The following is a 576,716-nucleotide window of genomic DNA, read 5'->3' on the forward strand; positions in this document are numbered from 1 at the left end:
GAAGCCTGACTGGGGGTCTCGTAGTTCGAGGTATCAGGAGGTGGCAAAACAACGGACGGAAACGGAGAAGAAAGCGGTTGCGGGCAGGCAACTTTGCGCAGTGCCCATCTGTTCTGTCGCACAACAGAACCATCAGCCATACGTACAACATATGAGCGGGCCGCAGCCTGTCGAACAACGACAGCTGGAGCAGACCAGCCACCATCCGGTATCTTGATCCTGACAGTGTCTGCCAGGGATAACACGGGCAAATCGGTGGCATGAGCATCATAGCCCTGCTTTTGCATGTTCTGCAGCACCGGGAGGTGATCCAGGTTGGGCGCGTGTATGGCTGGAAGTGTCGTCCGCAGGTCCCTGTTCATCAGGAGTTGAGCCATGCCAGTGGACAGTGGGGTCGCCCTGTACGCAAGCAGCGCGAGGTAGATGTCAGAAGCAGAATCCGGGGCCTTGCAGATGAGCTGTTTCACAATGTGCACCCCTTTTTCAACCTTCCCATTGGACTGCGGATAGTGTGGGTTGGAAGTGACATGTTTGAAATGCTATGACTTGGCAGACATAGACCACTCGTGGGTGTTGAAGCACGGGCCATTGTCACTCATGACAGTGAGTGGGATACCATGCCTGGTGAACGTCTCCTTACATGCCTTGATGACGGACCGAGATGTGAGGTCTGAGAGCTTCACAACTTCAGGGTAATTGGAGAAATAATCAATAATCAACACGTAGTCACGACCATTCGCACGAAAGAGGTCGATGCCAACTTTGGACCATGGGGAGGACTCGATTTCATGCTGATAGAGCGTCTCCTTGCTCTGCGCTGGCTGGAAGCATTGACAGGTCATACAGTTGAGGACCATGTTCGAGATGACCTGGCTAATACCGGCCAGTAGGCAACCTGCCTGGCTCTGCGTCTGCACTTCTCGATGCCCAGGTGTCCCTCATGGATTTGGCGGAGCACCGAGCTCTGGAGACTGAGTGGAGACTGAGTCATGCCGGTCAGGCTTGAGGAGGATGCCATCAATCACCGTCAGGTTGTCCTTTACATTGTAAAATTGAGGGCACTGCCCTTTCTGCCGGCCATTGGCGAAGTGGTGCATGACACACTGCAAGAGGGGATCTTTGGCTGTCTCCTCATGGATACGAACCACCTTCTCATCATACGCTGGGAGGGTGCTAGCACACAGCTGCCGGATGATTTCCAGCGGTTCACTAGCAATGTGATGGAGCGGGCCAATGCATCAGCGATGATGAGCTCCTTGCCAGGTGTGTACACAAAGTCAAAGTTGTACCTTCTGAGTTTGAGGAGGATGCGCTGCAACCGGGGCGTCATGTCGGTCAGGTCCTTGTGGGTAATGTGGACCAGAGGCCTATGATCTGTCTTGACAGTGAATGTCAGCAGGCCATTGACATAGTCGTGAAACTTGAGAATGCCAGTGAGAAGACCCAGGCATTCCTTCTCTATTTGCGCATACCTTGTTTCGGTGGGCGTCATGGCCCTCGATGCGTAGGCTACCGGTGCCCAGGATGAAGTGGCATTGCGTTGAAGCAGCACCACACCGATGCCATCCTGGCTCACATCTGTCGAGATCTTCGTCTCCCTGTCTGGGTCAAAAAATGCCAAGGCAGGTGCAGTGGTGAGCTTGGCTTTCAGCTCCAACCACTCTGCCTGATGTGCTGCCTTCCACTCAAAGGCAGTGGACTTTTTCACCAGGTTTCGTAGGGCCGTGGTGTGTGAGGCCAGGTTTGGGATGAACTTGTCCAGAAAATTGACAATGCCCAGGAAGCGCAACACCGCCTTCTTGTCTTCAGGGACCTTCATAGCTTCGATGGCCTTGACCTTGTCTGTGTCCGGGTGCACGCTCTGCTGAGAGATCTGGTCACCTAGGAACTTGAGTGTCGACATGGCAAAGCAACATTTGGCCCTGTTCAGCTTCAGGCCATTGGCATGGACATGGCGGAGTACCTGCTGGAGACGGGAAACATGCTCTTCAGGGATCGTGGACCATATGATGATGTAGTCCACATACACACGAACCCCTTCAATCCCCTCCATCATCTGCTCCATGATGCGATGGAAGATCTCCGATGCCGAGACAATGCCTAACGGAATGCGATTATAGCAGTATCTGCCAAACAGTGTGTTAAAGGTGCAGAGCCTTCTGCTGGATTCATTCAGCTGGATTTGCCAAAATCCATGTGACGCATCTATCTTGGTGAAAAAACGTGCGTGTGCCGTCTCACTGGCGAGTTCCTCCCGCTTCGGGATGGGGTAGTGTTCACGCATTATATTCTTATTGAGATTCTTGGGATCAATGCAGATGCGCAGGTCTCCCGAAGGCTTTCTAACACATACCATCGAGCTGACCCAGTCAGTCGGTTCGGTTACCTTGGAAATGATGCCTTGTTGCTGAAGATCCTTGAGCTGTGCCTTCAGGCGCTCCCTCAGCAGAGCCGGGACCCGGCGTGGTGCGTAGACCACTGGCTTGGCATCAGGTCGGAGCAGAATCTTGTATCGATATGGTAGCGTGCCCATCCCATCAAACACATCCGGATACTGAGCGAGGATGTCGTCAATGCCGGCCTGAAGATCCACATTGGAGGACGTTGTTGTGTAAACCCGCTGCATGAGGTTCAGCTGCTTTCAGGCATGCGTGCCAAGTAGGAATACTCTCTCTGGCTTGACAATTTCAAAACGGAACCGTGCATGGGTGACGAGTAGATGGCAGGATCCCAGTGCCGTGATGGCATTTCTGTTGTAGTCCAGGAGCCTGCAGGCTGCTGGAAGGACCTTGGAGGGCTCCTTGATGCATTTGAAATCTGCCTGTGAGAGGAGGTTGGCAGAAGCACCTGTGTCCAGCTTAAACTGGATGGAACAGTGGTTGCCCTGCATCACCGCACGCCATTCGTCCGCAGAATCCACAGCGAGGATGGATTGAATTTGTGATGAGTTGGATGTGGCATATTCATATTTGGTAATGATGCCCAGACAGTAGGAGGAGTCCAGGGATTCTTCCTCTGGATCCGCTGTGCTGCCAGGATCAGAATCGCGTAATCGTTCTTGCACACTCTGAACACGCCGTCGTCGGAATTAGGAGCGCTGGCCCCTGACTGGTGGAGCAGACCTGCACAAGGCTGCATAGTGTCCACGCTTCCCGCAGTTTAAACATTGCCTGCCTCTTGCAGGGCAGTATTTCTTTAAGTGGGCGTTGCTGCAGTTCGAGCACGTCATGACGTTGGCGTCCTGACACTCCGCGCATCGTTGCACATGCGCAATATGGGTGTCGGCCATTTTGTTATCCCGTTCGCATCACGAATGCGTGGGACCCCGGGAAAAGTGCGCAAAATGGCCGCTTTCATCAATGCTGAGGTGCTGCATCCGGGAGATGGCCTGCACACTCTCTGCCTCATGGGAGGCAAGTTTCTAATTTTCAGCCGATTTGTACTGGGCATAGCGATTTTTGGCGTGCTCATGCACTGTGCATGTTTCAATCGCGACTGGCAGGGTCATATGCTTGATTTTCAGTAGCTGCTCTCTCAGAGGATCAGAGTGAACTCCAAAAACGATTTGGTTTCCGATCATGGAGTCACCAATATCACCAGAGTTACAGGATAGCACTAGCAGGCGGAGGTTAGTTAAGAAGGAGTTGAAAGATTCATCTTTACCTTGTAGACGCTGTTTGAATATGTAGCGCTTAGAGATTTCATTGGTGTCCACTTCACAGTGACTGTCAAACTTGTCCAAATTGGTCTGAAACTTTGGCTTGTCCTGGCCTTCGGTAAAGTGAAAAGAGTTGAAGAGTTCGATGGCTGGATCACCTGCTGTTTAGAGGAGAAGCGCAATCTTCCTTGCAGCAGACACACCCACGAGGTCTGAAGCTTCAATGTACAGCAGAAACTTTTGCTTGAATGTCTACCAGTTGCCACGGAGATTGCCGGAGGTCCTGAGCTATTGAGGAGCCTGAATCTTCTCCATGGTGCCAGGATACATTCGCTGGTCGTCACGGAACGGACTGAGGTAAACCACCTTGATTAAGCAGTCTCCTGGTAGCAAGATGTGTTATGTACTCTGGGATAACACAGGCTGCAACTGGATGCAGCTTTAACCAAAAGATACTCCAGACCTTGAAGTTAGTTCCATCTGATTTATTGAACCAGTAGCACAGTTCTCTTATGAGTTCAACTCTCTGCTAACCTAAGTGTGGTTACTCTGTCTGGCTGAACCAGACTAGCTCTTAGCCACGTGCTGGAGGTGTGATAGGGTAAGTACACCCTGACTCTCTCTGTAGATGTTCATCAGTGGAAAGAGGCGGAGTGTGAGTGCCTCGTGCTTTTTATAGTGAGATACCACCCCTGAGTGTCCTGCCTGCTCATTGGTCATGTCCTGTTCTCTGTGTTCATTAGCTGCCTGTCATTATTTGCATTTCTGCATATCATGATAGCTGCCAAACGGACCAGTAGGTTTTTGAGAAAGAACCAGAGACATCCATGCCGGTTTAACTATTCTTCCTGGGAATGGTGAATATACTCCCTCAGCCCACAGAAACTCCCAATTACGTTAGAATGTTGAGGTTGGGGTGGGTGAGTGGTTATATATATATATGTTTGTGTGCATTTAAGTAAATTTGTGTAAAAGTAAGAATTTCCGATGTGCCGTTTAGAGTCTTGCTTCCCATAGTATTTTTATAACTGGTGTTTGTGTGTTATAGTCTGACTTGTGGAGGACCTAATTCTCTTGAAAAAATTATTTACTTTAAATCTACTATTGTTGTAGCCTCACCTTTCTTTCACTGTCCGCTCTGGTTGAGCCACAATAATTGCCAGAACATAATTCCGTAGTTGAGGACCCAAAAGGAATCCGAGCACTTCGAACACGCTCACTCAAGAGAGGTTACTGGTTAGGGGCAAACAGTGGTCCCTCTTTCTCTCTCTCTTGTGCAGTTGCACCAGTGGGGCACTTCCGGGTGACATTTCACCATCAACAGGAGAGAGACTCAGACAGGTGTAGGTAGCAGTCAAGGTAACTGGTGTGGCATAAGGACAATCCCACTGGTTAGGTATAAACAGTGACACTTGTTCCCTCTCTCTTGCGAAGTTGACCCAGTGCGACACTTCTGGGTTGTAGTTTCAACACCTGCAGGAGAGAGACACCCAGTTATCTGTGACACCCAATACCAGCCTGTTGTGGAGTAAAAGAAACCCTTTTACATACCACATTATGCAATTGTGTGATAGGTGGAATGTCTTTTTGATTTGATGGTAGCATCCTGTTGGTGGCAAATACTGGCAGGCTAATTGGCAATACAAGTGGTATTTACATGTACTGAAAGCTACATCTATTAATACACTGGGCCCTGCTCTTTGCAGACAACAAGAGCATATACATGGGCCGGGATTCTCCGACCCGGCGCTGGTCGGGATCGCCGTCACGCCAGTCGGGTGCCGTTGACAGCGCCCCCCCTCCCCCTGCGATTCCCCATGCCCTAATGGGTCGAGGGGCCGACGAGTTTGGCTGAGTCCCACCAGCGTGGATTAATCACCTCCCATGCAGCGGGACTTGGAAGGTGAGTGTGCGGGGCTGTCCTGGAGGAGGGGGGGGGGGGGGCGGGAGGATCCAACCCCCACAGTGGCCTGGCCCACGATCGGGGCCCACCGATCAGTGGGCAGGCTGGTTCCATGGGGGCCTGTTTTACTCCGCGCCGGGTCCCTGCTGGGCTCCGCCATATTGCCCGGGGGCCGGCGAGGAGAAGGGAACCCCCGTGCATGCGCAGAAATAAGCCAGCTGTTCCGAGCATGCGCGGAAATACGCCGACCGTTCCACGCATGCGCGGACTCGGGCGGGCTGTTCCACACCGGCTGTATCTGCGGGGACCACTCCGGCGGCAACCTAGCCCCCAAGAAAGGGGAGAACTCCTCACTTCCTGGGGCTGTTGACGCCGGAGTGGTTGGTGCTGGTTTTAACGCCGACGTGGGGACATCGCCCCATTATTAGAGAATCCCGCCCATGATGTTTTTGTTGACTCACGCTGATCCTGAACTAGGCACACTTAGTTCATCCAATGTAATGGAGGCTTGTTATAGAAAGCAAGTCAAGAAAGTCACAAGAACATCCACCAGGGGTGAGAGCGGACTGCTGGGATGAAGCTGCTACTTGATGCAGATTTGATCAAATCAGATTTGCACATTAGTGGATTTTGCTGGATCACCAATTGCATTACCGTCTGTTGTGTAGCAATTGCCAAGCTTATTATCACATAAATACAGATTTTGTTCCTGCTTGCAGTGGCTGCTATAGAACTGCGGCTGCCTTGGTATCACCGACTATAGTTTTATCTGCAGGAAAGATGTAATGTGATTAATGATGATTGTGGTCCTGATTTTTGTCCTTCGTCCTCCAGCAGAAAATTTCTGCATTCTGTAGGGGTCAGGTTCCAGCTATCTGATTTGCATGCAATCAGTAGTTGCTGTAAATTGTCTATACAGCAGGTCCATTGTACAATGTGTATCTTTGCCATCCAATCCGCAAGGTAATATTCAGAAAATCAGGTGAACAGAAAGTGACCTCATTTTCCTTGCATTTGCTTTTCTTTTAAGAAGTAATGCTTCCTTCATTACAATGACTCTCAGAGCATCCTTTTAAAATTGCTGAACCTCATAAACTGTTACATTAAGGCTTTAAATTTTGAAACAGACACATGGAATTTGTGTGCTTTAATGAGATATTCTTTGCCCGCAGTCAGAAACCGACCCACATCATTGGTTTCCCAGCATGACACCTCGGAATTCTTGTCTCGCGGAGATTTTATTATGCCCATAATAATGTTAGCCATCATCAAACTAATGACTAAAAGGCTCAGTCCTTATGCTTGCTTTAAGTCTTTTGTTGACACTTACAGCATACTAACAAGCCTCTAAATAAAGACAAAGAAAGAAAATTCATTTGTTATGATGGAAAAGCTGTTTGGAAACTTCATTTTGGTGAGACAGTTTCTTCAACATCTGGCATGAAAAATTAATTTATCAATTGAAATTCTATATTTTAGTTCATTGATTTAAGGTGCAAGAAGGTTTTTGCTTTCAGGTTAGAATGTTGAGAAATTCAGATTTCTATAGACAAGCTGTCCTTTTCTGAAGAGTCCAAACAATACATCTCCTCAGAGGCTGATTGATCTGTTGTGTGTTAATAGGAGTTTTTTTTTGTCCTTTTCAATGTTATCCTGTTTTAAACAGATTACATTTCAAAAAATGATTTTATGTCTTTGACAAATGAATGAGTGTAATTAATTTGTCCAAATTACAAAAAGGTCCAAAAAGTACTGTCAAAATGGCAGTGAGGATAGTGACACTCATCATTTTTATGGACAAATGCCACAGTAACTTCAGGTGAGATGGGCGACTGAACCTGGAAATCGAGAAGTTGGTGTTGGAGATGCACCCTTCCATTGTTAGCTTTGCAAAAGCAGGAACTCACTTTTTGGCTGCCCATTCAAAGTCATTGAACAGTGCTAAGTTCCTGCAGCTCCACTGTAGATATGAACTAAAGTTGCCACAGAAACGTTAGGTTGGTCCTTTACACTGTAGTGTTCTTTCTAACAGCATGGCAAGTTTTCATTACTGCCAGTCAAGCTCACTGGCAATGAAAATTAGGCTATTTCAAGAATGTTCCAATCATTCAGATTATAATTGTTACTGTAATTAGTTCTCTAATTTATTTTTTAAAACTTTGTTCTGTTTCTTTTTTTCCTTTTCATTTCAATCTTTCTTTCCCTCACTATTTCTCTTTTTGCACCAGATACGATATTGAATTTATTAACTTTAAATTACTCATATTTCCTTCTTAGTCTCTGCATAGTTAATTTCAAAACCATTCTATCTTATTGGTTGAGGAGTTACACAGACAAGGATTTTATCTGAACTGGTAGGAAGGGGGAAGACGAGACTGGAAGTGAGTGACGCTGGCTCTCATGCTTTGATCTCTATCCTCGACACGTTCTCACGCCGGCTGACCATTTCATGGCTGTCAGGTGTGTTGGCCAATTGTTCATCGGCCGGAGGTGAGAACTGAAGTGATAGCAATGTCATCGGCTGACATGGTCGAAGGTTTGGCTCCAACTTTAAAGGGCTACCACCGCTGGAACAATGGCCCAGGCCATCTTTGAAGTAGCCTTTAAACCACCCTGCTCAGCAGTTTTGGAAGACCTGCAGCCAGCATTGCAGACACTACATTAGAAGAGGTCCAAGAGGCCACAGGTATACTGAAGGTTGAGGAACAATGAACGTACCAGCATAGTAGAAGGAAGATCCTGGCTGGCCCTATGGATTGGTAATGACTTCTTGTAGGTTCTCCTTCAGGCAGCTCGGGAAAGGCAGATGGTCTTCTTCCCCAGCAACAGAAGTAGGAAACCTCCCCAGTTAACCAAGCAATCCTGATCAGAGGTCAAAGGGGGTGTCAGCAGCTATGGGGTCATCTGAAGAATCTGGCTGCAATGTCACAAGCGCATCAACGACCTCCTTCGCTCTCCAAGTGTTAGTACCACACATCTCGGTTCCCTTAGGGGTTAACAACTGGTTATATGTGAGAGTGCGGATGGTGGGAATGGAGAGCACACCATGTCAGTGGCAATGGAGTGAGGCTGCAGCAACTGCTTTGAAAGGAATGGTTGAAGCTCTGTCACGGAGCATGAGTTTGACACTACCAACCCTTGCAAGGTAGCCCGATGCTATATGCATATTGGGTGTAGAGATATCAGTGAGGGTGCCCGCTGATTAAAGTTGTGTCTTTTCCTGTGGGGCAACCTAACATTTCTCTACCGTGCTCCCTCATGGAAAAACCCCAGACTGGAGACCTGGCTCCCAATTCTGGCCATTCTAATGTGCCTAGAGGAGAAGGTACTTGAACTGACAGGGCAGCATGGCAGCTGCTCCATCATGATGGTAAGGCACCATCATGCCTTAAGGCACCAACAGTGAGGTTGCAAAAATGTGAGTAGCCTTATAGACTGGACACAATGGAGCCTTGAGCAAGCGCAAGGGATAGTTTTCCTATCTTCTCCACTTTATGTGCATCAAACTGAACAGCAGCCGATCCTACAGGTGGAGTAGTGTTCTCTCACGCAGATCAGCCACAAGAACAGAGAGCTGACACCGCTGGGGAATATTTGTCCTCCTCTGAGGAAGAGAAGTGGTCCTCAGAGGATTCAGCATCATATCTTTCCCTTCCAGGCACCACCCACATTAACATTTCCTGATCAGTGGGTAGACGTTGACGAGTACATTTAAAGGCACAACATGGTCATGAGCACCACATGCATCTGGGCAGCTGTCAGAGGCTGTGACAAGTGAGACCACTTACACTCAGAGGGCTGTGGGAGGCTAGACCCATGTTGAGCCACAGGTTGATAACATGGCGCTGGAGTTGTTCAGTGTGGGGTGTGTGAAGATCTGGCAGAGCTTCCAAAAGATATGCACTCTGGCTCAGGTAGCGGAGAAGGAGAAGTACATCCAGCACATAAATGCTGCCATTTTCCTCTCATCTACAGGCAAAATCTCCTCCAAAGAAAGATTAGTGACTCTCCTGGAGACTGACATCCAGCAGAGCAGTTAGTTGATGCCCGACATGCAGATTTGCCTGCCAACATCTTGAGCTGTGACAAGGTGAGAGACAGACAAGAAACCTAGAGTTTCCACTAGCTCCTTATCAATATCAGGTTGGCTGCGAGATACAAATGTACTTCTTGGGGATGAAGGAGTGGATGCCCACCGCTTCTAGGAACTCCTCTCAGGGCACTCCTGAAGTGGACAGTGGCTCTGCAGCCCCTCCGCCAGCGATACCAAGTTACTGTGACGACATTGGAAGGTCCTGTATTCATGGAGGACCCCGTAGCATGATGGATCCCTCTAGACCTCAGGCAGCCAGAGCATGTCTGCCAAAGTCATCCCAGGCCATGCGACAGCAAGGTCAGCAACCTGCTTCCATCTCAACTCAAAGTGTATTTGTGCTACTTCATCGGATCACACGGAAAGAATAAATAGGAAACACAGTAGATGCACATGGGCTTCATGATTGACTAGAAAGTTAAGAGTCGACTGCTTGTGTCTGATTATGTTTACAAAAAGGCATTATTTGTTTTCAGCTAATTCCTATCTACTGTTGAAAATCCTCGGGAAGCGCGGGAGTCACCCCAGGGCTTGTTGGGAGTGGTCGTGGCGCATGGTCATTCTTTGGACTGTCCAAGTGCACCAGATGGCAGCGGATGGGGGTCTGGACTGATAGCTGAGTTGAATGGCAATGTAGGCGAGTACTGCCACAGTTGTCCAGGGCATTGGTGAGGAGAAATCTGGAGTAGGATGTACAGGTTTTGTTTTTTCAATTAAAAAAGGACATCATTGCATTAGAAGCAGTTGTTCAGCAGATGGTTCGGTCAATTCATTCCTGGGTGAATGGGTTATCTTATGAGGAAAGGTTAAACAAGTTGGGCCTGTATCTATTGGAGTTAGAAGAATAAGAAATGATCTCATACTGGGCGAGATTCTCCCTTTTGGGGACTAAGTTCCCACGCTCGTTGGAAAACGGCGGAGAATCACTCCGGACTTTTTCCTAGAAAGTCCGGGGTGATTCTGCCTTCTCCATGGGGCTAGCACAGCCCCTGCGTGCATCCCACAGCTCAGGCTGCTGGAGGGGCCTGCTGCACATGCGTGCGGCTTCCGCAAGCAGGTCTGCGAATGCGCGCGGCTTCCCTCTTCGGCGCGGGCAATGCTGACATGGCAGATGCAGACGGTGGGCCGCGCAAAAGAAGGTAGGTGCTCCTCCGATCGCGATGGCCCGCCGATTGGTGGCTCAGAATCGCAGGCTTGACCATCGCTGAGGCCCTCCCCAAAGTCCGATTTCACCTCGCTCCCCCCCCCTCCTCCCCCCCAGGACCGCCGCCATGGCCGCGAGTCCGAGCTCCCGCCAGGTGGTATCAGTTTAGAACCACGCCAGCGGGACTCATCGGTGTTTGGCCCATTGAGCGTCGGAGAATTGCCACTATGGGCTTTTTCAGCGGCCCCCGACAGACTCCGCGTGGACTGCACCTCACAGCTGGCGGGCGATTCTCCGTCCGCGGAGAATCGCTGCCCGGTGATTCCGAGGCCCAGTGCGGGCTCGGAGAATCCCGGCCATAAGGTCCTGAGGGGGCTTGATGGGCTAGGTGCTGGGAGGCTGTTTCCCCTTATGGGAGAGACTAGAATTAGAGGACATGGTTTAAAAAGAGATCTCCCATTTAAAAATTGGGAAACAGATTTTGGAAAGGTGCAGAAGTCACAGGGTAGTAGTCACGGGTGACTTCAACTTCCCAAATATTGAGTGGAAACTCTTTAGATCAAATAGTTTGGATTGGGTGGTGTTTGTGTAGTGTGTCCAGGAAGCTTTTCTAACACAGTATGGAGATTGTCCGACCAGAGGGGAGGACATATTGGATTTGGTACTTGGTAATGACCCAGGGCAAGTGATAGATTTGTTAGTGGGGGAGCATTTTGGAGATAGTGACCACAATTCTGTGACATTCACTTTAGTAATGGAGTGGGATAGGTGCGTGCAACAAGGCAAGGTTTACAATTGGGGAAGGGTAAATACGATGCTGTCAACCAAGAACTGAAGTACATAAGTTGGGAACATAGGCTGTCAGGGAAGGACACAATTGAAATGTGGAACTTGTTCAAGCAACAGATACTATGTGTCCTTGATATATATGTCCCTGTCAGGCAGGGAAGAGATGGTCGAGTGAGGGAACCATGGTTGACAACAGAGATTGAATGTCTTGTGAAGAGGAAGAAGGATACTTCTGTAAGGCTGAGGAAACAAGGTTCAGACAGGGCGCTGGAGGGATACAAGATAGCCAGGAGGAAACTGAAGAAAGGGATTAGGAGAGCTGAGAGGGCATAAAAAATCTTTGGCAGGTAGAATCAAGGAAAACCCCAAGGCCTTTTACACATATGTGAGAAATATGAGAATGACTAGAGCGAGGGTAGTTCCGATCAAGGACAGTAGCGGGAGATTGTGTATTGAGACTGAAGAGATAGGAGAGGTCCTGAACAAGTACTTTTCTTCAGTATTTACGAATGAGAGGATTCATATTGTTGGAGAGGACAGTGTGAAACAGACTGGTAAGCTCGAGGAGATACTTGTTAGGAAAGAAGATGTGTTGGGTATTTTGGAAAACTTGAGGATAGACAAGGCCCCCGGGCCAGACGGGATATATCCAAGGATTCTATGGGAAGCAAGAGATGAAATTTCAGAGCCGTTGGCAATGATCTTTTCGTCCTCACTGTCAACAGGGGTGGTATCAGGGGAAAGGAGAGTGGGGAATGTCGTGCCCCTGTTCAAAAAAGGGAATAGGGATAACCCTGGGAATTGCAGGCCAGTTAGTCTTACTTCGGTGGTAGGCAAAATACTGGAAAGGGTACTGAGGGATAGGATTTCTGAGCATCTGGAAAGACACTGCTTGATTAGGGATAGTCAGCACGGATTTGTGAGGGGTAGGTCTTGCCTCACAAGTTTCATTGAATTCTTTGAGGTTTTGACCAAGCACGAGGATGAAGGTAAAGCAGTGGATGTGATGTACATGGATTTTAGTAAGGCATTTGATAAGGTTCCCCATGGTAGGCTTATGCAGAAAATAAGGAGGCATGGGATAGTTGGAAATTTGGCCAGTTGGAGAACGAACTGGCTAACCGATAGAAGTCAGAGAGTGGTGGTGGATGGCAAATATTCAGCCTGGAGCCCAGTTACCAGTGGCGTACCACAAGCATCAGTTCTGGGTCCTCTGCTGTTTGTGATTTTCATTAATGACTTGGATGAGGGAGTTGAAGGGTGGGTCAGTAAATTTGCAGACGATTCGAAGATTGGTGGAGTTGTGGATAGTGAGGAGGGCTGTTATCGGCTGCGAAGAGACATAGGATACAGAGCTGGGCTGAGAAGTGGCAGATGGAGTTTAACCCTGAAAAGTGTGAGGTTGTCCATTTTGGAAGGACAAATATGAATGCGGAATACAGGGTTAACGATAGGGTTTTTTGCAATGTGGAGGAGCAGAGAGATCTTGGGGTCTATGTTCATAGATCTTTGAAAGTTGCCACTCAAGTGGATAGAGCTGTGAAGAAGGCCTACGGTGTGTAGTGTTCATTAGCAGAGGGATTGAATTTAAGAGCCGTGAGGTGATGATGCAGCTGTACAAAACTTTGTTAAGGCCACATTTGGAGTACTGTGTGCAGTTCTGGTCGCCTCATTTTAGGAAGGATGTGGAAGCTTTGGAAAAGGTGCAAAGGAGATTTACCAGGAGGTTGCCTGGAATGGAGAGTAGGTCTTACGAGGAAAGGTTGCGGGTGCTCGGCCTTTTCTCATTAGAACGGAGAAGGATGAGGTGGCAACTTGATCGAGGTTTATAAGATGATCAGGGGAATAAAGTAGACAGTCAGACACTTTTTCCCCGGGTGGACAAACCATTACAAGGGGACATAAATTTAAGGTGAATGATGGAAGATATAGAGGGGATGTCAGAGGTAGGTTCTTTACCCAGAGAGTAGTGGGGGCATGGAATGCACTGTCTGTGGAAGTAGTTAAGTCAGAAACATTAGGGACCTTCAAGCAGCTATTGGATAGGTACATAGATTACGGTTGAATGACGGGGTGTAAATTAATTTGTTCTTAATCTCGGATAAAAGTTCGGCACAACATCGTGGGCCGAAGGGCCTGTTCTGTGCTATATTTTTCTATGTTCTATGTTAAAATGGAGATGAGGGCTGGGATTCTCCGCTATCCAGCGGGGCGGGCCGCAACGGCGCCGAGGAGTGGCATGAACCACTCCGGCGTCGGGCCGCCCAGAATACTCCGCACCTTCAGGGGCTAGGCCGGCGCCAGCGGGGTTGGCACTGCGCCAACCGGCGACGAAGGGCCACCGCCAGCCGGCGCAAGTTGGCGCATGCACGGGAGCGCCAGCATGTTCTGGTGTGATTCCAGTGCATGCGCAGGGGCCGTTCTTCTCTGCTCCGGCCATGGCAGACCGTGCCAACCATGGCAGAAAGAATGCTCCCCACAGCACAGGCCCACCTGCAGATCGGTGGGCCCCGATCGCAGGCCAGGCCACCTTGCCCCCCCTTCCCCCCCCCCCCCCCCCGGGGGCAGATCCCCTCGTGTCCCCACGAGGACTCCGCAGGCCGCCCTCAAAGCCAGGTCCCACCAGTAAGGACCTTGTTTGATTTACGCCGGCGGGACTAGCCGAAAACAGGTGGCCACTCAGCCCATCGCGGAGCGAAGAATCGCCGGGGGGGGCCACTGCCAACGACCCCCAACCGGCGCGACGCGATTCCCGCCACCACCGTAAAACCGGCGCTGGAGAATCCGGCAGTCAGATTCCGAAGGGGTTCCGTTCAGCGATTCTCTGGGGCCTCGGCGATTCTGCGAATTCCTGACGACATGACCCTAGGTCACGCCGGCGCCTTTCTAGCCTGCTTTTAAAAACCATGAGCCATTTGTGCTGGATCACGATCCGGAAGCAGGAGGTAAGTGGGTCGGCGTGGGGGGACCTCCGGGTGGGGGGACAGGTACGGCCGTGGCTGGGGGGCGGGGGAGGGGGGGGGGTGCGGGGGAAATGATGGGGGGGAACGTCTCCAGGTTCAGGTGGGGGCGTGGGCAGGACAGCACCGCCTGCCAGGAACGGGCTACCATGGCAGGGCGCTGCCGAAGCCACGTCCGGCATTACGGCGGCCAGGCTGATGGGCACCGACCCCTTGCGCTGGCTGAGGGCAACCCCCGTCTGTGCGTATGGGTGCTGGACCCCCCTCGGCACTCACCGGTGGGTAGGTCCAGGGTCGCACCCCACAGCATCCCCCAGTGAGGGCACTGCCATCCATCAGTGGCGTCATCATGAGGGATGGGCAACAGGAGTCAGAGCACAAAGTGTGCAGCCCAGGGTGGGTGTGTATACGTGTGTGTGGTGCACGCATGGCGCAACCGGCCATGCAGCCCATGGCATATGGTTGTGGAGGGAGGCCATGCGCCATAGTTAAAGCTGTTGTCGACCCCCGAACCCCTGCAGATCGTAATGTTTGGGCACCAGCCAGCGATGTTAGCCGCTGTGGCGGGGGCGCTGCCCTGCATGCAGCCCTGTGGCAGCGTCAGCACAGGAGGCTCAGAGAGGCGACCCTTTTATTATGCTCCTGTATTATCTTTTATTACACTTCTCTGTGTGTCTTTATATACTACGGAGTTTAATATGCGTTACTCAAACCTTGGTTACTGATGAGGTCTTCTGAATCTCGATAAAGAAGACTCTAACTCATTCAGTAGCAACAAAAGGTTTATTGAGTAACTATAACAATAATTGCATGAGTTCTTTACTTTAACATTGATACTAGTGATAAGGTTGACAAGATCTACCTGCAGTAACTACACTAACCATCTGAGCTAATCGGATGCTCCTGCCCTGCCACAGTCCATCCAAAAGAGAGGGAGAGAGACCCAATGTGGTTGCCTTTTATATCCCTGTTGGTCCGGCCCTCTAGTGATCATGTGGTGCTACTGATTACACATTAACCCCTTAATGTACATGCACATACAGAGATCACTACAGCGGCAGCGGCTGCAGCAGAGTGACGGGCTGCAGGGGGCTAGGTGGCATCCGCTCAGGCTGCAAGGCCGCCCGACCGACAGGTGCAGCAGGAGGAGGAGGACAACGACAGGGGTGAGGCACAGGATGAGGATACTGATGTGGATGGGGGGAAGGAGGAGGAGGAGGAAGCGGAAGAGGAGGAAGAGGTGCCAAGGCACCTGAGGCAGCTGATGACATCTCGTGCCTTCCGGCACTGCATGTCCTTCGAGGACCTGCCGGACAGGGAATGCAGGAGGAGACTCCGGATGAGCCAGAAGACCATCACCTGATGGTACAACTGACACCGAGTGGAACAGGGGGAGAACATGCTATCACGGTGGCCGTCAAGGTTATGGTGGCCCTGAACCTCTACACGACGGGGTCGCTGAGTGGGGACCTGTCCGGCATCTCCCTAGCATCGGTGCACCAGTGCATCTGTGCAATGACTGATGCCCTGTACGACATCACGGCCGCTACATCCAGTTCCCCATGGACCGGGCCCACCAGAATGCCCGGTCAGCGGGATTCGCAGCCGTGGCCAGGATACCCATGGTCCAGGGGTTGATCAATGGGGTGCACGTAGCCATGCTGCCACCAGCGGAGAACAGGGATGTGTTCATGAACAGAAAGGGGACCTACTCCATCAACATTCAGGTGGACTACGACCACCAGATGAAGATCCTGTGCATCTGCACCCAGTACCCGGGCAGTGTACATGATAAGCTTATCCTGGCACAATCGTTCATCCCCGCCATGTTCGAGGAACGCCCCCTCCGGCTGAGAGTCTGGTTGCTGTTTTGTTACGCTCTTGACGTAGCATAAGCTGCTTCCTTGATGTGCACTCTTGACAAAGGAAGGTTCAGACTTGGAGATAGCTTTAACACCTTTATTAAACTGTTAACAATTCTCCTACTTGGATTTGACTCTCCCGTTAATCCTGCTATAGCTACTCAGACTGACAAACCACAGACTGCTACAATCCAGGTGGTGGGTATGATGTGTTTCAAATCAACCCTGTGTACTCACTGAGAGTCTCCACTGGAAAGATCATGTGTACTGTGTCCTTATATATGGGTTGGTGTAATGCCCCCTTGTGGAAGTGTCACCTCTGTGTGTATCGTGAATGCCCATTGGTCGTGTCCTATCTAAACTGACCTATTGGTTGAGTGTCTGTGTCATGTCTCTGGTGCTCCCTCTAGTGTCTAGCTAATCTATGTGCACTGACATTAACCCCTTGTGCATCTACAGTGATGCATAAAACCACAGTTGCTGGGTGACAAGGGTTACCCGTTGCGGTCATGGCTGATGACTGATGACGCCTATATGGAGGCATAGAGCATAGAAAATACAGTGCAGAAGGAGGCCATTCGGCCCATTGAGTCTGCACTGACCCACTTACGCCATCACTTCCACCCTATCCCCGTAACCCAATAACACCTCTTAACCTTTTTGGTCACGAAGGGCAATTTATCATGGCCAATCCACCTAATCTGCATGTCTTTGGACAGTGGGAGGAAACCAGAGCACTCGGAGGAAACCCACGCAGACCGACGCGGAGACCCGCTACAATTAGGCCCATGCAGCAACCAGGAAACTAGACACCTCCAAATAAAATACTTCCTCCGCAAAGAGACATTAGGGTACCCCGGGGCCCCAGAAACCACACTACTAGAGGACCTGATAGGCACAAGCAACAAGAAGGGGGGTGCTATGTGGGAAAATGCAGGGGCTGGTTTAGCACAGGGCTAAATAGCTGGCTTTTAAAGCAGACCGAGACAGACCAGCAGCGCGGGTTCAATTCCCATCCCAGCCGGTCCGAACAGGCGCTGGAATGTGGCGACTAGGGGCTTTTCACAGTAACTTCATTTGAAGCCTACTTGTGACAATAAGCGATTTTCATTTCATTTCATTCTTACTGATTGTGGTCTGTTGGTCAGAAAATCAAGGATCCAGTTGCATAATGGGGAGCCAAGTCCTAGGTTTTGGAGTTTTGATGTGAGCTTGGCTGGGATTATGGTGTTGAAGGCGGAGCTGTAGTCAATAAATAGGAGTCTGATGTAAGAGTCCGTGTTGTCGAGATGCTCTAAGGATGAGTGTCGGGCCAGGGAAATGGCGTCTGCTGTGGACCGGTTGCGAAGGTATGTGAATTGCAGTGGATCAAGGCGTTCTGGGAGTATGCAGGTGATGCGCTTCATGATCAACCTCTCGAAGCGCTTCATTACGACTGAAGTCAGGGCCACACATCTTAGTGTAATAAAGCCTCAATTGCATCCAACTCTCTCTTTGTGTAATTGATCGTGCATTGATGCGACCATAAATTCACATGAAACCAGGAGTTGAAGTAAACTGTGGCTTTAATCAACTAGAACAGGGCTTGCCTGCGACTGGTCTATTAGTGGGAGCCGCCTACAGGGCGACTGTTCTTTATACCTCCCCTCAAGGGGTGGAGTCAGGGGCGGAGCCCACACAGGCTCCAGCATGCTACATTATAGGTAGTACCATACAATGGACCATAGGTGGAGCCCACATGGGCAACAGCATAATACAGATAATCAGATGGTGAATTGTTACAGCAATACATTCACCACATGCATCACTGGCGTCGATTGTTAGGCCGGGTTGGGAGCTCCGAGGTCCGTGTCGGCTCCAAATCGAAGTTAGGGCTTCACTTACGGTTTGGGCCCGATCCACTTCCAGGTCGTGGCGGTCAGGTCTGGTCGGGTTACAAATTCTCCGTGGGCCTCGGAGGACGTTCAAGCCTGCAAGAAAAAATAAAAGAGAGAGGTTAGTAATAATGTTAGTCTTAGAATTAAATTTTAAAAGATTAGAACGAGTATAAGTTAAGTAAAAAGTGGATCTGTTGGGAAGAGCTTGCAGAGAGTCGCCTCGCTCCGGCGCCATCTTCTGGCGTAACAACAGGGTCTGGACGGAACAGGGGGAGTCTGAGGTGCTGCGGTGTTCTGGGACAGCACCTGCAGGAGTCACCGGCACAGGCCCCAACCCCCCCCCCCACCCCCCTCGGGGTGCCCGAAGGCCCCCGGGCCTCTCCATGGGACGGTGGTGCGAGCGGAGACAAGCCCTGAGGCACCACCGACACCAGGCACTGCCAGTCCTAGAGGCCCGCTGTGGTATCGACCAGGATTCTAATGTCAGCAGCGATGGAGCTCAGGCAGTGGGCCATTCCCGTCTGGAACTGCGCCACCTCCCTCTGGGCCTGTGCGACGCCATCCAGCATGTGCACAAGGCCGCCGATGCTCTCAGCGATGGCCTGCTGAGACTGGGACATGGCCTGCTGAGACTCAGCCAGACTGCAGACCGTGGCTGCAATGTCCACCTGGCTCTGGCACATGGCTGCCTGTGAGAGGGTAGCCCTGTCCTGGGCCACGGCTGACGCATGCACATGAAGCCCCATGCCTTGCATAACCTGACCCATGGCCGACACCGTTTCCCCATTGCCTCCACCACGGACGCCATCCGTGCGGTGTCTGCCTGGGTGGCAGCCATGACCGACACCACTCCCTGCTCCTGGATGCGGATGGACTCCTCCACCTGCGTCTGAAAGTGCTGGAAGCCGGCCGTCATCCCGTTGTCTACTAACTGCATCGGGTGTATGGGTGGGTCTGGTAAGTCCAGGAATCCGGGAAACGTCTGGGCGGCAGCTGGTTGCTGGGGCTGGGCTGCCCATCGACCGTCCAGCCCCTCGGCTGCTCCTACCTCCACCTGCTGTATGGGTACGGCTGTGTGGTGCGCACCAGTCAGTGTCCCAGAAGCCTCATCACTAAAGTGCCCAACCGAGGTAATAGTCTCTGCGATGGTGGAGGGTGTAGATGATAGCAGTGCCGAGAAGTCAAGGTCGTCGTTGGAGCCAAAGTTCGGGGTCTCTTGCTTCGACCCCTGGCCCGATGGGCCCTGAGTTGCACCCGTCTGCGTGTCATTGTCCGGTCTGTCAGTCCTAGAGTTGCCGTCCTCTGTGTGTCAGTCCTCTGTGAATCAGTGTCCTGGGTGTCAGTCCTTTGTGTGTCAGTGTACTTGGTGTCGTTTGCATCTGAGTCCTGGGTGTCTATGTCCTGGCATTCGGTGTCCTGGGTGTCCGTCCTCTGTGTGTCTGTCTCCTGGGTCTCCGTGTCAGTGGACGGGCTTCCATGGCATCTGGCCTCCCCGCCATGGCCTGCGTCCATGGGGGTCACTGGGCCTGGCACTGGCCATGGGCGAGGTATGCCAGACAGGTCGGGACCACCGCCGGCTGGTCCTGGAAGACACAAGACAGCACGTATCATTAGACAGGCGGCCGGCGGGGAGGGGGTGCAGTGGGGCATGGGGTGAGGGGGTGCAGTGGGGCACGGGGTGATAGGGTGCAGTGGGGCATGGGGTGAAGCGGTGCAGTGGGGCATGGAATGAGGGGGTGCAATGGGGCCTGGGGTGAGGGGGTGCAATGGGGCCTGGGGTGAGGGGGTGCAGTGGGGCATGGGGTGAGGGGGTGCAGTTTGGCATGGGGTGAGGGGGTGCAGTGGGGCATGGGGTGAGGGGGTGCAGTGGGGCATGGGGTGAGGGGGTGCAGTGGGGCATGGGGTGAGGGGGTGCAGTGGGGCATGGGGTGAGGGGGTGAGGGGGGGGAGTCAGGCGGGGGTCTCACTTACTGGTTCACCTCCGACCTGACAGCCGGCAACATCCCGGTCCTCGGCTCTGCCTGCGAGGTCAAGTGCCCTCTGCTCATGGACAATGAGCGGATGCAGTACGGGTGGACCCCCTCCAGTTTTCTCTCGCTCCCTGTCGTGTGCAGTCTTGTCCTTGCGGGGGAGGGAACAAACATCAGTGTTTGGCAGTCCCACGCAGGCAGCGCCGATGTTGGGTATATGATGACATGGCAGCATGGGGCACCCAGCCAAAGTGGCTGGCATGGGTGGGTGCAGCACATGTGCGTCAGGTAGGGGGTTCTGCAATTCCCCTGGGGGGTGGGGGGGGGCGCCTTTCACATGTGTGGGAGGTATGCGGGGGTGGTGCCAGGGGCACATCACTGTGTACTCACCCTGCCTGCCCTTGTGAGGTCGTGCATCTTCTTCCGGCACTGGTCACCGGTATGTGGGGTGTGCCCCACGGCGCTGACGGCATTGCCCACGTCCTCCACATACATCGGACGGTGCTGTGCGGGTGGTGGTGTCCATGTCTGGGGCACAGGGTCGCCCTCCTCTCCTCAACCGTGTCCAGCAGCGTGTCCAGGTCATGGTCCCTGAACCAGGGTCCCTGAACCGACGGCGGCCCTCTTGCGGGTCTTGGGACTCCTCGCCGCTCGCGCACCTTTAGCGATGTGTTCCGGCGTCATTGACGCATCGCACCTATCCGACGCCGGTCTGGGGCCACTCCCACCCCACTTCTCGCCACGCCCGTGCTGGCCCCTTTTGCGGGCCAGAATCGCTACTAACAGCAGCCCGTTCACGCCGTCGTAAAACTCTCCGGGTTTTACGACGGCATCAACACTTAGCCGCTGGATCGGAGAATCCGGCCCGATGAACTTACATGTGAGTTGAGGATGCCCGGAAAATTAATTTATGAAAGATTTTGTTAGTTTCTTTATTGTATCGTCATTGTAACAATATTTAGATTTACCCGCCAACTAATCTGAATGGTTGTGCCTTTGAACTAACCTGATCAGTGCATATTGTTAACCTCCAATCCAAGTGAATAAAGTTGACTTTCCTTGTGAACTACTGACATGGGTGAAACAGTTGTCAGTCCCAAAATCGCTTGGCTGGCATCTATGTTATAATTAGTTTTACTTCATCCTCGGAGTATTGTCAGGATACACTGAACTCATAACATATAATAAATTTTGAAGCAATATTGGAAAATGAGGGAGAGCGATGTGAAAGACATATGCAACAGGATTCTCTATTCCTGAGAATAAGTGTCGACGCCAGGCAGAATTCATGGGGTTCTACGCGTTCAACTGGTGCCACACCTGGACCGATTCAGCAACTGTTATGGGGCTAGCACCAGTGCCATGTGGAACACAATCGATTCCAATGAATACTGGGTCGGGCCCGCTAATGATATGCTAACGGCGTTTAATGTACATGCGTTCTAGAAAGCATTGATGCCCCTGATGAAGTGATGGAGAATTGCAATTTGGCGTGAAATCGGCACCCGCCGCGATTTCGGCATCAGAACCGATTCTCCGCCCAATCGCGTTTCCCGATTTCGGCATCAGCCGACCGAGAATCCCGCCCATGAAATCTAAGTATTTTAATGATCAGATAAAACATTTCAGCATGAGCCATTCAGCATAACCAGGCACTTCAATCTCCAAAGCATGTTCCTTCGCAAGTTTTCCTTAATTTAACTACCCGATCCCACACCCCGGTTTCCCCCAACCATTTTTACTTCACCTCACACGGTCAGACTCTTCCTCCGTTTTGTTCTTTAAGATCGCAACTTACGGCCGACCAATGACTAACGTGGAATCGCTCCCTAACTATGGGTGGTAAATTAAAAGACACTCACCCGATTTGGAGCCTCATAGTCGCCGGTCATCCTGTGTTGATCTCCTGCCCTGACTACGCCAACTGTTGGAGGGAAGAAAAACCTCAAAGTCTGTTCTCGACCGCGTGGTGTTGGTAAAACTTTGTTTAATTCAGAAAAACTGTGTGCACACGGGAGAGACAGACCCCACGACCACCCTGCAGCTCGCAAAAGTCAGCTCTGATCATAGTCAGAATTACATGCATATATATTTAAAGTTCCTTGGAGTCACAAGCAGGTATTGATGTCACTGAATCATTCAGAACAATACAAAGTGATCAGTATGCATATTTTCTGGTCCCCGTAATGGGAAAATGATTAAAGAATACAATGTTTCCTTAGAATCTCATGGGTTTGTGCTTAACATATTTAACTTCGCCGAGCAGAAACTTATAGCCAAGTTCCGCACACATGAGTGCGGCCTCAACCGGGACCTGGGATTCATGTTGCATTACATTCATCCCCCACCTCTGGCCTGGGCTTGCAAAATCCTACCAACTGTTCTGGCTTGAGACAATTCACATCTCTTTAACCTGGGGTTACCCCTATCTCTGTATGGAATCTATCTCTATGGAATTCCTTGCCCAGTGAAGCAGTTGAGGCTCATTCATTAAATGTTTTTAAGGTAAAGATAGATAGTTTTTTGAAGAATAAAGGGATTAAGGGTTATGGTGTTCGGGCCGGAAAGTGGAGCTGAGTCCACAAAAGATCAGCCATGATCTCATTGAATGGCGGAGCAGGCTCGAGGGGCCAGATGGCCTACTCCTGCTCCTAGTTCTTATGTTCTTATGTTCTTATGTATCTGTAAAGACTTGATTACCTGCAAATGCTCGCATTCTAATCATTGTCTGGCATCTTTTAATTTGTCTATATATATGTTTCTGGAACATACCTCTTCATTCACCTGAGGAAGGAGCAGTGCTCCGAAAGCTAGTGTTTGAAACAAACCTCTTGAACTTTAACCTGGTGTTGTAAGACTTCTTACTGTGCTCACCCCAGTCCAACGCCCGCATCTCCACATCATATTTAACTTCTAGAAGATGTGCAAATGTGTTGGACAATGGATCCCTTAGACTTACCAGGGCCTCCCGTGTTTCCCTTTTCATATTCAAATGCTCTGTGAGATGATTAATTCATTTCCAATGTGGGTGACTTTAACCCCTTGCTTGCTGGTTTTCCCTTGGTATATGTTTAACCCCTTGCCTGCTGGTTTGCCCTTGACCTGAACTATTACAATACTTTGAGACATCTTTATTATACCAATCCTGACACATACAGCAACTTCTTCCACCAACACTAGTTTCCAGTGTCATGATCAATTCCAGTCCCACTTGACCCAGAGTCACAACACAAGTGAAATGAGATGTTCTTTTAAAATACCTGGGGTCCATGGCTGAGTCCAATAAACAGAGGTCACCAGATTTGTAAAATTTAAACACAAGTAACCATTTAATATGTACAGTATTATAACTAAACTGACAAAAATGTAACTGACTACTTAAGACCTCTTTCCTAACCCCCCTATTTCTAACAACCCCACTCTTTACACACAAACAGAAAATAACACAGAATGGAGACAGTGATTGCAAGGTAAAGAAAATATTAATAAAAATAAAAGGATAAAGGATCTTTGGTGCACTAGTTTGGCTTCAGTCAATGTCTTTCTGGAGTTCAGGCTTTCATTTTGGTGTTTCTTCCTTCTCGGTGGAGATGGTTTTCTCTGGCAAGGTTGTCTCCTCTCTCTGCAGATTCAGGATTATCTCAACTTTACAGAAAAGATGCGCCAGGCATTCACCGGTTTTAGAATAATAAAGCAGTTCTTTAGTTCAGCAGCAAGAAAGAGAGAGACAATCCCTTTCACTTCCAAAGTCTAAACATTTCTGCCAAGCTCTCTCAGGAAGCAACACACAGGAACCAGACACTGACTGTTGTCAGGCAGAACATTGTCCCTGGCGAGCCCACCGGTTGCCAGTTAGTCAATCGAACCATCTTCCTCCAAAACCGTTTCCTAAAATTCATTCAGCACTGACGGGTCTAACCTCTCTTCTCCAAACATAAAACTCCTGACTACTCCAATTTGAAGTCCTCTACTTACAGGTACATTCCGAATATGGGTCCAAGAGCCGAAAATAATAAAATGAAAGAAAATGGGAACAAAGGAAATAAACAGGAAGGACATTTACACTGGATGCAATAAAATCGCAATGTTCCAAGTAGATTTAAATGATAACAAATTATTTTATTCAACAAATTTCTTGGCCGGGATTCTCCCGCGATTGGCGGGATGGCCATACGTCGGCTCCAAGAGCGCCGCGAACCACTCCGACGTCAGGCCACCCGGAAGTTGTGGAATCCTCCGCACTTCCGGGGCCTAGGCCGGTGCCGAAGGGGTTGGCACCACAGGGCCGGCGTGGGCCAGCGTGGGTTGGCGCATGCGCAGAACCGCCGGCATGTTCTGGCGCATGTGCAGAACCACCGCCGTGTTTCCTGCGCATGCGTAGGGGGTTTCTTCTCTGCACCGGCCATGGCAGAGCCTTACAGAGGCCGGCGCGGAGGGAAAGAATCTCCCCCACAGCACATACCCACCCACAGATTGGTGGACCCCGATCGCGGGGCAGGCTGGATCCCCCCGCAGCCCCCCCCCCCCGGAGGACCCCGCTAGATGGCTGACAAGCCAGTCCCGCCGTGATGGACCATGTCCATTTCACGCCAGCGGGACTGGCCAAAACTGGGCAGCCACTCGGTCCATCGGGATCCGGAGAATTGCCGGGGGGGGCAGCTGCCAACGTCACCCGATCGGCGCGGCATGATCCACGACCCGCCTGAAACTGGCGCCGGAGAATTCGGCAGCTGGCGTCACAGCGGCGGGGCAGGATTCACGCCGCCCCTCCCGGCGATTCCCCGCCCTGGCAGGGGATCAGAGAATTCCGCCCCTTGTGTCAGTGATAAAGGTCTTAACTAAAATATAGATACAAAGATTAAAAGTAGATAAAGACAGAAGTTGAGATTTAAAATCAGTCTCTGTGAGTTATTGTTGCAGGCCCGTTGCTTGAGTTCATTCTTTCCGAACTGATATTTGGTTTAGCAGTTGTGATGGCTGCTATGTTCAGCGTTGGGCACAATGTGGTGGAAAAATCACGCCATTATTTCATTGGAGGTGGTTCAGAGAAGAACCATGAGAATGATTCCCGGTATGGAAAGATTATATTATGAGCAAAGGTTAAACATGTTGGGATTTAGAATTTAGAAGAATGAGAGGTGATTTCATTGAAACATCATAGGCACGATTCTCCGCTGCCCACGACGGGTCGGAGAATAGCGGGAGGGCCTTCCCGACATTTTCCCCGCCCTCCTGCTATTCTCCCCCCCCCCCCACCACGGCCGCCACACGCCACGAGTCACTGCTCGCCGTTTTTTTACGGCGAGCAGCGATTCTCCCCAGGCCGATGGGCCGAGTTCCCAGGCCTTTACGGCCGTTTTCACGAACGCAATCACACCTGCTCTCACCATTCGTGAAAACGGCCGCAAAGTGCCGTCCCGGACAACCATGGCACCGATTGGCACGGCCGCACCACGGCCATGCCAAGGGTGGCATGGGCCTGCGATCGGTGGGCACCGATCACGGGCAGCAGGTCTGATACCCACGCACTATTTGTTCTTCCGCCGCCCCGCAGGATCAGTCCGCGGGGCAGCTGAGGGGCATGACGGCCCACGCATGCACGGGTTTGACGCGTCTGCGTGATGACATCATCCGCGCATGCGCGGGTTGGAGCCGTCCAACCCGCGCATGCGCGGCTGACATCATTGTGCGCGTCAGCCGCCATGACGCTTGGCGCGCAGACTTAGCGACGGTCGCTAAGCCCGCGATGCCGTGCTTCACGGGGCCGCGCTGCTAGCCCCGCCCGGGGGGGGGAGAATCGGGTCCTGGGAGGGGGCGCAGAGGCTGCCGTGAAACACGGCCAGTTTCACGGCAGCCTTTACGACTCACCACATTTGCGGAGAATCGCGCCCATAGACTCATAGAATTTACAGTGGAGAAGGAGGTCATTCGGTCCATTTAGACTGCATCGACCCTTGGAAAGAGCACCCTACTTAAGGCAATGCCTCCACCTCTTCTCCGTAACCGTCATCCCACCGAACCTTTTGGACACTAAGGAGCAATTTGGCACGGCCAATCCACCTAACCTTTGGACTGTGGGAGGAAACCAGAACACCCGGAGGAAACCCATGCAGACACGGGGAGGACATACAAACTCCACACAGACAGTCATCTGAGGCCAGAATTGAACCTGGGTCCCTAGAGCTGTGAGACAGCAGTGCTAACCGTTGTGCCACCGTGCCGAGGATTCTTAATGGGCTTGACAGGGTAAATGCTGAGAGGATGTTTCCCTTCATGGGAGAGTCTAGGACCAGAGGGCATGAACTCAGGATAATGGGGTGCCAATTTGAGACTGAAATGAGGAGGAATTTCTTCCCTCAGAGTATTGTTTATCTATGGAACTCCTTGCCACATAGAGCTGTGGGGGCAGATTCCTATATTTAAGGATGAGTTTGATAGGTTCTTGACCAGTAAGGGAATCAAGGGTTACAGAGAAAGGGCAGGAAAGTGGGCCTGACAAATGTCAGATCAGCCATGATCCTATTGAATGGCGGAGCAGGCTTCAGGGGCCGAATGGCCTACTCCTATTCCTATTTCATATATAAATACCACAAAGTGCCCTATTGGCTGTTCAAAGTCCCATTTTGAAAAAGGCTTTTAAGCTTAATGTAAAGATTTGTAAACAAAAATATGTATTTAAAACAGTTGTTCTTAAAACCTGTAATATAATTACACGTTTGTGACGCTTGCCTTAATCATGACCTTATGGTAATTTCTTCTTTCAAGCAATGGAACCCTTTACTATTGTTAAATAAAAGGATATCTTTCTAATTAAACTGTAGAATTAATCTAAATAAAAATAATCTGGAAACAATATGGAGTACTAGCAACTCTTGCAGATCAACAATTTTCCTCGTTAATGACACCAACATATGCCAGCATAAAGACTTGGCAGAATGCTATCCAGGGGCTGTCCATAGTCTTTTAACCTGGAGGTTGAGTAGTACTGTAGTAATTGGTCTCCAGGTAGATTTTTGAATCAAGTGAAACATTCAGTGCTATGGTAGTTCATTGTTATCAATGACTATGACATTATCTGGTAAGCCTGAAAAGGTAATAATTCCAGTGTTAAGATGACAGGTAGTACATCAAAATAAAGGACTCCCATTAAAGATGGAACACTTCCATGACTGTAAGAAATTAAGTCATTTCGAAAGATGAACTCTTCAACTATTAGCTTCAAATGGTGACAGGGCAGTATGTGGCAATTATTTTGTATCATGCCCTTCATAATTCTTTAAAGGCAGTGGTGATAGTGAAAGAGATTATAAGAAGATGGTAAGGAACACATGTATAAGTCTATGAGTGTCTCTTTTTCATCAATCTAGTTCACTCTTAATTATTTGTGAATCAAATACCATTTGATCAGCACTATCTGCCCAATACTTTATGCCCATTAATCCAAGGGAAATTGAAAAAAAAAAAAAATTGTTATTGAAACTTTTGAAAAATGTATAACAACAAAACAATAATAATAACAATAATAAACACCCCCCCGGACCCGTAACAACGCATATAACAAGCCCCCACCCCCCCCCCCCCCCCACCCCCCCCAAAACCCGATGAACAACAAAATAAATTTAAAATAAAGTAAATTAACATAAACAATACCCCCCTAAACCCCCCCCCCCCTACCCCCCCTTCCCCCTTCCCCCTCCCCCCCCCTCCCGGGTTGCCGCTGCTGCTGACCTAGTTCGCTATCGTTGAGCCAGAAAGTCGAGGAAAGGCTGCCACCGCCTAAAGAACCCTTGTACCGACCCCCTCAGGGCGAATTTGACCTTCTCCAGCTTAATGAATCCCACCATGTCATTGATCCAGGTCTCCACGCTTGGGGGTCTCGCATCTTTCCATTGCAACAAGATCCTCCGCCGGGCTACTAGGGACGCAAAGGCCAAAACACTGTCCTCTTTCGCCTCCTGCACTCCCGGCTCCACCCCAACCCCAAATATCGCGAGTCCCCAGCCTGGCTTGACCCTGGACCCTACCACCCCCGACACCGTCCTCGCCACCCCCTGCCAGAATTCCCCCAGTGTCGGGCATGCCCAAAACATATGGGCATGGTTTGCTGGGCTCCCCGAACACCTAATGCACCTGTCCTCACCCCCAAAAACCTGCTCATCCTCGTCCTGGACATATGAGCCCTGTGCAGTACCTTGAACTGAATGAGGCTAAGCCTCGCACATGAAGAGGAGGAGTTCACCCTCTCCAGGGCGTTCGCCCATACCCCTCCTCAATCTGCTCCCCCAGCTCCACTTCCCACTTAGCCATCAGCTCCTCTACCGATGCCTCCTCCACCTCCTGCATCACCTGGTAGATGTCAGCCACCTTCCCATCCCCGACCCACACCCCCGAAAGCATCCTATCCGTTACCCCCCGCGGGGGCAGCGAAGGGAACCCCTCCACCTGCCGCCTAGCAAACGCCTTGACCTGAAGGTACCTGAACATATTCCCCGGGGGGAGCTCAAACTTCTCCTCCAGCTCACCCAGGCTCGCAAACCTCCCGTCAATGAACAGGTTTCCCAACTTCCTTATGCCCGCCCTGTGCCACCCCAGGAACCCGCCATCAATGTTCCCTGGGACAAACCGGTGGTTCCCCTGCAGCGGGGCATCCACCGAGCCCCCCACTTCCCCCCTGTGTCGCCTCCACTGCCCCCAAATCTTGAGTTTAGCCGCCACCACCGGGCTCATAGTGTACCTCGTTGGAGGGAGCAGCAACGGCGCCGTTACCAGTGCCTTCAGGCTCGTGCCTCCGCAGGACGCCATCTCCATCCTTTTCCATGCTGCCCCCTCCCCATCCATTACCCACTTGCGTACCATCGAGACATTAGCCGCCCAATAGTACCCAGAGAGGTTGGGAAGCGCCAGCCCCTCTCTATCCCGTGCCCCGCTCCAAAAAGACCCTCCTCACCCTCGGAGTCCCATGCACCCAAACAAATCCCGCGATGCTGCTGTTCACCCTCCTAAAAAAGGCCCTCGGAATAAGGATGGGGAGGCACTGGAACAAAAACAAAAACCTCGGGAGCACCGTCATTTTAACGGACTGTACTCTACCCGCCAACGACAGCGGCAGCATGTCCGACCTTTTGAACTCCTCCTCCATCTGCTCCACCAACCTAGTAAAATTAAGCTTATGCAAAGTCCCCCAACTCCTAGCCACCTGAACCCCCAGGTACCTAAAACTCCTCACTGCCCTTTTTAGCGGGAGCCTACCAATCCCCTCCTCCTGATCACCCGGGTGTACAACAAACAGCTCGCTCTTGCCCAGGTTCAACTTGTAGCCCGAGAAACTCCCAAACTCAGCAAGAATCTCCATCACCTCCAGCATTCCCCCCACCGGGTCTGCTACATACAGCAACAAGTCATCTGCATAAAGTGACACTCGGTGCTCCTCCCCACCCCGCACCAGACCCCTCCACCTCCCCGACTCCCTTAGCGCCATGGCCAGAGGCTCAATTGCCAACGCAAAAAGCAAGGGGGACAGGAGGCACCCCTGCCTCGTCCCACAGTAGAGCCTGAAGTACTCGGACCTCCTCCCATTTGTCGCTACACTCGCCATCGGGGCCTCGTACAACAACCTCACCCATTTAATAAACCCCTCCCCAAACCCGAACCTCTCTAACACCTCCCACAAGTACCCCCACTCAACCCTATCAAAGGCCTTCTCCGCATCTAATGCCACCACAATCTCCGCCTCTACTTCTGCCGCCGGCATCATTATCACATTTAGCAGCCTTCGCACGTTAGTGTTCAGCTGCCTCCGCTTCACAAATCCCGTCTGATCTTCATGTATCACCCCCGGCACACAGTCCTCTACTCTAGTGGCCAAGATCTTTGCCAGCAACTTGGCGTCCACGTTCAACAGTGAAATTGGCCTATATGATCCACACTGCAGGGGGTCCTTATCTCTCTTCAGGATCAGGGAAATCAGCGCCCGTGACATCGTTGGGGGCAAAACTCCCCCCTCCCATGCCTCGTTAAAGGTACGAACCAACAGGGGGCCCAACAGGTCCGCATATTTTTTATAAAATTCAACCGGGAACCCATCCGGTCCCGGCGCCTTCCCCGACTGCATGTGGCCAATCCCTCTAACCAGCTCCTCCAACTCGATCGGTGCCCCCAGTCCCTCCACCTGCTCCTCCTGCACCCTTGGAAATCGCAGCCTGTTCAAAATGCTCTCCATTCCCCCCCCCCCCCCCCCCCCCCCCCTCCCCCCCCAACACCGGCGGCTACGACCGGTACAGTTCCCTGTAGAAGTCCCTGAATACCCCATTAACCTCTACCCACTTCCGCACCACATTCCCACCCCTATCCTTCACTCCACCAATCTCCCTAGCCACGTCCCGCTTGCGGAACTGATGCGCCAGCATCCTGCTCGCCTTCTCCCCATATTCGTAGACCGCTCCCTGCGCCTTCCTCCACTGTGTCTCCGCCTTTCTGGTGGTCAGTAAATCAAACTTAGCCTGCAGGCTACGCCGCTCCCCCAACAATCCCTCTTCCGGGGCCTCCGGATACCTCCTATCTACACTCAGCAGCTCCCCCACCAGTCTCTCCCTCTCCCTCCTCTCCCCCCTCTCCCTATGGGCTCGGATGGAAATCAGCTCCCCCCTAATCACTGCCTTCAGAGCCTCCCACACCATTCCCACCTGAACCTCCCCAGTATCATTGGCCTCGAGGTACCTCTCAATACATCCCCGGACCCTCCTACACACCTTCTCATCAGCCAGCAACCCCACGTCCAAACGCCAAAGTGGGCGCTGGTCCCGCACCTCTCCCATCTCCAGATCCACCCAATGCGGAGCATGGTCCGAAATCACTATAGCCGAATATTCGGCATCCTCCACCCTCGGGACCAGCCCCCTACTCAGGACAAAAAAATCAATACGGGAATAAACCCTGTGCACGTGGGAGTACTCCCGAGCCCTCGGCCTCCCAAACCTCTAGGGATCCATCCCTCCCATCTGGTCAATAAACCCCTTCAACACCTTGGCCGCCGTCGGCCTCCTGCCCGTCCTAGAACTAGAACGATCCAGTGGGGGATCCAGCACCGTATTGAAGTCCCCCCCCCATGATCAGCCCCCCCGCCTCCAGGTCAGGAATGCGGCCCAACATACGCCTCATGAAATCAGCATCATCCCAATTTGGGGCATAGACATTTACCAACACCACCCTCTCCCCCTACAGCTTACCGCTAACCATCACATATCTGCCGCCACTATCAGCCACCACCTCAGACGCCTCAAACGCCACCCTCTTCCCCACCAGGATCGCCACCCCCCGGTTCTTCGCGTCGAGCTCTGAATGGAAAACCTGCCCCACCCACCCCTTCCTCAGACGGACCTGGTCCGCCACCTTCAGGTGGGTCTCCTGAAGCATGGCCACGTCTGCCTTCAGATGCGAAAACACCCGGGCCCGCTTAACCGGCCCATTAAACCCCCTCACGTTCCACGTGATCAGCCGGATCGGGGGCACTCCGCCCCCTCCCCCGCCGACTAGCCATAGCCCTTCGACTGCTCACCCCTGGCCAGCACCCACCACTCAGCCCGTTTCGCATGGCGATAGAACCTCACTCCGACCCCCCCCCCCCCCCCCCCCCCCCCCCTCCCCCCGACCCGCACCAGCTCCTCCCTGGCCATTCCAGCAGCAACCCGGTATCCCCCCCCCCCCTCCCGACTCCCCCCTCCAGGTTAGGACCCCTCCTAGCCGCGACACTCCCTCCATAGTATTCCCGTGAGCCAGCTGACTTCTGCTGACCCCGGCAGCTCCCGCCCTAACTCCGACCCCTCCCGATATGGGGTCACCCCCACCCTGCAGCAGCTCCTTGGCACTGCTCCAGCGCGGGAAAATGGAACTGATATCCACGCCCCTTGCCTCCAGCTCCACCCCCCTCGTCCCACGGCGCAGGAGACCAGAGGAAAGCCCGCGCTTTCACATTGCCCACCCCCCCAACGCAGTCCCAACCCAGCCACCAACCCAGTACAAAAGAAACAGACCCGCAACACCCCCCTTAAAACACAAAACCATAACCAACACCATCCGACAGCAGAAAAAACAGAATAGCCAGCAACAGCATAAACAGTGATACAAAAAACCCCCACTGTCCCCAATCCCTAGTTTGAGTCCAACTTTTCAGCCTGTACAAAGGACCACGCCTCCTCCGGGGACTCAAAATAGTAATGCCAGTCCTTGTAGGTGACCCACAAGCGCGCAGGCGGCAGCATGCCAAATTTCACCTGCTTTCCATGGAGCACCGCCTTCGTCCGGTTGAACCCGGCCCTCCGCTTAGCCACCTCCGCACTCCAGTCCTGGTAGATACGCACTACCGAATTCTCCCACTTGCTGCTCCTCACCTTCTTGGCCCATCACAGCACACGCTCCCAGTCACTGAACCGATGGAACCGCACCAGCACTGCCCGCTGGGGTTCATTCGCCTTAGGGCTCCTGGCCAGTACTCTGTGGGCCCCCTCCAGCTCCAGGGGCAGATGGAAAGATCCTGCCCCCACCAGCGAGTTCAGCATCAGGGCCACATAAGCCGGCAGGTCCGACCCCTCCAGCCCCTCCGCGAGGCCCAGGATCCGCAAGTTCTTCCTCCTCGACCGAAACGCCATCTCCTCAAAACGAGGAGGAGTGGCAATCCTCCTCTTGCCACTTTTTGTGGAGCGCCTCGTGCATCTCCACCTTCCCCACCAGGGCCGAGACCTCATCCTCGCGCTCAGAGGCCTGCTGCTGCAACTCACGGATCTCTACACCCTGGGTTGTCTGGGTCTCCAGCAGCTTACTTGTAGTAACTTTCAAAGAGTCCAGCAACTCCACTTTCAGCTCCGTAAAGTAGCGCAGAAGGGCCGCCTGCTGCTCCTGCGCCCACTGCCTCCACTCTTCGTGGGCTCCACCGGCCGCCATTTTGTCCACCTTCCCCCGCTTTTCCAGGGGAGCTGCTGCCGTTTTTTTCTTCGCACCACTCCGGGTCCGCTCCATAAATCCTGGGGGATATTACTCCAGACACCTTCACACACCGGGAATCGTTGAACCAGCGCATTTGGGGCCCTTAAAAGAGCCCAAAAGTCCTACGATAGCGGGAGCTGTCGAACGTGCGTCTTAGCTCCGCATTGCTGCCACCGGGAGTTGCAATCCAAGGGAAATTTTAATGTTCTCCAATATTTATTACATACATTGCAATTACTGGATGAAAAAAATGAAGTCTCCCTTTAGTTAACCTACAAACAAACTGAAGGTTGCATAGTACAACGATAATGGAAATGGTAACTATAATGTAATACATATGAATGTCACTGTGATAATTAGGTGTTAGAAAGATTCAACCTCAAAGAATCTATTTGAAGTTAGTTCATAACTGGAGACATTCTAATGTTTTATTCGATGTGTCTATTGCTGATTGGGAATTAGGTTCAAACCCATGATTAGAAAATAATGCATAAGATGCAATCTATCTGTAATGGGTTTTAGTACATCAGCAACTGATCTGGCAATAGGCAACACTGATTTCTGAAGAAAATAACATGCTGTGGATTTTCGAAGAACACTCAGTATTGGTTTTACTGCCTGCGAATTGTAGTTTATCTTACAGCGAGGAATATTCCACATCTGAGACAAACTATTTCTTATGTGTAAAATACAAAATAATTGAACACAGCAAAAGATCTTAGGTGGTTTTCTATGAAATAGTGGTTTAGTCATATTCAGTGTTACTCAATTAACTTAATTACCTCCACCGCTGAATATCAGTGCAGGTATATATTTTTGTCCCAGTAATCTTTATATATCTGCTATATTTATCTCAAAATCAATGGATGGATTTTAACCAAACTTGGTATACAGATAGGGTATGGCACAAACACGCACTGATTAGATTTTTGTGAAGATCTGGATTCAGATCCTGGAATTTTTTTAAAGGATCTATAACCATTGGAAGATTGAGAAAATAGTTTTTTTCTTGAGAATGTTGTGGGTTTTATTTTAAATGATATTTTACGACGTTGTGGATTGTCTCAGTTGCTGTGGTGGAATGTGTCATTGTCAAAATGTGAGCAGGGTTTTCAACGCAGTTTGTTGAATGTGGATTGGCCTGAAGTCTCCTCAGGGAGATGGAAGCAATTACTAAAAGAATTTCATTTTTCAGCTTTATAGTTTCAGAGCTTCAAGCAAAAACTCTGTAATTGTAATAGCCTTGAGTTAACACAGTGTGGCAGAGTTATGCACTATACTGAGTGCCTTCTTCACTTGTTTTGTATGTTTTCATGGATTATAAGATCAGTACAAAAGGAAATCATTCAACTTAACATATCCGTGCAGTTCACTGAGAAGCTTAAACCCATTTCCCCAGTCTTTTTACAACATCCTTTCAATATTTTCAGCTTTCTCATTAATCATGTGGAACCAAATCTGATCTTAAATAGCGGCACAGACAAAATGTACACCCAGATGACCTACAAATCATTCTTCGTGGTTTTCTCTCTGTTCTTGCACTCCAGTTACTAACTCACCAATTAGTGGGAAAGTTGTTCCCTATTTATCCTAACAAGCTCCTTCATAATTTTGAATATCTCCTGTTAACTATCTTTGTTGTTGGTTCTCTTACCTGTTTCAACTCAGGTCTCTCGTCTAATAGAATCTCTCTTGCATTGATTCTTGGTTGAGCCAGAGAGCATATCAAACCAGATAGAGGTGCAAAGTAATATAAGTCATGGTCATTGGAGTTTCCTAGACTAGTTTTGATTACCAAGAAAAGTTAGAGAAACATTTTCCATAATTTTTGGTTTGCGAATTAGGTTTGGGTTTTGTATCAGGTTGTTCCACTTTCACAGGTGACTACATGGCATAATGGGATAAGGAGTTTCTTGGCATGATGTGTAAGGCATGACTAGTGTAGAGCACAGACTAGATGAGGCTGCTGGTCATTTTTTGTGCAATGTTTTCATATGTTCCATACCCTTTCCAGTGACTTCATTTTCTTTCTCAAGTAAGGAGCCCAAAATTGGATGCAAGATTCCAGTTGTAGTCTTACCAATTATATATGGCAAAGGCAGAATACAACAACTGCTGGAAATCTGAAACTAAAATTAGGAAATGCTGGGCGCACTCAGCAGGCCAGGTAGCATGGTGAGGGAAACCAAGTTAAAGACAGCAGGCGATGTGTTGTAACTGCAAAATGCGAGAGCTGCTGGACACCTATGTGATCCAGGGCAAACAGTGTCTGCAGTAAGTGTCAATTGAGCTTCATTGAGCTGGAGGCCAAGCTGCAGATACTGTGATGCATCAGGGAGGGGAAACATTACCGCAACACTTTGTACAAGAAGTTAGCCATAACTCTTAGGATAGGGTCACCTGATTTGGCCAGTGGTCATTGACAGGAGGGTGTGGCAGTTGTGGGGACCTTGAAAATGGTAGTGGAGGAGCCTCAACTGTTGCAATTGTCCTAAAGTTTTGACATTCTTGCAAACTGTATGAATGAAATCATATGTGCAGAGTAGATGAGTGAACTGACCATGGCATCATGGTCCAGGAAGCCATTTAAGCAGGAGTTAATAGGAATGTAATGGTGGTTGGGGCCTCTAAAGTCGGGGGATAGACACAGCTCTCTATAGTCGAGAATGGGTGTCATTACTTGGCACCACACGGTCTGACTGGTGCGATTCTCCCACACCCCGCTCGGAAGAATCGCCGCTCGCCGTTTTTCACAGCGACCGGCGATTCTCCGACCCGGATGGGCTGAGCGGCCTGCCGTTCGCGACCGTTTCACGACGGCGGCAACCACACCTGGTCGTTGCCATCATGAAATCGCCGTGAGATGCCCGTTTTGGGGCTTGTAGGGGGCCTGGTGGGGAATGAGCACTATGACTGTGCTCGGGAGGGGACAGGCCCGCGTTCGGTGCCCACCGATCGTCGGGCCGGCATCTCAATCGGACGCACTATTTCCCCTCCGCCGCCCCGCAAGATCAAGCCGCCACGTCTTGCAGGGCGGCTGAGGGGAAGACGGCCACCGTGCATGCGCAGGTTTGAGCTGTCAGCCGTCGTGAAGTCAGCCGCGCATGCGCGGGTTGGAGCTGGCCAACCTGCGCATGCGCGGCTGATGTCACATAGGCGCCGCGCTGCCCGGCGGCCGAGAGTTACGGAGCGCCGCTCCTAGCCCCGCCGAGAGGGGAGAATAGGGGGTGAGGAGCAGCCACCGAGGCCATCGTGAAACTCAGCTGCGTTCACGACGGCCCACCCGATTTTTCCCGGGAGCGGAAAATTCCGCCAGAGTGTACAAATCTAAGAGTGCAGTAGCAGATAAGACTAGAGGTTACAAAAATAGTAAAGAGGCAGACCTAAAGGCTCTGTATCTAAATGCATGCAGCATTCATGGCAAAATAGATGCATTGACATTGCAGATCTAAATAAATATGAATGATCTGATAGCCATTAAAGAGACATGACTGCAGGATGACAAAGACCGAGACATGAATATTCAAGGTTACATGACATTTGGGAATGATAGGAAGTTAGGAAAAGATGACATTGGTAAAATGGAGAGAGAGATGGTCTTAGATGTGGAGATTAAAAAGCAGGATTAGTTTGGGTAGAGATGAGAAATAGTAAAGGCAAGAAGTCACTTGTGGGAGTGGTTTATACGCCCCCTGACAGTAACCACACTTTCGGACGGGTATACAAAATGTTTTTTTTAAATTTAAAGTACCTAATTATTTATTTTTTTTCCAATTAAGGGGCAATTTAGCATGGCCAATCCACCTAACCTGCACATCCTTCGATTGTTGGGGTGAAACCCACGTAGCCACGGGGAGAATGTGCAAACTCCACACGGACAGTGTCCCAGGGCCGGGATTCGAACACGGGTCCTCAGTGCTGTCGTCCCAATGCTAACCACTGCATCACATGCCACCCTTACAAAATGGAATAATGAGGGTTTGTGAGAAAGGCCGTGTGATAAAGAAAGGTGATTTTAACCTACTTATAAATTGGATGAATCAGATTGCCAAGGGTAGCCTGGATGATGAGTTAAATAAGTGTGTTTAGGACAATTACTGAGAGCAGCACATTGTAGCACCAATCAGAAAGCAGGCTATACTGGAACTGGTTTTGTGTAAGGACACAAAATTTATTGATTAACTCATAGAAAAGCGCCCATAGGTAGCAGTGATAATATGACTGAATTTCACATTCAGTTTGAGGAAGAGAGGAGTGGATCTAAGACTAGTGTTTAGTTAGTTCAATTATAACGGCATGAAAAGAGAGCTGGCTAAAGTGAACTGAGAAAATAGGTTAAGGGAGAAGTCAGTAGAGATGCAGTGGCAGACCGTTGTAGAGAATAACAAAACTTACTTTATTTAACACATTAACTATTATGTACAGCTCCAGTAGTTCCCTACTAGGGTCTTCCCCAGTCAGTGCCTGACTGGCCGACTCTATCTATACAAAAACGCATGAACCTTGTTTAGGGTCCTACACCCCCTTATCGGGGGAGCTCATATTCTGCAAGCTCCACGGGGCAGTGGATCTTCCCTGCTCTGTAAGACTCATGCAGGATATAGCACAGACATTTCAAGAGATATTTCAGGATACTTTGAAAAGGTACATTCTAGTGAAAAAGAAAGACTTCAAGAGAAGGATACACCATCTGTTGCTAACTAAGGAAGTTAAAGATAGTATCAAATTGAAAGAAAAAGTGTATAATTCTGGAAAGGTGCGTGGCAGGTCAGAAGATTGGATAGAAGCTAAAGAACAGCAAAGAATGACTAAAAGATTAATAAGTAATGATTTGAGTATAACAGTAGACCAGTTAGAAATATAATAAATATCGTAAGAGTTTTTACAGATATTTGAAAAGGAAAAGAGTAAGCTAAGTGAGCATTGGTTCTCCGAGTCCTGGGAGAGTGTCTGGCAAATTCATAATGGAAAATAAGGAAGTGGCGGATTAATTAAACGGAGCTTGTGTGTCTGTCTTCACTGTGGAGTACGCAAATAACATTCCAGAAATAAATGGTGAATCAGGAGGGGGAACTGAAGGAAAACTTAAAATGCTTACAATCAGCAGGGAAAAGGTACAGAGAAAACATGTGGTGATCTTTGTGAGGGGTTTCCAGGATGGAAGACCTAGTGGTCACAAAGCTCTTTTGAAGGGGCTGTTACGGGAATTGAACCGTGCTGCTGGCCTGCCTGGGTCTGCTTTAAAAGCCAGTGATTTAGCCCAGTGTGCTAAACCAGCCCTTGGATATTGTTATGCTCCCTGGGTGAATATGCAGTCAATTCCTGAACCACTTGACCTGGAGTTGCAATTGAAATTAATAAATAATTGTTAGAAAAATATCTAAAGTCTTTGGCCCTTGGCTGCCCAATAACGACAGTCACCAGGTTTGTAAAATGTAAACACAGTTAACTTGCCACACACTCTATACACACATAAGACAGACAAATACAGGGGGGAAAGGTGGAGTGTAAAATAATAAGTAAAAGTATAAAGGACAAGAGTCTTTGTTTTAGATGGTTGCTTTCAAGCACATCGTTCTTCATTCCAGGCTTTCATTTTGAGGTTTCTGTTTCCAGTCTGGAATGGTTTTCATTGTAGATTCACTCAGGTCTCTGGACAGTAATGCAGCTATTCTGGAGAATATTTTTTTTTCATAGATTTAGAGTGCCCAATTCATTTTTTTCCAATTAAGGGGCAATTTAGCATGGTCAATTCACCTACCCTGCTCATCTTTAGGTTGTGGGGGTAAAACCCACACAGACATAGGGAGAATGTGCAAACTCCAAACGGACAGTGACCCGGAGCCGGGATTCAACATGGGACCTCGGCACTGTGAGGCAGCAGTGCTGCCACTGCATCACCGTGCTGCCCTGATTCTGGAGAATATATGAGGCAGAGAGAGAGAGAGCAGCCTCTTCCATCCGAGCATTCAGAACTCCAATATCCTTCCATGATTCTCTGAAAAATAATCCCACTCGGCAGGATCCAATCACCGCCTGTTATCAGGCAGAATGCGGCCTTTTGATCAATTCATTGGCTATCAAGGGATGGCATGGTGGTGCATTGGTTAGCACTGCTGAGCCTACCAAAAACACAGCCAAAGGCGAAAGGCACACAAGAGGATTATGGCTGGAAAAAGGTAACAAATCGAAGGGCCGGCGAGGTGAAAGAGCAGCAGCAGGGAGGGAAAAGCGCAGGAGCGGCGGGAGCGCAGGCGTGGCGGGCGCGCAGGCAGGTGGCCCCACGATATGGGTCGGAGGTTTAGGCGAACCTGAAAGGGGAAAAGCTGGCGGACCAAACAACGGAGCAGGAACAGGATGCGGTGACCATCAACTCCCGCACAGGGGGAAAAGAGTGGAGAAGCGTGCTAAAAAGATAGCTAAACGCCATGAAGGAGGCGATGCGGACGGAGATCCACACGATAATGAAGGAGGTGCTGTCGGAGACAAGACACAAAATGCAGCGAACCATCGAAGGCCTGGGAAGGAAGGTGGAGGCGCAGGAGAAATCAATCCTGGAGTTGGAGAAGGCCACCTCGGACCAGAGCGACGGGATGATAGCATTGGAAACCAAGGTGAGAAGGTTGGTAACGTCCCAGGGGAGCCTAAAAGGAGAGGTGGAGGACCAGGAAAACAGGTCCAGATGGCAGAATTTCAGAATAGTGGGTCTGCCAGAGGGGATGGAGGGCAGAGATCCAACAGGCTACATCTCCCAAATGGTGGGTAAACTAGTGGGAAGGGAAGGATTTCCAAACTCCCCCAGAAATTGACAGGGTGCACAGGTCGCTTCGACCCAAGCCCAAAGCCGGTGAACAGCCCAGAGCGATTATCGTGAAGCTTCACCGGTTCCAGGACTAGGAAAATATCCTAAGGTGGGCCCGGCAGACGGAATCGTGCACATGGGAAGGGAAGAATATAAGGGTGTACCAGGACATTGGGGCAGACCTGGCAAAAAGAAGGGCTGAGTTCAACAGAGCAAAATCAGCACTCTACAAAAATAGGGTGAGATTTGGGATGTTATTCCCGGCCAGACTCTGGGTAACATTCAAAGGAAAAGAACTGTATTTTAACACCCCAACGGAGGCTGATGAGTTTGTTAAATCGAACAAATTGGATTGGAACAGTCGCAACAGCAATGAAAACCGTGGGACGGTAAAGAACATAGAACAGTACAGCACAGTACAGGCCCTTCAGCCCACGATGTTGTGCCGACCATTTATCCTAATCTAAGATCAACCTAACCTACACCCCTTCAATTTACTGCTGTCCATGTGCCTGTCTAAGAGTCGCTTAAATGTCCCCAATGATTCTGACTCCACCAACTCTGCTGGCAGTGCATTCCACACACCCACCACTCTCTGTGTAAAGAACTGACCTCTAACATCTCCCCTATACCTTCCTCCTATCACCTTAAAATTATGTCCCCTCGTGACAGCCATTTCCACCCTGGGGAAAAGTCTCTGGCTATCCACTCTATCCATGCCTCTCATCACCTTGCACACCTCTATCAAGTCACCAATCTGCCTTCTTTGCTCCAGTGAGAAAAGCCGTAGCTTCCTCAACCTTTCTTCATAAGACATGCCCTCCAGTCCAGGCAGCATCCTGGTAAATCTCACCACAGACGGAAGAGTGATGGATCTGTAATTCCTAGGGATTTCCCTATTCCCTTTCTTGAACAGGGGAACAACATTTGCCTCCCTCCAATCATCCGATACTACTCCAGTGGAAATTGAGGACGCAAAGATCATCGCCAATGGCGCAGCAATCTCCTCCCTCACTTCCTTTAGTAACCTTGGATATATCCGGCCCAGGGGACTTATCTATCCTGATGCTTTTCAAAATTTCCTGCACATCCTCCTTCTTAATATCAACCTGTTCGAGTCTATTAACCTGGTTCACACTGTTCTCATGGGCAACAAGGTCCCTATCTCTAGTGAATACGGAAGCAAAGTATTCATTTAGGTCCACCCTCATCTCGTCAGACTCGAGGCACAAGTTCCCTCCACTATCCCTGATCGCCTACTCTCACTCTGATCATACTCTTATTTCTCACATAGGTGTAGAACGCCTTGGGGTTTTCCTTAATCCTTCCTGCCAGGCCTTTTTCATGCCCCCTTCTAGCTCTCCTCAGTCCATTTTTGAGTTCCTTCCTGGCTACCTTGTAACCCTCTAGAGCCGAGTCAGATCTTTGCTTCCTCAACCTTATGTAAGCTTCCTTCTTCCTCTTCAGTAGAAGCTCCACTTCTCTTGTCATCAATGGCTCCTTCACCTTACCATTCCTTCCTCGTCTCAGTGGGACAAAACTATTCAGCACTCGCAGCAAGTGCTCCTTAAACAATCCTCACATTACTGTTGTGCATTTCCCCAAGAACAATTGTTCCCACTTTATGCTCCTCATCTCCTGTCTAATAGCCGTATAATTTCCCCTCCCCCAATTAAATACCTTCCCATACTGTCTGTTCCTATCCCTCTCCATGACTATGGTAAAGGTCAAGGAATTGTGTTCACTGTCACCGAAATGTTCTCCCACTGAGACATCTAACACCTGGCCTGGTTCGTTGCCGAGCACCGAGTCCAATATGCCCCCCCCCCCCCCCCCCCCCCCCCCTCCTCTAGCCAGCCTATCTACATATTGAGTCAGGCATCCTTCCTGTACACACCTGACAAACTCTGCTCCATCCAAACAATTTGCACTAAGGAGGTTCCAGTCACTATTAGGGAAGTTGAAGTCACCCATGACAACAACTCTGTTACTTCTGCACTTTTCCAAGATCTGCCGCCCAATCTGTTCCTCTATTCTCTGCTGCTACTGGGGGTCTCTAGAAAACTCCCAATAAAGTGACTGCTCCTTTCTTGTTTCTCACTTCCACCCATACTGACTCAGTAGACAAACCCTCCTCAACTACCTCCTTTTCTGCAGCTGTGGTGTACTCCCTAATTAACAGTGCCACTCCCCCTCCTCTTTTACCTCCCTCCCTATTCTTCTGAAGACATCTAAACCCCGGAACATCTAACAACCATTCCTGCCCCTGTGAAATCCATGTCTCCGTAAATGCCACAACATCGTAGTTCCAAGTACTGATCCATGCTCTAAGTTCATCTCCCTTATTCCTGACACTCCTTGCATTGAAACAGACACACTTTAACCCATTCCACTGAGTGCAACTTTGCCCGATCAACTGTCTATCCTTCCTCACAGACTTGCTGCATACTATTTCTGCCTGTTCAACAGCTACCCTATCCTCTGATCCATAGCTCTGGTTCCCATCCCCCTGCCAAACTAGTTTAAACACACCCGAAGAGGAAAAGAAAGGAAGAATCAGAACAAATAGTGGAGGACAGACCGCAAACAGAGACAATAAAATCATGAATTGTACACATTTGTTTTGCGTTTTGCGTGGGACTCTGCCAAAAAACATCGCAGGCCATAGGCGACTACATTAGTAACAACCAAAACGGAGAGGACTCACTGGCAAAGGGCACGCTAGCGCAGGCCACAATTTCACTGATACCCAAAAACGATAAAGACCTGACGGAATGTGGATCAGACAGACTCATTTCACTGCTGAACGTGGAAGCGAAAATACTCGCAAAGGTCCTGGCCAAAAGGCTGGAGAGCTGTGTACCAGAGGTGGTCGCAGAGGACCAAACGGGCTTTGTCAAAGGTAGGCAGCTCACAGGCAGCTGCTGAACGTAATAATGATCCCCCCGGGGAGAGAACATCAGAGGTGATGATCTCCCTGGACGCAGAAAAGGCTTTCGAGGGAGTCAAATGGAACTATCTCCTTAAGGTACTGGAACAGTTTGGGCTTGGAGCGGGGTTTGCTGCCTGGGTGAGGCTCCTGTACAACGCTCCCAAAACGAGTGTCCGATCAAATGCCACCAGCTCTGAATACTTCCAGCTACAGAGAGGAACAAGACAGGGCTGCCCCCGTCCCCACTTTTGTTCGTGCTAGCGATCGAACCCCTGGCGATAGCTGGCGAACGCGAAAATCTCAAAGGGAATCCAGAGAGGAGACAGAGAACAGAGTTTCACTCTATGCAGATGAACATAGGGAGGAGGGAGAGAGCTGGAGGGGCTCCCATGCAAAACAGCCCAAAACAGATTCAGCTACCTAGGGATCCAGATAGCCAAACATTGGACACAGATCCACAAGTGGAACCTGACCAGCATGGTGGAGGAAGTAAGAAAATACCTTGAAAGGTGGGGCTCACTCCCACTCTCCCTGGCGGGGAGAGTAGAGACAATCAAGATGAACATACTGCCAAGGTTCCTCTTCCTGTTTAGATCTATACCGATCTTCATCTCCAAGGCCTTTTTCCAAAATGTAGACAGTCTAATCATGGTGTAAGAACCCAAGAATTCCCTAACCGACACTGCAAAGAAAGAAAATCAAAGCAAGCTTGGCTTTACCAAGCCTACAATACTACCACTGGGCAGCAATGGCAGAAAGAGTGAGGAGATGGGTACAAGAACCCGGCAAAGACTGGGTACAAATGGAGGAGGCCTCCTGTAAAGGAACGACCCTTTGGGCCCTGGCTACGGTAGCATTCCCATCCCCCTTAAGAAGACACACAACGAGCCCAGTGGTAACGGCCACGCTGAGAATGTGGACCCAGCTGAGTCAACACTTCGGGAAAACTAAAATATACTCCATGGCCCCATCTGCGGCAATCTCAAATTCCCCCGCAGCCATGCTGGATGCCACCTTCAAATGATAGTAGCGGGACGGGGGCACACTGACGGTCGGGGACTTCTATGTAGGGCACAGACTGACGACACTGGACGAATTGACGAGGAAGTGAAAACTAGCAAAAGGACAGGAGATGAGGCACCTCAAAATAAAAAACTTCTTCTGCAAAGAGACAGTGGGGTACCCCGGGGCCCCAGAAAGCACACCACTAGAGGACCTGATAGGCACACAGAATTTGAACACTGCTGGACGAGGCCAGACAAAAATGGGAGGACGAACTGGGGACAGAGGTAGGGCGGGGACTCTGGAGCGAAGCACCGAGCAGGGCTAACTCCACCTCCTCCTGCACAAGGCTAAGCCTAATGCAGCTCAAAGTGGTGCACAGAGCACACCTGACCAGAACCCAAATGAGCAGGTTCTTCCCGGAGGTGGAGGATAAATGTGAGCAGTGCCAGAGGGGCCCAGCCAACCACACCCACATATTTTTGGCTTGTCCCAAACTTGCTGGGTTCTGGACAGCCTTCTCTGAGGCAATGTCCAAGGTTGAGGGGGTGAGGGTGGAGCCATGCCCGCGAGTGGCAATCTTCGGAGTATCGAAACAGCTAGAACTACACATAGGGAAGGGGCCAAATGCCCTTGCTTTCACTTCCCTAATCGCAAGCTGGAGAATCCTGCTCGGCTGGCGATCGGCAGCACCACCCAAAGCTGCAGACTGGCTCGCTGACCTCTCGGAATTTCTCCACCTGGAGAAGATTAAGTATGCCATCCGATGGTTGGAAGAAGGCTTCCTGGATACTTGGGGGCAGTTTTCGGCCTGTTCCAAAACCTGTTCGAGGCCAGCAATGAGAAGTGAATCAAGAATAAAAAACCAATATAGAAGAGGAGGGAGGGAGGGGTAACCCCTCTCTTTCCCTGAAAATAAATCAAAACCCAGCTGAAGGCAAAGTAGGGGGTGAAGGTGGGTGGGGGAGGGGTGGGGGGGAACGGGGAGGAACTATAGACCGATACGGAGAGCGGCAAAATGTATATAGAGTCAGTTAAAAGAAGGACAAAATAAACCTCTCTGTACAATTGTTTATTAATATTGTTCTGGGTCAAGGTTTAGAGAACACCAAAGTGTATCATGGAGTTCACCTGACCCACAACTTTTAATAGATTGTGGTATGGGAAGCACCAGGTCCCACTCTACAGGTGTGATGCAACAGAGATGTAAAGTGCTTTGAAAACAAAACAATGATTATTCTATGAATCCAGTTAACATTTTATAAACACACAGTAAACATCTTAGCAACTATCAACTCAAATACTCCCCCAAAGAATACAGTACTCTATAAGTGACCCTTAATCTTTCTTAGCAACATCCATAAGACAAATACCAAAGACGTCAGATTTAAATTCTCTATTGAGAGCAGTTATCACTTTTAAATTAGCAAATGATCTGAAGATATTCTTTACAATCAGAGAAATCAAAATTATACCTTGTTTGGTTGGGTGCAGCCCCAACTCTGAAAACGAAACTAAACACACACTGTAGCTGCCAGCTCAAAAAAAGGTAAAGCAGACAGACAGCCCAGCTCCACCCACACGCTGACATCACTGCAACTATTTGATAAACACCCATTTCTTAAAGGTACATCCACAACAGCTATTTGATAAACACCCATTTCTTAAAGGTACTCTCACATGACAATAAGAAATGCCAATAAAAATAGAGATTTTTTTAAAAAGCACTGCTGCCTCACAGCGCTGGGGACCCCTGTTCGAACCTGGCCCCGGGTCACTGTCCATGTGGAGTTTGCACATTCTCCCCACAACCCAAAGATGTGCCGGGTAGCTGAATTGGCCATGCTAAATTTCCCCTTAATTGAGGAAAAAAAAGGATTGGGTACTTCAAATTTTTTTTTAATTCATCGGCCTCCAACCAACAAATCAAAATGACTCCCACCAATCTCTTGGGTACGGAAAAGTCTGAGTTCTGTTATTTAAAAGTTAGCACAGTGTTCTTTTTGTAACTCTGAGTTCCTTGCTTCCCCTATTCGACCTAAACTTCGATGCCCATTAAGGATCCATGGTTCAAAAATGATAACAGCTAAAATAATGAAATGGGAACTAAGAGAATCAACAGGAAGTGCCCTGACAGTATGATGTACTTGCATTTCCAGAAGGCATTTGACAAGGTGCCATGTCAAAGGTTACTACACAAAATAAGAGGTCATGGTGTAGGGAGTAACCTATCAGTATGGTTAGAGGATTGATTAACTAACAGGAAACAGTGGACTTCCAGTGATGGCATGTGAGAGCAAGTCACACAAAAGGTGTCAGGGTCCTTGTATTTTGATCCCTTTTCCCTGTTTTTCAGGTGATTATTTTTGTTCCAACCCAGCAGGTTGGAGTGGATAATGGATAGTCGACAAAGGAATGTCAAAAGCTTCGGCAAAAAAGTCCATTGGGAAAGAATCTCCCGGATGGTAGTCTGAAAAAGGAATCCGGGGGAGGAAGAATGGTGGCGGGGGTGATGGTACAGGAGTTGGAAAAGGTTGGAAGGCAGATGGATGGGCAATTTGAGCAGCAAGTAAAGGATGTTAAAGGGTCTTTTAAAGCCACCATCGAGGAGGTGTAGGGACCGCTGTGAGAGCAGCTGGGCAAGTCGGTCAAAACTGTGAAGGAGCAGGGGCGATGCTGAATGGTGTGGAGGAGGCCTTATCAAGGTCTGAAGGTCAGCTTGTCCTGTTGGAAGATGAAATGCTGCTCCGAGAGGAATAAGGGCCTGAAGGCTAATGTTGAGGATCTGAGGAACAGGCCAAAGCACCTGAATTTCCGAGTGATGGGTTTGCCAGAGCGGACGGAACGCTGGAGACAAACTGACTATTTTGCAGAGAGGTTCTATTGGTTGGTGGGGAGCGTGGGGGGGGGGGGGGGGGCGGTAGGATGGTGAAGTGTACTCCCCTCCGGAATTGGACAGGAGACTCGTCGGGCACTGAGGCAGAAGCCACAGCTGAATGAACCGCCTCCACGGGCGGTAATCGTCTGCTTTCATAGTTTTCAGAGGAAGGAGCAGGTCTTGGACTGCGTCGCGAAGAACCGGCACATTGACTGGGATAGGCACACGGTGAGCATATATGAGGACATTGGCGGAGCAGTGGGTGGCCTTGAATAGGGAGGCATGGAAGCACACTAGTGAGCATTGTTGCTTCAAAGCGCCAGAGAGCCAAGTTTGATTCCTGACTTGGGACACTGTATGTGCGGAGTCTGCACGTTCTCCCCCTGTCTGTGTGGGATTCCTCCTGCATTTTGGTAATTTGGTGCTTTAATTCCTTTTTGACTTTGTAACAGTTTGATACAACTGAGTGGCATGCTTGTCCATTTAAAAGGGCATTTAAGTGTCAACCACTTTGCTGTGGGTCTGGAGTCACATGTAGGCCAGGCCAGGTAAGGACAGCAGATTTCTTTCCCTAAAAGACAATAGTGTTGCAGATGGGTTTACAGGGATCAGTGCTGCATGAGAATAAATTGTTGGATGCAACTTTCGTGTTCTGGTCAGACCACTTGTTCCCAACCATGGTTGCTTTAACTGCAATCTCCTTTGCATTGAAGCATGAGAGGGAGATGGAGCAGAGACAGGAAAGAAGAGAGCAAGTTTTTCACAGAGGAAAAAGAAGGGATTGGGAGAAGGGCACTTGGAGGTCTTGTGGCAAAGTGATAGCGTCCCTACATCTGGACCAGAAGCTCTAGGTTCAAGTCCAACACAAGGACTTGTTGGCCACAAAAGGATCACAGAGGGATCATTCATAACACAATTCAATATATTGATAATTAGCTCGGAAATTCTTCCATCACCTCCCGACTATTCCCCAAAAGGAAAACCAATGTGGGTGTGAAGATACACTAAAAAGAATAGGATGTCTTAGCCACATAGAATCTTCTAGGATTGCTTCTGTTACATTCACCTAAACCAGGAACAGTGTGTGTGTCATCTGTGCTCCACGAGAAAGGGGCTCACAGAACCTGCCACCACTTGCAACCAGGCCTGCAGTCTAAGAACAGGGCAAAGACGTCAGGTGGGATTCTGTTTCTCAACAGCGTCAACACAGCCTCATTCTACCCCTACAGGGGGCCAGCATGGCACTGGAGTGATCCACGCCACTCCAGCTGCTGATCCTAGCGTGAACTGGGCTCCGCAGGGTCCGCGCATGCGCAGTGGCACCGGCACCAAAGTGCGCATGCGCAGTGGCTGCCTTCTCTGTGCCCGCCCCGACACGACATGGCGCAGGGCTACAGGGGCCGGCGCGGAAGAAAGGAAACCCCCAGCCAGAGAGGCCGGCCCGCCGATCGGTGGGCCCCGATCGCGGGCCAGGCGACATCGGAGGCCACCCCCAGGGTCAAAACCACCCTCCCCCCACCCTCCGCAAAAGGCCGGCCCCGGACCCTTCTATGCCGAGGTCCCGCCAACTGAGAGCAGGTGTGAACGGCGCTGGCGGGACTTGAATTTTTTACGATGGCTGCACGGCCCATCCCAGGCTGAGAATCGGCAGGGGGGCCGTGTAGAGCGACACCCAACCGGCGCCACGCCAACTACTCCGCGGAGAATCGCGTCCCCGCTGATGCACGATCAATTACGACGAGACGAGAGTAGAATGTAATCGAGGCTTTATTACACAGAGATGTGTGGCTTCCTACAGCAGCTGACAAAATGGCTGCTGTACGGAGAGCACACACATTTATACTCCGCCTACTGGGCGGAGCCAGCAGGTAGGGATCTAGTAGTACAGGGGACTTACCGTAAAACCCATATATACAATATAATACATCAGTGGTGACTACCACACCTGCGTCGGGGCGGCATGGCGATTCCCGGGACAGGGCATCGGGGGGCTCGTAGAGCTTACCGGGGCAATACAAAGTCATGTAATTATAGGTGGAGAGCTCGATCCTCCACCTCAGGATTTTAGCATTTTTGATCTTGCCCCGCTGTGTGTTGTTGAACATGAAGGCAACCAACCATTGGTCAGTGAGGAGAGTGAATTTCCTGCCGGCCAGATAATGCATCCAGTGTCGCACAGCTTCAACAATCGCTTGGGCCTCCTTTTCGACAGGGCAGTGCCGAATTTCGGAGGCATGGAGGGTGCGGGAAAATAATTCCACGGGCCTGCCTGCCTGGTTGAGGGTGGTGGCCAGAGTGACGTCTGATGCATCGCTCTCGACTTGGAAGAGGAGCGTCTCGTCGACCGCGTGCATCGTGGCCTTGGCGATATCGGCCTTGATACGGTCGAAGGCATGATGAGCCTCGGCCGTCAGTGGGATGTCATAAAATTTACAGTGCAGAAGGAGGCCATTCGGCCCATCGAGTTTGCACTGGCTCTTGGAAAGAGCACCCTACCCAAACCCACAGCCCCACCCTATCCCCATAACCCAGTAACCCCACCCAACACTAAGGGCAATTTTGGACACTAAGGGCAATTTATCATGGCCAATCCACCTAACCTGCACATCTTTGGACTGTGGGAGGAAACCGGAGCACCCGGAGGAAACCCACGCACACACGGGGAGGATGTGCAGACTCCACACAGACAGTGACCCAAGCCGGAATCGAACCTGGAACCCTGGAGCTGTGAAGCAATTGTGCTATCCACAATGCTACAGCGCTGCCCTTAAACATAATCCTCAGTCTCTGGATCCCCAATGCAGTGATATTACCACTACGCCACAATCTCCCCATCTCACCGAAAACGGTGGATTGAATGAGTGGGCGGGCCTTGTCCACATAGTTTAGGACCCACTGGGTGTAATACAAAAAGAACCCCAGGCATCGTTTGAGGGCCTTGGGGCAGTGGGGGAGAGGGCGCATGCGATCGGGGTCGGGCCCTAGAACTCCGTTCTGAACCACATAGCCGAGGATGACTAATCAGTTCGTGCTGAACACACACTTCTCCTTGTTGTAAGTGAGGTTGAGGAGAGTGGCGGTGTAGAGAAATTTGGAAAGGTTAGCGTCGTGGTCCTGCTGGTCGTGGCCGCAGATGGTGACGTTGTCCAGGTACGGGAAAGTGACCCGCAGTCCGTACCGGTCAACCATTCGGTCCATCTCTCATTGGAAGACTGAGACCCTGTTGGTGACGCCGAAGGGAACCATAAGGAAATGGTAAGGGTGGCCGTCTGCTTCGAACGCAGTGTATGGGTGGTCCACCTTACAGATGGGGAGCTGGTGGTAGGCAGATTTCAGGTCCACTATTGAAGACCCGGTATTGTGCAATCTGATTGACCATATCATATATGCATGGGAGGGGGTACGCGTTGAGCTGCGTGTACCAGTTGATGGTCTGACTGTAGTCAACGACCATCCTGTTTTTCTCCCCGCTTTTCACCACTACCACTTGGGCTCTCCAGGGGCTGTTGCTGGCCTCGATAATACCTTCCCGCAGCAGCTGCTGGACCTCAGGCCTGATGAAGGTCCTGTCCTGGGTGCTGTACCGTCTGCTCCTGGTGGCAACGGGTTTGCAATCCAAGGTGAGGTTTGCAAAAAGGGAAGGCGGGTCGACCTTAAGGGTCGCGAGGTCGCGAAGTTGTGCGGTCGAGATTGGTCAATCGTGACCGAGGCGAGACGCGGCTGTCGACGGCAGTCGCAGGCGATGAGCGGCCTGATGAGAGGCCTGATGGGTAGGGGTCCTGGGGCCGGTAAGATGGCGGCACCCACAGGCCGCACGTATCCTGAGGCAGACAAGATAGCGGTGCCCTCGGACCGCACGTGTCCTGGGGCAGGCAAGATGGCGGCACCCATTGGTTCTGAGGCAGGCAAGATGGCGGCGCTCGTGGGCCGCACGTGGTCTGAGGGGGGGAAGATGGCAGCGCCCACTAGCCGCACGTGGGGGGTGGCGAGACAACAGCGGCGATTGAGCGGGCCTGCCACACTGCAGCAAAATGTCCCTTCTTGCCAAAGGCCTTGCAGAGCACGCTCCGCGCCGGGCAGCGCTGCCGGGGGTGTTTTGTCTGCCCGCAGAAGTAGCATTTGGGACCCCTGGGGTCGGTTGGCTGCAGCGCAGGCGTGGGGTTGGCTGGGGGCGGTCGCTGATGGGGTCCATGATGTGCTGGTCGTCGGCGGGGTCCATGATACACAGGGGGAGTGGGCCATGCGGTCGGCGGCATAAGCCTGAACGTTGCGTGAGGCGACCGTAAGCGAGAGCGCTAGTTTCCTGGTCACCGCGAGGTCAAGCGTGCCCCCTTCTGAGAGGCGCTGGCGGATGTAGTCAGACCCTATGCACGTAACACGCAGGTTTGAATGTTCAGTGGCCGAAACAGCCTGGCAGTCACAGTCTCTCACCAGGGCGAGCAGGGCACGCCAGAAATCTTCCACAGACTCACCGGGAAGTTGGTGCCGCGTGGACAGGAGGTGCCTGGCATAGATCTTGTTGGTCCGCTGAGCGTAATTCTCCATCAGTAGCGCCATGGCTTCTGCATAGGTTGGTGCGTCCTGGATGAGGGGAAAAATGTTGGAGCTCAGCCGCGTGTACAGAATCTGGAGCTTCTGTGCCTCTGGGATTGGGTCTTGCGCAGGCCCGATGTATGCTTCAAAACAGGCTAGCCAATGTTCAAAGTCTTTTTTGGCGTCTGCTTGAGGATGCAGCTGCGGGCGATCCGGCTTGATGCCGAGGTCCATCTCTGAAAAATCTCTGTGTAATAAATTGATACACGATCAATTATGACAAGACTAGAGTAGAATGTAATCGAGGCTTTATTACACAGACATGTGTGGCCTCCTACAGCAGCTGACGAAATGGCTGCTGTACGGAGAGCACACACATTTATACTCCGCCTACTGGGCGGAGCCAGCAGGTAGGGATCTAGTAGTACAGGGGACTTACCGTAAAACCCATATATACAATATAATACAGCAGTGGTGACTACCATACCCGCGCCGGGGCGGCATGGCGCGATTCCCACCAGTCGCGGGGATTCTCCGGTCCGGCCCCTGGCTGAGAGAATCCCGCCCAACAATTCCACTCTGGTGACTGTGTCCCTGAATTTCTTCAGGTTGCCGTGCTTTCAATTTGGAACAGATAATACATCTAACAGTTCCCAATTTGCTGCCCACTGCAAATTTGCTGCATTAGAGAGGTGAGAGAGAGGGGAGAAGAGAGAGAGAAACAGGTGGGACATGCATATGGCTTTGTCAGTGTCACAGATTTCTCATGGTGCAGGCTGCTATCAAAGGCACATCAGTGGCGGTGCAGATTCTGCATCAAAATGCTGTGATATCCTGCCACTGGAAAGATACCACTCACTGAACATGCAGTTAGTATGTGAAGGAGAGAAATTTGTGAGGCAATGTGGAAAGAACAAAGGAGTGAAACTAATTACTGTAGATAGATCTACCAAAGAGGCAGACAAAATGTATCAAATTGTCTCCTGCTGTGCTGTAAAATTGATTCTATGAAGCTTAGTGGATCCAAAATTCATGCCAACAATTATTAACTCCAGTGCTTCCAGTGATTGATAAAGAACTGATGACAAGAAATAGCTGTCATTTATTGAGTTTCATACTTTTGCACAGCAGGAGACAATTTGATCCATTCTGTCTGCCACTTCCCGAAGTAGATCAGTTAGTAAGTGCACCACTTAATATGATGCTGACTCATGCAGAACAAGGAAGATCTGAGTATTGGATTTCAAAATAAAGTCTCTTCACTATTGCTGGGATTGGAATGGATAAAGTAGCTATTCGGAATTTTGGCCAGGATTCTGTGATCCTGAGGCTAAATATTGACGCTGTCGGAAATGCCGTTGCGTTTCTCGACGGCGTCAACACGGCCTCAGGATCAGCAATTCTGGCCCCTACAGGGGGCCAGCATGGCACTGGAGCTGCTGATCCCGGCGTGAACTGGGCGCCGCGGGATCCGCGCATATGCAGTGGCACCGGCACCAACGCGCACATGCGCAGTAGCTTCCTTCAACACGCCGGCCACGATGCAACATGGTGCAGGTCTACAGGGGCCTGCGCGGAAGAAAGGAGGCCGCCAGCCAGAGAGGCCAACCCACCGATCAGTGGGCCCCGACCGCAGGCCAGGCCACATTGGAGGCCCCCCGGGGTTGGACCCACCCTGCTCCACCACAAGCGCCCCCCCCCCCCCCGATCCTTCCACGCCGAGCTCCCGCCGGCTGAGAGCAGGTGTGGACGACACTGGCGGGTCTCGGCGTTTTTATGACGGCCGCTCGGCCCATCCCAGGCCGAGAATAGAGCGGTCCCCGACCGGCGCCGCGCCAACCACGCCGGTGCCAATGGTGCCCATTCTCAATCGCGTGCCGGCATCCGGGCAGCGTGGCACGGTTCGCGCCGGTTGAGAGAATCCTGCCCTCTATTCCTGCTTGCTATCTTGAAAACACTACTGGAGCTGTTTGGTTTTGAAGGTTCGAAGAGAAAGCAATTGTGATGAACCCTGATACTGAGTTCATAGAATCCCTACAGTGCAGAAGGAGGCCATTCGGCCTAACAAGTCTGTACCGTCCCTTGGAAAGAGTACCCTATTTAAGCCCACACATGCACTTCCATCTCCGTAACCCCACCCCGTAACCCCACCCAACCTTTTGGACACTAAAGTGCAATTTAGCATGGCCAATCCACCTCACCTGCACATCTTTGGACTGTGGGAGGAATCCGGAGCACCCGGAGGAAACCCACGCAGACAGAGTGAGAAAGTGCAAACTCCACACACCCGAGGCCAGAATTGAACCCGGTGATGTGTTGGGCACTCTGGATCCGTGAAGCAGACATAGGCCACCAACACTGAAGATGGTTCAACACTATTTTATTAACTTTTATAAAATGCTAGACATACTATTACTGTGGGTTTACACGATGCTAGATTAACTAGAGACCTGTGCCTGTCCGAACCAGTTGAATCACTCAGCACGTGGTGAGAGTCTGTACTGTAACTGATAAGCTCTTGTGCTTCTGAGAGGCAGCATCCTGAATGAATGGGAAAATTGATGCCTTCTTTCTTTATAGTGCGTGTGTTCTAACTGGTGATTGGCTGCGGTGTTTGTGCATGTTGATTGGTCCTAGTGTATGTCCATCAGTATGTGTGTCTGCACCATGATATACTGGTATATATTATGACACCCGGGTTCCTGGAGCTGTGAGGGAACAGTGATAACCATTGTGCTACTGAAGTGACTTGACTGAGGTTCTTATTGACAACCCAAGCAAGTGTAAACATCATCACGGTTAAAAATAGGGAAATATTAGACAACATTAAGAAAAGCATTTTAAAACATTGTGTCCTTCAAAAAGGAAAGACTTTCACAACCTCATGATGCCCCAATGAGTTTTACAGCGAATGAAATGTTGTTACTATTTTAATGTATGTAACACAGTAGAAAATCTGTATCCAGTAGTGCGTAAATGATTAGTTAATCTGTTTGTTTGGTAATGTTGGCTGTTGGAGAGATGTTAATCTGGGCACCAGAAAACTCCCCTGCTTTGCTACATGTAGTGCCATGGTATCTTTTGCACCCACCTGAGAGGGCAATCAAGGCTTCAGTTTAACACCTCATCAGTTTGATGGTGCCTCCAGCCATGGCATTGCATTGTCAGCTAGTTTATGTGCTCAACCCACAATATTCTCAGTTAGAGGCAACAGTGTTACCACTGAACTATGTGTCACCTTGAAAAAAAACAAAATATTGGGCTAAATAAACACGTAATCAGAACAAAGAATAAAGAAAATTACAGCACAAGAACAGGCTCTTCGGCCCTCCAAGCTGCATCTACCATGCTGCCCGTCTGAACTAAAAACCCCTACCCTTCCGGAGATCATATCCCTCTATTCCCATCCTATTCATGTATTTGTCAAGACGCCCCTTAAAAGTCACTATTGTATAGTGCTTCCACCACCTCCTCCGGTAGTTAATTCCAGGCTCTCACCACTCGCAAGGAAAAAACATCCCTAGCATATTTCCTCTAAACTTTGCCCCTCGCTCCTTAAACCTATGCCCCTTAATAACTAACTCTTCCACCCTGAGAAAAAGCTTCTGACTATCCACTCTGCCTATGCCCCTCACAATCTTGTAGACTTCTCTCAGGCGGCCCCTCAACCTCCGTCGTTCCAGTGAGAACAGTTTATCCAACCTCTCCTCATAGCTAATGCTCTCCATACCAGGCAACATCCTGGTAAATCTTTTCTATACTCTCTCCAAAGCCTCCACATTCTTCTGGTAGTGTGACGACCAGAATTGAACACTATATTCCAAGTGTGACCTAAGGTTCTATAAAGCTGCAAACATGATTTACCAATTTTTAAACTCAATGCTCGGCCGATGAAGGCAAGCATGCCATATGCCATCTTGACTATTTTCTCCACCTGTGTTGTCACTTTCAGGGACCTGTTGTACAACCTTTCTGGTTGTACAGGTACATACAACCAGATCCCTCTGCCTATCAATACTCTTAAGGGTTCTGCCATTTACTGTATATTTCCCAACTGTATTAGACCTTCCAAAATGCATTACCTTACATTTGTCCAGATTAAACTCCAGCTGCCATCTCTCTGCCCAAGTTTCCAACTAATCTATATCTTGCTGTATCCTCTGACAGTCCTCATCACTCTCCGCAATTCCACCAACCTTTGTGTCGTCTGCAAACTTACTAATCAAGCCAGTCACATTTTCCTCCAAATTGTTTATATATATTACAAACAGCAAAGGTCCCAGCACTGATCCCTGAAGAATGCCTTTAGTCACAGTCCTCCATTCAGAAATGCACGCTTCCACTGCTACCTGTCTTCTGTGAACGAGTCAGTTCTGTATCCATCTTGCCAGCTCACCTCTGATCCCATGTGATTTTATCTTCTGTATCAGTCTGCCATGAGGGACCTTATAAAAGGCCTTACTGAAGTCCATATAGACAACATCCACTGCCTTCCCCTCATCAATCATCTTCGTCACTTCCTCGAAAAACTCGATCAAATTAGTGAGACATGACCTCACCTTCACAAAGCTATATTGCCTCTCACTAATACGTCTACTAATTTCCAAGTCGGAGTAAATCCTGTCACGAAGAATCCTCTCCAATAATTTCTCTTCCACTGATATAAGGCTCACCAGCCTGTAATTACCTGGATTATCCTTGCTACCTTTCTTAAACAAAGTAACAACATTGGTTATTCTCCAATCCCCTGGGACTTCTCCTGTAGCCAGTGTGGATACAAGGGCAGGATTCACCGCAATCGGTGAATTGGCCCAACGTCGGCCCCAAGAACGGCGCAAACCACTCTGGAGTCGGACCAACCAGAAGTTGCGTAATTCTCTGCACTTCTGGGGGCTAGGCCGGCGCCAGAGGGACTGCGTGAGTTAGCGCATGCGCAGAACCACCGGCGTGGTTTAGCGCGTGTGCAGACCGGCCGGCGTATTCTGCCGTATGCGGAGGGGAGTGTCTTCTCCGCACCAGCCATGGCGGAGCCCTACAGGGGCCGCCCGCAGATCAGTGCGCCCGAATCACGGGCCACACCACCGCGGGGGCTCCCCCCAGGGCCGGATCACCCCGCGCTCCCCTAAGGACCGCACCAGCCAGTCTACCAGCCAGATCCTGCCATGTGGGACCATGTCCAATCCACGCCGGCGGGACTGGCCAGAAACCGATGACCGCTCGGCCCATCAGGGCCCGGAATATTGCCAGGGTGGCCACTGCCAACGGCTCCCGACCGGCGCGGCGTGATCCCCGCCCCTGCCTGAAAACTGGTGCCGGAGAATATGGCAGCTGGCGTCGGAGCGGCGGGGCGGGATTTGCGCCGCGCCCCTCGGGGATTCTCTGACCCGGCGGGGGGTCGGAGAATCCCACCCCATAGATTTCTCTGAAGCCCCAGCAATTTCCTCGCTTGCCTCACTCAGTATTCTGGGGTATATCCCATCAGGCCCTGGGGAATGTCTACCTTAATGTTTTTTAAGACCCCAATACCTCCTCCTTTTTGATCTCAACATGACCCAAACTATCTACACTCCCTTCCCAAGACTCATCATCCACCAAGTCCTTCTCTTTGGTGAATACTGAAGCAAAGTACACATTTAATACCTCACTCATTTCCTCTGGCTCCTCGCACAGGTTCCATCCCCTGTCCTTGAGTGGGCCAACCCTCTCCCTGGCTACCCTCTTGCTCTTTATATATGTATAATCAGTTTGAATAAAATGGATAAAAACACAGATTGACAGCTTTTGGAAAGTTTTGTGATGGTACAAATCCCTTCAAATGCTGAATAATACGGGGTATCGGGGGTTGGTGGGGGGGGGGGGGTTGGTGGTGCAGCACGGCCCCACCTCCTCCCTCCTCGGAAATCACATCAATGTGAAGTTAACCAACTGCTCACTAAGCAGCCTCACACTAATAAAGTACTGCGGGGCTGATTCGTGAGGGCCAAGTAGGTCTACCGCTCCTCATTCCACCCTCTCAAGCTGCCGGACATGCAGATTGAGTGGCAGCTCCGCCAGCCCCAGCAGCACCAGGAAGGCATCAGTGGCAGCCACTGGGACTACGGATTAGGAGTTGAGTCCAAGGCCAAAGATCCCGGGAGCAGGTAAGTCTTGGGTCTTGGGCCGTGACAGGGGCATTGGAGAGGAAAGGTGGGTTAAGAGAGGGAGATTAAGCACAGTATTTTAGTGTCTGCCTGCCCCCCATGTTATGAGGGTGAACTCAGGGGTGAGTAGATAGGTGGTGATATGGGCAGCCATGCCTTTTATGTATGGAAGGGAAGGAGTTCAATCTAAGAAGGGGGTAGGGGCTCCCCGTGATCGGCAAAGGGCCGGCCCTGAGGAGCAGCCCCTCCTTTCTTCCTGCCTTTTAACCATTTCAGTTTCAAAATTGGCCGAACATATGATGACATGTTGAGTGTATTACTCGGGTCAGTAGTCTTAATAAAACGCCTAATTGCCCCTGAATTGTTTATTTAAGCATAGCGAGCAAGCTGCTGATTTTGGTGTCTGCCTGCTCCCCAGATTATGGAGGTGAACCCGGAGGGGGGGGGGGGATGTGAGTAGATGGTGAGGTGGGCCCCCATGCCGTTTTACTTATCTCCCACCCCCCCTCAGGGGGAAACATGCCTGCTGAGGGTATGTAAAATTCAGCCCAAAGTCTATTGACTGATATTAAAAAAAGTATGGACTTTAAAAATCAAAGAAATCAAAAGTACAAGTAAAATGTGTTTGGGGATGTGGGCGTGGAATGCTGCAGAGAAAGAATTCAGTGAACAAAATATCTAAAGCATTGAGCTAAACACTCTGAGTTTCTTACTAATACAAATGCAAAATGCAAATAGAATCCCTACAGTGCAGAAAGAAGCCATTCAGCCCATCAAGCCTACATCAACCCTCCGGAAGAGCATTCTATCTAGGCCCACTCCCCACCCTATCTTTGCAACCCCATAACCCCACCTAACCTTTGGACAATAAGAGGCAATTTAGCATGGCCAATCCACCTAACCTGCACATCTTTGGATTGCGAGAGGAAACCGGACCACCCGGAGGAAACCCACAGACACGGGGAGAACGTGCAAACTCGACATAGTCACCCAAGGTTGGAATTGAACCTGGGTCTCTGGTGCTGTGAGGCAGCAATGCCACTGGATCAGTGTGCTGAAAATGTTGAAATATTTAACAGGTCAGACAGCATCTGTAAAGAGAGAATCAGAATTAACATTTCAAATTAATGACACTTAATCAGAACTGATGCTGACAATAGATCATCAAACTGAATGTAACTCTGTTCCTCTCTCGGCTGTGCACCTCCAGCAGTTTCTACATTTATTACTGAGTTCATTGCTATCAGAAAGGAATTCTCACTATCTATTTTGCACTGTTGATTTTTAATCAGCTTGAAAAATAGAGTAAAACCTTAAACAGATAAAAGTACATTATATATGATTTATTCTTTAATTGAAAGAAAGACTGTAAATGAAAGCAATGCCACCTTTATGGTACTCATGATTCTGAGCCAGAGGTTCATGGAGACACATTCCATGACAGGACTTCAGCACATAATTTAGGCCATTGTTGGAGCTACGACACCTCGGGTCAGAAATTACACCAAGGTCATTTCTGGTTCAAATGACTTTAATGATGCCACAGCAATATTCAAAGAAGTGCAGAGAATTTGGTTGATGTTCTGGTCTCTGTTCCTTTCTCAACAAACGACATCACAAAAACAGGTTTCCCTGTCATTTATCTCAGTGGGTGCCGTTTTGCCTCTGAGTTAACCAAGGAGACAACAATGTTGCATGTTAAGGTTTTTTGAGCTGTTTCTGAAAAATGTGCTGCGTAAATGCAACTTAGTCTTTCTTTACAATGCAATCTGATAAATTTTGAAATAGCTTAATGGTAATATTGTTGAAAATTTCAAATTAACTTCGGCTGGATTCTCCATTTCTGAGACTAAGTGTTGACGCCGGGGCAGAATTCGTGGAGTTCCACCACAGCAAAACTGGCGCCACACCTGGACCGATTCAACGGCTGTGGAGGGGATGGCACCTACGCCACATGGAACACAATCGATTCCAATGAAAAACAGTGCGTGATTCACCGATTCTGTGATTAACACTCGGGAGGCTGACAAGCTTCAACTGCATATACACACTTCACCCCCCACACACACTCATCCCAGCCAACAAGGTGGCAGAGGTTGCGCTGGAGTACGCCTATCCCGCTGATGGGTCGGCTGGGGCCAGAGGGCACCTCAGGGTGACCTGGGTAGAGACCCATACGTCCTATGGCCCTAGGTTCACATTGGGCAGTCAGCAGCGTGCACAGCCACATTGCTGCCTTGGTGTTCTGTGCCCATCCACCCGACCCAACAGTCCACCTCCTGGCCACCCACCCGCTACTACCCCCGGCCCGACCAACGGCCTGACTGTCAGCAAATATGGCGATGATGGACTCTTTCCATACCCCCTCTCTCTCCCTCATTACCCACGGTGCCAGTATCACGATTTTTAAAAGCACAAATGAATCACACTGTCGGGAATTTGCCACAGTGGAGGTGGAAAATCACGGAGGCTCCGGAGAATACCAGGTGAGGCCCGCTTATGATATGCCAAGGGTGCTTACTGTACCCTGTGTGATCTGGAATGCATTGACGCCACTGTCGAAGTGACGGAGAATTGCGATTTGGTGTGAAACCGGCGCCCACTACGATTTCGGTGTCATAAGTGATCCTCCGCCCAGTCGCATTTCCCGATTCTGGCGTGAGCCGACGGACGATCCCACCCCTTATATTTGTTACCCCTGTGTTGCTTTCCTCTTCCTCTTCACTGTCCTGCCTTCCTCCTTGCTGCCAACAGCATGTGAAAAGTGCAGTCAATCTGATTTGTGTTAGTGTCCCACCAGACAGGTTAGATTAAAATTACCCCCTATACTTTCTCCTTTGCAAGATGGATGGGTTTCTGCTACAAGCAACCTCAGCATCGGATAGATTTAGAATCCAGATTTCATTACTTGAACTCCTGTTACATTTCAGTCAGCACAAATTTAACTGGTGAAGACCTGTTTTTTGAAACGAATCCCAGTATGAGCTTTCATGATGCTGACAATGTGAAAACACCATTCTATGCATTACTGAGAGCAAACAATTATTCATACTACAGTTTATTATGTTGTCTGGAGGTCTAACTGACTTCAATTAAAATCATTGAATATTCTAAAACTGGACTGCCGGATTCCTTTGAATGGGCAGCCTGTTTCAGGTAACCAGTACTGACTGATTTACTTTATTTGAACAACAGTCCACTGAGGGTTAGGTCTTGTGGGTTGAATTCTCCATGAATTGCTTTTCTCAGTAATGTTCTACACCAAGTAATTTGAAAGCTTTATTTTGAATTTGTTGACTGTTTTCTTGTAATTAGAGGCTCGATCTGATTAGTTTGCACCAGCAATCCCATGTGAAAGATGTTATTTAGTTGTGTAATCATCAGACGTCTTTGCAGTGAAATGAGAGAATGATTGAAAGATGCAGATTACATTGATAAATGATAACATGCTAAATGTATTTTACAATTCATGGGCACTTTATTTCAATTTTGCAACCTAATGCATGATCAAGTAACTATTTACAGAAGAAAGGTGAAGTTTGTTTACCTATGCTTTTGACAGTGGAGTAATACTTCACAAAATAAACCATTAAAAGAATTTGTTTTGTGGTGTATGTCTCAGGACATTGAGAAGACAGTGATGAATTGTTACTTTAAAAGCCAAATTTACTGATACAGATCTTTCCAATTGAATTATTTTTGAATATTTTCCTCTACATTAGTCATTTTAATATGAACAAAGCTTGAATTCCTCTACTACCTCTCCTCTCCCCTGCATGAGCCCTAATCTTTAAAAGTGAAAATGTAAGTTTTTTTTAAATTTAAAGCACCCAATTGTTTTTTTTCAATTAAAGGGCAATTTAGCATGGCCAATCCACCTATCCTGCACATCTTTGAGTTGTGGGGGCGAGACCCACGCAGACATGGGGAGAATGTGCAAACTTCACACAGACAGTGACCCGGGCCAGGTTGGTGATAACATAAGTTGACAAAGATGAGGTCTTTGGCTTTATTAATAGACTACAAGAAAGGAAGATATATGTACAGTACCTACTTTCCTTCAGGGTGCAAAAAGCTAAAAAAATAAGTCAGTTAACCATGGCTGACAGAGGAAGTTAAGGATTGTATAAGATTAAAAGAAAAGGCTTATAAAGTTGTCAGAAGTAGTAAACCTGTGGATTAGGAGGTTTTTAGAATACAGACAAGGAAGGTAAAGAAACTGCTAAAAAGGAGAGATCAGAATATGATGCAATCTATCAGAAAACATAAAAAACATAAACATGCAAAAGGTTCTATGGGTATGGAAAAAGGAAATGTTTGGCTAAGACAAATGTGGGTCCATTACAGGCAGAGTCAGGGGAATTAATAATGGGGACCAGAGAAATGGCAGAAAAGCTAAATGATTACTTTGTGTCTGTTTTCACTAAGGACGATACAGGAAATCTCCCAGATGAGGAGATAAATTCTCTAAGCTCGTTTTCCCCGCATATTGGATCACTTGATCTGAACCAAAGTTATCTTTGGTCGTCAGAAAGTCAAAGTTTTTCATCCTGGACACCAATAACTGTGTTATCATGAATTAGCTCATCCTTCAGTGCCTCATATTCACATAAAGCTGCTAGGTGATATACTCTTTCTATAACTAAGTTTTGCTTTGCGCTAAAATAGGTGTCAAAAGCTTTAAGGATGGTCTCGATGTGATGGTGGACTGTTTCACTCCTGGCCTCCTTCTGCACTATGATTCAATGTCTCCACTGCTGCCACCATGTTCTGAGATGGCCTTTCCTATCTGTGGACTCTAGCATGGTACTTGGTTACTGGACAGACTGTAGTCATACTTGGGTACTTGCTTCACACTTGCTTATTAATACTAGATCTAGTATAGGTTGCAGAGTATGCATGTTGCTCCAAGACATGAGAGAGAAGAAAGAGAGAGAGAGACAGAGACAGAGAGAGTCTAAAATATAAATTACTGATGTCAGATGCACATTAGTATCTATGTCATACATTAGCATATCTCTTCTGTTAATCTTTTATACATGGCATTCCAGATCTTGTCATTTTAGACAATGGTCCACAGTTTGCGAATGAAAGGTTCACAAAATTTATAGAAGATTATGGATTTGCCCATACAATTAATTCACCGAAGTACCTACATCTAAATGGTAAAGAAAGGAGTCAGAACAGTCAAACCATTGTTGAAAAAGAATGATCTCAATTTAGCACTCGATAAGGTAAGGTAAAGTCATCATAGTCCCGGATGACCATAGGCTGCTTTCCCCTTTTGAGAGGATTTAGCCTGAGGATCACCACAACTCAGGTGAGGGGCAAGGTTGAGAATGCGGGACTTTCATGAATAACCTCAGCTGGTTCAGGAATTGAACTTGCGCTGCTGGCCTTATTACATACAACAAGCCAACAGTCTGGCAAATTGAGTCGAGGGACCCAGCGGTCGGATCGGGAGGCCTGCTGAGAGCCATTCCCCACCACTGCTGCAAAACCCCTCCCATATGACCTACCCTGCGACCCTCTTCCTGCCATCAATCAACTGTGCCTGGGTCCTCCTTGATGCAAAGCCTCAGATGGGTGTTGTATTGATGACAACTATATTGCCTCCTGCCGGCGCTGCTAAATACAGAAAATCCCTGATTGACCAGCAGTTCTCAATGGGTGGGTCTCTTGCTTCTGAGGTTCTTGATTCTGGGGGGAGGCCTGACACTGACCTGCTAAGTGCCTGAGTGGTACGAGGTGCAGTGGGCCTTCCCAAAAGAAGTTGTCATGAGGTCATGCTGACCTCCAAATGTTGGCTGACACTCACGTCACCTACACAAGATGCCAGCTAGTTTTCTGTCCTGTAAATGAGGTTTCCACAATAATTAAAGTGAATTTACTGCAGCAGTATGGGTGTAGATCGAAGAAAATTAATGTGTAATGTAAATTTTCAAAAGATGAGTAATTTCAATCTTTCATTGTGTGACTTAAACGTGTACATATAAGCATGGATACAGCTACACAAAATATTACATTTTAATTGTATAGTTCTGAAGACCATCATATAGAAGATGCAACATGGCACCGGCCGCTTGCGGACCCGGCCTGGCAAATAGTGCTCCCCCTTGGGTCGGCTCGCAACCACCGGATCACCCCCCACAGTGCCCTCAGCCCCTGCCAAAGTCCCCCCTGCTCGCGGATTGGCCCTCCTCCAACTGTGGCAATGCTGGACTGAGTCCGCAGCCACCACGCCGAGTTCCCGATGGATGATAGCACACGCAACCGACGCCGTCGGGAACTCGGCCGGTCGGGGACATAGCACAGGGAGTGGGCCTCAGGCAACATCCTGAGACCATTGATACGGTGCGCGATGAGTACGCCGCTTTGGAGGGGGCGGAGCATCTCGAAAGCGTCGCCGCCCCCGATTCAGTCATAAACGGGGATTCTCCGGCCGATCACTGAACGAGATTTCGCCGTTGCCGACCGGAGAATCCCACCCATTTTTGGGGGGCGAGGTTAGATTTAACTTTTCCATTTAATTGAATTATTGAATAATTCTAATCAGTATTTTTTTCCAAGTTACTAAATACACAAATTGACCTTTTCTTGAAGTCTTTTTGCACCTACATGGTTCTGTTCAAAGACCAATCTATTAGACTGAAGAATAGGGACTGATGGTGAAATACTTCTGCTTGGTATTGGAAGAACAAATTTAGTTTATTCTAATAGAGAATCAACAAATCCTTTAATAGTTCATGCAAGATAGAAAACCACATAGTATGAGGTCAAGGTAGGGCAGTGTGGGAACTTTTAATTCAATTTGTGTCAGATGCCAAGCATCAGGAAGGTTGGAGGCAACAATTTCTATTAAGTATGATATTAACATATTTTAAATCTGTTTTTCTGTCCCCAGGTAATAGAGTTTTACAGAACAAAGCAAAACTAAAAGATGCAATGGAAATACTATCAGTAAAGCTGATTTGAAACTATTGCAATAAGCATTACCTGGCAAAGCTAAGTATGATCATGTACTAGAACTCATTAACATTCAGTAGGAATCAGACACTAAGCAAAGCGTTTAGAATATTCATCCTAATTCTTGGACTAACTTGACTAATGGGTTATCAGATATATGGTAAATTATGTAATAGGGTAAGAAAGGAGGAATCATTTAATAATTTGTCTTGTAACACGTGGAAAAGAATATAAAATATTTGTCTTTAAATGTTCTCCTGTGTCTCTCCCTTCCCTTCAAGTTGTGATTTGCGCTGGTGTAAGGATCCACACACACATGTGGCAAGGCACCACCACCCTCACCCCACCATGTTAACTTTATTTGCATGAGAACATAATAAGATCGAAGTGGGGTGATAAGAGCAGAACCTAGTATGGTTCTCAATCTGTAGCTGCTTTAATTGATCTAATGCCTCTCTCTCACAACATACAAATAGCTGTGACAACTTCAACATGCATTAATGCCTGGGAGCCAGGAATATTTGATTCTTTAACTACATTTTTCTAATTGCTTTTTAATGTCTTGCTGTAATCATGCAGGCAACAACAACTTGCAATTATCAGTCAAAGATGAGCTCTGAGTCAAAGAAGGAGGTGTGACGGAGGTGACTAAAAACTTGATCAAAGGCTTGCATTTTGAGGAAAATCTTAAAGGAGAAATGGAAGATGGACAGTTTGAGTTGCAGAGGGAATGACAAAGCCTTCGGCCGACTAAACTGTTAAAAGTATGGATGAAAATGGTGGGGTGCTGTAGATGTTCCTCACATTCTATCACCCTGTATTGGAGGTGAAACTAGGATATTTTAATGGACCAGTGCTTCCAATATATCAAAAGCAAATATCAGGAATTGTAGTGCTGAGAATAACATGTCCCACAGAATTTTCACACTCGATATTCTGAGTTCATGAAGCCAAAGGCAGCAGATTATTGTAAAATCTCTCCTGAAAAATACATGAAAGTCTCAGATGGATACAAGAGTTGAGATGATCAGATTTATTTTCTGAGTCTGACCACACTGCTGTGATAGCCTGGGTTTTTACTAGGTTTAAGGCGCTATATAAGTACAAGCTTTTGTCAAACTGGATGGGAAATGGAAATTAATCCCCCAATGAACCTTATACATTGACCTTATATTTGGTTCATTTTCTAATATTTTGCACCACACCATACATATAAACATTGCATTGTAGTAATCTAAATAGAGAAGTATATTTTCTCCATTTTATTTGCATACGCATTTAACGCTATCAATGGTCAATGATCCGTTAATAAAGTAAATTTTCTTTCATATTGGGAATGATTAAAAACATTTGATTCCAAAAGTGAGGCTGAGAGCTTCCTTCTCTATATGTGCATAGTTCATTTCTGCTTTGTGCAAGGATATTGATGAAGACATTATTGGCTTTCATTGGGCATTATGTGAGAACCACTGCTGCTATCTCGTAAGGTGGTGCGTCGCTAGCCAGTTGCAAGGGTATCTTTGGATCAAAGTGTGTCAGGAACTCTGACTTTACCAGTATCTCTTTAGCTTGTACGAAGGTCTTCTCACACTGATCCACCCTTTTCCATTTCTTGTTTTGACACAATAAATTGTATATAGGCATGCGAATATTTGCTAGATTAGGAACAAAACTCCATAATAGTTTAATAAAGCCAAGAATGATCAAAGTTGATTTACATTTTGAGGTGCAGGTGCCTCAGTTATGGCTTTTACTTTTGACGGTGATATACGTAGTCCTTTTGCATCTATGTTGTACCCCAGATATTCAATAGAAGATTTAAAGAATTCACATTTATCCTTTCGTGCTCGTAATCTATAATCTTCTAGCCTCTGGAGTGTGCTGCGACACCGTGGACTAGTGCATGGTCAATTCCAGCCCCATTCGTAATCCATAATCTTCCATCTTCTGGAGTGTATCACGACACCCTGGGCTAGTGCATGGTCAATTCCAGCCCCATTCGTAATCCATAATCTTCTATCTTCTGGAGTGTATCACGACACCCTGGGCTAGTGCATGGTCAATTCCAGCCCCATTCGTAATCCATAATCTTCTATCTTCTGGAGTGTATCACGACACTCTGGACTAGTGCATGGTCAATTCCAGCCCCATTCGTAATCCATAATCTTCTATCTTCTGGAGTGTATCGCGACACCCTGGGCTAGTGCATGGTCAATTCCAGCCCCATTCGTAATCCATAATCTTCTATCTTCTGGAGTGTATCGCGACACCCTGGGCTAGTGCATGGTCAATTCCAGCCCCACTCATAATCCACAATCTTCTATCTTCTGGAGTGTATCACACCACTCTGGACTAGTGCATGGTCAATTCCAGCCCCATTCGTAATCCATAATCTTCTATCTTCTGGAGTGTGTCACACCACTCTGGACTAGTGCATGGTCAATTCCAGCCCCATTCGTAATCCATAATCTTCTATCTTCTGGAGTGTATCGCGACACCCTGGGCTAGTGCATGGTCAATTCCAGCCCCATTCGTAATCCATAATCTTCTATCTTCTGGAGTGTATTACGACACTCTGGACTAGTGCATGGTCAATTCCAGCCCCATTCGTAATCTATAATCTTTTATCTTCTGGAGTGTATTACGACACTCTGGACTAGTGCATGGTCAATTCCAGCCCCATTCGTAATCTATAATCCTCTATCTTCTGGAGTGTATTACGACACCCTGGGCTAGTGCATGGTCAATTCCAGCCCCACACATAATCCATAATCTTCTATCTTCTGGAGTGTATCGCGACATCCTGGGCTAGTGCATGGTCAATTCGAGCCACACCTTACCCGGAGTCACAACACAGGTAAAATTAGATTTTATCTACAATGCCTGAGGTTCTTGGTTGAGCCCAATAAACTACTGTCACCACGTTTTTTAACTTTAAAATACAAATAACCTTTTGTTTTGTATTGTGTTATAATTAAACAGACAGAAAATGTAATAGATTCTCTAATACCTCTTTCCCAACCCACCTTTCTAACTTGCCCCACGCTCTAATACACACACACACACACACACACACACACACACACACAGACAGACAACACAGAGGAGAAAGGTTGGTGGAAAGGGGGAAAAAAAATCAATAAAGGTGAAAGGATAAGGATCCTTGATGCACCAACATAAATTTCAGTCAATTCCTTTCTGAAGTTCAGGCTTTTGTTTTGGTACTTCTTCCTTCTAGGCTTGAGATGGTTTTCACTGACAAGGTTGTCTACTTTCTCTGCAGACTTAGCATCATTTCAGGTTCATAGTAAAGGGTTGCCAGACACTCTTTGCTTTCAGAACAATAGAACAGTTTGTTCAAGCAGGGGAGAGGGAGAGAGAGAGAGAGAGAGAGAAAGAGAGAACCTCTCACTGCCAAGGTCTAAACACTTCTGCTAAGTTCTGTCAGAAATCATCATGCAGGAACCAATCACTGATTATTGTCAGGAAGCACTGTCCCTGGCCAACCCTCTGGTTGCCAGTTAGCCAATCGAACCGAGTCCCTCCAAAGCTGGTTCATATGATCCATTTGGTGCTGAGGAGTCTGTTTTCCACACTCCAAAATACAAAACCTCGCAACACAATGGGCTGGATTCTCCGATTTTGAGGCTTTGTCCGGAGGAAGAGTCTAGGTTTACAATGAAAAAGTCGGCGGTGCCCTCACACCGATGCTCCGCCCAGCGGGTAAAACTCCCGGCATTCCCGACATAAACAATCGGAGAATTTCTGTGTCCGTGGCTGCGCAAACGCACGGTAACGACGTGCAGCAGCGTGTCGTGCAACATGGCACTGGCTGCACGCGGACGCAGGTGGTCACATAATGTCCCCCTGGACAGCCCCCTCGCAACCCCCTGGACACCCCCCACCAGTTCCCCAAGTCCTCCCCGAAGCCCTCCCTGCCAGCAGCATGGCTCCTGCCCGACTGTGGGCGCGCTGGGCACAGTCTGCAGCTGCCACGCAGGGTTTACAAGAACCAGACCATATGCGACCTGCGCGGTCGTGAACTCGGCCCATCGCGGGAAGCATTGGGGGAGGGCCTCAAAATGACATGCTGACGCGCTCCTAGATGACGCTGATTTAGGAGGGCCGGAGCATCCGAAAAACAGCGCAGACCCCGATTCAGTCGCAAACGGGGACTCTCCACCTGATCGTCGGTTACAATTTCGGCGTCGGACAATGGAGAATCCTGCCTAATGTCTTGGCAAGCAGGCTGCTGAAACTTACTTTTCCGCTTACAGGCACAGCCCGATTATTGGTCCATGGACCATAAATAATAATATAAAAGAAATGGGGACTTAGAAAATAACAGGAAGTAATCTTACAATTGTACAATCTAAATTTTGAAGCTGCTCTTCTTAATTTTTTCCAGTAACTAAGATATCATCTAAATGGCACTATCTAAATAGCACATATCCTTCTAGTCCGCTTAGAATTTGATCCATGGCACCTTGGAACAATGCAGGTGCAGGCATGATACCAAATGGAGGTTTTTTATATCTGAATAGTTTAGCTTGATTCTCTGCAGCCATATTCTCCCCATTAGGGCTTGATAGTTACCTTTAACGATGTGACGGGACAAGTCTGCGGTCTGCCTGTTTAACTGAATATTTACATTGATACAGCCTCTCAACGGAATCACTTCCCCAGAATAGATTTTAGTATTATCATTGAGGGTTTTAAGGCGATATGTTATAGTTTCACTTGGTAATCAGTTTCTGGTACCAATGAAGCTGCTGCTCCAGTGTCCATCTCCATTTTCACCAGGTGTCCATCAATGTGTCTGCAATGGCCAGTACGTTCAACGGCAGTTTGTCATCTGACTGTGACTCTGCTCCTTTTTCACATCCTTTATGTGTTACATGGATCCTTTTCCTTCTATTCAGTTTCCCATTTGATACACTTGGTTCTTGATTTTTAGAGTTATTGTTTGAAATTTATTGGTTGTTTTCCCAACACGCACGTTCGATGTGCCCCTTTTTACCACAATTCCTGCATTTTACAACTTTGCACCCACAGTCTGCTGCTGCGTTCCCGGTTATTGCACATTGATGGCACGTATGTCTGTGTTTGGGTCTCAACCAATACCTCTGGTGATGACCAAAGGTTTAGGTGAGAGTGGCCCTGAAATCTCCACAATCTCATCATTGGTTTCCGAGCCTGTTTTTTCTGACTGCACCAGATTTCACAGGAGGTTCAATGCTTTCCCATTGTATTCAGGAAAGTACAGATAACAATATTTGCCGCAAATGTATTTGCTTGGACAAAATTATCAACTCTTTCGGTTCATGAGCTCCACCCCTCGGTGTTCTCATCAGACTATCCCATGGTGCCAAAAATACCCCCCCCCCTTCTTACTATGGAAGGGGCTTGCGTAAGCACGATGTGCCACAAAATTATTTGCAGCATCTCGCTTCTTTTTTCAAAAACGTTACCCTGAGCTCATTCTGTTTCTGTCTGAGTTTGAGAACACCCCCAGTTCCAAACTATTGCTACACAGAATTTGCTGCTCACACTGCTCCCTGTACTGTTCCAGAACAACAGCACATGGCAAGCTTCTTTCTGATGTTATTTCCTCTGAAATCTATTTTTAAATTTCAGTTCCAATAGCTGCTATTTTCCGCTTACAGGCACGGGCAGCACGGTAGCATAGTGGTTAGCATAATTGCTTCACAGCTCCAGAGTCCCAGGTTCCAGGCTTGGGTCACTGTCTGCACTGTCTGTGCGGAGTCTGCACGTTCTCCCCATGTGTGCATGGGTTTCCTCCGGGTGCTCCGGTTTCCTCCCACAGTCCAAAGATGTGCAAGATAGGTGAATTGGCCATGCCCTCAGTATCCAAAATTGTCCTTTGTGTTGGGTGGGGTTATTGGGTTATGGGGATAGGGTGAGGGTGTGGGCTTGGGTAGGGTGCTCTTTCCAAGAGCCGGTGCAGACTTGATGGGCCGAATGGCCTCCTTCTGCACTGTATATTCTATGTATTCCTATTTGGCGCCCCTCCGTCGCCAGCTTTGGTGTCGCACGGCTTTTAGATTCTTACTTCTTTTTACATGTCTGCGAATAGATCGACAACTTTTCTATATTTTTTGAATACTCCTGGAGTCTGCCTGCATGCTTCTAACCTCCTTGTTGCCAGCTATTTTTGTAGTATTTTTAAAGGATAGGCTTGCAGGCCACAAAGGTCCAAATTAACAACGGCTTTATTGGAAAAGTATTTACTCTACAAGCTGCTGTGATAGACTGATCAGACTCTTAAATTTACCTTGTTTCAGTACACAGCTTTTGGCTGCCTAGCCTACTTGCTGGAAGTCAGAGATTCCCTATAGCTGGCGCCAGAATGAAATTAACCTCAGGGAAGATGAGATCATGGCCCCGGAGATTGCTAACAAAGAGCTTTCTTCGAGATCAATGGTGAGCACATTTCCTTTGTCACTGATGATCTGTAAATGATTCTGAAAACTGGACACCTAATCTCTGTCATGATATGCAAACATGCAACCAATGAACACTCAGAATAGGGCACAACCAATGGGCAGTCAGAACACTCAGTGGTGACATCACCACAAGGAGGCATGATATAAATACTATAAAAGGGATGAGGCACTCACACCCTGACTCTTTCCACAGACAGACATCAAGAGTTAGACAGGGTTGATCAGCAGCATCACACCCCAGCATGTGGCTTAGAGCAAGCTGGTACAGTTAGACTGAGTTACTACAGTTAGATTAGCAGAGAGTCAAACACATTTGAGAACTGTGTTAATAGTTCAATAAACACGCTGAACTCACTTCAGAGTCTGGAGCATCCTTTAGTTAAGACTGCATCGAGTAGCAGCCTGTGTTATCCGAAGCAGCATAACACAACATGATACCAGGAGTGACTGTTCAATCTATTTAGTTCAACTCAGCAAGAACCGTGACAACCAGCTACTGAATACAGGCACAATGGACAAGTTTCAGGCTCCTCATCAGTTCAGGACCACCGGCAATCTTAGTGCCAACTGGCGATCATTCAAGCAGAAATTTCAACTATACGTGGAAGCATCCGACCTCAATGGTGCGACCAATGTGCGGAATACAGCTCTTCTACTCACCACTGTGGGTGACCATGTGATAGAGATCTTCAACTCCTTTCACTTTTCCGAAGGGCAGGACAAAACGAAGTACCAAACCATCCTGGACAAATTCAGCAGCCACTGCGAGGTGGTCACCAACAAAATCTTCGGGCGCTACATCTTCAAGCAGAGGATGTAAGGTAAAGTCGAATCCTTCACCTCCTATCTAACTAACTTTAGACTGCTAGCATGAACCTGCAACTTCGGTGATATCACTGACTCCATGATCAGAGACCAAATCGTTTTTGGAGTCCACTCTGATCCTCTGCGAGAGCAATTGTTGAAAATGAAGCACATGACCCTGCCAGTTGCGATTGAAACATCTACTGTGCATGAGCACTCTAAAAATCGCTATTCACAGGACAAAACGGCAGAAAGTGAAAAACAAGCCACCACAAGGGGGAGAGTGTTCAGGCCATCTCCCGGATGCAACGCCTCCACATTAATGAAAGCGGCCATTTTGCGCACTCTTCCCGGGGCCCGATGCATGCGCAATGCGATCGGGAACATGAAACGACCGAAAACCACGCTGCTCAGGTGCAGACGTCAGAGAACCGCACCGCGCATGCGCACCAATGCACTGAGCGTCATGACGTGTGCGAACTGTGGCACCGCCCATTTTAGAAAAAAAAGCCCTGCAAGAGGCAAATGCTGCTTAAACTGTGGGAAACCAAACCACTATGCAGCCCTCTGCAGATCTGCACCACCAGTCAGGAGCCAGCGTTCCCAATTCCGATAGCGGCGCATCAGAAGTGTGCAACACCGAATGCATGACTCTGATCCAGGCAGTGCGACGGAACCAAATGGTGAATACCTGGACAACACTTACCGAGTGGGTTTTATTACAAAGTACAAATACGCCACACTGGATACATCGCAGTCCAATCAATCCTGGCCATGGATTCCGAGGACGAATGGCATCCAGTGATGAAGGTCAACCACTGCCCCATGCAGTTCAAATTGGACACAGGTGCCTCCGCCAACCTGATTTTGCAGGTGGACTTCAAGAGAGTCAAGAAGCACCCACAATCCTTCCAGCTGCCTGAAAACTCCTGGACTACAATGGAAACACAATCAAGGTACTGGGGTCCTGCCATCTGCAGCTGTCCAGCCGACACACACAAGCAAGCTTACGCTTTGAGATTGTTAAACCAGACAGGACGTCCCTGCTAAGTGCGCATGCCTGCAAGCAACTGAACCTCATTCAAAGGGTCTGCACCACAACGCCGCCCCATTCAGATCTTCAGGCCAGCATCGACGGAATCCTAACCCAGTACCCAGATGTATTTAGCGGGATGGGCATGTTACCGTATGGGTACAAGATTCTACTGCGACCTGATGCCAAGTCAGTGGTCCACGCACCACGACGTGTCCCTGCTCCACTGAGAGAGCGCCTGAAGGCAGAGCTCACGAGTCTACAACAAAAAGGCATAATCTCCAAGGTCACTGAACCAACCGACTGGGTCAGCTCGATGGTGTGCGTAAAGAAGCCTACAGGGTACCTACGCATCTGCATTGACCCCAAGGATCTTAACAAAAACATTATGCGGGAACATTACCCCATCCCAAAGAGGGAAGAAATCACGAGTGAGATGGCACACGCGGGCTTCTTCACAAAATTGGACGCATCCTAAGGATTTTGGCAAATCCAACTTGAAGAATCCAGAAGAAGGCTCTGCACTTTCAACCTGCCTTTTGGCAGGTTCTGCTCCAACCGAATGCCATTTGGCATCATCTCAGCATCAGAGATTTTCCATCGCATCATGGAACAGATGATGGAGGGAATAGAAGGGGTTCATGTCTACGTTGACGATATCATAATCTGGTCCACAATCCCAGAGGAACATGTGTTGCGACTCAAGAAAGTATTCCGATGCATACATGAACACGGCCTGAAGCTAAACAGGCCCAAGTGCTGTTTTAGGACATCCACGCTGAAGTTCCTGGGCAATCAGATTTCGCAACACGGTGTGTGCCCGGACACAGATAAAATTAAAGCCATCGAGGTAATGAAAGTCCCCGAGGACAAGAAGGCAATATTGCGCTTCCTGGGAATGGTCAATTTCCTTGGCAAGTTCTTCCAAAATTTGGCCACAAACACCACGGCCCTACGCAATCTGGTGAAAAAAGTTACCGCCTTTGATTGGACGGTGGAGCACCAAACAGAGTGACTGGAACTGAAAGCCAAGCTCACCACTGCACCCGTCCTTGCATTCTTTGACCCAGACCGAGAGACCAAGATATCCACAGACGCGAGTCAGGGTGGGATTGGGGTGGTGTTGCTTCAAAGAGACGACACGTCATCCTGGGTACCAGTAGCATACGTGTCACGGGCAATGACACCCACTGAGACCAGATATGTGCAGATTGAGAAGGAGTGTTAAGGTCTTCTCACCGGCATCCTCAAATTTCATGATTATGTCTGTGGCTTGCCAACATTTACTGTTGAGACGGATCATAGGCCTCTGGTCCACATCATCCAAAAGGACCTGAACAACTCGTTTGCAGAGAATTCTGCTCAAACTCCGGAGGTATGATTTCAATTTGGTGAACACACCTGGCAAGAAGCTCATCATTGCCGATGCATTGTCCCGCTCCGTCAACTCACCCAGTGAACCACTGGAGATCATCCATCACATTGAATTGCAGGTACAACTGTATGCAAGCACTCTCCCGGCAACAGATGGGAAGATCATTCTCATCCGAGAAGAGACGGCCAAAGACCCCCTGTTGCAGCGAGTCATCCACAACCTCAGCAATGGCTGGCAGAAAGGGCAATGCCCTCAGTTTTACAACGTCAAGGATGACCTGACGCTGATCGACGGCATCCTCCTCAAGCTGGACAGGATAGTCATCCCGCTATGTCTTCAGAGCATGGTGCTGCGGCAGATTCATGAGGGACACCATCATCAAAGTCTATAAAGAGACATTCTCACGGCATGGCATCCCGAACACCGTCATGAGCGACAGTGACCCATGCATCCACTGTCAAGAATGGTCCATGTTTGCCAAGAGCTACAATTTCAGGTATGTCACCTCCAGTCCGCACTATCCGCAGTCCAATGGCAAAGTCAAAAAAGGGGTGCACATCGTTAAGCAGCTCATCCGCAAGGCCTCAGACTCCGCTTCTGACATACACCTTGCACTACTTGCGTACCGGGCGACTCCCTTGTCCACTGGCATGCCGCCAGCTCAACTACTGATGAACAGGGACCTGCAGACGCGCTTCCAGCCATACACCTGTCCAACCTTGATCACCTCCCGATGCTGCAGAAGATGCAGCAGCTTCGCGATAGCCAGAAGCAGGGCTATGACGCACATGTCACCGATCTGGACGTGCTATCCCTGGCAGACACGGTCAGGATCAAGATACCGGATAGTGGGTGGTCTGCTCTGGCTGTCGTTCGACAGGCCGCTCCCAGATCCTATGTCATACGTATGGCTGATGGCTCCATTATGCAAAGGAATCGAAGGGCACTGCGAAAGGTTGCTTGCCCACAACCACTTTCCCCTCCATTTCCACATGTCGAGATGCCACCTCCAGACACCTTGAGCCACGAGGCCACCAGTCGTGCCTCCCACTCGCCTGTCAAGAATCATTCCCTCCACCAACTCTTCGGCAGTCAACGAGGATCAGACGCAAGCCTCAGAGACTGGACTTATGAGCATTTGTTTTGTTTATTTTGTTCTGTATTCCTCAGTCAGTCACATCAGACAGACACATTCACATGTATATACATCTAAAAAAAAGGGGAGATGTCATGATATGCAAACATGCAACCAATGAACACTCAGAATAGGACACAACCAATGGGCAGTCTGGACACTCAGAGATGGCATCACCACATGGAGGCATGATATAAATACTATAAAAGGGATGAGGCACTCACATCCTGCCTCTTTCCACAGACAGACATCGAGAGTTAGACAGGGTTGATCAGCAGCATCACACCCCAGCACGTGACTTAGAGCAAGCTGGTACAGTTAGACTGAGTTACTACAGTTAGATTAGCAGAGAGTCAAACTCATCTGAGAACTGTGTTAATAGTTCAATAAACACGTTGAACTCACTTCAGAGTCTGGAGCATCCTTTAGTTAAGACTGCATCAAGTAGCAGCCCTCGTTATCCGAAGCAGCAGAACACAACAATCTCATGATTTTTCAGATCTGCAAATAAAGATTAAAATCTGTTGTCATTCTATAAATGAAGATTAGTTTTACTGTGATGGGCAAGGTATTCCAACCTGTCCAGGTTCGAAGGGCTGTCTTTCACCTTGTGATTTCCCAGATGCAAGTAATTTTTATTTTCTGTGTGCTCCAAGTGACAACCTTCTTCAGTAATTTCCCCTGGGGAGACATTTTGAATAACATTCAGTGATGGGACTATTTAAATCCAATTTGTTCTCAAGCAGGAAAGGATCTCAAAATTTGAGTTAAACCGGTTGAAAGTGAATCAGAAGAAAAATAAATTAGTTGCAAAAAGGCAACTTGCCAAACTAGAAACCTGACAAAATCTGATGTACAGCTTCAAATAAGCTGAGAACTCAAAAGTTCTGGTGTCACTGTGTGGAGCCAGGAGCCAAGGTGGGTGGTCAGTGGGAGCATAGCAAGATGGCTGCCATAATGATGGTTGGTGCCTGGGCACTGTCCCAGTCCTGTGGAGGGGACACCATGGCTGCTCGGCCTGTCCCCCCCTCCCCCTCCCCTCGCTGGCAATGGCAGGGGGCCCCCCATCGCAGCCAGCATGGCCAGTGTCCGGGCCAGCAGCCCGCAGTCACTCCATGCCATTTCCTACCTCCTCGCTCTCGCTCAGCAGCCACGACGCCAGGTTCACGGTTTTTGAAACCACAAGTGAACCATGCCGTTGGAAACTCGGCCCATCGGAGGCGGTGAATCGCAGTGGCCCCGGATCATAGGGTGTCAGGCCCGCTAAAGATACGCCTACTGTACTTTAACCCCACTTGGCGAGGGACGCATTTACGCCAGAGCATCTATTGAGATTTTGGCGTCGGAAGCTATTCTCCGCCCAATCACATTTCGCGATTTTGCCGTCAGCAAGCGGAGAATCCCGCCCATAGTCACAGAAACGGAGAATCCATCCCTTGTTGCTTGAGAAAGGTGCCATATAAATCCAAGCCTTTTTTGGTTATAATCTTTGTAACTCTTTTTTGAACTTCTATGTCTTTTTGTCATTTTGAGATCAAAAATGTGCATAGTTCTCTAACGATGTTCTCGCCAAGGGGAACTGTAAACTAGTATATCGACACTGTGCAACTGGAATTAGCTTAGAACATAGAACAGTACAGCACAGAACAGGCCCTTCGGCCCTCAATGTTGTGCCGAGCCATGATCACCCCACTCAAACCCACGTATCCACCCTATACCCGTAACCCAACAACCCCCCCCTTAACCTTACTTTTATTAGGACACTACGGGCAATTTAGCATGGCCAATCCACCTAACCCGCACATCTTTGGACTGTGGGAGGAAACCGGAGCACCCGGAGGAAACCCACGCACACAGGGGGAGGACGTGCAGACTCCACACAGACAGTGACCCAGCCGGGAATCGAACCTGGGACCCTGGAGCTGTGAAGCATTTATGCTAAGCACCATGCTACCCTGCTGCCCCTAAAGCTTCTGCTTTGCCTGGCAGTTTGTGTCCCTTTTTAAGAAGGAATTTACATTTATATTTACATTTATGTAGTGTCTTTCATGTTGTTACGAGATAGCAAAGTGCTTCTTGATAATTATGTATTTATGAAGTATAATCACTGTTGTAAACTAGGAAAAACATTAAGATTCATAATATAATAAAATACATTTAACTATCCATCCAGCAATCAAGCACTTGTTAATGTGATTAAAAATCTAAAGAAACAGAATTAACTGGAAGCTCATTTAGGATTTGAGCACCAGAGCTGTGACTTGGATGAGGATAATAATTTTGAGGTCATGTGATAACATTATCCCAACGGGATTGGAAATAAATTTATCTGAATGTTTTCAGTATGCCAGACTGTGTGACAAAGGCTCAAAGGAAAGGTTTGATTCCCAAATAATTTTTTCTGAATTACAATATCATAGGATGTTTCTCAACAGTTTTTTGCTCCATAGAGGGATAGTTTGTCGAAACGCTTGTAATATTAACTTTAATAGAGCTTTGTGTCAGATCTTCTTATGCTTTAGAGATTTGATAGATTATTGGATTACAATGATTATTACACCAGGAAATACATTTCTGATGTATTATTTAATTTAGGGGTGATTATATGGCTCCTCAAAAGCCTGCATGAAGTAAAGTTCTCAAAGGGACCATACGTTACTCAAAATGAATGAATGACATATTTGGAGGATAAAAGAAAAGAAAATGTGTTTTACTGCAATTATTTCACAGAAGTTTCTCAAATGGCCAACTGCGGGAGGAAGCATTTGTGACCGGAATTTGAAAGGCTCCAGATGGTTATAATATTCAACATTTTTAACAAATCCAGGAAAACCACATTTTCTGAAGACTAATTTCTGAAATATATCACACTAAAGATCATCATTCTTGAGCCTCTGAACATGATAAATGTTCTGTTCAATGGAGTGCAACAATGTCTTCCATTAACTGCTGCTGGTGTACTGTCCATGAGCTGACGCTGCGGCATTAAAGATCAAATCCTATTTCGAGATGACCATCAAGCAACAATACCTATAGCACATCATGATGCTCTAGCTGCTAGGCTAAAGAAAATTAGACTTGTTCAGTGAGGCGTGTATTAGAGAGTTTGGCCGCAGAAATATACCTTACTAAAATATAGTGATATTTGAGTTATATATAGCTGCAACTGAGTCAAATAAATGCATACATTTGTAGAAACATCTATTACTGTCAGAGAAAATAGCATTAGTGTCCTGTATTCCAAAATCCAGGTCATTAATATATATCAAAAAGAGTGGTGATCCAAATACCGACCTCGAGGGAAGGATACTGTATATCTCCCTCCAGTTTATAAGCAAACAGTTCAGTAATATTCTTTGCCTTCTGTCCCATAGTAAATTTCTATCCAAGTTAATACCGCCCTCTTAATCCCATGGGATTTAATTTTCCTAATGTCTATTATCCATAGCATCCCTACAGTACAAGAGGGGACCATTTGGTCCATCCGATCTGCCCCGAATCCTGTGAAAGAGGACCCCACCTAGGCCCACTCCCCTGCCATATCCCGGTAATCTCACCCAACCTGTATATCTTTCGACACTAACGGATAATTTAGCATGGCCAATCCACCTAACCCGGACATCTATAAATGGTGGGAAGAAACTGGATTACCCAGAAGAAACCCAAGCAGACATATGGAGAATGTGCAAACTCCACACGGACAGTGACCCAAGGCTGGATTCTAAACTGGGTCTCTGGTGCTGTGAGGCACCAGTGTGCTATTGTGCCGCCCAGTATCATGTGATATTTTGTCAAACATATTTTGGAAGTCCAGATCATCATCATAGAATTTACAGTGCAGTCTGCATCGAGTCTGCACCGGCTCTTGGAAAGAGCACCCTACCCAAGTTCAACACCTTCACCCTATCCCAATATCCCAGTAAACCCACCCAACACTAAGGGCAATTTTGCTCACTAAGGGCAATTTATCATGGCCAATCCACCTAACCTGCACATCTTTGGACTGTGGAAGGAAACCGGAGCACCCGGAGGAAACCCACGCACACACGGGGAGGATGTGCAGACTCCGCACAGACAGTGACCCAAGCCGGAATCGAACCTGGGACCCTGGAGCTGTGAAGCCATTGTGCTATCCACAATGCTACCGTGCTGCCCACAGATAAACAACATCGCCATACCATCTACATCATCATTCTCCATTACTTCATCAAATATCTTCAACAAGTTAGCCATATACAATTTGCATTAATCCATGCGAACTTTCATTTATTAGTTCATACCTTTCCAAATGGCAATTAATTTTGTCCTGTCTTGTTGTCTCTAGAAGTTTCCTTCTCTGTGGTGGTTCTTATCAAATAATTCACCTCACTCAATTGCCTTTCAATTTAATAAGGCCCACTAAAACTTGTTTTTAATGGTTAACCTACCATTGATAACAATGCAAGTGCTTTCCCCCCACTAACAAAACAACACATTTTTGATTTTTTTATCTACCTCTTTTTTCATTACCTGGTGTGACAATTTTAAATGTTTCCTAGCCAACTCACTTCACTAGTTAATCTTTCCCAAATGTTGACACATTTTCTGACAATATAGTCTCCCACTGCTGATTCACCAATTTCTCTTTGATCAATTTAAGTCAAGCATCGTCAAACCCAGGGGCGCGACCTGCAGGTGGGTTGCGGGCGGGTGTCGGGAGGGTCGCGGAGCCGTCTGTCGCTGCGCTCACGATCGCGCAAATCAGTGCGCAACAGCCGCAGCAGCCGGCTTTTAATAATGCCGACTGCGAGCAGCCTTCAAAATGGCAAGGAACAGATAAAAACAAATTCAGCCACACTGCGCATGCATGCCCGATCATTGGTGAGCACGGGCAAAGCTATGCAAATGCGCACCAATGATCGGGTACGCATGCGCAGTGCGGCAGCATTTTTTGTTATATGGTTGCAGCCTCTTTTTTCAAGTTCGATGGGCCAAAGGGACCAAAGGGACAAAGGGACCATTGGGGCCAAAGGGACCCAAAACCTCCTCCATTTTTGTCAGCAACAAACAAGGTAAACAAACTCAGGGTTGTGCAAGTCGGCCGGCGTGGGCTACAAAGGTCAGCTGGGTTGGGTCCCGAAGGTTGGCCAGTTGGTAAAAATGGGTCCCCAGAAAAAAAGTTTGAAAAACGCTGATTTAAGTGGTCCTTGATGTGTTGGGCAGGCTGGGTCTATGTGGACTGCGTTTGATGCAGTGCAGCGAGAGACAGACTTCCAACACTTGATGAGATGCAACACAATTTTATTTAACATCTAACTATTTTACATGTTCAACTCTGGGTTCACACTATGCTGACTTGACTAGAGACCTGAGGCTTGCCTGACCAGACGTACTGACTACCACATGGTGTTTGCACTAGCTACTGCTCACGAGCTCTGACTGTCTCAGAGGCTGGATCCAGAGAGAGCGGGAAAACTGGTGCCCTCTGGCTTTCTAGTGATCGTGTCCTGTCTGGTGATTGGCTGCTGTGCTCTGTGTGCTTACTGGTCATCCTGTGTGTCAATCACTGCCTGTCTGCACTCCATTATATACATGGATGTATATTAAGACAGTCCTCTCACCTCATGACCAAAAATCTATTTGAATGGATTGAACTTAATTGATTCATTAAGTACATCCCTAATTGCAAACAGTACAAATGGAATTCATTGATCCCAATCCTCTGGATAATTTTGACTATAGCCCTCAACATGGTGTTTAGAGCTTGATACCATCTTTCTAATGCCTTTGTAATTCTGGATGATGTGACGTTGAGTGAAATTGCTTTATTCCTAAACTATCCATAACTTCCTTGAATACTTTCAACATAAAATTGGATCCCTGATCGGATTGAATTTATTTTGATCATCCATCCAGAAATTGGGTTAACTCCCCGACAACCCTCAGTTTAAAAAATTGAATTCCCTCTGGAAATCGAGTAGACACATCAATTACAGTCAGCAAGAACTGATTCCCACTTTTGTTTCGAGGCAGGGATCCCATGCAATTAGTTAGGACCACAGTAAAAGTTTCCTGAAATGCTGGAATGGTATTAAAAGTGCTGGTTTTATTATGCCTGAAGTTTCCCTATGACCTTTCATGTGTGACATGTATGGCAAAATTCAACCATATCCTTACGCAGTCCAAGCCAATACAACTATTTTTGCTTGAGGTTTTCTTACTCCTAAATGACCCACTACTGGAACCTCATGTGCTATCTGAAAACTTCCTTTAATGGGCAGCATGGTAGCACAGTGGTTAGCATTGTTGCTTCACAGTGCCAAGGTTCCAGGTTCAATTCCTGGCTTGGGTCACTGTCTGTGCAGTGTCAGCACATTCTCCCTGTGTCCGCATGGGTTTCCACCGGGTGCTCTGGTTTCCTCCCACGTGTCCCAAAACACGTGGTGTTAGGTGAATTGGACATTCAGACTTCTCCCTCTGTGTACCCGAACAGGCGCTGGAATGTGGCGACTAGGGGATTTTCACAGTAACTTCATTGCAGTGTTAATGTAAGACTCCTTGTGACACTAAAGATTATTATATAATGTATTGTGTGGTTAGTATGAACTGGATTTGACTCATAGGTTTATTAAATTTTTACATAGAATTTACAGTGCAGGTGGCCATTCGGCCCATCGAGTCTGCACCGGCTCCTGGAAAGAGCACCCTACCCAAGGTTAACACCTCCACCCTATCCCCATAACCCAGTAACCCCACCCAACACTACGGGCAATTTTGGACACTAAGGGCAATTTATCATGGCCAATCCACCTAACCTGCACATCTTTGGACTGTGGGAGGAAACCGGAGCACCTGGAGGAAACCCACGCACACAGGGGGAGGATGTGCAGACTCCGCATAGACAGTGACCCAAGCCGGAATCAAACCTGGGACCCTGGAGCTGTGAAGCGATTGTGCTATCCACAATGCTACCGTGCTGCCCAAAAAATTAATAAGGTTTTCTTCCCGAAAGGACATTAGTGAACCAGATGGGTTTTTTGTGACAATCAACAATGGTTTCACGGTCATCGTTAGACTTTTAATTTCAGATTGTTATTAAATTCAAATTTCACCATCTGCCATAGTGAGATTCGAACCTGGGTCCCCAGAGGATTACCTGGGGTCTCTGGATTAATCATCCAGCGACAATGCCAATACGCTACTACCAACCGGCCATTTGGATGTTGTTTGGGGAAAGGAGAGTTCTTCAGGTGTTTAGGGATGGTAGACATATTTTGGAACAAGGGTTCTACATAAACTGTGTGTGTGTTTAGTGATTCATACACTTAATTGTCTTAGAGTATTATGGTCCTGTTCCTGTGTATTTGTCTTTTCTTTAATAAAGTCTTTAATAATTGCTGCAACCTAGCTGGGTGTTCTCACAGTTGTTTCACGTGACTCCTCATACCATTGCAAAAAAACAAAACTATACATCCTCACAAACCAATGTTTCAAGTTGGGATGCCCTTTCAGTTACCATCAGTGTGGAAGTATGACACAATTGTAAGAAATTGTATTTATCATACAAGTAATAGCAAGACAATTAGAGAGATGGTGGTGATGTAGCAGTGATGTTACAGGCATAGTCATCCAGTGACCCAGGCTAATGTTCTTGGGACATGTGCTCAAATCTCATCAAGGCAGCTGGTGGAAATTGAATTTAGTTAATAAATCTGGGGTTGGATTCTCTTTGCAGTGACACCAAAATCTCAAAAAGTGATCAGCCGGAGAATTGGCTACAATGCCGAAATCGGGCTTAACGCCGGTTTCCCGCCTATTCGGAGTTCTCCGGACCCCCCAAAGCGATGAAATCAGGGTGCCTGCCGCGTGGTCCAGAAGTACAGTACAGGCCGAGCAGCCTGGGAGCCCCCGACATGATAGGGATGGTGATGACACACCGAGCCCCATTATGGCAGCCATCTTGTTGCCAACCCATCCCGGCTCCTGGGTGGACGCCGAGAAAATGGCCGTATGGGTGGGTTCCCCCCGGCCACTCCCCTCCTCCCCTGGCCACCCCCCCCTCGCTGGCAACCCCACTCAACTGACGACACCCACTGGGGGACCACCCAGGGCCACACCAACGGCAGCCCCCAGTGAGGGCAGTGCCATCAAACGGTAGCTCTGGCAGCAGGGACGGGTGCCAGGACCGGAGGCACCGACGAGGTCGGGTGCGGGAGTGGGGGAGATGTGTGGTTGGGGAGCATGGCGACAACCAGGGCCACCATGTAGCCCATGGAACCTGGTTGTGCACGGGTGTATGCGCCATGATGACATGTTTTCCCCTCACCCCCTGCAGATAATCATGCTTGGTCATCAATCAGCAATGTTGGCCACCGTGGCAGTGGCCGCTACCCTGCACACAGTCCTGTGGCTGCGTGAGCGGGGGCGACTCAGAGAGGAGGCAAAGGCTGCAGCAGAGGAGCAGGCTGCAGAGGGGCAGATGCCAGCCGCTCAGGCTGGAGGGCCGTCTGCCCGACAGGTCGAGGAGGAGGAGGTGGTGGTGGTGGTGCTAAGATGGCGTCGGGTGACGCCCAGCATATACCGCAACCACATGTCCTTTGAGGAATTCCCGGACCGAGCCTGCAAGAGGAGACTGCGGACGAGCCGGGAGACAGTGCGACACATCTGCCACATGATTGCACACCTGGCACCGCATGGGCTTGGGGGAGGACACCTGCTACCGGTGCCCGTCAACGTGACGGTGGCACTCAACTTCTATGCGACGGGGTCTTTCTGGTCGCCGAGTGGGGATCTGTCCGGGATTTCACAGGAATCGGAGCACAGGTGCATCAGTGCCATGACTGATGCCTGTATGTCCTTGTGGACCGGTACATCCGGTACCCTGTGGACCGCATTCACCAGGCTGCCCAGGCAGCGGGCTTCGCCGCCATCGCCGGGATGCCCCGGGTCCAGTGGGTAATCGATGGAGTGCCATGTCGCCCTGCGGCCACCGGCGGATAACAGGACCCTGTTCACCAACCAAAAGGGGTACCACTCCATGAACATTCAGGTGGTCTGTGACCACCAGATGAGGATCCTGCACGTCTGCGCCCGGTACCCAGGCAGTATACATGACTCGTTCGTTTTGGCACAATCTGTGATCCTCGATGTGTTCGAGGGACACCCCCCCTCCAGCTCCCCCCCCCCAGGGGGGCTGGTTGCTGGGTGACAGGGGTTACCCGTTGCTGCCATGGCTGATGACGCCTATACGGAGGCCAGAGACCGACGTGGAGACCTGATACAATGATGCCCATTGTGTGACCAAGGTTGTGGTCGAGAGGTGGTGCGGGGTCCTTAAGATGCATTTCAGGTGCCTGGACCGCTCTGGAGGGGCCGTCCAGTACGAGGCAAGGAGGGTCGTAAGCATCATTGTGGTCTGCTGCGTCCTGCACAATATAGCCCAGCAGAGACGCGATGTGCTGGAGGAGGAGGAGGAGGAAGGGCAGGCCTCATCAGACGAGGAGGAAGAGGGGGAGGGGGACAATGAGCGGGACCTGGGGTCTGGCCAGGCATCGGAGGCCGCACAACGGAAATGCCAGGGCCAGTGAGCATGGGACACTTTAATCGAGACACGTTTCACCAACTAGGGGGGACGTTGGTTGCTGGGCAGGGGTGCGGACACCACAATACCACACCACCTCACCCTCAACCCCCACACTAGCAAACCACCCACATGCACACCCTCCTCCATTATATTTACCTGCGGCACTATGAGCCTGGGGCACTGGGTTGGCAGTGGCAGTGGGTCTGGTCCATGGAATGGAGGATGATGACAGTCTGCTCTGCGATGAGCTCCATGCTTCACATCGTTAGACAATGTCTGACTCATTCCCACAGTAGCACCTCCCACCATCACATGCCCTGTCTAATCGCTGGGGACGGAGTAATGGGGACGTTCGGGGGAGGGGGGGATTGCATGGTCCAGTCACTGGGCCTCACTCGTCCACCACCCCTCACTCCCAGTGGCCATCACTGCCCGCCCCACCCCCACACCCATCAGATAGAGCACAGAGGTAGGTTTCAATGGTGTTAACAGGTGCTTAATGTGAAGAGGTATATACAGTCTGTGCCCTAGCCAATATAACTAACCTGTGCCCTGCACCCGTGCCAACTTAACTGGTTGCATTGGTGATTCCCCAGATGGTACAGCAGGAGTGAAGGCGGACTGCTGTGAATCCTGCCCTGCGATGAGGGTCCCCATTGGCACACGTCTCCTGGGGTGGCCCGGCTTGGATCGGCCCAGCTGGTCCTCGGACGTCCTGGATGGCGTGGTGCTGCCTGTTCTTTCCGCTGCCCACCAGATGCACCTGGGACAGGGGGGGGAGGGTCCAAGGTGCTGCACGTTCCAGGACCTCCACTGCAGGAGTCACCGGCATGGGCCCCAGCACCTCCTCCTCCCTGAGGCTTCTCCATGGGATGAGGGCTGCAATCTCCAGATGGCTCTGGCACATGGTTCCCTGTGTGAGGGCAGCCACGGCCCCCGCCTACACAAAATGCCTCAGGCCTTGCACACGTTCACCCATGTTGAACACTGTCACCCCATTGCCTCCACTGCGTATGAGAGAGGTTTCAGCCTGGGTGGCACACATGATCGGCACCACTCCCTGCTCCTGTACATGGATGGACTCCTCCACCTGCAGGTGCTGGATGCCGGCCGGCCTCCCCTCCTCTAGACCCTACCTGCACCTGCACTATGGGTGGGACTGGATGTTCCAGGAGGCTGGGACCCTTGTGGAGGAAGTTGGTTGCTGGGGCTGGGCTGCCCTCCGACCGTCCGGCCCCACAGCTGCTCCTACCTCTACCTGCTGTACTGGAACGACTGTGTGGTGCTCACCAGTGAGTGTCCCAGAAGCCTCTTCACTAATTTGCCCAATCGAGGTAATAGTCTCTGACCTGTGGAGGGTGTTGGAGATAGCTGCGATGGAAAGTCAGTGTCCTCCTCCGACCCGAACTCCGGGGTCCCCTGGGTCGTCATGTCCTGGGTCGTCTCGGGCAGAGGGCTGGTGTTCCGGCTGCTCTCCCCTTTGGTCCTCGGCTGTCTGGGGGGCACCGGCTCTGGCACTCGCTGGGGGCAGGGGGCGCCGGATGGGCCGGTGGTCCTGTAAGACACAAGACAGCATGTATGGTTAGACAACTGGACCGGGGTGAGACATGAGGTGGTGAGAGCTGGGTGAGGGATGTGGGGTGAGGGGGGTGTGGGGTGAGGGGGAATGTGGGGTGTGGGGGGGTTGGGGTGTGGGGTGTGGGGGGGTTGGGTGGGCACACATTTTTCAGGAGGACCCGCAACTAGGCAAGGGGGTCTCACTTTGTGGCACGCCGCTGACCTCCCCGTCGGCGACCTCCTTCTCCTCCGGCCCGCCGACAATGTCTAGTGCCCTCTGCTCGGGCATGGTGAGAGCAGGCAGGTCTAGTGGTCTCCCTCTGGTCTTTTCCCACTTTCGGCGGTTGTCCTGGGGGGGGGGGGGGGGGGGGCAACCACCAAGAGCAACAGTGTTAGACGGCCCGACGCATGCAGCCCAGGGGTTGGGTATCTGATGGCATCAGTGCCCAGGGCACCCGGCTATTGCAGCTGACATGGGTGCAGCCATATGGGTCATGGTGGGGGTCTGACCATCCCCCTTGGGGGAGGGTGTGTCATATGTGTGTGGGAGCTGGGGGTGTTAGTGCCAGGGCGACGGCACCGGGTACTCACCCTGGCTGCCCTGAGGAGGTCGTGCAGTTTCTTCCTGCACTGGCCTGCAGACTGGGCCACCTCACTGATGGCTGCTCCCATCTCCGCCCAGGCACGGCGAAAGATGGCGCCTGCTGACCTCCGTCCCAGCCCAGGGTATAGTATCAGTCTCCTCTCCTCTACGGAGTCAAGGAGGGTCTCCAATTCGGCGTCCCGGAAGCACGGTGCTGCCCTTCTTGCAGCCATGTGGGCTTCAATGCTTGTGTGTGGGAGGGGGAAAATGATTTATGTGCAGCGTCGCGTCAATCACGGAACTGGCGAATCGACTGCCGGTCTGTTAACAGTGCGTTGTGGCTCCTGATACACCTGTGCTAGCTCCTTGGGAGTAGTTGAATCGTTGCAGCTGTGGACCCGATCGCGCCGTCGTGAAACTCCACCATTTTCACGACGGCGTCAACACTTAGTCTCCAGAAAGGAGAATTCAGCCCCTGGAATGTATAAAGCTAGTCTTATTAATGGTGACTATGAAGCTTTCTTTGAATGTTACTAATGTCTTTTAGTGAAAGAAATCTGCTGTCCTTACCTAATCTGGCCTACATGTTATTCCAAACCCGTAGTCTGGCCTACATGTTATTCCAAACCCGTAGCAATACCCTCGGAAATACAAGAGCCACCTACTTAATTCAAGGGCATTGGGGTTGAGCTACAGATGTTGGGGTTGAGCTACAAATGTTGGCCTTGCCAGAAATGCTCACATCTCTTGAAAGACAAATAAAAAATGTACATGTTCTGCTCCCCCTTTCATTGTTAAAAGAGAAAGCACTGTAAGATAAAACATTTAATTGATAACAATTTACCGATCAATTACTTTGTGCATAGTAGCACAGTGGTTACCACTACTGCTTCACAGTACCAGGATCCCAGGTTCGATTCCCAGCTTGGGTCACTGTGTGGAGTCTGCACGTTCTACCCGTGTCTGCGTGGGTTTCCTCCGGATGCTCCAGTTTCCTCCCACAAGTCCCCAAAGACTGAAATCTCCGCCGGCGTGATTCTCCGTTATGCCGGTGCCCGGGTGTTTCCAACAGTGTGAGGCTGCCCCACAATCGGAAACCCCATTGACAGGCGTAACGGAGAATCCCACCGGCCGGTCAGGGCAGAAATGTGTCGCAGCGGGGCGGGGAATCCAGCCCATGCTTGTTGGGTGAATTGGACATTCTGAATTCTCCCTCAGCGTACCCAAACAGGCACCACAGTGTGGCAACTGGGAGATTTTCACAATAACCTCATTGCAGTGTTAATGTAAGCCTGCTTGTGACACTAATAAATATTATTATTAGATTATTAGATGGCCAGTGGGATGAGTTGCAGGTTAACATTGTCTATCTAGCTGACCAACAGAAATGAATTACTGGCTCATTAAATTTCTGTCCTAAAAAATAGCTGACCATTGTTCCTTGCCTTCTACAGATCAACACTGTTCAGGTCAGGAAGTCAACTTTATGAGAACTTGTGGGAATAAATCTATCTTCTTGTATTTAATCGTGAAGCACACTAGTGTTCAAACCAGCTGCAGTAGTAGGCTTAGTTTAAATAATCGAGTTATTTTCAAAATGAAAATCATTTTGAAAATTTATGGGACTCTGCAAAAGAACATTGCATTCATCAATTTTTGTGTAACATCATGTGCAACAGATATACTATAGTGGCACGTACATCTCTTTACAGCTTATGGACTTAATGGGCAGGATTCTCGGTTAGCCGACGCTGAAATCGGGAAAGGCGATTGTGCAGAGAACCGGTTCTGATGCCAAAATCATGACAGGCACGGATTTGACGCCAAATTGCAATGGTCCAGCACCTTGCCAGCGGCGTCAATGAGGTCTGGAACGCACGTACAGTAGACACTGTTTGCATATCATTAGTGGGCCCGACCCGGTATTCTCCGGGGCCACCGCAATTTGCTGCCACCGCTGCTGAGGGAGAGGAAGGGCTTACGGAAGGTGGACAACATCGCCATGGTTTGCTGACAGTCGCTGGCCGAGGGGCTTCTGCCAGGCCGGGGAGGAGTAGATGGGGGTGTACAAGAGTTGGGTTGTGGGGTCGGGCTGGACAGGCACAGAACATCATTGCCACAATCGGCAAGGCAGCCATGCAGCTGCGCACACCGCTAACAGCCCATTTTGAACTTAGGGCCACGGGTTGTATAGGTCCTCCCCCAGGGCACCCCCCTGGGTGCCATCTTGCCCCAGCCGACCCATCAGCTGTATGGGTACAGGGGTGGCGAGAGGAGCCACAGTGGGACACTATCAGGCAGGCCGGGTCCGATCGTGGCCTGTGCCATGTTGTAAGGTGTGACCACTGCAGGCTGTCGCTGTGCACATGCGCGGCCACAGACCCGGCAATTCTACGGCCCTTTCTGTCGGGAACGCCGGGGATTTACGTGGGGGCTGCTAGCCCCTCACCGACTTTGTCACCGTAAGACTGGACACATGCTCCGGACATAGCCTCAAAATCGGAGAATCCAGCCCATAGTCTCAGAAACGAAGAATCTTGCTCAATAGCTTTGGAATTGATTTCAAACTTTAGAAAGGATGATTGAAAAATGTAATTTTGTGGATATTTGGGGTATAGGGCTGACAATAATTCTACAGAGACCTTGCACAGTTGTCAATGCCGTTGAATTAAAGGCAGTGCAATATTGCCTCATCCCTACTTCAACTTTGGGTCCAGCAGTTCACTGAACATTGCAGTATTGCTGTTGAGGCATGTCCTATTAGATTGTGGCTCAAGCTATAAATTACTAAGTACATATATTTGAATGTAAAATAGGTAAATTAATAGTAATCAGTAGAAATAATAACTTGATGGGACCTTCCCGTACCAGCCTCCCCAAACAGGCGCCGGAATGTGGCGACTAGGGGCTTTTCACAGTAACTTCATTTGAAGCCTACTTGTGACAATAAGCGATATTATATTATTATATTATTATGATGGTAATTACAAACTTTACTAATCCCTTAGAAATTAAAACTGCATTGAATCAAAACACTTCTCCTGCTCTAATGCTCAGTGCTAAACTGACAATTGAAAACCATTTCCTTTGTTTCATATATGGCTGTCTGTAACTAGAGCCAAATGACTCCCCTCTATCGACTGGCATCAGTCGTACTGCTCTTCCATGGCAATTCTGCAACGATGTAGCTCCAAATGTGGTTGAAAGTATCCAAGAGGAAAAGGATTGACAAACTACGGGCAAAACTAATAGTCACTAGGGTGTGGGCAATATATGGGTGGTTGAAGTTAATTGGGCAGGAGTTGAAATGTCAGATTTCCAACGTGGGGAATAGGTTGCCGAATGATGTTGGTGGTGGCTTGGAAGCATGTCATGAATTTTCATTAAAACTCAAGTTTTTTCAGATTAAATGTTACCTTTGTATTAAAAGTTACCTTTGAATTGGGGCTAATGGGAAACATGTGCCTTCTTTTTCACATTGCACAGTGGTTAAAACTGTTGCTTCACAGCACCAGGGTCCCAGGTTCGATTCCCAGCTTGGGTCACTGTCTGTGCGGAGTCTGCACGTTCTCCCCGTGTCTGCGTGGGTTTCCTCCGGGTGCTCCGGTTTCCTCCCACAGTCCAAAGATGTGCGGGTTAGGTGGATTGGTTATGCTAAAATTGCCCTGTCGTGTCCAAAAGTTGGGTGGGGTTGCTGAGTTACGGGAATATGGTGGAGGTGTGGATTTAGGTAGGGTGCTCTTTCAGCTGCCAGTGTAAACCAAATGGGCTGCATGGCCTCCTTATGCACTGTAAAAAAATGTTTAAACTGGTGTGGCGTGGAGCAGGGAAGGTAGCCTTTGAGGTAGATCTGGCATGAGTAGAAACTGCTTTTCTTATTTGGGGAAGATCGCTGGAACAGGAGGGAGGAGTTTGAAAGACTTCTTGAGATGCAGATCGCGGTTCCCTAAGGGAGGAGTTTGGTTGAACTAAGGAGCATCGTGGTTAAGAGAGGAAGGGAGCTGGATGACAGAGGGAAAGTCAAGATTGTCACCCAAGGCCAGAATTGAACCCGGATTCCTGATGCTGTGTGGCAGCAGCGCTACCCGCTGTGCCACCATGTTGCGGGGTTAGGATGTGGATGCCAGCCACCCCTTGACCTATCTTCATTCATTTCTTTTGTTAAATGCCAATCTGCAGACAGAAGGAGAAACATGCTGGCTATATTTAATGTTAATAAGTCATCAGTCTAGAATGGAAGGTATTAGAGTGAATTGAGAGAGCAAATTGCAGAAGTACTGACTAAACTAACAGAGGATTGATGAAGGAAATGTAGTTGATGTTGTGTGCAAGGACCTCCAGAAGGCAATTGATAAAGAGAGGCTTGACACCAAACTTGCTAGCCATGGAATAACAAAGACAGCAGCAGCGTGGATACAAAGTTGGCTGAATGACAGGAAACTGACATAAGTGGTGAACGGTTGTTTTTTGAAGGAAGATGTTCCCCAGGGGCCAGTAGGTGGACTTTTCTTGACATATTGATGACTTGGAGTTGAACGTGCAGGGCAAACTTCCAGATGTGCAGTATAGTAAATTCTGAGGAAGTTAGTGAGAGACTTCAGGAGGACATTGACAGATTGTGTGGGCGCTCACATGGCAGGTAAAATTTTATGTGCAGAAGTGCAAAGTGATACATTTTGATTGGAAGAACCAGGAGAAGCAATGAAAACTTAAAAGATATAATTCTAAGCAGGGGGGGGGGGGGGGGGGGGTGTGCAGGAACAGAGGGACCTGGGATATATGTGTATAAATGATTGAAGGGGACAAGGCAAATTGAGAAATTGTTTAAAAGTCATAGGATACTGGGCTTTATAAATAGCTTAGAGTGCAAGAGCAATAAAATCCTGATAAACCTGTATATAACACTACTTTAACCTCACCTGAAGCATTGCGATCAATTTTCTACACCACACTTTAGGAAGGATGTCAAGTAGAGAAAAACTTCAGGAGAATGGCTCCAAAGATGAGGAACTTCAGTTTTGTGGATTGATTGGAGAAACTGGGAAAAGGTTCCTCAGAGAAGGATGTTTGGACATTTAATTTAGGTGTTCAAAATCATGATGGGTCTCGACAGAGTAGATCATGAGAAACCATTCCCGTGTCTGAAGGGTTGGAAAACAGAACATCAATGGAGGGTGATTGGCAAAAGAATGAATGAGAAACTCCACAAGTGGTTGGGGGTCGGGAATGCAGAGGTAGAGGCAGATTTAATTGTGGCTTTGAAATGGGAAAAGGATAAGCACTTAACAAGAAAGAATTGCAGGGCTCGGGAGAAAGACTGTGAAGGTGGGGTAGCTAAGTTAACCTTGCACAGAACCGGCACTGATATGACACACCCAATTGTCTTCTTCGGAGCTGTGAACAGTCTATGATTCTGACAGGTCAACTGATCAGTCCACCCATTGCTGTTTGCATGCATCTTCCTCCAGAATGTCTGTGTTTTTGTGAAGAAAGGCCTTGTCATGCATGTGGATGCTTACATCGATAAATAGCCTTAACGGGAACCTGGCTGAGGGGAGATACCTTCATCTTTAATGAAGCTTCTATCTGGCTACATCTTCCGCCATTCACTTCACTAAAACCTCTGTGATGGCAGTGTGGTCGCCAAATCATACTTTGGCCTGACCCTCCTATTCTTCTGGCCGTTTCGCCTTCTTTGAGCACTTCACTTTGTTCCATCCCTAACTTTCAAATTTCTCATTTTCTACTCTCCTCCCAAGTATGTTTAAAAATTTTTCCACCAAAATATCTTCACTACGTTGCTCCTTAAGTTTCTGCACTGAATGACTTTCCATCTCAGTGACTTCAACCTCCATCTCAAGTCATCGTATTTTCTCTCCTCTAAGTTCACTTCTCCCTCTTCTCCTCCCTAAATCTCTCCCTCCACATATTTTGGCTTACTCTGATTGTATATATTACAGATAAGACATGTCTGACCACTTACTTGCATCACTTACCGGCCACTTCCATTCTCTAATCCTACCTACTTCTGTAGCCGCCCCTGAAAAATAATTGTCCCCCAATTCACTAACAATTGCATTTTCAACATACCAACTGTCCAACCATTTCCCCACTGCTTGCCACAATATTTTTGCAGCTACTGGATTTGCTCAATTAAACCCTCACCTTTGATATCGAATCATAGAATCTCTACAGTGCAGAAGGAGGCCTTACGGCTCTTTGGGTCCACACCAACCCTTGGAAAGAGCACCTAGGCCCACTCCTCGACCCCATCAACATAACCCCATCCAACCTTTTCAATAGTAAGGAACAAGTTAGCATGGCCAATCCACCTAATCCATCTTTGGGCTGTGGAAGGAAACTGGAGCACCCGGATGAAACCCATGCAGACAAGGGGAGAATGTGCAAATTCCACACAGACAGTCACCCAAGGCCGGAATTGAACCTGGGTCCGTGGTGCTGTGAGGGCAACAGTGTTAACCACTGTGCCACCATGCTGCCCTAGTTTCCTAGTTTCCACTCATTCTATCTGTCACCCTGATCAATGTCCCTAAGGCCCTTGGGTGCGATTCTCCGCACCCCACGCCAGGTGGGAGAATCGCGGGAGGGCCGGGCTAATCACGCCACACCGCCCTGGCACCCCCCGCGATTCTCCCACCACCCCCAAAATGGCATGTCGCGTTTTGCGACAGGACGCTCGGAGGATCGCTGCTCGCCGTTTCTCACGACGACCGGCGATTCTCCGGCCCGGATGGGCTGAGCGGCCTGCTGAACCCAACCGATTCACGCCGGCGCCAACTACACCTTGTTTCTGCCGGCGTGAACAGCGCGCGACCGTTGAATGTGGGGCTTGCGGGGGGAGGATCGAGCACCACAGGCGTACTCAGCAGATGCCTGGCCCGCGATCGGTGCCCACTGATTGTTGGGCCGGCGTCTCTAAAAGACGCACTCTTTTCCCTCCGCCGCCCCGCAAGATCAAGCCGCCATGTCTTGCGGGGCAGCGGAGGGGAAGACGGCAACCGCGCATGCTCGGGTTCGCGCCGGCCAACCTGCGTCATTCCCGGCGCGCCGCTTTGACGCAAGCGTCAAGGCCCGGCGCGCGGAATTCACGCGCCGCCGCTCCTAGCCCCCCGGGGCGGGGGGGGGGGGGGGGGGGGAGAATAGGGAGCGAGGAGCGGCCTCTGACATCAGAGTGAAACACTCTGGGTTTCACTCCGGCCTCGGCTGTTTGTCTCCCTTTGGGAGAATTGCACCCCTTGTCTTTTTTTCCTTAAGGGATGCAGACTTGAAAGCATATGGCTGACAACTGATTTAGCCATCCAGTCAGATCTGGTTGGACCTATAAAGGTCTATTAAGTTCTGTTTTGGTAGCCACTCATTATTCCAGCATCATGGAATGCCAAGTTTTATTACTACATGCAAAGCATCTTCTTAAACATCTCTTCCCCAGCTCCTCTGCCTTCATCTCTCCATAATTAGGAAGAGTTCATGGACCATTCACCACAAAGATCAAGACAATGCTCTCAGCTGTTCATGCCACTTCCCTTCCTTCCAGTAGCCCATCAGATCACCCACATTCCTCTTCTGGTCTTCATGCTGGTCGATATTGTTAACAATTCTCTTCCTTCAGGTGTTGTTCCTCCTCCCTTTACATCTGCTGTCATCATCCCATTCCTCAAAAAGAAATATTTGACCCCGCCACTGTCACTTCCTCAACTTTCTATTTCTTTCCAAAGTTCTTGAATGTGTTGTCACCTCCCAAATCTGTGTCCATCTTTCCCAGAACTCAACTTTCCCAGAACCATCCAACATGATTTTGGCCCCTGCCACAGCACCAAAATGGGTCTTATCAAATTCACAAATTATATCCTATGTGACAGCGACAAAGATTAACTTGCTCTCCTCATCCTTCTTGACCAGTCTGCTGCCATTGACATGGTTGACCGCACCATTCTCTTCCAGCGCATCAGCGCCGCCATCCAGCTGGCTGGGACTGCATTCACCATTCACATGATTCCATTGGTACCTAGGCGATGGTTCTCTCTCCCGTATCTCAGATGACCACTAAGGATTGGATTGAATTTGTTTATTGTCACGTGTACCAAGGTACGGTGAAAAGTATCTTTCTGCGAGCAGCTCTACAGATCATTAAGTACATGAAAAGAAACGAAAATACATAATCAGGCAGTATAAGGTACACAATGAAATGAAAATCGCTTATTGTCACAGGTAGACTTCAATGAAGTTACTGTGAAAAGTCCCTAGTCGCCACATTCCGGCGCCTGTCCGGAGAGGCTGGTACAGGAATCGAACTGTGCTGTTGGCCTGCTTGGTCTGCTTTAAAAGCCAGCAATTTAGCCCAGTGAGCTAAACCAGCCCCTAGCTAAACCAGCCCCAATGTAAACTACAATGTAAACTAAACCAATTTAACTACATAGACACTGGCATCGGATGAAGCACACAGGGGTGTAGTGTTAATCATGTCAGTCCATAAGAGTGTCGTTTAGGTGTCTGGTAACAGCGGGGAAGAAGCTGTTCTTGAGTCAGTTCGTGTATGTTCTCAGACTTTTGTAGCTGACGCCGAAATCGGGCAATGCGATTGGGAGGAGAACAGCTTCTGACGCCAAAATCACAGCAGGCGCCGATTTGACGCCAAATCGCGATTCTCCACCTCCTTGAAAATGACGCCAATGCATTTCACTCCGCACGTATTGGTTGACATAATTTACATATCATTAGCGGGCCCGACTCTGTATTCTCCAGGGCCTCCGCGATTCTCTGCCTTCGATGGACTGAGTTCCCGACGGCATGGTTCACTTGTGCTTTTAAAAATCATGAAACCGGCGTGGCGGTTGCTGAGGGAGAGAGAGGGGTATGGAAGATGTTCAACACCGCCATAGTTTGCTGAAAGTTGTGCTGCTGGCCGGGAGACTTCTGCCAGGGCTGTGGGGGGGCGGGGGGGGGGGGGGGTAGGCTATAGGGTCAGGGTGGACGGACATGGATCACCATTGTTGCAGCTGACAAGGCGGCCATGCAGTTGTGCATACCGCTAACAGCCCACTTTGAACCTAGTGCCATGGGTCATAGAGGTGACCCCCCCCCAGAGCACCCCCCCTGGGTGCCCTCTGGCCCATGACCACTCACTGTTCATGAGGAGAGGGCCCTGGAACTGGCAGGTGGACCCGAGGTTGCCGATGCAGAGGTCGGGGGCGCACCACCAAGTGAGAACCCACGGCCTGTTCCTCTTCCCCCATATCCCCCCTCCCCAATATCCCCTTCCCCATATCCCCCGTCCCCCATATCCCCCTTCCCCCATATCCCCCTTCCCCTGTATCCCTTCCTCCCCATATCCCTTCCTCCCCCATATCTCCCCTCCCCCATATTCCCCAAATCCCCTCCCACTATATCCCCAAATCCCCCTTCCCCCATATCCCCCTCTATCCCCTTTCCCCACATCCCCCTCCCCCATATCCCCCTTCCCCCATATCCCCCATATACCCCCTCCCCATATCCACTTCCCCCATATCCTCCTACATCCCCCCTCCACCATACCCCCCATTCCCCATATCCTCCTTCCCCCATATCCCTCTTCCCCTGTCATAATATCCACTAATTTATATAATGAGATGCAGACAGGCAGTGATTGACACACAGGATGACCAATGAACACACAACGCAGAAAAACCAATCACCAGACAAGACACCATCGCTATAAAGCTCACAGGGCATTAAGACTCCCGCTCTTTTCGGGACCCAGACACTGAGACAGTCAGAGTGCACAATTCAGTGGACATTATTGCCATGTGGTAGCTAGCAAGTCTGGTTGAGCCAGTAAGAGGTCATCAGTAGGATTAATAGAGTGTTAACCCACAGCTGAACATGTACAACCGTTCATAGTTTAAATAAAATGGTGTTGGATCATCTCCGGTGTTAAACGTTTGTTTCTAGCTTCCCTGCATCCAGTTGCAGTCAACGTCAAACCGGCCTGCCTAACACATCACCCCCATATCCCCCCTCCCTCATATCCCCGGATCACTGCCTGCGTGTCTAACCATGCATGTTGTATTGTGTATTGCAGGACCAAACATCAAGGCACCCGTCCCGGCGGATGCCGACCGTCCCCAGGACACCCCAGGGCGGCCACGAGACCGGGAGAGACCCGGCCCCTCCAGCATGCGACGCCCCCAGGGTGGCCACGAGACAGGGACAGGCCCGGAGCAACATGGATTCGCCCCCCCCCATCTCGTGCGAGGACGTAGGCGTGCGACACCCAGCGACGAGGGGGGCAACCACATGCCCCCGTCGCAGCCGAGCCAAGACACCACTACCCAGGACGCCACTACCCAGGACACCGATACACAGGACACTGACACACAGTGGACGGGTGGACGGGAACCGTCACCCCAGGGGACCATGGACTCTGGGTCGCCCGATGATCACGACACAATGCCACTGCTATCTCCAACACCCTCCACCATCGCAGAGACACTCACCTCGGTTGGGCACTTTAGCGACGAGGCTTCTGGTACACTCACTGGTGTGCACAACACAGCCTTACCATTACAGCAGGTGGAGGTAGGAGCAGCCGAGGGGCTGGGCGGTCGGAGGGCAGACTGGCCCCAGCAACCATCTGCCGCCCAGATGGGTCCCGGATTCCTGGAGTTACCACACCCACGTATAGACCCGATGCAGTCACGGACCAAGGGACGATCGAAGGGGTGACGGCCGGCTTGCGGCGGCTGCAGACGCAGGTAGAGGATTCCACCCACGTCCAGGAGCTGGGAGTGGTTCTGGTCAAGCGTGCCACCCAGGCCGAAATCGCAATGGTGGTGTCCGCGGTGGAGGCAATGTGTGCGACGGTGTCAGACATGCAGAGCAGTATGCAAGCTTTCCGTGCAGGCGGTGTCTGTGGCCCAGGACATGGCTGCCCTCTCACAGGAAGCCATGAGCCAGAGGCAGATGACAGTGGCGCACCACGCCGTGGCCCAGTCTCTGCAGGCAGTGGCCCAGTCTCAGCAGGCCATCGCTGGGGGCATCGGTGCCATTGCCCAGGTGCTGGCCGGCATCACCCAGACACAGATAAGGATGGCCAACTCCCTGAGCTCCATAGCTGCAAACTTGCAGACCCTAGTCGATAGGGCGGGCCTCCAGGACTAGCAGCGGCAGGTGTCGGGGGTGCATTGGATGGTCGGTCCGTTCACACCCCCGACCCCGAGGGAGGAGGTGGTGCCGGGGCCCGTCCCGGGTCCCCCTGTAGGGGAGGTCCCGGAACACAGCAGCACCTCAGACCCCCCCCCCCCCCCCCCCCTTCCGTCCCAGGTGCATCTGGTGCGCAGTGGGCAGGACAGGCTAGCAGCTCGCCATCCCAGTCACCTGAGCCGCAGCCTGGCCCATCTAGGCCGGGCCGCCCCAGGAAACGGCCGCCAAAGGGATCCCGAGTCACAGGGCAGGAATCACAGGAGTCCACCTCCAGTTCTGCTGTACCGTCTGGGGAACCACCTGGACATAGTCAAAGGGCCCATAAGGCCAAACAATTAGACAGAGTAAGTTGGCATGGGTACAAGGCACAGATGAGTTATAATGGCTAGGGCACATGTATGTTTGTTATTAAAATCACTTTCACACCTACAGAAGCTGCCTTTGTGCTCTGTCCGAAGCGTGTGGGGGTGGCGTATGCGTTGAGCGCCAGTGTGTGTGCGTGTGAGGGGTGGCTGACGTCGGCCCCAGGTGAGCGGGCCCCCCTCCCCCGGGTCGCCCTTGCCATCCCCCCGGGCAGAGGACGGGACCGTGCGCTGCAGTGTCACGGCCACATGCAGGGATGGTCCGGGTGGAGGGTGGCACTGTGGCCATGGGTCAGGCAGAGCTCATCGCAGAGCGGGTTGTCATCATCCACCATGGCCTGCAATAGACACGCTTCCACCGGCTACCGTGTAAGCCCGGCTCGTTGTGCCGCTTGTAGATGTGCAATGGAGGGGTGGTGCTCATGCGGGTGAGGTGGGGCTGAGGTGGTTGGGTGGGTGGCTGGGGGTGTAAGGGTGTTGGTCGTGGTAGGTGGGGGGGGGTGAGGGTGTTGGTGGTGGGTGGGTGGGTGGGGGGGGGGTGAGGGTGGTCTGCTGGTGTCGTGGTGCGCAGTCTGTGCCCATACACGGTATTTCCCACACCCCTCTAGTCAGTGAACCCGGCGGCTATCAGCCTGTCCAATGCCCGCTGGCCCAGCCCGTAACGGTGGGCAGCCTCCCGTCCATGTCCAGCCCGTCTGTCCTGACCATTGCTCCCATCCTCCTCATCTGGGGCGGACTGCGCCTCTTCCTGCTGCTCCTCCACTCCCCCCTCCTCTGCCTGCGGCACATCACGCCTCTGCTGGGCTATGTTGTGCAGAACACAGCACACCACAACGATGCGGCCGGCCCTATCTGGCGGGTACTGGAGGGCCCCTTCAGAGCCGTCCAGGCAGCCCAAAGCCCCTCCCTATCACACCCTGCTGCATGGGCATCATTGTAACCGTTCTCTGCGTCACTCTGTGGCCTCTATATGGGCGTCATCATCCACGACTGCAACGGGTAACCACTGTCACCCAGCAACCAGCCCCTCAGTTGGGGGGGGGGGGGGTGCTCTTGAACGTGCCGGGGATGTAAGACTGCGCCAATACATATGAGTCATGTACATTGCCCGGGTATCGGGCGCAGACGTGCACGCCCCCTCACCCCGGCACTCGCCCCCTCACCCCGGCACTCGCCCCCTCACTCCCCACCTCCCCAGCACTCGCCCCCACTCCCCGGCACTCCGCCCCCTTTGCGGCACTCTCACCCCTCCCCCCGGCACTCTCACCCCTCCCCCCGGCACTCTCACCCCTCCCCCCGGCACTCTCACCCCTCCCCCCGGCACTCTCACCCCTCCCCCCGGCACTCTCACCTCTCACCCCGGCACTCTCACCTCTCACCCCGGCACTCTCACCCCTCCCCCCGGCACTCTCACCCCTCCCCCCGGCACTCTCACCCCTCCCCCCGGCACTCTCACCCCTCCCCCCGGCACTCTCACCCCTCACCCCGGCACTCTCACCCCTCACCCCGGCACTCTCACCCCTCACCCCGGCACTCTCACCCCTCACCCCGGCACTCTCACCCCTCACCCCGGCACTCTCACCCCTCACCCCGGCACTCTCACCCCTCACCCCGGCACTCCACCCCTCACCCCGGCACTCCACCCCTCACCTCGGCCCCCCGGCACTCGCCCCCCTCCCCGGCACTCGCCCCCCTCCCCGGCACTCACCCCCCTCCCCGGCACTCGCCCCCCCCTTGCCGCACTCTCCCCCCTCCCTGGCACTCGCCCCCTCACCCCGGCATTCGCCCTCACCCCGGCACTTGCCCCCCTTACCCTGGCACTCGCCCCCCTCCTCGGCACTCGCCCCCCCTTCACGGCACTCGCCCCCCTTTGCGGCACTTGCCCCCCTCCCCCGGCTCTCTCCCCCCTCCCCGGTACTCTCCCCCTTCCTCAACATTCTTACATATGATAACAACATCCAACTCTCGCTTACCATTACTTCTCTTGACTCTTCTATTGTTGCTCGATTATCAGACTGAGGATCTAAGCATCAGTACTGGATGAGCAGAAATTTCCTCCAATGAATACTGGAAAGGCGAAAACCATTGTTCTCGGTCCCTGCCGGAAACTCTTTTGTCTAGCTATCAATTCCAACCCTTACCTGGCAATTGTCTGACACTAAACCAGTTGGATCATAAGTGTGAAATATGAGCCTGTGAGGTGCCTCATCAGTGAGATCACCTAATTTTACTTCCATAAGATTCTCCCACCACATCCTGTCTTGGCTCAACTGCTGAAACCCTAATTAATGCCTTTGTTACCTTTTAACTTGATTATTTCAAAGCACTCTACCGATCCTAAATTCTGCTGCTCATGTTATTGTACCAAGTCCTATTCACCTATCATCTCTGTGCTCATTGACTTATATTGGCTCCCGGGTAAGCAATACCTGGATTTTAAAATTCTTATCTGTGGTGTTCTCTATTCTGCTTTACCTGGATGGCTTGGATGCGTATTGTTGAATAAAGAACACAAAGCATTGTTAACAAACAAAACTATAAATTTATTACACTAATTAAGATTTGTTCACATTCCTAAAGTAGAAGATTACTATATTAAACAATGCTATCACTAACAGACTTCTCAAATACACCTGATCCCATGTCTGGCACTCGTCCAGCTGCCTTCCAACTCCTCACTCCCAGAATCCCCAAAGTCACATGATATATATATATATATATATGACTGTTCTATGGTTCCCTCTAGTGGTAACACCATTATCATTGTTAACACTTTACATCCCAGTCAATATACATATCATCACATCATCCTAGTTTTAAAACGCTTCCATGGTCTTGCCCCTCACTATCTATAATCTCATCTAGCCCGATAAGCCTCAGAGATATTAGCGCTCTGCAAATTCAGACCTCTACATCATCCCCAATTTTAATCTCTCCATTGTTGCTTGTTGTTTCCAGCTACCTTGGCCCCAAGCTCCAGAATTTCCTATGTAAACCTCTCTGAATTTCTATCTCTTTCAAGAATCTCAAAACCTATCTCTTTGACCAAGCTTTTGAACATCTGTTCCAAAGTCATTTCTGTGGCTTGGTATCCAACTTTGCTTCTTTCTTTGAAAATATTTTTATTGTTTTTTTCAAATAACAGCTACAGAGTAAACAAAAAAAGCAAAAAAAATGGGTTTCACAAATCAATTATCGTAGGATGACATAGATTTGAATGGCCTGTCTTGGCCTTTTCTTTGTCATCATAGCCATGACCAGGGCTCTAACGCTGGAGAGTGTTTTCATTTGTACAACAATGTTTCGGAACAGCCTGCCTGGTTTCACTAGGGTCCTTGTCACTTAGCGGTAGAAGTCGTTTCTCGTTTCGCCTTCTGTATCCTGGTGTGTTTGGGGTCTCCCCCCTCGTTTGTCTGTAGCTTTCATTTTGTTGGTGGGGGATGGGTTGTGTCGGGTCCCCCTCCCATCCCACTCCCTCTTTGGTCTTAGGCCATCGAGAGGGTGCGTGTCTGCTTGTTATCCCTGTTTCTCCCCATATAGGGGAGGCCTGTGGTCTATCCAGTAGATGGCCCTCCACCTCCTTCCTTCCCTATTCTTCTTTAGCTCTCCTCTCTCTGGGTGGCTATTCCTACCCCCCCTTTTCTATTCTCCAAACCCCTCCCTCCTTTCCCCTCTTCCCCCGCAAGCTAGCTCCCCCGCATCACCCCCCCCACCCCCCCCCCGACTGGCTGCTGGTTGCAAACAAGTCTTTGAATAAGTTTATAAATTTGCTCCACATGGTGTGGACCCTTGTATTTTAAATCTGACAGTTTCCAGCCTCAGGAATTCAACCATGTCTGCAAGCCATTCTGAGGCCCGGGGCGGTGCAGCTGACTTCCATCTGAGCAGAAGTCCCCACCTGGCAATTAGTGAGGCGAAGGCCAGAGATCTGGGGTCTCTGACAACCCAAAGACCACCTGAGACGACCATGGCTCCATCTCGGCCCCACAACATTTGACATAACCTCGAAGAAGGCTGACCAGAATTCCGAGAGTCTGGAGCATGACAGAAATGAGGGTGCGGTTGGCTGAACCCCCCCCCCCCCCCCCGGGCACCTTTCGCACTTTTCCTCCACCCCTGGGAAGAACCCCCTCGTGTGGATCTTGGTGAGGTGTTCTCTGTGCACCACCTTGAGCCGCATCAGGCTTAGCCCAGCGGGAGATGGGGTTGACTGTTCAGTGCCGTCATCCAGAGTCTACCCCCTATCTTCGTGCCCCATTTTCGTCTGGTCTTGTCCAGTGGAGTCCAAACTTTTTCCACGAGCCTCCTGTATATGTCACCGCACTTGTTGTCTCCTAACAGTCCAGCCCCACATCGTGTCCAAAAGTGTGTGCGTGGGTCTTTGGGGGAGTCTTTTGTCTCCTTGCAGAGAAAGTTACATAGTTGCAGATGTCTGAGCTCGTTCCCGTTCAGGAGTTGAATCTTCTCTGTGAGTTCCCCAAGGGTCACCAGTCTGTCGTCTATATATATGCCCTCTACCGTCAGCGTTCCTCCATCCCCTCCCCACGCCCCAAAGGTAGCGTCCATCCCTGCCAGTGCGAATTTGTAGTTTTTGAAGATGGAGGCCCCCATGGATATTTCGCTCAGTTCAAAATGGCATCTCAACTGGTTCCATGTCCTGAGGGTGGCCACTGCAACTGGATGCCTGGAATGAGTTTGTGGGGAGGCCGGGAGTGGTGTGGTGGCCAGCGCTCAGAGAGAAGTCCCAATGCAGGAGGCCTCCTCCATTCAGACCCAATCCACCTCCAGCTCACTTAGCCACCCCCTCACCCTCTCCGCGTTGGATGCCCAGTCGTAAAACAGAGGATGTGATAGGGACAGGTCCCCCACGCTCCACCCTTATTGTAAAATGGACTTTTGTATTCTAGGCACTCTTCTGCCCCCATACAAAGGCCAGAAGAGTACAGATTTTTAGATTGTTATCCTTGGTGAAAGAGGGTTTCTGGACCTGTGAGTGGGAGAAACTGAGTGCAGTGTGGGAAGATGAGTGCTATAAAAACCAGGGATTCTGAGGCCTTCACTTCAGGAGCTGTGAGCGGGAGTGTGGGAAGCTGAGGGGGATTCACTGAAACTGACAGTTTCGACTGGGGAAAAATAAACTGAAAAATGACATCACAACAAGGATGTGATTTGATTGGTTAATAGGGAAGCTGTGCTAAATTTGAAAATCCATTTAAATTACTGGTTATAAATAGCTTTGAGACTGGGGTAATAAGGAGAAATATAAAAAAAATTCTAATAAAAAGTTTAAAAACCAAATGAGAAAAAAATTAAATAAATTAGTGATGGAGGGCCAGGTGATGTGTTGTTCCTGCATGATGTGGGAGCTGGTAGACCCCATTGTGGTTCCCAGTGACCACGTCTGCATTAAGTGTTGGTTGCTCGAGGAACTCCGGCTCAGAAAAGAAATGTACTTGAATTCGGGATATGTGACACTGTTCTCTGCGATCAGGATCGAGAATCCCAAAGGTTGGGTTATGTGCCTGGTGCACGGGTTCGGAATACTCATCTGGGCTGCAGAGGAACTTGGGGCGCGATTCTCCGCACTCACGCCAGTTCGGAGAATAGCGGGCCGCGCATATTTTCATGGCGACGCTGGACCGACGCCCTCCCGCCATTCTCCGAACCCCGCACAAACTACACGTCGGCATTCCCGGCAAAGGCCTCGAAAGCCCCCCCGACACGACCAGAATCCCAACTTATTGGACCCCCGCTATTCTCCGGCCCGGATGGGCCGAAGTCCCGACATCCTCACGCCATGTTTTCACGCCGGAAAACACACCTGCTTTTGAAGTTCGTCAACCAGTCGTGCTGGCTGACGAGAGCTTCGAGTAGGTGAGCGCACCGCTCAGCGTACTGCTGGAGTCTGGCCACAACGGGGAAGGCATCCCCGAGAACGGGAGGGGGGTCCAGAGCGGGGGGGAGTGGGGGAGACAGAGGGGGGAGTGGGGGAGACTGAGGGGAGGAGTGGGGGAGATGGAAGGGGGAGTGGGGGAGACTGAGGGGGGGAGTGGGGGAGACGGAGGGGGGAGTGGGGGAGACTGAGGGGGGAGTGGGGGAGACTGAGGGGGGAGTGGGGGAGACGGAGGGTGGAGTGGGGGAGACTGAGGGGGGAGTGAGGGGAGACGGAGGGTGGAGTGGGGGAGACTGAGGGAGGAGTGGGGTAGACGGAGGGGGGAGTGGGGTAGACGGAAGGGGGAGTGGGGGAGACGGAGGGGGGAGTGGGGGAGACGGAGGGGGGAGTGGGGGAGACTGAGGGGGAAGTGGGGGAGACTGAGGGAGACTGAGGGGGGAGTGGGGGAGACGAAGGGGGGAGTGGGGGAGACAGAGGGGGGAATGGGGGAGACAGAGGGGGGAGTGGGGCAGACTGAGGGGGGAGTGGGGGAGACTGAGGGGGGAGTGGGGGAGACGGAGGGGGGAGTGGGGGAGGCGGAGGGGGGAGTGAGGGAGACGGAGGGGGGGAGTGGGGGAGACGGAGGGGGGAGTGGGGGAGACGGAGGGGGGAGTGGGGAAGACGGAGGGGGGAGTGGGGAAGACGGAGGGGGGAGTGGGGGAGATGGAGGGGGGAGTGGGGGAGACGGAGGGGGGAGTGGGGGAGACGGAGGGGGGAGACGGAGGAGGGAGTGGGGGAGTGAGAGTGGGGGGGGTAGGGAGAGAGTGAGCGAGTGACCCGTCCAACCCCGTTACAAAATGTCTGCCACCATGCCATGACGTGCCGGTCATGAGGACAAGGCCGCTGTTTGCCCTATGGCTTACGGCCACAGGCCAATGACGCACCGGTGAAGAGGACGTAGTTAACTGCCCGTTGGATGCAGAAAGTGACCAGGGGTTAGGCTTCCCGCGTGTCAGCAGCGCGACCAGGCCACCGGGACACACAGGTATCCCGTGGCAGGCGGCTGCCGAGGTGTAGACTAACCTCTGTCTAACATGTCCCGTTTCTCTGCCCCCCACCACCCTTCTGTAGGTTAGCACAATGTCTGCGAACAGAACGGCTATGTTCTGCGCAGTGGTTGGGGCCGCTGCACTGCATTTGGAGATGCAGCAGCATCCACAGCCACAACCTGCAGTGGATGCAGGGCCAGCTGCAGCAGCAGAGGGAAGGGCCGAGGAGTTGCCAGTCGTCGAGCAGCATGGGGGGGGAGGAGGAGGAGAGAGTGAGGGTGCAGCCACGGCGACCAAGGCCGAGGGTGTACCGTGCCCGGATCTCTTCCCTAACAATGACGGACATCACCTGCAGGAGGAGATTCCGGCTGAGTAGGCGGACGGTGATACATATCTGTCACCTCGTGGCGCACCTCGCCCCACGTGGAACGGGGGGAGGACACGCGATCCCGGTTGCCATCAAGGTGACGGTTGCTCTTAACTTCTATGCGACCGGCTCCTTCCAGTCTCCGAGCGGGGACCTCTCTGGGATCTCCCAGTCATCGGTCCACAGGTGCATCCGGGATGTGACCGACGCCCTCTATGCCATCTGGGACCTCGACATCACCTTTCCCGAGGACCGATCAACTCAAGACTCACGAGCTCGTGGATTTGCCATCGGGATACCGATGGTGCAGGGGGCAATCGATTGTGTTCAGGTCCCCATGCGCCCGCCTGCAGGGGACAGGGAGGTGTTCACAAACAGGAGGGGGACATACTCCATGAATATCCAGGTGGTATGCGACCCCCACATGACGTTCATGAACGTCTGTGCAAGGTTCCCAGGAAGTGTGCATGACTCCTACATACTGGCGCAGTCGTACATCCCTGCGATGTTTGAGGGACGTCCCCCCGGCTGAGGGGCTGGTTGCTAGGCGACAGGGGTTATCCGCTGAGGTCTTGGCTGATGACGCCTAAACGGAGGCCTCAGACCAATGCGGAAACCCGATACAACGAGGCCCATGCAGCAACCAGGGGTGTGGTGGAGCGCTGCCTTGGCCTCCTGAAGATGAGATTCAGGTGCCTGGACCGCTCCGGAGGGGCCCTGCAGTACCAGCCCGACAGGGTCGCTCGCATTGTTGTGGTCTGCTGTGCGCTGCACAACATCGCGATGCAGAGGGGAGATGACCTGCTGCAGGAGGCGGAGGGAGAAGCCAGTGGCAGTAGTGCCAGCACAGAGGAGGAGGAGGAGGAGGAGGGTGGCGGAGTGGCGGGCGCAGCACGCAGACACGACCCAGGTGCTGGTGATGTCCAGGAGGTGGCACAACAGACCTGGCGAGGACGGCGGGCACGCGACGCCTTGGTGGCAGCATGGTTCACGCGGCGTATGCGACGTCCCCGCTGAACACCAAACCACCACCTGCATCGCTAGTCGTGCAGAGGGTCAACACACAACTGCCACCACAACAGCCCCCCCACACCCTCTCAGTGTACACTGCTCCACTTCGACATCACCCTTACCACTGGGTCCAGACGGTATGGCACAACATTGATGGCTGTGTCAGCGGGTGTGATCAGTGCCATGTGGAATGATGACAGCCCGCTCTGCGAAGAGCTGTGAGCTCAGAATCGTTAGAGAGAGTCTGACCCATGGCAATAGCTGAACCATCCACCTTGGTGGCCGCTGTGATCGTCACGGACACTCCATCACATGCCCGCGTGGGCTAGCTGTGGGAGGGGGTGGGGGGGGGGGGGGGGGGGGAAGGGACTGCACACCCGGCACCGAAGTTTCACCGCTCGTCAACCCCAGCGACACTTGGTCACCATCACGATTCCTGTGGCTGTGGAACAATCACACGGTGTTACAAGTAAGGTGGAACAGTGCGTTTAATGTTAACAATAATGTACAGGTGCCCTAGCCCCTACAACTAAACTGTGCCCTTCACCCATGCCAACTTACTCAGTGTCTCACTTTGTTGCCTTACGGGCCCTAACACTACGTCTACGCGAGTCCCCAGGTGATACAGCAGGAGTGGAGGAGGACTGCTGCGACTCGCCCCCTTCGACTTGTTTCTCCTTCGGCAAGCGTTTCCTGGGGCGACCCGGCCTTGATGGGCCAGGCTGTTCTGCGGGCGTCTCGGGTGACGTTGTGCCACCCTGCTCTGCCTGCTGCCCACCTGATGCACCAGGGATGGGACGGGGGGAGGCCGAGGATTCTGGGACGTCCAGTGATAGAGTTAATGGGACGGGCCCCGAAACCTCCTGCTCCCTCGGGGAGCCCGGTGGCCCCGGGCCTCACTTTGGGACAGAGGTGCGAGTGGGGAGGTGCCCCGTCGCGCCACCGACACCTGGCGCTGCCATCCTGGAGGCCTGCAACGGTATCCACCAGGATCCGAAGGTTTGCAGAGACGGAGTCCAGGGAGTTAGACATTCCCGCCAGGGACTGTGCGATCTCAATCTGTGTGTACACAACGCCATCCAGCACATGTGTCAGGCGGTTGATGCTCTCCGCGACTGACTGCTGGGACTGTGCCATCGACTTCTGGGACTGTGCCATCGACTGCTGTGACTGTGCCATGGCGTGCTGCGACTGGGCCATGACCTGCTGAGACTCGGCCATGGCAAGCAGCGCGCCGGCAATGTCGTGTTGGCTCTGGCGCATTGCTGCCTGTGAGAGGGCAACCCTGTCCAGGGCCGAGGATGACACGTGCACATTAAGCCCAACGCCTTGCATAACCTGACCTATTGCCTCCACCGCGGATGCCACCCGTGCGGTGTCGGCCTGGGTTGCTGCCGTGAGCGGCACCACTCCCTGCTCGTGGACGCGGTTCGACTCCTTTAACAGCGTCTGCAGAGTCTGGAAGACAGCCCTCATCCCGTCATTGTGTCCCTGGGTTTCTTGATGCATCGGCTGTGCGGGTGGGTTGAGAAAGTCCAGGAACTCGGAAAACGTCTGGGAGCCAGCTGCATGCTAGGCCTGGCCTGGCCTGGCCTCCGCCAGTCCGGGCCCTCGGCTGCTCCGACCTCCACCTGCTGCACCTGCTCAGCTGTGATGTGCGACCCAGACTGTGACCCAGGAGCCTCATCACTAAATAGGCCAACCGGGGTGAGTGTCTCTGGGATGGTGTGGGAGATAGCTGTGCCGCAAGCTCGAGGTCGTCTTGGGTTGACGCCTCCTCTATGTCATCGGCCCACTGAGAGGCCGCAGGCCATTCCTCTCTCGCCGCCCTCTGGGCGTCCTGCTTCACAGATTCGGTCGGGGAGGATGGGATTCCCTGCTGATCGGGCACCCTCTGTTGTGCGGCCCTGGGTGAGGTGGGGGCAGATGCCCGTGTCCGCCTGGAGGCAGACGGCCCTGGTCGTTCGGCATCACGTCCTAGGGAAGAGAATGAAACGGGTTATTTAGATATGCTCGGCCGGGCGCTGGACGGTCCCAGTGGGCAGGGTGTGAAGGGACAGAGGATGTGGGAGGTGTCCAAGTGGACAAGGTGTGTGAAGGGACAGAGGATGGGGGAGGTGTCCAAGTGGACAAGGTGTGTGAAGGGACAGAGGATGGGGGAGGTGTCCAAGTGGGCAGGGTGTGTGAAGGGACAGAGAATGGGGGAGGTGTCCAAGTGGGCAGGGTGTGTGAAGGGACAGAGGATGGGGGAGGTGTCCAAGTGGGCAGGGTGTGTGAAGGGACAGAGGATGGGGGAGGTGTTCCAGTGGGCAGAGTGTGAAGGGACAGAGGATGGGGGAGGTGTCCAAGTGGGCAGGGTGTGTGAAGGGACAGAGGATGGGGGAGGTGTCCAAGTGGGCAGAGTGTGAAGGGACAGAGGATGGGGGAGGTGTCCAAGTGGGCAGGGTGTGAAGGGACAGAGGATGGGGGAGGTGTTCCAGTAGGCAGAGTGTGAAGGGAGAGAGGATGGGGGAGGTGTCCAAGTGGGCAGGGTGCGTGAAGGGACAGAGGATGGGGGAGGTGTTCCAGTGGGCAGAGTGTGAAGGGACAGAGGATGGGGGAGGGAGGTGTTTGTCATGCAGGGTTGTCTCACTTGTTGCAGCTCCGCCAACCTCGCATTGCGCGATCTCCCGGGTGGCAGATCCCCCAACAAGGTCCAGTGCCCTCTGCTCAAACGTGGTGAGGGGGTGCAGGATGGGCAAACCCCCTCCAGTCTTGTTCCGCTCACGAGTGTTGTGAGCGGTCTTGTCCTGTTGGGAGAGGGGGCATAGGTAGATCATTACAATACGGCAGGTATCAGCAGTCCGTTCAGATACTGGCACAGTTTTGGGGTCAAGTTGTAATAAGACCAATGCATCTCTCCACGGGGGCCAGAGCGCTGTGTCTGTGACTACTTTGTGAACCACCCTCAACTCACTCTGCACCAATCCACCTCCACCCCCAGTGCCGGGGGTGGGGGGGGGGGGGTGATTAAGTAAAGGGGGGAGGGATGGTTGTGACCCAGGGGCACCCTCTTGGCACTTACCCTGGCAGCCCTGGTGAGGTCGTGCATCTTCTTCCGGCATTGGTCTGCAGAGCGAGGGGTCTGCCCCACAGCACTGACGGCAGCAGCCACCTCACGCCAGGCCTGGCGCACCGCGCTGGCAGGGTGGCGATGCCCTCTACGCGGGCAGATGATGCCCCTCCTCTGCTCGATTGATTTTAGCAGCGTCTCCACGTCAGCCTCAATGAATCGTGGGGCTGCTCTCCTGAGCTCCGACATCCTGGCCTAGTTTCTGTGCTCATCCGCGCCTTTTTACGGCGTCGGGCGGCGTCACGTGGGCGTGTTCGTATCGTCGCCGCGTTCCGGCGTCATCACGCACGTGATTGATGCGGCCCCGTTCCTAGCCCATTTCCCGGACGTGAATACGTCGGGAAATGGGCCGTCTCGGGCCGTCGCAAAAGTCGGCCGTTTTCAAGGCCGACTTCGCTATTTTCCGCGGGTGCGGAGAATCGCGCCCTTGGAGTGGGAGGGTAAAGATCCTGTTGGGGATTTTTGGGGGTTATTCTGGAGGCAGAACAGAAATTCATCCCAAAAAAGAGGAAACATGCTAAGGGCAGGATAAGGCATCCGTGGCTGATGATGGAAGTGAAGGACAGCTTAAAAGCAAAAGAAAAAGCATACGAAATGGCGAGGAAGCCAAAGGATTGGAAAGCCTTTACAAGGACAACTAAAAAAGTAATAAGGGGGGAGAAGATGAAATATGAGTGCAAGTTAGCTAGTAATATAAAAGAAGATAAGAGTTTTTTCAATATATAAAAAGTAAGAGAGAGGCAAGAATAGACATTGGACCACTGAAACATGAGGCTAGAGAATAGGAAATAGGAATAGGAAACAAAGAAATGGCAGAGGAACTGAATAGATATTTTGCATCACTCTTCACGATGGAAGACACCAGTGGGATACTAGAACTCCAGGAGAATCAGGGACAGAAGTGGGTGTAGTGGGCACCACTAAAGAGAAGGTTCTGGGGAAACTGAAGGTCTGAAAGTTGATAAATTACCTGGACCGGATGGACTACACCCCAGGGTTCTAAAGGAGATAGCTGAGGAGATTGTGGAGGCATTGGTGGTAATCTTTCAGGAATCCCTGGAGGCAGGGAGGCTCCCAGAGGACTGGAAAATGGCTAATGTAACACCGCTGTTTAAGAAGGGAGGGAGGAAGAAGATGAAAAATTATAGGCCGGTTAGCCTGACTTCGGTCATTGGGAAGATGTTAGAGTCCATTATTAAAATAAGTTTGCCGAGTACTAGGAAGTGCATGATAAAATAGGACTGAGTCAGTATGGCTTCGTCAAGGAGAGGTCATGTCTGACAAATCTGTTAGAGTTCTTTGAGGAGGTTGTTACATTCTGGTGCTTGGCTGGATGGAATTAGTGCACTAGAGAATGTCTAGTTTCTGACTGGTTGAATGTTTATTGCTAAGCAATAAAATGTGGCCAGATAACACTATCAATATCTACTATTGTAAAATATCTAAGAGTTACTACAAATGCGATTGAATACTACAACGACTATCTCCAGACTTTCCGAGGTAACAGTGTCACGTAGTTATTCTTTACTTCTTCCTACTGTTTGGAGATCGTATCTATTACTATTTACATGATTGCTTATGCATATCATCACATCCCTTCCCTTGGAAAGGAACAATATTTACATACATTACTTAAATTTAATATACAATACACTTTTACTTGAATTTAATATACAATACATTTGATATGCATAATGCTTCAATTATTTACATGTTTAAAATCCATCACAAGTTAAATCTTTCTTCTGGGTCTTGTCTACCTTCTAAGCATTGGTTGAACTTGTGAGTTTGATTTGCTTTCAACTGCTTCTGATGATGGTTCTTGCTGTGTTTCTGTACTTTGTACATCTTCAGCTTGTTCTGTTTCTGTGTGCTGAGGTAGTGTTTGTTCAGTTTTCAACATGCTTTCAACATCATCTGGTGGTTCTGAAACAAAGGGTTGCTGAATCTTCAGCAAGGCTCTCCTGTTTCATCTGAGAACTCGCCTTCATCAGTGACGATGATGTATGACTGAGGACCTGATGGTTGTATTACTTTTGTACACTTCAACCATCCACATCCATTAGGATCTTCTACCCTGACTGTGTCATTCTTTGCTAATGGTTGCAGACATCTTGTAGATCTATCATTATACCTCTTCTGCCTCCTTTTTTGAAATGTAATGTGAGCTTCTTGTGATTAGTTGGTTCCTGAGAGATATATGGCAAGGTAGTTCTATGTTGTCGATTCATTAACAATTGTGAAGATGATAACTCATTAATTAATGGTGCTGCTCTATAGCTAATAAAGCAAGATATGGATCTTCCTGGCTGTCCATAGCTTTTTTGAGTAGCTGCTTCACAATGTGAACACCCCTTTCAGCCTTCCCATTGGATTGCGGATACAGAGGACTAAAAGTTATATGTCAAAAATCAAAGCTCTGTGTGAACTCTTCTATGGCACACACTTCTCCAAGTGCGGGAGATCGCCTTTGCAAATGCTTGTTGCTGTATCGTTTGCTCAAAATGGTGGTATTGATTACTCGTTTAAAATGGCTACTGCTAATGGGACCACGTTTTGCCTTAGGATGTGTCACAACATTAATGTCGTTAGCTGCATCTCTGATCTTCATGCCAAATTGTTTGATTTACGGTGCTAATCTGCTGCGCAGCTAGCTCGCTGGCATGGCAAATTGTAATGGCATCGTTGACCTGGAGTTCATTCTCCCTCAAAAATATGTTGCAAAACCTTGTCATTTCTAAATCTGAACACAATTGATCACGAATCATGAATGCTTGCAAAGTTGCACGGTTACATGTCTGAGCCTTTAACCTCAAATCTGTTAAGAATCTGTCAAATGATTCACCTTGTTGTTGGAAATATGGAAAGATGTGTCATTTGAAACATGGAAGTCTGACAACATCTGATGTGAGGAAAACATGAGAGGATACAGGGAAAGAACCCACGAAGGGTTAATAGCAGCTGCAAAGAGCAGGATTATAAAATGCAGATTCTTTCTCCCAAAAAAACACACAGGATTTGTGTACGAAGCTAAAAACAATGGTTCACACCTTTATTGAAATTAACTATCTTAGTAAACAGCTGGAAAGGAAAGGATGAGGTTCAGTTGAATTTGGTAACAATTCTAGGTGTGAAATTGTACTAACACCAAGTAAATTAAAGAAAATTGGAGACTATCAGTCTACGAGAAACATAATTTAAAACCAAAATCAAAGTCAAAATTATGAGCCGAGGACACAATTAGAAAATAAAACTATAGAAATGACAGGAATCAAACCAAAATTCACACCTCTATTGAAATCAAAGCATTTTTGAATATCACAAAGGAACTTTGAACATCACAAAGGGGACAATGTAATCAGATCTGAGAGATGAGGTTATGTCAAAATGAATACTTAGTTGTATTAGAATGTTTAGATCAAAGATACTTTTTTCAATGAAAGTGCAATAATAGTTAACTTAATAACTGTTAGAAAGAGAATATAAACCCAGAGACAGGAGCAGGAGAGCAGAACCAGAACTCAGGGAGAAGGAGAGAAAGAACAAGAGAAGCAAGCATATTCAGCTTAGTCAGCTCGGTCATGGGAAAGATAAGACAAGCAGCTGAGCTAAAACAGCTAATACATCTAAGGACGACTAGAATTTAAAGAAGAGTCAGAGGCAGCTCAGAGATAGCCAGCAGAGCCAGCTCTCATAGCTCAGTACATGGGATCGACAAGACATAGCAACCGAGCTAACCAGCGAATACATCTCAAGAAAAACAGACTTTAAAGAAGATTGATTGTCAAGTTGGGCCTGAAGGTCCCTTCAACCAACCAGGAGGATCCAGAAGAAGGGTCTTTTTACCTTTCTGTAAAGAAAGTGATTTCAGATTTTAAAAGAAAAAATATAATAATAGAATAACTTAATTTAACCTGAAACAGTGGTTATTCCTAAGTCTACTTTACTTACTTAGCAATGCGGGACCCAGGATCGATGCTACTAAGTGGTAAGTAGATGAAATCTTCAGTGAAGGTATGGGTTATACCGGGGGATAACTTGAAAATATAGTTTGACCTGAATAGCACCCATCGAAGCCTGCATCGGAGTAAGGGAGTGAGAATCCCTGTTCACCATTTAGAATTTCGGCCCTATTTGGTATCGGAGGAATTCTAACAATAGTGGTGAGTTTTCAACAGCAATATATAATGGGATTTCATCCACGGTCAAATAATCACTATATAGAATCCTTACTGGACACTAAGGGGCAATTTAATATGGCCAATCCACCTAATCTGCACATCTTTGGCTTGTGGGAGGAAACCGGAGCACCAGAAGGAAACCCACGCAGACACGGAGGAACGTGCAAACACCGCACAGACAGTCACTCAAGGCTGGAATCGAACCTGGGTCCCTGGTGTTGTGAGGCGGCAGTGCTAACCACTGTGCTCCCCCTCATTTGTAATGATAGTTAAACGCCAATTTACCGTACTTTTGAGGGCATAGTCTAAATTACTTGTAAACTTAAAAAAATAAATGTAAATTACTAAATTAGAATGAGGGCATCCATTTGGCATAAGATAAGTTAAGGCTGAGGATATTAATGGGCAGCATAGATGATCAGAGAAGTGGCAAATGGAATTCAATCCGGAATATTGGGAGGCTTTCTTTAAACTTGAAGAAAGAGTCAAAACAATCCCTCGAAATTGAGAAAGACTTGGTTCCACTCTGAGGTTCAATGGATTTTTTAAGTTCAATGCACGATCTGCAGATGCTGCCACACATGGGGCAGGTGGTGCTTGAAATATCGGATAGATAAATTGTTTGAAGATTTGTCCGCTCTCTTCGATGCTTTGACATTTCCTTCTGTGTGTTCACAACAAAGTCTCTCGATTATTCAACACCTTCCTGAATGAACCTTCTCCATTTTGGTCAGTCAAAGATCAGGGTCGCTCATAAATTGGCAGGTATGTTGGACACCTCTTCAGATGTTTTGAAGACATTCCCAAAGCATTTCCATTGTCCTCCTGTTAGTCCACTGCCACAGCAGAGCTTCAATTAGAATAGTTGTTACTGGTGTCAGGCATGTCCTGCTCAGCAGATCTGATTTTGAGTGATTGGCACTTTGATGCTGGGGAAATTGACTTGGGAGAAGAACTGAATTACAGGAAGGATTTGATGTACACAGAATATTTCTGAGGATGTTGCCAGAAGTAGGCAACTTTACTAATGAGAAAAGTTTAGATAGTGCTATGGATGTGGTACTTTATGTTTCTTTTAATTTAAGGTAAAACAGAATGGTGGATGGCAATCATTCTAATTCTGTCCAGGGAGGGGCTCATGTGATCTGTAATCTGTACAAAATCAAGTGAGCATTTTCACACCTTGACATTAAAGAGGAGCAGCTATTTTTCTGGATGCAGATACACATCAGCGACATGGAGGAGTTACAAATATCCCAGGAAAAGATTTGTTTTGTCAGCAAGCAGGAATCTGATTAGAACTGTTTCTCTGTTCGAAGAGACAAGACTTGTGGAGATTTAAGGCACAAGGAGTCACTGGTTTGGTCTTGCTGCTGGAAATCTGTTTGGGGATACTCAACGGATTGACTGGAATTACTTTCAAAAGACACGAGAAGACTCACCCTGGCGTGGCAGGCAGCAGAGTGCCTGCTAAAAGCTGAGAGGAGTTTGGAACTTATCAAAACTACATTTCTGCTGAGAGCATGGTAGTAATTTGATTGTGGTAGGCAGTTAATGGGGAAGTTGCGTTTGTTTGATTTGTATTAGTTGTCTGTTAAGTTATGTTTAGTCTTTATTGATTTTAGTTTGTCTGTTACAATAAAAGTCTTACAATGTGAAATCTTGCCCGGAGATTTTTTCTGTTGGTCACTTGGAAATTCATCTCTTTCACAAAATGAATGTTCTCTGCAGGAATAGTAACAATAGGCTGGAATCGAGTAACAGAAGTCGATATGGGGAATTTAATTAAGTAGATATTATGGGATGCCCAGATAGAGTGGCCAGGAAAGTCCCAATTTCCATGGCAGATGGGTAAATAATGTGGGTGTATTAAAAGTAATTGGCAAAAGGAATGAGCCAAGTTGAGGTGAAATATTTACACTCAGTGGGAAGTGGGGATCTAGAATCTATGGTCTCACAGGGTTAATAGGGGAAGAAACCCTCATCACATTAAAAAATAACTTGGGTATGTAATTGAAGTGCTGTAGCCTATAAGGCTATGGACCAAGAGCTGCAGAGCAAGATTAAGCTGGATGATTCTTCTACTGTTGGCACAGGCATGATTGGACAACTGGACTTCTTTGCCATAAATTTTCTATAATAGCATTCCAACTTTGGGATCGATAAATGGAGACTGAATTCAGTATTAGGTTGATTGTATCAGGAACCAAGTTGAGTACAACTCCCTGGAAGAGGTAATCTTACTCCAATTCTGTCTGAAGTCAATTCTGGGTTTGGTCCCAAATTTATATCCCCAGTTTGGTACAAAGTGGTTTCTTGTGGCATGTGACGGCACCTTCAGTGTAGTTTTGAAATGTTAGCTGCAATGACAACTTAGTTTTTAAATCCATTTTAGCTTTGCAGCTGTATTTGAACCCCTAGCTATATTGGACATACCAACATCATCGTTATGTAAAATCAAAAATATTGCATGTTGCCATTCTACTGAGATTTGTCATAAAAGCCAATGCCATTCAACCCTGCAGAGTAGGACTGATTAAAGCTACACTGCACTGCATGAATTAGGCATTTATTAGCAAAGAACAGGTCACAGATCCTATTGAAGATCCATTGTACTAAAGATCTTAGTTCCTACAATAATTTTGAATTTCAGTACTACACATTTAAGAGAGCATTTAAAAAAAAAAGGTTTTGAACGAGACATTCTAGTTTGCATTTGAATCTGAGCCTAGGTTACAGTTACTGATATTATGGAGGTCAATAAATTGATTCTTGGAGTAAACACTACTAAATAATTATACATATACACACACAGAAGACAGTATTTTAAAAAACATTTTTTGAGGTATTTATTAACAGGTTCACAGGCATTGGATGAACACAACTGTATTGAAGATCAAAGCAGATATACCACTATTTTTAAAGGTAGATCTCAACATGAGGCATTTATCATTTCAATATGGCGCTGTTATACTATTATCTTACTCATTTACTGGGGTGAAGTCATTTTCTTCCAAAATATTTTCTTCTTCACAGTCTTCGTCTTCCTCAAGTTCCTCTTCATCTTCCTATGAAAAACAAGCTTTTTTTAAAAAATGAACCTTTCTCATTCTTCACAATGGCAACATTAACTTTCAACAATGTTATAAATCATTTTATGCTGAACTCAATTATTAAATTTGAATACACATTCAAAATTCTTAAATTTATATTCACCATATTGAAGTTTTGGTGTTATTTGTAAATATACAGTCCAATCATTCTTTTATTTAAATACAAGTAGCATTTTGATCCGGCACATCTATCATAATTATATCACAAGGTAGTTTCCCGCTGAACTGAGGTGGCATTTTCCCCTTCCCCTGTTTGTGTAACAAAAGCATAATGGTAAGAAGTAGATATAGTTTTAAATCAGGTATATTTATATTTGTGGATTTTAGGAACAAGGTGAAACCTGGGTTTGATTTAATTATAGAGTTTTTTTTGAGATGGAGCTAGGAAGTCTCCAGACCCTGTCTGTGTACATGCGTTTTTAATTAGGTTTTACGACTTTTGAAGTGAAGAGATAGGTTACGCCATCTCTTATCAGTTTAGGCAAGTCAAAACAAATTCAAAAAGCAAAAACTGCGCTGTTGCCAGGGTATCAGAGAAAAGACCCTTCCAGAGACATGGAAAGACAAGAAAAACAGTTTTACATTTAGTTGGTACGTATATACCATAGAGTATAGAAAGAAAGGTCTGAGAGACTTAAAATGATGCCAGGCTGCAAATGAATTTAATGAACTCACACATATTGCTCTACAGTTAAAGTGATGGTGAATTTAAACTGAGTTTTCTGGATGTCAGAGGAAATGGCAATTGTGGAAGGATTTCAAGTGAATATTCAAAAGTCTACTGGAAAATAAACCTCTCTGCAACTGAACCAGCTCTACCCTTGTGTGAAAATAATGATACCTCTTCACTGGAGTGTTGGGTCTGGGATAAAAGGGATAGCATGAGTTTGAATCATTTAAAAAAAATCTGTTTTGAAAACTTTCCAACCTTTTTGTGGTCTAGTGTAATATAGTTAATATTTCTTGTTTAATAAATTTTGGTTTAAAAGGTCGATAGCAGACTCCTGTGAATCTGTTTCGTAAATACCCGCCAGTTTAAAAAAATATTTTAAAAACTCATCTATCAAGCTATATTCCATTCTGGGATCTGATTTGTTCTGTAATAACATTAATTGGGATCATAACAATCATCAAAGACCAATTCTGAGGTTCATTTGAAGAGTTCAATTAAATTACTATTTAATATATTGAAAATAAAATTTACAACAGTTTCATCAACAACCTCAAAATTAATAGTACCAAGTAGTTTTGGTGACAAAATGTTCTTCTATTCTGCAGTCAGTTACTTCAGTCAGCTGAAGTGGCTATGAATCTTATTTTACAGACGTTTTATGCCTCTGAGTTGTATTTCATGCACTATCCACCAAAGCTTCCTGACAAGCCTGCCAATTTTCCAATTACTGGGAGCACCATATGTTATCTGAAATTCAGTCAAGTCTAAAATAGGAGAAAAAGATCACATCAGACAGCAGCATACTAGCGATCTTCCATAACTCAAGTTCTGCCACCAGTCATTATGCATCTATTATAAGCCAATTTTTAAAATTAAGCAGTATCATAATGTTCTTTGGCAATGATTGCTTGATATTCAATTAGCTATACCACATTTACTTCTTAAGAACACAACAGCTATCAATTTTCAAGGGGTTTCAAAATACATTTGGTTACTACTTTATTTTTACAGCATTCAATAAATGGTGGCGTGGTGAGCTCTTAAGAAATGCACAAACAGCCGAAGCAGAATCAATGATTCAGCTCTTCACAAATATCAGGGGAAACAAATTAAAAATAAGCAAGCTAAGACTAAGAAGGGAAGTCAGGTAATATTGAAACGTTAATTTATCTTTTCTCAATCAGATGCTGATTGACATGCTGTATATTTTTCAATTTGTCTTCTTAATTGCTGAGGCACATCACAATCTGGTTACTGTGGCCCAACGAATAGAAAAATCAGATGAATGGAAAAAATGATCTTTCTAAATCATGTCTCTTGCTGGGATGAAGTTAATGTGCTCTTTCCAATGTAGGACTGTAGACAAGGTCTACTGTAGTTCAGCCAAAGACTGACTTCCACATTGTCCATCAGCAGTTTATACTTGGGTGTCATTGCTAATGGTCCTAAGAAAATTGTGGGCTTTTGATGATCTTCTGAATGAAAGACCTCACTCTACTGTAAAACATGAGATTTTGAATCGTTAAGCCTTGCACCAGTTGCTTTACAGGCAGATATAAAACATTTATAATAGATTGTAGGTTTTGACAATGCAACTGAAAAGCAAAGACAGCTATTTATTCTCCAGGGAAAAAGAGACCATGGTTACATGGATCATTTTCATATGACAGTTTTGACACGTCTGACATTTACTTTGTGAAGCAGTTGTCAGGAAAATTCACCCCCTAGGGCGTTATACAACTTACAATTGTGCTCTCTATTGTACGTCTTTATTAGTTTGCACAAGGGGAGATATAAGAATGTGTTTGGCGAGCCCCCTTCCAAAGAAAGAAAGCTTGTACTGACTATAATTAGAAAATGAGGTATCCATTACATTAGATTTTTTTAGAATTGCATGTTCAATTGTAATCATTTAACAAGAAAAGTCATCCTGTGTTACATTCACTTAAGAATGAGGAAGAATTACAGCGGAAGTTCATTTAATTAACCTTCAACCCACTTATCATAAAATAATATTTGTCAGCTGTTATATTAGAAGGGAAAGGGTTAACAAAGCAGACAAAACATTGATTACTATTCACACTCCATGTCTAAACAGATGCAAAAGATTGATAGCAAAATTAGGTCATATAAACTTTAAAATGCCAAACCAGTTCCAGAATATGATTCTTCTAACAATGCATACATCACATGTAAAGCACAACTATTTTACGACCTTTGCCGCTTTTCTATATTTTAACTCAATTTTCCAACAGATTGAATTAGCAATCAGTTAGCAATTATTTTTTTGTGACTCAACAGTTATGTGCTTTGACATTCCAAGTAATGCAAAGGTCAATTAATCAACGTTTCACATTTTGAGGATAATGACAAATATGATTATTAAAAAAGGCATAATTATATGTATTCTAAAATATTAAGTTTTAATATTTAAAACTTAAAACAGGGGCTGGTTTAGCACAGGGCTAAATCGCTGGCTTTGAAAGCAGACCAAGGCAGGCCAGCAGCACAGTTCAATTCCCGTACCAGCCTCCTTGAACAGGCGCCATAATGTGGCGACTAGGGGCTTTTCACAGTAACTTCATTTGAAGCCTACTTGTGACAATAAGCGATATTCATTTTCATTTCACATTTTGTTTGATAATGTAGTTTTGATGCTTCAGATAAGAAGTTACAATTAAATTATTAGTTTAATAACCAATATGGCCAAATGGATTTATTTGCATCAGTATTACGAAGCCTGACATTTAAAATTAACAAGAGTCTGCATTCAAACTAGAATTAATTTTTATACTATTTCCGAGAAGTAGCGTCAGCAATGGCTCGGTTGGGAGCACTCTTGCCTGAGTCGGAATGTTTTGGGTACAAATTCCACTCCAGGACTTGAGCACAAAAATCAAAGCAAACAGTCCAGAGAAGATAACACTTCTTTCTGAATTAGAAATATATTATTATTCCTTCATTCTTGCTGGGTCAAAATTCTGGAACTCACCGCCTAACAGAAGCACTGTGGAGAGATACCGACACCACATAGATTGCAGCGTTTCAAGAAAGTGGCTCACTATCACCTCTTCAAGGCAATTGAGATGGGCAATAAATGTGCTGGCCTTGCCAACAACACTCCAATCCACAAATGAACAGAGAGAAACAGAAAATTTAGATTTTGGGATTCATTCCAATAGTGCACAGATACCTCGAGGATAGTTAACAGAGGTTCCAAAACTTCTGATGATTATTAATACATTAAATAGATAAAGACTGTTTTCTCTCTTTAGGGGTATCTGGGGAGGGTCAATAATAAAATTATGAACAACAGAGAAGGGGGATAAGGAAAACATTTCTTTAGACGTTTGTTGGGTGTTTTGCCACGTAAATGAGGCCATTCAATCAATGTTAGCATGGAATGATTGGACCAAATGGCTGGTTTTTAAGTCCTTTTCCCTATGTAATGCAATGCATTCTTTATGGGAAACTGGATATTTAATGGAGAGGAGGCATCTTAGAATCTACAATGCAGAAGGAGGCCATTCAGCCCATCGAGTCTGCACCAGCTCTTGGAAAGAGCACCCTACTTAAGCCCACACCTCCACCCTATCCCCGTAACCCTGCAACCCAATCTAACCCAAGGTCAATTTTAGCATGCCCAATCCACCTAGCCTGCACATTTTTGGACTGTGGGAGGAAACCGGAGCGCCCGGAGGAAACCCACTCAGACATGGGGAGAACGTGCAGACTCCACACAGACAGTCACCCAAGCGGGAATCGAACCTGGGACCTTGGCGCTGTGAAGCCATAGTGCTAACCACTATGCTACTGTGCTGCCCTTATTTATGGATTATGGATAGAGAGTAGGGCAGTGGGATTCAGTTTGGCTTGTTCTGGAAAAGAACAAACATAATTGCCTTTCTTGTCTGCTGCAAAACTCAAAATGAAGGATCTCATGGCACTATTCAGTGAACCAACTGCCTGTTCTTCTGGCCAACACCAGGAAATCAGATTATTTGGTTATTCATTTGCTTTTTATAAGACCTTATGGAAGCTGGCTTCCAGGATATAGATGCATAACACGATTGACTGCATTTCAACATTGTTGCAAAGCATTATGAGATATTGTGAGTAAATGCAACTTTTCTTTCATTTATTTTGTCTTTTCCTCTTTTCTTATGTCCACAAGCAGTCTTACCGTTGGTATTTATGAAGTATCTAGCATTTATATATTTACCGATTGTCCTGTTTGTTGCAACCTACAACTCTTGTGGTCACAACCACCTCTTCAATCAAAATCCATCTTTTAAAAAAATATATCTTATTCCAAACATGCACAATATCAACGAAATACACAAGCCAACACAACATGTTTAACAGACCCCCCCCCCCCCCCCCCCCCCCACACACGAGGAACACAGCTCCTCAAATAAGTCATGTACAGCCGCCACCGCACTTCGAAGTCCTCGTCTGACCCCCTCAGAGTGAATTGTATATTCTCCAGCCGGAGAAAGTCGTACAAATCTCCCAATCAGGCCACCAATCCCGGCCGCATATCTGATCTCCAATTCAAAAGGATCCTTCGCCGGGCAATCGGGAGAGGCAAAGCCACTTCATCAGCCCCCTTCCCCTCCAGCAGCCCTGACTCCTCACAGACCCTAAAGGTCATCATCATAGGGTCCGGCCTGACCTCTGTCTCCGCTATCCTGGATAACGTCCCGAACGCCGCCTCTCAAAAACTCTCCAGCTTCTCGCAATGCCAAAGCATAAGCATGATTTGCCAGCTCCCGCCCACACTTCTCAAACCCATCTCTTACCCCCTGGAAGAACCCACTCATTCTTGTCCGAGTCATGTGTACCACCTTGAACTGAATCAAGCTCATCCTCGCGCAGGAGATTGAGTTCACCCGCCGCATCCTCTCACACCAGAGCAGAGTCCCCATCCCATCTCCTTCCCCAACTCCTCCTCGCACTTACACTTTATCCACACCACCAATGTCTTGCTTGCTCTCCCAATCACCTGAATATGTCCCCAATCCTATCCTCCCCCAAATCATGCATGTACTTAAACCAGCTACCCCTTGGAAGCACAAAACTCTCCCGCAGCTCGTCCAGCACTGCAAACGTCCCCTCCGAGAACACATCCCTAACCTGCTTCAGGTCCACCACCCTCCACTTCCCATACATCCCCATGGTTCCCACACAGTGGCACCAAAACCAACATCTTATCCAATTTAAAATGCCTCTTCAACTGGTTTCATATCCTGATAGTCGACTACATCACCGGACTCCCCGTATACTTCTCCGGAACCAACGGCAATGGGACCGTCATAAGGGCCCTCAAACTGGAACCCCTGCAGGACTCCTCCTACAACCTAATCCACTCCACCTCCTCCCAACAACGCCGCACCTTCTTCACATCCGTAGCCCAGTAAGAGTGCATCAGACTCAGGAGTGCTAACTTCCATTCTCTTTTTGCCCCTATAGCAGAACCCTCTTCACTCTCGGTACCTTCCCTATACGTATGAACTCCAAAATCAGCGCTTTCACCCTACGGAGAAAGGCCTTAGGGAGAATGATCGGGAGGGTCTGAATGACAAACAGGAACCTTAGCAACAGATTCACCTTTACCATCTGCACCTACCCTCTGCAATATGAAGTGCAAAGTATTCCACTTCTTGAGATCCCCCTTAACCTCTCCCACTAACACTGTCAAGTTCCACCTGTGCATCATGGCCCACTATTGCGTCACTTGAGGGGCAGCACGGTGGTGCAGTGGGTTCGCCCTGCTGCCTCATGGCGCTGAGGTCCCAGGTTCGATCTGGGTCACTGTCCGTGTGGAGTTTGCACATTCTCCCCGTGTTTGCATGGGTTTCGTCCCCACAACCCAAAGATGTGCAGGGTAGATGGATTGGCCACGCTACATTGCCCCTTAATTGGAAAACATTAATTGGGTACTCTCAATTTATTTTTAAAAACTATTGCGTCATTTGGTTCCCCAAATACATGAACCGCTCTCTTGGCACCTTAAAGGGTAGTGCCCTAAATTGGCCCCCTACCTGCTGCATTCACCGGAAACACCTTGCTCTTCCCTACGTACAATCTACACCCGGAGAAAGCCCCAAATCTCTCCAGCAGGCCCATAATTCTGACCATACTCTCCAGCAGATCCAACGAAAACAACAACAGGTCGTCTGCAAAGAGCGACACCTTGTGCTCCCTGCCCTCCCCTTCACAATACGGTCGAGCCCCGGAGGGACATTGCCAAGGGCTCAATCGGCAACTCAAATAACAACGGTGACAGCCGGCACCCCAGCCTTGGTTTCCTATGTAAACCAAAATACTCTGGACTCGTCTCATTCGTACGCACACCAGCCACAGGGCTCGCATACAAAAGACAAATCCATGCCACCAACGTTGGCCCAACAGCCAAACCTACCCAGAATTGTAAAATGTTTACAATTTACATAGTCGATTTGGAGTTGGGGACCAAGTGTAATGTGTCAAAGTTTGCAGAAGACACCAAGGTGAGTGGTAGAGCAAAGTGTGCAGAGGACACTGAAAGTCTGCAGAGGGATATAGGCAGTTTAAGTGAGTGGGCAAGGGTCTGGCAGATGGAGTACAATGTTGGTAAATGTGAGGTCATCCATTTTGATAGGAACGACATTATTTAAATGGTAAAAAATTGCAGCATGCTGTTATGCAGAGGGTCCAGGGTCCTTGCGCATGAACCACAAAAAGTTTGTTTGCAGGTGCAGCAGGTAATTAGGAAGGCAAATGGAATGCTGTCCTTCATTGCTAGAGGGATGAAGTTTAAAAAGAGTAATTTTGCAGCTGTATAGGGTGCTGGTGAGGCCACACCTAGAGTACGGAGTACAGTTTTGATCTCCTTACTTGAGAACGGATGTACTGGCACTAGAGAGAGTGCAGAGGAGATTCACTTGTTTGATTCTGGAGTTGATAGGATTGGCTTATGAGGAGAGACTAAGTAGACTGGGACTAGACTCATTGGAATTTAGAAGAATGAGGGGGGATCTTACAGAAACATACAAAATTATGAAGGGAATAATTAAGGAATAGTTTAGCACACTGGGCTAAATCGCTGGCTTTGAAACCAGACCAAGCAGGCCAGCAGCACGGTTCGATTCCCGTAACAGCCTCCCCGAACAGGCGCTGGAATGTGGCGACTAGGGGCTTTTCACAGTAACTTCATTGAAGTCTACTCGTGACAATAAGCGATTTTCATTTAATTTCATTTCAGATAGAAGCAGGGAGGTGAAACTAGAACTTGGGGGCATAGCCTCTAAATAAGCGGGAGCAGATTTAGGACTGAGGTGAGGAAGAATTTCTTTTCCCAAAGGGTTGTAAATCTGTGGAATTCCCTGCCCAGTGAAGCAGTTCAGGCTACCTTGTTAATGTTTTTAAGGCAAAGATAGATAGATTTTTGAACAGTGAGTGGGTGGGTAAGTGCGGCTGAGTCCACAAAAAGATCAGCCATGATCTTATTCAATGGCAGAGCAGGCTTGAGGGGTCAGATGGCCTACTCCTGCTCCCAGTTCTTATGTCATGTTCTTATTTCAAACCAATACCTCCATTCTACCTGGTCAAAAGCCTTCTCCGCATCCATGGATACAAAAACCTCTGGTGCCTGCCCCCCGAACGGAGTCATAACTACATTCAGCAGCCTCCTAATGTTACTGGAGAGCTGCCCACACTACACAAGCCCGCTTGATCTTCAGAGACCACTTCTGGCACACACCCACCAACCGACACACCAAACCTCACCAATAATTTAACGTCCATGCTCAACAAAGAAATGGGCCTGCAGGACGCACACTCCAGTGGGTCCTTCCCCTTTTTCAGGATCAACAAGATCAACGTCCTGAGGTAACGTTGCTGGCAACTCACTCCTCTCCACCGCCTCACTAAACGTCTCAACAAGTGGGGGTTCAACTCTGTCACAAACTGCTTATAAACCTCCGGTAAGAATTGTGACATAGGGGCAGCACGGTGGCGCAGTGGGTTAGCCCTGTTGCCTGACGGCGCCGAGGTTCCAGGTTCGATCCCGACTCTGGGTCACTGTCCGTGTGGAGTTTGCACATTCTCCCCGCGTTTGCATGGGTTTCACCCCCACAACCCAAAGATGTGCAGGTTGGGTGGATTGGCCACGCTAGATTGTCCCTTTTTGCCTCGAGGCATTTTTCCACCCGATCCAGAAACCCGTGAATGGGTACCACTGCTCCCTCAATAGCCTTCGACCAGTCACTCTTTCCTCTGGGACCAAAAATCATCCTTGATGAAGCTCATCAATTTCTCCATCTAAGGCTTTCCTGCCACCGCCGACCATTCCTCCTCCACCATTTTCACAAATGCTGCTGCGCCATGAGTCTCCTCCACCTCCGTACCTAGGTCCTGCACTGTCTTTTATTGGGTCTGTTTGCCAACAAACATGCTAATCCAGGGAAGAGCTTCTTCCCTTGCACTTTCTGTTCCACCTTTCTGCCCAATCTACGCAAAAGATGATGAAAAAGGCCAAAACAAACACCTTTGAGCCAGAGCCGTCCTGTGTGCAACACTCACACCATAGCCGCCTTCGGAAGTCAATTAAAATCCATCAGTAATAGCAAGGTAAAAGCTTCTAGCCAATCAGGAGACAGTTTGAAAAACTGATAATGTGATAACTTGCTGACAGTGTGAGCAGGAGGGTTACCTAAAGCTAGTAGCACTTGGGAAGGGCAACATTTTCCATATATCACATGTCGTAAGTGATTACTTCAAACTGCCAATTTAATCTTGTCTATTCTCTTCCTTAGCCGCGGCAAAACAGGGCTCAATTTCTCCATGAACTATCACTGGGGAGATGGTGGAGTAGTGGTAATGTTTCTGGGCTTGTAATCGAGACCCCCCCCCCCCCCAGGTTCTGAGGACATTGGTTCAAACCTCATCATGCAGCTGGTTGAATTTGAATTTAATTAATAAATCTGGAAATAAAAGCTAGTCTCAGTAATTGTGACCATAACACGATCTTGACTGTTGTAAAAACCCATCTGTCGTAAAAACCCATTTGACTTTAGGGAAGGAAATCTACCATCCTTACATGGTCTGGCCTACATGTGACTCCAGACACACAGCAATGTATTTGACCCATAAATGCCCTCTGAAATCGCCCAGAAAGACACTCACTTCATGAACAATTAGGGATGTGCAACAAATGCTGACCTGGTCAGCAATGCCCATATTCTATGAAAGAATTTTAAAAATCTAATTGTAGGGTGACCACAGCCAGACCTCGAGAATATATGATAACCATATACTCGCATTTGTGCACTTCAAAAAAAAAATTATAATTGATTAAAATGAATCTTACATAATGAACCCAGTTTCTTACAGCAAGCTAAGCTTCAAGAGATCGTACATTTCCAGCTTAGAATAAACCTTAGAGGAGGTAAATCAAGCCACAAAAAAATAAAGTCATGCTTTAAATTCGAATTGTGTTTTAAAAAAAATAATTTTACGGGATGTGGGTGTTGCTATCGTCTGTTCAGCACACCTTGACCCTGTTGACCTTTTAATTGCCTGTCTGAAGGTGGTGGTGGGCTGCCTTATTGAATCTCTGCAGTTCCGGGAGTGTAGGTACATCCACAGTGCTGATAGTGATGGAATTCCAGGATTTTGACCCCATGATCCTCTTGGAATGGCAATACCTTTCCAAGTCAGGATGGTGAGTGACTGGGAGGGGAACCTCCGGGTGGTGGTGCTCTCAGGTTTCTGCTGCTCTTGTCCTTCTAGATGATAATGATTGTGGGTTTGGAAGGTGCTGCCGAAGGAACCATGCTGAGTTCTGCAGCGCATCTTGTAGATGGTACACATGGCTGTCACAGTACGCTGGTGCTGAAGGGACTGAATGTTTGTGAAAAGGGTAGCAATCAAGTGGACTGCTTTGTCCAAGGTGGTGTCAAGCTTCTTGAACTGCACTCATACAGGCAAGTGGTGAGCATTCCATCATACTTTTGACTTGTACCTTGTAGGCGGTGGGCAGGCTTTGAGGAGTCAGGAGGTAAGTCACTTGCTGCATATTCCAAGCCTCTGAACTGCTCTTGTAGCCACAAAATTTATATGGCTAGTCCACTGGTCCAGCTAGCTACTCAATGGTAACCCGCAGGATGTTGACAGTGAGGGATTCAGCGATGGTAATGCTATTGAATATTAAGGGGCGACGGTTACCATGGGCGTCATGGAGCACAGCGGTTAATACTATGGCTTCACAGAGGCAGGGTCCCAGGTTCGATTCCTGGCTTGGGTCACTGTCTGTGCGAAATCTGAGTGTTTCCTCCGGGTGCTCCGGTTTCCTCCCACAAGTCCCCAAAGACCTGCTGTTAGGTAATTTGGACATTCTGAATTCTCCCTCTTGTGTAGACGAAAAGGCACCGGAATGTGGCGACTAGGGGTTTTTCACAGTAACTTCATACCAGTGTTAATGTCAGCCTACTTGTAATAATAAAGATTATTATTATAGATCTCTGTTCTTGTTGGAGATGGTCATTGCCTGGTACTTGTGTGGCATGAATGTTACTTGCCACTTGACAGCCCAAGCCTGGATATGTCCAGTGTGCATGGGTATGGTTCTACATCCATGCTAATTGCCGTGCAACGTAGCCTCATTGCATCACAAGGATATGTATACTGATAGGCCTAATAAGATTTTTGTAGGGATGTGATAGTAATTCTGAGGGGGGAGGAGATTATAACTTATAAGGGTAAGTGGGATTTTAGAGTTAAGGTTACAATTAGGTCAGCTGTGATTTTACTGAATGATGAAGCAGTCTTGAGCAGTTGAGTAGGCCTGTTCCTAATTTGTACCTTTGTATGGGCCGGGCTTTCACAGGCACGACAACAATTTTGAATTTAATACTGCCCTACAGGCTGCCTGCTTCAAAATAAAAATGTCCGCCAATAAGGCATCCGGTTCAATTGGGTAAGAACATAAGAACTAGGAGCAGGAGTAGGCCATCTGGCCCCTCGAGCCTGCTCCGCCATTCAATTAGATCATGGCTGATCTTTTGTGGACTCAGCTCCACTTTCCGGCCTGAACACCATAACCCTTAATCCCTTTATTCTTCAAAAAACTATCTATCTTTACCTTAAAAACATGTAATGAAGGAGCCTCAACTGCTTCACTGGGCAAGGAATTCCATAGATTCACAACCCTTTGGGTGAAGAAGTTCCTCCTAAACTCAGTCCTAAATCTACTTCCCCTTATTTTGAGGCTATGTCCCCTAGTTCTGCTGTCACCCGCCAGTGGAAACAACCTGCCCGCATCTATCCTATCTATTCCCTTCATAATTTTAAATGTTTCTATAAGATCCCCCCTCATCCTTCTAAATTCCAACAAGTACAGTTCCAGTCTACTCAACCTCTCCTCATAATCCAACCCCTTCAGCTCTGGGATTAACCTAGTGAATCTCCTCTGCACACCCTCCAGCGCCAGTACGTCCTTTCTCAAGTAAGGAGACCAAAACTGAACACAATACTCCAGGTGTGGCCGCACTAACATCTTATACAATTGCAACATAACCTCCCTAGTCTTAAACTCCATCCCTCTAGCAATGAAGGACAAAATTCCATTTGCCTTCTTAATCACCTGTTGCACTTGTAAACCAACCTTCGGTGACTCATGCACTAGCACACCCAAGTCTCTCTGAACAGCGGCATGCTTTAATATTTTATTGTTTAAATAATAATCTCGTTTGCTGTTATTCCTACCAAAATGGATAACCTCACATTTGTCAACATTGTATTCCATCTGCCAGACCCTAGCCCATTCACTTAACCTATCCAAATCCCTCTGCAGACTTCCAGTATCCTCTGCACTTTTCGCTTTACCACTCATCTTAGTGTCATCCGCAAACTTGGACACATTGCCCTTGGTCCCCAACTCCAAATCATCTATGTAAATTGTGAACAATTGTGGGCCCAACACGGATCCCTGAGGGACACCACTAGCTACTGATTGCCAACCAGAGAAACACCCATTTATCCCAACTCTTTGCTTTCTATTAATTAACCAATCCTTAATGCCATGCATCTTTATCTTATGCAGCAACCTTTTGTGTGGCACCTTGTCAAAGGCTTTCTGGAAATCCAGATATACCACATCCATCGGCTCCCCGTTATCTACTGCACTGGTAATGTCCTCAAAAAATTCCACTAAATTAGTTAGGCATGACCTGCCCTTTACGAACCCATGCTGCGTCTGCCCAATGGGACAATTTCTATCCAGATGCCTCGCAATTTCTTCCTTGATGATAGATTCCAGCATCTTCCCTACTACCGAAGTTAAGCTCACTGGCCTATAATTTCCTGCTTTCTGCCTACCTCCTTTTTTAAACAGTGGCGTCACATTTGCTAATTTCCAGTCCACCGGGACCACCCCAGAGTCTAGTGAATTTCGGTAAATTATCACTAGTGCATCTGCAATTTCCCTAGCCATCTCTTTTAGCACTCTGGGATGCATTCCATCAGGGCCAGGAGACTTGTCTACCTTTAGCCCCATTAGCTTGCCCATCACTCCCTCCTTAGTGATAACAATCCTCTCAAGGTCCTCACCTGTCATAGCCTCATTTCTATCAGTCGCTGGCATGTTATTTGTGTCTTCCACTGTGAAGACCGACCCAAAAAACCTGTTCAGTTCCTCAGCCATTTCCTCATTTCCCATTATTAAAACTCCCTTCTCATCCTCTAAAGGACCAATATTTACCTTAGCCACTCTTTTTTGTCTTATATATTTGTAAAAACCTTTACTGTGTTTTTATATTCTGAGCAAGTTTACTCTCATACTCTATCTTACTCTTCTTTATAGCTTTTTTAGTAGCTTTCTGTTGCCCCCTAAAGATTTCCCAGTCCTCTAATCTCCCAGCAATCTTTGCCACTTTATATGCTTTTTCCTTCAATTTGATACTCTCCCTTATTTCCTTAGATATCCACGGTCGATTTTCCCTCTTTCTTCCGTCCTTCCTTTTTGTTGGTATAAACCTTTGCTGAGCACTGTGAAACATCGCTTGGAAGGTTCTCCACTGTTCCTCAACTGTTCCACCATAAAGTCTTAGCTCCCAGTCTACCTTAGCTAGTTCTTCTCTCATCCCCTTGTAATCTCCTTTGTTTAAACACAAAACACTAGTATTTGATTTTACTTTCTCGCCCTCCATCTGTATTTTAAATTCCACCATATTGTGATCGCTCCTTCCGAGAGGATCCCAAACTATGAGATCATGAATCAATCCTGTCTCATTACACAGGACAAGATCTAGGACCGCTTGTTCCCTCGTAGGTTCCATTACATACTGTTCTAGGAAACTATCGCGGATACATTCTATAAACTCCTCCTCAAGGTTGCCTTGACCGACCTGGTTAAACCAATCGACATGGAGATTAAAATCCCCCATGATAACTGCTGTACCATTTCTACATGCATCAGTTATTTCTTTGTTTATTGCCTGCCCCACCATATTGTTACTATTTGGTGGCCGATAGACTACTCCTATCAGTGACTTTTTCGCCTTACTATTCCTGATTTCTACCCAAATGGATTCAACCTTATCCTCCATAGCACCAATGTCATCCCTTACTATTGCCCGGATGTCATCCTTAAATAACAGAGCAACACCACCTCCCTTACCATCCACTCTGTCCTTCCGAATGGTTTGATACCCTCGGATATTTAACTCCCAGTCGTGACCATCCTTTAACCATGTTTCAGTAATGGGTACTGGACAGTGGGCAGACCACCTTAAAACAGGAGTCCCTGCTAGAAAACCAGGCAAGGCCACCCTATCTAGTCACCATCATTAATTGACTGGATCCATGCCTACAAATCTAAGGGGAAAAAGGCCATGAATCAAAATCAACTTAGTTGAGAGTAGTTTAACAACCAGTGCAGAAATGTCAATCAATTGATCCTAATCTCTTAGGCAGGAATTCATGAATTGCTTTAAAAATGAAAACGTCCAGTGAAAAGCTTCTTCTTCCATTCAATTTTGTTTTTCCAAACATAATAAATATTTGGTATTAAGTATGTCTTTGACAATCTCAGCAAACCTTAAGAACGTGACAATATCAGAATTGCACACTGACTTTGAAAAGATGGATCGACTACATTTAATATCCAGTGCAGGCAGAACTGCTTATTGTATTAAATCACCTCAATTCTTCAGGTTGAGATGATCTTTATATTGGTATAAATGTATACTAGATTTCCACAAAGCAATCCAAGCATCCTGCTAATAGTATGAAACAATAGAAAGAATGAAGATAAAATGCATTCTACAAGATAGTAAAAGGACAAATTCTGAATGTTTTGTTTGGTGGAAACGCCAGCTACAAAAACATTAATAATTTAAAATATTTATCCAACACAAATCTCTCAAAAAGGTCTGGCTATCTTGTTATATGATCGATTAATGTAATTTAAAATATGAAAAATAAATTACTTCTTAGTGGGAAGAGAAAGCACCTTGAACAGTAGTGTTTCAACAGTCTCATGCGGAATCAGAACACGGATGAATTTGGATATCAAATTTTTCTGGATTAGCTTTTTTAACTTCCCACATGGTCTCAGACTTAGTGTTACACTACATACTTGTTTAAATGGTACTGTTGAAAATTCAAGCACTTTTACTAAATTGCAAACTACAGCCTACACCATGCTATTACCCTCCATAAAATCTGGTCCAGACAACCCCTTCCTCCACCCACCAAAATTGACTATTAATGCAGAAGTTCATGGAGATCCTGATGCTCTGGTCTGTTACTTAGTGATCAACCTCAGGCAGTAGGTGTTCTCACTTGCACATTTTCTCCCTCCACTCCACACCATCATTTTGAGCGGGTTTCACGGGGTGATTCCTGTCGGGTGCATGGACGCGATCCAGATCTGTATTCACACACAGTTGGTCATTTTTGGAGCTTGGGGGTTTCTCACTGAAATCCTACACAAAATTTTTTTTGCAGTAGTGAACTAAAGACGCCGGCGGTAGACAACGGGGAGCCAATGGATGTGGTATATCTGGATTTCCAGAAAGCTTTTGACAAGGTGCCACACAAAAAGTTGATGCATCAGATAAAGATGCATGGCATTCAGGGTAAAGTAGTAGCATGGTAGAGGATTGGTTAATTAATAGAAAGCAAAAAGTGGGGATTAATGGGTGTTTCTCTGGTTGCCAATCAGTAGCTAGTGGTGTCCCTCAGGGTTCAGTGTTGGGCCCACAATTGTTCACAATTTTCATAGATGATTTGGAGTCGGGGACCAAGTGCAATGTGTCCAAGTTTGCAGATGACACTAAGATGAGTGGTAAAGCAAAAAGTGCAGAGGATATTGGAAGTCTGCAGAGGGATTTGGATCGTTTAAGTGAATGGACTAGGGTCTGGCAGATGGAATACAATGTTGACAAATGTGAGGTTATCCATTTTGGTAGGAATAACAGCAAAAGGGATTATCTAAATGATAAAATATTAAAACATGCTGCTGTGCAGAGGGACCTGGGTGTCCTAGTGCAGGCGTCGCAAAAAGTTGGTTTACAGGTGCAACAGGTGATTAAGAAGGCGAATGAAGTTTTGTCCTTCATTGCTAGAGGTATGGAATTTAAGACTAGTGAGGTTATGCTGCAATTGTATAAGGTGTTAGTGAGGCCACACCTGGAGTATTGTGTTCAGTTTTGGTCTCCTTACTTGAGAAAGGACATACTGGCACTGGAGAGTGCGCAGAGGAGCTTCACTAGGTTAATCCCAGAGTTGAGGGAGTTGGATTACGAGGAGAGGTTGAGTAGACTGGGACTGTACTCGTTGGAATTTAGAAGGATGCGGGGGGGATCTTACAGAAACAAATAAAATTGTGAAGGGAATAGATAGGATAGATGCAGGCAGGTTGTTTCCACTGGCGGGTGAAAGCAGAACTAGGGGTCATAGCCTCAAAATAAGGGGAAGTAGATTTAGGACTGAGTTTAGGAGGAACTTCTTCACCCAAAGCGTTGTGAATCGATAGAATTCCCTGCCCAGTGAAGTAGTTAAGACTCCGTCATTAAATGTTTTTAAGATAAAGATAGATAGTTTTTTGAAGATTAAAGGAATAAAGGGTTGTGGTGTTCGGGCGGAAAAGTGGAACTAAGTCCACAAAAGATCAGCCATGATCTCATTGAATGGCAGAGCAGGCTCGAAGGGCCTTATGACCTACTCCTGCTCCTAGTTCATATGTTCCTCAGAAAGCAAGAAGTCCTTTCTGAAGGGTGCACAGATCTCAAATAGTCGAGAGTCGAGGTCCCCCCCCCCCCCCCCCCCCCCGTCCCCTTCCCCCCCCCCCAACCACCACAACAGACATGGGCAACACTTCCAACTTTCCCAATCATGAAAAGTCTGCATGACAACCCCCCCTCCCATCTAAACTACCCAGACATGAGGATGGCCTGGCCCCACATCCACCCAACCTCCTTAGCATTGCTATATTCCCTCCTCCCCCACCCCAGTGAGCATACCGCACTATGGCGTCACTGAGGCCCCCCCCTTCAATGGGAATGGACTCCTCAGACTATACCCCTTGGCATCTCGGTAGTGCCAACCTGGCAACTGGCACTACCCCGGCACCCAGGCAGTGTCAATCTGGCAACCCTGTTGGGTCAAGTTGACACTGCCAGGGTGTCAGCTTGGCATTGCCAGGGCGCCAAGGGCCGCCCTGTCCTTGACCACCCTGGGGCTTCAATGGCCTCTGAGCCCCTCTCTCTGGCCGACACATCTGGTTTCCATTTTTGGAGACCAACACGGATTTGTGCTGGCGTGGGCCTCACCAGTGGGGTTGGTGAATACCGGGAGCCGGGAGCTTGCAGCCTTGAACAAGTGCGCACATTTAAAAGAACCTAATGACTTGTTTAAATATGCTGATCTGAATCATGCCAGTAAGGACTGACGCAGGTCATAATGGGTATACTGGGTTGGGTGCATCACCTGCGGTTCGGCGTCCGGTGCAAAACCAGTTTTTGGCTTCTCCTGCTGTGCATCCGACATAATAGAATCAGTGCCGGGTGCAACCCGGTGGGAAAAACACATCCGTAGAGTCGGGATATATCATTAATTAGTAGAATATTTAAAAACCTTTCTAAAAATAAGTTTTTCAGAACATTATAGTTTCTAACCTTTGCTCCATGTATTAATCTTTAATTTGTTCTGTACAGTATTTTACTGCTTTTCGTTTTTTGGTTGGATATCTGTGAAAATCCTTTAATGTGATTGGATGCTTAGAATCAATTTTACAGTGCAGGAGGCCATCGAGTCTGCATCGGCCCTTGGAAAGAGAACCCTACTTAAGCCCACACACCTACACGTCGGCCCCATAACCCAGTAACTCCACCTAACCTTTGGACACTAAGGGCAATTTAGCATTCCAATCCACCTGACCTGCACATCTTTGGACTGAGAGGGGAAACGGGCACGCGGAGGAAACCCATGCAGACTCGGGGAGAAAGTGCAAACGCTACACAGTTACTAGAGGCCGGAATTGAACCTGGGACCCTGAAGCTGTGAGGCTGCAGTGCTCACCACTGTGCTGTCCCCCCCCCCTTTATTTTCTCTTTTTTTAAATCCAACTCTTTATTCTGAGACTATGCCCTCTCATCCTACACTCTCCCACGAGAGGAAAAATCTTCTCAGCATTTACCCTGTCAAGCCCCTTCAGAATCATATATATTCTTAATTTAGAGTACCCAATTCTTTTTTTACAATTAAAGGGAATTTAGAGTGGCCAATTCACCTACCAGGCACAACTTTGGGTTGTGGAGCTGAGACCCACACAGACATGGGGAGAATGTGCAAATTGCACACGGACCGTCATCCAGGGCCAGGATCGAACCCGGGTCCTCGGCACCATGAGGCAACAGTGCTAACCACTGGAACTGGCTGCTTGGACAATCGGATGAGATCATTCCAGCTCCATGATGGGAATTCTCAGTAAAGAATGCTGCAATCAGTTGCAGTTCCACTTGCATGGACGTAGAGATGAAATTCTCAACCATGTTTTTTGATTACTTTATGCGGTTCCCCGAAAAGGCTTTGAGTTTTCAGTATAAATTTGATTTTTAATACATATTTTAGTCTTAATCAAGTATTTAAATTATATTTTCAAAAATGACTAATCTTACCTTTCCGCATGAACAGAGGGTGACAAATTGCAAAGAAAGAGAAGGAAGATAGAGAGAGAAAAAGCAAATGAGCATAAAATACAATTGAGGGTTGGGATTCTCATAATATCCACTCATGTATATAATGAGATGCAGACAGGCAGTGATTGACACATAGGATGACCAGTAAGCATACAACACAGTACAGCCAATCACCAGACAGGACACCAGCTAGCAAGTGCTAACAACATGCGGTAGACAGTAAGTCTGGTCAGGCTACTACAAGGTCACCAGTCAGATCAGTATAGTGTCGACCCACAGCTGAATATGTATAGCAGTTCCATAGTTGAATAAAACAGTGTTTGATCTTCTCCAGTGTTAGACGTCTATTTCTAACTTCCCTGCATCAAGTGCAGTCCACATCGAACCAACCTGTCTAACACATCATGGTACCAGAGTGCTCCTGATCTTGACAGATCTACCTCGAGTGAATCAGCATTGACCAGCAAGCAGCCATCCAGCGAAATGGAAAACATCCAGCCTCCTCTGCAACTCCGCATCTCCGGCAACCTCGGCGCCAACTGGAAAATCTTTAAGCAAAAGTTCCTCTTGTACATCGAGGCCTCCGACCTCGAGGCAGCATCGGATGCCAGGAAAATTGCGCTATTTCTCTTCACTGCGGGGGATCACGCCATCCATATCTACAACTCCCTTACGTTCGCCGATGGCGAAGACAAAACAAAATTCAAAACAGTCCTGCTGAAGTTCGACAGCCACTGCGACATTGAGGTGAATGAGAGCTTTGAATGGTACATCTTGCAGCAGAGACTTCAGGTAAGGATGAACCTTTTCACTCCTTCTTGACCCATCTCCGTATCCTGGCGCAGTCACGTAACTATGACTCAACAGCTGATTCCATGATCCGGGATCAGATCGTTTCCGGGGTCCACTCCGACTCCCTGCGGCAGCAGCTCCTTAAAATCAAACAGTTGACTCTCTCTGTCGCTATTGAGACGTGCATTGTCCATGAGCATGCCAAGAATCCTTACTCCCACATCAGGGCGGCAGAAACTGCAAAGCTGGCCTCCCACGAGGCGGTAAGGGTGCAGGCCATCGCACAGATGCAGGGCCTGAGCATCGAGGAGAGTTGCCGTTTTGCGCCATTGTCCCAGATCCCTGCGCATGCGCGCCACGACCGAGTGGACGACAAGACCGACTGCGCAGGTGCCTAGGTCGACCGACTGCACTGCACATGCGCGATGGTGCACGGAACGCGCTGACGTCAGCGTCATGACGTGTCCACTTAAAGCGGCAATGTCCGGCAAAAGGACGTCGATGTCTCCAGTGTGGCCACTACGCAGCCCTTTGCAGATCTGCTCCACTGCCCAGCAGCCAGCGATCCCAGCTGCGGCGCAGGAGTGTCCGCTCAATACAGCAAGGCATACCAGATTCCGATCCCGACAGCCCAGGAACACATCGCTCGCCTCAAGCAGGTCTTCCAGCGAATTCATGAACATGGTCTCCAGCTCAACAGGGCCAAGTGCTCATTTGCTCAATTGGATATTAAGTTTCTAGGTGACCACATCTCGCAGCAGGGTGTGCAGCCAGAAACCGACAAGGTCCTGGTGATCAACGCCATGGCAACCCCGGAGGACAAGAAGGCGGTCCTCCGCGTCCTCGGGATGGTCAACTTTCTCAGGAAAGTCATTCCCAAAATGGCATCCCACACCACGGCCCTCCGCCATCTCATCAAGAAGTCAACGGAATTCCAGTGGCTGCCCACACATGAAGCGGAATGGCGTGAGCTGACGGCAAACCTCACCACAGCCCCAGTTCTAGTGTTCTTCGACCCAACCAAGGAAACCAAGATATCAACTGATGCAAGCCAGGACGGCATTGGGGTGGTGCTCCTCCAGCGAGATGACTCCTCTCCTGGGCTCCAGTGGCATATGCCTCTATGGCCATGACGCCCACTGAGCAACGGTATGCCCAGATCGAAAAGGAGTGTCTGGGTCTCCTGACAGGAATAGTCAAGTTTCATGACTACGTTTACGGCCTGCCGAAATTCACGGTGGAAACGAACCACAGGCCTCTAGTCCACATAATCCAGAAGGATTTAAATGACATGACACCTCGGTTACAGCGAATTCTTCTTCGACTCCACCGCTATGACTTCGAACTTGTCTACATGCCAGGCAAAGAGCTGATCATTGCAGATGCCTGATCCCGGTCCATCACCACAGCGTGTGAACAAGGCGACTTCATCTGTCACATAGAATCGCAAGTGCAATTGTGTGCCACCAACCTCCCAGCCTCTGACGAACGGGTGGCCCAAAATCGTGAGGAAACGGCCAAGGATCCTCTACTGCAGCGTGTGATGCAGCACCTTACCCATGGCTGGCAGAAGGGACAATGTCCCCAATTCTTTAACGTGAAAGACGAGCTGACGGTTGTGGAGGGAATCCTTCTAAAACTCGACAGGATCGTTATTCCTCAGAGCATGCAGGCTATGGTGCTGGGTTAACTCTATGAGGGTCACCTTGGAGTCGAGAAATGCCGATGCAGAGCTCGGGAGGCGATTTATTGGCCGGGCATTAACCAGGGCATTGCCAACACGGTCCTGAACTGCCCCACCTGTCAGAAGTTTCAACCAGCTCAACCCAAGGAAACACTCCAAAAGCACGGGATCGTGACCTCTCCGTGGTCCAAAGTAGGTGTAGACCTTTTCCACGCCAAGGGGCGTGACTACCTACTCCTGGTCGACTACTTCTCCAGTTACCCAGAAGTGGTGAAACTGTCCGACTTCACGTCGAAGGCGGTCATCAAAGCCTGCAAAGAAACGTTCGCCAGGCACGGGTTACCGCTCACGGTAATGAGCGACAACGGTCCATGCTTTTACAGCCAGGAATGGTCTGATTTTGCAGTCCTGCAACCTGAGGAAGGAGCTGCGCTCCAAAAGCTAGTGATTCGAAACAAACCTGTTGGACTTTAACCTGGTGTTGTAAGACTTCTTACTGTGCCTACCCCAGTCCAACGCCGGCATCGCCACATTGTGTTAAAATTGGCGGCAGTTTTGCGGCATATTAAGCATTATGCTAATTTATGGCGGGTTCATTCATACCATAATATTAATTAACGGTAAACAGTTAAACAAATTCCATCTTCAATAGAAAGTCTGTAGTGAATCAGAATTTTATGACACGAACATTTAAAGATGGTATGTGCAAGTTAACTTTGTGCAGTTATAAGGAAAGTCAGCAGTTTTCTTGCTTTACCTCTACAGCACAAACGAGGAGAGCAGGAGAACGGACTCTTGCATGGAGGCTCAGGACTGGCAAGGTAAAATCAGTGGTGAGAGGATTGTGGAGTGCAGTCACCTTGGAGGAGTGGAAGAGCGAAGGGCCTAGAGACCTGGGTATCGTAGAGGGGTGTGGGTGGTGGGGACATTTCAGTTATCCAAGCTGAGCGTGGTCTTGGACATTCTCCTTTACGATAAAAGAGATGAGCTTAGAGGTTGAACCATGTCGCACAAAATGGTGAGTACAACAATGGATACTACGTTGAAAACTAAATAAAAAGAGTGAACTAAAAACACAACAATGTTTCTTACACAATTAAGGAAATGTCCCTAACTCTACTATAACAAAAGAGTGCAGCACGGTAGCATTGTGGATAGCACAATCGCTTCACAGCTCCAGGGTCCCAGGTTCGATTCCGGCTTGGGTTACTGTCTGTGCGGAGTCTGCACATCCTCCCCGTGTGTGGGTGGGTTTCCTCCGGGTGTTCCGGTTTCCTCCCACAGTCACAACGATGTGCAGGTTAGGTGGATTGGCCATGATAAATTGCCCTTAGTGTCCAAAATTGCCCTTAGTGTTGGGTGGGGTTACTGGGTTATGGGGATAGGGTGGAGGTGTTGATCTTGGGTAGAGTGCTCTTTCCAAGAGCCGGTGCAGACTCAATGGGCCGAATGGCCTCCTTCTGCACTGTAAATTCTATGATTCTAGTGACCATATGCCAGTACATTGAGCTCTGTGACTAAGCTGGTCTCAACTAATAAATAGGGTGGAGGTGTTGACCGTGGGTAGGGTGCTCTTTCCAAGAGCCGGTGCAGACTCGATGGGCCGAATGGCCTCCTTCTGCACTGTAAATGCTATGATTCTAGTGACCATATGCCAGTACATTGAGCTCTGTGACTAAGCTGGTCTCAACTAATAAAGATATAGCTAGCATACATGAATAAAGTGAAATCAATGTAATGTGAGATATTTACAATTAAAACTACTCAATTTTGAAAAACTACCTTTGTGCTCTCAAGTCAATAGCAATGTAGTTAAGACAGGAAATGTGTGGCTGTGATGCAAAAGCCTCCATGTTTGACCAGGAGGCTCTTTTACAGGCCAACTGTACTTGCTGCATTATCAGGTGATGGCAGGTTTCACCATGAAAAGTTTCCCCAGGCACTAAATTGCACGTGTTTTGTATGAATTCGTAAGAACATAACTCAATAACCAGGAGCAGGAGTAGGTAATTCAGCCCCTCGAGCTTGCTCGTACCATTCAACACGATCATGGCTGATCCTATCGCCACCTTCCTGCCCACTCTCCATAACCCTTCATCCCGCTACTAATTAAAAACCTATCTATCTCCTCAAATTTGTTTAGTGTTCCGGCATCCTCTACACTCCAAGATAGAGAGTTACACAGATTCACACCCATGCGTGAAGGAATTCCACCTAATTTCTGTTTTAAATTTTCCTGCCCTTAGCCTAAAACTATGGCCTCTCATCCAAGAATGTCCAAAAAGGGGAAACACCTGCTCTACGTTTACCCTTTCAAACCCCTTTATTATCTTATATACCTCAATCAGTTCTCTCTATCTTCTAAACTCCAGCGAGTATAGGCCTAAACTGCTCATCTCTCTTCCATGAAAAAAAGTCCTTCATCACTGGGGTCAATCTAGTGAAACTTCTCTGAACAGCCTCTAATGCATTTACGTCCTTCAAGTAATGGGATCAAAACTGTGTGCAGCACTCCAGATGTGGTCTCACGAATGCTCTATACAGTTGCAACATCACTTCCCTAATTTTATATTTTATTCCATTAGCAATGAAGGCCACAATTCCATTTGCCTTCCTTATTACTTACTGCACTTGCATACTAATTTTCTGTGATTCATGCATGAGAGCACCCAGATCCCTCTACAATGAAGCAAAATTGTAACCTCCCACTTACCAAGTTAAATTCCATCTGCCAAATTTTGGTTCACTTTCCGAACCTATCCATATCCATTTTGTAAGGATCCTCCCAAAAATCGTTGTCCACTCCGTGTTTTTTAAAAAATTTCTGTCCTGCTGACTACCTTTAATTTACAGTCATCTTGTTAGCTGCTGCAACATTGGGATTTTTGCTTAAGCTACAAACTTCAGGCAAACCAAAACACTCCAGATCTAATGTACTAGCCCAGGACTTCCCATTTATGCTTAGTGGTAGATCCCGTGATGTCCGTTTGATAGACATGACATGTTGCAAATCGGTGAGTCTGGAATTCTGAGACATCGCCTGCTCTTGCTTGCGATTGGTGGTGCCATTCGTAACATTTCGGAAGAAAGGTGGATCAAGTGAAGAGCTCCATTTTGTCCTGAGTTCGGTGAGAAGACACAGGCAGAAAGCAGTTGGAAGGCACTCTCTCTATTTTCTCAGCCAGGGAATTTAAAAGGCTCCTAGCCAGACCTGTTAAGGCACTCCTGCTTAAAAACATCGGCAGCAGCCTGACCTGTGAAGGGAACTATTGGAGTGAAAGGCTGCAAGCAGGTTCTCCCACCAGGTCTGTAATACGTTGTCTGAATGGCTCAGAAAAACCCAACCTGAGAACTCTCTTCATGATACAGCTGGAGTCTCTGCACAGGGATCAGGCGAACAGAAAAGTCTGTACTTTATCATGTATAAAGCTCCAGTAATATCTCAGAGAGACGGAAGCTCCATCTGGTGGTCGTAGGACGGAATTGTACTGTCCTCAATCTCCTGTGGAAATCAATTCCCCAGAGGGTCATATTCAGAGAAGCCTGGCACCTACAAAGACCACAACCCCAGCAGCGAAGAACCTCAGATCTCTCATACCTCTTAATCCCTGTTATTTTGAAACCTTTCCTAGCCCCCTTTACCATGTGTATGTCTAGTGTGTGTCTGGGAGGAGGGTAGGATGGGGTTTCGGGAATAGGTTGACTAGTAAACCACTGTTCCTTTATTTCCATTATATTCATCTTTTACTCTTGTTATAAATAAATAGTTTGTTAATGTTTTACATTTAAATCTGGTACCTGTATCTCATTGGAGCAGTCATTGGTTAAAGGCCTGAGGAAAATATATAAATTATTGATTAGATCACTTATGTTGTGACTTGGAGTTCTGTGGAGCTGGAACTGACCGCTCACTTACCCAGGGTGTCTTAACAATTTGTAAATCTCTTATTTCCTCATTGCAACTTGCTTTCCCTTACTTTTCCATTGCAAAATGTGTCTATAGTACATTCTATCCTTGCATCCAAGTCATTAATATGGATTGTAAATAGTTGGGGCCAGAGGACTGTACCCTGTGACACACCACTAATTACAGCTTGCCAACCAGAAAAAAAAAACCATTTATCCCCACTCACTGCTTCCTGTTGGTTAGACTGACACTTTGAATTTTAATTATAATTGCAAGGGAAATGGCAAACATCGTCACAGTAGAAGCGGCATACATTGACAATGTCAAGAATGACACACTGGTGACAAAATCCCAGCTATGACATTAAACTAGAATGGGGAAACTGAAGCGGAGAAGACAGCACAAAAATGATAAAAATAGATATGCAAAATATGTAATTCGGAAGAAATGTGTCAGATGAAATTTAATGTGGACAAGTGCAACATATTGGGCAAGGAAAGAAAATCTAAAAGCTTTAAGGGGGATAAAGGAGGAGACATTTGATGGCGGTCCACCTGCTTCAATGTGGTGCACAGAAAAGGGCCAATCATTACAACCCAGAAGCATACCATAATTGGATAGAAAAAAGTAGACACCCTGAGCCAGCACCTAAAACAGGAACTAAGTTCTCTTTTCGCTGTTTTAATCCCAGTAGAGGTCATGGGATAGGAACCAACAGGTTCCTGTGCCCTCCAAAGAATATGAAATTCCTCGGTGACGAGTCGGGGCTTCCCCTTAATAGAGGTAGCCCCTCTAGTATAAAAACCCTTACCTGGATGCATGTCAAGGAAGGAGACTCTCTGGGGAGTGATGATGTTTGACTGTAATTAGTAATAAACCTCTGTGCTCAAAACTACTGCTTATGCATGGTTGTTTACCTCGGATCTAGCATTCACATATGCAGAAGACCTAATGCCAGTTTGAGGCTTTGATGTTCAATGCATGCTCGAGGAACAGCACTTCATCCTTGACTTGGCTTTCTGGACTCAACATTGAATTCAACAATTATAGATCATAACCTCTGCCTTTTTTAGTTTAATGTTTTTTGTTGGTTTGGTTTTTTTGTGTTGTTAATTCATGTTGCATTTGGACAGTTGCTGTGTAGTCACTCACATTTCACCTGGACACATCTTTTTCTTTACTTGCCCATTATTGCTCTCTTTGGCATTTATACCCTGGAACCTTTTGTCATTTGTCCTCTCCTGCCCTCCACCCTATTACTGACTTTGTCATCTGTTCTCATCATAGAATCCCTACAGTGCAGAAGGAGGCCATTCAGCTCATCAAGCCTGCACCAACCCTCTAAAAAGGTAACCTACCTAGGCCCACTCCCCTGCCCTATCCTCCCAACCCCACCTCACCTGCACATCCCTGGGCATTAAGGGGCAAATTTAGCATAGCCAATCCACCTAACCGGAACTTCTTTGGACTGTGGGTAGGGGCAGCACATTGTTGCAGTGGTTAGCTCTGCTGCCTCATGGCATTGAGGACCTGGGGTGGATTCCAGCCCTGGGTCACTGTCTGTGTGGAGTTTGCACATTCTCCCATGTTTGCATGGATCTCACCCCCACAACCTAAAAAGATGTTCAGGATAGGTGAATTTACCATGCTAAATTGCCCCTTAATTGGAAAAAAAAAAGAACTTGGTACTTTAAATAAAAAAAAATCTTTTGACTGTGGGAAGAAACCGAAGCACCAGAGGAAGCCCACACAAACATGGGGAGAAAGTGCAAACTACATAGAGGCAGTCACCCAAGGCTGGAATTGAACACGGTACCAGGCGCTGTAACGCAGCAGAGCTAATCACTGTGCCACCATGCCACCCTGTCTTCCCCATCCCTTCAGCTCCTTGCTCAAAACCTATTACATTTCTATCTTTCTGCAGTTCTGATGAAGAATTGATCATCAACCTAATGTTACTTCTATTTCTCTCCACAGATGATGTCTGACTTGCCGAGTATTTCCAGAATTTTCTGTTTTTATGCCTCCTCTGCACAACAGGGATGCTCTGAAACAGCCAGTGTTCAGTAAAACATGGTCTCTGTTGAGCAAACTAATGGTCCTTAAAAAGGTCACCACCAAAAAAGTAAGTCAATTAAAAATACTGACCTGAATATGGAGCTGGGAGGAGCAAGAATGCTGTGCTGTTTCAACAAAAATCACACTTACTCCATGCATTCGACACTTCAAAGCTCCTTTAAGCACTTTCCTATTTTCAAATTTTAAACATCTTCGTCGGCAAGCTGTCTTATGAACTAAACTGGAGTTCTACACCACATATATAGGTAGGAAAGTAAATTGTGAAGAGGACATAAGGAGGCTACAAAGGGACAAATATAGTTGTGAATGGTCAAAAATCTGTCAAATGGGGTATAATGTGGGCAAATGTTAAATGATCCATTTTGGCAGGAAGAATAAAAAAAGCTGATTTTTTAAATGGCGAGATATTGCAGAATTCTAAGGAACAAAGGGATATTGGTGTCCTCGTGCATGAATCATAAAAGGCTAGTATATACAGGTACAGCAAGTAATAAGGAAAGCTAACAAAATATTATTGTTTATTGTGAGGGGAATGGATTACAAAAGTAGAAAGATTATGCTTCAGTTGTAGAGTAGGAAGCCTTATAACACCACGTTAAAGTCCAACAGGTTTATTTGGAATCATGAACTTTTGGAGCGTAGCTCCTTCATCAGGTGAGTCACCCGATGAAGGAGCTAGGCTCAGAAAGCTCGTGATTTCAAATAAACCTGTTGGACTTTAACCTGGTGTTGTAAGAATTCTTATTGTGCCTACCCCAGCCCAACGCTGGCATCTCCACATCTTGATTGTAGAGGGCATTGATGAGACAACATTGGAGTATTGTGTACAGTATTGGTCTCCTTATTTAAAGAAAGATGTAAATGGGTTACAAGCAATTCAGAGAAGGTTTATTAGATTAATACCAGGAATGGTGGGTTGCTTTATAAGAATAGATTGGACAGATTAGCTTTGTGTCATCTTACTCTTCGTTGCTGGCCTCAAACAGGTTTTGGAACAGACTGACAAACTGCCCCCATGTATCTAGGAACCTTCCTCCGACCCTCAAATGGCATACTTAATCTTTTCCAGGTGGAGAAATTCCGAGAGGTCAGCAAACCAGTCGGCAGGATCTGCTGATTGCCAGCGGAGCAGGATTCTCCGGCGTGCGATTAGGGAAGCGAAAGCAAGGGCTTCGGCCCTCTTCCCCAAGTGTAGCTCTGGCTGCTCCAATACCCTGAGGATTGCCACAATTGGGCATGGCTTCACCCTCACAACCTTGGACATTGCCTCGTAGAAGGCTGTCCAGAACCCATTCCAAAACCTGTTCAAGGCCAGCAAGGAAGAATAAGATAGGAAAACAGGAGAGATAGGAAGAAAAAAAGAGGAAGAACAAGGGGAAAACAAAGGCAGAGGGGGAACCATAAGAACATGCAACCCGGGGGGAGGGAGGGGGTGGAGGTGAAAGAGGAAAGGCTGGAAAGTCACAGAAAGGGAACGTAATAAATTAATGCGGCAAAAAATGTATATAACTTGATAAACGTGGAAAATGCCAATAAAAAGATCTAAAAAAAAGATTAGGTTTGTATTAACTAGTACGAAACTACTTGACCGAAACCTGTCAGAGGGGTAGTAATAGGGTGGATGTGGAGAGGATGTTTCCTCTTGTCAGACAATCCAGAACTAGGGACTACTGTTTCAAAATAAGGGGTACTCATTTAAGACAGAGATGAGGAGAATTTTCTTTTAAAAGAGGGCCGTGAGTCTCCGAAACACTCCTTTTCAAAATGCAGCGGAAGCAAAGTCTGAATATTTTTTCAGACAGAGCTTGATTAACAAGGGGGTGAAAGGTTATCTGGGGTAGGCAGGGATGTGGGATTGAGATTGCCATCAGATCTGCCATGACATTACTGAATGGCAGGAAGAGTCGAGGGGCCTACTCCTGCTTCTAATTCGTCTATTTGCATGTCTTTTCCACATGTTGATTCAATCTCTATGAAAATTGCTTTATTTTATATTAAGGTGAAGTATATAGTACATATATGTAATCAGTCACTTTAATTGATATAACTCGGTGCTGAATAAGGCTATCCCATTTTTGTGATCGCCGGAGAAGAACCAATTTTTATTCCATCTTCGTGTTAGGATAGAACGACTTCTCCCTTTAATCTTACATCTCTTGCTCCTTATTACTTGTGAAATCCTCTTTTCAAAGGTCAGGTTGCCTTTAGGTGCATATGCTTCTTTTGTAAGCAGCTTGACAAGGCTGTGTCCTTAGCCCCCTACTATACTCCTTATACACCTATGACTGTGTGGCCAAATTCTCCTCCAACTCGATTTTCAAATTTGCTGATGACACCACTGTAGTGGGTCGGATTTCAAACAATGACGAGACAGAGTATAGGAATGAGATAGAGAATCTGGTGAACTGGTGCGACGACAATAATCTCTCCCTCAATGTCAATAACACGAAGGAGCTTGTCATTGACTTCAGGAAGCGTAGTGGAGAACATGCCCGTCTACATCAATGGGAACGAAGTAGAAAGGGTTGAGAGCTTCAAGCTTTTAGGTGTACAGATCACCAACAGCCTGTCCTGGTCCCCCTATGCCGACACTATATTTAAGAAAGCCCACCAACGACTACTTTCTCAGAAGACTAAGGAAATTTGGCATGTCGATAAGACCATAAGACCATAAGACATAGGAGTGGAAGTAAGGCCATTCGGCCCATCGAGTCCACTCCGCCATTCAATCATGGCTGATGGGCATTTCAACTCCACCTACCAGCATTCTCCCCGTAGCCCTTAATTCCTCGCGACATCAAGAATTTATCTATCTCTGCCTTGAAGCCATTTAGCGTCCCGGCCTCCACTGCACTCCGCGGCAATGAATTCCACAGGCCCACCACTCACTGGCTGAAGAAATGTCTCCGCATTTCTGTTCTGAATTTACCCCCTCTAATTCTAAGGCTGTGCCCACGGGTCCTCGTCTCCTCGCCTATGTCAGCTACGACCCTCACCAACTTCTACAGATGCACCATAGAAAGCATTCTTTTTGGTTGCATCACAGCTTGGTACGGAGCCTTCTCTGTCTAAGACCGCAGGAAACTACAAAAGGTCGTGAATGTAGCCCAGACCATCACGCAAACCAGCCTCCCATCTATTGACTCTATCTATAATTTCCGCTGCCTCAGAAAGGCAGCCAGCATAATTAAGGATCCCACGCACATACTCTCTTCCACCTTCTTCCGTCAGGAAAAAGATACCAAAGTTTGAGGTCACATACCAACTGACTCAAGAACAGCTTCTTCCCTACTGCCATCAGACTTTAGAATGGACCTACCTCGTATTAAGTTGATCTTTTCTCTGTACCTTGCTATAACTGTAACATTGTATTCTGCAGTCTCTCCTTCCTTCCCTATGTACGGTATGCATTGTTTGTACAGCAGACAAGAAACGATACTTTTCACTGTATACTAATACATGTGACAATAATAAATCAAATCAAATCAAAAGCATAGAAACAGGCCCTTCAGCCCAGCATGCCCATGCCACCCAGTTTTTAATCACTAAGGTAGTCCCACTTGCCCACATTTGGCCCATATCCCTCTATACTCACCCTGCCCATGTAACTGTTTGACTGTTTTTTTAAAGGAAAAAATTGTACCTGCCTCTATCACTGCCACAGGCAGCCCATTCCAGATGCTCACCATCCTTTGTGTGAACAAATTTCCCCTCAGGTCTCTTTTGTATCTCTCACCTTAAATCTATGCCCTTTAGTTCTAGACTCCTCTACCTTTGGGAAAAGATGTTGACTATCTACCATATCTGTGCTCCTCATTATTTTATAGACCTCTATAAGATCACCCCTAAGCCTCCTACGCTCCAGGGAAAAAAGTCTCGGCCGATCCAGCCTATCCTTATAACTCAGACCTTCCAAGTCCTGGTAGCATCCTCGTAAATCTCTTCTGCACTCTTTCTAGTTTAACAATATCCTTCCTATAATAGGGTGACCAGAACTGAACACACTATTCCATATGTGGTCTTACCAATGTCTTGCACAACTTCAGCAAGACGTCCCAACTCCTGTATTCAATATTCTGACCAATAAAATCTAGCATGCTGAATGCCCTCTTCACTGCACTGTCCACCTGCGACTCCACCTTCAAGGACATATGAACCTGTAGTCCTAGATCTCTTAGTTCTGTAACTCTCCCCAATTCCCTACCATTAACCGAGTAGGTCCTGCCCTGAATTGATCTACCAAAATGCATCACCTCACATTTATGAAAATTAAACTCCATCAGCCATTCATCAGCCCACTGGCCCAATTGGTCAAGATCCTGTTGCAATCTTATATAACCTTCTTCACTATCCACTATGCCACCAATCCTGGTGTCATCTGCAAACTTACTAACCATGCCTCCTACATTCTCATCCAAATCATTTATATAACAAATAACAGTGGACCTAGCACCGATCCCTGAAGCACACCGCTGGTCACAGGCCTCCAGTTTGAAAAACAACCCTCCACAACCATCCTTTGTCTTCAGTCGCCAAGCCAATTTTGTATCCTATTGGCTACCTCACCCTTTTCCGTGAGATTTAACCTTTTGCAATAACCTACCACGCGGTACCTTGTCAAAGGCCTTGCTAAAATCCATGCAGACAACGTCGACTGCACTGCCCTCATCTACCTTCTTGGTTACCCCTTCAACAAACTCAATCAAATTTGTGAGACATGACTTTCTCCTCACAAAGCCATGCTGACTTCTCCTAATTAGCCCTTGCCTGTCTAAATGCCTGTAGATCCTGTCCCTCAGAATACCTTCCAACAAGATACCCACTACAGAAGCAAGTAAGTAAGAAGTAAGGCTTACCGGTCTGTAGTGCCCAGGCTTATTCCTAAAGCCCTTCTTCAACAAGGGCACAACATTTGCTGCTCTTCAATCTTCAGGCACCTCTCCTGTGGCTGTCGATGATTCAAATATCTCAGCTAGGGGGCTGGCAATTTCCTCCCTAGCCGCCCACAACGTCCTGGGATACATTTAATCAGGTCTCGGGGATTTATCTATCTTGATGCACTTTAATACCTCCAGCATCTCCTTCTCTGTAATATGTACACTCTTCAAGACATCTCGTTTTATTTCCCCAATTGCCCTAACATTTGTGCCTTTCTCAACAGTAAATACTGACGAGAAATATTCATTTAGGACCTCTCCCATCCCTTGTGGATCTGCACATAGATGACCTTGTTTATCCTTAAGAGGCCCTACCCTCTCCCTACTCAACCTTTTACCCTTTATGTATCTGTAAAAGCTCTTTGGATTTTCCTTTGCCTTCTCTGCCAAGGCAATCTCATATCCCCTTTTTGCCCTCCTGATTTCTCTCTTAACTCTACTCCGAAAAGCCCTATACTCTTCAAGGGATCCACTTGCCTCTGCATGTCATATGCCTCCTTCTTCCTTTTGACCATGGCCCCAATATCCCAAGTCATCAAAGGTTCCCTCCTTCTAACAGCCTTACCTCTAAGAGGAATGTGCTCACCCTGAACCCTAGTTAACACCTTTTTGAAAGACTCCCACTTACCAGCTGTCCCCTTTCCTGTAAACAGGCACACCCAATCAACTTTTGAAAGTTCCCGCCTAATACCTTCGAAATTGGCCTTGCCCCAATTTAGAATTTTAACCTTTAGGCCAGAACTATCATTCACCATAGCTATCTTAAAACTAATGGAATTATGGTCACTGGTCCTAAAGTGGTCCCTCACTAACACTTCCATCTCCTGCCCTTCTTTATTCCACAAGAGGTGGTCAAGTTTTGCTCCCTCTCTAGTCGGGCCATCCACATATTGAATGAGGAATTTTTGTTGAATACACTCGACAAATTTCTCTCCATCCAAAACTCTAGTGCTATGGCTGTCCCAGTTAATGTTGGGAAAGTTCAAATCCCCTACTATTACCACCCTATTCTTTTGCATCCCAATTTAATCCAGGTACCACTAGAAATTTTAAATAAACATTTTAGAAAGCTGTAAATGGAACATAATACATGAGAAAATGATTCATAGAAAGACACAGGACATGATTGATTGACTTCATGAATGTGCTAAGGGGTAGACGGAGTATATGAGACGACAAATACATGTTTGATTAAATTTTACTGTCCTGTACATTGAATTTCTGGCTGGGCTGTTAACAAGATTTAGAGATCAACACAACAGGCCACAATCATAGTTCTACCAAGTCTGAATTGGTTCACTCATTCATAGAACCGTAGAACTTTTGCCAGTGCAGGAGGCCATTCAGTCCATCATGTCTGCACTGATCCTCTGAAAGAGCACCCTACTTAGGACCACCTTCCCGCCCTATCCCCATAGCTCCACAACTAGCACACCTTTGAACACTAAGGGGCAATTTAGCATGGTCAATCTACCTAACCTGCACATCTTTAGACTGTGGGTAGAAACCGGAGTACCCCGAGGAAATCCACACAGATATGGGGAACAAGTGCAACTCCACATAGTCACCCAAAGCTGGTATTAAACCCTGATCCCTGGTGCCAAGAGGCAGCAGTGTTAACCACTGTCACCGTGCTGTCCCTCTGAAAATGTTCATATCAAAGTTGCCACTGTGGTAAAACCCATTCGCTAACCTTTCAGAATGTTGCTAAGCCAGCAACTTTTAAGGTGACAGATGATGGATTTGATCACCCTTTGGGATAAAAACATACTTTTAGTGATCACGAGGGCAAGTAGTATTTAAAATTAAAGACAGTTAAAGAGAACAGTGTACTGTACAGTAATTCCTCGCTTACTGATGTACTGAAAAATGCAACTTTAAATGAAACAACATTAAGTGAATTGGATTTTCCTATTACAATCTATGTATAAGCTGTAGAGTAGTTCTTTCTCATCAGAAAAAGAGAATGCTGCCATTCCCACTCACACTCTTGTTTGTCACTTCCCTTTCCTGCTCCCCTTTCTGAACCCTTGCTGTGAACAAGGTCTTGGGGAGAGGGGGTGAGAGGGATGAAGTGAGCAAGGGTCTGAGAGGAACTGTGAGTGGGTGGGTCAGGGAGAGAAGTGTCTTGCGGGAGGGCCAGGAAGCAGAATGGGCAGTGAGCAGGATGGTTAGGGAACGGAGGATCGGTGAGCCGGGTGGGCGGCCAGTGGGATCTTGGTGGCGAGTGGGACAGGCGTGAGTGGAAAGGTCAGGAAGTGGGAGAGGTAGCTCCAAAATGGTATAGATCGGGCTATGTGAAGTTATGCCTGCCCAGCACAAAACAAATCCCGAAGTTAGGTGTGCTTTGTGCGCGACGTCAAAGCAGAATAATTTAAAACTGGCCAACCTAAAACAGGGGCTTACTGTATGTGAACACTATCTGAAGTTAAAGGGAACAATGCACTGACATTTATACCCTATTCATAGTACAATATACAGCTTAAAAAAACACAGCTGTAAACCTTGACCATCTTACCTCATGTCGACAGGTTCAGATCGGAATCTGGATTTTAGTATAAAAGGGAAATTTTGGGGGTTTCATCTACCTACAATCCAAATGCCACTAGTTTGTTTCTTAATTACCTCCTCCTTAAGATGGCGATTCATATTTGATACAGTTCTACAAGCAAAATCCTAGATTTCATTTGTGGCAAAGAATATTTTTGCAGTTGCTACAAGAGTTATAATAATAAGTATGAAGTTACTGTGAAAACCCCCTCGTCGTCACATTCCAGTGCCTGTTCGGGTAAGCTGGTACGGGAATTGAACCTGCCCTGCTGGCCTTGTTCTGCATCACAAACCAGCTGTCTAGCCCACTGAGCTAAATCAACAGGTTAAAGGTAAGCCTGCAATTTTTAATTGCCGGTAAACTGCCACAATTATAATCTGAAAGTCATTTTCAGAATCTCTATCTAGCTTGTGACTGAAAACCAATAAAACAAAAGTGGCCTTGCAAGTGGAAATAAGGCAAATACTTCACAGAATAAATTGGAGATCTTCAGAGAAGTTACAAACAATATTCCTAAATCTGAGTGAGCACCAACATTTTCTTAGTTGAAACAGTTTAAAGATTAATTTGGAGATAATTCTACCACTCCTCCAACTGTCACATAGAATGCATGACACAGAAACAGGCCATTCGGCCCAACCAGTTCATGCCTGTGTTAATTCTCCATTTGAGCCTCCTTCTATTTTTCTTCATCTAAATCTACCATCGTAATTATCTACTTACTTCATAGATCATAGTTAAATCATAGAATTTACAGTGCAGAAGGAGGCCATTCAGCCCGTAGAGTCTGCACTGGCCCTTGGAAAGAGCACCCTATCTAAACCCTAACCTCCACCCTATCCCTGTAACCCCACCCAACTTTTTTTGGACACTAGAGGCAATTTAGCTTAGTCAATCCACCTCACCTGCACATCTTTGGACAGTGGGAGGAAATCGGAGCATCTGGAGGAAACCCACGTAGACATGGAGAGAACGTGCAGACTCCGCAAAGGGGAGACTTGAAGAAAGACTGGCGGGTAATGCAAAGGGAGATAGTACAAAGATTTTAAAAGCACCTGTAAGTAAAGTAGTAGAGCAGGGCTGATTAAATTTGAAACAGTAAAGGAATACTTAAGATCATAAATGTATACTGCATTAAAGGGTGTAATAGTAGAAATGTAGGCCAACTACATTAGCTATGGAAAAAAGAGCGTAAAAACATTGAATAAAAATGCACCAGGTCAGATCCAAGCATCTTAGAAGTCCGAAGGAAATTGTAAAAGCACCCAACAATCTTGCAAACATCTTTACATAACATTGTGCCAGAGGACTAGAGGGATGCCAATGTAACCTTTGTTCAAAAAGGGAGAAAGAGGTAATCGCGGACCAGTCAGCCTAATGTGTAAGATTCTAGAGGCCTATAAAATATTCTTCTAATTAAGGTGGCTGGTATGGATTTAAGAAAGCAGGTTATTGGGGATAAAATGAAGTGCATTGACAAATGAAATGTGCGTATTGATTTTCAGTCTCGATAAGATGCTACAGAGGACTTAATGATATTGAGGCACAGGGTGCGAGATGGAATGGTAGCATAGATTAAGGCTCAAGGCACGAGGGGAAATGTCGGCATGTATAGGAACATATCAAAGGACCAAAAATGGTCGAGTTGAAAGGGAGACCATTTAAATAGTGGTTTTATTAACAAGTCAGCGTTGGAACTGCTGCGTTTCTCTGCATGAATTTCTCTGCATGCATATGGAACTTGCATGTCGGTATAGCAGCACAGGATCAGAAATTGCCCGGGACATAAATAGGGAATGTGGTTTAATTGGCTTCAGCAAAGCATAGATAAATTAGCAACTTGGTCAGATAGACGTTGGGGGAAATTTAGTATGGGGGGGGGGGGGGGGAGGAGAAGGTCCTATGCAAGCTAATAATTTAAACATTTGCAGCTCTGATAAATGGGCAGCACGGTAGCATGGTGGTTAGCATAAATGCTTCACAACTCCAGGGTCCCAGGTTCGATTCCCGGCTGGGTCACTGTCTGTGCGGAGTCTGCACGTCCTCCCCGTGTGTGCGTGGGTTTCCTCCGGGTGCTCCGGTTTCCTCCCACAGTCCAAAGATGTGCGGGTTAGGTGGATTGGCCATGCTAAATTGCCCGTAGTGTCCTAAAAAAAAGTAAGGTTAAGGGGGTGGGGTTGTTGGGGTACGGGTATAGGGTGGATATGTGGGTTTGAGTAGGGTGATCATGGCTCGGCACAACATCGAGGGCCGAAGGGCCTGTTCTGTGCTGTACTGTTCTATGTTCTAATACACCATTTCACCTATAAATATTGAAATTCTGTACTCAGAGAACAAAATGTCTTTCTCCATAACTTGGTCAACATTCCACCCTCAACCAACACCACTACGTCAACATTGCACCTAATTCTAATTTGATGTTTGTTAGGCCATGCTGTGTGTATATTAGTTAATTTGTTTGTCTGCAAAACAGTAACGTTGTATGCCAAAAGTTTGGTTGTGAAGGCCTTTAGGAGATCCTGATTGTACAATACATTATATAAATACACAGCAAGAAGTCTTACAACACCAGGTTAAAGTCCAACATGTTTGTTTCAAACACTAGTTTCCGTAGCACTGCTCCTTCCTCAGGTGAATGCTCACCTGAGGAAGGAGCAGTGCTCCGAAAGCTAGTGTTTGAAACAAACATGTTGGACTTTAACCTGGTGTTGTAAGACTTCTTACTGTGCTCACCCCAGTCCAACGCCGGCATCTCCACATCATATATAAATGCAAGTTGATTTAGGTGCTTCCTAGTAAAGCTGACTAAAATATAATGAAGAAAATCGTGAAAAAGTGTAACTTGAACTTCAATTTCAGATTTTTTTTAATGTTGAAAAGGTTACAGAAGTCAAATCGTTAACAAATAAAGGGCAGCTATGCAACAGTGAAAAAAATGGCATCAAGCCTTACTTAGTTGGAACAGAAGTGTGCTCGAGGGTCTGAGTAAGTGGTAAATGACCCGTGTCGATGCATCAGCAAAAGTGGCAAACTCAATTTCCAAAATATTGCCAAAAAGACTGTGCTTCATGGGCGGCATATGGCGCAGTGGTTAGCACTGGGACTGCACCGCTGAGGACCCAGGTTTGAATCCTGGCCCTGGGTAACTGTCCGTGTAGAGTTTGCACAGTCTCCCCATGTCTGCGTGGGTTTCACCCCCACAATCCGAAGATGAGGTTAGGTGGATTAGCCACGCTAAATTGCCCCTTAATTGGAGAAAAAAATAATTGGGTACTCTAAATGTATTTTAAAAACTGTGCTTCAAAACCTCCTGCGTTCACCTAAATTAACCAGAAATTATAGATAATTTAAAGCAGATAATTAAAAGAGAGTCTGCACAAAATATATGTCTTGATGTCTCAACCCTTGTTAAAAAACACTGTTGCCAGGAGTAAGAGATCACCTGAAATTATGGTGGTTGGTATTCACTTTCTGCTAATTGTGTTGATAACGAGAACCTGGGAATCTGGTGCTTCCATGGTCATACCAGCATAGTTGCAAGACATTCATGGCCCTCAGCAGTATTTCTACAATTTCCAAAGTCGAGGAAAAATGAGAGGGGAAAGCTAAAAGAATCAGAGAAGTTCAAAGATATAGGAGAAAGCTTTCTTTAGAAAGTTGAATGATTCTTGTAAAAAATAGAGTAAATGCTCAAATACAAGAGATGGGCAAAACACAAACAAAGATTGAAAGACTACATTCTGTCGCATCGACCCGGATGCCCACTAATGCTTCTGGCACTCCTTGGAGTACCCAGATATGACATCTCTCCTGCTTGTCTGCCTCAACCAAAGAATAAATTAATATTACATATTCCAAAATTTTAGCCTTCATCCTCAGTATCAATTTCCACTTCATGAGGGAAATTCCATCCACTTTGTGGAATTCTGATCGTTTAAAAATTTAAATGCAATAAACTTTTCAAAGCTTCTGACATTTCAAAGTTTCTGGCTAATGCCACTTCTTTAGTGACATAAAATTCCTTCATCTATCCTGACATTATCTTTTTCCACAGTTTGATTGAATGTGACATTAAGTACGCATTATACGTCGCTCTGCCTCTACATAAAGTAATACCGCCCTCTCCTACTTTAATGACAAGCTTTATTGATTTCCAGCAAACCAGTGCATTAGAAAATGCCTACTTTCTTTTTAAGTGACTTCATTGTTATTACTAGGTTACCGCTGGAAACGCAGTTGGCTTAACTACCAACGGGAAGGCCATCCTTGTGCATTGTTTCAGCCAGGTATAAAATTCCATATACTCTTGTACTTCATAATGAGAAGTTTAGTTCCGAGCTTGATCACTTGATTACGTAAATAATTCAATTCCTTGCAAAAATTGACAACTTTTGAAGTTTGAAAAACTGTTAATACATGAATGTGCAAAGCACATTGGGGCAGCAGGGTAGCATGGTGGTCAGCATAAATGCTTCACAGCTCCAGGGTCCCAGGTTCGATTCCCGGCTGGGTCACTGTCTGTGTGGAGTCTGCACGTCCTCCCCCTGTGTGCGTGGGTTTCCTCCGGGTGCTCCGGTTTCCTCCCACAGTCCAAAGATGTGCGGGTTAGGTGGATTGGCCATGCTAAATTGCCCGTAGTGTCCTAATAAAAAAGTAAGGTTAAGGGGGGGTTGTTGGGTTACGGGTATAGGGTGGATACGTGGGTTTGAGTAGGGTGATCATGGCTCGGCACAACATTGAGGGCCGAAGGGCCTGTTCTGTGCTGTACTGTTCTATGTTCTATGTTCAAACCCAGCTCTGAACGTGAAATAACGTAAATCGAGTCATTTACACAGATGGGGAAGGAGCAAATTTAAAAGAAAAAAATAAATCTTTACATCACAAGTAGGCTCACATTAACACTGCAATGAAGTCACTGTGAAAAGCTCCTAGTCACCACATTCCGGCGCCTGTTCAGGTACATGGAGGGAGAATTCAGAATGCCCAAATTACCTAACAGCATGTCTTTCTGGACTTGTGGGAGGAAACCGGAGCACCTGGAGGAAACCCACGCAGACACAGGGAGAACATGCAGACTCCGCACACACAGTGCCCCAAGCTGGGAATCGAACCTAGGACCCTGGTGCTGTGAAGCAACAGTGGTAACCATTGTGCTGCCGTGCCCACCCGCACAGTTACCAGTTAGTAACTGGAGACTGAAGCTTTAAAGAATCACAGAATGGTTACAGCACAGGAGGCCAGTTGTTATGCCACATCCGTGCAGGCTCTCTGCTTGCCTTGTCCACTCCATACCTTCTCCCAGTGGCTCAGCAATTTTTCTCTCTCTTTAGATAATGACCCAATTCCCTTCTGAAAGCCACAACTGAACTTAGGTGCACCACACTCTCAGGAAAGTATATTCAAGATCCTCAACTCCCTTGTAAAAGAAGTGTTTTCTCATGTCTCCATTACTGCTTTTGCCAATTAATTTAAATCAGTGCCCTCCGGCTCATGATCCTTGCGCAAAATGGAACAGTTTCTCCCTGGCAACTCCATCCGGGCCCCTCAAGAATAGGTGGAATAATAATAAATGAGGTCAGGCTGAATCAGCATGAAGCATCAACGAGGTCTTACATGTTCTGACATCAAACAATCTCATTTTTTCCGAATACTATTAAATACTGTAGAATGGCCTTCACTTATTTAAAACACCTCAAAAGTGGCAACAAAGATGTTATTAAATTTTCATGTTTTCTCAGATAATTTATACATCCAATAACTTGGCTTATTGCAATATTTTTTCATCTGGCAAGAAGTATTAATGTTAAATGCTTTTCCTAATCAATTAAAAGTATTTTCATTTAATCTTACTTCATGGTTGTATTGCTTTTCAAAATTATGTCTTCTCTATTTGGAAGGGACAGCAAAAAATTGATATCGGCAAACAGGATATCCCATGTGGAAAATAAAATACAATTTGCCTTCATTTGAATGAAGATCTTAAATCTCTGCAGAACTCTTTCAAGTATAAACCACTGAGTAATGTCTTTGTCTTTAATGTTCTTTCACCAGTAAACCCACCAGGGTGAGACAAGTGACTAACTTAATTAGTCTAACTTAATTATGTGCCACCTCCAGTCAACATGTAGCACTACCTTGCTTAATATCAGTGCTTGTAAAGGTAATTTTCATTCCAAAACCTAATCAAGTTGTGTGTTAAAGAGCTAGTCAAGGCTAAATGATGAAACAAAGCATCACTTGCATATGATTCTACAAAGCGCAACTTGGGAAACAATGTGGATTACAGCATTATACAACAAAAATATGAAGCAAATAGAATTAACTACCACCCAATTTCAGAAGCAAATAGTACGAGAAGCAAACAAACACCCTCCACTCCAAGTGATTTTTTTTAAAGCAGTTCAGTGTTTAAATCAGCATGAGTTTTTATTGAACTGAATGATAATGTCAGCTGTCACTTGTGGCTACAATAATTAAGTGGTATGTCAGTCTACTTAATCTAACTCAGTGCTGCACAAATGGTATAATAGACTGAAGTCTCTGCTAGCCACTGTAAAATTAATGGAATGACCTTTAATACCTCTGGAGATACTTGCCAATTTTTCTAATCCTTTTAAAGCTGCTTACTGAGTACTTTTGATTAATAGCACCAACTTAAGTAAATAGTAGATCTTTGCTCACATATATCTATAAAATTCCATAGCCCTGTATCACTCAGAAAATATAAACCATACAAGCAAATTAACCTTGTTTGCCATTAGTATTAACTGCACTGGTAATAAGCAGCACCTACAATAAATTAACTAACAATTTATTGCAGAAAATACGGAGGCTGGGGATTGAGGGTGATTTAGAGATGTGGATCAGAAATTGGCTAGTTGAAAGAAGACAGAGAGTGGTAGTTGATGGGAAATGTTCAGAATGGAGTTCAGTTACGAGTGGCGTACCACAAGGATCTGTTCTGGGGCCGTTGCTGTTTGTCATTTTTATAAATGACCTAGAGGAGGGCGCAGAAGGATGGGTGAGTAAATTTGCAGACGACACTAAAGTCGGTGGAGTTGTAGACAGTGCGGAAGGATGTTGCAGGTTACAGAGGGACATAGATAAGCTGCAGAGCTGGGCTGAGAGGTGGCAAATGGAGTTTAATGTGGAGAAGTGTGAGGTGATTCACTTTGGAAAGAATAGCAGGAATGCGGAATATTTGGCTAATGGTAAAATTCTTGGTAGTGTGGATGAGCAGAGGGATCTCGGTGTCCATGTACATAGATCCCTGAAAGTTGCCACCCAGGTTGATAGGGTTGTGAAGAAGGCCTATGGTGTGTTGGCCTTTATTGGTAGAGGGATTGAGTTCCGGAGCCATGAGGTCATGATGCAGCTGTACCAAACTCTGGTACGGCCGCATTTGGAGTATTGCGTACAGTTCTGGTCGCCTCATTATAGGAAGGACGTGGAAGCTTTGGAACGGGTGCAGAGGAGATTTACCAGGATGTTGCCTGGTATGGAGGGAAAATCTTATGAGGAAAGGCTGATGGACTTGAGGTTGTTTTCGTTAGAGAGAAGAAGGTTAAGAGGTGACTTAATAGAGGCATACAAAATGATCAGAGGGTTAGATAGGGTGGACAGCGAGAGCCTTCTCCCGCGGATGGAGGTGGCTAGCACGAGGGGACATAGCCTTAAATTGAGGGGTAATAGATATAGGACAGAGGTCAGAGGTGGGTTTTTTACGCAAAGAGTGGTGAGGCCGTGGAATGCCCTACCTGCAACAGTAGTGAACTCGCCAACATTGAGGGCATTTAAAAATTTATTGGATAAGCATATGGATGATAAGGGCATAGTGTAGGTTAGATGGCCTTTAGTGTTTTTTTTTCCATGTCGGTGCAACATCGAGGGCCGAAGGGCCTGTACTGCGCTGTATCGTTCTATGTTCTATGTTCTATGTATTCCTTCCTCGATATTTTATTTCTTGCGACTTTGAAGTTTTACACTTTACCACACATAATTCAATGGCCAATGCCATTTGTTCTCTGTAGACGCAAAGCTCGACAAATAGTAACTGAGAGAAAATCCAACTTGCATTATGCTCAATTTCATAAAAACAATTTATTATACTGAATGAAAAGTATACTAAACACAAGGCACACATCAGCAATTGAATGTTAGTGCAATTTGGAGAGAAAGGTTTGTCAAAATGTCCATCAAGCTCCATCAGTTTCAGCAGAGCCTGCAGAATGTGACAAAATATTTGCATGTTCAGCTTGATGCAGGTGTTTCATTAGCTTTCCTGTCCTTGCAAACATCACTCTTCCACACATTCGCTGATTGGCAAAAACCCACAGGCTGGTTGAATCCATTTGTGCTGCACCTCACTTGCCATTCCATGATGACACGTTGAACCCATCTACTAGCTACCTTTCATCTCTGTGCCACGGTTGGAGCAGCTTTCCTGAGCAGATCTGCCAACTGATATCCTTTGGATCATGGAATGGCAAACACAGGAAATCAACAACAGGTTCCTTCTGACAAACCTCATCCGTTTGGGGATTTGCGTTCACCAAATAAACACGGTGAAAAAAAACTACATAAAGCTATCCACGTGGAAAATAGGCTAAAATATATAAATATACATTTTACCAAGAGTATGGCTTTGTGACTTGTTTATAGTTACAAATTATGAAAACCTATTTGGGAATTGTTTACTCCTCAGTTCAAATGGCAGGTTTAGCTCTAATGTGTTCAATATTTTTGGAGGAATAAACACTCTGGTCCGAGCAACTGCAATGATTGTCAGATTGCACGAAAATTCCCCTGAATTGATGCCACCACTACTGGCACCTTCCGAGCTTAGCTTCCACAGAAGGGCGCACTGCAGCATCCATCGGGGAACTCCCTCAGAGTGTGTAGGATTGGGTGAAGACAGGACATGCCCTTTTTAGTACACTACCTGCCATAAGTTTAAATGCTCAGTCTTAATGCTAGTGAATAGGTGAGTGGATGAATGATTGAGGTGGTAGGTGAGTGAGATGTTAAGTGGGCAAGGTGTGTAAGGTGAGTACATGGGTGAAATGATAGGTCAGTGGAGTAAACATGTGAGACGGTGAGTTGATAGATAGATTGGGGGGGTAGCCCGATCTAGTCAGGATATAGTCTGGTTTGGTCTGAAGGCGGTTGGGTTGGGAGGGTAATCGGGTTATTTTTAATTCATACATGGGATGTAGGTGCTGTTATATTAATGGGTCTTGTAATGTGTATCGTTACTAGTTGCTGTTTATGCAGATGGTCTGATGGTGTGATCCTGAAGAATCCACGAGTCTTCAACTTAAAGCAAACTAATTTATTAAGTAACAATTATATTTGAGTTTGACACTCTACAGAACTATCACTAGAAATCAAGTAATTAAATATTATTGTATTACCTGATTCAAAACTACAAGTACTAACTATGCTATGATCTATCTATCATACAATATACAATACTGCTTACTAATAACTCTTGGGTTGAAAAAGAGCAAGATCCTCTGGGAGCTGATACTTATAGTGGGATCTAGTGGTTTCCTCTATTCGTAGTGTTAAGTTAGTTGTTAAAATTAACCCTTTAGTTATATACATGTATACATATTATTACAGGTGCCACTGGCTAGGCCAGCATTTATTGCCCATCCCTAATAGCCATTAAGATGGTGGTGGCAAGCTGCCTTATGAACAACTGCAGTCCACGTGGTGCAGCTAAACCCACAATGCTGATAGGGAGGGAGTTCCAGGATATTGACCCAGTGACAGTGAAGGAATGGTGATGTATTTCCAAGCTAGAATAGTGAGTGGCCTGGAGAGTAACATCCAGATGGTATTGTTCCAATGTGCCTGCTTTCCTTGTCCTTCTGGATGGCAGCTATCGTGCATTTCGAAGGTGCTGTCCAAGGAGCCTTGGTGAGCTCCTGCAGTGCATCTTGCAGGTGATACACAGTGCTGCCTGTGCATGTCGGTGGTGGAAGGAGAAGGTTTTTGTGGGTGGAATGCTAATCAAGCAGACTGCTTTGTCCTAGATGGTGTCAAGCTTCTGAAGCGCTGTCGGAGCTGTGCTCTCCAGGCAAGTGGACAGTACTCCATCGCATTCCTGACTTGTGTCTTGTAGATGGTGGACAAGCTGTGGAGAGTCAGGAGGTGAGTTACACTCCACATAATTTCCAGTCTGTGACCTGTTCTTTTTCATGTGGCTCGTTCCGATGATCTGGAGATCAGAAGATTTGATTCTGCATTTCCTTGAAATCTGCCTGTTATAATTTATCATCAAAGGAAATAGCTTTCTAACTACTGTACCAATCTTGCTCTATGATAAAGTCCTTGTTTAGGGTTCAGATTTTTCAGCAACATTATAATTACTACTTCCTTGAGTGCTTGTGTGATGACACGCTCTTTGGAGTTATATTATGTAAACAATCTAGAGCATTAGGCTGCGTCACGACACCCTGGGGTAGTGGCGGTCAATTCCAGCCTCATTTGACCCGGAGTCCAGCACAAATGAATTAACCAATAATTCTGAGAAAAATACCTAAAGTGTTTGGCCCTTGGCTGTCCAACGATTACAGTCACCAGGTTTGTAAGTGTTATGGGCCACGGCTTAGAAACTCCAAAGTGTGTTATGAAGTTCACCTGACCTATAAGCTTTATGTTGAATTTGGTACGGTGAGCACTAAAGCCTTCACTTCAGGTGTGATTCATCAGACTTCCTAGGCGCTATGATCAAAAAAAAGTTTTATTTTAAGAATGTAGTTAACTTAAACACACAAACACAGCAAGATATTTTTTAATGAATTACAAAAATAAAGACAACTCAACAGCTACAGTAATCTATGTTTTCAAACACTTAATGAATTCCCCTTAGCTGTTCCAATTCAATAAAAAAATACAATAAACCAAAACCCCTTTTAAGGGCATTGTATCCTCATTTGAATGGGACTGGTCCTTTCCCTGAAATTCTGATCCAGTTCCAACCAGCAGATTCCAACTCTTTCCGGAAAGCAACTCTATCTTTAAAGTTACCAAGACAGTTTGCCACACCGAATGTGCTTTTTCACTGGGGCAGCTTTTAAAATGAAAAGAGAAAAACAGAAACACTCATCTTTCCTTCTGCAATCCAAAGCAGAAAACCAAAACTGAAACCCAAACAACTGGCAGCCACAGCCCAGCTCCACCCACAAATGACATCACTGAAGTTGTGCTACAAGGCTTAAAGGGACACTCACATGATAGTAAGTTTAAATACAATTACTGTTTATAACAATATTAATAATAATCACTTGTCACCATAAGGCTTCAATGAAGCTACTGTGAAAAGCCCCTAGTCGCCATATTTTGGCGCCTGTTCGGGGAGGCCAGTACGGGAATTGAACCCGTCCGCTGGCCTTGTTCTGCATTACAAGCCGGCTATTTAGCCCACTGTACTAACTGTGCTGAAATCTGCAGCCAATACACTGGTTAACTATTATCTCATTCCTAATCTGCCGGTTGTAAATTTCCCCCATCCTTTAATCACACACAAGACAGACAAACAGAGGGGAAGGGGTAAAAAACATAAATAAAAGCGAAAAAGAGACTGTTTCAAATGGGCGTTTCCAGCACTTTCCTCCTTTTCAATTCAAGGTTTTTTCTGTAGATTCATTCAGGCCTCTGTAGTTTCAGGAAAATAGCCTTTCTGCTGAGAGTGCATGTCCCCTGGTCTTTGATTGTAGGCTGTAATGGTTTTCCTCTAGATTTACTCATCCAGGTTCTCTGCAGCTTCAGGAATACAGCATTCACAGCCTTTCTGGAGGGGGAGACAATGTAGGTCCTCGTCCGTCTATGTCCAGTAGTCAAACTGAACCTCCTTGGGGCTCTGAAAACCATTTCACTGGGACAGGATCAAATCACCACCTTCTGCCAGGCAGAGTACGGCTTTTTAGGCCAATTCATTGGCCCCCAGCCAATCAATCAAACCTTGTCCCAGCTTACCTCTCTCCTTCCTGCCGACAAGTCTGAAACTCCTGTTCAAACTAGAAGTAGAAAAATGTTCGCTCTGGTAACTTCTGAATTCTTCATTTTCTCTGCTGCTTGATTTAATGATACATAGAATTTATCATAGAATTTACAGTGCAGAAGGAGGCCATTTAGCCCATCGAGTCTGCACCAGCTCTTGGAAAGAGCACCCGATCCGAGGTCAACACCTCCACCCTATCCCCATAACCCAGTAACACCACCCAACACTATGGGCAATATTGGACACTAAGGGCAATTTAGCATGGCCAATCCACCTAACCTGCACATCTTTGGACTGTAGGAGGAAACCGGAGCACCTGGAGGAAACCCACGCACACACGGGGAGGATGTGCAGACTCCGCACAGGCAGTGACCCAAGCCGGAATCGAACCTGGGACCCTGGAGCTGTGAAGCAATTGTGCTATCCACAATGCTACCGTGCTGCTCATTAATGCTCATTAATCACCCATAGATCATAAATGATGACGGTTAAATAACAGGGGAAATAAGGGATTTAAGAGGAAGAACCCTTACAACTGTTATCATCTTGTGTTATCATCAGAATCAACGTGGATGTTTTCTTTTAATTCACCGGAAAGCTTTTCTGAAACATTTTAATTCAAATCTATTAAATATTTTTCGGAAAAATATTGTCCAAATAATAAGTTGCATCAGATAATTGAACCTATCATTTTGCCACACTTAACCAATTCTATTATTTACCCATTGCATGGTAACTCCTTCTATCTTGCATCCTACCCATCCAACTCATGCCACATCCCCATCCCTCCCATCCCATCCGTCATGTAAACAATCTCTCCAGCCATAATTTCCTGGGCTCCCCATGCTGTCTGCTATTTTTATTCTCCATCAAAAACCCACGGCCCACTGCTGCCGTCACCCATTGTTTGCAGCCACGATGCATTATGTGCTCCAGTCCTTCTTGTCCACCAAATAAATCTGCCAGGTACCTTCCCGAAAGACCAATCAAAATTGTCTGGGTGACAAACATTAAGTACAATTTTTTTTAAATAAACAATTTTATTGAGGTAGTTTTTGGCTTTGTAAACAGTTACAGACATCAACAGAAAGAAAGCAAAAAAGGCAAAAATGTGTAAACATCCATGTACTTTCAATACTTCAATCGTAACATACTGCACAAGCCCGCTCCTCTCCCACCGGTACTACCCGCCATATTTTCCCTCCTACTGTACTCTACTCTACCCTACCCTACCCCCCCCCCCACCCCCCCTGCTGACGCTCACTCTCCCGCTAAGAGTCAATAAATGGTTGCCACCTCCGGGCGAACCCCTGTACAGATCCCCTCAAGGCAAACTTAATTTTTTCCATACCCAGGAAACTCGACATGTCCGCAAGCCACAACTCAGTCTTCGGGGGCTTTGAGTCCCTCCACGCCAATAGTATTCGTCGCCGGGCTATCAGGGAAGCAAAGGCCAAAACATCGGCCTCTTTCTCCCCCTGGACTCCCGGGTCCTCCGAAACCCCAAAAATTGCCACCCCTGGACTCATCACCACCCTTGTTTTTAGCACCCGGGACATGATCCCCGCAAATCCCTCCCAGTACCCCCTCAGCTTAGGGCATGTACCCAAAACATGTGAACGTGGTTCGCTGGTCCTCCCGCGCACCTAGCGCATTTGTCCTCTATCCCAAAGAATTTGCTCATCTGAGCCACCGTCATATGGGCCCGGTGAACGACCTTAAATTGAATCAGCCCGAGCCTAGCACATGTCGCGGTCGAATTTACCCTACTCAGGGCCTCTGCCCACAGCTCGTCCTCCATTTCCCCGCCTAGCTCCTCCTCCCATTTAAGCTTCAGTTCCTCTGTCTGGGACCCTTCCTCCCTCATAAGCACCTTATAAATACCCGCGACTCTACCCTCCCCTTCTTCCCATGAGAAAAAAAGAGAAAAAAAAAAGTAAACCCCCCAAACCAATGTCCATGAACAAAGGAAAGAGTTCCAAATGTTCCGCTTGGCACCTTTGGCCCAGCAAACCACGGTAATCCTCGGACCCTAATTCGCGTCCGTGGGGCATCTTTTCGGGACCAGCCACCGATCCCTCGCAAAATCCATTGCTTCTTCGGGCTCGGAGAAGTAGTGGTGTTGACCCTGGTGCGTGACCCATAGGCGAGCTGGGAACAGCAGACCAAACTTCATGTGCTTCTTGAACAGCACCTCCTTGACATTCTTAAAGGCTGCTCGCCGCCGAGCCACCTCCTGGCTAAGGTCCTGGTAAATGCGGAGAACACTGTTGTTCCAGGTGCTGCTCCTAGCGCTCGTTGCCCACCGCAGCACCCGCTCCTTGTCCACGAACCTGTGGAACCTAATCACCATCGGGCGGGGGTTCCGCCCGGCCGCCCCTGCCTCGCCTGCACTCTGTATGCCCCCTCTAGCTCCGGCGGTTGAGGAAAGGCTTCGGCCCCCATCAGCTGCTTCAACAGGTCTGCTACAAACGCTGCGGCATCAGCTCCCTCAGCCCCCTCCGGGAGGCCGACCATCCTCGGGTTGTTCCTGCGGACTCTATTCTCCAGCTCCTCCATTCTGTCCAGCAGTCTTCTCTGCCGCTCTTTCAGCCCGTCAACTTCTAGCGCTGCAACCGTCTGTGCATCCGCCTGTTCCTCCACCGCCTCTCCCAGCTCCTTAACTTTAACATCTTGCGCATCCAGCCTCTGGTTCAGCTGATCCACCGCTTTCTGGATTGGGTCCAAGCTGTCCCGCTTCAGTGCTTCAAAACTGGATTTCATTACCTGGAGCATGTTATCCAGCGCCTGCTGGATTGCTGAGTCAGGGGTCCGTGTGTCCGCCATCTTCGGTCCCAGGTAATTTTCTTCAGGTCCTTGCCTCTGTCCCTTTTTCTTCTGCCTTCTGGACTCCCGCTGTTCCATGTGCCACAGCCCGCTTCTCAGCACTTTCGCTGCCACCTTCCTTCTCCCAGCTCCTTAACTTTTACCTCTTGAGCATCTGAAGTGGGTCCAAGTTGTCCTGCTTCAGTGACTCCAAACTGTTTTTCTTCTCCTGGAGCAAGAAAGGTCCGTGTGTCCGCCATCTTAAGTTTCAGGTCAGTTTCCTCTGCTCCTTGCCTCTGTCTCTTTCTCTCTCTCTTCCTCTACCTCCTGGCCTTCCACGGTTCCATCGATTGCAACCCGCTCTCCAGCACTTTCGCGGCCGCCTTTTTGCCGCTCCGTGGTCCCGCTATCGCGGGGAATTAGCCCTAAAGCCCCGCCTGAGTGAGAGCCCGCCGAATGTGCGGCTCACTCAAGCATCGCCGCCACCGGAACAACATTAAGTACTATTATCATACATTGTTGTTCATTGCTAAACAGCACCACTCTGTGGCAAAGATTATATATACATAACAGATTCTACACTCATTTATCACAGAATTGTACTGCTGAGTAAAGAATACAACAGAAATAAGACCATAAGACATAGGAGCAGAATTACGCCACTCGGCCCATCGTGTCTGCTCTGCCATTCAATCATGGCTGGTATTTTCTCATCCCCATTCTCCTGCCTTCTCCCATAACACCTAATCCCCTTATTAATCAAGAACCTATCTATTTCTGTGTTAAAGACACTCAGTGATTTGGCCTCCACAGCCTTCTGCGGCAAAGAGTTCCACAGATTCATCAACCTCTGGCTGAAGAAATTCCTCCTCATCTCTGTTTTAAAGGATCGTCCCTTTAGTCTGAGATGGTGTCCTCTGGTTCTAGTTTTTTTCTACAAGTGGAAACAACCTCTACACATCCACTCTATCCAGGCCTCACAGTATCTTGTAAGTTTCAAAAAGATCTCCCCTCATCCTTCTAAACTCCAACGAGTACAGACCCAGAGTCCTCAAACGTTCCTCATACAACAAGTTCTTCATTCCAGGGATCATTCTTGAGAACCTCCTCTGGACCCTTTCCCAGGCCAGCACATCCTTCCTTAGATACAGGGCCCAAAACTGCTCATAATACTCCAAATGGGGTTTGACCAGAGCCTTATACAGCCTCAGAAGTGTCCCTGGTCTGATATTCTAGCCCTCTTAACATGAATGTTAACATTGCATTTGCCTTCTTAACTGCCGACTGAACCTGCACCTTACCCTTAAGGGAATCGTGATCAAGGACTCCCAAATCCCTTTGTGCTTCTGAAGTCCAAAGTATTTCCCCATTTAGTAAATAGTCTATGCCTAAATTCCTCCTTCCAAAGTGCATAACCTCACACTTTTCCACATTGTATTTCATTTGCCACTTCATTGCCCACTCTCCTAGCTTGTCCAATTCCTTCTGCAGCCCCCTCGCTTCCTCAATACTACCTGTCCCTCTACAGATCTTTGTATCATCTGCAAACTTAGCAACAGTGCCTTCAGTACCTTCTTCCAGATCATTAATGTGTATTGTGAAAAGTTGTGGTCCCAGCACAGACTCCTGAGGCCCAGCGCTAGTCACCGGCAGCCATCCTGCAAAAGATGCCTTTACCCCCACTCTCTGCCTTCTGCCAGTCAGCCAATCCTCTATCCATGCTAGGATCTTAGCCTTAACACCATGGGCTTTTAACTTATTTAACAGTCTCCTATGCGGCACCTTGTCAAAGGCCTTCTGGAAATCTAAATAAATCACGTCCACTGGTTCACCATCTTCAAACCTTTCAGTTTCTCCAGAACCTTCTTCTTAGTAATGGTTACTGCACTCACCTCTGCCCCTTGGTTCTCCTGGAGCTCTGGCATCCCACTGGTGTCTTCCACCGTGAAGACTGATGCAATGTAACTTTTCAGTTCGTCTGTTATTTCTTTGTTTCCTATTATTACTTGTCCAGCCATTTTGCAGTGGTCCAATGTCTATTTTTGCCTTTCTCTTCCCTTTTATATATTGAAAAAAACAACTCTTCCTATCTTTCTTTATATTACTAGCTAGCTTGCATTCATACTTCATCTTCTCCCCCCTTATTGCTTTTTATTTGTCCTCTGCTCGCTTTTAAAGGCTTCCCAATCCTCTGGTTTCCCACTAATCCAAAGATTGGACAGAGAGAAATTTCTGCTGACCCAAGTCAAAACAGATCAGGCCATGGTCTGTGATCATGGTGTCACAACCTTCTGGTGCTAGCATTTGAACCTCAGAGTTAGACGATTATGGTTTTAAGCCCCACTCCACAAACATACTAAAAATCACATTGTCAGTGTAGTAGTGAAGAAGTACTGTCCTTTGAGATGAGATGTTGAACAAAGGCTTTGGCTGTGAGTTTACATTGAGATGGTGTCTCATTTGGGCCACTAGCCACAAGCTCAGGGGCAAACTTGCCTCCACTGGCCCTGGAAGCCGTGGTTCAATTTTATATTGTTCAATTGCATTTGTGACTTCTACCCTTTTGAGGTAGCATGTTCTGCGGCCAAGAGGTGTCAGCCAATCAACAGTCCCAGATTGGCCTCAAAGGAGGATGTCTCAAAAGTGTAGGAAAGTGGGGTTGATGCTCATTAGAGCATGCAGACCCCCACAGAGTGGTGGGGGAGGAGCTACTCTTATGCAGGAGAGGACCATGGTGGGCCACAGGGGGGCCAGTCAGGAGGACCAGTCAGGAGGACCCCAGCCACCATCTCAAGTCTGACGGAGGCTGCCAGGCTTTACTGGATGGCATCCTCAGATGGCGAAATGCTCATTTGTAAAATATCAGTAGTGGCAAGAAGAGGTCCTGAATTGGTCATTAGTTGGTCACTTAAGGGCCTCAGCTGGCAAAATGGTGGAAGGGCCATCTGCCATCTACCTCACCACTGGTAAAATACCAGCAAAAGCAATAAGGTAACGGGCATGGCACACGCCACCATCCCTCCTGATTTTACGCTTTCCCGCTTGCTCCTGGGGTGGGGCAAGTGGTGTGGGGGGAACTGGTGACATTAAACTCCTGCCTTTTGTCCGTTCACTGAACACGATAGAAAATATACTATGGCACTCTTGTAATATAATTTAATAATACGGTACCCGATACATGTATAATTGTGTAGTATATTTTGTTAAATTAATTGGGCATCTCAATTTATTTAGAATTAGTTTTGGTTCTACCAAAAGATTATGGAGATACAGAACAGACAATACACTAAGTATGGCTAAAATTTCAGTTAGAATTTTAAAATTCTAAGGTTCGGGTTCATGCCCATTATTTTTCACAAACATCTCCTTGTCTGTGTTTGTTCACTGGCAGGCAAATTTGGAAGATGATCAATTTTTGGGTTCCATACAACTTTCCAACAGATGCCAGTAAAACCAAAATAGCAAAGGCAGGGATCATGAAATTTAACTAAAGATAAAATAGGACTAAGACCTCACACTCTATATTTTTATTAAATTGTATATAAATCATTACAGGTAATTTTTAAAATTTTAAAACTGGACAATGTCCCTGAGAATGATGATGACAGTGAGTGAAGCTTTTTTTGGCTGTGATCCTAAACAAAAGAGCCATTAGGATAGTTTTGTAGAGACTTGCACCTCGTTATCTCTGAAGGGACTCTAACAATTCCTGTGGATTGCAAGACCAAATTAAAAGTGAATTATGCAAAGGCCATCTCTATTTCATAAACCAAGCTTGGCTGACCAGAGCCAGGTTGTCTGCTAGGACAGAGGACCCAGCAACCTTCCTTTCAAATTCTTAATGGTTGGAACATTAACCATCACATAAACCCAGACAAATTATTATACACCCTTTGTGAAAACAAAAATGGAGAGGTGTGGGTCATGTGAAATGACCCCTCTAGCAGTGAAAATCATTTATATGGTCTTACCGTACTGCAAATCAGTCTGCCATCTTCCATCTACCAAGTAGCAACACAGAAAAGGGGTTCTGTCCAGCTTTTGAATGTCTGGCCCCCATTCACACTGTTTCTACTCGAACCTCTGAACTTCAATCCCATTGCCAACAAAATTAATTCATTATGGTGTGCCTATTCATCGTGGAAATTACCTCTACTGGAAAAGTGAATTATCCATTATCAGTTTTCAACCTGCCAACCTTTGTGAAGGAACACACCCCATAAACATGATGTGGTGGCGTTGGATGGTGTACAATGACAACTCACTAGAATAGAACAAGGGCTGCAAGGGTTAACTTGTAAAAGTGATTCTATAAAATGGGGCTGTATTCTCTGCAATATCTTTTGTACCCGGCAACTATAATGCAGTTACCTGCGTGTACAATCCCCAAAATCTATCTGAACTGCCGCTCCTAGCTTTTCACCATTTAATTTAATACTTGGAGCCATCCAAAATAGATCACCTCATACCCACCTTCATTAAATCTATCTGCCATAGTTCTGGCTATTCACTTGATCTATCAATGTCTCTCAATACTACACACTATGCCACCTTTGCACTCAGCTTTGCATCTTCAGAAAATTTGGATAAATGGCTCCCTATTTTTTTATCCAAGTCATTGATACCGAGTAGATGAGGTCCCAGGCCAGTAGCAGCACATTCCAGTAAAGGTTTCTGTTTTCTGACAATTTTGTACGTTTATTAACTTGTGTGCTCTTGGAAAGCCCAAAATAGTGTGTTTGCTTCAAATCAACAGTGGAGTTCACTGAATGGTGAATGACTTATTTTTGTCAACATAAAAATTTAAACTGCAAAATTCCAACATTTTTATAAGCTTATCAAGGGTCACCACAGGTGTGTAAATAAGCGACCAATATTATTGATTACTTTTTTGAAATTGTATTTTTTATTACTGGCATCAATGGGGCTGCTGTATATTTTCTGAGACTTGGGTCAAGGGAAATCAAAGCAAATCAGAGTTCAATTGCCTCACGGCACTAAGGACCCAGGTTTGATCACGGCCCTGGATCGCTGTCCGTGTGGAGTTTTCACATTCTCCCGTGTCTGCGTGGGTCCCACCACCACAACACAAAGATGTGCAGGGTAGGTGAATTGGCCACGCTAAATTGCCCCTGAATTGGATACTCTAAGTTATTTTTTAAAAAGAAAAAAAGAATTAAATGAATGTTTCAAATATTAAAAACATTTATTAAAATTTTTAAAGGATGATATTCAAACCACTTTCAAAGCCGTTAACATCACTAAGATTAATTTTTAACTGTAAAAAAAATTTAGGACTTCATTTTTATATACACAAAACATTGGGGCGGGGGGGGAGACAGAAAGAGAAACAAATTATTTACATTTTCCACTATTTAACATTCCTAGTGCTAGTCATTCAACCATTATTTTTTCCATCTTTGTGAGTACAGAAGAAACTGTGTGCGTCAGTTTCCTGAGAGACCAGATTGGAACCAATGGTCCCCCCCCACCCCACACACACCCTTTCCCCTCCCACTCGGAATTGCAGCTTCTCCCTGCATTGTGGCCTCCCCAACTTAGGTCACTTTTTTCTCCTGGATCTTGCAGTCTTGTTTGAAGATCCAGATCTGATCTGAAGCTCTGGAAGTGAAACTTGAAATGGTGCAGAAGCATTGAGCTACAATTCATGTTTATTTTTTAAATGCTCCTGCCTTGCTGCTCAGAACTCGTTGGCAGGAGCATTTTTAAAAAATCATGCAGTGCAGCCCTGCCCGGCACTTCTGCTCATTGAGACTTCAACTTCCAGAGCATCGGATTGGACCTAGATCTTCAATCAGGAATGTAAAACACAGGACAGGGAAGTAGTCAGATGGTGGGTCGGGGAAGGAGAGACCACAACTCAGAGGTCAGAGTCAGGAAGTGGAAGAGGGGTCACAACTCGGGGAGCAGGGAAGGGCGAGGACAAAACCTAGGGCGAGGCAAAAATTCGGTGACAGAGGAGAGGTCACAACTCAGGAAGGGGGGAGATAAGTCACAACTTGGGGAGAGGGAGAGGCCACAACTCAGAGGGTCAGGGAATGGAAGGATCTGTAGCCTAGGCAGGGTCCTCAATGAGGAGGAAGTACTGGAGGTAGAAAGTTAATTTGCTTTGTAGATTGCACACAGTACTGTGATTGTGTACCAGAGGTAGAGGGAATGAATGTTTAAGGTGATAGATGGCAATCAAGAGGCCTGTTTTGTCCTGGATGGTATTGAGCTTCTTGACTGTTACTTGAGGGGCACACATCCAGGTAAGTGCAGAGTATTCCATCACCCTCCCGACTTGTGCTTGGTAGATGGTGAACAGGCTATGGGTAATCAGGAACTGTACACGGCATGGTAGCACAGCGGTTAGCACTGTTGCTTCACAGCACCAGCATCCCAGGTTCGATTCCCAGCTTGGGTCACTGTCTGTGCAGAGTCTGCATGTTCTCCCCATGTCTGCGTGGGTTTCCTCTGCTGTTAGGTAATTTCGACATTCTGAATTCTCCGTGTAACTGAACAGGCAACGGAATGTGGTGACTAGGGGCTTTTGACAGTCACTTCATTGCAGTGACATAAAGATTATTATTATTACTTGTTGCAGAATTGCCAGCCTCTGACCTGCTCTTGTAGCCAGAGCATTTAAGTGCTTGTATAGTTCAGCTTCTGATAGAATAATGGAAGTTACAGTGCAGGAGGCCATTCGGCCCATCGAGTCTGCACCGGTCCTTGGAAAGAGCACCCTACCTAAGCCCATACCTCCACCTCATCTCCACACCTCCACCCTAGACCCGTAACCGCATCTAACCTTTTTTGGAGACTAAGGGCAATTTAGCATAGCCAATCCACCTAACCTGCACATCGTTGGACTGTGGGAGAAAACCGGAGCACTTGGAGGAAATCCACGCAAACACAGGGAGAACGTACAGACTGCGCACAGACAGTGACCCAAGCCGGGAATCGAACATGGGACCCTGGAGCTGTGAAGCAACTGTGGTCAATGATAACTCTCAGGATGTTGATGATGGGGCTTCAGCAATGCTAATGCGATTGAGTGACAAGGAGAGATGGCTAGATTTTCTCTTGTTGAAGATCGTCATTGCCTGACACTTTGTGGCATCGTTATTACTTGTAAATTTTTAGCCTAACTTTGAATGTTGCCCAGGATTTGTTTCATGGAGGCAGAGACTGCCTCATTGTCTGGGGAATTAAGAATGGGTTTGCAGCTATGCACTGAACATCTCCACTTAGACCAAAAGACATAGGAGCAGAATTAGGCCACTCGGCCCATTGATTCTGCTCCATCATTCAATCATGGCTGATATTTTTCTGATCCCCATTCTCCTGCCTTCTCCCCATAACCCCTGATCCCCTTATTAATCAAGAACCTATCTATCTCTGTCTTAAAGACACTTCTGACCATATTATGGAAGGAAGGTCATTGATGATACTGCTGAAAGGGGTTGGGATTGGAATAACGAGGAATTCCCACAACAATATCCTGGACGTAGATGATTGGCCTCCAACAAATACATGCATTATTCTTTGTGCTAGGTTTGGCTCCAGCAAGTGGTGAGCTTTCCACCTGATTCTCACTGACTTCAATTTTACTTGGGCAGCCTCATACTGTCTTTATGTGGTCACTCTCACCATACCGTTGGAATTCAGCTGTTCAGAGCCCAGTGATCCTGGCAGAACTCAAACTGAGCACCATGAGGTTTTTGCTGACTACTTGTTGCTTGATAGCAGTATTGAGAACACCTTCCAACACTTTATTGATGAACAAAATAGACTGAAGGACAGATTGTTCTGCCTTTATGGACATAGCATCCCTGAGCAATTTTCCAGTAGATGCCAGTGTTGTAGTTGCACTGGAACATCTTTTCGACAGCATTGCAGCCAGGATATATGGAGGCCGATCACTTTTGCAGTGTGTAATATGCTTAGCCATTTCTTGATATCACATGGAATAAACCAAATTAGCTAAAGACTGGGTTTTATATAAAATTGCAAGAAATCTAGATCATGCATTTGTCTACTCCCATTTCTGGTTAAAGATGACTGCAAACGTTACAACCTTGGCTTTTGCACTCAAGTGCTCGACTCTACCATCATTGGGGATGGGAATGTTTGTGGAGCCTCTTCCTCATTAGTTGTTTAATTGTGTTTCAAGACAGGATGTAGCAGCACATTGAACTGTCTGTTGGTTGTAGGATCGCTTAACCCAATGTATAGAATCACAGAACCGTTATGGTGCAGGAGGAGGTTACCTGGCACATCGTGCTTGCACCAGCTCTCATTAGCACCATAGCTCAAGGCTATTTGCCAGCCTTTTCCCTGTACATCTGCACATTGTTTCTATTCAAGTAATGATTTGAAGCCCTTTTGAATGCCTCGATTGAACCTGCCTCCACCACACTCCCAGGCAGTGTATTCTGGACCTGAACCACTCATTATGTGATAAAGTTGTTTCTCACATCACATTTACTTATTTTACAAATCACTTTCTTACTTGATCCTTTTATGAGGATCCTTTTATTAAAATCCTTTTATTAAAGCATGCCGCTGTTCAGAGAGACTTGGGTGTGCTAGTGCATGAGTCACAGAAGGTTGGTTTACAAGTGCAACAGGTGATTAAGAAGGCAAATGGAATTTTGTCCTTCATTGCTAGAGGGATGGAGTTTAAGACTAGGGAGGTTATGTTGCAATTGTATAAGGTGTTAGTGCGGCCACACCTGGAGTATTGTGTTCAGTTTTGGTCTCCTTACTTGAGAAAGGACGTACTGGCACTGGAGGGTGTGCAGAGGAGATTCACTAGGTTAATCCCAGAGCTGAAGGGGTTGGATTATGAGGAGAGGTTGAGTAGACTGGGACTGTACTCGTTGGAATTTAGAAGGATGAGGGGGGATCTTATAGAAACATTTAAAATTATGAAGGGAATAGATAGGATAGATGCGGGCAGGTTGTTTCCACTGGCGGGTGACAGCAGAACTAGGGGGCATAGCCTCAAAATAAGGGGAAGTAGATTTAGGACTGAGTTTAGGAGGAACTTCTTCACCCAAAGGGTTGTGAATCTATGGAATTCCTTGCCCAGTGAAGCAGTTGAGGCTCCTTCATTACATGTTTTTAAGGTAAAGATAGATAGTTTTTTGAAGAATAAAGGGATTAAGGGTTATGGTGTTCAGGCCGGAAAGTGGAGCTGAGTCCACAAAAGATCAGCCATGATCTAATTGAATGGCGGAGCAGGCTCGAGGGGCCAGATGGCCTACTCCTGCTCCTAGTTCTTATGTTCTTATGTTATGTTCTTATGAGGGGGAACAGTTTCTTCCTCTCTATTCCGTCTACCCCCCTCATGATTTTGAGCATCTCTTTCAATTCTCCACTTAGTCTTCTGTTCTTCAAGGAGAAGTGTCCTGACCTCTCCAATCTATTCCCATAACTGAAATTTCTCATCCCTGGAACCATTCTTGTAAATCTCTTTAGTAATCTCGCCAATGAACTCACATATTTCCTATAGTGTGGCACCGAGAACTGTACACAATATTCCAGCTGAGGTCTAACTAGTGTCTTGAATAAGTGCAGTATAACCTTCTTGATCTTGTACTTATGCTCTGAATAATAAAGTATGTAATACTACATGCTTTATTAACTGCTTGCCACCTATCCAGCCACCTTCAATTATATACACCTTGGTCCCTCTGATCCTGCACCACTTTAAGAATTCCGCCTTTTATTTTATATTGTTTTTCCATCTTCTTCTGACCAAAATGCACCATCTCACATTTCTCCTCACTGAACTTCATCTTCCACTCATCTGCCACCTGCCACTCCACCAACTTGTGTATGTTCTTTTGAAGCTCTATACTGCCCCCTTCACAGTTTACAATACTTCCAAGTTTTGTGTCATCTGCAAACTTTGAAATTGTCCCCTGGATATCAATATCCAGATCATGAATATATTTCAGGAAAAGCAAGGGTCCAAATACTTATGCCATACACCTGGTTCCACTGTTTAGCATGTGCGTAAGGTGTGATGTAGAATTTCAAACAAAACTAAAGCTATGACTCCCACAATCCTTACGCTGTACAGCATAACTGAAAACAAAATTGGCGCATCACATAACTCACCAAAAGCAATGCCACAGGAGGTCTGCTAGTATAAATAACAGTAAAATATTACGGGGTACCGCATCCCCATTATGTCCCTAGCCCAAAATACTGTGACAGCAGATTGGCTCTTCAGGTTTAACCTTGGAAAATGTCCAGGATTGCCAACTGCGACTAGTGCATTCCTGCAGATTGCATCGCACGTTGCTCCCACACTCCAGCCATCCGCCGGCCCACACATTCATCCTATGCTAATTGGAAAGTAAAACTACTTATTACCCAAACAAATGATGCTTTACTGTTAGCCAAACAGTCTTTTTTTAACCCCATTTTCAGTATTTTTATATCTGGTAATGTTATGATCCCAGTTGATGCTGTAACTGGATGGGAAAATCCCAGAATGGAACCCTGGCTCAAAAGACTCACTTTTACTTTTTTTTTAAAAAAAGATGTTAATTAATTTTAACAACAAGAAAAAAAAACATTTATTAAACATGGAAAATTTGGGATTATACAATACGCATTTACACCCCCTTTACCATAACAATTATACACAGGTTTTATGATTAACATGGATTACAAAGTACATCCCAAGCTTCAATGTATGTGGACGCCTCCTCAGAAATCCCCACCATGAGAGAGTTTGTAATCTACATTCCCAAAAACCTTGCCTCTCTCATAATGATTTCCCATCGCGATTTGCATTCTGAAATCCAGACCAAGGGCGCGATTCTCCCAAACAGGGAGAAATCGTAAGGCTGGCGTCAAAAACGGGCGGGTTTGACGCCAGCCTCCCCCCCCCCCGACCGGGAACCGATTCTGGTCCCCGGTCGGGGCTAGCATGCCGCGGCCGTGAACTCCGGCATCGCGGGCTTAACGAATTTCGTTAAGCCCGCTTGCCAGAGTTTGCGACGGCTGATGCGTCACATGACATCAGCCGCGCATGCGCGGATTGGAAGACTTCAACCCGCGCATGCGCGGATGACGTCATCGCGCATTTGCGCGAAACCCGCGCATGCGCGGGCCGGGATGCCCCTCAGCCGCCCCGCGAATGGATACAGCGGGGCGGCGGAAGGACAAAGAGTGCGCGGGAATCGGACCCGCTGCCGAATTGGTGCCCACCGATCGCGGGCCCATGGCACCCTTGGCACGGCCGTGGTACTGCCGTGCCAATCGGTGCCATGGTTGCCAAGATCCGAACTTTACGGCCGTTTTTACGAACGGTCAGAGCAGGTGTGTTTGCCGTTCGTAAAAACGGCTGTAAAGTGCTTGGACTTCGGCCCATCGGCCAGCTGAGAATCGCTGCTCGCCGTAAAAAAACGGCGGCAGCGATTCGTGTCGGGAGTCGGGCGTGGGTGGGGGGGGGGGGGGGGAGAGAATAGCGGGAGGGCGTCAGACTAGCGTGGCCGTAAAAATTTACGACCCCCGCTATTCTCCGCACCGTCGTGAGTGCGGAGAATTTCGCCCCAAGTCTTTCCATGACACTTTTAAGCGAAGCTTTCGCTCCACTTTTAACAACGAGTCCAGGCCAGGATTTATATAAACTTCATTAGGATTTCTTAGTCTTGGCTGCTGTGCAAACTTCTCACAATTGCTTTAGCTCTTGATTCCCAGACTGCATTAACATGGCATCAGACAGTTGTTTCAACTTTGAAGGCTGCTGTCCCACTTTAAATCTGGTTATTGCAAATGTCTCTAACTTCGTACACTTTGTTTATTCTTCTATTAATTCTTCTGAACAATACTTTGGTCTCTGTTCTCTTGGATTCAAGTGCCTTCAATGTCCTTTTTGTCCCTATTCCCTGGTTATCTGGATTGTATCTTATTCCTTAGGAATCTTCACCTTTGCAGCTCCCTTATTTTATCCAGCGTCTCCTGGCTGAGAGGTGAGAGCTGTTCACTCCCTGGTGTCCTGTCTCCAACTGCTTCCAGTAAAAAGTGAGAACAAAGGAAAGTGGCCTCCTTTTGCTAAGCAACACGTGCATGCTTATGCATTTTATTTATTCTTCATGCCTACCCCTCTGTAAGCACAACAGAAACACAGATGGAACTTAACTATCCACCACACATACAAACACCTTTTTCCAGTGGTAGGCAACCTGTGGCTCCGTTGTGTGTCCCATTGAGTATCGTCCACGGTGCAGAGGAATCACACCACTACAGTTCATTCTGGGTCCGGGATCACACTGACATCAGTTGACACCAGGATGCGCAGCTCTGAGTTGATGCCAGGATGCGCTACTACAGCTCCCATCAGGATTGCGCTCCTACAGTTGATGCTGGATCGTGATGCTGGAGTTCAAACAGCACACCCAGCACATTCTGGGTAACCATGCCAGGACAGTAGTGTTTAGTGCCAGAGTGCATGTCGGAGGTTGCGCTTTTTGCTATTGATGTTTTGGCAGTCTTCCACTTTGCTCCTGCCTAATGGAGCGTTGTGTGTTGAAGTTGTGAAGAAGGAGAATCAAGTGCAAAATCAAAGAAAGAAGTAGCAAAAAAGAGAAAAATCGGTGATGAGGGCAGAACGTAAAAGAGCGTTGAGAGCCAGATTATTTTGTTACTGAACAGAAAGGGAGACCACTGTGCTTAATTTGCAGTGAGGTGTTAGGTAGCAGTTCCAAAAATAATATGTTAGCAGACATTATAAAACATGTCATCCTTTTCACAAGCAACATGTCTGGTAGGTTCTGCTCAACAGCTTTCAAATCCGAAGGAAGCCATGAAAACACAGAGGCAAGCACTTGGACAAGCATTAAATGAGAATGATGCAGTGATTTTGGCTAGCTTTCGTATTGTTTGGTTACCTCCAAATAAATGGAAAGCCTTTCCCAGATGGTGAATTAGTGAAAGACTGCATCATTGAATCTGCAGATCGTTTATTTGCTGCGTTTAAAAAATAAGAGGAAATTACCAAACATTATTTGCGAAGCATGAAAATGAAAATCGCTTATTGTCATGAGTAGGCTTCAATTAAGTTACTGTGAAAAGCCTCTAGTCGCCACATTCCGGCGCCTGTCTGGGGAGGCTGGTACGGGAATCGAATCGTGCTGCTGGCCTGCTTTAAAAGCCAGCGATTTAGCCCAGTGAGCTAAACCAGCCCCTGGACTTGTGGTGGGCAGATCCAACCAGAAGTCACATTAATAATGTACGGGTAAATATTGTTTTTGCCATTTGAAGTTGATGACTGTTCTATTAATATATAAATGTTATTTAAGCATCTTCTGTAACTGTTTTTGAAATATTTGGCGTGAATTAAATGTATTTAATCTTATTCATGGAGTTGTGGTTAATGCAAATGCCCAATTTCACTCATGCGGCCCACGAGCAAGATGGAGGGTCCACTCATGCAGCCCACTCACTAGTTTAGGTTCACTATTACTGATGTAACTATAGGTTTTACCCTTCCAGGTACAGAAACATTAAATTAAACACAGTTAAGACTTATACCTTATTTCTAATGTTTACGAATTCTAATATAAATCCCTTAAAACTACCATTGTTTTTTTTTAAACATTGAAGGGGAATGTCCTGTCGATTTTGCTTCACGATTGCACACAGCAGTCTCCTGGAGATTGATCTTCAATTCCTGGAGACTCCAAGCCAATCCTGGAGAGTTGGCAACCCGACTGATGTCCTCAGACCATTTTTTTCTTCTCTCTTTCAAGGTTCCATTCATCAGCCATTGCCAATTTCCCAGCTGCTTTGCTCACTGAAATGTGCTTTTAATTCTCCCTCAGTTTCGGCACCAAATTACTCATCTCAGCAATTTAACCATCCAATAAAATTCCTTCTTCACTGTACCCCATACAGTCTTTGCTGACATCCCTATCTCTTCAACTTCTCCCTCTATATTGATTTGAAACTCTCACGTTCATGTCCACTTGACACCATTACAACCAAGGTCTCAGGTGATTGGCAGGTAACTCAGATTATTTCCTTTATCCTACAGATCCTACTGTCTGCCTCTCACCGATGCATTGTCACTTTACACACTGAAATCTACCCTCTCTATCTCTCGCGTGTAACTTTACAAATGGCAAATCCTGTTCTGTGCTTGCAAAGAGAGCACAACTGATTTTCCTTCAGTACTCTTGCATTTTCACCCCCACAGGATACCAGATAACAACCCCCAGCACTTTGCCAATACAATACCAATAAGTGGTCCACTAGCTTTAACACATATTGTGAAGTAAACAGCAAAGGGGAGTCCGAACAGTCATACAAAAGACATTTATTCGGCATAACAGCAGCATTTACACAGGACCCGGTTACACATCTCAGGGTCCTCAGTCCTTTCTGGCAGCTGCTACAGCAGCTGGCCTGTTGTACTAGTGCTGGTTAACTCACAACCTAATCAGCACAAGGGAACAATCGTCTCCAGCTGGATGGATGTTATAACCTCCCCCCCACCCCCCAAGACAGAAAACTCTCAAAAACAACCATGGAGGAAAGGCCAAAAAAGAAATTTAGGAGAACAAATAGGACAAAAAAGCAGCACAACGAAACTGCAATGGCCAGACGACAACCAAAAAAAAAAAGCGTTTCGGGCCCAACAAGGCACCACAAACGTGGCAACAGGGCTGACCGGTACACCCCTCCGAACATTACATTTGGCTCAACATCACCACTAACCACACAAAAGGCGAAGCCGTTAACAGCCGAACCTGGGACAGTGCGCAGCATAGTGTATGATCCATCGATCCAAGGCCTTACTGGCACCGTGTAACTTTCAGGCACAAGGGGACCAGGTTTTTTCTTGGCGGGAGCGGGTGGATCATCAGCCGTCTAAAATTACACCCCAAAAATGCTCGCCTCAGCGTACGGAAAAAAAAGGCAAATTAACTGCGCCCATTGAACACCCAGGGAGCTGATGCCCCAGAATTTATGTAGTACTGATGCAATCAGGCACATCACAAAAAAAATAGGGTCCACACATCCTAAAAGTGTCTGTCGGCACAAAACTTGCAGCAACATCAGTATCCATATAAAATACAACTGTAGTCCACCTCGTAGTCCCAACCATCATGGAAGAGTCCTTCAAAATCAACGCTGCACTCACAAACACTAATGACAGTCCAAAAGGACTCCCCAGTAAACCATTCTGCCACAGCAAGCTGGCATCGCAAAAAGGCCAAACAGAAAATGGGTGCAAATGTTGTGCGACCATCACCAGATGTTGCCCTGATGACATCGCCTCAGGTACTACCGGATACAGCAGACCCTAGAACTCTCCCAGCACACACAGTCCACAAGCCGGCATCAATCCTCGGCCCGGCGCTCACCTGCCATTCCAATACAGGCTCCAAACAAAGCTCTTGCAGAAACAAAAGTCCATTCCTCAGTCCACATTCTTAAAAAATGAAGGTTGCCAACAGCTCCAATCCTATCTTTGTCGCCAATGAAGTAAACAGCAAAGGGGAGTCAGGAGAGTTCATAAGAAAGACATTTATTCGGCATAACAGCAGCATTTACACAAGACCTGGTTACACATCTCAGGGTCCTCAGTCCTTTCTGGCAGCTGCTGCAGCAGCTGGCCTGTTGTACTAATGCTGGTTAACTCACAACCTAATCAGCACAAGGGAACAATCGTTTCCAGCTGGATGGATGTTATAACCCCCCCCCCCCTCCCCCACCCCCCCCCTCCCCCGCCCCCCCCTCCCCCGCCCCCCCCCCCTCCCCCGCCCCCCAAGACAGAAAACTCACAAAAACAACCATGGAGGAAAGGCCAACAAAGAAATTTAGGAGAACAAATAGGACAAAAAAGCAGCAGCTGACTTGTTATACTAGTACTGGTTAACTCACAACCTAATCAGCACTACGGAACAATCATCCACAGTTGGATGAGTCCCATGCAGTGTTATAACAAATTGTAAGCCACTAGTATTAGTACCCGCTGCCAGATCTGTTTCGGTTGCTTCAAGCATTGGAACAATATTACACTTTCAGGTCTAGACACAGGCCAAATGGAAGTAGAAAATCACTTGTAAGGAATTTAATGCAGATTGGAAGCAAATGCTCTACTTCAAAGTCAATGCCCTTTTCTGTAATTTTAAATCATTCAATTCAAAGTCAATTCAGTCTTTGTTTTTGCAGTAGTCAGTTTTGATATCATTTTTCTATTCATTTGATTTTTTTAAATGTGTTTATCTCGACATGACTGATTTGAATATATTGTATTAACTCTTCATCAGTTCCAGCACATTGGTTTGAGTAGCAACAGCACTGTTTATTATACAAGGTGTAAATAGGTTACCTTTAAATGAAAATAGAACCAGTTTTCAAATTAAAACCCTATCAGTATGTTACAAAGTTTTGTCTTTTAATAACAAAAGAAACTCCCTTTGGCCTCAAGTAAAAAGAAAATGGATGCAGTGTTCATTTGTAAGGTTTAGATCTCATTCCAGACTCTGAACACATAATTGCAATGAAGAAATTAGCTTAGCCTACCAATAGAGTCTTCAGTAACAGTTGCAAATATGGTTCTCCTTCCAGAATTTTCAATGCGTGTAAATTAATTAGAATCATTTCAGAAAAACAAATATTTCTATTGACATTAACTGCATTATACTGGCTGTTATACAGGTCAATGTTCTTAACTCTATTTCCATCAGGGACCGCATCATGTCTACCATTTGACTTGTTGGATTTAGTGTTGAATAGCATATTAATTTGGGTGTGCAAATAATACAAAAATAACTAGACTCTGAATACTTTTTTCTTATTTTTTTTGCAACAAGTTATTTTAAAATATTGCTGCTGAGGCCCACTCAGCCACGGCAGTATTAGCAATTGGAAAAGCTGGTATGTGTGCTATCATTTTGGGCAGTACACCAGCAAAGTTTTTTAAATATCTTCCAATCTTAGGTCACTATGGTGATTTGCTCAGATTAAACTTTTCAAAGTGATGCCAACACCAAACAATAATACTCTGCTGGGTAACTTGCCACACAAAAGCTATTTAGTACAACAAGCTGAAGAATTACATTGATTACAAATTAGGTGATAGACCCAACATTCCTCATTTGGATCCCTGCCATGGTAAGGTGAAAAAAAGAGAAATGAGGACGATTTTCATATTTTTTCAGGTCTATATTAGCCAGGTAAAAACTGAGTAAATAGCACAATAAATCAGAACGAGTCTAAAATTGGATTGTTTTACAATGTTTTATTGACCTCTTATGGAAACCTTTTGCAGGTTACTTGTTTTTGCAAACACAGATTCTACACAGACATAAATGCCCTCTAACTGTCAAGGCTGATTAGTTAAAGGGTGATGTTCTTTCTAAGGTGCACGGTAGCTTCTCTGGAAAAAACTCTTCTTCTTGATCAAACAAACAATTTCAACACAGCAGTATTCAACTAGTAATAGCCTGTGAAGGTCATCAGGTTTTAATAACCTGTCCAGTAGTGCTTGCTGTAGTTTCACAGTCTTATTCACTGTGGGAATGCTGACTCAGTGCAGGAACACATTAAAAATATCTTCTTTGGAACTGAACAAATCTTACCTTCTCTCTTTGAATATTATTTTGTGAAATAAATATTCAGTACTGTATTAAATAAGATTAAAACAAATCAAAAAATTCAATTAACGTTTAACGCACTGAAACAGCTGATTTAAAACAAAATTTTAATATTTCAACGTCAAACATTAATAACTACCGTGTTCAAAATATCTATCCAATTCACAACAATGCAGAATTAGTCTCCAGAACAAACCTGAAGCAAAAAACAAATGGGGCATTTCTACAAATAATATGCGACAGTCTGTTCCATGTTAAAGGCTGACAGAAATTCAATATCATTTTTGATTCTCTCCAGGTCTGATTAGTATACTTAAGCATTCTAAGACTAAGATTGCTGGATATCCAAACTACTGTGGACAGCTAATTTCCACACACTATCTTTGGAAATCTTGCAGTGAGCTGAATTCCAAGGTAACAAAGATTTACTCTTACTTTTGAAGACGTAGAGTCACACTCCTGACAGATCCAACCATAGCCTGTCTGTTTTGGGGACTTCTTCAGTGGTGGGTCGAGGCAACCAAAGTGGTAACAGAGTCTGCATTCATCACATCTAAACAGGAGAATTTTACGATAAAATTAGTTTTATGATCCAGCAAATCAAATCAAAACAGGGCAGCACGGTAGCACAGTGGTTAACACAGTTGCTTCACAGCTCCAGGGTCCCAGGTTCGATTCCCCGCTGGGACACTATCTGTGCGGAGTCTGCATGTTCTCCCCCTGTCTGCATTGGTTTCCTCTGGGTGCACCGGTTTACCCCACAGTCCAAAGATGTACAGGTTAGGTGGCTAGGCTATGTTAAATTGCCCTTAGCGTCGAAAAAAGGTTAGGTGGGGTTACGGGGATAGGGTGGAGGTGTGGGGTTAGGGTGGAGTTATGGGCTTAGATAGGGTGCTCTTTCCAAGGACCGGTGCAGACAAGAATGGGCCGAATGGCCTCCTTCTGCACTGTAAATTCTATGATTAAGAAATAAAGTTGGAATTCAACCATCAACTACTTATCCAGTTGGTTTCGCAATTAAGATCTTGAGAGTGGAGACAGAAAAATAACAGACTTATAAAACTTTTGACACCAACAACTTCCCCTTCCTGCAACACTGACCCCAGACTCGTCAATGAGATCATCTCTGCAAGATAAAGTGCATGAGTCATATAATATCTTAAAAATTGAGTTTGTAGATAACTGCCTCATCTTCAATAAATCTCAAAATAATTCTGGAAATACTTAGTAGTCAGACAACAGTGAAGAAGTAGCCAATATTTCTGGTGGATGACCATTCGCTAGTTCTGAAGATCATTAACCTGAAATTGACCTGTGTGTCTCTCTCCAAAGATGCTGTTTGACTTGCTGAATATTTCCAGCATTTTTTGTTTTTATATTAGACTCACAGCACTTGCAGTAATTCTTTCTCGGCTGAATGCGTGGGTTTCCTCTGGCTGCTCTGGTTTCCTCCTACAAGTCCCGAAAGAAATGCTGTTAGGTAATTTGGACATTCTGAATTCTCCCTGTGTACCCGAACAGGCGCCGGAATGTGGCGACTAGGGGATTTTCACAGTGACTTCATTGCAGTGTTAATATAAGCCTACGTGTGACAAAAATGACATTCCATTTGCCTTCCTAATTACTCGCTTTACCTAACTAACTTTTCCTGATTCATGCATCACAATACTTAGATCTCTCTATACCCCAAGAGTATGCTGTTTTCTATTTTTCCTGCCCATGTGGACAATTTTACATTTTCCCACATTATACTCCATCTGCCAAAGTTTTGGCCACTCACTTAACCTATCTATATCCCTTTGCAGCCTTATGTCCTCTTCACAACTTACTTTCCTACCCACCCAAGTTTAGCAACTACATATTTCGTCCCTTCATCCAAATCATTCATATAAATGATAATTTGTTGACGTCCCTACTAAAAATAAAATCAAAAGAGCCAAGATGAACTACGAAAGGAAACTAGCAGAAAACATTAACACTGATACCAAAAGCTTCTATAAGTATATAATAATAATATAACAATCTTTATTGTTGTCACAAATAGGCTTACATTAACACTGCAATGAAGTTACTGTAAAAATCTCCCAGTCACCATGCTCCAGCGCCTGTTCGGGTACACAGAGGGAGAATTCAGAATGTCCAATTCACCTAACTAGCACATCTTTCGGGGCTTATGGAAGGAAACCGGAGGAAACCCACGCAGATACTGGGAGACCGTGCAGAGTCCGGACAGACAGTGACGCAAGCAGGGATTGAGCCAGTACCCTGGCACTGTGAAGCAACAATGCTAACCATTGTGCGACCAAAGAGGAAGAGAATAGCAAAAGTAAATGTTGGCCCTTTAAAGGATGATACTAGGGAGGCAATAATGGGGAACACAGTGATGGAGGAGACACTGAACCTATATTTTGTCTCTGTCTTCACAGTAGAGGATAATAAACATTTTCCATAAATTCAGAGTAACGTGGTGGAATAACCATCAGTAGGGAGAAAGTATTAAATAAACTAATGGGATTAAAGGCAGATTAGTCTCCGGAACCTGATGGCCTGCACTATAGGGTATTAAAGGAGGTGGCAGAACAGATAGTGGATGCATTGGTTATGATATTTTAAAAATCCCTGGATTCTGGAAAGGTTGGTGGATTGGAAACACGCTAATGTGACACCTCTATTCAAAAAGGGCGAGAGGCAAAAAGTAGAAAACTATAGACTGGTTAGCATGACCTCTGTGGTGGGGAGGGTGCTGGAAAGAATTATGAAGGAGGAAATGACTGAACATTTGGAAAGACAAAGCTCAATCTACCATGGTCAGCATGGTTTTATGAAGGGACGTTGTGACAAGGTGTTACATGAAAGACTGATCCAGAAGGTGAGATTGCAGAGGATTGAGGGTAGAGTACTAGATTGGATTGGGGGTTCGCTGATTGACAGGAAGCAGACAGTCGGAATAAATAGATCCTTCTCTGGCTGGCGAACTGTAACTAACGGGGTGCTGCATGGGTCAGTCCTCGCATCCTCAACTGTTTACAATCTATATAAATGATCTGCAAGCAGGGACAGAGTGTAACATAGCAAAATTTGTGATGATACTAAAATAGGTGGGAAAGAAGGCAGTGAAGAGGAGATAATGCGTTTTCAGACAGATATAGATAGGCTTGGAGAACCGGCCAAAATTTGGCAGGTGTAGTTTAATGTGGATAAGTGTGAGGTTATCCATTTTGGCCGGAAGCATAGAAAGGCAAATTATTTAAATGGAAAGCCGATTCAAAATGCATCTGGGCAGAGGGATCTGGATGCCTTTGTTCATGAATCGCAGAAAGTCTGTGTGTAAATACAGCATGTAATAAGAAAGGCAAATGGAATGTTAGCGTTTATTGCAAAAGGACTGGAGTATAAAAGTAGAGGAGTGTTGTTGCAATTGTATAGGGTGTTGGTGAGACCACATCTGGAGTAGTGTCCAGTTTTGGTCTCCTTATTTGAAGGATGTGGTGGCCTTGGAGGCAGTTTAGAGGAGGTTTACCAGATTGATTCTGGGGATGAAAGGGTTGACGTATGAGGAGATATTAAACAGTTTGGGCTTATATCCGCTGGAGTTAAGAAGAATGAGAGGGGATCTGATCAGGTTATATAAAATACTAAGAGGATTGATAAAGTAAGCGTAGACTAAATGTTTCCCCTTTTGGGGCAATCTAGAATGAGAGGTCATAGATATAGGTTGAGAAGCAATAGATTTAAAACTCAGATGATGAGGAAGAACTACTTCTTGCAGAGGGTGTTGAACCTGTGGAAGTCGTTTCCCCATAGTGTGGAGGAGTCTGAATCATTAAATGGTTTCAAGAAGGAGATAGATATATTTTTGATAAAACATGGTTAAAGGGATATGGGGAACAGGCAAGAGGTGGATTTGAAGCCAGGAAGAGATCAGTCATGATCTGATTGAATAGTGGAACAGGCTCAAAGGGCTGAATTGACAACTTCTGCTTCTAATTCCTATCTTTCTGTGTCCCTGCACTGATCGCTGAGGTACTCTAATCAATAATCTGGCCAAACTGACTTAGAATGCTACTACTAGTAACTAACCATTTCTCATGTTCACCATACCATTCACTTATTTTACTTCATACTGTCCTTTTGCCATTGCCATTGTATGCAATAGAGTACATAAAAGAGTTCATACTATCCAGGGTATTGTCAAACAAACTAATTGTGTACAGCTATTTGTTAAGGGAAGATTGCCTAAGTAGCAGGAACTTTGGTTACTCAATCATTCCACATCAATCTGAAATCTAATTAAAACCAACTAACTCTTTAACAATACCCTCCTGAAGAAAAGAATGAAAAAATCTGTGACTTATGTCTGATACATACATCATTTTAAAAATTGAAATAATTAATATATCATATATTAGTTATATTAATATATAACTAATATATCTAACTGCTTTTTGTATACTGTCTTTAAGCATTTTATAATTATGCCAGATTCCAACCAGTGGAGGGTTTCCCCCCGAATCCTATTGACTCCAGTTTTGCAAGGGCTCCTTGATGCTGTACTTTGTGAAATACTGCCTTGATGTCAAGGGCACTCTCACCTCACTCTGGAGTTCCACTCTTTTGTTTGAACCAAGGCTGTAATGTGGTTAGGATCTGAGATTTTTAATATAATTCCTCTTGCAAAAGAAGGGAAAAATGTAGATCTTCCAATCAGCATTTTTAACAGTAGTATAAAATGAATTACTAACAGCTAAAATGACACTGATCAGAAAATCCAGCCATTCATATCTTCCATTGAAGTGAGCGAACAGTTTTGAACATTCATAATATTTAATACACAGCAAGTAAAGTAGTATATTTACAGGAAAATATGCATCCCTACAAATTAAACCATTGCTCTGGGTTAGTAAATAATAATAATAATCTCGGACAGGGAAAGAATGTCCTGCAATTTCTGTGGACACTTGGTACTTGTGAGGCTATTTCATTCAGTTGTGCCAGTTTATCTAAATTACTAAAGCCAGGTTATTGCCTGTTATAAGAAAAAGCGCTGGTATACTCACTGCTCCCCAGTAAAATTAACTCTAAAAGTAGCCTACTCTTGACACTCTCAATATTCCAAGCTTGTAAAAAAAAAGGATTGTTAAATCAGAGAAGGTAATGAAGTGCCAGCAACCTTTTCATGCATTACAGTGTAATGCTCCATCTTGTACATTTTCCTATTTGAAATTACATCATCAAATTTCTATGCAGTATATTTACACACATCAGTGATTCTTAATATTGTGGGATATATTGAAGTATGATTTCAACAGAATGAATATTTTAAATTTAAACTTTTTAGAGAAGCAATTTTATATTATCTGCTGTCTACCTTAAAGATAAAATGGGGCCAGTTTATGGACAGTATTATCAATGAGGCAGCTTATATTACTGTGATAAGCAGAATGCATTCCTTTCCAACATGCCAATATAAGAATATCAAAGTTTAGATCGATGAACATTTCTCTCTTCTGCTCTTCCCTCCCCAGCACACACATATTGATTTTAGATGACACAGTTTAGTCTCCAAAATAAATGCAAAACAAATGTATACTGTGGAGTTCTGCTTAAATATCTCACTTTAGTATATTTACCTACATTCTGTCAAAATAATTAATTTCAATTAAATATAGTAGGAAATCAAACAATCTGCATTTCACGATTCTCCTGTCGTTCTTAAATCTGAAGAACCTAGTCAGTACTATTAAAAAAATAATTCTCAATAACTTGAAATTTATCTTTACAGTATTGCGTAATGTGCTCATTTCTTGACCACAAACCTTACTTCCTGTTGCCACGATTGTTGGTCATGTTTGACAACATTTAGAATTGTAAAAGCTGAAGTCAAATTTCCCATTCAGCCTTGCTATGTAAATTGTTTATAGGCTCAACGTGTGATAGTTCTGTGGACTTAAGTTTCTGAACTCTCTTCTCCCAACTCTTGCGACCATCTTGTGTAATATATCTTCATGATACATACACCTAGAAAACCTAAATCCATAAACTCACCATGGGTTATAATACTAAACAATTTGCTAGTTACATAATTAAAAGCATTGATGATCTTATGTCACAGAAATAGTTCCACTTTTCTGAAAAACTGATATGCTTAATGCAGACAAAGCTACCAACGGCCATTTTTTTCCAGCCACTTTAAGGATAACATTACAAGTAATATTTATAATATGAAACATATAAAATTAAACTCTTGAAACAAATCCTGAATTTATCAATACATTAATAAATGTATGGTCCACGGGGCAGCTAATTTTGTAAAGTAAGAGTGGATGGAGGCTAGGGCAGTTGCATGCTCCTCCTGTAGGATGTGGGTGGTGAGGGATACCACTGGTGTCCCCGCTGACTATACCTGCGGGAAGTGCACCCAACTCCAGCTCCTCAGAGACCGTGTTAAGGTACTGGAGATGGAGCTGGAGGAACTTCGGATCATCCGGGAGGCAGAGGGGGTCACAGAGAAGAGTTACAGGGAGGTAGCCACAACAAAGGTACTGGACAAGAGTAGCTGGGTTACAGTCAGGGGAAAGAAAACTAACAGGCAGACAGTGCAGGGATCCCTCGTGGCCGTTGCACTTCAAAACAAGTATACCGTTTTGGATGCTGTTGGGGGGGATGACCTACCGGGGGAAGGCCCCAGCGGCCAGGTCTCTGGCACTGAGTCTGGCTCTGGGGCTCAGAAGGGAAGGGGGGAGCATAGAAAAGCAATAGTAATAGGAGATTCAATGGTTAGAGGAATAGATAGGAGATTCTGTGGTCGCGAGCGAGACTCCCGAAAGGTATGTTGCCTCCCGGGTGCCAGGGCCAGGGATGTCTCTGATCGTGTCTTCAGGATCCTGAAGGGGGAGGGTGAGCAGCCAGAAGTCGTGGTGCACATTGGTACCAACGATGTAGGTAGGAAAAAGGGTGTGGAGGTAATAAACAAGTTTAGGGAGTTAGGCTGGAAGTTAAAGGCCAGGACAGACAGAGTTGTCATCTCTGGTTTGTTGCCGGTGCCACGTGATAGCGAGGCTAGGAATAGGGAGAGTGCAGTTGAACACGTGGCTGCAGGAATGGTGTAGGAGGGAGGGCTTCAGGTATTTGGATAATTGGAGCGCATTCTGGGGAAGGTGGGACCTGTACAAGCAGGACGGGTTGCATCCGAACCAGAGGGGCACCAATATCCTGGGGGGGAGGTTTTCTAGTACTCTTCGGGAGGGTTTAAACTAATTTGGCAGGGGAATGGGAACCGGATCTGTAGTCCAGCAACTAAGGTAGACGATAGTCAGGACGCCAAAGCACATAGTGATGCAGTGGGGAAGGTAACAATGACAAAGGAGAGTACTTACAGGCAAGGAGATGGGTTGAAGTGTGTATACTTTAATGCAAGAAGCATCAGGAATAAGGTGGGTGAACTTAAGGCATGGATCTGTACTTGGGACTACGATGTGGTGGCCATCACAGAAACTTGGATAGAAGAGGGGCAGAAATGGTTGTTGGAGGTCCCTGGTTATAGATGTTTCAACAAGATTAGGGAGGATGGTAAAAGAGGTGGGGGGGGGGGGTGGCATTGTTAATTAGAGATAGTATAACAGCTGCAGAAAGGCAGTTCGAGGGGGATCTGCCTACTGAGGTAATATGGGTTGAAGTTAGAAATAGGAAAGGAGCAGTCACCTTGTTGGGAGTTTTCTATAGGCCCCCCAATAGCAGCAGAGATGTGGAGGAACAGATTGGGAAACAGATTTTGGAAAGGTGCAGAAGTCACAGGGTAGTAGTCATGGGCGACTTCAACTTCCCAAACATTGAGTGGAAACTCTTTAGATCAAATAGTTTGGATGGGGTAGTGTTTGTGCAGTGTGTCCAGGAAGCGTTTCTAACACAGTATGTAGATTGTCCGACCAGAGGGGAGGCCATATTGGATTTAGTACTTGGTAATGAACCAGGGCAGGTGATAGATTTGTTAGTGGGGGAGCATTTTGGAGGTAGTGACCACAATTCTGTGACTTTCACTTTAGTAATGGAGAGGGATAGGTGCGAGCAACAGGGCAAGGTTTATAATTGGGGGAAGGGTAAATACAATGCTGTCAGACAAGAATTGAAGTGCAGAAGTTGGGAACATAGGCTGTCAGGGAAGGACACAAGTGAAATGTGGAACTTGTTCAAGGAACAGGTACTGCGTGTCTTTGATATGTATGTCCCTGTCAGGCAGGGAAGAGATGGTCGAGTGAGGGAACCATGGTTGACAAGAGAGGTTGAATGTCTTGTTAAGAGGAAGAAGGAGACTTATGTAAGGCTGAAGAAACAAGGTTCAGACAGGGCGCTGGAGGGATACAAGATAGCCAGGAGGGAACTGAAGAAAGGGATTAGGAGAGCTAAGAGAGGGCATGAAAAATCTTTGGCGGGTAGGATCAAGGAAAACCCCAAGGCCTTTTACACATATGTGAGAAATATGAGAATAACTAGAGCGAGGGTAGGTCCGATTAAGGACAGTAGCGGGAGATTGTGTATTGAGTCTGAAGAGATAGGAGAGGTCTTGAACAAGTATTTTTCTTCAGTATTTACAAACGAGAGGGGCCATATTGTTGGAGAGGACAGCGTGAAGCAGACTGATAAGCTTGAGGAGATACTTGTCAGGAAGGAAGATGTGTTGCGCGTTTTGAAAAACTTGAGGATAGACAAGTCCCCCGGGCCTGACGGGATATATCCAAGGATTCTATGGGAAGCAAGAAATGAAATTGCAGAGCCGTTGGCAATGATCTTTTCGTCCTCGCTGTCAACAGGGGTGGTACCAGAGGATTGGAGAGTGGCGAATGTCGTGCCCCTGTTCAAAAAAGGGAATAGGGATAACCCTGGGAATTACAGGCCAGTTAGTCTTACTTCGGTGGTAGGCAAAGTAATGGAAAGGGTACTGAGGGATAGGATTTCTGAGCATCTGAAAAGGCATTGCTTGATTAGGGATAGTCAGCACGGATTTGTGAGGGGTAGGTCTTGCCTTACAAGTCTTATTGAATTCTTTGAGGAGGTGACCAAGCATGTGGATGAAGGTAAAGCAGTGGATGTAGTGTACATGGATTTTAGTAAGGCATTTGATAAGGTTCCCCATGGTAGGCTTATGCAGAAAGTAAGGAGGCATGGGATAGTGGGAAATTTGGCCAGTTGGATAACAAACTGGCTAACCGATAGAAGACAGAGAGTTGTGGTGGATGGCAAATATTCAGCCTGGAGCCCAGTTATCAGTGGCGTACCGCAGGGATCAGTTCTGGGTCCTCTGCTGTTTGTGATTTTCATTAACGACTTGGATGAGGGAGTTGAAGGGTGGGTCAGTAAATTTGCAGATGATACGAAGATTGGTGGAGTTGTGGATAGTGAGGAGGGCTGTTGTCGGCTTCAAAGAGACATAGATAGAATGCAGAGCTGGGCTGAGAAGTGGCAGATGGAGTTTAACCCTGACAAGTGTGAGGTTGTCCATTTTGGAAGGACAAATATGAATGCGGAATACAGGGTTAACGGTAGGGTTCTTGGCAATGTGGAGGAGCAGAGAGATCTTGGGGTCTATGTTCATAGTTCTTTGAAAGTTGCCACTCAAGTGGATAGAGCTGTGAAGAAGGCCTATGGTGTGCTAGCGTTCATTAGCAGAGCGATTGAATTTAAGAGCCGTGAGGTGATGATGCAGCTGTACAAAACCTTGGTCAGGCCACATTTGGAGTACTGTGTGCAGTTCTGGTCACCTCATTTTAGGAAGGATGTGGAAGCTTTGGAAAAGGTGCAAAGGAGATTTACCAGGATGTTGCCTGGAATGGAGAGTAGGTCATACGAGGAAAGGTTGAGGGTGCTAGGCCTTTTCTCATTAGAACGGAGAAGGATGAGGGGCGACTTGATAGAGGTTTATAAGATGATCAGGGGAATAGATAGAGTAGACAGTCAGAGACTTTTTCCCCGGGTGGAACACACCATTACAAGGGGACATAAATTTAAGATAAATGGTGGAAGATATAGAGGGGATGTCAGAGGTAGGTTCTTTACCCAGAGAGTAGTGGGGGCATGGAATGCACTGCCTGTGGTAGTAGTTGAGTCGGAAAATTTATGGACCTTCAAGCGGCTATTGGATAGGTACTTGGATTAGGGTAGAATAAGGGAGTGTAGGTTAACTTCTTAAGGGCAGCACGGTAGCATTGTGGATAGCACAATTGCTTCACAGCTCCAGGGTCCCAAGTTCGATTTCGACTTGGGTCACTGTCTGTGTGGAGTCTGCACATCCTCCCCGTGACTGCGTGGGTTTCCTCCGGGTACTCCGGTTTCCTCCCACAGTCCAAAGATGTGCAGGTTGGGTGGATTGGCCATGAAAAATTGTCCAAAATTCTATGATTAACCTAGGACAAAAGTTCGGCGCAACATCGTGGGCCGAAGGGCCTGTTCTGTGCTGTATTTCTCTATCTATCTATTATCTATTCATAGATAGCTGTTTCTTTTGAAGGGAAAATCCAATTGTCAGGGAATTTTGTAACTTAGAATACGTTCAGCAGTTTAAGTCCAAACTCAGAAGAATTTTAAAATTGCTGTGCATCTCTACACAGATTCTGGAGGATGGCATCTGCAGCAATATCAAATAATGACTTGCACATCTCTTGGGAGTCCATCAAGATTGTGTAGGTCCACCAGAGGGTATTGTATTACATATTGCAAGGACTGGTGGTGGATTGAAGTGGGGTACTTCTCTCATGAAATAATTTGGAAAGAAGTCTAGCTCCCTGATTTTTAAAATAGACAGAAATCAAGTATGTGATGGATTGTTTGGTCCCCTCCTTAGTTAGTCCCCTCAGACTTGATTAGGGAACTTAAGGTGAAAGAACCCTTAGGGAGCAGTGACGACAATATGATAGAAGTTACCCTGCAGTTTGAGAGGGTGAAGCTGCAATCAGATGTAACGGTATTACAATTAAATAAGGGTAACTACAAAGGGAGCAGCTGGCCAGAGTTGATTGGAAAAGGAGCCTCGCAGGGAAGACAGTGGAACAGCAAAGGCAGGAGTTTTGGGGGGTTATTAGGGAGGCACAACAGAAATTCATCCCAAGGAGGAGGAAACATGTTAAGGGGAGGACAAGGCATCCATGGCTGATGAGGGATGTCAAGGACAGCATAAAGGCTAAAGAAAAAGCATACAAAGTGGCGAGGCTTAGTGGGAAACCAGAGGATTGAGAAGCATTTAAAGGCGGGCAGAAGACAACTAAAAAGGGAATAAGGGAGGAGAAGATGAAGTATGAGTGCAAGCTAGCTGGTAATATAAAGGAAGATAGGAAGAGATTTTTTCAATATATAAAAGGTAAGGGAGGGGCAAAAACAGACATAGGACCACTGGAAAATGTGGCTGGAGAATAATAGGAAACAAAGAAATGGCAGTTGAACTGAATAGTCACTTTGCATCAGTCTTCATGGTGGAAGACACCAGTGGGATGCCAGACCTCCAGGAGAACCAGGGGGCAGAGGTGAGTGCAGTGACCATTATTAAGAAGGTTCTGGGGAAACTGAAAGGTCTGAAGGTGGACTACACCCTAGGGTCCTGAAAGAGATAGCTGAGGAAATTGTGGAGGCATTAGTGATGATCTTTCAGGAATCACTAGAGGCAGGAAGGGTCCCAGAGGACTGGAAGATGGCTAATGTAACACCACTGTTTAAGAAGGGAGGGAGGCAGAAGACGGGAAATTGTAGGCCAGTTAGCCTGACTTTGGTCATTGGTAAGATTTTAAGAGTCTGTTATTAAAGATGAGATCGCGAAGTACCTGGAAGTGCATGGTAAAATAGGAATGGGTCAGCAAGGCTTTGTCAAAGGGAGATCGTGTCTGACAAATCTGTGAGAGTTCTTTGAGGAGGTAACAAGGAAGTTAGACAAAGGAGAACCAGTGGACGTGATTTATTTAGATCTCCAGAAGGCCTTTGACAAGGTGCCGGATAGGATACTGTTAAATAAGTTAAAAGCCTACGGTGTTAAGGGTAAGATCCTGGCATGGATAGAGGATTGGCTGACTGACAGAAGACAAGGAGTGGGGATCAAGGGGTATTTTTCAGGATGGCAGCCGGTGACTAGTGTTGTGTCTCAGGGTCTGTGCTGGGACCACAACTTTTCACAATATACATTAATGATCTGGAAGAAGGTACTGAATGCACTGTTGCTAGGTTTGCAGATGATACAAAGATCTGTAGAGGGACAGGTAGTATTGAGGAAGCAAGGAGGCTGCAGAAGGACATGGACAAGCTCGGAGAGTGGGCAATGAAGTGGCAAATGAAATACAATGTAGAAAAGTGTGAGGTTATGCACTTTGGAAGGAAGAATTTAGGCATAGACTATTTTCTAAATGGGGAAATGCTTCGGAAAACAGAAGCACAAAGGGACTTGGGAGTCCTTGTTCACGATTCTCTTAAGGTTAATTTGCAGGTTCAGTCGGCAGTTAAGGAGGCAAATACAATGTTAGCATTCATGTCAAGAGGGCTTGAATACAAAACCAGGGATGTACTTCTGAGGCTGTTTAAGGCTCTGGTCAGACCCCATTTGGAGTATTGTGAGCAGTTTTGACCCTCGTATCGAAGGAAGGATGTGCTGGCCTAGGAAAGGGTCCAGAGGAGGTTTACAAGAATGATCCCTGGAATGAAGAACTTGTCATATGAGGAATGTTTGAGGACTCTGGGTCTGTACTCGTTGGCGTTTAGAAGGGTGAGAGGGGATCTTATTAAAACTTACAAGATACTGCGAGGCCTAGATAGTGTGGATGTGGAGAGGATGTTTCCACTTGTTGAAAAAACTAGAACCAGAGGACACCATCTCAGACTAAAGGGACAATCCTTTAAAAGAGATGAGGAATTTCTTCAGCCAGAGGGTGGGGAATCTGTGGAACTTTTTGCCGCAGAAAGCTGTGGAGGCCAATTTACTGAGTGTCTTGAAGACAGTGATAGATAGGTTCTTGATTAATATGGGGATCAGTGGTTAGGTGAGAATACAGGAGATTGGGGATGAGAAATTATCAGCCATGATTGACTGGCGGTGCAGACTCGATGGGCCGAGTGGCCTAATTCTGCTCCTATGTCTTATGGTCTTAGCACATAATTTAGGAGATTTTAACCAGGGTTGTCGACATTACCAGACGTTTATCATGTGACACTAGACTACATGACTTATGATCCTGTAATATTTGCTTGCAGTTTGTAAGTGTCCTTCATTTACATAATGGTTGGGCTCCTAGTATTTGAATGTCTTGCTTGATATTTTTAAAGACAATGCAAGGATAATTAAAGGATATCCATAAATAGATCATGTATTTTGTTTTTATTCATATTATTTATTGCAAAGTGTTAGAATACCAGACCAGACCACAATTTTTGTTAGTTTTTAAAACGAGAAACCCAAATAATTTTTAATTTGTAAAACTGTGAGGAAAGGATACTTCACCACAGGAGTGATGACTCTGACCAATGCATATCGTTTCTGTTAAAGCAAACTTTAATTTAATCATAGAAAGAATCATATTATTAAAGAAATATCTTTACAATTAATTTTTTTTTATTATTCTTTTTAAATTTAGAGTACCCAATTCATTTTTTCCAATTAAGGGGCAATTTAGCGTATTCAATCCACCTACCTTGCACATCTTTGGGTTGTCGGGGCAAAACCCACGCAAACACAGGGAGAATGTGCAAACTCCTCACGGAAAGTGACCCAGAGCCAGGATCGAACCTGGGACCTCGGTGCCGTGAGACTGCAGTGCTACCACTGCGCCACCGTGCTGCCCTTTACAATTAATAGTTAACCAGTTCTTAAATAAAAGGAAAAAATGTAACTTACTATCAACACCTGCCACTAATTTCAATTAAGGAATCCAATGCAGTTCAAATGCCTTTTATAAATAAAGTTAACAAAACAGGCTGCTTTCTTATCTGTGCAGACCTTTGGAGAGAGGGGCCCTTTCAGTAACAACCTGAAAATCCTTCCGTCTTATCAGACTCAAATCCTGTGGCATACTGCTGTTCAACTTAAAATATTCTAACAGCCTGCAAAACTACAGTCAGATCTGGCTCCTGCCCTTAAATACGTCATCTGTATTCCACTAAAATGTCCACGACCTGCTCAGCTAGGACTAAACACAATCCTGCAAATTATCTATACGCTAGGTGACCCTGCAATCAATACAATGTTCCATTAGCCATCTCTCTGAAAACAAGGAAAAGGTTAAAATTAATAATTATCACACCTTTGGTGACTCCTTAACCTCATCTTTAGTGGACACACTGTCCATATGTATTTTAAACCAGATTTTTAAAAATAACATTACTGCCACAAATATGAAATGTAATACATGACAATTTCTACATTCATCACAAAAGGTCAAATTTTTTGAAATGCACCCATATTTTCAAGTTGGATCTTTTGGAAAAGATCAAAATTGTACCAGTCCCAGCCTTTTCCTTCAATTTAGAAGATAGAAGCCACATACTAGATTTTAAGGGTCAGAAATTGGATGGTCCCTTATTTTGGGTTCAGGGATCATGATTCATGAACTGACTGTGCAGCTTCTGCACAGGACAGACCGCATGTAAGTAGAGGCACACACGTCATTTCCATGATTGTAGCATAACCCTGAGCTCTCCACTATTCTCTGTAGTGCTGCCAGCAGCAAATGCACACCACAGAGAGCTGACTGACCTAAAAAAAAGATATAAGCTCTGGACAGCTTTCTCTTTTTTTTCAGGTGCGCTCCTTATAAAGCAGAAGTTGCACTAATGTGTTGCAGGCTTCCAGATAGTCACTTGGAATATTCATGGTCAGGGGAGATGCTGCACAACACCAGCAAAATGGCTTCTTGTTTCATTGGCACCTCCCTGCAGGCACTGGTCAAAGAGATAGAGGCCAGAAGGGATGCCATGTTTCCAAAAGGGGATAGGAAACCTTCTGAAACAAGCCTCAAGACTTTGGGAACAGATGTCATGGGCAGTTAATGCCCAAAGCAGCATGCAGCAGTACTGAAAATAATGAACTTGCATCAATGATCGATGTGTGGAATGCATCAGCACATCACACCTCAGATCCACCACCCCCCTATCACTCACGCAAGACTCACTCCTAACATTCTTATACTACTCCTCACCCACACACATCTTCCAATTGTGCCAGCCAAGCAGAGCACATCTCTCACTCATGTAAATCAAATGCAATTGCAGGCACATCACCGAAGCACATCGGCACTGAATATGTATCATGCCTCTCTTGCAGAAGGCAAGAAAGACAAAGCACCGGCAGAGGACCAGCATCCACTCAACTTCCTTGAGGAGCTGATCCAAAAATCATCAGGATCACTGCCATCTAGCAGGTGGCACCTAACACTGCTGAACCTTCAAGGATGATGGTGCTGCCTGATGCACCTTCTCCACTCACTCCTCTAAGGTGAAATTAAAGGGAAACTGCAGATGGTGTGACATTGGAACTCCTGCTTTACACTCCACCTCTAACCCTCCCCTTTGTGCTTTCAGATAGCCAAGTACTGCTGGCTGCCTATACTATAAAGAGCCAGAGGAAAAGGAAGAGCAACCTCATATTAGGGAAGAGGAGGCATCACCACAGTAACTAGCGCAGCTACTGGGATGAGGGGCCCACATTATTGGGATCAGCATACACTCAACCGCTGGGCAAGTGTGGGCTTCAGCTGGATCATGGGCTAGAACAGCTCCTGCGTAAACTCCACACCAGGCGAGGTTGCAGAGGTGTCATATAAAGATCAAATTAGTGTGGACTAGAGGACAATGTTGATGATGGTGCACACCAAGACACTTGGTGCATTGACACTTGGTGCATCTGCAAGACATTGTCCACTCAATGGCAAAGAATACAGGTAAGTCCAGCTCAACATAGCACCGGGCATCGTGCAGAGCTTGAACTTCGTACTTTTCACCAAAGTGAAACCAAGGGGCTGGTTTAGCTCACTGAGCTAAATCGCTGGCATTTAAAGCAGACCAAGCAGGCCAGAGGCACGGTTCGATTCCCGTACCAGCCTCCCCGGACAGCGCCGGAATGTGGCGACTAGGGGCTTTTCACAGTAACTTCGTTGAAGCCTACTCGTGACAATAAGCGATTTTCATTTTCAATTCCATGTCAGCACTGGAAGATCAAACCATGCTGCAACATCTGGTCGCCTTTGTTCAGCTTCTACTGGAGCAAAGATTGAACATTTGTGCTGACTTAGACAGAGGTCATGAGATCTAGGACTGCTTGCATTCAGACTTAGACTACTGCTCAAGTTAGTGTGAACTTCAATGCTTGACAGGCCATGCAAGATCTCACAGCAGTCCAGCAATCTGTGTGCAAGATTATTAATTTTGCTGACATCCTGCCTGTGGAAATGGCAGGGGCACCTTGTAGCATGAATCTGTTGTCCTCCCTCAAGATGGCAGCAAGATGGCAGTGAGCTAAACCAGGGGTTTAGCTCACTGGGCTCAATCGCTGGCTTTTAAAGCAGACCAAGCAGGCCAGCAGCACGGTTCGATTCCCGTACCAGCCTCCCAGGACAGGTGCTGGAATGTGGCGACTAGGGGCTTTTCACAGTGACTTCATTGAAGCCTACTCGTGACAATAAGCGATTTTCACTTCATTTCATTCATGCTCCATCATTGCCATTCAACAATGTCTTTGCTCATTGTCAACCAGATAGCTCAGATTGCCACCATCCATACAGAGTGGTACAGTCCGAAGCCTGTCTTCAAAGCGGAGTTGCTCAAGGATGCCAGCAAGATCCCACCAACTGAAAGTCAACAACCTTCCATCAACCAGTTAGGGTGACAGTGACTTATATAGCCATTGCTTATCTGTCTTTGCTTTGCTCTAAGCATCTAGATTAGTGTGAAGGTGCTGACAAAATTCCATAATGACCTCCTGATGAGGCGTACCTCCTCGGGCACTGCCTCAGATTCATGACCAACAAGGAGCGCACCGGTTTTCCTTCACTGGACTGGAAGCCAGAAAGGATTTGATGCCAAAAGCTGATATGCGTGCAAACTCTACTGCATTTTCACCCAGGTTGTGAACTACACCACCCAGGAGATCAATCACCCGTTCCTGATTACTTCCAAACAACCTGGGATGGTTAGCAACCTTAGCTGATATGGTTTCCCACCCACAGCCATGAAAATGGCAAAATTGCTAGTGGGGCCAACTTACAGAAGTGGTTTCTGGCAAGGCAAGCAAGGATTTCATGGGGTGCTGGAAGGTCCGTAATTGGGGAAACAGTGTCAGGTGGAGGATGCAGTTGTGTAGCCAGCAGTTCTGATGCACCCGTGGCTCGGATTCTGGCTGCTGTCAGCTTTTGGCAGGTTCAAGACTGTGTGGGTCTTAAGTTGGGCTGCAGCTAAAGTTACTGTTACATGATGACAATATCGGGAAATGACATTACGACCGAAAGTAGGCCTACCTACCATTGTTACGGAAACCCTCCCACAACTGAATTCAGGCAAATTAACATGCTGTGAAAGGGTGGGTGTGGAGTGCGGAGACGCCAACATCAGGCACTGCAGCAAGAACTCCCATCCACTCGATCATCATCCTAGATTGTCCTTTTCTCATCAGGCAGGTTGATATAAAATTGATCCTCAAGTGTGTCCCAATAAATGAATCTTTCTGCAAACAATGCTTTCACAATATGAACAAAATAAAGAATAGATATTCTTAATGTAAATTATTGGCAGAAAACAGAGGAAATTCACTTGCATTCATTTTTAATTTCCTTGATCTTGAAATGCCCACCAAAACCCTTTTCTGTTCTTTGCCCTTCTATGTAAAGGAACAAAATAGTTCTGAATAGTTCTGTAAATTTACACCTAAAATGTCAAGTGCAATAGCAAGGGCAGTACAGTAGCACAGTGGGTAGCACTGTTGCTTCACAGTGCCAGTGTCCCAGGTTTGATTCCCAGCTTGGGTCACTGTGCGGAGTCAACAAAGTTCTCCCAGTGTCTAGTGGGCTTCCTCTGGGTGCTCCGGTTTCCTCCCACAAGTCCCGAAAGTCGTTAGGTGAATTGGACATTCTGAATTCTCCCTCTATGTACCCGAACAGGCGCCAAAATGTGGCGACTAGGAGCTTTTCACAGTAACTTCATTGCAGCGTTAATGTAAGACTACTTGTGACAATAAGAGTAGCTAGTCATATTTCTGGTGGGTTTTTTTGTGATTTCTTTTGGCGATGCTTTTATTACTGCGGATGCTGGAATCTGAAACCAAAGAGAAAATGCTGGAAAATCTCAGGTCTGGCAGCATCTGTAGGGAGAGAAAAGAGCTAACGTTTCAAGTCCAGATGACCCTGTGTCTACTGTTCCCATCTCTGACCTGTGTGATGATCGGAGGATTTTAGGAATATTGGCTTTTAAACATTGGGACAATTAAGGATTGAAAACCTGGGTTAGGGGTAGCAGGGTGGCGCAGTGGGTTAGCCCTGCTGACTCACGGCGCCGAGGTGCCAGGTTCATTCAATCCCTGCTCTGGGTCACTGTCCGTGTGGAGTTTTCACATTCTCCCTGTGCTTGCATGGGTTTCGCCCCCACAACCCAAAGATGTGCAGTCTAGGTGGCCACGCTAAAATTGTCCCTTAATTGGAAAAAATTAATTGGGTACTCTAAATTTATTTTAAAAAAACTTGGGTTAGAATTTGTTTCACTGCAATGGTGTTTTTTTTAATGAGTTCTGTTCTGCAGGGCTTCGGTGGTTTTAGCAGCCAGCAGGTGAAATTCATACAGGAATGTGTTTTCCAGTCTGAGCTAATGCATAGCGGTTTGCCTGGGGAAGTCCCTGAGCAGTTAATGTGCTTTCAGGTCCCTGGGAAGTTAAATTGTTTTTTAGCTTGGGGAGATGAGGTTATTGCTGGGTGGAGCCATGGAAGGCAGACACATTTTGAGAAACTGCGGAGAGAGGTAGTTTTGGAGAAAGCTATGGAGAGAGTTTCGGAGAAAGGCTTCTGGAAGTTAGGTCTGATGGCAACCCTTGTTTTTTTAGGTCACAAGTAATGGCCGTTTTCCTTTGCTGCAAGGTAGTTTAAAAAGAGTAATAATATTTAAAACCAGAGCAGTCTTGTCTGAGGACCAGGAAGAGCCTGAAACAATCCAGATGAAGCAGCTATTTGAAGGCATTCAGCCAGAGTCTGAAGGGGCTCCAACCTAAAGTCAGAATCTGCAAAGCAAGTATTACTACATTCCCAGCTGATTTTAAGCTGGATTGCGAGCGGTATGTTTATTTTCTTGTTGCTTGATGGGAAATTGAGTAGGTGTTGAGGGGTCATTGTAAGCTATACTTGAGGTTAAAAATTTTAAATTGTATTTATATCGAAGTATTGTTTTAGAAATATCACAGCCCTATGATTTTCATGCAGTCACTCCTGGAGCAAATAATTTTTTCCCGCACAGTCTTAAAATAAACTAAAATATTGGGGTTTTGGTTCCATTTTCTAGCCACTTTTTGGGTCTGGTCTAGGATTGCAATACCTGACACTTTTCCTTGGTTGCTACTGCAGATTATGCCCTGCCGTCTGGAACCAAGGTAGACAGCTTGACACCATAAGATGATTTCTCTGCAAAGTTTGCTTTATTGAACAACGCTGTCTACCTCAACCTCACCTTTGTCTTTTCAAGCTCATGTCCATATTTTTAGCACCCTGGGGTTATTTTATTCCATGTGCTCCAGGTTAACTTTCCTAATGCCAAGAATTATTACACACCCATTAGCTATCTAGTCCGTTGGTTTACTCATCCAAAAAGACCATTTTCTCAACTGATTCTTTTCCTTAAAAGATTACGGGTATCCATTTCCATCACTGCATCTGAAAATTAGTAATTCTTAAATCATTAATTCAAGTCACAAATAGAGGTGGGTGTACACTGTGTAATGGTGGTACTTTTCTTTGTGTATTATTTGTAGTAAATCACAACGCAAGAAAACCTGACATTGTAAATGATTGAAAAAACAATCAAAAGGCTACAAAACTATTCTATAAATAATTACTGTGTAAATTCATAATTTCCGTGACTATTCAAATGATTGAACTGTCAGCATTTATGTTTTAATGTAGGGTAAGAATAAGTTAATAATTGATTCTTAAATAATATAAATTACACTATTGTTCAATGTCAATAATTCATGTTAATGTAAACATGTGCAAGTTATTCTTCAATTGTTGATGGGCCAATTTGATTTTAAGCTTCTCTATTCCAGGTGGCAGGAAATAATCTGTTCAAAGATAATGGAACTATAGCGCTAAATTGAGCCAAGTGAAATACCGACAAACAATTTTGCTGAATCAGCTGACCTCAAATGTCAATAGCTTGCACAATATAACGTTTAAGGACACAAACAAGCTTACAAACAGCCGACAAAGATAAAAGTCAACCAATAATGCTAAGAATTATTTTGAAATGCATTCTATGCGACAGATGTGAAATTTCTCCATTTATCAGTTCTATTTATGGTTTCTAGCACATAGGTTTAAAATCTAGTTTCAGAGAAAGAATATTAGCTAAGGCAACCCACCATCACACACATAAGCAGAAGATATGAGACAGTAATGGACAAGTCAACAATGAATATTCTTTGAAAAAGAAACAGCTGTTTTACTTCTAAGTGTCGTTACCCACCCTATGTGTCATTTTATTTTTTCTCTATGCGTAAAAGAGTTTGTCTAATCTTTGAGCAGAAAAAATAAATGAGCCGTGTTCCAAAAGCTAGACAGTTCAGCAGCTCCAAGAAAAAAATCCCAAACACCTAAAAAGTTTGCAGATTAAAGTTGAGCAATTCTTTTGCCGAACCTTTTAAGTTATTTGTATTAAGTACAAATATTTACAATTTATCCTGTGCTATACAACTCTGGCATCACTCCCTATAAAATTCATCCTGTTGAAGTGACAGGTTCTGACCTGAAACAGTATTACACATATTAAAATATTACTCCTTCCTTCATAATCATCTCCACGAGTCCATGATACATGATTGACAAACAAAAATAAGATGTGCTGTGCTACGCTACATGTTGGGTAGTTAAATACATTGGGTCTCCACTTTGCTAATTAGTGGCAACATGCTTCTGATTTACAATGTTTCTCAGAATGCAATTACCACAGAAGTAACCAACATAAATTAGCCTGAAGAGAACTGGGTGTCTCACACAATTGCTCCCAAAGGCTAGAAATACCAGTCAAGAAATAATGCTAATTATTTTTTTTTCTGTTGAATAGAATCCGAATGCTGGTCACTTTTTCTATATTTAATCTGCCATTTGACTCTGATTTATTTGAACTAGGAGACATAACTTATTTGGGAATGTTTATATAAAATGTTTAGCAGGAAGTAGTTTCATTACTGGAAGGATTACTGCTCCCTCAGCGCATTTTTAACCTGCTTTAAGGGCCATCTGAGGATATACAATTACTCTGTGAGCACTATTAGCCATTATTCTCATGCCTAATGGGGCATCTGAAGGAGTCTGACATTTAACAGTGCTTTACAGTACAGTAATATTGGATACTAATTGGCATATTGTGATGCTACGCTTTCAAATTATTTTGGCACAACTAATAAATATATATTTACTTTCCAAAAGCATAAGTTTATATAACACTACTATATCAGTGCCAGGGATTATATTCACCAAAATCTGAACAAAAGACTAATGTGAAGATGCTTGAAGTATCATTGAATCATGGCATTTTCCAGTCAGTGCTATAACTGATGAATAGGTCAACCTCAGCCAGAATAGTAGAAGAGTGCTAAAATTAATTTCAGAAACCATGGGAAGCAGAAAATAAATCAAGTCGCATCTTGATTGCTTTTCAGTGAATTTGTTGGAATTGTGTATATGTAGACATCCGGTAAGGACAAGATTAAATTTGGTTATGGGCTCACTTGATCAAATAACTTACTGAAACTCATGAAGTCTCCTGGAAATGAGGAGCATTTGGTGCCTGTAAAGGATGACTCAGCAAGAAGTCAAGGCCTTCATGGGAGGAATATGTAAGTAAAAAGCACTAATGCAATGATCTTTTGAAACAATCACAAAATATTCACCTATCCATCATGTACAAAAAAAATACTGTTTGAATAATGCCGTGGAATTTTCAATTCCCACCTGAACCACTTAAGGTTGGTTGAACATCGCATCCAAAAGATGGCACGTCTGGTATTTCAGCTGCACTGAAATGTCGGCCTAGGTTCTGAACTGAAATCGGATATGGATCTCAAACTCATGATTTTCTGAGCCACAAGCATGAACACTATCAATGAAACCAAGCTGACAATCTTAATTTAAATCATGACTAATCTCAACTTTCTAGTCAAAAGATTGAAAAAGAGGGCGTATGGTAGATGGTGTCGTTTAGGGAAAAGAAACTTAAGTCTCTGGCTCCAACTGCCTTTTCTCCTTCAAACATTGGTTCACCTGTTGCTTCCATCAATAGGCAAGAAGGTTATTTTACACCTTAGATTCCCATATAAGAATAATGATCCAAAATAATGGCAGGCTTAATTTGTTTTCATTATTGTGTAAATCGTCTAACAACTTGTGGCAAGGAAATTGCTAATTGTCATAAGCTGCTAGAGCAGCTTGCCCGCAGTAGGAGTTTCAAACAGCATCTAGGTATTAATTGCAAATTCCTTACGACAGAAAGTTCGGACTAGTACTTGACAGTATGGCGTATTTTTTATGCTGATATTTGTTTCTGCAATGCCACTCAACTTCTTCAGCCTAAATGGCAACAATTTAATCTGTGCAGTTCCATTTCTATACATAGCAATTAATTGTTAACGACTTTCAAAATGTAACATTTTAAATGTTTTTTTTGTATGATTTTCTGTTATGATCCCATTATTGGTATTAAAACTGGATGGGAAGATCCCAGAACTTAACCAGGATTCGAAAGGCCGTAACCGTGACTTTTTAAAAAAATGAAACATGGCCAAAACGAGCCACAGAACTGCTAATTATTTTAACAAGGAACACTCCCCCAGATAATTGTCACGTGTGTTTCCAGACTGAACTGCCAAAATTACACTTTAAAATCTTCTTTCACATTAACAATTTCCATTACAGGTTTACATTATAAAATCCAGTTTAGGTTTTCCAGGTGACTCTCTTAAAACAAAGCTTCCGCTTCACTTTTAACAGTGTAGCCAGTCCAGGTTTTACTTAACGCCCTTGAGGATTTATTTGTCCTGACTGCTGTACAAACTGTTAACAATTGCTTTAACTCTCGATTTCCATACTCTATGAAATGGCATCAAATCTTTCATTTACCTCTGAAGTCTGCTTTCCCACCTTAAATCTGGTGACTGTAATTGCACCCAATATTTCCAGAGGAAATAAGAAATTTGCAAATGGATATGTATAGGTTAGGTGAGTGGGCCAGAATTTGGCAGCCAGATTTGAACGTCGATAAGTGTGAGTTTTTCCATTTTGGTGAGAAAAATAAAAAGGCAACTTATTTTCTAAATGGAGAGAAACTTCAGAGAGCTTTGGTGTAGAGGGATCTTCTGTCCTCGTGCATGAATTGCAGAAAACTAATATGCAGGTACAACAGGTAATGAGGAAGGCAAATGGAATTTTAGCATTTATGGCTAAAGGAAGAGAGTATAAAAGTAGTGTTGCTGCAACTGCACAAGTTGCATTGGTGAGACCCCACCTGGAGTAGTGTCCAGTTTTGGTCCCCTTATTTGAGGAGGGATATGGTTGCATAGAGGCAGTTCAGAGGAAGTTCACTGGATTGATTCCAGAGAAGAGGGGTTAGTCTAATGAAGAGAGATTGAGCAGTTTAGGTAAATGCTCTTTAGTTCAGAAGAATGAGAGGAGTAGAAGCAGAATGAATGTTTCCTCTTGTAGGGAAATGTAGAATGAATGGTCATAGTTTTAGGATAAGGCGTAGCAGATTTAAAACAGAGATGAGGAGAAATTAATTATCTCAAAGGGTCGTGAATCTGTGGAATTCACTACCCCAGAATGCCCGGGACATTGAGTGAGTTTGAGGAGATAGATAAGACTTTTAATTAGTAATAGGTTGAAGGGTTTTGGAGAGCAGGCAGGAAAGTGGAGTTGAAGCAGAAATTAAATCAGCCATGATCATATTGAATGGTAGAGCTCGAAGTGCACAATTGCCAAATCCTAATTCTAGTTCTTACATTCTGATGAATCTAAAACATTGCAGGCACAGAAACATCAACTTAAACCCACTTAAAACTATACTGTATTTCTAATGTCTACCAATTCAAATCTCTTAAAACTACATTTGTTTTCCTAACATTTCTTTGTTTCCTTTTCCCTTGAAATCCAATCTGCTTCGCCTTCATTGTTTCGTTTCTTGCACTGGATTTGACAAAACCACCCCATTTCCTTCTCTGCCATTGCTGTTTCTTTCACAGTCTATAAATTTGACAGATAGAGATAGATTGTTGATCCAGTCATCACCTAAGGTTCCAGATGCCCTGTTATTACCTTGCATGTCTCAACTTTGGACAGCTCAAGTGGACAGCACTATGGCCTCACAGCGCCAGGATCCCAGGTTCGATTCCCTGCTGGGTCACTGTCTGTGCAGAGTCTGCATGTTCTCCCCGTGTCTGCGTGGGTTTCCTCCGGGTGCTCTGATTTCCTCCCCAGTCCAAAGACGTGCAGGTTAGGTAGATTGGCCATGATAAATTGCCCTTAGTGACATGCTAGTGCGTGAGTCACAGGAAGTTGGTTTACAGGTGATTAAGGCGGCAAATGGAATTTTGTCCTTCATTGCTGGAGGGATGGAGTTTAAGACTAGGGAGGTTATGCTGCAATTGTATAAGGTGTTAGTGAGGCCACACCTGGAGTATTGTGTTCAGTTTTGGTCTCCTTACTTGAGAAAGGACGTACTAGCACTGGAGGGTGTGCAGAGGAGATTCACTAGGTTAATCCCAGAGTTGAAGGGGTTGGGATTACAAGGAGAGGTTGAGTAGACTGGGACTGTACTCGTTTGAATTTAGAAGGATGAGGGGGGATCTTACAGAAACATTTAAAATTATGAAGGGAATAGATAGGATAGATGCGGGCAGGTTGTTTCCACTGGTGGATGAAAGCAGAACTAGGGGGCATAGCCTCAAAATAAGGGGAAGTAGATTTAGGACTGAGTTTCGGAGGAACTTCTTCACCCAAAGGGTTGTGAATCTATGGAATTCCTTGCCCAGTAAAGCAGTTGAGGCTCCTTCATTCAATGTTTTTAAGGTAAAGATAGATAGTTTTTTGAAGAATAAAGGGATTAAGGGTTATGGTGTTCGGGCCGGAAAGTGGAGCTGAGTCCACAGAGGATCAGCCATGATCTCATTGAATGGTGGAACAAGCTCGAGGGGCCAGATGGCCTACTCCTGCTCCTAGTTCTTATGTTCTTAAAAGGGTTGGGAGGGGTTATTTGATTACGAGGACAGGGTGGAAGTGAGGGCTGAAGTGGGTCAGTGCAGACTCGATGGGCCGGGTGGCCTCCTTCTGCACATGTTCTATGTCTAACTTACAAGTTAAAATATTTTCAAACTGAAAGTGGAGGGCAAATATCTCTTGAGGTATGCCACAAATATCTCATGCCAGCAGAATCTGATGCATTTGGAATCCAGAACAAGGGGGCATAACCTTCCGGGTCAACAACATCAAGGAGAAGAAGCCCAGACAGGCATACTGTTAACGACCCGCAGGGCGCACACATTTAGAGTGATAGGCATCTTACATACCTGGCGGCGCCAGATACGCACTCATTCAACCAACTCGTGTCATTATGGCACAGCACTGTAACCTGATCCTGTCAGTGATCATTCAAAAGTATAATTTTAATATGGTGGAGAGGTCGCTCGGTGAGTCCGTCACTGAGATCATATCACGGCTACGGAAGATAGCCACGTTTTGTGAGTATGGAACTGATTTAGCGGGTTTGCTCTGTGATCGTTGGTCTGCGGGTATAAATATTATGGAAACACAAAAACCTTTGGGCGAAACCTCTTCAATAGGCACTACAAGTCTCTTTCTCCCAAGTGAGCACGGAACGCGGCATCCAAGAAATACAAGGAATGGAGGTGAAGGTGTTGGGTTGTCTCCTCACGGCCCAGGCCGACCACTGCAGCACCTCTGGCCTCTGGGCCAAGGTCGAGACGTCCCTAGACTCGGCTGCAGGAGACTCTCGCCCATGTGAGATGTGTGGATGCCAGTTTAAGCATGACTGCAGGCAGTAGGAGGGCCAGAGTTCCTGGTGCCCCTGTCGAGGTAGGCGTCACCCTGGGGAAAGGTCTTGCATCGCGATGACCCAGAAGAGGCAGATGATGAGGCTGAGATGCAGTTAAATTATTTGGCAGAACCAGTGTGGCCCCGATGGCCTCTATTCATGTTCCAATACAGGTGAATGACCATATGCTCCAGATGGAATTGAATATGGGGAGCTGCAAAGCAGCTCTGACCTTATTAAATGGGGTGTACACACTGTGACTTTGGCTGATACCGCAGTTTGTTTGGTCACTTATATTGGGGAATAACTGAATATCGTGGGAATCATGCTTACTCCAATAGTTTATTGGCGCCAATTGGTTCGCCTTCCCCTCACTGTCATGCAAGGAAGTGGCCCTAGCCAGTTGGGCCGTGATTGGTTGCACCAGCTGCATTTGGATTGGCAACATGTCCTCCAAGTGGGATCTGGTAGTCTGTGTGAGGTGCTCACCAAGTTCCCAGAGATTTTCCAGCCTGGGACGATTTAAGGGGCTGTGGCCAAGGTCCAGGTGGACGTGGAGGACCAGCCCCAACATTTTCGTGCTCGACCGGTTCCCTACACATTCATGGAGAAAATGGAGACCGAATTTGGGCATTATTAGACCTGTGCGCTTCGTAAATTGGGCGATATCAGTCATACCTGTCATGAAGCCGGGTAAGACAGTCCATCTCTGCAAGACTATAGATTGACGGTGAACGTGATTTTGAGGTTAAACTGTTAGCATTCATCCTGCATCGAGGGTCTTTATGCTACACTGATCAGCGGCTGCTTACAAATACTCTTTCGAGCACCGACCTTAGGTGCAGATCGGGCATGCTGATGCATTAAGCCACCTTCCTCTGCAGACAGAATCCACAACACCCCCTAAAGTGGACAAAGTGGTTGCTGTCCTGAATTTTATGGACTCCTTGCTCATCACTGCCTTGTGTATTCGTGACTAGATGCAAACCAACAGCATCTTTGCCAAGGTACGGCATCTGGTGTTATACGGTGGCCAGCATCGACAGCTACCAGGGGAGGTGAAGGCTTTCTCCTCAAAGTTCTCAGAGCTGATCGTAGAAGAATGTTTCCCCCTGTGGGGCAAGAAGATTGTTGCTCCAGTGAAGAGCCAGGAATTTGTGTTAAAAGGGCTTCACAGCGTGCACCATGGTGTGTCCAAAATTAAGATGCTACGAGGTTATTTCTGGTGGCTGGATTTGGATATAGATATCGAGACATAGGTGCAACAGCGCCAGAAGCTCCCCATGGCGGCGCCCCTACACCTTCGGTAGTGGACAGGGTGCCCTTGAGTTTGTGCACACACCGATTTCGCCGGTCCATTCCTATGTTTGATGTTTCTCGTCCAGGTGTTGCCCACTGCAAATGGCTGGAGGTCCACAAGATGGTGACAATGACCTCCCGGGTGACCATCAAGCGACTGCGCATTTCGTTTTCCACCCATGGAATTCTGGAGGTGCTTGTGACAGATAACGCGGCCTCTTTCACAAGTGAGGAATTTTCCGCTTTCATTAAAGGCAACGGGATTCAGCATGTCTGCACTGTTCTGACGCATTTGGTGCACGGCGATTTACTGGAACTGAAGAGAAACCAAAGTGCTCCACCTGCTCCTCCTCATCGGTCATTGAAGGGGTCTTTGGACTTTGGCGGAGGGTTGGAAAAGTAATATCCTGCATGAGACTTACGGGGTGGGAATGATGATCTTCCCCGTGGTTCTCGTAGAGTACGAGCTCCCTCGCTGAGGGGTGGAGGAACTCCATTCAGCAATGTATAAAAGGTAGGCCAGTAAGGCACCGATCAGAAAGAGACCTGGTAGGGATCTATTGGGAAGGACATAAGGATAGTGTAAGTCAATCAAAATTGGTTATTTTACTCGGTGTGGACTCCACGTGCCCTTATTAAACCTGTAACCTTCAATATACAGGTCCCAATTCATGTTCTCCTGCAGCCATGCCTCCATAATAGCTATCAAATCATACTTACTATGTGCATTTTCAGTTCATCTGTTTTGTTTTGAATGCTACGTGTATTCAGATACAGAGATTTTAGTTTTATCCTTTTTATAATCACTAGTCTCATCTGTTGATTTACTGTGGGATTTGCACTCTCTATCCCTTCGAGTCAAATTTTTTTTTCATTTCCATAATAATACCTTAATGACAAATCTATTGGATAATTGTAAAGGCCGAGGCTCCTGCCCTCGGAGTCTCCTTACATGCCTCACTTGCAGTCACTCTCTCCTGTCTCTGACCACTGACCAAATTCCAAGGGGAGAACCCAGCATCCGTGGTTAACTAGAAAAAATTAAAGATAGCACTGGCGGCACAATAGCACTATTGCTTCACAGCGCCAGGGGCCCGGGTTTGATTCCCGGCTTGGATCACTGTCCATGCAGAGTCTGCATGTTCTCCACGTGTCTGCGTGGATTTCCTCCAGATGCTCCTATTTCCTCCCACAAATTTCGAAAGATGTTAGGTAAATTGGACATTCTGAATTCTCCTGTGTACCCGAACAGGTGCCGGAGTGTGGCGGCTAGGGGATTTTCACAATAACTTGACTGCAGTGTTAATGTAAGCCTACTATCAAACTCCCGTCATTGCGCAAAGGTGGTAGCAAGTCAGAAGGTTGGACAGGATATAAAAACGGCAACACGTGACCAAAAGATTAATAAAGAGGGAAAATTAGAGTAGGAGAGAAAACTAATTAGAAACATAAAGTTGGAGAGTAAGAGTTGCATAGATATTTAAAAAAGAAAACAGCAAATGAGTATTGGTCCTATAGAAAGTGAATTTGGGGAATTAACATTGGAAAATGAGGAGATGGCAGCTGAATTGAACAGGTATCTTGCATCAGTCTTCACTATAGAGAATACAAGCAACATTCCAGAAATGGCTATAAGTCATCAATTGGAAGAAAAGAAGTAACTAAGAAAATTACAATTCACGGGGAATTGACATTTAACAAATGGTTATAACTACAGGTTGACAAGTCTCCGAGTCCTGATGGATTTAATTCTAATGTCTGAAATGTGGCTGGTGTGGTACATGATGCATTGGCTTAAATCCTCCAAAATTCACTAGATTCGGAGACAGTTCCATTTGTTTGGAAAATAGCATCACGTAGCTCCAAGGGAGTGAGACAGACAGCAGGAAAACACAGGCCAGTTAGCTTAACATGTCATAGGGAAAATGTCAAAAGCAGTTATTAATGACGTTATAACAGAGCACTTAGATAAATACAAGGTAATCAGGCAGAGTCAACAGGGTTTTGCGCTCAATCAATATTATTAAAATTCTTTGAAGTGACACAAGTGCTGTGGATAAAGGTGATCCAGTGCATATATTGTTCTGTGATTTTCAGAAGGCCTTTGATAAAGTGTCAATTTTTGTGCTTGGCAGGATGTGACGAGTGGTGTGCCACAGGGAATCAGTGTTGGAGTTTGAACGTTTTACATTTCATATAAATGATTTGGATGAAGTGGCCGATAGTATAGTTGCTAAATTTGCTCATGAAACAAAGATAGCTAGGAACGGAAATTATGAAGAGGACATAAGGGGACTACAAAGTTACATATATAGGTTAGGTGAGTGGTCAAAGATTTGGATAATGGAGGATAATGACGGCATGGTAGCACAGTGGTTAGCACAGTTGCTTCACAGCACCAGGATCCCAGGTTTGATTCCCACTTGGGTCACTGTCTGGGTGGAGTCCGCGCATTCTCCCCGTGTCTGCGTGGGTTTCCGCCAGGTGCTCCAATTACCTCCCACATTCCAAAGATGTGCTGATTAGGTGGATTGACCATGTTAAATTGCCTTTAGTGTGAGGTGGGGTTACTGGGTTACGGGATAGGATTGAGGTGTGGGTTTAGGTAGGGTGCCCTTTCCAAGGGGTGGCGCAGACTTGATGGACCGAATGAGCTCCTTCTGCACTGTAAAATTTACGTGGGAAAATCTGAGGTTGTCCATTTGGCAGGACAAATGAAATACACATTATTTAAATAGTGAAAGCTTGCAGAGCTCAGAGATGTGGAAGGAGCTGGGTGTCCGAGAGTATGAGCTGCAAAAGGTTATTATGTGCAGGTGCAACAAAATTAGCAGAACTAATAGAATGTTATTATTTGTTGTGAGCGGAATTGAATTGAACAGAAGAGTAGGGAAGGTATGCTTCAGTTAGACAGGATATTGGCGAGACCATATCTGAGTACAGTGTACACAACTGGTTCCTTATCAGGGAACATATAAAAATATATTGGAAGCAGTAAGGATGACAAGGACACAGAATGTGCTCTGGGTGGGGGCCTTCCATGTTCCAACTCTAGTTGTGGTTTGGTACTGACCGAGCTGGCTTAGTCCGAAAGGACACAGCAGCTAAACTAGGCCTCTGGTAGGTGGTGAGGAAACTAACAAGAGGGAAAAATCACTTGACCTCATCCTCACCAATTTTGCAGGTGCATCAGTCCATTATAGTATTGGTAGGAATGATCACCACACAATCGTTGTTGAGACAAAGTCCCATCTCCACACGGAAGATACCCACCAACATGTTGTGTGGTAAAACCACCATCCTAAATGGGATGGATTTCAAAAAGAACCGGCATTCTCGAGGCACTGTGGTTAATCAGCAGCAGCAGAATTGTGTTAATCCACAAATTGTATCCTGGCCTGGAATATTCCCCATTCCACCATTGCCATCAAGCCGTGGGATCAACCCTATTTCAATGAAGAATGCAAGAAGGCATGCCAGGAGCAGCACCAGGCATACCTGAAAATGAGGTGTCAACCTGGTGAAGCTACAACACGGAATTACTTGCATGTCAAACAGTTTAAGCACCAAGCCACAGAGCGCAGTCATCCCACAACGAAGGGTAGAGATTTTAAGCTCTGCACTCCTGCCAATCCAGTCGTGAATAGATAATTGAACAACTAATTGGAAGAAGAAGCTTCTCCAATACCCCCATTCTCAATGGAGGGGAGCTGAGCACATCAATGTCAAAGACAAGGCGGAAGAATTTGCAGCCACCTTCAGCTAAAAATGTCGGGTGGATGATCCTTCTTGGCCTTCTCCTGAGTTCCCCAGCGTCACAGTTGCCAGTCTACAGTCAATTTGATTTACTTCACATGATATCAAAGTATAGCTAAACACACTGGATAATGCGAAGGCTATGGACCTCACAACATTCTGGCAATAACACGGAAGACTCGTGCTCCAGAATCAGCCGGGCCCTAGCCAAGCTATTCCAGCACAGCTACAACACTGGCATCCACCCAGCAATGAGGAAAGTTACTGGATATGCACTGTCCACAAAAAGCAAGATAAATCTAAGCTGGTGAACTACAAGTCCATTAATGCACTCTCAATCATCAGCAATGTGATGGAATGTGTCATTGATGGTGCTATTAATATACTATTAATAAGCAGCAATTGCTTGCAATAATGTGTTCACTGGTGCTCAGTTTGGGTTCCGCTCGGACCACTCATCTCCTGATCTCATCATAGCCTTGGTTCAAAAAGGGATAAAAGAACTAACTCCAGAGGTGAGGTGCGATCGACTGCCCTTGATTTCAAGGCCGCATTTGACTGAGGGTGGTATCAAGGAGCCCAAGCAAAACTGAAGTCAATGGGAATCAGGGGTAACACACTCCATTGATTGGAGTCAATAATAGCAAAAAGGAAAATGGTTGTGGTTACTGGAGGTTAATCATCCCAATCCTGGGATATCACTGCACAAATTCCTCAGAGTAGTGTCTGAAGCCTAGCTATCTTCAGCTGTTTCATCAAAGACATTCCCTCTAACATAAGGTCACAAATTAAGATGTTTGCTGACGATTATACAATGTTTAGTGCCATTCTGGAGACTGAAGCAGTCCATGTGCAGCAAGATCTAGACAATATTCACACTTGCGTTGATAAGTGGTAGGTAATGTTCATGCCAGTCATAGACCATTTTCAATAAGGTAGAATCTAATCCTCCCCCCCTCCTGACATTCAAAGAGATTACCATTACCGAAACTGAACTAGACAAGTCATATAAATACAGTGGCTACAAGGGCAGGTAAGAGGCTCGGAACTTTTGAGGAGAGTAACTCGCTTCCTGACTCCCCAAAGCCTGCCCACTATCTACAAGGCACAAGTTAGGAGTGTGACGGAATACTCTCAAATTGCCTGGATGACTGCAACTCCAAAAACACTCAAGATGCCTGCCACTGTATAGGACAAAGCAGCCTGCATGATTGGCACTCCCTTCACCATCAACACAGCGGCAACAGTTTGTTCCACCCACAAGATGCACTGCGGCCAAATCACCAAGGCTCCGTCAACAGCACCTCTTAACACGTGACTCCACCACTTCGAAAGACCAAGAGCAGCAGGTCCATGGGAAACCACCACCTGGAAGCTCTCCTTCAAGTTATACAACATCCTGACTAAGAACTATGATTGGCGTTCCTTCATTGTCTCAGGGTCAAAATCCTAGATCTCACCTTCCTAAGCACACTGTGGGTTGTTCTCTACAATACATGGACTGCAGGAGGCTTAAATAGGTCGCACACCAGCACCTTCTCCAAAGGGCAATTAGGGATGGGCAATAAATGATGGCCTAGCCGTGATGTCCACATACCATGAGAAACATTAAAATATATATTTCTTGTCCCTTTTGGTGGATTGTAGACAACACGAACAGTGTAAATACACCTTTTTGTTCCTTAGCTGTAACCAAACAGATTCCATCCTTGACCCCTCTGGGACATCCTCTCTGCCCAGCACTACAATGTTCTCTTAATCAATAGGCCACCCTCCCCCCTTTTCTTCCTTTCATGAACATCTTGCATCTAGGAATATTTCATACTCAGTCCTGTCCTTCTTTGAGCCAAGTCGCTACTAAAGTCACAACATTGTATTTCCACATAGCAATCTGTGAATTACCAACCTTATTTAGCACACACAATGCTGAGCAACTTCTACTGCAATGTCCTGGAATTGAGATGATTGGACTCCCAACAAGCACAGCCATGCTCTTTTGTGTGGATATGATTCCAACCAGTGGAGAGTTTTCCCCCTCGACTCCCATTGACTTCAATTTTACTCAGGCTCCTTGATGTCACATTCAGTTAAATACTGCCTTGATGTCAATGACAGCCACTCTCACTTCATCTCGTTTCAGCTCTTTTATCCATGCTCAGAACAAGGTTGCATTGAGGTCTGGAGCCGAGTGGTCCTGGCCGAACCCAAACTGTGCATTGCTGAGCAGGGTTTTGCTGTCTAAGTGCGTTTGATAAAACTGTTAACAATATCATCCATTAGTTCATTGATCACTGAGAGTAGACTGATGGGCAATAATGGCCAGATGAAATTTGTCCTGCTTTTTTTGGAGAGGATATACCCGAGTAATTTTCCACATTGTAAATGCCAATGTTGTAGCATTTCTGTATCATACAAGAGGTAAAAGAACAGACTGATAGTCACACTCATCAATGGATGCAGCGCACTTGGTGAAGGTGACTATCAGACAGATTCATCACACTGTCCAACGATGGATGGATACATAGAAAGGTGAGGAAGTGCACATAAATGAAAGGATTGGCACTACTGAAATCCCAGTTGTTCGGAGGGGTGATGGATTGAATATATTTGGTAAAACAGAGTAAGAGGCTGTGGTGCACCAGGGGATGGAGGTGAATCAACAACTGCACTCATTTTCATGAGGTGGTCTTTGCTTGTTTCTCTACACTACATCCAATATTGGGACACATTACATCTACTTTTCGTGGGTACTTGTGACCATGCCTTTACGTCACAGCAGCAGATTTATTTCTCCTACTGCTAAGGGAACATTGCTTCTTTTTTGTTCCTGACTGCAACCACCTGTAACTTAAGAGTAGTGTTACATAAACTAGGCGCTAAACTTGCTCCTGTGAATTATGTTAAATGCATGCTAGCTTCTCGTATTCTACTTTATTTTAACCTTTTACAAAGTTCATCTGGAAATCAGAGAATCTGACCCGTTAGATTTCATTGCGACTTTTGTGCATGCAATTGGCACTAATATCGAGGCCTTTTTCTTATCATAGAATTTACAGTGCAGAAGGAGGCCACTCGGCCCATCGAGTCTGCACCGGCTCTTGGAAAGAGCACCCGACCCGAGGTCAACACCTCCACCCTATCCCCATAACCCAGTAATCCCACCCAACACTAAGGGCAATTTTGGACACTAAGGGCAATTTACCATGGCCAATCCACCTAACCTGCACATTTTTGGACTGTGGGAGGAAACCGGAGCACCCGGAGGAAACCCACGCACACACGGGGAGGATGTGCAGACTCCGCACAGACAGTGACCCCAGCCGGAATCAAACCTGGGACCCTAGAGCTGTGAAGCAATTGTGCTATCCGCAATGCTACCGTGCTGCTTATCTTATTCTCCTTTTCCTTCGATCAGTCTTTCATTTTCCATCTAAAAGCATTGCTTTTTTCGATGCTTATAGTTGTCCAATTACCAACATCTTGAACAGATTCCATTTGTAGTTTGGTCTTTACCTTTTGTTATTGTTTTTTGAAATTTATTGCCCTTTTCATTTCTTTAATTCATTTCTCACTTTGCTTACTATTAATATTTATTTAAATCTGCTATTTTTCAGCATCAAGAATGACCATTGTGCATGGTGGGGCTGGTGACTAAAAACTTATCATTTTACTTGCATGAGAAACCTCAATTTGAAGTGCTTATCATGCAAGTGTACAGATATTTATTGACAGGTACAAACATTTGCATATAATGAACATATTTTATGCTTACATTTTAGGATGTTAAGTGTACCAAGATCCAGTGTGAACTACTTTTACATAGTTAATGAAGGGAAGATTTGAGTAAGCTTTGAAATTTGCACTCAAAATCGTGACTTAAATTTACGAATCAATGGGTTAGCATTTAAAGCAGCTTAACCTGAAAATTTGTCATACCATATGTTTTAAAAATGCATCAGAATTTCATTTTTTCTTCCTTTTTAAATTTCTGCTCATCAAGGTGGAAATTATTAGTATCTGGGAGTGGAATAACTTTTTTCAATTTTGGCAGAATCCTGGGGGTGGGAGTTAGAACTAGCCATATAAATACTGTGGTTAGAAGAAGTCAGCTGGGAATTATGTGGTGAGAAATTCACCTCCAGACTCCCTGCCTGTCCACCACCAATAAGGTACAAGTCAAGAGTGTGATGGGATGAGTGCAGCTCCAACAATATTCAAGAAGCTTGACACCATCCAGGACAAAGCAGCCCGCTTGATTTGCACCCCATCCACCAACTTAAATTTGTGCGCTCGACCACAGGCACATAGTGTGCCGTTTACTGCAACAACTCACCAAGACTCCTTCAGTAGCGCCTTTCAAGCTCGTAACCTCCATCACCTCGAACAAGGCAACAAACACATGGGAACACCACCAGCTGCAAATCCCTCTCCAAGCCACAGCATCTTTATTTGGAGTTTTATCACGGTTCCTTCACTGTTGCTGGGTTAAAACCCTATTACTCTCTTTCTAACAGCACTTTGGGTGTAACTGCATCACAAGGACTGCAGCGGTTCAAGGCAGCGACTCGCCAACACCTTCTCAAGGTCAATTAGAGAAGTACAAAAATGCTAGCTTAGTCAGTGACGCCGACACTCCGTGAAAGAATAAATAACAAAAACATTCTCTACAAGGAATCTTAACAAGGTGAGATGCTGGAAATTGAAATAAAAACAGAAAATGTTAGGCATAGTCAACAGTTTAGGCAGAATTGGCAGATAGACGAAATGGAGATAATGTTTCTGGTCGATTAGGCAGGAAGTTGGGGCAGCATGGTAGCACAGTGGTTAGCACAGATGCTTCACAGCTCCAGGGTCCCCGGTTTGATTCCCGGCTTGGATCACTGTCTGTGTCGAGTCTGCACGTTCTCCTCCGGGTGCTCTGGTTTTCTCCCACAGTCCAAAGATGTGCAGGTTAGGTGGATTGGCCATGCTAAATTGCCCTTAGTGTCCAAAAAAGGTTAAGTGGGGTTAGAGGGATAAGTTGGAATTGTGGGCTTGGAAGGGGTACTCTTTCCAAGGACCGGTGCAGACTCGATGTGCTGAATGGCTTCCTTCCGCACTGTAACTCTATTAACTTATTCCAGTTCCGAGAGAAAGTTAAGATGTAACGGATGTAAAGCGAGAGGAATAATGTGATAATGGAAAGGTTTGCAAAAGGTGTTGGTAATGGGACTGTAACAAGACAAAACAGTAGGTTGTGAGGAGATATAAATAGGAAATACAGAATCATCACCAACAGTTCAGGCAGCTGATCAATGTAGCTCAAGGCTCCTTGATTGAAAAAAGGCTTGCAGACTTTCTATTGGAACACAACCTTTTGCTCTGGAGTCAGACATACTAAGATCTTTCCTCCGCTACATCCTGATTAGATGAGAAGAGACTCGAGCAGTTATATGGAGTCCATAAAGCAGGAACCCGACTGATTCTCTTTGCACGCTTGTATTGCTGCTCCCCCCTCTGCCGCTGCACCAGTGTCTTTGCAAATCCCCGTCAACCAGATAACCCAGACAGCTGAAGTCAATGTTGAGATAATGCAGTCTGAACCATCATGGTTCACTAATTCATGTCATCAGAACTGCCCTATTCAGATTCTCTGCAGCTGTCTGTCTCATTTGGCGTCGTCCTTGGGGTTTGCACTTCATAGAAGCACAATGGCTACGCAAAAGCACTTATAGATAGCCACAAAGGGTAAGCACCAGAGTATAATTTAATATTTGTAGCAGCGTTGATTGTATAACATTTCCCTTGTTTGTTTTTGCTGAAGATAAGAGTAATAATGATAATTGGGTAGAGGTGAAATTGGTGAACGCACATAATGAGCAGTCTGATGTATCGTAAATCATGGAAGGTACATAATGTGATTGATTTTTGATTTATTTATTGTCATATGTACGCAGTACAGCGAAAGTATTTTTCTGCGGCAAGAAAACGTACACGGTAGATAAAGAAAACCATCCCTCTGGTGTCTGATGGCAGAGACCATCTCTAAAAGTGCTCCTTCAATTAAATGGTGACAAATATCCATGCCAGTGCAGCAGTCTATAAGAAACCATTGGTCTCATTCCTGTTCCCCCTTCTTTGATAGCCTCCTCAGTTTGTCCCCTCTCCTGGTAGGTAGCAGTTCTCCTCACACATTAGCCAGATTATGGAAGCGCGAGGTAAATTACAAGCTGTTGACATCTTTTCAAGGCAGCTTATGACAGTTAAGTCGTCTAAATGTCTGCTTCAGGATCCAATGGTATGCTCAATGATTTTCCTGGTGGTGGAGTGGCTCTCATTGTACAAGTGCTCAGCTGCTGTATGGGGTTACTCAGGCAAGTCACAAGACAAGGAGTCAAAGAGTACACCATCACCTTATTACCAACTATGGACATTGTGACCAGTGGGACTAATGGGCTGTCTCTATCAATATTGTGGAAGCTCCCTGGATAGCAGGCAGCAGAGATGGTACTGCTATGATTACAAACAAGCTGCACATAGAGGGAATGAAATTCCTTCCTACTCTTGAACACCTGACAATAAATAAGTGGCCCACATGGCCACGTGTGCAGTCAATGGCTTCCAGAATCCTTGAGCTCTCTGCCTCTGGTCTTCTTTAAGTCAGAGTTTATATGCATAATCTTCTTGGAGATCCTATCCACTTTTTCAAAAAATAAATTTAGAGTACCCAATTCAATTATTCCAATTAAGGGGCAAATTAGCGTGGCCAATCCACCTAACCTGGGCTGTGGCGGCGAAACCCACGCAAACACAGGGAGAATGTGCAAACTCCACACGGTCAGTGACCCAGTGCCGGGATCGATCCTGGGACCTCGGCGCCGTGAGACAGCAGTGCTAACCACTGCGCCACCGCGCTGCCCTCCAGATCCTCTCCACTTTGAGCAGGCAGTTACGGTGTCGATGGTAGCCATGATGTGGAGATGCCGGCGTTGGACTGGGGTGAGCACAGTAAGAAGTCTTACAACACCAGGTTAAAGTCCAACAGGTTAGTTTCGAATCACTAACTTTAGGCGCACAGCTCCTTCCTCAGGTGAATCTCCACATCTGGTCTTCTTTGACAACAGAGAATAATATATAGCCATTCCTCAGAAGAAATGGGAGAAGCTGCAGCCTCCTTTAACAGAAGTTCCAGTTGCATCAAAATTAGCGCTACTTTGATCTGATCATCTCACGCAATGCTGCCCTGGCTGTGGTGCAACATCTGAGTTTCTGTTCTACAAGGCGAAAGAGTTCAGTAATGATCTCTCTGTTAAGTCATGTAAATGCAAGAACAATGCTCTCTGAAGACCCTTAGTGGATTGTGCCTCCTATCGTCTCTTCTACAGAGGCTGGTGCTGCTTGGTGTACCTCATCTTTTCCTCCCACTTTTCACTCCCACTGGCAAGCCTGCAGCAGATTTCTCATGATCAAAACATTCCCTTTCTCGTGGTAACATCTATAAGGTGACCATTAAGGTACAGTAACACAGCACTTACTCTTTTTGGGTGGAGTCCTGAGAAAATGTCAACGAAAAATATTCATAGAATTTAAAACATTTTATTTAGGGGTTGTGGCCTTCATTAGCTAGGCAGCATTCATTGCCCATCCTTAATTGCCCTTGACAAGGTGGTGATGAGCTGTCTTCTTGAACTACTACAATCCATGTGGTGTAGGTCATTGTTAGAAGTTATTAAATCATGCATTATCCACCAAAATGTTTTGTAATGTCTTTAATGTCTGCAAGCAGACAATTACTTGCCAAACATCCCCTTAACAATTCCCTGGGCAGCCATTCCTATCAGGCAGTTCAACTCCTTACTAAGCTGATACCTTTCACTAAATTGGGGATAAATTGATAATACAGTTTAAGATCCCAATTCTGGCAATCTCAAAGGCTTTTTTTAGCAACTTTAGTATTCAGCATACGTCACCTCCACTATAAACACATTTATTATTTTCTCAATACTATATCACTTAAATTTATTTATTTTCAACCTATTACTTTGTTGCTTTCTCTCTATTCTCATTTGTGATAAGCTATATTGTGATATTGCAGCCTGGGCAGGAAATCAGATGTCATCATCTTTGATTGATGCACAATTTTACAGCAAGAACAAATCTCAAAAAGCTACAAATTCATTCTAAATACAATCACATTACTAGCATGACAGACTTTGGATTGGATCAAATGCTGAAATCATTCGCATAAACAGCAAGTGGTTAATCTTGAAGGTGGCTGCTCGGATCAGTATTGGCATTGTTGCTCACCTTCAATCAATATTCTAGATGAAAGTGGTGAAGAAAGAGTCCACAAGTTCGTGGTTGTCATAGATAAACATGTGGTTGTAAGAACACACATTCACCATGCAGTTATGTGTTTGAAGTTACTAAATGATGGCATAAAATGAATGACAGTGAATGAATTTGAAGATAATGATGCATGTCACTTGTTTTTCCAAAAGTACATAAGGTAATTGCAAGCATTTGTTATTTAGAAGAAAGAAAATAAGGTATTTGCGTTTTGCTTTTGCACCTGCCACAACCTCAGGTTGACACCAAGTCCTTTACAGCCAATTAAGTATTTTGAAATGAATTAAAAAATAGTGAAATATTGAGATCAGCTTGTGCACAGTATAGTCCCACACCAGTAATGTGATAAATGATTAGATAATTTATTATAGTGATGGTAACTGAGAGTTTGATATTGACCAGGATACCAAAAGCACACAAGTATCAACCAAGGTCCACTAAAAGACTTGTTTCTTGGGGATCAGTTTGTGGGATTGAAGGAGCTGGGAGCGAAGTATGGGCTGGAGCAGGGGGAAATATTTAGATTTATGCAGGTTCGAGACTTGCCAGAAAGGAGATACAGAGCTTCGTGGTAGAGACGGCTTCCAGATTGCTGGAGGAGGTGCTGACGACAGGGGCACTGGAGAAGGGGGTAGTATTGGCGGTTTACAGGGCTATTTTGGAGGGGGAGAAGGTGCCGCTGGAAGGGATCAAGGCAAAGTGGGAGGAAGAGTTGGGAGAGGGTATGGAGGAGGGATTCAGGTGTGAGGTGCGCCGGAGGGTGAATGCCTCCACCTCGTGTGCGAGGTTGGGCTGATACAGCTGAAGTTGGTGCATAGAGCACACCTTTACAAGGGCGAAGATGAGCCGGCTCTTTGTGGGGGATAGAAGCTATGTGTGAACGTTGTGGAGTAGGGGCCCGCAAACCACGTTCATACATTCTGGTCCTATCCAAAGCTGGAGGATTACTCTATAATCTCCAAAGTGGTGCACGTGAAAGTGGACTCGAGCCCTCTGGAGGTCATATTCGGGGTGTCGGACCAGCCGGGGTGGAAACAGGTGCGTAGGCAGATGTGGCCTTTACCTCGTTGATCGCCCGAAGGCAGATCCTATTGGGGTGGAGATCAAGCTCTACCCTGTGCTCTGGCATGGCGGTGGGGACCTGCTGGAATTCTTGATGCTTGAAAAGGTCAAATGTGAACTGAAGGGAAGGATGGAGGAGTTCTACAATTCACGGGCAATATTCATTATACACTTTCGAGAATTGGATTATATCGAACATTATTGGGGGGGGGGGGGGGGATTGAGGGGAGGGGTACTGTGTGTTAATGGTGACTCTGGGTGATTCCTGATCCCTTTTGTCATTTGTTTATGTTAACATGCGGGCTAACGTTTGAGGTTTGGTGGAAGGATGGGATCGTTGTTATTAATATGGGGATTGACATTACATTCATCACTGATTATTGTTGGCTGTAAATTTGGGAGACAATGTGAAAAAGGAGAATAAAAATATCTTCAAAAAAAAGTATCAACCAAGGTCCTGTGCTCAAATCTCTGGAGTTGATTTGATACAATGAATCTTTAGATTCAGAAATGAGACTGCAACTGACACAGAAAATATGGATTCAAGTTCCAATGCAGGGGTTTCTTGAAGTTGAACCGTTCTAAACTGAATTAGAATATCTTGTTTAGGTGGACTAGATATCCCATTTTTAATTTGCAATTCAGTAAATGTTCTAAATTAGTAGTGAAGCGTTGCTCTAATAGTGGTTATTTTATGGTGGGCATTACTGTAACTGGAATTATCGCATGGTGGAAAGTAAACATTTAAGTAACTTGCACAAGATTCTTATATAATTTTAAATTATAAATTTGAATAATTTAAGATTTTAAATAATGAGCTACTGTATATTTCTACACTATGTAGACTATGCTGCAGCATGTCTGAATATATTATCCAAGTCTTTATTTGCTTAGAAATGACAGAAAATGAACTGTAATCTGAACAGTACTAGTTCAATGAACTTTAAAATACAGCAATCCATTGTTGTGAAAATCCAGTTCGTAATTTTTATGTTTTCAAATATAATTTTTAGTTTTAGGAATTAAAGATTTAACTGCAGATAAATGGGGGCATATTTTGAGAAGCTGATGGTTAAACCTAAAATGAATGCGGTTCAAACAAGTCTGGAGTTAATTATTTAAAAATGACCTAGTTTATCTTCAAGGTCAGAATTCTAAATGTAAACACTAATCACTGGATGGACCATTTCTGGACCTCTTGGTAGAGAAAGGATGTTTACTGTCACCTCCATAGAGTAAGCTAAAATTCAGCAATTCTGGGAAAGTGGATCATAAAACTCCATTAGAGATAGAAACTATTTATATGGGTTACATGCTCAAAGAGTTGTGTTGAAGGTAAATAATTGGTTTGCGTTTCTGTTCGAGTTGATTTCGAAGCATCACATGTCATCATACTGATGCTGTGGGGGTAGGATATTCTTTTCTTTATGTTAAGTGGGTCACAGTTGCAATTTTGCTTTGGTGTAGATTTCATCTCACTGTATTGAGTGTGCCAATTGAGATGTTTATTAGTCAGGCCTCCACATTAAGCACAGAAAATACTGACTTTATTGTTCCCTGTGAGGAATGTGGGTCATGTTGTAGCCACCTGAGTTGGCCACTTCCCCAAACAAAATGGAGTATCACAAAGACAGCAGGGAAAAATGGACAGTCTACCCAAACAAGCAGTTTTGCAGAGTTCCTGTGTATTCTGCTGCAAAGAAAGCAGGACAGCACTGAAACCAGCAGCCATGCATATTAATGAGCGATCCCCAGGAACAATTAGCTACAACAATTAGCTGCATTTGAGACACTCAATAGCAAGTCAGACTCCTCGGCGCCAACGGGAGTCCGAAACAAAGGAGACAAACAAGCCAGAAAGAACCGCCCCAGCGATCGAGAAACAGCCCCAGTATTGGGGAATTCAAACCAATCGATGGTATGGGATCCAATCGATAGAAGTAAGCTCGGGGGTCCGCCCAAAAGGGCGCGAAGCCCCTGGAACCAATAAAAAGACAGGTCCCAAAGGTCAGTTCGCTTTCTAGGCCGGCCCTCCCCAGCAGAACATCTTAGCAGCTCTCGAGAGAACTTGACCGTACAGAAGGAGGGGCCCTGTGCCAACTGCTGCACCATCAAGTAAGTGTCCAGTCAATGCACGCTACGAGATAGATGCGCCTGACCCCTTAGTCCATACCAGCTGGAAGCCTGCAGACTCAGGATCGAGCAAGAGGCCATTGTTCCCTGACCCACGGGTCCCTTATCCAGATAAGTATTGGCCTGTTATGGTAGGAATAGCCTAGTATTTTAGCATTATATGCATGAGTAGCGATTAACTGTGTATTAATAAACGTGTTTTGATTTGAACCTTACTAATTGGTGTATTGAGTCATTGATCTGAGCTTGAACCTCGTGGTGGTATCATAAGGATACCTGGCAACTCTAGAGCTAAGTAATAAAACAGAGCCAATTGAGTGTAAAGCGCACTCACCAGAACGAGCAACAATGTTAAACTCAGTTTGAATTTTGTGACAGAAATAGCAGCAGAAAGATTTGCCTAGTTTTCATCAAGAGAAAGAAATTAACAGTGGTCCTCGCGGAGCCTTGGGGCAGAAAGAAGTCAGCAGAGCTCCCTGGAAGTTTTGAGATGGCAGTTGGCTATCTGCCAGCAACATGAACAAGGAGCAGTGGTATCCACAGTTCTGAGGTATCAATATTGACCAGGAAAGGATCTGAACTAGCTTTGTGAATACTGTGGCTACAAAAGGCCCGGGATCCTACGGCAAGTAGCTCACCGCCTGACTCCCCAATGTCTGTCCACAATCTAAAGGCACAAGTCAGAAATGTGACGGAATACTCTCCACCTGCCTGGATGAGTGCAGCTCCAACAACATTCATGAAGCATAACATAATCCAGGACACCTGGAATACTGTGCACAGTTTTGGTCCCCTTAACTAAGGAAAGATATACTAGCATTGGAGATCAGTCCAGGAAGGTTCACGAGGTTGATCTCGGGTATGGAGGAATTTTCTTATGAAAAGAGGTTGGGAAGGTTGGGCCAATGCTCATTAGAGTTTAGAAGAATGAGAGGGGACCTGATCGAGACATCTAAGATTCTCAGGGGGCTTCACAGGGTAGATGCTGAGAGGTTGTTTCCTCTGGTGTGAGAGTCGAGGGCCAGAGGGCATAATCTCAGAGTAAATGATCACCCATTTAAGACATAGATAAGGGGGAATTTCTTCTCTCAAAGGACATTCAATCTGTGGAATTCTCTACCGTGGAGACAAGATCATTAAGTGTGTTCAAGGCTGATATAGGCAGATTTTTAATCAGCCAGGGAATCGAGTTATAGAGATAAGGTGGGAAAGTAGAGTTGAGGATTATCATTTCAGATCAGTAATTATCTGATTGAATGGCAGGGCAGACTCGATGGGTCAAATGGCCTACTTCTGTTCCTGTGTCTTGGTTATGGACAAAGCAACCTGCTTGATTGGCACCCTAGCCATAAACATTCCTCCCTCCACCATTGATAGACAGTGGTGGCAGCTTGTAGAAAGTACAAGATAGCCCGCAGGAGCTCACTAAGGCTCCTTTATATAACACCTTGAAAACCCATAACGGCAACATGCCATCCAGAAGGACAAAGTCAGCCAAGCCACTCACTATCCTGACTTGCAAATAGGCTGCTGTTTTCCAACTGTCTCTGGGTCAAAATCCTGGAATTCTCTCCCATACAGCACCGTAGGTGTACCTAGACCTCACGCACAGCAGCTGTTCAAGAAGACAGCTCACAACTACCTTCTCAAAGGCAATAAATGCTGGCCCAGCCAGCGACATCCACATCCCATGAATGAATAAAAAACGTTGCAGGCCCACTTAGCCAGAAAATTAATTTAAAAATTTCATTTACAGGACACGGGTGTTGATGGCAAGGCCAACATTTATTGCCCATCCCTAGTTGCCCTTCAGAAGGTGGTGCTGAGCTTCCTTCTTGAACCGATGCAGTCCCTGCGGCGGCATAAGGACACCCACAGTGCTGTTAGAGAGGGAATACCAGGATTTTGAACCAGCGACAGTGAAGGAACGGTGATATATTTCCAACTCAGAATGGTGAGTGACCTGGGAAGGAACCTCCAGGTGGTGTTGTCCTTCTAGATGGTAGTGGACATGAGTTTGGTAGGTACTATCTTAAGGATTCTGGGTGAATTCCTGCAGTGCATCTTGTAGACAGTGCACACGGCTTCCACTGTTCATCAGTGCGGGAGGGATTGCATTTTGTGGAAGGGATAGTAATCAAGCAGGCTGCTTTGTCCTGATGGTGTTAAGCTTCTTGAGTGCTGTTGGAGCTACACTCATCCAGGCAAGTGGAGAGTATTCCATTACACACCTGACTTGTGCATTGTAAATGGTGGAAATGGATTGCTTCAGCAACTGAGTTAGGAATGGCGCTGTACATTGGGCAGTCTTCTTTTGCTGGAAGGAAGGTCTTTGATGAAACAGCTGAAAATGGTTGGGTCTAGGACACTCTCCTGAGGAACTCCTGCAGCGATGACCTGGAGCCGAGATGATTGACCTTCAACCACCACAACCATCTTCCTTTGTGCCAACTATGACACCAACCAGTCGAAAGTTTTCGCCGATTCCTATTGATTCCAGATTTGCTCGGGCTCCTTGATGCCATACTCGGTAAAATGCTGCCTCAATGTCAAGGGCAGTGACTTTCACCTCACCTCTGGCATTCTGCTCTTTCGTCACCTCTGGCACTCTGCTCTTTCGTACATGTTTGAACCAAGGTGGTAATGGAAGGATCTCCAAGAAATATTATTCTGTAGAATAGCTGGAATAGCACGGAGGAGAATTAAAGTGACTTCTAGAGGGCAATGAATGAACCTGCAGGTGGTGTTGTTCTGCTAGATAGTAGTGGTCATGGTTTGGAAGGTCCTACCTAGGGAACCTTGGTGAACAGATTCCTGTTTAAAATGGCAATTCTTTGTTTGTTGGGGGGGGGGGGGGGGGGGGGGAGGCATGCGGCAGGGCGGGTAAGGGAGGGTTAAAAAACAGAACTAATAGCCTAAGTAATTATAAACAATCGTCTTAAGTTAATAGTGCTTGCTTTGTTTAATTCTTCCACACAATATTTTTGTTTAAAAACATGAAATCTTTTGGTGTAGTTCTGTCAGTTAATTATGGTGGTGATGCTCGAAATCCTCTTTAAATGTTAAGGGTCCTTAATAGGATCATATTACGTCACTTAAATAGCCAAACAAAATCATAATTATTGAATGTTTGACCTCAATTTGATATCATATTTGAATTATGGTTTTGTGGGCAAAAACAGCCCCATAGCACACTTTTCATGCGCAAGTTTAGACAGTGAAAGGGCCTACAAGCTTTCTGCAGTCCTCACCCATACTCCATGTTGTCGCATTCTGAGTGAGGATCACAGAGTAGCAATCAGGAGGGGAACTGTTATTTTTGCACAAATTAACAGATGCTTAATTATTTTGTGCAACGTTACTACTGATGCACAGATTTGTTTCATAATATCAGAATTGGGGGCAGTACAGTGGCGCAGTGGTTAGCATTGCTGTCTCAGTGCCGAAGACACAGGGTCGATCCCGGCCTCAGGCCACTGTCCGTGTGGAGTTTGCACATTCTCCCCGTTTGCGTGGGTCTCACCCCCGCAATCCAAAGATATGCAGGTTAGGGGAATTGGCCATGCTAAATTGCCCCTTACATGGAAAAAAAAAACATTGGGTCTCTAAATTTCTAAACAAAAACAAACATCAGAATTAATCTTTGTATCTGTCTTACTGAAGGACAATATTCTGTCTGGACTAAAGATTAGGTGAGACTTTGGACTCTTGATCCCAGCCATAATTTTTACAATAGCAGATCAAAGAAAAATAAAAGCAACACAACAAAATGGACATTACTTTGACTTTATCATTTCAACACTTTTAGATAAATTACCCACAATTTCACGCACGTTAAGAATTTAATATTGTGAAAGCAATTTATGGAATTTTGCTAAATAATAATCTTTATTATTGTCATAAGTAGGCTTACATTAACATCGCAATGAAGTTACTGTGACAATCTCCTAGTCGCCACACTCTGCGCCTGTTTAGGTACACAGAGGGAAAATTCAGAATGTCTCATTCACCTAACAGCACATCTTGCGAGACTTATGGGAGGAAATCACAGCACCCAGAGGAAACTCATGCAGACACAGGGAGAACGTGTAGACTCCGCACAGATAGTGACCCAAGCGGGAATCAAACTTGGGACCCTGGCGCTGTGAAGCAACGATGCTAACCACTGTGCTACCATGCCGTCCATAAAACTCATGGTATAGAATGTTTCATTTCCTCTACCAACCCCACCGATTCATCCCGAGTGCATTATACAGGTACTAATAGTCCTCGTCATTTATCTTAAAATGGCAATTGTCCCTAATTGGGAAAGAGAGTGAATGTTGTCAGATTATTTGACTGTAAGGGAACCCAAAATCCAGCTCAATCCAGTTTTCAGCTGATGTCACACACAAACAGTTGTCAGCAGGATTCACTGAACACTGATATGACAAATATTTTTTCTTTCTACCCAAGTGAAAGGGAGGCCAACTGTCCTGGCTGAGATCTTTAAATAACTTGACACAGGCCAGATATCGAACCTGGAATATTCCGATTTATAGCACTTCGTGCTACATCAGGTGTTGATTTCATCTACCAATTTATCAGGGAAGCTTGAACAAGTACTTTATCATAGACAACAGTATTTCAAAACATGTTTTGAATGTTTCTGTTTGGTTTCACTCATTAAACTCATCTGCAACTTTCCACAGGGAAATGGCACACAGGGATGTTATGCCCTGAATTACAGATCAGTGTGACTAGATGTCAGAAACAAACTGGACCATTGATTATTTGCTACTCTGAATGAGCTTTACTTAATGCAGAACTCTTAAGTACTCCAATGGATTACTGTTGTTTATCTTTGTGACCTGTTGTTATACTACATTGACGTCCAAAGTGACAAGGAAGAATTAATCCTCCTGTAGGAGCAAAAAGGATTATCTTCCTTAATTACATCAAATCCATAGTGTAAATGTGTGTGGCAGTTCAATAAACAGAATCAATCTACTTTTACAAAGTAATGTTTCTGCACAGAATCAGATTTTAAGAGGTTGCTGATAACAATTTACTATGTTTATGACTATAATTAAGTACTAATGAAGCCAGAACTTTAAGCAGCAGTTGCAAGCTCATAAAACAGCTACCTGACTACATTTTCATTGTCTCCAGGACTTTTACATGTAGCACATTCTGTTCTCAAATCTTCTGATTTTGGTCTTTTTTTGCAATGAGTGCCTGCCGTCGCCGCCTTGCTCGAGGAGGAATCGGTTCCTAGGAAACAATTACGAAAATTACATTCCAACGTAATATACATAATATTTTTAGGTAAAAATAATCTGTTTTCCATGGTAAACACAAACCTCAGCTTTTCTCCATCAGACTGGTTCCCCTTTTTCTTTTCTGTCCTCTACTCCGCTGTGAAAGAAACAGATATGTCCTTATAAATTGGCTACAATATAGTTTTCAGTAATTTTTTGTGTGACTTGAATGTTTCAAAATTAAATTCTGTTGGTTGCAACACCAGCTAATTACTGGAGTGTAATGCCTCGTGAATAAATCAGCTTAAACACAAAAACATCATAATTCTAAGAAAACTGATCGAGTCCTATCCAGCTGCTGTCCCCCTTGAGCACAAACTATTATTTCAGGTTGCCAATCATTTAATATAACCCCAACAATTACTAAATTGCAAAGGTCAACAGAAAACCAATATGCATGAAATATTGTGAGAAATTCTTCTATTTGGTCCACTGATAACAGCTCCAAATCAACTGAGGTACTAGCTTCCAGTAACGCTCAACTTTCACAGGAAAAGGGCCTCTTGGATATTTCCTTTGTATTTTAAAATCGAATAGAGAGCCTGCTAAGCAGTATAGGATTCTCTTTCCCAATAATTAATGTAATGTAAAAATCATTAAAACAGCAGTTTAAAATTTATCTGTTCTCAACAGCTGTCCCCAATGATAGAACATTTGATCTCTTTTCATCATCTTTCATTCAAAATTACACTACAGAGAAATTGGTCCCACTCCTCTTGCTGCCAATACTTTTGAGTATCAACTCTTTCTTTTTAAAGTGTAATTCTAGTTTATTTACCCATTGGATACATACTAACTTAAAATATCAACAGTCCAAAATACAGTTGACACAATCATCCTTGACAGTGTTTTGTGATTTTCTATACCACAAGTTCAAGTCTATTTTTTAAAAAGCTTATGCTCTAATTTTCACAATAATATTGGTAATCAGTTTCTCTTCATGCCCATAAAGGAAAGACACTACTTTCAAACCCAGAAGGCTTTCTTTCCAATCTATGCCTGCCTGTTCACTAACATCTCCTCAGCACTCCTAACTCTGTACCATGATCTTGTTTGCCCGTACCTGGTTTGTCACTCTAGCAAGTACCCCGCGGGGCAGCACAGTGGCATTATGGTTTGCACTGCTGCCTCACTGCCAGGGATCCAGGTTCAATTCCAGCCTCGGGAGACTATGTGGAGTTTGCACGGTCTCATCCTGTCTGTGTGCGTTTCCTCCGGGTGCACCGGTTTCCTCCCACAGTCCAAAGATGAGCAGGTTAGGTGGATTGGCCATGCTAAATTGCCCCTCAGTGTCCAAAGATGTGCAGGTTAGTTGGGGTTATGGGATAGGGCAGGGGAGTGGGTCAAGGTAAGGTGCTCTTTCGGAGGGTCGATGCAGACTCAATTGGCCTAATGGCCTCCTTCTGTACTGTAGGGATTCTATGCTGTCTCTCAACCTTAGGAAGGCTCCTTTAAGCTTACTCCCCACCCTATTCAGTGACAAGGAGATATACAGCAGGCTAATAAGACACAGACACTTGCGTGCACTTGTACACACATAGAAAGGAAAAGTGGAAGATAAACAGGAAAATACAGTGAAGTAAACAAAGAATTAGAGAATGAGTAATAAGCAAAGTAAGATAATGAAGTAAGATTTTTGTTGAGCTTAGTTTAGTTTTGAGTGATACTATGGGACACGAACAAACTGAATGCAATTGGGAAGTGGGTACTTTGCAGAAATTATTTTGTGTGCTCCCACAACAGTTTGCTTGCATCTGTGCTGCTGTTTTATTAGGTGAGTGCCACTTGATTATTCTTCATTACTGTCTGCTCCAGTCGGAATCCTGTTTTACCAGCAGAATATCTACTATTTTTAGTTTAAGAATGTGAAAACACTAAGAATAATAAAGAACTTGCCTCATAGCACCTCATCATATCCCCAGGCTATCTCAAAGCATTTTAAAACCATTGCTACTTCAGAAATAGTTATTGCTTTGTAAGCAACCCCATGGCTGCACATGTATGTCCAGAAAATATATTTTAATACTGTTGGATGAAGTAAGTATGTTGGCTAGGATGCCAAGTGAACTTTCTGCTCTACTTCAAATACATCTGTAATGACCTGAACAGATAATACCTGGGTTAAATGTGTCATCCATCGGTGGTTTTATACCCCAGAGAAAACAGTTATGCTCCAATGCTAACTCTTTCATAAATCATATTGCCATGACATTTGTAAATCATTTGGCATTGGTAGAACACAACTCTCAGTGAACACTTGAAATCTTCCCTGAGCATTGTATTGGTGAGTGCAGACATGGAGGGTCCCAGATTGCATGACAGCACAGACATAATGGAGTAGAAACGCAGTATAAACTCGTTTTACTGTTTGGGCTGCTGTTCAGGCGTCACCCAGAATAGGGCATGGATTCCCCATGCACTGATGCGAGCTGCAAGGAAAAACTTTGTACCTTAATATTTTGCTGTAGTAGTAACCTAACCCTCAGAGGAAGAGGGTGTTGTAAAGATTTGTTGATGTCTCACTGAGAGGTCTGGACAATTTTGAGTTTGAACACAAATTATTTATTGTTAACCCAGAACTATGTGCATATTCAGGTGTGTACATATCCAAAGTACTGCCATACATGGGTTCTACTTCCATGTTGCTCTTTCCAGACTCTACTGCACCAACCCATCATGTGACTCTTTACATTATATCTGAGCAGTACTGTTCTTCAGTCTCACATTAACGCTTGCTCTGCCAGGCATCCTTGTACCACAATGGTATGTTGCTACCGCTTAAAGGCATACAACAGAGGAAGGCCAGACAAGAGCAAAAGCTAGTAATGAGGTGAGTGAAACTCAAAATGTCATTGTGGGCAAAGTGGAAGATTGATTCCATTGCTGTGCAAAAGAACAAAAGGATGGAGACTGACAATTCTCTCCTGAATAACCAAAGGAGATGGGAGAAACGCGGTTAGGGAAATGAGGAGTAGGATGCTTCACTGGAAGAGTCAACTAAGTAGAAACTAGAACATTACTTAAAAAGGATGGGATAAGTATTTGAAAAGGAAGATTTTGGGGAAATGGAGATTCATGACACAATGCCAGCATTGGGGCTGCATGGCTTCCTTGAGTGCCGTAATGTCGATCATTCTGTGCAAACTTTCCTTTAAGTACAAGTCCAGGGAATGGCTTAAAAAGTTGTTGAACTTAGAAATGTTGTTGAGCTGAGTTTAGTACAATGTGCCCTGTGAGACATGCTGCAAGCAGGAAGGTTGCTGCCCTTTATGTGTTCACTTGGTCTGGCTTACTCAGTGTGTGCGTACCAATTCTTATGTGTAATTTCCAAGTAAAAATTGACTAATGAGGGGAAAATGAGTTACCAGTTTTTCTACTAATGACTGAATTTCGCTGACTTTTGTTAGTTGCTGGCTGAATCAAAGTTCCTACCACATCTGACTCCTCACCACCCTACCAACTGTTTCCTCTCTTCCTCACCAACTTGCAGGAGGCCCCCTGGTAATCAGAACCTTCCATACAAAACCTTCTACCATAAAATCACAAGCAAAGGTACTCAACTATGGGGGACTCGGCCTTTTTATAGTTGTGACGGTCACATCATACCAGTAAAGATAATTGGGCAGTGGACTCCATAGGAACATAGGAATTAAGAACATGAGGAGGCAATTCAGCCCTTCAAGCCTGTTCTGCCATTCAATCAGATCATGGCTGATCTCTTCTTGGACTCAAATCCACCTCCTTACCTGTTCCCCATATCCCTTTAACCCATTGTTCATTAAAAATATGCCTATCGCCTTCTTGAAACTATTTAATGACTCAGATTCCACCACACTATGGGGCACCGAGTTCCACAAATTCACCACCATTTGTGAGTAGTTCTCTCTTCATACATCAACCCTTTCATCCCTGGAATCAATCTGGTGAACATCCTCTGAACTGCCTCCAATGCCACCACATTCTTCCTCAAATAAGGAGACCAAAATTAGACACAATACTCCAGATGTGGTCTCACCAACACCCTATACAATTGCAACAATACTTCTCTACTTTTATACTCCAGTTCTTTTGCAATAAACACTAACATTCCATTTGCTTTTTAATTACATGTTGTATCTGCATACCGACTTTCTGCGATTCATGAACAAAGACGCCAAGGTTCCTCTGCCCAGATGCATTTTGAATCTGCTTTCCATTGAGATAATAATTTACCTTTCTATTTTGTTGGTCAAAATGAATAACCTCACAATTATCTACATTAAACTCCACTGCCAAATTTTGGCCTAATCTCCTAGCCTATCTATGTCCGTCTGTAAAATTGTTATCTCCTCTTCACTGCCTGCTTTCCCACCTCTTGTAGTATCATCCACAAATTTTGCTATGTTACACTCTGTCCCTGCTTGCAGATCATTCATATAGATTGTAAACAGTTGAGGGCCGAGGACTGACCCCTGCGGCAACCCATTAGTTACAGTTCACCAGCCAGAGAAGGGCCCATTTAGCTTGACACTTTCTGTCAGTTAGCAAATGCTCAATCCAATCTAATACTCTACCCTCCGTCCCCTGCGATCTCACCTTCTGGAACAGTCTTTCATGCGGCACCTTGTCAAAAGCCTTCTCGATGTCTAGAGATACCACATCCACAGGTTCCCACCTTGCTGTTTACGTCCTCAATAAACTCAAGTAATTTTGTCAAGCATGACTTACCCTTCAAAAAACCATGGTGACAATGGCGGGTTGAGTTTTGTCTTTCCAAATGTTGTCATCTCCACCTTAATGATTGATTTCAGCAACATCCCATCACAGAGGTCAAGCTAACCAGTCTATAGTTTCCTACTTTTTGCCTCTCTCCCTTTTTTTAATAGGGGCCTGACATTAATGTGTTTCCAATCCACCGAGACTCTTCCAAAATCCAGAAAATTCTGAAATATCATAACCAATGCTTCCACTATCTCTGCTGCTACCTCCCTTAATACCCTAGTGTACGGACCATTAGGTCCCGGAAACTTATCTGCCTTTGCTGAGCACGGTGGTACAGTGGTCAGCACGGTTGCTTCACAGCTCCAGGGTCCCAGATTCAATTCCGGCTTGGATCACTGTCTGTGCGGACCCGTGTCTACGTGGGTTTCCTCTGGGTGCTCCGATTTCCTTCCACAGTCCAAAGATGTGCAGGTTAGGTGGATTGGCCATGATAAATTGCCCTTAATGTCCAAAGAGGTTAGCTGGGGTTACTGGGATAGGGTGGCTGTGTGGGCTGAAGTAGGGCGCTCTTTCCAAGAGGCGGTGCAGAATTGATGGGCCGAATGGCCTCTTTCTGCACTGTAAATTCTATGATTCAATCCCATCAGTTTATTCAATATCATATCCATCGTATAAGGATGTCCGGGCAGACCAAGGGTTAATGTGGGACTGGAGAACAGCACCACTCATGGTATGATAGATTCACATGACTGTAGACTGCGTGTTGCAAGACTGAAAGGAGCTAGCATGGAGATAGGGCACATGCAAAGCAGAGTCTTGGATATGTATACATTTATGGGTTACCAATAAATGATTTATATATAACCTCACAAGTCTCCATACCCTGAGTGAGACACCAACAAGCTTACAACTTGTGGTTGCAGGTGAAAGATGGACTCCGAAATCCCAGGTCAGTCAAAGAAGGAAAAACTAAAGAAACTGAAGTTTGACCTGATGGAAATGTGCCTAATTTGAAGGCATAGTTGGAGAACGCCTAAAAATAAATTGAAGATACAGTTAGAGATGGCCTAAATTAAATACTCCATTGCAGATGTGGAGGCTAAGGACTGATTGCCAGATCTGATTGAATGCAGAGTCAAGGGGCCTAGTTTAGCACAAAAAAGACTCAGCAAAATTTAAAAAGGGGTAAACGGCTGAAAAGCCGAAGAATATACTCTGCAGGTGAAAAGAGGAACCTGAATAATCAGAGTCAAGAGACCTAGCCAATCACAAGAATGTTGAGTAAAACACAGTTACAAAGCTAAAATTAACTTTTAAAATAGGCAGCAATCATAATGACCACACCCAGAGCACAGCTGCAAGAAAGCTGTAGCAATGGATCCAAAACTGGCAGCATGACACTTCATGGTTGAGATGGACAGATGTGTAAAAAGGTTTTTACAATGGCAGGTGGGGTTTAAAAATCACCTTCCAGTTAATTCTCAGACTTGGTAGGTCAGGAAGCTGGCCAAACAGCTTGCTATGATGTTTCCTGGATAATGGATTAGTTTTTTGTTTAAAAGTCCCTGTTGGCCAAAAGCTGACAAAACATGGGAAGAATTGAGAGAAGACACAAAAACAGCAGCTGTGGAGCCATTTTGAAGAGACAAATTTTTAAAGCGATATTCAACTATTATGAAAAACAAACGTCGATAGAAAATTAAAACCACCAAAACTAGTTACGGTTTAGGCAAGACCAAAAAGACCCAAAATTGGGGATCTTGAACAATTTTCTTTTTGATTGCAGGAGCACATCAGGATTAAGGACAAGTTAATATATTTTTACACTTCCTTGTTGTATTTGTGGATGAAGTAATCTTAAAACAAGATATAAAAGAAGCCTCAAGCACTTTCGGTGAGATGTTAAAAGACCACAAGACATAGGAACAGAATTAGACCACTCGACCCATCGTGTTGTCTTCGATTTCCCGACTGCCTCTCCTGACTGGCTCTCCATTTGCACTATTTTTAATCTCTCGACTGCCTCTCCACTCGCGCAGTTTTTAATCTCCCGATTGCCTCTCCACTCGCAATGCTTTCAATCTCCATACCAGCCCCCTCTCGTGTTGATTTTGATCTCCCGACTGCCCCGCTTCTTGCACCATTTTCAATCTCCCGATTGGCTCTCCACTCACATTGTTACTGATCTCTTGACTGGCTCTCCATTCGCGTCTTTTAAAAAAAATTATTTTTATTGAAATTTTCAAAAACATATCAAAAACAGAAAATAACAACAAGAAAACAGTATTAACAACAACAAAAAGAAAAACACACTAACCCCCAAAACCAACCAAAACCCCCAAAATCAAACCCGGTAACTACAAAAATAAGAAATAGATAAACACCCGGCATATTCAATAAACACATATACACATTTCTCCCTTCTCCCGAAACAACCCCCCCCCCCCCACCGTTGCTGCTGCTGCCGGCCTATTTTCCTACCGTTCTGCCAGGAAGTCCAGGAAAGGCTGCCACCGTCTAAAGAACCCCTGTACTGATCCCCTCAGGGCAAATTTCACCTTCTCCAATTTGATGAACCCCGCCATATCATTGATCCAGGCCTCCACGCTTGGGGGCCTCGCATCCTTCCATTGAAGCAAGATCCTACGCCGGGCTACTAGGGACGCAAAGGCCAGAACACCGGCCTCTTTCGCCTCCTGCACTCCCGGCTCCACTGCAACCCCAAAAATTGCAAGTCCCCAGCCTGGCTTGACCCTGGATCCTACCACTCTCGACACCATCCTTGCTACCCCCTTCCAAAACTCCCCAGCGCTGGGCATGCCCAGAACATATGGGTGTGGTTCGCTGGGCTCCCCGAGCACCTAGCACACCTGTCTTCGCCCCCGAAAAACCTACTCATCCTCGTTCCGGTCATGTGAGCCCTGTGCAGCACCTTGAACTGTATGAGGTTAAGCCTCGCACAGGAAGAGGAGGAATTCACTCTTTCCAGGGCATTTGCCCACGTCCCCTCCTCAATCTCCTCACCCAGCTCCTCCGCCCATTTACCCTTCAGCTCCTCCACCGAGGCCTCATCCACCTCCTGCAAGACGTGGTACAAGTCCGAAATCCTTCCCCCTCCAACCCACACGCCCGAGAGCACTCTGTCCCGTACCCCACGTGGGGGCAGCAGAGGGAACCTCTCACCTGCGCCTGGCAAACGCCCTAACCTGCTGTACCTAACATGTTCCCCGGGAGGAGCCCAAACTTCCCCTCTAACTCACCCAGGCTCGCACACCTCCCATCCACAAACAGGTCCCTCAACCTCCTAATACCTACCCTGTGCCAGCCCAGAAACCCGCCATCGATGCTCCCTGGAACAAACCGGTGGTTCCCCTGTAGCGGGAACTCCATCGAGCCCCCCACCTCCCCCCTATGCCGTCTCCATTGCCCCCAAGTTTTGAGGGTAGCCACCACCACCGGGCTCGTGGTGTACCTCGTTGGAGGGAGCGGCAACGGCGCCGTTACCAGCGCCTCCAAGCTAGTGTCCACGCAGGACGCCATCTCCATCCTCTTCCATGCTGCCCCTGCCCCGTCCATTACCCACTTACGCACCATCGCTGCGTTGGCGCCCAATAGTACCCACAGAGGTTGGGCAGCGCCAGACCCCCCCCCCGCCTCCCCTCACCCCCCCCATCCCCCCCCCCCCCCCCCCCCCCCCCCCCCCCCCCCCCCCCCCCCCCCCCCCCCCCCCCCCCCCCCCCCCCCCCATCCCTGCCCCGCTCCAAAACACCCTTCTCACCCCTCGGTGTCCCATGCGCCCATACAAACCCCGTAATACTCCTGTTGACCCTCCTAAAAAAAGGCCTTTGGGATAAGGATGGGGAGGCACTGGAACAGGAACAAAAACCTTGGGAGCACCGTCATCTTGATGGACTGCACCCTCTCCGCCAGCGACAACATGTCCCATCTTTTAAACTCCTCCTCCATTTGCTCCACCAGCCTATTGAGGTTAAGCTTGTGAAGGCCCCCCCCCCAGCTCCTAGCCACCTGGACTCCCAGGTACCGAAAGCGCCTCCCCACCCTTTTCAGCGGGGCCTACCAATCCCCTCCTCTTGATCCCCCGGGTGCATGACGAACAGCTCACTCTTACCCAGGTTGAGCTTGTACCCAGAAAAGCCCCAAATTCTCTAAGGATCTGCATCACCTCCGGCATTCCCCCCCACTCGGTCCGCCACATAAAGCAACAAGTCATCTTCGTATAATGACACTCAGTGCTCCTCCCCACCCCACACCAGACCCCTCCAATTCCTCGACTCCCTCAACGCCATGGCCAGGGGATCAATTGCCAACGCAAAGGGGACAGGGGACACCCCTGCCTCGTCCCCCAGTAAAACCTAAAGTACTCGATCTCCTCCTATTCGTGGCTACGCTCGCCATCGGGGCCTCATATAACAGCCTCACCCAACTGACAAACCCCTCCCCGAACTCAAACCTTTCCAGCACCTCCCACAAGTACCCCCACTCAACCCTATCAAAGGCCTTCTCTGCGTCTAATGAAATGAAAATCGCTTATTGTCACGAGTAGGCTTCAATGAAGCTACTGTGAAAAGCCCCTAGTGCTACCACTATCTCCGCCTCCTCTTCTACCGCTGGCATCATTATAACATTCAGAAGCCTACGTATATTGGTGTTCAGCTGCCTTCCCTTCACAAACCCCGTCTGGTCCTCATGAATGACCCCCGGCACACAGCCCTCTATCCTTGTGGCCAAGATCTTCGCCAACAGCTTGGCATCCACATTTAACAACGAGATCGGCCTATATGATCCACACTGCAGGGGGTCCTTGTCCCGTTTAAGGATCAAGGAAATCAGCGCCCGTGACATAGTCGGGGGCAAAGCCCCCCCCTCCCTTGCCTCGTTAAAGGTCCTAACCAACAGGGGGCCCAACAGGTCTGCATACATTTTGTAAAATTCGACTGGAAACCCATCCGGACCCGGCGCCTTGCCCAACTGCATGCTGCCTATCTCTTTGAGCAGCTCCTCCAGCTCAATCGGCGCCCCCAGCCCCTCCACCTGTCCCTCCTCCATCTTCGGAAATCTCAGCCTATCCAAAAAGCGCCCCATTTCCCCCCCCTCCACCAGGGGCTCGGACCGGTACAATTCCCCATAAAAGTCCCTGAAGACCCATTAATGTCCACCCCCCTTCGCACCACATTGCCTCCCCTATCCGTCACTCCACCAATCTCCCTGGCCACCATTCGTGTCATTTTTGATCTCCAAGAACATTCCAAGCTGCGAGCCATGATTAGCACAATTACTGAACTAAAAGAAGACTTTGATGGGGACAGAGCTGTCTAACAACAAAACCAAAATGAAGGCCAAAGACAAAGGTCTGCTGCAGGTGGATAAAGAAAATAAGATCAAAATATGTAAATCTGACACTGAAGTTCAAGGAGCTAGAAGAAAAAGCACAGAGAACGGATGAGTTGTTGAAAAATGGCATGGCTGAGATGAAAATCAAGAACCCAGAATGTCAAGAAAGTTGAACAGAATTAAAGAGTGAAAGTTTGAAGGATAGCATACAGGAATTTGGCTCTGTGAAAGGAAAACTGTTCAGCTAGAAAACCAACTTTCACGCACAAAGGATGTTTGATGATACGTTGAAATTTAATTGTGAAAAGAGCAATAAAATTCTTGAACTTCATCCAATTTAAAGAACATGAAAGTTGAGATGTGCAGTATGGAAGAGCAAATTCAGACTTTAAAAGTAGAAAAGGAAAATTCTAAGAAGCAGGCTGAGGATTTAATGGGAAAATTCAAAGAATCAAAAGGTATCGTCTGTGACCATGGAAGAAAGACTTTGAAAGGAACTGAATGCCCAGGTGAAGCAATTAAGCAGGTATAAGGATGTCACAGGTAACTGTGAAACAAAGACAACTGAACTCACCAGAGTAGTTGCTGAGCTGAATGACAAGATTCAAGACACAATTCATAAGCTGAAAAGAATTGGAAACTTACAAAGTAAACATATTTGGCCGAAATTCTGCAACAAGCGGAAATGAAGGTTCCATTTTGGAAATATCAACATCCAGGAATAACATGGAAAATAAAAGAATCTCCAAGAATGAACAGAGTGGTGTAGTACAAGGATGTTCGGGCACAGCATGGGTTAACGTGGGGCTGGAAAATAGTACTGCCCATGGTCTGATGTGGAGCATAACACTGTGTTTAGCAGTCTGGAAGGACCCATCATAGAGACAGCAATACATGCATCTGAATACGTTGGATATGTATATAGTTATTAGTTGCCAATCAACACTTTCTTTTTAACCATATAAACCTCCAGACTCTTAGTGAGACAGCAAATAACCTTATAACAGATACTATATTTTTAAAACGAGAGCAACGGTAAAACATCATATGCTCCCAAAATAGTTTCCAGAAAGCCATGTGACTTTTGCTTTTTGGTTTCTGGACAGAAACAAAACATGTGGGAAGTTAATTAAAAATACAAAGGGGTCTTCCAGGTGCAAATTGTCTGCCCCTCATTATATCAATGGAAGAGATTTAAAAGACAATGACTATCACATCTGTCTGCATCATGGAAATGGAATGTCAAATAAGAGCTTTCAATGCACTAACCATAACTGGTAAACGGATGGGATATAAATCATTTTTGCACCCCCCTCCTCCAGTGTGCATCAATCACATTGGCTCCAAACCATTGTATGGACAATAAATATGTTGATGCTGTTCTCATGTGACCAAAACTAGCTGTTGTTGTGGGTAATACCTTATCCACAAAGCAAGCCAGCAAGGCTGTCTGGGACCAGCAGCACAGAGTGATCGCATCCAGCACAGAAGACAAGAATCCTGCTTGTAAAGAGGGTCAGCCCAGGCAATTAAAAGTTAATTGGCTTCTCTTACAATATTATGTTTCTTCTCTACAGAAGGTTAGCTACAATTTAGTGTCAAAAACCCAGAATCTTTCAACCGTCATTGTCTTCAAAGAACCAGGAGAAAATCCTTCAGACTGGCAATACTTTCATCTTTAACAACTTTAAGACACATGACTTTTTTTTGTTACGCTGTTAGTAATCTAAGTGCATGTTTCATCTCTAGAACACAAACCTACGTGTGTATTTGAGGGAGTGGGTGTTTCTTTGTTGTCATGTGACAGTACGTTGAAGAAATGGCTGTTTAAGAAATGGCTGTTTATAAAAATATCTGTAATGGATGTACCTTTAAGAAATGGGTGTTTATCAGTGATGTCAGAGTGTGGGTGGAGCTGGGCTGTCTGTCAGCTTTACTTTTGTTTTAGGCTGTTTGCTACAGGGTGTGTTTTAGTTTTCATTTTGAGAGCTGGATAGCTGAAGGCAAAACATGGAGCTGTATAAGGATCTCTCTCTGCAACCTAAAGGCAGTCTCCAGATCAATTGGGTGATTTCAAAATGCTGACTGCTCTCAGTAGTGAATTTACACCCGATCTCTGTATTAAAAGGGTCTTTTGTCTTATGGATGTTAATAAGGAAAATTAAGGTTTACTTATAGAATATTGTAACTGTGGGGAGGATTGGTGTTGATTGTTAAGATATTTACTGTGGGTTTATAAAGTGTTAACTGGTTTCAAAAATAAAAATTGTTTTAATTTAAAAGTGCTGTAGATTTCTGGTGCATCACACCTGCAGAGTAGGCCCGTATGTTTCCTCATGACCACAATCTATTAAAAGTTGTGGGTCAGGTGAACTCCATGATAAACTTTGGGGTTCTCTAAACCCTGACCCATAACATTTTCAAGGCATTTACTTTTTTGGTGTTGTGTAAATCAATATTTATCCTTTATTTTGGTTTAAAGCTATCACAAAGCTTGTTCTTGTCTATTCTTTAAAGTCTCAAAACTGAAAAGATTTAAAATACTCCTTCGCAAAACATATATTTTGTTGCAGTCAGCCGAGTGGTGTGAAAAAGGGGAAAGCTACCTCACCACCTCTCACTGGTCTTAACGAGGTAAATGTAATAACATATGATGCGATTAAACATTCAGGAATATGTCCGACCAGAGTTGGCACCCCGAGTGGAAAGAGGTCTCATCCTAGGACCTACCACTAAAAATCACAGATGTTAATTTAAAATGGCAAATTTGCTAAAAATATCAAGGAAATCTAATAATGCAGCTCTCTCTCACTCATATGCTGGGTACCTGCCTAAATTTTGAACTCGTATCAATAATTGAGTATGTAGCCTATGTTTTTTCCAGTAAAGCGTAAAAGCTGCCACCAAAATGAATGAAGTAGACACTTGAAACTAAACTATTACAGTGGTGAAACTCAAAAGGTGCTCTACTTAAATTGGCAGCAGATTTTCAAATTACCATTTAAATGTATAACCTTATAGAAATAAGCTACTTACTAAATACCACATATGTATTGATTTTATAGTATAGAATAAATTCAGAAGTAGCATTGCAATATTTGTATTGGCTTTTCCCTGGTAAACAACCCTTTATAATGGGAAATACTTTCCAGAAAACAGCCACAGAATATTACTTCTCTTCCTTGACGTTGAAATCTTTTTTTTTAGCTAGGTGGCATGGGATTTTTGGAGTAGTTTCCTTTGTTTAATTGTTTTGTGAAGTGCTATCATTGTCCCAGCAGAGTGTCGATAGGAGTGGAATGTAAAACAAAAAAAATTTCTTTAAAAATAGCTTCTTTTTCCAACATTACTTACAGCCGACAAATGTTAATTCAGTTCTCTTTTACTATGGTTCAGAAAAAGTTAACAGCCATGTTATGCATTAGGGTGGTGGGGTGCAGGGAGTGTATCAGGCCCTTAAGTAGAACAAATGCGAATAAATATACAGCTAAATGCAGTACCCAACTTTACAAGAGCAAAGGATCTGCAGAAAATGCTGACTTTTTAAGTTTAATAAATTTCCTTCCTATGCTGGAATCACCCACAAAAGGTAATTTCCTGAGATTAACATTTCCAATGTCAAGTTATAAATTTAAGCCATAGTTTGCTGAATAACAAATAAAATTCCAAATATACAGCATCCATTTACATTAATTATAAGTGGCATAAAGTACTGAATAAGAATACTGTTCATAATGTGTTCCCAATATGAACATGTAAAAAGTGAAACTTCTTTCAGAGTAAGGTGTATCAGAAAAAAGGTTACAAAAATTCAGGAATATGAAGAAATGTAGCAAAATTGATAGAAAATTAATTTACTAACTGGCATCAAATAATGAAGCGATAGCTATATGGTTGATAAGAGATGGGAAACTATATCTGTAGCAACAATGGTTGGTCACAATCTATAAAGTAATGGGAGATTGAGAAGTAAGAAAACAAGTTGTTTATTGGTTATAGACTCGAAATATAGAAACCATTACCAGATGGCCAGATTGATGAATGTAGGAAAATTGTCATTAAACTGTGGATAGGATTGGATATGAGTAGAGGTCACTGACATAGAGCAACATAAAACACAAAAAGGATGGCATGGTTAATTCCAACATGTTCACACCATGATTGCCTAAATCAAACACCCAGTTTCAAGTACATGTCCTACATTCTGGAGATGGGTAACCTTCTTTTAAGTTTTAATCTACTGAAACCTTAAGTGTAATGTTGGGTGCAAACTCAACACTCCCAAAAGTTATTTTGAAGAATACAATTCAGCTCCTTTCACTCCAGAAGCTCATTGAAGAAAATCCATTGTCATTGTTTTTAGATGTCTGACAATTGTGGGCGGCACGGTGGCGCTGAGGACCCGGGTTCGAACCGGCCCCGGGTCACTTTCCGTGTGGAGTTTGCACACTCTCCCAGTGTCTGTGTGGGTTTCACCCCCACAACCCAAAGATGTGCAAGTTAAGTGGATCGGCCCACCTGTTTCTAAACTTTTAACTAATTAAAACCTGCAATATTACTAGGTAACAAATGCATTATTTTAATTGTCTTGTTTTACAAAACAAGTATTGTTCTAGAGGCAGTCTGGAACCATACCTAATAACAAATAATACAATTTCAAAGATCGGTAAGTGCATCATTCTAAGACAGAAGATTTCCAGTGCACTATGTGTATTCTTGCCAAATGGAAATAAATTTAACACCTACCAATCATTACTGTAAGTATGCCCCATTCAGCAACTAAAATGCTGCAGCTTCAGAAACCAACAACAGGGTTTTGTAACAAAAAAAATGATTTTATTGCATTCTAATTACAAACCGAATTGTAAGACCTCTGGCATATTTTAACAGGCTGAGGTTTGTGTCCCATCTGTTAGTTCTGGCTGTTGGCATACAACAGATGGAGCAGTTATCACTTAAAAGCACCCATAACTTCAGTGCTGCCAATTCGGAGCTAAATTTAGTATCTAACTATTCCTAACTGGAAATATTCAAGAAGGTCATAAAAAATTTAAAAAAACAAATAAGACAGCACAAGCCTGATACTTTGCACCTGGACATTACTACTGTGTTAAATAATCATCTGCATAGAACAGTCAAATCCTATTTGCCAAATATCTTTTGACCTTTGAAACCATTTTTGCTGCTAATATCTGCAACCTATTTCAGTTTTGGCACTTGGTATTTTCCATCAGCAAATATTAATATTTTTTTTAAAATCTTTTGCTATTTGTACCATGCAGGAGCAGCTGGGGTGTTCCACTCTTGGGATGACATTTTTTTCCAATTAACATTCAGCAAAAGCTATCCCTGGGTGCAGTAGAAGACAGACAACCAACCTATACAAAACAAGCATCTTTGTTTAAGCTTAATCCCAAAAATGGTAGTGGCCCAAATCTTCCCATCAGCATCGGAACTGCTTTGTCTGACGCTGAGCAGACCGAAAACTATCCACTTATCCGAATACGTTTTAAAAGACTAGACTTCCGGTCTACAATGCAGAAGAACTCTCTCAGTACGGCATCCACGCAGAACGCAGAAGTTGCACTCCCGTTTTACAGCACTAGCTGCTGTAAGGAACTTTTAAATGTCCAATGTGAATGTTAGTGAATAGGTAAGGTAAGGTAAAGTCGCCATAGTCCTAGATGACCAGAGACTACTTTCCCTTTTGAGGGAGAAAGCTGACTGGTGGTGATTTAACCTGAAGATCACCAGACCTCAGTCGAGGGGCAAGGTTGAGAAGGCAGGCCTTATGAATAATCTCAGCCGGTACGGGAATTAAATCGCGCTGCTGGCCTTGCTCTGCATCACGAACCAGCTGTCTAGCCAAGTGAGCTAAACCAGCCTCCTTGAATAGGTGAGTGGATGAATGAGTTAATGGCTAAGATGGTAGTGAGGGCAGGGTGATGGGTGGGTTGTCAGTGGAGAGTGAGGTCTGGTGGCTGAGGAGGGCAGCCAGGAAGTCTTTGTAGGTGGTGGGGGGGGGGGGGGGGGGAAGAGATAGTGGGTGGGGGTCACTCATTTAGTTACCCAGGTACTAAATGAAGGCTTTTCAGTGGAAAATATGTGGCATATCACAACCAGTCCACAGCAGATGCTATTTTCCTGGCCACACTCATCCCTGGAGCATCTCGACAACAAGGACTCCTACGTCAGACTCCTGTTCATTGACTACAGCTCTGCCTTCAACTCCATGGGCAGCACGGTAGCATTATGAATAGCACAATTGCTTCACAGCTCCAGGGTCGATTCCGGATTGGGTCACTGTCTGTGCGGAGTCTGCACATCCTTCCCGTGTGCGCGTGGGTTTCCTCCAGGTGCTCTGGTTTCCTCCCACAGTCCAAAGATGTGGTTAGGTGGATTGGCCATAATAAATTGCCCTTAGTGTCCAAAATTGCCCTTAGTGTTGGGTGGGGTTACTGGGTTATGGGGATAGGGTTGAGGTGTTGACCTTGGGTAGGGTGCTCTTTACAAGAGCCGGTGCAGACTCGATGGGCCGAATGGCCTCCTTCTGCACTGTAAATTCTATGATAATCCCAGCCAAGCTCATATCTGAACTCTAGGATTTGGCTCCTCTCTATAACTGGATTCATGACTTCCTGACCCATAGGCCATAATGAGTAAGGACAAACACTGACACCTCCTCCACGATAGTCCTCAATACCAGAGCCCCTCAAGGCTGCGTACTTAGCCCCTTTATACACACACGACTATTGGGCTCCAACTCCATCGACAAGACTGCTGGTGACATGGTCCTCTGATCGTGTCCTCGGTCCTCGACCCACGGATCTCGAACAACGATGAGTCAGAGTACAGGAGGGAGATAGAGAACCTAGTGGGATGGTGCAGCGACAATAATCTTTCTCTCAACGTCAACAATACTAAAGAGCTGGTCATTGACTTCAGGAAGCGAAGTTTCGTACATTCCCCTGTCTGCATCAATGGTGCCGTGGTGGAGATGGTTGACAGCTTCAAATTCCTAGGTGTGCACATCACCAACAATCTGTCCTGGTCCACCCATGTCGACACTATGACCAAGAAAGCACAACAGAACCTATACTTCCTCAGGAAACTAAACATTTGGCATGTCTACATTGACTCTTACCAATTTTACAGACGCACCATAGAAAGCATCCTATCTGGTCGCACTGGAACAGCTTGGCTACAAATTGGTTAAAGACTAGCATTTACGATGAAGACAGCTGAAATGCATCCATTCATGGCCGCACGGTTGTAATTGTTTCAGCCTCGTTGTTGCACTGACCTGCTGGGTTTCCCTATCATTGAGAATTGGGATTTGCTGGAGCTTCCTCCTTCAGTTAGTTGTTTGATTATCTACCACCATTCACGGCTACATATGTCAGAACTGCAAAACTTTGATCTGATCTGTTGATTATGGGGTCACTTAGCTCTGTCTATAGCATTCTATAGCTTCCACTGTTCAGAATGTATGTTTGCCCTGTGTTGCATCTTTACCAGGTTGATATTTCATTTTGGGATTGCTTGCATCTACTCCTGGCATGCTCTTCTATACTCTTCATTGAATCATGGTTGGTGAGCGTGATGGTAATGGTAGAGCAAGTGATATGCTAAGCCATGACCTTATAGACTGTAATTGCAGCAATGTTACAGCACGGGAAGAGGCTATTCAGACTGTCACATTAGCATTGGCTGTCCGAACAGGTAATTCACCTAGTGCCATTCCTCCGCCTTCTACCAATAATCTTGCATATTCTTCCTTTACAATCCAATTCGCTCTTGAATGGCACAATTGAACCTGCCACCATCACACTCTCGAGCAGCATATTCCAAAAAAAATAGAACATCCTGGAAACACTCAGCAGATCAGGCAGCATCTGTGGAGGGAAACAGTTAATATTTTATATCTATGATCCTCCATCAGAACTGAGGAAAGATAGAAATGATCAGTGAAAGGGGGCAGGGATGAGTGAGGAAGAACAAAATGGGAAATTTGTGATAGGCTGGGTGGTAGAAAAGATTAAGTGACAAAAGGTTTCATGCCACAGAAGCCAAAGACAGTGGTAATGCGTATAAAGAAACAAAAGATATGTCCAGGTGTGATGTGAATGACTGGATAGCAGCCGTTCCAATGCAAAGTGATGGAATAAAAAAAAGTTATTGCAAAAAACCCCAAAAAACATCAAGCAAAATAGAAACAGAGGTCATGATCCAAAATTGTGGAACACAATGTTGAATCCAAAGGCTATATAATGCCAACTCAAACTTGCATCAATAAGTCAGTAAAAAAAATCACAGACACTGTTAATGTAACACCATTTAAACAAGAGATTCCCTCCTTCCTCTCTCCTGGAAACAGTACCTGTAAAGGTACTTGAGCAGTTGCTTTAATTCAGATGGTTTGATGCAGCTCAGGAGGCCCATTGGTCCATGCCATTAATCCACTATAATTTTATTTTAAAAATTATTTTAAATCTTCATTAAACGATTTTATTGTAGTTCTATCAAGTAGTTAACTAGTTATGCTATAAATTTAATAGATGTACTTTCCTGGTCAGAGCTTAAACTACATCCCTAGTTTAGAGAGAAAGAGAATCCATGAGATGGCACAGTAGTTAACACCGTTTCCTCACAGTGCCAAGGACCTGGGTTCAATATCGGACCTGGGTTCAATATCGGCCTTGGGTGACTGTGTGGAGTTTGCACTTTCTTCCCATGTCTACGTGAGTTTCCGCCCACAGTCCAAAGTAGTGCAGATTAGGTTGGTTGGCTCAGATAAATTGTCGCTTAGTGTTCAAAAATGCGCAGGTTATGTATGCGAGGTTATGGGGTTACGGGGATAGGGTGGGCAAGTGGGCCTAGGGTGGGTGCTCTTTCAGAGGATCGGTGCAGACTTGATGGGCCGAATGGTCTCCTTCTGCACTTAAGGGGTTCTGTGGTAAAACACACCAACCAATCACCCACCTGCTTATCTAATTAATGTCTCTGCAGTTCAGCTCAAATTTCTCAGTGTCCATCAGTACTCAGTCGAACTGGAATTCATGCTAACGGGTGGTTAGTTTGGGAGCCATTTTGGAAGACTGCTTTCTATTGACGAAGCAGCCAGAGGCAAAGAAAGAAAGAAAGGAGCAGGTCATGGAACAGAGGGTGAAAGAACAAACTGTCTTCGTGAAATTGATTTAATACTCATAGACAAATTTCCACAAAGCAGAGAAAGACTTTAGTGTCCATGAGAGATCTCAATTATCCCTTGTGTGGTGTATAATAATAATGATCTTTATTGTCACAAGTAGGTTTACGTTAACACTGCAATGAAGTTACTGTGAAAAGCCCTATTCGCCACACTCCGACGCCTGTTCGGGTACACAGGGAGAATTCAGAATGTCCAAATGACCTAACAACACGTCTTCCGGGACTTTTGGGAGGAAACCGGAGCACCCGGAGGAAACCCATGTCGACACAGGGAGAACATACAGGCTCCACACAGACAGTGACCCAAGCCAGGAATCGAACCTGATATTCTGGAGCTGTGAAGCAACATTGCTACCCACTGTGCTACCGTGCCGACCTGTGTAAAAGGTAATAATGACATTGAGTACCACCTCTCTCAACCCTAGAACTCCAGGTCAGTGCCAGAAAAATCTTAAATGCCTTGATGATGGCAAACAAGGCAACAGGCTAATCATTCTTTCTTTGGTTTCTTGGGAAACATGGGCCCCAATACACTGCTTATGCTTTAGCATGATTAACAGCAGGCGACCTGAGAGATAAGCTGCGTATGGGTGGCACGGTAGCCTCAATCTACAACTAATTTAGTATAAGAAATTTGCAAAATAGATTTAATTCTGAATTCCTTTTGCCATCATGTTACAAAGTGTTGACTTTGTCCTAAACTGAATGAATGCATGCTGTAGAATTAAACATATTTTTGGGTCTCTACTCAAACACATCTTGAAAAATCTGGAGAGTCAGACCACATGTCTGAAGAATTTTCTTTTTGTTAAGAACGGTTTTATTCCATTGACCTTTCAGTTATGGGCCCAAAACGCTTCTGCAGCACCATTCTGCTCCATTTACTCTCCCTCCATTCTAATTAATGGAAGACTAGCTGAGTGCACCTCAACCCACCTGATCGTACAATATCCTTTGGCCAGCGATTGGCTGCATGTGTGCAGGGCCAGGAAAACCTCTCTCATTTTATTTAGGATTCCTAATTCTGTTTCTACTGAATTGTGTCTTTTTATAAACAAACTGTTACTAAAATCTGCAAGATTATGGAGTAGAGATTTCATTATTTGACGCCATTTTTTGCAGTAAGTGGTTTGGTTTTGTCGCCAAATACATAAACATAATGTAATGATGGATGGCTCTGGCATGTATATTCTCAAAGCATTATCTGTTAAATTCATTTCATGATCCTCTAGATTTGCATTGTGTATGCTAAAATATCTTTCCAAATATTTCAATGACTATGCAGCTGTACTGACTGGGTGTAATTTCTCCGCATTTTCGGTGATTTCATTTCTTTTAAAAACACAAAAGTTCTTGATACCTAGAGGTGAAGAAATCTGCTCAGACCTGTAATGCCCAAAAGTTTAATTTCAGATCAGTGCTGAGTAAGCTAATCTCAATCAGAGCAGTAGCAATAGTGTTATAACTGGCTACAGGGTGCTGTTGTAAGGGAGGAAATGCCCACCATATTATCAGCTTCTGACTGTTATTCATAAACCTTTGCAAGCTGTGCACACGTCAATGTTTCTGAGGATAACGTTGGGCCTACCATGGTCGAATAATATGATGGTACTCATGGTTAACGCTTGTATATGACCAAAGACCACGTGAGCAATGTATTATACAATATGGAATTATAGTCTAGAAAGGAAGTCAATGCTTTAAAGAACAAGAAGGCAGGAAAAAAATTAGAAGAAAATATTAGCATGACTCTGAATCTCTAACTAACAAATGCAAATTGGTTTTGATGAGCTTTCACTGGAAAGTGAGTGGCAGCAAATGGTGCAGCAGAGGGGTTGGGGGAGTGCATGTGGTGGAGAGAGGGGTTGCAACTGAGAAGGAACAGTTTTAATCCTGTCTGGAAAGCAAAATCACTTGAGATAAAGAATTCTTTGCATAAAGTTCAGGAGTTGGCGCCACTGCATGATAAAATTGTAGTGACACTATTATAATAAACAGTGTTAATTGGATTATTTAGTACTGAACTATTTTATTTTATAGGACACATTTGCATTTATGTTATTACATTTCAGTATTTCACATAGTGAATTACTTGAGGTGCAGAGACTTGTGTAAGAAAAAAACATATAACCACCATTTTCTTTTTAAAAGTATTTTTATTCAAACTTGAACATTTTTACATTTAACACATATTACAAAACAAAATAAACCCAACACCAACCCTCAACCAACCTACCCACCTCGCATCCTCCCCATCCCCCTAAGCAGTTGACGGTAACCAGCTCCCTGAAATTTAGTATAAACAAACCCATTTTTTATAGAATCCTTCACTCACCCTTCTTTCACCTTTTCTAAATGCAAGAACTCCATTAAACCCTCCAGCCACGCCAAGGCACAGAGTGTAAAAGCTGACCTACACCCCCAAAAGAACCCACCTGTGAACAATCAACGAGGCAAAGGCTAAAACATCTGCCCCCGCTCCTGTCTGCAACTCTGACACCCCGAATATGGCCTGCAGGGGATAGGCCTCTAAATCCATGTACAAGATTGCCAACATGGTGAAGGGCGATCTAAAATTTCTCCAACTTCGGGCAGGACCATGATTGGCTGGGTCTCTCCCCTGGTCACTAATATTCTCCATCCCCTCAAACAGCGGCTTATCCTTAACTTCGTCAGATGCGCTTTGTGTCTACCTTTAGCTGCATCAACCCCAGCCTCACACACAAGGTTGAGGCATTCACTATCCACAATCCCTCACACAAGCCCTCCTTCAGCATCATCCTCAGCTCCTCCTCCCACTTAGCCTTCACGCCCTCCAGAGACGCCTTATCCTCCTCCAAAATCCTCCCATAAATTGCCGAGATGAGCCCCCCAACTAACCCCATCACCGACAACACCCCGAATAGCAACGAGGAGGACGGTGCCACTGGAAAGGTTGGAAAATCCTGCACCTGGATGTATCTGAAAGCCTCCCAGGTGGGACCCCAAACTTCTTCCCCAGCTCCACCAAACTTGCAAACCACCCTTCCAAAAACAAGTCCTTCATCTCCGTCACCCTTTGCTCCTCCCACCCCCGAACCTAGCATGCAGCCTCCCTGCCTCAAACCCGTGGTTCCCTCGGATCGGCATCAACTTCAACCCCGCTCCCAACCTAAAGTGCTGCCGAAATTTCCTCCATATTTTCAACGTGGCCGCCACCACCACAGGATTTCTCGAGAACTTCCCTCGTGCAAACGGGAATGGCGCCGTTGCCAGAGTCCACAACTCCAACCCTTTGCAAGAACCTGCCTCCATCCTCACCCACAAACCCTCTGTTTCCCTGCTCCAGTCCCACACCTTCTCCGCGTTCATCACCCAATAATACTGTAACAGGTTTGGAAGTGCCAAGCCCCCGTGACTGTCGCCCTCTCTGAAATACCGGCATCCTAAGCCTTACCACCTTACCTGCTCACACAAACGACAAAACCAACCTATCCAACCCATAAAAAACTATTTTGGCAAAAACACAGGTAATCATCGAAATAAAAATAAAAACCGAGGAAAAATTTTCATCTTAATCGTCTGCACCGGACCTGCCGACAATAGGGATGACTATTCCACCTCGATAGATCCGCCTGGCCCTGCCCACCAGACTCTAAAAGTTTAACTTACGGGGACAGGCACAATCCCGAGCCACCTGAACTCCCAAATAACTAAAGTGGGTTGTTGTCACCAGAAATGGCAAGCACCCCACCTCAACTCCTGCCTTTGGAGGAGACAGCACAAAGCACTCACTTTTTCCCAAATTTAACTTATAGCCTGAAAAAGCCACAAATCTCTGAAGCAGCCCCATTATATCCCCCACTGAAGAGCCCAGGTTAGAGCTACATAGCAACAAATCATTAGCATACTGGGACACTCTATGCACCAACTTCCCCTCCCCTCACTGTCCCCCTCCACTTATCCGAGCACCTCAGCGCTATGGCCAAGGTTTCCACAGCCAGTGCAAGGGGGACTTTGGGTACCCTTGCCTTGTTCTCCCATGCAACGGAAAGTTCCCCGAATTAAAGTTCCCGAAACTGAAGTTCCCCAAATTCATCTCACTTGTTCGTGCACACACCATTAAATCCTTAATTTCACCCATGCCACAAACCTAGGCCCAATCTCAAACCTCTCCAACACCACAAGCAGATAGCTCCACTCTACACGATCAAATGCCTTCTCCGCATCCAGCGCCACCACCATTCCAACTCCCTCCCTTCCGTTGGAGAAAGCACCCTACTTAACAGACGCCACACATTTGACAACGACTGTCTGCCCTTTACGCTCCGGTTCTCATCCTCCCTAATCAGCTCCAGGAGGTACTCCTACAACCTAAGTGCCAGCACCTTCGCCAATATCTTAAGAGTCCACAATGTTATGGCCCAGGGTTTAGAAGATCCAAAGTATATCATGGAGTTCACCTGTTTATCAATTGAGTACGATGAGCACAAGCGTTTGCTTTCCAGGTGTTATTCAATAGAAGATGAATAAAACCTGAAGCACTTCTAATCAAAAACAAGCTTTATTCTACGAATTTAGTTAATATTTTGAAAAACACACACAATAAACATTTTTATCAACTACAAACCTAAATGCCCCACACAGCTACAGTAATCTATGCATCACCCTTAATATGTTCCATTCCTTAACTGTTCCAATTTAATAACAAGATCCCATAAACTCCCAACTCAAAAACGGAAGTAAAAACCCACAGCCACAGCCCAGCTCCACCCACACAATGACATCATTGAAGTCATGTGATAAGACAAAAACATTTCTTAAAGAGACACTCCTATGACACCTCCACCCAAGAAAAAAACCCATCAACTTCAAAGATGATTTAATTTTTTACCTTTTCACTTTTCCAAAAACAATAAATGTACATTTATTTTAAACAAAAACAAAACAGGCAAACATTGAGAATAATCAAGTCCATTTTACTTCTTCCTCCACCAGGGAACCTGATTCTCTTCATCACATTCATGATAAAGCATCGGCTATCACATTTTCCCGTCCTGCCACATGTACAATTCTTAAATGAAATGGCTGTAACAATTAACTCTATCGAAAGAGTCTGGCATTTTTATTCCTGAATCGTTCTAAAAACGTCAATGGGTTATGATCAGTATATATAGTGTTTCAGACGAATAGCTGGTAACATAAATGTTAAAATGTTGCAAAGCCAGAACCAAGTTCAAAGACTGCCTTTCAATTGTTGAATACTTCCTCTGGTGATCATTCAATTTCTTGGAAAAACATCCAAGGCCGCTCTATTCCTTCGTCGTCTTCTTGCAAGAGCAGAGAACCTACGGCCACATCACTCGCATTGACAGCCACCTTAAATGGTTTTGTGTAATTTGGGGTGGCCAACACAGGAGCAGTGGTTAACACAGCCTTCAGGCCGTAAAATGCCAGCTGACACTCCGCCGTCAACTGAAATTGCTACGCTTCTTCAGCAAGTCCGTCAGTGGAGCAATCACGCTGCTAAATTCGGCAACAATTTTCGGTAAAATTCATTCATGCCAAGAAATCGCATTATTTCCCTTGATGTCGAGGGTATTGGAAACTTTTGTTTTCACATTCCGTGGGACCATTCGTTCCTGTCCAATTGAATGGCCAAAGAACGTGACTTGGGCTTTTCCAAATTCACTTTTGGCTAGGTTTACCACCAAACTCCCTGAAGTCGATCGAATAACTCCATCAGATGCTTCAAATGTTCTTTTCACGTCTGACTAAAAATCACCAGATCCTCGATGTATAACGCACAATTGGGTAATTCTGAAACAACTTTGTTAGTTAACCGTTGAAATGTGGCCGGGACGTTTTTCATGCCAAATGGCGTAACTCTGAATTGTTATATACCATCTGGAGTTACAAAAGTTGAAATCTCCTTCACCCTTTTGAATAAAGGTACCTGTCAGTAACCTTTAAGTAAATCCAGTTTGGAGATAAAAGCTGATTGTCCCACTCTCTCAATGCAGTCCTCCAAGCGTGTGATGAGATAAAAGTCTGTTCCTCGTAACTGCATTAACCTTTCTATCGTCCAAACACAATCGTTGGGTACCGTCCGGTTTCGGTACCATTACTATGGGTTAACTCCATTGGCTGCAACCCACTTCAATTATGCCATTTTTAAGCATACTTTCAATTTATTTTTGAATTGCCAATTTTGTGCCAATTTTAAAGGGTTAAGTCTATATGGATGTTGCTTACTTGGAACAGCATTTCCCACAGCTACATCATGTATAGCCATTTTAGTACTTCCCAACTTATCTCCACAAACCTGTCCATGTGATATTAATAACTCTTTCAGGTCAGTTCGTTTTTCCTCTGGAAGGTAACTAAACAATTTATCCCAATTTTTAAGAATATCCTCGTTGTCCAAATTTATTTGAGGAATGTCAAATTCAGTCATCTGGATTTGGCTCTTCACTTTGAGTTAGAATCATTAAAACCTCCTCCTTTTGCTCTCCTTCCCTTTCAAAGTACCGTTTAAGCATATTTACATGACACACTTGGTGAGTTTTCCTTCTATCTGGCGTTCTTACCACATAATTCACCTCACTAAATTTCCTTTCAATCTGATAAGGTCCATAAACCCTTGCTTTTAAAGGTTCATCTACCACTGGTAACAATACTAAAACTTTATCTCCACTGGCAAAACTACAAACTTTTGCTTTCTTGTGCATTACCTGTTTCATCACATGCTGTACAACTTTTAAATGTTGTCTAGCCAATTCACCTGCTCTATTTAATCGGTCCCTAAAATTTGACACATAATCCAATAATGTAATTCCAGACATCTCACTCACCGATTTCTCCTCAATCAATTTAAGTGGTCCTCTTACCTCATGACCAAAAATTAGTTCAAAAGGACTAAATTTGGTTGACTCATTAGGTTCATTCCTAATTGCAAACAGTACGATTGGAATTCCTTTCTCCCAATCCTCTGGATAATCTTGACAAAAAGCCTTCAACATTGTCCTGAATGTCTGATGCCACCTTTCTAACGCTCCCTGCGATTCTGGATGGTACGCAGTTGATTTAAATTGTTTTGCTCCTAAGCTATCCATAACCTCCTTGAATAACATAGAGGTAAAATTTGATTGTTGATCCGATTGTATTTCTGTGGGTAGTCCATATCTAGTAAAGAATTTTAAGTAACTCCTCCACAATTTTTTTAGCTGTAATATTGCATACTGCAATGGCCTCTGGATACATAGTAGACACATCCATTATCATCAAAGATATTGATTCCACTTTTCGTTTTAGGAAGTGGTCCTACGCAATCAATTAAGACCCTTGTAAAAGGTTCCACAAATGCTGGAATGGGTATTAAGGGTGCTGGTTTCATCACCGCTTGAGATTTTCCTATCACTTGACATGTGTGACATGGTCGACAAAATTTAACTACATCTTGATGCAGTCCAGGCCAGTAAAACTGTTTTCGTATTTTAGCTTGAGTTTTCCTTACTCCCAAAAGATCTCCTACTGGTACCTTGTGTGCTACTCACAACACCTCCTTTCTATACCCTACCGGAAATACCACTTGATGAACTTCTGCCCACTTTTCATCCGCCTGCATATGTAAAGGTCTCCATTTTCTCATTAGGACATCATTTTTAAGCTAATAACATTCTGGTATACACTCAGATTCCTCTTCCGTGTATGCTTTCTGAAATGAAATGAAAATGAAAATCGCTTATTGTCACGAGTAGGCTTCAATTAAGTTACTGTGAAAAGCCCCTAGTCGCCACATTCCGGCGCCTGTCCGGGGAGGCTGATACGGGAATCGAACCGTGCTGCTGGCCTGCTTGGTCTGCTTTAAAAGCCAGCGATTAGCCCTGTGAGCTAAACCAGCCCCTTAGCTAAACCAGCCCCTTTTGATACATCCGTTTTATTTCTATATCTGTCTGTTGTAACTCCATCAATTTTCCTGAACTAACATTATCCGCCTCCTCCTCCACCTGTACTTGTTCTTTTCCAACCATCTGATAAAAATCGATTCTGATAATTGAACTTCAACTTTATCTTCACTCTTTGATTTCTCCTCTTATTTTAACCAGTGACTTTGTGACCTTGTTACCACACAATCCGGAAATATTCCTTCAACAATTCAGTTGTTTGATTTTCCACTGGCTTATCAACCACTGTAGGCATCATTCCCACCTGCGATCCAGCTATATCATTACCCAAAGTAAACTGTATTCCTGAACAAGATAGTATCTCTATTACTCCTACAACCACGTCACCACACTTCACTGGACTTTCCAACCTCACCTCTACACTACTCCTCTCAGCCTGAGTTCCACATGTTACCACCTTTCCTGGCAATATTCCTCCCAAACTACATAACTCCTCATCTCTTCCCATCAAAGATTGACTAACTCCCGTATCTCTTAAAATTCTGACTTCTTTACCTACTCCTCCTGGTACATAGGAGTAAACTTTATCCACACAAGTAAATTCTTTAAAGAGATCCAGCACCTTCTTATCAAATCACCTCTTGATTAGGCTGTACATTCTTTTGCACCTCCTTTGCTTCAATTGGGCTTTCCTTCACCACTTTAACAAACCCCACTGTCTTATCCTGTTTTACCACATCAGCGTTCCCAGTGCTTTTCTTCAACCCCCAACACTGTGACTTTACATGGCCTAGTTTATTACAGTAAAAACATCGGAAATTTTCATTTCTCTTCCACCCTCCTGGATTTCCTTTTTAATCTGCGGTGCACTCTCCTTATTGTCTCCCATCAGATCTATCTATACCTCCCGCTGTTTGGGGAAAGCGGGCAGCATAATCAAAATCCCTCCCACCCAGCTTACTCAGTCTTCCACTTCTTCCATCAGGCTGGAGATACAAAAGTCTGAGAACACGCATGAACAGACTCAAACAGCTTTTTCCCCGCTGTTACCAGACTGCTAAACGACCCTCTTATTGACTGACCTAATTAACACTACACCCCAGTATGCTTCACCCGATGCCTATGTTTATGTGTACCTTGTGTGCCCTATTATGTATTTTCGTTTCTTTTCTTTTATTTTCATGTACTTAATGATCTGTTGAGCTGCTCGCAGAAAAACATTTTTCACTGTACCACGGTAAACGTGACAATAAACAAAATCCAAATCCAAAATCCCCTTTACCTTCACCACTTGAGTATATCTCTCTTCCCAAGTTTCTATCCCTCACAGGCTGAAACTGATGTCGGAAACCAAACTTTTTAATGAACTAATTCATAATCATCTGCCATTTTTGCTGCTGACCTCAGTTTTAACCTTCTGCTCTTCCACACGAATTCTCACTACTCAGGAATTGAATTTTTAAACTCCTCCAAAATTATTTCTCCAAGAGCTTCATATGTTTCGTCCATTTCCAAAGCTCTTATCCACCTATCAGAATTACTCTGTTTGATCCTTTCAAACTCCATGTATGTTTGACCAGCTTTTTTCCTTAAATTTCTAAACCTTTGTCTGTGGACATCAGGCACTAGTTCATAAGCCCCTAAGATGGATTTTTTCACCTCCTCATACGTTCCATACCTCCTCTGATAGCGATGCAAACACTTCACTCGCTCTACCTACCAACTTTGTTTGAATCAGTAATGCCCACATGTCCTGTGGCCATTTCATTTGCTTAGCCACCTTCTCAAATGAAATGAAGAAGTCTTCTACATCCTTCTCATCAAACCTTGCAATACTTGGACATACTTAAATAGATCCCCATCAAGTCTTTGATTATGATGCTCTTTCTCACAATCCTCATCGCTATCTTCAGACTGTACGTTTCTCTTTACCTCTGGCAATTTTAACTGACTTTTATGTTTCATGGCCAGTTTCTGAAGTTCAAAGTCTCTCTCTTTTTCTTTTTGCCCTCTCTCTTTTTCTTTTTCCCTGATCGGTAATTCCCTTTCTCTCGCATTTTGTTCTGCTCAGGCTATTTGCTCTTTTTCCCTTTCTTCTCTCTCGTTTTCTTTTTGTTCTACTGGGGCTATTCTTTCTTTTTCCCTTTCTTCTCTCTCCTTTTCTCTTTGTTTTGCTTGGGCAATTCTTTCTTTTTTTCTTTCTTCTCTCTCCTTTTCTTTTACCCTGATTTCATATTCAAGCTGCTTTAATTCTTTTTCATGTTCAAGCTGCTTGATTTGTAATTGAATTCTTGCCATTTCCAATTCTTCTGACTGTGTCTCAGGCAATTTTAAATGCTCAGCTACTGCCACAATTACCTCTTCTTTTCGTATTTTATCAGGCAATGTTAACTGCAATGTTTTTGCCAAATCCAAAAGCATTTTTAGCCTCGGTTTGTAAGGTACTGCGTGACCTTCTCCACCCTCAAAAAAGTCTGAGCCTCTGAAAGAGTCATTGTCCACAACACACTCCCTACTTAAACTGAAATACAACACCTGAAAAGCAAACACAAATATTTTCACCCCTCACTGTCTTTAAGTTCACTAAGCCAACCCAATCACGAATGATGGACTTTTATCCCACGAGCCCCCAATTTGTTATGGACCAGTGTTCAGAAAACTCCAAAGTATATCATGGAGTTCACCTGACCTGCAACTGTTTATCAACTTTGGTTACGATGAGCACAAGGGCCTGCCTTTCAGGTGTTATTCAACAGAGGCCTTAAACACTTTTAATCAAAAACAAGCTTCAAGCTTTATTCTATGAATTTAGTTAACATTTTTATAAACACACAGGAAGCATTGTTATCACCGAAAAACCTAAATACTCCACATAGCTACAGTAATCTATGTATCACCCTTAATAAATTCCCCCCTTAAGCTGTTCCAATTTAATAACAAGATCCCAGAAACCCCTTTTCAAAGGTGTGGCCCAATACACGGCACTCTTACTATCTTTAAGACTTGGTATGGATACACCCGTTTCCTTTCCAAAACAGCAGGTTTGAATTCCTTCCAGAAAACATTTATCACTTTTAAGTTATCAAGTAATCTGGAAAAAGCTTTTAAACTGAAGATAGAGAGACACTTCTTTCAACCTATGCAATACAAAACCAGGTCAAACTCAAAGTGAAAGCAAAACTCAGAGCCACAGCTCAGCTCCACCCACACAATGACATCACTTAAGCCATGTGATAAGACAATAACATTTCTTAAAGGGACACTCCCATGACAACATTCAACAAAGATATAAGCCTATACAACCCACACTCCACTGGGTCCTTGTCCCTTTTAAGCAACACCAACCACGACGCCAACTTATCCATAAACCTTGAATGGGAAAACATCTGGCCCCATTGCCTTACCGGTCTGCATTTGCCCTGTTGCTACCTGCACTTCCACCCCTAGTGGCTCTTCCAACCCTGTCCTCTCCTCCTCTGGGACATTCCAATCACCCCCCCCCCCCCACAAAGAAACTCCCTCATGTCCGATTCATCCCCTGGAGGCTCTGACTTATACAACTTTTCATAGAACTCCTCAAATGCCTTGTTCTCCTGCTCCTTTGCTACCACCAGCTCCCCTGCCCCACTGTAGACCGGAACAATCTCTCTCACAGCCACATGCCGACAGAGCTGGCCCGCCAACAAGCAGCTGGCTTTCACCCCATACTCATGCACAGCCCCTTCTCCCACCTCAGCTGCCGAACTACTTTTCCCGGGAACACAAGGTCAAATCTTGCCTGCAGCTCTTCCTTCCTCACCAGAAGGTCTGGAGTCAAATCGTCCATATATCTTCCAATCACCTTCAATACCTCCTCCAATACCTCCTCTACCAATCGCTGCCACTCCTCTCTTGCCGCTCTGTCCATCTGAGCCTTGAACGAGATGACCTCGCCCCTCACTACTGCTTTCAATGCTTCCAATACCACTGACGACAAGATCTTCTCATTCCTACTGAACCCTACATAATTCTCAATCACCTTTCCCATTTTGGTACTGAAGTTTGGGTCCGCAAACAACCTCACGTCCAATCTCCATGGAAGCTTCTGAGCTGGCTCCTTCTTCAGGACACCATCCACCCAACGTGGAGCATGATCCGAGATAACAATCGCAGAATATTCCGCCTTCCTCACCCCGGCCAACAGTGTCTTCCCCATTACAAAAAAAATAAATCCTTGAATACACATTGTGTACTAGTCGAAAAGAATGAATACCCCCTACCTAGCAGGTGCAGAAGCCTCCACGGGTCCACCATCCCATCTCCCCCATAAACACAGCCATCACCCCACCCTCTTACCCAGCAGAATCGCTACCTCCCTTACCCTACTATCAAAGCCCGAGTGGAACCCCTGACATACCCAGCCCTTCCGAAGCCTCACCTGATCCTTCAGTCTCATTTGGGTCACTTGCACAGCACTACGTCGGCTTCAAAGCTCTTCAAATGCAAGAAAACTCTCACTCGCTTCATCTGTCCTTCCAGCTGGCCCACGTTCCATGTCACCACATGGACCGGAGGTGTCTCACCACCACCCCCCTCACCTCCTATCAGTCATAACCTCTACTCCTGGCCCTGCCCAACAGGTGGGACCCAGCCCTGTCCCTGGTCACCGTCAGCCCCCTCTTCCTCTTCGCAGAAATCCCCCAGGTACTCACTCTTGAAACCTGCTCACCCAGTATTATCCCCATCCCCCCACCAGTCACACCTCCCAGGGCCGATCAAAACCTGTCCATACAGGGTCCAATGTGGATGGTCCCTCCCCCCACTCACTCCCATTCACTAGCCAATTCATGTTTGGTAGAGAGGTGGCTCCTGTCAGTGCCCCCTCCCCCATATAGAAAAAAAAACATCAACACCCCCTACACCCAAACCCCCATACCACAGCATTCCTACAGATCCAAAAGAAGCAAATCCCACACAATCACTACAAAGCCCCAAGCTATCCTTTCCCAAATACAACTGAAACAGAGGGAAAAAAAAACAAAAAGAAAAAAAAAAAGGAGAAATTTTTTTTAAAAAAACATTAACACCACCAAAGTCCAAACTTATTTCAGTCACATTCCCTCCGCTTTGATGAATGCCTCCATCTCCTCTGATTTCTCAAAGTAGAAGTCCTTGGAGTTGTGTGTAACCCTCAGCTTCGCCGCCGGGTAGACCACCCCAAACCAATTTGCTTTTATACAACACCACCTTCGCCGAAAGGCCGCCTGTCTTCTCGCCAATTCCACCATGAGATCCTGATGCATCAAAACACCAATGTCTCCCCCACCTCACCTCCCAATTCAGCTTCACCCATCTCAGCTCCTTTTCCATCACCTGAAAGTTGTGGATGCATACTATCACAGCTGTTGGTGGCTCATTTGCATCTGGTTTTGGCCAGAGCGACTGGTGAGCCCTGTCCAACTCATAAAGGGAGAAGTCCTCCTCCTCCCCATCCCTTTGGCAAACATCTCTGGAACATACTCCGTCGGCCTCTGGCCCTCCGGCCCCTCAGGCAGTCCCAAAACCCTTATTCTGCCTTTGTGGCGTGTTCTTCAGGTCCTCCACTTAGGCTCTCAGCCCTTAGTTACACTCCACCACCCACCGCACCATCCTCCGCAGCTCTTCTCCCCTCGAAGTAAACTGTTGCTGTGCTGCGACAATGCCTCCTCCACTACCTTCAACACATCTCCTTGCTCCCGCACCGCCGTCAAGTCTTTGCCAAAGCCTCCTTTATTTGGGCAAGAGTCTCATTCACCCACTCCTTGAGCGAGGTTATCATCTCCTTGCAATGATTGTCAAAAAAGCCGCTCAAACTCCCCTGGCAACCCTTCGCCAGCTTACCCACAGTGATGGTCGTGGCCCCACTTGGTAAGCCTGCACCCGGCATCTTTCCTCCTGCTGAACTCCCCACCAAACACCCTCACCCCCATTTCCCCCCCCCCCCCGATTCTTTTTCTGGATTTTCGACATCTTTTGGTTGCCTTAGACTTTCCCCACAAATAATCATACCAAATTCTCCTCAAACACTGGGTGCGAAGGGCCAAAAAAACAAAATCTCTAGCAGGAGCCACCCAACGTGCGACTGCCACCTACATGTCGCCACTGGAATACAACCATTCTACACACAGTGAGATCACAAAAAGAATGAATAACTTGCATTTTAATAGTGTTAATTATGAACTAAGAGCATCCCAAAATGCTGAACAGTCAAAAAAATACTTTGAAAGTGTAGTCACTGTTGCAATGAGGAAAATTATTAATTTAGGGGAGTATATGATGAGAGAGCATAATCTAAAAATTAAACCAGATCGGATATGCAGTAAAAAGGGTAGTAGCCGTTCAGTTAAAATCTTCCCTTTTTATGCATATGCCATGAAAATGCATCAACTATGACCTCACCATTCAGCAGAAGGCATGTTTAGGATGATGACTTTGTGTGTGTATAAATGTGCATCGGTAACTTCGGGGGAAAAAAAAGTTTTGTTGCTAACTTCTGTCTGGTGTTTTCTTGTGCCAAGTGAAATACTGTGATTTCTAGGAAGTCAACACTTTCCTCATCCAATGGAGGGGTGATGATTATTGATACTGATAAATTCTTATCATTGCATTTCTCTGTGAGTCCAAATGCACCATATTCCAACACAAATAGAGGAGGTAATGTCACAAATGCATTACCGAATAAGGGTATGAGAGCAAGTGTGGTCAGGTCAGGTCAGGTAGCTGCAATGTGGGGAGGTGGTCGGGGGTGGGGAAAGAGATTCCCTGTGGGGTCAGGAGTATGTGGGGAGGATGGAGCAGTCCTGTGCAGGGATCACTCTGGATAGTTAAAATACTAACATTGAAGTTAGAAGTGATTTATTTCCTGTAACCTTTTCAGAGTACCTATTTGGATAACACGGGCAGATATATCCAAAGTTTGTGATTTAAATTACTTTGTCAGATGGTTCCCAGTGCAACCCAATTGTCCAGGGGAAGTGTGCACTCTGGACAATTGCCACATAAACCTTTACCTGGGAACTTTGGAGATGGATTCCCCAGCGTGTCTCCGGGGTTTTCCCAAAATTCAACGCTGGTGAACTAGGAAGTTATGGGCCATTAACAACTTTATGCAAAAAAGCTTGTCCTTACAAAAACATGTTAGCTGACACTAGAGTTAAAAAAAAATGATTCTCAGCAAAGTTGAATTAAGCTATTCTGCAACAGATTTTGAGCATTTCTAAATGCACATCTGACTATTTGAAACAACAAGGTCGTCCCTTCTACTGCAACCAACTATTGCACTTTATATCTACATAACTACAAGTCCAGGTGATTATATTTCATTTGAAATGAAATGAAATGAAAGTCGCTTATTGTCATAAGTAGGCTTCAAATTAAGTTACTGTGAAAAGCCCCTAGTCACCACATTCCGGCGCCTGTTCGCGGAGGCTGGTACGGGAATTGAACACGCGCTGCTGGCCTTGTTCTGCTTTACACGCCAGCTGTTTAGCCTACTGTGCTAAACCAGCCCCTTGCACTGAAAAGCAATTTATTCCTTTTTTCACATTCCCCATGTTGCAAACAGCATTTGCAATAGAATTACATCACCCTTAAAGAGAATCATATATTAAAAGATTGTTAAAATTGATTATGTTTTGCTCAGATAATTCTTAAATGGAGTTTAACCAGTAAGCAAGTGTCTGAATCAGCATATTTACTGATTGATTATATTGTCAGTAACAGTACTTATTACCCAGTATCATAATGCAAGACTTATCAAGATTCATTAACATTTTTTCCCAAAATTAAAATTGTATCCGATTGGGGGGTGCTGCAAGTTTAGGTGCTGCATTAGATATTCGCTCAGGTTCAGTGCTGCTAATCATCTTTGAATGTTTTATGCTTAGGAGTGTGTCTGTAGTACCCAATATCTAATTATGTGATAGAATAACCCAGGAGCGTAAAAATAAAATCCTTCATGACCTGGTCCAAATACTTGCAACTTTCACACATATCCTCATGTACTTCTCCAATCACAGGCTAAGAAAACATGGGATACGATAAAGTCAGCTATGAATAATTTGGCTGCTTTACTTCATAGAAAATGAATCAAAGGAATAATAAGAAGAAGATTTACAACTGCATATGAACATACTGATGTGGGGGAACGTCCATTGTTATGTCACCTTGTTTTACTTAACTACTCGCCTGGATGTTAACTTTATTTTCAGCCTATGGTGGACTTGAACCCATGTCATTATCTTTTTATCTCCCAGTGTTCACAAGCACAGGCAACCCGAGTCAAACTTCGAGACTCAAGGATCTCCCCAACAATGGATCCGGTTGTTTGGCAATGCCAAGACAAAAAAACTACTTGGTATTTACACTCTTTGGGGAAACAACATCAAAACTTGGTTCATTAGCATTGCACCACCTTGTCCGTTGGTGCCTTTTTAAAAACTGTGTGTAATGGGCTGTATCTTTAAATACTGCACAATTTTATTCTACAACAATCTGAGTGCTTTACCGGTATACTTGATACAGTGAGCTGGGTATAATGTCAATCTCATTTGTAAAAAATCACAAAAATAATTTAAGGAAGTTGTCGAAGAAATGTATTTACTGAAATATTTTGGTTAGAATAGGAGTTTTCCATCCTAAACCATTGCTCAAGCAGGTTCCATAAATTATCATAAGAAACAGAATATATGCTTGAACACCAATATTAAAAGTTATAGGGAACAAGCATAAAAGGTACCTTTAGACTGAGGATTTACGTGGAGAAAAATAGCAATACAACATTGATGAGCAAGATGGCCACTTTCCTCTGTGATTTCCCTAATTCAACAACCATTTACATAGTGCCACGAATGTTTAGAAAGTCCAAGGTAATTCACAAATCAAATTAAGAAAACAAAAGTCATGTCAGCGAACGTTAAGAAAAACACCACTAAGCGTTTTTGAGCAGAAACAGCCGAGATAGGGGTGGAGTAGGCTCACAAGGGTGGATGTTCAAAGCCTTGTGATGGGTAGAGTAGAATCGGAATACAGCCTCTGAGGCTATTTTGTCTGTTGATGGAATGTCAGCTCTCAAAAGCAATTCAGCTAGTACCATGCCTCCAATCCTTCCCCTGCAAGCACTGCAATTTTCTCTCTTCAGGTGCTTCTCCAATTCCCCTTCGAAAGCCATAATTCAATCTGGCAGTACACTCTAGATCTTAAACACTCACTGCATAAATTAATATTGCCTCGTCATTTTTTTTCCCCCCAATCACCTTAAATCTGTGTCCTCTCATGCTCAACACTGCCACCAAAATATTATCTCTATCTACTTTGGTCTAGACCATTCATGACTTTCAACACCTCTGTCCTTGTCATCCATCCCTGCCAACAGTCTAGCGGTGGCTGTCTCAACTGGTGTTAACGATAGGCACCTCTGGCCCGGGTTCCTCCCTGCAGGGTGTACTGTGGGTCTCCTCACTGGGTGAGCCTTATGCTATTTTACCAGTAGGGTGGCAACTGATTGTGTGGTGGAGACATTCATACTGTGCAGACATTTGTCTCCATGCTAAGAGCCTGGTGTGCAGGCAGGTCCTACAGATGGGGTTGAGTGAGGGACGTGTGTGTTTGCTGAGACCTTAGCTGCAGTATTATGTGGAGCCTGGGTTTTAAACACAGGTTGCGATATGGAGCTGGTCAGGTTTCCTGGCCAGGAGCAGGATGGATGTGATCATGGGCATTGTGGACAGGTAGGGCTTGGAGACATCTCGTGATCCTGAGTGGTGGCCTAGCTGACAGTGTCACTGGTGAGGCTTAACTCTGAGAGGGGCTGTGCGTCAGTGGCCACAGTGCACGTGCCCTTTGTTTGGGGTGAGCTCGACATATCCCCTGATTCCTCTGCTGTCGGCTACACTTCTGAGGAGTGAATGGAGTCCCAACACCTGGTCGGACAACGATTGATCATGGCCATGCCCATCTCATTTATGATACTGCTGGGGTATGACGGTTTCCAGATGGGTGGGTTGGATAGGTTTTCACGTGTCTAGAAGTCCTGAGAGAATTTACAGAATACAATCAGTCGGCTCAACAGCCAATAAGTTGCAGCTAGGGGGTGGGTTTAAATGATTTTATGCAGCAATGGGGGTCTGAACCAGGACACCCTGATCCTGAGGGGGGCACCCAGTGTCCATACACTTACCACCAATTTGATTCTCGCTACTCCCTGAGGTCCAGGCATGTGAGCCCGCCAAGTTTGAAAAATTTTCTTACCTCCTTGCTTCCCCTCAACAGACATAATGCGCAGGCTCCACAAGTGAATACTTGCACCAACTCACGCCTGCGTAACAGCTGACGGAGGGGGCTGAAGATCACAGGGATGGTTGGAGATTTGGCCTTCCAGCCAGTTAATCATATTAAAATGTATGCAAATCATGGTTTTGCTCAGTACTGCTGGAACAGGGCGTGTAATTCGCTGCTGCCACCGTGGGGGACTGGAGCATTGCAACTGGATTGGTGCCCAGCGCGATCCAGTTTTCATTCGACGTTGCATTTTGGATCAGGAAACCTGCTGCCGGCGTCGGGCAACAGAGAATCCACTCCATAATCTTATAGTATATTGTCCTCGGTGAGCATACAGTCCCTGTCGACCAACAGACTAGCTGTGGTTAGACACACCCCACTCTGAAACCAAATGACAGATGCTAACCAATATAACTTCTGTGGATTTCTCAGCAAATCCCCCAGATGCTTATCACACTGAGATTTTTACACAAGTGTTTCCAAACTTCACTCTTGACAAAACTCACCTTAGAATCTTCTGCAGAAAAATGCTTTCGCGCAGATACTTCACCACGGAACCACTTCCAGGATTTCAATCTCTCCTTTCAGTATTCCTCTGCCTAAATTGTCACGTGCATTCAAACTTCCACACAGTCTGTCAGGCACGCAGCCACGACAACAGAACACCACTGCTTCACATGGTGTATCAAGGTATAAGCTATTACCAACCTTAGGATTACTTCCGATGTCTCGCTTTTTGCTAGCTAATTTCACTAGGTTTTTTTAAATTCATTTTTATGGATATGGGATTCGCTGGCTAGGCCAGCATTGTTGCTCATCGCTAATTGCCTGAAAGAATGTGGTGGTGAGCTGCCTTCTTAAACTGCTGAAATCCACATGGTGTAGGTGCACCCACTGCAAAATTAGTGGGGGAGCTCCAGGATTTTGACCTCATGGCAGTGAAGGAACGGCGATATTATTTCCAAGTCAGGATAGTGAGTAGCTTGGAAGAGAGCTTCCAGGTGGTGGTGTTTCCATGTATCTGCTGCCCTCGCCTGTCTACACGGAGTGGTCGTCTGTTTACATTGTGTTGCCCGAAGAGCCTTAGTTCCTGTAGCTCTTGGCTGCTACTGTGCTTGGCGTTGGAGGGAGTGAATGTTTGCGAAAGGAGTGCCAATCAAGCGGGCTGCTTCGTTCTGAATGGTGTTGAGCTTCTTGAGTGTTGTTGGAACTGCATTCATGCAGGCAACTGAGGGGTATTCCATCACACTCCTCATTTATGTCTTGCAGATGGTGGACTGACTTTGGGGAGTCAAGAGGTGAATTACTTGCTGCACAATTCCTAGCCTGTGACCCGCTCTAATAGCCACTGTATTTATATGGCTTGTCCAGTTCAGTTTCTGGTCAATGGCAACCCCCAGAATGTTGATAGTGGGGGATTCAATGATGGTGAATGTCATTGAGTGTCAAGGGGCGATGGTTTGATTCTCTCTTTTGAAGATGGTCATTGCCTGGCACTTGTGTGGCGTGAATATTAATTGCCATATGTTAGCCCAAACCTGGATAATGTCCAGCAAGTCTTACTGCATTTGCACGTGGACTGCTTCAGTGTCTGAGGAGTTGCAAATGGTGCTGAACATTGTGAAATCATCAGCGAATATACCCATATTTGACCTTTTCTTCGAAGGAAGGTTACTGATGAAGCAACTGGCTGGGCTTAGGACGCTGCCCTGGGAAACTCCTGCAGTGATGCCCTGGGATGAAATGACTGACCTCCAACAACCACAACCATCTTCCTTTGAGCTAGGTATGACTCTAACCAGTGGAGTTTCCACCTGATTCCCATTGACTCCAGTTTTGTTCGGGCTCCTTGGTGCCATATTCGATCAAATGCTGCAATCATGTCAAGGGCAATCACTCTCACCTCTGGAGTTCAGCTCTTTTGCCCATGTTTGAACCAAGTCTGACATGAGGTCAGGAGCTGAATGACCCTGGCAGAATTCAAACTGGCATCAGTGAGCAGGTTATTGCTAAATAAGTGTCGTTTGATAGCCTGTTGATGACCCCTTCCATCAGTAGTCTGGAATTCAGCTCTGCATTTAACTGGAATCCTCTCTGTACCCCTTTCTTTAACTTCAGGTGACCAGTACCTTTGTTCAGTCTCCAGTTCCTTTGTCCCTTTTGACTTCTGTATTCCTGGAACTTCACTTTTCATCCCTTGGTTTCAAGAACTATCTGTTCCTTAGCTTCTTTAAGGGAAAGAAAGTTGGCAATCTCGGGTCCATGCGACCCGAGAACCTCCAACAGCTCTCTTCGGGGTGCTACAGGAGGTTGTTTCCGACATGGACCCCAATACACTGGATGATGGTTTAACAGGACAGGGGAGACGTGCGGACGCAGCCATAACACTTCACCACTGCATTACCCCAGCTCCAATGGAATGCATGATCCAAAAAAAAAAATCTTCAATCAGGGCAGCACGGTAGCATGGTGGTTAGCATAAATGCTTCACAGCTCCAGGGTCCCAGGTTCGATTCCCGGCTGGGTCACTGTCTGTGTGGAGTCTGCACGTCCTCCCCGTGTGTGCGTGGGTTTCCTCCGTGTCCTCCGGTTTCCTCCCACAGTCCAAAGATGTGCGGGTTAGGTGGATTGGCCATGATAAATTGCCCTTAGTGTCCTAAAAAATAAGGTTAATGGGGGGGTTGTTGGGTTAAGGGTATGGGATGGATACGTGGGTTTGAGTAGGGTGATCATTGCTCGGCACAACATCGAGGGCCGAAGGGCCTGTTCTGTGCTGTACTGTTCTATGTTCTATGAAGTGCTGTCAAACAAAACAAGATCTACACGAGACCACTTTGCATCTTAAAACAACACTGCTCAGTGCAACTGCTCCTTCAACTGAGGAATTGCTATTCAGCAGATGTATGGACAAACTTCCCGAGTCATTATTCACGTATACTCCCAGAAGTATATAATTCATTACTTGACAAACAGGGGAAGATGAAAGATGCCAATGACCAGCATGCAGATAACAAACCTCCCAACGGAACACAGGATAGAAAGCTCGAGTACAACACCCAACTGATGGCACCTAAAACCCAACAGAAATCATAGGCATATGCTCAGAACTAAGGTCGTATCAAGTACGAACACCAAACAGCCTGACAGTGCGATGAAACAGATGCTAAATCAGGCAACTTTTCACCAGAAACAGTGAGTAGCAAACAAAACACAGTTAAAGAAGCACACAAACAAATCACACCTAATTTACATTTTGAAAACATTCAATAGCCTCCAAAGATGGCCATTACAAATTCTGGATGGATAAGAAAACTATCAAAACGGTTTAAATTTATTGCTCAATGTTAAAGTACATTTTGACAGAAGTTTCTTACTTTTGGTGTCACGTAAAGGTAAACCTTTAGTTCAAAAAAGGGGGATGTTGTGATATGATGTGTATGGACCTTTAAGGAAGATGTGTTCAACTACTGTCGACCACTATTACCTCCACAGGGTGCGATGTACTAGTCCCATAACTTGTAGTCAGATGGCATGCAGCTTTAGAAGAGATTCTTAAAAGAATGTACAATACTTAGTATACTGTCATGACACCTTGGGCTAGTATGTGGTCAATTCCAGCCTCACTTGTCGCAACACAAGTGAAATTGGATATTATTTTAAAATACTTGCGGACCTTGGCTGACCCCAATCGACAGCCTTCCAGGAATCCAAGGTTTTGTTTCGATGCATTTTTCTTCTAAGCTTGAGAGAGCGTTCTCGGAAAGGAAATCTACTTTATTTGCAGATTCAAGATCATTTCAAATATATAGTAAAGATATGCCCAGCACTGACTGGTTTTAGAACAATACAACAGTCCTTTACTTCAGCTTAGTGAGAGAGAGAGAGCTCTTACTGCCTTCACGGTCTAATCACTTCTGCCCAGCTCCCTCAGAAGCATCCCGCAGGAACAAATCACTGACTGCTGCCAGCCAGAATACTGTCCATGCCAACCCATCAAACCAACTTCCTCCAAAGCTGGTTCTCAAGTTTCCCTCAGCGCTAACAAGTCTGTACTCTCTTCTCAAAGAAACAAAGAGCAATACAAGACAGGAACAGGCCCTTCGACCTGCCAAGCCTGCGCCGATAACGTGTATTATCTAGACCAACTGCCTGTATCCTTCTATACCTCCGTCTGTTCATGTGCCTATCCAGATAAGTCTTAAAGGTCTCTCCAAAAATCAAATCCTGGAACACACTGACCTGACTAACAGGCTGCCTCAGCTCAAGCCTACTGCTTAAAGATGCATTCCAATTGTGAATCCACGGACCAAATATAACAAAATCAACAAGAGAAATGGGAACAACGGGAAATCAAAAGGAAGGTCGCTAACAATCCCAATTAACGATCTGTACATCGTCTGATCGTCAGATGAAGAATCCACATTATTATTCCACCAATTTGTGTATGATTGGTGCATTAATGTCAAAAAGAATGTAACACCTGCATTTGATCCCATGTTGTTTCCAGTAAGCGTAAATAAGCCAAATTATGAGCTCAGCTGATTATCTCAAATTGGCTGTTGGTGCAGCTATTAGAGTACTCAGGATTGTTCAGCAAGTGCTGTCCAATCACAGAATCACATCTAACAGGTCTTTTGTTTTAGGTTTTGCCATTGTGGGCTGGTTGAGTACAGCCTGTACTCTGCCTATTATAAACAACCGAACGAACATGCTGTTTGAATTGAACAAGCAGGCCATTTCAAGCTGCCAATATGCAATTACCACATTAATGATCCTTCCCACTAAAAGAACATTGTCACCAGTTCAAATAGATGTTTTGTCTAAACACAGTTAAGCAACGCTGTGTATAAATTTCAGTACAGGTGCGAACCCAGATATGTAGACCGTACGTCCCAACAATTGGCTGATCAAATCAGCATGATCCTATAGTTAGATGTGATAGACAGAGTAGAGACTATTCTCGATCAACCATCACATGAAAAACCCAAAACACATAACATGGTTCATTTATGCTTACTGGAAGCAAACTACATTCATACACAGGGATCAGTTCTCTGCAAACAAAAGAAATGTGTCCAAGCCTTGCGCCTTTTTTGAATTATCTGGGAGCTTGGAACCTATCGTTTATCATTACTTTCTCTTCATGGCACACCTTGGCAAATCAGTCAATTGTCAACCAATCAGTAATCCCTTTCTCCTGCCATATAATTGCTGTGATTGTTTGAAATTTGGTGTTCCTGCATTTGTCATGATGAGTGCAAGCTGAAGAGATTCATGAACATGTCTTTCAGCAACACACATCTAAAAGCTCTAGTCAAATCACTTGCAGTCTCACCATTTCAAACGGACAGGTATGAGTTTAAAATAAGTAACAAGTATGTGTTGCATCACTGAATGTAACAGTACATTAGTGAAAATAAAATTTAAGTTAATTATTCGAAAATGTAATTTCACGAAACTTGTAACTTTTTCCCCCCTCATTACCAATGTAATGACAAAACGAACTGCCACTTTATTTTTAACTAATAAATTCCACAACATCCATTTCTCTTCTTGGCAGAATAATGCACATTTCACACCAAACAATACTACTTGCTTTGGTTGGAATCCTTCCAACAGCTCTGAGTGTTCCTTCTATTAAGGCATACAAATTTAGTCTCAAATTCCAGATTTCTTTCAGGAAATTTAGATGTCTACAGTAGAATTCAACAAATAATTTTAACCACATCAAAATGCAAAACACCCATTTTCCTTCTTCCTACAAATTAGATAAATGTAATACATGACAAGCCATTCTAATATTTCCACTTAGCAGAAGATTTTAAAGTATAAATTTGGAATAGACTGATTACACTATTGCATAATGTTAGCTCAGTTGACTGGATGATTGGTTCGCGTTGCAGAGCAACGGCAACAATACGGATTTGATTCCCATATCGGCTGAGGTTAATCATGAAAGTCCCGCTTTCTCAACCTCGCCCCTCGCGTGGTGTGGTGACTCTCGGGCCAGTCAGCACTCAAAAGAGTGAGCAGCCTATGGTCCTCTGGTGACATTTACATTTTAACCCCTGCATCATAACTTCTGACATTAGAAGTGTGCAGAAAAGCGACACAGTAAGAGGGATTATATTACCATATTTTTGTTCATGATCTTCTTTGGTTCAATTACAATATCCAAAGGAGTGAATTTCACAGGTTCCTTAATCTGCCTCCTTGATCTCTTGGTCCCATCGGGCAAAGTTTCCATGGTGATATCCGCTTCCAAATCACTACTACCTGCTTGGTCACATTCGGAGCACTGCCTGTGGGCAAAACAGATTCGCAATCTAGTACAAAATTTATCTGGACTGGCTGTATAAATACAGTGGCTACAGAAGCTGGGTTTCTACAGCGTATGGCTCACCTTCAATTCTTCAAAACCTTTCCACCATCTAAAAGGCATGAGTCAGGGGTGTGAAGAATTAGTCTCCAGTTGCCTGATTAAGTACAGCTCTAATAACACTTGAGAAGTTCACACCATACAGGATAATGCAGTCCGCTTGATTGCACCCGATCCGCCACCTGAAGTTTCCATTCCCTCCACTACCAGCACAATGTAGATGTAGTGTGTACCAACCACTACAGCAATATACCAAAGTTCCTACCAAACCCATTAGAACAAAGATAACAGGTGAATGAGAACACTACCACATGCAAGTTCCCTTCCAAGTCACACATCATCCTGAGTTGGAAGTATATTGACTTTCTTTCATTGTCATTGCATCAAACCCTTGGGATTTCCTCCCTAATAGCACTGTGCGAGTACCTTGACCCGTACGGATTGCATTAGTTTAAGAAGGCTCCACTCGAGCTCAATTAAGGATGGGCAAGAAATGGCAGTGAAACTCACACACTGTAAATTAATAAAAGAGAGCAAAAAGAATTGGTGGAATTGTATAATCTTTCTGCATGGAGTTTCAACATTGGCACGAGTTCTCTCTCTTTTGGAGCCAAGGGCCATCAGCCCTCAAGCTTTTCTACTAACGGCAATTGGGTTGCATATTTTTACCTAGCAAACATTTAGTCAATACTGCAAAGCTAGCAGTTGGCAAGACAAGCTGGTCACAGCTATCAATGCATTTTTCATTTTCATTCCACACAGTCTTTTGAGTGTCCTGAAAAAAAAAACAACCTATCTGAAATGGGGGAGAATTGTAGAAGGAAACTGGTCAATTGCTTTGAACACAGAAGTATGAGTGAACAGAAATTCACTCAATGATTCAGAACTAAATGAAGTACATAAACATTAAAAGATGAGACACTTTTCTCTTGAGCGTTCTTAACAGGAACATAAACCGTGTATCTTCAATAGGTCAAGGCCCATGACAAATCAATCATGCCTAGCTTATAATATGTTTTAAACTCCATGAACCGCAAAGAAAAGGCGTAGGAATTTTCAAAAGAATCACAGCTTTTGGATAGCTTTAGACATTTACACACCTTTCCATTAGCCTCCAAAGGGATTCATAAAGACACAACCAAAGTGAAAAAGAACAATCAATAAAACTCAATTTCTCTACCAATAATCTTATCTTGCAGAGTGTGCTCAGAACTAATTAAAAGTGAAACCTAAGTTGGTGATTCTGCACAGCTCAGGCATGAAATTCTCAAGAACAGATGCAGTTCTACAAAATAGGATTTATATTCCACCTTGCACACATTACCAGCAAAGCACCACGATGGTCTTTCTTGTAAAAAATTGGCTGTTTATAAATAATACTCGTATATATAAAGAAATAAATTGCATTTGAAACATAAATAATGTTTTCTTCCCAGAAAAATAAGTGGGTAAAAAAATCCTGCACAGAAAATTTCAAGATCTCATTTTTGCACAATACACAAAACTAGACCATACTGATCTGGAAGTTACAAGTAATGCCATTATGCAATGCCAATATTATGTTATAATATCCCTAATTGTTATGTCATAATATTCTTAATTTATTCCATTGGTTGAGTGTTTTAAGTATCTAAAGGATTACTGAACACTACGAATTAGGAGCAGGAAAGGACATTCGGACGGTCAAGCTTGCTCCATGATTCAATATGATTATGACTGATCTAATTTTAACCTCAACTTCAAATTCCTGCCTACCCCCGATAATTTTCCACCTGCTTTCTCATCAAGAATTTATCCACTTCTCCCTTAAAGATAGTGAAAATCTCTACCTCAACCACGTTTAGAGGAATTGAATTCCAAAGACTCTCAACCCTCAGAAATTATTTTTCCTCGTATGTCTTAAATGAGCGACCCTTATTTTTAAACAGTGGTCCATATTTCTAGATTCTTCCGCAAGAGAAAATATCCTTTTCACATCCACCCTGTCAAGTCCCTTCAGGACCTTAAACGTTTCAATCAAGTCATCTCTTATTCTTCTGAACTCCAGCAAATACAAATCTAACCTTTCCTTGGAAAGGGTACAGAGGAGATTTACAAGAATGTTGCCTGGTATGGAGGGAAGATCATATGAGGAAAGGCTGAAGGACTTGAGGCTGTTTTCGTTAGAGAGAAGGTCAAGAGGGGACTTAATTGAGGCATACAAGATGATTAGAGGATTAGATAGGGTGGACATCGAGAGCCTTTTTCCTCGGATGGTGATGTCCAGCACGAGGGGGACATAGCTTTAAATTGAGGGGAGATAGATATAGGACAGATGTCAGAGGTAGGTTCTTTACTCAGAGTAGTAAGGGCGTGGAATGCCCTGCCTGCAACAGTAGTGGACTCGCCAACACTAAACGCATTCAAATGGTCATTGGATAGACATATGGACGATAAGGGAATAGTGTAGAGGGACTTTAGAAGGGTTTCGCAGGACTGCAGGTAGAGGAAGAAAGAGAGATAGAGAGACGGAGGCAAGGAGGAAACTGACCTGAAGGGTAAGATGGCGGACCCACGGACCTTCCTTCCTCCAGGACAAGGAAAAAAAGTTTTGAGTTGCTGAGGAGGGACAGCTTGGACCCACTTCAGATGCCCAGGAGGTAAAATTTAAGGAGCTGGGCGAAGGAAGGCGGCAGCGAAGGTGCTGAGGAGCGGGCTGCGGCACATGGAACAGCGGGATTCCAGAAGGCAGAAGAAGGAGAAAAAGGGACAGAGACAATGACCTGAAGAAAATTACCTGGGACCTAAGATGGCGGACACACGGACCCCGGACTCAGCAATCCAGCAGGCGCTGGATAACATGCTCCAGGTAATGAAGTCCAGTTTTGAAGCGCTGAAGCGGGACAGCTTGGACCCAATCCAGAAAGCGGTGGATCAGCTGAACCAGAGGCTGGACGCCCAGGATGTTAAAGTTAAGGAGCTGGGAGAGGCGGTGGAGGAGCAGGCGGATGCGCAAACGGTTGCAGCACTAGAAGTTGACGGCCTGAAAGAGCGGCAGAGAAGACTGCTGGACAGAGTGGAGGAGCTGGAGAATAGAGTCCTCAGGAACAATCTGAGGATGGTCGGCCTCCCGGAGGGGGCGAGGAAGCTGATGCTGCAGCGTTTGTAGCAGACCTGCTGAAGCAGCTGATGGGGGCCAAAGCCTTTCCGCGACCGCTGGAGCTGGAGGGGGCACACAGAGTGCAGGCAAGGCAGGGGCGGCCGGGCGGACCCCCCCCCCCCCCCGCCCGATGGTGATTAGGTTCCACAGGTTCGTCGACAAGGAGCGGGTGTTGCAGTGGGCAAAGAGCGCCAGGAGCAGCACGTGGAACAACAGTGTTCTCCGCATTTATCAGGACCTAAGCCAGGAGGTGGCTCGGCGGCGAGCAGCCTTTAAGAATGTCAAGGAGGTGCTGTTCAAGAAGCACGTGAAGTTTGGTCTGCTGTTCCCAGCTCGGCTATGGGTCACGCACCAGGGTCAACACCACTACTTCTCCGAGCCCGAAGAAGCGATGGATTTTGTGAGGGACCTGGGGCTGGTCCCGAAGGGAGGCTCCAAGGACGCGAGTTAGGGCCCGAGGATTTCTGTGGGAAGGAATGCCGAATGTGCCTGGACAGCTGCTCAACGGTTTGCTGGGCCAAAGGGGCCAAGCGGAACATTTGAGACTCTTTCCTTTGTTCATGGACATTTATGTGCTTTTTCTCTTTTTTCTGTGTTTTTTTTTTCCTGTTTGGGCTGGTTTGTGCTTTTTGTGCAGCTCGCGGAAGACACTGGAGCCGGCTTGCCCCAGTGGGTGGGGAGGAGGACGGGGAAACAATGGGAATGAGACAGGAAGGCGCCGGAGTGTTGAGTCACCGGGCTAGCAGATTGGCTAGTCAAGGGAGTCAGATGGGGGGGGGAAGTTACAGCCAGTAGATGGCAGGGGTGGGGGTGTCGGGGGATGGGGTTAGGGGAGGGAGGGGTTGTTCTGCTGATGGGAGAGGGACTTGAAATAGGCACTGGAAAGGAGGTCGAGGGTGGAGGCAGCCAAAGGGCGGGCCAGGAATGGCGCGACGCACGGGCCAGGGGCCGGCCCGAGAAAGGCTATGGCTGACCGGCGGGGTGGGGGGGGGGTGGGATGTGCCCCCCGACCAGGCTGATCACCTGGAATGTCAAGGGACTGAATGGGCCGGTTAAGAGGGCGCGGGTGTTCGCGCACTTGCGGGCCCTGAGGGTGGACGTAATTATGTTGCAGGAGATACATCTGAAAATGTCGGACCAGACCAGGCTAAGGAAGGGCTGGATTAGCCAGGTCTTCCACTCGGACTTGGACTCGAAGTCCAGAGGGGTGGCAATCATGATCAACAAGCGCGTGCAATTTGAGGCAGAGGGCATATCCGCAGACAGGGGGGGCAGATACCTGATGGTACGGGGCAGACTGGAGGGGAGAAGAGTGGTGCTGGTGAATATATATGCCCCGAACTGGGATGACGTGGACTTCATTAAAAGAGTGCTGGGGAAGATCCCGGACATGGATTCTCGCAGGCTAATAATGGGAGGGGACTTTAACATGGTCCTTGACCCGACTTTGGATCGGTCGTGTCCCAGAACGGGTAGACTCTCAGCAATGGCAAGGGAGCTGAAAGGGTTTATGGAGCAAATGGGGGCAGTGGACCCCTGGAGAGATAGACAGCCAACAGGATGGGGCTACTCGTTTTACTCGCACGTCCATAAAGTATATTCCAGGATAGATTTCTTTGTACTAAGCAGGGACTGTATGGGGGAGGTAAAGAACATGGAATACTAAGCAATTACCATTTCGGACCATGCCCCGCATTGGGTGGACCTGCAGTTCGGGGGAGCGAGCTATCAACGCCCGCAATGGAGGCTAGATGTGGGACTGCTGTCGGAGGAGGGGATCTGCGAGAGGCTTCGGAAATGTATAAAAAATTACCTGCAGGTGAATGACACGGGGGAGGTCTCAGCGCCGACCTTGTGGGAGGCGCCAAGGGCAGTAGTGCGGGGGGAGCTGATTTCAATTGGGGCCCACAGAGCCAAGGCAGACCGGGCAGAGATGGATAGATTGGTCAGGGAAATGGGTCGGTTAGATGAAGAGCACACGGAGTCCCCGGGGGAGGTTTTACTCAGGGAGAGGCAGAGACTACAGGCGGAACTGGGGGCACTATCCACGAGCAGGGCCGTGGAACAGCTTAGGAAGGCGAGGGGAGTGGTGTACGAGCATGGGAAAAAGGCTAGCAGACTGTTAGCGCAGCAACTCAGGAGGAGGGAGGCGGCCAGAGAAATAGGTAGCGTGAGGGACGAGGGGGGGCGCAAAGTGGAGGACCCGGCAGAATTGAATAGGGTATTCCGGGACTTCTATCGTAAGCTGTATACTTCGGAGCCGCTGGAAGAACCGGAGGGGATGAAAAGGTTTCTGGACGGGTTAACATTCCCAACAGTTGGTGGGGGGCGAGTGGAAGAGCTGGGGGCCCCGATTAGAGTAGAGGAGGTATTGGGGGGCCTTAAGGCTATACAGTCGGGGAAGTCCCCGGGGCCGGATGGATATCCAGTAGTGTTTTATAGGAAGTTCTCTGAGCTGGTGGGCCCGGTCTTGGCGAGGGTTTTCAATGAGGCAAGGGACAGAGGGACCCTGCCGCCGACAATGTCACAAGCCACCATATCTCTGATATTGAAGCGGGGTAAAGACCCGGAGGCATGCGGGTCCTACAGGCCAATCTCCCTGATTTGCGGGGGTCATGTCCCAGGTGCTAAGAACAAGGGTGGTGATGAGTCCAGGGGTGGCATTTTTTGGGGTTTCGGAAGACCCGGGCGTCCAGGGGGAGAAAGAGGCCGATGTGTTGGCCTTTGCTTCCCTGATAGCCCGGCGACGAATATTATTGGCGTGGAGGGACTCAAAGCCCCCGAAGACTGAGTGGTGGTTTGCGGACATGTCGAGTTTCCTGGGGATGGAAAAAATTAAGTTCGCCTTGAGGGGATCTGTGCAGGGGTTCACCCGGAGGTGGCAACCATTTATTGACTTCTCTGCGGGAGAGTGAGCGTCAGCAGGGGGGTGGGTGGGGGGGAGGGGGGGGTAGAGTAGAGTAGAAGGGAAAATATGGCGGGTAGTACCGGTGGGAGGGGAGCGGGCTTGTGCAATATGTTAGATTGAAGTATTGAAAGTACGTGGATGTTTGCATATTTTTGCCTTTTTTGCTTTCTTTCTGATGATGTCTGTAACTGTTTATAAAGCCAAAAACTACCTCAATAAAATTGTTTATTATAAAAAAAATAGAGTGTCAACCCACAGCAGATTATGTACAGCAATCAACAGGTTCCATAAAACAGTGTTGGACCACCTCCTGTGTTGGAAGCCTGTTTTGCATTTTACTGCATCCAGTTGCAGTCGATGTTAGACCAGCACAGATAACACATCAATCTTCACCTATCATCTTCGGGAGGCACTCCTCTAGCCTACCTGGCAGTACCTTCGCCAATATCTTTGCATCCACGTTTAAAAGTGATATGGGCCTATACAACCCACACTCCGTCGGATCCTTATCTTTCTTAAGTAACAGGGAAATCGATGTCTGCCCCAAAGTTTTTGGCAACACCCCTTTCCATATCGCCTCCTCAAACATCCCCACCATCAACGGTACCAACTTATTTTTGAATTTTTTATAATATTCCACCGTAAACCCATCTGGCCCTGCCACCTTCCCCGAATGCATCCTCCCAATCGCATCTTTTATCCCTGCTCCACTATCACCCCCTCTAATGTAGCCCTGTCCCCTTCCCTTGGATACTCCAGCCCATATAGAAATTCTGGCCTCTCCCAGGTGGCTCTGACCTGTACAACCTCTCATAGAATTCCTAAAGACCTTGTTAATCTGATCTGGAGAGACCACCAACTTCCCTGCCCTGTCCCGCAGCTGGACAATTTCGCTTGCTTCAGCCTCCCTACGCAGATGACCCGCCAACATAAGGCCCGCCTTCTCTCCATGCTCGTAAACTGCCCCTCTTGCTCGCCTCAATTGACATACCATCTTCCCAGTAGGTGGTCGGTCAAAGCTCGCCTGGAGTTCCTTCCTCTTTTCCAACTGCATTGGGTCCCTATCTTCTGCATACCTCCTGTCTACCTCCAGCATCTCATCTATTACCCTATGACGTTCCAACCTCTCCTCTTTGTCAAGCCTAGCCTTGAACGAGATCACCTCACCCCTCACCACCGCCTTTAAAGCCTCCCAAACGCCTTTAACACCTCACCCATGCAGTTAAAACCTATATATTCCTCAAGTACTTTTTAAATTTTGTCACAAAAACCTTGGTTCCCCCAACAGTCACACATCGAAATTCATCCTGGTCTCTGTACCATCCCCTTCTCCAGTGCCATATCCACCCAATGCGGAGCATGATCTGCTATTGCAATTGCCGAGTACTCCAACCCTTTAATCCCAGCCAACAGTGCATTCCCCACCATGAAAAAGTCAATCCGTGAGTACACCTTATGGACCGCTGAGAAAAATGAGTACTCCCCCACCCTCAAGTGCAGAAACCGCTAAGGGTCCACCCCTCCCATTTCCACCATTAGCCCAGCCAGTGCCTTTACCCCCCTGATGGGACTAGTGAGCGCAGCCGGGATGTGTCCAATTTTGGTTCCAGTCCCCCCCCACTATCAGTTTGTGTGTGTCCAAGTCGGGGATGGCCCCACATACCTTCTTCGGGAATCCTATATCGTCCCAATTGAGACCATATACACTTACCAGCGCCACTGGCCTCCCCTCCAGTGCCCCTGTCACAATCACGTACCGAGCCTCCTGATTTGCAACCTCCTTCTCATCTGGGACCATACCCTTTGCTGACCATTACTGCTACCCCTCAAGCTCTTCCGTCAAATCCAGAATGAAACATCTGACTAACCCAGCCTTTATTAAGTCTCCCTTGGTCCTTCACCCTCAGGTGAGTTTCCTGCAGCATTGCTACATCGGCCTTCATACCTTTAAGATGCGCAAGCACCCTTGACCTCTTCACTGGGCCTCCTAGCCCTATCACGTTCCACGTGACTATCCCAACTGGGGGTCTCTCGACTCCCCCTAATCTTCTTATCCACCATTATCATACCACCAAGCCCTTTCCAATGAGTCTGACCAGTCCCTTTCCATTATTAACATCGAACCCCCTCCCCCCCCCTCCCAGAATCCCTCCTGCACTTTCCCTCGAGAAAAATCTCACCCAGGATCGATCCTCACCTCATAGGCCCTTCGAAACCTGCTACTCAGGTTCTAATGTCCGAAGCCTTCCTCCCACTTCATCTCTGTTCACTAGCCGACTATATTTAGCCAATTTTCAGATTTTGCCACCTCGAGCAGTTCTCCAAGTCCTCAAGCTTTGCTTGAAGTCCTTTGTTGACCTCCACCACCCTCTATAGGTCGTCTCCCATCGAGGCGAACTGGTCATTGTGCTGCGACATGGCCTCCTCCACTTCCTTCTGCTTTTCACCCTGTTCTCTCACCTCGGCCGATGTCTTTGCCACATCCACCCTCACGGGGTGATTGCCTCCTCCACCAATGATCTCAGTGCAACTGCTATTTTCTGCCTTGACGCCTCCATGTGCCTCGTAAACTGCTTCTCCAGCTCCATGGCCATCACCTCGGTCAGCATAAGAACATAAGAACTAGGAGCAGGAGTAGGCCATCTGGCCCCTCGAGCCTGCTCCGCCATTCAATGATATCATGACTCATCTTTTGTGGACTCAGCTCCACTTTCCGGCCCAAACACCATAACACTTTATTCTTCAAAAAACTATCTATCTTTACGTTAAAAACATTGAATGAAGGAGCCTCAACTGCTTCACTGGGCAAGGAATTCCATACATTCACAACCCTTTGGGTGAAGAAACTCAGTCCTAAATCTACTTCCCCTTATTTTGAGGCTATGCCCCCTAGTTCTGTTTTCACCCGCCAGTGGAAACAACCTGCCCGCATCTATCCTATCTATTCCCTTCATAAATTTTATGTTTCTATAAGATCCCCCTGCATCCTTCTAAATTCCAACGAGTACAGTCCCAGTCTAGTCAACCTCTCCTCGTAATCCAACCCCTTCAGCTCTGGGATTAACATAGTGAATCTCCTCTGCACACCCTTCAGCGCCAGTACGTCTTTTCTCAGGTAAGGAGACCAAAACTGAACACAATACTCCAGGTGTGGCCTCACTAACACCTTATACAATTGCAGCATAACCTCCCTAGTCTTAAACTCCATCCCTCTTGCAATGAAGGACAAAACTCCATTTGCCTTCTCAATCACCTGTTGCACCTGTAAACCAACGTTTTGCGACTCATGCACTACCACATGTCTCTCCGCACAACAGCATGTTTTAATATTTTATCATTTAAATAATAATCCATTTTGCTGTTATTCCTACCAAAATGGATAACCTCACATTAATCAACATTGTATTCCATCTGCCAGACCCTAGCCCATTCACTTCTGGTATCCTCTGCACTTTTTGCTTTACCACACATCTTAGTGTCGTCTGCAAACTTGGACACATTGCACTTGGTCCCCAACGCCAAATCATATGTGTAAATTGTGAACCATTGTGGGCCCAACACTGAACCCTGAGGGACACCACTAGCTATTGATTGCCAACCAGAGAAACACCCATTAATCCCCACTCTTTGCTTTCTATTAATTAACCAATCCTCTATCCATGCTACTACTTTACCCTTAATGCCATTCACCTTTATCTTATGCAGCAACCTTTTGTGTGGCACCTTGTCAAAAGCTTTCTGGAAATCCAGATATACCACATCCATTGGCTCCCTGTTATCTACTGCACTGGTAATGCCCTCAAAAAATTCCACTAAATTAGTTAGGCACGACCTGCCCTTTATGAACCCATGCTGCGTCTGCCCAATGGGACAATTTCCATCCAGATGCCTCGCTATTTCTTCCTTGATGATAGATTCCAGCATCTTCCCTACTACCGAAGTTAAGCTAACTGGCCTATAATTATCCGCTTTCTGCCTACCTCCTTTTTTAAACAGTGGTGTCAGTTTGCCTTTCACTCGAAGTAGTGTGGCCCCACCATGCAGTCCGGCATCCGCCATCTTGTCAGCGCTTCTCCTGGTCCACTCCTTTGCCGGCGAACCCACGTTTCCACCCTTCTCACAGCTGTTTTTGGCATCCCTTAACCACTTAGTATTTTTCTCCTTCTTTCTTCGATCTCGAGATAAATAATAAAATAAACTAAATAAACAAATAAAAATTAAAGGAAAAAATTATAATAAAAATAATTTTAAAAAACTTTTTTTAAAGAATAAAAAAAAATGAAAAAAATTGAAAAATCAAAGTTCAAACATCCCTTCTCCTGGGACCGGACTTCAAACATTTATTTTCAGCGGGGGGCCGCCCGATGTGCACGGCTCCCCGTCTACATCTGTGCTGGATTCAGGCCATGCCTCAGGTCACGCTCCTCCCCCACCGCTTGCTTCAGGCCCGATGCCCCTGCTCCTCCGTTCACGGGGGTCCCCATCAGCTCCAGACCTGCCCGACCCGGCGCCCGTCCCTCAAGCCCCAACGGCCGAAGAAATCGCAACCGGCGAAACCCCTGAAAAATGCCGTCAAACGGCAGGAGCCCCTCTCCAGGGCGACCATTCCGCTTGCACGCGCCACCGGAAGTCTCCAGGTATTAATCTAGTAAACTTTATTTGAATTGCTTCCAATGTATTTATATGTTTCCTTAAATAAAGAGGCCAATACAGTACAGTGCTCCAGATGGGGTCTCATCAATTCCCTGTATAACTGAAGTATAAATTCCCTACTCTTGCATTCAATTCCCCTTGCAATAAAATACAATATTCCATCAGCTTTGTTAATTACTTACTGCACCTGCATATTAACCTTTTGCGATTCATGCACTAGTTATACACACACACACACTTTCAATTTGTAAATCATTGTGTTACACAATCACCCATCAGTACCACTAAGGTACTCAATAATTTAAAAATGATTTACAATTGACCTGACATCTTTGACAAACATATCCATGAAATATCCCTTTAAAGTGTATTTTTGATTGCTTAATTTCCGAGATCTCCTCCACAGCCATTTTTTGCATGTCAGATCTGACAAGAGCTCGTTCTATTGTATTATTAAACATTTTACCCATTTTAGCCTCTTCAGACAAATTATCATTCTTGGATTTTTTTATATTTGTTGAATTTTCGCAGTTATTCACAGATGTGCAAGGGGCAAATAATGATATATGATAATATGGGGATATCTACATGGTGCCTTTAGTTATCTGCTTGCTCTTTCAGTCGCCAAACACCATTTGACAATTGATACTTAAGCAAGGAAGAAAAACAAATAAAAACATGTAAATTATTTGTCCATACATATGTGTGAATGGAGTTTTTCTATTATCCAACGTGATTCCATTGCATTAATGAGAAATTGTGAAGGGAAATCTATGAAAAGGGGCCAACCAGTATGGGAATTAGAATTTTCATAAGAGTCCATCATGCAACAGTTGATTAAATGCTGCTGAAAATTACACAGGAATACAGGTAGAGCATCCCTTATTCGAAATGCTTGGAGCCCAGTGTCTCGGATTTCGGGATTTTTTAAATTTTGGAATACCAAGTTGCAAAGAACCTCAGGAATTGCTCGGAGTGGCTGGTAGGTGTTGAATCCAATGGTGGGTATGCAGCTTCCCTCCCGACAAGGAATCAGGTACCAGGTACAATTTGTTCACTGAAACAACTTGTGGCATCAATTGGAAGGATACACACAAGTATGTGTGTTCGGTCACAGGAATGGGACACAGTACGAGGAACAGCCGATACCGAGGACACGGAGTTGTAAAACGTTGCATAGCTAGCGGATCTTGGATGAACACCATGTTATTTTTTGCTAGAGACATGATTTCCACGCTGGAATAGAAGTGCAGATTTCAGAGCTTTTCAAATACGGACACTCAACCTGTATTAACAATTCATAAAATTAATGAACCTTGCACACTAACATTTTCCAACCGCCAGTTCCATCCAACCCAATGGTTTCTACCTGTCCTAATTAATAGAAATTAAGTAAACTTGCAGGTGGTGGTGTTCTCATTCACAGAATCAACAGAATCAACCTGCCCCACCACACTTCCAGACAGTGTATTTCAGATCTGAACCACTCACTGTGTGAAAAGGTATTTCCTCACATCGCATGCTTCTTTTGCAAATCACTATAAATTTGTGCCCTTTCGTTCTTGGTCCTTTTACGACCAGGTGCCTCTGCTCTTGCACCCCTTTAAGGATTTTACTCATTATTTTAGGTTATATTTCCTGCCCTTGTCCTCCCAGGTGGTAGATGATTGGAAGGTGCTGTCAAAGGAATATCTCATTATCACTGAAGGATTCTTACCAGTAACTATTTTTTGTCTTCTTGGGCATTCTGGTGAGGGGGGGGTCCAGACAACCAAGGTGGTAGTAGAGTTTGCAAGTGTCACAAAGGACAAGAAGGTGTTGATCATGATTCTTCTTACAAATTCCACAACTGAAATTAATAATAATAAACATATTTAATCATAAAGTACTAACTTAAATCAATATGGCACCAATTTACCAGTACATTATGCCTTAATTCACTACCAGTTGAACAAATGACAGAGACTCCTGAGGGGGTATAAATACTCGGGCCGTTAAACTACCATGCACAGGTACAAAATATAATCAGAACGACTAATGGAATGCTAGCTTTAATATCCCAAAGAATACAATACAAGTGGATGTAAGTTAAGTTACAATTGTTTAAAACCTTGATTCGACTGCACTTGAGGTACTATGCTCAGTTCTGGGCACCACACATTAAGGTTACATTAACCTTAGAGGAAGTGCAGCATAATTTACCAGAATGAGGTCTGGACTCCAAGAGATAAATTATAGGAAATATTACACGAACTAGGATTATATTGCCTTGAATTTAAACGGTTAAATAGTTGATTTGACCCATGTTTAAAGTATTAAGAGGAATAGGCAGGGTAGAGAGACTATTTCTGATGTCTTGGGAGTTTAGGATGGGTATAGTCTAAAAAGCTAGAGTTATAACTTTCACAAGTGAAATTGAGAAACATTGTTACACATAAATGGTGGTAGAAGTTTGGGTGCTTACACAAATAGCATCTGATGCTAGATCAAAGGCCAATTTTAAATCTGAGACTCACTGTTATGTATTAAGGGATATGGCCGGGGGGGGGGAGATAGTGTTAGGTTGAGGAGCAGCCATTATCTCATTGAATGGCTCAAGTAGGTTAAATGGCCTATGCCGGTTCTTAATGTGCACATTCAATTAACACCCAATGGGGGGAAAATTGATTTATACTGTGCCACTTAATGGACTTGATGTCGGCGTTGGACTGGGGTGGGCATAGTAAGAAGTCTTATAACACCAGGTTAAAGTCCAACAAGTTTGTTTCGAATCACTAGCTTTCGGAGTGCAGTTCCTTCCTCAGGTGAATAAGGAGGTGGGTTCCAGAAACACATATATAGACAAAGTCAATGATGCAAGACGATACTTTGAATGCGAGTCTTTGCAGGTAATTAAGTCTTTGCAGGTCCAGATGGTGGGACAACTTGCTGAACCACTACAAAGCATGTGGTGAAGGTACTTCCAGAGCGCTGGTAGGGAGCAGTTCCAGGATTTTGAAACAGCAATGATAAAGGAATAGCAAATTATTTCAAAGTCAAGATGACTTAGAAAGGAACTTGGAGGTTGTAGTATCCCCAGTTCAAAAGCGCCTGATGCCCTTATCTTTCCATGTGGCAGAGTTTGCAGATTTGCGAGGTGCTGTCAAAGGAACTTTGGGCAGTTGTTGTCGTGCAACTTATAGGTGGTCCATACTGCAGCCACGTTGTGCTGATGGTGGAGGGAATGTATGCTGAAGGTGCTAAAGCGTGGTTGAACAAGTGGGCTGTGACAATAAAACCTGAAAATGCTTGAAATACTCAGCAGGTCTGGCAGCATCTGTGGAGAGAGAAACAGTTAAAGATTCAGGCTGTGGTCAAGTAAGTTGCATTGTAATGAGTTTCTTGACTGTTGTTGGAGCTGCACTCCCCAAGGCAAGTGAAGATTGTTCTATTATTTCTGGAAACGTTTTGGGGAATTAGTTGGTGAATCATTCACTTCAGGATACCCAGGCTCTGTTGCAGCCACAATAGCTATGTGGCTTTTCACAATTATTTTTCTGGTCAATGGTAACTCTCCTGAATGTTGATGGTGGGAAGTATGACAGTGGTAATGATGTAGAATATCAAGGTGGTTGGACACTCTGTTCGAGATGCTCATCGTCTGGCACTTGTAATGCATCAACTGACCCTTGAAAGCCGATTCAGTCCTTGTTTGCATGAGTTTTATCTTGAAGAATTGAGAATGGAACGGAACACTGCGCAATCAACATCGAACATCCTCACACCTCACCTTATTATGGAGGGAAGATCATTATAATGAAGTAGCTGAAAATGGTTGGGCCTCAGACGCGACACTGAGGGACTGCTGTGAGATGCCCGTGGGTGATTGGCCTCCAAAAAACAAAATCACATTCCTTGTTGCTAAATGAGAGTCCAAACAGTGTAGAATTTTTCCCCAATTCGCACTTACCAAGGCTCCTTTATACCCTACGACGTCAAATACTGCTGCGACGTCGAACGCAAAAGAGGTCACTCTCAATGAAACAACATTAGCAAAGTACAGCAGATGCTGGAAATCGGAATTAATAATAGAAGATCCTGGAAATACTCAGCAAGTCAAGCAGCATCTGTGGAAAGAAATGGGGCTAATGTTTCACATCAATGATCCTTCATCAGAACTGAGGAAAGATAGAAATGCAATAACAATAATCTTTATTTGCGTCACAAGTAGGCTTACATTAACACTGCAATGAAGTTACTGTGAAAATCCCCTTGGCGTCTGTTCGGGTACAGTGAGGGAGAATTCAGAATGTCCAATTCACCTAATAAGCATGTCTTTCTGGACTTGAGAGAGGAAACCGGAGCACCCGGGAGTACGTGCAGACTCTGCACAGACAGTGACCAAAGCCAGGAATCAAACGTAGGTCCCTGGCGCTGTGAAGCTCACCACTGTGCTACCTTGTTAGTGTGTAAAAGCTAAGGTTTTCCCATAATAAAGTGAAAATGTGCTCATGTGTACACCTATACCATTTAGACAGTCACTCATCATCGCATGAATACACATCCCAAATAATAAAGTGAAAGTGTTTTTTATCTGCACCCCTAAATCCTTTAAAGAGCAAGTCTGTATGCAAGAAATAACGTTTTCTCAAATCAGGGTAGCAGCTGTTTCCCTAACCACACTTCCGACTCTGCCTCTGTTCTTGAAGAAACAATAGTTGTGGGGGCTGCCCCTTCAATTTCTAACAGTAGCTAATGGAGATCGGTGCGCCCTTTAAAAATGGTGTTTTGATCTCAGAAGTGCGGACCTGTCCGGGATTAGGCCCCACATCTCTCAGTTGCAGCGCAGATCCCAGCATGGCATGGAATGACGTGGAAAACCCAATTTCCTCAAAAATATTTTCCAAGTGCCATGTTATGGCATGTCGGGGGCACTCCTAGTGCCAGTGGGGGCCTGTCTGGCCTGTCCGAACAGATTATCCTGGCCAAGGTCTGTGAAAGAAGAGGGCAGAGGAAATAAAATGACAAAGGTTACTTGCCGGAAAATCTAAAGGGAGTGGTAAATGGGCATTTAGAAAAGATGTGACCAGCTGGATCGCAGCCATCCAAATGCAAAGTAAAGGAATAAAGAAACCAGACAGCACAAAGAAGGAAATAAAACGGAGACCGAAGTTATCATCTCAAACTGTTGAACTAAATGTTAAGTCCAGAAGATTATAGAGTGCTGAATGAGAGATGTGTGCTGTCCATCAAGCTTGTGCTGTCCATCAAGTTTGTGCTGAGCTTTGTTGGAACTCAATAAGCCAAGGACAGAAAGATCAGAGTCAGAGCAGGGTGGAGAATTGAAATCACAAGCGACAAGAAGCTCAGGATCATGCTTGCAAAATGAATGGAGATGTTCCGCAAGTGGTCACCCTATCTATCCCTCCATTGCAGAGAAGGCCATATGATGAGCAGCGAATATAGAATACCAAATTGAAAGAGCAAAATTACTTTCTGTTGGCAATGCCATTTGGGCTTTGGCTGGTGAGAATGGAGGAGGTACAATGACAGGTGTTGCAAATGTTTAACACCTGCATGGAAAGGTGGCGTGGGAAAGTGAAGGGTTGTTCAGGGGGACTGAGGAGTGGACAAGGATGTCCCAGTGGGATGGAATGCTGAATGGGGAGGGGAAGAGAAGATGCATTTAGTGGTGGCATCATGCTGGAGGAAATGGTGGAAGCTGATCTGTTGAAGATGGAGTCTGTTGTGGTAAAAGGTGAGGACAGAGGATAAACTATTATAGTCTGGGGATGGGGGCAGGCAAGAGATGACAGCAGGTGCATAAAAAAGAACAGATATACTGCAGGGCCCCAGCAGCAGTAAAGATGGAGAAATCAGGAAAACAAGTCCATACAGGGCACAGGGTACAAGTGTAGTCATGGAATTTGTAAACCTGTAGTGAATAAGTTAATATCCTATCCACAGAAATGGAGATAGAAAAGTCAAGGAAGGGAAAGGAAGAGTCAGAGATGGATCATGTGATGGTAAGAAGGGTAGAAATTGGAAAGAAAGTCAATTACATTTTCTAGTTCAGGCCGGGAGCGGGAAGTAGCACCAATACATCAATGCACAAAAAAAAAATGTTCCTCATATTCCACAGAAGGCAAAAATGCTTGAACCACGGGGTACCCACAGCAACACCTTTTAATCGGAAGAAATGAATGGAAATAAGTGAAATAGAAGTTGTTCAATGTGGGAAGAGGTTCAGACTAGTGGAGGAGAGTGATGGCAAATGGGACTAGTTGGACCTCCATTCAAGGAAGAAGCAGAGAGCACTCAGATCGTACTGCTGGGAGAATGGAGGTCCAGAGGGATTGGGCATTCATGGTGCCATTCATTCACTGGATTCGACCGGTTTTTGCAAATTCTTCAGCCTTGTTTTTTTCCAACTCATACTGGGCTCTGCCATCAGTCAGGGTGAGATGTTCATGGAGCAGCTTCCTCCACCTATCAGTTGTTTAATAGTCCACCACTATGCTCATGGGTGCAGAAGTGCAAAGCTTTGATCTGATCTTTGTTGTGGATCTGCTCAGTGTTGTTCATGGCCTGTTGCTTCTGCCCTATGTTGCAGTTTCATCATATTGGAGCCTCATTTTTGGATACACCTGGTATGCACTTTTATACTCCTCATTGAACCATAGACAATAGGAGAAAGCCATTCAGCCCTTCAAGCCTGCTCCGCTATTAAATAGACTCATGGCTGATCCTCTATCTCATTATCATATCCTGCATTCTCCCATACTGCCACCAACATTGATCCCCTGGCTGGATCACATCAGTAAAGTGATGGACGTTGCCAGGACATGAAGTTACAAATTGTGCTGGAATACAATTCTGCTGCTGCTGAACTGAGCTGCTAGATCTGTTCGGAATCTATCATATTTAGCACAGTTGCCATACCACACAAAGCGATGCATCATGTCCTCATTGTGAAGGTGGAATTTTGTCTCCTCAAGGACAGTGTTGCTCCTACCAATACAGTGCTAGGCAGAAGCATCAATGGCACATCAAATATGTGTTAGCGATTCAGTTTATTAATGACGTTTATACCTAGTCATAGTAGCAGAGCAAGAAACTCTGAGGACGTGTACTTCCCATGTGTTCGCAAATACATCCAGCATGGAACAGCAAATTCAGTATTTTAGTAAACATAATTCAGAAATGCTCCCTGAGAGGTGACGCAGTGATTAGCACTGCTGCCTCACGGCACCGAGGACCCAGGCTCGATCTGGCACGGGTCACTCCGTGGGGAGTTTGCACATTCTCCCATATGTGCATGGGTCTCACCCCACACCCCAAAGATGTGCAGGTTAGGTGGATTGGCCACTCTAAATTGTCCCTTAATTGGAACAAAAAAAGAATTAGACACTTCAAATTTAAAAGAAAAAATGCTCCCTTAGTGGAGAATACATCTCATAACAATGCAGAGCAGGGTTGCAAAGTACTTTTTAGCTTGACCAATTCGCAAAAAGTTCCAACACCATGGAGTTGCAGCATATGGATTCATGGTTCGTCTTTCCCCAGTTGCTGAGTTAATTCGCACATTATTGCAATATAATGTAAGTTAGATGGGTGAGGCATGTCACCATATGCTACTCACACACAAGTCTACTTGCTACTCACACACAAGTTGAAAGTACCATTGACAAAGACTGGGAATTTGTCTCCTATTGTTTTAAATAAAACTATTGTTTTAACCAGGATGGTACATAATACACTTTAAAAGTAAAAAAATAGAAAACAAAAGTCATTTCAAAGAAATCTAGATGGTTCAGCATAAATTAGTGGCATGCCATATTATCATACTATCAAGGAGACCTAGCAAAACTAAACTCAATGGTAATCAGGGGGAAATCTCTGCTGGTTGGAGTCATACATAGCACAAAGGAAAATGGTTGCAGTTGTTGGAGGCAATCATCTCAGTTCCAGGATATCACTGGTGAAGTTCCTCAGCGTAGTGTCCTCAGCCCAACTACCTTTAGCTGCTTCATCAATGCCCGTCATTCCATCATAAGGTCAGAAGTGGTGATGGTCGCTGATGATTCTACAATGCCAGCACATTCGTGACTCTTCAGATACTGAAACAGTCCAGGTCCAAATGGAGCAAGACCTGGACAATATCCAGGTTTACGCTGTCAAGTGGCAAGTAACATTCGTGTCACTCAAGTGCCAGCAATGACCACCTCCAATATGACAGAATATAACCATCGCATCACGATAATTCAATGGCATTACCATCACTGAATCCCCCACTATCAACATCCTGGGAGTTATCATTGACCAGAAACTGGATTAGACCAGGAATATAAAGGCAAATGCAATATCAGAATTCATGTCGAGAGGGCTAGAATACAAGACCAAGGATGTACTTCTGAGGCTTTATAAGGCTCTATTCAGACCTTATTTGGAGTATTGTGAGCAGTTTTGGGCCCCGTATCTAAGGAAGGATGTGCTGGCCTTGGAAAGGGTCCAGAAGAGGTTCACAAGAATGATCCGTAGAATGAACAGCTTGTTGTGAGAGGAATGGTTGAGGACTCTGGGTCTGTACTCGTTGGAGTTTAGAAGGGTGAGGGGGGATCTTATTGAAACTTACAGGATACTGCAAGGCCTGGATTGAGTGGATGTGGCGAGGGTGTTTCCACTTTTCGGAAAAACTAGAAGCAGAGGACACAATCTCAGACTAAAGGGACGATCCTTTAACACAGAGATGAGGATGAATTTCTTCAGCCAGAGGGTGGTGAATCTGTGGAACTCTTTGCCGCAGAAGGCTGTGGAGGCCAAATCACAGAATATCTTTTAATACCGAGATAGATAGGTTCTTAATTAATAAGGGGATCGGGGTTATGGGGAGAAGGCAGGAGAATGGGGATGAGAAAAATATCAACCATGATTGAATGGCGGAACAGACTCGATTAGGAGAGTGGCCTAATTCTGCTCCTATGTCTTATGGTCTTATAAATACTGTGGCTACAAGAACTGATCAAAGGCTCGGAATCCTGTGATATCTAACTAACCTCCAGTCCACTGTCCATTATCTACAAGGCACAAATAAAGAGTGTGATGGAACACTCTCCACTTGCCTGGATGAGTCTAACTCCAACAACGCTCAGATGTTTGACACCATCCAGGACAAAGCAGCCCGCAGATTGGCATGCCATCCACAAACATTCACCCCCTCCACCACTGATGCGCAGTCGCGCAAGTGTGTAACATCTACAGGAAGCTCTGCAGGATCTCACCAAGACTCCTTAGTAAGCATCTTGCAAACCTATGACCTACACCATCTTGAAAACAAAGGCAGACAGACACATGGGAACGCCAGCTGGAAGTTCCCCTCCAAGCCACTCACCATCCGGACGTTGCAAATATATCAGTTTGTTCATGGTCGCTGGGTCAAAATCCTGGAACTCCCTCCCTAATAGCACTGTGGCTGTACCTTCAACACAGACTGCAGAGTTTCAAGAAGGCAGTTCACAACACCTCCTAAAGGGCAATTAGGATTAGGCAATATATCCTGGCCTAACTAGCAGTACCCACATCCCAAGAATAAATAAACAACACAATGATGTAAGAAAAGTACTCGCATCAGAGCAGGCAGGCATATTCTCGCACATTTTAAAACAAAATATTTTTAAAATAAAAACTATAAAGGACGACAGTCCTGGGGTGGTCGGCAAGCGCAGTAGTTAGCACTGCTGCCTATGGCGCTGAGAAACCCAGGTCCGATCCCAGCCCTGGATCACTGTCCGTGTGGAGTTGCACATTCTCCCCGTGTCTGCGTGGGTTTCACCCCCACAACCCAAAGATGTCCAGTTGGGTGATTGGCGACGCTAAATTGCTCCTGAATTGGAAAAAAATAATTGGGTACTCTAAATTTTAAGTAAAATGACTATATTCCTCGATATGGGAATGGACATAAAGAATTGTCCAACTGCATAAGCTAGATAGACTCTAATGTGCTTATAAAATTGATTAACTATTTTATTACCTGTACAAAACTGCTGGAGGCGCTAATGATTTAAAGTTCCTCCATCCTTCTTACTTGGTCGTCGTTCTTGGGAGTACGCAGAATCACGGGGAAATCAATTCTGTTAATTTCGAAATATGTTTAAAAAGAGCATTGAACTAGGAGATAAGTGGTAAATCACCAAAACTGAGCACTGAAATGAAGCTGCATCTCTCCGTGGCAATATACTACTTAGTTGCACTACATTTTTAATTCCCGCGAGCGCAACGGTTTTAAAATCAATTTCAAAACAACAGTTTCACATCAAAGCAACCTGGAAAAGCTTTACAGAATACTAATTTCCACAAGTTTCAAAGTGAAATATTATTTATATGTTGGGGAAAGTCCACCTTTGACAAAGAATATTGCAGTATGTTTATTTTTCACAGCATTCAAATACATTGGTGCTCCACAGGTTAATTAGAAAAAATTATCTTATTGGACCAAACTCCCCACAAGACAGGACAAGATGTCCTGTCTTTGGGTTTCCACTAATCTGCAGTATGCTCGGTTCCCAGACAGCAACCATCCATCAAAGTCATTTTCACAGTGGCCATGTGGGCCTGCATCTGTTCAGCCAACTGGAAAAAATGGTGTCATGCAAGCTGTGTAAATGAATCCTGCTGTTACCAATTTTGCTGCATGCAGTTGAAAATATATTAGCAAGGTCTCTATTGCTTTGCTATTTCTGTCTTGGCATAAGGTACTAAAACTAAGATATCGCAGTTGATAAGCAAAGCCCATTTTAAGCATCACAACTGGTATCCAATTGCATTAGATTTTCAGTTTCACAAAGTAAACCACAGTGCCATTTATGTCAGTCTACTTGAGAATGCATATACTGTTCTCACGACTAGACTTCCTCTCAACCCCGGCTAACAAAATCACAATTCAAAACTGAAGAGGATAAAATATTTTTTGCAAAGGTCTTTATACTCTGCATAAACCTTTATAATTATGTTTTTTTTCTATTTTGATTATTACATATTATCGTGTAGCATTGATAGTAATGCTAATTAGCTCACCACCCCTCCCAAAAATAGCTTTACCAATTAGAAATTGTGAAAAGAAATTCCCTTCTCCCCAAAAGAAATGATAAACCATGCTACCAAATTATAATTGCACATTACAGCACAACTGTCTGTCACTAATGAAAGGCTGAGTAGAATTTAATCACTGTCATGTTATCCAAGAAAACTGCCTTTGTTAATCGAGGCAAGATGGCTAAAATTATTAAATCTTTATTAGCGTATAAGACATTAGTTCTAGCCCAGCTTTGTAAAATCGTACAATTGAAAAACGAAATGCAGTGAGGTTGAGAGGGGGACTCGGGTCAAATCACACATGGACAGGTCAATCAATTACCACAAATGGAAATAAATAAATACAATCTGCGAACAAGATAGCTATTATAACTTTCAAACAAACCAGAAGAATCTTGCAGGTGGCATGACTACAAGTTTATTTCAATCAGAAATCATTACTCCAAGTGTACAATTGATCAAATAGAATTTTTTCAAGTACTAAATAATTGTGAAGGGGGTGCAACATGGGTTAAGCAGCCAATCAGCAGATTGCATCCACTAACCTGCCAACGATGTTACTGAGCGTACTCCACAATGTCTGACCTTCTCGACGTAATTTACCATTCATATTTCTCAGGTTTTCTAGCGATTCAAACAACTGGATAATAGAGGAAATATGTAAACAATGAAAATAAAGTGCATGTTATTTAAACAAAAAAATACAATTTATCATTCTAGGCCTGCCTTTTTGTTTTACTGTCTATAGGAGGCACTCTAAACTTACCAAGTCTCACATGTCTCAGAAAGCAGAAAACAAACTCCCAAACAGTAAATCCCTCCAGAGGTCAGTGATAGAACGGGTAGAGGTTGGGTGGCAGTCAAGAAAAATATGCCGCTGACCAGGGCAGCTCTGATGATGCAAAATATGAGGAATAAATTGGGAGAATTTAATCAATTATATTTCTATATTACACTAATGTGCAAACAGGACAAAAACATTTTTGAAGGGAAACATAATTTAAAGTCAGGAGTGCAGGCTATAAACTCACCACCCTACACAGAGCAACATCTATGTACCAATTATAGAATTAGGATGGTTCATCTGGTTCAAACAGCTATATGTACTCCTGGTAACTTTGCAGAAAAAGGGAAGGCACTCATGAAATCAGCTTGGATGAAAAATACGTCATGGTGGAAACAGAATGATGCACCGGCAGAGAAGCAATTTACAAGAGAAAGCATTTTCAGGTGAATTTTAATGAGGTAAGCAACAAAATGGGCGGCATGGTAGCACAGTGGTTAGCACTTTGCTTCACATCGCCAGGATCCCAGGTTTGATTCCCGCTTGGGTCACTGTCTGTGCGGAGGCTCCACATTCTCCCCATGTCTGCGTGGGTTTCCTCCGGGTTCTCCGGTTTCCTCCCGCACGTCACAAAAGACGTGCTTGTTAGGCGATTTGGACATCTGAATTCTTCTTCTGTTTATCCGAGCAGGGGGGCGGAGTGTGGCGACACGGGGATTTTTACAGAAACCTCATTGCAGTGTCAATGTTAGCCTACTTGTGACAAATAATAAGATTATTATTTAAACACAGTTTGTGTGGAATCTTGTCTAGTTTTTAAATGTGACATCAGCATTTTATGTGTATGTATGTATTAAATAGAAAGGTGTGATATACTGGAAACACCCAGGTATAGGTCTGAGGGAAGGGAGTAAAGCAAGAAACAAGGCAGGGCAAGGGGGAGTGGAGTGGGAACAAACCATGGACCAAAACCAGGTATGTACTTCTGAGGCGATATAAGGCTCTGGTCAGACCCCACTTGGAGTATTCTGAGAAGTTTTGGGCACCGGGGCTAAGAAGGATGTGCATGCCTTGGAAAGTATTCAGAGGAGGTTCACAAGAATTATCCCTGGAATGAAGAGCTTGTATGAGGAATGGTTGAGGACTTTGGGGTGTGTACTCGTTGGAGTTTAGAAGGATGAGGGGGATACTGGATACAGTGGACGCGGCGAGGATGCTTCCACTTGAAGGAAAAACTAGAACCAGAGGACACCATCTCAGACTACTGGGGTGATCCTTTAAAACAGAGATGAGGAGGAATTTCTTCAGCCACGAGGGTGGTGAATCTGTGGAACTCTTTGCTGCAAGAAGGCTGCGGAGGCCAAATCACTGAGTGTCTTTAAGACAGAGATACATAGCTTCTTGATTAATAAGGGGATCAGGGGTTATGTTGATGAGAAAAATATCAGCCATGATTGAATGGCAGAGCAGAGTCAATGGGCCGAGTGGCCGAATTCTGTTCCCATGTCTTGTGGTCTTATGAACTTATGAACTTTCCGAAGGTGGACTTTTCATCGACACTCGTTTAAGCCACACTTAGCAGTAATTTTTGCAACTCTCACCCACATTATTCCGTTTGAAAGCACAGTACCACCCCTTTGCCACATCTGGAGGCTACCAACAACTTAGAAGTGGCCACCCTGTGGCAGGCGCTGATGAAACATTGGAGTGGGAAGCACTGGTAACAAACCAGGGTGCAGAGAGCATGCTCGCGGAACACTCTCTGTGGCACACACTTTTCGGAGGAAGATGCACAAATTTAAAATTACACCAACATGAGATTTTCTTCTCTTGTTTCACAAAGGCTTTGATTTGAAAATAATAGCATATATTCATAGTTTAAAATTAATGTGGAGAAGGGATAGAAAACAAAATGCTCACAGCGCAACAGCAGTTTAATTTCATCAAATGGGTTGTTTTAGAGTTCAAATTAAACTCTTACTCAAATCTTAACTTAGAAAAAATCTAAATGTCTCAATAACACTTCCCTATGTACAATCGGGCGGGCGTTGCCCTGGGAGTCTTGATGGTTGGGGGTAGTTTTGTGTGGCAGGACCAGGCTGGTAGAGAACCTGTGTGCTCCGGATGTTTATCAAGGTCCATTCTCTCATATGCCTCGGTGAATGCATTCGATGAAGGTTTGTAGCTTTGCCTCAAAGTGTGCGCACATAGGCATCATCTGCCTCTCTGCCGCATTTTAATACTTCTACGTGGGTTCCATCTGCGCCAGAGGCCTGTTATTTATCAGCTGTTGGATGGCTTTTTCGACCTGACGTTGATGGGGTTGCACCGAGATGGTGGCAGGAAGTGTGTTGTGGGAAGGTGTCGAGGGACACTTGCGTCAAAGCTGTGTCTTTGTTGAGGAAGTCCAAAAGTGCTCTCTCCAGTGGGCATTGAGTGTCTCTCTGTCTTTGATGAACACCCTCACTGTTTCTGGCTCTGGAATAGGGTGGGTCCCTGGGCACTCTGAACATAGATGGTTTTAATTGCGTTGAAGAACTGTGCACATCGTGCTTGTCGTTGAGTGCTCTCTTTCGACCACATTTATTTTTAAGTTGCATGTTCTTTGTTGCACTTCAGTCTTGCCTGTAGACTTGTTCCACTCACTCAAGTTTTTAGTGGAGCTGCCAGTTTCAGCAACGTCTTCCGTTTAGGGTCAAGAAGATCCTGCATGTTCTGATCGTTCTCGTTTGAACCATGTCTTTGTGTTTCCTGGTCGTCAGCCCAAGCGCCTCCTGCTGGTGCTGACTATGGTGGCTTTTTAAGGTGTGGACCAAAGCGCCGTGAGCATTCTGAGCTCTAGCGCATTGGTCATTACCAGGTTAGCTGTGAAGCGCCGACTGAGTATCTCTTTCTTCTCAGTGTCTTTAGTCCAGGACATTGAGTCTCCTGCTTGTGCGTTTTGGCCCAGGGTGATGGCTGGGGATGGTAGGGTGGGTTAGTCGGTGGTCAGTCCTGCAGGCGTCAGCTCCGGTCTGGCGCGGGTGATAGGGTCATCTTCGTGGTCCCTTGCTCAGATGATGATATAGTCTATTAGGTGCCATTGTACGGAGCGGAGGTGTTGCCATGAGGTTTTCTTCTTGTCCCTCTGGCGGAACAGGGTGTTAGTGCGGACTAGGTCATGATTATAAACATTTTGTCAGGAGAACTTTGTCGGCGTTTGTTTTCTCCATGCCTTCCCTGCCTAATACTACCGTTCCAAAGGTTTGTGACCCTCCCAACTTTATCATTGAAGTCGCCGAGGAGAATCAGCTCGTCTCCCTTTGGGATGCGGGGACTGTGATGGTTGAGGCTGGAGTAGAATGCCTCTTTTGTCTCATCCATTGCATCTACTGTTGGAGTGTAGACACTGGTGGCAGTGAAGTGCTGCTTTCTGGGGCAGGGTGATACAGAGGCTAATGAGTTGTTCGCTTACCCGAGGCTGGGGTTCATTGCGACGTCCCGGACCAATTTGTTATTTACGGCAAAGCTGACCCCATAGAACAACATTTTTCTGATTTGCTTTCCAGAAGAAGGTATATCTGCCACCTTGTTCTTAAGCTGGCCTTCTCCTGCCAGTCGCATCTCGCTCAGGGCGGCAATGTCAAGGTTGTGGCGCTGCAGTTCCTGGGCTATGATAGCAGTGCAACATTCAGATCTGTTGCTGTTGGCCATAAGAGGTCCTGAAATTTCAGGTCCCGAAAATAATTGGCTGGGTGGGAGACGCATGTGCATGGATCCTTTTAACATGGATTGGTCGTTGCACACATGGTCCCAGCGACACGAGGTCTTGGCTCCAGTGGCAGGGCAATCAGAGATGACTGCAGACCAGGATTTGAAGAACAGGAACCAAGAACACTCATCAGCTACCGATCATCTGCCTGCCTGTCAGTTACGTCACTTTTAAAGGGTAATGTCATTTCCTCCTCTCGCCCCTCATTGCTCGTGCTGCTCCTCTCACCCTGCTGCTGCTCCTCTCGCCCCTACCTGCACTGCTTGTGTGGCACTATCACCAGGCTAAATGCAATGGACTTCGAACAGATCTAGAAACTCAAGATTGGGCATCCATGAGGCACTGTGGTCCACCTGCCGCAGCATAATTGTACCGACCACAATCTGTAGCCTCGTATCCCCCTGTCTACCATAAACCCTCAAGCCAGGGAATCAACCTTGGTTTCAATGAAGAGTGCAGGAAGGCAACACGGGCATACCAAAACTCAGGTGTCAACCTGGTGAAGCTACACCTGGTGAGGGCTACTTGCATGCCAAACAACATAAACAGACGCGGGTCAAACCCACAACCAATGGATCAAATCTGAGCTCTGCATTCGTGCCACATCCAGCCATGAATGATGGTGGACAATTAAACAACTCACTGCAGGAGGTGGCTCCACAAATATCCCCATCCTCAATGATGGAGGAGTCCAGCACAGCAGTGCAAAAGATAAGGCTGAAGCATTCGCAAAAATCTTCAGCCCATAAGTGCAGAGTCAATTATCCATCTCGGTCTCCTCCGGAGGTCCCCAGCATCACAGGTGTCAATCTTCACTCCACGTGATATCAAGAAACGGCTGAAGGCACTGAATACTGCAAGGTTCTGGGTCCTGACAATATTCAGATAAAAGTACTGAAGGCTTGTGCTCCAGATCTTGCCACCCCCTAGCCAAGCAGTTCTAATACAACACTGGCATTCTACCTGACAACGTGGAAAATTGCCCAGGCACGTTACTGTACACAAGAACCAAGACAAATCCTTTCTGGCCAACTATCACCCATCAATTTATTCTTGACAATCAGTAAAATGATGGAAGGGGTCATCAACAGTACCGTCAAACTTCACTTACGCAGCAATTCCTGCTCATGGAAGCTCAGTTTGGGTTCCGTCAGGGTCACTCTGCTCCCAGACCTCATTACAGCCTTGGTTCAAACATAGACAAAAGAGCTGAACTCCAGAGGCGAGGGGAGAGCGACTGCCCTTGACATCAAAGCAGCATTTTACCCGGTATGGCATCAAGGAGCCCTAGCAAAACAGCCCTAGGTAGAAAAATTTCCACTGGTTAAGAGTCACAATGGATGATGGTTGGGATTGTTAGAAATTAGTTACCTAGTCCCAGGACATCACTGCAGGAGTTTCTCAGGGTCTTGTCATAGGCCCAACCATCTTCAACGACTTTATCAATTACCTTCAATATAAGGTCAGATGTTTGCTGTTAATTCCACCATTCGCAAACCCTCAGACACGGAAGCAGTCCACATCGATGAATCCCCCATTATCAACATCCTGGGGGTTACCACTGACAAGAAACTGAACTGGACTAGCCATATAAATACTGTGGCTACAAGAACAGGTCAGAGGCTTGGAATCCTGTGACGAGTAACTCACCTCCTGATCCCCCAAAGCCTGTCCATCATTTATAAGGCACAAGTCAGGAGTGTGATGGAATACTCCACACTTGCCTGGATGAGTGCAGCTCCAAACCACACTCAAGACGTTTGACACCATCCAGGCCCCCTTGGCACCCCTTCCACAAACTTTCAGTCCCTCCACAGAAGCACAGTAGCAGCAGTGTGCCATCTACAAGGTATTCACTAAGGCTCCTTAGGCAGCACCTAACAAACCAACAACCACTACCATCTAGAAGGACGAGGGCAGCAGATATACGGGAACATCACCACCTGGAAGTTCCCCTGCAAGTCACTCACCACCCTGACTTGGAAATATATCACCAGTCCTTCACTGTCGCTGGATCAAAATCCTGGAAACTCCTGCCCTAATAGCACATGGGGTATACCTCCATCATATGGACTGCAGTGGTTCAAGAGGGCAACTCATCACCAACTCCAGAGCAATTAGGGATGAGCAACAACTGCTGGCCTAGCGCCAGTGAAGCCACATCCTGTAAAATTGATTTTAAAAAGGGGAATAAGGGACCACTGCTAAAGTGAGTCAGTAAGAGGTCTTACAACACCATGTTAAAGTCCAATAGGTTTGTCTCAAACCGCGAAAGTTGTGGTTTGAACCAAACTTGTTGGACTTTACCCTGGTGTTTTAAGACTTCTTACTGTGCTCACCCCAGTCCAACTCCGGCATCTCCACATCAAAGTGAGTCAGGTTACTGGTGGTTTTAGAGGCTTTGTCTTGAGAGGAGAGATAATCCCTTCCTCCTCTAACAAAACAAGTAAACAATTTAATATTTTGAGACACACTGGGCAGATCAGTCACTGAGGATGACTGATGATACATGTGGCTCTCTTCACTAAGTTGTCTTGAATCTCAAACTTGTGGCTTCTTTAAAAATGTTATTGGTCCCTAACCAGATCTCATCAACAACTTAGGGATTGGGTCAAGGATCATAACAAGTGGTAAATGGATGGCTCAAAGCAGAAAGTGGGTATTGTAAAGGAGTGGAAGGTTCCACCATCAAGTTTGTTCACCACTACGAAACATGGTGCAAATATCTTGGAAGCGTTTGACAAACTGATATTCTCTCCAGCAAGGAAGAGGATGGAAATGGCTGCATATGTCAAAGTGAAAGCAGCTCTGCTAACGTGGTTCAAGGCAGCCGAAGTACAAAACATTCCCATCTCTGACCACTCCTTCAGGAGTTTACCATCAGCAACAGGTGGCTGGACTTGTTCAAGACAAAAGCAGTGTGGGCGCAGTGGTTACGGCAGCAATGACAGATGGCCAAGTCGAAAATGGTCTTACTCACATCTTTTGGTGCATACTCGTATAAGGACATTCGAACACAAATGAAACCGGACTTTTTTAAACCACCTTTATCAGGCTGCTCTTTGATATTTAAATATGAAACATGTAATGGCAGAATGCTATGGTCTGCATCAACATGGGTGGCCCTTGAAAACTACTGCATCTGATGGTAAACATATCCAAGAAGTCACATTGCCTTTGCGCATGTTAAGACACTGTCCATGCAGTATAAGGCTAACAAAACCGCCTGGATGACCTCCAGCATTTGTGAGGCATGGATTGGGAAACTGGACAAAACATACCAATGAAGGAAAAGGAAGATTGTCATTACAGACAATTATCCTGCACACCTCTACATAGCTGGCCTGAAGAGCATAAAACTGTTAATCTTGCCTCCGAAAACCATTGCCAAGCTCAGCTAATGGATTGGGGTGATAGGAACCTGAAATTTCCTTCCAACAGCAGTTGATCTCTCAGGATATTGAGATCATTGATGCCAAAAGCATAAAAGATGGTGACCGAAGCCACTATTTCCCAACACACTAAGTTTAAAAAGGTTGCGACTGCACAAAATGCACAGAAAGAGCAAGGCGAGGTCAACCATTCAACCGCTCAGCTGAGGGAGGCAGCATGGAAATTCCATTAGAGAAAACCATGGAACTTATGTAGAAGTGAACAATGCCGTACTGTGCACGACAGAACTGACAGGTAATGCCATCACACAAGCAGTAAATTCTTCAACCGAGGAGCTCAATGACTCACAATAAATGCCCGCTTGCCCCGCCCCACCTATTTCCCTCGCCACTTCCGCAAGGCCGTAGAGATGCTCCAGGATACTGCATTGCAGCACAAAAATACTGAAAAATGCTTGACTATGTGAAGACAAGGCAGACTTTATCACACAATCAAAAAATAGCACACCAACAGAAAAGATGAAAGGTTTTCTGGAGCTACCTCCCAGCTTTAACAATGCAATCTCCTCCTTTGTCACGGTCAGGTCGTTGTAAGGTGTGAACAAATTGAATAAACACTTTCATATATTTTCTGCTTTACTGTGTTTTCATTTGACATTTGAATCTGTTGTTTTTGCATTGAACCATGTTTGTAGGCATATTGGGTTACATTGAGACAAAACACATGCGGGAATGGGGGCTTCCTTCAACTACTATGAAGCTCCGCCTAACACAAATTCGGAGGCAGATCCTCTAGAATTCGACTTTTCAAGATTTTGTTTCTTATTTCTCCCTCCGCCATCTCTCCCCAACAAAGATGGGGGGGGGGGGGGCCGACAACAGTCAAACTGCCACAAGTTTTGTTTCTATTTCTCATCTTTCTGACTGGTATGATAAAGATTCCCTCCCAGGGTTTAAACCACCCTCTCCAGATATAGAAAGAATACACTGAATATTCAAGTATAGTGGACACTTAACTTAACTGTACCTTATTATACTCTACATGAAGTGATTCCTGCTCATTTTGAAGTTTATCCTTTAAGTTCTTTTGTTCACAAATGTTTTCCTGTATCTGCATCATGCGGCATATTCCTCTCTGTGAAAAGAATAGATGGAATTATGAGACTGGAAAATTAATAAAATGAGGCAAATTAATTAGTTTACAATACTTAACAAACATATCAAATAATATCAGAATGCAGTCAATAGCTTAATTTTCTTGATACAATGGGCTAATATAAATATGTATATGTCGTAAATAACTACAAAATTAAGATTAATTAATTTAGTCCCAGCCTTTATTCAAGGGAGAAAAGTGTTTCACACAAATTAAAAAATAGTAGTCCATGGAATGTTATCCCAGGAATTAGTGAATAATTTAATTTGAGAATTATTTAATCCGTTTTTGTTTTTTGTTTCCATACAAGATAATAATTCACAAAGTCAGCAGTCAAAGCTGGCTGCTTGTGCTTTCTCCTGCCATCTACACTGGAGTTGGTATCTAGCGTATCTACAGGGAAAATGTCTGTGCTAATTCCCATCAGTTCAGCTTTCCGGCATAAGCTTGCGTATCACCGAGGCGCTACTGGTGAGTGGTCGTGGCAGCTTCTCCCTGGGAACCCAAGCATTGGGTTTGGTGCTACGAGCTAATTCCACTTTAGCACGATATTGCTGCAGGTCTTGTAGTAATGCGAAGCCTAAACATAAAAGGAAATTCAAATATCATCAACACTACTAAATTGAACACTAAGACATATTTATATTCAAATTAGAAAATATATTGCTGAGAACATAATAGATTTTAGTTAACTGCACTTAATTAATTATGGTACACTTTTGAGTCAAATGTTAGTTCCTCAACATTCATCAATTAGATCAACAAAATTATCTCTCATACAGTGCAACAAAAGTTTGAATTTGCCTAACTTCATACGTTCCTTAATCTGGAATATATAGAGTTTAAAGAGTTTAAGATCGCTAGTCGTATTTTGCTGTGCACTGGTTAACTGGTGTGCCTCTACCCATACCTTTCATCCCTCCATCTCTCTTTTAAAATCTTAATTCTCCATTGCCCAGCCAAGCACCACGCAAGTAGTCTCAAACTTTACCTGAATTTTTCCCTAGGTCTCGGAACCAAATAACTTTTCAACCTCCATCTCAACTCATCAAGTTTTCACATCTTAGGTCACTGCCAGCTATCTCACATTTCATATGGAATGTCCCAACCTTCAACAGTCACTCATTTGAACCTGCCATCTTTTGTGGCCTCAGTACTCTATTTGTGTCAACCAGCGATCACTGTTATCTACATCTCAATTCTCTCTCTCAGCCTTACTTCTTCATGTGGGAGCACCCCTAGAAAAGTACTCTCCCAATTCCTTAGAACTGGCTGTTTAGCCTTCACTCCTCTATCAGAATGACATTTCTGCAACCACCTGTTCAACCACAACTTCACCTCCACCTGTGATGTCCCAAGTCCCCATTAAACTCATTACTCTACCTCACCCCTGGTCAACTACTTAACAGAGGTAAATTCCATTACCTCTGGCCTCCCTTAAGCCCAACGAATGATACTTAAACCCAGCAGAGAACTGGTTTAGCCATCATCGCCAGAAGGGCTAGACCACAGAAATCAGATCCTGTCCATCTGCCAAATTGCTCACTATTCCAGGATCATCATAGAATGCAGCAGATAAGCCCTATTGCAAAGCATCTTCTTCATCTCCTCCATTCTCACCAAATAAACTGCAATGATCTCATGGACTCCATTGACAATAAGATTGACCCATCCTTCAGATACCTTTCCCACTTCCTTCTTTCCAATAGCTTGGCAGGCAAACTCTTCCAAAGTCCCCAGGCACCGTAGCTGTGAACTTGTTTCTCTAGTTGCTTTCCTATCCACACCCTCATTCCCTCTCCAAGCTCAACTTAATCATGAGAGCCACCACTTGCTCCCTCAAGTCCATAACACACAAATGTTGATCATGCAACTTCACTTCCTGGCCCCCAAGTTAACGGATATTACTATTAGTTGGCTCTCCCAAGGTACTGTTTCCCCCCCCACCCTTCTTTTGTCATCACCCCTCTTGAAAGAAAACCCTCTACCCATCATCCTTACAAACTACCAACCTGTTTCCAATTTTCCTTTCCTCTCCAAAGTCCTTTAATATTATGTATTGGGAATGTATTATTGCTAGTTTGCACTATGTTATATGTAGTGATGTTTGCACAGGCTTTGAGTAGATCACCATCTTGATTGTATTGAGAAACACCCTTAATAAAGCTCTCATCGTGTTTCACAAGAATCCAGAGTGTGGACATCTCTCTACCTTTTCCTTTGACAGCAACAAAGAAATATAACAAATGTGCTACCTCAAATCCTGTTCATTTTTCCTGGAACGCAATGTTCAAAACCCTTTAATCGGGTTTGTACACTTTCCACAGTAGTGCAACCATAGATAGCTAGGTTACTGTGGTAAATGATCCTTCCTTGCCCTTTGAAATCTGTCTGCAGCTCACACCTTTGGCCACATCAATCTTTTCCAGCTAGGTGGGACTGCACTTGCCTGGGGTTCATTCGCATCTTTCCAGCTGTAGCCAGGTCACTTACAATTACTCTCCCCTGCTCGCGCATTGTTATCTCTTGTGTTCCCCCAAGATCTACTCCTTGATGCCCACATATTTATCATCCACCATACTTGCCCTCAATGACATGTTAGGTTCCACATAAAGTGATGACCTCCATCTCTACCTCATCACCACCTCTGTCTACTCCACCACCCCACCAATGTAATAAATTTGTCAAACTGCTTGTTTGACATCTTTTTTTGGATGTGCAGGAATGTGCTGCATCTGAAGAATATAGCCAATGCTATTGTAATAAAAGCAAATTATTGCGGATGCTGGAATCTAAAACCAAAGAGGAAAATGCTGGAAATTCTCAGCAGGTCTGGCAGCATATGTAGGGAGAGAAAAGAGCTAAGTTTCAAGTCCAGATGACTCTTCAATGCTATTGTCTTTTGTTCCCCTCACAGTTTACTCCCTAACCACTTGCTCTCTCTGCACTCTATGAGGGCTGACGAGACTATTTGATGCCTTGGTGTACTTGTGACCTTCTGATGAGTTTCTGACAACATGTCCATCCCTCCAATTAGACTGCCTATTTCTATCTCCGTAACCACTGCCAAGCTTCAGCTTTGCCTCAGTTAATCTGTTGCTACAATCCTCACCTATGCCTTTCTTACATCTAGACTTGACTATTCTAAAACATTTCTGGCTGATCTCTCATCTTCTGCGCTCCATAAACTTAACCTCATCGACTGCCTCAATCTAACTTGCATCTGTATCCTAATACACCTAGTCAAGTTCAACAATCACTCCTGTGCTCACTGTGTCATTGTGCTCCTGGTCAGGAACACTACAACTTTAAAATTCTACTCCTCTTTCGAAAACGTTCCACGGCCTCACCTCTCTAATCTCGTCAGCCCTACAACCACGACACCTTTCCAATTCAGGCCTCTTGCACATCCTCAATTTTAATCAACCTTTGGCAGCCTATGCTACAATAATGTTCGTTGCAAGGATAACCATTACCTTTAATGCTGGGTACATGAGTAATGTTTTAAACAATGTAATATTTCACATTTATAATGATTAACAATAAGGTCTGGCATGCTGCAAATAAAAATGCAATAAACTTTAAATTTGATCAATCCATTGACCATTTGCAACTGCATTTTTATTTCATTTTAATTTATATAGCTATTTATCATTAATACTAATATTGCTAAGTAGTGTGGTGCATTTCTGGCATTCATACCTGTGCTTCTGGTGTAACATGCTTATCTCGCTCTTGCAAAGTCATTTTACAGTAGGACTGCAAAGCTAAATAGTTCTTTCGTTTCCATTTTCTATCAAACTTGTCAGCGTGTTGTTTGCAATATGCAAAAAATGGATCAGCTATATCCTGTTCCAAAGGACCAAAAACAGAGACACTTCAATTTTCCACATATAAGGAAGTTTTAGCAAGAGTCTTTTCAATTGAAAAGGATTGTGATAGCATCTGTCCTGATTGCCAAACTTTTCAAAGATAGTCAACAATTACAGCGCAATGTTTCAGACCTCTAAACTGAGCAGCTGGTTGCAATCGACCACAACAGATGCTTTTACACAGTATAAGCACACATTAACATTTAAAAAAACTTGAATATGCATTGAAATTAGAAACAATTTTTTCCATTGCTTTTTCCATGTATTAGTTTGAAGCCGCACTAAATCTGACTTTAAAAACTCTTGAAGTTGCACCTCCTCTTGACACAGTACAGACTTTCTTCCCTTCACAAATGATATCTGAATTAAGCTTTGATGCTAAAATTTACCAACAATTATGGGCCATCTTGCATTAAATATGGCAATACTTTTTCTATCATGCCAAAGGCATTTGTAAAGGCACTGCATAGGGGGCTCATGGAAAAAGGCTCAGCATAGGAAGTCAGTTGACAAGCAGCAGAATGAATAGCAAAGTGGCTCCCAAACAAATCAGAGACAATTAAAGGTAGTTACTCAGTGACAGAAAATGCTAGGATCCCAATTTACAGAAAAGATTTGGACTTGGAATCTGAAATATAAGAGTTTACATTGGGTAGAAGGGCAAAAGAATCTGGGGGCACAGATTCACAAATCATTAAAGTAGCAACTCAAGTTAATAAATGCAAAAGAACACTGCCTAGAGAGTATAATTCAACAAATTAATTAAAGTATAATTGAAAATCAGAGAAGTTATGTTCAACTAATAAAGAAGTTTTAACAAAATGATATTGCATTGAAAAACAAAGTTTCATCTGTAGTTTATGAAAATAGTTAAGGATGGTATTTGATTAAAAGAGACTTGCAATCTTGAACAATATATTAAGTCAGGATTGGGAGCGTTTTAGAAACTAAAGAACCACTAAAAAGTTGATGTAAAAAAAAGGGAAACGATAGAATGAGAGTAAATTAGCCAATGATATAAAAAACAGAGGATAAGAGTTTCCACAATTATATAATTCCACAATTATATAAATTATAGGGGACTCAATTGTAAGGGGAATAGATAGGCATAAACTAATGTCAGGGGATGGGAACCTATGCAAGGAGTCTGAGAAAGAGGGAACAAGGACAAAAACAAAAGGTAGAAAAGTGAATTTAAAAAGTGATAGGTGGAGAAACCAAGGGCAAAATTCAAACAGGGCAAGAGAGAAAAATATTGGGAGGAAGACAAACATTGTGAAAACGACAAACTTAAAAACTCTGTGCTTTAATTCACAGAGCATTTGCAATAAAGTGGATGAACAAATCACGCAGATAGATATAAATGGGATGATATAATTGGGAATACGGAGACATGGCTGCAGGATGACCAGGGAAGGTGAGAACTGAATGTCCCAGGGTTTTCAATATTTAGGAAGGACAGACATGAAAGAAAAGGCGGTGGCATGGCACTGCTGGTTAAAGAGGAAATTAACACAGTAGTGAGAAAGAATATTAGCTCTGACAATGTGGAGTCTGTATGGATAGAGTTGAGAAATACCAAAGGGCAAAAAACATTAGTGGGTGTCATATGTAGACCCCCAAACTGCAGTGGTGATGTTGGGAATGGCACTAAACACAAAATTAGAGATGCATGTAATAAGGGAATATCTGTGAACATGGATGATTTTAATCTGTACATAGATTGGTGAAATCAAATTATCCACAATTCCCAGAGGAAGAATTCCTGGAGTGTATACGGGATGGTTTTCTTGACCAATATGTGGAGGAACCAACTAGAGAGCAGGCCATCTTAGACTGGGTACTGTGTAATGAGAAGGGACCAGTCTAAGATGGCCTTAATGGTTGTGTGAGACTCCATGGGGATGAGCGACCATGACATGATAGAATTTTTTATCAAGATGGAGAGTGAAGTAGTTGATTCGGAGACTAGAGTGCTGAATCTTAATAAAGAGAACTATGAAGATATGAGACGTAAGTTGGCCTTGATAGATTGGGAGAGTTACTTAAAGGGATGATAGTGGATAGGCAATGGCAAACATTCAAGGAACGCATTAGAATATTAGAACATGAGAACATTACAGCGCAGTACAGGCCCTTTGGCCCTCGATGTTGCGCCGTCCTGGAAACCCCTCTAAAGTCCCTCTACACTATTCCCTTATCGTCCATATGCCTATCCAATGACCATTTGAATGCGTTTAGTGTTGGCGAGTCCACTACTGTTGCAGGCAGGGCATTCCACGCCCTTACTACTCTGAGTAAAGAACCTACCTCTGACATCTGTCCTATATCTATCTCCCCTCAATTTAAAGCTATGTCCCCTCGTGCTGGACATCGCCATCCGAGGAAAACGGCTCTCAATGTCCACCCTATCTAATCCTCTGATCATCTTGTATGCCTCAATTAAGTCACCTCTTAACCTTCTTCTCTCTAATGAAAACAGCCTCAAGTCCTTCAGCCTTTCCTCATATGATCTTCCCTCCATACCAGGCAACATCCTTGTAAATCTCCTCTGTACCCTTTCCAATGCTTCCACATCCTTCCGATAATGTGGCGACCAGAACTGCACGCAATACTCCAAATGTGGCCGCACCAGAGTTTTGTACAACTGCAACATGACCTCATGGCTCCGAAACTCAATCCCTCTACCAATAAAAGCTAACACACCGTACGCCTTCTTAACAACCCTCTCAACCTGGGTGGCAACTTTCAGGGATCTATGGACATGGACACCGAGATCTCTCTGCTCGTCCACACTACCAAACATCTTACCATTAGCCCAGTACTCTGCCTTCCTGTTATTCCTTCCAAAATGAATCACCTCACACTTTTCTGCATTAAACCCCATTTGCCACCAGTCAGCCCAGCTCTGCAGCTTATCTATGTCCCTCTGTAACTTGTAACATCCTTCTACACTGTCCACAACTCCACCAACTTTAGTGTCATCTGCAAATTTGCTCACCCATCCTTCTACGCCCTCCTCCAGGTCATTTATAAAAATGACAAACAGCAGCAGCCCCAAAACAGATCCTCGTGGTACACCACTAGTAACTGCACACCAGTCTGAACATTTCCCATCAACCACCACCCTTTGTCTTCTATCAGCTAGCCAATTTCTGATCCAAACTGCTAAATCACCCTGAATCCCATGCCTCTGTATTTTCTGCAATAGCCTACCGTGGGGAACCTTATCAAACGCTTTACTGAAATGCATATACACCACATCAACTGCTTTACCCTCATCCACCTGTTTGGTCACCTTCTCGAAGAACTCATGGGGGAACTTAAACAACTGTATATTCCTGACTGGCACAAAAGCAAAATGGGTAAGAGGGCAAATTCATGACTCATAAAGGAAATTAGAAATAGTATCCGGTTCAAGGAAGAAGCATACACATCGGCCAAGAAAAATACTAGGTCTCAGAACTGGGAGCAGTTTAGAATTCAGCAATGAAGGACAAAGGGATTGATTAAGAAGGGGAAAATACAGTACAAAAGTAAGCTTGCAAGGGACATAAAGACTGACACTATGAGTTTCTATAGATATGTGAAGAGAAAGATTGGTAAAGCGAAATATAGGCCCCCTACAGAGAGAAACAGGGGAATGCATAATAAGGGACAAAGAAATGGCTGAGCAATTGAACACATACTTTGGTTCTGTCTTCACAAAAGAGAACACAAATCAGACTCAAGAAATGTTGGAGAAGGAAAGGTTTAGTGAATGGTGCCGGGAAAATTGATGGGATTGAGGGCAGATAAATCCCCAGGGCCTGAGAATCTGCATCCCAGAGTGCTTAAGGAGGTAGCTCTGGAAATAGTGGATGCATTGGAGGTCATCTTCCGGGATTCTATAGACTCTGGAACAGTCCCTGCAGATTGGAGGGTAGCTCATGTCACTTCAATATTCATAAAGGGAGGGAGAGAGAAATCAGGGAATTATAGACCAGTAAGCCTAACATCGGTAGTGGGGAAAATTCTTGAATCCAATATCAAGGACTTTATAGCAGAACATTTAGAAAATAGTAGCAGGATCAGTCAGAGTCAGCATGGATTTATGAAGGGGAAAACATGCTTGACAAATCTGTTGGAATTCTTTGAAGATGTAACCAGTACAATTGACAGTGGGGAGCCAGTCGATGTGGTATATTTGGACTTCCAGAAGGCTTATGACAAAGTCCTGCATTAGAGAGTATTGTGCAAAATTTAAGCACATGGGGATTTGGGGGGGGGAAGAGAGAGAGGAGAGGAGAGTGCATTGAGGTGGATAGAAAACTGGTTGGCAGAGAGGAAACAAAGAGTAAGAATTAATGAGTCCTTTTCAATGTGAAGTTGCCCACTCTGACAGGATGAATAGAAAGCCATTTCATTTAAATGGCGAGACAGTAAATATGCTACAGTACAGAGGAGCCTTCGTATCCTTGTACATGAATCATTTTTTTTTTTTTTTTTTTATAAATTTAGAATATCCAATTCATTTTTTCCAATTAAGGGGCAATTTAACGTGGCCAATCCACCTAACCTGCACATCTTTGGGTTGTGGGGGTGAAACCCACGCAGACACGGGGAGAATGTGCAAACTCCTCACAGACAGTGACCCAGGGCCGGGATTCGAACCCGGGTCCTCAGCGCCGTAGGCAGCAATGCTAACCACCGTGCCACCGTGCCGCCCTTGTACATGAATCATAATAACTTAGCATGTGGTACAGCAAATAATTAGGAAACAAAATGAACATTGGCCTTTATTGAATGGGAGGTTGAATATAAAAGGTGGCAAGTCTTGCTACAACTGTATAGAGCACTGGTGAGGCCACACTTTAGAGTATGACGTACAGTTTTGGCCAGCTTATTTGCGGGACAAACTTGCATTGGAAACAGTTCACAGAAGATTCATTTGATGGAATCCTGAGATGAAGGCGTTGTGGGCGCTATGAAGGAATGAGGAATGGTTGAGCAAGTTATGCCTATTGATTGAAGTTTGGAAGAATGAGAGGTGATCTTATTGATAAAATACAAGGCAGATGCTGAGAGGATGTTTCCTTGCATGGGAGAATCAGGAACCTGGGGAGGGGGAGGGGGGGGGGGTCTTCCCTTGCCTCATTGAATATATTCAAGCCCAATTAAGATAGATTTTTGATTGACAAGGGAGTCATGGTTATGGGGGCAGGCAGAGAAGTGGAGTTAAAGTCACCATGAGATCAGCCATGATCTTACTGCATGGCGGGGCAGGCTCAAGGGACCTCATGGCCTACTCCTATTTCTTATGTTTAACTAGTATGTTTATCGCAAGGGGTTTGGAGTACAAAAATAAAGGAGTATTGCCACAGCTCTTTCGTGAGATGCCATCTACATGCAGCTTTGGCCTCCATGTTTAAGGAAGAATAACAGTAAACTTGTATTATCCAACACTTCACCAACTGGACTGCCCTAATAATCATACCCCCCCCACCCAATCCCTATCAGTTCCAATTACTTTTTGTTTTTTAAAGCTGGCCAGAAACCCACATAGCTGGTCTAAGTTTGGAAACAGTAGCTACCACTCAGAGCAACTATCTGTGAACTGATAGCTTAATTTTAAAAAAAGAATGGAGATTGTGAAGGCATCTCTACCGGGGTCACCCTCTGAAGAGGTTTAATTTTTAAAAAATGAACTCTAGCCTCAGCTACCAGGTTACACCCCTCCACAGATGACCTTTTAATCTCTCCTCTCTTAATCAACATCAATTTCTATGTTGTGTTATGCAATATTTCTCTCCAGTAAAAAATGCTTACATTATAACAGGGACAATACTTCAAAAATCAATTCACTGACTGAAAAGTACCTTAGGTCGACTAGTGGTCGTGAAAAGTGCAATATAAATGCAACTCGTGGTTATGTTTAGCTTTCCTAACTATCTGGTTAAGCTCCCTACTTTCTTTCAGTTTAGTTAATAGTTTACTAGTGAAGCAATTAGAGCTATTCATGACCATTACTTGATAACTTGGATTTCAGTAAATTGTGGCAAAATGGACTCAACACTGTTCCCATCCGGCCAAGGTGAAACTGCAACACAATAAAAGCAAAATATTGCGGATGCTGGGAATCTGAAATAAGAGCAGAAAATACTGGGCAAACTAGATCTGACCAATATCTGTAGTGAGAGAAACACAGTTAACGTTTAGAATCCCAGTCGGTGTTAGAACCGGACGGGAAAATCCAAAAGTGGAACCCTGACCATAACTTTTTTTTTCAATGAAACGTGGAGAAACAGAGTCACAGGTCCGCTAATTCGTTTTAACAAGGAAAAAAACATTAAACGTGAAAAAGCTGGATAATAATACAATAATCCTTTACTACCTCCTTATTTCAGCAAATACAGATTTGAAGATTAACATGGATTACAAAGTACATTCAAACTACAACGGTCTCATTAACACAAAAAGTCCTTTTTAAGCATTCATGACTGTGGTAAAATACAAACTCCGCTCTGAACCCAAGTTAGTGACTGTGTTTTTCACCTCAAAATCTATACCCCCTCCGCAGATGATTGTCACTGGAGAGAAACCACATTCCAATCTGAAAAACACACATCAAAATCTTATCCCATAATAACGCTTTCCCTCGGTGGTTTGCATTCCGAAATCCAGTCCAGGTTTTATAAATGACTTTCAAACAAAGTTCTATTCCACTTTTAACAGTGAATCCAGTCCAGGATCTCACACCAACCCCTTTAGGATTTCTTGGTCTTGATTGCTGTGCAAACTGCCCACAATTGTTTTAACTCTCAATTCCCAGACTGTATTAAAATGCCATCAAAAGTTTCATCAACCTCTGAAGTCTGCTGTCCCACTTTAAATCTAGCTACTGTGATTGTCTCTAACTCAGAACACTTTGTTTATTCTTCCTTGAATTCTTGACACCTTGATTTCTATTCATTTAACTTCAGACATCTTAGACACTCTTTCCGTCCCAATTCCCTGGTTATCTGGACTGTAATTTGTACTTTTGGAAGCCTGCCTCTTTGCGGCTCCTACTCTGTCCAGTCTTTCTTCTGGCAGAGTTGTGAGATGTTTATTCCCAGGGATCCTGTTTCCAACTGCTCTCAAATTACCTAAACTAAAGGCTAAGAGCAAGGACCTCCAGTTGCTAAGCAACAGCCACATGCTTTAGCCCTTTATTTATTTTTCACTTTGTAGCTTTCTCTAAGTACAATAGTAGCACAGTTGGAACTTAACAAACAGCACATGGGCAGCACATGGCGCAGTGGTTAGCACTAGGACTACAGCGCTGAGGACCCGGGTTCGAATCCTAGCCCTGGGTCACTGTCCGTGTGGAGTTTGCACATTCTCCCCATGTTCCCGTGGGTTTCACCCCCACAACCCAAAGATGTCCAGGTTAAGTGGATTCACCATGCTAAATTGCTCATTAATTGGAAACAAAAAAATAGGTACTCTAAATATATTCTTAAAAAAACACATACAAACATCTTTGACCAGCATGAATCTAACTACAACTTCCAGACACAGAAACATAAAATTATACCCACTTAAACTTTACCATGTCTCTAATGTTTACAATACAAATATAAATCCCTTAAAACTAGATTTGTTTTCCTAACAAGTTCATACGACTCTTCTTCAGAACTAAATAGGGGTAGAAACGTAATGGATCATATAGTTGGAGAGAGGGGTGAAGGAGATGGGACAAAATAGGCCAGGGATGGATTGGAGCTAAGGGAACTCTGACAATGCTGCCATGACCACAAGACAAAGGAGATGTTAATGGTAGCATTAAGGACTAAAGTACTACTGACAGGAGCATAGAGATAAGAAAGCAGAATGTGTTAATAGGAGAATATTTATCTTCCTGTTCATAGAACCCCAATAGTGCAGAAGGCGGCCATTTGGCCCATCCAGTCTGCACCGACCCTCTGTCAGAGTGTCCTACCTAGGCATACGGCTCCACTCTATCCCCGTAACCCAGTAACCCCACCTGACCTTTAGGTCACTGAGGGACAATTTAGAATGACCAATCTACGTAACCTGTACATCTTTGGACTGTGGGAGGAAACCGGAGCACTCGGAGGAAACCCTGGCAGACATGGCAAGAACGCACAAACTCCACGCAGACAGTCACCCAAAGCTGGAATTGAACCAGAGTCGTGAGGCAGCAGTGCTAACCATTGTGTCACCATGCCACCCTATTCTACATACTAGTACAGCAATTAATTTAAATAGCTCTCTAATAAGTCTATAGATTAAAAAATAGTTTTAAAAAATATATTTTTCTCCATGTAAAAAAGTCAGAAAATAAGTTAATCTTCAAAGCTTCGAAGGTTAATTCACTACAAGTCAACTATTGTGCACTGGGTTCATCGCTACTGATTCATGTGCGCTAATCCAGGCACTATTTTCTTCCACGCCGGCCCCTGAACTCCCGCACAATGTTGCGTCGGGGCCGGCGCGTTGAGGGAGGCCACCACGCATGCTTGGGTTGCGGCCGATGCTGCTGTGCATGCGCGGATCCCGCAGTGCACAGTTTGCACGGGGTGGGAGGCTGGAGCGGCGTGAACCGCTCCAGCGCCGTGCTGGCCCCCTGTAGGGACCAGAATTGATACTCCCAGTGGCCCATTCACGTCGTCATGGAACGTGACGGCGTTTCCGACGGCGTGGACACGCTGCCGCCAAATGGGAGAATCCAGCCCATGGTCTTAAAAGCCCAGGTCTACAGCTGAATCACCACCCCTACACTTAGAACTCTGTCAACAATTGCCCTACTTTTGTCAGCAGCAAGCTCCAAATTTAGGTGCAATGGCTCTGTTGGTAGAATGACACACAGCATTTCTCGAAGTACAGTGACTGAAAGATTCAAAGGCTTTCAGCCATGCCTCCAACAGTGCTGTCATCAAGTAATGTTGACATTTGAGAAGCGGTTTTACAATGCGCAGGGAGACAGAGGCAACATATGCGCAATTGTTTTGAAGCTATTCTTTAGTGCTGATAACTTATCCAATGGCTAAGAAAAGACCCAGGCAGGTGGGTAACTGAGTCAGCTGCTTTACCTGGTGACAGTAATGCATTTTTGGCTCCTTCTTCCTCCCCCGAATAGTGTAAAACTACTTCTCAAATAAATAGACAATTTGATTTGGGTGGACAAATAACCAATTTGAATCAGTTAAAAATCTAATTTACTTCGTAGAAAAGTAAATTTTTACGAATGATAAACTTTTCAGCTACTCTCTGCTCACTGTAGTAAAAAGCTGCACACTTTATTCCTTTTAATACACTGGCTTCTTCAAATTCTTCCACTTTTAAAATTTGTTTTATCTACTTCAGGGTAAAGAGGAGTGTAACACCCTCAACAATACATTTAGTTCAATTCAATTATTCAAAGCAAAGAAACTCTAAAACCAAATCGGAGCTGCTGCAGTGAATAGTACAAGTAAAACAAAATAATATAGTTATTTGCTTCCTTTTTGGATTTCTTTTAAAGTCAGAGTTGGCTTTTCTTCCTTTAAAAAAAAATCAAGCCAAAAAAAAGCTAAGTTGAATTTTGGGTAGACAGAACCAAACTCATCAAAAACAAATCTGCTTTCAACTCTACTTCAGATAAATTAATTTGGTCCTTGAAGGACAATTGCAGAAATTACAAGTTCTGGACTTTTTAAAATATTTGCTTAACAAGGCTATATTGTCAAATGGAGAAAGATTGCATTACAGATTATTAAAATGTGAGATCACTAAACAATATATAAGCTATGAAGCCAGCACCAATTATAATTAACTTCCCATTTTCTTTCATGTCTCTTCCATCTCTTTAACTAACAATTTTTTTTTTTAAAACCCCTCTTTCTCGATCCATTGTCAGACTTAACTATTTTCATATCTGTTTGATTGCACTCCTGTCAAGCACAGTGGGATGTTTTATTAAGTATGGGTGTTATATAAATGGAAGGTGTTTCTGGTTTTCAAATAACTTATCTTGCCTTAATATCACTGTCTTCCAATATCAACTACTAGTTTAAATTTTTCCAAAACATATTTGCTCACCATTTACCTTCACATGAATATCAGCATTCTGCCTATGCTTTGACCTGCCCCCTTTAGTTTTACCCTTATTAAGAATCTTGCTTTTCTTCCAGGTCCCAGATGACTTCCAGCTACACTCAAATTACCAGCAACCCATTCTTTCTAGCATTTCCTGTTGTCATTTCAGATTTGTTGCATTTGAAGTTGTTTTATTTACACATACAGAAGCTGGTTTAGCACAGGGCTAAATCGCTGGCTTTTAAAGCAGACCAAGGCAGGCCAGCAGCACGGTTTAATTCCTGTACCAGCCTCCCCGAACAGGCGCCAGAATGTGGCAACTAGGGGCTTTTCACAGTAACTTCATTTGAAGCCTACTTGTGAGAATAAGTAATTTTCACAGATGCACAATAGTCCCTGATGCTTCAGCTTACTTTTCTTCTGATTCGCTACCAACCTTACTCATACCAGGATAAATGTTTGTTGGACTTTCAATATACGGTCCAATCTTTCCATTTTGACTGAGAACGATCCAAAGTAATGGCCTCAGCTTTGGTTCCCCATTATCTCGCCACAACAAATTCCAATCTCAACATTATGCTGATTTCTTCTTCTGTAGCCCTCTGTCTCTTTTGGTCAGGGACCAGTCACTCATGAATCTGACCCAACGATCCTTCTTGATCTTTCTGGAATTCAACTCTGGTCTTTCATTTCTCTCAATCTTCTCCCGAAACATTCAATGACAGTGCAATTAATTTAAAGTTAATTAATCAAGTTATTTCATAATTGAATGTTTAGGCACTAAATTCATTGCTGCTATTTATGTTCTTTGATTTAAATTATTGGAAATTCTAACTTTTAATTAAAAAAGGTTGAATTATCAGCAACAGGCAGTGCCCGGTGCACTGCATCAGCAGTGCAGTCAGTTCACCACAATGACACATATCTATTGACCTCAGGCATTTACTAAAGACTATATTGATTGAAAGGTGGATATCACCGACAAAGCTAACATTTATTGCCTATCCTAGTACAATGGAAAAGTTTAAGCGAGTAGGATGTTGGCGCAACAGCTTAGGAAGAGAGAGGCATCCAGGGAGATTGGTAGAGTGAAGAATAGAAGACCACATTCAAGGAGTGATAGGGGAAGACCAGACCGGATTCGTTAAGGGCAGGCTGCTCAAGGCCAACGTTCGGAGGCTTTTAAATGTTATTATGATGCCCTCAGAGATAGGAGAGGCGGAGGTGGTGGTAGCGATGGACGTGGAGAAGACTTTTCATCGGGTGGAGTGGTGTACCTGTGGGAGGCGCTGGGAAGATTTGGGTTTGGGGAGGGCTTTACTGGCTGGGTGCGGTTGCTCTACCAGGCGCCTGTAGCGAGCGTGCGTACGAACCGGCTGGGGTCAGGGTATTTTAAATTACATCGAGGGACGAGTCAAGGGTGCCCCCTCTCCCCGTTATTCTTTGCTCTAGCTATAGAGCCACTGGCCACGTGGCTAAGAGCTTCGGTGGGGGGGGATCTTGGGGGAATTTGGCAGCTTCTCCGGGTATAAATTGAACATGGGGAAGAGCAAAATGTTCCTGATTCAGGCTGGAGGGCAGGAGGAGAGACTGGGAGAGCTGCCACTTAGAATGGTAGGGAAGAGCTTTCGCTATCTCGGAATCCAGGTGGCTCGGAAATGGGAGGCACTGCATAAGCTTAATCTATCCCGGTTGGTGGAACAAATGGGACTTTAAGAGATGGGTCATGCTCACGTTGGCACTGGCGAGGAGGGTACAGACCATGAAAATGATGGTCCTCTCCAGATTTCTATTTGTCTTTCAGTGCCTCCCCATCTTCATCCCTAAGGCCTTTTTCAAGTGGGTGAACAAGATCATCTCGGACTTTGTATGGGCGAACAAAAGCCCGCGGGTGAAGAAAATGTGGTTGGAGCGTAGTCGGAGGGGAGGGTGGGTTGGCGCTGCTGAACTTCTGCAACTACTACTGGGTGGCTAACATCGCCATGATTCAGAAGTGCGTAATGGGGGAGGGGTTGGCATGGGAGTGGTTGAGGGCGGCGTCTTGTAAAGGCACCAGTCTGGGGGCATTGGTAACGGCACCTCTGCCGTTCTTGCTGGCCCGTTCCTCCACAAGTCCGTTGGTAGTGGCGGCTCTGAGGATCTGGGGGCAATGGAGGAGGCATAAGAAATGGAGGATGCGTCGGTCTGGACCCCCACTTGTAACAACCACAGGTTTGCAGCGGGCAGGCTGGATAGCGGGTTCCAGAGCTGGCAGAGGGCAGGAATTAGAAGGATGGAGGATCTATTTATAGATGGGAGCTTTCCCAGCTTGAAGTCGCTGGGGGATAAATTTAAACTATCGCCAGGGAATGGTTTTAGATATTTGCAAGTGCGAGACTGCAGGCTTTTCTGCTGCTGCCGCCACGAGGTATACAGGATAGGGTAGTGTCCGGTATCTGGTTGGGGTAGGGGAAAGTGTCGGATATCTACCAGGAGCTGTTGGAGGCCGAGGAAACCCCAGCAGAGGGGTCTAAGGGTAAGTGGGAGGACGAGCTAGGTGGAGAGTTAGAGGCAGGTCTATGGGCGGATGCCCTAAGCAGGGTAAATGCCTCCTCTTCATGTGCCAGGATTAGCCTAATACAATTTAAGGTGGTCCACCGGGCACATATGACGGCGGCGAGAATCAGTAAGTTTTTCGAGGTAGAAGATAGATGTGTGAGGTGCGCGGGACCCCAGCAAACCATGTCCACATGTTCTGGGCATGCCCGAAGCTCGGAGGGTTTTGGTTTACGAAGGCAATGTCCATGGTGCTAGGAACGCGGGTGGTGCCGAGTCCAGAGATAGCGATCTTTGCAGTGTCAGAAGATCCGGGAGTTCAGGGAGTGAAAGAGGCCGATGTCCTGGCCTTTGCCTCCCTAGTAGCCCGGAGACGGATCCTTTTAATGTGGAGGGACTTGAAGCCCCCGAGTGTCAAGATCTGGGTTAGAGACATGGCTGGGTTTCTCAGTCTTGAGATAATTAAGTTTGCCTTAAGAGGGTCAATGTTGGGGTTCACCCGGAGGTGGCAGCCATTCGTCGACTTACTCGGGGAAAATTAAAATGTCAGCAGAGGCAGTATTCCAGGGGGGGGCGGATAGGTGCTAGATCAGGGGTGGGCAAACTACGGCCCGCGGGCCGCATGCGGCCCGCCAAAGGTATTTCTGCGGCCCACCAAGTCATTAAAAAAAAAAAAAAAAATTTTTTTTTTAAATTTTTTTTTTAAAGTTAATGGGGGGGGGGCTGTTTGGTTACTTACTGGTATAGGGTGGATACGTGGACTTGAGTAGGGTGATCATTGCTCGACACAACGTCGAGGGCTGAAGTGGCCTGTGCTGTGCTGTACTGTTCTATGTTCTATATGAGGGCGCCCAGAATCATAACCGGGTGAAGTATTATTTTAGCTTAATATACTATGCGGCTGGCGGCCCTTTGTGAATTGTGAATTTCTGAATGTGGCCCTTGCACGGAAAAGTTTGCCCACCCCTGTGCTAGATGGTTTGGTGTGTGAAGATTGGGTCGGGTGGGGAAATATTTATTTTTCCATGTCAATGTACTAATGTACTGTTTTTGTTATTGTTATAAAAATTAGCAAATACTTTAATAAACATTTTTTTTTTAAAGTGTAAGTTTATGAAAATATCAGTGACTGCAATCAAACTACTGCCTATTATTAACGTTTAGAATAATTGAATGGTGTGAAAGAGTGTAATGAAGGAAAAAGGGAAATGAGGGAAAGAGGCAAGATTGGATCTTGAAGTAGTAAATCAGCGTGTTCACGTGTAAGACTGATGCCATTTAGTCACATTTGTGTTCCCAACATTAAAGTTAGTGCAACCTAAATCTCAAGTGGAAGAAATATTTCTACCATACTGCAGTATTTAAAAACTAATTCATGAGATTTAGGAGTTGCTAGCGAGGCCAACATTTATTGCCTCACCCCAATTGCCCTCAAGAAGATGGTATGAGCTGCTTTCTTGAACTGCTGCAGTCAATGTGGTGCACCCATAGGTACACCCACAGTGCTGTTAGATAAGGAGTTCCAGGATTTTGATCCAGCTATAGTGAAGAAAACAGTGATATATTCCAAGTCAGGATGGTGAGCGGTTTTGGAGGGGAACTTGCAGTTTAAGTAGCGTAGGACAACACGGTAGCACAGCAGTAGCGAGCACGATGCTGCACAAACCCAGGGCCCAGGTTGATTCCCCGCTGCTCACTGTCTGTGCGGAGTCGTGCATGTCTCCCCTGTCCTGCGTGGGTTTCACTTCAGGTCTCCGGTTCCTCCCACAGCTCCAAAGACGTGCAGGTTTAGGTGGGACTTGGCCACTGCTAAATGCCACTTAGGTATCCAGACAAGATTAGGAGGGGTTATTGTGGTTACGGGGAGTGGGGTGGGAAGTGGGGCTTAAGTGGGTCGGTGCGGACTCGATGGCCAAATGGCCTCCTCTGCACTGTAGTTCTATGTTCCCATGTGGCTGCTGCCCTTGTCCTTCTAGGTGGTAGCGGTTGTGGATTTTTGGAAAGTGCCAAGGATAATGGTCAGTTGCTGCAGTGTACCTTGTAGATGGCACACAGCTTTCGGGATGGAGACAGTGAGGTGTTTGTGGATGTTTCTGGAGTGTACATGGAACCTGCACTCATCCGGGCAAGTGGAGGGTATTTCATTCATACTCCTGACTTATGCCTTGCAGATGGTGAAGAGGCTTTAAGAGAGTCAGGACACTAGTTTCCTCGCCACACAATTCTCCCCTCTGACCTGCTCTTTTTAGCCACAGTATTATATGGTTAGTCCAGTTCAATTTCAGGTCAATGGTAACCCCCAGGATGTTGATAATGGGGGATTCAGCATGGGAATGCCATTAAATGTCATGGGATGATGGTTTGCTTTCTCGTTGGAGATGGTCATCGCCTAACATTTGTATGGCACAAATGGTTACTTGCCATTTGCCAGTTCACACCTAGGGTATGTTCCAGGTCTTGCTGCATTTGGAAATGGGATGGTTCAGTACCTTCATGGACTGCTGCAGACATGTATATAATTTACCAAAAGTCCAATGATTGAACGACTGTTTACAACTCGATAGAAATAAGCTTTTAAGTGCATGTAGATATGCTGCTTCATGCTCTGAAGTGATCTTGATTATTTAACAGGATGAAAAATGAGTCAGTGAGTGCATTCAAATTAAATTGAGTATGTCAAAGAGCAGCCATTAAAATAGAAGGCCTAAATTGCTGAATCGAAGTCTTTGAATTTACTTCATGTTAAACAAAAGTTATTAAACATACACCCTTTCCAATTTTGAAGTGCCCTTTGACAAATATAAGTTCAGACTTATAATACATGCCCTCGTAACAACATTAAATGTAAAAAAAAAAAATCACCAGCACGAGTGGTAAATAGTTAATAGTAACTGAAACAAGGGTATTAGCGATGATTGTTGTTCATTCCCCATTCACAAAATATTTAATTTTAAAAGAAACAACGATGGCCCAGCTTACCCATATTAATTATATGTTGTAAAACAGATGCCATTTTGTCTTGACAATTCCCACTAAGTAGGTTGATGAAATGTGTAGGAGCTTTGTAAGTCTCTTTAAGATGGCATTTATTTAATGAAACTAACAGACAAAAAAAAAGTCTCTTAGAAGCAAGTTATCATGTAGGCATTAACTCGCAGTTACTCAAAAAAAGACAGAGAAAGTGAGAAGCAGGAATTGTGAATTGGGTTTCACCTCTTCAGCAGCTGCTTCAGAAAGTAATCCTTCCCTCTGAGCACAGGTTACGTGAAATAAGCTCTGCACATACCAGCATCACAGCTTATGCATACTCCAGTTCGAGCAAATCGCATGTCTTCACATAAACTGCACTCCTGAGCAAGATAAGAAAATCAGTAGCAAAATCTTCTAAACAGTGTAGCATTACCAAACTGAATAATTCAGCAAAAATCATATGCCAAGAATACAAATGAAAATACTGTCATGATTTTGTAAGTTGTGGACCACATACAACACACTTACTGTAGCATATCTAAGGTCTAGAAGCTGCAGCATTTTTGCCAATGTAAAGCAAAATTAAAATTACGTAACACTAACCACTCTACCACATCTTGTAGCCTGCATGATCCATATAAACCATTGATTGGGTTGTAGTGTGTGGAAGTTACATGCCAATGAAGACTGCACAAGTTAGGTAATATGTCTTCATTATGGGGCAGCACGGTGGCCTAGTGGTTAGCACAACCGCCTCACGGCGCTGAGGTCCCAGGTTCGATCCCGGCGTCTGGGTCACTGTCTGTGTGGAGTTTGCACATTCTCCCCGTGTCTGCGTAGGTTCGCCCCCACAACCCAAAAATGTGCAGAGTAGGTGGATTGGCCACACTACATTGCCCCCTTAATTGGAAAAAAAATAATTGGGTAATCTAAATTTTTTTTAAAAATGTCTTCATCATGTATATTTTGTTCACTGTAGGAGTAAAAGAAAGTATGATGGATTCAAAAAGGGCAGCACCCTTCGTAATAGGAGCCCTTGCATCAGTGATTTGAACAAACCTGTCACGTGATTATTAATCTTGTAATACTTTTCAGTAAATGAGTGAGAATTACTCAATAGGGTGCGTAGGCTGTCAATTAAAATAACTTACTTAAGAGATGGTTAGAAACCGCGAAGAACTGGCTAATGGACCATAAACTGCTTCAAGATTCTTCAAGGACACATTCAATCACCCATTGGCTGTCCGTTACTACTTGCCAGCTTGTCTGGTTTCCTGTGAGATATCGCTTGCAATTCTACGAGCGCCTACTTCCTAACATCAATATTCTGGCTTGAATTTGTGAGACAATATGATGGCACAAATAAATTTAGAAAGTAAACTTAGATTAAAACTTAGTTAAATCCTAAAGATCATGATATCAAAATGGAAATTAAATATCAATCATCTATAAACGCTTTAAGAGCTAAAAGCAGTGTGAAAAATTAGAGTTCACATTTGCGATATAAATTCGTGCAATCAAACACGTTCTGCAGAACTCGGTGAAGGTTCCAATTGCAGACCTGTGAATTTAGAATACATTTGAGTCTATAAATCAGGTTTTCTCCAACTGGTTGGCCAGAGGACTGCATTGTGACCTCTGAAACCCCTTTATTGTCGTGCAAGAAACAATACTTTTCACTTTTTACTAATACATATGACAATAATAAATCAAATCAAATCAAATGGGCCTCCAGAGTCACTGATCAAAATGCCGGTAATACTCATCAGTGAATATGGAAGCTTTCTGCAAGGGGCTGTTCCTCCAATCACAGCCTATTTCTCTCCCATGTGTTCTGGGCCAGGGTTGAGAGAACGTCCAAAGTGTATCATGGAGTTCATCTGACTCACAACTTTTAATAGATTTGGTATGGGAGCACACAGCCCACTCTACAGGTGAGGTACAGCAGAAATGGAAAAGTATTTTTTAAAGCAAAACAATGTTTATTCTATGAACTCAAGTAAACCTTTTTAAAACATACAGCGACCATTAATTCAAATACAACCCCCAAAGAATATAACACTAAGTAATTCTTAAGCTGTCCTTTAACATCCAGAAGACTTTAAAAAAAACTTTCAGCAGCATCACATCAGGTTAAAGTCACTATTAAGAGCCGTTATTAGTTTTAAATCACCAGGATCGATTTAGATTAGAGAGAGACTCTAATACACTTTCTGGCTGTGACTGCAGTTACCCAGCTCCGAAAACAAAACTAAAACACACCCTGCAGCAAATAGCCTAAAACAAAAGTAAAAACCTGACAGACAGCCAGCTCCACCAACTATCTGACATCACTGCAGTAATAAACACCCATTCTTAAAGGTCTCTCATATGGCACATATTTGCTACTGATAAGCTGCCATGCTTTGCGTAACAACAGTGAAGTGGGCAAAGAGATTCAACCTCGTTGATTACTTTAAGGATCCACTAACATCTTTTTTTTTAAAATAATTTTTATTGAAAAATTTTGAATTTATACAACAACGCACCATAGTAAAATACCAAAAATAACAATAATATTAACAATCATAAACATTCGCCCCACCTCCATGAACAACACAGCATTTTAACAACAATGCAAATTAACACATATAAAGTTACAGAATAGACACTACAATAAGGAACCCCCCCCCACCTCCCGGGTTGCTGTGGCTCTTGACCAAGCTACCTATCTTTGAGCCAGGAAGTCCAGAAAAGGCTGCCATCGTTTATAGAACCCTTGTATTGATCCTCTCAGGGCAAATTTGACCCTTTCCAATTTTATAAATCCCGCCATGTCACTGATCCAGGTCTCCACACTTGGGGGCCTTGCATCCTTCCACTGTAGCAGAATCCTTCGTCGAGCTACGAGGGACGCCAAAGGCCAGGACACTGGCCTCTTTCGCCTCCTGCACTCCCGGCTCTACCGCAACTCCAAAAACGAGGAGTCCCACCCTGGTTTAACCCTGGATCCAACCACCCTCGACACCGTCCCCGCCACCCCCTTCCAGAATTCCTTCCAGTTGCTGGGCATGCCCAGAACATATGGCGTGGTGCGCTGGACTCCCTCCGAACATCTGGTGCACCTGTCCTCACCCCCAAAGAACCTACTCATCCTAGTCCCGGACATGTGGGCCCGGTGCAGCACCCTAAATTGGATGAGACTAAGCCTCGCACATGAGGAGGAAGAGTTGACTCTCTCCAAGGCATCCGCCCAAGTCCCGTCCTCTATCTGCTCCCCAAGTTCCTCCTCCTATTTAGCCTTTAGCTCCTCCACTGATGACTCCTCCAGCTCCTGCATTACCTTATAGATGTCAGACACCTTCCCCTCTCCGACCCACACCCCCGAAGCACTCTGTCCATCGTCCCCCACGACGGCAGGCAGAGGGAATCCCTCTAACTGTCGCCTAGCAAACGCCTTTACCTGCAAGTATCTGAAACATGTTCCCTTGGGGAAGGCCAAATTTATCTTCCAGTTCCCCAGGCCCGCAAACCTTCCGCCAATAAACAGGTCCCTCAATTTGCTGATGCCCGCCCTTTGCCACCCCCTAAATCCCCCATCCTTGTTCCCCGGAATGAACCGATGGTTGCCACCCAGTGGAGCCTCCATCGAGCCCCCTGTTTCCCCCCGATGCCGTCTCCACTGTCCCCAGATTCTTAGGGTCGCCGCCACCACCGGGCTCGCGGTAAACCTCTTAGGGGAGAGCGGCAACGGTGCCGTTACCATAGCACCCAGGCCAGTACCTCTACATGACGCCATCTCCATTCTTTTCCACGCCGCCCTTCCCCCCTCCATCACCCATTTATGCACCATTGACACATTGGCTGCCCAATAGTACCCCAGAAGGTTGGCAGCGCCAGCCCGCCTCTATCCCTCCCTCGCTCCAGGAACACCCTCTTCACTCTCGGAGTCCCATGTGCCCACACAAAGCTCCAAATACTGCTAGTCACTCGCCTAAAGAAGGCCCTGGGATAAAGATGGGCAGGCACTGAAAGAGGAACAAGAACCTCGGAAGCACCGTCATTTTGACAGACTGTACCCTCCCCGCCAACGATAATGGCAGCATGTCCCCACCTCTTGAACTCCTCCTCCATCTGATCTACAAGTCTGGTGAAGTTATGCTTGTGAAGAGTCCCCCAGTCCCTGGCCACCTGCACCCCCAGGTACCTAAAGCTCTCCTCTGCCCGCCTAAGCGGGAGCCACCAATTCCTTCCTCCTAGTCTCCAGGGTGCACCACAAACACCTCGCCTAAATTAATTTATAACCTGAAAAGGTCCCAAACTCAGCTAGCAACTCCATCACTCCCCGGCATCCCTCCCACCGGGTCCCGCCACATACAGTAACAGGTCATCGGCATACAACGACACCCTATGTTCCTCCCCCCTCGCACCAAACCTCTCCACCTCTCTGAATCCCTCAACGCCATCGGCTCGATTGCCAGGGCAAACAACAAGGGGGGCAGGGGGCAACCCTGCCTGGTCCCTCAGTAAAGCCGGAAGTACTTCCGACCTCCTCCTATTCGTGACAACGCACGCCATTGGGGCCTCATATAGCAGCCTTACCCATCTAATGAACCCTTCACCAAATCCAAACCTCCCCAACCCTCCCATAGGTACCCCCCACTCCACTCTATTGAAGGCCTTCTCCGCATCCAGTGCCACCACTATCTCTGCCTCCCCCTCAATCGCCGGCATCATGATGACATTCAACAATCTCCGCACATTCGTGTTCAGCTGCCTTCGCTTCACGAAACCTGTCTGGTCCTCGTGCACAACCCCTGGCACACAATCCTCTATCCTGGTGGCCAGGATTTTGCCAGGACCTTAGCATCCACGTTGAGGAGAGATATGGGCCTGTATGAACCACACTGCTGGGGGTCCTTGTCCCTCTTTAAAATTAACGAGATCAGCGCCCGTGACATCGTCGGGGGCAAAGTCCCCCCTTCCCACGCTTCATTGAGTGTCCGCACCAGCAAGGGGCCCAGTAGGTCCACAAACTTTTTATAAAATTCAACCGGGAACCCATCCGGCCCCGGTGCCTTCCCTGACTGCATCTGCCCGATCCCCTTAACTAGCTCCTCCAGCTCAATCAGCGCACCCAACCCCTCCACCTCTCCTCCTGCACCTTCGGGAAAGAAAGCCGTCAAGGAACCTCTCCATTCCCTCCTCTCCCCCGTTGGCTCCGACTGGTACAGTTCCCCGTAAAAGTCCTGAAGACCTCATTCACCTCTATCCCCTTCCGCACCACATTCCCACCTCTGTCTCTCACTCCAGCAATTCCTTAGCCGCATCCCGCTTGCGGAGCTGAAGAGCCAGCATCCTACTCGACTTTTCACCATGTTCGTATACTGCCCCTTGAGCCTTCCTCCACTGTGCCTCCGCCTTCTAGTGGTCAGCAAATCAAATTTAGCCTGCAGGCTGCGCCTCTCCCCCAACAGTCCCTCCTCTGGTGCCTCTGCATACCTCCTGTCCACCTCCAGCATCTTTCCCACCAGTCGATCCCTCTCACTACCTCTCGCTCCTCTCCCTGTGTGCCCGGATGGATATCAGCTCCCCACGAATCACTGCCTTCAGGGCTTCCCGGACCATCCCCACCTGAACCTCCCCCGTATCATTCCACCTCGAGGTACACCCTCAATACTTGCCCGGACCCTCCTACACACCTCTCCTCCGCCAACAACCCCACATCCAACCGCCACAAACGGACATTGGTCCCGCACTCCCCCATCTCCAACTCTATCCAATGCAGAGCGTGGTCGGAGATTGCAATGGCCAAATACTCGGCCCTCCTCCACTCTCGGAATCAGTCCCCTACTCACCACGAAGAAATCTATCTGAGAGTAGACCCTATGTATGTGGGAGAAGAAAGAGTACTCGGGTGCCCTCGGCCTCACAAACCTCCATGGATCCACCCCACCCATCTGATCCATAAACCCTCTCAGTACCTGGCCGCCGCCGGCCTCCTACCCGTCCTAGAGCTGGACCGATCCAGTGAAGGGTCCACACCGCATTAAAGTCCCCCCCCCCCCATGATCAGACCTCCCGCCTCCAGATCCGGGACCCGTCCCAACATACGCCTCAAAGCCCGCATCGTCCCAATTTGGGGCATACACACTAGCCAGTACCACCTTCTCTCCTTGTAGCCTGCCCCTAACCATAACATAGGTACCCCCCTTATCCGCCACCACCTCCGATGCCTCAAACAACACATTTTTCCCCACCAGAATCGCCACTCTATCCCCCGTTCTTCACATCCAACCCAGAGTGGAAAACCTGCCCCACCTATCCCTTTCTCAGGCGGACCTGTCCGCCACCTTCAGGTGGGTCTCCTGAAGCATTGCCACATCTGCCTTTAGCCCCTTCAGGTGAGCCAGTACCCCTCGACCGCTTCACCGGCCCATTCAACCCTCTCGCATTCCAGGTGACCAACCGGATCAGAGGGCGTCCCGCCCCCCTCCCCGTTGACTAGCCATAGCCCGTCGACTGCCCGCCCCAGGCCAGCACCCCCTGCCCGACCAGTCCCACACGCGACAACACCTCTCCTCTGTCCCCCCAGCCCCCACCAGCTCCTTCCTGACCCTACCAGCAGCAACCCGGTATTCCCCTTTCCCCCCCTCCCTTCCTCCCCAGGCTAGGAACCTCCCAGCTGCGAACCGTCCTCCATTGTACTTCCGTTGGTCAGTTAACTTCTGCTGACCCCGGAAACTCCCGCCAATAACCCGATCCCTCCCAAAGTGGATCATCCCCCAATCTATCCCTCCTCCAGGCACCGCTCCAGCGCGGGGAAGAACCAGTTAAGGCCCCGCCTCCCCGTCACCGTCTCCGCCCCCCCAGCCCCGCAGCACGGGAAACCAGAGGAAAGCCCGCGCTTTCGCACTGCCCCACCACCCCCTTCTGACGCAGCTCCCAAATACCAGCCCCACTCCATACCCCCAACCCGACATAGATACAACAAACCCCCCCGACCCTCCCCGCAAGATACACAACTCAACCAATGCCCCACAGCAGAAAAAAACATAGCAGAACAACACCCCCATAAATAACCATATCAAAATTGCAAAAGTACAAAAAAAAACATAGCAACAGCAGAATCCAGCGCTAAGATATTACAACCGACCCCGCAAACCCAAACCCCTAGTTCAAGTCCAGTTTCTCCGTCCGCACGAAGGCCCACGCCTCCTCCGGGGAATCAAAATAATAATTTTGGTCCGAATAAGTTACCCACAGGCGCGCGGGCTGCAATATTCCAAACTACCCCATTCTCCCACTTGCTGCTCTTCACCTTCTTGGCCCAGCACAGAACACACTCCCGATCACTGAACTGGTGGAACCTCACCAGCACCGCACGCGGGGGTTCATTGTCCTTAGGCCTCCTGGCCAGTACTCTGTGTGCTCCCTTCAGCTCCAAGGCAGATGGAAAGACCCGGCCCCCACTAGCGAGTTCAGCATTATAGCCACATAGGTTGTCAGGTCCGACCCCTCCAGCCCCTCCGCAAGGCCCAAGATCCGCAGGTTTTTCCGCCTCATGCGGTGATCAAGCTCCTCGAAGCGTTCCTGCCACTTCTTGTGGAGTGCCTCGTGCCCCTCCACCTTACTCACGAGGACCACGGCCTCCTCCTCTCGTTCAGTGGCCTGCGTCTGCAACTCCTTGATGGCAGCACCCTGGGTGGTCTGAATCTCCGACAGCCTTCTGTTTGTTTCCTGCAGAGAGCTCAGCACCTCAGCCTTGAAGTCTGTGAAGCAGCGCAGGAGAGCAGCTAGTTGCTCCTGGGCCCACTGTTTCCACTCCTCTGGAGCTCTGCCGGTGGCCATCTTGGATCCCTTCCCCCGTTTTTACTGGGGAGCTGCTGCTGCTTTTTCCCCCTTTCCACTCCGAGTTCGAGTCATGGACTGCGGGGAAAGTCGTTCAGCACACCTTCCCCCACCGGGAGACGTCGAAAAATTTCTGTTTTGGGCTCTAAAAAAAGCCGAAAAGTCCGTTTAAAATGGGAGCTCCCAAATGTGTGGCTTCCTACTTCATCACAGCCACCGGAAAGTCGAACCCACTAACATCTTTGATGAGGGAGTGTCCAGGGATATTAGATATATGGATTTCCGAAGACATTTGATAAGTTCCCACGCAAGAGACTAGGAATATAAAGGAAAGAAATGGAATTAAGATGTTTTCACATAAATGAGAAATTGACTAGAGGGTAGGAGAAAGTTAGGAGGGATAATCATAGAATCCCTACAGTGTAGCAGGAGGCCATTTGGCCATCGAGTCTGCACCAGTCCTTGGAAAGAGCACCCTATTTAAGCCCACATCTCCACCTTATCTCCATAACCCAGTAACCCTACCTAAACTTTTAGACAATAAGGGAAATTTTGCATGGCCAATTCACCTAACCTGTATATCTTTAGACTGTGGGAGGAAATTGGAGCTCCCGAAGGAAACCCATGCAACACGGGGAGAAAGTGCAATCTCCAGACAGACAGTCACCCAAGGCTGGAATTGAACCAGGGTTCCTGGAACAGTGAGGCAGCAGTGCTAACCGCTGTGCAACCATTCCGCCCACATGGGCATGTATTTTAATGGACAGGATATGGCTAAGTGGTTTCCACTCGGGATCTGCACTGGCCCCTCAGACTTTCACTATATGTGTGTTATTATTTATAAAATATACATCTCAAAGATTAGATGAAGCAATAGAGAGGAGGATAAAAAAGAGAGCGCAGGGGCAGCATGGTGGTTAGCACTTCTGCCTCACTGCACTGAGGGCACGGGTTTGATCCCAGCCCCGGAGCCACTGTCTGTGTGGAGTTTGCATATTCTCCCCGTGTCTTGGTGGGTATCACCCCCCGCAACCCAAAAAGATGTGCAGGGTAGATAGACTGACCACCCTAGATTGTCCTTTAATTGGGAATAAATAATTGGGTATTCTAAATTTATAAAATGAAAAAAAAAAAGGAGCGCTGCATAAATTTTAAAAAAGTTGCACGTATGGCATCGTTCACATCTTGGGATGTCTCAAAGCACTTTAGAGCCAATGAAGTGCTCTTGCACTGTAGTTAATCTAATTTAGCAAATGTGGCAACCGAATTGTCATGGGGGAGGGGGGGATTCAGTCAAGTGGATAGATTTTGAATGAGTTTAAGTCTTACCCACAGATAAAGCCGAGAATCAACCATGATCTGTATGAGCAGCTACATTGGCTGAATAGTTTATTCCTGTTCCTATGAAGCTTACTTGGTTGCCTGGGGCTTTTCACAGTAGCTTCATTGCAGTGTTAATGTAAGCCTACTTATGACAATAAAAACATTATTATGGGAATCGGAGGAATTCTTTGCATTATCTTTTCCATAAATTAATTTACCATGGGATAGGTTTACTGCTTATTTTGTCCTTCACATTATTCCTACATTTGTACCTCCTTTAATGGCATGGTATTGATTTTATACTGTGAGCACTGTAGAAATGGCAGAGATTGGGCAGGAGTTTGCAGCTACTGCATCACTGGCTGTGGCCCATATTATGTCCTTGCCGCGACTATCTGAACCAGCGTCAAACCTAATAACAGTCTTCACTATAATTGCCTCGCAAACCTGGAATGCTTCAGCATTGCATTCAAATAAGGATTAAGGGCACCAAGGGGAAGCACAATTGTAAGGCTTCAAATCTTCCTCATACGATCATTACTCTGCTGTGCTACTTGGTTTGCCAAAAATGTTCCCAGGTCTACATTTCATTGTTGAGTAATGTGGGATGCGATCTAACGGAAAGGTTTCTAAGTGTCACTTGTGGCGGGATTTGTTGGATGTTTTCCCACCACTACCTAACCAATCTAAATCACTTTTTTGGGCCCTGGGAAGTTTCTCACTGATTCAGCGCACACTTGGAATTCACTGGCCCAACCGGCTTCTCAGAGATCAAGCCACCATTTTGAAAGGTTGCCTCGATCTCTAATTGAGCTTGAGGGTCCCCCACAACACTACCCATGGGCAATGTAGTGAGGACCCCGGAGGGCTCTCCCTCTTCAGGCCACCCCACACTCCCTTAGAGCATTCCCCCCTCACAACATCCCAGACACCCCTACTTACCTGCCCTGCACATACCCCCACCCTTCATATCCCTTCCATGCTCCTTTCATGGGCATAGCCCCCCCCCACACCAGGCCCAGACCCTTGGCGGTGTCACGCTGGCACTGCCACCCTGGGAGAGCACCAACTGGATTTGCAGTGTTAAGAGTGGCAGTGTCAAGGTGCCAGCCGTGCAGTGCCAAAGGACCCGCGTTCCAGGGGGAGGGTCAGGGGGCCACGCTACACTATTCCCGGCCACCCAGGGCTCCGATTGCCCGGGAAACCCCCAGGTGCCAATCCGCCTGGTCCACGTTTGTGTGGACCAGTACTGAACGGTTCCCCACTGATGGCTGATAAGAAGTAGGTTTAAAACCTATTTAAGCACACGAGGCCTGGTCACGTCCATTGTGGGTGGGTGTCTGGTCGGGCTGCCTCACAGGACTTCGGTAAATCGGCGAGGCATCGTGGCTGCCAGGACGCCCGCAGGTGGCTTCTCCTGGTGTTACCAGCCATGTCGCAATCCCGGTCGGGTGCGATGTGCTGGGAGATCGAGCCCGCGGTACATGCATTTCAGTGACAGTGTGATGCAAGGCATATAGTCCTTAAATCCCACAGGTTAGTGGATCGTATCTAACAGCATGTCCCTTCCACTGTTTGCAACTGGCAAGGTACAGATAATAACACACCGGCCCAAGCTTGCAAAGCTCAAAACCCAGTCCAACATTAGATGACATTCTGCGATTGGACAACATTTGCTAAATAATCCTCATTGGGCTAAAATTACACTTAGAACCAATTTGAGAGAGTCAGTTGGGCTCGTAGTGCTGCACATTTGTGCGTATTAGAAGCAGCATGTATTAATATACAGGGCCTGTTCTTTGCAGACAGAAAGAACATGTACACATATGTCCCTGTTTCAGCTGAACAAAATAAGTGATAGCCACTTGCTGGTTCATCCCTCAGGACAACGTCTTGACCAGAATTGAGCTAACTGGTTAAAATTTTCCCACAATACTTCCGACGTTAACTGTCAGTCACCATGAATTGGTGCATTTTCCGTGGACAGGCTTTGGAGAATGCTGCAAGACCTTTTAAAAAAATAATTAATTTTAGTAAGTTTTTAATCTGCTTATTTTCAATCTGTTTTATCATTATCCCCTCAGCAGATGTTCAAAAATCAAGAACATTTTCATATAAATATATAATCTTACCTTAGCACCATATTTTGAATAGTTCATTTCTGTAAGAGTAACAGGACGAAGTTTGTCGATATCTCCAAATGCCACACCAGGTACATAAAGGGCACAAACAACATGAACCCACCTGAAAAGAAAATGCACAACAGGTTACTGAGTGCACTTAGACCACTGAAATCAACAGTACAGACCAATTGACCCGTCATGCTTGTGCTGGCATTTTCAAACAGCAGTCATGGTTTGTCCCACACCCCTCCATTTAGAATATAACCCCACAAATTCCACATCCTCAAGTACCTGTTCTGTATAAAATTATCTTGGGCATCAGCTTTACATCGGAGTGCAAATACTTCTCATCCCCTTTAGATCTTTAGCCAATGATTTTAGATCATTTTCCTTAGGTCATTGATCCATTCACTAGAGGGAATTTTCATTGATCCATTCTCATCATCAAGGCAGCATGGTCGCGCAGTGGTTAGAACTGCAGCTTCACGGACCTGGTTTAATCCCAGCCCCCAGTCACTGTCCATGTGGAGTTTGCACATTCTCCCCGTGTCTGCGTGGATCTTACCCCCACAACCCAAAGATGTGGAGGGTAAGTGGATTGGCCCCACTAAATAGCCCTTTAATTGTATTTTTTTTAAATTCCCATCATGAAGAAAACTTCTGGTGGTTAATTTCAAAGAACAAAGAAAAGTACAGCACAAGAACAGGCCCTATGGCCTTCCAAGACTGAACCTACCATGCTGCCCGTCTGAACTAAAACCCCCTACCCTTCCGGGGACGATAATCCTCTATTCCCATCCTATTCATGTATTTGTCATGATGCCCCATAAACATCAATATCGTATCTGCTTCCACTTCTTCTCCTGGCAGCGACTTCCAGGCTCCTACCACTCTGTGTAAAAAAAAACTTGCGTCGCACATCTCCTTTAAACCTTGCCCCTCTCACCTTAAACCTATGCCCCCCAGTAATTGACTCTTCCATTCTGGGAAAAAACTTCTAACTATCCACTCTGTCCATACCCCTCAATCTTGTAGACTTTTTTTCAGGTCGCCCCTCAACCTCCGTCGTTCCAGTAAGAACAAACCAAGTTTCTCCAACCCCTCCTCATAGCTAATGCCCTCCATATCAGGCAACATCCTGGTAATATCCCATACCATCTCTGAAGCCTCCACGTCCTTCTGGTAGTGTGGTGACCAGAATTGAACACTATATTCCAAGTGCGGCCTAACTAAGGTTCTATAAAGCTGTAACATGACTTGCCAATTTTTAAATTCAATGCCCATCCGATGAAGTATGCCATATGCCTCCTTGACTTATCTTCTCCACCTGAATTGCCACTTTGCCCGTGCACCTGGACATCCAGATCCCTCTGCCTATCAATACTCTAAAGGGATCTGCCACTTACTGTATATTTTCCATCTGTATTACACCTTCCAAAATGCATTACCTCACATTTGTCCGGATTAAACTCCATATGCCATCTCTCTGCCCAAGTCTCCAACCGATCTATATCTTGCAGTATCCGACAGTCCTCAACATTATCCGCAATTCCACCAACCTTTGTGTCGTCCGCAAACTTATTAATCAAACCGGTTACATTTTCCTCCAAATTATTTATATATATATATATTTATAGATAGATATTACAAACAGCAAAGGCCCCAGCACTGATCCCTGAGGAACGCCATAAGTCACAATCCTCCATTCAGAAACGCACGCTTCCACTGCTACCCGGTCTTCTGTGACTGAGCCAGTTCTGTATCCATCTTGCCAGCTCACCTCTGATCCCATGTGACTTCATCTTCTGTACCAGTCTGCCATGAGGGACCTTGTCTGAAATCCATGTAGACAAAATCCACTGCCCTACCCTCAATCATCTTTGTCACTTCCTCAAAGAACTCAATCAAGTTAGTGAGACACGACCTGCCCTTTAAAAAAACCATGTTGCCTCTCACTAATATGTCCACTTATTTCCAAGTGGGAGAAAATCCTGCCTCGAAGAATCCTCTTCAATAATTTGCCTACCACTGATGTAAGGCTCACCGGCCTGTAATTACCTGGATTATCCTTGCTATTCTTCTTAAACAAAGGAACAACATTGGCTTTTCTCCAGAACCCCAAGGTGCCCTCCCAGTTAAGATTTCTGACTCTTTGTTCACTGGAGAACTGTCCTACGTTTTTCACCCTCTCAATACCTGATGTCTTACTCCTTGGTAACATCCTTATAAACTCCTCTGTACCCCTGTAGAAGCCAGGTATTTCAAATACACTTAATATAGGTAAAAAGCTGCTTAAAGCATAAATATTAATTCCCAGTTTTAAAATGAAACATACAATTTCCAAACTCAGTCATGAGTTTGCAAAACACAGAAGTCTGATAAGAACATTACATTTTTTCCAAGGACAAGGGTTGAATCCATGGCAACGAGGAATAAGAATGGAGGTGGAGAGAGAGAGAGAGAAAGACAGAGAGCCAGAGCGAGAGACAGAAAGAGCCAGAAAGTAAAGGAAGAGAATTAGAAAAGAGTTCTGTATTCATATTTCATTTTCATACTTTGACTTCAGACTTTGACTTTTAAAGTTGTGTTCAGGCTATTGTCTCAGAAGATAATACCTGTGATTCTTTGAAGAAAATCAAATTGTCTACAAACTACCTTTTAAATGATTTTCAAGTTGTAACCAATGAACTCCAAATAAAACAATTCTTATTTGCACCTGACAAGTTTTTAACTTGAATTTCTACTGAGTTTCAGTAATGCTCAAGAACAACCGGTAACCTTGAATTGAAGCTCTACTTCACAATCCTAAGTTCCTTCAACCCCCTAAAGTAAATCTATAGCTTGATCAAACTAAATTTAATCTTCAAAACCATATATCAATAAACAAGGTGCACAAGGCAACCAGTGTGATCCAACATTAACGCAGAATAATATATGCATCGCAAATGCGTGCTTTCAACTACGTGAACTCCTTCTAGATATATAATAAACAATTCCAGCTGGTGCAATCCCAGTGGATCTATTACCGATCTCAATACTTTTGTGCTTGGAAAAAGAAAGTGAAATAGGCCAGGATTTTCACTGCTGACCAGCAGGAGATGTAGCAATAGAAACTGGGCAAGGACAGTGTTTGATTTTCTCTGCAACATCAAGATTTCTATGTTAACAGCACCATGGACAGGTTATTGACAGCCAGTTAGCATCTCTGCAATAGAAATGAACTAATATTTGTGGGAAAGGAGGGAAGAGAAGAAAGCTTGAGAGATTATTTGTTATGGTATTACTTTACTCCCATTTAGCAATTTAATATTCAACATGTAACAAATTCATAATTTTACTAAGTTAAAATCCAGATTTTCAAAGTCCTTAAATAATGACAGCTATTTACAATTTATTAAACTGAGTGAAGTAAGATAAATCAGTTAATCCATGATACTCCATGCCTTCACAGTTTGCTTGTAGAAATGGTGACAAATATCGGTAGCAGAATCTGAAAGTCTGCATGGCAAACTGTGTATAATCAATATCATTTTATAACGGGTAACTTCGCATAATCCCTTCCAATTAATTTTAGGATTGTTGCACTTCCAGGTTAGTCTCAGAATTACAAATGGACTAGTAACTAGTAGAATAGTAGAATAGAATTTACAGTGCAGAAGGAGGCCATTCGGCCTATCGGGTCTGTACCGGCTCTTGGAAAGAGCACCCTACCCAAGCTCACACCTCCACCCTATCCCCATAACTCAGTAACCCCACCCAACACCAAGGGCAATTTTGGACACGAAGGACAATTTATCACGGCCAATCCACCTAACCTGCACATCTTTGGACTGTGGGAGAAAACCGGAGCACACAGAGGAAACCACGCACACACGGGGAGAACGTGCAGACTCCGCAAAGACAGTGACCCAAGCCAGGAATCGAACCTGGGACCCTGGAGCTATGAAGCGATTGTGCTAACCACTATGCTGCTGTGAAAATCCTTGCGTAAATAAGAAAGAGGAGTTGATTGGGACTGCAAGTGCGCCAATGAGCAATGGTGGAGCGTTGAAGACAGATATGCTAACCATAGGATTGGGTGGTCTTCCATTAGCAGCTGCACTTGTACAGAGGCCGGTGAGAACACCAAAGACAGGAAAGTCTGACTGCAGCAGTAACCATTCTCAGAAAGCACTTGGCCTGAATAGTTTCCCCTGTCACTTTTTACTGGTGCATGAAATACGTGTTTAAATTCACACCTTTTTGTTCCCAGTGCTAGTTTGTGTGGCAGAATTTCCAACTTTACAGTATCAACCAGGAGTCACTGGGCATGGAAAATAGATCTCCCTCGCACTGCTGCCAGCAAACCAGCAGAAAAGTACATGCATTTGTGCCAGAAATGTCTCATACTTTTGAAAAGTTGTTTTGTTTTAAAAGAGAAACCCCTTTTACCTCCTCTGTAAAAGATATGGAGGAATAAATATTCAATGCAGGTTTCATTTTGAAACCCTGACAGAGCAGACAGATGCCAGGTTCCACCACATCATAAACAGATATGATCTTTAGGCAGAAATCTGCAAAATGTTAATGCTTAACTATGTAAATAGATTTTGTGGCTATATTAACTGGGGCAGGGGTGATGATGCACTTATAGAATTATGCATTGGGCTGTAGAGGGCCCTGAGCATTTGTGGTGCCATGGTCTCAAGAATTTCAAATACAGCTCTGCATACTTAATGACTAACAGTGGGTAAGGACATCCGATGGTTTAGGAAATTTCCAGAGAACAACAGCGTGCTAAGGTTTTCTCTTAGATGGGGTCAGTCAGAGGAAAGTGATGGTTTATGCTGTATAATCTAAATTTAAATAGCAAATGCAATAACAGTTGTAAACAACAGGTAATGTGTGATCAGCTATCGCACATTAAGATATCATGGGAACAAACTTGAAAGAATATATCGAGCCAGAGTTGTCAACTCTAACGCTAATGTATGACGAGTGGGGAATGCTTCAAACCTGGGCATTGCAAAATAAAATACTACTTAATTTGACATTCGAAGAAACACATACAAAAGAGGCCATTAACAACTTTAAAGGGCTTGCAATAAAGGTATTTTTCTTTTATTGAAGAAATAAATACTAGTGAAACAAACCTTCCAGCATCTGTTTCTTTAAAAATTCCATCTACGTTGGGGCACAACTCACAACTGGGTGACGCTCCACATTTACATGCATCACAGAACCAGGGTTCTGTAGAATTTTCAGAGGCAGAACTCATAATAGAGTCACTTTCTCCATCAACACCATAGCAACCTGCCGAAAAAGAGAGAAAATATATTGCGTGAGGACAAAGACTTCACCTCGAGTATGTATTTTATTCTTTCTGAGGAGGTAACGTCACTAGTTAGGCCAGCAATTATCATCCATTTCTCATTTCCCTCGAGAACCATGGGACCCCTTCAGTGCAGAAGGACCCATAAAGTCTGCACCGAACCTCTGAAAAAGCACCCTACCTTGGTCCACTCCCCCCCCTAACCCCACAACCCCATCTAACCTGCACATCTTTGGACCCAATGGGGCAAATTAGCATGGCCAATTCACTTAACCTGCACATCTTTGAACTATGGGAGGAAATCATAGCACCCGAAGGAAATCCATACAGGCACGGGAAGTGCAAACTCCACATAGACGGTCACCCAAGGCCGGAATTGAACCTGGGTCCCTGGCAATGTGAGACACCAGTGCTAGCCACTTTGCCACGCCGAGAAAGTGGTGGTGAGCTACTTTCTTGAGCTGCTGCAGTCCATGTGGTGCAGGTAGGCCCACAGTGCTGTTAAGGAGGGAGTTCAAGGATCTTGATCCAGCGACAATGAAGGATCACAGTGATATAGTTCCAAGTCAGGATGGTATGTTGGTTGGAGGGGCATTTGCATGTCGTGGTGTTCCTTGAATCTGCTGCTCTTGCTCTTCTAGGTAGTAGAGGTTATGAGTTTTAAAGGAGCCTGGTGAGTTGCTGCAGTGCTTCCTGTAGATGGTATGCTGCCACAGTGGTGAATGTTTGACGGTGGTAGATGCCATGAGACCTGGTGAATGATATATGCTGTTGACAGCACTAGCTGGAGATTTATTTTTTTAATTATAAGCGCAAACATCTTCACCCATGTACTTTGGAAAAACTTTACCTACTTGTATTCTGAATGTGAAGTTATCTTAGAAGAAAAACAAATGCTAACATCAAAACCTTTAGAAAATGAATCAAATGAATCACATTTTCCAGACCATGGGCACAAAAAGAGCATTTTAGGTGATGATGTAAAAATAATATTACTAAAGATCAGTAAATAACATGTACAATTCATGGATTCAAACAAAATTTGATTTATCTAAATATTTTTTTAAAATTCAACTTGGCAACATAGCATCTCATTTTGCCATGTTGCATTTCATGATATTGACCTTTCAAACATTTTTATTTAAAACTGCAAGTGTGTATCAAATAACATCACCCATCAAGTTGCTTGCACTTAGTCAGAGGATCCACTGAAAATTAATGAGGGTATATATCAGAGTCGATTTAACGCCAATGAAAATCAACTTTAAATTACATTATTCAACTTTATCCATTATTCTGTAAATATTGCATGAGTGGCAACTTATACTTCATGTATACACCTTGACCCTGCATTTAATTTTATTCTTATTTAAAAATGCACATCAAGATGTGATTTAGGAAGCATAAATCGCAGCCTGGAGCTTCCACTTGATTGGGCTGGGCTTAGTCAATGAAATATAGCTGAAATTAGCACAGAAGATCGCAGAATTTTAAGTACAATTTGCATTCAGCATAACTCAAGTTTCCACATCATTTGTGTTATTTAAGAAACAGCTCGTTGGACTTAAGTCATGCTCACAAAACCGCCATGCTCAGGGTAAATTAATCATTGGGGGTTTCTTTTAATTTCATTCAATTGCAGGTCTTCAGAGAGGTTTTCAAAATTAAGCTCGTTCTTTTGGGAGCGAAGACACTAAAATGTACATTTTAGAAAAGCTTTTACATGCGACATTTCTTTTAATTTACTAAGAAACTGACAAATGTACCACAGCTTAACTTGAAAATAGTATTTTTTTTTAAGCGCGCTTTAATTTAAAATTAGTATGCTTGGAAGTGCTCGACAGACACTGATTAAAATGCTTATTTTTATGATAATCGAATTTCAAACTGTTTTAATTAAATTTCAAGTCACTTTGAAATATACAAAATGGGAATTGTTTAAAAGCAAATTCTTTTTTTTTGAATTACATTTTACTATGCTGTCAGACTGGGTGCTCAGCAATAAGCAAAACAGCTTAAACAGAAACCCAGTTCCATCATAATTAGTATCACTGGAGTGGGGAAGTAAAAAATACAAACGTCAATATCTGTTTTGGTCTTTTTTTGTTCCAAGCTTTACTATATACTTACACTGGGAAATGTACACTTTAATTGTCAGAATCCAAGAAAATATCAACAGACAAAGGCCATTTGGTCCATTAAATGTAATTTTTCCAAAATGCAATCTGTTCTATCATGAACACTAATCAATGTCATGCCCAGAGCAAATAGCCTACAACATTTCTCCAAAGGATGTCAAGCAAAATTTCAAGATATTCATTGTAATGCATAAAATTAAATTCATAGTGAAGTTAAACAAAATAATTTTACTGTACAATAGTTTACCACATAAACAAAACTAATCTTGAGTCACCTTCTTCAAAATTATTTACTTTTAAAAAACATACATGACTAATAAGCTCCTAAACCTGAACATACGAGTCAGTGAAATGTTTGCAAAATAATTTTATTTTTAAATTACTATTTTGCAATTTTTGCAACTCTACTGTATTGAAAAATGCCTAATTTATGTATCTCGCTAATTCACACTTTCAAATAAAATCACATCTGCAACAATTATAATCGGATGTTAATAATAGTAAAGGATTGTAAGTGTTCTGTTTCTCATCCCATCTGTCTATTTTTGTTTTGTCAAAGATTTGACAATGGTTTACAATCTTGACATGATAATAAAGAGATTTGCTGCGTTATATTGATTCCATACACTACTGACAAATGGCTAACAATCCAGCAAGATTCAATATTCTTTTACAACTTAAATACTCCGTACAAAAATCACCAAATAAATGGGGAAAAATGACATTGCCAGTAATTTTTGTGAATGGTTGTCCTGCTCTCCCACCTTAATTCCAGCAGTTCTAGGAAATCAATTGATCAAATTGTACCTCCATTTCTCTCAGCGTAGTATGCTTCTTGAAAATCATCGAACCCAAAAGCTCCAACAAGCATGCAAGCTAGTCATTTATCTCTCTCTTGCACACTTTAAAATTAAGTTTTGAAGTTTGTTCTCAAATAATTTTGAGAAGAAACAATGTTTTTTAGAAAGTAAACAATTCAACTGATGGAATTTATTGATGCACCCTGGGAAACTGTGAATATTGGGTGTGCTCAGGGTGCAGAACCTGACTTTCGCTCAAATAACTATAGTACTATCAAAAATGTCACGGCTAAACTCAAGCTTTTGTGAGACACAGAGACCTTCAAGAAAACGAAAAAACCTTTTATGAATACATTCAAGCACAAGATAACCAAGTAGATTAATTTTAGTTATGGTGTTGTGAAATTAGAGTGTGCATTAGAACTTTACAGACAACAAATACAAATGGTAGAACTAATGTTTTCTGGGAAGAGGTTGAAGTGATTTGCAGGGAAAGCTAATACAGCAGCAGATGTTGACCAGAGATGCACAGTGTTTGCCACCATTCGCAACCCCTCAGACACTGAAGCAACCTCTGGTAGCATGCAGTAAGATCTGGACAGTATTCAGGCTTGGCTGATAAATGCCAAGTAACATTCTACCCACTGCCCTTGACAATAATCATAATAATCTTTATTGTCACAAGAAGGCTTACATTAACACTGCAATGACGTTACTGTTAAAATCCCCGAGTCGCCACACTCCGGCACCTGTTCCGGTACATGGAGGGAGAATTCAGAATATCCAATTCACCCAACAAGCACATCTTTCAGGAGTTCAGGGAGGAAACCGGAGCGCCCGGAGGAAACCCATGCGGACACAGGGAGAATGTGTAGACTCCGCACAGTGACCCAAGCTGGGAATTGAACCTGGGACCCTGGTGCTGTGAAGCAACAGTGCTAACCACTGTGCTACCATGCCGCCCACATATTCAACAGCATCACATCGCCAAGTCATCCATTATCAACAGCCTAGGTCACCTCTGACTGGGAATTCTGAAGTGAGGAACTCACCTCCTGACTCGTGAAAACCTGTCCACCATCTACAAGTCAGGAACATAATGACAGTATTCTCCACTTGCCTGAATGGAGCGCATCTCCAGTAACACTCAAAAAACTCGACACCATTCAAGACGAAGCAACCCGCTTGACCACCATCCATTACCTTAAACATTTGCTCCTTCTATCACAGCCACAGTGGCAACAACATGTATGCAGTGCAGCAACTTTTCAAGGCTCCCTTGAAAGCACATTCCAACCCCATACCCTCCACCACTGGAAGATCAGGAACAACAGATGCAAGGGAACACCATCACCTGCAAGTTCCCCTTAAATCATGCACAATCCTGACTTGGAACTATATTGTAATTTCTTTCTTCACTATTGCCAGGACAAAATCCTGAAACTTCTTTCCAAACTTACACTCCTTGAACTACTACACTTCAAAAGGGATTGACAACAAATGCTAGTCCTGCTAGTGATACTCATAACCATGAATTAAAATATCCTGAGGACCACCACACATCAGGCGAGGGGCAAGGTTACGAAGACGGGCCTTCATGAATAATGGTGGAAGTACATGCTGTTACAATCTCAAAGTTTATAAGATTGTTAAGTTTTGGGACTGTGACTTTTAGAGTAAAATGAAGGGGTTCATGTGACCTGTTCTAATGTCCGTCTGACAATTGGCCTGGGTAAGGGGACTGTTAAAAATTCAAGACAGGGGGCAGATTCCTTTGCAGGAGAAAAGGTGCAAGGTGTTCAGACTTGGGACAATTGCAGCAACATGACTTTATAGTAGTTAGAAGGCAAGTCTCCGAAGTTTCAGGAGTGTTGAGAATATCACGTTGCAAACAGCCATGCTGTGATCTGTTCATTTATTTCCAAGAGACAGTTGGGATCTCAAGGATAGCTAATCAGCATTTCTACCTGAACACAAGGCCCATGTGATTCACATTGCCATGGAGATGTACTGTGAACGAGGAAGAATTTCCAAGACATCCCTGAAGCACTTAGACTCAGGTAGCCTGCCAGGATCCAGAAGAGAGAGCAGAGAGCAACGGAGGCCAACAGTCCCCGAGATTCACCATGCAGGAATGCACGTGGGTTGCTCGATTTTGAAAATCATACAGTTAAATGTTATCAGGCTGAGAAAGGAAAGGAACCAAAGTAAATCATCAGGAACTGAGAGTCACTTTGGATTAGTTCCGGGGCAAATTAAATGACTACTTAGTAGACAGTGGAAGTTTACCTGTGAAGTAGGTTAATCAGTTGCATTAAAAGTAAAAGTGGAGGGTTCTGTTTTGTACTTTAATGTACAAGTTTCCTTCAAGTTTTTGGTTAGTAGTGCTTAGTCTGTTCATTACAGTAGAAGTCTTATAAGGTAAAATCCTGTTGTGTCATCCTTGCAACTATCAGTCGGAGCTCAAATTTATTTTTAAAAGTTAACACGCACAACGTTAACAAAAGCTGGACAAACTAGATGCAGAGAAGATGTTCTGTCTGGTTGGATACGGTGTAGACCATTTAAGACTGAGATGAGGAAAAGTTTCTTTACTCAAAGGTAGTGAACCTGTGGAATTCTCTACCACAGAAGGTTGTGGAGGGCAAGTCAATAAATGTATTGAAGAAAGAGATAGATAATATTTTAGATTTTAATGGCATCAAGGGGTATGGGGAGAAAGCAGGAATATGGCATTGAAATCAAGCATCAACCATGGTCATATTGGACAGAGCAGTAAGAAGTCTTACAACACCATGTTAAAGTCCAACAGGTTTGTTTCGAATCACTGGCTTTTGGAGCACAGCTCCTTTCTCACCTGAGTAATAACTGCAAAATCATGAAAGATCTATATATTTGGTTAAATGTAGGACATTTGAAGTCATACTGCAGTCAGCTACATGCAGATGTATTTGCATGATGGGTAAAGTTGAGTTGATCAAAACATCAGAAGCTTTTAATTCATAACAAATAATATTAGGCTTAAAATGTCATGTTAAATGTGAGTGGTAGTACAGCAGCAGCTGGTATTTATCTTTTCACAATATCTGAGCTGGTACACAACAAAGGGTCAAACTATTTTTTTCTTTGAGGGTTCCTTTTGAGGTTTTCTCAAGGGTCACCTTTTAATTTTCGGAGATAATATTTTAGATTTCAGTGGTCTTCGATCTAAAGATTAAGTTATAAACCAACATTGTCAAAGCAGGTATTTGCAAACTTGCATTAGGCCTCTAATAAAGAATATTAAAGAAGAAACTCAGTACTAGTTATGCAGCCAAGAGTCCAACAACAATTAAAGTTTTCCTTCACGCACCATTGCATCCGCACCCTCTCTCTCTCTCTCCCCCCCCCCCCCCTAACTTCACAGTAATTTAATTGCATTGTTACTGTAAACCTACTTGTGACACTAATAAAAAATATATATTATTAACCAGCTGTCTTCATCTAGTGGCTGATAGTAAAGCAGACTTTAAGGATATTAAAGCTAACTTTTCTGGATTGGACTCCAAACATTTTCTACACATAAAAATTTACTTTTTAAAAACACATGATGGGCAAAAAAACTGTGTGTACAGGCGGGTACTTGTATAGCAGAAACATTTAAAGAAAAACTGAGATAACAGGAAAATAACTGGGTTTCCCCCTACAATATGTATTTCTCCCTCTCATCCAGATCTCTATTTTAAACTTTATTCCCAATATAATTCATCAGTCAAATATAAAGGAGGTTAATGGAAAAGTTTTAAATGTTTTTTCTTTTTTGATTATTATTATTCCAACAACAGATTTTAAACATGAAAACGAAGCCAAGGAGTGTTTTTAGAAAGAAAAATAAAGTATTTTTATAAAACATTGAGAAACCATACACATAAACAAAAATAAATTGCAAGTGTGAAAGAGAGCAACGTTGCCTTTTGTCTGTTGCCCTCACCCTCTCTCTCCTGCCCTGAGAGGCCTCCTTCTCCCCTAATCCTTGTTGTCTCTCTCACACTCGGACACAGCCGTATCTGCTTTAGCTGCACCGGATGCATAATTTTTTTGGCCTCTCTTTCCTCCTGCTCTTGCTGTTTTTCCAATCACAAATTCTGTCTGTGAAGGAGCTAGAAGATTGGAAGAGGAGAAACTCATAACTGGAGGAGCTGTGTACCATGCATGGGAGAGACTGAATGTGTGAATGGAGAAGCAGCTCCTCACAGGTTCTGTCTCAGGTTTGTTGCTTCTCCAAATCATAACTGCATGTTTTCCCACAGGATGCTGGCAATTGTTCAACCTCGGACCAGAGTAGCGCAAGAGCTACATTAGGTAATATTTCATGCGGGCGACCCTTCTTGAATTTTTCACCTTTCTGCTCTTTCATGGACTATTTGTGATGCTGAGGATGAATTTGCCAATCGTCCCCATGTACGTTGAATCTTTATTACTCACCTTAAAAGTATGAAAAGGAAAAAATGTAAGACTTGCTCCAAGAGTTGGGGCATAACTGGGGCAGAACTAAGTGCTCCACTGTATCTCGCTTCATGCAGCCATTCATCACAGTAAGTGTAGTGTCATATATTTCCCTAGTAACAGCAGGAAAACAAATTTAGAAAGGCATGATAGGATGCAATCTGCTCAGCAACAGGTAGATACCTGCCTAATGGCAGCAGCACCCAGCATTCAAAAGGCATGATGAGATGTTACTTTCCTATTAACCAGATTATCAGGCATCTAGACAGAAACAGGTGTAAATTGCCCGATTAGTATAAACAATTACCTAGACACAGTAAGAAGTCTTACAACACCAGGTTAAAGTCCAACAGGTTTGTTTCAAACACGAGCTTTCGGAGCACGGCTCCTTCTTCAGGTGAAGGAGCCATTCACCTGAAGAAGGAGCCGTGCTCCGAAAGCTCGTGTTTGAAACAAACCTGTTGGACTTTAACCTGGTGTTGTAAGACTTCTTACTGTGCTCACCCCAGTCCAACGCCGGCATCTCCACATCATAATTACCTAGACGACTGAGAGATCAGTGAAGGTATGCAAATGCAAATATTTAGCATCATGGAATTTGAAAGAGGCACAGAATGAAGAATCAAAGGGGAATAGTATAATTGCCAGCACTCTCCGAAGCAGACATCTAACAGTCCCAGAGGCCAGTTCACATCTAACAGCCTGAAGCCAGATCACAACTCAGAGCCAGGAGGCTAAACCCATATCTAGCCAAGGCCGTACAGAAATCTTCGTAAACGCAGTTTTAAATATATCTGCTGGACCAGAAAATACTTTCCCAGATTTGATTAGCAGCCCTGTATTGTGTGGTGACTTCCAGATTTATTTAATTTGGATATTGTTTGGGGAAGGGGGATATTTTATAGAGTTCAGGGACCCAAGATATATTTTGGAACAAGGGGTACGTTCTACATAAACTGTGTGTTTAAGTGATTCATACACTTAATTGTCCTAGAGTACTGCAGTCCAGTTTGTGTGTATTTCTCTTTAATTTCATAAATAGTCTTTAATAATTGTTACATTATATTTGGGCTGGTTATTCTCACTGGGAATTCCCGTGAATCCTCACACCATTCCAGAAACAAAACTATACACCCTCACGATACGGTGTTTCAAGTTGGGATACCCTCGCAAAATGCTATTACCATGGTTTATGGCAGTAGAAAGCACAAGTCAGCTTTGAATTTGATTCTATGGGCAGAAAGCATCAGAATCAAACCCTATCTGAACATCCACATATGTGCACTAGTTTCAAGAGATGCAAGATAGAAATGATGCACAGGAATCCTGACTATTTTCCACTCATTAATCCAGAGCTAGCCTTAAATGATTTTGAGTTAGCCCTGTGATTTTGCTATAGGTAGAGGTTAATTTCCACATTCTTGAACACTCTTTGTTAGATGACAACGTAGGCCATGCTCCCAATAATTTTACACGCTTTCAATTATATTTGTGGCTCATTGGTTTGGACTGCTTTTTGAGAAAGGTTGAGGACTCCAAAGGTAACATCAGAGCTGGAAGTCACAGAAATTGTGATTTAACCCTAAAGAGCACCCAACAGATTTCAGTGAGGCCCCTTTATTGACAATAGTTTAAATCCACTTCTGGGAGGTTCAATGCATTATAGTGGAGCAAGGATTGCTTTGTCGAGAACATCTTCAGCAAAAATGCCGGTGATCAGAAAGTCAAATACTGATAATAAAGGCTCTCTAAAGATATGGAATGTAAGAAATATTATGCAGTACTGTCAATCAATCCATGAATATGAGTCTCAAATGTGTAAACTAAATCCACAACACCCAATACTTCTATGATTAAAAATCATTTAAGGAAATCATCGTGTAAATAATTTAAAAATGCAAAGGCAATCTAATAGATGAATAGCTAAGAGATCAGTTTTCCAAAAATCCAGAGTACCAAGTACAAACCAAATTCAAGCACAAAACATCAGAGTTGTTCTACTTTTTTAAAAAAACTTTGTATTTTAAAGGTCTCCCATTTCTGATACCACTCAGATATATCAAAGTAATTTCCCAGTTCCACCTTTATAAGTCATTACACATGTTTTCTGTCAACTATGCATCAGGTAGAAAACTGGTGCTATAACCAACTATGCACTACAACCTGCACCGGGGAAGTGAAAATCGGCAGGACTGTCTGAACAGGACTCTGGGTCAATCTTGCTGTGTTCCAATTCCTTGTACCGCATAGTGGCCCAATATTTCTATTTGATCCACTGCCTTTTGTTTCTTTGCAACCTTCAAAATAAATGCTCGAGTTTGAAGAGTAGGAAAAAGAGAAATCAGCACATGCTTTGGAGGCCAATATGTTGATTTTGTGTGTTCACTCAGATGAGGGATCTTAACCCTCTGCCTCTCTACTTGTGGAGATGCCGGCGTCACACTGGGGTGAGCACAGTAATAAGTCTTACAACACCAGGTTAAAGTCCAACAGGTTTGTTTCGAATCACTAGCTTTCGGAGCACTGCTCCTTCCTCAGGTGAATGAAGAGGTGGGTTCCAGAAGCACATATAAAGACAAAATCAATGATGCAAGGCTATACTTTGAATGCGAGTCATTGCAAGTAATTAAGTCTTTGCAGGTCCAAACGGAGCAACTGGAGAGAGGGATAATCACAGGTTACAGAGGTGTGAATTGTCTCAAGCCAGGACAGTCGATAGGATTTCGCAAGGCCAGGTCAGATGGCGGTGGGTGAATACAATGACTCATGAATCCAAGGTCCCGGTCGAGGCCGTACTCATGTGTGCGGAACTTAGCTACAAGTTTCTGCTCGGCGATTCTGCGCTGTCGTGCGTCCTAAAGGCTGCCCTGGAGAACGCTTCCCTGAAGATCAGAGGCTGAATGCCCTTGACTGCTGAAGTGTTCCCCGACTGGAAAGGAAAATTCCTGCCTGCCGATTGTCGTGCAATGTCCATTCATCCTTTGTCGCAGTGTCTGCATGGTCTCGCTAATGTACCACACTTTGGGACATCTTTCCCACAGCGTATGAGGTAGACAACGTTGGCTGAGTTGCACAAGTATGTACCATGTACCTGGTGGGTGATATTCTCATGGGTAATGGTGGTGCCCATGTCAATGACCTGGCACGTTTGCAAAGATTGCCATGGCAGGGTTGTGTGGTGTCGTGGTCGCTGTTCTGAAGACTGGGTAGTTTGCTGAAAACAAGGATTTGTTTGAGGTTGCGCGGTTGTTTGAAGCTAAGTAGTGGGGTGTGGAGATGATCTTGGTAAGATGTTCGTCTTCATCGATGACATGTTGAAGGCTGCAACAAAGTTATCGTAGTTTCTCTGCTCCGGGGAAGTACTGGACGACGAAGGGTACTCTATCAGGTGTGTCCCATATTTGTCTTCTAAGGAGGTTGGTGCGGTTTTTTGCTATGGCGCCGTGGAACTGTCTATCGATGAGTCGAGTGCCATATCCCATTCTTACGAGGGCATCTTTCAGCGTCTGTAGATGTCGGTTACACTCCTACTCGTCTGAGCAGATCCTGTGTAAGAGCTTGGCCATAGAAACTTAACGTCAGTGTCTATATGCGCGATCTTTCTGGAGATCCTCTCCACTTTGAGACGGCAGTTTGCGGTGTCGATGGTAGCCATGATGTGGAGATGACGGCGTTGGACTGGGGTGAGCACAGTAAGAAGTCTTACAACAGCAGGTTAAAGTCCAATAGGATTGTTTCAAACATGAGCTTTCGGAGCACTGCGCCTTCCTCAGGTGATTCACTGTCACTGACATTAAGTTTCTACAACATTCACCCAACGAAGGAGCAGTGCTCCGAAAGCTCATGTTTGAAACAAACCTGTTGGACTTTAACCTGGTGTTGTAAGACTTCTTACTGTGCTTACCCCAGTCCAACGACGGCATCTCCACATCACTGAATGCAATGACATTGTGACTGTCAGACAGACCAAAGGCAAAGACCTTAAACAGGCTCAAAGCAATGACCAGGACCTGAAACAAATTTCATTTCATTTCGAAGGGGCATGCCCCACCTCCTTTGAGAAATGGCAGGATACATTCACCACACAGGACCGGCTAGTCCTCAAAGATGGTCTGTACTTGGTCCCGACTAGGGACCGCAACCAAATTATTTGTCAAAACCACAATATCCAAGGCCATCAGGGGGCAGGAACCACAGGTGAGTGTATGAAGCACTTGGGCTGGTGACCAAATCAAGGATAGGAAAGTAAGATATTACACTGATAATTGTATCATCTGCGCACAAAAAGTCCTGACAAAGGCTCACAAAGGGGAACTGAGACATACCCTCTCTGTGGAAGGCCCCTAGATAAATCTACAGATTGACTGTATTGGTCCCCTACCACCCGGCACGGGAGGTTACAAATACATCCTGACTATGGTGGACACTTTTACTAAATATGTGGAAGCCTTGCCGACTCATACTAACACGGCCAAGAGCATAGCTGACATCCTAGTCCAGCAAATCTTCACGAGGTGAGGATTCCGTGGCAGCATGACTCAGACTAGGGCCCTCACCACCACATCACCTTAGAAGGGATTGATCGACCCCATGGTCCCCCTAACCCTCACCCCGTACCCCAGGATCCGGATACCCACCCTGTGCCACCGGATCTGGACCAAGGTTCCCTTATTTCATCCCAAACCATAAGACCGTAAGACATAGGAGCGGAAGTAAGGCCATTCGGCCCATCGAGTCCACTCCACCATTCAATCATGGTTGATTTCAACTCCATTTACCCGCTCTCTCCCCATAGCCCTTAATTCCTCGAGAAATCAAGAATTTATCAATTTCTGTCTTAAAGACACTCAACGTCCCGGCCTCCACCGCCCTCTGTGGCAATGAATTCCACAGACCTACCACTCTCTGGCTGAAGAAATTTCTCCTCATCTCTGTTCTAAAGTGACTCCCTTTTATTCTAAGGCTGTGCCCCCGCGTCCTAGTCTCCCCTGCTAATGGAAACAACTTCCCTACGTCCATCCTATCCAAGCCATTCATTATCTTGTAAGTTTCTATTAGATCTCCCCTCAACCTCCTAAACTCCAATGAATACAATCCCACGATCCTCAGACGTTCATCGTATGTTAGGCCTACCATTCCTGGGATCATCCGTGTGAATCTCCGCTGGACCCGCTCCAGTGCCAGTATGTCCTTCCTGAGGTGTGGGGCCCAAAATTGCTCACAGTATTCTAAATGGGGCCTAACTAGTGCTTTATAAAGCCTCAGAAGTACATCCCTGCTTTTAAATTCCAAGCCTCTTGAGATAAATGACAACATTTCATTTGCTTTCTTAATTACGGACTCAACCTGCAAGTTTGCCTTTAGAGAATCCTGGACTAGGACTCCCAAGTCCCTTTGCACTTTAGCATTATGAATTTTGTCACCGTTTAGAAAATAGTCCATGCCTCTATTCTTTTTTCCAAAGTGCAAGACCTCGCACTTGCCCACGTTGAATTTCATCAGCCACTTCTTGGACCATTCTCCTCCTAACCCCGAGGGCCCTTGGTGTGAAATCCAGCCTGAGGATACTCTGACAAACCAGAATACCAACAAACCCTACCTTCTCCAGGGCACCTGGCACCGGGAATCCCGAAAACCCTTGGTACAGCGCTCAACACAAGAGCCAGGAGAACAGCCCGGCCCAAATAGGTTCCCCCCTCAGAAGAAGTATCAGGCTATTTCTGTCATAACCCTCCCATAAACAGCTCATTTGGTTGTGAGACGAAGAACATATTTATCCAGACATGCAACATTTTATCTTTTAAGTCCCAAAAGGGGAAGCAAAGATCTACACAGGTTTCATGAGTATTACAAAACCTTAATTGGCCTTCTGTTCTCAACAGGTACAGCATGCCAGATAGCATGTGATTTTTCTTGTGCTTCTTCCCGTTAAAAACAGCATATCAAATAGTAAGCAATGATTCTTCCATAGTTCTTCCCGTAAAAACGACTGCACAGCAGATAGTATGTGATTCTTCTCATGATTGTTAACGTGATTCACGCAGTTTCCAGCTGCATGAACTCCAAAGGAAAGTGTAAGCCACTTAAACACGGAGTTCTGAACAACTCCTGCTGATGACACTATATTCAAAATGTTTTTTATGCACTTTGCTTGTTTTAAAAACGGGGGGGGGGGGGGGGGGGATTATAAGACATTCTAGTGGGTGAGGAAGGGTAAAAGGGTATTAGGTATTGTTGAATAATAACAGATGCTCCCTTGATCTCTCCTCCTGAATGAATTATTTCTGTGCAACTCCTCGTCCTCGTCCCAGAATAGTCACAGCAACTCAGGACTACTCAGGACTAGGATGCCACACTAACAGAAGACCAGAAGATTGGCCTACGATACCCTGGCTATTTGTGGTTCATGCCGGGCAGCACGGTGGCGCAGTGGGTTAGCCCTGCTGCCTCACTGTGTTGAGGTCCCAGGTTCGATCCCGGCTCTGGGTTACTGTCCGTGTGGAGTTTGCACATTCTCCCCGTGTTTGTGTTGGTTTCGCCCCCACAACCCAAAGATGTGCAGGCTCGGTGGATTGGCCACACTAAATTGCCTCTTAATTGGAAAAATTAATTGGGTACTCTAAATTTATTTATTTTTTTAATTAAAATATGAGGTTCATGCCACCGAATAAATGGAGGTGAGCATGAGGATGGTATTCTATGGGTACGCCCCAATAAGAGTGTCATCCATGGTTGCAACAACCAGAGGGTGGTGTACAGGAAGGATAATGGTAGCTCCAACAACTGTTCCCAATGGATAACCCTCACGAGTGATTGGTAGTCATACACTAACCATGGGTGAATAATAATAATAATAATAATAATCTTTACTGTCACAAGATGGCTTACAGCAACACTACATGAAGCCACTGTGCAAAGCTTCTCGTTGCCACATTCCGGCGCCTGTTCGGGTACACAGAGAGAGAACTTAGAATGTCCAAATTACCTAACAGCCCGTCTTTCGGGACTTGGGGGAGGAATCCGGAGCGCCCGGAGGAAACCCACGCAGTCACAGGGAGAACGTGCAGACTCCGCACAGACAGTGATCCAAGTCAGGAATCGAAGCTGGGACCCTGGCACTGTGAAGCAACAGTGCTACCCACTGTGCTACCGTACATGGAGCTAGCCTGTGTAGCATATGGCCAAAAGGGGTGGGAATTGGGACAGAGGTGCCCATATAAGGTCATACAGAACGAGTAATTTTATGACAAAATTAAAATAGATTAAGGCCAACATCTAGCACGTCCCTCCCTACTTGTCCTGAAACCACCCCAGCGCCCCAAAACAGGTTATTACTAAACACATACAGGGAAGGTACTACTCAGTAACACCTACTACAAATAGGTACTAGTAGTGATCGACCCAGCCAGAACACAACTTCCAGACTGGTGTCCAAGCCTACCTAGGAAATTGTACCTCCATTTTACCCAAAGGCAACTGAGCCGAAAGACTAGGACCAATGAGGGATCAGAGACACCCAGATCAAACAGTCGCAAGGGGAGGGAAATCCTGAATGATTTGGCACCCACATACAGGACAGGGGTATCCACCATTAACACACTTGATTTGGTATTTTGATAACAAGCTCAGGGTCCTAACCCGATAAGTTAAACAGACCATGGACAGCTTAAATAAAATGCTTGGCCGCCAAGAGAGATTTGGCCAGGAACATGACGAGCAGCCTTATGGTTGCTGTACTTAGAAGGACATATTAGGGGCAGCACGGTAGCATACTGGTTCGCACTACGGCATTTCCCAGTCTGTTATTTTATTCCAGAGTGGCAAAAATTTAGACGGTGCAGGGGTGGTTTATGGGTACGGAGTCCATGTGGGGGCAAATGGAGAGGAGTTGCCTGTAGAGGCACTAGTTTGAGGGCCTTGGTTACGGCTCCTCTTCCATTTCCCCAGCAAAGTGGAATTCAAATCCAGTGATTGTGGCCACTCTGAGAATATGGAGATAGTTTAGGCAACATTTCAAGCTAGGTGCCATGTCGCTGTTAGCCCCATTCTGAGTAACCATCGCTTTGTTCCGGCAGCCTTGGACATGGAGGGAGGAGGGGTTGGAATGGATTCGGGGACAAATTTATACAAGGGATGTTCGCTGGTTTTCAGGAGTGGTTGAGCAAGATAATAATAATAATAATAATAACTTATTGTCACAAGTCGGCTTCAATGAAGTTACTGTGAAAAGCCCCTAGTCGCCACTTCCGGCGCCTGTTCGGGGAGGCCGGTACGGGAATTGAACCTGCGCTGCTGGCATTGTTCTGCATTACAAGCCAGCTGTTTAGCCCACTGTGCGCTGTTTAGGTATAAGTAATCTGTTTAGGTATTATCAGGTGCGTAACTCTTTGCGTAAGGAAATTCCTTCCTTCCCATTGGCACCCTCGCTCTCATTGATGGATAGGATTCTTTCGACGGTTGAGCTTCCACTATTGTGGAAGGGAAAATATTGGATATTTATAGCCGGCTTTTGTTGATGGAGCTAGCTTCATTGGATGATGTTAAAGGAAGTGGGAGATGGAGCTGGGTCAAGCTTTTGAAGGGGGGCTGCAGAGTGAAGCCAACTCCACCTCATATGCTAGGTTCAGCTTGATTCAGTTGAATAGGGCACATCTGACCAGGGCACGGATTCGTTTTTTTCTGGAGGGAGAGGATAGGTGTGAGCATTGTTCATGGGGTCTGGCAAATCACATGCATATGTTCTGGTCTTGCCCTAAACTTGTGAGCTTTTGGGTCTCCTTCTTCAGCACCATGTCAGGAATTCTTGGGACTGAGGTCGAGACTTCCTTTTGGTGGCTATCTTTGGTGGCTATGAGGGGAAGTAATAGGATAGATGCTGAGATGTTGTTCCCATGGCTCAAAAGACAGAACTGGAGAGCATAGTCTGAGATGAGGAAGAATTTCTTCACTCAGTTCTAAATCTTCAAAACTGTGTACCCCGTAGGCCTGTGGATGTTAGGTTATTGAGTATATTTGAGGCTGAAATCGATACAGATAAGAGATCAGGTGGGAAAAGTGGAATGAGTTCAAATAATCTTGCTGAATGCCTGAATAGATTCAAGGGCTTTATGGCCTACTCCTCCTATTTCTTAAAGCTTGGCATGCCTAAGTTTTGATCTCAGCTAGGAAGAATAGCGTTGCCTCTCTTAGGCATTCCCTTGGAGTTGGGGATGACTTACTGCCACACTAAAAATAAGTTCTCAGGTGACCGTGTCCTCCAAATTTTTAAAATTAATTTATGGGATGTGGGCGCTGCTGGCTCAGCCAGCATTTATTGCCCACCCCTAGTTGCTCTTCAGAAGGTGGTGGTGAGCTACCTTCTTGAACTACCGCAGTCTCAGAGGTGTAGTAACAATCACAGTGCTGTTATGGAGGGAATGCCAGGATTTTGACCCAGCTGCAGTAAAGGAACGGCAACACATTTCCAAGGTGATGAGTGATGTGGAGGGGAACCTCCAGGTTGTGGAATTTTTAGCTGTCTGCTGCTCTTGTCCTTCAAGATGGTAGTTCCCTTCAAGATGAAGATGCTGTCTAAGGAAACTTGATGAGTTCCTGCAGTCCACCTTGTAGATGTTACACACAACTGCCACTGTTCGACCATGGTGGAGGGATTGAATGTTTGTGGAAAGGGTAGCAATCAAGCGGGCAGCTTTGGCATGAATAGAATTTACAGTGCAGGAGGCGGTCATTGGGTCGGCACCTGCCCTTGGAAAGAGCACCCTACTTAAGTCCATGCCTCCACCCTATCCTCGTAACCCAACCTAGTGTTGTATGCAGGGTGCATTAGGACCCTGCAGATTCCACTGAACCAATGTGCTTGTCCAATAGGTTTTACCCAGGTGTTTCAGCAAATTACTGGCAAATAACTACAAACACGAGTCAGTTCAACCAACCCAACTTTATTTCAGACAATTTTAATATAGAATAGCGCATTTTAATTTGAAGAATTCTTACTCCAGCAATCTACCTTAGCTGCCTGTTTCACCAGAATACGGATATTTCCCAGATCTTGAATGCTTGTGGATTTGCTGGTTCAATTGCTGGATTCCTGCAGCCTGTTACTGTTGATCTCTCTCTGTCTCTGGTCTTTGTTCTCGGTCTCTCTCTCAGCGTAGATGGCAAGCTCCTCGTGTCTTCACCGTGTACAGCCGTGCCTCGGGATGGGGAACCTTACCTTGCTCTGTTCAAACTGTGGGTATTATACCTTTCTAGCTACCTTCCACAACTTTACGCTGTTTTCGGCAAATCGGAGCCCTAACTTGATTAGTTTTGCCACCTCAAAAACCTTCACGAGTTTCGATGATCGTTCTTTGTTTGCTCGTATCCTGGTGCCCGTATGCCTTGTATTTGGGTCAGAATATGCATTTGCTCTTTTGTTCTCATTGATTTTGTCTGATGCAGTATCTAAAGGTGATTGCTTCATCAATGAGGGTCTGATTATTTCCTAACTGCATTCGGGTGAGTTCCTGGCTCTTCATCATTTTTTAAATATAAATTTAGAGTACCCAATTCATTTTTTCCAATCCACCTACCCTGCACATCTTTGGATTGTGGGGGAGAAACCCATGCAAACACGGGGAGAATGTGAAAACTCCACACATTCAGCGACCCAGAACCGGGATCGAACCTGGGACCTCGGCGCCGTAAGGCATCAGGCCCACTGCGCCACCGTGCTGCCCTTCCTGACTAGTCATTAAGTTATTTTCATGTCTGCAAATATGTCTTATGCATTCCTGACTTCTATTGTTTTATCAAGTCGCTAGAGGGGCTATGCTATTGGGTGTCGAACTGATTCCTACACCCATGTGTCTCATGTCTCTAGTATTAGAGTTCCCAGCATGCTGTGGTATATTGGCCAACGTTCTGCTGGACTGTTTCATATAATTCTTATAGGGCTGCTACACTAACCTTTTTGGAAACTAAGGGGCAATTTAGCATGGCCAATCCACCTAACCTGAACATTTTTGGGGTGTGGGAGGAAACCAGAGCACCTGGAGGAAACCCACGCAGACACAGGGCAAATACTGCAATCTCCTCTCCACACAGTCACCCGAGGCTGGAATTGAACCCAGGTCTCTGGGGCTGTGACTGCTAACCACTGTGCCACCGTGCCCCCCAGGAAGTATTGTTGAATGTTTTTGGAGCTGCAATCATCCAAGCAAGTGGAGGGTATTTCATTATACTCAGACTTGTACTTTGTAGATGGTGGACAGGCGGTGAGCTACTCGTTGCAGGATTCCCAGTCTTTGACATGCTCTGCTGACTATAGTATTTGTATAATGAGAGTCCAGGTCAGTTTCTGGCCATTGGTAACCCCCCCCAGGATATTGATAGAGGGGAATTTAGTTATGGTAAATCCATTGAATGTTAAGAGGCAATGGTTAGATCCTGCCTTGTTGGAAATGGTCATTGCCTGGCAGTTGCTTGGCACAAACGTATGATGGAAGGAAGGTCATTGACGACGCAGCTGATGATGGTTGGGCCTAAGACACTACCTTGAGGAACACCTGCAGTAATATCCTGGACTTGAGATGATTGACCTCCAAGCACAAAACCATCTTCCTTTGTGCCAGATATGACTCCAACCATCAAAGAGTTTCCCCCAATTCCCAGTGAATGCTCTGTTGCTGTCACAGGTAGGGCAGATGGTTGTTAGAGGGCCAGTTGGGTGGTTGGCATGCACTCTTTTCACTGACGACGTTTGGCTTCAGCTTCCTCTCGGTGATGAAACTGTAGGTGCTCAGGCTCCTTCCTGGATGATTTTACTCCACTTCAGAAGATCTTGGGCCAGAGATTCCCAGGTGTCGTTGAGGTTGCACTTCTTTTGAGGAGGCATTGTGGGAGTCTTGAAGCGTTTCCTCTGCCATCTTGGGGCTCGCTTGCCATGTCAAAGCTCCAGTAGAGCACTTGTTTCATGAGTCCCGCGTCAGGCATGTGGACGATGTGGTCCACTCAGTGGAGCAGATAGAAAGCAGTCAATGCTTTGATGCTGGGGTGTTGCCCTGAGCGCAAACACTTTTGTTGCGCCTATCTTGCAAACGGATTTTCAGGAAATAAGGCCACGCTGGTGGTACTACTCCAGGGTTTTGAGGTAACTGCAGTACATAGTCACATCTCTGAGCCATATCGGAGGATGGGTATCACTACTTTTCTGTAGACCGTGAGCTTGGTTTCAGGCTGAAGGTCTCTCTCTCCAAACACACACTTCCACAGGCAACTGAAGGCTGTGCTGGCACACAGAAAGCAGTGCTGAACCTTGTCATCCATGTCTGCCCTTGTTGACAGTAGGCTCCCAAGGAATGGAAAATGATCCATGTTGCCCGAGGCACAGGCGCAAGCATCATCTGCATAATGATCACCTTTGATCTCATCTGCAGGTGACAGAAGTTCAACGGGTTCCCATTTGTTCTGTAGTTTGTAGTTCAGGGAGTTTGCTGAAGGAAAGATGCAGCATTGCAGAAAGGGAAGATAGAGAAGAGCGTTGGTGCAACAACACAGCTTTCAGGATCCTAATCTGAACATGAATTGGGACTGTGGTGGATCTGTTGGTCAGAATCACTGCTTGAATGTGGAGCAGGTGGTAGATGGTGACAAACATTTGGGGTAGCCCAAAAGGAGGATGCTGCATATTCCCTCGCAGGTGACAGTGCCAAAGGCAACCACGGGCTCGGGTTGGTGCTGTTCCCTGCATTTCGCTGTAGTTTCCCTACAATGAAGATCATGTCCGTTGTGCCCCTTAGTGGGCGGATCCACATTGTGATTCTGAGAGGTGTCAACCACAGTGAGAAGGTGATTAAGGAAGACACGTGCGATGCCCTTTCCCCTTGGCCAACAAGGAAATTCATCTGTAGTTACTGAAGTCGGACTGGTCACCTTTCTTGAAGAGGGTCACAATTACAGCATCTAAGATTACCTGGCATGTTCTCCTTCCAGATGAGAGAAATGTGCCAATAGTGCTTTTCTGCCATGTTTCAGCGCTCTTGATATCTTGTTGTTCAGTCATCAGATGTTTTTTTTCAGCCTTGTGCTGGGTTGGAGTTGTACTGAAATGGTGATGGGCAGCGTGCTGCAGGATGGCATCAGGGGCATTTGTGTTGGAGACAGAGTCTCTGTTAAGGTCTTTGAACTGCGCCTTCTAGCTGCTACTGACTGCCTCTTTGGTGAAAGCATGAAGTTGAACAAAAACGTTGCACAAAATAGTTTCGCCTTTCTTAATCTGGAGAAAATTATTTCAAACTTAATTTCAAAGAACCACCAAAAGGTTTTTTTTTTTTTTTAAATTAAAACTTTCCTGAAGTTTACCCTTTGCAACCCATGCTGTAGAAGGAGACTACTGGCCTGCGGGCGGTTAACAGATTTGGGTCCAACAGCATCAGACAGTGGGCTTAAATAAATAAGGAGATTGCTTTGATCTTCAATTAATCTGTTACAAATGTTTCAGTAATACTGAAAAGAGTATACAATTGTATCATATACTTATCTTTATCCCAATAAACTAAGCATTCAATAATTTCCAACACTGTCACCTAGCTTTTGTCCAAGAAAGGTAATGTTCCCGATGGCGGGGAGCGCAGAAAGAAAAAGGAAAAGCCCAATGCCAATTTAGAAAAAAAATATCTGGAATATTTTCCTTTTCCTAAATTGATCAAACTAATCTACAAGATCACAGTGACAACTTAGCATTAAAGCTCCCTTTCATACGCTAGGATTTCGATCCCACCCAGGTACTAGTCCATGGTTAACTTTTTAAGGTCATAGAGAATCTGCAGGCCGAATCAAAGTATTCTACAAGAAAACTGTGTTGTTTTATTTTGTACTAAAACGAGCCTAGCACTGAGACGTAATTTATTTTGTTGCCGATTAGTTCTCAGAACGGGTCATGAATCATAAAGACAATGAATTAAAACATGAAGATCTTTTTATTTCTCAACGGACTTTAGTTTAGTACTTGCAACATACAAGTAAACTTAGTATTGGACCTGTCCTAGAGCAGGACGGTGGCGCAGTGGTTAGCATTGCTGCCTCATAGCGCCATGGTCCCAGGTTCAATCCCAGCTCTGGGTCACTGTCCGTGTGGAGTTTGCACATTCTCCCCGTGTTTGCTTGTGTTTCGCCTCCATAACCCAAAGATGTGCAGGGTAGGTGGGTTGGCCACGCTAAATTGTCCCTTAATTGGACAAAATGAATTGGGTGCTCTAAATTTATTTTTTTTAAGTATTGGACCTGTCCTGCATGTTACATTTATCTATGTTAAATGTCATAGTCCAAGTGCAGGCCCATTCCCCCATCACATCAACATCTGCTGCAGTAGTTTATTTTTATCCTCGAGCTTAAACAGGAATCTTTGTATCATCCGCAAACCATTCCCCAACATTCAGGTCATTAGTGAAAACCATAAAAACAAAACAGCCATTACACTGATAACTGCAAGACACCACAGGAAGATCTTGTAGAAAACTTGTGTGGCACTAAATCAAAACCATTCTGAAAGTACAAATAAACAATATCTACTGGATGACTTTTACCCATCAATATATTTTTTCCAGAGGTCATGTTAGTTATTTTAGTAACTATATTTTTACCCAGGCAATCCTACACATTTCTTGTGATTTCTTCTAACACTTTATCTATGACAGACGCTAAGGCAATGGGTCTAATTTCTTACTTCTGCCTCACTTCCCCTTTCAAAAGTTGGTATAACGTATCTCCCGCCAGTACACGGAAGAAGGGACAGAGTCAACACTTTTAAAGCCACTGTATAAATTCAAGCAATTTCTTTCTTTCTTGTTCCACGTCAGGCTCTCAATGACTCGACAGTTTATTTTATTTTCAAAGTATATAAATAACTCAAAATCGGATTCTCCTTAACATTGTTGAACTGTAATGGGGAAAAATGGTGTTGTAATGGAGAAAGCTAAAAAAAGTTCCACTTTATATATTTAATTCTGAGTCACTCATTCTCATGTATAGTTATTCTTGGCATCTCAGATTATCCTACCAACATGCTGTAATAATATATTTTAAAAAGTTAATAAAATGAGGTATTAATCCAAAACAGGAATGGCGACAAAAGTGCAAAATTCTTATTTTAAAACAGACAATCTATAATTTTGACATATGGCAAATAAAGAATAATACACTTTAAAAAAGGCAAAAGTTCAGAATATCTAGGTCACGGACCGATTAGCACTTTGAAAGACAATGGAGATACTAATCAAGGTGTTAAATTGTAGGATGATGGGCGATACCCAATTCATGACAAAACTGCGCCAGCAAATTTAATGACTGAAGCAAAGAAAAGCATGTAGGCAAGCCTATAACATGGAGTGAAGCAAAGACCAAGTGGGAACATCAAATGGAACTTTTGAATTGGTTTCTGGCAACTAAATAATGGCAACTAAACTAAAAACTCATCAATCACATACAGATAAAAGTGATCCTAAACATCAATTGTAGCAATTGTATAAATATAAATCTAGGACAATGGTCTTTTTGTTCATGCCATGTTCATTGCTAATTTTATTTAGTCAACAGGTTAAAGCTGAATTGCTTATAATTACAATTAAAGACTGCGAGAATTCAAAGCACTTACCTTCATGTACAGTCACTCCACAATTGTCACACTGGACAATTTCATCTGCATCTTCACTGTTATCTCCCAGACATACACAGCATATCTGCACTAAGTCCATTTTCTGAGAACTAAAGTTTAGTTCTCTCTCTGCTAAAAATGAGTCCTAAAAATTTAAAGTAAAAAAATTGAGCTATTTGACAAATAATTTCAAACAGTGAATACACAATGGAGCCGCTGAATTTTGAATTTACTGTATTATTTCATTACACAAATACCTGGAATGGGCAGGTTGCCTTATGAAGAAAGGTTGTACAGGCTCAGCCTATATACGCTGGACTTTGGAAGACTAAGAGACAACCTAATAGATATATACAAGATCCTGAGGGGTCTTGATAGTTGGATGTGGAAAGGATGTTTCCTCCTGAGAGTGAATCTAAAACTGGGGGCCACTGTTTAAAAATAGGGGGTCGCCCATTGATAGAACTAAGTTTTGATACTCGAGGGATTTGTTGAAAGCCGACAATCAAGAATCATGTTTTACACTGACTGCAAAACCAAAGTCTCAGTAAGTTTCTGAACTATGAAAATGTAATCTTCAAAACTGAGAAGTGTGTATTGAGTCTGATTTGATCTTACCCGATGCCAGAATGCCATTCGTAGTCATAGAAACAGCCAGAGACAGAAGCACTGCTAGACAGCGATTAGTCAAGTTCCAATCTCCTCAGACAAAACCATTAAAGAGATCAAGTTCCAATACCTTAAAAGATGCACACACAGAGGTCCAAACTTGAATAAAAAGAGGTCATACTACGGCAAATTCCATCCAATCTATGCTGATAACCTTATCAGCTAACTGACGGACATCTATCTGGGCAAACCAAAGACTGGGTCCTCAGGGCAAAGAGCCAATTAAAGACAAAGCAAGGGTTAACCCATCTCCTTAAAAGAGGTGCCCAGAAAGTTAACCTTTGTTCTAACCACTTCTAATAATCTCTCTCTCTAAGCCTGTCCTGGACCTATGTTCCTTTACTCTGCCATGTGCTTTCTTCTTTAAATCACCTCTAAATATCTTCTAAGTTTATTACGTTTTGTACTAGCCAGTTGGCCGAATTGTTTTATCGAAGTATAAGAAATCGTGTATTGTCAGCCGCACTGCCGGTTAAAGTCATTAAAGTCAAAAGGGAACTTTTACCATCGCACAGAATCGGTCCTTTTATTGAGAGAAAACACAAGGATTCATCAATATCAGGATTCCATCATAATTGGCGCCCGAACAGAGTGGGGGAAAAGAGAAGCCGGACACCGAACCGTCGAACAGGGCACCGAACCATCAACCGGCGAGATCGAGGTAAGAAATAATTTTTACCTCGTTGAAGCCTGAAGCCGTTCAGAGTCGGTTAGACTTTCCGCACTATAAAGAACCAAATTTAAATGATAAGGTGAGATTGGAAGAGGGTGCAAAACCATTTTCAGATGTCATTGCGGTGTTAAATGGTATATTATACAGTGTTATAATTATACATATTTCGACCTATGGCCTGGGGTTAGGAAAGTGACTTTTCAGAAGAGAAATGGGGGATGATGACCTGCCAACAACTTCCAAGGGTGGGCGAGCACGACCAGATGCATCGGCTGATGAAATGTTTCAAGGATTGAAAATATTTATAGAGCAACGATTTGAATTGGCAGAAGCAAGTGCTGAGATTGAGCAAAAATACAATATCCACAAGGGCCAATGATCCCTCGATGACATAAGAAGAGTTTGGAGCAAAACAACCCAAATGAAAGACAAGAGGCGTGTTCAATGGTCCCTAATTGTAATGGGTCAGCTCCGCTGAAGAAACAAAATCATAGCCAGCTCAAATTACGACCGTGAAGCTAAAAGTATGAGAGGACAGTTACGCACGGTCTTGAGGAATTAAAGAAAGAAAAATCCAAACTTGACAAATTAGAAACTCTGGAAGACGAAGTTGAGGGACTCCAAAATACAATCTCTGAACTACAATCCTCACTCGCCAATTCAGACTCCAAAGCTGAAAAACTCACGTTACAAAGTACCGAATTACAGGCGAGAAATGCTGATTTGTACTCGAAAACTACCCATCTTTCTTCAGATTATCTTGAGCTTCAGTTAGGAGTAAAAGACCTCATTACTCAAAACAGGCAACTTAGGGAAACGTTACCGATTACATCCCCAACCATGGATGAAGGAACTGCCGGTTCCACGCCTCCAATCCCAAATCCCGCGCCAGTGATTGCACCACCACCTCCAATGTTGGTCGAGTCAGAGGTGTCCAAGCCCATTGCCGTGGCACGAAAGACCGGCCCCATAAAAAATAAGCTGACTGCGACCAACAGATCGCCCGTGGTAGCTTCATTATGCCCCAAATTTAAATTCACTACAAGAGGACATTCCAGGCACAGGCTGCTGGAGGTGGTCCCTGAAACTGAGTCTGGTGCAGAGTCCGACAGTGACTCCAGTGGAGAGAGTAGTGCAGCACACTCCCAGCCCAGAGTAAGACTGGCCCCGTTGAGGAGACGACGGGTTAAAACTGAATCCACAAAAACAGCAGGTGAAGATGGGATCCAAACTACCCGATCTAAATATTTCCAACACTGGTTTCATGAGCCTGTAGAACCGGAAAAAATTGATAGATGGTCCAAGGAACTACCCCACCCTAAGAAAGGGGGAGCATGGCAGCAGCTTGAGAGGTTACAGGGTATTTACAGCCTCCACCCCATGGACGGTGTCCAGGTTCTGCCTGTAATGGACCCTCGATGTGAAAGTAAAAGGCTTGCTGGGGATGTTGAAACGGCTCTGGGTCAGGACCAACAGCAGCTACAGCCAGCATGGACTATAATTAAAGCGGTTGTTAAAACACATCTGACAAAAATCGACCGGGCAAAAATAACATGCTGCATTCAAAAGAGTACAGAGGAATTAGTTAAATTTGAAGACAGATTTAGGTCAGTATGGAAAGAGCATTCTGGAATGGACTGAAAGAAGGGGAAGAGTCTTGGGATGCGAGCACTTTAGGACTATTGAAGTCTGCCTTAGATGCTGGTTTAAAACCTGAATTGTCCAGTGCGTTAAAAATGCTTCTTCCTAATTGGGATTGAGTAGAGATTACACACGCTGCATTAACAGACCGATGCAATCAGCTCGACAGAGACATGGGGGCAAAAATCCGAGCTCTCCAGATCAGCATGAAACCCAGGGACTTACAGTTTCATATAGATTCCAATGCCTCAGCTAACTCAAAACTCTCAATGAGAGCCAAAGCAAAAGGGAAAATGTCACAATTGTGGGAAAGAGGGGCACAGGGTTAAATCATGCCGTTCAAGATCCCGTTCTCAGGGGCGAGAGAGACATAACTCGACATACGAAGAATATCACCGAGATCATCACCCATTTAATACAGACCTGAGAATTTTTTTCTCTCTGGGGTCATGAGTCTTTGGAACTCTTCCTCAAAAGGTAGTAGAAGCAAAATCTTTAAATATTTTAAAGACTGAATTAGATAGATTCTTGATAAACAAGTGGGAGGTGAAAGGTGGAATTGAAGTTACAATAAGATCAACCATGATCTTACTGAATGGCAAAGCAGGCTCCAAATTAGTATGTTCGTGTATAGAATTTTCAAAAGAGTCTGTAGAATAAGGACAGATCTCCGAGACAGATCTTCATACAAGTTTCGCATCACAGATACATGATGATTACGCATTAAAAATTGACAGTCAAAGGAGCAGTCATAATTCCTGTAGCTAATCTACAAATGGGTCTGCTGCTCACTTGCTTGAAAGCAAAATTCCATATTTTGTTGCGATTCTGTTTGAGGCCGTTAACACTTAAACATAAAAATTCCAATAACCACCAATTAAACAACAGAAGTACACCACACGATTTCAAGGTTTCTTAACAAAAACAAAGTATTGTATACAAGAGAAATTAAACAAAGTACTATTTCCGTAAAACAATAGCTTTTAAAGACTTATGCTCTAAACTCAATTCTACATTCTATTCACTCCCCATCCCAAGATTCCTTCATCTTACAAAATCTTTTAAGGTTCATTCACATTTCCTGGGATCAACTTACAAGGTATATCATGGCTCTCCAGAATTCACTTTGATTTCTCTTCAGTGTTCCACCTATTTGCCAAGGTACAAGATTTTATGGAGTCTTTCCATTAGCTTTTGGCTAAGCAACCTTCAAATTTCATGACTCTGGATTCCATGGGACGGACCTCTCTGCAACTCCCGTGCAACAGCTTAAATCATCAGAAAGCACCCTTGGTTTCAAACTGATACTGTTATGGTTTCAAACTGCAACCAGACGATTACGTCCAAAACTCCAACGACTACAAGGCTGACTGCCTTTTATTGAGTGTATTACAGTAGATTTCTTTGCAAAACAAATCTTCTAGTCCTTTATCCCCTTCCCAATTTTGGTTGTATTAAATCCCAGCTCCCAATCGCAGGTTGCATCAAGTATGATAGAGAGATAGAGATAGAGAAATACAGCACAGAACAGGCCCTTCGGCCCACGATGTTGCGCCGAACTTTTGTCCTAGGTTAATCATAGAATTTTGGACAATTTTTCATGGCCAATCCACCCAACCTGCACATCTTTGGACTGTGGGAGGAAACCGGAGTACCCGGAGGAAACCCACGCAGTCACGGGGAGGATGTGCAGACTCCACACAGACAGTGACCCAAGTCGAAATCGAACTTGGGACCCTGGAGCTGTGAAGCAATTGTGCTATCCACAATGCTACCGTGCTGCCCTTAAGAAGTTAACCTACACTCCCTTATTCTACCCTAATCCAAGTACCTATCCAATAGCCGCTTGAAGGTCCATAAATTTTCCGACTCAACTACTACCACAGGCAGTGCATTCCATGCCGCCACTACTCTCTGGGTAAAGAACCTACCTCTGACATCCCCTCTATATCTTCCACCATTTATCTTAAATTTATGTCCCCTTGTAATGGTGTGTTCCACCCGGGGAAAAAGTCTCTGACTGTCTACTCTATCTATTCCCCTGATCATCTTATAAACCTCTATCAAGTCGCCCCTCATCCTTCTCCGTTCTAATGAGAAAAGGCCTAGCACCCTCAACCTTTCCTCGTATGACCTACTCTCCATTCCAGGCAACATCCTGGTAAATCTCCTTTGCACCTTTTCCAAAGCTTCCACATCCTTCCTAAAATGAGGTGACCAGAACTGCACACAGTACTCCAAATGTGGCCTGACCAAGGTTTTGTACAGCTGCATCATCACCTCACGGCTCTTAAATTCAATCCCTCTGCTAATGAACGCTAGCACACCATAGGCCTTCTTCACAGCTCTATCCACTTGAGTGGCAACTTTCAAAGAACTATGAACATAGACCCCAAGATCTCTCTGCTCCTCCACATTGCCAAGAACCCTACCATTAACCCTGTATTCCGCATTCATATTTGTCCTTCCAAAATGGACAACCTCACACTTGTCAGGGTTAAACTCCATCTGCCACTTCTCAGCCCAGCTCTGCATTCTATCTATGTCTCTTTGAAGCCGACAACAGCCCTCCTCACTATCCACAACTCCACCAATCTTCGTATCATCTGCAAATTTACTGACCCACCCTTCAACTCCCTCATCCAAGTCGTTAATGAAAATCACAAACAGCAGAGGACCCAGAACTGATCCCTGCGGTACGCCACTGATAACTGGGCTCCAGGCTGAATATTTGCCATCCACCACCACTCTCTGTCTTCTATCGGTTAGCCAGTTTGTTATCCAACTGGCCAAATTTCCCACTATCCCATGCCTCCTTACTTTCTGCATAAGCCTACCATGGGGAACCTTATTAAATGCCTTACTAAAATCCATGTACACTACATCCACTGCTTTACCTTCATCCACATGCTTGGTCACCTCCTCAAAGAATTCAATAAGACTTGTAAGGCAAGACCTACCCCTCACAAATCCGTGCTGACTATCCCTAATCAAGCAATGCCTTTCCAGATGCTCAGAAATCCTATCCCTCAGTACCCTTTCCATTACTTTGCCTACCACCGAAGTAAGACTAACTGGTCTGTAATTCCCAGGGTTATCCCTATTCCCTTTTTTGAACAGGGGCACGACATTCGCCACTCTCCAATCCTCTGGTACCACCCCTGTTGACAGCGAGGACGAAAAGATCATTGCCAACGGCTCTGCAATTTCATTTCTTGCTTCCCATAGAATCCTTGGATATATCCCGTCAGGCCCGGGGGACTTGTCTATCCTCAAGTTTTTCAAAACGCGCAACACATCTTCCTTCCTGACAAGTATCTCCTCAAGCTTATCAGTCTGCTTCACGCTGTCCTCTCCAACAATATGGCCCCTCTCGTTTGTAAATACTGAAGAAAAATACTTGTTCAAGACCTCTCCTATCTCTTCAGACTCAATACACAATCTCCCGCTACTGTCCTTAATCGGACCTACCCTCGCTCTAGTCATTCTCATATTTCTCACATATGTGTAAAAGGCCTTGGGGTTTTCCTTGATCCTACCCGCCAAAGATTTTTCATGCCCTCTCTTAGCTCTCCTAATCCCTTTCTTCAGTTCCCTCCTGGCTATCTTGTATCCCTCCAGCGCCCTGTCTGAACCTTGTTTCTTCAGCCTTACATAAGTCTCCTTCTTCCTCTTAACAAGACATTCAACCTCTCTCGTCAACCATGGTTCCCTCACTCGACCATCTCTTCCCTGCCTGACAGGGACATACATATCAAAGACACGCAGTACCTGTTCCTTGAACAAGTTCCACATTTCACTTGTGTCCTTCCCTGACAGCCTATGTTCCCAACTTCTGCACTTCAATTCTTGTCTGACAGCATTGTATTTACCCTTCTCCCAATTATAAACCTTGCCATGTTGCTCGCACCTACCCCTCTCCATTACTAAAGTGAAAGTCACAGAATTGTGGTCACTACCTCCAAAATGCTCCCCCACTAACAAATCTATCACCTGCCCTGGTTCATTACCAAGTACTAAATCCAATATGGCCTCCCCTCTGGTCGGACAATCTACATACTGTGTTAGAAAAGCTTCCTGGACACACTGCACAAACACTACCCCATCCAAACTATTTGATCTAAAGAGTTTCCACTCAATGTTTGGGAAGTTGAAGTCGCCCATGACTACTACCCTGTGACTTCTGCACCTGTTCCTCCACATCTCCACTGCTATTGGGGGGCCTATAGAAAACTCCCAACAAGGTGACTGCTCCTTTCCTATTTCTAACTTCAACCCATATTACCTCAGTAGGCAGATCCCCCTCGAACTGCCTTTCTGCAGCTGTTATACTATCTCTAATTAACAATGCCACCCCCCCACCTCTTTTACCATCCTCCCTAATCTTGTTGAAACATCTATAACCAGGGACCTCCAACAACCATTTCTGCCCCTCTTCTATCCAAGTTTCCGTGATGGCCACAACATCGTAGTCCCAAGTACAGATCCATGCCTTAAGTTCACCCACCTTATTCCTGATGCTTCTTGCATTAAAGTATACACACTTCAACCCATCTCCTTGCCTGCAAGTACTCTCCTTTGTCATTGTTACCTTCCCCACTGCATCACTACGTGCTTTGGCGTCCTGACCATCGTCTACCTTAGTTGCTGGACTACAGATCCGGTTCCCATTCCCCTGCCAAATTAGTTTAAACCCTCCCGAAGAGTACTAGAAAACCTCCCTCCCAGGATATTGGTGCCCCTCTGGTTCAGATGCAACCCGTCCTGCTTGTACACGTCCCACCTTCCCCAGAATGCGCTCCAATTATCCAAATACCTGAAGCCCTCCCTCCTACACCATTCCTGCAGCCACGTGTTCAACTGCACTCTCTCCCTATTCCTAGCCTCGCTATCACGTGGCACCGGCAACAAACCAGAGATGACAACTCTGTCTGTCCTGGCCTTTAACTTCCAGCCTAACTCCCTAAACTTGTTTATTACCTCCACACCCTTTTTCCTACCTACATCGTTGGTACCAATGTGCACCACGACTTCTGGCTGCTCACCCTCCCCCTTCAGGATCCTGAAGACACGATCAGAGACATCCCTGGCCCTGGCACCCGGGAGGCAACATACCTTTCGGGAGTCTCGCTCGCGACCACAGAATCTCCTATCTATTCCCCTAACCATTGAATCTCCTATTACTATTGCTTTTCTATGCTCCCCCCTTCCCTTCTGATCCCCAGAGCCAGACTCAGTGCCAGAGACCTGGCCGCTGGGGCCTTCCCCCGGTAGGTCATCCCCCCCAACAGCATCCAAAACGGTATACTTGTTTTGAAGGGGAACGGCCACGAGGGATCCCTGCACTGTCTGCCTGTTAGTTTTCTTTCCCCTGACTGTAACCCAGCTACTCTTGTCCAGTACCTTTGGTGTGGCTACCTCCCTGTAACTCTTCTCTATGACCCCCTCTGCCTCCCGGATGATCCGAAGTTCATCCAGCTCCAGTACCTTAACACGGTCTCTGAGGAGCTGGAGTTGGGTGCACTTCCCGCAGGTATAGTCAGCGGGGACACCAGTGGTATCCCTCACCACCCACATCCTACAGGAGGAGCATGCAACTGCCTTAGCCTCCATCCCCTCTTACTTTACAGAATTAGCTGCCCCTTGGACCAACTGGACCTCTGCCCTCCGACTCTACTTCCAGTCAGTTGTACTCTAAACTCCTGGCTCCCTTCACGCTCTTTGATAAATATAGGAAATGAAATGTCAGGAGCACCTTACTCCCTCCTTACCTAACTCCCTCAGTCACCAAACTCTCACTGTAGCACTCAAATGCCACAAGCTCAGCACTCCAGTGCAAACAAAGATCCAGCATTTACTCTAGTTCAGGTGTAGGTCTGCCTTTATCTCTCAACTTCCAAGCAGCAACAATTTACACAAGACCCGAAGGTGTTTTGACCAAACATCAACCAGTTTTGCCTACTGGTTATGCCCTAACTGAATTCATAGAAATATACTTAAAACAAAGTACCTCACTGAGCTCCACCCATCTCCACAGCAATGTGACACACAAGGTCTGTTTCCAGGTAGAATTTCAAACGAACTACCTTTTAATTTCAAAGTTTCCCTTCATTCTGCAAAATCACACTAATAACGTCTCCTTTACTGGAAAGCGGAAAGCATTTGACTCCAGTTCTTTAGCTAAGTAAGCTCACCTGCTATTTATGATCCTTACCCAGTAAACACAAGTTACCTTTTTGAATGTCATTATCTTAATTCTGTATGGTTTGCCAGATCTAGATGTTTACCAGGGACTTTTTAGACTGAACTTACATTTAAAATTAAGTTTCTAAAACTAAAAAGCTACAACTCCACAACATTGGCACTATGACGGTAGGCAATTACGTAACAATATTTAAACAAAGGCAAAAAAGATTGTCTTCATTTTGTCCTTTATCTCAGGGCAAGGAAGAAATAAATTCCCCAGTAGCTTACACAGTTTTCCCCATCATTCTGGAGATCTTTAAGGCTTAAACTAAAATACTGCAAAGTGTCTGAAAGTAAAAATAGATAAAATTTATTCAGCACATTGTTACATTACAGTGACTACATTTCAGAAGTATTCCACTGCCTGTAAAGCAGGCAATGCTTGGGGAGAGCCCAAAGTCGTAAAAGGCATGACATAGATGCAAACTCTTTCTTCCATCTTGGATTGGATTTGTTTATTGTCATGTGTACCGAGGTACAATGTAAAATATTTTCCTGCAAGCAGCTCATTTAGTACATGAAAATAAAATAAAAAGAAAATACATAATAGGGCAACACAAGATACACAATGTAAATACATAGACACCGGCATCTTTCTAGTATAATCCAAATTAATTTTCTAACCATAAAAGCTTTTGGTTTACCCCGCTTGAACAAGTTTCTTCATGGACCTGGTGTACTTTTATTATCCCCATGGGGGAATCATAAAAACAAAATAACCAAATCTACTAAACGAGCCATAGGTGAGAAACTACAAACACGATTCCGCTTTTTGTAACTTTTACTTTAACTTTAAGCAGAATCTACGTAAATTAAACATGAATTAACAGGCAAACTACGGTTGGTACAAACTATAAATTACACAAATGCAATCTCTCAAACGTTTCAACTTGGCCTTCAGAATGTACAATTTTGCTTCTCTCATTCAATGGGTTTGGTCAAGTCACCTGCAAAGGTAGCTCCACTCCATCTGAGTTTCCCGGAGACAGTGGTCACCCAAATGACACACTCCTGCAGAACCACCTTACTTGGGCTCACGACAATCTTGATGGCACAGATTCGTCAGTTACTCCTTTTATTAAATAACCTTATTAAACAATCTGGTTGGCTCCAGCAAAACTGAAGGACAGCAAAAGAATTGTCCAATTCACATCACTGTTCTAACTCTGTTGTCACCCGCTTGTCCTTCTAAGACTGTAACTGCTCTCCTTTCTTCTTTATAGCAATTAATTTTTTTCTGTCTTGTGCCTGGTCACACAGCCCTTTTGTATCTTAACATCTTTCCTTTGGTACTGCTTTCAGGAAAGTGCCACCAGGTCACATGGACCAGTATTTCCTATTACCCAAGAATAGATCTCAATACAATTGATGCAATCTTAAAAGTACATTTTAAACTCTCTGTTTAAAAAAACACAGATTTTCACAAAATTGGGGAAGCGGTGGCATAGTGGTATTGTCACTGGACGAGTAATCCAGAGACCCAGAGTACTGCTCTGGGGTCTCTGGTTCAAATCCCACCACTGCAGATGGTGACGAGACACAGAAGTGAAACCATAAAACCATTTCCAGTCTTGAAACTAGTACTTTAATTGATGGAATCAGTAGCTAAAGAAGCTTGTGTAGCACGGAGACTTTGAGAAAACAGGAATTTGAGCGATAACAGTTGTGATCATAGTTATGTTGTAAGTTGCCAGTGAAATAGCGCACAGATGGTGATATTAAATCAGCTATTAGATATTAGTGTTTAGCACTGCTGCCTCACAGTGCCAGAGACCCAGGTTCAATTCCGACCTTGGGTGACTCAGTGTGTGGAGTTTGCACATTCTTCCTGTATCTGCGTGGATTTCCACCACGTGCTCCGGTTTCCTCCCACAGTCCAAAGAAGTGTAGGTTAGGTGGCCATTATAAATTGATAATAGGGTGGAGAATTGGGTCTGGGTAGGGTGTTCTTTCAGAGGGCCGGTGCAGACACGATGGGCCAAATGGCCTCCTTCTGTACTGTGGAGATTCTGTGATATTACAGACAAACAGCAATGTAATTGCCCCCTCAAGGACAATTAGGGATGGGCAATAAATGACACAGCCTGCGACCTCCTTGTCCCATGAACAAGTTTTTTAAAATTACAAATTTTCCTTCTTTGCACTGCTTCCAGGTCAAAAATCATCACACTTTCTCCTTGTTGACAGTTTACCATCTGCTGAGGACTCATGTTGCACTCGAACAGATTCTGAAGGTTGTGGGTTCAGTCCAGAAAGCAGAGTACAAATTATTGAAGTAGTACTGAGAAGGTTAGGTGGGGTTACTGGGTTACGGGGATAGGGTGGAGTTGTGGGCTTAAATAGGATGCTCTTTCCAAGGGCCAGTGCAGACTCAATGGGCCGAATGGCCTCCTTCTGCAGTGTGAATTCTATGATGTTATGAAATGCTGCACAGATGGAGGGAGGTGCTTTCTTTTGGATAAGATGTTAAATTGAAGCCCATCAGACATAAAAGATTCTACAGCAAAATTCAAAGAAGCAGGGGAGCTCTGTCAGTTTTCTTGCCAATATTTATGCCTCTACCAATATCAGTCAACCAAATAGTTGGTCAGCACCTCATTGCTGATCATGGGACTTTGCTTTACACATATTGGCTGCTGTGTTTCCCAACATTGAAACAGTAACTCTATTTCAAAAGTACTTAATTGATTATAAAGTGTTTTGGGAGGGCCTGAGGTCATGAATATAAATCTATGTCCTGCCTTTCAATAAACAATGAAATAAATCAAATTATCTCTGATATTGGGACAGATTATAAAGAATTTTGATCTGCTTTGTATCTGTCAATGCAATATCGAAGAGTAACAATGCTAATTTACTGGTGACAAAAATAGAGAAATTATCTATTCTATTCTGGAATTTTGAAATGTGTGAAAATTCTAAGTATTGATATTCAAAGAGATTTGGGTGCTCTTGTGCAAGGAACACAAAAAGGTAGCATGCAGATACAACAAACAATTAGAGTGGCAAATGGCATGTTGGTCTTTGATACATGGGGATTGGAATAAAGAATAAACAGGTTTTGCTGGAGTTGTACAGGGTCTTGGTGAGACCACATCTGGAGTAGTGTGCGCAGTTTTGGTCTCCACATTTAATACCGGACATACTTACATTGGAGGCTATACAGCAAAAGTTCCTGGGATGTGGGTATTGTCCTATGATGAGGGGCTAAGTAAATTGAGCATATATTCTCTTCAGCTTAGAAGAATGAGGGGTAACTGCATTGAATCTGAAGGGGCTTGATAGGGTTAGCGGCGAGAGATCGTTTCAGTTGGTCAGGGAGTCTAAAACATGGACGCACAATCTCTGGATAAGAGGCTGATCATTATATAAAGGGTTGTGAATCTTTGGAATTCTCTACCTCACAGGATTGTGGATGTTCCAGTTGAATGCATTTAAGACTGGATTGGTAGACTTTTGGTCTCACAAGGAATGAAGGGATATAGGGAGCGGGTGGGAAAAGGGAGTTGAGGTCCAAGAACAGCCATGATCATATTGAATGATAGAGCAGGCTGAATGAGTCTTGTGGTCTACTCCTGTTCCTATTTCTTGCATTCAGAAGTGCTGATGTCCCTTGCCTGATCACAGCAATAAAACAAATCATTATTGAACATTTGCCATGCCAATTAATAGACAAAAAATAAACTGGAAACACGATTTTATCAGCAAAAGAACTGCCATTAATATGTTAAGATGCTATTCTACCTGTTCTCGTTTGAAACGGATGGGGAGCCAGGATTGCTTACGTGTAAAGTAGTTTCTCAGCCTCCAAAAATCTCTCAACAACTACCTAATGCTACATATTTCTGTATTTAGAATTCATGTCAACAAGGTTGGATAGATTAGGACGTTTTTCCATGGAGCGAAGGAGGCTTAGGGATGATCTTATAGAGATCTATAAAATAATGAGGGGCATAGATAAGGTAAATAGTCAACATCTTTTCCCATCCTATGTATCACAGTCAGTTGCTGTCCAGAGATGAGACCTCTTAAAACTGAATAGCTAGGACAGCACTAGAATAGTTCTACGTAAGTTGGTTTATTAAAAATGAACAAAAGAACAAAGACAATTACAGCACAGGAACAGGCCCTTTGGCCCTCCCAGCCTGCGCCGATCCAGATCCAGATCCTTTATCTAAACCCGTTGCCTATTTTCCAAGGATCTACTTCTCTCTGTTCCCCACCCATTCATATATCTGTCCAGGTGCATCTTAAATGATGCTATCGTGCCCGCCTCTACCACCTCCGCTGGCAAAGCGTTCCAGGCACCCACCACCCTCTGCGTAAATAACTTTCCACGCACATCTCCCTTAAACTTTCCCCCTCTCACCTTGAAATCGTGACCCCTTGTAATTGACACCCCCACTCTTGGAATTAAGGATTGAGATTAATCATATAAAGTATACCTAATCATTATTAACCATTAAACCTGTATTTTTAGGACATAGCAGTAATATGCATTTAAACTCTTGATATAAGCATTGGTCACAGTGCATGATAGGATTTAAGCTAGCTAACTTGCCCATGTTTTTGAGACAAACGGGATTGTGAGATCAGCAAATAACATAGTCAACTCGGTAAACAGTTCTTATCGGTGCCCCAATATCCTGTCTCAAACAATCCATGGAGTAAAAAGGAAACCAGCTTTGGCATCCTGCCCTGGATGAACGATGATGTGGACAGAAACTGACTGCAATACACTGGATGGGAATGTCAGAAAAACAACTTTAGAATGGACACAAGATCCTGGTAAACTGGTGACAGGATGGGGTTAAATCATGAACTGATCACAAGTCATAATTTTGCTTACAGTAAATTTTACTGGATAATATAGAAGTGACAGCTAAGCCATGTTAAGCTAAGCCATAACTATAAGAGAGGAATCCCGCGTAAAATCTGGCCTTGGAAACCCTCCTACAGGGGTGACCATCAATATCAACTGCAGCTGGTTGTTAAGTAGAAATTGGTGATACCCAAGCATTACCAACTATTTTTGCTCACGGATTACAGACTGATAGCAATAATAATCTGTAATTTACGAATATCACGTTAAAAATGATGGGCGGTGGGAGAACTATCACGACAACATATACCAATGTATTGTGAATTGTGCCTAAACCTAGAGTGTAACAAATTAACAATCCCTTAAATCAGTGAGTGGGACCAGAGTTTGGTGAACCAAATTAGCCACAAGCACCGATGTTTTCTTTCAGATCTGTGCCAAATAAATTGACTCTCAACATCCATTTTTATTCCTTTACTTCATAATGATTATGTTTCCATAAAATATAGCTTTGTCCCCCTCACCAATTGCATTTTCTAAATAAAAGTTAAATAGTCTGCAGCTCAATCTATTCCCAGAATTGCCTCCATTTTAGTTTTAAGTTAGCCATCAAATAGTGTTCTATAGGCACGGTGGCCTGTGAAAAATGTTTGACCCCTGCTCATTGCCCCAACAGTAACAGTAGTGGTAAGCAATGACTTATGTCCCATTGGCTGCACACTTACACATATGCGCACTATATTTCCCTACTCCACCAAAAAGCTTTGGCTTTAAAAGCTTTTTTCAGGGCAGCACGGTGGGGCAGTGGTTAGCACTGCTGCCTCACGGCGCCGAGGTCCCAGGTTCGATCTGGCCCTGGCTCACTGTCCGTGTGAAGTTTGCACATTCTCCCTGTGTTTGGTGGGTTTCGCCCCCACAACCCAAAAGATGTGCAAGGTAGGTGGATTGGCCATGTTAAATTGCTCCTTAATTTTAAAAAAATAAAAGCTTCACCACCCCCCCCCCCCCACCCCAGTTTGTTGATTTCAGCACATCTGTCCAAATAGTCTCTTTAGAGTTGCTAAAGAAAATGTAGAAAAAATTACTTCTAATTTTAATAAAAGCTCAAAATTTCAGGTTAATTTTATTCCATATCCTTTAGTCAAATTCTCTCACCTCTGGTCCATAACAGCCATTAGCAAGTGATTAGGATCTTGGCAATTGGAAAACAAGTCATGTTCAAACATGAGCATTTGGCTTCTCAGCCTGGATGAAAAAACTCCCCAAACTAAAACGCTAATAACTGATGATTTGCAAGTTATTTCATCGCTATTTGTGGGACCTTGCTATACGTTAACTGGTGCACCATACTTCAAAACTGATTGGGTGTAAAACACTACATAAATACTTGGTCTTTCTACTCGGTTTCATATTTGAAACAAAGATGGGGAATCAACTGTTCCACTTCAGGCATGAAGTAGAATCTGGAAGATTTGACACAAGTTCTGCCTTGATGCGATCATGTTGTATTGTTTATGTGATGCAAAATTTTGAATTAACAGATTACCTGATCAATGCAGAGTTAACTGACGTCAGTCTAGGCTGCAGTCTTGTTCTGCTATTCAATAACCTCCCTCAGAAAACTGTGTGGACTTTAATGGAAGAATTCGCTATGGCCATGTTGCGTTCATAAATATAAAAGATAGTCACAAATATATCCAGGGAGGGATTCAGGAAAAACGAATTTACCCAGAGAGGATGAGAATGAGGAATTTGCTACCACTTGGGAGTAGTGCAGATGAATCACATAAATGCATTTAAGAAGCTAGACAAACACGAGGGACAAAAGAATAAGAGGCTATGTTGCTAGCAAAAATGAAACAAGATGGGGGGAGATTTGTGCAGAGCAGATGAACTGACATGGACTGGTCAGCCCAATGGCCTGTAAATTCTATGCAATTCTAAGTAATAAATTGCATTTTAAACAAATTCAACAATCATTTATTTTCTCCCTACCTTAGATGGCCTGACTTTGCGTCTGTCATTCTTTTGTTAGTACATAAAAGCGATCTTGAGCTACCACTTTTAAATTTAAACTTTCCAGTTTGTGGGAAAGTTTTTTCAGGCTGTGGGAAGGAGCTCACTACATTCTAATTCGGGACTTTTGAAAAAATACATTTAAGTATAAAACAGCAATCTACAAAACATTAGGTGTTCAATAGGTCTACCCTACAAAAGACATCTAAAAGCAGAAAAAGGATACGGACAAACTTTAATTTCCTATTAATTGCAGTAAAACAAGGATCAAAAGCTGTTACAATCACTCATTTTAAACTGAGTTCTTAGAACCATGGGATTCCTACAGTGCAGGAGACCGTTCGGCCCATCGAGTCTGCACTGACCCTGTGAGAGAGCACCATACCTAGGCCCACTCTCCACTCTATCCCCATAATTCCATTAGCCCAGCACATCTTTGGACACGACAGAGCAATTTAGCAAGGCCAATCCGCCTAACATGCACATCTTTGGACTGTGGGAGGAAACCGGAGCACCCGGAGGAAACCCACGGAGACACAGGAAGAAAGTGCAAATTCCACGCAGTCACCCAAGGCCGGGATTGAACCCGGGTTCCTGATGCTGTTAAACAGCAGTGCGAACCACTATGCTGCCTTTAATATCCACCTTAATTGTAAAAATAGAAGGCACAACTAGAAGAGTAAAATATGTCTGGAAAATATGGGGCAAAATCTGATGTATTCCTATTATATTAACAGCTACTTCACAAGAGTTATGTGCCTTGAAAATTGTTGCACTGTTGCTGACCGGAGATAATTGTGCTATACAGCTTTCCAGTTTCAAAACTTCTAATCATGTAATTTTTTTCTAACATAAAAGCATTTTGCATGTACCTTTTTTAATAGAACATAGAACTGTACAGCACAGTACAGGCCCTTCGGCCCACGATGTTGTGCCGAACTAGTCTGAAACTAAGATCAAATCAACCTACTCCCAATCATTCGACTGCACTCCATATGCCTATCCAATAACCGCTTGAAAGTTCTTGAAGTGGAAACAGTTCTGTATGATATGGTCAAATATAACTGATTAATCACAGTACCTCATAATTCGTATTCTGTGTCAGAATAAAGCCATCACTTGTGCCTTCTGTCTTGGCAGCTTTTTGACTGGAAGGTCTGTTTTTTCTTTGAATTCTCTTATCTTCTTCACTGGCGCTGCTGCTGTCTTGCTCATCATCAGGATTTCCATCTTCACTGTCACTGATATCATCATCCTCACCACCACCTTCTTCACCATCGTCGTTACTTACACTTTTTCCTTTCTTCTTTCCACTACAAGGTCGCCAGTCATTATCATCTTCACTATCATAATCATCAAAACCATTCAACTCTTCCACTGATATCATATCCAGCATTGTTCTCTTTTTACGCAAATTCCATTTCTTCTGTCCATCGTTTGATTCATCTGGCTCAGCATCACCCACCATTTCTTTAGTTTTCTTCTTACTGGTTTTGTTTTCAGTTTCCTCCTTAGTATCCAGATCAGGTTCTTCTGGCTGATCGTCCTTGCATTCAACTTCCATCTTTCCATCAGAAGTATCTTTTTTATCCTGTTCAGAGTCCACTTCACTGCCATTTTGTCCTCCCTCACTTTCTGAACCTTCTTCACTGTCCTTACCAGCACTCTCGCCGCTCCCATCAGAATCTGTTACAAAAGTAATATTAACTTTTAAAGTATTTTTAACTGACTAAGATGATTAACATATAATTTACAAATGTTACATTAAAAAGCCTTTATCTGATGGTACATTTTGAGTATAATGTCTGTTTGATCTGAATTTTCCAAATTTAACAATCAGCACAATCCAGTTTGGTGTCAGTGTAAGATGGTCCACCAGTGGGGATTTTATTAAAACCCTCTGGAAGGGTTAGAAATCATCACAAGAACAGAGATCCAATGAAGAGGTTGATTCTGAAGTCAGTGTATACATTTAGCAGTGCAAAGTTGTCACGCTCCATTGATCACAGGAGTGTTAGCTATGCTTTGTTCTTAAAGTATTTAATTTGATCAATGCCCCATGGTGATGAAATGGGATAATGTAATATAGCAGTGAGCATCATCTTAATAATAATCTTTATTAGTGTCACAAGCAGGCTTACATGATCACTGCAATGAAGTTACTGTGAAAACTCCCTAGTCGCCACACTAACGGCGCCTGTTCAGGTACACTGTCAGGGAATGCAGAATGTCCAATTCACCTAACAAGCACATCTTTCGGGACTTGTGGGAGGAAACTGAAGTTCCCGGAGGAACCCAAACAGACTCGGGAAGAACGTGTAGACTCCGCACAGACAGTGACCTAAGCGGGGATTGAACCCAGGTCCCTGGCGCTGTGAAGCAACAGTGCCAACCACTGTTCCATCATGCTGCATAAATCTATATAGTTCAAAGAGAAAATTGTAGCTCTTAATAGCATACTCTAGTTCAGTTTACAATTGGAACTTTTGGCAAGGAAGACCTTGCATTACAATGTACAATTTTAAACAAATGTTTTAAGACATATAAATTTACGAATTAAGAATAGTAAGCCAATTGGCCCCTCGAGCCATGAATGAGATCATGGCTGATCCAATCGTGACCTCCAGTCCATATTCCCACCTACCCCCTTGCTTATCAAGAATCCATCTACTTCTGCCTTAAATTTTTCAAAGCCACTGCTTCCACCACTTTTTAAGGAAGACTTCCAAAGACGCACGACACTATGGGAAAACAAATTCCCCTCAGCTCTGTCCTAAATGGATGACCTCTTATTTTTAAACGGTAACAAAGATACTAATTTAGTGTCCGTGTTTTATGGTTCTGTGACCATTGGGAACACGCTTACATCTCTCCAAGTTCATTTTCTGTCATTATAAACACTCAAAGATATACTTTGATTCCGTCAAAGTCTGAGATGTAGTGACCCTCATGCTAAATCACCACCAGTCAGCTCTCAAAGGGGAGAGTAGCCCATGGTTCTCTGGCACTGTGGCATAATTTACATTTACTGCTATCTGGTTTAGCACAGTGAGCTAAACAGCTGGCTAGTAATGCAGAACAAGCCCAGCAGCGTGGTTCAATTCCTGTACCGGTCTCCCCGAACAGGTGCCGGAATGTGGCAACTAGGGGCTATTCACAGTTATTCACTGAAGCCTACTGGTAACAATAAGCAATTATTATATTATATTATTGTTGGAAGTAGCTTTGTATCTGAACTTGTGACAAGACACAAGCAAGTTCAGCATTGGTACACAATAAAATAGATTGCGAACATGCATCATCCTGGGTTTACATAGACATTATGGGATACTCATGAAGTGCACACCACCACCAATGAAACAATGCCTCAATAAGGAAAGTCCACACTTTCAGGAGGGAAAATAAATGCTTTACAGTGCAGATCAAAATTCCACAAAATAAACGCTTACAAACAGTACTTACCAGAAGCATCTCCCACTTCAAAATCACTGTCATCTGAGCTGTCATAATCTAATGCTTCCAAGAGGGATGTTGCTAGTGTCTTCACCTGCCTCTTCTTTGGACCACGCTCAACTATGGAAATTGAGATCAAGATCTATTCAGTAAATACAACATCTACAGATGCCCCCAATTCCTAGAGTTAACCAAAATAACTAATATCTAAACTTTTCTTAAATTTCTTCAACTCAAAACAAGTACATTTTATTTTCCCTTCTCCCCTCATCAGTCTGATCAACTGAACACAGCTTAATCCACTTGCATTATACCAGAATTAGCAAATTATGAGAACTGAGAAATTGAATCCAATAAATATCTAGAATTAGAAGTCTAATGATCACCACGTAAACCATTGAAAATTGTCGAACCCCAGCTGGTACACTATGTCCTTTAGGGAAAGAAATCTGCCATCCTTACCTGGTCTTCCAGATCCACTCTTAAATGCCCTCAGAAATGGCCTAAGCAAGCCACTCAGTTGCAGCAAACCTCTACAAAGTCAATGAAAAAGAAAGAAACCGGACAGACCTAGGCACTGGAATCGACAACAGCAAACCCAACCCTGTCGGCCCTGCAAAGTCCTCCTTACTAACATCTGGGTGCCTGTGCCAAAATTGGGAAAGCAGTCTCACAAACCAGTCAAGCAACACCCTGACATAGTCATACCTTACAGATAATGTCCCAGACACCTCCTGCTGATTATCACGTATAATTCACCATCAGCTGATGAAGCAGTACTCCTCCATGTTGAACACCATGTGGTGGAAGCACAGAGGGTGTCAAAGGCACAGTCTGTACTCTGGATAGGGGACTTCAATGGCCATCACCAAGAGTGGCTTGGCACCGATTAACTCTTGACTCAGTACTACTGATCGAGTTGGCCGAGTCCTAAAGGACATTACTGGGTCTGCAACTGGTGGTGAGGGAAAAACATGCTAGATTTCATCCGCACCAACCTGCCTGCTGCAGATGCATCGGCAGGAATGACCACCGCACAGCCCTTGTGGAGATGAATTCCCATGTTCACACTGAGGATACCATCCATCGTGTTGTATGGTACTACCATCATGCTAAATGGGATAGATTCTGAACTAAAGACTAGGCAACTATGAAGCTCTGTGGGCCATTAGGGGGTAGCACGGTAGCACAGTGGTTAGCACGGTCGCTTCTTAGCTCCAGGGTCCCAGGTTCGTTTCCCGGCTTGGGTCACTGTCCGTGCGGAGTCTGATGTTCTCGCAGTGTCTGCGTGGGTATCCTTCGGGTGCTCCGGTTTCCTCCCACAGTCCAAAGATGTGCAGGTTAGGTGGATTGGCTACGCTAAATTGCCCCTAGTGTCCAAAAAAATGTTAGATGGGGTTACGGGGATAGGGTAGAGGTGTGCTGTTAGGGTGGAGGTATGGGCTTATGTAGGGTGCGCTTTCCAAGGGCCGGTGCAGACTCGATGGGTTCGTTCTGCACTGTAAATTCTATGATCAGCAGCAACAGAATTGAAGTCAGCCATAATCTGTAACTTCATGGCCCAGCATATCCCCCACTCTACCATTACCACCAAGCTAGGGGATCAACCCTGGTTCATTGAAGAAGGCAGGAGGGCATGCCAGGAGCAGCACCAGGCCTACCGAAAAATGTGGTGTCAACCCAGTGAAGTTACAACACGGGGCGACTTGCATGCCAAACAACATAAGACACAAGTGATGAGACGGAGCTAAGCGATCCCACAACGAATGAATCAGATCTAAGCTCTGCAGTTCTGCCACATCCAGTCATGAATGGTAGTGGAGAATTAAACAACTTATTAGAGGAGGCTCCACAAATATCCCCACCCTCAATGATGGTGGAGCCCAACACATCTATGCAAAAGACAAGGCTGAAGCATTTGCAATAATCTTCAGCCAGAAATGCCGAGTTGATGATCCATCTCCTCCAGAGGTCCCCAACATCACAGATGTCAGTTTTCAGCCAATATGATTCACTCCACATATCTAGAAACGGCTCAAGGCATTGGATACCACAACGGCTATGGGCCTTGACAATATTCCTGCAATAATACTGAAGACGTGCTCCAAACTTGCCATGCCCCTGGCCAAGCTGCTCCAGTCCAGCTACAACACTGGCATTTACCCAGCAATGCGGAAGATTGCCAGGTATGTCCTGTACGCAAAAAGTAGGACAAATCCAACACAGCCAATTACCGTCCCATCCGACTACTCTCAATCATCAGCAAAGTAATGAAAGGGGTCATTACAGCCCAATCAAGCGGCACTTATTTACCAATAACCTGCTCACTGATGCTCAGTTTGGGGTCTTCCAGGGTCACTCAGCTCCTCACCTCATTACAACCTTGGTTCAAACATGAACAAAAGAGCTGAATGCCAGAGGTGAGGTGAAAGTGACTTCCCTTGACATCAAGGCAACCTATATTTGATTGAGTATGGCATCAAGGAGCCCTAACAAAACTGGAAGCAATGGGAATCAGGGGGGAAACTCTCCACTGGTTGGACTCATACCTGGCACAAAGGAAGATGATTGTGGTGGTTGTTGGAGGTCAGTCATCTCAATCCCAGGACATCACTGCAGGAGTTCCTCAGGATAGTGTCCTCAGCCCAACCATCTTCAGCTGCTGCATCAAAGATCTTCCTTCCAGCGCAAGGTATGATGTGGGGAAGTTCGCTGACGATTGCACAATGTTCAGCATCATTTGCGACTTCTCAGATACTGAAGAAATCCACGTGCAAATGCAGCAAGGCCTGGACACTATCCAGGCTTGTGCTGACAAGTGCACAACGTAAGTGCCAGACACTGATCATCTCCAATAAGAGAGAATCAAACCCATTTACATGAAATGGCATTACCATCACTGAATCTGCCATTATCAGCATTCTGAGGGTTACCATTAACCGGAAACTGAACTGGAACAGCCATATAAATACTATGAGTAACTTACCTCCCGACTCCCCAAAGCCTGTCCATCATCTACTGGACACAAGTCAAGAGTGTGTTGGAGTACTCCTCACTTGTCTGGATGAGTTCAGCTCCAACAACACTCAAGAAGCTCAACCCCATCCAGGACAAAGCAGCCCACTTGATTGGCACCTCTTCCACATTCATTCCCTCCACCACCGTCGCACAGTAGCAGCAGTATATATGCTCTTAACTTGGTGAATTAAGGAACTCACCAAGTCTCCTGAAGCAACATCTTCCAAACCCGCAAACATTACCATCTCGAAGGACAAGGGAAGCAGATACATGGGAATACCACTACTTGCAAGTTCCCTCCATGCAACTCACCAACCTAACTTGGAAATGTGCAGGGGCTGGTTTAGCACAGGGCTAAATTGCTGGCTTTGAAAGATGGACAAGGCAAGTCAGCAGCACAGTTCAATTCCCGTACCAGCCCCACCGAACAGGCGTTGGAATGTGGCGACTCGGGGCTTTTCACAGGAACTTCATTTGAAGCCTACTTGTGACAATAAGCGATTTTCATTTCATTTCATATTGCCGTTCCTTCACTGTCGCTGACAGTGAACTACAGCGGTTCAAGAAGGCAGCTCACCACCACTTCTCAAGGGCAAATCGGGATAGACAACAAATGCTGGCCTAGCCAGTAAAGTCCACATCCTGTAAAAATGAAAGTTAAAAATGCCTATGGACAATGCTATTTAAGATCGATTAGCACATTATAAAATAAGGTGATGGACACTTCTCTAGGGGTATGGGTTCCATCCCAAATCATCTGATAAAATAAGCCTGTATTGTATCAAATTAGGTATGGGAGTATTTTATTTGAAATGGAAACACCAATTGCCGCATTTGATGTAAGATTTCCATTATGTCATGGCCCTTAGGTATAACTGAGTCTGGTGGTTTTGCATTTTAATAACACAAAAATTTTCTGCATTCTTTGAGATATTTGCTGGTATGTGACAATTTACTGATGCATAATATTAAAAAGGAAAGGGTGCAGAAGCCAGAAATAATAAGTAATTCCTAAATGGGGAAAATTGTTCTTCCCCTGCCCATACTCCACTTCCAAACATAAATAATACTGATTATCAGGCTTTTAAAAAGAGTTTTTGTCAGAGATTAGTCTACTGCGAAAGTCTTGTTTTTGATCTAGGATGCTCGAAGCTGCAGGCTTTCACTTTTAGATAGCAATTCATTACAGCAAAAGTTTGAATTACCGTGAATGATCATAATACTAATTTTGAAGTGTTACACTCCTGATAGCTAGCTAGTTGATGAAGGAAGAAACAGAGCCAGGTTTTGCTTGGCATAGATTTATTCACAAAATGAAACATTGCAGGTATATACATATCTCCCGACTCCACTCTATTGCTGCATCAGTGTCTCTTTGTAGGTGCTCAGGGGACCATCCAATGAATGTCCTCCACCTGTTTGTACATTACCTCAATTGATACAATTAAAATAAAAGAACACTAACAGTTGAGGGGCTAGATTTCCTTCTCCATCATTTAGAAAAAGGGGCGAGGGATAAATCCAGCCTAACATCAATAGTTTCTACAGTCAATAACCTGGGACACAATTAATTGGCATTTGGGGAAAGTATGGGATACCCAATGGATTTGCTGAAGGAAACAGTGTTTAATTTGATTGAATTCTTTGAGGGCTGATTAGGGTAGTGTGGTATATCTGGACTTTCAAAAGATCTATTGCCACACAGACTTCTGGGCAAAATTCAAGCCCATGGGATTAAAGCACAGTAGCAGCATGAATTCAAAATTGGCTGAGACAGAAGGCAGTGAATACCGTTAAACGGTGGTTTTTCAGCCTGGAGGAAGGTATACAAAAGTGTTCACCAAGTAGTTAGCATGGGTCCAGGCCTCCTTTTGCTATATATTAATTTCCTGGACATGATTATGGAGGGCATAATTTCAAAGTCTGCAAATAGCATGAAACTGGGAAATGTAGTAAATTCAAAGTTGGGGGACAGTTACAGACTTAAAGAGGATACAGACACACTGATTTAATAGGCAGATGGAATTTAGAACAGAGAAATGTGAAGTGATACATTTTGAAGAGTGACAAAAGACAATATGAACTGAATGGTACAATTTTAAACAGGTTTCAAGAAGAAAAAGATTTAAATCTTTGAAGATGGCAGGAAAGTTGAGAAGGTTGTTAAAATGCATATTGCTCCTTGGTTTCGTACAGCACAGGAACAGCCATGTCTGCACTGATTATGATGCCTGTCTAAACTAAAACCTTCTACACTTCCAGGGTCCGCATTCCTCTATTCCCATCCGATTCATGTATTTGTCATAATGCCTCTTAAAAGACAATATCGTATCTGCTTCCACCAGCTAACCGCGTAGCGCGTTCCAGGCACACACCACCCTCTGTAAAAAATAAACTTCACATTTCCTCTATACTTTCCCCCTCGCACCTTAAACCTATATCCCCCAGTAATTGACTTTTCCACCCTGGGAAAGGCGTCTGACTATCCACATTTGAAAAAAAATTTTTAGAGTATCCAATTTTTTCCAATTAAGGGGCAATTTAGCATGGCACCTACCCTGCACATCTTTTGGGGTAGTGGGGGTAAGACCCACAGACACAGGGAGAATCTGCAAACTCCACACGGACAGTGACCCAGGTCCGGGATTGAACCTGGGTCCTCAGCGCCGTGAGGCAGCAGTGGTAGCCACTGCGCCACAATGCCGCCTATTTGACTATTCACTCTAACCATGCCACTCAATTTTGTAAACTTCTGTCAGACCGCCTCTCAACCTCCGTCCTTCCAGTGAAAACAATCCGAGTTTATCCAACCTCTCCTCATAGCTAATACCCTACAGACTACATCCTGGTAACCCTCTCCTGTACCCTCTCCAAAGCATTCACATCATTCTGGTAGTGCGGCGAAAAGAATTGTACGCAATATCCCAAATGTGGCCTAACTAAGGTTCTGTACAGCTACAGCATGACTTCCCAATTTTTATACTCAATGCCCCGACCAATGAGGCAAGCATGCCGTATGCCTTCTTGACAACCTTATTCATTTGTGTTGCCAATTTGTGATCTGTGAACCTGTATGCCCAGATCTCTCTGCCTGTCAATACGCCCAAGGGTTCTTCCATTTACTTGATAATTCCCACCTGTATTAGACCTTCCAAAATGCATTACCTCACATTTGGCCTGATTAAACTCCATCTGCCATCTCTCCACCAAGTCTCCGACCGATCTATATCCTGCTATATCCTCTGATACTCCTCTTCACTATCTATAACTCCACCACTCTTTCACAAACTTCCTCAGACAAGCTACATTTTCCTCCAAATCACTTATATATACAATGAACAACAAAGGTCCCAGCACTGATCCTTGCAAAACACTAGTCACAGCCTTCCTTTCTGAAAAGCATCCTTCACCGCTACCCTCGGTCTTCTATGACCAGGCCAGTTCTGTATCCATCTTACCAGCTCATCTCTGATCCCATGTGACTTCATCCTTTGTACCAGTCTGCCATGAGGGACCTTGTCAAAGGCTTTATTGAAATCTGTGTAGAGAACATCCACTGCCCTCTCTTCAATCATCTTATACTCACAGAAGCATACTAGTCCTGAATTATAATCAACTGATGTTTGAAAGATTCCCACATGTCAGATGTTGATTTACCATCAACCAGCTGCCCCCAATCTAAATTCTTCAGTTCCTGCCTAATATTTTTGTAATTAGCCTTTCTCCAATTTAGCACATTCAGCCAAGGACTACTCTTATCCTTAACCATGGGTACCTTAAAACTTAGAGAATCATGGTCACTGTACCCAAAATGCTCCCCTACTGAAACTTCGATCAACTGGCCGGGCCCATTTCACAATACCAGATCCAGTATGACCCTTCCCTCATTGGACTGTTTACATACTGCTTCAAGAAACCCTCCTGAATGCTCCTTACAAATTCTGCCCCATCCAAGCCTCTTAACACTAAATGAGTCCCAGTCAATAGAGGGGAAGTTAAAAATCACCCACCACCATAACTGAATAGGGGACAAAAGAAATTAAGCTATGCCAATTCTTTACAAAATACTGGTTATGCCTCAGCTCAAATATAGTGTTCAATTCTGGACACCACACTTTAGGAGTTTTGGAGATAATGAAGAGGACACACACAGATGGTACCAAGGATGAGGAACTTCAGTTACACAGAGACCAGAAAAACTGAGGTTGCTCTCATTACAGTAGAAAGGGCTAAGAGAAGGTTTGATGGTAGTGTTGAAAATCATTCATGGTTTTAATTCAGCAGCAAAAAGGACAGAGATTTAAAGTGATTGACAAAGTACCAGAAATGATATGAAGAAACCTTTTATTTTGACAAAGCGAGTTGTGGTGATCTGGAATGCACTGCATGAAAAGATGGTAGAAACAAATCCATTAGTAACTTTCAAAAGAAAATTAAATACTTGAAGGGAAAGTAATTACAGGACTGAGGGGAAATAGCAAGGTGTGGGATTATTTCGATAGTTCTGCCAAAGAGCATGCACAGAAAAATCAAAAATAGGCCATTCGGCCCTTCAAACCTGTTGCGCCATTTATTATGACCATAGCTGATCATCCAACTCATAGCCTGTTCCTGATTTCCCCCCATATCCTTTGATCCCATCAGCCCCAAGTGCTATATCAAACTACTTCTTGAAAACATAGCATATTTTGGCCTCAACAGTTATCTGAATTTTACAGTCTCACCACTCTCAGGAACATCTACCCTATCTAATCCTGTTACAACATACTGGGTTGAATGGACCCCTGCAATTATATATTGAAAATTGTATAAAGCTCCAAAACTGCATTTCCAAAGGCCCTTGTAATAGTGCTACCATTTTCTTGATTGAGTCCTTTGCACAATTGTGGATGGCTTCCCAGCTCAATTTTGGGAATCTGTCATAGAATCAGAGAGAAGTCTCATTCTATTACAGCATTAAAGTGGTTTAAACAGCTGAAAGTTTCAGAGCATTAATTTTTACTATTTGCAAACTGTGAGAATTCCAATCTGCTGGAAGCCAGTTTATAGGAACAGAAAGATTCCAAGCTCATTTAGCCTTCAGTTTAGCTTCTAAAGCAGGGATTAGGAACAGGCAAACTGAAGTATTCTTTTTTCTTTTAAATTTAGAATACCCAATTCATTTTTTCAATTAAGAGGCAATTTTAGCGTGGCCAATCCACCTATCCTGCACATCTTTGAGTTGTGGAGGCGAAACCCTTGCAAACATGGGGAGAATGTGCAAACGCCACACGGACAGTGACCCAGAGCCGGGATCGAACCTGGGACCTCGGCGCCGTGAGGCAGCAATGCTAACCACTGCACCACCATGCTGCCCAAACTGAATTATTTTTAAGTAAAAGGGAGAAAACCAGCAGAGCCACTGAAAGGAGATCACTTCCTGAACACTTCACTTGGTTAATCTATGTAGAAATAAGTTTAACTACTTATCAAGTCAGCCAAGGTAAAATGAAAAAATGAAAATCGCTTATTGTCACGAGTAGGCTTCAATGAAGTTACTGTAAAAAGCCCCTAGTCGCCACATTCCGGCACCTGTCCGGGGAGGCTGGTACGGGAATCGAACTGCGCTGCTAGCCTGCTTGGTCTGCTTTAAAAGCCAGCGATTTAGCCGAGTGAGCTAAAAGGATCAACATGTAATCTTTCCTAGAGTATACCACTGCCACATACCTTTAATTCCTAGTTTATTAAACCCTGCCTTTTCCCCCTTGAAATCTCCACAAGGAAGCACAAAACCCTTCATGCATTCTCTCTTAACCTACAAATATTCCTTACATTACATCTTCGCATGTACAGAAAATCCAAAAGCCCTGATATCATTTATTCAATCCAGGGCCTACAATAACCCCCTAGTTCTAATGACAAACAAATTACATCACGCTTTTCAACTACCTCCTCAACTGTACAAGGATCAGGCAAAAGAATGCCACAGAGGAACTCGCCCCTGCCCATCCACCACACACCCAGGACTTTGGACCATCAGCTTTTAAGAAAAAGGTCCTGGAGCTGCTAGGCAACTGAATATTTGTATGGGAGGTGACAGATATAGTTTTCTTAAGAGAGACTACATGAGGCCTACTTAGTTCCTGCCACTCAATAGCAATTTTCTGTTATAACTGCCAGTTCAAAACCTTTCCACATGTTTGGAAAATATTTTTGATCGGCAGTCACATGCATTATGATGCACTTAACATCACCAAGAAGCTGAACTATCATAGCATGAAGCACTAATGCTGTTATAATTTATGCCCTTCTGCACATAACTACATGTCTCATGTCAAATTGTTCCTGGACCTGGAAAAATTCTACTACTCTGCAAAATTAACTGGTGAAATTTCAACTACAAGACATCTCTTGTCCATTTAATGCAGTGGTGGTCTACAGATTGACTCACATGGTCTAAAATGAACCCATGGAAAATAAATGGAATGCTAATATAATTTTCATCGTTATGGTAAAGCAGTATTAGGCTCGAGGTCAAGCAAATAGCTGGCATAATCTTTTGGAAAGCACAACCTGGTGGTCGCAACATGTTCCGACAGGCCTGGCCTGCCTGGGTCTACAGTTTTGATATAGCTTTATGCCAACTGTCACCTTTGGTGCTATACCAGTCTGGTAATCATGAATGGCCTACTCTGTTTCTATGCTCCATAGCTGCTAATTTCCTCTTAAAGCCCCATAAGTTTGAATTTTCTTAACAAGCCACAAGTGCGACATTTGGTCAAACCCCTGTGGTTAAAGCTTCCGCTGTCTTCTGTCTGACGTATTTAAGTAGTCTACGCCCTAGATGCTAGGGTATATGCCATCAGGGTCCTTTCATCTAGAATTGTACTATTTTTGTAGCCAATTCTTTTGATACAGTGATAGAAACAGAAAAAAACATAGGAAATAGGAGCAGGAGGCCATTCAGCCCTTCAAGCCTGCTCCACCATTCATTATGATAATGACTGGTGTCCACCAATTGTTCTTGAACTATAAATTGAGCATTTAAACCAATAATCGGCCGCACCTCCGAGCAAAGATTCAATAATAATTAAAGGTTCATCTGAAGGAAATTATGTAAAATCCTCAAGGTCATGAACAAAAGTAACCCAGTTTGAAAATGGACTATTTAAATTAAGTTTTTGAAGGATTAATGTAGAAACTATTACAATTCACAGCAGTTTTAGATAAAAGCAAAGCTACAAAAACCTTTTGGAACATACATACAAATTAAGAGGGCATTTTAACCCAGGCCCGCTCTGCCATTCCATAAGATCATGGCTGATTGTGGTCTCAACGTTACATCCTCACCTACCCCCAATATCCTTTGACTCCCTTGTTAGTCAAGAATCAAACTATCGCTACTTTAAAATTTTTCAAAGACCTTACATAGATTACATAGAACAGTACAGCACAGAACAGGCCCTTCGGCCCTCGATGTTGTGCCGAGCAATGATCACCCTACTTAAACCCATGTAACCCGTATACCCGTAACCCAACAATCCCCCCATTAACCTTACACTACGGGCAATTTAGCATGGCCAATCCACCTAACCCGCACATCTTTGGACTGTGGGAGGAAACCGGAGCACCCGGAGGAAACCCACGCACACACGGGGAGGACGTGCAGACTCCGCACAGACAGTGACCCAGCCGGGAATCGAACCTGGGACCCTGGAGCTGTGAAGCATTGATGCTAACCACCATGCTACCGTGAGGCCCGAAAGGCTACCTTGGCCGGGATTCTCCCCTACCCGGCTGGGTGGGGGGTCCCGGCATGATGGAGTGGGGTGAACCACTCCGGCGTCGAGCCGCCACAAAGGTGCAGAAGTCTCTGCACTTTTAGGGGCCAAGCCCTAACATTGAGGGGCTAGGCCGCACCGGAGTGGTTGGCGCGCCGCCGGTTGGTGGGAACGGCCTTTGGCGCCATGCCAGCCGGGGCCGAAGGGGCTTCGCCGGCCGGCGGAAGTCCGCGCATGCGTCGGAGCGTCAGCTGCTGGTGACGTCATCCCCGCGCATGCGCAGGGGAGGGGGTGACTTCCGCCTCCGCCATGGTGAAGACTATGGCGAAAGCGGAAGGAAAAGAGTGCCCCCACGGCATCGGGACACGGCGGGGGCGGGATTGACGCAGGCCCCGGCGATTCTCCGACCTGGCCCGGGGGGGGGGGGGGGTCGGAGAATCCCTCCCCTTGCCTCTACCGCTCGCCGGGGAACAGCGTTCCAAGGCTCACAGTCCTCAAAACAAATATTCTTCTTACCATTAAAGAGTAGCAACCCCATTAGAAATGGGATTAACCTAGATTACACAACAGATTGCGTGTTTCTTTATCTGTCTCAAATACGAAAGATAAAATTCCAACAATGAGCTGGATTAGGGGTTTGCCCCTGTCCACACTTTGAGCTGTGGTCTGATAAAGTAATTTTTTAAAAAACAAGACACACTTAAGTTTTATATAATAGACCTTTTTCTGTTCAGCCATGCATGTTTTATTTCTCACAGAACAAGGTCTTCAAGCTACTCTGCAACTTGGCAGAAACACGGATGTAGAAAATGTGTCATGGGGCATTTCTTCAAACTTCAGTTTCAGTGTGTGGTCCATCATAAGCTCTCAAATTCCTCTTGTTCTTTTAATGACAAAGTCTTTGATAATTCGAAAGAAAGTGAACTAAATGGATCGCATACCCAATCAAAATCTTCCATATTCATGGGACGAGAAGTAGCATTGAAGCTGTTCTTGTGGTGTTTTATGGGTGGAAATGAGATTATGGTTTTGCCAGCAGAATTTGCTGATGTCAGCATGAATATCTCAATCAACCCTCTTGCCAGTTCTTCTTGCCAAAAGGCCAGTTTTGATCTGAAGCCTTAGGTTTATTTGTGGCAGTAAGAATGTTCTAATTTTCCCCTGCATATCAACATTCAGCTCATTCAGATGGCTGAATAAATCTGAAATATACGCAAGCTTAGAATACCAAAAATCATCACACATCAAATCTTTGTGCGGCAATTCATGCAGAGCCAAAAGCTCTTTCAGCACAAATTAGAGATTCTGAGACAGCCAAAAGGCAACACCAGTCCACGAAAATACGAAGGCCGAACTGGCAATGGCAGCAGAGGAGGCGGTCCCACCATGGGGCTCAGGAGTCGCTCGGTCAGCAGAGTTGCCGCCATGGAACCACCTCATCCTTTCAGGCTGTCCGGACGAGGTCGGGGAGGAGAAATACTTTCCACTGTACCTCAGTACACATGACAATAAATAAATAAATTACTATCGCTGTACTGTGTACACAAACTCGCTTTTTTCTTCTGAGATCCTTTCATAAGAACATAAGACATAAGAACTAGGAGCAGGAGTAGGCCATCTGGCCCCTCGAGCCTGCTCCGCCATTCAATTAGATCATGGCTGATCTTTTGTGGACTCAGTTCCACTTTCCGGCCCGAACACCATAACCCTTAATCCCTTTATTCTTCAAAAAACTATCTATCTTTACCTTAAAAACATGTAATGAAGGAGCCTCAACTGCTTCACTGGGCAAGGAATTCCACAGATTCACAACCCTTTGGGTGAAGAATTTCCTCCTAAACTCAGTCCTAAATCTACTTCCCCTTATTTTGAGGCTATGTCCCCTAGTTCTGCTTTCACCGGCCAGTGGAAACAACCTGCCCGCATCTATCCTATCTATTCCCTTCATAATTTTAAATGTTTCTATAAGATCCCCCCTCATCCTTCTAAATTCCAACGAGTACAGTCCCAGTCTACTCAACCTCTCCTCATAATCCAACCCCTTCAGCTCTGGGATTAGCCTAGTGAATCTCCTCTGCACGCCCTCCAGTGCAAGTATGTCCTTTCTCAAGTAAGGAGACCAAAACTGAACACAATACTCCAGGTGTGGCCTCACTAACACCTTATGCAATTGCAACATAACCTCCCTAGTCTTAAACTCCATCCCTCTAGCAATGAAGGACAAAATTCCATTTGCCTTTTTAATCATCTGTTGCACCTGTAAACCAACTTTCTGTGACTCATGCACTAGCGCACCCAGGTCTCTCTGCACAGCGGCATGCTTTAATATTTTATCGTTTAAATAATAATCCCGTTTGCTGTTATTCCTACCAAAATGGATAACCTCACATTTGTCAACATTGTATTCCATCTGCCAGACCCTAGCCCATTCACTTAACCTATCCAAATTCCTCTGCAGACTTCCAGTATCCTCTGCACTTTTCGCTTTACCACTCATCTTAGTGTCATCTGCAAATTTGGAAACATTGCCCTTGGGCCCCAACTCCAAATCATCTATGTAAATTGTGAACAATTGTGGGCCCAACACGGATCCCTGAGGGACACCACTAGCTACGGATTGCCAACCAGAGAAACACCCATTAATCCCCACTCTTTGCTTTCTATTAATTAATCAATCCTCTAGCCATGCTACGACTTTACCCTTAATGCAATGCATCTTTATCTTATGCAGCAACCTTTTGTGTGGCACCTTGTCAAAGGCTTTCTGGAAATCCAGATATACCACATCCATTGGCTCCCCGTTATCTACTGCACTGGTAATGTCCTCAAAAAATTCCACTAAATTAGTTAGGCACGACCTGCCCTTTATGAACCCATGCTGCGTCTGCCCAATGGGACAATTTCTATCCAGATGTTTCGCTATTTCTTCCTTGATGATAGATTCCAGCATCTTCCCTACTACCGAAGTTAAGCTCACTGGCCTATAATTTCCTGCTCTCTGCCTGCCTCCTTTTTTAAACAGTGGTGTCACGTTTGCTAATTTCCAATCCACCGGGACCACCCCAGAGTCTAGTGAATTTTGGTAAATCATCACTAGTGCATCTGCAATTTCCCTAGCCATCACTTTTAGCACTCTGGGATGCATTCCATCAGGGCCAGGAGACTTGTCTACCTTTAGCCCCATTAGCTTGCCTATCACTACCTCCTTAGTGATAACAATCCTCTCAAGGTCATCACCTGTCATAACCTCATTTCTATCAGTCACTGGCATGTTATTTGTGTCTTCCACTGTGAAGACAGACCCAAAAGACCTGTTCAGCCATTTCCTCATCTCCCATTATTAAAACTCCCTTCTCATCCTCTAAAGGACGTTTAGTCACATCTGAATCAGAACAGAATCCTTCACTTCTCTTTATCCACAGCAAACAGTGATCAAGCACAGCACACTACATAATAAATCCCCATAAGCATCAACGTGCAAGTGCAATTTCAACTCTTCAGCTGTGCCAAGCAGAACACCACTGTTCCAAAGGTGCACCCTAACATCCAGCAGCATGGAGTTACCAACCTTTGAAGGCATTCTTGGGTGTTCAAGGCTTCTTGTGGGGTCTCTTCAACTACTAGGGCTTCTCCCGAGCCCACTTCACGTCGGGTCTGCTTCTCACAAGCCCTTTCTCTAACTGGAGTCTGTTTCACTTTTTCTTAGCTTTATTGGTTTCTGTTTAATACCTATGGTCTTCCTCCCTTATTGCAAACCTTGTTACTTTTTTACTTTCCCCCTGTTTATTAGACCTCTCCTGTCTCGCTCGCCTTCTCCTAGGTTTTTGTCCCCTTTTGAGTTTTTGCTTTTTGCACAAGAACACAGGGCCTTTGCCTTCAGCTCGTTCATCTCCGTTCCAGAGGAACCATAGGTCTACTGCGCATGTGCCGACCAGAAACATGTGCCTGCGCATGGACCTGACCAACATATAACAAAATCTGAACCACACCTGTGTGACCCTTCCACGGCCAACACACACATGGGTTGGATTACCAAAGTAAAAGAAAATCCAAAGCAGCATATGTGGTTCTTTCCCGGCTGACACATGCACGGTTTAGATTGCCAACCTTTTAAAAACTACAAACTGTGCATGGTGGCCTTTTCCCAGCCGGCGTATGAGCGAGAGACCCAAGATTTGTCAGGACTTGGGACTTGCCGACCACAGCGCTAAAGGCAAAAGGTTTGTTTCTTTGTTTGTTTATTTTTGTGAATTTTGAATCATTTTCAATCTTATTTTGTGGCACACTTGGGGTGCCTTCACAGCACACCAGTGTGCTTGGAAACCGCTGTTCTAAGGCCTTAACATTCTTCCTAGCATTTTTTTATTACTTTATCAGAGTTACAAAGCCAGAGCTCAGAGTGTGGACAGGGACAAACACCTAATCCTTACCTGCTCCAAAAACCAATTCAAATTGAATCCAATTCATGGTCCCCACAAGAGAAACATAGCAGATCCAGGCATTACACTTGACCTCACGCTCATCTTAGCCAAATGGCTGAGATTTGTCGGGACTTGGGAGATGCCGACCACAGCGCTAAAGACAAAAGGTTTGTTTTTATGTTTATTTATATGAATTTTGCATAATTTTCCATCTTATTTCGTGGCACACATGGGTGCCTTCACAGCACACCGGTGTGATTGGGAACCGCTGCTCTGAGGCCTTAACATTCTTCCTAGTTGGAGCGGGCAGGAGCTACTATTAATCACTTCTAATTGTCAATTACTTCCATAGGCAGGAATCTAGCCCTCTGGTCTCATATGCCATGGTTCATCAGCTGAACAATCTTCGTCCTCATTCCTAATGCCTCAGCCAAACCTTATCCATGACAAAAATCTAGGCAAGTATTTCTGAAGCTGCTTTCCTTGAAGACAAAACGCATAATGCCAGCTTCATAGGCAATCTCAATTAAACCACAATAGATTTAGAAGATTAGGTGACTGGATTTTAAATGTTGTCAAATGTATATTACTGTAACTGCCAAAGGCACATCATTCTGTTTCCCCAATTATTTGAATAGTATGTATTAGGGCTGTCCAACCAATCTCAAATTCTAAATACAGGTTAAATTATTTCAGACTTTGGGCAAACGCCAATTGCATTTTCCCTGAAAAAAGTTTCTTTACAGAAATGAAATGCGCTCATTAAAATTGATTAGTGGAAGCAGTTTTATAACTTCAATTTTGGCTAATTTGCTGGCGTCTTAGTCTAATGAATACTGAACTGCTTGCCAGCAAACAGCAATGGTAATCAATGTTACAAATACAAATCATTTAAAGGAGTGCAGATATCCTAGATGGATAAGGGCTTAAGTTTACAGAGGTTGGGAGGTGCAAGATCATGGAGGGAATTGAAAACAAAGATGATAATTTTAAAATGAAGACACTGCTTAACTGGGAGCGAAGAAAGGTCAGCAAGCAAAGTGATAGCTGATTGTTGTAAGGACACAGACAGAATTGTAAATTAATACAAGTTTACAGAGGGTAGAGTGTGGGATGTTGATCTGGAGTACGTTGAAATAGTCAAGTTTACAGTTAACCAGCCCATGGATGAAGGTTTCAGAAACAGATGTGCTGTGCAGGCACAGAGTCAGACAATATTTGCACTGGAATGCTGAAATTGTGTGCATTAAGTGAGAGTTTGTTGACTGAGGGATATTAAAGGTTTATTTTTATCTAAAGTCTAGTCTTTCTTTTATTTTGGTAAATTAACTTAAAAGTTGCTGTCTGGGTTAAACCTTTTATATGGTCTAATTTAACAGAGGAAAATAAAAAAATATTTTTGTTTATGCGTTTTGTCTTTTTAATTATTTTTTTGTTTTTTGTGGTGTTCTTTTTCGTGAATTGATGACCTGTATGTTTATCTGCACGAGTTAAGCCAGCATCCGCCACTGACATTGGCGTGATGCTGGGTGTGGTAACCAAGCAAAAGAACATAAAGTAACTGATGGATAAAACAAAAGAGGGGAGTGCCCCAAAACAACGAGTGGAGCACAGCCCAAAAAGAATGAGAAAGGAAACAAAAACTTATCTAAAACCCGTCAAATTAAAGTGCGAAAATCGGGGTCGATAGGGCAATCAAACCCCTGCGGTGCCCACCGAGCATGGAAGGCCTTCAGTGTGCCCATGGACACCGCATGCTCCCGCTCCAGAGACACCTAGCCATGAATGAGACCACGGAATGTGGGCAGACAGTCAGGCTGGATGACTCTGGGTTAGAAGGCAAGTTTTAAATCAGCTTTAAACAGAGGTTCTACTTGCAGCTACTTGCAGTTGCAGCTTGTTAATTAGTTAATTGGATTAAGCCAGTTTTCATAGGCTAGAGTCACAGTATAAACGTGAGCCAGCTTGGAGTGCTGACTTTGTTTGCACTGAGTGCTGAAATTGTGTGCATTAGAGTGTTAAAGTGAGAGTTTGATGACTGAGGGAGTTAGGTGAGGAGGGAGAAAGGTGCTCCTTTCATTTCATTTCCTACATTTCCTCAAAGAGCATGAAGGGACCCGGGATATTTCAGCGAGTGTAGCTGACTGGGAGCAGAGTCAGAGGGCGGAGTTCCAGCTAGTTCACAGGGCAGCTACATTCTGTAAGGTAAGAGTTGTTTGTTTTTGGGATTTTTTCATTTTTTATTTTTTTATTTTTGTGTTTGTTTTGTTTTTTTGGGACAGCAAGCTATCATTGTATCATTTAGCAGAATCACCAATTTTAGAGGGTTCACTTGGGAGAGCAGCAGCATATATATATACATATTTTTTTGAAAGGGCCTAACGGGTGTTTAATCTGTTCTTTTTTTTCCCCCTTTAAATATCTTTGGGAATTCAGATCAGCGGGGATGGAGGCTAGGGCAGTTGCATGCTCCTCTGTAGGATGTGGATGGTGAGGGATACCATCAGTGTCCCCGCTGACCACACTTGCAGGAAGTGCACCCAACTCCAGCTCCTCAGAGATTGTGTTAGGGAACTGGAGCTGGATGAACTTTGGATCATCCGGGAGGCAGAGGGGGTGATAGAGAAGAGTTATAGGGAGGTAGCCACACCCAAGATGCAGGACAAGAGTAGCTGGGTTACAGTCAGGGGAAGGAAAAGAAACGGACAGACAGTGCAGGGATCCTCCGTGACCGTTCCCCATCAAAACAAGTATACCGTTTTGGATGCTGTTTGTGGGGGGGGGGGGAGGGGAGGCACTAGCGGCCAGGTCTCTGGCACGGAAGTTGTTCTCCTGTTCAATAAAAGGAATAGGGAAATCCCTGGGAATTACAGATCCATCAGTCTTGCATCTGTGGTGAGCAAAATATTGGAAGGGACTCAGAGACAGGATTTATGATTATTTAGAAAAATATAGTTTGATTAAAGATAGTCAGCATGGCTTTGTGAGGGGCAGGTTATGCCTCACAAGCCTCATTGAATTCTTTGGAGATGTGACGAGACACATTGATGAAGGTTGGGCAGTAGATGTGGTGTATATGGATTTCAGTAAGACATTTGATAAGGTTCCCCATGGTAGGCTCATTCAGAAAGTTAGGGGGCATGAGATACAGGGATATGTGGCTGTCTGGATACAGAATTGGCTGGCCGAAAGAAGACAGTGAATGGTAGTGGATGGAAAGTATTCGCATGGAGGTTGGTGTCCTGCAGGGATCTGTTCTGGGACCTCTGCTCTTTGTGATTTCTATAAATGACTTGGATAAGGAAGTGGAAGGGTGGGTTAGTAAGTTTGCCGATGACATGAAGGTTGGGGGAGTTGTAGATAGTGTTGAGGGCTGTTACAACAGGACATTGACAGGATGCAGAGCTGGGTTGAGAAGTGGCAGATGGAGTTCAACCTCGATAAATGTGAAGTGATTCATTTTGGAAGGTCAAATTTGAATGCTGAATACAGGGTTAAAGGCAGGATTCTTGGAATTGTGGAGGAACAGAGAGATCTTGGGGTCCACATACATAGATCTCTCAAAGTTGCCACCCAGGTTGATAGGGTTGTTAAGAAGGCATATGGTGTGTTGGCTTTCATTAACAGGGAGATTGAGTTTAAGAGCCACGAGGTTTTACTGCAGCTTTATAAAACCCTAGTTAGACAACACTTAGAATATTGTGCCCGGTTCCGGTCACCTTATTATAGGAAGGATGTGGATGCTTTGGAGAGGGTACAGAGGAGATTTACCAGGACACTACCTGGAATGGAGGGCATGTCTTATGAAGAACGGTCGAGGGAGCTAGGGCTTTTCTCACTGGAGCAAAGGAAGAGAGGTGACTTGATAGAGGTGTATAAGGTGATGAGAGGCAGGGATAGAGTGGATAGCCAGAGACTTTTCCCCAGGGCAGAAATGGCTGTCACGATGGGACATCATTTCAAGGTGATTGGAGGAAGGTATAGGAGTGATGTCAGAAGTAGGTTCTTTACACAGAGTGGTGGGTGTGTGGAATGCACTGCCAGCAGAGGTGGCAGAGTCAGAGTCATTAGGAACATTTAAGCAACTCTTGGACAGGCACATGGACAGCAGTAAATTGAAGGGGTGTAAGTTAGGTTGATCTTAGATTAGACTAAATGGTCGGCACAACATTGTGGGCTGAAGGGCCTGTCCTGTGCTGTTCTATGTTCTATGTTCTATTAGAAATAAAAACAGAAAATGCTGGAAAACCTCAGCAGGTCTGGCAACATTTGTGGAGAGAAGAGAGTCAATGTTAAGTCCAATAAGACTTGTTCAGAATTGAAGAGGGGTACAAATGTGATGTGTTTTATGCTGTTGAAAAAGATAATTTTGGAGGTGGATATAGTTGGTTTTAGTGATGGCGCAAATATGTGTCTGAATGTTAACCTCAGGATCAGATATGACACTAATGTTGCAACAATCTGGTTCGGCCTCAGTAAGAGGCCCTGTTTATAATAAAACGCCTAAGACATGTTCCAATCCTGTTTACTAGATGGTCTTCATCATTTCACAAAGGTTGGTTGCTTTCAGTGAATGCTCACTAAACTCAAAAAATTTCAATTTTTTTTTTACAAACATGTAATCTTCCTTTATTGGGTCACTGCTGCCTCAACATGAAACACATACAGCAGTTTCTATTTATATAGCACCTTTAACGTTAGGAAGTGTTCAAGGTGCCTCACAGGGGCATTGTAAAACAAAGTATGGCAACCAGCTACATAAAGATATGTCAGGTCAGAAGACCAAAAGCTTTTTCAAAAACACAAGTTTTAAGGACGGTGAATTGTAGGGATGATATTCCAGAGTTTGCCTAGGTGACTGAAGGTACAGCAACCATAGGTGAAGCAATGAAAATTGGTGACACAAGAAACCCAAATTAGAGGACCCCAGATATTTCAGAAGTGAAAAGGAGGGGCAAGGCCATGGAAGGATTTGAAATCAAGGATGAGAATTCTAAAATCAGGCTGTTGCTTGATGAGGAGTCAATGTAAGTCAGTAAGCACAAGGGTGAAAAAGGGACTTGCATCAAATTAAGGCAAGGGCTGCAAGTTTACAGTGGATAAAATGTGGGAATCCAGTCGGGGTGCATTGGACTACTCAAGTCCAGAAGTAACGAAGGCATGGATCAGTGTTCTTCAAACATTTTTTCCGGGGACCCATTTTTACCAACCGGCCAACCTTCGGGACCCAACCGGGCCGACCTTCGCATCCCACGCCGGCCGACCTGCGTGACTCACCATTTTCTCTTACCTTGTTTGCTGCTGACAAAAATGGAGGAAATGGTTTTGGGTCCCTTTGGCCCTCATACACGCTCCTCCAAAGATACCTGTTGGAAGAAGGTGAAGCCTTCCGGTGTCGGAAAGTATGGAGTCTCCATCTGTCCAAAGGTCTGAATTTTTTTCCTGCAAAATTTTATCAAATAAACCCCCCCCCCGAACTTGTAAAAAAAAATAAGTAACATATATGAAGAAAATGAAACCCCCCCCCCCCCAATGTGTAAAAAAAATGAGTTAAATAAATGAAAAAAATCAATAAACCCCCCCGAACTTGTAAAAAATATAAAATGAATAAAAAAAATAAAAATAAAATGAATAAAATAAATGAAAAAAGTGAATAGACCCCCCCCCCAAACATGTAAAAAGAAAAAAAAAATGAAAAAAAGAAAAATTAAATGAATAAAATAAATGAATAAATGAATAAAATTCCCGACAGACTCTAAGATTTGAATAAATGAATAAAAAGCTACAACCATTTTTTAAAAATAGCGGCCGCACTGCGCATGCGCAATGCAGCCGAATATTTTTTTCCCCCACATGTTCGCAGCCGCTTGCAGCCGGCGTTATGAAAAGCCGGCTGCTGCGCGGGGATTTGCGCGATCGGGAGCACCACGGACAACGGCTCTGCGACCCTCCCGACACCCGCCCGCGAGTCACGCCCCCGACTTTGAAGAACACTGGCATGGATGAGGGTTTCAACAGTAGATGAGCTGGGATAGAGGCAATGTTACAGAGGTGGAAATAGGTGGTCTTAGTGAAGGCACATGAATATGAAGTCAGAAGCTCATCTCAATATTAAATGCAATACCAAGGTTTCAAACAGACAGGCTTAATCTCAGACTGCTGTCATGGAGAGATATTGGTCAAAAAGTGTTTGAAGCCTGGACCGAAAACAAGGGTTTCAAGTCTTTCCACTATTTAATTCTAGAGGGAAGATTTTTTTTTCTCTTTTTGAGGGTTGTATAGCTTTGGAACTCTCCTCCTCAGAAGCAGGGCAGATGTAGAGAGATTCTTGTTCGGCAAGGAATTCAAAATATATCAGGGATAGATGGGAAATTTGACTCAAAACATAAACAGATAAGAGGATCTCATGGAATGGCACAGCAGGGTCATGGGGCCAAATGGCCTACTTCTACTCCTATTCTGTATGCTTACATCCTCTACAGGATGTTGTATGAGCACTCTTACAATTTAGCATAGTAGGAAATGTTGTTGAAAATACGGAAAAATGTGTCATTTGAAACATGGACGTCTGGCAATATCCGGTCTGAGAGAAACATGAGGATACAGGGAAAGATCCCATGAAGGGTTAAAAGCAGCTGCAAAGAGCAGGATTATAAAATGCAGATTCTTTCTCTCAAGCAGGCTTAGCAAACACACAGGATTCTTGTATTAAGCTAAAAACAATGGTTCACACCTGCATTGAAAATAACTATCTTAGGAAGCATCTGGAAAAGGAAAGGATTAGGTTCAGTTGAATTTGGTGTCAATTCTAAGTGTGAAATTCTACTAACATCAAGTAAATTAAAGAAAATTGGAGACAACTTGTCTACGAGAAACATAATTTAAAGTCAAAATCAATAGCAAAGTTATGAGCTGGGGACAATTGGAAAATTAAACTATTGAAATGGCAGGAATTAAAAGTAACACCTCTTGAAACCAAAGCATTTTGAACATCACAAAGGAACTTTGAACATCACAAACAACAATGTAATCTGATCTGAGAGGTGAGGTTATGCCCAAAATGAATACTTAGTTGTATTAGAATGTTCAGATCAAAGATACTTTTTACAATATAAGTGAAATAAGTTAATTTACAATAGGATCATAAAAACTGAATAACTGTAAGAAAGAGAATATAAACCCAGAGACCAGAAGCAGACGACAACTCAGAGAGAGAAGGAACAAGAGAAGCAGATTCAGCTTTCACAGCTTGGTCATGGGAAATATGAGACAAGCAGCCGAGCTTAAACAGCTATACATCTAAGGAAGACTAGAATTTAAACAGGAGTCAGAGTCAGCTGAGAGATAGCTAGCAGAGCCAGTTCTTGTAGCTCAGTACATGGGATCGACAAGACACAGCAACGGAGCTAACCAGCTAACACATCTCAAGAAGACCAGACTTTAAAGAAGATTGATTGTCAAGTTGGGCCTGAAGGTCCCTTCAACCAACCAGAAGGATCCAGAAGCAAGATCTTTTTACCTTTCTATAAAGAAAGTGTTTGCAGCTTTTAAAAGAAAAAATATAAAAATAAAATAACTTAATTTAACCTGAAACAGTGGTTATTCCTAAAGTATACTTTACTTACTTAGCAATGCAGGACCCAGGACATCGATGCTACTAAGTGGTAAGTAGATAAAATATTCGGTGAAGGTACGGGTTATACCGGGGTATAACCTGAAAATATAGTTTGCCCTGAATAGCACCCATCGAAGCCTGCATCGGAGTCAGGGAGTGAGAATCCCTGTTCACCATTTAGAATGTCGGCCCTTTTTGGTACAGGGGGAATTCTAAGAATAATTGTGAGATTTCAAAAACAGAAGTCTTACAACACCAGGTTAAAGTCCAACAGGTTTATTTTGAATCACTAGCTCTCGGAGCACTGCTCCTTCTTCAGGTAGATAAAAGTCTATCTATTGGATTGGCTTCGTGAACTTAAAGACAGTGAGGGGTGAACATATTGTGGCTGCTTTTCAGGTGTGGTATTTTAGTTTAAGTGGGGAGTGTGTTGTGGACAATGGCTCATTCAGAGGCTCTGAAATTTTTGAGGGTGGAGATGGTCACATGCAGTACCTTACGGACAGACTAAAAGCAGACTCTAAGATTTGGCAAAAACATTGCAGTTAACGGGCAGCACAGTATCACAAGTGATTAGCACTGTGACTTCACAGCACCAGGGTCCCAGGTTCGATTCCCTGCTGGGTCACTGTCTGTGTGGAGTCTGCATGTTCTCCCTGTGTCTGCGTGGGTTTCCTCCGGGTGCTCCGGTTTCCTCCCACAGTCCAAAGACGTGCAGGTTAGGGGGATTGGCCATGATAAATTGCCCTTAATGACCAAAAATGGTTTGGTGGGGTTATTGGGTTAAGGGGATAGGGTGGAAGTGAGGGCTTAAATGGGTCGGTGCAGACTCGATGGTCCGAATGGCCTCCTTCTGCACTGTATGTTCTATGTTCAACATTACCTGACAAAATGCGAAAAGATGAGATAATTATGGCGGTGGCTAAGCATTTAAAGTTGCCTGAGATACAGTTTGACTCATTGGAAATTTCAAAAATTCAGTTACAACTTAAACAAATGGAAAATGCAAAAGAATTAAAGCAGATTGAAAACGAAAGGAATAGAGAGGTAAAAGAAAAGGAGAGAGAAGAAAGGAGAAAAGAATAGCCCTAGCAGAACAAAAAGAAAGAGAAAGGGAGATACAGATCAGGGAAAAAGGTAAAGAGAGAGAGTTTGAACTTCAGAAAATGGCCATGAAACATGACAGTCGGTTAAATTTGGCAGACATAAAGGGAAACGTACAGTTGGATGATAGAACATAGAACATAGAACAGTACAGCACAGAACAGGCCCTTCGGCCCTCAATGTTGTGCCGAACAATGATCACCCTACTTAAACCCACGTAACCCGTATACCCATAACCCAACAATCCCCCCATTAACCTTACACTACGGGCAATTTAGCATGGCCAATCCACCTAACCCGCACATCTTTGGACTGTGGGAGGAAACCGGAGCACCCGGAGGAAACCCACGCACACACGGGGAGGACGTGCAGACTCCACACAGACAGTGACCCAGCCGGGAATCGAACCTGGGACCCTGGAGCTGTGAAGCATTGATGCTAACCACCATGCTACCGTGAGGCCCCAAATGATGAGGATAGTTAGAAAGAGCGTCATAGTCGAAGGCTTGGTGGGGATCAATTTAAATGTGTATCAGAAAGCATACAGGGAAGAGGAAACTGAGTGTATACTAGAGTGTTATTACCATAAAAGCGATGTCTTGCTGAGAAAATGGAGACTTTTACATATGCAGGCGGATGAAAAGTGGGCAGAGGTTCTTCAAGTAATATTGCTGGTAGGGTATAAAAAGGAGGTGTTGTGAGTTGCACATGAGGTACCAGTGAGAAGTCATTTGGGAATAAGGAAAACTCAAGCTAAAATACAAAAACATTTTTATTGGCCTGGACTACATAAAGATGTAGTTAGATTTTGTCAATCATGTCACACATGTCAAGTGATAGGGAATTCTCAAGCAGTGATAAAACCAGCGCCCTTAAAACCCATTCCAGCATTTGAGGAACCTTTTACAAGGGAATTAATTTATTGCGTAGGAGCGCTTCCTAAACCGAAAAGTGGGAATCAATATATTTTGACTATAATGGATGTGTCTACTAGGTTTCCAGAGGCCATTCCATTACGTAATATTACAGCAAAAAAGATTGTGGAGGAGTTACTTCAATTCTTTACTCGATATGGACTACCCACAGAAATACAATCGGATCAAGGATCGAATTTTACATCAAGGTTATTCAAAGAAGTTATGGATAGCTTAGGAATAAAACAATTTAAATCAAATGCGTACCATCCAGAATCGCAGGGAGCGTTAGAAAGGTGGCATCAGACATTAAAGATCGTGTTGAGGGCTTATTGTCATGATTATCCAGAGGATTGGGAGAAAGGAATTCTATTTGTACTGTTTGCAATTAGAGATGCACCTAATGAGTCAACCAAATTCAGTCCTTTTGAACTAATTTTTGGTCATGAACTAAAAGGACCACATTAATTGATTCAGGAAAAATTGGTGAGTTAGAAATCGGAACTTACATTATTGGATTACGTGTCAAATTTTAGGGAACGATTAAATAGAACAGGTCAATTGGCTAGACAACATTTAAAAGTTGCACAAAATGTGATGAAATGGGTAGCGGATAAGAAATCCAAAGTTCGTAATTTTGCCAGTGGAGATAAAGTTTTAGTATTGTTACCTGTGGTAGGTGAACCTGTAAAAGCAAGGTTTTGTGGACCTTATCAGATTGAAAGGAAATTAAGTAAGGTGAATTATGTGGTTAAAAACACCAGATAGAAGGAAGACTCACCGAGTGTGTCATGTGAATATGCTTAAAAGGTACTTTGAAAGGGAAGGAGAGAAAAGGGAGGAGGTTTTAATGATTCTAACTCAAAGTGACGAACCAATTCCAGATGATTGTGAATTTGACATACCTCAAATTAAATTGGAAAACGAGGATGTTCTTAAAACTTGGGATAAATTGTTGCTTTACCTTCCAGAGGAAAAATGGACTGATCTGAAAGAGTTATTGATATCATATGGGCAAGTTTGTAGAGATAAATTGGGAAGTACTAAAATGGCTATACATGATGTAGATGTGGGAAATGCTGTTCCAATCAAACAACATCCATATCGACTTAACCCTTTAAAACTAGCAAAGATTAATAAAGAGATTGAGAGTATGCTTAAAAATGGCATAATTGGTCTATTTGGGAGCGGGTGGAGGCGGCTTCGTGCAGGGGCTCCAGCTTGGCAGCCCTGGTCACGGCTCCTCTACCGCTGCCGCCAGCCAAGTACACCACCAGCCCGGTAGTGGTGGTGACCCTGCGGATATGGGGCCAGTGGAGGAGGCATGTAGGGGAGATGGGGGCGTCTGTCTGGGCGCCAATCTGCGACAACCATCGGTTTGCCCCCGGGAGTATGGATGGGGGGGTTCCCGAGTATGGCGGCGGGCGGGGGTGGGAAGGGTGGGTGATATGTTCCTGGAAGGGAGCTTTGCGAGTTTGAGGAGCTTGGAGGAGAAATTTGGGTTGGTAAGGGGAAATGATTTTAGGTACCTACAGTTGCGGGATTTTGTTCGTAGACAGGTCCCATCTTTCCCACGCCTCCCGCCAATGGGGAGCCTAGACAGAATAGTCTCTAGGGGGGAAGAAGGGGAGGGTAGAGTCTCGGGTATTTATAAGGTGCTCATGAGGGAGGAAGGGTCCCAGACAGAGGAACTGAAACTTAAATGGGAGGAGGAGCTAGGCGGGGAAATGGAGGACGGGCTGTGGGCAGAGGCCCTAAGCAGGGTAAATTCGACCGCGACATGTGCTAGGCTCGGGCTGATTCAATTTAAGGTCGTTCACCGGGCCCATATGACGGTGGCTCGGATGAGAAAATTCTTTGGGATAGAGGACAAATGCACTAGGTGCGCGGGAGGACCAGCGAGCCACGTTCACATGTTTTGGGCATGCCCTAAGCTGAGGGGGTACTGGGAGGGATTTGCGGGGATCATGTCCCGGGTGCTAAAAACAAGGGTGGTGATGAGTCCAGGGGTGGCAATTTTTGGGGTTTCGGAAGACCCGGGAGTCCAGGGGGAGAAAGAGGCCGATGTTTTGGCCTTTGCTTCCCTGATAGCCCGGCGACGAATACTATTGGCGTGGAGGGACTCAAAGCCCCCGAAGACTGAGTTGTGGCTTGCGGACATGTCGAGTTTCCTGGGTATGGAAAAAATTAAGTTTGCCTTGAGGGGATCTGTACAGGGGTTCGCCTGGAGGTTGCAACCATTCATTGACTTCTTTGCGGGAGAGTGAGCGTCAGCAGGGGGTGGGGAAGGGAGTAGAGTAGAGTAGGAGGGAAAATATGGCGGGTAGTACCGGTGGGAGAGGAGCGGGCTTGTGCAGTATGTTACGATTGAAGTATTGAAAGTACATGGATGTTTGCACATTTTTGCCTTTTTTGCTTTCTTTCTGTTGATGTCTGTAACTGTTTACAAAGCCAAAAACTACCTCAATAAAATTGTTTATTTAAAAAAAAATTTTAAATGGCATAATTGAAGTGGGTTGCAGTCAATGGAGCTCACCCATAGTGATGGTACCTAAACGAATGGTTATGTGTAGACTATAGAAAGGTTGATGCAGTTACAAGAACGGACTCTTATCCTATCCCACATTTGGAGGATTGCATTGAGAAAGTGGGACAATCAGCTTTTATTTCCAAACTGGATTTGCTTAAAGGTTACTGGCAGGTACCTTTATCAGAAAGGGCAAAGGAGATTTCAGCATGTGACTCCAGATAGTATATACCAATTCAAAGTTATGCCATTTGGCATGAAAAACGCCGTAGCCACATTTCAATGGTTAACTAACAAAGTCGTTTTGGGATTACCCAATTGTGCGGTATACATCGACGATCTGGTAATTTTCAGCCAGACATGGAAAGAACATTTAAAATATCTGATGGAGTTATTCAATCAACTTCAGGAGGCGGGTTTGGTGATAAACCTAGCCAAAAGTGAATTTGGAAAGGCCCAAGTTAGTTTCCTTGGCCATACAATCAGAAGGGGTTGAATGGTCCCACGGGATATGAACACAAAAGCTATTGGGTAGTTTCCGATACCCTCGGCACAATGGGAAATAATGCAATTTCGTGGCATGAGTGGATTTGATCGAACATTTGTGCAAAAGTGTTGTCGCGTGATTGCTCCACTGATGGAAATGCTGAAGAAATGTCAAAACTTTCAACGGACAGCGGACTTTCAACAGGCATTTGACGGCCTGAAAGCTGTGATAACCAATGCTCCTGTGTTGGAGAACTACAAGGGGCTCTGATCAGATTGAACTAAAGTATCTGACTTTAAAGAGACATGCTGAGGTGTGGAGAAAGGGAGGGATCGTGCAGAGACCTTCTTGTTCAAAGAGACTGTCAATCGAGAGTATTTCATTTGGAGGAAGAAGAACAAAAGAAAAATGAACTGTATTATTATATCTGTTTGCGTGTATTGTCTTTTGAAACGAAAAAGTATATTTACTGTGTGCATTTCTTAAAGGATAGCGAAAAGGTGAATAATGAAACCATCTTGAAGTTGATGGGTTTTTTTTTCTTGGGGGGAGGTGTCATGAGAATGTAACTTTAAGAAATGTTTGGCTGCTCATTTTACTGCAGTGACGTCAGAGTGTGGGTGGAGCTGAGCTCTGGCTCTGCTTTTTAGTTTCAGTTTGAGAAAAGCTTGGGTGTGTCTGTGTTTTTTTGGGTTTGTTTCAGTTTTGGGAGCTGAAGCCAGACAAAGCAGGTGTACTGTTGTTCTCTCTGCCATTGAAAGAATATGTCTTGATCATTTGGTGAATTCAGAATTATAAATGTTCTCAGTAGTGAATTTAAACCTGATGTACTGCTGTTAAAAGGTGTTCATTTTGTCTTCTGGATGTTGTTTGGGAACATATTAAGGATTACCTAGTGTTGTATTCTTTGGGGGTTGTATTTGAATTAATGGTTGCCAAGATGTTCATTGTATGTTTTAAAAAGGTTAACTCGAGTTCATAGAATAAACATTGTTTTGCTTTAAAAAATACTTTGATTTCTGCTGTACCACATCTGTCGAGTGGGCCGTGTGCTCCCCATACCACAATCTTATAAAAGTTGTGGGTCAGCTGAACTCCATGATACACTTTGGGGTTCTCTAAACCCTGGCCCATAAAACAGGTGAATGAAGAGGGGGGTTCCAGAAATAGACAAAGTCAAAAATGCAAGGCTATACTTTGAATGAGAGTCTTCAATTAAGTCTTCACAGGTCCAAACGGAGCAACTGGAGAGAGGGATAATCACACGTTAAAGAGGTGTGAATTGTCTCAAGCCAGGACAGTTGGTAGGATTTTGCAAGTTCAGGCCAGGTAGTGGGGGGTGAATATAACACGACATGAATCCAAGGTCCCGGTTGAGGCCGTACTTATGTGCGCGGAACTTGGCTATAAGTTTCTGTTCGGCGATTCTGCGTTGTCGTGCTTCATGAAGGCCGCCTTGGAGAACGCTTACGCGAAGATCAGAGGCTGAATGCCCTTGACTGCTGAAGTGTTCCCCAACTGGAAGGGAACATTCCTGCCTGGAGTTTGTCGCACGATGTCCGTTCATCCATTGTTGCAGCGTCTGCATGGTCTCGCCAATGTACCACGCTTCGGGACATCCTTTACTTCAACGTATGAGGTAGACAACGTAGCCGAGTCGCACGAGTATGTACGTAGCTGGTGTGTGGTGTTCTCGCGTATAATCGTGGTACCCATGTCGATGATCTGGCACGCCTTGCAGAGATTGCCATGCCAGGGTTGTGTGGTGTCGTGGTCGCAGTTATGAAGGCTGGGTAGTTTGTTGCAAACAATGCTTTGTTTGAGATTGCGCGGTTGTTTGAAGGCAAGTAGTGGGGGTGTGGGGATAACCTTGGCAAGGTGTTCATCTTCATCAATGACATGTTGAAGGCTGCGAAGATGATGATGTAATTTCGTCGCTCCGGGGAAGTACTGGACGACGAAGGGTACTCTATCGTTTGTGTCCCATGTTTGTCTTCTGAGGAGGTCGGTGTGGTTTTTTGCTGTGGCGCGTTGGAACTGTCGATCGATGAGTCAAGCGCCATATCCCGTTCGTACGAGGGTATCTTTCAGCGTCTGTCAATATCAGTTATGCTCCCCCTCGTCTGAGCAGATCCTGTGTATACGAAGGGCTTGTCCATAGGGAATGTGTTCAGGGTGGAAGCTGGAGAAGTGGAGCATCGGGAAGTTATCCGTGGGCTTGCGGTAAAGCGAAGTGCTGAGGCGACCCTCCTTGATGGAGACAAGTCCAAGAATGCAACCGATTCAGGAGAGTAGTCCATGGAACTTATTGATGTCATCGTGTAGTCATTTCAGTAATTCTTTGACGTGTGTCCAAAGGCAATTTGGCAGCAGTGGACGGATCAAGAGGGATTGTGGTGAGTTAGAGCTGGATATCATCAGCATACATGTGAAAACTAATGCTGCGACTTTGGATAATGTCATCAAGGAGCAGCATGTGGATGAGAAATAAGAAGGAGCCAAGGGTAAATCCTTTACAAATAACATGGGTATGTGCAGATGCAGGAAGAGTAGACACCAGAAGTGATTATCTGATTATGGTTAGATTGACTAGAATGGAACCAGGAGAGACCAGTCCCATCCAGCTGAAGGAAAATTAGGAAGTGTTTGAAGAGAATGGTATGGTCAACCACATCAAAAGGTGCAAACAGGTTGGGGAGGAGGAGAAGAGATAGTTTACCTTTGTCACAGTTACTTAAAACCAGATATGTGACTTCAGTATCAACTGTTTGGGTGTGCTGACAGGTCAGAATTTGCTTGAAGGGATTCATACATAGATTTTTGGGAAAAGGAAGAACAGATTTAGGAGGCAATAATATGTTCAAGAACTTGGAAGAGGCTGGGGATGACAGTAATTTGCAAGGAAGGAGAGGTTAATATATTCTTTTTAGTTTTTTGAGGAGGGGGTAATGATGGCAGATTTGAAAGGAGAGAGTAACAATATCTGGGGGGGGGAAGAGTGCCATTTACAATATCGGCTAACATGGAGGCCAGAAGGGAAAGTTGGGTGATCAACAGTTTGGTGGGAATAGGGTCAGGGGAATTGGTGGATGATCTGATGGATAAGATGACTTCAGAGAGGGTGTGTGGGGAGATAGGGGAAAAAATAGTAAAAGATACAAGGACGGGGGGCCATGAAAGGATGTTTGGTCAGGTAGTCTGGTCAGAAAAAAAGAGACGCAGGCAAGGCAACTGATCAGATTGTCCCGATATAAGTGATTATGAAGTTCATGACGCCAAAAGACAATACCGCATCAAACTAGAGTCCCAGGCCAACGACGCAAACCCACAATGTCTATGGCAGGGCTTACATGAGATCACAGGCTACAAAGCAAGGCCAGGCAGAATATCTGGGGCTGCAACATCCCTCCCCGATGATTGAACAAGTTCTATGCCCGCTTTGAACGGTCAACCAATACATCAGTGCCACCTGCCCTGGACACACCCATACCCACTATTACAGCCTCAGAGGTAAGACTTGTCTTCTTGAAAGTGAACCCGTGGAAAGCGATAGGCCTCGACCGAGTCCCTGGGCGAGGACTCGGAGCCTGCGCAGACCAGCTGGTGAGTCTTCAACACCTCACTGCTCGCCCCCGAGGTCCCCACCTCCTTCAAGAAGACTACCATAATACCAATACTAAAGAAGAACAAGGTAGCCTGCCTCAACAACTACCAATCGGTGGCCCTGACATGAAATGCTTCGAGCGGCTAGTCATGAGACGGATCAACCCCAGCTTCCCAGACGGTCTCGATCCATTGCAGTTCACCTATCACTGCAACCATTCCACAGCAGATGCTATCTCCCTGGCTCTACAATCAGCACTCTAACACCTCGACAACAAGGACACCTACGTCAGACTGCTGTTCATAGACTACAGCTCCGCGTTCAACACCATTATCCCAACGAGATTTATAACCAAACTCTGCAATCTTGGACCTGACCCTTCGCTGTGCAGCTGGATCCTTGACTTACTCACCAACAGACCGCAATGAAATGAAATGAAAAGAAAATCGCTTATTGGCACAAGTAGTCTTCAAATGAAGTTACTGTGAAAAGCCCCTAGTCGCCACATTCCGGCGCCTGTTCGGGGCGGCTGGTACGGGAATTGAACCCACGCTGCTGGCCTGCCTTGGTCTGCTTTAAAAGCCAGCTATTTAGCCCTGTGCGCAATCTGTCAGGATAGGCAACTGCACATGCTCTACAATAGTCCTCAACACCAGGGCCCCGCAAGGATGTGTGTTCAGTCCTCTACTGTACTCCCTATACAGCCACGACTGTGGTAAGATTTAACTCCAACTCAATCTATAAATTTGCAGATGATACGACTGTGATGGGTCGTATCTCAAACAACGACGAATCAGACTACAGAAGGGAGATAGGTCACTTGGTTGCATGGTGTACCAAAAACAACCTCTCTCTAAATGTCGGAAAGACCAAGGAACTGACCTAGCACGACACACAACCCTGCCTGCATCAATGGCTCCGAAGTGGAGATGGTCGATAGCTTTAAGTTCCTTGGGGGGGGGGGGGGGGGGGGGGGGTGTCACCATCACCATCACCAACAATCTGTTCTCGTCCACTCACATTGATGCAACAGTAAAGAAAGCCCAACAATGTCTCTATGTCTTACAGATATTAAAGAAAGTTGGCATGCCTGCATCGACTCTCAAACGTCTACTGATGTGCCACAGAGAGCATCCTATCCGGCTGCAGCACAGCTTGGTATGGCAACTGCTCGGCCCAAGATCGCAAGAAACTGCAGAGTGTGGTGAACTCAGCCCAACGCATCGCACAAGCTTGCCACCCTCACATTAATTCTGTATACGCCTCCCACTGCCTCAGGAAGGCAGACACAATTGTCAGAGACCCCTACCACCCTTTGCCTTCTTTTAGACTCCTCAACGACTCTTCCTCGGACTGATCTGTTCCCTGGAAGAACACTATTCACGACGCCCTATGCTGCTCTTGCTCATGTACTTGCTTTGTTTGGCCCCTTGTTCCGCACTGTAACCAATCATTATTTGTCGATGTACCATTTGTCAATGTACTCTGTCAATCATTCTTTTTTGTCTACTATGTACGTACTGTGTACGTTCCCTTGGCTGCAGAAAAATATTTTTCACTGTACTTCGGTACATGTGACAATAAATCAAATCAAATGAGCTCCATGTACTTCTTGGGTGAAGTGAGGATGGGAATGATAGAGGAATGGGTATGAAGAAATACATTTATACATCTTAAAATGATCTGCCATTCCTTTTCCAAAACTTGACAGTCTGTTTAAATTGCATCAATTTCTGCAAAAAGCATTAAATGCAACATTGTCTCTTTTTATTGATAATACCAACATTTTTCCAGCATTTTTCTGTCTTAGGTTATAGTGAACAAGCTACACAACTTCCCATCATTAAACATATACCTCAAAATTATTTATGGATGAAATTCACCTACAACAGGTCATGATTAAAGCAATAAAATCTATACTTAACCTATCCTGTGTATTCTTCACAATTCAAGGACTCAGTATTTCATCTCTAATATTACCTGAAATCGTAGCAACAGTGCTTTAAAAATGATCAGACAAGCTGACTTAAGTGCAGACTTGCAAATCAAATAATGTTCATATGGTGGCTAAAATGGGTATTGTATTAATTAGGTGACAGTTTCATCCTTTTGCTCAAACTCTCAGCAATGATCAGAAATCACTGCCAATTAAAGACAGTTGGCACCATCACAGAGCTGAGGGCATTCTCAATGAGGTTCACTAACAGCTAACCACCAATCTGTGCCCCCTTTTCATTATAGTTGCATGATATAATTGGAAATCAGTTCGGAAGTCGTTATCATAACTTTAATGCACATGCATAACTTTGCATATCAGTAAATAAATGCAGCTGGTGGAAAAACACAGCCCAGAAAAAAATGGTGGAAAGACTCAGCAAATCAGCAGCATCTGTGGAAACAGGAAGATAGGGTTGATATCATAGGTATTTAATGACCCTTCAGCAGTTCTGAACAGTGCTGTATTAATTATTGGGGCCCTGGGCACAAATGACATTTGGAGTCCCTCCACTTAAACATCCCCAATTCATTAAAAGAAAAGTATCGAGCAAAATGCATGAAAAGAATATAGAATTGTGTATTAATAAAGAAAATCATATTACAATACTAGATTTAATTGAATTGATCTGGAATCCACTGACTGAAGAGATGGTGGAAGTAACTTGCAAAAGGCAATTTGATGTATGCTCAAAAAAGGGAAAGGGGGGGGGGGGGAATGCAGGCTGTATGGAAAGAGCAGGGAATAATTGGATAACTCGTTTGGAGTTGCCAGGGCAGGCAGGGAGGGTCAAATGGGTCTCCTTCAGTGCTGCATAGGCGGGTGTCAAAGCAGTTGGGATACGGTTTGTGCCAATTATGCTAAATTTTACCGGGGGAGCCCCGTATCTGGCTGATGTCCTCAATACAGTCCCATAAACCGACAAAGGACAGGACGTGAACCCTGTTGTTCCCGAAGCTGCTGAATATTGCCAGCTTTATATTTTGTTTGTTTTTCACGCGAAATCAGAGCGGACGCTGGTTCCCGAGCCAGAGGAAGGAGTTGTCTCGGGTTTACCATGCCGGCGGCACCAGCCCTGAACCATCAATTCACCCACTCAAATCAATCAGTGAAAACTCAAAAACACAGCTCTCGACCTGGCCTGCAATCAGGCCTACCATGCTGGCCTTTGATGAGCAGCACACGAACCACCAGCCGGGGAAATACTTCCGCCTAACAGGAGGAGCCGGTAGTCCGTCCACTCAAGTGTCTCCGGCATTGCGGCTCTTGTACTCACACATGCTCTTCATGGTCGTGTCGCTCTCTTCCTTCCCGGACATAACCGCTACTGCTCGGGCTCAGGCTCGCGGCGGCGGCGGCGGCGACCACCAGCGTTCTGACGTCAGCGCGTCCACCCGCCGCTCGCGCATGCTCTGTCGTGCTTCTTTCCGTCGCCCAGCGCCGAGCTGACAGCAAGTATCAGCGCCTGTGAGGTGATCGAAATCGGCCCGAGACCTGGACGTACACGGGGAGGGTAGTCAAACAAAATGTGACAGCAAGCCAAATCTGAAGATATTAGATGTAGCAACAAACAGTCGAACAAACATGGAGAGGCAATGGCGTAGTGGTATTGACACTGTACAATTAATCTACCCAGGGCAAATCCTACTACACCAGATGGTGAAATTTGAATTCAGTAAAAATCTGGAATTGAAAGTCAAATGATGACCATGAAGCGATTGTCGTAAAATCCCATCTGGATCACTAATGTCCTTTAGGGAAGGAAATCTGCCATCGTTACCTGGCCTGCACCATATGTGACCCCGGACCCACAGCAATGTGGTTGACTCTTAACTGCCCCCTCCAGGGCAATTAGGGATGGGCAATAAAACAGACAATATCTGTGGAGAGAAGTTCCAGAACGATAACCTTTGATCAGAACTGTTAGATGTCGGAGCTGTTTGTTTTCTTATTTCAGATTCTTATATCAGTCTTAAGATATTAGCGCTGAACAATAACTTGTTGAAAAAGAACACATGGCTGTGCCAGCTTTTATTGTGATGTGGAGATGCCGGTGTTGGACTGGGGTGAGCACAGTAAGAAGTCTTACAACACCAGGTTAAAGTCCAACATGTTTGTTTCAAACACTAGCTTTCGGAGCACTGCTCCTTCCTCAAGCTCAGGCTTTTATTGTCCATCCCTAATTGCCCATGAGAAGGTGGTGAACTGCCTTCCTGGATCGTTGAAGTCCATGTAGTAAGTACATACACAATATTGTTAGGAAGGGAGTTCATGGATTTTGATCCAGCGACAGTGTAGGAACAGCGATATAGTTCCACAGTGAGCTTTGTGCATGAACAGTGGGAGAGACCGCAGATGGAGTGAAACATAGCCACAGTGAGTGTGGTTATTGGGAATTTGAAACAGAGTGGGAATTTGGTGCAGAGTGGGCAGAAGTGCTTTTTGCTTTTTCTCCTTTGTTACTTTTAAAATCTTTAGTGAGTGGTCTTGCCCTGGTGCAGTAGTTGACGCTACAAGGGAGAGAACTGATTGGTATGTAGTGGGCAAGGTCGGTAAGTCACTTATCAGGTGGAAATTTTAAAAGAGCGAGGGCTGAGAGGAACACCTCTTGTAAACGGGCTAAATTTGAAAAATAATCCAGGAAAGACATCATAGGAAAACACTAAGTTAATTGGCTGGTAAGTAACTACTAATTTGCATTACCTATTCTAAATTGCTTCAGATTAAAGGTTAAAAGATAAATATTTTACAGATTAGAAAGACTAAAAACCAGCTGGAAATGAAAGCAAAACAAATTAAAAGCTAATTAAATAAAACAGAGATGCAGGCGATGTGTTATAGCTGCATGACGTGGGACCTGATGGACCCCATTGTGGTTCCTCGTGAACACATCTGTAGCAAGTGTTGCTTGTTTAAGGAACTTTGGCTCAGAGTTGATGTGCCTGAGTCTGAGCTTCGGACGCCACGACACATCAGGAAGAGGGAGAGTTACCTCGACGCTGTGTTTCAAGAAGCAGCCACACCCCATAGATTAACTACCTTATATTCGGCCGGTGGTCAGGGACAGGAGATTGCGACAATGCGTGGGCAAGGTACTGGGGAAGGTACAGGGATCCAGGAGGTAGGGTTGCAGGAGCCTCAGCCCTTTGCCTTGTCCAACAGCTTTGCGATACTTGCTCCCTGTGTGGATGAGAGTGGGCACTGTGGGGAGGATGAGAAAAATGACCACAGCAATGGGTTACTGGGAACTATTCAAGTGGGGCAGAGAAAAATGTAGTTATAATTGGGGATACCATAGTTAGAGCCACACACACTGTTCTCTGTGACCAGGTTGTGACCCAAAGGTTGTGTTGCATTAAAACTCGGGTTTTAATGTCTCACCTGGGCTGCAGAGGAACATTGAGTGGGGCGGGGGGGGTAAAGATCCAGTTGTCGTGATCCACGTAGGTACTAGTGACATAGGTAGAACAAGGTTAGAGGTTCTGCTGTAGGAATATGAGCAACTAGGGGCTAAATTCAAAAGCAGAACCATAAAGGTAATCTTCGATTAATTCCCGAGCCACAAGCTAATTGGCAAAAGATTAGAGAGGTAAATGCATGGCTCACAGGTTTGTGTGGGAGAAATGTGGGTTTGAATTCAGTACTGGAGAAGGAGGGAGCCGTTCCGATGGGCCCGTCTTCACTTGAATCATGTTGGGTCCAGAGTCCTGACGAATCGCATTACTAGGCTGTAGATAGGGCTTTAAACTAAATAGTGGGGGTGGTGGGGAGGGTTTAGTTGTAAGGAAAGTTAGATCAAGTTAAAGGAGAAAAGAGCAGTGCAGGTTGACGACTAGGACTTTAAACTAGTTAAAGGGGCCGAAGTCTCAGGAGAGGTTAGTGAAGTTTCGAGAAAAAGTAATAGAAAGGAGAGTATGGAAGGTAGCAGGAATCTAACTTCAGGCACAGCAGATAAGGGGACAACTGTGAGAAGGGGTGCGGCCAAATGAGGGACTTAATGGACTGGGAAAGTCAGGTTCGTAGCGGATCCAAGGAAAGGAATTTGTGGAATATCTAAGATGATTTTTTTTGTCCAGCTTGCGGTAGAGCCCACTGGGAAACAGACAATTCTGGAGTTGGTGATGTGTAATGAGGCAGATCTGATTAGAGAAGAAGGTGAAGGAACCCTTAGGAGGCAGTGACCACAATATGATAGCATTTTTTACAATAATCTTTATTGTCACAAGTAGGCTTACATTAACACTGCAACAAAGTTACTGTGAAAAGCCTCTAGTCACCAAATTTCAGCGCCTGCTCAGGTACACAGAGGGAGCATTTAGAATGTCCAATTCACCTAACAGCACATCTTTCGGGACTTGTGGGAGGAAACCGGAGCACCCGGAGGAAACCTACGCAGACATGGGGAGAATATGCAGACTCCACACAGACAGTGATCCAAGCTGGGAATCACGCTGGGACCCTGGAGCTGTGCAGCGACTGTGCTAACCACTGTGCTACAATGTTTCCCCTATTCATCCTCCAGTTTGAGTGGGAGAAGCTGGAATCAGATGTTACAGTATTACAATTGATAAAGGTAACTACAAAGACATTCGGAATAAAATAAATGTGTTCATGGCGCAAATCATCGTGAATGACTACGATTTAGTGGCCATTACTGAAACATGGTTAAAGGATGGTCACGACTGGGAGTTAAATATCCGAGGGTATCAAACTATTCGGAAGGACAGAGTGGATGGTAAGTGAGGTGGTGTAGCTCTGTTATTTAAGGATGACATCCGGGCAATAGTAAGGGATGATATCGGTGCTATGGAGGATAAAGTTGAATCCATTTGGGTGGAAAAGTCACTGATAGGAGTAGTCTATAGGCCACCAAATAGTAACGTTATGATGGGGCAGGCAATAAACAAAGAAATAACTGATGCATGTAGAAATGGTACAGCAATGGGTGTTAGTTTATCTCTTCCACTGTGTATGCACGGGGGGAGGGGGGGACTGTTCTTTCTGTTTGTAAAATTAAAAATTCTGTCTTTTTGTTGTTGATATTATGCAAAAATTTGAATAAAAATTATTTAAAAAAAAAAAGAATTGGTACAGCAGTTATCATGGGAAATTTTAATCTACATGTCGATTGGTTCAACCAGGTCTGTCAAGGCAGCCTTGAGGAGGAGTTTATAGAATGTATCCGCGATAGTTTCCTAGAACAGTATGTAATGGAACCTACGAGGGAACAAGCGGTCCTAGATCTTGTCCTGTGTAATGAGACAGGATTGATTCATGATCTCGCAGTTAGGGATCCACTCGGAAGGAGCGATCACAATATGGTGGAATTTAAAATACAGATGGAGGGTGAGAAGGTAAAATCAAATACTAGTGTTTTGTGCTTAAACAAAGGAGATTACAATGGGATGAGAGAAGAACTAGCTAAGGTAGACTGGGAGCAAGACTTTATGGTGGAACAGTGGAGAACCTTCCAAGCGATTTTTCACAGTGCTCAGCAAAGGTTTATACCAACAAAAAGGAAGGAGGGTAGAAAGAGGGAAAATCGACCGTGGATATGTAAGGAAATAAGGGAGAGTATCAAATTGAAGGAAAAAGCATACAAAGTGACAAAGATTGGTGGGAGACTAGAGGACTGGGAAATCGTTAGAGGGCAACAGAAAGCTACTAAAAAAGCTATAAAGAAGAGTAAGATAGATTACGAGAGTAAACTTGCTCAGAATATAAAAACAGACAGTAAAAGTTTCTACAACTATATGAAACAAAAAAGAGTGGCTAAGGTAAATATTGGTCCTTTAGAGGATGAGAAGGGAGTTTTAATAATGGGAGATGAGGAAATGGCTGAGGAACTGAAAAGGTTTTTTGGGTCAGTCTTCACAGTGGAAGACACAAATAACATGCTAGTGACTGATATAAATGAGGCTATGACAGGTGAGGACCTTGAGAGGATTGTTATCACTAAGGAGGTAGTGATGGGCAAGCTAATGGGGCTAAAGGTGGACAAGTCCCCTGGCCCTGATGGAATGCATCCCAGAGTGCTAAAAGAGATGGCTAGGGAAATTGCAAATGCACTAGTGATAATTTACCAAAATTCACTAGACTCTGGGGTGGTCCCGGTGGATTGGAAATTAGCAAACGTGACACCACTGTTTAAAAAAGGAGGTAGGCAGAGAGCAGGTAATTATAGGCCAGTGAGCTTAACTTCAGTAGTAGGGAAGATGCTGGAATCTATCATCAAGGAAGAAATAGCGAGGCATCTGGATAGAAATTGTCCCATTGAGCAGACGCAGCATGGGTTCATAAAGGGCAGGTCGTGCCTAACTAATTTAGTGGAATTTTTTGAGGACATTACCAGTGCAGTAGATAACGGGGAGCCAATGGATGTGGTATATCTGGATTTCCAGAAAGCCTTTGACAAGATGCCACACAAAAGGATGCTGCATAAGATAAAGATGCATGGCATTAAGGGTAAAGTAGTAGCATGGATAGAGGATTGGTTAATTAATAGAAAGCAAAGAGTGGGGTTTAATGGGTGTTTCTCTGGTTGGCAATCAGTAGCTAGTGGTGTCCCTCAGGGATCTGTGTTGGGCCCACAATTGTTCACAATTTACATAGATGATTTGGAGTTGGGGACCAAGGGCAATGTGTCCAAGTTTGCAGATGGCACTAAGATGAGTGGTAAAGCGAAAAGTGCAGAGGAGACTGGAAGTCTGCAGAGGGATTTGGATAGGTTATGTGAATGGGCTAGGGTCTGGCAGATGAAATACAATGTTGACAAATGTGAGGTTATCCATTTTGGTAGGAATAACAGCAAACGGGATTATTATTTAAATTATAAAATATTAAAGCATGCTGCTGTGCCAAGACCTGGGTGTGCTAGTGTATGAGTCACAGAAAGTTGGTTTACAGGTGCAACAGGTGATTAAGAAGGCGAATGGAATTTTGTCCTTCATTGTTAGAGGGATGGAGTTTAAGACTAGGGAGGTTATGCTGCAATTGTATAAGGTGTTAGTGAGGCCGCACCTGGAGTATTGTGTTCAGATTTGGTCTCCTTACTTGAGAAAGGACGTACTGGTGCTGGAGGGTGTGCAGAGGAGATTCACTAGGTTAATCCCAGAGCTGAAGGGGTTGGATTACGAGAAGAGGTTGAGTAGACTGGGACTGTACTCATTGGAATTTAGAAGGATGAGGGGGGATCTTATAGAAACATATAAAATTATGAAGGGAATAGATAGGATAGATGCGGGCAGGTTGTTTCCACTGGCGGGTGAAAGCAGAACTAGGGGGCATAGCCTCAAAATAAGGGGAAGTAGATTTAGGACTGCGTTTAGGAGGAACTTCTTCACCCAAAGGGTTGTGAATATATGGAATTCCTTGCCCAGTGAAGCAGTTGAGCCTCCTTCATTAAATGTTTTTAAGGTAAAGATAGATAGTTTTTTGAAGAATAAAGGGATTAAGGGTTATGGTGGAAAGTGGAGCAGAGTCCACAAAGATCATTGAGTGGTGGAGCAGGCTCGAGGGGCCAGATGGCCTACTCCTGCTCCTAGTTCTTATGTTCTTATGAGCGAGGTGCTGGACAGAGTTGATTGGAAGGGGAGCCTAGCAGGGAAGATAATGGAGCGGCAATGGCAGGAGTTTTGGGGTCATTATTTGGGAGGCACAACATTCATCCCAAAGAAGAGGAGACATGCTCAGGGGAGAATGAGGCGATCATGGCTGACAAGGGAAGTAAAGGACCGCCTAAAAGCAAAAGAAAAAGCATACAATGTGACGAGGATTAATGGGAAGTCTGAGAATGGGAAGCCTTTAAAAGCAAGGAGAGGACAATTAAAAAAGCAATAAGGGGGGAGAAGATGAATTATGAATATAAGCTCGCTAGTAATAGAAAAGAAGATCACAAGAGTTTTCTATGTATATAAGATATGAGAGGGGCAAGAATGGACATTGGACTGGAAAATGAAGCTGGAGAAGTAGTAATGGGGAACAAAGAAATGGCAGGGGAACTGAACAGATACTTTGCATCGGTCTTCATGCTGGAAGACACCAAGTGGCATACCAGAATTTCAAGACGGTGAGGGGGCAGAGTTGAGTGTAGTGGACATCACTAAGGAGAAGGTCCTGCGGAAACTGAAAGGTCTGAAGGTGGATAAATCACCTGGACTGGATGGACAACACCCCAAGGTTCTGAAGGAGATAGCTGAGGAGATTGTGGAGGCATTGGTGGTGATCTTTCAGGAATCAATGGAGTCAGGGAAAATCCCAGAGACCTGGAAAATGGCTAATGTAAAACCCCTGTTTAAGAAGGGAGGGAGGCGGAAGGCATGAAATTATAGGCCGGTTAATCTGACTTTGGTCGTTGGTAAGATATTAGAGTCCATTATTAAGGATGCGATTGCGGAGTACTTGGAAGTTCATGGTAAAGTAGGGCAGCATGGTAGCACAGTGGTTCGTATTGTCACTTCACAGCTCCAGGGTCCCAGGTTCGATTCCTGGCTTGGATTACGGTCTGTGTGGAGTCTGCACGTTCTCCTCCTGTCTACATGGGTTTCCTCCGGGAGCTCCGGTTTTCTCCAACAGTCCAAAGACGTGCAAGTTAGGTGGATTCGCTATGCTAAATTGCCCTTCGTGTCCAAAAGGGTTGGGGGGGTGTTGCTGGGTTACGGGTTTGGGGGAGTTGTGGGCTTAAGTGGAGTGCTCTTTCCAAGGGCCAGTGCAAGCTCAATGGGCCGAATGGCCTCCTTCTGCACTGTAAATTCTATGTTGCATGTTCTAGGAGTCAACACGGCTTCATTAAAGGGAGGTTATGCCTGACAAATTTGTTAGAATTCTTTGAGGAGAGCCAGTGGACGTGATCTATTTGAATTTTCAGAAGGCCTTTGACAAGGTGCCGTACAGTAGGCTGCTAAATAAGATAAGAGCCTATGCTGTTTGGGGCAAAGTACTGACATGGATAGAGGATTGGCTGATTGGCAGAAGGCAGAGAGTGGTGATGAATGGATCTTTTTAAAGATGGCAGCCGGTGACTAGTGGTTGTCCGCAGGGGTCAGTGTTGGGACCACAACTATTCACAATATACATTAACGATCTGGAAGAAAGAACTGAAGGCATTGTTGCTAAGTTTGCAGATTATACAAATATATGTAAAGGGACAGGTAGTATTGAGGAAGCAAGTGGTCTACAGAAGGACTTGGACAAGCTAGGAGAGTGGGCAATGAGAGTGGGGAGAAGGCAGGAGAATCGGGTGAGAAAATATCAGCCATGATTGAATGGTGGAGCAGACTCGATGGGCTGAGTGGCCTAATTCTGCTCCTATGTCTTATGGTCTATGGTCCTTGCTAACATCTGGGGTATGTACTAAAGTTGGGTGAGTTGTCAATGGACTTGTGAAAAAACAGCCTGACAGTCATACTCATCACATCATATGTTGCAGAAAATGTCCCAGAAACAATATCATGATGGCTGGTGTCTGGGTATGTCCTATCGCCGGGGCCTGTATGAATATACATGGTTGCCTTTTGGGGTATCCTCTGCCTGTGCTATTTTAAATGCATAATCCTGAAAAAGACCCCTTTATCCCCACTCTCTGCCTTCTGCCAGTTAGCTAATCCACTATCCATGCCAGGATCTTACCCTTAACACCATGGGCTTTTAACTTATTTAACAGTCTCATGCGGCACCTTGTCAAAGGTCTTATGGAAATCTAAATAAATCATGTCCACTGGTTCTCCTTTGTCTAACCTCTTCACTAATGCCTCCACAATTTCCTCAGCTATCTCTTTTAGGACCCTGGGGTGTAATCCATCCAGTCCAGGTGACTTATCCACCTTCAGACCTTTCAGTTTCCCCAGAACCTTCTCCTTAGTAATGGTCACTGCACTCACCTCTGCCCCCTGGTTCTCTTGGAGCTCTTGTATCCCACTGGTGTCTTCCGCCGTGAAGACTGATGCAAAGTAACTATTCAGTTCATCTGCCATTTCTTTGTTTCCTATTTTACTTCTCCAGCCACATTTTTCAGTGGTTCAATGTCTATGTCTGCCTCTCTCTTACCTTTTATATATTGAAAAAAATTCTTCCTATCTTCCTTTATATTACTAGCTACCTTGTACTCATACTTCATCTTCTCCCCCCTTATTCCTTTTTTTGTTGTCCTCTGCTCATTGGGGAAGCTCATACTCCCAAAGGATTGTGGGATTGCCATTAGTCCCCAGCCAGTGGTAAACAGGCAGGTTATAACACTGATGGGTTTAAGAAACGAGTAGCAGAGTTTTGAATGACCTCAAGTTTACTGTGGGTAAACTGTGGGAGAGGGCCTAGAATGCACTGGAATCGTCAAGTCAGTGGTAGATAAAAGCATGGATGAAGGTTTCCGCAACAGATGATCTGAGATGTGATGGAGTAAGGCAAAAAACATTCTTAGTTAAGGTGCAGATATTGTTCAGAAGTTCATCTAAGCATCAAATATGACAACAAGGTTACAGGCCGTCTTATTCAGCCTCATACAATTACCAGTGAATCAGAGGCTTAGAGCGTCAGTTCGTGACTGGAAATAAAGACTGACTCACATTTTCCAAATATTTCATTGGATGAAATTTCTACTCTTCCAGTACTGGATATTAGATAAGCAGGCCCATAACTTCCTCAGCGTGGCAATCTTCGGTGGATTTCCTATCTGGATGGACTTAACCATGTTGAAATTCCAAATCCCCCATCTTGCCCAACCTTCCTTCCTCACTCAGGCTGAGTGAGATAGGAGCAGCGAAGCATGCCCCCGGGAAGGAGAGGGAGGGCAGACCGGGAAAGGGTGGGGTGTGTCGGGTCAGGTGGGCAAGTGATGGGAATGGAGGGGGGGGGGACGTTGTGTGTGCACGGAATGTCCTGTCCGAGGCTCGGTCTGGGTGTTTAAATAGTTACTCTGAAGTTAAAAGTGATCTTTTTCCTTCTAACTCAGGGGTGGGCAAACTACGGCCCGCGGGCCGCATGCGGCCCGCCAAAGGAATTTCTGCGGCCCTCCAAGTCATTAAAAAAAAAAAATTTATTTTTTAAAATTTTTTAAAAAAAAATTTTTTTTTTAAGGTTAATGGGGGGGCTGTTGGGTTACTTACTAGTATAGGGTGGATACGTTGACTTGAGTAGGATGATCATTGCTCGGCACAACGTCGAGGGCCGAAGGGCCTGTTCTGTGCTGTACTGTTCTATGTTCTATATGAGGCGCCCAGAATCATAACCGGGTGAAGTAATTATTTTACTTAATATACTATGCGGCCCTTTGTGAATTGTGAATTTCTGAATGTGGCCCTTGGACGGAAAAGTTTGCCCACCCCTGTTCTAACTCCTTCAGTCCAACTATCAGGGTTTAACTGGTGGAACCATCCGAAGCCAGTAAATTAATTTGCCTCTGTTGGATTGTTGCTAGCCCCGTGCTATTGTCCAGGGGAAGTTAGTACTCCTGGACAATTGCTGGGTAAACCCTTGCGTGGGAACCTCCTAAAGGGATTTCCCGCCTCGAACAGGTGCCGGAATGTGGCGACGAGGTGCTTTTCACAGTAACTTCATTTGAAGCCTACTTGTGACAATAAGCGATTTTCATTCATTTCAGTGCATCATTGGGGTGCCCCTAAAAGCGATGCTGGGGAACCAGGAGCGGGGAAACTGAAAGGTCTGAAGGTGGATAAGTTACACAAGATAAAAGTTACACAATTGAAACAGTCTTACAGAACAACCGCGCCCCCCCCCCCCCCCACCCCTCAAGAAAAAACACATGCTTCGTCAATAGTACACGATTAAGCTGCCTTTTGGCAACAACCCCTTCTAGATTTTAACCATAAAAATCCAGAAAATATTCCCCTAGCCAAGGAATTGTTGTCACTTTAATAAAGGTATATCTCGCAATGTCTCAAACACTTCCACTCTGATGCAGAATTGCAAAAGGGGACTTAGAAACAGACTGATTCCGAATACAAAGACTCAAACTCACCATAACCTCTCATTATAAATACACAACCCCAACATCTTTAACCTTTCATCTTTTAGACCTCACAGACAATTTGGGCGGGATTCTCCCGTACCCGGCAGGGCGCGGGGGTTCCGGCGGGACGGAGTGGCGTGAACCACTTCGGCGTCAGCCCGCCCCAAAGGTGCGCAGGAGCGTCAGCGCCTGCTGACGTCATGCATGCGCCGGGGGGGGGTGTTCACCTACACGTTGGCCATCGCGGAGGCTCACACGGCCGACGCGTAGGAAAAGAGTGCCCCCATGGCACAGGCCCGCCCGCGGATCGGTGGGCCCAAATCGTGGGCCAGGCAAACGTGGGGGCACGCCCCAGGGCCAGATGGCCCCACGCGCCCCCCCCCCCCCCCCCCCCCCCCCCCAGGACCCCGGAGCCCGCCCACAGTGCCAGGTCCCGCCGGTAAGGGACCTAGTCTAATTTATGCTGGCGGGACTGGCAAAGAACCAGCGGGACCTCAGCCCTCCATGGGCTGGAGAATCGCCGGGGGGGGGAGGGGGGGGCGCTGCGAGCGGCCACCGACCGGCGCAGAGCGATTCCCGTCCCCGCCAAGTCTCCGGTGCCGGAGAATTCGGCAGACAGCGGGGGCGGGATTCACACCGCCCCCCCGGCGATTCTCCGACCCAGCGGGGGGTCGGAGAATCCCGCCCTTTGTCTCTAATAATTTTCCCCTGTTTAATTAACCCTGGGCTCACACACAGCTTTCTTTAACCAAGCTGGAAACATATAAAAAGATAATATCATCACACTGGGACAAGCAGATACTTCAGTCTAAAACGCAGGCACAGGTTGGAGCCCCTACGACAAGAGTCACAGCCACTGTCTAAAGAAAGAACAATACAGCACAGGAACAGGCCCTTTGGTTCTCCAAGCCTGTCCCAGTCATGATAGCATCCTTGGCCAAAACCCTCAGCACTTCCTCTTGCCATATCCCTCTCTACCCATCCTATCCATGTATTTGTCAAGATGCCTTTTGAACGCCATTAATGTATCTACTTTCACAACCTTCCCTGGCAACGCGTTCCAGGTACTCACCACTCTCTGTGTAAAAAGACCTGCCCCGCACATCTCTAAACCTTGACTCAAGGGCCTTAAACCTATGCCTCCTGGTGACTGACCCCTCCACCCTGGGAAAGAGTGCCTGCCCATCCACTCTATCCATGCCCCTCATAATCTTGTAGACCTCTATCAGGTCACCCCTCAACCTCCGTCATTCTAATGAAAATAGTCCAAGTCTATTTAGTCTCTCCGCATAGCTAACACCCTCTGATGCATGTTCAATTGCATGAAAGACTCAGATTGGTACAACTGTGGCTTTATTGCAGACAGATGCGTAGCCTCCAACTGCAGCTGGCGAAATGGCTGATCAGAAGGAGGACACGCATATTTATAGGGCTCCTTGTGGGCGGAGCTAGCCGGCAGGGGCTACCGGCGAACCTGTAGTACAGGTCCTACCTTACATCCCCTAATACAGGTGCACACAGTGGTTCACCACACCCTCCAGACCAGGCAACATCCTAGTAAACCTTCTCCGCATGCTCTCCAAAGCCTCCTCATCCTTCTGGTAGTGTGGCAACCAGAATTGTGCGCAATATTCCAAGTCAGTCCAGTTACATTTTCCTCCAAGTCCCAGGTTGCTGGCCCACATTTCGTCTCTTCCATGGCTTTTGTCTCACTGACAATCTTCCAGTCTCTATCAGCAGCCTCACTTATGACCTTTCATTACATGACCAGGTGGCTGCCACTCAGGCAACGGCACATAACGGACATAACATTCATGTTCACTTGTCTTACCCCAAAAGAAAGCATGTTTTTGAAAAACCCTGAAATTTCAGTGCCATCTGATCACAAGGGAGACTTAATTTTACTTTGAAATTGGATGTTTCACGATAAATTCACAAGAGTTGACATGTCTAAAAAAAAACAAAGTGAACATAAGATGAAAGAGTATATCTTTCCCACCAAAAACACTTAATAATGCAGTGTTAACAACTGCCTGAAAAAAGATAGGAATTTGATTTATGATCTCAAAGAGCTAGATTGCAAAGCCTATTAAGTAAATAGAAGTTATTTCCCTGATAACACAAAGTTACATTGTAAATCAAAGGGACCCATGAACAGTGGCAGGACCGAACTTAAAAGGAACTCGCTTTGGTTGAAAATTAGTCCTATTCTGATGCATATCAGGTTAAAGCAAAGTTCCATGGACTGGATTCTCCGCCGGCGGGATGCTTCGTTTTGTCGACAGCCCGGGGGTTTCCCGATGATGTGGGGCTACCCCACAATGGGAAACCCTATTGACCAGCTGGTGTAACGGAGCATCCCACTGGTGGAGTGAAACAGAAATTTGGCAGGGCGGAAAATCCAGCCCCATATATTTATTTTGCTATCTGGCTTTCAAAATTTGGGCCCGAATATTGTTGGAGCTTCTCCCACTCTCGATTAGTAAATTCAGCCAAAACTTAAGTTACAGCAAAGAAACAAGACAAATTCCCAGGAAATCCACTCTCCTCCTCAGCTTCATCACTATAAGTACAAATGTCACTTAATAAAAATCGAAAATGCTCCAAATTCCCAGCAAGTCAGGCAGCGTTTGTGGAGAGAAACAGTTAACATTTCAGGTCAGTGATGGCCTTTCGCCTGTTCTGATACCATATAGAAAAACTGATATATTCCACCTATTAAATGCAACCCAAAATCTTGGTACCACATGCAAGTTCACCCTATATTTACGTTTACATAAAGTATTTATTCTGTTATATTGAATGTAACTGTCAAGTGATACACACATCAAAGAGTGTTCCAGAACTTCACATAGAGTGAAATCCATCCTCTCCACTTTGTGAAAATACTGTTCATGAGCCAAAGGCCACAAGCAGGTGAAGCAGACTGCAAAATTTTCAATATCTTAAAAACCAGAATATACTTTATGTTGTTAAAAGATTGCAGGAACATTAGACACAAGTGCATGTGTATTGACGATGTTTACTTCATGCAGGGTATCATGTTTAGATATGTTTTCATCCTTTTGGAAATTAACTATGGCTGCGATTTTTCACTCCCACCCGTGGCAAGTGTCAAGGCGACAGGGTGGAAAATATTGCGACATCATAAAGATAAATTTTACGTCGGTGGGAAAGCAAGGTTCTGCTGTCCGCTCTGGACTTTAATACTGGAGCGCACTTCCCAACAGGCAATGTCGGGAAGGCTAGCTGAACCCATTTAAATGTTATGAATAATCAAGCCTGCTTGCTGGGAACATCGCACCACTCAGGATCAAGAGGCCACGTCAGTATCTAATTACACCGATACAATAATATGTAAGCAATGTGCACCAATAACCAGCACTTTGCTTTGGTCGTGACTTTGAGGTTCATTCATCTACCTTTCATCGTGCTACACTTGCAGCAGCTCGACTCAATGCCAGACTTCACAGGCAGCACCACATTATTCTCAGGGGAATATCACAGGTAAAGCTCTACCTAGCAGAGCAGCAGTAAAGCTGTGGGAGAGGCCACAGGGCCAGACCTCCATTTTGGAAGGGGTGAAAGTGGACAGCAGTTGTGGAAGGAGCCACTGGGCACGGCCTCCACAGGGGGAGAGATCAAACTGGAAAAAGGTTGTGAAAGGGCCACAGAGCAACATTCCTCCACCAGGAAGGGGTGAAAGTGGACAGAGACAAAGAACAAAGAAAAGTACAGCACAGGAACAGGCCCTTCGGCCCTCCAAGCCTATGCCAACCATGCTGCCCGTCTAAACTAAAATCTTCGACACTTCCTGGGTCCGTATCCCTCTGTTCCTATCCTATTCATGTATTTGTCAAGATGCCCCTTAAATGTCACTATTGTCCATGCTTCCACCACCTCCTCTGGCAGCGAGTTCCAGGCACCCACTACCCTCTGTGTAAAAAAACCTGCCTCGTACATCTCCTCTAAACTTTGCCCCTCGCATCTTAAAACTATGCCCCTTTGTAATTGACCCCTCTATCCTGGGGAAAAGCCTCTGACTATCCACTCTGTCTATGCCCCTCATAATTTTGTAGACCTCTATCAGGTCGCCCCGGAATGTTCCCAATCCTCGAGTCTATTGTTTATTCTTGCTATTGTATATGTCTCTTCTTTGACTCTAATACTATCTCTAATATCCCTCGTATCCATGGTTTGGCCACAGTTCCCTTTCTACTCTTGCACCAAATAGGCATAAACAACTTTTAGAGTTCACCTATTTGTTCTTTGAATGCCTGCCATTGTTTGTCCACTGTCTTTCCTTTCAGCAATGTATTGCTTTTCAGGTGTGGTATTTCAGTTTAAGTGGGGATTGTGTTGTGGACAATGGCTCTTTCAGAGGCTCAGAGGTTTTTTGGGGTGGAGACGGTCACACACAGTATGTTACGGACAGAGACTAAAAACAGACTTTTAGATTTGGCAAAAACATTGCAGTTAACATTACCTGACAAAATGTGAAAAGATGAGGTAATTATGGAGGTGGCTAAACATTTAAATTTGTCTGAGATACATTCTGACTCATTAGAAATGGCAAAGATCCAGTTGCAGATTAAGCAACTTGAACATGAAAAATAATTAAAGTAGCTTCAATATGCAATGAGAGAAAAAGAAAAAGAGAGAGAGTTTGAACATCAGAAAATGGCTCCGAGACAAAACAGTTAGTTAAAATTGGCAGACGTAAAGGGAAATGTCCTTTAGATGATAGTGATGAAGATAGTGAGAAAGAGCATCAAAGTCAAAGGCGTGGTGGGGATCTATTTAAATATGTCCAAGCATTGCCAAGGTTTGACGAGAAGAAAGTGGAAGCCTTTTACATTTCATTTGAGAAGGTAGCTAAACAAATGAAATGGCCACAGGACATATGGGTATTACTGATTCAAACAAAGCTGGTAGGTAGGGCGTGTGAAGATACCTACCGGAGGAGGTATCTGGAATGTATGAGGAGGTGAAACAATCCATCTTAGATGCATATGAACTAGTGCTTGAAGCTTACAGACAAAGGTTTAGAAATTTAAGGAAAGAATTTGGTCAAACATGCATGGAGTTTGAAAGGATCAAACAGAGTAATTTTGATAGGTGGATAAGGGCTTTGAAAATAGACCAAATGTATGAAGCTCTCAGATAAATTATACTTTTGGAGCAGTTTAAAAATTCAATTCCTGATGTAGTGAGAATTCATGTGGAAGAGCAGAGGGTTAAAACTGCGAGATTAGCAGCGGAAATGGCAGATGATTATGAATTAGTTCATAAATCAAAGCTTGGTTTCTGACATCAGTTTCAGCCTATGAGGGATAGAAACTGGGGATATAAAAAATATTCAAGTGGTAAAGGTAAAGGTGATCTGATGGGAGATAATAAGGAGAGTGTACCTCAGATTAAAAAAGAAATCCAGGAGGGTGGAAAAGAAATAAAAAGTTTCAAATGTTTTCACTGTTATAAACTAGGCCATGTAAAGTCACGGCCGTTTTCACGAACGCAATCACACCTGCTCTCACCGTTCATGAAAACGGCCGCAAAGTGCCGTCCCGGACAACCATGGCACCGATTGGCACGGCCGCACCACGGCCGTGCCAAGGGTGGCATGGGCCTGCGATCGGTGGGCACCGATCGCGGGCAGCGGGTCCGATACCCGCGCACTATTTGTTCTTCCGCCGCCCCGCAGGATCAGTCCGCGGGGCGGCTGAGGGGCATGACGGCCCGCGCATGCGCGGGTTTGACGCGTCTGCGTGATGACGTCACCCGCGCATGCGCAGGTTGGAGCCGTCCAACCCGCGCATGCGCGGCTGACGTCATCGTGCGCGTCAGCCAGCGTGACGCTTGGCGCGCGGACTTAGCGACGGTTGCTAAGCCCACGATGCCATGCTTCACGGGGCCCCGCTGCTAGCCCCGCCCGGGGGGGGGAGAATCGGGTCCTGTGAGGGGGTGCGGAGGCTGCCGTGAAACACGGCCAGTTTCACGGCAGCCTATACGACTGGCCGCATTTGCGGAGAATCGCGCCCACAGTGTTGGTGGTTGAAAAAAAGCACTGGAAAGGCTGATGTGGTAAAACAGGATAAGACAGTGGGGTTTGTTAAAGTGGTAAAGGAAAGCTCAAGTGAAGCGAAGGACTGATCGAGAGGTGATTAATAAGACGGTGCCAGATCTCTTTAAAGAATTTACTTGTGTCGGTAAAGTTTACTCATGTGTATCAGGAGGAGCAGATAAAGAAGTCACAATTTTAAGAGATACGGGAGCTAGTCAATCTTTAATGGTAAGAGATGAGGAGTTATGTAGTTTGGGAAGAATGTTGCCAGAAAAGGTAGTAATATTTGGAATTCAGAGTGAGAGGAGTAGTGTTCCATTATCTAAGGTAAGGTTGGAACGTCCAGTGAAGAGTGGTGAAGTGATAGTAGGAGTAACAGAGAAACTATCTTGTCCAGGAATACAGTTTACCTTGGGTAATGACATAGCTGGATCGTAAGTGGGAGTGATGCCTACTGTGGTTGATAAGCCAGTGGAAAATCAGACAAGTGTTGAAGGACGAATATCCTGGGATATTTCCGGATTGTGTAGTAACAAGGTTGCAGAGTCACAGGTTAAGACAAGAGGTGAAATCAAAGAGTGAAAATGAAATTAAGTGCAATTGTCAGAAACTATTTTTGATCAGATGGTTGAAAAAGAACAAGAACAGGTGGAGGATGAGGCGGGAGAATCCCACCCAATATCTTTTGACTATAATGGATGTGTCTACTAAGTTTCCAGAGGCCATTCTAGTACGTAATATTACAGCAAAAAAAGATTGTGGAGGAGTTACTTAAATTCTTTACGAGATATGGACTACCCACAGAAATACAATCGGATCAAGGATCAGATTTTACCTCAAGGTTATTCAAAGAAGTTATGGATAGTTTAGGAATAAAACAATTTAAATCAACTGTGTATCAACCAGAATCGCAGGGAGCATTAGAAAGGTGGCATCAGACATTAAAGGCAATGTTGAGGGCTTATTGGCACGATTATCCAGAGGATTGGGATAAAGGAATTCCATTCATACTGTTTGCAATTAGGGATGCACCTAATGAGTCAACCAAATTTAGTCCTTTTGAACTAATTTTTGGTCATAAGGTAAGAGGACCACTTAAATTGAGTAAGGAAAAATTGGTGAGTGAGAAATCAGAAATTGCATTATTGGATTACGTGTCAAATTTTAGGGAACAATTAAATAGAGCAGGTGAATTGGCTAGACAACATTTAAAAGTTTCACAAAATGTGATGAAACGGGTAGCGGACAAGAAATCTAAAGTTCGTAGTTTTGCCATTGGAGATAAAGTTTTAGTATTGTTACCAGTGGTAGGTGAACCTTTAAAATCGAGGTTTTGTAGACTTTATCAGATTGAAAGGAAATTGAGTGAGGTGAATGATGTGGTAAAAACACCAGATAGAAGGAAGACTCACCGAGTGTGTCATGTGAATATGCTTAAAAGGTACGTTGAAAGGGAAGGAGAGGAAAAGGAGGAGGTTTTAATGATTCTAACTCAAAGTGATGAACCAAATCCAGATGACTGTGAATTTGACATACCTCAAACTAAATTGGAAAATTAGGATGTTCTTAAAAATTGGGATAAATTGATGAGTTACCTTCCAGAGAAAAAACAAACTGACCTGAAAGAGTTATTGATATCACGTGAGCAAGTTTGTGGAGATAAATTGGGAAGTACTAAAACGGATTTACTTGATGTAGATGTGGGAAATGCTGTTCCAATCAAACAACATCCACACAGACTTAACCCTTTAAAATTGGCACAGGTTAACAAAGTGATTGAGAGTATGCTTAAAAATGGCATAATTGAAGTGGGTTGCAGCCAATGGAGCTCACCCATAGTGATGGTACCTAAACCAGACGGTACCCAACGGTTGTGTGTGGACTATAGAAAGATTAATGCAATTACAAGAACGGACTCTTATCCTATCCCACGTTTGGAGGATTGCTTTGAGAAAGTGGGACAATCAGTTTTTATTTCCAAACTGGATTTACTTAAAGGTACTGGCAGGTACCTTTATCCGAAAGGGCGAAGGAGATTTCAGCTTTTGTGACTCAAGATGGTATATACTAATTCAAAGTTATGCCATTTGGCATGAAAAACACCCCAGCCACATTTCAACGGTTAACTAACAAAGTCGTTTCAGGATTAGCAATTGTGCGGTATACATCGACGATCTGGTAATTTTCAGCCATACATGGACAGAACATTTGAAACATCTGATGGAGTTATTCGATCGACTTCAAGAGGCGGGTTTGGTGATAAACCTGGCCAAAAGTGAATTTGGAAAAGCCCAAGTCACTTTCCGAGACTAAGGGAAATAATGCAATTTCTTGGCATGAGTGGATTTGATCGAACATTTGTGCAAAAGTTTTGTAGCATGATTGCTCCATTGATGGACTTGATTAAGAAACGTCGAAAATTTCAATGGACAGTGGACTTTCGACAGGCATTTGACTGCCTGAAAGCTGTGATAACCAATGCGTATGTGTTGGAGAATTACAAGGGACTCAAGTATCTGACTTTAAAGAGAAATGCCGAGGCGTAGAGAAATAGATGGATCGTGCAGAGACCTTCTTGTTCAAAGAGACTGTCATTCGAGAAGGATTTCGGTTGGAGGAAGATGAACGGGAAATATAATGGACTATATTATTATACCTGTTTGCGTGGTGTTTTTTTTTAAACGAAAAAGTATATTTACTGTGTGCATTTCTTAAAGAATGGCGAAAAGGTGAAAAATGAAACCATCTTGAAGTTGATGGTTTATTTTTTTTTCTTGGGGGGAGGTGTCATGTGAGAGTTCCTTTAAGAAATGGGTGTTTAAGAAAGGTACCTTTTTAGAAATGTTTGGCTTCTCACGTTACTGCAGTGATGTCAGAGTGTGGGTGGACCTTGGCTCTGGTTCTGCTTTTTAGTTTCACTTTGAGAAAAGCTTGGGTGTGTCTGTCTGTTTGGTTTCGTTTTGCAGTGCGTTGCAGCTGCGGTCAGCCAAAGCAGCTGTATTGTTTATCTCTCTGTCATGAAGGACTATCTCGGGATCATTTGGTGAATTCAGAAATTTAAATGTTTTCAGTATTGAATGTAAACCCTTATGTGCTTCTGTTTAAAGGTCTTTTGGATGTTAAACAGACATCTTAAAGGATTACTTAGTGTTGTATTCTTTGGGGGTTATCTTTGAAGTAATGGTTGCTAAGATATTCACTGTTTGTTTTAAAAAGGTTAACTTGAGTTCATAGAATAAACATTGTTTTGTTTTAAAAAATACGTTTCCATTTCTGCTGTACCACACCTGTAGAGTGGGCCGTGTGCTCCCCATACCACAATGTATTAAAAGTTGTGGGTCAGGTGAACTCCATGGTACACTTTGGGGTTCTCTAAACCCTGACCCATAAGAAATTAGTTTAAACCCTCCCCAACCTCTCTAGAAATAGCATCAAGGACATCAGTCCCAGTCCTGCCCAGTTATAACCCATCCAGCTTGTGCAATTCTCACCTTCCCAGTAACTGGTCCCAATGCCCCAGGAATCGGTTACCCTCCCCCTCATGCCATCTCCTCAGCCACGTATTCATCCGATGTATTTGCTATTTCTATTCTGACCAGCACATGGCACTGGTAGTAATCCTGAGATCACTACCTTTTGAGGTCCGACTTCTCAACTTTCTTCCTAACTCCAGATATTCTGCTTTAAGGACCAAATCCCTTTTTTTTAACCTAAGTCATTGGTACCGATGTGTACCGAGACGACTGGCTGTTCACCCTCCCCCTCCAAAGGCAACATATCATCCTGGAGACTCGTTTGCAGCCACATAAATGCCTAACTATTCCCCTTACAATTGAAACCCCTATAACGAGTGATTCCCACACTTTTTACTCCCACCCTCTGCAGCAGAACAAACCATGGTGCAACGAATTTAGCTGTTTTTGCTTTATCCTGAGAGTTCATTCCCATCAAAAGTATCCAGAACAGTATATCTATTTTGCATGATAATGGCTGCAGGAGTTTCCTGCATTCTTAGAATCAGAATTTACAACGCAGTAGGAGGCCATTCGACCCATCGAGTCTGCACTGGCCCTTGGAAAGAACACCGTACTTAAGCCCACACATCCATCCTATCCCCATAACCCAGTAACCCCACCTAACCCTTTTGGATACTCAGGGCAATTTAGCATGGCCAATCGACCTAACCTGCATATCTTTGGACTGTGGGAGGAAACCAGAGCACCTAGAGGAAACCCACACAGGCATGGTGAGAACGTGCAGACTCCGCACATACAGTGACCCAAGCCGGGAATCGAACCTGGGGCCCTGCAGCTGTGAAGCAACAGTGTTAACCACTGTGCTACATTGCCTGCCTAGCTCTTGTGCTCTGCCTGTTGGTCACCCATTCCCTCCTGCCTGTGGAGTCCGAGCCTGCGATGTGACCACTTCTCTATACCTGCTATCCACGATACTGTCCGCCTTGTGGATGCTCCACAGTGTCTCTAGCTCCACTCCAGCTCCGAAACCCAGGAGCTGTAGCTGGAGACACTTCCTGCACACATGCTGGCCCGGGTACTGGAAGTGGTCCCGGCTTCCCGTATGAAGGATGAGGAGCAAACCAAAGTTTTGAGCTCTCCTGCCATGACTTATCCCTTTAAATTAAAGCTTTGGAAGATGTTTGATATTCGATTATATCCAATTCTCTAGGGCCCTTCTTTCATTGTCCTCATTACTACTAATTACAGCCCTTACAGATTATAAACTACAAAAAGTATTTTCAAATTATAGGTGATAAAAGTTGTAAAAACTTACCAACCTTGCCCACTACTTACCTAACAGCTCTCTCCCTTGCAGTATCTCTTCCCGCTCTGCACCGAATTCTCACTGTTTCAAATTCACCAACCTTCAAACTCACTCTGGCTGATTTGTCACTCCAGATGTGGGCCGCGATTCTCCCAAAAGGAGACAAAGTGCCGACGCAGGAGTGAAACCCGGAGTGTTTCACTCCGGCGTCGGAGGCCGCTCCTCGCCCCCTATTCTCCCACCTCCAGGGGGCTAGGAGCAGCGGCGCGTCAATCTCGGGCGCCGGGCCTTGACGCTTGCGTCAAAGCGGCGGCGCCTGAATGACGCGGCCGGCGGCGCATAAATGACGTCACCCGCGCATTCGCAGGTTGGCCGGCGCCAACCCGCGCATGCGCGTTTGCCGTCTTCCCCTCCGCTGCCCCGCAAGACATGTCGGAGTGATCTTGCGGGGCAGCGAAGGGAAAAGAGTGCGTCTTTCAGAGACGCTGGCCCGACGATCGGTGCCCACAGGCCCCACACGCAGCGGTTGTGCGCTGTTCACGCCGGCAGTGACCAGGTGTGGTTGGCGCTGGCGTGAACCGGTCGTATTAGGCAGGCCGCTCGGCCCATCCGGGCCGGAGAATCACCGCTCAACCGGATGGGGTGGGAGAATCGCGTGCGGGTCCCAGGGCGGCGTGGCATGATTTGCACGGCACTCCTGCGATTCTCCCACCCGGCGTGGGGTCGAAATGGGGAAACGCGATTGGCTGGAGAATAAGTTCCAACTCCAAAATCGCAGCGGGTGCAGATTTGACGCCAAATCGCAATTCTCCGCATCGTTTGACAACGTCTGACTCCTGCCCACAGTAACAATTTTCACCACACATCTGGGTGATCCCTTGCAAGCGAGCTGGCCATTCCAGCACATGATCCCATGGAATCCCCGGAGTGATGGTGGTAGGGACGGTCGGGGTGTGTGGGGATCCCTGGCCACCCGTAACGTCCGCTCATATCACTCCCCCACACCTTCTCTCTGGTCAGCACTGACCAGTCCACCCCTCATACCCATCTGACAGAGCACTGAGGCAAGTTGTAAAAGTGTGAACAGGTGTTTAATGTGACACAATATACAGATTTATGACCTAGCCCCGATCACTAAATTGTGTCCTACACCCATGCCAACTTAACTGGTGTCTAATTTTCTGGCCTTACGGGCCCTAACTCTACAGCTTGATGGATCCCCAGGCATTACAGCAGGAGTGGAGGTGGCCTGCTGTGATTCCCGCCCTGCGACCTGAGTCTCCGTTGGTAGCCGTCTTCTGGGGTGACCGAGCCTGGATGGGCCCGGCTGCTGCTCATGTGTCCCAGGTGGCGTGGTGGTGCCCTGTTCTCCCCGCTGCTCACCAGATGCACCAGGGACAGGAGGGTGGGGGGGAAGTTCCAGGTGCTGCGGTGTTCTGGCACCTCCCCTGCAGGAGTCACTGGCAGGGCCCCATCACCTCCTCCTCCCTCGGGGTGCCCAATGGCCTCCAGGCTATTCCGTGGGACAGGGGTGCGAGCGGAGCTATCCCCTGAGGCTCCCCCGCCACCTGGCGCTGCCAGTCTTGGAGGCCCGCTCTCGTCTCGACCAGGGTCTGAATGCTCACGGCCATGGATAACAGTGAATGGACCATGTCCGTCCGGGACTGCACCACACCACCCATTGACTATGCCATCATCCTCTGGGTTTGTGTCACATCAGCCAGTGACTGTGCCCCTTCCCTCTGGGACTGGGTCACCTCTCTATGTGTTGCACCACGTCGGCCAGAGCCTGGGCAATACCGCCAACGTTCCTAGCAATGGCCTGCTGTGACTGGGCCACGCTCAGAATCGGTGCTGCAATTTCCAGGTGGCTCTGGGACATGGTCGTCTGTGAGGAGGCAACCCTGTCCTGGGCCTCGGCCAGCGCCTGCACAGAATGCCCCAGGCCTTGGACATGCTGATCCATAGCCAAAACCTTCGCCCCCAATGCCTCCACCGTGGATGCCACCTGTGCAGTGTTGGCCTGGGTGGCACACATGGTCAGCACCACCTCCTGCTCCAGCACAAGGTTGGACTCCTCCAACTGCACCTGCAGTTACTGGATGCTCGCCCACAACCCCTCATGTAGTCCCTGGCTCTGCGACAGGATCTCCACAATCGATGGGATTGTCTATTCCCGAAGCCCAAAACCTTCCGGATGTGAGCTAGTTGCTGAGGTCGGCCTGCTTTCCGATTGTCCGCTCCCTCGGAGTTCCTACCTCCACCTGCTGTACCAGATCAGCTGTGTAGTGCGCACCAGATAGTGTCCCAGGAACCTCTTCACTCAAGTGCCCAACCCAGCTGAGTTTCTCTGGGATGGTGGAGGCAGCCTCCTTCCTGATAGCCATGACAGTGACATGGCTGAAAGATGACAAGGGTTGAATGCTAAATGCTGAGGATTATTCAACATTCAAGAAGAATAGGTAGCTAGGTAAAGGTAACACTGTTAAGAAGGTTGGCAATGGTGTAATAGTTAAAGATGACTTTGGTTCAGGAGATCAAGATGTAGGATCAGTTTGTGTGAAGATGAGAAGGTTGGGAAATATACAAGAAGAAATATTAGGGACTTATATTAAAGGGACAGCAATAATCATCGGTGATTTTAACACAGAAACATAGAAAATAGGAGCAGGAGTAGGCCATTCGCCCTTTGAGTCTGCTCCGCCATTCATTATGATCGTGGCTGATCATACAACTCAGTAACTTGTTCCTGGTTTCCTCCCTTTAGATCCCTTTAGCCCCAAGAGCTATATCTAACTCCTTCTGGAAAACATACAATGTTTTGGCCTCAACTGCTTTCTGTGGTAGAGATATCCACAGGCTCACCACTCTCTGGGTGAAGACATTTCTCCTCATTTCAGTCTGAAGTGATTTACCTCATATCCTTAGACCAATAATAATAATCTTTATTGTCACAAGTAGGCTTACATTAACACTGCAATGAAGTTACTGCAAAAATCCCCTAGTCGCCACATTCCGGCGCCTGTTTGGGTACACTGAGGGAGAATTTAGAATGTCCAAATTACCTAATAGCATGTCTTTCGGGACATGTGGGAGGAAACTGGAGCACCCGGAGGAAACCCACGCAGACACGGGGAGAACATGCCGATTCCACACAGACAGTGACCCAAGCCAGGAATCGAACATGGGACCCTGGCGCTGTGAAGCAACAGTGCTAACTAGCATGCTACCATGACCCCTGGTTCAGAACTCCCCTACCATCGGGAACATCCTTCCTGCATTTACCCTGTCTAGTCCTGTTAGAATTTTATATGTTTCTATCAGATCTCCCCTCATTCTTCTAAACATCAACAAATATAATCCTAACCAACTCAATATCTCCTCAAACCTTAGTCCCTCCATCCTAGAAATCAGTCTGGTAAAACATCACTGCATTCCCTCTATAGCAAGAGCATATTTCCTCAGATAAAGAGACCAGAACTGCACACAACATTCCAGGTGTGGTTTCACCAAAGCCAATATATGACAGCAAGACATTCCGGCTTCTGTACTTGAATCCGCTTGCTATGAAGGCAAAAATACAATTTGCCTTCTTTAACACCTGCTGCACCTGCATGCTTACCTTCAGTGACTGGTGTACAAGAATACCAAGGTCTCGTAGCACATTCCCCTTTCTCATTCTGTAGCCAGTCAGATAATAATCTTCCTTCCAGCCTTTGCTACCAAAGTGTACAATCTTACATTTATCCACATTATACTGCATTTGCCATCCATTTGCCTACTCACTCAACTTGTTCAAATCACACTGAAACACCTCTGCATGCTCCTCACAGCTCACCTTCCTACCCACCTTTATGTCATCTGCAATCTTGGACATATTATATTTAATTCCCTCATCTAAATCAGTAATATGTATTGTGGATATCTAGCATCTTAGCACGGATCTCTCAGTACCCCATTAGTCATTGCATGTCATTTGGAAAAAGACCCATTTATTCCTACTTTGTTTCCTGTCTGCCAACCAGTTTTCAATCCATCTCAATACACTACCCCAATCCTATGTGCTTTAGTTTTACAAGCTAATCTCTTATGTGGGACTTTGTCGAAAGCCATGTGGTAGTCCAAATAGGCCACATCCACTGACTCACCCTCATCAACTCTACTTGTTACATCCTCGAAGAAATACAGTAGATTTTTCAAACAGATTTCCCTTTTGTAAATCCATGCAGATTCTGTCTGACCCTGCCACTGTTTTCCAAATGCTCTGCTATTAAACCTTTTATAATGACTCTCGTGTTTTCCTCACTACCGATTTCCCTGATTTCTCTCTACCTCCGTTTTTAAATAGTGGGGCTACCCCATAATCTGTCGGAACTGTTCAAAAGTCTATAGAAACTTGGAAGGTGACCACCAATACATCCACTATTTCTAGGGACACTTCCTTAAGTACTCTGGGATGTAGATTATGAGATCTTGGAGATTTATCTGCCTTCAAAACAATCAATTTCCCCAACACCATTTTCCTTTCATACTAATTTCCTTCAATTTCTCCCTCTCACTAAACATTGTGTGCCCCGATATTTCTGGTACATTATTTGTGTCCTCCTTTGTGAAGACAGAACCAAAGTGTGTATTCAGTTGGTCAGCCATTTCTTTGTTCCCCATTATATATTCCCTTTTTTCTGACTGCAAAGGACCCACATTTGTCTTCACCAATTTTTTTCTCTTCACATACCTACAGAAGCTTTTACAGTCAGTTTTTATGTTCCCTGCAAGCTTACTCTCGTACTAGATTTTGCCTTCTTACTCAATCCCTTTGTCCTTCTTTGCTGAATTCTAAACTGCTCCCACTCCTCAAGTCTGCTGGTGTTTCTGGCCAATTTGTATGCCTCTTCCTTGGATCTAATATTATCTCTAATTTCCCTTGTAAGCCAATGTTTGGCCTCATTTTCTGTTTTATTGTTGGGCTAAACAGAAATGAACAATTGCTGCAGTTCACCCATGAGCTCTTTGAATGTTTGCCATTGCCATCCACCATTATCCCTTTAAGTAACATTCCTCAATCCATCATAGGCAACTCATGCCCAATACCATCGTAGTTTCCTTTATTTAGATCCAGAACCCTGGTCTGACTATGTCACTCTCCACCTTGCTGAAGAATTCTATCATATTATGGCCACTAATCCCCAAGGAGCCTCACACAATGAGATTGTCAATTATTCCTTTCTCATTACACAATACCCAGTCCATGATTGCCTGCCTCGAGTTGGTTCCTCAACCTATTGGTCCAAGTAACCATCCTGTATACACTCTAGTAATTTCTTCTTTATAGTATTGTTACTAATTAGATTTGCCCAATCTATATGCAGAATAAAGTCACCCATAATTCTAGATGTTCCTTCATCGCATACATCCCTAATTTCCACTTTAACGCCATTCCCAACATCACCACTATAGTTTTGGGATCTATATACAACCCCTATTAATGTTTCTAATTTGTTTTTGCTGCTTAGTGTTTCTCAGCTCTACCCATACAGATTCCACATCGTCGGAGCGAATATCCTTCCTCACTTTTGTGGGAATTTCTTTTTTAACCAGCAATGCAACTCCACCGCCTTTTCCTTTTTATGTGTCCTTCCTAAATACTGAATACCTCTGGATGTTTAATTTCCATCCCTGGCCACCCTGCACCCAAGCCTCGGTAATCCCGCCGATATCCTACTTGTTTACGTTATTTGCGCAATTAATTCATCCGCTATAATCCATATATAAACTGGAAAAAACTAATTTGCAGTAGTAGCCTGGATGAGGAGTTCATAGAATGCTTTTGAGATAGTTTCTTAGAGCAGGACGTTGAACCAACCAGGGAGCAGGTTATATTAGACTTGGTATTGTGTAATGTGACAGAATCAATCAATTATCTCAGATTGAAGGCATCCCTAGGCAGCAGCAACCACAATATGATTCAATTTTACATCCAGTTTGAAAGAGAGAAGAATGGGTCTAAAATTATTATTTTCCCTTAAATAAGGGTAAACTATGTGTGCATGGAAACCAAGCTGGATGAAGTGAACTGGGACTCAAGGCTAGAGGATAGATCAATAGAGAAGTTGTGGCAGACTTTTAAGGGGGTATTTCAGAATACTCAAATAGGTATACTCCTGCCATAAAGAAACATTCCAAGGGCAGACCCACCATCCGTGGTTAGCTAAGGAAGTTAAGGAAAGTATCAAACTTATGGAAAAAGCATATAAGTTGTGCAAAGATAAGTGGAAGGTCAAATGATTGTTCCGAATATAAAGAATAGCAGAGAATGACTAAAAACCTAATAATGAGAAACACATTAGATTATGAGAGGAAGCTAACGAGAAATGTAAAAACAGATAGTAAGAGTTTCTACAGGTATTTAAAAGGAAAAGTGTGAAGAAAGTGTTGGTCTTCCAGAGAGTGACAGTGGGGAGTTAATAGTAGATGAAATGAAAAATGAAAACCGCTTATTGGCACGAGTAGGCTTCAATGAAGTTACTGTGAAAAGCCTCTAGTCGCCACATTCCGGCGCCTGTCCGGGGAGGCTGGTACAGGAATCGAACCGTGCTGCTGGCCTGCTTTAAAAGCCAGCGATTTAGCTCAGTGAGCTAAACCAGCCCCTAGGTGATAAGGAAATGACAGATGAAATAAACAAACATTTTGTTTCTGTCCTCCATATGGAAGATACGCAAAACATTCCAGTAATAGCTATAAATCAGGAGGTGGAAGGGAGAGAGGAACTTGGTGTAATTCCAATCATTAGGGAAGCAGTATGAAACAACTGATGGAGCTGTGAGCTAGATGCGTCAACATTAATTTTCCAAAATTTGTTAGATTCTGGAAAGGTTCCATCATATTAGAAAGTAGCAAATGTGACTCCTCTGTTCAAGAAAGGAGGGAGTCAAAAAAGTGTTGGACTCTTGTGGGGAAGGTGCTAGAATCAGTCATGAAGAAAGTTATAACTGGGTATTTAGAAAAACTCAAGGTAAAGATTCAACATGGTTTGTGAAAGGGAAATAATTTTTAACCAATTTATTGGAGATCTTTGATGGAGTATCAAGCACTGTACATAAAAGGAAGCCCGTAGACGCACTGCACTTGGATTGAGGCATTTGATAAGATGCCACATCAAATTTATTGTGGAAAATAGAAGCTCATCATGCAGGGGGTAACATTCTAGCATGGGCAGAAGATTGGCTCACTGGCAGAAAACAGAGCGTATCTATAAATGAGTCTTTTTCTGATTGGCAGGATGTGACAAGTTGAGTCCCAGAGGGGTTTCTTGCTGAGGCCTAAACCGTTTACAATTAATATCAATGAGTTAGATGAGGGGAATAAAAGGTTTGGATAGTGTAGTAATCCACGGGAGGCAGGAGTTCCGTCGCCACACCAATATTTATTTACAATAACGATATTACAGGAGCAGCTACAAACAGTGCTGCTAGCAGTCCAGTCAACTAAAGACTGGCTCACAAAGCCTACACAGGTGATTATATGGGCTCTCTCAATGAGCTATCATTGAGGGAGCTCATACTCCAATTGGCCAACCAATAAAGCCAATTGGAGTTCATTACAGGTAGCTAATTTTAAAAAAAAATTTAGCGCACTCTATTTTTTTTCCCAATTAAGGGACAATTTTAGCATGGCCAATTCACCTACCTTGCATATCTTTTTGGTTTGTGGGGGTGAGATCCATGCAGACAAAGGGAGAATGTGCAAACTCTACACGGTCAGTGACCAGGGGCCGGATCGAACTGGGTCCTGAGGCAGCAATGCTAACAACTGTGCCACCGTGCGGTTTGGTAGCTAAATTTACAGATGACACAAAGATGGAAAAGTATGTTGTGAAGAGAACATAAGAAGTTTGTAGATGGATATCGATAGGTTGAGTGAATGGACAACCGAGAACTAATTCACTCCCCAATTAATGGCCTATTAAAGTCTTTGAGGAGCTTGTTAATGGGCTGGGGGGGAGGGGTGCTAAGTGATGAATTTCAAGTTAGAATTTGGCAATCTCAAATTATCTGGTACATGTTAGTGCATGCATATTGTGTTCATGCCGTGAACTGCTTACTTTTTCTTGAAACAGGAAAAGGGTTTTTGCCATGCAACAGGAGTTTTGTTACAAAATTGGGTGCAGTATTTTTTGACTGATTGTTTGGCCAATTCTCTGACCCCTGAGGCTTCTGATCGTTCAAATGTCTTTTCATCTTCTCTTGTGCAATGTAACAGCAGACTTCATCATGGCTGTCGTGTGCCTTTGATGCTTCTGCCCTAATAGGCATCTCCTGTCTCCTTGCAAAGCTCAGCACCATTGATTGGGCACTTCCAGCCCAGTTAGGACAGGGCTTTTACATTCCAAGGTTGCATTGCATGAGTGACAGTTTTCTTGTGGAGCTTCAATCCAAAAGTTTTCCAGGTATCAGGTTACCAACTCTGATTTGAAAATCAAGCTCCAGGTATCCTGCAGCACCAAGAGTTGCAGTGCCATTATTAAATATCTTGAAGTCATTAAGTAATTTAATATTTCATGTGCTTCAGAATACAAAGAATGCTATGTAATCATACCTTTGCATGACTTTCAAAGTTGAAATTATCCAAACAGATGCAAGTTAAATTCTCCCGAACTAACCATTATTATGAAGCAATTAAGATATGACTTTTGCTCATTGTGTTTGTTTATGTGAATGTAACAAATTGATGACGTCACTAAACATTTAGCTGAGTTTTTTGTCACTTAATACTTTCTGAAAATTTGCAAAAATATATATCATGAGGGGCATTACTTCAGACAGATAAAAACTTTGGCTATTGCACCATCAGTCTTTAAAATAACAATTATGAAATGCCAAGATAACTAATCAGGGCTTTTTCAGATGATAGACATTTTTCTACAGTTACACCTACTTAAATGAATACCATTGCACAAATCCTTTTCATAGAATTTTCATAGAATTTACAGTGCAGAAGGAGGCTATTCGGCCCATCGAGTCTGCACCGGCTCTTGGAAAGAGCACCCTACCCAAGGTCAACACCTCACCCTATCCCCATAACCCAGTAACCCCACCCACCACTATGGGCAATTTTGGACACTAAGGTCAATTTATCATGGCCAATCCACCTAACCTGCACATCTTTGTGACTGTGGAAGGAAACCGGAGCACCCGGAGGAAACCCACGCACACACGGGGAGGATGTGCAGACTCCGCACAGACAGTGACCCAAGCCGGAATTGAACCTGGGACCCTTGAGCTGTGAAGCGATTGTGCTATCCACAATGCTACCGTGCTTTTCTTATGACTAAGTAAACTTAAATAAAATGAATAGCTCACTAAAATGAATTATAGCCTTAACATCTAACGCTAAATTCAGCCTATATGAATGATAGAGGTGTTGCTCGGTCATTAAAGTTGATTAGTTGCAACCTAAATGCAAATGAAAAGGCTGGAGAGCGGCCAGTTCTAAGGATACAAATTAAATACGGCCAAGCGTGAAATGTTTGTGGTCCAGGCAAGGGGCAAGGAGAACTGATTGAGAGGGCTACCGTTTAGACTGGTTGAGGAAAATTTCCGGTATTTGGGAATCCAGGTGGCACGAGACTGGGGCAGGCTGCACAAGTTAAACTTGGCCAGGGTGGTGGAGCAAATGAAGGGAGAGTTTCGGAGATGGGATGCACTCCCGCTGTCGCTGGCAGGGAGGGTGCAGACTGAAAAGATGACAATCCTCCCTAGATTTCTGTTTATTTTTCAGTGTCTCCCGATCTTTATCCCACAGTCCTTCTTCAAAAGAGTTAACGGGATGATCATGAGCTTTGTCTGGGCGGGAAAATCCCCGCGGGTGAAGAAGGCGATGTTGGAGAGGAACCGCAGCGAGGGAGGGCTGGCTTTGCCGAGTCTGATTAATTATTACTGGGCGGCCAACATCGCTATGATAAGGAAGTGGATGGTGGGTACGGGGTCTATTTGGGAGCGGGTGGAGGCGGCTTCGTGCAGGGGCTCCAGCTTGGCAGCCCTGGTCACGGCTCCTCTACCGCTGCCGCCGGCCAAGTACACCACCAGCCCGGTAGTGGTGGCGTCCCTGCGGATATGGGGCCAGTAGAGGAGGCATGTTGGGGAGATGGGGGCGTCTGTCTGGGCGCCAATCTGCGACAACCATCGGTTTGCCCCCGGGAGTATGGATGGGGGGTTCCGAGTATGGCGGCGGGCGGGGGTGGGAAGGGTGGGTGATATGTTCCTGGAAGGGAGCTTTGCGAGTTTGAGGAGCTTGGAGGAGAAATTTGGGTTGGTAAGGGGAAATTATTTTAGGTACCTACAGTTGCGGGACTTTGTTCGTAGACAGGTCCCGTCTTTCCCACGCCTCCCGCCAATGGGGATCATGGACAGAATAGTCTCTCGGGGGGAAGAAGGGGAGGGTAGAGTCTCGGGTATTTATAAGGTGCTCATGAGGGAGGAAGGGTCCCAGACAGAGGAACTGAAACTTAAATGGGAGGAGGAGCTAGGCGGGGAAATGGAGGACGGGCTGTGGGCAGAGGCCCTGAGTAGGGTAAATTCGACCGCGACATGTGCTAGGCTCGGGCTGATTCAATTTAAGGTCGTTCACCGGGCCCATATGACGGTGGCTCAGATGAGAAAATACTTTGGGATAGAGGACAAATGCGCTAGGTGCGCGGGAGGACCAGCGAACCACGTTCACATGTTTTGGGCATGCCCCAAGCTGAGGGGGTACTGGGAGGAATTTGCGGGGATTATGTCCCGGGTGCTAAAAACAAGGGTGGTGATGAGTCCAGGGGTGGCAATTTTTAGGGTTTCGGAAGACCCGGGAGTCCAGGGGGAGAAAGAGGCCGATGTTTTGGCCTTTGCTTCCCTGATAGCCCGGCGACGAATACTATTGGCGTGGAGGGACTCAAAGTCCCCGAAGACTGAGTTGTGGCTTACGGACATGTCGAGTTTCCTGGGTATGGAAAAAATTAAGTTCGCCTTGAGGGGATCTGTGCAGGGGTTCGCCCGGAGGTGGCAACCATTTATTGACTTCTTTGCGGGAGAGTGAGCGTCAGCAGGGGGTGGGGAGGGAGGGGGGGGGGGGGTAGAGTAGAGTAGGAGGGAAAATATGGCAGGTAGTACCGGTGGGAGAGGAGCGGGCTTGTGCAGTATGTTACGATTGAAGTATTGAAAGTACATGGATGTTTGCACATTTTTGCCTTTTTTGCTTTCTTTCTGTTGATGTCTGTAACTGTTTACAAAGCCAAAAACTACCTCAATAAAATTGTTTATTTAAAAAATTAAAAAATAAAAGGCTGGAGAGATAGCCCAAAGATTTTCAATGGCTCCCTATAACTTAATGTAAAATTATAGCTGTTCTCCCAGCATTAGTTGAGGGGTGGGCAGATCTTACTGTGCTGAGGCAAACTCTGTCACAATATATGGATATTGTAAAGCACAAAAAGGGTTAATGTAATGTTACTACTCTAGTGACTAGATGGTGCAATAGAACAACCATATAAATATCAAATGCCTCTTTAACTTCTGGGAGATAGATGGAGAGAGTGGAAGACAGCAAGGCAGAGTAGTTGTGAGATAGTTGAACTAATAGTATGGTTAATAATGTAGATGTGTAGTGTAATCTTTACTTAATTAATTCCTTAGTAATATGTTCAAATCTATTTCAGTGTATTGTAATAAATTAGCTTTGCTTATTGAGCACAGCTTGCTGTTCTTTGTTAGCACTACAACCTTCACCATCCTGAAAAAAACTAAAACAAAGAACACAACATGGTACTAGGTGTGATTGCTAACGGTTTTTAATTAGGTTTAGTTAGATTAGCAAGAAGATCGTCGGAAAAAAAACCGGTGAGAGAAAAAAATCTTTGTGAAAAAGCCAGTCGCATCTAGAAGCACAGAGTTAAACAAGTGATGAAAGGTCTGCAGACGCCCATACATTTCAAAACCTCTGGTAAACTAGATGTAAATTGGAGAAGTTTTCAGCAAGTTTCAGTTGCATCTCTCTGCTTCAGCTCTAGAGTCAGCCAGTGACCAGTGAAAAATTGCACCGTTTCTCACTGTGGCTGGACCACAAACCATAGAACTGTTTAATTTATTTTGCTTTGAAGATAGTGCCAACAAAAAAAACTTTAATGCAGTAATGGAAAAGTTTGATCTGCATTGTAAGGCTCAAATTAATGAAACATATGAAAGATATATGTTTTTAAAAATGGGTACAAAAAGAAGGCGAATCGGTAGATTCTTTCATCACGAATCCCTGTTTAAGAGTGCAGACTTGCAACATTTCTATGTTGACAGATTCCCTTTTGGATACTAAGGGCAATTTATCATGGCCAATCCACCTAACCTGCACATCTTTGGACTGTGGGAGGAAACCGGAGCACCCGGAGGAAACCCACGCACACACGGGGAGGATGTGCAGACTCCGCACAGACAGTGATCCAAGCCGGAATCGAACCTGGGAACCTGGAGCTGTGAAGCAATTGTGCTATCCACAATGCTACCGTGCTGCCCAACTTTCTTGGCAAATTTATTCCGAATCTTTCGTCTAGGATGACAGCTCTTCGACAATTGATCAAGAAAACATTTTCTTCTTTTGGACTTCACAACATGTAAATGAGTGGTCCGACCTCAAATCTGCACTGACCACAGCTCCAGTTCTCATATTTTTCGATCCGACAAAGGAGACAAAGATCTCGACGGATGCGAGTCAAGATGGGATAGGGGCTAATCTTCTACAGAAGACTTCAAATGATCTGCGGAGACCGGTAGCATATATGCTTCTTGATCCATGATGCCCACAGAACGGTACGCACAGATTGAGAAAGAATTTCTTGGTCTGTTGACAGGTGTTGAAAAATGTCATTATTATGTTTATAGTCTACCTACATTTATGATTGAGACTGATCATAGGCCGCTTGTGCATACAATTTACAAGAGTCTAAATTACATGTCGCCCAGATTGCAAAGAATGCTAATGAGACTAAGAAGATATATGATTTTTGTCCAGTATATACTCCAAGAAAAGATCTGATCCTTGCAGATACCTTATCACATGCTACTGAACATGAAGATAAGATTCCACATCTTGTGCATAGATAGATAGATAGATAGAATTTACAGTGCAGAAGGAGGCCATTCGGCCCATCGAGTCTGCACCGGCTCTTGGAAAGAGCACCCTACCCAAGGTCAGCACCTCCACCCTATCCCCATAACCCAGTAACCCCACCCAACACTAAGGGCAATTTTGGACACTAAGGGCAATTTATCATGGCCAATCCACCTGATCTGCACATCTTTGGACTGTGGGAGGAAACCGGAGCACCCAGAGGAAACCCACGCAGACACGGGGAGGATGTGCAGACTCCGCACAGACAGTGACCCAGCCGGAATTGAACCTGGGACCCTGGAGTTGTGCAGGTGATAGAAGCTCAAGCTGACATGCTAGCTGACACACTACTCGTTTCTGATGTCAAATAAAGACTGATTAAAGAAGAAAATGCAAAGGATGAAGTTTTGCAGTGAGTGATTCATCACATGACTGATGGATGGCCAAATGCAAGTTGTTCCAGCTTCAGAAGTGTTAACGATGACCTTTCTATGGTAAATGGATTTTTACTCAAACTGGATAGAATAGTCATTCCTACCAAGTTGAGAATACAGATTCTTACCCAAATCCATGAAGGACATCAGGGTATTGAGAAATTTAAGCGGCACGCAAGGCAATCCGTGTATTGGCCTGGAATCTATTCAGACATTGAAAATTATGTTTCTGAATGTGACTTTTGTCAAAGAAACCAGTCTGCTCAACAGAAAGAGAAATTCACATTGATGGATACTGTTACAATTCTATGGTCTAAAGTGGGAAAAAATGTTTTCCACTTTCCAGGCAAAGACTACCTTGTGATTATAGACTATTACTTTAACTATCCAGAAGTTATTAAACTTACCAACTTGAGTTTTCAGTCAGTCATCAAGACTAAAGATGTTTTTTCTAGACATGGGATACCATTGACAGTCGTAATGGACATTCTTTCGACAGTAGGGAATGTACTGAGTTTTCTCAGTGCTACAATTTCAATCATGTCACGTCAAGCCCTCCATATCTCCAGTCCGATGGGAAGGCTGAGAAAGGTGTAGGTATCATGAAAAAATTGTTGATAAAAGCTAATGAGGCGAGACAAGATTTTTTTCTAGCTTTATTAAGTTATCGAGGCACTCCTTGATTGACAGGTCTCTTGCCTGTGCAACTTCGTATGAACAGACAGCTGTGTACCACATTACCAAGTCTAACTGTACTGAATCTTGATGATAAACCAATTCTAAACAAGATGACCCAGCAGCAGCATACTCAAAGCTTTTATTATAACCAGTCAGCCAAACAGCTGATTCCGCTAGTTCCAGGAGATTGTGTACGTGTACAATATCCAATAGGAGGATGGTCCTGCACTGCTTATGTTTTAAGTCAGGCAGCTCCACATTCCTATCTTGTAAAAATCTGAAGGTTCGATGTTTAGGATAAATCATCGTGCATTGACAAAGGTGAAACAACCGCCAACTTCAATTCAACCTCCAATTAAGCCTCAACAGTTGTTTTCCAACAGTAGGTTTCCTGGACATTTGTTAAAACTGAGTACTTCATCGGTTGATACTCAACTTCTTGATACAAATACCAATGCGAAGCCGCAAAAATTCTGCCTCACTAACAGTTGGATTGAGAAGATAAACGAGATCAAGAAAGAAACCTGATCGTCTCAATTTGTGAACTGCAAAACACTGATTTAGCTCATGTGTAACCTTTAATGATGTTCATTATTGTACAATTCCCATACAGTACCTGTATGTATATTTGAATGCAAGTTCAAATTTTTCAAAGGAAGGGGGATGTCACAATATGTGGATATTGTAAAGCACATAAAGGGTTCATGTAATGTTATTACTCTAGTCACTAGATGGTGCTGTAGAGCAACCATATAAATATCACATACCTCCTTGACTTCTGGAAGATAGATGGAGATAGATGGAGATAGTGAAAGAGTGCAAGACAGAGTAGTTGTGAGATAATTGAACTAATAGTATAGTTGATAGTGTAGCTGCGTAGTGTAATCTTAAATTAACTAATTCCTTAGTAATATGTTCAAATCTAATTCAGTGTAGTGTAATAAATTAGCTTTGTTGATTGAACACGGCTTGTTCTTTGTTCGCACGACAACCTTCACAATCCTGAAAAAACTAAAACAAAGAACACAACAAACTCCACAGCGTGGAGTTTATTCTAGGCCTAATTATAGCCGAGAATCAATGCTGTGCAGGCAGTATGCGCCCAATTATGAGGTTGGTTCAAAATTGTGACTTGGACCTCATTTCATTGGGTTTGGTGAACTCCCGTAACCTGCTGTGACTCCATAAGTTGCTCAACCATTTCAGCTTATTCAATTTCGGGCTGCTTACCTTACTTGAAGCAGACCTCTAGTAATTCTCAGGGGTTTGGGGAAAAATAAGGGCTGCATCAACGGTGGTTGGAAGCTGAGTGGGGATACTGGTGAGCTTGGTTACTGGCCTACTCCATAGGGGCTGGTTTAGCTCACCAGGCTAAATCGCTGGCTTTTAAAGCAGACCAAGCAGGCCAGCAGCACGGTTCGATTCCCGTACCAGCCTCCCCGGACAGGCGCCGGAATGTGGCGACTAGGGGCTTTTCACAGTAACTTCATTGAAGCCTACTCGTGACAATAAGCGATTTTCATTTCATTTCATTTCATTTTCATAGGGCATTGTACAATACTGAAGCACATGTTAATGAGTAACAAAAATTGTAAGATATCAACTTTGCTCTTCTAGAGGTATTTGAAGATAGTGTTATGACCTGGAGAGAATGGGTGCAATGACCCGCTCCTTTTTCCCACTCCACATTTGACCGTAACAAGGTTTTTTTGAAATTTATAAAGATGAAAGTACCAACTCAGTGTTTGTACTTAACTATTTGCATGCTAATTGAACTCAGAAAAACAGGCTTTCTTGAATTTAAATGAGTGTGGGGTTAGTTTTTATTGTGCTAAAAACCTAACCAGGTAAACATATTAAAAGATTGTTAAAAATTCACACACACAAGTACAAATTATAAAATAGATGAGGTTCACTTTTGGCCAAATTAAGATTCAAAATTAAAGGCAAGGATGTAAAGAGTTCACTGATTATGAATCCTTTGTTATTCTTGGTGGCTGAGACAGTTTTTGAAGTGGTAGACCTTGTTTTTATTTCCTGGAAACGCTGCTTTGGAATTTGAAGTCTTCTTTAGAATTTCTCTGTTGCAGCCCACAGTATGATATAAGTAGACAAGGTTCACTTTAGCTGAAAGACGGAAGCAAAAAGCTTTTTTCTGCCTTCAGATGTTCATTCTCTAGACTGCATAAAGCAAGCAAAGGTTTTTGATAACAGACTTTCAAATATCAAAGCGTTTTAGCCATGGCTTGACTGACCATTGATACACAATAGAAAACAATTGATTGTCTATTCATGCTTATGAAGGAGTTTCTGCCTCCCATGGTCAAAACCATAGACATAAAATAGAGGCAGATAGGAGTCCTTAGGACTTGCCTTGTCCATAATGAAGAGTTCTGGAGGGCATACCTAAAATGGAGGTGTCAACCTGGTGAAGCTACAACATTGGACTACTTGCAGGCATACAACTTAAGCATCAAGTGATAGAAAGAGCTACATGGTTCCACAACCAACGGATCAGATCTAAACTCTGCAGATCTGCCACATCCATCCATGAATGGTGGTGGACAATTAAAACACTTACTGGAGGAATAAGTTCCACAAATATCCCCATCCTCAATGACAGGGGAGCCCAGCACATCAGTGAATAAGGTAAGGCTGAAGCATTTACAACAATCTTCATCCAGAAGTGCTGAGTGGATGGTCCATCTTGGCCTCCTCCAGAGGTCCCCAGCATCACAGATTCCATTCTTCAGCCAATTCGATTCACTCCATGTGATTTCAAGAAATAATTCTGTAATACCTTGTAGGGGACTCACGGGGTTGGAATGATTGTCCTCCCCATGGTCCTCGCGGAATACAAGCTCCCCCGCTGAAGGGTAGGGTAACTCTATTAACCATTGTATAAAAAAGTTTATTTTACGCGGTTTGGACTCCCCATATCCTTATTAAACTGACGACGAGGAGTAAACTGGTTTGCTGTCAGTGCTGCGAACTACTCGGCTGAACCACCTCCCCGATTTTCTGGACCCAGTTTGGAGCCAATTATTTTGCTATGCTCTGTTTGGGTGATTAGATACATTTGATGCCAGTGTTGAAGACGGGAACCAGTACACAGAACACATGCTTCTTCTGGGCCAACAACATAACGGAGATTGACCGCCAGACGGTCATACTGTTGACGGCCTGTGGTGTGCACACGTTCGGGGTGATCAGGCGGTGCCAGATACGCAATCGTTCAACCAACCCGTGGCACTTGTGTCCCAACACTTTAACCCAAACCCATCAATAATCATTCAAAGATATCTTTTTAATATGGCAGAGAGGTCCCCCAGTGAGTCCATCACCAAGTTCATATCATGGTAAAGGAAGATAGCCAAACTTTGTGAGTATGGAACTGTTTTATTGGATATATTCCGCGATCATTAGGTCTGTGTTATAAATAATACGGAAATACAGAAAAAGTTTGGGGACAAAACTCCCTGGGCTGGATTCTCTGCAGCCCTGCACCAAAATCGCGTTTGGTGCGGGGGCGGAGAATCCAATTTCACATGGGAATTGGGCCCGGCGCTGGTCCGGTGATTCGCCAGGACCCGGGAATCGGCGTGATCGCGGAGTACGCCGCACGGCTGGGGGCCCACTGACAAGAGGCCCACCCAGCGATCCTCCGCTCCCGACGGCATGGAACTAACCACCTATTGTCGGGATGCTGGCATGGCGGCTGCGGGCTCAGTCTTCAGCCGCCCTGGTGGGGTTGGGGCAATCGGACTCGGAGGGGGGGGGAGGGGGGGGGGGGGGGGGGGCGCTTATAGGATGCCGGGGAGTGCTTGTGCGCGGTTAGATGCTCAGGCGTGCAGCCGATCGGGGGGGGTTGTCTCATTTGTGCGTCTGGCTCCTTGGTTCGGGTCCGCCATGGACCTCAGAGTGGCCATTGGAGGCTGCCGCCGGGCGTATGCGCGGACTCCAAACCAGAAGTGCAGAGACCCGTATCCGCAGCTAAAGCTGCGAGATTTACACCGGGTCCCTGCTTGCCCCCTGCAGGGCATTGAATTAGCTGTACTTTTTTACAGGAATCTCTGGAGTAAAACTCCAGTGTTTTTAAGCCGGCGTGGGGACTCAGTCCCATTTTGGGAGAATCCAGCTCCCTGACTTGTCATCGGGCACTGCAGATCTCTTTGTCCCAAGAATGTACGGAATGCGGCATCCAGGAGAAACAAGGGACGGAGGTGAACGTTTTGGGGCTTCACCCTTTACCTGGTATTCCCAGGCCCAGACTGACCCCCACAGCGACTCCAGCCTCTGGGCAAAGAGCTGGCCATTAAGATGTGGGATGTCCCTGGACTCGGCTGATGCCGATTCTGTCCTGTGGGTGCTGGAAGGGTGTAACTGCAGGCAGCAGGAGGGCCTGCCCTCAAGGTGCCCTGGCCAAGGTAGGTGGCAGTCTGGGGTCGGGCCTTGCATCTGGATGACCCAGAAGAAACCGAGGATGAGGCTGAGATGCAGCTGAACTATTTGGCAGGGCCCTGTGTGGCACCTATTCTTATCCCAATACAGGTGAATGGCCATATGCTCTAAAAGGAGTTGGACAAGGGAACTGCTGCTTCTGTGATGGTGCAGAGCACCTTTGATCTTATTAAATAGGGTGTGCATACATTAACTTTGGCTGACACAGTGGCTCATTTGGCTCCTTATACTAGGGAACGGCAGAATATTGTGAGGTACACCCTTGCTCTGGTAGTTTATGGGTGCCAATCGGTTCACCTTCCCCTCTTTGTCGTGCAAGGAAATGACCCTAGCCTGTTTGGCCACGATTGGATACACTAGCTGCAGTTGAAATGTCCTCCAACTGGGTTATGGCAGTTTGTCTGTGCTACTGAACAAGATCCCCAAGGTTTTCCAGCCTGGCTTGGGTACAATTATAGGGGCCTGTGGTGAATGTAATATATATATATAATAATTCACACTGTCTTTGTAAGCGCAGTAGCGCTATCCTACCACTAGGGGGAGTAGCTCTGGGAGTACTCAGGAACTTGTACTGAGCTCCACCCATGACTCCTCCCCCTAGTGCTGCTGTATAAATACCCTTGTCCAGAGTCAGCCTGAGTTCACTAAGAGTTCATCAACGGGTAACAGGCTGGATCTGAAGTAAGTCGATTAAAGCCTAGATTTATATCGGAAACACGTGTCTGGTGAATTAATGGTTCCATCAATTTAATCGACTTAAGAACAGTAAAGATCGATTATGGAATCGGCCCTCAAGCCTGGACGCCTGGAACTCGACCCGCAGGATGCAGAGGCTAAAGACATCTTCTCCCACTGGATGCGGTGCTTCAAGGCCTACCTAGCAGAAGCGAGCACAGCCAAAACGACAGAGGATCAGAAGCTAAGTCTACTGCACGCGATGGTGAGCCACAGAATCTCTACGCAACTGAACTCGGCCGGTTCATATACTGCGGCGCTAGCAGTTCTTGATAAAATTTATGTAAGGCCTATTAATGAAGTTTACGCTCACCATGTGTTCACGACTCGCTGCCAGCAGCCTACAGAATCACTCGCCGAATTTCTAAGGGAACTCAATAATTTGTCCAATGACTGTAATTATCAAGCGGTTACCGCGGCTGAACACAGCGAACTTGCTGTACGCGATGTTTTTGTAGCGGGCCTCAGGTCTAACTATGTGCGCCAACGATTGCTGGAAAAGGGGGCCCAGGACTTAGAAACGACTGTGGAAGCTGCTACCACGATGGAGGCCGCCTTCCGCAGCCTTAACTCGTTCCCCGCGGACCCCGCGACCCAATCATGGGCCCCCGACCAGCGACTCCCCCAGGCCTGTGCTACGCGGCCGCCCAGCCACCATGCTGCCTCAGCCAGCCACTATGCTGCTCCAGCCAGCCACTATGCTGCTTCAGCCTGCCATTTCTGCGGCCAGAACCAGCACTGCCCGGCCCGCAACGCGACCTGCAGCAGCTGCGGGCGAAAAGGCCATTACGCAAGAGTGTGCCTCGCTAAAAGGGCCCCGGTTTCCAACCCCCCAGCTACTCGAAGTAATCGCTCCTCTCACTCGCAGGCCCGCGGGGCCCGAAATGCTGCGGCCTATGCCCCGACTCCGCCCCCTCCAGCCACGTGCGATCCATGGGGGTCACCATCTTGGAAAACCTCCACCACGCGGCCAGCCACGTGCGACTCATGGGGGCCGCCATCTTGGACGCCATCTTCCTCGTCGCCCGCCACGTGCGATCCACAGGCCCGATCAGCATCTCCGCGCTCGGACAACTCTGCGGAAGAATTCGACTATGAACTCAGAGGGCTGTCATCACGGGGCCACTCCAGCACAGCTGATCGAGCCGCCGACTACCCGCAACTCAGCGCGGTCACCCTGGACCAATCACGACCAAAGAATCTACGAAACCCGATGGCAAAGGTCCATATCAATGGGTACAGAACGCCATGCCTCTTCGACTCCGGGAGCACGGAGAGCTTCATACATCCAGACCTGGTAAGACGCTGTTCGCTCCCCGTTTGCCCCGTGCAGCAAACTATCTCGCTCGCTTCAGGCTCCCATTCGGTCCAGATCCAGGGGCGCACCGCCGCGACACTCACAATCCGAGGCGCTAGCTACTCGAAATTCAAACTCTACGTTTTGCCCGAACTCTGCGCCCACTCTTATTACGCCTAGACTTCCAATGTAACCTCAAGAGCCTCACCCTCAGCTTCGGAGGGCCCCTGCCCCCACTCTCAATCTGCAGCCTCGCTACGCTGCAAATTCCCCCTCCTCCTCTCTTCGCTGATCTCACAAAGGACTGTAAACCCGTAGCCACTCGTAGCAGGCGGTATAGCCTGCAGGATAGGGTATTTGTCAGAGCAGCGGTCTGAAGGCTACTCAGTGTGTGGGTTATAGAGGCCAGCAATAGTCCCTGGAGAGCTCAGGTGGTGGTCGTTGAGACCGGGGAAAAATTCCGTATGGTGGTCGACTACAGTCAGACCATAAATAGATTTACGCTCCTCGACGCGTATCCCTCCCCAGGATTGCAGACATGGTAAACCAGATTGCCCAGTACCGGCTCTTTTCCACGGTGGATCTGAAGTCTGCATACCACCAGCTCCTAATCCGCCCGGAGGACCGCCACTACATGGCATTCGAGGCCAATGGCCGCCTCTTCCATTTCCTCCGGGTCCCTTTCGGTGTCACTAATGGGGTCTCGGTGTTCCAACGAGCAATGGAGCGAATGGTGGACCAGTACGGGCTGCGGGCCACATTTCCGTACTTGGACAATGTCACCATCTGCGGCTATGACCAGCAGCACCACGACGCCAACCTCCACCGTTTTCTCCAGACGGTACATAAACTGAATCTCACGTACAACAAGGAGAAATGCGTTTTCCGCACAACCAGACTAGCCATCCTCGGCTATGTCGTGGAAACGGAATCCTGGGCCCAGACCCGGACCGTATGCGCCCCCTCTTAGAACTCCCCCTCTCCCATTGCCCTAAGGCCCTCAAACGGTGCTTGGGCTTCTTTTCCTACTACGCCCAGTGGGTCCCTCAATATGCGGACAAAGCCCGCCCACTCTTTAAGGCCACACGATTTCCCCTGTCAGCCGAGGCATGCCAGGCCTTCGACGGCATCAAGGAGGACATCGCCAAAGCGGTCATGCGGGCAGTGGATGAATCCACTCAATTTCAGGTAGCGAGCGACGCCTCAGAGGTAGCTCTTACAGCCACTTTAAATCAGGCAGGGAGACCAGTCGCATTTTCCTCCCGTACCCTCTCCGCTTCAGGCACTACCTCGCAGGTAGGAGGTTCACCCTCATCACCGACCAAAGATCGGTTGCCTTCCTGTTCGACAACTCGCAAAGGGGCAAAATTAAAAATGACAAAATTCTGAGGTGGAGGATCGAACTCTCCACCTACAATTACAATATTAAATATCGACCCGGGAAGCTCAACGAGCCTCTGGATGCCCTATCCCGCGGGACATGCGCCAGCGCGCAGATCGACCGATTAAAAGTCATCCACAATGATCTCTGCCACCCGGGGGTCACCCGGCTCGCCCACTACATCCGGGCCCGAAACCTGCCTTTCTCCAACGAGGAGATAAAAGCGGTCACCAGGGACTGCCCGATCTGTGCGGAGTGCAAACCGCACTTCTATAGACCAGACAGGGCCCACCTGGTCAAGGCTTCTAGGCTCTTTGAACCACTCGCGATTGATTTCAAAGGGCCACTCCCCTCAACTAACAAGAACGTTTACTTTTTAAACGTCATAGAGGAGTTCTCCCGTTTCCCATTTGCTATCCCGTGCCCCGACATGACCTCCCACACAGTCATTAGGGCCCTGCATAGCATCTTCACCCTGTTTGGTTTCCCCACCTACGTGCACAGCGACCGGGGTTCGTCCTTCATGAGCGACGAGCTGCGTCAGTACCTGCTTGACAAGGGCATTGCCTCGAGCAGGACTACCAGCTACAACCCCAGGGGGAACGGGCAGGTGGAAAGGGAGAACGCGACGGTCTGGAAGACCGTCCTACTGACCCTCCGGTCTAGAAAGCTCCAAGTCTCCCAGTGGCAGGATGTCCTCCCAGACGCGCTCCACGCTATTAGGTCCCTTTTGTGCACGGCGACCAATCAGACCCCTCACGAGAGGCTCTTCATTTTTTCCAGGGGCACTACCACGTGGGTCTTACTTTCGGCATGGCTCAGGATGCCGGGCCCCGTACTGCTGAGGAAACACATCAGGGTGCACAAAACCGACCCCCTTGTTGAAAAGGTGCGCCTGCTCCACTCCAACCCCCAGTACGCATTCATCGAGTTCCCTGACGGCCGTCAGGACACGGTATCCCTCCGGGATCTGGCACCCGCCGGATCCAGCGCCCCCTCTACCCCCACAGAAGGACCTCTCACCCTACACCCCATGCTGCCGCCCCCTCGCGCTTCCGAGCCCACGAGCTCGCTCCACCAGTTCCGCGCACCCGTGCCGGCCAGCCCCCAGCGCCCCCAGTCCCCGGTCGAACCAGGAGAGTATGAAGCTCGGATACAACCCTCCCTGGAGTCCGCCATCGTACCCCAGCACACAACACCCATCCAGCCACCGCAAGAGGCTGCAACCCCGGTGCTCCGCAGATCACAGCGGACAATTCGACCACCGGACAGACTGACGTAGTAGGCCACCACCCCCGCCGGACTTGATTTTTTTGCAGGGGGTGAATGTGGTGAATGTAATATATATATATATGATAATTCACACTGTCTTTGTAAGCGCAGTAGCGCTATCCTACCACTCGGAGTAGCTCAGGGAGTACTCAAGAACTTGTACTGGGCTCCACCCTTGACTCTGCCCACGACTCCTCCCCCTAGTGCTGCTGTGTAAATACCCTTGTCCAGAGTCAGCCTGAGTTCACTAAAAGTTCATCAACGGGTAACAGGCTGACTCTGAAGTAAGTCGATTAAAGCCTAGATTCATATTGGAAACACGTGTCTGGTGAATTGATGGTTCCATCAGGGCCGTAGCCAAGATCCAGGTAGACCCGGAGGCCCAGCCCTGATATTTTCATGCCTGCCCAGTTCCCTACACTTTAGTGGAGAAAGTCAAGCCTAACTTCGCCACTTGGAGAGTTTGGGCATCATTAGACCTGTGCGTTTTGTCAATTGAACAGTGCCGGTGGTCGCTGTCATGAATCCGCATAAGAGAGTCCGCCTCTGTGGAAACTGTAAATTTACGGTGAACATGTCTTTGAGGTTAGACTTTTATCCTTTACCCCGCATCGAGGATCTTTATGCTACATTGGCCGGTGGCTGTACATTAACAAAAGTGGACATGAGCAACGCTTACCTGCAGCGGAGCTCAATAAATGCTCATGGAAATGTATCACAATCAATACGCACATGGGGCTCTTTGAGTATACCTGGCTCCCGTTCGGAGTAGCCTCGGTGTGCAGAGTCTTCCAGTGCATTTTGGAAAACACCCTGTGCGGATTGCCACATGTTTATTTGGACAACATGCTAGTCACAGGGACCACAGACTTGGAACACCTACAGAACCTTGAGGAGGTGTTGAAATATGTTTCAGAGTATGGGGTCTAGCTGCACCACGCAAAGTGTGTGTTTCACACGAGAGAAGTCATATATTTGGGGTATCGTGTGGACCGAGATGACCTGCACCCAGCCGCCGAGAAAGTGAGAGCCATCAAAATGGCCCCCGCCCCACGAGACACCACAGAGCATCGCTCTTTTCTTGGACTGGTCAATTGTTATGGCAGATTTATTCCGATATTTGTCAACTGACCTGGCCCCCTTCACTTGCTCCTCAAAAGCACCAGCTTTTGGAGTGGAGCAAGGCCCAGGATGAGGTGTTTACGAAGGTGAAATGGCAGTTGTCTTCTTTGGGGGTGTTGACACCTTTCGACCTTTCAAAACCATTATTTGTCACATGCGATGGATCGGGGATGGATGGGATTGGGGCAGTCTTGTCTCAGCGGACGAGCGATGGCCATAAACATATGATCGTCTTTGCCTCACGGATGCTGGTTGCATCTGAGAGAAAGTATGCCCAATAGTGGTGTAAATAGTGGTATTTGGTGTAAAGTGGTTTCATTGGTATGTCTAGGGCCGTCATTTCTTTATCATCACGGATCACAACCCACTGCTGGGCTTCTTTATTGAAGACAAGGCGATCCCACCAATTGCTTCTGCAAAGATTCAGCGCTGGGCCTTGATATTAACTGCTTACGAATACTCTATCGAGCACTGCCCAGGGACCCAGATTGCGCATACTGATGCATTGAGCCGTCTTCTTTGCAGACAGAACCCGAAACCCCCACTATGGCTGACCAAGTGGTCGCTGTCCTAAATTTTATGGACTCTTTACCCATCACTGCATCGTGTATTCATGACTAGATGCAAATAAACCCTGTCCTTGTCAAGGTGCAGCATCTGATGCAGTACAGTGGCCAGCATCGACAACTACTTGGGGAGTTGAAGGCTTTTTCCTCAAAGGTCTCAGAGCTGACTGTGAAAGATGGTATCCTTCTGTAGGACATGAGGGTTGTTGTACCAGGGAAGGGCCAGGCGATTGTGTTGAAGAACCTTTACAACAGGCACCTCGGGGTGTACAAAATGAAGATGCTGGCGAGGAGTTATGCCTGGTGGTCCAGTTTGGAAACGGATATCAAGATTTTGACCCAACAATACTCCATCTATCAAGAGCACCAGAAGCTCCCCACGCAGCGGTACCCCTGCACCCTTGGCAGTGGCCGGGACAGCCTTGGGCTCGAGTACATGTCAATTTCACAGGTCCATTACTGGATTTGATGTTTCTCATCCTAGTGGACGGTCACTCCAATGGCTGGAGGTCCACAAGATGGCGGCAATCACTTCCCAGGCAACCGTTGAGCGATTGCACATTTATTTTTCCACCATGGGATTCCTGAGGTGTTCATAATGGATAATGGTGCCTCTATAACGAGTGAAGAATTTGCTCCTTTTGTGAAATGTAACAGGATTTGTCATGTCCACACTGCCCCATACCATCTGGCATCTAATGGCTTGGTAGAGAGGGCCAAGCAGATGGTTAAACAGATGGTCAAAAAAACAGACTTTGGGCTTGATGGATCCCAGGATGGCACGTTCTTTATTATCATACAGAACTCACCGCACACAATAACTGGGGTGGCCTCTGTTGAGATGTTAATGAGTCATGGGCTTCGTACCCAAATGAGTTTGATTCTCCTGGATATTGACGCAAAGGTATGCCACAACCAAGATTTGTAAGGGCATTGCCCAGTACAACAACAACCTCTCCGACACTTCTCACCTGATGATGCGGTGTTCATTCGTAACTTCAATGACGGGGCTCACTGCTCTTTGGGATTGTCGTCCCTCAAACAACACCAGTCTCTTACCAAGTTTGGTTGGGGGCAACTGATGAGATGGCATTTGGCGCACAGCATTTGCTCTCTCATGAGATTGCTTGGAAGAAACCTGTCCTGGATACTCTGACTCCATTACCGAACCAGCCTGCTGTGACGCCTCCAGTCCATCTCGATGCCGACATGCCCGCATTGCATCCTTAGATTCTGAAATGGAGTCACTGTCATCTGAGGTCTTGGACGCCGATTCAACAGTTTAACTGCCTTCTACCGATCATCCACCACAGTGTTCCTTTCACAGACAAGGTTCACCGGCGAGGTATACACCAACTGATCCGGTGCATCGGGTATACAATGATTTGGCGGAACCGACGAGAGTCCGACGTCCTCCACCTGCTCATCAGTCGTCGAGGGTGTCTTTGGGCTTTACGGGGGTTGAATGTAATATCACGCATGAGACCTATGGGGTGACAATGATTATCTTCTCCCTGGCTCGAGTGGAATACGAGCTCACCCGTTGGGGACGGGGTAACTCTACTAACCATTGGTAAAAGGTTGGCCAGGAAGGCACCGACATAGAAGGAACCCAGTAGGGATCTACGGAGCAGTACATAATGTTATTGTAAATAAACCTAGTTCTTTATTTTACTCGATGCAGACTCCTCTTGTCCTTATTAAAGACTCAGGACAATGCATACTGTGAAGGTAATGGGCCTGACTATATTCCGGCAACAGTACTGAAGTTTGTGCTCCAGAAATTGCCATTTCCTTAGCCAATACATTCCAGTACAACTACAACACTGGCATCTACCCAGAAATGTGGAACATTGCCCAGGTATGTCATGTACACAAAAAACAGTACAAATCCAGTACAAACAGTACAAAGGGGCAGCACGGTAGCATGGTGGTTAGCATAAATGCTTCACAGCTCCAGGGTCCCAGGTTCGATTCCCGGCTGGGTCACTGTCTGTGTGGAGTCTGCACGTTCTCCCCCTGTGTGCGTGGGTTTCCTCCGGGTGCTCCGGTTTCCTCCCACAGTCCAAAGATGTGCGGGTGAGGTGGATTGGCCATGCTAAATTGCCCGTAGTGTCCTAATAAAAAAAGTAAGGTTAAGGGGGGGTTGTTGGGTTACGGGTATAGGGTGGATACGTGGGTTTGAGTAGGGTGATCATGGCTCGGCACAACATTGAGGGCCGAAGGGCCTGTTCTGTGCTGTTCTGTGCTGTACTGTTCTATGTTCTATGTTCTAAATCCAACCTGATCAATTACTGCCCGATCAGTCTCTTCTCGGTCATCGGTAAAGAGGTGGAAGGGTCATCAACATTGTTATCAAGTGGCACTTCTGAGCAATAACCTGCTAACTGATGCTCAGTATGGGTTTTGACAGGGCCACTCAGCTCATCAACTCATCTCGGCCTTGATTTGAACATGGGCAAAACAGCTGAAATCAAGGTGGTGAGGTGAGAGTGACTGCCCTTGACATCAAGGCAGCATTTGGCCAAGTATGGCATCAAGGAGTCCTGGCAAAACTGGAGCCAATGGGAATCAGGAAGAAAACCCTCTGCTGGTTGGAATCATACCTGGCACAAAGGAAGATGGTTGTGGTTGTTGGAGGTCAATGATCTCAGTTCCGGTACATAACTTCTGAGTTCAACAGGATAGTGTCCTTCACACATCTTCAGCTCCTTCATTAATGACCTTCTTTCCATCATAATGTCAGAAATGTTCATTGATAATTGCAATAATTGCTGGTGATGTTCAGCACTACTCACGGCTCTTCACATACTGAAGCAGTCCATGTCCAAATGCAGAAAGACTTGGACAATATCCAAGCTTGGGGTGAAAAGTGGCAAGTAACATTCACGTCACACAATTGCTATGCAATGACCATTTCCAACAAGAGTGAATCCAACCATTGCTCCTTGACATTCAATGGCATTAGAATCACTGAATCTCCCACTATCAACATCCTGGGGGCCACCATTGACCAGATCCTGAACTGGACTAGCCATATAAATACTTTGGCCACAAGAGCAGGTCAGAAGCTAGGAATTCTATGGCAAGTAACTTACCTCCCAACTCCCAAAAGACTGTTTACCATCTACAAGGCACAAGTGTGATGTAATACTCTCCACTTGCCTGATGCGTGCAGCTCCAACAGCACTAAAAAGCTCAACATCGGTTTGGACAAAGCAGTCCACTTGATTGGCACTCCATTTACAAGCATTAATTCTCTCCAACATCAATGCACAGTGGGCGCAGTGTATACCATCTACAAAATGCACTGTAGGAATTCACCAAGACTATTTAGACTGTACATTCCAAACCCATGACTACAACCTTAAATAAGGGCAGCAGACACATGTGAACACCTGGAGGTTGCCCTCCAAGTCACTCACCATCCTGACTGGGAAACACATCGCCGTGTCTTCAATGTTGCTGGGTCAAAATCATGGAACTTTCTCTCTAACTTACTCTCTGGTGTGAGTGCACATACCCCACATGGATGGCATGATTTTAGATGGCAGTTCACCACTACCTTCTCAAGGGTAATTAGGGATGGGCAATAAATGCCAGCCTAGCCAGTGTTGCCCTCATCCTAAGAATGAATAAAATTATATATTTTTAAAAATCAGTTTTATGAGTTCTCCTTTATTACCTGGTAGTCCAGGAGACAGACTAGTTGAGGTCATATTGCTCTTGCTGTTTTGGCATAAGCCCTGAGAAAGGTAGATGTGATATTCATTTAATCCACCTTTCAGCAGCTTCTGGAACCTTGGCCAACTTGCAGATTCAAATGGCAGGTGACCTGTGGCAGCCATTTTATATTGGTGTCTTTGTTTTAAAAGTTGACATTAGTTTTTTTAAAACTGCTCCACTTGTGGTCCAGGAGATTAAATTGAATTTTAAGATTTCCGCAACAATGGCTCTTTTATATATCAAGCTTTGTGAAGACTGAGAAGTAATGGAATGATGCTGACAGTTCTTGGGTCATGGTAAGTGAATAATTTTCTAGAATGATAGTTTTGTTGACTGCCCGATGATCAATGCATTGCCTAAATTTACCATTTCTTCGTTGCACAATAATTACATTTGAAATATATGGTGATGGGTAAATGCTCTCAATTATGTCATCTGCTTCTAGTTGTTTCAGCTCCTGTGACACGGCACTGATTAAAAATGGCACCATTTCAAATTTTGTGGAACTGATCGGTCAATGTGAGGAGCATGACAGTACCCCTTGATCTCCCCAAATCTAGTAAACAAGGAAATATACTGGCGGGTATAATCTGTGTCATCAATCACATTGGGTGATCCAGTGGAGTCTTTACAATAGAATCCAAGCTAATCAAAAAGGTTTACCCCAAAGGCAATTTGTCTTTGGTTACATAGAACATGAACCTGTCTAAATTGACATTTTGTAGAAGACTGGAACTGTTATTGTCTCCAAAATCGGAATTATAGAATCATTCATAAAAGGTGTCCATCACAGGAGTGGCAAATGCTTGGAAATCACTAAAATAAATTCCACAACAATCACTTCAGTCATTGAGACAAGTTACTTACAAAATAGTGATCTGCCAGACGCTATCACGACAAACAATGACCACAGTTTGTTTCCAGCGAGTTCACAGACTTACCAGAAAGTTTTGTTTTGGTTTTTTTTAAATTCAAGTACCCAATTCTTTTTTTTCCAATTAAGGGGCAATTTGGTGTGGCCAATCCACCTATCTTTCACATCGAACCCAGGTCCTTGGTGCCATCATACCGCTGACCTGCAAGAGAGTTAATCGCCTTACAACCCACAATCAACTGGTGATAATGAATGATTCAACAGGATGGTACAGGACAGTCTGAGCACTAGCATGCCATAGGAACTTGAGACTTAGGAGCAGGTGTAGGCCATTTGGCCCTCTGAGCCTGCTCCATCATTCGACAAGATCATGGCTGATCTGATTAATGTCTCAACTCCACTCTCCTGTCTGTCTCCTGTAAGCCTTGATTCCCATATCTATCAAAATCTAACTCAACCTTGAATATCCGGCTGCATCACAGCCTGGTATGGAAACTGCTTGGTCCAAGAGTGTGGTGAACTCAGCCCAACATATCACACAAGCTTACCACCCCTACATTGATTCGGTATACACTTCCCGCTGCCTCAGGAAGACAGACAGCATTATCAGAGACCCCTCCCACCCAGGCATTGTCTTCTTTCAGACCCTTCCATCAGGCAGAAAGTACAGAAATCTGAATACCCGCACATCCAGACATAGGAACAGCTTCTTCCCCACAGCTGCAAGACTCAACGACTCCCCCTTGGACTGATCTGTTCCCTGTAAGAACATTATTCACGACGCCTATGCTGCTCTTGCTTACATATTTGCTTTGTTTGGCCCCTTGTTCCACACTGTAACCAATCACTGTTTGTCGATGTACCATTTGTCAGTGTTCTCTGTTGATTATTCTTTTTGTCTACTATGTACGTACTGTGTACGTTCCCTCGGCCAAAGAAAAATACATTTCACTGTTCTTTGGTACATGTGACAATAAATCAAATCAAATCAAAATCAAATCAAAAATAAATTAAAAGACCAGCTTCCTCTGCTTTTATGAGAAGGTGGAACAGCAGCACAGTGGTTAGCACTGCTGCCTCGCTGCACCAGGGACCTGGGTTCAATTCCGGCCTTGGGTCACTGTCTGTGGAGTTTTCACTTTCTCCCCGTGTCTGCCTGGGGCTCCCACTGGGTGCTCCGGTTTCCTCCCACAGTCCAAAGATGGTCAATGTTCAATTCACCTGATAAGCATGTCTTTCGGGACTTGTGGGATGAAACAGGAACGCTCAGAGGGAGGGAGTTTGCACATTCTCCCCATGTTGGCGTGGGTTTAACGCCCACAACCCAAACATGTGCAGGTTAGGTGGATTGGCCATGCTAAATTGCCCCTTAATTGGAACAAAAAAATAATTGGGTACTCTAAATTTAGGAAAAAAAGACACGGGGAAAACATGCAGACTCGACACAGACAGCGACCCAAGCCGGGAATTAAACCCGGGTCCCTGGTGCTGTGAAGCAACCGTGCTAACCACTGTGCTACCGTGCCACCCATATGCAATCATATACAGCCAAACTGCAATTTCAAACTTGCATCATCTCTGACGGGTCCAAAGCAGATCAAACGGTTTCTTGATGCTGATGCTTATCTGTTAGATGACAACACCACGTGGACCACAAGACCCTTGACAGCAAGAAGACCAGGCTATTTTGACGGCAGTGATTATCATTGTTTAAGCCTGTATGTGGAGCTAGAGAGTTTATGAAAAATTAGAAAGTTCCAGAAAAGATGAGTTCTGGCAGACTCGAATGTGTGTGTTTGTGTGTGTGTATATCTATGTATAAGTATAGTAAATCTTGTAAGTTCTGAGATGTCTTAAAGTATTGGAAATAAAACTAGTTTGGTTCTTATGAATAATTTGATATGTTTGCAACATAATTTATCTGATTAATTATCAGCTGGTTGTGGATTTTTTAAGTTTTTGAGAAGGAGTAATAGCACTGTAACTTCTAAGGGCAGCCAGAATGTTCTAGAGAATTTTAATTAACTTGTTGACAGGATCAAAAATTTTAAAGATTAAACTTCACAACATGTGTTTTACAGGTTTAATGTCTCGTGAGCTGAATTTATTATAATAACATGTCCTTAATTTAAATTAATCCCAAATCCCTCTTGATCATGGAGGCAATAGTTTCAAATTGTGACGTTGAAACATCTGGAAAAATAAAAGCAAAAGTGATCCAGAGGAATAGAGATCAGTAGGCAAGATGCTTACAAGAATGATTCCAGGAATGATAAACTTCAGTTATAAAAATAGATTGGAAAGGTTGGGACTTGTTATAACCCATAAGGGACCCATGGGGTTGGGTCGGTTAGGCCCCTGTCTCATGGAGTACATGCTTCCCTGCTGAGGGGCAGCAACCCATATCAGCAGGAGAGGAAATTAGAGTATATAACCAGGCCCGAATATGACCTGGCATGGTTGTCCCACCAAGGTCCTGTGTACATAGTCTTTTTGTATCTCTAAGTAAACCTTTCGTTCCCAACGCTTCCCGTGTGGCAGCTTCTGTGAATTTAATACTGACAATGAGGATTAAGTGGAGCTGCAGATGGTGCCATTCTCACCATACCCAGCCACCTCTCCACAGACCTCTGGAGGACAGTTTTCCTATCATTACGATACCCCACACTTTGAGACGTTAGATGCATCTGATGCAGGTATAGGAGATTGGTCCCAATCGAGCGGATGGGCTATTTTTTGGGCCAATGCCATTGTCGGGGATGAGTGACTGACAATGATCCTCTTGACGGCTTGTGGGGGCCCACTTTTTGTGTGATTAAGAGCCCTGTCATACCTCGCCAACCATGATTCGAAGTCATTCCCAGATCTGGTCACGCTAGTGGCAGATGATTACAACCCAAGCCGTTGGATATTGTCCAATGCTACAGTTCCAATATGGCCAAGAGGTTCTCTGGGGAGTCCAAAAAAGGACTCTTGATGTGCCACTGGAAGCTTGCAGAATTCTGCAAATATGTGCAGCCCATTCCGAAATGTTACGGGATAGATTGGTCTGTGGCGTCAATAACACGGCGATCCAACGAAAGTTACTCGCTGAGCCAAAGCTGGACCTCAAACAGGCTGTGGAAATCTCCCTGTCACGGGAAAACACAGAGCAAGGCATGCAGGAATTGCAAGGGATTCTTCAGCTTTGGGCATACCCCTCACCGGACCGCAGTGCCCCTCGGCCGGATAACCCCAGTCCTCTGCCCAGGGGTTTTGGCCAGTGACCTCGGACCCCGACGACCATATTTGGAAGAGGACGACCCCGGGCATTGTGAGACATGTGGCGAGAGAAACCGCAGGGAATGGTGACTGTGAGATGATCTGTCCGCCCACTGCTATGCTATGACTGGCCACCCGCCCAGTTCCACACCTTTTTGTGGAAGAGCCCATGGATGATTGTCAGCAGTTGAACTGCGTTGTGTCACCCAAAGTTATCCCCATTAGGATCACAGTTCGGGTCAATGACCACCCATTGCTAATGGAATTAGACACAGGTACCGCCATCTCAGTTGTTGGAAGTCACACTTTTGAGAGGTTCAGGATGGAGTGCAGCTCCTGCCATTGCAGGATACTGAGATTCAGTTGGCCATGTACACTGGAGAACTGCTGGCTATAGCAGGGACCACAGTGATCCAAGTTAACTATGGGTAGCAGTCCGCCTGTTTTCCCCTGATCGTGGTAAAAGGTGATGGCCCAGTTTGCTGGACCGCGACTGGCTACAATGCCTCTGCATTGATTGGCAGAAGATTTTCTGAATGGACACGGGAGACCTCAATGTGGTGTTGGCAAAGTAACCCAAGGTTTTCCAATCTGGGCTGTGGATGATCCGCAGTGCCATGGCAAAGATCCAGGTAGACATTAAAAGACAACCGAGGTATTTTCATGCTCGCCCGGTTCCCTACGCGCTACTGTCTAAGATGGAGACAGAGTTCAGTTGGCTTGAAGACCTGGGGTTCTTCATGCTGGTGAAGTTTATGGACTAGGTGGTGTCGGTTGTGCCCACCATGAAGCCTGATGGCACAGTTTCGCCTCTACAGCGATTGTAAATTGATGGTGAATAGAGCCTCTAAGCAGGACTGGTATCCAATGCCACAGATTGAGGACCTATATGCCAAATTGGCCGGAGGTCCGTCGTTCACCAAGCTCGATATGAGCCACACATACCTCCAATTGAAGCTGGATCCGGAGTTCTTGTCGGTATATAATGATAAACACGCACAGGGGGCGATACGAATATACGAGGTTGCCTTTTGGTGTGTCGTAGGCCTGCGCCATTTTCCAGTGCATGATGGAAAATATTCTGCTGGGATCGCTGTGCATAGAGGTCTATCTGGATGACGTCTTGGTCACGAAATTACTGAGCGGGACGACCTGATTAATCTGGATGAAGTGCTCCAATGCTTTGAGAGTCAGGTATTCACCTCCGCAGAAAAAAGTGCATTTTTCACACCCAAGCAGTGACCTTTCTGGGTTATCGAGTGGACTGGGCCTCCACCCGGTTGAAGACAAAGTGCAGACCATCCAACAGGCCCCCATTCCGGGAGGTGTGTCAGAGCTCTGTTTGTTCCTGGGGCTCGCAAATTATGATGGGAAGTTTATTCCGGGCTTGCAACCATGTTGGTCCCCTGCACGATTTACTCAAAAAGAACCAGGAGTGGCTGTGGACAGCACCACAGGAAGCACCGTTTGCTGATGTAAAAAGGCAGCTCACTACTTCTTGGTTGCTGACCCACTTTGATCCTGCCAATCCGCTCTTGGTCACCTGCGGCACCACGCCATACAGCCTTGGCGCCATGTTGTCTCTTCAAATGAATGACAGTAAGGACAGTCAAATTGCTTTCGCCTCGAGGATACTGGCCACGGCTGAGTGCAATTATGCTCAGATAGAGAAGGAGGGTCTGGCCATGACCTTAACCTTAAAGAGGTTCCATCAGTACGTCTATGGGCATCATTTCACAGTATTGACTGATCATAAGCCTCTGTTGGGGTTATTCAAAGAGGACAGGGCCATCCGTCTATAGCATTGGCCAGAATTCAACGATTGATCTTTTTATTGGCAGCATATGAATACACACTAGAACATCGTCCTGGAACGCAGATTGTGAACGCTACGTATCGAGTAGACTCCCGCTGCCGAAGAGGCCTCCAAAGGCCCCCAGAACCGAGGAGGTCATCGCTACAATGCATTTTACGGATATGTTGCGACCCAGATACATGCATGGACACAGACTGACCCCGTTATCCAGAGTCCATCATATTGTGGTGTATGGGGCTCAGCAATGTGCCATTTTCAGTGAACTGAAAGCTTTTGCCTCAAAGATCATTGAGTTCAGCATGGAGGACGCATGTGCTGGTTCCAAATATGTGGCAAGGCCCCATCTTGGCTGCCCTCCATAATAATAATATAATAATAATATTTATTAGCGTCACAAGTAGGCTTACATCAACACTGCAATGACGTTACTGTGAAAATCCCCTAAATGCCACATTACAGTGCCTGTTCGGGTACACTGAGGGAAAATTCAAAATGTCCAATTCACCTCGGCATGTCTAAGGTGAAGATGCTCACCTGAAGATACGTATGGTGGCCAAGGTTGGATGTGGAGATTGAGCAGCTCGGCCAACAGTGCAAAGTGTGCCGGGAGTAGCAGAGCTCCCATTTGTGCCACCACTTCATCCCTGGGAGTGGCGGTTCAGCCATGGGTATGTCTACACGCCAATTTTGCCAACCCTTTTCAGGGGTCCATGTTCCTCCTCATTGACGGGCACTCCAAATGGTTGGAGGTCCACAGGATACTGTCAGCGACTTCGAGAGCAACGATCAAAAAGCTCAGACTCTCTTTTAGCACGCATGGCATTCCATAGGTACTGGTCCCCTATAACGAAACATAATTTATTAGTGCGGAGTTCGGCAATTTCATGCACCACATATGCACTGCCCCATATCACCCTGCTTTGAATGGGTTGGCCGAAAGAGCAGTCCGAACATTTAAGGGTTGCATGGACAAGCAGACCTCAGGGTCCCTTGATGTATCTTTGGCACACTTCCATTTTTGTTACCGCCCCATGCCACATGCACGCTGGCATGGCACCGACTTGTCAAGGGACGCTGGCTTCGAACTTGCCTCAGCCTGGCAATTCCCAATATCGGCAGGAAGGTAGGCTGTGGAAAGGAGCAGCTTTCTATATGCCGCCTGGCCCTGCTCCATTGACGCGCGAGATGCAGCCACAGGCTAAGAGGCGCAGAGCTCCTCCTCCTCCCCCTTTGTCGGATGAGTTTTTGGATTTTGTGGGGGAAGAATGTTGTAACTCACACGGGACCTACTGTTATGGGCCAGGGTTTAGAGAACCCCAAAGTGTATCATGGAGTTCACCAGACCCACAACATTTAATAGATTGTGGTATGGGGAGCACACGGCCCACTCTACAGGTGTGTTATAGCAGAAATGGAAAAGTAGTTTTTAAAGCAAAACAATGTTTATTCTATGAACTCAAGTTAACCATTTTAAAAACAAACAGTGAACATCTGAGCAACCATTAATTCAAATACAATCCCCAAAGAGTGCAACACTGAGTAATGCTTACGCTGTCCTTTTAACATCCAGAAGACTTACAAAAAACATAACCTTTAACCGAAGCACATCAGGTTGAAGTCACTACTGAAAACATTTATAATTCTGAATTCACCAAATGATCAAGAGATAGTATTTTCATGGCAGAGAGAACAGCAGTGCACCTGCTCTGTCTGGCTTCAGCTCCACCACTAAAAACAAAACTAAAACACACCCTGCAGCAAACAGCCTAAAACAAAAGTAAAAAGCTGACAGACAGCCCAGCTCCACCCACAATCTGACATCATTGATAAACACCCATTTCTTAAAGGCACATTTCTTAAACACCCTTTTCTTAAAGGTACTCTCACATGACACCTACAGAGCTAGGCCGATTAGGTTCCCCATGAGTCTCATGGAGTACAAACTTTCCTGCTGAGGGGTGAAGCCCCCTTATCAGTGGGAGAAGAAATCAGACAATATTAACCCAGCTGAGTGTGAGCCGGTGTGGTAATCCCACCCGGGATCTGTGCACCTGTGTCTTTTTGTACCTCTGGAAATAAACTTTTTGTTCCCAACGCTTCCTCTTGTAGCTGTTTCTGTGAACTGACTAGGACTGTTCTTCTTGGAGAGGAAAAGGCTAAGAGGAGATCTGACAGAGGTATTCAAAATCATGAGGGGGCTGCACAGAGTAGATAGAGAGAAGCTGTTTCAGCTCATGAAAGAGAATTAGAAGGCACATATTTAAAGTGATTTGCAAAAGAAGGAAATGTGATGTAAGAAAAAACTTTTTCACACAGCGAGTGATTTGGATCTGGATTGCACTTTCTGGAAGTGTGTTGGAGGCAAGTTCAAAGAGAGCATTGGATGATTATTTGAACAGAAACAATGTGCAGAAATACAGGGAAGATGCAGGTGCAGGCACACTGGGCTGAATGCCTCCTTCTGCACTGTAATAATTCTGTGTAAATTGACTGCAAAGAAGAAAGGGGCAGCTGTAGCAGCTGGATGATGGGACGAGTATTGCCTTTTGAAATTTTGGTGCCAAAGTAGAAGTCTTGCATTTGGATTAAGACTTCTGAGGCCTTGTGGCATTTTTAAATCCAGGAAATGGCCTGCAAACACGATTAGTCTTAAATCTGAAGTAGAATGCCTGTGATGCACTGGGAAATATGAAAGCACAAGATTACCACGCCTAATTTATTGGATCTTGTGAACTGCTATTAGTTCTTCTAGCTGCTCCCCCAGGTCACTCTTTTCCACGTATGAACAGAAATGTATATGTGTGCAGTTTTGATAGACCAAGAACGCATTGCTTTCCTTAAATTAGAATCGTTTAATAAACCCACATTTATAAAGTGAGAAAAGGTTCTGTTTGCAAGTCTGAATTCTTCAATCTGAAAATGGAAACACCTATCCTCACTGACAAAGTGAACATCTTACAAATTGTTATTGGTCCTAAACCACTATACCATTAAGTGCCAATAGTGTTTGCCGATATTTGCTATATTATGAAAATGAATAGAAATCCTGTTAACTTCCACTGGCACTCAAACTAGAAGCATAAAAGAGAGGGAAAAGTTCACCTGTGAGCTCTGCTGCTCTGGTTGAAGATCAGTAAGAAGTCTTACAACACCAGGTTAAAGTCCAACAGTTTTGTTTCAAATCACTAGCTTTCGGAGTCCTGCTCCTTCCTCAGGTGAATGAAGAGGTAGGTTCCAGAAACATATATATATATAGACTGGAATCTATCTCTTCATTCACCCGAGGAAGGAGCAGTGCTCCGAAAGCTAGTGATCTGAAACAAACTTGTTGGACATTAATTTGGTGTTGTAAGACTTCTTACTGTGCTCACCCCAGTCCAATGCTGGCATCTCCACATCCTGGTTGGAGATAACAGATACCCTGCTGATGAAAAGGGCTAAGAAGCAATGAGAAAAATTGACCAAGCCACAAACAGCTGGTTATTTTAAGTAATGGAGATCATTGGTCCACATCTTCTGACGATAGTGATCACCGTCAGATTGCCACTCCATCCTACTTTTAATTGCCATTCTGGAACTCCAAACCCAGCTGCTCCATTAATCTAGACCGTACCTGAAATGGAACTCTTTCTTCACAGTGCTAGATCATCACGGGAAGACGAGTCAGGACGTTGGCAGAGAGTCAGGACATCAGTGGGACAGTTGGGTGGTGAGGTAGGCACAAGCTGGATGGATCGCGGGGGAGTTGGGACATTGGGGTAGAGTCAGAGCCTTGGTGAAAGTGGGAGTTTGGTGATGAAGTCTGGTTAGGGAGGCGTTGAGGTTCGGGGGGGGTCAAAGTGGGAATTGGGTGATGGAGTTGGGCCAGTTCAAGTCAGGGGGTAGTCTAGGGGATTTGGGGCAGGTCAGAAGGGTTGAGAGGGTAGTCGGGGTGTGTGTAAGTTGCACAGTTACGTGAGTGTTAGAATAGGATTTTTCCATCTAACATTTCCTGGGAAATTATTCAGGTAAGTCGGAAGTGTCCGATGTGTCTCGACTCTAACTCAAAGTTGAAGATTTTTTGGAGGGTCCTGGGAAGCAGGGAGCTTTCTCATTATAAGTTCCCACTGCCTGAGCAATTCCCAAAGAGTCATTGCATTGGAACACCTGAGGGGTCAATTAGCATATTGTTGTAACCCCTATGCGATCCATGACCTGATTTATGTCCCTGTGGGGCCCGTGGAAAATGAGCTCCCCTGCTGAGGGGTGGAGGCCCAACAGAGGGGTTCATAAATTTCACTCGGTAAAAGCCGACCCAGAAGGAAACCGACATCTTCAGATGGTCACGGCTGGGACAGATTGTGCTCACCACCGCTGTGCGGTTTTACTTTGTGTTGGAAATAAAACTATCTGGACTAACCGTTTTGGGACTCCTCATGACTACAATGTTGGCAATGAAGTCAAAACAGAACTACAGGTGGCACTGCTGGACATCCAGACCATATCTGCATCTCACTACAGAGGAGCAAGGTTAGCACTGACTTGAAAATGTCGCTCTTCGGGAGGCTCGAGGCTTTTTACGCAAGTGTAGGAGAATGGGCCCAGTACGCGAAGCGAATATGTTACTTTATCAGGCAAATGCCATGACAGGGAACGACTGCTGAAAGGTGATATTCCTGATAGACTGTGGGAACCCTACTTTTCGCACCATAAAAAGCTTAACCTACCATGCGGCCCAGCATCCAAGACATTAAATTAATTAGTGGTGCTCGTGGCAGACCTGTATGACTCCAAACTGTCGGTCATTGTCCAAAGGTACTGGTTCAATACAGCTGAGAGAACCTCAGGGGCATTCGTTACACATGTTTTTGGTGTGCCTCCACAAGCTGGCCGAACACTGGGCCATCCCAACCGAAGATACTGAGGTATCGCCTTGTATACAGAGCCAACAACATGGCGACCCAGCGACATTTCTGGCTGAACTATCTTTGGATTTGAAAAGGGCCATAAAGATCTCTATTTCACATGAAAAGTGCATAGAAGGAACTCCAGGAGCTTCTGGGCTTGTCAGAGATGGTGGTAAATAGCATTGGATGCCCCCCATTCAGGTAAATGGCACCCCTAAGAACAGAGCCTCTGGGACCCAGCCATTGCCTAAGCAATGTCAGGGCCGGACCCGTTGGCCGAGTGCCAATACGTCTCCCTGAACCCCTGGAGGAGGACCCGCAGAGCTGCTGCACCTGTGGTCAGAAGAACCGCAGGACCAGGAATACCAAATCAACCATCAAGTGTGCTGCCCTGGTCAATGGACATGCGTGCCGAGAGCCAGGACTTTCCACCTGGCGCAGCACAACAAAGAGGAGTGCATGCAGGTGAACTGCATCGCCACACCACAGGTTGCCCCCATCAAAGTCACTGGCCGTGTTAATGTCACCCACGAGGAATGCAACTTTACACTGGAGCTGCATTCTTGGTGATAGAATGCTCACGCTCCAAAATGTCAGGACGGGAATCCAATGCGTTGACCTGTGGCACACTGAGGTGCATTTGGCAATGTACGTGGGAGAACCATCGGCCATCATGGGCATGCGTTACCTATGGACAGAGGTCTATCTAGCTGCCTTTAATAGCAGGATTGGAACCCGCACCCAGTCTGTTGGGTCATGACAGGCTGCAGAGCCACCTGGACCGGCAGCAGATTTTCAGGATGGACACTGGTCCGAGGGAAATACCCAGAGACCTTCCAGATGTCCTGGGAAAAATAAAGGTTGTCATGGCCAAAAGTTACATAGACCTGAAGCCGAAACAAGGTCCCTATGACTTACTGATAAAGATAGATGATGATGAAGGTAGATCATAGCCTGGGAATCTTTCAGCCGGTTCAATTTACGGAATGGGCAGTTCCTGTAATCCCAGTGCTGAAGTGGGATAAACCCTCCGTCTATGTAGGGATTGCAAGTTAACAGTGACAAGCCCTCTCTTTGGTACAGGTACCTAATGCCACACATGGAGGACCTCTATGCAAAGCTAGCTGGAGGTCACTTCTTTTCAAAACTTGACATGAATCACGCATACCTCCAATTGGAGCTAGACACAGCATCCAGAGTGTTCATGACCATTAAGATCCATAAGGTTGCCATTCTAGGTATCATCGGCTTGTCCAATTTTTCAGAGTCATGGAGAGCATCCTCAAGGACTTCCAAGGGTGACGGTTAATTTGGAAAATGTCCTGATCACTGGAGCCGCCGAAAAGGAGTACCTGAGCAATTTACAGGAAGCCCTCCACCGGTTTTCTGAGGCAGGTGCCGCCTTAAAAGAGGCAAATGCATTATTCATGCATTTAGGGTATCGGGTCAACATCGGCTGCACCCGATGGAGGAGAAGGTACAGGTCATCAAACAAGTTCCCATTCCTGAGGACGCAACTGAACTGCGGTCATTCCCAGGATTCCTCAATTATTACGGGAAATTCATCCCAAACTTGGTGACCATCGTAGCACCACTGCAAGCGCTACTGAAAAAGCACCAGGATTGGGCATGAAGAGTGAAGCAGTAACTGTCGTCATCAGGCCCACTGACCCATTACGACCCTTCAGGGGCTCTCTTGGTCACTTGTGATGCCACCCTATATGGGATTGGGGAAGTGTCACTCCACCAGATGGATAATGGAACAGAGGCCAATGGCCTACGCATCAACGTATTTGGCCAATGCAGAACGCAATTACACTCAAATTGAGAAGGAAGGGCTAGCTGTCATTTTTCTGGTGAAGAAATTCCAATACATTTATGAGTGATGTTTTATGATTGTAATGGACCACAAACCATTGCTCAGGTTGTTCAAAGAGGACAGGGCAATTCCACCGATAGCATCAGTCCAGATACAAATTTGGGTACTTTGGTTGGCGACGTACAAATACAAGTTTGAGTATTGTCCAGACGTGCAGATCGCACATGCAGGCGTTTTGAACTGCCTCCTATTGCCGACATGCCCACCTTCTCAGCCGGTGACTGATGAAGTTGTATCAGCTTTGTATTTTAGGGATACACGGCTGGTCACCACCGCACAGATTCACGACTGGATGCAGAATGACCTGGTCTTGGCAAAGTGATGACATATCGTCTTGCACGGGGGTCAGCAGGGAAAGCTGCCAGCGGAGCTGCGTGTTTTCGAGGTCAAGCAGCAAGAGCTCAGCATTGAGGACAGCATCACCCTCTTCTCATTTTCAGAATATAAGAAAAATATTATGGGACTTCCGGTGGCGTTTGCGAGCGGGTCGGCCGCATTGAGAGCAGCTCCCACCGGTGGCCGCAAACTACAGCGCTTTCTGGGGTTTCCCCAATTCTTCGCTCTCCCTCCCGATTGTTGTTGGCCTTCGGGGCCGCCCCAGGGCGTCAAGTCGGGCTGGTTTGAAAACCGGCGTGGAACCCCGTGCGAGTGTCGGGTGGCAGGTCCGAAGCCAGGGCACGATATAGTGGAGATTTTCCACTTCGGGTGGCTCCCGCTTAGAATGTGTTGGTTTTAGGAAGACTGAAGTCTGGTCCTAGGGGAATTTTTGAGGAATACAAAAAAGAAGTGAAAAAAGTTTTGAAGAAAGTTTTTTTTTTTTAAATTTTTTTTCTCTCTTGAAGGAAGAAAACATTTTTTTTTGTTGTATTTTTTTAAAAAAAGATTGAAGAAGGAAAGAAAGGAGGTAAAAAGAAGGAAAAACAATAAGTCTTTAAAGGATGTGAAAAGCAGCGTCGAAGAAGGGAGGAAACGCAGGTTTGCAGTTGAATAAGAGGACCAGCAAAAGCGCTGATAAGATGGCGGATGCCGGATCGCATGGTGGGGCCACACTATTTATGGTGGTAAAGATGACCGAGGTGATGGCGGTGGAGCTGGAAAAGCAGTTTGCGAGGCACATTGAGGCTTTGAGGAAGGAGATGGCGGTCGCATTGAAGTCATTGGTGGAGGAGGCAATCGCCCCGGTGAGGGTAGCTGTGGCAAAGACGTCGGCCGAGGTGAGAGAGTATGGCAAGAAGATGAAGGAAGTGGAGGAGGCCGTGTCGCAGCATGGCGACCAGCTCACCTTGATGGGGGACGAGCTGCGGAGGGTGGTGGAGTTCAATAGAGGACTCCGAGCAAAGCTCAAAGACTTGGAGAACTGCTCGAGGCGGCACAATCTGAGAATTGTGGGCTTGCCCAAAGGGACAGAGGGCCCAAGGCCAACAGAGTACTTCGCTTAGAGGTTGGCGGAGTTGGTGGGGGAGTGTGAGAACCACTCCCAGTATGAGCTGGACCCAGCTCATCGGTCATTAAGGCCGAAGCCCAAAGTGAATGAACCGCCAAGTGCAGTAATTATCTGCTTCCATAGTACTGCATGAAGGAGAAGGTGTTAAGCTGAATGAAGCAGAAGCGCAAGGTGCAGTGGGATGGTGCCAGAGTTCGGATCTACCAGGACTTGACGGTGGAGTTGGCAAAAAGACGAGCGGCGTATGAGCGAGTGAAGGAGGCACTATACCACAAGGGGGTGCGATTTAGTATGGTATACCCGGCGAAGTTGAGGGTGATGTATAACGCCAAAGACTTTTATTTCAAAACAGTGGAGGCGGCTGAGGAGTTCATGAGGGCAGAAGGCTTGGGACAGACGTGAGGAGCGGAGCTGGAAGAGAGACTGTGGACTGTGATTGGGGAGCTGGAAAATGTATCAATGCTATAACTTTCTTTTTATTAATGTGTATTGTAATGTACTTCACTTCACATTGTTACAGAGTTCAAGTTATTGGTTGGGTTGATTGGCATTCTGTGTTGCAACGGTTATATCTTATTTTAGTGAATTGTACGGTTGGATTGTTGTTATTTTTTTCTCTCAGGAACTGGGTGGGAGGGGACGGTATATCTTGGCGGGTGGAGCCATACGCTCTAGCTAACCAAGGTCAGCCAGTGAACGGAGGTGAGGTGAGAGGAGGGCTGCAGACATTGGAGCCTGGTTAGCAGGGTTCGATGGGCCTATGAGGCGAGCAAGACGGGGGGAGGAGGGATCGATACTGGGAGACGTTTTTTTAAGAGGAAATATCGGGGGGGATTCTGGGAGGGGGAAGGGGTTCGATGTTAATAATGGATAGGGGCGGGTCAGGCTCATGGGGCAGGGCCTAGTGATATGATGATAGTGGATGAGAAGGGTGGGGGGGGTGAGAGACCCACAGTTAGGATAGTCACGTGGAACGTGAGGGGATTAGGAGGTCCGGTCAAGAGGTCAAGGGTGCTTGCGCATCTTAAAAGTTTGAAAGCCGATGTAGCAATGCTGCAGGAGACTCACTTGAGGGTATGGACAAGGTGAAACTTAAAAAGGGCTGGGTTAGTCCGGCGTTTCACTCTGGATTTGAAGGAAGGGATCGAGGGGTCGTGGTAATGGTCAGCAAAAGAGTACGTTTCCAGATGGAGAATGTGGTTGCCGATCAGGGTGGTAGATATGTAATTGGGACAGGGGTGTTGGAGGGGAGGCTAGTGGCGCTGGTAAATGTATATGGTCCCAGTTGGAACAATGTGGGATTCGCAAAGAAAGTGTTTGGGGCCATCCCCGACTTGGACACATACGAACTGATAGTGGGGTGGGGGACTGGAACTTGATGCAGGAGCCAAGGTTGGACAGGTCATGGCTGCGCTCGCTGGTCCCATCAGCGGGGGGGGGGGGGGGGGGGGCGAACGCATTGGCTGGGCTAATGGTGGAAACGGGAGGGAAGGACCCTTGGAGGTTTTTGCACCCGAGGGAGTGGGAGTACTCATTTTTCTCGGCAGTCCATAAGGCATACTCGCGGATTGACTTTTTTTGTGGCGGGGAAGGTTTTGCTGGCTGGGGTTGAGGGGTCGGAATACTCGGCAATTGCAGCATCAGATCATGCTCCGCATTGGGTGGATATGGTACTCGAGAAGGGGGTAGCACAGAGGTCGGGGTGGAAATTAGATGTGGAACTTTTGGGGGACCAAGGGTTCTGTGACAAAATTGAAAAGGTAATTGAGGAATATGTAGGTTTCAACTGTACGGGTGAGATGTCGGAGGCAGTTGTCTGGGAGGCTCTAAAGGCAGTGATGAGGGGTGAGGTGATCTAGTTTAAGGCCAGGGTGGACAAATAGGAGAGGTTGGAGCGGCAGAGGGTAATACATGAGATGTTAGAGGTAGATAGGAGTTATGCAGACGATGAGGACCCAGCGAAGTTGGAAAAGAGGAAGGAACTACAACCGAGCTTTGACCGACGATCTACCAGGAAGGCGGTGCGCCAACTGAGTGTGGTGAGATAAGCACTGTAGTTATGTGTACTGCAGTAGGGGGATGTATGCCTGTACCTGTAATACAGGTTCCTCCGGTCAGCCCCTGCCGGCTAGCTCCGCCCACAGGGAGCTTATGTATAAATGTATGAGAGCTGCTCAGACCCTTAGTCTACTGTTGCAGATGGAGGGACAACATCGTACAGCAATAAAGCCTCTATTGTACTAGTCTCTCGGCTTTGAGTATAATTGTTAGCGCCACACTGAGGCGAGCAAGGGCTGCAGTTTATGAGCATGGAGATAAGGCATATTAGCAGGTCAGCTTCGGAGGGAGGCAGCGGTAAGGGAAATTGTTCAGGTGAGGGACAGGGCAGGGAAGTTGGTTGTGGCTCCGGATCAGATTAACAAGGTCTTTGAGGAATTCTATTGAGGTTGTTTAGGTCAGAGCCACCTGGGGGAGACCGGGAAATGCAGGAATTTCTAGATGGGTTGGAGTACCTGAGGTTAGGGGAGGGGGACAGGGCTACATTAGAAGGAGCGATAGTGGAGCAGGAGATAAAAGATGCGATTGGGAGGATGCAGTCGGGGAAGGTGGCATGACCGGATGGGTTTCCGGTCGAATATTATAAAAGAATTCAAGGATAAGCTGGTACCCCTGATGGCGGGGATGTTTGAAGAGGCGATAGGGAAGGGGGTGTTGGGGCAGGCATCATTTTCCCTGTTGCTTAAAAAAGATAAGGACCCGATGGGAGTGTGGGTCGTATAGGCCCATATCTCTTTTAAACGTGGACGCAAAAGTATTGGCGAAGGTACTGGCGGGTAGGCTGGAGGAGTGCCTCCCGAAGGTGATAGGTGAAGATCAGACGGGGTTCGTGAGGGAGGCAGCTCTTTTCAAACGTTAGAATGGTATTGAACATGGTTATGGCACTGGTGGAGGGGAAGGAAACAGAGGTGGTTGTGGCATTGGGCGCTGAGAAGGCTTTTGACTGGGTAGAATGGGGGTACTTGATGGCAGTTCTGGAGCGGTTTGGGACTGGACCAAGATTTGTGGACTGGGTAAAGCTACTATGTAAGGAGCCGAGGGCGAGTGTCTGCACAAATAACATCAGCTCGAGATACTTTTCTCTCCATCGTGGGACTAGGCAGGGATGTCCTATGTCCCCCCCTGCTGTTTGCACTCGCGATTGAGCCGTTGGCCATCGCATTAAGAAGTTCGGGGGTATGGAAAGGAATAGTGCAGTGGAGGGGAACAGAGCATAGGGTGTCCTTATATGCCGATGACTTACTGTTGTACATGCCGGAGCCGAGTGTGTCAATAGGGGGAATATTGGAGCTACTTCGGGTGTTTGGGTCTTTCTCGGGGTACAAACTAAATCTGGACAAGAGTGAGTATTTTGTGGCATCTCGGCCGGGGGTGGGGCAGGGGTGGGCGGGCTGCCATTCCGTTGGGCAGGGACTCACTTTAGATAGCTGGGGGTGCAGATTGCCCGGGAGTGGGGGGAGCTCCGTAGGTACAACATTTCTAGTTTGGTGAGGAGAGTGAAAGCTGATCTGGTACGGTGGGATGGTCTCCCCCTGTCACTGGCGGGTCAGGTACAGGCGGTTAAAATGAGTGTGTTGCCGCGATTTCTGTTTATTTTCCAATGCCTGCCGATTTTCCTGCCAAAGTCATTTTTCAGAGAGATTGAAGGAATGATTACGTCGATCATATGGGGAGGGAAGGTGGCCAGAGTTAGAAAGGTGCTGCTACAGAGGGGAAGGCAGGCAGGGGGTTTGGGTCTTCCGAACCTGATGTATTATTATTGGGCGGCGAATGTGGAGAAGGTGTGGAGCTGGGTCAGAGGGGTTGATTCCCAGTGGGTCAGAATAGAGGAGAGTTTGTGCAGGGGGTCGGGATTGAAGGCACTGGCAACAGTACCGCTCCCGATGGCCCTGGGGAAATACTCAGAGTCAGCTAATAATAGCTTCATTGAAAATTTGGAGGCAGTTTCGGCAACACTTCGGGTTGGGGGCAGGGTCAAGAGAAATGCCGATTCGGGGGAGAAACAGATATGAGCCAGGGAAATGGGATGGAAATTTTCGGAAATCGGAAGAGAAGGGGATTAAGACACTAAAAGATTTGTTTGTTAGGAATTGAAGGAGCTGGAAGCGAAGTATGGGCTGGAGCAGGGGGAAATGTTGAGGTACATGTAGGTTTGAGATTTTGCCAGAAAGAAGATACAGCGCTTCCCGGTGGAGCAGACCTCCACATTGCTGGAGGAGGTGCTGATGACAAGGGGACTGGAGAAGGGGGTAGTGTTGGCAGTTTACGGAGCTATTTTGGAAAAGGAGAAGGCGTCACTGGAAGGGATCAAAGTAAAGTGGGAGGAAGAGTTGGGAGAGGATATGGAGGAGGGGTTCTGGTGTGAGGTGCTCCAGAGAGTGAATGCCTCCACCTCATGCTCGAGGTTGGGGCTGATACAGCTGAAGGTGGTATCCAGAGCACACCTCACGAGGGTGAGGATGAGCCAATTCTTTGAAGGAGTAGAAGATGTGTGTGAAGATGTTGCATGGGGTGGGGGGGAGGGGGGGGGGGGGGGGAACTAATCGCGTTTAAATGTTTTGGTCCAGTCCAAAGCTGGAGGGTTACTGGCAGGAGGTTTTTAGTGTAATCTCTAAAGTGGTGCACGTGAAACTGGACCCGGGCCCTCGTGAGGCCATATTTGGGGTGTCGGACCAGCCGGGGTTGGAAATGGGTGCGGAGGCAGATGTTGTAGCCTTCGACTCGTTGATCGCCCAAAGGTGGATCCTGATGGGTTGGAGAGCAACCTCTGCACCCTGTGCCCTGGCGTGGCGGGGGGAACTATTGGAATTCTTGACTCTTGAGAAGGTTAAGTTTGAACTGAGGGGAAGGAGGAGGGGTTCTACAATTTGTGGGCATTGTTCATTATGCGCTTTCGAGAACTAGATAACATTGAACATTAGTTGGGGGAGGTGGTTGGGGGAGAGGAACTGTGTGTGTTAATGGTGACTATGGGTGATTCCTGATTCCTTTATGTCATTTGTTTATGTGAACATGCGGGCTAATGTTTGGGGTTTGGTGAGAGGATAGGATCGTTGTTATTGATATGGGGATTGACATATTTGTTACTGATTATTGTTTATTGTTGGTGGATGTAACTTCAGGAGAAAATGTGAAAAAGGAGGAGAATAAAAACATTTAAAAAAAAAGAAAAATGTTATGGTCCATAAGCCAAGTTTCCCTCCGGGATTTGGTTTGCTCAGCAATTACCATCTGCTATGGTCATAAAATCATCACTCCTGTATGCTTCACCCAATGCCGGTGTCTATGCATTTACATTGTGTACCTTGTGTTGCCCTATTATGTATTTTCTTTTCATGTACTAAATGATCTGTTTGAGTTGCTCGCAGAAAAATACTTTTCACTGTACCTCGGTACACATGACAATAAATAAATCCAATCCAAACAAATTGGATCACATCAAAACGTAGAGGTTGGGAAATACACCACTGTTTATAAAAGTGGAAATCAAAATCTAAACATCTTTCAGATTAAGGATGGGTGGTGAGAGGAGAAATCAGGGCCATTTAAATTAATCCCCCTCCTGTCTGCACAAAAGTCAAAAACAAATGAAATCGAATGGACCACCTGGCTTCTCCCCAGGGCCCAGAAATGACAATGGCACAACCAGCCCAATCGATCTTAAAAAGTCCTCCTTGCAGATGCAGATGCAACTGTCCATTGATGGGAGTGACCACTGCACAGTCTTTGTGGCAACAAAGTCTCATCTTCTTTTAAGGATACCCTCTGTTGTGTGTGCCACACTACCATTGTATTAAATTGATACATTTTTCAACAGATCTAGCAATTCAAAACTGGGCATCTGTGAGGCAATGTGGGCCATGGGAAACAGCACAACTGTATTCAACCACAATCTGTTTATCCCATGACCTGGCATATACCTCACTCTACCATTACCATCATGCCAAGTAATCAACACTACTTCAGTAAAGAGTGCAGGAGAACACACCAGGAAGCAGCACCAGGCATATCCAAAATGTGGTGTCAACCAGGTGAATCAACAATACAGGACTATTTGAATGCCAAATAGCAGAAGCAACGTGCGATAGACAGTGCTATACAATCCCACAGCCAAATGAGCAGATCAAAACTCTGTAGTTCTACCACATCCAGTCATGAATGATGGTGGACAATTAAATAACTAACTGGAGGAAAAGACTGTATAGCCATCCCCATCTTCAGTGATGAGGGAGCCAGGCACAAAACACACAAGCAAAGCAACAGTAAAGAACAACATTTACAATGAACTACTATGACGGTTACCCCGAAAGATGCTTAAATTCCCTCCCCACCCCGTCTAAATCTAGCTACTTTCCAAAATTCCAAGAATACACCTTCCCCAAAATAACATCCCATAGCTTTTAAAACTGAGACAAATCCAACAAATAATTACCACACGGGAGCTTTCTTTTGGGAACCTTTCTTCTAGTTTAGACTAGACATTATGAGGTTTCACACAGGGAGACTTCTCCTGCTTTCTTTTCTGCACAACAGCTCTACTTTGCAACTGGGCGTGGCTATGGTTTAGGTCCGATGGCTGTTGGACTCCACTTTGCTTAATAAAGTACTGTTTGACCCTGCTACTGGGCTAATCTGCATTTCACAAGTACCCAGAGCAGCTAAATCCCTTACAGTTTCTTTTTCATCCAACTCTTTACTTTTCATTTAATTCCCACTTCCTAACACTGATAAGTGACAACTAACATTCATGCCACACAAATGGCAGGAAAATACCATCTCCAACAAGAAGGATTCTAACCATCTCCAAATGGCATTTAATGGCATTACCATCGCTGAATCCCCCACTATTAACATCCTATGGAGGAGAGGCAGGGTTACCATTGACCAGAAACTGAGTGGATGAGGCGTATAAATAATGTGGCCACAAGAACAGGTCAGAGAAAATTTTCAGAAAGCCCAGGAAATCTATGCAAACACAGTTAATTTTTAAAAGTTATGTTAATAATGCTGTAATTGAGTGCTTAACATTTTGAAATTGGCAACCACTTCTCCCAAGGAGATTGCTCGCAAACAGCCTAATGCACTGCAGTTAAATGCAGAAGTCAGAAATGTTAATTTCTGTGCTTTTAACCCCTCTCCCTCACCTGTCTCCAAACCACCTGCTTCTGCAAGTTAAAAATCACTCTCTGTTTACACCCACTGATGCGTTCATTACTTTTTCTGTGAAAGGAACCATCATTTGTACAGGAAGCACAGCTTGCATAGGTGGCCTAATTCCCTCAAATGCAGAGTCAAACATGTGGGGATCAGAAATCTTCATATTAACCCATAGCCATCATGAAGAGAAAGGTTTTAAACTCAATTAATTTTCAGTTGATAACTAACCACAGTAGCATCATCATGAACATCAATCACTATTATCCAGAAAGCAGCCAGCAGCCTGTAATCCCTCCATTGTATGGCATTTTAATGCATCTGTATTACCTGATGTAGAAAAAACATTTGATGGATGGCTCATTTGCATCACTGGCTGCTGGCTTCTGACAACTTCTAAGCACTTTGTCCTGATGTCGAGCAGCTACTATCTTTACTTGCAAAAGTGTGGATCCATCTTAAATACAATGAAAAGGTGTGCATGGAAGTGCACTGCTTCAAATGTTCCCTTGCAGATGCGCTGCAGTTTTTAATGGGGGTTGTTTATTAACCTACAAGAAATGTCATATTAAAATGAGGGGCAAACTTTTCTCTGTTCCTAATAACAATAAGCCCCAGCTTAACTTCATTATTGCCTAACATCAAATTTAGTTCAATTCAAAGAACGCGAGCAGTTATATTGGGGTTGACTTATTACTTCACCAGTGAGCCACTATCTAATAATAATCATTATTGTTGTCACAAGAAGACTTACATTAACACTGCAATGAACTTCCTGTGACAATCCCTTAGTTGCCACACTATTTCATTGGAATCGAGTGTTTTCCATGCGGCACCGGTGCTAGCCCCTCAACGGTAGCGGAATCGGTCCAGGTGTGCCGTCGGACTTTCTGTCGTAAAAGTCTACGGATTCTCTGTTGGCGTTAACACGGCGCCTGTTCGGGTACACTGAGGGGGAATTCACAATGTCCAGTTCACCTAACAGCATGTCTTTCGGGACTTTTGGGGAAAACCTGAGCATCTGGAGCAAACCCACGCAGACAAGGGGAGAATGTGCAGACTCCGCACAGACAGTGAACCAAGCCGGAAATTGAACCCCGGTCCCTGGAACTGTGAAGCAACAGTGCTATCCACTGTGCTACCATGCCGCCCACTTGACTCTATCTCAGTAGAAGAAGTCCAATCTCAAGATTTCATGACTATTGAATTTATACCACGAGTGTACATTTGATTTGACTAATGGAATGGATCATAACTACTGGTATTTCTCACCTGATTAAAATAAAAATACCTAAAATACTTAATAAAAAAATAAGGATATAGATGAATCATGAGTGAATCCATTTCTCTAAACTAATGAAGCAAACGTTAGTGTCAGAATAATGGTTGGGATTCTCCGTTTCTGTCACTAAGTGTTAACGCCAACAGAGAATCCATAGACTTTTACGACAGAAAGTCCGACGGCACACCTGGACCGATTCCGCTACCGTTGAGGGGCTAGCACCGGTGCCGCATGGAAAACACTCGATTCCAATGAAAAATGGTGCGGGATACATGATCGACTCTTGGGAGGCTGACAAGCTGCAGCTGCACTTACAGACTCCCTACATACATGTATCCCAGACAAACAGATGGCACTGGTTTTGCTGGAACACACCCATACAGCTGATGGGTCGTCTGGGGCCAGAGGGCACGGGGGGGGGGGGGGGTGCCCTGGTGGGACACCTATATGAACTGTGGCACTAGATTCAAAACGGGCTGTTAGCAGTGTGCGCAGCTGTATGGTTGCCTTACCGGCTGTGGCAATGGTGCTCCATGTCCGTCCACCCTGACCCCAAAGCCCAACTCCTGGCCACCTCCCCACTACTCCCCCCAGCCCTGGCTGAAGCCACCCTGGCCAGCAGCACAACTGTCAGCAAACTAAGACTATATTGAACACTTTCAATACCCCCTCTCTCTCCTCAGCAGCTGTCATGCAGGTTTCACAATTTTTAAAAGCGCAAGTGAACCACGCCGTCGGGAACTCAGTCCAACGGAGGCGGAGAATTGCGGAGGCCCTGGAGAGTACCGGGTCGGGCCCGCTAATGATATGTAAATAGTGCCTACTGTACGTGCGGAGTGAAACGCATTGATTCCATTTTCGAGGTGACGGAGAATCATGATTTCACGTCAAATCAGCACCTGCCGCGATTTTGGCATCTCCGCCAAATCGCATTTCCCGATTTTGGTGTTGGCTAAAGGAGAATCCGGCTCCATGTTTCTCAGTTTAATCATTAAATGATTTCTAATGCACCTTTTAAATATCATAACCTTTGTTTTAAGTAATTGCTTTTGATTACCATGGACAATAGAATTAAAGGTAATAAATATTAACACATCAAAATAATTATAAACTATAATAGTACTCTACACCAGCTCTCTCAAAAGTGACATTTGCTTGCCTTGTAATTTGAAGAACCTTGAAATGCATTGTGCAAAGTGTTCAATGCTATTCTGTAACTTTACAAACACATACATTATTTTCAGTCCCTGCTCCAAACTCCATTCCCTAACGATCAATTCCATCTCTCTTCTTGGCAACAGTCTGACATTAAATCTGTCTATTTGCAATCTTAATGTCATATCTGATCCTGAAATGAGCTTCTGAACTCAGATTTGTGCCATCTCTAAGATCACCTATTGCCACCTCCATAACATCACGTTATCCTTGTTCAGCTCATCTTCTGTTGAAATCCTCATCCGTGCACTCTATCAACTCAGACTTGACTATTCCAAAACACTCCTGGCTGGTTTCCCCACATTCTACCTTGTGTAAACTTGAGGTCATCTAAGATTATATTGCCCATGTCTTCACTGACAGGAAATCCCAATCCCCTATCACCTCTATGCTTTCTGACATCAAACAACATCTTGATTCTAAAATTATCTTCCTTGTTTTCAAATCTTTTCATGCCTTGCCCCTCCCTATCTCTGTAATCTCCTCCAATTCCACTGAGACATCTGCATTCCTCTGATTCTGGCATCTTGTGCATTCCCAATCAAAATTGCTCCACCATTGATGGCTAGTGCCACCCAAGCTCTGGAATTCCATTCCTACACTCTCTGCCTCTCTTCTTCATTTTCCTCCTCTAAGACACTTCTGAAAACCTACCTCTAGCTAATATCTCTTTCTGTAACTCGGTGTTATACTTTGTTTCACAATGCACTTGAAAGTGCCTTGGGATGCTTCATTATATTAAAGACACTACATAGATAAGGTTTTGTTGTAAAACACCATTTTGACAGCTAAATATTTTTCTATAAAAATAAAATATGGAGCGTGAAGTCTTAGCACATGACAATCGGATAAATTGTTATCTGTTTGATGTCCTTAATGCTATCGAAAGAAGCTCAATTGCCAGTGCAAAGAGCAATGGAGAAATGGAGCAGCTCTGTCTAGTGCCCCTGACTAACAGAAAATATTCTGATGTTGGCTTTTGGAACATTGTACATCAGACGAACTGAGAAGGAAAATTTGAGGCCAAAATCAAATCTACCCAAGATCTCAAAAAGGTAGATCAAATCCGTATTTTGAGATGCAGTTGGCAGGGGTGCAGTCAGGGTGTGTATTCCTTGGACGTTGCAGTTTGGGAGATAGATTTAAGAGGGTGTAGTCAGTGGGGGGGGGGGGGGGGGGGGGGAGGGGTTGCAGTTGGAGAGGGGTATGCAATCATGGGGGTACAATCAGGAGATGGGAGTGCAGTTTGTGTTAAGAGTCCTTTCTGGGTCCTGTGTTTTAGAGGTGTCCTGTGGGGGTCAGGGGGTGTGGGGAAATTCTGATGGTCGGTTTGTGGTAGGATGTGGCGGGGGGGAGGGGGGAAGGTTTCCATGGGGGTTGGGATTATGTTGTTTCTTTGATGGGCCATCCTTCGGGGGCCATGTGGCAGTTAATGCCATTGCAGCACTAGCGTAAACCCAGGGTTGGAGGGTGGCAGGTTGTGCCATTGGAGCACTAGCGTGGGACCGGGGCTAGAGATTGGCAGTTGGCGCCATTGGTGTGCGACACAGAACCGGAGGTTGGCAGTTGAAGCAAAGACATTGTTAGGCGGAGACCTATATAGTTGTACTGGTAGAATCCTTAGTGGAAATAGTTGCTCTTGATCATTAAATCCTTTAATTCATTACCTGCCACTTTGGTCGCCTTAAATTATTACACTGGAGATGAAGATAAATTGGATTAGTCATTGAAAGCCGATAGTACAGAGTTAGAGGGAAGGCTGAAAGAAAATGGTACAGACTCCATTAAAGGTGCTGCTATTCAGAAAAATAGAACCATTTAACCCCAAAGTCGAGAGTTGGGGACAGTGCATTGTGATGCTGCGTTATTTTTGCGTGGTAAACAAATAACAACTGAAGCAAAGTAGAAGGTGATACTGCTCACAATCTGTGGACCACAGACTTACAGTCTAATGAGGTGCTTGACATCACCCAAAGCTTCAAATGCAAAATCCTTCGACAAGTTTGTAAATTTATTTCAATGTCACTATAACTCCCGACCTCCCATTATCATTCAAAGGTACAAATACCAGTCTCTTATTAGGGAGCCAGGAGAGACAGTCTCCAGCTTCGTAGTTAAACCCTGACAGTTGGCTGATCAGTGCAAGTTCGGGCCTGCATTAGAGGACATGTCGAGGGATCATTTGGTTTGTTGGATCAACAACTTCAATATCCGAAAGAAACTGCTTGCTGAAACTAATATTTCGCTAGAAAAAACAGTGGAGATGGTCCAAGCAACTGAGTGTGCTGAGCAAGGCGTTAGTGAGCTATAAAGGCATCTACGAGCTAAATGTAGAGTGAAACTGAAAATGATGATAAAAGCAACATAAGAACATAGGAATTCGAAGCAGAAGTAGACAATTCAGCCCTTCAAGATTGATCAGGCTGATCTCAAATCCACCTCCCTTCTTGTTCCCCATATCCTTTTAACCTGTTTTTTAAAAATCAGAAATCTGCTTCTTGAAAGCTTTTAATGACTCAGATTCGACTGTACTATGGGGCAGCGAGTTCCACAAATTCACCACCTTCTCAGCACATATCCATGGCATCACTAAGCCCTGCTCGTTCCTCCTCATCTCAGTTTTAAATCCACAGCCTCTCAACCTAGATCTGTGACCTCTCATTCTAGATTGCCCTACAAGGGGGAACAATTGGTCTACATTTACCTTATCAATCTCTTTTAGTATAAGCTGGCAGAGGAACTGAGGCTTGTACACTCAATCAGGTTCAACTCAACAAGGTTGCTCCTATTGAAGTTGTCTTAATGATAAATGGCCGTATCCCCAAAATGCAGGTCGGCACTGGCGCTGCTGCTACCATCATAGGTGAAAGAACATTCAAACATCTCCAGAAGGGACTGCAGCATTTACGTCTGAGCCATTCTGAGGCTACTTTAGCGGTATACACTGGAGAGACACTAAAAATATTAGGGACAACTTTCGTGCTTTTATTTTATAGGAACCTAACTATTTCTTATAGGTAAAAGAGGGTTAATTAATAATTGATTTAAAGGCAATCATAAAGTCAGTCAAATATGGATTCCACCATGACTGTGAAAAATAAATATCTGTTTGCAAAAAGCAGGCAGCTTTCAAAAGAACTAGTAAATTCAACATTCTAACAAGGTCAGGTTGACACTGAATATATACATGAACAGTCCTTTGTCCGAAAGAGAGAATTGGCTATCATCCAGCTACGTGCCCTGGATAAACCACATACCAATATATGATAAGCAGAGATGTCACATACCAATATAAGATAAGCACCACCAAAGAATATGTTGAAGCAACATAACTGTTAATTCTAAGATTGCTGAAATAATGTTTCTTTTACTGGATTGACAAACACGCTGATCAAATCAAATGTATTAAAGATTGATTGAAACCAATTAACGCGTTAAAGGGGCAAGGGTTAGATTTACTTAGATTGATAACAAACTTCTTAAAAATCATGGTAACGGACTGAAAATTCTATTCTAGAACCATTCTCTACTATTGACTATCCTATCTTATCTATTTGCTAATTTCACATTCTATCTTAAACTGCGCAGCTTGTCTTGAACTGTGCCTAAGAACTGTTACTGTATTTTGAATTCAAACTATCTAATTACTAAGGACAATCATCTCGACCACGCCTTCTGCAGGGGCTAAATTGAGACGTTTTCAATTCTGTAACAAGAACTCCCTTTATACTCAATCAATAGATACACAAATAAAATTACTTTGCACCGGAGACATGTAGTCAAAATTTCTGCATGCTTAGTTTTATGTGCAGTGTCACAGATATACAATAATAGAAGTGCAGATCTAACAGCCATTCTGAGGCTACTTTAGTGACATGCACTGGAGAGACACTAAAAATAGTGGGGACAACTTTCGTGCCTTTATTTAATAGGAACCAGTCAGCTCAACTACCCATCATGGTGATTGGAGATCAGAGGCCCAATTGTATGGGATGGGACTGGCTCAAACAAATATTTTGTATCCAGGCTGGGAGACTGCAAGAACATCTATGTAAATATCAGGGGCTATTCCAGAGAGAACTGGGTTGGATAAAAGGGGTTAAAGCTAAGGTGTATCTAAACCCCGAGGCTGCACCTAGGTTTTTCCGAGCTTGACGAATGCCATATACATTACACCATAAAGTAGAGGTGGAATGAAGAGGTTGGAAGATCTTGGCATTATCAAACCTGTGCCGTTTTCCAAGTGGGCCATGCCCATCGTCTCGGTCCTGAAACCAGACCGCGCTGTGAGGATATGCGGGGATTACAAACTAACGGTAAACAGGTGAGCTCAGCTGGATCGTTAACCATTCTGAGCATAGACGCCCTCCAAGCTAAGTCATCAGGAAGCCTCAAATATACTGAGCTCGATCAAAGATCTTATCAACAGCTGGAACTAGAAGACAACCCCAGGAAGTTAGTTGCAATAAATACCCACAAAGAATTATATCAGTACACTCAGTTGCCATTTGGTGTTTTGACAGACTGCTGTTTTTCAGCGCGCTATGGGGAGCCTGTTACAAGGAATCCCCAGTGGTGGTATACTTGGATGATGTCTTAGTTACAAGTGCGTCTCCCGAAGAACATGGGGAAAATCTGGAGGAGGTGCTCAAGGGGTTTGAAGAAGCTGGTATACATTTAAATCGCGATAAATGCACGTTTCAAGCCGATGAGGTTCAGTACTCGGGTTCAAAGTGGATTCAAAGGGGTTGCATGCCCTCGAAGACAAGGTAAAAGTTATTAAGGAATGCCTATACCTAAGAATGCGACAGGACTGAAGTCCTTCCTTGGAATGATCAATTACTACGGAGGATTCCTGCTGAACGTATCAACAATTCTGGCCCCTTTACACCAGTCATTAAAAAAAAATCAGATGAGGGGACATGCAGAAAGAAGTGTTTGCCCAAGTCAAACAGGCATTATGTTGCTTGTGCACTTCGACCCAAGCAAACCATTATTAGTCACTTGTGACTCCTCGTCGTATGGAGTTGGAGCAATTTTATCCCATAGAATGACAGATGGGGAGGCCAATTGCCTTTGCTTCAAGGACCTTGTCAGACACTGCAAAAAAGTACTCACAAATCGACAAAGAAAGCCTAGCAATAATTTATACGGTGAATACATTTTACTAGTACATTTGCGGACGGCACTTCACCATCCTTTCAGACCACAAGTATTAGTTGGGGCTTTTCCGGGAGGATAAGGCATTGTCGCCTATTGCGTCCACCAGAGTACAAAGATAGGTCTTGCTGTTGGCAGCATAATCTGTGAACACAGATTTCACACGCAGATGCACGTAGCCACTACTCACTACCACAGACCATACCATTGCCTCCCATTCCACGGAGATAGCATTGCTTTTGCATTTTGTGGGCACCCTGTCTCAGCAGCCCACATTAAGTCGTGGACAGATAGGGGCCCATTGCTCTTGTAGGTCAAGAAAATGGTGCTGACAGGATGGAACTTCGACAAGGCAAATGAAACTGTATTTGCAATGCAGGGACAGGATAACTTGCCAAGACAGGGTGTTATTGTGGGGGGTCCGTGTCATCATACTAACCCCAGGGCGATGGCCAGTACTCCAAGATTTACATGATGTCCATCCTGGCCAGAGCAGGATGAAAGCTTTGGCCAGAAACCATGTTTGATGACTTAGCATTGGCAGGGAAATTGAACAAATGGTTGGGCAGTATGCGAATTGTTAGACCCAGCAGGCATTATCAGCAACAGTGAACATGTACCCTTGGGAATGGCCAGGCCTTCTATGGTCGCGGCTTCACATAGATTTTCCTGGGTCTTTTTTGGGGCACATGTTTCTGATTGTAGTAGATGCTCATTCCAATTGGCTGGAAATTCAGCTCATGTGATCCACCACAGCTACATCTAGTATTGACAAATTGAGGCAGATCTTCGTGATCCATGGTCATCCCGAAATGTCAATATCAGCCAACGGAATGATCATTCACGGCTAACGAATTTCAGACATTTGTCAAACCTCATGGCAGTCATCATGTTAGGCCGGCCCTCTACCTGTATCGAATGGGTTGGCAGCATGAGCCGTGAAGACATTCAAGATTTCCATGAAGAAGCAGGCTCATAGGCTCATTGTGATTGACAAGTTTTTTGTTGTCTTACAGCATCACACCTCATACCACCACCAGGTTTACACCACAAAAATGCTCTTGGGTTGGCGTATGCATACCCGTTTAGACTTAATATTCCGAAATTAATGGGGGAGGGTGGAGGCTAGGCAAGCCTCTCGGGAGAGAGTGTCATGACTCCCAGGAAAGGGACAGATCGTTTAACATTGACAACATTGGCTAGGAATTTTGGTGGCAGACCTGCCTGGTTGACAGGGTGAGTTGTGGAGAATACAGGGCCAGTGTCATATGTGGAAGAGACACAGGGCCATCAGTAAAGAAACATGTCGACCACTTGTGCAAAAGAGTAGAACAATCTCCAGGAGACAAGCAAGTGTGTTCTGCATCAACTCATATGCACCAGCCCCTGAACCAGAGATTTCTACTCCCTTGGTGGGGCCAAGGCAGGCTCTGGCTTCGGTGACTGAGGCAGAAGAAGGGGCTGGCAAAGGCTTATCTCCAGAGATGGTCACGTCCACTACATGAAAGGAACCTTTGTGGTCGGCTGCTGAAGAACCCCTGACTGAGTTGTGGCGTTCCACAAGGATCTGCAAGTCTCCGGACCGACTGACATTCTGAACTGTCTTTGTCTGGTGTCCTTTCAGTATTTTGCTGTTTGTCTGCCTATGTGCTAATTGTATTTTTTCCCTTTTTGTTTTTATCATAGATGGTCTCAGGAGTTGGGGGCGGGCGGGAGGGGGGGGGGGGGGGGGTGGGGGGAAGGTATGCAGTAATGTGCCCCCCTTGATGGGTGATCCTTTGCGGTCCACGTGGCAGTTGGAGCCGTTGGAACGCGAGCAAGGAACCCAGGGCTGGACTTTGGCAATGGGAGACAGTGTTGTTAGGAGTGGCTGTGTTGTTAAAACCCTTAGTATATGTAGCTGTGCTTGATCAATAAATATTTTAATTCATTACTTGCCACGTCAAGTCCTTTAGGATTATTACAAGGGGGTCGGCAGGCGTGTAGGGGTCCTGGGGAATGGGCGGAGGGCAGGAGGGGGAGTCTCGTTTTTGGTCGGAGGATACCAGTCCACCAGCTACCCAGAAGCTAGAAGTGATTTTTATTCTTCTAACTTTTTTTTCTGGGTAACTATTGCTGGGAGACAGTCTGAACAATCCGAAGTTTGCGATTTAAATCGCATGTTGGGATGATTCCCAGTGCATTGGAATTGCCCATCGCGAGTTCAGACATTCCAGGCAAACCTTACCTGAGAACCTCTGAGGTGGGCTGTGGGGACGATGCCCCTGCCCTTTGGGATATACACTGCCCTGGAGCTCGGAAGTTCCAGCCCAATACATTTGGGGCTGCATGTAAACATAAGCTGTTGTTGATACTTCGAAACACTCAAAGGATGCAACTTTGATCCTGCACTCTGTTGAGTTCCTTCTTTTGGCTGCACCACTGGTGTAAGCTTGTTATGTTTTGTGCAGCTGCTTCCCCCTATGCAAAACGACCAGCTGTGAAGCTCAATGTGTTGCCCTCTCCTTTCAGGACACACCCCTTCCCGCCAGCCCCGCCCTGCGCCAGGACCAACCCTGATTGGCCGCGGCCGCAGGGCGGATGGACCAATCAATGAGTCGCCCCCCGCCCCGCCTCCTGACCGGTATTTTTGGATTGCCGGGAGGACCCTGAGGGTCAAACGGGCAGCTGCCGGGCAGAATTGAATTACTGCTGCAGCAGTTTTACACGCACCCCTCCCCCTCCTTTTCACGTTAGGTTATGTTATTGTATTAAAATCTGGTGTCTTTTGGATCTTTTTCAGGGTTGGGTCAGGGTAATTTTCTTGGCACCCATTCTCTCTCACCTGGACCCCCTTGGCAGGGCAGTGTGTTGGGCAGCTTGGTGTGGGTCCTGGGGTAGTGATAAGTGAAGGAGTCAAACTTCTAGGACAACAGCTGCAGCTGCCACTGCTCAGCGTCGACCGCAGCAATGTTCCGACTCATGATAACCCAAGCCAAGAAGCACCCCAGTGTGAGTAAAAGCCGCTGTTTGAGAACAAATGCCTTTTCTTCACATTTGGACTTTTTCTTTCTCATATATATCTCCTCACTGCGTGGAGGGGAGCAGGCAGGTGCAAAGTCCAACAGCAGGGAAACAACAAGGTCAGGGCCAGGTAGGCCCAGATCCCAGGGTGATTGGAGTCGAGCCAGTCACCTCAACATGACCACTGCAACTCAGAACAGCTTGCACGCATATCGCGCCTTTGGGTAGAAAAACAGGGGATGGTGGGGTCAATTTGGATGATTTTTTTTCGGGATCGCAAGGAATATGTAGAAGTGCTGGGACGATGAAGTTGAAGGGCGGTAGAATAACCTGATCTGGATTATTTTGTCTGTTGTAAATATCCAATGGCACTTCACAGGGATAAATTGACCCAGAGATACACTGTGGACGCTGGTAGTTTGGAATGAAAATAGAAAATTATGAAAATGATATTGGGAGAGGGTTGCCAGAAATGTGGTCGAAAGGAGTAGGTTTGGTGGTAACGATCAAAGTAAAGTGGAGGAGTTTAGGAAGAATGTGGGATATTTTAGCATGAAGGAGAATCATCCAGTTAGTCAGAGGGATGGGGTGTTTTCTTTTGTTGGGGGTTCGGGAGGTGGCTGGTGGTAGTGAGAGGGTTTGTTGGTATGGAGAGGGGTGAGATAAATGAAGGAATTTTAAACTGGAGATGTTAGGGCATGACAATGTAGGCAATGGGTGATAGTTGAGCCCTGGTGTGGGATAAGAATAGTACAATAGGGGAGAGGGCAGCAAGTTAAAACTGAAAACTTATGATATGTGTGCTATTTGTTAAAGCATCTAATGGTGGCAGCTAGCATAATGGCATTAATTTGGAAATTTTCACCTGTGATAATCATGACTTTAAATTTGCTGAAAAGCCACTTAGTATTTTCTGGCTACCCTATTAAATATTGTGAAATGTTAGTGCTTTGCTTTTCCCTCAATGCTGTTTACAATTTGCAATGCTTATTAGGAGGAGTATTATGTTAGAGGTACTCTGGCTAACCTGTTGTGCTCCTGGGATCTGGGGCCTTCACGTTTCACTGTGTTTATCACTGACTTGGATGAAGGAATAAGAGAGTTGTATATCAGATCAAACCTGCGTTCCAGTTGTAATGTCTGTTTTTGTCATCTTGGATCTTGCATGTCTCTTTTGAGGGGACCATGAATTGGATTGAATTTGAATTAGTTTTTGGAGCAAGCAAGGAGATGGATTAGGACTTGCCCCACCCATTCTTTGTTACTTTGCGAAGAGTAAATTTAAAAAATGAGATTTTTACATCCAAGTTTGCAGAAGACAGTATGTTGGGAGTGATACTAAGTGCAGATAGGAGCAGGAAATTTCAAATAAATTCACAGAACTCATCAGCTGGGAGTGTTGTCAAGCGTGAAATCATCCACTTTGGACCAAAGAAAAATAAATCTAAATATTTTGTAAATGTTTAGGTACCACATTGAACTACAAGTACACATAAAACAAGTAAATATCATTAAAAGTATTTTTATAAATGATTTGAAACTAAATTCTGGAGGAGCAAATATTTGGGTGACCCCCAAGTAATTGAAGAAGGCCGAAGGAATGTTCCTCTTGTTACAAACCCAGTTGATGTTATAACTGAATGAGAAGATTCCATAATGGAACCCTGGCTTAAGCTATCATAACATTTTTTTTGTAAAACATGGATGAACAGAGAGTCACAGGACTTGATTAGTTTTACAAACAAAATGAAAATATATTAAACAAATAAACAAATTAGTTTGTTATACAATACTCCTTTACTCCACTCTTATCTTAACAAGGTTAACAACAGATTTTGTATTGACAACGATTACAAAGTATATCTTAAACTACAACTGTCTCAGTAACACAACATCCCCTTAAACACAAAAGATGGCTATGGTCCAATATGCTCTCCACTCTTAACCTCCAGTGAATGTCTGGATTTCTTCCCCCTCCTGCCCCCAGTTGATTGTCACATGTGTTTCCAAACTCCATTACCAGAATACACATTTTAAAAATGTATTTTGCAATAATGCTTTCCATTAGATGTTTGAATTCCAAACTCCAGTCCATGTTTTCCAATTGACTCTTGTAAACAAAGCTTCAGCTCCACATTTACAACAAATGTAATATCCAGGTTTTACCACTCCCCCTTTAGGATTTCTTTGTCTTGACTGTTGTACAAATTGTTCACAATTGCTTTAACTATTGATTTCCAGATTTGATTAAGATAGCATCAAACTTTATATTTACCTCCAAAGTCTGTTTTCCCTCTTAAACACATTGTTTACTTTACACTTCAATTCTCCTCCACAATACCTTAGTTTCTGTTCTCTTTAGTCTCCAGACATTATTTATGTCCCAATCCCCTCATTATCTCAATTCTATCTGATTCCTTAGGGAGCCTGCTTCTTCTAGCTCCCTTGTCTTGTCCAGTCTTTTTCCCTGGCAGAGTTGAGAGATGTTCACTCCACAGTGTTCTGTCCCCAACTGCAAACAAACCCAACTTAAAAACTAACATTTTAATACCCTTCCAGCCTTGCTAAGTAACCACTGCTACTTCGATTTACTCTTCATACCATAACCCCCTCTATGCACAATAGAAACAAAGTTGGAATTGAAACCAACCCCCACACGTAATTGTCCAGCATGAATCTAACTACAGGTTTTATCCTTCCTGGCTCAGAAATATTAAATTTAACCCACTTAAAATTAAAATCTTATTTCTAATGTTTACCAATCGAAATATAAATACCTTAAAACAACCTTTTTCTGTTCTCCGGACACACTATCTCAAGGCGCTGGAAAATAAATGGGAGGAAGTTGTATTTCAGTTGTCTAGAGCCTTGTTCAGAAGCAATCTGAAGTACAGTATTCAATTCTGGAAAATTAAACAAGGATGATAATTTGGACACTAGAAGAGTTTAGAATTGATCAAGAGGAGCTGTTAGATAGGCTGACTGAAGCTGATCAGGGGCCAAGGCTGGTTTTCCAGTCAGAGGACTGGAAAACTGCAGAGTTACACCCTTTTGCAAAAATAGATGTAAAGAAAAGCCCAGCAGCTACAGGTCGGTTCACCTTCAGTGTTGGGGAAACGTCTAGAAGCAATAATTAAGGACAAAATCAATAATCCCCTGGGCAGGCAGGTTAATTAAGGTAGTTCGGCATGGAAAATCATATTTAACTTACTGGAGTTTTTTGAGGAGTAAACACTGGAGTTTTCTGAAGAGGAAATAAAGAGGGTTGATGGGGGAAATGCTCTAGGTGTGGTTTTTTAAAAATTATTTCATGGGACATGTGTGTCGCTGGTTAGGCTAGCATTGGCCTTGAGAAGGTAATCGTAAAATGCACAGATTCCAAAAAGCATTTGATACAGTGCCACAACAAATTTGTGAGCAAAGTTATAACTCGTGGGACAAAAAGGACCGCATAGATATGAAGTTGACTGCGACGGAAACAGAGAGCAGTGATCAGTAAGTTTTTTTTTGGACTGAAAGAAGGTTTATAGTGGATTTCCCAGGGATCTTTGCTTTTCCTGATGTATATTAATGATCTAGACCTTGGTGTACAGGGTGCAGTTTCCAAATTTGCAGGCGACATGAAATTTAGAAGCATTGTGAACTGTGGATGATAGGGTAGAACTTCAAAGGACATTGGTGAAATGGATGACAGATGGGGGTCAATGCAAAGATATATGAAGTGATTAATTTTGGTAAGAAGAACAAGGAGAGACAATATAAATTGAAGAGTACAATTATAAAGCTGGTGCAGGAGGAGAAGGACTTGGGTGTATGTTCATCAGTCACTGATGTGACCGGACGTGTTGAGAGAGTGGTTAATAAGGCATACGTTTTACAAGGTTTTATTTATTGGGGCAAGGAGATTATGTTGAACTTGTACAAGGCACTATTTCAGCCTCAACTGCAGCATTGCATCCAGTTCTGGTGCTGCACTTTTGTGAAGGCATTGGAGAGAGTGCAGAAGAGATTGACAAGCGATGTGGAACTTCTGTTATTGAAGATAGTTTGGAGATGTTAGGGCTGTTTTCTTTGGAGATAAGAAGGTTGAGAAGAAATTTATTGGAACTATCCAAATCATCAGGCATTTGGACAGGGTAGGTAGGGAAACCCTATTCCCAACGTTTTAAGGATAGGAATGAAAAGCCTTGAATGTAAAGTAATTGGAAAAAGAAGCAAAAGTGATATGCAGGGTGTGGTTAAGATCTCCAGTTCACTATGTGAGTATGGTTCAAGTAGATTCAATTGAGGCATTATAAAGAGAATTAGACTGTTATTTGAAAAGTAACAATGTGCTGAGTTATGGGGAGAAAGTGAGAGAATAGCACTAAGTGAATTGCTGATTTGAAGTGGCAGGAGAAACACGATGGGCCAAATGGCGGCCATAACAATTCTGTGATATTCTGGCCCAGGAGTAGAGGTACATAGGTTCAACAGAATGAAAGTGGGACTTGGTTGCAAAAACTTGTCTTGTGCCTTGAATATAGAAATTTTAGGGATAATCTGATCAAGATTATTTGATCTGTTTAAAGTGGTAAAATAATTTGATAGAATGAGAAACCAACTTCTCCAGCTGAAACAAAGGGGCAATATGTTAAAATTAAACAGATTATTCAGCCAGGAAATGAGGAAGCTGTTACAATCCCAGTTGGATGTTATAACTGTGTGGGAAGATCCCAGAATGGAATCCTGGCTCATACGCTGCAGGAAAGGATGTCCCGAAGCGTGGTACATTGGCAAGACCATGCAGACGCTGCGACAACGAATGAACGGACATCGCGCAACTATCACCAGGCAGGAATGTTCCCTTCTAGTCGGGGAACACTTCAGCAGTTGAGGGCATTCAGCCTCTGATCTCCGGGTGAGCACACATGAGTGCGGCCTCAGCCGGGACCTGGGATTCATGTCGCATTACATTCATCCCCCACCATCTGGCCTGGGCTTGCGAAACCCTAATCCTGGCTTGAGACAATTCACACCTCTTCAACCTGGGGTTACCCCTATCTCTGGATCGGTAAAGACTTGATTACCTGCAAATGCTCGCATTCTAAGCATTGTCTGGTTTCTTTGAATTTGTCTTATGTTTCTGGAACATACCTCTTCATTCACCCGAGGAAGAAGCAGTGCTCCAAAAGCTAGTGTTTGAAACAAACCTGTTGGACTTTAACCTGGTGTTGTAAGACTTCTTACTGTGCTCATCCCAGTCCAACGCCAGCATCTCCACATCATGGCTACCATCGACACCACAAACTGCCGGCTCAAAGTGGAGAGGATCTCCAGGATGATCGCGCATCTGGACACACCAGCCGCACGCCAGTTCTACAGCAGACGACGGAACCTGGAAACCAAGATAGAGGCCATATTCTCAACTCGTGCTCAGGACGCATCAGACCAGCTGCGGAACACCGCCAAACTGATGAGACAATGGTACTATGCCACCTATATGTATACCAAGAACAGGAGGCTTAAGAAACTTGGCATCACCACCAGCAGCAACCAAGCCTCCCCTGCTACCAGAGTAGAAAACAATACAGGGAAATCTATTGTCAACTTGTCGGACTACACCCTTCAACCAGACAAAATCGAAGTCCTCGGCAGAGGGCTCAATTTCTGCACCACCACCAAAATTGACCCCATCAGTCTCGCAGCAGACACTGAGGAATTCATCAGGTGAATGAGGCTCCGGGAATTTTTCCACAGACCCCAAGAGGCCAACAGCGAACCCAAGGAGACTACCAACGAGCCAGAACAGCAGACCAAGATCTGCGGTGCGGTAACCGAAGAGGAAAGAGTCGAACTGGACCCCGCTGGAAGGCCGCTGCCCTAGACCCGACATGTATGCTCAAGCCATCGGGAGTCACATCAATGCCAGATTCATCAGTTGCATTCACAAGACATCCCTGAACGTCACCCAAGCACAACGCAACGCCATCCGCGCTCTCGAGGCCAACCGCAACATCGTCATCAAACCAGCAGACAAAGGAGGAGCCACCGTCATACTGAACAGAACAGACTACTGCAAAGAAGTATACCGACAACTCAACAACCAGGAACACTACAGATAGTTACCTGCAGATCCGACCAAGGAACACATCCGCCAACTCAACAGACTGATCAAGACCATGGATCCAGACCTTCAGAGCACCCTACGTGCTCTCATCCCACGTATTCCCCACATTGGAGATCTCTACTGCCTCCCGAAAATAGACAAGGCCAACACACCAGGCTGTCCTATCGTTTCAGGCAATAGGACCCTGTGTGAGAAAATCTCTGGCTACATCGAGGGCATCTTGAAACCCATCGTACAAGGTACGCTGGGCTTCTGTCGCGACATGACGGACTTCCTACAGAAACTAAGCACCCATGGACCAGTTGACCCAGGAACATTCCTCGTCACAATGGATGTCTCGGCACTCTACACCAGCATCCCCCATGACGATGGCATTGCTGCAACAGCCTCAGTACTCAACACCGACAACTGCCAATCTCCAGATGCAATTCTGCAACTCATCTGCTTCATTCTGGATCGCATCGTCTTCACTTTCGACAACAAGTTCTTCATCCAGACACTAGGAACAGCCATGGGGACTGAATTCACACCTCAATACGCCAACATCTTCTTCATGCACAAGTTTGAACAAGACCTCACCGCTCAGGACCTTCAATCAACATTATACACCAGTTACATCGATGACATTTTCTTCCTTTGGACCCACAGCAAAGAATCACTGAAACGACTACACGATGACATGACATCAATAAGTTCCAACCCACCATCAGACTCACTATGGACGACTCTCCAGAATCGGTTGCATTCTTGGACACACTCGTCTCCATCAAGGGCAGTCACCTCAGTACTTCGCTTTACCGCAAGCCCACGAATAACCTCACGATGCTCCACTTCTCCAGCTTCCACCCTAAACACATTAAAGAAGCCATCCCTATGGATTAGCCCTCAGTATACACCAGATCTGCTCAGACAAGGAGGAGCATAACAGACATCTACAGACGCTGAAAGATGCCTTCGTATGACGGGGACGTGATGCTCGACTCATCGATCGACAGTTTCAACGCGCCACAGCAAAAAACGCACCGATCTCCTCAGAAGACAAACACGGGACACAACCGACAGAGTACCCTTTGTCGTCCAGTACTTTCCCGGAGCGGAGAAACTGCAACATCTTCTTCGCAGCCTTCAACATGTCATCGATGAAGACGAACATCTTGCCAAGGTCACCCCTACTTCTTGCCTTCAAGTAGGAATGTGGCCACTCGGGGCTTTTCACAGTAACTTCATTGCAGTGTTAATGTAAGCTTACTTGTGAGAATAAAGATCATTATATTTATAAACTTCTCATGAGTGTGATATAGCTAGAAATACAAGAAACTGGGATTCTGAGCAGGATAGGGCCATTCACCTCTTCAAGACACTTCTGCCATATAATGTGATCACGGGACCTCAATTCCACCCTCCTGCCCAACCCCCCCATAACCCTTGGATCCTTCTGTTGAATAAAAATCAAACTCGGCCTTTATTCATTGACCCAACCTCCAATGCTCTCTGTGAAAAACAGTTCAACCCTCTGAATGAAAGAAAAAAATTATGCTCATCTGAGTCTTAAATGGGAGACGGCTAATTTTTAAACTGTGCCCTCCAGTTCTGGACTTGTCAAGTCTCTTCACCTCTCATTCTTCTAGACCCCAATGGGTATAGGCCCAGCCTGTTCAACCTTTCACAATAATAAGATAACCTGTCTCATTCCACATTACCAGGCCTAAAATAGTCTGTTCCCTAGCTGGCATTGGATCGTACTGTTCTTCGAAATTGTCCCGAATGCATCCTATGAGTCTTCTCCATTTATCCTGGAATTAAAGAGACAGTCCCAAAATGAAGAACCTTATAAACTTTGCATTTGTAATGCATATGAATTTTATACATCTTTTGTTAAAGCTGTTGATGGTTATGGACAGCAGCAGGAGTAGGCCATTCAGCCCTTAGAGCCTGCTCCGCCAAACATTATGATAATGGCTGATATCTGTAACCTGTTTCTGCCCCCCCCCCAATATCCTTTGCCCCAACAACTATATCTAACTCCTTGAAAACACATACCATGTTTTGGCCTCAACTGATTTCTGTGGTAGAGAATTCCACAAGTTCACCACTTGCTGGGTGTAGAAATTTCCCCTCGTCTCAGTCCAAAATGGTTTACCTGTATCCTTAGACAATGACCCCTGGTCTGGATATTGCCACCATCGGAAACATCCTTCCTGCATCTACCCCGTCTAGTCCTGTTTGAATTTTATAGGTTTCTATAGGTTCTTCTGAACTTCAGTGAATATAATCCGAACCAACTCAATCACCCCTCGTATGCCAATCCTGCCATCTCTGGAATTAGTCTGGTAAACCTTCATTGTGTTCCCTCTATAGCAAAAACATCCTTCCTCAGATAAGGAGATCAAAATTGCACACATTATTGCAGGTGTAACCTCACCAAGGCACAGTTTAATTGCAGCAAAACATCCCTGCTGCTGAATGAATAATAGGGGACCTGGCATAGATTCCTGTGGTACACCAATGGACACTGGCTTCCAGTCACTAAAGCAGCCGTCTGTCATCACCCTCTGTTTCCTACAGCTCAGCCAGATTTGAATCTATCGTATCAAGTTCCCCTGTATCCCATGTGCGTTTGACATCTTTATAAGTCTTGCATGGGACTTTGTCAAATGCTTTGCTGAAATCTATGTAAACTACATCAACTGCACTACCCTCATCTACACACTTAATCGCATGCTCAAAGGCATGATCTCCCTCTGACAAAGCCATGTTGACTATTCCTGATCAAACCATGCCCCTCCAAGCGGAGATAGATTCTCTCCTTCAGAATTTTCTCCAGTAGTTTCCCTGATGTGAGACTCATTGGTCTGTAGTTCCCTGGATTATCCCTACAGTCTTTCTTAAATAGTCGGACTTTTAAATCCAGCCATTAATGTTGAGGAGCATGTACGGTCAATATTTACTGGAACAATAGCAGGGACAAGAAAAGTTGTGAAATAATACTTTAAACAAATGAGTAATTTCTACTGGTACAATGAGGCTTGGTGAGATTGACTTTGGGAGAACAAAGATAGAAGTTAGAAATTGGATAGAAGATTGGCTAGCTGACCGGGATCTGAGGGTAAGCATAAATGGCATAAAAAGCATAAGCATAATTCAATTTCATTTTCAAATGGGTAAGAATAGTCAGAATGAATACGTGGCTTGAGAGATGGTGCAGGAGGGAGGGGTTCAGACTTTTGGGACATTGGAACCGGTTCTGGGGGCGGTGGGACCGTTACAAATCGGATGGTCTACACCTAGGCAGGACTGGAACCAATGTCCTTGGGGGGGATGCTTTTGCTAACACTGTTGGGGAGGTTTTAAACTAATGTGGCATGGGATGGGAACCAGATTAGGAAGTTAAGAGGTCAGTAAAGAGGCAGCAACTAAAGCCAGTAAGGTACTGGATAATAAACTCAATGTGACTAAGGGGAAGAGTAGACGGAAGAGATGATGATCGCAAAGGGACAGGTGGTCTGCAGTGCATTTGTTTTAATGTGAGAAGTGTAGCAGGTAAGGCTTGGGGCTTAGAATTTAGGGCTTGGATTAGTCCCTGGGGATATGATGTTATTGGTATTACTGAGACTTGGTTGAGGGATCGGCAAGACTGGCAACTAAATATCCCAGGGTATAGATGCTTCAGGAGGGATAGAGAAGGAGGTAAAAGGGGTGGAGGAGTTGCATTACTGGTCAGAGATGATATCACAGCTGTGATTAAGGAGGGCACGATGGAGGATTCGAGCACTGGGGCAATATGGATAGAGCTAAGAAATAGCAAGGGTGCAGTAACATTGTTGGGACTTTACTATAGGCCTCCCAAAAGCGAGCGTGAAGTAGAGGGACAAATATGTAGACAGATTATAGAACAATGTAGGAGCAATAGGGTGGTTGTGATGGGAGATTTTAACTTCCCCAACATTGAATGGGACTCGTGTAGTGTTGGAGGCGTAGATGGAGCAGAATTTGTAAGGAGCATCCAGGAGAGTTTTTTAGAGCAGTATGTAAATAGTCCAACTTGGGAAGGGCCACACTGGACCTGGTATTGGGGAATGATCCCGGCCAGGTGGTTGACGGTTCAGTTGGCGATTACTTTGGGAATAGTGATCACAATTCCATAAGTTTTAGAATACTCATAGACAAAGACGAGAGTGGTCCTAAAGGAAGAGTGCTAAATTGGGGAAAGGCCAACTATATAACAAAATTCGGCAGGAGCTAGGGAATGTGGATTGGGATCAGCTGTTTAAGGGTAAATCCACATTTGACATGTGGGAGTCTTTTAAGGAAAGGTTGATTCGAGTGCAGGGTGAAAATGAGAGATAGAAATGGCAAGATTAGGGAACCATGGATGACTGGTAGAATTGTGAGACTAGCTAAAATGAAAAAGGAAGCATACAAAACATCGAGGTGAATCAAAACTGATGAAGCTTTGGAGGAATATCGGGAAAGTAGGACAAATCTCAAACGCGCAATAAAGAGGGCTAAAAGGGGTCATGAAATAGCTTTCGCTAACAGGGTTAAGGAAAATCCCAAAGCCTTTTATTTGTATATAAGGAGCAAGAGGGTAAGTAGAGAAAGGATTGGCCCACTCAAAGACAAAAGAGGGAATTTTTGTGTGGAGTCAGAGGAAATGAGTGAGATTCTTAATGAGTACTTTGCATCGGTATTCACCAAGGAGAGGGACATGACGGATGTTGAGGCTAGGGGTGGATGTTTAAATACTCTATGTCATGTTGGCATAAGGAAGGGGGAGGTTTTGGGAATTCTAAAAGGCATTAAGGTGGACAAGTCCCCAGGACCGGATGGGATCTATCCCAGGTTACTGAGGGAAGCAAGGGTCAAAATGCTGGGGCCTTAACAGATATCTTTGCAGCATCCTTGAGCACGGGTGAGGTCCCGGAGGACTGGATAATTGTTAATGTTGTCCCTTTGTTTAAGAAGGGTAGCAGGGATAATCCAGGGAATTGTAGACCTGTGAGCTTGACGTCAGTAGTAGGCAAACTGTTGGAGAAGATACTGAGGGATAGGATCTATTCACATTTGGAAGAAAATAGACTTATCAGTGATGAGCAGCATGGTTTTGTGCAGGGAAGGTCATGTCTTACAAACCTAATAGAATTCTTTGAGGAAGTGACAAAGTTAATTTATGAGGGAAGGGCTGTAGATGTCATATACATGGACTTCAGTAAAGCATTTGATAAAGTTTCCCATGGCAGGTTGATGGAAAAAGTGAAGTCGTATGGAGTTCAGGGTGTACAAGCTAGATGGATAAAGAACTGGCTGGGCAACAGGAGACAGAGAGTAGTGGTGGAAGGGAGTGTCTCTCCCTGCTCGGACCACTGTTGTTTGTGATATACATAAATGATCTGGAGGAAGGTATAAGTGGTCTGATGAGCAAGTTTGTAGATGATACTAAGATTGGTGGAGTTGCAGATAGTGAGGAGGACTGTCAGAGAACACAGCAAAATACTGTTAGATTGGAGAGTTGGGCAGAGAAATGGCAGATGGAGTTCAATCCAGGCAAATGCGAGGTGATGCATTTTGGAAGATGTAACTCAAGAGCAGACGATATGGTCAATGGAAGAGTCCTGGGGAAAATTGATGTACAGAGAGATCTGGGAGTTCAGGTCCATTGTACCCTGAAGGTGGCAATGCAGGTCGATAGTGGTCAAGAAGGCATACAGCATGCTTGCCTTCATCGGACGGGTATTGAGTACAAGAGTCGGCGGGTCATGTTACAGTTGTATAGGACTTTGGTTAGGTCACATTTGGAATACTGCATGCTGTTCTGGTCGCCACATTACCAGAAGGATGTGGATGCTTTAGAGAGGGTGCAGAGGAGGTTCACCAGGATGTTGCCTGGTATGGAGGGTGCTAGCTATGAAGAAAGGTTGAGTAGATTAGGATTGTTTTCATTGGAAAGACAGAGGTTGAGGGTGAGGTCTACAAAATTATGAGATGTATGGACAGGGTGGATAGCAACAAGCTTTTCCCAAGAGTGGAGGTGTCAATTACAAGGAGTCACGATTTCAAGGCGAGTGGGGGAAAGTTTAAGGGAGATGTGCGTGGAAAGTTTTTTACGCAGAGGGTGGTGGGTGCCTGGAACGCTTTGCCAGCGGAGGTGGTAGACGTGGGCACGATAGCATCATTTAAGATGCATCTGGACAGATATATGAATGGATGGGGAACAGAGAGAACTAGTCCTTGGAAAATAGGCAACAGGTTTAGATAAAGGATCTGGATCAGCGCAGGCTGGGAGGGCCGAAGGGCCTGTTCCTGTACTGTAATTTTCTTTGTTCTTTGTTCTATTGGGGAAGGTAGACTGGAGGATTCTGAGCTCGGGGTTGTATGGGGTTCTGTATTCATGTGCAAGATTACATAACTATTGGAAAAGGAGTTTGTTTCCATCAGCACTCTCAAATTGGAAGTATCATTTACTATTGCTCTAATACATTGTTTCAAAAACTGCTGAAAATGGGATTTATTTCAATAGTAAAGTATAAACAATATTATTTGTTCAAAGAATTGTTTTTCAAATTGTTATTTTACCAGAGAGAAACATAATAGCTATCTACTTTTTGTTACTTTAGTTGATTCCTCTCTTCTTCTTCATTGGACTTGGAGCTGCTGGTGCTGGGCTATACCTGTCACGTCTGGCGATGTTTAGCCCTGATGTCTGGTATGTGAAGTAATCTAGTTTGTTACTTCTATATTTTATGGCTTTATAAATGAGAACCCAAGGAAGTCACACTAAAGGTTTAGGAAACACTGGTTAGGCCTCCCTAGAACATTATGTCCAATTCTGGGAACCACGCTTTAGGAAGGATGTCAAGACCTCCGATGTGTCCATTCCAATTCTCTTCCCGCATCTCGTGATGCACTACTAGGGCAATCTTTTTGTCTGTTTTCATAGATAGTAACTCCCGGAACAGTTCACTCGTCTGTCGGCAGGGCATCACAGTTCAGGGGTGCCATTCCACATCGAGCATGGCTGACCAGGAGTCTCTTGCGGTCTTGGCACCAGCCATTCATGTGTTTGGAAGGATTTGAGGTTGACACTCGGCCTGTTTGACCACCTGATGAATGCACCTTCCTTGGCCATCAAGTCTGGGGGTGGGACTCGAAGCCGGAACCTCTAGCTCAGAGGCAGGGGTGCTACCCACTCCGCTGAAAGAGCTAGACAATGAGGAAATTCAATAGAATGGCACCTGGGATGAAAGAGTTCCTTGTAGAGATTAGAGAAACTAGCAGACAAGGTTAAGAGGGGATTTGATGAAGGCTTTTAAAATCAAGAAGGGTTTTGATTGGGTAAAGAAGGGGAAATGGTTTCCAATGTAAGAAGGGTCAATAACCAAAGGACACCAGATTTGTATTAATTGGTGAAAGCACCAAAGGAAACATGAACACAGTTGTGAATCATCTTGGCCTCATGATATTGCTGCAGGAGTTTCTCGGGGCAGTATCATAAGATCAGAAGTGGGTTTCTCACTGATGATTGTGCAATGTTCCATTTGCAATTCCACAGACAAAGAAGCAGCCCTGTGCCGTGCAACAAGACCTGAACAACACGCAGACTTGGGTTGATAAGTGGAAAATAGCATTTGCACTTCTGAGTATCAGTAGTGATCACCTTCAAGAGATATTTTAATCAACTCCCCATGACATTTAATGGCATTGCCTTTGCGAAATCACCCATCAGCAATATCATAGGAATCATAGAACATAGAATTCCTACAGTGTAGAAGGAGACCATTCGGCCCTTCGAGTCTGCCGCAACCCTCTGAAAGAGCATCCTATCTACCCACAATTCTGCACCCTATCCCCTTAACCCTGTACCCCTACCTAACTTTTGGAAACCGAGGGGCAATTTACAACCTGCATATGTTTGGACTGTAGGAGGAAACCGGAGCACCCGGAGGAAATCCACACAGACACGGGGAGAAAACTCCATGAATCACCAAAAACGTGATTTAATCAGCCAGATAAATACTTTGGCTAAACGAGCAGGTCAGAGACTCTGTGGAAAGTGACTTGCCTCCTGACTCTCCGAAGCTTTTCCACCATCTATCAGGCACAAGTTCAGAACGTGATGGAATATTCTCCACTTGCCTCGATAAGTGCAGCTTCAACATCAGTCATGATAAAGCAGCCCACTTTATTTGCACCCATCCATCATCTTCAATATTTATTCCACCAATGGTATACAATGTACAAGACACTGCAGCAACCCATCAAAGGCTTCTTTTACAGCATCTTCCAAACCCACGATCTACATCACCTCGGGTAGTCAACACATAGAATACCACCACCTACAAGTCCTCCCATCTAAGTTGTGTACATTAACTCGGACATATACCCAACCTTTCAATGTTGTGGAGTCAAAATACTTATACAAGTACAGTACCTCAAATTCAGCTATGTGAAAACTGAACATTAGACCATGCAAGAATTTTTGTGCTGTTAAATGAGTGACAAAAGCTTATTGGCTTGTTTGGTAAGTTGTTGCATCCATGTCATGCCTAGTAGTTATCCACTTTGCACACTGGTCATTTCCCATGCTCCGAATGGTTGAAGCGACCTTTGACCCTGCCCAAATTGGCTTGCAAAGTTTGGGGAGTTGCGCTTCTCTGCACAGCATCCAGACTGAATGTTTCTCTTGTGCTCCAGTGACCCACAAGTGAACATCTTTTTTAAAGTTGTGGCCTTACCAAAGTGCACTCCAGCTTCAGTCTGACTGCAGTCAATCTTCATCTTTAATGCAGATACTGTAAAATGCCACAGGACTTTTTTTTTCCGAAAACCAACAAGATCTTAAATTCATTATGGATTCTGTCCAGAGGTTGCTAGTTTTGAAACATTATCTGTGCTGCCCACCACCCCAGCCCATACAACAAGAGTGCTTTCACACATTCCGCAGTAGCTCAAAAAAGCAACTCGCCACCACTTTCTCATGGGTAGCCAGAGGATAGTTAGTTAATGCTGGACTTGCATCTGACTCCAAATCCTGTGAATGCATACATTAGGGCAAAACGGTGGTGCAGTGGTTAGCACTGCTGTCTCACGGCGCCGAGGTCCCAGGTTCGATCCTGGCTCTGGGTCACTGTCCATGTGGAGTTTGCACATTCTCCTGGGTTTCACCCCCACAACCCAAAGATGTGCAGGCTAGGTGGATTGGCCACACTAGATTGCCCCTTAATTGGAAAATAAAAAATGAATTGGGTACTCTAAAAAAAAAAAAATTTTACATTAAAAAAAATAAGAATAGAGGAAAAAGTTTTAACAGCAAATAACTATCTGAAGAAATGGTGAAGCCACATTCAACAATAGATTTTAGACATTTATCGGACTATGGGGAATGAACAGGGAAGTGGGACTATTTGGACATCTCTTTCAAAGATCTGGCACAATCATGATGGCTGAAAAGTCTCCTGTGCTTATGATTCTGTCTAATTGTATATTTTCCTTTTTTTTTCAGCTGGGATAAAAAAAAGAACCCTGAGCCGTGGACGAAATTGGGTTATAATCGTCAATACAAGGTAACTTGGTGGAGGGAGGATTTGTTGAAAACAACATTTAAAGTTGCACTGTTGGAATCAAAATTACTTCTCATGCATTTAAGAAAACAAAATAATACAGCAATAGTCATAACATAATACATGAACTGTGAAATGATTGAGAAATATGCCTGCTGATTGTTTTATTCTTACTTTGACAGTTTGTTGCCGTCAACACGGATTACAAACAACTGCAGAAAAATGGTCCCGACTTCTGAACGGTTACCAAAATGCCACATGCCTTTGCTGAAATTCCAAAGATTTTTGAAAGCTCAATGCACGACACATTGTGTCCTTAGTGATTACATTGATTAATCATGGGTTCTTCTTTTGATATTAACAAGTGTAATTGGTAATCTGCTTTATACTAACTTTGATTTTTGAAACACAAAAAATCCTGTTCTGATAATGTGCTTATTGCCCATATGTTATATGGATCAATCATGTCAATAAAACTTTAAAATTATCCTTGATAACACTCTCCTTTCGGAACGTAATTTTGCGTAGAAAAAAGAGACGTATTTATCTGAATTAAGTGGTAATTTATAGATTACTAGTAATTCAAATTATGGAAGTTAAAGAATCATAGGTTTTTAAGTTCATGTAAACAAAAATATGATTTACAGCATCTAAACTCCAGGCTGTAAATTGTACCATGTAAATCTAAGTCCATGGGAATATGCATGAAAGTATGAAATATTACAATGTAATTGAGCCACAGACTAAATAAAATACATATCATCATGAATTTGCCCTTGAGTTATTTAACCTGCAGGAAGAGTTAAATAGTTGCAAGTCGTCGTGATTGACTGTCCCTTAATTTGAGGATCGCTTTACTCGAGGGTGCAATTTTCAGTCTTCGTGCTGTACAGGATAACTCTCGAGCATCTTTTTTCCTGGCACATGGGACAAGGTCCCAAAATGTAGTGGAATCTGGAGTGCAGGATTTTCTTCCTTTTTCTTTCTTTACTGCCTCTGCTCTCCCTCATCATTAAGACCTTATGACTCCAATCACGATGCAGTTTCATGGATAGGTTACTGCCATTTTAAATGTTTCGCAGCAAGCTCGTCCCTGTCATTTAATGTCAATGCTGCAGTGCTTGAGTGAGAGCTTCACTATGTCTCTGACCCTGGATGTTGGCCATTTGAGTTGAGAAAAAGGACCTGGTAAGGGGTGGCTTTCTGCCATCTGGGCGTAGTAACCAGTCCACAAAAGTTAATTTTGCAGGATTTTTGCCTGAATGCTTGTGGAGCTGTCTTCGAGAAGGACACCAGCATATGTTTGATAGTCCTCCCATTGAATCTGGAGGATGCAGTAGAGGCAAGACTGATGGAATGTCTCTGGTGCTCTTATGCATCGCTGATACACAGTCCCAGATTTTGCTGCGGTACAAGTGGTAACGACTGCAGCTCTGAACACTAGGACATTTGTTGACTTGCACAGGTCTTTGTTGTCAAACATTTGTTGCTCTAGCTTCGAGAACTTCACTGGCACAGCTGATTCTAATGAATCTCCTTGTCAATGGTGGTCTTTTGAAAGATGGATCTCCAAGGTATGGGAAGTCCTAAACATATTCCAGCGTGCCTCCTTCAACAGAAATGGGAGATGGGATGTTAGATATGGCTTGATGTATGAGTTTGTTTTGGCAACATTCTGGTACAGGTGTATGCAGATTTGGAGAGGTCAAGAGTGGCTTGCAAACCTGGTGCAGTGGACAACAATGCTGCAGTATCTACAGACGAAAGATCATATATATCCACAGAGGTCAGTTCAGTTTTGGCACAGAGATGAATGAAGTTAGTTTCCATCTGGATGATATTTAATACTGACACCAGAGGGCAGTTGGTCTTTGCGATGAACAGCCATTTTTTGGATAGATTCAGTAGCATGGAGATATACAGACTTGCTTTACACCCGTCCGAATGTTGAAGGCATCTGCATAAGATCTCCCACTCGAGTTGCTGTCGTATAATGAAGTTTCTTGGACCGTAAAACCTTAGGAACATAATCCACTGAGCCACATGATTTGCTGAGTCAAATAGTTGGACCAGGTTGGTGAATGAGATAAAGAATTCCTGGTGGTGTCATCAACATTTTTCCTGGATTTGCCCAATAGTAAAACCATGCCAGAGCATCCTCTGAAAAATCTAAAGCCACAAAGTGGGTGAATTTTGTCATGGTGTGGAACAGCAAGTGGACACCACTTGCTTGTATTTTGCTGGTTCTTACAATATTACACGGTAGCACAGTGTTGTGTCATAACTCCAGGGTCCCAGGTTCGATTCCCAGCTTGGATTACTGAGTGGAGTCTGCATGTCCTCCCAGGGTCTCCGTGGGTTTCCTCTGGGTGCTCCGGTTTCCTCCCACAATCCAAAGATGTGGAGGTTAGGTGGATCGGTATTACTAAATTGCCCTTAGTGCCCAAAAAGGTTGGATGGAGTGGAGGTGTGGGCTTTAAGTAGGATGCTCTTTCTAAGGGCCAGTGCAGATTCAATGGGCCGAATGGCCTCCTGCACTGTAAATTCTTATGATTCTATACAGCTAAAATAAGTTGCTGGTGGCAGGCTATAAAACAGCCGTCTGAACAAATGGGAAGGTTCTTTGTTGTGACCACAACTTTTCTGCCCAACTCTATTTCCATTATCATGAGACTTGGTGGCAGGGATGTTTTCAAATTTAAATTTCACTTGTAAATGTTTTACTTAATTGACGAGTGCATCATCGTTATTTGTTGAGACAAACTCAGTCAGAGACCAAATGTACTGGCATACTTCAAGGTTGAGACACATTGGTTACAGGGGAGTTCGGAACATTCCCTTTTTGGTGAAAGAATGTGATGTTTCGCAGTTCACTACTAAATGGTCATGTTGTACTTGCTACTCCTTGGGACATGGTTGAACTTGCAAGCACTCAGCTGGCTCTCCCTTCAATGCATTCTAAAGGACATTGTCTGAGATAATTGCAATGTTGGAGATGAAGTCAAAGTCCCATTAGGACTGCCAGCCAATGCCCCGAGATGGACCCACATGTGGACAGTACTGACGCCACCTTTTTGGCCCCTCATTTTCTTACCTTCACTGTTCCCACCACAATGAGGACATTATGTACTTCCCTCTTCCACTCTCCCATGCCCCAGCCCCACCCTCTGGCCTACCTTCGTCCGTTTATTCCTCTATGCCCATTTTTCACTTCACTGGAAATTTGATAACGGTCTATGAGATTATGACAACAAAACCTGTTCCTATTACCCATTCTTACAAGGGTTAAGGGAGATAAATTATGAAGAGAAATGTTTTTGCAACCAAGTGATGATGTCATTGGACTTGCTGTCAACGTGGGTGGTGAAAACAAAGATGAATCTTTTTTTTAAATGGATGGGCACGTGAACAAAATAAAGTTACAGGGCTACGGGGCTAGAGTGGGGAATGAGTCTGATAGTATTGTCTACAAAGTGCTATTGTGGACTTGATGGGTCAAATGGCCACTTCTGCTGTAAATTACTTAATTTGTTGTGTTGTAATGATGTATACAGAACATATAGTTCTAGAAGGATGATTTTTTTTAAAGTTTAGAATACCCAATTCATTTTTCCAATTAAGGGGCAATTTAATGTGGCCAATCCACCTACCCTGCACATTTTTGAGTTGTGGGGGTGAAACCCACGCAAACACGGGGAGAATGTACAAACTCCACACGGACAGTGACCCAGAGCCGGGATCGAACCTGGGACCTCGGCGCCGTGAGACCACAGGGCTAACCCACTGCGCCACCGTGCTGCCCGAAGGATGATTTATTAATAAACACTTGGAAAGATAACTAACGCACTATAACTATAATACAGATGATGGCAACTTAATGAATTCAGTGAATTCTCCTGGAGCTAAGTGCTACTATCCTCTTGTAAGACTTACTACCGACTGGCGGGTACCTCAAGTACCCGCACTACTGCTGATGAATAGACAGCTGCAAAAGACCCTGCCTTCCATTCCAACTCCCTGTGGATCGAGGACTGGAGCATAAGCTGTTTTTTCAAAGGAGGAGGCAGAAAGGGTTCTATGATAGATCCACAAGGACGCTCCAGCCACTACAGCCAGGTGATATGGTAAGATTCGAGGATGCAAATGGAAATGGATGGTCAAGTCTTGCGAAGGTTTCATCACAGGCAGGTCCACATTTGTTTATGGTTCTTACTGAGGATGGTTCAGTTTTACGAAGGAACCAAAGAGAGCTAGTGAAAGCACAATGTCCTTTCATGCTGAGCCCGGCAGAAGAGCTGATGTGTAATCCCAAAACACTTGAAGAGAACACACACGGCCCAACAGAGCCAGAGATCAGAGAAACATCCACAGGAGTGACAACAGAACAAGCAGGTACACCAGCGACAAATGAAGGTGGAACACGATCACCGATCCAGCCATCACTCAGGAGATTGACCAGATTACGCCGCAAACCTGAGACTAAACTTGTAATAAACTGTGTACAATATATGTTCAAACTTATCATGCATATTATGTTGTGTAAGGAAGGCTTTGGCACTCTGCCTTTTACGTATCGTATCCAGTTGAAGGAGAATGTGAAGCGAATCGTGCACGGGCTGAGACGTGTACCTGCTCCGCTGAAGGACAAACTGAAGGCTGACTTACACAGAATGGTGTCTCTAGGAGTCAATAGACGCACAGAGGAAACATTTGCCACTTTGGCAGGTCGTTCTATTTGTGCTGTCCATTTAAATCATGTTCACAGCAGCCAGGTGGTCGATGCATATCTCATTATCCACACTACGTGGTCCTGCTTGGTCAACTGTTGGAAGTTAGGGACATCGCCTGGTGACCTGTTCTGCCATACTTGTAACAGATTTTTCCAAGCGCGGAACATTGTTGTGGCAAATGTCGCTTCTTTTTTGATAATATTACAGTGCTCTCAAAATGGCCACCCGCACGGAGACCACGCTTCTTTTTTGACTATGTCACAGTGCGCTCAAAATGGCTGCCCGCACTGAGACCATGTTTCTTTTGTGACTGTGTCACAATGCTTATGACGCCAGCATCCTCTGCCCGAATTGTGCCAAAATGTTGCTGGTTGAGCGTACTAATCTGCTGTACAGCTTGCATAGCAGATCTTGATAGTATTTTCTAATTTCAGGATCTCTTCCCTTAATAATCTTTTACGTATTTTGTCATTCAATATGCCAAACGCTATCTGGTCATGGATCATCGAGTTTAATGTACGAAAATTGCATGACTTTGACTGCAAGTAGATTACAAAAGAATCAACAGATTTGCTTGCTTTCTGGGTAAGCATACAAAATAGATGACATTCATATGTCTCATTTTTCTTTGCAGAGCAATGCCGATCAAAGTACTGTATTTTTGCATCAAAGCTTTTGATTTCATCTTCTCTGTCGAAGGCAAAGATGTTGTATTTTTCTAGTGCTCACCTGTTACCGTGAACAGCAACGCAATGCACTCTCGTCCCTGCCTGCAGACGAAGGGGGGCATGGTAGCATAGTGGTTAGCACTGTTGTTTCACCGCTCCAAGGTTCCAGGTTTGATTCCCGGCTTGGGTCACTGCCTGTGTGGAGTCTGCACGTTCTTCCTGTGTCTGCGTGGGTTTCCGCCGGGTGCTCCGGTTTCCTCCCACAGTCCAAAGACGTGCAGGTTAGGTGGATTGGCCATGATAAATTGCCCTCCGTCTCCAAAACAGTTAGGTGTGGTTACTGGGTTACGGGGATAGGGTGGAGGTGAGGTCTTAAGTGGGGTGCTCTTTCCAAGAGCCGTTGCAGACTCGATGGGCTGAGTGGCCTCTTTCTGCACTGGAAATTCTATGAACATAGAGTCTAAATTGTTGTTTGAAAACACCCTAATTTTGATCTATGTTAGCAGAGACTTGAAGCTGATGGGTGCCGATAAACCTCCCATCTCTAACTTCACAGTCTTCCATTGCGTTGAGTTGCAGATTGCCATAGTTCACCAGGTTGACGGAAGAATCCTCTCTTTTTGTTCTTCAGCCTATTTTGCCCTGTCTTCTCCTTTGTTATCTTTAAGAGTTCTGCATTTCTGGTAGCATATTGTGTTCTGTGATATAACCGTTGTAATGATCTACACAGAATATATAGTTGTTTAACTAAAAGGATGGTTTATTAACAAACACGTGGAAAGATAACTAACCAACTATAGTACAGACCATGGCAACTTAATGAATTCAGTGAACTCTCTCCTATATTCCACTTTGTGGTAATATGTCGTTATTCTTCGCCTTGTGATCCATATTGATAATGAAACCACCTATCTTTAGATTGAAGCAAAACTAATTTATTGAATAACGATTAATCACATAACGTTTGTACACACTACTGAGCTATAACTACTAATAAAGTAAGGTTGAATCTGTTAAACAGTAATCTATAATTTAGTATTAACTAATGATGACCTCGTGTTAACTCTCTCTAATCAAAACTACTCCTCGTGCTGCGATCAATACTTCTCCTTTGCTAACTCTTACTAACTACCCAGCATTCCCTGATGTCTGATATTTACCCTTGTAACTGGTGGTGCCCACTGGTGCTTGAATTACACTGAGATGTAATAATTAACCCTTCACTGGTGTACCCTATATACATATCATTATACTCTCCTGGAGCTACTTCAAGTGCTATCCTCTTGTACGACTTACGACCAACTGGTGGGTGTCTCAAGTCATGTGGTTGATGTCTGATGCAACCTGTTGGTCAGAGGTCATACCGATAACTATGTGCACTGATTGATGTGTACATGCACATATCACCACATCAATAGGCATGAAATTTCATAGGATAGATTGGGCTGAACTGGATAGAATTCTAATTAATAGAATGATGCGTACTGGTTGCAAATCTAAGGGAACTAACAAATACAAGATTCCAGCCCAGAAGATTATTTTTCTCCAGAATAATTCATTATTATTTTAAATTGAGTACCGATCTGTATTTGTATTCACTATATGTTACAAGCAATATTACAGCTCCTAGTTGATAAAAATAAGGAGGTTCTTTGGTAATTAAACACATGTCCAATGGAATATAACACTGAGACAATCTTTCTTTCACAACCTGAAGGAAGACCTATTTTAGTTCAAAATAAAGTAATAAGTTATGTTCAGGAAAAGTCGGTATGCTGTAAGAACGTTCAGAAGATTAGATGTAAGAAGAAAATTGAAATAAAGGACCAGTAATCTCTAATTGAGCATAAGAAATGTGTTTACTGTTAGAAATAAATGTAATTACATATTAAATATCCATGGGAATAATCATTCAGGTTAAAAGTAAATAGAACAAAATAATGAAGTGCAAAAAATCTTTTTTAGAAAGTTGCAACATGAGATTGTTGAAAACAGCACTGCATATTCAGAATTTGCCCATTCTCCTAGTTTCTCTGCCTGCGTCACATCTGAAGATGCCACCTTCAAAATGGTCCTTCTGACATGTCTGCTTTTTTCTTTGACCAAGGCTTCCCCCCACCTGTGGTCGATGGGACACTCAAACAGGTTCAAACCATTTCCCATATTTCTGCCCTTACCCCTTCCCCTCCCTCCCAGTGAAGCTTCTCTCACAGCAGGTTCCATAGATGTTGTGATTTCTGTAGCAGCTTTTAGGGTTAATGCACCTTCAGTCAACAATTTCCTTTGGATAGTTTCATTCCTGAAGCCACAAACTAATCAGTCACAAAGTGTATCATCCAAAGTCTGTCCACATTTGCAGTACTTTGCCAATTTTCACAGTGATGCCTCTGCACGATGGTGAAAGCAGAATCTTTTAGCTATTAATAGTGGATGGGGAGAGAAATATTACAAATCGGTCATTAATTCATCAAATAACCTATTCCCAGATTTAGCTGTGTGCACAAAATTCTGTAGCAACATGAATGTTTCCTCCCAACTGAGCTGAGAAAGGTCACAGTATGCAGGTCTGTGAGTGTCTTGTTGGCTTTAAGGAATGAATGGAGCCTTTCCTCATAAGAGTTCCATGTCTCCTCGTCAAACGTGTTCATGGTGCCTTTTCTTCCCGCCATCCTTGGACTGCAGCTCCCTGAACTGTGCTTCAGGCTGTCTTACCTGCCTTTTAATTTCTCTCTGTTAAAGAAGACAAACTCGCAGAGCACAAGCAGAATAGCTGTTTCTGTGCCTCACCATTGATTCCCGACAGCAGGTTGCAGAGCTGTTAGTCCCGTAGGTCCGTGTTCCCGTAGCCTGTTTCAGTGCTTTGTGCACAGCCTCTGCAGCTCTATCCATTAAATGTTAAGTGTACTGAAAACTTTGGTCATCCATTTGAAATAAGCCCCCAGTAATTTGCAGTTGTCCAATAGCTTTTTTTCTATTTGTAAACCCTTTACTTCCACTAGGGGCTGTCGTGATCAACTGGATGATTCGCCAATGCCCGTTACAATACAGTATCCAAGTATTTACTTGAGAGTTGTTTTTACTTGCCACAACAATGATTTCACCTTGCAAGTTGATGATTTTTCTCCCAACCTCACTCACGATGGTGAATGGGCCTGGATCTCCATCAAGGTTCCTTCTCCTCACTCAGAAAATTGTCAGCAAAAGTTGTTTTTCTCCTGTTTTTTTAGAGCCCAGATCTCGTTGGCAGTTTCTCTTTTGTTATATTCTTTGTTGTCACCACAAAGAGAAAGAATCAGAGTTGGTGCAGGTTGAGTTTGTATAACCTAATGCAAAGGGTTTATTTAACAAGATGCTGCTCAAACAGGGTACAATGGTGAACTCCACAAAAGCCTGCAAAACGCTCCAAAGACGTCATTGCGTAAAATGTGAAATTACACCAGCCAAAGGTGTTACTCTGATACATAGCAAAATATAATATCAATAGCAATGATCCCAAAAGATGCAGGCTGAAATAATTATAACCCTATTTTCCTATCACTTCAGCAAAGAGAATTGCAACACCAGTTATTTTGTTCCTTCGTCTAAAATCTGTTTTTGGTTTATTATGGACCAGAGTTTAGAGCACCCCAAAGTGTATCATGGTGTTCAACTGACCCACAACTTTCAAATAGATTTTGGTTATGGGGAGCACAAGGGCCCACTCCACAGGTGTGATGCAACAGAGAACTAAAATACTTTTAAAACAAAACAATGTTTATTATATGAATTTAGTTAACATTTTATACATACACAGTAAACATCTTAGCAACTATCAACTCAAATACTTCCCCCAAGACTACGATACTCTATAAGTAACCCTTAATCCTTCCCAGCAACATCCATAAGACAAATACACTCTTTCACAAAGACAGCAGGTTTTAATTCTCTACTGAGAGCAGTTATCACTTTTAAATTAGCAAGTGATCTGAAGACATTCTTTTCATGCAGAGAGGGATCAAAATTACACCTTGTTTGGCTGGATGCAGCTCCAACTCTGAAAACAAAACTAAGCACATGTAGCTGCCAGCTCAAAAACGATAGCAAAAGCAGACAGACAGCCCAGCTCCACCCACACTGACATCACTGCAGCTATTTGATAAACACCCACTTAAAGGTACTCGCACATGACAGGTTATTTAAAAATATGTTGCCCATGGCTAACTAACATTGTATTTCACATGCACATATTGCACCGGTGTATGCTTAGTATACCTCAATTCTGTGGTCCTCGTATTTGAGGATGCAGGGAATTTATGATTTATTTTAATGCCGATAGACAGAGGAGGTGTTTGCAAATGTGGGAAAAGCAAAACTCAAGGCCATTGATATAATATAGTCACCAAGAAACCAAATAGAGAATTCCGAAGAAATTTCTTTATCACCGAGTGATGAGAATATGAAACTCACTACCACAGGGAATAGTTGAAGCAATAGTATAGAGCATATAAGGGAGATGCGAATAAAGGGTTGTGCTGATGGGGTCAGGTGAGAAAGAATCATAGAGGCTGGATAGCCTGGACAGATTGGGTTCAATGGCCTGTACTATATATTCTATGTAACTCTGTGACTTGAAGGTCGAAAGTGAGTTTGTGTAGATGAGGACATTGAAGGCAAAAGAAAGGAAGTTTTTGAGCAGGATCTCAGCAACATCAATTATCATAATCAATAGATTGCAAAGTTTTTTTGGACTCTGAGCTAAAAGTTTAAGGCAAGATGGTAGTGGTCAATGGACTTTCCTGGTAATTGCCCAGAGTTTGTTGAACTTTGAAAAATCAATCGAATTTCTGCCATGGGAATCAAGTACAAAGTACGGACCTAATCACAAAACCACTCTTGTATTCTTCGCCACTTTGTTCAAGGACTTTTCAATGTTAAGGGACATTGTTGCAAATTGTTTCCAGCACACTGTCAATGCATACTGTTTAGCATCTTTAAATTATTTGCTTGAAATATTCATTTCACAAGCATGAATTACAGTTCTCTTCTAAAGATGGGCATGTAGTATGGTCTGCATATAATAAGCAGTATTCAGGTGGGCATTGGGACAATTTCTTTGGAGGATTTTTTTGTAAGGGAGTAGTGTTTTAGCTGTCTGATTTGGTACAGGTGGTCCAAACTTTAGAAAACATTTTGATGAACATATCCATCTTTCTAGTGAACATTCTTTACTCTGGTGTTTATTTACAGAGAAGCTAGCTACCCTCAGGCATTTTCCTTGATAATAAAACCTAGATTGGTTTCACAATATTATTAGTGCACAGTGGTTAGCACTGCTGCCTCAGAGCTCCAGGGACCCGTGTTCAATTCCAGCCTCGGGTGATTGTCTGTGTGAGTTTCCTCCGGGTGCTCTGAAAAAGAGCTGAAGATAATATTTTTTTAAAAAGCTGCGAGGTTAATAAATGCTGATATTCAGAAAGATCTAGATGTTCCTGAATGCAGAGAGTTAGCATGGAGTTCTGGTAACCGATTAGGAAAAAAATTGATGTTTCGCCTTTAATCCAAAGGAATCAGAGTATAAAAATAAGGAAGTCTTGGGCTGGATTCTCTGCCGCCCGCTGCCGGTAAAGGAGTTCCCAATGCAGCAGAGAATCCAGTGTCAGACAAAAAGCGGTAAAGGCATACATAGATAGGGGAGGTCAGGAAGGAGTGCCAGGAGCTCGTGGATGTGATTGTGAGTGTAGATCGGGAGTATGCGAGTGACCCAACGCCGGAGTTACGGGCACGCAGGAAGAAGCTGCAAATGCAGTTCGACCTATTGTCCACAGGTTGGACAGTGCGGCAGTTACAGCGCTTAAAGGGGGTGGTGTATGAATATGGGGAGAAGGCTAGCTGCCTTTTTGCTCATCAGTTACTGCTACAGGAGGTTGCCAGGGAGGTTGTGCAGGTGCAAAGGCTGTGGGGTGGGTTGGCCTCCGCCCCAGAAAAGGTGAACGGGCATTTTAGACCTTCCGGTATAATTTTATAAGAATTTTGCAGATCAGTTGGCCCCGTTGGTGTTGGAGATGTTTAGTGATTCACTGGCACGGGGCTCTCTCCCAGAAATGTTGAGGCAGGCATCCATTTCCTGCTCCTGAAGAAGGATAAGGACCCCACAGAGTGTGGGTCATACCGCTCAATTTTGCTGCTCAATGTGGATGTGAGCTTTTGGCTAAAGTCTGAGCGTTGACGTTGGAGCTCTGTCTCCCAGAGGTAGTGGGGGAAGATAAGACAGGTTTTAAAGGGCAGAAAACTGTTGTCCAACATGAGGCGGTTACTCAACATAGTTCTCACACCGGCAGTAGGACGGAGCCAGAGATAATTGTGTCTCTGGACACAGAAAAAGCGTTTGATAGGGTTGAGTGGAGCTATCTTTTTGAGGTTCTGGAGACGTTTGGGCTGGGCCTGGGTTTGTGTCGTGGATGCGGCTGTTATACGAAGCTCCATCTACTGATTTGTGCCCAAACATTACGAGCTAGGGGTCATAGTGGGACAAGGCAGGGGTGTTCTATGTCTCCACTTTTGTTTGTGTTCACAATCACGCTATTGGGTATCATTTTGAGGGCATTGAACAAGTGCTGAGGAATGTGAGGAGTGTGGTAGGTGTCCCTATATGCGGATGACCTCTTACTGTACGTAAGGGATTGGGGCCAGTTATGGGGGATATCATCAGTATATGAAGAGATTTGGCTCCTTCTCGGAGTATAAAGGTAATATCAAAAGGAAAAACAGTGGGTGTGATTCTCTGTTTCAAAGGCTGAGTGTTGACACTGTGACTGAATTAGTGGACTTCTATGACAAATAAATTATCATTGGTTTCATGGTCCAATGAAAATGGTGCCTGATTCGACGGGGTCGGGATTGCCACTCGAGAGCTAACAAGCTGCAGCTGCATATTAACGCTACACTCCCCACACACACTTATCCCAGCCAATAAGGTGGCAGCACGAAGAGCAGCACCCCAGTTCTCGGATGCAGAGCTCGAGACCCTGCTGGATACCTTGGAGGAGAGATGGGTCACCTTGTTTCCAGGGTTGGGAAAGAAACAGTCTTGCGCGCTACTGACACTAATCCACATCCCACCCGCCCGCCGTGTACGCAATCCATGCCAGCAGCTATACTGCCTGCCATGGTCGGGTGCCCTGGCCACAAAAGCCACCAGCTGCCCACCACCTGTGCTGCACGCACTGTGCACTTTCTGTTTATACTCCCCCCCCCCCCCCCCCCCAAAGGAGAAGGTGGTACGTAACCGCAGAGAGAGAGAGAAGAAGACCAGAGGCCTCACCGCTGAGGAGCGGCTAGTTGGTGGGCCTGGGGAGAGGGCAGTCACCTAAACGAATGTCGGCATTAGGCAACCTTTGAGTTGCGGTGTTCCTATGGCACGCTTGGCATGATCCCACACCACTACCTCACACCGCCCCCACACCACCTCCACACCATCCCGCCTCCCCCTCACTATCCCCACCCTACCTCCCCCCCACAACACCCCAACCTGTGATTCAATCATGCATCATGTCTTGTGATTTGCAGGACCCAGAGGCGGGCCCTTCTGGTGTCCCCCGCCCCTGACCGCAAACAGATTCCAGTGACAAGGCAGCAAGGGACAGCGAAGCGAGCCGCTAAACAACACCCCAAGACACCCCAGAGCACCTCTCGGGGTGGTGGGGGGGGTGGTAGGGTTGCTATTTAGCCCACTGTGCTAAACCAGCCCCTAAGTTGTGGAGCACAGTAAGAAGTCTTACAACACCAGTTTAAAGTCCAACATGTTTGTTTCAAACACTAGCTTTCGGAGCACTGCTCCTTCCTCAGGCGAACTTTATTTTACACAGACTCAAATGAGGGGAAGGGGTGTCATTCCATAAACTCTGGTACATTCACACAACAAGAATGGGATAAGGGAAAGAGAGAATTGCAAGGAAAATAGCACAGACAAAATAAGAATTGTAGTTTCATGTGCGTTCAAATTCCAGAATCAGAAGTCCAATGGTATATTCCTTCACAGAGGTTAGCAGGTTAACGTTGGCACTGGGTGATCCACTTTTCCAGTAGCGATGACTGTCACAATGGGAAAAGCACAAAGAGATGAATTTGTCTTGTATTAATGTGTTCAGACATTCTTGCAGATGAGGGCAGCTTAAACTTGGCCAGAGCTCTGGTTCTGCTGCTGTTTAATTGTTGGAAGATAGCAGACGGACTCTTTTGGCTTCACAAGGCAATATTACAGGTTCTAGCAGCTCAGGGGAAGGTGGAGGGTACCATGTGACATAACTCCCATTTCTTCCCCTTGGTTTGAACAAAGGATGTATACTCCTGATCTGGATCCTTGCAATGGTTAATGTTTCATCCATTGATAGATTTGTCAGAGTTTTCAGGGTCCCTTGACCTCGCAGGCCATCTCTGTTGACCATCTCGGTTGGCCAAAGTCTGCCTTAGAAATGTAAAGTGCCTTTGTACAATCCCTTCAAATTTGGTCTCTGCTAACAAAGGGTTGTTAGCGCATTTTCAGGGATAACAAGTTTGTAACTGCTCTGAATGCAAGAAAGCTCCTAATGTGTCAGGCACAGGCAGCAATGGCTTCAATCATTGTAAAGTTTTGTCAAGTTTTAAAGATTTTATAAATGAGCTATGTTGGCATACATGTATAATATATTTTATAAAAATATAGAGTGAGTGACACCTTCTACATTGCTGATAGAATATTGGCATGAATTGAATTATTCTGCTTTGGACAGACTACAGTGTGATTATTGATAGCAAGCCTATCACTGTAGATTACAGTAGAAAAACATGTCATTACAGACCTGTAGCAGGAGCATGTGACTTTTTATGAAATATATATTAAATCCTCGCAGAAAATTGTAAAATCTTCAATTTGGACCGATTATTTTCATCTCGTCTGTGAATACTTTTAGACCTTCTGCTCCTTTAAATAACCCCTGATGAGTCAAAACATAACAAGCTTGGTGGATACTCGGGCATGCAATTCAATTCACCATTCAGTAATTATGTGGCAATATTTTAAATTGTTGAGAAATAAAGTTGAATCCATACTGTGAGGATACAAGGTTTTCTTTTTGTTGCAAGTTACTTCACATTCCATAATTTCAGACTTTATTTAGCCTGAACACGTGTGAACAGTTGTTAATTAACTACTAAAGCAAAATTAATTTCTGAGCCATTCTGGTATATTAAATGGATTATCCTGCTGACACTACTTGCTGCCACATACACTGCTCAAATATCTTGCATTGATACACGATCATTTGGGAATTAAAATAAACTGACTTTCTAATTAAAATCAATATTCACACTGTAATTTGTATTACAAATGGACACTGTTATTTTAAATTCAATATCTAATTTAATTTTATGAAGACAATATTAATATGTATTTATTGACATCGATATGGCAATGTAAGTAATACTTGTTCTATGGTGCCCTGGGGCCAAACAGCTATTTAACTCTCATTTATAGAATTTGGGGTTCTCTTGATAAGTGGGTAAACACACCACAAACTGAAAAATCCCAGACTTAATCTGGCATACTGGGTATAATGATGTAATTCAGGATTGTGCTGTACAGGAGTTATAATTGACCAGTTAAGAATGTAAGTATTGTCAGTTAAGAATGGTTAAAAAAAAGTTGGATTCCCAACGTCTCCAATACATTTTTATGTATGCAAAGCAGCAAATAGCTGCATTTATATAACACTTTTCACAACCTCTGCACATGCCAAAACACTTATAGAGTAAATTAAGTACTTTTGACTTGTAAAGCATTTAATTATATGTTGCAATTACCTGTGTTCCTAAAATGTATTCTATTTCATACATCAACTTGGTTAAATGTTGTTAAAATTTGTGGTGATACATATATTAGGCATTGTTTCTGGTCTCCTGCCCCTGACAGAACTTTGTGTCTGCTCAGAGCACCTAACAGAAATGCTGGTCCATAATGTTTACAGAAATGCTGGTCCGTAATGAGGCATAATGTTTAACCATTCTCATAAATTGTCAGAAAATCCTCCACTATTTATATTTCCATTCATGGCGGATAAGGCTCCCTGCAAAAAGATTTCCTATTACATCAATACCCCAAGAAAACAAAGTCTCAATAATCAAAAAAAAGATTGATGAGAAAATGCAAATATCACACCATAATGTGTGAGGGAAATTTAATTTAAAAGAAACAAAGCCTTTCAAAAGGTTGATATTTCAAATATAGCATTTGGAAAATGGTGTCAATTAGTCACTTTGACCTCAGAAATGGGTATTCATCTACCCATCGCCTTCTGAGAATGGCAGGGAAATAAATGAGGATGAGACTGTTATGTCAGACAAAAGCCCATTCCTGCAATTCTGAATGAAGCAATTGTAGAGATAATGAAATGGAAGTGAAGGTCTGGAACTAGCCACCTTGTGAAGCAAAACAGCTAGGGCATTGGTACGTTATCCTTGTGGAATTTATTTGACAGCCTACAGCTCACTTTAAGATAAAGCTTCAGGCACACCTCTCCGCGCCTGCCCTTTACTCTCATCCTTTTGCTGGTATCGCTCTCTCTCACTATTACCACATGCAAAAGTGCTGTCAAGTATACTCCAGTATTGCTGGGCGGCACGGTGGTGCCGTGATTAGCACTGCTGCTTATAGGACCCGGGTTTGATCACGGCCCTGGGTCACTGTCTATGTGAAATTTGCACATTCTCTCCGTGTCTGCGTCGATTTCACGCCCACAACCCAAAGATGTGCAGGTTAGGTTGATTGGCCATACTAAATTGCCCCTTAATTGGAAAAAATAATTGGGTACTCTAAATTTATTTACAAAAAAGTATCGTCCAGTGTCTGAAAATGTTTTGAATGCCCAGCCGAGTAGTTGTTTTGACATAAACCGTAGTGTTGCTTCTGGAACAATGCCTGCTGCATCAGCATGCTAACTGACAGATGTATTCTAATAAATTATTTCTGACTTGGTCAACTGTGTATCTGGTAAGCAGAAGGGGGTGTATCTATGCTCTTTGAGAGTTTGGTGGTAAGGATGCCCTCTCATAAGAACATAAGAACCAGGAGCAGGAGTAGGCCAACTGGTCCTTCGAGCCTGCTCCGCCATTCAATGAGATCATGGCTGATCTTTTGTGGACTCAGCTCCACTTTCCCGCCTGAACACCATAACCCTTTATTCCTTTATTCTTCAAAAAACTATCTATCTTTATCTTGAAAACATTCAATGACGGAGCATCAAGTGCTTCACTGGGCAGGGAATTTCATAGATTCACAACCCTTTGGGTGAAGAAGTACCTCCTGAGCTCAGTCCTAAATCTACTTATTTTGACGCTATCCCCCCTAGTTCTGCTTTCACCTGCCAGTGGAAACAACCTCCCCACATCTATCCTATCTATTCCCTTCATAATTTTCTATGTTTCTATAAGATCCCCCTGCATCCTTCTAAATTCCAACAAGTACAGTAACATGCTACTCAACCTCTCCTCGTAATCCAACCCCCTCAACTCTGGGGGTTGAGGTAACCTAGTGAATCTCCTCTGCACACCCTCCTGCACCAGTACTTCTTTTCTCAGGTAAGGAGACCAAAACTGAACACAATACTCCAGGTGTGGCCTCATTAACACCTTATACAATTGCAGCATAACCCCCCTACTCTTAAACTCTATCCCTCTAGCACTGAAGGACAAAACTCCATTTGCCTTCTTAATCACCTGCTACACCTATAAACCAACGTTTTGCGACTCATGCACTAGGACACCCAGGTTCCTCTGCACATCAGCATGTTTTAATATTTTATCATTTAGATAATAATCCCTTTTGTTGTTATTCCTACCAAAATGGATAACCTCACATTTGTCAGCATTGTATTCCATCTGCCAGACCCTAGCCCATTCACCTAAACTATCGAAATCCCTCTGCAGACTTCCAGTATCCTCGGCACTCTTTGCTTTACCATTCATCTTAGTGTCATCTGCAAACTTGGACACATTGCCCTTGGTCCCCAACTCCAAATCATCTATGTAAATTGTGAACAATTGTGGGCCGAACACTGATCCCTGAGGGACACCACTACTTACTGATTATCAACCAGAGAAACTCTGATAATATTGGGTGAGGAATTACTAAAAAAAGTTATGGCATGCTTATTAATGTAAATGGCAAGCAGCCTGGGGCAAGGAAGTAATATCCTGTGAATTGAGAATTGCAACAAGTTGCCAAACAATTTGAACCAGTCTGCCATTAGCCCCATGGAAACAGCATCTCATTCTTTTTTGCCACTGTGAGTTTCAGTCACTCAGGGGAACGGAAAAGATCAGATGGCACCATTTTAAAAAAGATCAGGGGAGTTATTGGTGTTAAGGCCAATATTTATCTTTAAATCAATATCACTAAAAGGATTGGCCCTTATTACATTGGTGTACAGTGCTTTAGAATATCCTTTGGTTGTGAAAGGCATAATATAAATGCAGAAGACAATTAAAAGAATTTAGAACCCGTTTTCGGGCGCCTGCAGTACCGAGAAAGACCCTGCTATTCAACGGCACTTGGCCTTTTTTTCACATCGGTGAGGAACGCCCCGTCGAGGCTGCGCTTAGATAATTTCCTGAACTGACGACCCATCTCACCAGTGCAGGAAGACTACTCACAGATGGGGGTGTCATTTTTAAAGGCAGCCCTAATCATTCGACCCCCCCGCAACGACACCACTGCATCCTCCGGATGCCCACTCCTGCCCGCCCCCCTGCACCTAACCTACCCCTTCCAGGATGCACAAGTTCCCTCTCACCACACCTCCTATGGGTAAGGCACCCCCTGGCCCGATCCCTGGCATGGGCAATCTGGCACCCGGACACCTTGATGCTGCCAGCCTGGCACCCTGGCTTGCCACCTGGATGCACTGGCAGTGCCAGGGTGGCACTGCAAGGGTGCAGGGTGGCAGTGCCAAGGCACAAGGCTAGCAGTGCCAAGGTGCCCGGGTGCCAGGGTATCACCCTGCCCAAAACCCAACCACCCGGGGGTCGCTAATAGCCTGGGAGACACCACTAGGTACTGTTACACCTGGTCCACATTCATGGAAACCAGTGTTAAACAGTGCCCTGGGAAGGTCTCCCAGGCACGGCTGTTATGTCCTAATGGTTATTTAAATATGCATATCCGGATCTCGCCTTGCAAAATTGATTTGAGTTTGAGATTAAGTTATTCAAGTCTTCCAGGTCAGTCCCTCTAGATAATGCAAGGTTAATCCCCCAGAGGAATGGACAGCACAGTGGCATTGCTGTCTCACGGTGCCGAGAACCCGGTTTGATCCAAGGATGTGTGTACGATATTCTACTGATACACAGGTCAGCTGTGTCAGACAGAAGGAAACAAGGAAAACTGATGGATATGTTTTGGGAATGCTTTCCTTCCCCTTTGATGCCCTATAATGACATCCACCCAACCCAAGGCATCTATGCCCTCCAAGCATTAAGGGGCCAGAAAATGGGATTGTACTTTTTAACAAGGATGAAATATTGTACAGTAATGCTACACGTGAAATTGTGCCTGTCATGATCAATATTTTGGCATTCCAAATGGCGGAATATTGCACAGAACAGGCAAGAAATATGTATAGTATATTAAGCAGAGTTGTCATGTAGCAGGCTGCCGACACCATGGGTGCCTCTAGATTTCGAGAACATGAGGAATTTCACAGAACAAAGAGGGGAGTGATTAACGATGTTGTCAACTCATTGGATATACAAGGGTTAAATTAAAAGGTGGAACGACTTAAAGGATTGCTGAAAGATCTTTTAGCATGAGCAGAGAAAAATCAGGAAGATCAGGCCAATTTAGGCGAACCAGGCATGGGAATACAATTAAATGGATTCAATAAAAAGTCTGGAATTAAAAGTCTAATGATGATCATGAAACCATTGTCGATTGTCAGAAAAAACATCTGGTTCACTAATGTCCTTTAGGGAAGGAAATCTTTCATCCTTACCTGGTCTGGCCTACATGTGACTCCAGATCAACAGCAATGTGGTTGACTCTAAACTGCTCTCACAAGAGCAATTAGGGAAGGGCAATAAATGCTGGCCCAGCCTGCAATGCCCACGACCCATGAACGAATAAAACGTAAATAAATACATAATGGATACTAACAATTTCCCAATGACATATGTTAAACTAATTTCCTACATTTTGCCTCCCATACTTTTTGAATAAGGGAGTTACATTTTCATGTTTCCAATCCACTGGAACCTTTCCCACATTCGGGGAATGTTGGAATATTATAACCAATTGATCCCCCATTCTGCTGCCATTTCCTTATAGATCCTAGGATGTAGGCCACTGGTTTTCAAATTTTTTTTCCCAGGACCCACTTTTACCATCCGGCTGACCTTCGCAATCCATGCCGGGTGACCTTCGCGACCCACAATTTTTGCTAACCTTTAATGTGATAGATGAGCCTTTTTGGTCCTCACAATTACTGTGTTACAGGAACCGGGTGGAAGTGTGGGCTTAAGTAGGGTGCTCTTTCCAAGTGCCGGTGCAGACTCGATGGGCCGAATGGCCTCTTTCTGTACTGTAAATTCTATGAAAATGGAGGAATTTCTCCTCCGTGATTTTGCGGAAAAGCACGAATGTACAGGGCGCGGGACATCAGTGTACTTGCCAGGCAGAGTAGCTAAAGTGAATGTTGGTCCCTTAGAGAATGCGACCAGCTAGTTAATAATAGGAAACACGGAAATGGCAGACATGAAATAATCTTTTGCCTCAGCTTTTACTATGGAGGGCACTAGGACTAATCCAATAACAAAGGGTCATGCAGAGGTTATAGAAAGAGAGAATTGTAGAACAATGATTATTGTTGTACCTTTCTTACATGCCTCCAATATTTCCTGGATAATACTGTGCCCCACTGCGGAACCACTGTTTGGGGATCTATAGATTACTTCCATCAGGAACTTCTTTTCTTTGCTATTTTGTATTTCTACCCAGACTGATTCCACATCTTAATCTCCTGTGCCCACAGCCTTTCTCACTATAGCACTGATCACTTTCTTTACTAGCAAAGATACACCACCTCCTTTTCCTTTGTGTCTACCATTTCAAAATACTGTGTATGCTTGAATATTCACCTCCTCGACCTGTTCTCCTCGAACCATGTTTTAGTAATCACCACCAAATCATACCACTTTGTCTTTATTTGCACTGTTAATTTATTAATTTTGTTCCAACTGCTTTGTGCATTCAGACACAAAGGCGGGATTCACCGAAATGGAGGCAGAGTGTTTCACGACGGCGCAAAACGGGCGTGGGCACTACCGATTCTGGCCACCACAGATGGCCAGCACGGTGCTGCAGCGGTTCATGCTGCTTCAGCCTCGCTTTCCGGTGCCAACTGGGTGCCGTGCCGACCCGTGAATGCATGGGGGACTTCCTCAACGCGCCGGCCTCGCCGCAACATGGTGTGGGGGTTCAGAGACCGGTCGCGTAATAAAATAGTGCCGGGGTTGGAGAGGCTGGCCCACTGAACAGTGGGCCCCACTCGCGGGTCAGACCCCATCGGAAGCCACCCCGTTGAAAGACGCTTTTCCCCGCCCTACAGGCCGCCCCCCCCCAACCCTATGTGCAGAGTTCCCGTCGGCTGCGAGCAGGTGTGAACGGCGCTGGCAGCACTCTGCCGTTTCCGTGCGGCCGGAGAATTGGCGGCCAGGCCGTGGACAGCGGCCCTCAACCCGCGCCATGCCAAACACACTGGCGCGATTGTCCGCTCCTCAGAGAATCGCCTGCCGGCGTCGGACTGGCGCTGCGGGAAAAAATGGCATGAATGGCGATTCTCCCATATGGCGCGGCATGAGAGAATCCCGCCCAAAGCCTTTAAGTTTGTTCAATTATCAAATTTCCCTATTCTTGTCCGATTCCTTGGTGCAATATGACATTCACATGTTCTGTTCCTTCCTTTTATTTTTTGGTAACAATCTACCTCATCACTAACCTGCACTCTTACCTTCTCCTTTAATTTCCATTTTCTAATTTTTCATGCAACTAAATCCTCCCCCAAACACTATTTAGTTTAATGCCCTATCTGAAAAAAAAATGAAAATCGCTTATTGTCACGAGTAGTCTTCAATGAAGTTACTGTGAAGAGCCCCTAGTCGCCACATTCCGGCGCCTGTCCGGGGAGGCTGGTACAGGAATCGAACCGTGCTGCTGGCCTGCTTGGTCTGCTTTAAAAGCCAGCGATTTAGCTGAGTGAGCTAAACCAGCCCCTAGTTAAGTTATTCGCTAGGACTCTGGTCCTAGAATGATTCAGTACTGGTGTCAATATCCCATGAATTCAAACCCATTTCTCCCACACCAACCTTTGAGCCATGCATTTGTCTCTTTAATTTTATTGACACTGTGCCAATTAGCTTGTGGCTCAGGTAGTAATCCAAAGATTATTACCTTTTTGGGTCTGCTTTTTAATTTAGCCCCCAGCTGCTCATATTCTCTCAGCAGAACCTCTGTCCTTGTTCTACCAATGTTGTTGCCACCTACGTGGACCATGACAACTGGATCTTTCCCCTCCCACTCCAAGGTACTCTGCAGCCCAGATGAGATATCCCAAACAGTGTCACCGGTTCGGATTATATTCATTTGGGTTTAGAAATCAAGGGCGTGCATTAGATAATAGTAGAGGCGGGACAAGGAATGTTAAAAGGACGGGCCTTCAGGTTTTGAACCTGAACGCTCACAGCATGCAAATTAAAATGGATAAATTAGTTGTGCAGTCAGATTTAAAGAGGTATGATATAGTTGGATTACAAAGACATGGCTCCAAGATGATCAAGGAGGGGAACTAAACACTGGGGGCTATTCAGTTTTTAGGAAGGGCAGACAGAAAGGAAGAGGTGGAGGAGTTGCATTGTTGATTAAATAAGATATTGACACAATATTGAGGAAAGATATTAGTACTGGGCTGAGTTAAAAGACACCAAGGGGAAAAAAAATTTGTATGGATGGCATAAAGACCACCAAACTGCAGTGGTAGTGTTGGGAATAGCATTAGACAAGAAATAAGAGATACATATGATAAAGAAACATCTGTGATTAGGGGTGACTTTAATCTACATATAGATTGGGTGTGTCAAATTAGTCACAGTACAATAGAGGAGGAATTTCTGGCGTGTATACGGAATGATTTTCTGTCCAATATGCGAGGAACCAACAAGGGAACAGGCCATCTTGGACTGGGTGTTGTGCAATAAGAAGGGATTAGTTGGCAATCTAGCTGTGAGAGAGCCCTTGGGAATGAGTTACCATAATATGATAGAATTCTTCATCAAGGTGGAAAGTGAGATAGTTGATTCTGAGACCAGGGTTCTGGACCTCAATAAAGGTAACTATGAAGATAATAATAATAATAATAATCACTTATTGTCACAAGTAGGCTTCAATGAAGTTACTGTGAAAAGTCCCTCGTCGCAACATTCCGCCACCTGTTCGGGGAGGCCAGTACGGGAATTAAACCCGTGCTGCTGGCCTTGTTCTGTAATGCAAGCCAACTATTTAGCCCACTGTGCTAAACCAGCCCCTGAGGTATGAACTGGCTATGACGGACTTGGAGACATTAGTGAAAGGAAGGACAGTGGACAGGCAATGGCAGGCATTCAAGGAAGGAAGAAGTGAACTCCAAAACTTGATTTTTCCTATTTGGCACAAGAGTAGAAAGGGAACTTGGCCAAACCATGGGTTACAAGGGAAATTAGAGATAGCTTTAGATTTAAAGAAGAAGCATATAAATCAGCAAGAAAAATCAATAGACCTGAGGATTGGGAATAGTGTCAAATTCAGCAAAGGCGGGTCAAAGGATTGATTAAGAAGGGAAAAAGGCAGTATGAAATTAAGCTAGCAGGTGTCATGGAAGTGTCCCTTTAAGAAAGGTTTTTGTCTTATCACATAGCTTCAGTGATGTCATTTTGTGGGTGGAGCTAAGCTGTGACTGTGAGTTTTTCTTAGTTTAACTTTCAGTTCTGACTGCTTGGGGATAGAAGAAAGATGTTTTTCAGTATTTTCTCTGATTACCTTTTTTTTATTTTAAATTTTATTTTTGAAAGCTGTTCTAGTAGAAGTACCTTGCTTGTGGGCAAGTGAGAGTACAGTGTGCCTTTGAAAAAGGGATTTTTGGTGTATTGAATTTTGTTTTGAATTGAAACAGTTAAGAGGGAATTCATTAAGGGTTATACATAGATTACTGTAGCTGTGGGGTAACTTTATGTTTAAAACTGATAAAATTCTTGCTGTTTGTTAAGATATAAATGTTAACTAAGTTCTTAGAATAAAGCTTATTTTGATAAAAATATCTATGAAGACAATTGAATGACACCTCAAGTGAAGGTTCTTGTGCTCCTCCTAGCCAAATTCAACAAAATGTTATAGGTATAGTTAGACAAGGGGGAATTCATAATGGGGAACAAATAAATAGTCAAGGAACTAAATTCATACTTTGCTTCTGTCTTCACAAAGGAAGACATGAATAATGAACTAGAAATTCTGAGAAAGACAAATTTCAGTGAGGAGCTGACAGAAATTAGTATTAGTAAAGAAATCGATTTGGGGAAATTAATGTGATTGAAGGAGGATTAATCTCCAGGGCCTAACATTCTTCATCCCATTTAAGGAAGTGACCCCAGAAATAGTAGATCCATTGGTGGTCATTTTCCAAATTCTTTAAGACTCTGGAATGGTTCCTATAGATTGAAGGGTAGCTAATATAACCCTATTATTCAAAAAGGGAGGTAGAGAGAAAAAAGGGAACTCCAGACCAGTGAGCCTAACATCAGTAGTTGGGAAGTTGCTGGAGTCCATTATTATTAAAACAGTGATATAATCGGACAGAGTCAGCATGGATTACGGGTAGTGTCTTGAGATGGATAGAAAGCTGGTTAGCAGACAGGAAGCAAAACGTTTGAATAAATCAGTCTTTTACCAATTGGCAGGCAGTGACTAGTGGGGTACTGCAGGGATGTGTGCTAGGACCCCAAATATTCATATTATATATTAATGATTTGGACGAGAAGATTAAATGTTAAGCAAAAATTTGCAGATGCTACAAAGTTGGGTGGAAGGGTGAGCTGTGAGGAGGATGCAGAGATGTGTCAGTGGGATTTGGACGGGTTGAATGAGTGGGCACATGCATGGCAGATGTAATATAATTTGAATAATTGTGAGGTTATCTACTTCGGTCACCAAAATAGGAAGGAAGATTATTATTTGAATGAATGTAAATTGAGAGGGGTAGACACTCAGTAAGACCTTGGTGTCCTTGTGCATCAGTTGCCGAAAGTAAGCACACAGGTAAAACAGGCAGTTAAGAAGGCAAATCATATGTTGGCCTTCATAGCGAGAGGATTTGAGTATGGGAATAGGGACGTTTTACTGTAATTGTACAGAGCATTGGTGAGGCCACACCTAGAGTATTGTGTGCAGTTTTGGTGTCTGTATCTAAGGAGGGATGTTCGTGCTATGGAGGGAGTGCAGTGAACTTTTACCGGCTGTTTCCTGGAATTGTGGGACTGTTATATGAGGCGAGACTAAGTCAGTTAGGATTATATTCATTGGAGTTTAGAAGAGTGAGAGGGGATCTCATAGAAATTTATAAAATTCTAACAGGATTAGACAGGGTAGATTCAGAAAGAACATTCTTGATGGTGGGGGTATAATAAATGGCAGAGCAGGCATTAACGGTTGAATGGCCTCCTCCTGTTTTTACTTTCTATGTATGTTTCTATGTATCTTTTAGAGGTTCAGTAATACCAGGGGCTTCAGTCAGGGTGACTATTCCCTAGGCAGTCTACTGCAGATCTACCCTGAGGGTGTCAAAGGAATTGTCCACTCAAGTGGCGTCTCCTCCACTGAGGAGGAAGGAAGGGTTGTTGATCAGGGGCAGCAGCCTTCCATCAAGATTTGCATCAGAGGGTTACTGAGGGAGCTGCAAGTGTGTGAGAGAAGCATAAGTGAAGATGTCAACGTAGGTGACAGTACCCTGCTGGCATAGTGTGCAGACAGCAGTCAAACGACTTGGAAATGAATGAGTGCCAATGTCACCTTTAAAGGGAGGCAGTGACTTCCATATGTGACATGATTGCTGGGGGCGCACAGTGGCACACTGATTAGCACTGCTGCCTCACAGCAGCAGGGACCCGGGTTCGATTCCGACTTCAGACGACTGTGTGGAGTTTGTACATTCTTCCCGTGTCTGCATGGGTTTCCTCTGGCTGCTCCGGTTTCCTCCCACAGTCCAACGATATTCAGGTTAGAAGGATTGGATATGCTAAATTGCCCCTAGGTGGTGTTACAAGGATAGCGTGAGGGATTAGGATGCTCTTTCAGAGGGGCAGTGCAGACATGATGGGCCGAATGGCCTCCTTCTGCACTGCAAGGATTCTATGAGAGCACATCAAAATGCATTGATGGCCACCCAATGCCTGTAGCAGTAAAAGTAACGTCACCTTGAATTATATGCATCAGGGTCCTTTCAAGGAGCATTGGGGAATTGGTGCAGAATCTTTCAATCCTCAGCCCAACACAGCACCTCCTGCAGGATGCACTAATGGTGGTCACATACCATCTGGACCTGGGGAAAGTGAAAGTCTTTTTTATTCACAATCTGACCTGGAAGGCCAGTAGGTGTCCTGATGGACAAATGAGGGCAGTCTGTGTGTTTGGAAATCCTACAGTTGTCCCAAATCCTCACATTTTATCGGCCTGGCTCTCTTTGCCAGTGGTCAACTTGATGCATCTCTTCCTGCTCCTGAACAAAGTGCCTGTCACCACTTTGAGGCTGAGATGGGTTGAATATTATTAATACTGCAGACCAAACAATCGTGGAGCATATTGGACAAAACAATTCCACACTTACACAACTCGGCTATGATCCATAGTCGAGATACAAACTTGGTCACAAATTCACTGGAGGACCTCTCCGCCTTATCAAACCAATATCTTTGAACAATTATCAACGGGGTTGGGTTAAAGTGTTGCGTCACAAGTGTCACGAGCTGGTTGAATGATCGCATATCCTGTGTCGCCAGGTAAGTGAGACTGAGGATCACCCCAAACATATGCAGTCTACAGGCTGTCAATAGTACGATCGGCTGGCGCTTGTTCCCAGTGATATTGTTGGCCTGGAAGAAATAACACTTACATTCAGTGTATTGATTCCAGTCTTCAACATCGGCGTCAAATGCATCTAACCACCCAGAGGCATGTCGATTCAAAAAAAATCCAAACATCCATCCAGAAAATCGAGGCGGCGCCTCAGCTGAGTAGGTTGCAGCATTGACAGCAAACCAATTTACTCCTCGTCGCCAGTCTAATAAGGACACGAGAGCCTACTTGAGTAAAAAGAAACAAAATTTCATTTACACAAACAATATGTGCACAACCTGGTAGATCCCTACCAGGCTCCTGTCAGATCACTGCCTTACTGGCTGATTTTATATATATGGGTTAATTGAGATCCCCTGCCCTTAGTGGGGGAGCTCGTACTCTGCAAGGACCATGAGGAACACAAATATTCCCAAATTCTGTGCGGAATATTACAGCTTGCTTATTTTGCAATTTCTCTTTAATAAAGTGAGGTGATTGAATTTATGAGTAAATTTCATCAATATACATCGGAGGAAAACACCAAAAACATTGGGGAAATAGAAGATTTCCACCTGGGTTAGTATTTTATTTGGGTTATTGGTTTTTAGTGTCAAAACCCCAACCTCTGGCCTAATATATCTGCCTACTTATTCCGTTTTCACAGCTAACATTCAGCTTGTTTACTCTCTTTGGAACATGTTATAATTTTTGATAATTGTATTCAGGATTTTTGTTATGGGAGTGGCGGTTTCAGAACCCCAAAATGTATCATGGAGTTCACCCAACCTCTCCCTTTAATGGATTGTTGCTTTTGTAGCACACGGATGTTCCCCAGGTGTGGTATAACAATTATGGACACGTGGGTTTTTAAACACAAAACAATGTTTATTCCATGAATTCAACTTAAACTTTTTAAATAAACATTGGATCGTTTAACACCCCTTACTCCAAAGATAACCCCGAAAATAATACAACACTAAATAATCCCTCAAAATGTTCCTTCAAACCTCCAAAAGACTTAACGCCTTTAAACAGAAACACATCAGGTTAAAGACATGACTATTATGAGTTTAAATCACCCTAATGATTCAGAGATAGTCTTTCATGGCAGAGATCACAGGAAATCCAGCTCCCTGCAAAACACAGACACACCCAAGCTCTTTTCTCAAAACTGGCTTTCTCCTTTCAAAACAGCTCACAGCAAACCAGCCAGGCACTTTTCAGCTGCTTTCTCAAACTCAAACTAAAAGCAGAAAAAGCAGAAGTGATCTTAGCTCAGCTCCCCCTCTGACATCACTTCAGTAATATGAGCTGCTCCATTTCTTAAAGGTACATTGCTTAAACATCTATTTCTTAAAGGTACTCTCACATGACACTTTGTACCTCTAAAACAGTATGGATCATGGAAATAATTTTTAGGTACAGGTATTTAATATCTGCAACTTTTAGCAAGTTGAAAAAATGCTAATCTTATACTTGCCATTTTTGATGAACAGTGTGAAATTACTTCAGTGACAAATTAAAGTTGTTTTTAACCACATTTGGCTGACTCCTGTACCGACTTGAAGTAGACAAAGATAAAGAGAGACAGCAAAATGATGGAATGTACTGAATACTGAACCATGATGCAGAATATCCATTAGAACTGGGCACATTCACATTTGAAGTCAAAGTCTCTAATCTCACTGTAATAAAAGTAAGAATTCACGCATCCAATCAAATGTCACTTGTAATTATACAAATTTACCTAATTTACCCATATAAATGAGCCACTTGACCTATGCAAAATGACCTGATTTATTATGCTGGTGATAAGTGCACAAAATGGCAAACAGAAAACAACATAAGAGGGTCTGCTTCAGCCAGGTCAAACTCTTGCTAGTTATCAACACTTTGCGATGGAGGCTTGAATAAGCATCCTTGATTGAGTGAATCATTACTCTATAGCATGCAATAGGCTTTGTGGTTAACACAAGAGCTATAATGACCTTGAAGGATCTTCAAGGTGTAAATTACAACAGAACAAATTGATAAAAGCTCTCCAATCCAGCTAAAAGAGGATATCTAGAATATCATCAAAGATGGTTTGAGAAGAAAATTGTGCAATATTCTAATTTGGGGAGAAATGTATCTTGACTCAACATGATCCTCTGCAACACCCTGTGTAAATTCCAGACTTGCCTTGCAAGGTGCAATGTCTCACAACATTGGATAAAAATGAAAATGAGATTGTAAGAAAATCTGAATATAAAATGCTTGCCCAACAAATCATTTGCTGACATTATGGTACTACCTCCCCCTCTGAGTTTGAAGTTGCGAAGGAATTTTCATATTTGCAATTGTAAATTTTATACATAAAATCCACTGATTTACGCATGGCAGCAGCGGGTATAAAATACTGGAATTAGATGCATATGAGGGAAAGGAAATTATAAGGGACAATTTTGTACTGAGCTGGCTTTTTAATCCCCAAGATGCAGTATGTGCACATGAATCTGAAAAACCTTGCAAGAAATTACTTTTGTGGGATCTCTACCCAATTTGTGCTTGATCTTCCAGCTCAGTCTAATGCAGAATATATACGACCCCGACTTCCAGTAACATGATTCTGTGCTTTAAGGCGATTCCCCCATTATCTCTGGTGCTATAGGCCAGATATGTTGCAACCTGAGAAAAACCTAAAAGGGGAACTATTGGATAGATGCTCATCTGCATTTTTGGAATGTGAACTTCAACATTGAATTTTTGACATTGGCTTTCTGATGTTTTTTTTTAGCAGAATTTTTGTTTCCGGTATTCTTGTGATCGCAATGTTTTTGATTGCTACAATAAAAAGTCTGAACATTTGAATTGTTTCATTATTTTTTCTTTATTCCTTCAGAGATTGTGGGCATTGCTGGCTGAGTCAGCAGTTATTGCCAATGCCTAATTCCCCTTGACCTGTGTGGCTTACTAGGCCATTTCAGAGTCAACCGCATTGCTGTGGGTCTGGTGTCACGTGCAGGCCTGATCAGGTACGGATAGCAGATTTGCTTCCCTAAAGGGCATTAGTGAACAAATGCGTTTTTACATCAATCAGGGCTACATTGGCCCTGTCTTCATTAATAATGACATCAATGAAGAATGTATCATTTAAATTAATTTCTTCAACAGTGTTTATAAATTTTTGTGAGTCGCCTTCGTTGTTGGAAAAAAACTGCTTGGCAAAGTGGTTTTTGCCTCTGCATTTCACACAAATTTTCCCAAAGGCAGGACATTGCCTCTGTAAGTGCCTATTTACACACCATTTACACAAAATGGTGGCATCTGGCAATCGCTTAAAATGGCTGCCGCTATTGAGACAACACTTTCCTTTTGGGTGCGTCACAACATCTATGGCATTGGCTTCATTCCCTATTTTCGCGCCTAAACATCTCATGTTTAACCTGTTGATTTGCTGCGCAGCTAACTCACTGGCATGACAAACTCTTATTGCATCTTCAAGCTGGAGTTCATTCTCCCTCAAAAGACTTTAACGCACTTTATCATTTTTTATGCCAAATATGATTTGATCTCTGATCATTGATGATTTTAATGTGGCAAAATTACAAGTTTGAGCCTTCAATTTTGAATCCGTGAGAAAACTGTTGAACGACTCGCCTGTCTGCTGCGTGTTCTAAAAATGTATCTTTCAAAAGTTTTGTTCTTCTTCGGGGTATGATGCTCATCAAGCTTTTTAACAATGGCATCAACATTTCACTATTGTAGTGATCTTTGTATGTGTTAACATATGTTTAGTTAATGTGAAGTCAGTACAGACAGATAATCACTAGATGGCAACACTGACAGGAACTATATAAGGAGTTTCCCGCTCTTTCTTAGTTGACGTTGGTGGAGTGTGTGTGTAGGACAGCTAGGGTGAAGACGTGACCAGATCAGAATATAGTGTATTATCATAATTGTTAGTTTAATCTAATCTTACTTCTTAGTTTACTAGTCAAAGTATTAAAGTAAAAGAACTCACAAGTATATTATTTTATTACTCAATAAATAATTTGTCATCATCTGGAAGACTTTGACTATTTACCATCAGAACTCAATACAAATCGGCAAGGCAAATGATTAATATTTATATTACAATTCAGTAATATAACATCTATCTGTCTCTCACTCAAACATGTTAAAGATTTCAATCACCGTTGGACCTGCTACAGTGAATAGCAACACTATTTTTTGCTCATCAGGCTGTGCCTGTAAACGTAGAACCGCTATGTACAAGGTAAACTGCTGCCTAAAAGCGCACCAATTTACATCTACGTTAAAAGTTACACAAAGACTTTTTAGTGTTTTCAAGCTATCCATCTTGTTCTTCGGTGACCAGTTGAGCATTGAGATGTGTTACTTTGATGTTTTTCATCGGTTAGTAGTATTTTTTTGTAGTACCATTTCCTAAGTTCTTCAGATCTTCAATCCGTAGATCATCCCACTCCTGGTACCATGTTACTCTTGTGCGTTGCAATGTTTGAGTAAGTGCACCAAAGAATGTCTAGTTCATGACTAGTTAATATTTATTACATTACAATAACATGGGTAGAAAACAATACTAATACTCCTAACAACTAGAATACGAGAGCTAATACTAAACATGACTATCCACAACAACTCCTCACTCAGACTCCTCGAGGTTGCAGTGTCAAGTGGTGTGGTTCTACTGTCACTTGCTGATTGGAGGTTTCACATATTAACAAACAGAATTGGTTATGCATTTCATTGCACACCTCTCCAGGCATCTCCCCCTCCCCCGGGCACACCGTATGCAGGTGATGGGTATGAGCGAGCACTCAGCAGACAGGCAGGGGTTAGACTATGGCATAGGTTGAGGAGCATTGGCACTCAGCTCGCTATGGGTTATCATGAGCCCTCTGCCCTCGACAGTGACTTGCTGATTTTGGCGACACAGTCCCAGCACCCTGGAGCGATATAAAACATACCCTGGGAGGATGGGAAATGGGGTGCAGGATGGGTTAGGTATAGACAAAGCACCAGGCCACATCCTATGTGAATTGGGCGGGTATGAGGGCCTCCCTGGCCCCCCGCTATTGCCGGATCCTGCAGACTCCGGCTAGTCCTCCATAGAACATAGAACATAGAACACTACAGCGCAGTACGGGCCCTTCGGCCCTCGATGTTGCGCCGACCTGTGAAACCATCTGAAGCCTATCTGACCTACACTATTCCATATTCATCCATATGTCTATCCAGTGACCACTTAAATACCCTTAAAGTTGGCGAGTCTACTACTATTGCAGGCAGGGCGTTCCACACCCCTACTACTCTCTGAGTAAAGAAACTGCCTCTGATATCTGTCCTATATCTCTCACCCCTCAATTTAAAGCTATGTCCCCTCGTGTTGGTCATCACCATCCGAGGAAAAAGACTCTCACTGTCCACCCTATCTAACCCTCTGACTATCTTATATGTCTCTATTAAGTCACCTCTCAGCCTTCTCCTCTCTAACGAAAACAACCTCAATTCCCTGAGCCTTTCCTCGTAAGACCCTCCCTCCATACCAGGCAACATCCTAGTAAATCTCCTCTGAACCCTTTCCAAAGCTTCCACATCCTTCCTATAATGTGGTGACCAGAACTGCACGCAGTACTCCAGGTGTGGCCGCACCAGAGTTATGTACAGCTGCAGCATGACCTTGTGGTTCCGAAACTCAATCCCCCTGCTTATAAAGGCTAGCACACCATATGCCTTCTTAACAGCCCTATTAACCTGGGTGGCAACTTTCAGGGATTTATGTACCTGGATGCCGAGATCTCTCTGTTCATCTACACTACCAAGAATCTTGCCATTAGCCCAGTACTCTGCATTCCTGTTACTCCTTCCAAAGTGAACCACCTCACACTTTTCCGCATTAAACTCCATCTGCCACCTCTCAGCCCAGCTCTGCAGCTTATCTATGTCCCTCTGTATCCTATAACATCCTTCAGCACTATCCACAACTCCACCGACCTTCGTGTCATCTGCAAATTTACTAACCCATCCTTCTACACCCTCTTCCAGGTCATTTATAAAAATGACAAACAGCAGTGGCCCCAAAACAGATCCTTGCGGTACACCACTGGTAACTGAACTCCAGGATGAACATTTGCCATCAACCATCACCCTCTGTCTTCTTTCAGCTAGCCAATTACTGATCCAAACCGCTAAATCACCTTCAATTCCATACTTCCTTATTTTCTGCAATAGCCTACCGTGGGGAACCTTATCAAACACCTTACTGAAATCCATATACACCACATCAACAGCTTTACCCTGATCCACCTGTTTGGTCACCTTCTCAAAAAACTCAATAAGGTTTGTGAGACATGACCTACCCTTCACAAAACCGTGTTGAGTATCGCTAATCAACTTGTTCTTTTCAAGATGATTATAAACCCTATCTCTTATAACCTTTTCCAACATTTTACCCACAACCGAAGTAAGGCTCACAGGTCTATAATTACCAGGGTTGTCTCTACTCCCCTTCTTGAACAAGGGGACAACATTTGCTATCCTCCAGTCTTCCGGCACTATTCCTGTCGACAAAGACGACATAAAGATCAAGGACAAAGGCTCAGCAATCTCCTCCCTGGCTTCCCAGAGAATCCTAGGATAAATCCCATCTGGCCCAGGGGACTTATCTATTTTGACATTTTCTAAAATTGCTAACACCTCCTCCTTTTGAACCTCAATTCCATCTAGCCTGGTCGACTGAACCTGAGTGTTCTCCTCGACAACATTGTCTTTCTCCAGTGTAAACACTGACGAAAAATATCCATTTAATGCTTCCCCTATCTCCTCTGATTCCACACACAACTTTCCACTACTATCCTTGATTGGCCCTAATCTTACTCGAGTCATTCTTTTGTTCCTGATATACCTATAGAAAGCCTTAGGGTTTTCCTTGATCCTATCCGCCAATGACTTTTCGTGTCCTCTCCTCGCTCTTCTTAACTCTCCCTTTAGGTCCTTCCTGGCTAACTTGTAACTCTCAAGTGCCCTAACTGAGCCTTCATGTCTCATCCTAACATAAGCCTTCTTCTTCCTCTTGACAAGTGCTTCAACTTCCTTAGTAAACCACGACTCCCTTGCTCGACAACTTCCTCCCTGCCTGACAGGTACATACTTATCAAGGACACGCAGTAGCTGTTCCTTGAAAAAGCTCCACATTTCGATTGTACCCATCCCCTGCAGTTTCCTTCCCCATCCTATACCTCCTAAATCTTGCCGAATAGCATCATAATTGCCTTTCCCCCAGCTATAATTCTTGCCTTGCGGTATATACCTATCCCTGCCCATTGCTAAAGTAAACATAACCGAGTTGTGATCACTATCACCAAAGTGCTCACCTACATCTAAATCTAACACCTGGCCGGGTTCATTACCCAGTACCAAATCCAATGTGGCCTCGCCCCTTGTTGGCCTGTCTACATACTGTGTCAGAAAACCCTCCTGCACACACTGCACAAAAACTGACCCATCTATAGTACTCGAACTATAGTATTTTCAGTCAATATTTGGAAAGTTAAAGTCCCCCATAACAACTACCCTGTTACTCTCGCTCCTGTCAAGAATCATCTTTGCAATCCTTTCCTCTACATCTCTGGGACTATTCGGAGGTCTATAGACAACTCCCAACAGGGTGACCTCTCCTCTACTGTTCCTAACCTCGGCCCATACTGCCTCAGTAGACGAGTCCTCAAGCGTCCTTTCTACCGCCGTAATACTTTCCTTGATTAACAATGCCACACTCCCCCCTCTTTTACCATCTTCTCTGTTCTTACAGAAACATCTAAATCCTGGAACCTGCAACAACCATTCCTGTCCCTGCTCTACCCATGTCTCCGAAATCGCCACAACATCGAGATCCCAGGTACCAACCCATGCTGCAAGCTCACCCACCTTATTCCGGATGCTCCTGGCGTTGAAGTAGACACACTTCAAACCAGCGTCCTGCTTGCCGGTGCCCTCTTTCGAACTTTTAACCCTATCCCTGACCTCACTACTCTCAACATCCTGTACACTGGGACTACAATTTAGGTTCCCATCCCCCTGCTGAATTAGTTTAAACCCCCCCGAAGAGCACTAGCAAATCTCCCTCCCAGGATATTGGTACCCCTCTGGTTCAGGTGAAGACTATCCTGTTTGTAGAGGTCCCACCTACCCCAGAATGAGCCCCAATTATCCAGGAAACCAAAACCCTCCCTCCTGCACCATCCCTGTAGCCACGTGTTCAACTCCTCTCTCCTTATTTCTTACTTCGCTAGCACGTGGCACGGGTAACAACCCAGAGATAACAACTCTGTTTGTTCTAGCTCTCAGCTTCCACCCTAGCTCCCTGAATTTCTGTCTCAAATCCCCATCTCTCTTCCTACCTATGTCGTTGGTACCTATGTGGACCTCCAGTTCCTCCCTGGGCTCGTCCTCCAGCCTCTGATGGTCCAGCACTGCCTCATCATCCTCATCCTCATCATCTTCCTCTGATCACCAACCTCCATCTCGTCGCCCCGCCGATGAGCGAGGTTGTGGAGAACACAGCAGATCACCACAAAGCGGGCGACCATCCGGGTTGGGGGGGTACTCTGGTGCACCACCGATGTGATTGAGGCATCGGAACCACATCTTGAGGAGTCCGATGCAATGCTCAATGACACACCAGGTGGCCACATGGATCTCGTTGTACCAGGTCTCCACTTCAATCTCTGACTTCCATACTGGTCCTCAGTGGGTACCCCTTATCCCCCAAAAGCCAGCCTCCCACTCTGGGGTGGTCCTCGAAGAGGCTGGGGATGACCTGCTACCCCAGGATGTAGCTGTCGTGGAAACTCCCCGGGAAGCGGACACACTTGTGTATGATCTTCATGTGGTGGTCGCACATGAGCTGTATGTTCAGGAAGTGAAACCTGTTTTTGTTAATGGAGGGCACTCCCAGGTGGTCCGTTGAGCACAGGGCAACATGTGTGTAGTCCATAGCCCCTGGACTTGGGGCATCCCGGCCATGGTGGAGAATCCTGCAGTCTGGGCATCTTATTGGGCTTAGTCCATGTCAAAGTTGATGTAGTTTTCCACCCGGGCAAACAGGGCATCCTTGACCTGTGGGCTGTAACCTGAGAGATGCCGCACAGGTTCCCTGCTCGAACCTGGAAGGATCCCAAGGCGTAAAGGTTTAGGGCTGCGGTGACCTTAACGGCTACAGAGAGCAGGTGTCCTCCTCCTCCTTCATGTGGTACTAAGTCTGCAAGGACATGGCACAGGTAAAAAAGCTAAAATGGACTTTAACCAGCTATCCACCAGGAAAGCTGTGCACCAAACCTTCTACAATCATGGGGAACAGGCTGGCCGCCTACTGGCTCACCAGCTGAGCAAGCAGGCAGCCACGAGGGAGATAGCTCAGGTAAGGGACAACAGAGGCAGGCTGGTAGCGCAACAAAAAGAGGTCAACCGAGTATTTGAGACCGTCTACCGAGGGCCGTACGCTTTTGAACCCCCTGCCGGGGATGTGGGGATGAAATAGTTCCTCAATGGATTGGATATGCCAGTTGTGGGGGAGGACAGGCGGGGGAAACTGGAAGCACCAATTTCTCTGGGAGAAATGCAGATGAAATCTGTGAGCGGCAGGGTAGCACAGTGGTTAGCACAGTTGCTTCGCAGCTCCAGGGTCCAAGGTTGATTCCCGGCTTGGGTCACTGTCTGTGTAGTGTTTGCATTTTCTCCCTGTGTCTGCGGGGGTTTCCTCCAGGTGCTCCGATTTCCTTCCACAGTCCAAAGGTGTGTGGGTTAGGTGGATTGTCCATGCCAAATTGCGTAGTGTCGATAAAGGTTTGTTGGGGTTCCTGGGTTACAGGGATGTGGTGGAGGTGTGACTTCGGTGGGGCACTCTTTTCAAGGGCCGATGTAGACTTGATGGGCCAAATAGCCCTCCTTCTGCACTGTAAATTCTAAGATAAATCATGGAGAGGATCAGCTCCATGCAGGTGGGGAATGTACCGGGACGTGATGGGTTCCAGGTGGATTCCAATGAAAGATTTGCGCTGGCCCCACATCCGAGGGACATGTTCGCAGACTCGCTAGCAAGAGGCACCTTGCCTCCTACACTAGCACACGCCACAATCTCATTGATATCCAAAAAAGACAAAGGCCCAAGGGACTGTGCTTGTATAGACCCATCTCACTACTAATTGTAGATGCAAAAATACTCGCAAAGGTCCTGGCCAAAAGGCTGAAGGGTTGCCTACCAGAGGTGGTCACAAAGGACAAGACAGGCTTTGTTAAGGGTAGGCAATTCACTGTGAGTATCAGGCGGTTGATGAATATAATAATGCCCCCCACCATGGGGAGAGAACACTGGAGGTGATTGTCTCCCTGGATGCAGAAAAAGCCTTCGACAGAGTTGAATGGACCTACCTCCTCGGGTTAAGCTAGGAGCAGGATTCACCGCCTGGGTGAAACTCCTGTAAAACGCCCCCAAGGCGAGAGTTCAAACCAATACTACCAACTCTGAATACTTCCATCTGCACAGAGGCGCAAGGCAGGGATGCCCACTGTCCCCACTCCTGTTTGCCTTAACAAGCAAACCCCTGGCGATAGCTCTGCGGGACGCAAAAAGCTGGAAGGGCATCCAAAGAGGGGAGTCTTGCTCTATTTTGACGACCTGCTCCTATACATCTCAAAGACACAGGAAGGACTGAAGGCAATTATTCAGATCCTGAAAGAATTTGGAAGCTTCTCAGGTTACAAGCTCAACCTGGGCAAGAGCGAGGCATTCCCGGTGAACCAAATGAGGGAGGGACAGAGCTGGAGGGTCTCTCGTTCAAAGTAGCCCAAAATAGATTCCAATACTTGGGGATCCAAATAGCCAGAGACTGGTCAGAGATCCACAAGTGGAACCTGACCAGCCTGGTGAAGCAAGTCAAAAAGGACATAGATGTGGAACGCACTCCCACTCTCCCTGGTGGGGAGAGTGCAGACAATCAAAATGAATGTGCTGCCGAGGTTCTCTTCTTCTTTAGATCCAAACTGATCTTCATCCCCAAGGCTTTCTTCCAAAATGTAGACAACTTAATCATGCCGTTTGTGTGTGTGTGGGGGTAAGAATTCAAGTGTCCCTGAACCAACACTGCAAAGGAGGAAAATTAATGGTGGCCTGGCACTACCAATCCTGTAGTATACCACTGGGCAGCAACTGGCGGAGAGAGTGAGGGAATGGGTACACAAACCCAACTCGGAGTGGGTGTGGATGGAGGAAGCCTCCTGCAGGGGGATGGCCCTCTGAGCCCTAGCCATGGCAGCATTCCCATAACCCCCAACGAAATACACATCCAGCTCAGTGGTAGTTGCCAAACTGAAAATGTGGAACCGATTGAGGTAACACTTCGAACTGACCAAGATGTCACCCATGGCTCCCATCTGGGGAAACCATAGGTTCCACCAGCTATGCTAGACACCACCTTTAAGAAATGGAGACAGGATAGGGGAACACTGCCAGTTAGGGACTTCTGCATAGGAAATAGACCAGCGGCACTGAAAGAACTGACGGAGGAATAAGAACCACCGACAGTAGGATATTCCAGGGGCCCGGAGACCACACTATTAGAGACCCTGATGAATATGGACTGTAAAGAAGGGGGACTCTGTGGGAAAATATGTGACCAGCTACTGGGCAGGGCTTGAACACCATTAGATGAGACCAGACGGAAATGGGGGGATGAACTGGGGACAGATGTGAGGTGGGGACTCTGGAGCGAAGCACTGAACAGGGCCAACTCCACCTCCTCCAGTGTAAGACTCAGTCTCATGCAGTTCAAAGTGGTGCCCAGAGCACACCTGACCAGAACTCTAATGAGCAGGTTCTTCCCGGAGGTGGAGGACAAATGTGAATGGTGCCAGAGAGACCCGGCCAACTACACCCACATGTTTTGTGCCTACCCTAAGCTTGCTGGCTTCTGGACAGCCTTCTCTGGGGCAATGTCCAAGGTTGTGGGGGTAAGGGTGGAGTTGTGCCCAAAAGTGTCAATCTTTGGCATATTAGAGGAGCCAGAGCTACGCATGGGGAAGAGGGCCGACGCCCTGGCTTTTGCTTCCCTAATCGCCCGTTGGAGAATCCTGCTCGGCTGGCGATCGGCAGCACCACCCACAGCTGCAGACTGGCTGGCAGACCTGGTGAATTTCTCCATCTGGAGAAGATCAAATACACCATCCAAGATTTGGAGGGAGGCCTCCTTACTGCAGAGAGGCAATTTGTCGGCCTGTTCTAAGACCTGTTCGTGGCCAACAATAACTAGCAGAGAGGAAAATAGGAAAATGAAAAGAGGAATGGCAGGAAACCCAGGGGGAGGGGGCGGAGGAGGAAAAGAGGAGGGAAGCTGAGGGGAATAAGAGGAATGAGACGGGGGAGGGGGAGGGGCAGAAGAACCCCGAGCCCCACCCATCCACAAGGCAGAAGGAAACTCACAAGAAAGAAAGGGGGATGGGGGAGCGCCAATGTACAGGGGGGGGGGGGGGGGCACACCCCCGAGTTAGCAGGGAGGGTGCCAAGGGGCAGCTGCGAGTGGGGGTGGGGGGGGGGGGGGGGGGGGGGGGGAGGAAGATTGTGCACAGAGCCAGACGGTGACATATTGTAAATAGGTGCAAAGAAATCTATCTACTGTACAATAACACACATGAAATGCAATTTGTATGAAACGGAACATGCCAATAAAAATAATTTTCAAAAAAGGACATGGCACAGGTGCTGCACCGTCTCTTTGTTGAGGTGGAGCTCCCAGTGGCATGCGCTGTCCGTCATCTGTTTGAATGTTCAGTGATGCCTGTACACCCTGGGCCGTTGTGCGACTCCCCCTCTGGGTTCCTAGCTGGCCTGATGTGCGGGTCCTCAGGGTGGTGGGACGGGATCCGGCATGTGGGCCGCTGCCTCGAGAATCTGCAGACGCCGTCTCCGGCGTCTCGCCGTCTCCGGCGTCTCGCCGCCTGGCCTAGCCACAGGACCACTAGGGCAGGTTCTGCTGGGTCCAAAATCTCTGCCATAGCGTTCAATATCTGCAAGGCACTGGGAGAGGGTCTTAGACTGATAAACAGCAGTGTCTCCCACCCTCGGTTCCTCCATTCCACCATTGATCCCTCCCTCCCCCACACCAGGAACGCCCTGCCCACCCACTCCTGGTTCCACCCTCACAAATCAGGATATTTTCTTACTGAGGAGAACTATAAGCTATGGGGAGGAAAGGAATTTAGGTGCCAATGTACACAAATTACTAAAGGTTTGTGCACAGATACAAAAAGTAATCAAAAAAGCTAACAGAATGTTGATCTTTATTTCAAGGGGACTGGAATTTAGAAATGTGGAAGTGATGCTTGTGTTGTACCTTTAATCAGACTCCATCTGGAGCTGTGTGTTCAGTTTGGGACACTGATTCTCATCATAAGTAAGTTTACTTTGAATAGCTTATAGTGCAAATTCACCAGAATGAGTTCAAGGCATAAAAGTCAGGATTGGCTTGTATCCTCTTGAGTTTAGAAGGTTGAGGGATGATCTAATCAATGACTGAATTCTCCATTCTAGAGTCTACGTTCAGTGGCACGCACAGAAGTAATAATTATTTCCGCTCATGGGGGGCAGGACGGCTGACTATGTACAATCTGCGCTGTTCAGCTAATAAATATACATCCATCAATTCTTGCAGCATGGACAGGGAGGAATTTACTAATCCTGCCATGACCTCATTAGCTCAAAGGTTGGGGTGCAATATTTAAAGGGCTCCCAGATAGCCTGTCAGCCTGTACCATCTCTTTCACCTTGCCTGGCCACTGATTCGCCTCTTCAAAACCTTCCTCCCTTCCTTGGCCACCCTCCAAGCAACTTGCACTGCTACCACCTGCTGTCAAGTGTAGGCTGACATTACAGATGCTCCCCATAGAGGGAAATGCAGCAGCAACTCACCGTTAATCATGAAAGAAGTCCCCGTTATAAGGTCCACGACACTTACAGTAAATGAACCCCTCCAGTCTCTTAGGTACCATAAAGTCTGGGTTCTTCTGCCCAAAATACAAAACTTTATAACATAGTGCACTATTTTGACATTTTGAGTTCCTTCCTTCCATTGCTCAACTTAAGGGAACGTCTCCATTAATGATACATGGACCAAAAGTGATGAAGACCACATAAAAGAAATAGGAATTTAAAAAAAAGTAATCACTTACTGTCACAAGTAGGCTTCAATAAAGTTACTGTGAGAAGCTTAGGGGGCAGCACGGTAGCATGGTGGTTAGCATAAATGCTTCACAGCTCCAGGGTCCCAGGTTCGATTCCCGGCTGGGTCACTGTCTGTGCGGAGTATGCACGTCCTCCCCGTGTGTGCGTGGTTTTCCTCCGGGTTCTCCGGTTTCCTCCCACAGTCCAAAGATGTGCAGGTTAGGTGGATTGGCCATGCTAAATTGCCCGTAGTGTCCTAAAAAGTAAGGTTAAGGGGGGGGGGGGTTGTTGGGTTACTGGTATAGGGTGGACACGTGGGTTTGAGTAGGGTGATCATGGCTCGGCACAACATTGAGGGCCGAAGGGCCTGTTCTGTGCTGTACTGTTCTATGTTCTAAGCACCTAGTCACCACATTCCAGCACCTGTTCAGGGAGGCTGGAATAGGAATTGAACCCACACTGCTGGCGTTCTGCTGCATTACAAACCAGCTGTCTGAGCCCACTATGCTAAATTAGCCCCTTATATCAGGTCGGCTTATTTTAAGGGAATTAAGGGAATGAACAGGAAGGCCCCTCACATCAGGAAGGCTTATTCTAATGCAAAGTATGCAAACCTAGAATATGCTCCACTGTTGACAGTGAAACAATTAAAATTTCAAGATTGAGATTTTTAGATTTGTTTTCAGGCAGGAATGTGGAACAAAGGCAAGTCACTGAAGCTGAAGTATAGGTCAACCATGACCTAAATGAATGGTGGGATAGGTGCAAGGAGCTGAATGGCCTACCCCGGTAAATTATATGAAATTTAATTTATTAGGGTGAAAACCCACTTAGCGAGCAGTTCCCATGATACATTCAATTTAAAGTGGTTGGATGTGCCAGGTTTATTTAAAGGCAAGGGTGGAAAATCCGTCCCTCAGTAGGCAGAAGGATCCATTGCATCCATTGCTCATGACACTGACTGGGGATCTAAATAGCATGCAAAAACAATGAGGCCTACATTGCAATTAGAATGTACACTCTGTGCACCATCTTTAACTGCGTTTGGCTCAGCCCTGCTCATGTGGAGGTGAAGTTCACCCTGTGTAGTGCTTTGATCCAGAGTCTCCCCCCCACACAACTATGCCCAACTCTTCCTCCCATTTTTCCCTCGTCTAGTCCAGGGGGAGCGTACCTCTTCCAACAGTCGCCCGCACAGGTCCCCACAGTTCCCCTTCTCTAGCTCGCCTGCGCCCAGCAGTTTCTCAACTAGTGAGTGTCCTGGTGTCTGTGGGTATGTCATCATTTCCCTGAGGAGGAAGTTCTTGACATGCATGTACCTCATTTCATTCCCTTTGCACAGTGAGTTCTAGAGTCACTAATCTGCCGTCTGTGAGCATGTCGCTAACCATCAGCGTCCCCTCTTCCTGTCTCCACCTTTTGAAGGTGGCATCTATTGTTGTGGGCATGGACCTGTGGTTGTTAAAGATGGGGACTATAGTGGACATTTTGGTTAGGCCGAAGTGTTGTGTCATTTGATACCACGTTCAGAGGTGGCTAATACTATTGGGCTTCTTGAGTGTTTTGTCAGGGGATGGGAACGCGGTCGTGACTAGGGCTTGAAGGGATGACCCTGTGCGGGAACTCCTCACTCATTCTGCTGTCGCTTCCTTCACCCAGCCCTCACTCTTTGGTACTCAGCATGGTAGCATGGTGGTTAGCATAAATGCTTCACAGCTCCAGGGTCCCAGGTTCGATTCCCGGCTGGGTCACTGTCTGTGTGGAGTCTGCACGTCCTCCCCATGTGTGCGTGGGTTTCCTCCGGGTGCTCTGGTTTCCTCCCACAGTCCAAAGATGTGCGGGTTAGGTGGATTGGCCATGCTAAATTGGGCGTAGTGTCCTAAAAAGTAAGGTTAAGGGGGAGGGGTTGTTGGGTTACGTGTATAGGGTGGATACGTGGGTTTGAGTAGGGTGATCATTGCTCGGCACAGCATTGAGGGCCGAAGGGCCTGTTCTGTGCTGTACTGTTCTAAGTCTAAGTCTTTCTGCTGTGGCCACCCAGTGGTAGAACTATAGATTTGGGAGGGTCAGGCCTCCAATACTTCTTTTCCTTTATAGAACCCTTATTTGGATCCTCAGGCTCCCCTCACCACCTGACACAATGGCCATGATTAATTTGACTACTGTGTTGAAGAAGGCCTTGGGGATGTGGATGGGGAGGGATCTGAACAGGACGAGGAACCTGGACAGTACATTTATTTTGATCGTCTGCACTCTCCCTGCCAGTGAGAGTGGGAGTGTGTCCCAACTCTGCAGGTTCTTTTTTATTTCCTCCACCAGACTCGTCAGGTTCCATTTGTGGATCTGTTTCCAGTTGTGCGCTATTTGGATCCCCAGGTAGCGGAATTTGTTATGGGCTTGTTTACATGATAGTCCCTCTACCATGGATGGCTCTATCACTCTCCCTTACGGGTTCATCAGGAAGACTTCACTTTTGCTCGCATTACGTTTGTATCCCAAAAAGGCTCCAAACCCCTTTAAGAGCACCATGATTCCTTCCATGCTGGCTTGGGGGTCTGGGATGTAGAGGAGCAAGTCATCTCCACAGAGTGAGACTCTATGCACCCCCTCTGGATACCTGTCCAGCCTTTCGCCATTCTGAGGGTGATCGCCAGTGGCTCGATTGCCCGAACGAACAGCAACGGGGACAGTGGGCATCCCTGCCTCATGCCTCTGTACAGCTGGAAGTATTTAGAGCTGGTGATATTTGTCTGTATGCTTGCTGTGGGAGTACTGTACAGGAGATTCACCATGGAGATGAATCCTGGTCCAAGCCCAAACCGCTCCAGTACCTCAATGATGTACTTCCATTTGACTCTGTCAAAGGGCTTTTGTGCTACCAGGGAGATGATCATTTCTGGTGTTCTCTCCCCGGAAGGGGTCATTATCATGTTCAGCGGGACCCTGATGTTCGATGTTAGCTGCCTGCCCTTGACAAAGCCCGTCTGGTCTTCCGTGAATACCTCTGATAAGCAGCTCTCCAGCAACCGAGCCAGGGTTTTGCCAGAATCTTTGCATTTACACTGAGCAGCAAGATGGGTCTGTCAGATCTGCACTCAGTCAGGTCATTGTGTTTTTTGGCTATCAGTGATATTGAGGTTTGTGCCAGTGTTGGTGGCAGTGCATCTCTTACCAGCGAGTCTGTGCATATCTCCTGCAGGTGCGGGGCAAAAGCTGGCACAATTCTTTTGCAGTAGAACGCTGGGAATCCATGTGGCCCCAGCGTCGACCCACCTGCATGGAATTCATACATTCCATGCCTTCCTCCAGTTCAAATGGTGCTTCCAGTCTCCAACTTATATCTTTCATCATGACTGGCATGTCCAGTCCATCGAGGAACCACTTCATCCCCAAGTCCGGGGGGGCTCGGAGGTGTACAGCCCCCAGTGGACCCTATCAGGCAAGATTATCTTGTCGCTGCTGTATCTAAAGTGAAAACCGGCAAAACATGCAGCCATCGTGCAAGCCTCACGTGAATTAACTTTCTCCCATCATTTATTCCCCCTGATGGACTAATGCCACCTTGTTTTCCTTGCAGGGCAATCAATCGACCAGCCTTGTCCAACCTTGTGACCAGCTGGACACCACAGACATAAGCAGCTCTGAGAGAGACATCTTGGAGATACTCACTCCTTGGCGGGATTAAGTAGTAGGCAGGCTTCTGGGTCATTCACTGTGAGCACCTCACAGCTGAAGATCCACAGCAGGCGGAGGAAGGAATGCCCAGGGAACCGGCATTCAGAGGGATACTGGAGGCCAGGCCTCTGCTGAACCCCTGGCTGGTGACATGTCTCTGGGTCCGGTCACCCCAAATCTGCTGGATCTGGAAAAGCAGTGTCGTGAGCATTAGAAAGGGATGACAGCATCCCTCCTCAGACTGGAGGAGTCCCATTGTCTACTGTCCAAGGAGATGATGCCATCATGCCTAAGCAATGAGACCAGCAGTGCGAGGGTGGCATACGCAGTGGAGAGCTTGGTGCGGGACGTGCACTCCATGGCAGGGGATGTCCGTTCCTTGGCTCAGCTCATGAGCCCCATGGCTGAGGGCACGAGCTCCATGGTGCAGGGCTTCAACTGCATGGTGCAGGCACAAGTGTTAATCCATGAGTGTCAGTGCCAGAGGCTGTCGATGATTCGGCATCCCATTCCAGATGCCCCTCTATCCCATGGAGGTGCACAAGTGCGCCTGGCACCCAAAGGGAAGTGGACTAGCTGGAGTGCAGCCGTGAGCCTTCCACGTAGGAGACAGTGAGGGTGTCCAGCCCATCCAGCCCTGTGAGCCACACACCTCCAGCCCCGCACATTGAGGAGATCAGCATGCGTGCAGTCTGAAAGTAGGACCCTCAATATCCAGGCTCTCCAGGTACGCCGGGCAAGATAACCCGGGACATACGCAGCTTTTTGCGGCACTGGATCTGACACCTGGAGGTAGGAAGTTCTATGCCAAAATATTGTGGCCGGTAGTGTCTCCTCCGAGCTTCTGCCGCCTGTGGCCTTGCTCCCAGAAGAGCAGTGGGCCCTGCCTCCCCCTTGTCGACAGGACACTGTCCCTGACTGCATGCAGCAGTACATCAATGTCGCTGCTGCTGGTCGATCGTGATCATTAGAATAGCCAACTCAACTGGCTCCACGATTCTCCAGAATCAAAAACTTAAAAGAAAAGAACATCAAAGTGAAGGATGAGGTCTCCTGACGGTGCCCTGATCCACAGTCCTGTCAGCATCTGGGACATCCACCCATGCGATTACCCCTGTGTGAACGCCTTTCCACTAAGCCCCACTCCCTCCCGTGTCACACAATAGCCATTTCCGCACAGCTGTCCCTCTCAACTGCACCTGAATGAAGTGCTTACAAGATGGCTTTTTGGAACAGCTTGTCATGGAGCCCACAAGGGAGCAGGCTATTCTGGGCCTAGTGCTATGTAATGAACCAGACTTTATAAAAGATCTTAAAGTAAGGGAACACTTGGGAAGCAGCAATCATAATATGGTTGAGTTCAGTCTGCAGTTTGAAAGAGAGAAGGCAAAATCGGATGTAATGGTGTTACAGTTAAATAAAGGTAATTACGAGGGCATGAGAGAGGAACTGGCGAAAATCGACTGGAAGCAGACCCTAGTGGGGAAGACAGTAGAGCAAAAATGGCAGGAGTTTGTATGCATAATTGAGGACACTGTACAGAGGTTCATCCCCAAGAAAAGAAAGATTATCCGGGGAGGGATTAGACAGCCATGGCTGACAAAGGAGGTCAGGAAATGTATCAAAGAAAAAGAGAGATCCTATAAAGTGGCCAAAAGCACTGGAAAATCAGAAGATTGGGAAGGCTACAAAAACAAACAGAGGTTAACAAAGAGACAAATAAGGAAGGAGAGGATCAAATATGAAGGCAGGCTAGCCAGTAATATAAGAAATGATAGTAAAAGTTTCTTTCAATACATAAGAAACAAACGACAGGCCAAAGTAGACATTGGGCCAATTCAAACTGATTCTGGAAGGCTAGTGATGGGAGACGAGGAAATGGCTGGAGAACTTAATAAGTACTTTGCGTCTGTCTTCACAGTGGAAGACATGAGTAATATCCCAAAAATTATAAAGGGTCAGGGGGCTGAGTTGAGTATGGTTGCCATTACAAAAGAGATGGTGCTAAAAAAGCTAAAAGGTCTTAAAATTGACAAATCTCCTGGCCCCGATGGGCTACATCCTAGAGTTCTGAGGGAGGTGGCTGAAGAAATAGCGGAAGCGTTGGTTGAGATCTTTCAAAAATCACTGGAGTCAGGGAAAGTCCCGGACGATTGGAAGATCGCTGTTGTAACCCCCTTGTTCAAGAAAGGATCAAGACAAAAGATGGAAAATTATAGGCCAATTAGCCTAACCTCGGTTGTTGGTAAAATTCTAGAATCGATCGTTAAGGATGAGATTTTTAAATTCTTGGAAGAGCAGGGTCGGATTAGAACAAGTCAACATGGATTTAGTATGGGGAGGTCGTGCCTGACGAACCTGTTAGAATTCTTTGAGGAGGTGACAAGTAGGTTAGACCAGGGAAACCCAGTGGATGTGGTCTACCTGGATTTCCAAAAGGCCTTTGATAAGGTGCCACACGGGAGGCTGCTGAGTAAGGTGAGGGCCCATGGTGTTCGAGGTGAGCTACTGGCATGGGTTGAGGATTGGCTGTCTGACAGAAGGCAGAGAGTTGGGATAAAAGGTTATTTTTCGGAATGGCAGCCGGTGACCAGCGGTGTCCCACAGGGTTCAGTGTTGGGGCCGCAGCTGTTCACCATATATATTAATGATCTGGATGAAGGGACTGGGGGCATTCTAGCAAAGTTTGCCGATGATACGAAGTTAGGTGGTCAGGCAGGTAGTGCTGAGGAAGTGGGGAGGCTGCAGAAGGATCTAGACAGTTTGGGAGAGTGGTGCAGGAAATGGCTGACGCAATTCAACGTGAGAAAATGTGAGATCTTGCACTTTGGAAAAAAGAATCCAAGCATAGACTACTTTCTAAACGGTGAGAAAATTCATAATGCCAAAGTACAAAGGGATCTGGGAGTGCTAGTCGAGGATTCCCTAAAGGTAAACATGCAGGTTGAATCCGTGATTAAGAAAGCGAATGCAATGTTGTCATTTATCTCAAGAGGGTTGGAATATAAAAGCAGCGAGGTGCTACTGAGCCTTTATAAGGCTCTGGTTAGGCCCCATTTGGAGTACTGTGTCCAGTTTTGGGCCCCACATCTCAGGAAGGTCATGCTGGCACTGGAGCGTGTCCAGCGGAGATTCACACGGATAATCCCTGGAATGGCGGGTCTAACATATGAGGAACGGCTGAGGATCCTGGGATTGTATTCATTGGAGTTTAGAAGGTTAAGGGGAGATCTAATAGAAACTTACAAGATAATACATGGCTTAGAAAGGGTGGACGCAAAGAAACTGTTTCCGTTAGGCGAGGAGACGAGGACCCGTGGGCACAGCCTTAGAATTAGAGGGGGTAAATTCAGAACAGAAATGCTGAGACATTTCTTCAGCCAGAGAGTGGTGGGCCTGTGGAATTCATTGCCGTGGAGTGCAGTGGAGGCCGGGACGCTAAATGGCTTCAAGGCAGAGATAGATAAATTCTTGATGTCGCGAGGAATTAAGGGCTACGGGGAGAATGCTGGTAGGTGGAGTTGAAATGCCCATCAGCCATGATTGAATGGCGGAGTGGACTCGATGGGCCGAATGGCCTTACTTTCACTCCTATGTCTTATGGTCTTATGGTCTTATGGACCCCTGACGGTTAATGCGGGCTCAAAATTACCTCCAGCATGCCAGAATAAGGTTGGTGAAATGGTCACACTGATCGAAAGGCATAAGCATCAATATGATAAAATGGTCGATGAAAATATGCTGAATTGAAATGCTGGAAAGCGAAGAACCTTTATCAGACAACCTAAGTACCAGAAACAATGCACTACGAAGTATTAATGAATTCCCTGAAAGTGCATCATTACAGACCAGAGAAGAAATTTGATCAAGAACAGGAAACAAAAATTATTCACCATCAACTGATGAAAAATAATTTTTGTTTTCTGTTTTTTATCTAGCGCTTGGTTCATGACCCAGACCTCAACATTTGAAATTAGCCTCTACCATCATTATTGACCTCTACCTTTACAAAGCTGGGCCCTGACCATCCTTGAACCGAGCCTCTACCTCTTCAATAAATCCTTTTATCGCACCCCCCCAGTCCACATCACTATCACTACTACCTGGCAGTTTGCTTTAAAGACTTATTCGAGGACTGGCATTGCAGAGGTCCTTGCTTTCTGTCCTCCTTTCAAGCAAACTGGCTGAGGTGCCCACAATTTTACAACAGTTTGTTGGATTGATGGCATTGAAACCTAAGGCTCAATTATCTGCACCTCAGGCTTATCCACTCAGGCACTCCATTCTCTGAAAGGCTGCACTTGAACTTCTAGGCCGTAGGCTCTAAAATTGCCAGTTCAGACTAAAAGGGTATGATAACCCTCACAAGGCCTACTGGAATATTCTGATAGATCTTCCCATGGGACTCACAGAATGCAAGCTTCCCCGCAAATGGGCAGCGGTCTGCCCAGCTGGGGTTCATTACTTAGTCCTTTAAATACTGGCCTGAACCGGGACCAGGACTCACGCTGGTCCCTGACTGGAACCCTTTTGTTGTATGTGGTGGTAGGGGCCTTAACCTTTCAGTTTATAAGAAACTTTCCTTTCAAGGTCTCCTGGATCATTATAAAGGGTATGTATATGCTAGTGTAAAACAGAATGGATCAGGTGATTGCAGAACAGTACAAATGAGACCAACCAATCAAGAGGATATAAGTTTAAACTTATGAAAAGTTAAATTAAATATGATTGTAGAAAACATTGATAATGGAGTTAATAGTGTGGCTGAAAATGCTGTTCAATGCTAGGCTGAGCAAGTTGAAGTATGTGAGGCAAATGATCAGTGAGTACGACAACCCCTTGCTTTTTCTCTTATGTGTCAAAATATTGTGAAACCTCAACTCACAACATTCTTGTTTTTTAAAATAAATTTAGAGTACCCAATTATTTTTTTTTCCAATTAAGGGGCAATTTAACGGGGCCAGTCCACCTAACCTGCACATCTTTGCGTTGTGGGGGTGAAACCCAAGCAGATATGGGGAGAATGTGCAAACTCCACACGGACAATGACCCACGGTTGGCATTCGAACCCGGGTCCTCAGTGCCGCAGTCCCATTTCTAGCCAGTGCACCACATGCCGCCCCAACTTACAACATTCTAGGACAGCACAGTGGCGCATTGCTGTCTACAGCGCTGAGAACCTGGGTTCGAATCTCGGCCCTGGGTCACTGTCCGTGTGGAGTTTGCACATTCTCCCCGTGTCTGCGTAGGTTTCACCCCCACAACCCAAAGATGTGCAGGATAGGTAGATTGGCCACTCTAAATTGCCCCTTAATTGGAAAAAATAATTGGGTACTCTAAATTTATAAAAAAAAACTTACAACATTCTTGAGCATTTTTTGCAGTGGTCCAATGAAATAACTCAGGTAGCTATCCTTACTTCTGTGATATTATTTCTGTGGACACATCAGCAGTTCATACAAAGTTTAAAGTCTGATCATGTAAATGACCCATTATATCTTCATAGATATAATGAGTCATTTAAATTAATGTGATTGCAGTTGCTGATGAAGAAAGAAGCATTGCAGATGTTATTGTTCTTGTGATTCAGAGTTCTGGTAGGACAAGATTATTTTGGATGGTGAAAATAAACTAAAATTAACTGGAAAATGTAAGTCCGTTTCAAGCTAAACATTCAGTAAATTATCTCAACATAGCTAGAAAGAACCATCTTAGGTTCAGACTGTAACCTAGACTAGAGGACATCTTAGAATTGATTTCTGTATTTTTGTGGATCAGCAAAAACAGGATGCAGTCTTGATATTTAATGCTGTAGAAACAATGAAGGGTTTTGTGTGTCTATAACTGTGGTAACATACTGAAAAATGTGCCAGGAAAAGCAGATTAATGAAAGCAATGTACCTTGGTGGTAAGCTGAAGAGTTAACCCTAATCAACAGAGCTAATACTGAAGATTCACCTATTTAAGTTTTGCACTTATTATAGGCATTATGACTTCAACATTAAAGAAAAGCTGAATTCAGACATTTTAAAAATGACAATTACTGCAGTCAAACGCAAATGGCTTCCTTGCTTTATGTTGTCATGGTAACAACAGATAAGGACTACTGACGGAAGCCTTGATCCATTAGCTTAAGGATTAACAATAATCACAAATTCTGTTATAATAACTGACTTTAAATTCACAATTTTATATTAGATAAATTTGTGAAAAGGTATTTTTTTGTACTGCAGATAGTTTTAAATGTATTAGAAGGTTTTTAACACAAAATGGCGGCAAAGTACTGACACTAAATATTCATGATCATGTAAGTGGACGGTGCCCGAATTTCTAACTTGGATTAGAATAAGCCTAAACCTAAAAAGTTTATACAAAGTTTATATTAAAAAGAACACATTAAATAGTTCTATTGTCAAGATTAATTATGCCTAAAGGCCAGGACCAATTCAGCTAAATTAAAGGATATTTCAGCCAATTAAAAGATGACAAGGTCCCATTACCTTGTAGAAGGGGAGGGTCCTGTAGCCATCTCAGATGGCCACCTGCAAAGGACCATGGGAATTATGACCAACCCAGGACTCAGACAGACTCAGAGCTTGTCTGTGTATTTGCAATCCAGATAGCTAGACACGATCGAAACCCCCGCTCATTTGCATTCTAATGGCCCATTTTCCCAGAACAAAAGTACTGTGCTCAGGTAACCGATACAAATGCCGAGTAATCGGTGCCACTCCCTTTACTCAGGGAGCCCAAACAGCCAAGGTCAACGACTGCTAAGGACACGCCCAGCCATAAAGGCACCCGCCCCTTTATTGGCCAAAATCGAAGACAGTGACCAAAGTCTGTCGAATTTTGGGTCCAAGTTAAGGACCACCCGAAAGAGCGCAAAATTCCAGAGGGATAAGAAGAGACACAGCCATGTGCTCGGCCTCTCTTAGATCTGGCCTATGCAACCATAGTGCAGCATAACGACCAGACAGGCAAGTTCAAGACCAACGATCGCTACCAGACGGATGAGCCCAGCAGAAACAGAGCCACTTCTTCCACCCAGCCATGCAAGATCCAGACAAAGGCCTTGTCCATCTGCATAGAGCCGGTTTCCCTGAAGTTAAGTATTGGTTATTGTAGTTGTTAGGTGTAGTTTAACTTGTAGTGTTTTGTGTTGCATGTCAAAGTAATCCTTGTGTGTAAATAAGCCATCTTTGAACTTGAACTGACTAACTGGTTGTGTGGTCCTTTGATCGATATCTGGTAAAACCTTGTGGTGGTATCATATGATATCTGGCGGCTCTAAAGAGCATCATTATTAACTGGCAACAGTCCTGAACCTTCCCTCAGGATTTCTCAGGAGACTCCTTCGGCTAGCCATAATCTGACCAAGGATATGTGCTCCAAAGAAGGATGGGGGATGCATTCATGGAACTAATCAACCCAGTGAAAGCCATGAAGCTGTTGGGTGTGATAAGTATGCTTATGTTACTTCTCGGGTTGTGTGCTAAAGAATTAGATGGGTGGGGAAAGAGAATGATTTTAGTTCCAGCCATATATTTTGTGTATTAAAACTGAGAGGATTTATCCATAGGGGTGTATGATTCTTATACATTTGCGCTTAACTGATTCTGTATTATGACTTTGCACTCATTCATATATCACTTTAAATATAACTTATTTGAAGTCAATATCTGAAGAGATTAATCTTACCCTCTGGGTCTAGGTTGCATTTGAACCCGAGAGTTAAAATGAAAAACCGGTGAATTGGGTTGATTTCGATTGGGTATCCATCCAAAACATTGTTACAAACGTTATGGAAAAATATTGATACGTCAGTAATCTCAAGATCCACACCTGAAACTTTGGCAAGTGATATTTCATTACTATATGCTCATCATGATCTGGAATGATTTGGAACCTCAACCCCATAGCACGAGTACAATATTGCAACAGCAGAGAGGGTGCCGTTAAAATCTAGTATTTATGGTATTTGTGAGTTACATACCTTTTACACTCATCCATGCACAATAGGTAGGAATACGACCTCATAGGTGTGTTGAGTAAAAATAATTTGTTAACTAATAAACAATGTCTGCCTTGTAATTCCACAAGCTTCAAGTCTTAAGTAACTGTCAGCTTTACTTTTCTCACTTTAAGTTGCCTCTCCCATTCTCGGCAAAGCTACCAAAGGTCGAAAAGACAACCAATTTTAAATAAATAAATATATGTATTTTACTAAGTAGCAAATAGCTGGCTATACGTTTACAGCTGTAATTCAGTGATGAGGTTCTACTGACATTCATAAACTGCTTAAACTTCACTCATGATTTATTAGGTCATCAGAACTGCTTGATTGAATTACAGCCTTGCAATGGACTGCGAGCAATTTATTATCCTATATTTGCCAGTCACTTATTTTCAAGAACATGTGCAGAAGAAGTGCATTAAATTATATTGCTGATGTTACTTTTCTTAGTCTTCATAGCTATCAAGCAGTTCAGGAAAATGTTCCACATAATGCAGCAGCAAAATTGGCTTTCACAGGAGAGCTGTGCTTATAGGAGGCTAAAGGCAGGACACCAACCTGCTGGGAAGGGTGCTAGCATGAACATGCATGCATGTGCCAGATGCACAAGAAGTGTTATCATAATGTCAGATAACTGTTCTGGACAATCTGACACTGCTTCAACAAACTTGGTCTGCACATGTGCACTGGTGGACATCAGTGCTAATCTCCCAGTTGATCACGAGCTCTGCAGCACAGGGGATGCCATACTATTGTTATTTAAAGGACAACACACCAATTTGTGCAGTTCCAATGACTTTTCTGAGTTAAGTTGGTGCAAGTACTGTGCAGAACAAGCGCCGTAGTGTGGCGACTAGGGGATTTTCACAGTAACTTTATTGCAGTGTTACTGTAAGCCTACTTATGACAATAATAAAGATTATTATTATAAAATCAGGGAGGCAGCATAATTTGGTGACCGATCGAGATATTTGGTCGCAGTGCTGCTCTGCCTGCAACCTGACTAAAATTGAGTTAGATTAAGAGGAAGAGCAGGAAACCGCTTCAAAGAAGGCATAAAGCACCGAGAGGGTTTCAAGAGCATTTCTGCGACATTTGTCTGATCTGGAACCTCTCACCAGGGTGAAAATGGTGCTGTCAGTGTCGAAAAACATCACAGTGGCATCAAACTTAAACGTGCTGCAATCTTTCCAGCCTGGAGCAGGAAACATTTCCAAAATATTCCAGTCCACCAACATCCATCAATACATCCAAAAGGTGACGGAGGTCATTTTGCCAGGAGAATCAAATACATAGATTTTTTTTGTAAAAGCCAAATAATGCAGATTCTGGAAATCTGAAAGAAAAACAGAAAATGTTGTGAAACACGGCAGGTCTGACAGCATCTGTGGAGAGAGAAACAGAGCTAACGTTTTGAGTCTGTGGGACTCATTTTCCTCAGCAGGGAGAAGCAGGATGAGTAGGAGTAGCATTTTGTCAGCTTAGTAGGATTCCTGATGAAGCAAGAAGCAATTAACTACAAAGCATTTATCTGGGGAACTCCCGTGCAAAGGTATAGGAAATCTAAGCTACCATTCTATTAATGCACATCATGTCAGTGAATTTCTGTGACTGGCAACAGTCGAAATCCATTCTTTCTGAGACAGTTGTAATGATATCATGGTTGTGTTGTAGTTCACCGACTGACCACTAGCAGTCTCATTAGCACATAAGTGAATGTTAGAGTCAGGTGACCTTTGACTGACTAGCGAGCTGGGCGAGAGATAGTGGTTTGTGCATGTTCATACTGTTATTCATCTGTTGTTTTGTATATATTTGACCCACAGTTAATGCTAATAATTTTTTTATTGTTATATCAACAAGCGTTCTTGTAATATAAATCAGGCCATCTGACAAGAACATTACAGAAATCAGCCATTTCCATCAACTTTGAGCTTTCATGGAAAATCAAAGTGTGACTTGAGGATGAAGGATACCCATGCACTTGTAACTGATGCAGACCATGTCCAGACAATGGGTGTCTAATAAGAGCCATGAAGCCACCAGGATGTCATATATCAGACCACTGGCATTCTCGAGCAACCATTGTCGGTAACGGAGTTTCCGATGTGGCAGAGAATCCAGTGTTATGTAAAAAGTGGGATTCACGTGGGAGCGGATTGATGCAGGTATTTCCCTGTGTGGCATTGATGTGGTGGACCAAGAGGGTAAGTCTTCAAGGTGGATGCCTCAAGTCCATTTGAGGGTGCCCCTCAACCCAACAATGTAAATCTTGCCCAGTAAACCCCCCACCAGAGACCCACCCTATAACTGAGCTCCCGACCAGAGAGTCCCCCACCAGAGACTGACCTCCTGCATGAAACCAGAGAACAGTCCAGACAGAGACTGTGAAATAAAATCACTGCTTTAAAACTCGCCTGTGCCATACACCTGTTGCCTCAGACAGAGAAAGCAGAACACATCTCTAGGGCTTAAACCCCCTCAGATCTATGTTCTGCAAGGCTTTCAGTCACATTAATGGGAAATTGCTTGTACTAGGCTGTGATTGATAACGTGCACATAGCCAGCTGTCTGGATTGTTTAATTTAATTTCCCTTCACACTTGAATGTACCCTGATGTGTAGGTAACTGCAATGTTTATAAACATCTAGCTATGATTGACAGCCCTTGACAACATCAAAAGCAATATGATTCTTGTATTTCCTCTTTTTCTCTACAGAAAGCACTTCATTGCTTTTGATGTGGTGATTAGTGCTGTATTGTGGGGTGGTCTGCGATGTGGGTATTATTCGGCAGAATGGGAGTCAAATGTGGCTGATTGAAACAGAATACTGAACTTCAATATACCAGAGGTAAGGGTACCAAGTGCAAGACTGGAGGCAGATGCACTGAAATTCAGATCATCTGGTACAAAACTGGAAAGATGCTCACCTGAGAGGATGCATCCTGAACCTTTCGCTCTAGACCGGATCTTTGAGAGTATTTGCTCAGACTCTGGTTTACAAGCAACTGCTTCCCTCTATTATCGTGGACCTACCATTGCCAACCATTGCATCCATCTGAGATGCCCATCACTGTTTACATCCAGCAATAAATACATCCCAACAAATAAACATTTTCATTATCCTTACCCGACAACACAACCAATTATACAAACAAAAGTGAACTATTTACCCTTGTGAATTCCATTCATACCTGTCTCGTGGGTACCTTTGCCTGGCCCACAGCCCCATGCAGTGCTATCCCAAAGGTTGCAGCATGACTGGTGGAAGCTGCTGACTTACAATGGGAAGGGCCCAGCTTCACATTTCACCATATAAGCATGTAGAGCAGTCTGGGCTGGCTGATTTGGAAGGGAACAACAAGGGCACTGGTATAGTGGAAATAATGAGGGCACAAATGCTGTGGTTCCAAGCGAGGTCAATAGGTTTGACCTATTATGCACCAGGGAGCCAGTGTCTTTCCCCTGAGTGGCAACTCATCAGGTCGAGGGGACTGATTGGTCTTTAGCCCCATTATTCCCTTAGTACTTTTTCTCTAGTGATAGCTGTTGTATTTATTCCCTGGCCCCTTTTGCTCTTGATTAGCATTATATCAATGCTAATATACTATCCTCAACAATATGGGCACTTATCTTATTAAATAGTCTTTTGTGCGGTACCTTAGTTTTGGAATTCGAAGTATATTACATCTAGCTGGCCCCTCTTTATCTATCCTGCTTGCTACCATCTCCAAAAAGTTCAAATAACTTTGTTGAGACAGGATTCCCCCTTCATGCAGCCATGCTGACTCTGTTTGATTATAATACATATTTCTAAATGCTTTGTTATTACTGTACAACCTTTATAATTGATTCTAACATTTTCCCAATGACAGAAGTTAAGCTAACTGGCCCATGGTTATCTGTTTTTTTGTCTCCCTCCCAGTTTTCCAACCTCTGGGACATTTCCAGAACTTAAGGATTCTTGGAAGATTACTACCGGTGTATCTTTGCAGCTACTAGGGCAGCACGGTGGCCTAGTGGTTAGCACAACCGCCTCACGGCGCTGAGGTCCCAGGTTCGATCCCGGCTCTGGGTCACTGTCTGTGTGGAGTTTGCACATTCTCCCCGTGTCTGCGTGGGTTTCACCCCCACAACCCAAAAATGTGCAGAGTAGGTGGATTGGCCACGCTAAATTGCCCCTTAATTGAAAAAAATAATTGGGTAATCTAAATTTAAAAAAAAAAATCTTTGCAGCTACTTCCTTTAATATCCTATGATGCAACTCATCAGGTCGAGGGGACTGATTGGTCTTTAGCCCCATTATTCCCTTAGTACTTTTTCTCTAGTGATAGCTGTTGTATTTATTCCCTGGCCCCTTTTGCTCTTGATTATTTAGTATTTTTGAGTGCTATTAGTGTCTTCTACCATGAAGACTGATGCAAAGTAATTATTCAACTCCTCTGCCATTTCCTGGTTCCTTATTATTATTTCCCAACTCTCAAAGAGGAGACAGAGAGTAGAGTCTCACTGTATGTGGATGACCTGCTCCTGTATGTCTCAGAGCCACAGGGAGGACTGAAAGCAATCATGCAGATCCTGAAAGAGTTCAGAACCTGCTCAGGTTACAAACTCAACCTGAGAAAAAGTGAGGCATTCCCAGTGAACCTGAATGGAGGGGGGAACAGAGCTGGAGGGACTTCCATTTAAAATAGCCCAAAATAGATTCCAATAAATGGGGATCCAAATACCCAGAGACTGGACACAGATCCACAAGGAACCTGACCAGCCTGGTGGAGGAAGTCAAAGAGGACCTTCAGAGGTGGGACGTACTCCAACTCTCCATGACGGGGAGAGTGCAGACGATCAAGATGAACGTGCTGCTGAATTTCCTCTTCCAGTTTAGATCCAGACCGATCTTCATCCCTAAGGCCTTCTTCCAAAACCTAGACAGCCTAATTATGGCATTTGTTTGGGTGGGCACGAATCCAAGAGTCCCCAAACCAACACTACAAAGGAAGGAAATTAAGGGAGGCCTGGTACTGCCAAATTTGCAACACTACTGATGCGACCATCAATTCACTCGGAGACTCGAGTCGAAGTAAACAGTGGTTTTAATCAGCTTACAATTTTGCCTGTCTGTGACTGGTACATTACTGAAGGCGGTCCCGCAGGTCAGCTGCTCTTATACTTCCTATAAGGGGCGGAGCCATGGGCGGAGCCCATACACCCTCCACATCTCCCCCTGTGGGTGAAGCCACACAGTGGCCCATAGATGGAGCCCACAGGGTTAATGGCATGGCATAATGCAACACAGTATACTGGTGAATTACTAGTGCTTATACATTCACCACAACCACCATTGGGCGGCAATGGTGGAAAGAGTAAGGGGATGGGTGCACAAACCTAATTCGGAGTGCGTGTGGATGGAGAAGGCCTCCTGCAAGAGAGCAACCCTCCGGGCCCTAGCCATGGCAGCACTCCCATCCTCCTCGACAAGATATATATGCAGTCCAGTAGTAAGAGCCACACTGAAAAAGTGGGGCCAATTAAGACAGCACTTTGCTCTGACCAAGATGACCCCCATGGCACCATCTGTGATAACAT

The 576,716-nt window shown here is 45.2% G+C and overlaps 2 protein-coding genes across 2 annotated transcripts; one reads left to right on the plus strand and one right to left on the minus strand.

Moving 5' to 3' along the window:
* Positions 1–116,980: 116,980 nt before the first annotated feature.
* phf14 (PHD finger protein 14) lies at positions 116,981–420,789 on the minus strand. The gene is given in 26 exon segments (XM_038796438.1): positions 116,981–117,224; positions 184,958–185,075; positions 232,477–232,565; positions 232,568–232,603; positions 232,689–232,714; positions 232,717–232,747; positions 276,229–276,397; positions 288,892–289,023; positions 297,184–297,217; positions 297,220–297,252; positions 297,255–297,283; positions 298,061–298,063; positions 298,790–298,884; positions 307,199–307,306; positions 307,635–307,766; positions 307,768–307,907; positions 308,144–308,153; positions 311,030–311,176; positions 327,010–327,065; positions 327,068–327,146; positions 338,052–338,163; positions 343,175–343,334; positions 366,408–366,552; positions 383,556–384,160; positions 385,937–386,047; positions 420,650–420,789. Coding segments are annotated over 26 exon segments (2,730 nt in total). The 5' UTR covers positions 420,693–420,789; the 3' UTR covers positions 116,981–117,137.
* Positions 420,790–502,725: 81,936 nt separating this feature from the next.
* Positions 502,726–519,454, plus strand: LOC119966189 (cytochrome c oxidase subunit NDUFA4-like). The gene is made up of 4 exons (XM_038797504.1): positions 502,726–503,007; positions 515,743–515,831; positions 518,628–518,688; positions 518,868–519,454. Exons 1-4 carry the CDS (start codon positions 502,966–502,968, stop codon positions 518,922–518,924), a joined length of 249 nt encoding a protein of 82 aa, XP_038653432.1. The 5' UTR covers positions 502,726–502,965; the 3' UTR covers positions 518,925–519,454.
* The last annotated feature ends 57,262 nt before the right edge of the window (positions 519,455–576,716 follow it).

Source organism: Scyliorhinus canicula, chromosome 5 (assembly GCF_902713615.1).
Source record: "Scyliorhinus canicula chromosome 5, sScyCan1.1, whole genome shotgun sequence".
Lineage (NCBI taxonomy): Eukaryota > Metazoa > Chordata > Chondrichthyes > Carcharhiniformes > Scyliorhinidae > Scyliorhinus > Scyliorhinus canicula.

Bases quoted from the DNA above. Each gene is read 5' to 3' on its own strand.
- LOC119966189 (XM_038797504.1), top strand. From the start codon at position 502,966: ATGTTCCGACTCATGATAACCCAAGCCAAGAAGCACCCCAGT. The intron at 503,008-515,742 runs GTGAGTAAAAGC...TTGTTACTTTAG, and splicing joins AAGCCAAGAAGCACCCCAGT to TTGATTCCTCTCTTCTTCTT. The intron at 518,689-518,867 runs GTAACTTGGTGG...TTACTTTGACAG, and splicing joins GTTATAATCGTCAATACAAG to TTTGTTGCCGTCAACACGGA.